We start from the raw sequence: 576,716 nt of genomic DNA on the forward strand, positions 1-576,716 counted from the left end.
AGAAGACATGCAGATGGCCAATGACATATGAAAAAATGCTCAACATCACTAATCATCAGAGAAATGCTAATTAAAACCACAATGAGATATCACCTTGCATCTGTCAGAATGGCTACCATCAATCAATCAACAAATGATAAGTGTTGGCAAGGATGTGGAGAAAAGGGAACCCTAGTGCACTGTTCCCACTGTTGGTGGGAATGCAGACTGGTGCAGCCACTGTGGAAAACAGAATGGAGTTTCCTCAAAAGACTAAAAGTGGAACTGCCTTATGACCCAGTGATCCCACTTCAGGGAATATATTGGAAGAAACCTGAAATACTAATTTGAAAGAGTACTCGTATATGCACCCTTATGTTCATTGCAGCATTATTTACAATAGCCAAGATCTGGAAACAGCCCAAGTACCCATCAGTTGATAAGTGGACAAAAAAAAAAACTGGTTCATTTACACAGTGGATTACTACTGGTCATAAAAAAGGAAGAAACTTTTACCTTTTGCAACAGCATGGATGAACCCAGAGATTATTATTCCAAGTGAAATAGCCAGTCAGGGGAAGACAAATATATGATCTCATTTACGTGTGGGATCTAATGAACAAAATAAACTGATGAACAAAGTAGAAACAGAGGCATAGACACATGGAACAGACTGACAGCTGTCAGAAGGGTGGGGGGTTGGGGGCCTGGATGAAAGAACATAAAGGAATTAAGCAAAAAAATGTATGTATATCTATACACACACACACACACACACACACATCACATAGACACAGACCACGGTGTAGTGAAAGCTGGAGGGAAAGAGGGGTGGAGTGGAGGTGGAGCTGGAGGAAGGGTGGGCAGGTGGGGACAGAGAGACTTTGCTGCATACTCACGCAGTATGCAGACGATATTTTGTTGAGTTGTGCAATGGAAACCTGTAGGGTTTTATGAACCGATGTCACCCCAATAAATTCAATTACAAAATAAATAAATAGCCTGACTGGTGTGGCTCAGATGGTTGGCATTGTCCTGCAAAGTGAAAGGTCACCAGCTTGATTCCTAGTCAGGGCACGTGCCTGGGTTGTGGGTTCGGTCCCTGCTCAGGGAGAGCATGAGCAGCAACCCAACGATGTTTTTCTCCCTCCCTTCCTCTCTCTCTAAAGACTAACTAAATATTAAAAATAAGTGAATACATTTCCTTTGTATCTATTACAGATATGTTCACATTTTCCCCTTTTCTAACTCGGAAGGAAAAATGTTTCTTTTCTTCTTCAGGCTGATTGGACCACCAGGTTCCTTAAATACAGCCTCTCCTTCCCCTCTTTCTCCATCTGGGGACTTACTCTTGCATTTTTAATATGCCCACTACTGTTTTTTTTTCTCAAAGCCCACAAACAAAAATGCTCCGTCCATCTTGTTATCAGTTCAAACTATCATCTTGTGTCTATCTTTCTTATGCACAAGTTCCAAAGCATTTATATTCATGGTTTCTATTTTGCAATCTGGCTTTAGCCCTCAGCCCATTATTGAAATTGCCCTCTTGTAGCTCAGGAATGATTAAGTCTGAATCAGTAAGTCTTCCTGAACCATCATCTTTCTTGACATTTCTTTACATTTTTAAAATTTTCTTTCTTTTTGGAAACTCTCCTTGATTTTTGGAACACGGCTCTGCCTGTTTTCTTCTCTTCCGAGGAATGCGCTTCCTTTCGTTCCACTCATGGACTTTTCCCTCCAACACTCCAAACTAAGATTTCACACCGGCCTTGACCTCTTCTCTGCGTTTTCTGTTGCTATAGCTTAGTTTGAGTATGGACTCTGAAGCCAGATTGCTGAGTTTGAATCTTGGCTCCTCCAACTAGCTGTGTGACCATGGACAAGTTGCTTAACTTTTCTTCCTGTGCCTTCATTTCATCTGTAATATAGAAATAATAATCCTTACAGGGTTGTTGTGAAAATTAAACAAATGAAAAGTGCTGGGCATATAGTAAGCTCTATGTCATGTATTTCACTGGATAAATATTTACTGATGCCTACATTTAGATACATATGCCAGGTAATCTAAGGACTAGGGAATAATATGTGAATAAAATAAACAAAAATTCTTGTGCTCATAGAGCTTACATTTTGTAAGAAAAACAATTATTAACGGTCCATAATTCTCTACTTCTGGAATGTCCTTCTTCCTGCATCATCTTTAAAACTGCACACTTCAAGGCCCACTAGAATGTCGTCTTATCCCTGAAAATCTTACCTTGTAGAAGGTTACCATTGAACTCTTCCAGCTCTTTAAATCTGAATTTTGTAATTTATCACATTCTACACACTGTACTATGGATTTTCAAGTATCAAACATATCAAATATTATGGTTACTTGCACATGTTTTTATTATCTCCCTCGATGGAGTTTAATGTTAGCTACTCTCTCTATTCATCTTTGCACACAGTAGCACGATACAGCTTGTACCCAAACACATATTAGATGATCAATAAATATTTTTGAATGAATGTGGGTAAAGCACTGTTCACGGCCTTTCATTTGATCTCTGCTAACTAACCTTATCTTCTTTAACTGCAAATATAAAAAAAAATTAAAATAACAGAACATTTTATTTTTCAACCTTGGAAATATTGGGTATTAGTATCAAATATTTGTTGTTGACAACTTGGCTTTATTCATCATCGTCACCTGGCGCCGTGTTCACTAGGCGTCCGGGATCTGTCCTTCGCTCCACTCGGTGTGCCCTCCAGCGGAGTCAGTGCCCCCGGCTATCGCCATTTGAAAAGTGCTCCTGAATTTTTACTAAAGGAGCCCTAGGGATAGAGTGTATTTCACTGGTTGCGTTTTCTGCAATCAGCACAGAGTCCTCCCACTTCTCACTTCCTTTCTAGCAGGATCAAGAAATTTCTAGGTACCCGTCTGGATTTTTCTGGTTCATAGATGTTTGAAATTTGTTTTAATGGCATCTAAAATAGGATTTTAGTTTTATCCTCCTAAATTAGGAACTATCTTTCCTCTGAATTTGTTCGTGATTCTCCGGCTATGACTGGAAAGAGCAGGCCATCCACAGGTTCTCTACTGCTTTCTGATCTGTGTGTTCACGGTTCTTCAGAGCACGGTACTGTAGTGAAATACAGTCATACTGCATTTGAAATCTCCTTTATGTCACTTGAGTTTGCTACGTCATCTTAAATATGCCTTCTTTCCAGGCGGAACCCTGCCAGAGTGCATGATAACATTCTCTTTTTTAATAACAAGGCCAACACCACGGATTTTTATATAATGATCAGGATTTTTTTATTCATTAAGTTTCAGTATCATTACAGAAAATGTTATAGTACAGAGTTGTTTAACATTATTTTTTCTTTGCTCTTAATTTCCACATGAATGCTGGTAACACTAATATCTGTACAAGATCAGTCTTTGATTTTATTTTTTGTTCTGTACAATTTTAAATGTATTGGTTAAAAAGGCTGTCAGCACTTAAGGAAGCATTTTTCCCCCAGTTTGTTTGTTCAAATAAAAGGTATCCAGTTACTGCCCGAGAGGACTGTGCCATGAGGCTGCTGGGGTGAGAACCTGCCCCGGAAGCTCTGGGAGGGGTGGTTCTCCTGGCGGCGGGGCGGGCCGCCCCCGTCACTCTTCTTTCGGCACCGTGCACATAAACACGAGGTACATGGTAAAGAACAAGCAAAAGCTCTCTGTAAAGCGGTTATGAAGCATACTAAGAAGGGAAATCCAAGTGTTGCCTACGCTAGTATAAATAAGCAGACAGCCTTGATTTAAGAGCATAAGTAGTTGTTTAAAGATGAGAAAAACACAAGTTCTGCAGGCACCTACTGCTGTCTACTAAAAGCTATTGCTATCAGACCTAGCATTGAACACACAAAGCGATTGCGAGAAAGGAAAAATCGGCTTTGATATAATCAGAATAGAGTTGTCTGTTAAGATTTATTTTTAGATGTTTTTTCTTTAAAAGGTATTTAAATTCTTTTGAAATATAGTTCAAGATGTTGACTATACAGATCAACTTTTATCCAAATCAGAAAAACTAGCTGTGCCGTTGCATATTACCGGGTACAGTCAATGATATGTGGGCATGCATCGAGGCTTCTCCCGCGGCGGCCATCATAGCCGTCCGATGACCATGACGTCCACCACCTCGCCCTTGTGGAGCTCCACGTACTGCTCTGTCTTTGGAGGTAGCATCAACAGTCCATTGGCACTGCGCATGCTCATCAGACGGCTGCTCATCTGATTACCTAGAAAGAAAAACGCTCATTACAGCAGCCTCGGCATTACCAGGGATACATCTGGAGCCCTTGCTGTGCTTTCCCAAGTAAGACCCCACGAACAGAAACACAGGTCTCTGAGAGGAAGAGAGATGGTCGGACTTCCCAGTACTTTTTTAGGTAGCCTTGCTATTGTATCCTACAACCTTTCCACTAAACTCTAAAAATAACAATACAAATGACTGCTTATAAGAACAAAACCAGAATTTTGTAGCATTATGCAAATGCCACAGAATTTCTCTCTTCAGGCTGAAATGTTCTGTGTGTCTGAAAATAGAGGCTTTTAAAAACCTCTTAAGATAATAATGATGATAATAGCAGCAACTACCATTTCCTCCGTAGTATTTACTAAGTGGCAGACAAGGTGGTAGGCAAGTTACGTAACCATCTTATTTAATTCTTATTCTCACAGGACTCAAAAAGAGTTGAAGTAACTTACTTAGGGTCCTACTAACTACTTGGTGGCGAATTTGAATTAGAGTCTCTGGGACAGTAAGGCCCATGCACTTAGTCACGTGTTAGTTGGTACCTACACTTGAGAGGGCGCTTGTTTAAACCACAATATAGTTTTACTGAAATCACACAGAAGTCAGGTCAAATATGACTAGAGAAGTCGGGGATAAAAGCTTAAAGATTAGAGGAGGTAACTATAGCGCTCCAAATTATCAGTACTGATTTCTGAGTCCTTAAATTTTACCAACATCAGGGGTATACTAGTGGCTACAGAGAATCACACAATTGGGCTTTGATCTCACATTTCAGGGTGGCTTAGCCACAATCCCTTGTTTTCCTACAAAGTTATACTCAGAACTTATTGGTTGAACAAACAGATAAAAATCTTTTATAATTGTAGATTTGTATTTCAAATGCTTATCTAGAAAGCCTGGCTCCATAGAATAACAAAATCTTTTTAATTATTATTTTATTCTTGTTGTCCTGTTATGCTATACCATATAGGAAAACTTCAGCCATCTAATCTTTCAAAAAGGACAGTGTATGACAATTCCAAATTAGGGATACCTAAAGGAAGAGGTTATATACAAGGTCGATTTGGAAAAAGTCCAGCCACTCTTAATATAATAAGAATGGTTTGCATGACATCTATGTAACCTGGCAGCCAATGAGAATGGACTGGGACACGCATGCATGAACAATGAAGACTTCACTGTACTAGTCAGTGAGGGCGGTAGACACTGTTGACTGAGCATGTGTATTGTATGGCTGTTCCATTCAAAATGCCTGAGCCAGTAGAGCAATGAATCTGCATCAGTTTATGTGTCAAGCTTAAACATTCTTCCATGGAAACTATTTAGATGATTCAGAAGGCCATAGCTATGGGCAACTGGTGATTGGCAGCTTCATCAAGATAATGTGCCTGCTCATGCATCATGTCACATGCAGAGATTTTTGGCAAAACATCAAATCTCTCAGGAGACTCAGCCCCTCTACAGCCAAGATTTGGCACCCTATGACTTCTGGCTTTTCCCAAAATTAAAATCACCTTTGAAAGGGAAGAGATTTCACATCATTGATGAGATTCAGGAAAATAGGACAGGGCAGCTCATGGTGATTGGGAGAACTTTGTGAAGTCCCAAGATACATACTTTGAAGGGGATTAAAGTGTCATTGTCCCAGGTACAGTGTTTCTTGTATCCTGTATCCTGTTCAGTATCTCTATTTTTCTTTTTTTGAAATTTATTTATTTATTTATTTAATTGTTGTTTAAGTACAGTTTTCTATTTTTCATATTACATGGCTGGATACCTTTTGGACAGACCTCTTATATAAATGCGTGTTTCAGCAGGACTGGTAGACAGACATACCTGCAGTTGTGAATGACTAACCTGTACTCTGTGCCCAAGGCAGTGGTTCTTGGTGATGCCAAGTCAGTATACACCGATGGTATTCTGGGCGAGGATCCAGTTTTACATCACATGATAACTATAGAACAAAAATGAAAATAAAACGAATTTGATCGCTTGACCATTTTTTAAAACTACAGGGTGGTGGAGGTTGTGCAAAGGATACAGTGGACATGGAAAACAGCGAACGTCTGTTTCTACCCCTGCCACCTTATGTTCTTAACACGGGAAGTCCAGAGCTGCTCTGGTGAAAAGAGCCAAGAAGCTGGTTTTCACAGCGGTGGGAATGGCAGACGAAAGAGATAATGTCTATTTTTGATGTGTAATACTATGGGTTGTGAGGACAGGTACTTCTGACCTATGAATTCAAAAATTTTAACACTGAAAATAAAGTAAGCAAATCTAAACAAAAAACCAAGATCTATATCCATTTATCTGTATGCCCATCTATCTGTCCATCCATCTATATATCCAGTAAGTATTTACTGAGGTGTTATTCAGCTACCCATTCATACACCCGTCCCTGACGTAAACAGGAGAGCTACTTTCTCTCTCTCTCTTGAATACTTCCCTAATGTCCCACTACTGATATACAAGCTCATTAAGGCAACTAAAAGTAGTCCCTACTAAAAGTTTTGGTTTAGCCTTATCACTGGTAATAAAAGAATTCCTCTGAATGAGTCTTTGCTATGAAATTACATCTTTCATATTCTCCTAACAAGGATAAAGTCATTTCTATCATAGCAACTTCAGGTCACATACATGACATAGACATACATGACATACATGGCCAATCAACCTTTAACCTGGAGCCATTGTCTTTTAAATCTGTTATTAAATTCACACTGAAATCTGAGAAGTTAATGTGATTATGTGTTAGTAGCAGGTGCCTAAAAGGTAATCATTCAACAAGTTTATACAATATATAATTATGGACAATAGCCCAAAGATTAGCTCAATGTTAATGAGAACAAGACTTGAGCTTAAGAAAGCACCTATTCACTATGAGCTTCAATGCTCACAAGAATGATGTACCATGAATAAACACAACTTCTGGTGAAATAGCATTGCGAATGGTTGGTGTTTCACTTCTGATGACTTCTATTCATTCAAAATGGGCAGTGCGCTGTGGGCTAGGACTGTTTCCTTGGCATATTTTCCTGGCACATGGTAGTCATTCAAGGGATGAAACTGTATTATTTAGTGTATTATATGATATGTTGTATATATAAATGTCTAAGGGAAAGAATTGGGAATAAAAGGTCAAAAGAATTCAGAAGATAAGCCACAGAATGGAAAAAAAATATTTGCAAAAGGCCTTTCAGATAAAGGCCTGTGATCCAAAATATACAGAGAATTAATAAAACTCAACTAAAAAAAGAACCACCCAATTAAACAATGGGAAAAAGAACCTGAACAGATTTCTCACCAAGGAAGGTATGTATATATGTATGTATGTATGTATATATATATATATATATATATATATATATATATATATATATATATAGGTAGATAAGCATATGAAAAGGTATTCACCGTCATAGGTCATTAGGAAATTGCAAATTAAAACAACAGTGAGATATCATTACACACCTACTAGAAAGACCAAAATCCAAAGCACTGGCCACACCACACCCTGTGAAGAATGTGGAGGAACAGGAACTCTTAGTCACTGCCGGTAGCAGTGAAAAATGGTAGCCACCCTGGAGAACAGTTTGCTACTTCCTTATAAAATAAAATATACTTTTACCATACAATCCAGTAATTGTGTTCCCTTGGTATTTACCCAATGAACAAAACACTTATGTCTAAACCTATACACTAAGGTTTGTAGCAGCTTCCTTCATACCTGCCAGAAGTTGGAAGCAACCAAGATGTCCTTTAGTAAGTGAATGGATAAATAAATGGTGCTACATCTAGACAATGGCATATTATTCAGCATGAAAAGAAATGAGCTACCGAGCCATTCAAAGACATGAAGAAATCTCAAATGTATATCACTAAGTGAAAGAAGCCAATGTGCAAGGGCTACATACTATATGATTCCAACTATATCACATTCTGGGAAAGGCAAAACTGGGGAGACGGTAAAGAGATCAAGGGTTAGTGGGGAGGGAGGGATGAACAGGCAAAACATAGAAGGTTTTTAGGAGAGTGAAACTATGCTGTATGATACTATAATGACAGATACATGCAATTATACGTTAATCAAGACCTACAGAATATAGGACACCAACATGAACTCTAAGGTAAACTATGGACTTTGGGTGACAAAACAGGTTTATCTGTGATAATAAATGTACTGCTTTGGTGCAGGATATCAATAGCAGGGGACGCTGCGTGTGTGTGCGGACAGGAGGTCTATGGGAACTCCGTACTTCCTGTAATTTTGCTATAAACCTAAATGTGCTCTAAAAACAGAATTTTTAATGAAAAAAGCGGATATATTTTATCCTTCCTTTTCCCCCTGCCCATCTTATAGAGAAGTGACCTCAAAGAATTCTCAGAGTAAATAATTAATTGCAAATGCAGTGTAGTAATATCACAGAGCTGTGTATGAGGTATAAAAGGGCATGAAGAAGTAAATGACCAACCCTGCTTAGGGACACTGAGAAAGGCTTCCAGGAGACGTGATGCCTGAGTCTTATGACTAAGGAATTTCCTAGGCTGAGAAAGGAGATGGTGGTGGTGAGGGGAGAAACTTCTGGGAAGGAGAATAAACACAGGCACAGACAGGGGCTCTCATGTCCACTGTGGAAGAAGCAGGAATTAGTTTGGTGTGGTCGCAGTGCAGCATGGGAAGCAGACGAAGCTGGAGAGGAAAACAGGCCTGCGGATGGAAGGCCTTCCACGCTCACTTGAGCAGTTTGCATTTAACCCTGCGGTCGTGGGAAGCACTGAAGAATATTAATTGGTGATGCTGCTAGGATTAAAGTTAGACAAAAAAGATTTAAGAGGAAGCAAGATTAGTAGAACGGAAACAATGAAATATGCCAAGGTTTATAATCTAGTAAATGTTGGAGCCATCATTCAAACCAGGGCTCATTTGGCTACAAAACTCAGGGGATGGGGACGGTGGAGGGGCTTTAGGGGGATGGTGAAGTGCGGTAAGACCAGTAAGGAATGCAGCAGCTCATCTGTGGGATGCATACGAATCAACAAAGAAAATTTTGGCCCCTGCTGAGATTTGTGAACGGAAAATATTAACTTGAACAGCTGTTGACTCTTCGTTAGTTGTGCTTAGTGGCCTGGAATAAAAGTGAAGGGCAAAGAAGTTTGTAGATACTTAGAGTGGGTTGTAGTGGAGGGAAGAAGCAAAAATAAGTTGAAGGTGCTGGAAAACTGTTAAGTGATATGCCACAGGATTTCGATTGGATGGGAAAGTGGGGAAGCCAGAGGGGCTTTGGAACCAGGGAAAAGTGTGAGGGTTATAGGGTTGTTCATACGCTTTTGTGTCTACTGATTGGTAACTTGCCGTTGTTGCTAATTTGTACATCAGAGATGGTGATTTTTTTAAAAGGTTTTATTTGTTTATTTTTAGAGAGAGGGGAAGGGAGGGAGAAAGAGAGGGAGAAAAATATCAATGTGGGGTTGTTTCTTGCACACCTTCTACTGGGGACCTGGACTGCTACTCAGGCATGTGCCCTAATTGGGAATCGAATCAGCGACCTTTTGGTTCGCAGGCCAACACTCAACCCACTGAGTCACACCAGCCAAGGGTCAGAGTTGGTGATTTTTGAAATGGAGCAGTTCTGGGACTTAAAAAGGATGTGTGTGTGAGTTGCAATGCAGAATTAAAGGTAGTTAGAACTACAGAAATAAAGCAAGTGATGGTGGGAGGCGACGTAGTGAAGAGAAGATGACAATTAGACAGTTGCAGAAGACCTGATTGTCTTTGGAGGGTTTGATGGCGGTAATGAGAAGGTAAAAGCTCTAAAAGATTTGGGGGAACAGGTTGGGACTAAGAGGTGCAGAGGTTGGAGAAGAAAGTTTGTGAGGAAACAAATGACCAAAGGGGATTCCATTTGGGTGAAGGTCAAAGATGACATTCTCGAGGAGCTGGGGGGTACTGGGGGCTTGGCCTCTACTTGGCCAAAGCTTCCAAAGAGTGGTTAAAGGAGTTTTACATTACATTTTTTGATAAGTGCTATAGAAGTCATGAGGCACTAACTCCATCAGTCTATCAGAGAGGACCTTGAGATTTTCACCCCGTAAGTCATCTGACTAAAATTTGTCATGTAACTTTAAAATCCTTGCACATGCAGGTATGGATCAGTTTCAAATTCATTTTTGCCAAAATTTCTATAACCTAGGTACCTTTTTCATTTCCTAATAATAAGGTAAAACTGATTTATATGTTTCTTATAAATCATGGACCGTTCTATCATTTTCAGTATCTGTTTTTGATCCACAGGCTACAATATACTCATATAACTGGCATTTAGTAATATCTTTTGATGATCAATGACCAGTTTTGTCACAATGAACAGTTAGATTTCTCTTGACAATTGCAAACACCTTAGCAATTTTTGAACAATATAAACATTTTGTTGAAATGTTTTGCATTTTATTGCTTATGGCATTAGTCAGAAAGCATTAATTAAGTTCTTATAGCATGCTGGACACTAATATTCAAGAGAAGAGGGAAGGCAGACAAATTAGAATTGTCAGGTGAGGTTCCAACATGCTTGTACTCTCCTAGGACATGCTGCCCTGGTCCCATGGGAGATGAAAGTATTCTCCCTTTTCCTTCTCTTATTCAATGCTTGCAATGAGGTGAGCTGTTGATATTAATAGGAGTTACCTCAGGTTTGTTCCTAGTAAAAAAAAGTTGAGAACGAGGGACAGGGTTGGTGCTTTGATGGGATAATAAGGAAATACGTGATAGGGTGTCCTTTTGTGGAAACATTAGGTCAACAATTCTACTGGATGAATTGCTAGGATTATGTTTCTGATTGCCTGTTAAAAATCAGAAGTATTTCAACCTCAACCATACCTGACCAAAGAAACAGGGAAAATGTTTATTCCAAACTGATACTCTTCAGAATGTGTTGACATAAAAGGGTGGCATTTTTTGTGCCGACCTTTTAACACAGCACAGCATCGCCCTACCCGTAGGACAGCTACATCCCTGTCCAGCAGTGGGAGTTCCTGACGCCCGCAGTTAATATCCACCCCACCTCCCCAAAGCAGCAGGAATTGGGAGAGGCTGTGACTGGCAAAAGTTTTGGAGAACAGTAATAAGAGGTGCACGTAAGTTGCATCTCGGATGGTCAGAAAGTAGAGACCATGTTTCGAGTAAGTGAACAGGATTATGTTTTAGAGTGGCTGCTAAGTTATTAAAGATGTGGGGTGATTTGGGATGTTAAAACAAGAGAGGCAAGCAGCCGAGTATACTGATGACTCATTCTGAGCCCCAGTGACACTGCTCTGTGGGAGAAAGGGGTCTGTCTGATTCTTAGGCCAGTTCTCAATTGCATGGGCGGACAGGAATGAGCAGCATCGTGAACAATGAATGCACTAAGCTTCACTTTGATTACAGGGCACTATGTTGTCAGAACAAATCACTGCCACAATGTCAGTTTTAAAGAAGAGATGGTGGATGTCAGAAATGAGAAATAAGTAAGATTCATAGTAGCTTTGCAAAGTGAAAGAGAAGTCCTCTTCCTTTGTCTTATAACAGTACGGGTTTTCCTTATTTCCTAAATTCAGCAAATATAGAAACAGTGGAAAAATTCAGAATTGCTGATTTAAGTGATTAAACCTAAGTTTCATGGCTCTGACCTTCTGATTTGGTTGGAATCAGTAATGGCTTTTTATCTTCTTTTCCACTTAATTTAAAATAAGATGACCACTGTGATTATTGAAAAACACTGAAGAAAGTTTGGTTTCAGAAATGCCTAACTGAACTTTTACTGAAATTTTAAGGAGAATATCTCTTGTATATACTAGTCTACAAACTTCAATATTTAGGAGGGCAATATTAAAACATCTGAAGCTTAGACTTTCTTAATGTTTTTTTGTCCTATATATTCTCAGAGTAATGTTTTTAACATTTACTTTTACTCTTTTATATTATATATTCTTCCTGTGAACCAATCATACCATTCTATCATATCTGAATTTACTAAGAGCTCTTGAAAAGTAATGGTTTGGGTGCTGGGAGGACTATATATTTACATTTAAAAGAAAAAAATTAAACTCTTATACAATGCACAAAAATCAACTCAAAATGGATTAAAGATTTAAATGTAAGACCTAAAACTATGAAACTCCCCAAAGGAAACATGGGAGAAAATTTTCTTGACATTGGTCTTAGGAATAACTTCTTGGATTTGACACCAAAAGTGCAGGCAACAAATCCAAAAGTCACCAAGTGTGACTACGTCAAATTTAAAAACTTCGGCATAGCCGAGGAAATAATCAACAGAGTGGAAAGGCAACCTATGAAATGGGAGAAAATATTTGTAAACCATCCATCTGATAAGCAGTTAATATCCCCAATACATAAGAATCTCTTAAAACCCAATAGGAAAACCCAAATAATTTGATTAGAAATGGGCAAAGGACTTCAGCCCTGGCTGGTGTAGCTCAGTGGCTTGAGCATGTGCCTGTGAACCAAAGCATTACTGGTTTGATTCCCAGGCAGGGCACATGCCTGGGTTGCAGGCCAGGTCTCCAGTCGAAGATGCACAAGAGGCAACCACACATTGATGTTTCTCTCCTTCTCTTTCTCCTTCCCTTCCCCTCTCTCTAAAAATGAATAAATAAACTCTTTAAAAAATGAGCAAAGGACTTTAGTAGACATTTCTCCAAAAAAGATATACAAATGGCCACCACATGTATGAAAAGGTGCTCAATATCACTAATCAACAGAAAAATTCAGGTCAATTGTATAATTAAATATCACCTCAAATCTGTTAGGATAGCTATTATTAAAACAAATAAACCAAAAGACAATAAGTAATGACGGGGATGTGGAGAAACTGGAACTCTTACAAACTGTTAGTAAGAATGTAGAATGGTACAATCACTATGGAAAGCAGCATAAAGCCCCTTCAAAAAAAAAAAAAAGTAGTGCTATTGTATGACCCAGCAATTCCACTTCTGGGTATATGTCCAAAAAAGCTAAAATGAAAGAGGTATCTGTATCCCCATGTTCACTGCAGCATTATTCACGATAACCCGGATGTACTCAACAGAGGAAAGGACTAGGAAGATGTGGTGCACACATACAATGAAACATTATTCAGCTTAAAAAAAGGAGGCCTGCCCTTTTTGGCAACCTGCATAAACCTAGAGTACATTATTCTACGTGAAATAAGTTAGTCACTAAAAGACAAGTGCTGTATGATTCTGCTTCTATGTGGTATCTAAAATAGTCAACCTCATAGAAGCAGAGAGTAGAATGTTAGTTACTAGGGCCTAAGGGCAGAAGGAAATGGGAAATTTTTGCTCAATGGATATAAAGTTTCTATTGTACAAGGTGAATGAGCTCTAGAGACTTGCTGTATAACATATAGTTAGTAATGTGATACTGTGCACTTTAAAATGTAAAGGACAGTTCTCATGTTAAATGTTCTTACCATGAAATAAACAAACAAACCAGACCAGTAAGAACACAAGGAAATTTGGGAGGTGCTAGATATTTTCAGTACCTGATGGTGGTGATGATATCATGGGTGTATGCACGTGTCCAAACACATGAAAATGTATATTAAATATGTACAATTTTTGTATATAAATTATATCTCAATAAAGCTTAAAAAAGTCATGGTGTGGTATTTTAGTTTATATTTCCAATAAAATTGTTCATTGTTATGCAGTGTGTGTTATCTAATTAGTAGTACTATAGTAAATCAAGTCGAGGTTAGTGGTGGTAGAGAAGGGGACTCCAATTTCCAGGTAACTTTTATTGTGTGTGTAATTCCTCAGCCTGAGCAGTCCTCTTCCAAACAAAATGGCCCCTTTCCATCGGATTCACTAGAGTCTCTTTTTAGTCCTTTGTCTTTTTCTTAAAATTTATCAGTGAGGTTACAGAAAAAGTCGGTGGGTAAACTGCCGTCCTCGGTGAGTTACACAGGGGAGGGAGAGTTCTCGTCCCTCCTCCCACTCAGGTTCAGTGTTAGGTCCGTGCCCGCCACGGCTGTGGACGGTTTTGTCATTACATCTCCACTCCCATCCAGACCTCGTGCTGAAGAAAATCATTCACGTTAGACTCATGGAGTAATTTGGGCAGGGAATAAAAGAGACCCTTTCCTCTCTATTTTCAAAACTAATATAAGATTCTAGATATTTCTGGATCTAGATCATATCCTTGTATGTTATTAGGCTTTAATTTCAGTTCCCGGTCATTAGAAAACGTTACCCTGGCTTTGATGATGGTTGGCCGAGGATCCAAGATGCCCTGCATCTTTCTCAGTGCAGGCACGACAAAGAGATTGCAGGTGACCACGGCTGACACAGGATTCCCTGGAAGTCAACCAAGCAGTTATTTACAGTATACACATAAAAAACTGCCAAGTACTTATGACCGTCTATACCTTCAGGTATCACAGAGGAGTGAAGAATCACCTTAAGCCCAAAGGATGTCAGAACAGAACTGCAGCCAACCAAACGCCACAGAGGGTGCAGACTTTTGGGTTTAGCAGTGAAACTTCTGATGTTTCGAAGCCGTTTAATACTATTTATTTCTACTTTTCTGGAGCTATACATTGAAAGCCATTACTAATTGGTAAGTTTAAAGCTGTTTCTACTTGGTATTTTTAAAATTTCCATAGTAATACATGCTCAGTACAAAAAATTAGAATGTAGGATAAGCATAAAGAAATTTATCCACAATCCCTTCTATCCAGACATTTCTTTAAATTAAAAAAATAAAACTGAGTGGTTTAAAATGTGAAGGACTTGAAGATAAATACTACATGGATTGAATTGCATTGTTTTTCCTTCCTTTCATTTTTTGATGTCTTAACACCTCAATGTGACTTTATTTGGAGATGGAACCTTTAGAGGGGTATGAAAATCAAATGAGGTCATCAGGGTGAGGCCCTAATTCAACAGAACCAGTGTCCATATGAAAAGAGAAAGATCAGGAGTGTACGTACGTGCACAGAGGAAAGGCCACACGAGGGCCCAGTGGGGGTGGCCATCTATAAGCCAGGAAGAAAAACCTCAACAGAAACTAACCTTGCCTGCGTCTGGCCTGCAGATGCCCCGTTTCTGAAACTGCGAGGAAATAAATTTCTGTTATCCCTCATCCAGTCATCCAGTCTGGGATATTCTATTATGGCAGCCTCAGCAGACTAACACAAACACCAAGTTCTTTTAGAGTTATAAACAAAAATTGAGACATTCAATCGCACCTCTTTAAGAAGAAATCTGGGGGTGATGTGTGCGTTAAAGAGGGGGAAGGTGGGTTGTGAAATAAATGAGTGGTTAGAGAATAACCAATTTAGTTTCTTGTGTGGCATGTTAACTAACCAAGCTGTGCGGCCCTACTCAGTTCCAAACCTTTCTGAGTTTAATGAACTCATTCACAAAATGAGTGGACTATATAATTATCAGTATCCCTTCTGGTTCTAAAATTCTAATTTTATTAATACTTTTATACAGTTGTATGGAATATATATGCATATACTGGGGATAGATGATGGGCTATTAGATTTTGAGGTTCCCTTGGCCTGGCTATGTGCTGTTAATTGTATTGTTAAAGTAAAAGGCAATGGCGAGTTTAGCCTATTATTAGCTAAAACCATACCTTTAATTTTCTTCTACCTACAAAAGTAGCTCTTAGCTCTTAGAGTAGATTTTTAAAGTTGTAAAAAGTCATGAGTGATACTTATTATTTCAACAGAAAAATGAGTTGCCCAATAGAACAGCAGACTGTTAGTAAGAATCGATTGCTTTTCCCTTGCCTCGAAATACAAATAGATGGAAATTTTTCTGAAAACAAAACAAAACAGAACTCCTGCTACTGTTCATTTAACAATGATCACAGAATTCCTGTAATTGCTATTGCTTTATACAATTACTCTATAAAAACAGGACTGGAAAGACGGATATGAAAATTGGAAACAGTGGTTATTTAAAAAAAAAGGTAGATTATGGATAACATTTCTTAACACTTACCAGTATTTCTAATGTTTCCATAGTGAACATGTGTTATACAGTAATTTTAAGAAGTTACAAAAACAGCAGGTAGATACACAAAACTTTTAAACTGCGTTAAAACTTACCAAGATTAGTAATGGCTTTAAATGCATGGCCCTTGGGACAACAGAAATACAATTCTGAATTTTAAAATCCTTGTACAGAAAACCTCTTGGCTGCTTCTACAATCTGAGCAATCTGTTGCTGTCCTCTTTTGGTTTATTCAGGTTGAGCAGAGAGAATTTCAAATTAGAGTGTCAGTTTGAATATAGATTAGTTAAAAAACTTCTTCGGTAGATAAACGATACTTCCTTGGTAATGGTGAATGAGGCCTCCACTCTAACAGTCTTTTTTATTCCTGTCACTGATGTGTCTTTGCCTGCAGTGTCTTCCAGGCAAATTAAAGCTGGAAGGAGGCTCACGTTTTCTTGTGTACTTGTTTTTAGACTATCTAAGGGTACATAAAGGCCCTAAGGAGTTCTATACTTCAGGCAAATTTTGAAGACTACTTAACTTGCATGTCCTCTGTCTTAAAATTTCCTATATGATAGACATCTAATCTCTTTTATGCTTATATGTAGAGCTTTAAAAATGATTCTAAAGTTCTACATTTTTTTCTGCCTGCTTTCTTTTCTTTATATCTCTATTCTGAGACTTACTTTTTGTTCTGGCATTTGCATAGGTGACTCTAGGCCCTCTGGCCCCTTGAGTGCGCTACTTCGAGCTGTGGGATGTGGTTAGACTGCTAACTTTGACCACTTGCCCACAGGGAAAAGCAGGTGCCCCAGAAAGACCCAGGGACAACCCACACTTGGAATGTGCTCTGAAAGAGACTACCTCATCTGACTTTCACACCAACCCTGTGAAGTCGATATCAGCCCCATTGTAGAGATGAAGAAAACACCTTCAGTGAGGTTAAGTGATTTTTCCAAGTAAGGAAAGCTGGGACTTGAGCCTGGGTCTTTCAGACCCAAATCAAGTGCTCTGACAGGATACTTACTGGTCACCTAAGATTCCAAAAATTTTTGGTCTTTTTTTTTTTTATCAGAAAAGGCAAAATAAACTATTTCAATTGTTCTTACCTGGTAGTGCAAAAATTATTTTTCTTACACCATCAATATCCAAAGTTGCAAATGTTGTTGGCAGTCTGGAGAAAAAAAGAGGCGTTAGTGGCTGCGAAGCAGTACGACGAGTAAATTCAGTTCTCTGGTGTGGTGGGGCGCTCCACACGGAAAGCTTATCATATAAAAATACTTTTCTGTGGATTCTTTCTACCTTGATATCCCGCAGTGTTTCCAGAGCATTTAAATGAATTTGTCTTTAGCATCTACTGCTTCTAAGCAACCAAACGCCCTTGTTTCCTGTAGCTGACTTCCCACTTCCTGCCAGTGTCATGCAAGAGTATCCCAGGTCCAGGGGCTCTCCACCCACCTGGCTAATGGCGTCCACATTGTTGTTGCTGGAGATCCCAAACAATCATTCTTATTATAAGGAGACTACTTAGCAATACATGCCTATCGGATAACTGCCTATTGCTCAATATGAGGATTTCTCAACCCCTTAAAACGGTACTTAGCAATGAACATACGAATCTCTCTCCTATGAAAGGAGTGTTTTGAAATGTCAAAACAGATAAAATACCATGACTAGAACAGAATGAAAGCAACAGCAATTAAAAAAAATTCTGAAATGATGCTTCCTCAAGATTCTAACAGGAATCCTTAGCGGGAGGGGTATGGAGAGGAGTGAGTGTGAGAGTCACGGAGGAGGTGAGCAGTTAAGAAGAGTGATTTTTTCTCTATTGATCACCCTTTATACAGAATTCCAGCTACAACTGTCATTATATGAATGAAACTCGAGTGATACAGAATCCTTAGGGAATGTTGAAATTTCCATTTAGTTGAAAAATTATCTTTTTAAGCACCCAAATTACTTTTATTTTTACTATTTTTGCAGGTTGGTCATTCAAATATGGGTCAGTCACTCATTATCTTTAGCAATAATTTTTTGGGTGATTTATAGCCATCATTGTGAGCTTACCCTACTCTCCTTTTCACTTAAAAACCCTAACCCCACACCAGAAACTGCTGTTTCCACAGTTGCTGTTTCTGACTTTTTTTTTCACCAGTATTTTTTCTGTGGCTCCCCTTAATGCTGGACTGCTATCCTCTCAACTCCTAAAGCTTGATTTAGGTTTGGGAACCAGACAGTAGTAATAATAGTTATACTGTTGCAATAATAATACTAACAGCAATCATAAAAGTCACCCTTTTAAAAGAAAATCTATGCATGACACCCATTATTTCATTTAATGTTCAAGCAATCTCGCGAGGTGACAATTGTGGGATACTGTCACCTCATGAGACTGCTTGAAAATTAAATGGAATTATTCATCCCATTTTATAGATGAGGAAATTAGGACTCAGAGAGATTAAGCAATTTGCCTCAACTCACTTAGCAACTAAGTCAGGAACAAGGATTTGAACCAAGGTTTGTCTAAGTGTGTGGCTCCTACTTTGATGAGGCTCTCTCCTCTTGCAGGGCATGCTGTGTATGGACTTAGTGACATCTATTTTTGGCTACTCTGAGGGCTTTTTTGCTTACTTTTTGATTTTTCGCTGTATCTAGAAAAATGAGATTAGACTGTCATATTGATTTACGTATAGGTTACTTGGCAATGATTGTTACTGTGTGATGAAAATAATTTCCAAGGTACATGCTCGAAAACAGCTTTGTGCACTGCAGATGACCCATAAAAACCATGATTGGTAGATCAGGTTGACAATATTCCAGAGGCGGCTTTTTTTTTTTTTAGTATCTCTGTGTCGAAAATGAAAGAAGTTAATTACATTCTGAATGCACTGTATGTGGGAAGAGCGAGGCTCAATTGTTCTTCAGCTTTTACATTTGTTCTTATTCTACTAAAGCAGCAATTACTTTTCAAATCTTATCTTTAGACAAGTATATAATTCTGGCCGAGTAAAGGAAGCCCATTAAAACTTCCAAGCCACTTTATTATAGCAAACTAACACACATAATAAGAGTGGGGGGGGAATGTCTAACAATTTCCTTCTACTGTACTTAGGGACAGTTTAAATCATCTTCCGCACCTTGCAGACAGGTTCTGTGATTTCCCTAAAGGCACTCACTTAGAAAAGATTGCACTACAAGAAAACACTCTGTTTTCATGCATTACTATTACAAGTGTCCTATTGCTAGACTGCAAAGCTGTTTTTTTCTCAGCTCTGGGAAGCCATTTCCTTGGAACTCAGCACTTATTGTTCAATTCTGTTGAGATACGACTACAACAGAATTTCTATAGTGACTATAGTCACAGAGGGCTATGACTAAGTGAGTAGAATAAGCATTAGGATCTGATGAACTCCTAAAGTTGAGGCAAATGATAAACCGAAGACTGAAAATAAAGAGTACCAAACTTATACATCATAGGTGCTGAGATTAATTGAAACTAAATCTATCACACAAATAATTCTCTTATAGCAGTGAGGGCAAGTAGTCTCAGCTTCTGTCTCATTGCAAAGGGAATAATCGATGTAACTTTAGGGATTAGTTAGAAGCACATTGACATGCTTTTGGGATGTCCTCTGTAGTCTATCAAATTAGTACTGCTCATAGAGACAGGAAAATAAAAAAGGCCTGTGTACTCATACCATAGCAGTATTTGCTTAAGACAAAATATTCTTAATAAGAATGATCCAAATCTGATAACTTCAACAATAAAAGAACATTGTCAGTGGCAGCCATATTGGGGCAACTACAGAAATAAAATGCCAAGAATTCTAAAGTCTGCCAAGTTGTGAAGAAAGCTTTAGGGATAATCTTGACCTCATACTTTCATGGCAAAATCATGGAGGTAAAGCCTGACCTCTATCCCAGAACGACATGAGTAAGCAACAAGCCAGGGAGGTCTATGAGGGCTCGCTTGACACTAAAGATAGGCTTCTGGAATGTGCTAATAGTTCCCCCAGCTCACAACGACCTGTGAGTCTGGCCTCTCCTCTCTCGGGGTCCATATGAGCACCCACCAGAGTATATTTCTGAACTGAAGCATCACTACGGCTGTCCCTGATAGCATGAAGGTGTGCTGGAAAGCCCACCCACGCACCGAGCCTTTGAATAGGGAACGGGAGTGGTCTGAATAGCCAGACTGTTGCTTGAAGACATGGCCACCAAGATGTCATCAACACTAGTGTCTGGCACTCTTTGTGGATTTATAATTGATTACAGAACCTCTACCAGTCACTCCTTAAAGAGTTATTAGTTTTTAGGATATGTGCAAGATCTTGGTATGTGGTTATTTTTCTTTCCTCCTGGGAGGCAGTAAGAAGCAGTATGAAATCCTGCTTAGGAAGTGCTCACGAAAAGGAAAAAAAGTTGAATCCGAATCTCATCGAGGCTTTAGACCCAATTTCCCATCTATAGAATATCCTGGGGAGAGCGGAACAAATGAAACACGGCCACAAGGAGACCGTCAGCTAAACCCATTTGTTTAGGACAAATGCTTCGGTTTCCTCACCAAGTTGCCGGACAAAAAAAGGAGGGGCAGTAAATATGCTTTAACAGCCAAATAGCATGAGTGAACCAACTTGAATTCTAATTCAAACAAAACAATTATGAGAAGGCATTCTTTTTCCTGACACACAGGAGAATTCTGAGTATGATTGGGGTATTAGATATTAAGGTATTCTTATTTATTTTGTTCGGTGAGGTAATACCATTGTGATTACACAGGAAAACACTGCTGTTATTATTTGAGATGTGTATGAAAATGAAATGTCTAGAATTTGCTTTAAAATAATCTGGCCCTCTGTTCCTCCCAAAAAGGTGAGGGATGAGGCTGATAGTTGCAGAAGCTGGGGGATGGGCTCATGGGAGGTTCACTGTACTCCCTACTTTTGTATATGTTTGAGTTTTTTCATATTAAAAGAGTTTTTAAAGAGAGACAAAGAATCACTATGGAGAGGGAGAAAAAGGGAAAGAGAGCAACAGACATGGGAATTAAAGAGAAAACAGTTTATAGCAAACTCAGTGATTCATAAGGAAGATGAATTCCCATTTCAGATAGGAGCTACACCTGTTCAAAGAATTTTAATAGTATAATATTTCTTTTATTAGAATATATAATCCATAATAGCATATATAAAAAGAAAGCATTTAAAGCTTTGTTAGTCAAAGCAAGCCAAACCAACCCCATATATGAGATAATAAGATTATTTTCATACCCTGGTTTCATAAAAACTCTGCCAAAATGGATCTGTGCATGAAGATCGATGTCCAGCACCTGCTTGAGATAGTCCTGCAAATATAAAAGGATCGCTTTACTTTTAGACACATTCCAATACCAGACTTTCAAAACTTTAAATGAAGATACAATGAATTTATAAGATTAAAATAAAAAGCCATCTTATTTTAGTGAAGTTGACTTGCTTAAGACAAATATTCCTTCATTCCTCAGTCCTTCATTGATTCATTCAACATATATTTATTGAGCACTTGTATGCTGAGTACCAATCTAGGTACAGGGCATATAGCCTTGAACAAGAGACAATGTTCCTGTCTTCATAAAAAGTACATCCTAGTAGGAGACTTAGATAATAAACCAAGTAAGTACATTAACGTGCAAAGAATTACTTGATATGTTATTGTCTCTTTTTCTTTCTCACAAAGAATTTTTATTGTATTTTTTCCATTACCATTTATTCTCCTTATACCCTCTTCCACCTCTATCTTTCAAGACAGAATTTTCTGCCAGAGAAAGGATGTTAACAAATATGGCTTAAGAAGTTGTGCCTGGGAGGGAAGTGACCTGTATGCATCTTATACTAATCCGCTTAATGGATTTAAAATAATGTACATTCCTTCAGGAAAGTTGGATGTTACCTACAGATGGTCAATTCTAATTAAACCAACAAAAATGAAAATTAAAATGGTGCTTTAAAGAGAAAGCAGAGGGAGTTTAACTGTTAGCGCAATTGCTAATGGAAACAAACTAATCTAAGGTTACGGCCAACCCAAAGTTAACTGACAGAACCCGATCTTTGGAAATGAAGGCAACACTGTCTTGCAGTTTGTTCTGCAGGTAGAAAGAAAAAAAAGCTGCAGTCCTTAAAACTTCTCAACCTCCTGATCTGTTGTTGAATTTCTTGTTCAATAATCCAAGGGTGAGTCTAGTAATCTAGTAAAATTTTAAGTATTTCACAAGCTATGGGTCACTGTATTTTTAAAATTAGTTCCCTCCTCTCCATCTGCACAGCTTCAGCCAACATCTCACCTGGAGCATGAAACAGATCTCTCTACCAGCAGTGCTGCCCTCCCCCATTCGTGCCCTGCCCCCCACAGTAGCAAGAGGCATCACGTCACCACGTAATCCTTCCAGTTAGTTCAAGAACAAGTATAAAGGACCCATGGACATGGGACAACAGGGTGGAAACTGACTGTGGGAGAGGGGGTGGGGGGTGGTTGGGGGAGTAGGCAGAGCAGGGGAGAGCAATGGGGAAAATCGGGACAACTCTAACAGAGCAACAACAAAAAAGAACTTCCTGGTTTCCAGGGAGAAGCCTCATTGTTTAAATACCATCTGTCGTTCTTGTATTTCCTAGCTCTCATTCACCAATCTTTGCTCTCATCAGGCAATCCTCTTCCCACCCAGGCCCATTCCTCCATCTCAATCTACCCTCCTCTTTCCCTCCTAGCAAGACTACACAGTTTTCAGTTTTGAAAGCTTTCTTGCCTCCAGCTTTTGAAAATATTCTTCCTTCTGTCTGGAATACTTTTTTGTACCATTCTCCTTCCTCCACCCCACCCTTATCCGAGTCTCGGTCATCTCAGCCTCCTCTCAATTTCTGGGCTGGATGATAGATCATTTATTTTTTTTGAGGCTATCTTATTAGATGCAATAAATTTAGAAATGTTATATTTTCCTGATGGACTGATCAATGTACATATATGAATGTCCCTCCTCACATATAATAATCTTTTTTATCTCCCTTTTTTCTGATATTGATATAGCCACATCAACTACCTTTCATTGTATTTTTCCTAATCTTTTACTTTCAATTAGCTGTGTTCTTAAATTAAAGGTGTGTTTATAAGTATCATACAATTCATTGTTTATTTAAATGCAGAATAACAATTTTTAATCGAAGGATTTAGTCCACTTACATTTAATCTAAGTACTACTATATTTGGGCTTAAAACAATCTCCCTACTATTTTTTTCCAATCTGTCACTTTTGTTTTTATTTCCTTCTCTTCTTTCATTCCTTCTTTTGGATTCACCATTTTTTTTAAATTTTAATTTCTTTTTCTTCTATTAGCTTGTTAGTTAGACAATCTTTTATTATAATTTTAGAGATTATAATATGTATTCTTGATTTATCACAGTCTACCATAATTTGGTATTTTTATCACTTCCCAGACAACACAAGAAATTTAAAACATGTTAACTCCACTTATTCCTCTCTGCTTTTGTGCTACAATGTACCACAAATTCATTTTGTGGTACACTTTAAATATTATATATAACTTCTCTATATATACTATACAGATGATATACACTCTATATTTATGTTTTATATTTAAAACCTCACAAGGCATTATTATTTTATACAGTCAATACTCATTTATATTTATCTACATAGAAATGGACTCTAGAGTCCTTTCTGAATTTCCATGCTTCCATAATCTTTCTGCCTAAAAAACTCACTTTTAGGCAGAAAGTCTGCAGGTCTGCTCAGTGTTTGTTTGACTAAAAATGTTTTTATCTTAATTTTTGAAGGAAATTTTTGCTGGATACACAGTTCCACACAGGCAGTTATTTCCTTCAGCACTTTACAAATGCCGTTCCAGTGTTTTCTGAGTTCTATCCTTTCCGTTTAAATCATTTCTGCTAGTTTTATTGTTGGTCATTAGAAGGAAATGTTCCCTTTGTTAAGATTTTCTCTTTGTCCTTGGCTTTCAGTAGTTTTGGTATAATTACTTAAGTATGGTTTCTTCATATGTATCCTACTTGAGATTAGCAGAGCTCCTTGAATTCCTGACTTGATAGCTTTTATTGGTTTTGGAAAACTCTGCCAATATCTCCTAAATATTGCTTCTACCTACTCTCCTTTCCTTCTGGGACTCCAACTGCACATATGTTAGACCTTTCTCCATATCCCATATGTCTTTTATGTTTCTTTCATCTGTTTTCTAAAACTTTCATTTAACTTTTATGAGTAGATTCTAGTTTTCTACTGAAATTCTTCACTTTATCATTTCTTTTTATTAAACATTAATTGCAGTGTTTCAAAGACCATGTTTTTTTAGGGTTTTCTATGTTCTTCTTCTTCCTTAGTTGTTGGTCATTTTGGCTGGTAATTTAAAAAACTGAAGTCCAAACATTGCATATGGAAAAGAACTGAAGAGGCTCTGGATGATGACACATTCCTCCAGAAAGGGTTTAATTTTCTCTGGCAGTTAGTTAAGGTAAACTAAGATCACCTTGGCATAATCAGAGACCCAGGTAATTTGAGGGAGGATTTTAGTCTTTTTGAAAGTTTGCCCCTATTCCTAGAGCACAATCCTCAAGGGTTTAAAATGAGGACTTGCCAAGGCCCCGCCTGCATGGCAGGCTCTGTACCTCCATGAAAGTGAAAAATTCTGTTTACTTTATTAATTTATTAGATATTCTTTTATCCTTGGCTTCTTGGCTCCCTGTACCATTATACCTCCCCTGTCTCCCTGGCTTAGGAGTTAGTAGTGGGCTGACCAAAAAGCTCATTTAGTTTTTTTCCATATGACGGCTCTAGGAATGCTTGGTTGGCTTTAACTTATTTGAAATAATTTTGTTACTATTGTATTGTGACAGCTCTCATATCAGTGTGGATTAAAAAACTTATTAAAACTGGCGAATTTTTGTGGAGCCATTTTAACACTGAAGATAGAATAAAATATGCAATATTTTCAGTGTATTATGCTTTATTATTTCAAGAAAGGTAAAAAAGCAACTGAAATGCAAAAAAAGATGTGTGCAGTGTAGCAGTGTATGGAGAAGGTGCTGTGATGGGTCCAACACGCCAAAAAGTGGTTTGTGAAGCTTCTTAGCACCACTGACATTTTGGCCATATGACACCTCTGCTGTGGAGCTGTGTTGCACTGGAAGATGTTTAGCAGCTTCCTTGGCCTCTACCCGCTAGAAGCCAATAGTGGGAGAGAGCTGACGTACTCAAAATATCCAAATCAATGAAGTTATTGGTGAGAATAAAAAATGTGTCTTTTATTTTATGGGAAAAACTAAACGGTCTTTTTGGCCAACACAGTGCCTTGAAGAAAACTGTGGTTGAAGAATTTCAGTGTTAATTCTCTATGGTTTATTTTTTCTGATATCTTTTCCTTTACCTTTCCCTCTTTAAAAATATTTATTTTAATGCACTTTATTTATTTTTAGAGAGAGAGAAAGGGAGGAAGACAGAGAGGGACAGAGAGAAATAACAATTGGTTGTCTCTTGTATGCACCTGACTGGGGACCAAACCTGCAACCCAGCATGTGCCCTGACTGGGAGTGGAATTGGCAACCTTTCGCACTGTGGGATGACACCCAAGCAACTGAGCCACACAGGTCAAGGCTAAAAAAATTTTTAACGTAGCCTTTATAGCTGTTCCTGGTGGGAGGACTGATCCAAATAAGCCACTCCACAGAGCAAGAGCGGGAATATCCAGACCTTTTTCATGCACCCCTATATTACTATGTCCTTCAGGCACCCCACACTTAGGTTACACTATGATTGCCTGATAACTGACAGACACCCTTTACTGGAATAGAATCTGAGAAGAGGAACCCTGCACATTATATCTACAGTGAAACCCTACTGAATAGCACATGACTTTCATTCATTCATTTGTTAATTCTACAAATATTTCTGAATATCAATTATGTATCATGAATTCTATATGTGCTAGAGATTTAATGAACAACAGAGACATGGTCACTAAGACAAAGATGTTGTGTTATATTTTACTGAGGGAGACAGCTTACAATGAGTAAACCAACAAATGAGATAATTAATACAGTGTGGCACATGCTATAAAGGGAATGAGAAGGTCCTGGGATAGAGAATGGGGTGGGGTGGAGAATAAGGCCGTTTTAAAAGAGGTGGTTAGGATGAGTAGGATTCAGTCGAGTGAAGTGTGGAGGAATGAGAATTCCATGCAGAGGGAAGTACAGACAAAGCTTCTGAAGCAGTGAAGGGTGTGCCTACAGGGAAAAGACGAGGGGAGGTAGTGAATGCGTAGAAAAGAAGCAAAGGGCGAGTCTGGATTGGCAGAAAGTGGCCATGTCTGCAGGGTCTTCAAGGTTATGAGACAGTTTGGAATACAGATACGCTCATTACATATTCTCTAAATAAATGAAAGTGTTTTATTTTTCTTAAAAACATCTTTTAAATTCTTCTTGAACATGAAGGAATGCTCCACGTTTCTTCTGCCAGAGGGAAAGCTTGTAACAGACATAGCAATAAAGGCTGAGGATCATCATCGTTCATACGTTTTGATCTGCCTTTAGAAGCAACAAGAATCTCTGATATTCTGAAAGCTAGAGTTAGGTAGGAAGAAAAAAATGAGTGAATGAAGAAACAAGGCCGTTTCCTCAACCCAGGTGAGAACATCAGAAAAACTGTAAAAGACTTTGGAAAGGGCAAGAAGATGATTGGATGTTCAGTGTATCAGAACCTTCTGGGTTATTTGTGTCTTTCATTATCTTTGAGCTTTTTATAAAAAATAAGCTGCAGAAAACTGATAGTGAACATGATTATTATCCAAAGAAATGAAAATTAGTTCTGATTATTCACCTGTAGATACAGAATAGTTTTGCATCTATTAGCAAATTAATTTAATCATTCCTGACTATGTTTGTGTTCTCTGAATTTTCCATGAACCAGCCATAACATCTCACTGGCTCATTGATGAGATTTATGATTTTATCTTTAAAAATTGTACTTTAATAAATTATGGGGCCCTGGCTGGTGTAGCTAAGTGGATTGAGAGTGGGACTGAGAACCAAAGGGTTGGGTTTGATTCCCAGTCAGGGCACATGTATGGGTGGTGGGCCAGGTCCCCAGCAGGGGGTATATGAGAGGCAACCACACATTGATGTTTCTCTCCTTCTTTCTCTCTCCCTTTCTCTCTAAAAATAAATAAATAAAATCTAGAAAAAAAAATCCCGGAGATGCCACTGAAAGGCTCCATTGATTTACCTGGCAGAACCAGGTAAACTTCATTGTCAAAGTGCACTTCATGGGTGGCTTAAACCTGGGCACATCTTTCCTTGGTTCCTGGAGTAAATGCTAAGCGGTAATAAAACTTGAACTCTAATAATTTTTGGTTTCTCTAATTTTGCTGCTCTATTGATTTTAGTATTATTTTTATTTCTGTGCATGGTCAATACAATGTTGCCACTTGTGGTAACAGTGATTAGAAATACAGTATAAATGGTCTGGCCATTTGGTGATTATCATAAATGTAAGATAAAAACCAATTTTATTAGGTAAGAGAAGACAAAGAATCTGGCTTATTAGTTTTCTTGTTCGGCTTTTAAGCCGAAATCAATGAAGGGTTTTGTGACGTCTAGGAAGAGAAATAGTTCCATATTTGAGAATGATGTGTGTTTTCTTGTTTCTGTTTCTTGTTTCTTGTTTCCTCCTGGCCTGTGGTTGAAGTTTTAGAGCTGACACTGTATGTTCTTTATGTGTCTGAGAGACCACCATGTAGAGTGGGCCTTCCTTGGAGTGGGCTGCAGATTCAAGGTAACCCCCACTGGACCCTCTCCATCTGAATCTGAATGTGATGGAGTCGTGGGGGAGGGGAAATGGGGCAACACAAGAGGCACCACTACCTCTCTGGTTTCTGCAGGACCGAAGGAAAAGAGCCTGATCTCAGGGTCCCAGTTAAACTTGCTTTGCCAAAGGGGGAAAATACAAACACCAAAACAATTTTATTGTCTCTTAAAGGTGCTCTGTTCTGGTTGACTTATAGAGACAATTAAGTGCTTATATACATAGAATATTCCTAAAATTCTCAGATCATAAGCAAATTTAACTTATTTTAAATGTGCTATACTGATGTATTCTTATAATTTTAAGAATCAAAGCTCACTGATTAAGGTAAATCTTTGGGAAATAAGACTAACAAATAAGAAAACCCAGACATGTTCTTTCTATTATTTGCCAGCATTAAGTACAAGTATAATTAGGCAAATATATTTTATTTCACTTTAGTTTGTTTTTCTTAAACTTATGTGGGTTTACTCATCAAATAAGCTAACACTATTCCTGGAAAATAATTACGATTGTGAAAAATGTAAAGTTGGGTTCAACAACATCAAAGACTATTCTAACAAACTTTAAAAATATCTTTTATTATATAATTTCACATCGGTATACATCATCAAGTGATTACCGCTACGAGTCTGTTTACCACCCATCATCATATAACTGACCTTTCACCCATTTTTCCCATGCCTCAACTTTCTTCCACTTCAGTAACTACCAATTTGTTCTTTGTATCTATGAGTTTATTCTGTTTTGCTTGCTCACTTGTTTTGCTTCTTTTAGATTCCATGTATTAGTGAAATAATGCAGTATTTGTCTTTCTCTGTCTAATTTCACTACCTTGAGCATAATAATGCCCTCAAAGTCCATCCACACTGTTGCCAATGGCAAGATTCCATTCTTTTTTATTGGTGAGTAGTATTCCAGCATGCGTGCACATATATAAGTACAAATAAATGAATAAATGCACATGCATACCACATCTTCTTTGTCTATTCATCCATCAGTGAATGCTTAGGTTTGTTTCCATATCTTGGCTATCGTGAATAATGCTGTGACAAACACATCTTTTTGAGTTAGTTTTTATATTTTTCAGTTAGACACCCACGTGGAATAGCTGAACCACACTGCAGTTCTTTTTAAAAAAATTTTTGAAGAATCTCCATAGTGTTTGCCATAGTGGCTATACCAATTTACATTCCCATCAACAGTACATAGTGGTTCCCCTTTTTCCACATCCTCTCTAGCACTTGTTATTTCTTGTCTTTTTGATAATTGCCATTATAACAGGTGTGAGGTGATATCACATTGTAGTTTCAATTTGCATTTCCCTAATAATGTGATATTGAACATTTTTTCCTGTGCTTGCTCATCATCTGTACATCTTCTTTGGAGAAATGTCTGTTCAAATTCTCTGCCCTATTAAAAATCAGGTTTTGTTGTTGTTGAGTTGTATGAGTTCTTTATATATATTTACATATTAATCCCTTCCTGGTTACGTGGTTTGCCAATATCTCCTCACACTCATTAGGTTGCCTTTCACTTTGATGATGGTTTCCATTGCTGTGCAGAAGCTTTTTAGTCTGATGTGGTGCCGGTTGTTTATTTCTGCTTTTGCTTCCCTTGCCTTTGAAGAAAGATCCACAAAAACACCACTAAGACTGGTGTCAAAGAGCTCACTGCCTTTGTTTTCTTCTGGGAATTTTATGGTTTCAGGTCTTACATTAAAGTCTTGATCTGTTAATTTTTGTATATGGTGTAAAACACTGTTCTAGTTTCATTCTTTTGCTTGTGGTTGTCTGGTTTTTCCAGCCCCACTTGTTGAAAGACTGTCCTTTCTCATTGCATGTTGTTGGCTCATTGTCATAGGTTATTGTCAACACCTGTGTTGATTTATTTCTGGGATCTCAACTGTTTCATTGATGTGTGTTTGTTTTATGCCAATATCATACTACTTTATTACTATAGCTTTGTAGTATAGTTTTAAGTCAGGATGGTGATACCTCCAGCTTTGGTTTTCTTTCTAAGAACTGCTTTTCCTATTTTGGGCTCTTTTGTGGTTCCATATAAATTTAGAATTATTAGAGTTCTGTGATGTATATCATTGGAATTTTGATAGGGATTGCACTGAATCCATAGATTGCTTTAGGTATGATAAACTTTTTTTGAAATATTTTATTTATTTATTTTTAGAGCGAGGGGAAGGGAAGGAAAAAGAGAGGGAGAGAAACATCAATGTTTGGTTGCCTCTTGTGCGCCCCCAACTGGGGATGGAACCCAGGCATGTGCCCTGACTGGGAATTGAACAGGCGACCCTTTGGTTCCCAGGCCTGCACTCAATCCACTGAGCTACACCAGCAAGGCTGGGTATGATAAACTTTTAAGTTCAAAAGTAATTATGTTTGTTGTATGTCATCTTAAAAATTACTTAAAATCTTGAATTGATTTTAAATTCATTAATAAATAGTCATCATATATATCTTGATGATTTCTAAATAAGATGGAACACTGGATCACTGATTACTAATTATGGTTTTAAGTTAACACTTTTGTTTTTTAGTTAATATATTTTGCTTTTTAAGAAAATATGCTATAGACAGGCTGTATCTTTGGGTCATGAATGTGTTCTTTCATCTTTGCTACATTAAGGTGCAAAAGGAATGTATGTGGCTGTAGAAAGTTGTATTCTGTGTGTTTATGAACCCGCTAGTCTGCTAAAATGCTTGTACATGATTACTCAATGACCTGAATCTCCAGTTTTTGCTGTGAAGTAGAAAGTAGATTTTCCTTAAACATTATAATAAATATGTGTGATTGTAATTATGCTATAAGCAATAATAACAAAAAGTATAATTATGTGTGTTTTTCTATTTTTCAAGGAAAAATTACATTGCTAAAAAACCCAGGTATCAAAGTATTTGTTCTTAGGATTCTTCACATACTTGTAAATTAATAAATTAAAATTTATTAAAGATCCCTAAGCTTTTGTTTATGTGGGTTATAGTTACTGTATTAGCAACTAAAACTAAGAAATTAAAAAATACTTATTGTGGGTTAATTTATTATAGAAATAGCAATGGTGAAGCCATTTCATGTTGATGTAAGCACCTTATTTTTTATGAATTGTTATATAATTTTGAAAATCTCTTGAATATTTGAGTTAACAGGAGTCAGTTGGATTCTCTTATCTGCTTCTGCATTCATTTTGATGAGCTACCACATATCATATGGCTACTGCGAAAATTCACTGTATACTCACAAGAGAAGGAGAACAAAAAGGCCATATAAAGTCTTAGTTTTATTATGAAAATAGTTGTAACCCACTTAAAGCAGTGATTTTCACCCTGTGTGCTATGGTACTTTGGTGTGTAACAAGAATTTTTTTTAAAAAATATTTTATTTATTTATTTATTTATTTATTTATCTTTAGAGGGGAAGGGAAGGAGAGAGGGAGAGAAATATCAATGTATGGTTGCCTCTCGTGAGTCCCCTGCTGGGAACTGGCCTGCAACCCAGGCATGTGCCCTGACTGGGAATCGAACCTCGATCGTGTGGTTCACAGGCTCGTGCTCAATCCACTGAGCTACGCCAGCCAGGGCTTGTAACAAGAATTTTTAAAACATGAATACCTGACTATTTAGTCAGGGGCACTGATCACATTTCCCTTAGGCTGTCAAGTAAAAAATGACAACAGTCAACACAACAATAGCTATCTGGTGTGATGAATAAAAATTATACCTATTTTTCTGTCAGATCAGCAAAAAATATAATTTTTGGTGTGCCATAGAATTTTAGTAATTAGTTTATGCGTGCCATGCAATGAAAAAGGTTGAAAATCACTCACTTATCAGATTTCAGGGACCTTGGTAGGTCTAGGGACCACTCCATTCTAAAGCAAAGAGCAAGTTTGTTAAAAAATATAGGAGTATATAATAAAGGACAAAACTTTGAGACTGACTTGCCTTGGTTTATAACCTATGTCTGAAATGAAGCTGGGAAATATATCAGAATTATAATAAGCTCACTCAGGTTTTATGGGCTTATTTCTTTGGTTTACTACTGATTAATGCCTTCTGTTTGATATGCAAGTTTATTCTTTTTGTGTAATCTATTTTTTGTGTATATTCTTTGCTTTGTTTTGCCTTTAATTAAGGCAATAAAAAAGCAAAGAACTAAATTCACTCATTTATGAACAAGCCAAGGTTATTTTACAGTCACATTACATTGTATGCTTATTTTCCAATTCTTTTTTAAAAATATATTTTATTGATTATACCATTACAGTTGTCCCATTCCCCCCCTACACTCCCACCACCATTCCCCCCCTTTCGTTCATGTCCATGTGTCACAAGTTCTTTAGATTCTGTATTTTCCATAGTATTCCTGCCCTCCCCGCTGTCTATTTTCTACCTACTGTCTGTGCTACTTATTCTCTGTACCTTCTCCCCCCTTCTCTCCTCCTCCCACTCCCGTTGCTAACCCTCCATGTGATCTCCATTTCTATGGTTCTGCTCCTGATCTAGCTGTCCTCTTAGTTTGCTTTTGTTTTAGATGTGGTTGTTAGTAACTGTGAGTTTACTGTCCTTTCACTGTTCATATTTTTTATTTTCTTTTTCTTAGGTAAGTCCCTTTAACATTTCATATAATAAGGGCTTGGTGATGATGAACTCTTTGAATTTGACCTTATCTGAGAAGCACTTTATCTGCCCTTCCATTCTAAATGAAAGCTTTGCTGGATAGAGCAGTCTTGGATGTAGGTCTTTGGATTTCATGACTTGGAATACTTCTTTCCAGCCCCTTCTTGCCTGGAAGGTCTCTTTTAAGAAAGCAGCTAACAGTCTGATGGGAACTCCTTTGTAGGTGACTGTCCCCTTATCCCTTGCTGCTTCTAGGATTCTCCCCTTCATTTTAATCTTGGCTAATGTAATTATGATGTGCCTTGGTGTGTTCCTTCTTGGGTCCAACTTCTTCGGGACTCTCTGAGCTTCTTGGATTTCCTGGACTGGGGAAGTTCTCCTTTATTATTTGTTCATATAAGTTTTCCACTTGTGGCTGTTCCTCTTCCCCTTCTGGTACCCCTATAATTCGGATGTTGGAATGTTTAAAGATATCCTGGAGGTTCCTAAGTCTCTCCTCATTTTTTTGAATTCTTGTTTCTTCCTTCTTTTCTGTTTGGTCATTTTTTTTCTTCCTTCTGGTCCACTCCCTTGATTTGAGTTCCAGTTTCCTTTCCATCACTATTGGTTTCCTGTGCATTTCCCTTCATTTCAATCAGTTTAGCCTTCATATGTTCCTCTAATTTGTGACTAAAATCAACCAGTTCTGTGAGCATCCTGATCACCAGTATTTTGAACTGTGTATCTGAAAGGTTGGCTATTTCTTGGTCACTTAGAATTATAGGCTCTGGGGCTTTGAGCTGTTCTTGAGTCATAATGTTTCGTTTGTTTGCACCTGTTATGTATGAGGGGTGGAGCCTTAGGTGTTCACCAGGGCCGGCCCACCCAGTCACTGGGTTGTACGTGGGGTTGGGGTCAGAGCTCCGCTCTGCTCTCTCTCAGATTTCTGTCCGCTCTGTTGCTTCCCACAAGCAAATTGGGCCCCTCTGGTGCTGGTTCCTGGATGTGTGGGCCCGTGTACTCTCCAGGACCCTGTGGGTCTCTCCAAAGAAATCTCTGTGAGCCTGGGAGCCTCTCCCGGCCCCTTGACCCCGAGAAAGTCTTTCCACTTGGTGCTTTCAGGCTCTAATTCCCGTCGCTGGGGTCCTAGCCTGAGTGGTGTGTCTCACTGTTCGCTCCTTTGCTCAGTTTATCTGCGGTAGAATGTGTGACCTCAGTCAGCCAGCAGCTCTGCGCCCTCATTGGGTCCGCCTGTTGCCACCCCACGCCTGGGATCCACCAACCGCTTCCGCCTCTGCCTCCGCTCCTGGGTCAGTCGGACGGAATGATCTTTCCAGCCCGACCGGGCTCTACCTCTGACTCTGCCCCTCTTACTGGTCTGGCTGAGTGGATCGTTGTTGTCGGACTTCCGTACAGTTCAATATTCACTGTTTTTAAACTTCGCTGTCTTTAAATTTAGTTGTGGGAGGGAGCATGGTGTTTTCACCTACGCCTCCATCTTGGCCAGAAGTCTCCAATACTTTTTATTGTTTGAAAACTAGGTAACTAACTATAATTTCTCAGATACCCATGATCTGATGTTAATTAGATACCCAATTAATTCTTTTTGATAGCTCTTTTGATTTTTGCTTCTAAAGATCAGACCAAAATTTAGAACAAAAAATAAATTTCAGACTACCTTTTACACCTGAAACTATCTTTGAAATTTCCTAGAGTCTCTAGGAAATCAAAATGATTTGTTCTTTCATCTTATTAAAAAATGTTAGAAATAGGTTTGATTGATATGTTATCATTTTAAGAGTTTCATGGGAGGAGAGTTGCTGTCATATCTGAGAATAGAGGCTGCCCTAAGGTGAGGATTTGTACAGGTAAAATGTTATTAATAAAACTGCTTCAGAAATTGCATGCTTTATAGGAAATGCCTGGAGATTTGACAATGCCCTTGCTGTCCATTATGTATTCACCCTCAGGGAAAACACTGCTAAAAACTTTTATGAAATAGGTAGATTTCTGTATCTCACCAGAAAATTTAACTTATCATCTATTCTGATATTATAGATTACAGCAACAACAACAAAAAAGATGTACAGGCATAAGTATCTGTCATTCACGGAAAGTTTTTTTGTTTTATTCCGATGCTTGCATATAGCTCAGCTACAAGCTACAGTGAATAGCTTGTATCTGCAAAAAAGGCAGATTGGGAAGGACGGTCATAGGTACTTTAAAATATGGGCACTTCGAAGAACAGTCTCTTGGTACAGATTTCTGAGGTGACGTAGCTGAGATAAATTTTATGCGGTTCCAGTGGACTGAGCCAGGAATCCCAGCACTCTTTAGAGTGGAAGCAGGTGGGTTCATGAAAGCAGACCACTAACCCAAGATCTAGCAGAATGAGAATGACACAGGGCTGAATGAAACAATAAGGAAAATTTTATTGTATTTATTTGTTTGGAGTATTATTGATTAGTTTTAATATTCTATTGGTGTATAACTCTAAATCTGCAAAACAGACTTGAGAAGGCCTATATGGTTAATGAACACACTTGCTGTTAACTAATCAGGGAAGCCTAAGAGACCAGCCTTTTTTGTGATCAGTAATAATCTTTGTGATTATTTGGATCATATGAGGTAAAGGAGACACTCAGGAAAAATTAAGAAGCTCTTAAGTAGGCAGTCTGAGTGTTACCTTTCTTGGTTATCTGCACCATTCATTGTTAGTGAGCTATTTTATAATTTTTCAGGTTATACGGTAATAAGTATAATTCTTTAGTTTTCAGGGCAAAAAGCAGATCCTGTTTACCTGAAACTTTTGGTGTTTTATAAAAATAAAAACTCAAGGGAAGAATCCACCAAGAAGACATTAACATCATAAATATATATGCACCCAACACAGGAGCACCCAAATATATAAAGAAAATCCTAGAGGACCTCAAGAAAGATATTGACAGCAACACAATTATAGTAGGGGATTTTAACACCCCACTGTCAAAAATGGACAGATCTTCCAAACAAAATATCAACAAAGATATAGCAGCATTAAACGACACTCTAGAAGAAATGGACCTAATTGATATATATAGAGCCATCCATCCCAAAGAAACTAAATACACTTTCTTTTCAAACGCACATGGAACATTTTCAAAGATAGATCACATGATAGGACACAAAACCAGTCTCAACAACTTCAGGAAAATAGAAATCATACCAAGCATCTTCTCTGATCACAAGGGACTGAAATTGGAAACCAACCCCACAGGAAAAAACCCAAAACACCCAAAATCATGGAGACTGAATGGTAGGCTATTGAACAATGAATGGGTCAAGATTGAAATTAGGGAGGAAATCAAAAAACTCCTTGAAACAAATGAAAATGAACTCACCACAACCCAAAATTTATGGGACACAGTGAAGGCAGTCCTGAGAGGGAAGTTCATAGCGATACAGGCTCACCTAAAGAGGATAGAAACATTTCAAACAAACAACCTAACCCAACGCCTGCAAGAACTCGAGGAACAACAACAAAGACAGCCCAGAGCAAGTAGAAGGAAGGAAATAACCAAGATCAAAGCAGAATTAAATGACATAGAGACTAAAAGCACAATTCTAAAGATCAATGAATCCAGGAGTTGGTTTTTTGAAAAGATAAACAAAATAGACAAACCTTTAAGTAGGCTCATTAAGAAAAGAAGAGAGAGGACACAAATAAACACAATCAGAAATGAAAGAGGAGAGATTACAACTGATACCACAGAAATAGAAAGGATTGTAAGAAATTACTATGCGGAACTGTATGCCAAGAAATTTGAAAACCTGGGTGAAATGGACAAATTTCTAGAAAAATATAATCTTCCAAAACTCAATGAAAAAGAAGCAGAAAACCTGAACAGGCCAATAACAGCAAATGAAATTGAAGAAGTAATCAAAAAACTCCCATCACACAAAAGCCCTGGGCCAGATGGTTTCACAGGAGAATTCTACAAAGCTTTTAAGGAAGAGCTAACCCCTATTCTTCACAGACTATTCCAAAAAATCCAAAAGGAGGGAAAACTCCCCAACTCTTTCTATGAAGCCAGCATCACCCTAATCCCAAAGCCAGATAGAGACACAACAAAGAAAGAAAATTACAGGCCAATATCACTGATGAACATAGATGCTAAAATCCTCAACAAAATATTGGCAAATCGCATCCAACAATACATCAAAAAGATCATACACCACGACCAAGTGGGATTCATCCCGGGGATGCAAGGATGGTTCAATATACGCAAATCAATAAATGTAATACACCAAATAAACAAAAGCAAAGACAAAAACCACATGGTCATATCAATAGATGCGGAAAAAGCTTTTGATAAGGTACAACACCCATTTATGATAAAGGTACTCAGCAAGGTGGGAATAGAGGGAACATTCCTCAATATAATAAAGGCCATATATGAAAGACCTACAGCCAACATCATACTCAATGGGCAAAAACTAAAAGCTTTTCCACTAAGATCAGGTACAAGACAAGGTTGCCCACTTTCACCACTTCTATTCAATATAGTATTAGAAGTTCTAGCTGCAGCGATCAGACAAGAAAAGGAAATAAAAGGCATCCAAATCGGAAAGGAGGAAACAAAACTGGCATTGTTTGCAGATGACATGATAGTGTACATGGAAAACCCTATAGCCTCTACCAAAAAACTGCTGGAACTAATAAATGAATTTGGCATAACAGCGGGATACAAAGTTAATATCCAGAAATCAAAGGCATTTTTGTATACCAACAATGAAGCAGCAGAAGCAGAAATCAGGAAAAAAATCCCATTCGATATAGCAAAAAGAAAAATAAAATATCTGGGAATAAACCTAACCAAGGAGGTAAAAGACCTGTATGCAGAAAACTACACAACACTGAAGAAAGAAATCAAGGAAGACACAAATAAATGGAAACATATACCGTGTTCATGGATTGGAAGAATTAACATCATCAAAATGTCCATACTACCCAAAGCAATTTACAGATTCAATGCAATACCTATTAAAGTACCAATGGCGTATTTCACAGACATAGAACAAACACTTCAAAAATTTATATGGAACCAGAAAAGACCCCGAATAGCTGCTGCAATTTTGAGAAAGAAGAACAAAGTAGGAGGGATCACAATACCTGATATCAAACTGTATTACAAGGCCACTGTAATCAAAACAGCCTGGTACTGGCACAAAAACAGGCACATAGACCAATGGAATAGAACAGAGAGCCCAGAAATAAACCCAACTCTCTACAGTCAATTAATATTCGACAAAGGGGGCAATAACATAAAATGGAGTAAAGACAGCCTTTTCAACAAATGGTGTTGGGAGAACTGGACAGCTACATGCAAAAAAATGAAACTTGAGCACCAACTTACACCATACACCAAAATAAATTCAAGGTGGATAAAAGACTTAAATATAAGCCGTGAAACCATTAAAACCCTAGAGGAGAGCCTTGGCAAGAAAATCTCAGATATTCTACGCAGCAATATTTTTACTGATACGTCCCCTAGAGCAAGGAACATAAAGGAAAGAATAAACAAATGGGATCTCATCAAAATTAAAAGCTTCTGCATGGCTAAGGAAAACAGTATCAAGATACAAAGAGAAGCAACAGCTTGGGAAAACATATTTGCCAATGATACCTCAGATAAGGGTTTAATCTCCAAAATATACAAAGAACTCATTCGGCTCCACTCAAAGAAGACAAGCAACCCAATCAAAAAATGGGCAGAGGACTTGAACAGACATTTCTCCAAGGAGGACATACAGAGAATCCAGAGACACATGAAAAGATGCTCGATATCACTAGCTATCAGAGAGATGCAAATTAAAACCGCAATGAGATACCACTTAACACCAGTCAGATTGGCTATCATAAACAAAGAAACAAACAACAAGTGCTGGAGAGGTTGTGGGGAAAAGGGGACTCTAGTTCACTGTTGGTGGGATTGCAGACTGGTACAACCACTATGGAAAACAGTATGGAATTTTCTAAGAAAACTAAAAATGAACGTACCTTTTGACCCAGCAATTCCACTCTTGGGAGTATATCCTAAGAACCCTGAAACACCAATCCAAAAGAACCTATGCACCCCGATGTTCATAGCAGCACAATTTACGATAGCCAAGAGTTGGAAGCAGCCTAGATGCCCATCGGTAAATGACTGGATCAAAAAACTATGGTACATTTACACAATGGAATTCTATGCTGCAGAAAGGAAGAAGGAACTACTACCCTTTGCAACATCATGGATGGAACTGGAAAGCATTATGCTGAGCGAAATAAGCCAGGCGGTGAAAGACAAATATCATATGATCTCACCATTAACAGGAATCTAAACAAACCAAACAAGCAAGCAAAATACAACCAATGACACTCAAATATGGAACAGGCTGTCAGGGCCCAGAGGGGAGAGGGGAGAGAATCATAGGGGAAAAGGGAATGGACTCACATGAACAAGTATAAAAGACACATGGACAATAACTAAGGGTGGGGGGTGGAAAGGGGAGGGGGCGGGGAGCATGGGGTGGGGGGGCGGGCAGGGTTGGGATTATAAGACAGAAACCTGTACTTGAACAAGAATTAAATAAAAATTATATTAAAAAAAAAAAATAAAAAATAAAAAAAAAATAAAAACTCAGTGAAAAGTCTATGTGGAGCAGGGTGGGGTAGAGGTGGGGAGAGATTCTGAGGGAAGCAACTGTGAGAGGGTCACTTTTCTTTGGCTGAGAGGAGGATAGAGGTCTGTGGGTTCCCAAAGCATCAGGGGCCCTTGGGTAAAGAAAACCAATGTGCATTACTGCACTGGCTCTGTTTTCTGGTGAGCAAATCCCTAGGATGAAGGACATCTTTTGTTAGTTACACGCTTGTTGCCTCTTCAGATGTCCTAGGAAAGACAAACGCTAGGTCTGAAAGACAGGTGTTGTCCCATAATTAAGTTCATTAGTAACTAAGATAATTTGTACGTGACACACTCCCTGGGAATAACAAATTCAACATTTAAGTACTCAACTTCAGGATTGCTCTTGTGGTCAGTTTGGGCACCATGGGCAATTTGATGATAATAAAAGCAGACATTTTACAAATAACTTCTTACAGATCTACTGCAATGCAGTCCTCAGCCCTTAGCCTTGCATTAACCTGCTCTACCTAAAACCAAAAACTCTGGGAGACTTGAGGGAAGACTAACCCAGCAAACTGTCTGCGTGTGATACTTTCACTTGAACAGCTTTACTCTTGGGTGTAATTTGAGATGGTAGTCGGACTGAGACTCCTTTTCTTTTGTGGCTTTGGCATCTGAAGTGCTATCCTTAAAAATTCTAAAACTAAAGCTGTGAATGGAAGACAGGCATTCTCTGTTCAGGTTACTGAATTCTGACATTTGTTCCCAGAGTTCATGGTGCAAAGAGCCAGGTTATGAACTGAGGCAGTTTTATAGCTAGTGAATGCAGACACCAATGACACTCATATGTATATAAGATCTAGCTAAAGAAAAATCAAACTCCTGAAGAATATGAATTTTAGTAAAAGCTATTATGAAAATATTTTCAAAATTTTCAGTTCAGTCATTAGTATGAGATAAAAAGAAACATGGAAAGGGATTATAGGATGGCAAAGTATTTTGTAATCTGAAATGTTACTGTACCCAAACAAATTTGGTAATTATAATAAAGAATATTTCACTTTCATGACATTATTCAATGGACACAATAAATATCATGAACTAACACATTTCAGTAAGATACATAAATTTAATGATGCTGAGATATTCAAATTGTAATTTTATAGAACTAAGCATATACCATATGCAAATATACTGTCTTGTAAAAGCTTATATGTTTCTATCTATGTTTGTATTTTATATTCATTATTATTATGATTATTACTATTTGTTAAGAGGGGCAAAGGACTACGTAATCTTTCTTCTCTGTGAGGAACTAAGGATTTACCACGTTTACAGTATGTGGTGGGGGAGGTCATCTTTAATATAAATTTAAGTAGAAGGAAGGGTCTTGGAGCTTTAACTTAGGGGTAAATACTACATATAAGGAAGTCCTAATGCACTAAAGTCGAGTGAACAAAAAGCCAGAAGTCTCCAGGGGGGATAAAATCCATTTTGTGTGTTGTGGGATTCTCTGTGCTGCTCCTGAAGTAAGCTCTCTGCTCTATATCACCTCCCTTTTAGAATGCCAGAAATTTCTGAAGCCCCATGGATTTTTAGCTTTGTAAGAGTCTGGTTTTGTACCAGATATTTACCAGGTCATGTACAGTTAGTAAACTACATGCAAGGATATTACAGCAGATGAATTCCCACGAGACCCATTTTTCATACCTTTTCCCCCATGGACACACCCCCTGATGTGATGATGACATCAGCACGACTGATACCCTCATTCAAGGCATTGAGTAAGTCATCTGGGCTGGAAAAAAATAAAGATGAATACATTAAGGCACGAGGAAAATATTTCAGACATGATGCCTACTTAAAACTAACCTACAGTTTTCACTGAGTAGGCATTAACCTGAGTGCAGTTGCTTATTCTGTATGAAGCAGGAATCAAAAGGGTCTCTGTCCAACCGCAGCGTAACTCTTACTGTGGAGAAACAACTGTGAGTACGGAAGGCAGTGGCTACCCGGACTTTCAGAAGCACCCTCCCCCCACCCCCCACCCCACTACTTAACAAGGCAACATAATAAACGAAAACATGAAGTTTTGGTAGGCTTTCTAACCATCCCCGGTTGCCTAGAAATATCCCAAATTTTATACTGAAAGTCACATGTCCCAGGAAATCCCAGGCAGACCAGGATAGTTGTTTACTCTATGGTTGGAGAGATCACATAAGGCTCTTGACAGGGAATAGGACTTAAGTTAGTTAGGTTTTGAAAAATGGGCTGGATTTTTATAGGTGGAAAGGACGGGGAAGATGATTGGCCTGTGGTGAAGCCCGTGGTGCCCCTAGGTCAGTGGGGAAAATAAACTATGTAAAATGAAGGACTTGAGTTGAAATGATGGGGTAGGTGGGGGTAATCTTATGACAAGATTTTGCAGGACCCTCAAGCTCAAGAATTTGGACTTCATCTAATGGGAAAGGGTGCAGGGGTCCACTAAAAATAAGAGGAGCCAGTAGCTATTTCCTAGGGGAAAAAGGGGTCAGAAAAAAAGAACAAGAAAAGCAGAGACCATATGAAACATTCTGAGAGGGTAAAAGGATGAATATGAGGGACTGAAATAGGCAGATTCCTGATAGTTGACTAATAAGACAAGTGCATTAGCTCCTTCAGTTGCACTGGTCAAAGGCCTGGGATGAAAAGATGGAGTGAAATCAAGGGTCTTCTCAGATGTTGGAGGGTTGCAAAGGCCTAACTTGAGATCAATCAAACGAGAAAAAAAAAAGCCAGGTGTTAGGGCTTATGGAGGGACAGGAAGGCAGCAGCTGAAAAAGAATGTTTACTTAGTATCTTTAATCCACACAGGCAGCTGGGCAACGTGCACTGCACCTGCATTTTCCTTTAAGTGATGGAATACAGAAAAGGAGCCTTTTGAGGAATATTCATCCAGACTACATCTTTGTTTTCTGAAAACTTCTTACTCTTGGACATCTAACATATACATCTAAAAAGGGAGCAATCCTAGCTTCTGATTTTTTTTTTTTTTTTTTTTTTTAGTTCTTGCTTTTAGTCCCTTTCGAGGCCTATTTTTGCTCTTGGGTTCCACGAGATAAGACTATATCTTTCCATAAATCCCTTCTTAGCTTAAGCTAGCTTCAGTAGGCTTTTGTTAACTTGGTATCAAATATCTCAATGAAGTAGCATACATTTTCTCAAATCTTTCATGGTAATGAAGTTTGTTCAAGCAGAAGGAAGAGGAGGAGGAGCAGAAGCAGAAGGAGAAGAAAAAAATCGTAACTAGGACATCACTTAATTTTTCACAAAGGGGCCGCAGGCGAAGAGAGGAGCCTGAGATTTACCCGAGAGGCTACACTTCCCGGGTTCTACAGAGATAAGCAAGTTGGGAGGTGACACAGCACAGAGACTAAGAGTCGAACTCAGGCAGACTGCCAAGTTCAACTCCTGGTGTTACTACCTGCTAGATGAAGAACCTTGGACAAGTTGCTTAACTTCTCTTAGTTTTCCATCTATAAAGTAGGGATAACATAGGGTTGTTATGAAGATTAAGTGACATAGCACATATAAAAGTTTATGGATACAAACTAAGTTTTAAGGAAGGTAGTTGTTATTGCTGTGGTATTGACAGACACTTATAATAATAAAAACATACTTGACAACTCGGCAAAGTTCAATGCTACCATGCTTGGCAGTTTTTACTCAGGAGAATGTCTGTGACTAACATGGAAGAAAATCATAAGCTGGGCCTCAGATGCATTCGCACAGCTATACGTGTAAAGCCTAGGTTCTCCTCCTTCAGCCAGTGCCTGTCCGTGTGCGTAGTGGGGGTTGCTTTGCTCTGAAGAGTGAGATCCAAGGAGGAGAGAGATAAAAGTAAAGGTCTGAAAAATGGCTTTCATGAAATTCAACCTACTGACATAAGGACCCTTCAAAAAAAGTCATCCAGTAAATGGCTTATGCAGCCAAAAAAGTACCCCGCTACTCAACAAAGGTAAGACCTATGTGTAAAAATAAAAAACTTTGAAAAGATACCAGTTTATTCTTTTCTGTTGAAATACCATAAGATATGCCTGTGATGGGTTCCTGTTCACTGTATGCCTTGCTGGATCTCATTATCATTAAGCTGAACCAAATGGTATATCTATGGAGTAAATGGGAAAAACATTACAAACACAGGATAATGTAAAATGTGGTTCAGGTGAACAGCAATGGATATTATCAACAAAATACAAATTTGTGTCAGTATAAACATTAGCTAATTTCACCAGTCTTATTATATAATTGATAACACGCTGACTCCACAAAGTAGCAGTGACATACACATCATCAGGCTATTAATCTTTGTAGGTGGATAAAGGTCTTGCAGCAGGTTAACTGAATATTAAAAGGTCTTGTGACAGGTTAGCTGAGTGTGAAAACATACTTTTCAGTGATTTGTTTCCTTATTCATTGCTTTCATATTGTCTGGGACATATATTTCTCCTGTTCTTTAAAACTGCAGAGTCATTAACTCTGCACATAAAAATTTCTAATTTGTAGAAACAACTAAAAGGGATTTAATACTAAATCCTTATTGTAACTTCTCATGTATCAAAGAATATGCTCAATGCTGCTTTCTACTCTGTGGCTGCTGGGTTCACAAAATCATTGAATGTCAAAGTTGGAAAGGTCTTTGGGGTCATTATGTTCAGTGTCACAGGCAGGCACATTTGCTGGGTCCTATCCTTCTCTGCCTCCCTTGCCCTCTCTTTGACTCTACTCTGTTGCATGGTTCTGCCGTCTGGGATCTAGTCAGAGATTCTGGCTCAGGAAAGGCACAGCTTCCGATATACGACAGTAGCCAGAGGATCTATTGTAAACTTCATTCATGCTGCCGTTATAATTCCACTTGTTCCTTCACAACCTGTGTGGTAGACCGAACAGGTACTATTATGCCCATGCACAGACAAGGACAGTGATACTCAGAGAGGTAAAGCAGTTGATCAAGGGCAGGCGGAGCAGTAAGTGGCAGGGCCAGGACTGGGAGCTCTGGCTCTTCCCCAGTGCCTGCCCCACCCCACTACCCACTCAGAGTGATTGTCCAGTGTTTTCAGAAATACGACATGTCAGACTGGGGAAATCCTCATGATAATGAACACTTGTCCAAAAGCATCAGAGAGGTGCTAAGGCGGCAGGTGGGGATCTGGCTGGGTGACCAGCAGAGAGACGGCGTGGACACATTGGCATACTTCTGGGGGATGAAACAAATACGACTATGATTCCTATATTCGGATGGAAACTAAACATTTTTATTAAATATAACTTTAGGGATTGTTTACAAGTCACAAATTTGCTCTTTTGTGATTCACATTGTATTTTAAATAGTGACATATTTCCAACATAAGATTAATAGTATAGTAAACATCCATGTATCCTTCTCTCAGATTTGACAAACACTAATATTTTCTTGTACTTATTTTATATTCCCTCTCCCCCACTTTCTTACTTTTAAGAAATAAAAACTAAGTTTGCTCTCTAAGACTGAGAGATTATACTGAATAATGATAAGAGGAATAGGTAATAAGAATTATAAATCATGGACATTATAGTAGGATAAAAACAATTCATGATTTTCTCAGTTTTGTTAAATAAAGAGATCATAGCATATAATTTCCTCAAAGGTAGGAGAATAAAGCTATAAAACATTATAATCTGATTTTATGTAATATAATGTGAGCTCATACAATGTGACTTTATGTACCTTATATATGATATTACTTCTTATATCTAAGATCAGTTAATATTTAAGAATAAAATTAATGACAATAATACTCATGTTTTAAAAGAACTCATGTTTTAATGACTTAGGAGCTAGCTTTCTGAGGGCAGAGGGAAAATGGAACTCTCAGTAGGCAAGAAAAATATCAGCAGTTTAAGATAGTGGGTGGAATAATAAGCATAATATTTCAGACATCTCACAGTGAAATACAACTGCTGGGGGAAGTATATAATTTTAACAACAATAACAACAAACAATTAAAACACTAATGGAGATTCACTTACAACATTAAAAGGATGTCTGGAACAAAAACCATAATTTTCAAATTTTAAAATTTAGTAGTGACTATATTAAAAAATTTAGAAGGTGACTATATCCCTGTTGAAAACTAAATTAGTGGCCTGGAAGACCAAGTGGTAGAAGTAACTCAGAGGAATGAACAAAAACACAAAACGATGGGAGTCATGCAGGAAATAATAAGAAACTTGAAGGACAGAGCAAAAGACTGACATATTATCACAAGAAATTCCATAAAGATTAAAAAGGAACTGATGGAGGGGGAAACAGAAGGATATTTGATTTAAGCAAAAAGACCTGGGCTTGGAGATCGAAAGCTTTACTGAGTTTCAGGCAGGGTGTGTATGTATATCCAGAAGGTATCCAGCCATGTACTATGAGAGACAGAGATGTTTATTGAAGACACATAGCACATAGGACAATGACGCCTCAGTCCCCTTTAAAGTGGGCACCTTGGGTCCTCACACAGTTCTCCCAATTGCCATCAGCTGCCCCATCATATTTTCCTGAATATTATGGAAGGTCTGAAATCTCTTCCCTTTCAAAGGTGATTTTAATGTTGGGAAAAGCCAGAAGTCACAGGGCACCAAATCTGGGCTGTAGAGGGGCTGAGTCACCAGGGCAATTTGATGTTTCACCAAAAACCTGTGCACAAGATGTGACACATGAGTGGATGCATTGTTGTGATGAAGTTGCCAATCACCAGTTATCCATAGCCATGACCTTCTGAATCATCCAAATAGTTTCCATGGAGGAGTGTTCAAGCTTAATTCGAAATTTGATGTAGATCTGTTGCTCTACTTGCTTAGTCATTTTGAATGCAACAGCTGCACAGTACACACGCTCACTAAATGGCATCTACCACCCCCCACTGACTAGTACAGTGAAGTTGCCATTGTTCATGCACCTGCATTCCAGTCCACTCTTGTTGGCTGCCAGGTTACATCCATGTTGTGTAGACCATTCTCATATTAACAATGGCTGGATTTTTTTAGGACAGATGTGTATGTGTGTGTGTGTGTGTATGTGAATGTCCTGGTAAGATTATGTAATTTCAAGGATAAAAAGAAAATCTTACAAGCTGTCAGAGTCACTAAGAAAAAAGAATACTGATTTTGGACTTCTTACCTACAACACCAAAAATTATAAAACAGTAGATTAAAATGAACGTGTTCTGAGAAAAAAAGCCTGCCACCACCAAATTTTATATCCAGTCAGATAGCATTCACCAATCAGGATAGAAGACTGATATTTATGGAAATGCCAAAGTTCAGAGAATAATCAATAAATAATGTTCTGAAAAAATGAATCAGAGATTTCGAGATAGGGGAAGAGAAGCAGAAAGCTAGTGAAACACACACACCTTTACATAACTATATATAGCTAAATCAAATATATATATAATGATCAAATAAATTGAAGAATTATATGTACTACATATGAATTTCCTCAGAAGTTGTAGAGACATACTGTGAAAGAAAACTTAATAATAACCTGCAAATAAGAGCATGATCACAGCAATACCACCTAAAAGTTGAGGGGGTGGGAGGAGATGGAGGAAGTCAAAGTATTCTAAAGTCTCCTGGTGCAGGAGACGAATAAAAGACATGGGAACACCTTGCAGGAAGGATACAGTTAACATCTTTGTAAAACGCAGTACTGTAGAAGTGAATATTTGATTATGAGTATCAGACACTGGAAGGAAAGCATGAGGGTGAGACTACAGCATAACTTCAAAAATAATAAAGGGATAAAAGGAAACAAATATTATCTGGATTAAACCAACATGAGGAAAAAGGACAAGAAAGAAATAACAAAGCTGTACAAACAGTAACCATCAAATGTAACATAAACAGGAAAAGGAAAAGAAACACTAAGGGATGTTCTTCATAGCAAACTTCATGGTAAAGCAAAATAAAGGCCATGCCAGGAACAGGGTTACACAAACTTAAGACAGATGCAAGACTGAGTTTTTTTTCTCTTTAGCTCAAATCCCATTGAAATGTTATTTACAAGGGATACACTTAAAAATGACAGACTGAAAGTAAGGGTAGGGCAAAAAGACACCAAGAAGAAAATGTAAACAAACAAAAAAGCAGGAGTGGCATATTAATGTCAGAGTGGAATTTCAAGTTAGAAGAACTAAAAAGGACAAAGAGAAGCAACAATTTGTGATTAAAGTCAAGTTTATAAAGATGAAACAACAATGTATGACTGTTTCACAGGACAGGGTCTCGTATTATCAAAGCTTCTTCATTGCCCTGCCAGATCCCTGCACATTGTAGGAACTCAATAAACGAACTGAACAAACCCTGGTCTCTACTCACTCTTTCCACAGTAGATTTGGGAATGGATGGTGTACAACGATCACAACTATAATGATATTACATTGTCTGTGGATGGAAGAGAAGATAGTATATGACATTTACATAATCATAAATAGTACTTTCTTTGAACAGTTGTCATATATAAGAGGGAGTCAATTTATTTGGTGTTATGCTAGAGGGCAGAATCAGGATGAGTGAATGGAAGAAAAAGTGATAAAGACTTCAGCTCAATGAAATGGAAAAAGCATCTGTGTCATAACAGCCATATGACAATAAAATATGCTGCCTTATGAGGCAAGTAAGATTTTTCTCACTGAAGTATCAAACAAAAACCTGATGGCTAATTAGAAATTTTTTCTAACACTTCCAATGATGAAAGATTTGACTAAGGTAACATCAGAAGTTCCTTTCAATTCTAACATATTGTGATCCTATAGAAATAATGAAATTCATATAAATAAAATGACCATTTTCTCTTCCCACATAGACAAGAGCACAGAGGGAGAAACTGACTCAAGCACTGCAATATAATAATCATCTTGTAGATCATACTTTTCTCCCTCTCACTTTTTGAACATCAAGAACATTTGACTATTTGACTTGCATAAAAAATAACATCTTTTCTTTTCAAAGCTATTTCAGCCTGGGAGATGGCTACCATCATAAGACCAACAATCTCCCTAGAGTTCTATCTTAGTCAGATGTAAAAGAAGCTTAAACTTAAAGGAAAGCTAGAGAAAAGAGAAAAAAGAAGTATATCTCAAAATACATCTATCAGAGAATAAAAGCAGTTTTCTCAAACTTTATGTATGAATCAGTTTCTGGGAAGTAGGTATACGTCAATGATATCTTTCGACTGTTAGATCTTTTCAGATTTCAGGGGGCTTTTGAGACCTACTTTTATTTCAGGGTTTTTTGCTTTCTTTTTAAAAAAGACTTTATTTATTTTTTATTTATTTGCTTTTAGAGAGAGGAGAAAGGAGGAGGGAAGAGAGGAAGAGAAACATAAGATTGGTTGCTGCTTGCACAAGCCCCAAGCAGGGACCAAACAAGCCAGGCGTGTGCCCTGAGTAGGAATCAAACTGAAGACCTTTTGCTTTGCAGTATGACACCCAACCAACTGAGCTCCATCAGTCAGGGCAGGATTTTTTGCTTTTTGAAATTTGTATCTGCCTTAAGTTACCATAATCCTGATTCTACTCTGCCTTTTTTTTCTTTACTATGAAGTCTACAAGAAAATTCAAAACCAAGACGGAGCTTTTACTGAAGTTTAGATTTTATGGATTTCAGATAGAGCATACAGAATGCAAATGCAGTTTTATTTTAAAATATTTAATATAAACACACAGATGGACAACACTTGCTAATTAGTTTCCTGTTTCATCTGTTACACCAACTGTGAGCTGCATCATTTTAAGACGAGTGAAGATGACAGTGAGAATGGGAAAAATTGGGGGATTGGAGGTTAAGGATAATGGCAGTTGATCATACCAAGATAACAACAAAAAAAAGTTAAGGACATAACCTAATTTCCTCAGAGGTCAAAGGTAAATTCTTTAACTACAAATATTTTCTGGTGCCTACTTCATGTGTGGAATAAAACTACATACTACACGCAGCCAGCAGTGAGTCCCTCTCCAGGCCCACTGGGCGTGGAGTTAGATAAAGACAGAAGAAAGCACAGTCTCTGACTTACGTTCACAAGGTAGTGTGGAAAACATATGGCAAAAATTTAGGAAAGTGAATGAAATTAATATCACTGATTGAATTCAAATATGTTAATGAAAATTAAAGTAAAATGCATATAAGGAGAAAAGATTTCAATGTTGAGTGGCACAAAATAATTAATACTGGTTTAGGATAATTAGAAAAGACTTTTTATGGGGGTCAGTAAGAAAATGCTTTCTAAAAGTCCAGTAAAACCTAGAGGATATTCTTAGGAGAATCAGTAACATCAACTCCTAAGGATTAAGAAAGTCAACAGTAAAAGCCACTAGAGGAGTCTGTCTCTGAGAGTAGGAAGAATATTTTTGCTATTAAACACATGCTTGTTAAAATAGAATGAATATTTCTGGTTAATCAATAAAAATCAGAGACCTTTGCTGATCACTGGTCAGAAAAGATATCTATTATGTTGACTCAGAAATTAATTCTTTGCATTTTGTGCAGAAAAGGGAAGTAGGCAGTATATAAAGATGACAAGAACGAATTGAATTCAGATCAAATTCTCCCTGATAATTAGAGATTTCCACTTTTAGAACATTAGGTAAGCACTAGGAAGTCAGCATATGTTTCATTCACAAACTGGAAGATGTAAGGCACTGGGCTTTGCCCAAATAATCACTGTACCGTTAAGTCTATTTTGCTAATTCCTGCTAAATGTGCCAGTTTATAAAAATCCTATTTGCTATCTCAATGCTTATTCCCCTTCTGTTCATGCTTTAATGTGAAGAGGCAGCCTCACAAATTGGCAGCAGCAGGCAGGAGCAGGCAATTCAAACCCAAAACACCATCTATGACAGAGCCAAGCCAGCCCAGCACGACTGGAGTGGGGCCGGCTTCTGTGATTTCCAGTTTTCCAGAACGGGAACCCTTTTCTCAATCATGGGAATGTCCCAGCCTCTTAGGCCTTGAAAGGATAGAAGGCCCAAGTCAATAGTTTGGAGGCTGTATTACTGAGCTGTTTTACAGCTGGCATAGAAGTATACACAACTCAATAGTTAAAATCAGTTTTAGGAATAATATAGATTCAATTAATGTTACACTTTATTTAAAAAGATTTCCCCAAGTAGATTCTGTGTATCTGGATCATGATTACTGCCTGTTATATTTGAAGAGGTAAATGTGGAACATCATCTGTTTAAGTCTCAGGGAGCAGCTCCTTAGCTTTTTAAATTAGAAGCTTCTTAAATCCATTTGGAATTCTACCCTTATCCCATCTTATACTTCTTTTTCTTCAGAAATATAAAACGAATCGCCCCAGTTGCAAAAATTTCCATTGCACCTTTTATGAAGAGGTGTCTTAGTTACTCAGGCAGTTCTGTTGTCGGTGCTGGGCTTTCTGGTCTGCTCCTACGGCTAAGGTTTTCGGACTCACTTTAAGGGACCCTGTAAGAGTCTGCTGGGCAGTTACATAGTTGGAAGTTTGTAAGTTCCACTGAAAGACAGGGTGGTATACGAAAAGATGGCAGGACTGTCTGATCTGGGAGATGCACTCTTCCCAAGTTCTGTGGATGCAGCGTTACCAAAACAGCACTTGTCCTAGGCATCATGGAGCTGATAGCCTAGGGGGAAAGAAAGTGCCCTGGCTCAATACGAGCAAACCCCTTTTCCACTGTGTGTAGGCGATAAAAGGTAGCAATTTATTTAAGAAATTTTATCAGGAAATTGAGGGGAAAGGAAAAAAAGCAAAAACAGAGAAATATGTATGTGTTCAAATGACCGATATCTTAACCAAGTCTGGCCACGGTTGTCTTTGTTAGTCCATGTAGTAACTGCTCTTATTCACCTACACAAACACCCTCCTCTGTCTTAGACTCTCCCCACACGGTAGGGAAACAGTAGCTCATGCTTCCTCAGGAGGCCTGGTTACCAAACCAGCCATGGGGAAAAGTAGGGCATCTACTGACCCATATTCTCTCCAGCTAGAGTTCAGTTGGTTATTCAGGATGACTTTTCTATAACTTAGTTGTAATTCCAATTTGATCCTGGGTGGAGGTTAGTGTAGCTTACACCACTCAGCTGCCATCTTGGACCCCCCCCCCCCCACTGACCTATATTCAATATAGAAATAGGATGGCTTAGAAATAGTCTGTCCCACATAGGAGTGAAATCAGATGGTTCTTAGCTTTTATATGTTCTTACATATGGTTCATATATCTATATATGTATATATAGATATATGTGTATATATCTATATATATATATATACTCCCTCTGTAAAAAAGGAGTCTATAAACTCACACTAGTTTGGACCAGCCAGAAATCTCTAGGCTTGACTAGTTTCACATTCAGGCCACGTTTGGTGTTCCCCTCTTTCCTTTTCCTTTGCTTCCTGACAGTTACCAAGTGACTAGCTACTACGCACTGCCACTGTCCTGACTGCTGAGAATAAAGGCATGAACAACTGGTTTTTCATGAACTGCCTACCAGCAGTTGTTTTATTTATCATTCTTCTGCTCCTATTAACATCGCTTTGCATATGGAAGATATTCAACAATTATCATAACATTAAAAAAATAAAAATTTAAAAACTTTCAAATAGCATTCTATGCTAAGATTTAGTTATAACTATGTTCATCATTTACTTGCAGTTGAGAGAAAGATTAGAAACAACCTATTATCTGACAAAAGGGATTATATAAATAGATCATATCATATTTTATACTAGAGAATAATATGTAGGCGTGGCATTAAAATAATATAGCAGAGTACTATGTAATGATATGGACAGATGTTTATAATATATTGAGTAGAAAAGAAGGTTAAATAAAAATACAATTTCTTTGTTTTCTTACACACAAACGTATATAGTATACATGCATAGAATTAAAGAACTGAAGAAGAGTAATACTGGGAAATAGAATTATGGGTTAATTTCTTTTTTTAACCTATGTTTTCTAAATTTTCTTCAATGAACACTTATTTATTCTGTTGTAAGATTAAAAAGTTACATTACAAATATATATTTAGGACAATGGCCTAAGGTGTACATAAAACTGATCCAGGAATAAAAGATGATCATATTATCCCCAATTTAAACTCTTTCAATGTCTTAATAGTATTAAAAGATATCATGCAGTCAGTACGAAGTTGACTCTTTCAGGAGAGTCTTTTTTGCATAGGTACTCCCTAACTCACAGGTTATGTTTCCAGAGTGTATATAAAAAAATTGTTTGGAACCTGGAACAAATTTCTGTAAAAAAAAAACAGTAATATAGATAGGGGGCAAGAGTCAAGGGTAGTTAAAAAAAAGCAAGCAAACCTTAATTTAGCTCACAATGTTACTATTATGTGGTTGAATTACCAGCCTGAACTGGGAAACAAGATGGAAGACAAACATAAGGCATTTGTTTATGGTATCTTGCCACCTACCTTGCTATATTGTTCTTTCTTCTTGCCAAATGCACTTCTTGTCAGGCCTCCTGTATCTGGCTACACTGAAGTTCTGATGTGGTCTTGACTAGGGTTTGCCCTGTGCCTCAAAGAACTCCAAGTTCTAAATGATTTACTCATGTTCATTTAGGACAAATTTACTGAGATGTGGATGTCTGATCTGAACAAATTCACATTAATATGCGAAGAACTCTCTCAGGTAGAATAATGTTTAACACAAATGGATCTCTAAATATTAGCTTATCAGAAGGTATAGCAAAATAAACAGAACACATTTAGCTGGTGTGGAGGATTTTGGGGCTAAAATAATAAAACTTCTCCTCAATAGACTGGGTCTTGAGGGTCAGGGGACAAAGAGATGAACTGTCTGCTAAACTGTTCTTGCTGTTCGTTCGTAGCTTTTTAAACTCTTTCACTTCTCAAAAAGCTTTTTCTCCCCGACCTTCTCTTAAAGTAGTGATAGAAGAGCTTACATAGTGAGTAGGGAGGAGAAGAATAGGGGTAGCCATTTGTGAACCTGGGTCATTTGTAAGTTGAATGAGTGTAGGTCTGACTACCAAATTATCATATATTCACATTGTGTGTACTCTCTCTTCTCACTCTCTTTCCCTCTCTCTTTCCTTCACTCCCTCTCCTCCCTAGAGAAGATAGTACAAACTTGATATAACAAGTTATCCATAGTAATACATGCTGCAAAAGTAGCCCCACCAGTTTTGGGAGGAAAGGAAAAAGGGAAGAGATTAAAAAAGAAAAGGGGCTCTTCTCTCTATGGAAGGGAGAGTAGTCTATTTTACTGTGTGTACAAAGCATTATTGAGAAATCTGGAAAGCAACCTGAACTACTTATGAAGCCTTCCTGCCACTGTCTCCACTTCTGTATCACCTAAAGATCTCAAATTTTGCAATTTAGTTTCTCATAATTTATTTATACACAGTCAGCATTTAGTTTAAAATTTAAACTAAATTTTCCTCTCTGCCTTTTGAAATATTCACAGCTACTATTTACTTATGAGTTGTATTCATGAAAATGGATATTGCCTATTTAGATTATTGACCTCAACATTAATGAATTGTGGGCGTTAACCCAGTTCAAAGGGCAGCATGGTAGTGCAAAAAGAGACAGGAGTTAGACAGGCCTGGTTTGGACTCCTCGCTCTGCCTTTTGCCAGCTGCATTAATCTGAACAGGCTATTTTTTTTTTAGCTTCAGTATTATCTATAAAATGTGGATAAAAGATATGCAGCTCTAATGTTTCATGAGGCTTAAATAAGAGAAGCGAGTAAAAGAATGTAGTATAGTTTTATGCAGGGGATGGCAAAGGTAGGTTTACAGTTGTTTGTATGGAAAAATATAGAATACAAGAATAAATAATGATACAAGAATAAATTATTTCAGTACTCACAACTGTAGATTTACATTTGGATACCTGTATATATATAGTAGGTACTCAGTAAAGATTAGTAAAGACAGACATTTTTGGGGTGAGAAGCCTGGAGAAAATGGATGAGGAAAGAGAGGAGTGGAATAGAATCAAAAGCTTCTTTGTATTAATAATTCTTACTAATAACTGTTTCATTAATCTCTGTAGTAACGAAGATTGCACAATGCCTGACATAGCATAACTATGCACAAACGCTTGTTGAATTATTATAGTATGCTTACCCATATATAATAAAACCTCAATTCTGCCACAGGCATATACTTTGCACTTTAGAAAGATCATAATGGTAGCAGAATAGATGGTGAGTTAGCGGGCAACAAAACTTGAGGCAGGGAGACCAGTTACGAGGCTAGTCTCGTATGTCTGTACAAAAATAAATGGAGACCTGAACTAAGCCAGGATGGTAAGGATGAAGAGATTGGAATGTAGAGAAGAAATACTGAGGAGGGAAAAATCTCCAGTCCTTAAATATAGGTGTGAATATGAGTGGAGCTGTAATAACTTCCATTAAGGCTTTTTTTGGGTTGGGTGACTGTGTAGATGGTGGGAGCAGTCACTGAAATAGAAGAACTATAGGAAATGGAACAAGGTGTTAATGGGGAGGGCACTGAAAAAGGTGGGGATGATGAGTTTAGTTTTGTATATGTTGAGTTTTCAATGGATACTGAATTTAAAGACATATGTAGTAAGCAGGTGAATTCTAGGCATGGAACTGAAGACTCAGATAAGATTTATGAGCCATTAGCATAAGAAATTAGAAGGACAGAAAGCCAAGAGTGAGCCATGTTGTCACCTACATCTAGGGAATGAGCATTGTAAGAGAAACTACGAAAACCAAGGAAGGGCCCTGGCTGGCATAGCTCAGTAGATCATGGGCTGTAAACCAAAGGGTGATTGATTGATTCAATCAAACCAATCACCCGTTTGATTCCCAGTCAGGGCACATGCCTGGGTGGTGGGCCAGGTCCCCAGTGGGGGCCACGTGAGAGGCAGCCACATGTTGATGTTTCTCTCCTTCTCTTCCTTCCTCCCTTCCACTCTCTAGGTGTAAATGAATAAAACCTTTTTCTTCTTTTTTAAAATTTAATTGTTGTTCAAGTACAGTCTTCTGTCTTTTACTCCCATCCCAGCTCACCCCCCACCCCGGGCTCTCCATCTCCCTCCCATTTCCACCCCCCTTAGTTGTTGTCCATGTGTCCTAAAAAAGAAAGGATAAACTATAAATGAAGCAAGAAGAAGTAGAAATGGTATATTGCTAAAGAGAAATGTATAATTTTGTTGAGAGAGCTATAGCTGGGATCTGCAGGCATTTTACTTGTGTTCACAGACACATACAATTTAAACACAACTTTATAATCCAGGTGAAGGTTGATCAGCATTGAGACTCTTCTATGTATCACAATGACTTCACAATGAATTTTTATTTAATCTTTCTTCTTTTTCTTTTTTAAAGAACATGTTTATTCATTTTCAGAGAGAGAAGGGACAGAGAAAGAAACATTCATGTGTGAGAAATATCAATCGGTTGCCTCTCACACACCCCCATCTGGGGACCTGGCCTGCAACCCAGGCATGTGCCCTGACAGGGAATCAAACCAACGACCCTTGGATTTGCAGGCTGGTGCTCAATCCACTGAGCCATACCAGCCAGGGCTGATTTAATATTTCTTTTTAACTCTACTTCCAAATTTGAGTTTTGGAACTTTCTAAAACCATTTTTCTTATTTTACTAGGATATAATTTATAGTACACTTCTAATACATGTAATCGAAAGGGCAAAATCTATGTCCATTTCAGCTTTGTATCTTCAATTGCCTTTGCCTTAACATTTATAATAGATGAATGATGGAATTTACTACATCCTACTTACCTTCTGTGATTCATAGAACAGCAGCCTGGTATCCTTGGGAACTTGTTAGAAATGTAAAGTCTGAGCCCACCCCTGATTTGCTGAATAAGAATCATTATTTTTAATAAGATCTCCAGGTGATTTGTATGGGTACACAATCAATCCATCCTGACTGACTGAATAATGAATAAAAAAATTGCATTGTTCTTATTTCTAGTTCACCTCCAATTTTAGTCCATGTGATACACCTTGGCCAAATTATCTTTCTAAAATAATGATTTGTTATGTCAATTCTGCTTTAAAGAGCTCCAAATTTAACTAAACTGAGTAGTTCTGCCTGGAATGCAAAGTCTCTCAAAGTTTCTACCAAATCTCCTTCCATTACCTTCCTCACCTGAACCTCCTCCTGATCAGTCTGATCTGACTGCAGTGGCTGTTTATTTCTACGTCTCTGTTTTTGTTGTTTCCATGTTTCCTACTCAACATACTCTCTTCTTCTAACCATAGAAATACTATTCCTCCTTCATGTTCCACTCTCCCATAGCGATGCTTCTCTTCTGACACATTTATATTTATTATTAGCAGGAAATTGTGATTATTAATCTCAGGAAAATTTGATTCCATTCACACCTCTGCCACTATCTTGTATAATGCTAAGCAAATTCACTGAACATATTTGGGTTTCAAAATTTTTCTTTTTAGAGGAAAACAGTGGGAACCCCCACAATACTGTGTTTGACACAACAAAATATACCTCAAGGAATGTATTTTAACACACACATAATACTTAAAGATGAATGCTCTTAAAATACAGTTGTTAGCTCTCAAGTATTTGAAGTATCCCTCCCATAATCTTCACTGTACCTTCTTTTTAAAATAAAATGTACAATAAGCAAAGGCAAAATTCAGTCCCATTCAATCCAAATATGTTACACAGTCTTATTGTACAATTTTAATACTGATTGTTAAAACTGGATATGTGATAAAAATAAGAGTTGAGAAGTAGAATCATATATCAACAGAATTTCAAAACCAGACTCAAATCTGTTTGTAAATACAGGAACAGAGTTCTTACTCCCTCCTCTTATCTGTCATAGCTGAGTAAGGGCTGTGTCCTGGCTGACATTCTTGAGCTACTTCTTTCTCTGCTTTAAACACAGGGCAGTTTCTGTCATGACCCCTTTTGCTGCCTTGAAGAACTCCAGGTAGAGCTCTGTGTAACAACACTTACTTTCTTCAGTAAATGGTTACATAGGAAAGAAAAGAATGAAGAGGGAGGCAACCTTCACAGAATATCAACAGGCTGCAGACTAACTGTACCTGGTCTCATTTGCTAAACTCCCAGCACAGATTTCCATTAGAAGAGTGATAAAGTCTTTCCTCCACATTCCACCTCTGCATTCCCAACCATTTCCTTTGGGCCCTTGCAATACAGCATTCTAGGCTGAGGAGGTCTAGATTTGTATCAATTGTATTTTCTAAAAAAGTTTTGTTCTATGAAGGTATTTCAATCCAAGAAAAGGACATACACTGGAGATCTGTACATTCTCAGAATTGCCCATATTCTTCTCATAGTTTTGTTGTTCTTCATATGCTATTTTCAAGATGTATTTGGAGTTACATGTAACACGAACATTAATTATTAGGAGATGTCTACAACAAACCAACAGTGTGGGCCCCAGACAATTAAATAGTAGCCTCTAAATATTAGACAAATATGTGAACGTTTCAATGGTGTTTTGGCTTTTATAGTAAGGTAATAGCAGTATATAAAGTGTATCAAGTAACTTTCTTTTTTGTATATAAGAGTACCAAAATAAGAAAAGAAAATGGACAGAGTTATAGTCCAGAACAGATGGAGATTAAAATGACACACGCTCCCCAAGCCCCTTTGCCTTATGCTATTTCTTAGAGCTCATTAATGCTCTTGGAGGGAGGGCCAGAGCCAGTGGGAGATAGGAAACAAACCTGAACAACCTGGTGGGTTTGTTCTACAGAGTTTCAGGCCTGCTTTGTGTTTCTGAAACTCTCCTGAGTTGTCCTATCTTTTCTCAGAAGTTAACTTTTGCCTTTTTAAAAGATGTATCTGCACCAGGATAAGTCTTAGGTGTTTAAAGTTTATATGGAAGGAGAGGTGACTAGTCAGGTGCAAATTCAAATACCTACCCTTATCCACCCCACCCACTTTATTTCAGTGGTTTCTTTCTATCGGGCTGGGGAGCTTGGATCAGGGCCATATTAGGTAATCAGTGACTGGCTTCACCAGCATGCATTCTCTGGGGGCCGGTACTTAGCTATGGGCTTCTCTAAGGACATCCAGGCAAACGTAAATTGTGAAGAATCTAAAAAGAATAACGTTTGAAAATATGTCTCACAGCCTTTACTCCAATGTCCTCAGAGAAGGAGATAAAATCCTGAGGAAAGAAGAGACCTTTAAAAGGTGAGATGACATAAAAGCTACTGCTTCTCAGGTTACAGAGGAGATTTGACGTGTTGTGCCCAGTTTGAGCCTAAGCTGGGGTTTGGAGGTGTGAGAGTGTCCGTTGTGAAGTGGTAGGGCAGGGCCTCTTCAGAACCTCTCTGATCCCTGAGAAAGCACTCATCTCAAGGGGTGAAGGATCAAGGTATAATGAGCTACTCAGTGACAAGGCGGTGATGAGAGGAGGGCGATTATGGGTGATAGATACATCATGGTATCCACCACACAGGTCTGTCTCCTAGCTGTGTCTCCACCTGGCTGATATTTTGGAGTTACTAAAAGCAGGCCTACTTCTGGAGACCTGGAAACAGTGCCTGGTGAAAGATGGTTGAGTAGCAGTGTTGCATGGTGGTAAGTCTGTTCTTTTTGAGAAAGAACAGACTTACTTTTGATCACATGAAAGATATAGTTGGAGATTCACAGAAATATGTGGGGAATTTAGCAGAGGGATGAGTTAATTTAGTAAATATGCTGCTAGAGATGGACATTATAGTTAATGGGCTTCCCTTTGAACTTATAAGGGGGTGAAGCCTGGAGAAACTCAGATTACATAAGGATGCAAAAATAAATATAGAAGCCCTAGAATGCAATTGTGCTTAAAGTTCAAAGAATCAGTTAATGCTAATTTTGACATTCTCTCTTACTCTTCTCACCCATGTCTTCCCTATCTTTCTTGAAACAGTAAAAGTATGAACAGGAATAAAACACCATCACCATTAGTTCCACTAGGTCAAAGACAACACTATCAAAAGATTCCTATAAACTTAATATACTCGTAGGATAGCAACATATTTCTCCTACTGTAATAGGCATTCTAGGAACACGTCTGTCCCCCACAGACACAGCAGCTCCACAACTCTTGGGCTTCTGAAGAATGAAGATAAGTGAAAATTATGGTATTTAATTTTGGTTTCTTAAGCAAAAATACCACCTACTCAGTACTCCCAAAATTCATATTTGTACAAGAACAATTTAAAAATAAGTCCAATACTTACTTGTCTCCTACAATCCCCAAGTTGATTGTGGGGTAACCATGTTCCTGAATTGTGGCTAAGAGGGTTGAACGGTTGCTGTCTCGAATTTTTCCTGGTAAGAGGTCATCTTCAGGATTTAGCAGCTACAAACAAAAACAAAAACAAAAACCCACCACAAATTATTCTCTCAGGATAATACTGCCTATTGTTAAAGGAAAAAATAGATCTAGCCAACAGAGGTTAGTGTATCTAGCATCTATGACAGTATTTGGCACGTAGAAGATATATGCTCTAAGGGTCTTTGAATAATTATTGAATGTCTAGGAAAATGAAAAAATGGTGTTGCAAAAATTTAAATGGTGACTAAACAGAAGGACGAATATCATCCCAGCTCTGGCTTATTCGACACTAGTCTCTGGAGATGCTGGTCTTCCCAGTGATTGCTTCCTAGGGCAAACTACATAAAAGAACTTCAACTTTAACTCCCAATAGTATTTTCCAATTTGTCTTTCATTGAGACCATTTGAGGTGGAGACTGTGGGACATGATAGTCTCGAGAATGATCACTCATCTTTTCTTTCAAGCTTTTGATCTCTTTTCTGAAGAGGAGTAAACAATACCTAAGAAGTTAAACTTATCTGAAGGAGAAAGAGACAGATGTCTTATCTCTTTATTAGCAAACTTGAACAAGTAATACTTATTTATAAATATAATGGCATGAACTCTGAACTGAATCGCCCTTTAGAGATTTAATGTCTAATATCATATGTCTGTAAGGAAAATATAAGATGCTTCTTCTATGTTAGGATGCTCCAGTTAGACAGTTGTAGCAGAAGGAGCTGAGGATCCAGATAAGGTTCAAATTAAAGTTGCACAAACATATTATGACTTAATTTCCTCATTTATAATATATTGGAGTGAACAAATGTAGCTTTATAGTAATAATACAGATAGATAGTATAATAATTAATAAATAATAATACAAGAATAAACTGTCTCATGTACTCACAACTGTAAACCTACTTTTGCCTATACGGTATAGTAATAATAACTACCTTACTATAGTAGTTGGTAGGATTAACTGAGATAGTGAATACTCCATTAATATATCATAAGTGATATGCTTTCTCTTCTTTATGATATGGTACTGAAAGGGCACCTATTTCGCCCTAATTGTTCTCATACTGTTTACTCCTAGATGCTCATATAGATTAAATTAGTTTCTAATGTGAATGTGGATTTGGCCATATTAGATTGTAAAATACTTAAGAGCAGGGAGTCTTTACAAACACACATGCACACACACAACACACAACTTTAGTTTCATATATTAATTTTAAGATGCACTTTGATTTCATAAATATAAAATGAAAAAAACTATACATTCAAAGTGAGAAAAATCTGGAATATTATCTTAGGAGGTTGAATACAAGCCTGTACATTTAGATGTTCAGGCTGTTCATAAAGCCAATACTCAGGCTGCATATCTCACTTCTCCCAAACAATAACCTCTAGCTCCTTCATTCTTCCTTTTGACTCATGTGGCCGGACCTTTGGCTTTACGTTGGAAAAGTAGTAGCTTTGCAACAAACTGTCCCCTTGTAATAGCTGGAGAAAAACTCTGATTGTCTTACTTAGGGTCGCCTGGGAGTCTTTTCTTCATGTGCTGCACTAATCTAACTTAATCAGAGGCCGTGTGCCATTGCAACCCACTCTCATTATTAGTCACTGGCTGAGCTTGAAAAATTGTTATTGCAGTGCCAGTGTAGATTAATTTTCTGATCTCAGTTAACATACTGTTAATGAAATTATTATAACTTTATAAAGGCCAGGGCTTGCAGCTCTCTAACTCTATTAATGAAATAACTTGTTTCAGATAGAAAACTGCGTGCTTATATAATTTTTTCCCACAACATGGTATAGACCACCAACTAAGTAAGATTCCTCTGTTATTAGTGTGTTTTCTGTCATGCATGCTCCTCTCTGCTATTTTGCTGTAAACAGTTCCAGAGATAACAGAACAATTAGAGATCACAGGAAAATCAGTTATTGTCTGTAAAACTGACACAATGAAATAACAGCTAGTTAAATGAGGGGATGGGATTGATAGTGTATTTTAAGTATTTTCAAAGAAAGCATAAGGAATTGAATGGAAAATTACCAGGCTGAATATGCTGCAATAGAAAAAAGTTACAATATTTCTTCCCCTTTAAAACTGAATCTTAATTTCTGATATTATACTTCTGGTCATCTCTGGAATGATGTCTGAAACTTATTACAGCTAAAATACAAAATAAATAAAATACAAAGTAGTTGTAGGGACAGTGCACCAACCACAAGGAACAATATTTCACAGAGAAGTTAAACTGCCTTTGAAGAGCGAGACTCCTGGCTCTGGGTTCAGGATGGTGGACTACGGAGATCTTGAGCTCTCGGTCTCTCACTGACACCAACACTACAACTATATCATAGCTACTACCTCTGAGAACTACCTGAAGACCAGCAGAAAAGATTTTCCACAACTATGGATATTTTTTAAAAAGCCACACTGAGACAGGTAGGAGGGGCAGAGACTCAGTCTAGTTAGACCCACCAGGCCCCTACTCCCTGTGCAGTGACTCACAATTGGGAGGGTATCACAATGGCAGAGGTCTACCCCTTAAGAGTGAGGGGTCAGAATTTCAGCCTGGGGGTCCCGTACCAGGAAGAGGAGCCCCTATAACATGTGGCTTTGAAAACCAGCAGGGGTTAGGTCTGGGAGAGCCAAAGGGCTGCAGGACACTAACGCTGCGCGCTTCCCAAGTCCCAGAACAGAGGCAGCAGTTTGAAAAGCACCTGGGTCACAGGTAAAGGTGATACACTGACTAATTTTAGGGCATCTGCTGCAGGGACAGGGATCTGTTGGAACTTTCTCCAGAGTCTGAAGTGCTGGTGGGCACTATTTATTTCCCCCTTTTACTCTCCTTCCATCTCCGTGGTCTGATGCTGGCAGGTGCCATTTCTGACACTCTCCATTAGCCTTGCTAACACCGTTCACCTTACCTCGGTACTTCCCTGAGGACCCGCACAGGACCCAAAGTGGTTCCTAACCTGCCACACCCGGCTGGCGGCTTCAGTCAGCAGGAGCACACAGCAGGGTCTGTGGCCAGCCACACCAAAGGCCCGCCCTCCACACCACCGTGCCTGAACAGGTGTGGCCAGGCCTCATAGCCAGCCTGCCAACACCAGCCTCTCCTGACAGTGCGTTCAGAGCAGTTGTGGCCCAACCACAACAGAAAACCTATCAATAATCACTTTAAATGTAAATGGACTAAGTGCTCCATTCAAAAGACATGGGGGGGGGGGCGAATGGGTAAAATAACAGGACCCTTACATAGGCTGCCTACGTGTGACTCACTTCAGATAGAAAGACACACAGAGACTGAAAATAAAAGGATGGAAAAAGATATCACAAAAAAATGGAAACGAAAGCTGAGATAGCAATATTTTTACCAGACAAATAAACTTTATAACAAAATCTAAAGAAGAAACAAAGGACCCAGAAATTCCACTCTGGGCACTTATTCAAAGAAAACGAAGCAAGTAATTCGAAAAAGATACATGTGTTCATCATGGCATTATTTACAATAGCCATGATATGGAAGCAGCCCGGGTGTCCATCAATAGATAAATGGATATGTAGGAAGTTATACACACACACAACGGAATATTACTTATCCCTGAAAAAGAATAAAACCTTGCCATTTGCAACAACATGGATGGACCTAGAGGGTATTATGCTAAGTGAAGTTAAGTCAAAGGAAAACAAATACTGTATTATCTCACTTACATGTGGACTCTAAAAAAACTAAACAAATGAACAAACAAAACAAAACAAACAGATTTGTAGATAGATACAGAGAACAAACTGAAAGTTGCCAGAGGATTGGGAGGTGGAGCAATTGGCAGAAAGGTGGAGGGGATTAAGAGGTACAAACTTAAAACACAAATACGTCACGAGGATGTAAAGTACAGCACAGGGAATACAGTCAGTAATATGACAGTAACTTTTATGGTGCCAGGTGGTTACTTCTCACGGTGCTCACTCCATAAAGTATAGAGGTGTCAAATCACTGCTGTACACCTGAAACTAATGAAATATCGTGTGTCAACTAAACTTTCATTAAAAAGAACTTTACATTCTAGAATGAACAAGAAAAACTAAATAAAACATAACCCATGGTCCCCATATCTTGTTACTTTCCTAGCTACCACATGTTCAGTTTTGATTTCCCATTTCTGTTGTCAATGGTACCACTGTCTTCTCAGCTTTCAAACATTTAACTTTGATTCTTCCCCCCCCTTTGCAGTCCACTATCTTTCCAAATGTCTCAATCATTAAGAATCGATATCCTCCTAATCGATATCCTCCTTGACCCAATGTTTTCATCCACTCTCTTATCAATATTGCCCATCCCCCAATTCCAGGCATTCAGTATGTCTGAGTTTCTGTAAAGGCCTTATAATTCACTATCTTGCTTATAAACTCCTTCCTTCTGAGAAACAAAACAGAAACATCAACTTGCAAGATAAACTGTATCAAACCACGATATATAACTCAAGCTATCTTATGTCGAATTGTTTTAGCAGAAGCTTGTTCAGACCTATATGCTTCAACATAAGACTGAACAAATAGAGACCATGGTTAAGTCTACATGGGCTCATATGCTGTAAAGATAAGACTAGTTCAGCAACTCACTTTTACAAAATCCGACTAGTTTCTGCCTAAAACTTACAAACTTTTACCTTAAACCCACCCCATGACAAACTCTCAAAATCCTGTACGCATCCTTCTGTAACTTGCCCTTTTTGAGACACCACCGAGACTTTGTCAAGGTGGTGCTCTCCCTGCTCAGAAACTCATCTATCTAGTTGTGGATGATCGACGAGTTTCCTTAGTTGCCCTTGTATTAGGACTTTGCCGGTCACTGAGCTCCCACCATGAGTTGGGCAGGAGTCCTTGCCGTCCGCAATTTCATGCTGGTTACACTGCACTTCACAGCGGTCTCTTGAGCCTCTTTGGTGGGGGATTCTCTATCTATGGTAACACATCTAGCACTTAGGCCAAAGTGAGCCATATGTATTTTGTTTGTTTTAAGAATACTGTTCCCAAGACTTTTCGGTTATCTGATTAAATTTGTCCTAATTTTTCTTTTCAGATCGTGGGAAAGACAGCTAAAGGAATGGGGGAAATTTTGAGGTAAAGGGAAGGCAAAATGAAGGAACCCTTATCTAGTTCAGTTTGACAAGTATTTTTTAGCTTTATTTTTTCCATAAAGGTCACCAGTGAGGTCATCTGGCAGGAGTGAGAAAGTAGGGCTGCTGCTGAGGTTTAAAGGAGCTGTCAAAGGCACAAATGAACTACGCCCTGCAGGAATGTACAGGAAATCAACAAGACAGTTATGTCAGAACTACTGAGCAACTCTTAAGTGCCAGGTTGATATCAAATGGCAGAAATTTGCCATGGTAATTTCAGTTTTATGAATTTTTTTCAGTAAGTTTTTCTGCTTGGGAGCAAAATTGTAGGTGGAGGATGGAGTCATCCAGTTTTGGTATTAACATAGGAAGCAAGGAATAGATTAAAGATGTGAAGTTATGTGAAGTGTTAGTGAGGCAACTTTAAAGTAGTGAGCCATGGTCTTCAGTCTAGACAAGAAGTATGATACAGCTTGAAGCAAGTAATGCACAATCTAACCTGATAGATTTCAGAGACTTCTATCGAAAAGTTGGAGAAATGAAATTAAGAAAGCTCTAGTGGGAAGCATTGTGGCATAGTGGGAAAAGTTATTCCAGCAAGACAGCTTAGCTATGAAACAAGGCTACAGCACTTACACAAAATACTTTACAAAACTGCTTTGTTTTTGACTGTCAATTTTCTGGGTAATTATAGAAGCCTCACAGTGTTACTTTACTTATAAAGCACATAGCAGCCCTGGGTTTAGTAGGTACTCCATTTCTTATTCTTTCTCTTTTTAGTGGGGAAAAGGATTTAAAGATTGTAGCTCTATAACAGCAATTGCTTGTGGAAGGCCCCAAATAGCATTACGTGAAGATTTTAGACAGACCGTATATATTTAAAGTTCAAACTTATTTGCACAGGCCTCTGCTATTGACAGGGGCCAAGAAAATTATAAAAAAATGAAAGAGAGAGAAAGAAAACTTGAATGAAGGAATGAGTTATAAAATATGGCTGAAGGGAACTGAAACAGAACCTTAAAAACTAGAAGACCAGCATCTACTAAAGGAATAATTATTGCCAGCACTGTAGGTAAGCAGATAACAAGCATGCAGTTTGACTTCTTGAAGACACTGGCAGCTGGCCAACTGCTGCCCAGTCTAGAGATCTGTGGTCACTATCTAAAGTTCTATGAATAAAGAGATGCTGTCATCAAGAGCCAAAATTAGAGAATACAATTGGGAAATATAAAGGGTGGTGAAGAGGAGGAAGATACACGTACAACTGCCTCCTAAGTGTCAACTTGCATCCCTTGCCTTCTATTTATACGTACTTCCTAGGTGACTTTAGTTAGTCTTGTGATTTTAAATACTATGTATATCCTAAAAAATGAAAAAACCCTACTATGTATATGCCAATAACTTCCAAATATACACCTTTAGCTCTGCTCTTTTTCTTAAGCTCGAGATTACATAACTTAATTGCCTACTCAATATTTCTACTGGGATTTCTGATAAGTATCTCAAATTTAACATGTCCAAAATAGAATCTCTGATTTCTACTGCCTACATCTTTTTCATTTGGGTAAATGACAACTATCTTTAGAATTGCTCAGACTGGAAAGTTTGGAGTTCATCTTGACACCTCACCGTCTCTTATATCCTACTTTGAATTCACTAACAAAACTTATTGTCTTTATCTTCAAAATATACCCTGGATCTGATTATTTCTCACCACCTCCACTGCTACCACTCTGGCCCAGATCACCTGCTGGAGTACTGCAGATCCTTCTAACCAGTCTCTCTGCTTTCTTCCTTTTCCTTCCTATGTAACATACCACATAGAAGTCAGAGTTAACATTTAAAAATTTAAGACATGTTATATTTCACATTATGTTTTTCTTCCTCAAAATGGGCTACTGAGAAAAAATGGGATTGTTTCTATGACCTCGCCAAGCTCCTCTCCTTTTACTTTGCTGCTTTCCCTTCTTCCCCTTTGTACTTCAGCCACATTGACCTCCTGGCTGCTCCTCAAACAGAACAAGCACACACCTTACCTCAGGGCTTTTCTGCTTGTTGTTCCTGCTGTTTGGAACACACTTCCCTTCACGTGACGTGTGCCCTCACTGCCTTCTGAGTCCCAGTTTAATTTTACCTTAGCAGTGAGGCCTGAGTACCCCATATGAAATAGGAGACTCTATCAATCAGGTCAAGACAGGAAAACCAAAACTCCTTGAGGTGGGAGAGGGGGATGGGAGAAATGGAAGGGGGTGGGAGAAAGGAGGATTTAATACAGGGGACTGGTTACATATTGGTTACTAAAGATCAGTAACTGCAGGAAGTCACCATAATACCCAGGGCTGCTGGGGGAAAGTGATGTTACTTAGAATTATATTCTAAGGAGATTCTATTTCTGGTAACTTCTTTCCACCTTCAAATATGTGAATGCACCCCAGTGGCAAAACCTAAGTGTTCCACAGCCTGGGAAATAGAGTTTTCAGGCTTCCAGCCTTATTGTTTAGGGAAGAGTGTAAAAGGGCTAATGTGGGGTAAGCTTCAACAGATATTTGGCATATACATCTTCTACTACCACTCTTTATCATCTGATCCTTTCTTTTTCTTCATTTCATTTACTATTTATTTGTTTATAGAAGATCACGCCCCCCACCAATCTCACCCACCAGAATATAAATTTTGTAAGAGCAGGGAACGTGTCTACTTTACATGCTGCTGTATCCCCAGCAGTCAGCGCAGTGCCTGGCATCAGCACAGCAGTCGACTAAGGGAAAGGATGGTGGGAGTGGTCTGCACTGGGAGAGAGGAGCATCTTATCACTGGTATTGTTTAAAATTGCCAGCGCATGGTGATAATAAAAAGCAGACTGACCTGTAGTCAGTTTCATCATTGGTTTCTAATTTTCTACAGATAATGCATCTGCAGAGTAAAGGATTAATGAAAAATTTATCCATCTCCAAGGATAAAATTGACCTTGGGTTGACTTTATAACTCTTGTCTCCTGAAAATTTGATAAAGATGAAATGTCAGCTAGGCAACATTTCTATGGTAACATTCACTAGGCAACATTTCTATGGTAAAAATGATAAAAAATACCTTGCATATGTACTGGAAGGAACTGTTATACACATAAACTATAAATACCTAGTAGCAAACTATAGCATTGGGTTTCCACAAACGTGGTAAGCCTTGTAACTGGGCATGTCTCTCGTGAGGCCCCTAGAAGCTGCCCAAGATCGCAAGAATACTAATTCTCGTTTAGGACATGGAGCCCTAAGTTGGTGGCTCCCATACTCTTCTAGTGAAATTCTTGTTCCCTTGCACCTGAACGTCATTTGAAGGACAGAGGAAATACTCTTAGATGTGCACTGCCAAGAAGACTGGTCCCACTGAAGNACTGGAAGGAACTGTTATACATAATTTATAAACTATAAATACCTAGTAGCAAACTATAGCATTGGGTTTCCACAAACGTGGTAAGCCTTGTAACTGGGCATGTCTCTCGTGAGGCCCCTAGAAGCTGCCTAAGATCGCAAGAATACTAATTCCCGTTTAGGACATGGAGCCCTAAGTTGGTGGCTCCCATACTCTTCTAGGGAAATTCTTGTTCCCTTGCACCTGAACGTCATTTGAAGGACAGAGGAAATACTCTTAGATGTGCACTGCCAAGAAGACTGGTCCCACTGAAGAACGCCTGCTGCCGCCCTGCTTGATGTTGAGTTTCCTTTCCAATATCAGAGTACACTGGTTCACAAGACAGTGTATTTACATCTTGTAAGTCCAATGTTTAGAAAAGAGAACCCCTGGGGGGAATTCCAGCATTTAATTAATTGTCCAAAAAATATTAACTGAACAAATGCATGACTTTGGAAACATATGCCTAAAATTATACAATTACTGGATAGCATTAACTAAATTTTAACACACACAGTTTGTTGAAATCAACAAGGGCAGTTGTGGTCTATAACTGTACTCCCCAAATTCTGATATGATTCCATTATCCTGAACAAGTTCATGTAGTCACAAAATATTGGGCAGGTTTTAAATATGGTATACACAGACATCTTGCATGGCATTCTTTGGTTTGCCTAAGGCCACCGTTCTGCTTACCAATACACCGCAGTGAATTCAGGAAGTGGACATTGTGACGCCATACACATCAGGGGAGATCAGAACTGATACCCAAGGAGAGTTGTGCTATGAATGACTGAAGAGACTTACCACACTGATAGACAAGTGCAATTTCTTTTAGCCTCTCTGAAAATAAATGAATAATATTTTTCTATTATTTGTGGCTATTTGAGGATCTCAAACCTTTAGGAGAGATACTATGCTTTATTTATCTCTTGTATCCCCAGTTTCCAGTATAGTGCCACTCACAGAGGCACCCAATAAACATCTGTTGAATGAAACTACATGATCATAGAGAACCATAATAACAGCTAATGGATTAGAATAGGGGAGGAATGTTGAGCTATGTCAAACCAGAGATTATAGAATTTATAAGCATTATTTCCTTGGAAAACCACTAATACAACAGGCCAGAGAAAGTAGAGGAAGGAGGTCATACAGAATCTATCAAAGCCTCTCCAAGGATTATCAAGTCTATGAGAGTCTATCAAATTCTTCCTTAGATTTCATAATGTAAATTTCTTCTCTATTTTCACCCTATCACCTTTCCCTACCAGCAATGAGTAGCTTATAAAAGAGTATAGAAGATAGATTTAAAAATATTGCCAATATACTTTGGGGATAACTGCAAATATTAGCCCAGCCCTACAAAAGCATCAGCACGAATACAAGAAATATAGCTGAAACAAAGTTTCAGTGTGGTAAGCCTAATAACTAGTTATTTATGAGTTTGCTCATTTTATTTAGTTTTCTCACTTAGATGTGCAAAACATATATATAAATCACAAATAATAGTAGTTCATTTGGTTCAAAATAAATTAGTTTCTGATACTAAACATAGTTGTCAGTTTTTTTCCTAGGGAACTTAAAACAACACTATGTAATCAACTGAAAAGAATGTTCTGGGTCAGTCACTAATTTTAGGGAATGACTAGTACAAATATACTAGGAAGTAAGCAAATCTAGAACGTTGATTTACCTCTCCATTAGCAAAACAAAATATTTTATTCTTTTTTTTTGTTCTTTCCAAAAGAACTATAAGGGTATACAGAGAACCTTGAAAATGTTCATTCCCAAGACAGGAAAAGATTATAAATAATAGTAACAAATGGCTTATTTTCAGAACAAAGTTAAAGCCAGAGAAGAAGGAGGAGGAGGAGGGAGAGAAGAAGGAAAAGGGAAAGAAATCCTGTTACTCTTTCTATAAATAATGTGTAAAGAAATTGATTTGAAAAAATCCCAATAGTTTCTGATTTTCATCTTGGGCTTTACATTTCCAGCAGACTCGCTTTTCAATATTCCTAATCTGACATCAGAGTCTCCAACTGAATTTCTGTATAACCCAAGCAGAACAGGAACAGAAAACTTTTCGAGAATTCTTAGAAAAAGACTGACTAAATTCCCCTCCCTAAGTCAGGGCTGAGATGACACTCTGACATATTCTAAACAGCATGCCACTAGAGATGCTATCTTTAGAGAAGAAAAAAACCCCCTAATTATCAAACCCTTCCTGGTGATAAAGATCACATGGGATTTTAGCAGGAAGAAGGCTAGCCCTGGTATCCCAATCCACTGAACTACTTCCTACCCAGAGGTGCCCTGTACCACAGAGGCGTGGGCACAATTCATTGTCCTAATAGACTGAGCACTGAGTTTGCACAGCTGAGTAGCTATAGCTCTCAGTCGACATTCTTATATTGTACTATGTGTGTGGAAAGGCCATTGGTTATAATATTTCCCTTTAATAAGTAAAAGGAATTACTTATATGTAATTTCTAGTTCTTCCTTCTCATATTCCGTACTTGAGCTATCCTGAAGCCGATTTTTATTTCTCTGTCATGGGAATGCGGTAATATCTATAGTCCACAATGCTCTACATACAACACAGATGTCAGAAACACTTTTATCTGAGAGTCCCATTCCGCCATCTCCTCTTTACCTCATTCCCTGTTGACATGACCGCAACCACCGGGAACTTATTAACTTCAACCTCCGTGACACCTACAGTTGCCAGAAGACCAATCTCTGAGGGGCCCATGTGGGTTCCTTTGGCCAACACGCATTCTCCTCTTTTAATGTCATGGCCAATGGGTCTGAAAGTCAAAGCAAAACCATAAGCACGATGAGAAAGAGTAATATTTTCTGAACTCAGAGGGAAACACTAGTGTCAGAGAAGGCGGACACTCGTGGGGAGAAAAATGGCAAGAGATGAGGCAGGAGTAGAATAAGGAAAAGAAGAGGTTCTAAAAACTCCATGCTTTTAAAATTAAAAATATTAAATATCACAGAAGACAGAGACAGAATTTGTATCATTATTGCGAAACAGGAATATGGTACTTCATATTTGAAAATGATTTTACAAATTGCTTTGTACCACATTGTTGTCAAAAACACCAAATGCAAACATTCTTTGATATAAGAAAAGAAATCATACAGCATTAGTGATAAAAAGTCTATAGCTTGTTAGTTTTGTGGTGAGGAGAATAATATTAATGAAATTGTATCTCATTAATAATTTCCATTTGGGCCCCTTAGGTTGGTCTAGTTATGCATCTGCATCAGTCCATTCACCTTGGCCTCTTGACATAGGGGTGGGAGAAGTGGAGCTGTGTCACAAGGAGATTTGAGCAAACTAGTGTGAATGAAATCAGGGTAAACATATTCCATTGTAAGAAAAATAATGTAAAGTATAAGCTCTACTTATGGTAGGCAGTGGTCTCATCTTTGCTTCGACTATTTCATTTGCCTTTACCATCTCCATGAAGATGTAGGCAAGGCAGACCTGGGATGTAGAATCCAGGAAATTCACTGTCCTACTTGTTAAAACCCTGAAAGCTAATGGTTTATTAACTGGGCTGTGGATTTATAATAGCCATGCTCTCCTAAGTTCAAGATCATGTAGGAACAAAAGTTAGCAACACATTCTATATGCTATGAACTTACCTGATATCTTGGCCTGGCCGAGCTTGCACCAGAATTCGGACTTCAAGTTCTTCAGTGCCCTATAATAAGAGGAATTTTTGTAATTTCAGATAAAACAACTTTATAGAGTTTCTGATCAATAAAATTTAGCTACTCAGATGCTTTTATCATCAGACAGGCCCACAATATATACAAATATAGAGAAACAGAAAATCATTTGCTAAACCCTTTGAACATGATGACTTTCTATCACAGATTCCTGCTAAATTAGGTTTGATGCCAAGGAATAAATACAGTATTTTCACACTTAAAAAATATATACCAATTAAAATACTGAGTCTTATTTGGTAAGTAGCCTTCTCAAGGAAAACTAATTATAGATATACAGGGCAGGGCAAAAGTAGGTTTATAGTTGTCCATATGGAAAATAATACACTTAATAAATAATGTGAGAATAAACTGTATTACACACTCACAAGTGTAAACCTACTTCGGCTCCACCCTGTGTATATATTTGGCTACCCTAATAGATGCAGTGAACGTGTAAGGAGATAACTTATCTCTTCTATCCCAAGAACCATGGGTTCAACACTATTCCAAGGTCCCCAAATTATCTGTAGACATTCCAGTGAAGGACTGATCGCTTGCCTGGTAGTCAATTTCTGTGAAGTAACAACGGCCATCAGTTTTTTACTGATGGGCTGTGAACAATATTGTGACAGTGCAACTGCATCTCGTCACCTGGCAGAGTCCGCGGATGCACGTGCTCTGCATCTCAATGCTCTGCTGGCTGCTGTGAGGGCATTAAATCTGCTGGGCAGTCCGAACAGCAAACAATGGGATCTGTATTCCAGGAGTTGATTTTATAACCCTGACATGTGGGAAGATGATACAAAAACCCCAGGTCAAAAAAGAGGGTGTCTCTCAGCATAGCCAAATTTTACGATATGTTGGACCAGGAGAATATTATTAACTCCAGCTTTTAAAATATGAGATATCTTAAATGTCTTCACAAAGCAATTAAGATGGCCAGTCATTAAAACCTCATTTGAGACTTCCACCAAGATGGAGGCGTAGGTGGAAACACTGTGCCTTCTCCCACAAACAAGTTTGAATACAACAAAGTTTGGAGAACAAAGACGCAGCCAAAGAACAGAAAATTCAACTATATGGAAGTCCGACAACAACCAACCCTTCAACTGGACTGGTAAGAGGGGCAGAGCCAGCAGTGGAGTGGGGACAGGCAAGAAAGATCCCCCGACCCCAGGCACCCAGGCAGCCCTGCATCAGGTGGACCCAGTGAGAGTGCGGGGCGGCAGGCTGGCTGCGGTCACACATTCATGTGCAGATAAACCAGCAGAGGAGTAAGCACTGGGATGGACCACACGGACCCCAGAGGCGAACTCAGCCACGGCGGGCTCATCATGGTCGCACATTCGCGCGCAGTGGGAGAGACCACTCGGGCCCCGGTGGCCGCCATTGCTTTCCTCTGACCCTGCCACCACATATAGCGTCACAACCCAGTGACCTGTGTTGCCCTGCCCTGGTGAACACCTAGGGCTCTGCTCGTCATATGTAACAGCCACAAACAGTCCGAAACATGGCTCAAGAAGAACTCAAAACCCCAGAGCCAATAACTCTAAGCGACCAGGAAATAGCAAACCTCTCAGATGCACAATTCAAAACACTGGTGATCAGGATGCTCACAGAACTGGTTGATTTTAGCCACAAATTAGAGGAACATATGAAGGCTAAACTAATTGAAATGAAGGGAGTGCACAGGAAACCAATAGTGATGGAAAGGAAACTGGGGCTCAAATCAAGGGAGTGGACCAGAAGGAAGGGAGAAATGACCAAACAGAAAAAAGTGAAGTTACAAGAATTCAAAAAAATGAGGAGAGGCTTAGGAACCTCCAGGACATCTTTAAACGTTCCAACATCTGAATTATAGGGGTACCAGAAGGGGAAAAGAAATAGCCAAGAACACACCAAGGCACATCATAATTACATTAGCCAAGACTAAAATAAAGGAGAGAATCCTAGAAGCAGCAAGAGATGAGGGGACAGTCACCCACAAAGGAGTACCCATCAGACTGTCAGCGGATTTCTCAAAAGAGACCTTACAGGCAAGAAGGAGCTGGAAAGAAGTATTCCAAGTCATGAAATCCAAAGACCTACATCCAAGACTGCTCTATCCAGCAAAGCTTTCATTTAGAATGGAAGGACAGATAAAGTGCTTCTCGGATAAGGTCAAGTTCAAGGAGTTCATCATCACCAAGCCCTTATTATATGAAATGTTAAAGGGACTTACCTAAGAAAAAGAAAATAAAAAATATTAACAGTGAAAGGACAGCAAACTCAGAGTTACTAACAACCACACCTAAAACAAAAGCAAACCAAGAGGACAGCTAGATCAGGAGCGGAACCATAGAAATGAAGATCACATGGAGGGTTAGTAACAGGGGAGTGGGAGGAGGAGAAGGGGGGAGAAGGCACAGAAAATAAGTAGCATAGATGGTAGGTAAAAAATAGATAGGGGAGGCAGGAATAGTAGGGGAAATATAGAATCTAAAGAACTTGAGACACGTGGTTATAAACTAAGGGGGGAGAATGGTGGGGAAGGGGGTGTGCAGGGTGGAGGGGAATGAGGTGGGGGAATAGAAGAACTGTAATGGTATGATCAATAAAATATATTTTTTAAAAAAACCTCAGTTGAAACAACTTTTTCTGATGGCTGATCCTCTGGTTTCAATAACTGCCACTAGTTTCAGTGGAATGAAGGCCTGATTAGACTAAAAAAGGTCCCGACGTCCTTCATTTCAGGCAACAGAGGGAGAACTGGCATGAATTTAATATTTCCAGGCTGTCATCTGGCGGCACACATTCTCCTGAAGTATAGATACTAGAGCCGAGTACCACTTGGTTCAAATGTTTGGCTTAGTGAAATGTTCAAGAACTTGCCCAAGTNAAGGGGGGAATGGTGGGGGAGGGTGTGTAGGGTGGAGGGGAAGTGGGGGAATAGAACAACTGTAATGGCATAACCAATAAAATATATTTAAAAAAAACCTCAGTTGAAACAGCTTTTTCTGGTGGCTGATCCTCTGGTTTCAATAACTGCCACTAGTTTCAGTGGAATGAAGGCCTGATTAGATTAAAAAAGGTCCCGACGTCCTTCATTTCAGGCAACAGAGGGAGAACTGGCATGAATTTAATATTTCCAGGCTGTCATCTGGCGGCACACATTCTCCTGAAGTATAGATACTAGAGCCGAGTACCACTTGGTTCAAATGTTTGGCTTAGTGAAATGTTCAAGAACTTGCCCAAGTGTTCTTTGTTAAATTCTTCCTATTAAATTCTCCTTCGCATTTTATCAGAAGGTAGTTTCAATTAAAAAATTTCTCAGCTAGAAGGTATGCCAATAATTAGTACCTCTGCTTTTCTATCTTGAGCCAGTTTCTTTCCTTGTTTGCATGTGAAATTTCTTGGAACAAATGTGGTTCAAAGTCTGGTATAATCACAGTGATGATCCTAAAAACATCTCCTATAACAAAAGAGTTTCAAGCCTAAGGCAATTCCTTATTTAGTGGAGACCCATACAGTACATTGTAAACCCCTCACATGACCCAAAACACTGGGTTGAGCTCATGAACACTGCAGAAAGTGGGCGTGACTTCAAATGCTGCTGCAGGAGCGCAGAGATAAGACCTGGCGATGACGTACATCATCGGACTCCCTGATAAGTTCGGTATCTTCTACTTGTACGACTGCGTCAGCACCGCAGGGGATGGGAGCACCTGTTGTAACCCGCATGACTTGTCCAGGCATGACCGTCTGAGTTGGCTGGAAATAGGAACGTGTAAGAAAGAGCTGATTTACTTTACTGCTGCAAAGGAAAAGTAACATTTTCCTACAGGAGATGTAACATTTTAAGAAAAAAACATAAAAGGAAAGTGTTACAGTCTTACTCATTTTGGGCCAATGTAATGAAAGCTACCCCCAAACAGGTTCACTCACACCAAGAGGCTATAAACTTGATTTATGGTAATGACCACTATGTAGATATCTTTCTTGGTGCTCTGTTTTTCCTTTTGAAGAACTGCCACTTAAATTTGCCACTACGGTCTCACTCAAATGATGTGGTTTTTCTTAATATGTGTAAAGTGACTTGAGAATCAAGAAAAAAAATGCCATGCAATGTGATTTTTGTGAATGACAATTATGAAAAACCAGCACGTTAGTCATTGCCTGAAGTTCTGATATTTGAGAAATGTAATTTATAACTAAACTTTTTGGTTAAATATAGGCAAGTCAGAAAAATCAAGATTTTGCCCTTGAAAATCTTTCTAAAACATATTAGTTCATCTTTCAGTAACTATTCAAAAGTCTAATTAATGTAATTAATTCTAAAATGATTCCAGTGTCTGAACTTATTTAAGTGAAACACTACATTCAAAGTTTTCACTGTCTGAATGGCACAGGAGACTGACCACAGGGCCCGCCCGGCAAACTTCTCCTATCACAGGGAAGAGCCTATTTCTGTAAGATCCATCTAATAGGTCTAATCAGGCCTCAGAAAAGTCACTTGTCATTGGCCATGTTTTAGGTCAGAACTGGGGAAAAATGCTTCAGATTTCTCCTAAAATAAAACTCTGAGATAATATTAATTCCCCAATAAAAATATATTACAAAAATCTGCCTCATAAGTATTTATTTAAAATTTTAGGTCACAATAATGTGAATATATTTAACAGTACTGTACACTTAAAATGATGAAGATGGCATCTTTTAAGTTATGTCTTTTAACAGATTAAAATAATTTTTAGGAAATAGCTAAGGAAATATACCTCTGCATTGGATATACAACTGAAATAAAAGTGGACATTTATTTATTAGAACAGCCTTAGAAAGCTGCTTTCAATACTATCACTACAAACAATACCACCAATGATATTATTGAACCCTACTCTGTGTTAGGTATAGTGTTAAGTGCAATATTACGTTCCGTTTATGTAACAACCTTAGCCTGATAAAAGGCAGGAATTTGTTTTATTTTCTGTTTGCCTCTCCAGATCACACCATTGTACTATCCTGGGCTAAGGCCTACAAAGCTGACCTCTATGGACTACTTCAAACAGGTTTCTGTCACTGGCTTCTGGTTAGGTAAAGCCAATGTGAGGGGCCAAAAAGAGATTAGAAGGGAGAAGAAAGAGAAAAAGTCGAGTTTATATTCCCTTTGCTCTTTCCCTGCTGGGCTGTGGTTTGGTGAAGGCTCTGTCTCACATCTACTGTTGAGGGGTGGCCCTGTCCCACAGCTATGAATCTCCATGCGTCCAGGTACTACTGTTTCCCTTCGCTCCTTCAGACCAAGAGGTGGTAATGGAGTTTCACTCTTAGCTCTGGAGTGCTTCACATTCCTCTGTTAGTCTCCCTTAACCCTGTCTGCATCTTGGACATCGTCCCTGCATCAATCTTCACAATCACCTCTTCCCAGGCATATTTACTGCTCTAGCATTCCAAAGCCAAGAAGGCACCTGGCACAAAGTTGGTAGCCAATAAATATTTCCGGAATGAATAAACGAACATGAATAATCTCATCATCACAACTGCCTGAAGTATGCGATCCTTGGTGGTTTACATCTCCTGTGCTGCCCCCGCTTTTCTCCCACCGTCAGTGGAGAAGGGGATTCTTGGGATTGAACTGTGTATCCCCTTATTCTGTTCTCTGAAGAAAAGACATTCCAGGCTTATTCGGAATTGTATTTTAATGCAGTCTTTTACCAAGGTAATGCATAGGATTTAAAATGAAAAGTTTAGGGCCCAGTACATTCACGTTTCTTCTTTCATTTTCAACCCCAGATACTACCACTGGCACCACCTATTGCCTGGTGCATCTCTTAATACGCTGTATATGACCATTTTTGTGGCACAGTTACCTCTGATGAAAAACACTGAAGATATGATATGACATGTTTTTTAGTAGAGATGCTAATGCCAAAACAATATTCTGAGACTGTGGAAAAAGGCATTTAATACAGGCCTAACAAGGTCCTTCCTTTGCTGAAAGTGCTTTTTTGGCTAAGGCAAAAAGTAAATCCTAAAGTGAGTTTCAGGGCATTTGCTTCTTAAGCTGTGTTAGCATGAGGCCCTACCTTAATTTAGTTGGGTTCAGTGTACCATATACTGTAAATATATTTTAAGGTTTACTGTGGTTATATATGTAATTGTTTCTACTTCTTACTTAAATCCACACTTAAGAAGTGTTTTTGTGTGATTACTAAATAAAAAATTTGGCACCTCTCCAAGACTAGTCTAAATGGTAGATGAAAGATCACTATCAGCTCAATTATATTAAATCCGGTATAAAAGATATTACTAGATATGTAAAGACATTTATATATCCACTTAGAGTAGATGTATAAACTACACTTGAATCAATGGAAAAACTCTAGCAATATGTGAAATATACTTACTTCTTTTAGACTGTTAAGACTTGTAACTAATTCTTCTTTATTGATATACCTGTATACTTTATATAAAAAGTTTAAATATTGATTTTTCTTTAATGGCTATATTAAACTGGGTTTTTTGAGCTTTGTCCAATGACAGCATTGTATCATTAAATAATTTCTTCTTTGAAAGTGTCCAGTGCTGATCAATAGGACCAAACCACACTCTGTTTAAGACCAATTATTTTGGTACAGCAAGAAACCATTCTGTAAATCACTGTCTCAGTGTATGCAGTGGCGCCTCAATGCTCACCTGCATGTACTTTCAGTAAGTGAGCAATTTGACTCATCTGTATGATATGTAAGTTAAAAGGACATCACAGGTAATTTGAAAAAAACCCCACCCATCTGAGGGGTATAATTTTGATATTTTTTCCCCACCAAACTTTTATAAGAACTTACAAGAAGTTGGCAACTTTTAAGTTTCACAACTTTTCTTGAGCTCCTTGTTCTCGAGAACAGTTGGTGGTCTTAACCAGCAAATACAGTTTATGAAGTCCACAGAGCCCTTAACTACGTGCTGCTGCCTATCCGTATGTATTCTACACTGTGACTACCACAAACTATTTGTAGTTCCCTAAGCATTCCGCGTAACTTTAAAAACACTTCTGGAATGTAGTTCTACTCAGAATATTGATGTTTACACAGGAACAAAGAATCATCCAATCGCAGGGCTGGAAAATGTTTGTTGGCCTGTCTGTGAGACATACGACCTACACAATGCCATATATCAACAGATGAAGATTCTTTCAGTTAAGGAAGAATTGGTTCTTCTAATGGGAACTGTCCCTTAATCTCTTTAATAACCTGTAATGATTCTCTAAGATTTCCCTTACAATGATGGTAGAAATTAGAATTAGATCCTGAAAGTCCACGAAACTAAAATCTTTAGGACCTGTCAGGCCTATGGACCTCACCTGCTCACCAGCTTGGGATTCCCCAATGATGAAACGATCTCCTGGGCCATCAGCAGCTGTGAGATGAACAGAACCAAGAACAAACATCAGAATGGACCTATAGCAAGGAATAAAAACCTAGTGTTGGAATCCTACAATTGGACTCAAATGATCACACAAGGATTCAGGAAAACGGAATACATGTCTGATCTCCTAGACTAGATAATGGCTTTGTTACTCCTGGTTTGAGCTTTGGCATCCAAAACTCACAAGTACCCACAGAAGTGTTCCTAGTTTGTGCTCTTTCTTTGGTGCCTCTTGATATGCTTAGTCTTCCTGCTGTTTGATAATTTACACATGTACTTTTAAAGTAGGAAGTTCTTTTATGCCTACCCTCCTAAAATACCATCTCCACATTCATGGATACCACTATATAGATCAATATTTCTCCATTTTCTATATAATTTGTAGTTTTCCATAATATTTTCTTATTTACCACCCACTTGATCTTCATAATAACCCAGTAAAGTAGGAAAAACATACATCTTTTCTTCATTTGACATTTGAAGATAGTGAATCATAGAATGAAGGAACTCAGGTAGAAAAGGTTAAGTACATCGAACAAGTTCTGGTTAGTGGTAGGGCTAGGACTAAAATCCAGCCCTTAATTCCCAGTATAGTGTGTGTGTGTGTGTGTGTGTGTGTGTGCATGTGTATGTATGTATATCAATGGGTCGAAATGTTATTTCTGAATCAGAATGCACAGGCAGTGCTGCACCACATTTTCCACTATTTTAAAATGGAAAGAAACCCTTTCACAATTAAGATGAAAAAAAAAAAAACCACCAAAACTTCTTATCCATTGTTTTTCTACATACAATACAGTAATGACTGGATAAAAATATTCCAAGAGATAAGTGCATTCCAAGGGGTTTCTTCACAGATGATACAGATTTCCGACCAAAACTACTGAAAAGGGAATGCCTAACTAATGAGTTTTAAGATAAGGACAATTAATTCCGTGCTATCTGCATATAGCCGATACACAGAAAAGATAACACTTTCTCTGTAACTGTTTTAATTATACTTGCAATCATGCTGATAAATAATAAAGTATTTTCCTTTTTTAAAAGGGACACATGAAACTCATTTATTTCTCTATGTGACCACAGTGTCGCAGTTTTGCCAAAGGCTCACGAACAACACTGTTTATAACGAGCCGCTCTTTGTGCACAGACGGCTTTGGTCGACCTGCTGCGGGGAGACACAAGAATCAACACTGGGTGTCTTCTTGTGCTCCACAGACATTATCTCAGTTAATAAGCTCTTGGTTTTCTTGTGTGTGTGTGTTTCTAAATTATTATTGTATTTTCAGTGTTCACTTGTAAAAAAGAGAACAGTATTCCTGCATAGCTACTCTTATGCTGTTTTCACGGGTTCTTCTTTGTTAAGAACTTTTTTAAGTGAACACTTTTAAACATAGAAGTCATTGCTTCAACAATTATCAACATTTTACCAATCTTGTTTCATCGATTCCCCCACTTACTTTTGTAGTATTTTAAAGCAAATTGAGATTTTCTTACTGTAGACAGTAAGAAATCAGTTCTCTTTCAGGGCTCTGCACTAGGTGCATCTCAAATGTGCATACATTTATTTCAAATTGTTTTTCTACTAACGATATTACCAGCTCGCCATCTCTCAGCAGCAACCTAGACATTTTCTTTTTTTACTTCTTTGCAAGAAGGGAAATTGCTGGCTTTAGAGTGAAAATAAGCTGAATCCAAATCTTACTCATTCTCTTGGTTCTGCCTCTTATGAGCCTCAGGACTTTTGGCAAATTGCTAAACTTTTCTCTAGCCTTCAGTTTTCTTGTTGATAAAAATGGGGATAATCATTCTTTAAAAATACTAACATCTTTTAGAGCTTTTCACTCCTTTCACTCATTCACTAAATTCCTACTGTCTTCTATGCCCAACTGTTACACAGGTGCTGGGAGAGAGTTGAGAGTAAAACCAGACACTGTTTCTATTCACAACAGAAGGTGAGCCCTAAAATCAACTTGCAAAAATTTTTTTAAAATGAGAAACAATAGAAAATATATTTCATCATACATAGTAAAGGTAAATACTGTTTCATAAAATTTATTTTTATTTACATGTGTACAATGTATATTTGTATGTATTGTACATATTATATGTGTGTATATCATTGGCATGTACTGTATACTTTATTTAATGTGTGTCTTCCTATGAGTGTGGTTACAATAAAACTCTTAATGCCACTGATATAATCAGGTAGACAGTTACTAATTAATCATATTAATGAATATAGAAACACAAATTGAGAAAACCACTCTAAAGGAACATGGTTTTATGAGAGCATACAGTGAAAGTACCCACTGTATACTGGAGGGTCAAGGAAAGCCACCCTGATACAAGTTTTAATTTGAATATGAAGGATGAATAAGGCTAAGTAGGCAAAAGGTAGGGGATGTGTGTGTGTGTTGGGGGGAGAGATACATATGAAGTGGAAAATGCTCTATCTGAAGATCTTCACCCAAAGACAGCAGTATGTGTAGAGGCCTCTGGTTCGTGTCCTCCTTGTAGCTTATATTCTAGCCACTCTCAACTTCAAGCCCTGTAGCTCCCTGAGATGACTCATACTTCAGCTCCATAACATGAGCTCCTCCCACTGCTTGGAATGTCCTTTCTTTATTCCTGTCTTTGATAAAAAACTCTCAGCTTTTAAGACTCACTTCAAATGTTATTTTTTATGATGTCATATCTGATTCCCCTTCCTTAAGAATCACCTACTTCCTCTTTTGTTTCTCCAGTTTATTACTCAAGTAACTCTATTTATGGTTTCCTAATATATTGCAATTATTTGCTTATTTTTCTCAGGGGAATCCCTAACACTTGCTGTAAAATAGGAATTCTATACATGTTCAATATGTGAAGTATTCAAAATGTCCAATAAATGAGTGTGGTTTCTAAGAATCTTTTTAGAAAGATACATGCATGAATAAACAAATATATAATGTTTTTCGACACAAAATGCTGTATTTTGAATGCCTTTCATTTTCTGCTAGGTATACTGTTTTCTAAATGTGTGTCAACATTCACTATCTTTAGAATGTTTAGAAAGATTGCTCTGATTGATTCTATATAACTTAGATTATGTTGCCAGTTATTCAGTCAAGATAGTGTCTAGTTCATCATTAATACTCAATATTGTTAAAAGAATGAAGACATGAATTTGGCATTTTCATAATACTTAGATGAGAATGTACTGTAAATTTATTGTATGTGTTGCTATTGTTTTATCAATTTTTTAAAAATACTTTCATAACTGCATATTTTCTCTCTTACGAGCTCTGTAGAAATGGGATCATTTCCTTTATTTCTTTTTCCTCCTGTCTCCTGTAGCCTTTCTTTCCTCCTGTCTCCTGTAGCCTCACACATGCAAATGCACATACACTCAAAATGTAATTTACAGCAATGTTCTGCACAAATATTCTAAATAAATGCCACTGAATAATGAGTGGCTGGAGATAATCTGGGGCAAGCCTGGTACAGAGTTCAGGGAGGCCAACACCTGAAAAAGCCCTTGAATGATTCTAAGCAGTAAGATTGGGGAAGGTGTGCTAACTGGGGAGAGAATATGTGCTCACTTAAACTATGTTCGCCACCTTGTCCTGGGAAACAGGTCTCTATACCAAAAGCCCAGTCAACCAACATTATAGAAGGCTCTCAGAACCAAGAGAGGAGTCAGTTCTTTTAAAAAATATTATTTCCCTCACAATAGTGTTTCTCAGCCCTTAATGTGCATATAAATCACCTGGTGGTCTTGCTAAAACAGATTGATTCAGCGGGTCTGTGATAGGGCCTGAGGCTCTATACTTCTAACAAGTTGACGCTGATACTGCTCACTTAGGAACCACTCTTTCTGAGGAGCAGAGAAGACTGCACTGGAAATAGATGAACTCAGGCTAAGAGAAAACTTAAGGAATAAAAAAATCAGTGAACAACTGAAGTCCTGGCTTTACATTAACACCAAGATTCACTATTTCTTAAAGGACAGAAAAATAATAATGACCAATTTGATATATATTTAAAAATGTTAAAGACACAAGCAAAAGAGAAGTTGCTGTTTTCAAGATGAATTTTACAAGCTTGGGTGTGAGGGAGCTGAGGTGGAGGAACAGGGGTATTATGAACCTAAAGCCTGAAATAAAATTAAGCCACAGTATGCCATTAGAAAACATGAATGGATTCCAAGAATTTCTGTAAAGGCTTAGTATCTTCCAGTCCCCCCACCCCCCACCAATCCTGACATTTCTGTTAATAAGTTTTCTTTTTCTGTTTTGTAATAGTAGAATTTAATTTGAAGGAGTGGTAAAGCAATATAAACCAAATCCTAACAACAAATGCATTATATAAGTAATTTATAATGCTTAATACTAGATCCTCAAGCTGCTCCCATGTCCACCCTTTGTTTATCTGTTTACTTAAAGGTTTATGATGATATCATTTGATATAAAATTAATTCCATTAGGTAGCTCTGCATTGTGGCAATGTATAGAAAATCTTTCCAAGCCATTTGCGATAAACTTATTATTCATTTTCATTTTCCAGCCATATGTGAGCTCTCTTTAAGCCTCATGAAATGCCTGATGGATATTCATTTCTTTTTAATACTAAAGAGTCTCATCATTTCCATGTTAGGGCTGAATGAGACTATAGAGACAGCAGAGATCCTAGGAAATACCTTCAACAGAGGAAGAAGGCAGAGGGATTAAGAATTTGTTTATTGTGCCCTGGCTGGTGTGGCTCAGTGGACTGAGCACTTGCCTGTGAACCAAAGGGCAACGGGTTCGATTCCCAGTCAGGACACAAGCCTGGACTGAGGGCAAAGTCCCCAGTAAGGGCCACGTGAGAATCAACCACACATTGATGTTTCTCTCCCTCTCTCTCTCCCTTCCCCTCTGTAAAAATAAATAAATAAAATCTTCAACAAAAGAATTTGTTTCCTTTGACAATGGAACCAAACTATCTAAGACCAGGATGATAGGAAGTAATAGGGTAATAGTATTTGAGTATACTAAGATTCAGAGTATAGAAGGAATCGGGGTGGGGAGAGGGAAGGTGAAGAGAGTAGCACAAAACAATTAATACTTGTTGCAATTATACCGAGGGAGCAAATCAGGTGAGTTGTTTGGAATTTTAAATCTGTCACCTTTTCTTATAGAAAGCAGGAGCTCTTAGTATTGGGAAAAGAGAGATTATTTCCTTAAATAGAGTATTCATTAAAATTAATTCTTCCAAATTATGTCTCTGAGACACAAGAAATACTCCCACATGAGAAATACTCCCATATCACAAGGCCTCTCCTCATCTGGAGTGTCCTACAGTGGCATTCAATAGGCTGTCAAGTGAGTTGGGAGAAGCAGCTATGGCCAAAGAGGTTTTGAATGGCCAAAACGAAAACCCTGGAACATGACTTTCATGAAGGACTAAGAACTAGCTTTAAATCAAAAAGGTTACATTAATAAATAAATAAATGGAAAAAAGGTCATACTGAATTAGTCTAGTGGAAAGAGGTACAACAAAATGTTAATAGTGGCTAGGAAGTGAGATAATGGGTAATTTTAAATGTTCTTTTTAATTTTCTGTGTTTTCCATAAGCATATACTTCAATCAGAAAAAAGAGAAAAACTTCAAAATTTACTTTACCCAAATGGCAAGGATTTCTCCTAATATGTCCTTCCAGAATTGTTTGTTATAATAGTTATCAAAATAATTGCTGACTTGTTATAATTTTCCCTTCTTCTAAAGGATCCCAAAACAATTTCTAAAAGGATAAGCCTTTCAAATTGAGCATTTCAAGAAAGCTGAATCTGGAATTCTGAGATATTTTTGCCTTTATTAACATTTAAGAAGAAATTGTGTAAGAAAGTTGTCTAGTTTCATTTTTTGCATGTATCTATCTAATTTTCCCAGGACCATTTATTGAATAGACCATCTTTACCCCACTCTATATTCTTGCCTCCTTGGTCAAATACTAATTGTTCATGCAGGTGTGGGTTTATTTCTGGGCTCTGTATCCTTTCCCTAGATCTGTACGTCTGTTTTCATGCCAGAACCATGCTGTTTTGATTACTATGGCCTTGTGGTGTAGTTTGTTATCAGGTAGCATATCTCCACCTTTGTTCTTTTTCCTCAACATTGCTAAGGCTGTTTGAAATTTTTTGTGGTTACATACACATTTTGAAAGATATGTTCTAGTTCTGTGAAATATGCCTTTGGTTGTTTTTTTTTAATGCAACAGGATGGGTGGACCTAGAGGGTATTATGCTTAATGAAATAAGTTAGTCAGAGAGGAATCTAAAGAACAAAACAAACAAACAAAATTGAAACAAACTCATGTACACAAAGAGTGGGCTGGTGGTTTTGGGGGTGGGGGGAGTTGGGGGGCTGGGAGAAAGAGGTGAAGTACAGATTGGTGGTTACAAAATAGTTATGGGATGTAAAGTAAAGCATATGGAATACAGTCAATAACACTGCAGTAATTATGTATGGGTCCAGTTGGGTAGTAAAAATATTAAGGGAAACACTATGTAAAGTATACGACTGTCCAATCATTTAGCTGTAAATGTGAAACCAATACATAATAATATTGAAGTAAATTGTAATTAAAAAATTTAAAAAAAGAGAAATTGTAAGATAATGGGAATCCACCCACATCTCTACAGGAGGGTGTGAATGCATCAAGATGACCGATTGGCTTAATGAGTGTGAAGGGAGAAATAACTCAAAAATATGAATAAAAATATTGTATTGGTTCTAATTGACAGTATGCTTTCATTTTCTTTTATCTTTCGAAGTCACTCCCTGCTGAATGCAGTTTTAGGTTCATTAGGTCACAGTTCTTCCTATTATTTAAATCCTCATTACTTGATTCCTGCCTTCTATACATTCTATTCTACCTTAATTTTTTTAAAGCTGTTCCTATTTCTTATTTCCTTAGTCATTTTTTTTTTTACTGTCTTGATTTTTCAACTGACATACCTTAAAGCAAGTGATCCTCCAACTGGTTTGGAGTTTTATCCACATATTTCTGAAGGATACTGGCTAATGCTCAGTGATCCAGAGCAAGTTAGCAACCTCTTTACACCTAGAGGGTTAGCAATGCTCACGGGTGCCACTGGTTATTACTGGAAGGCCTAAGGCAAAGGCAGAGGAGAAGAAAAAAGGGAGAGTAAAGGGCGTGGGGAGGAAGGGATGACAGTAAAGGAGGACAGGGTGGAGAGAAGAAGGTACACAAGTAGAGTGGTAGAGAACCACAGCAATAGCCTCAAGGGTATTCTTACCAAAACACTGCCTGGTGGGGGTATTATAACACAGGGAAGAATAAGATCTTTTCTTATACGTGCCTTTTTGTTCACTGATGACTTTGTTCACTTATGACACAGATACACCAACCATTCCCAATTTGAGATTTAACTATATCCACAATGTCATCTGTTATGTGTTATGTCTCAGCTATATGTTCTATATATTAGAGACCTATCAAGACTTCACAGGAAATAAACCATATGAACTGGATGCATGATATATAATCCATTGAAACTTTTATACTGTGCGATGTCATTTTAGATGTTTTTCTCTATGTCAAACAAAAATAAAACCCTACCACTTCCAAATAAAAGAATAAATAAGGCACTGAGTTAACTTTACATAAAAATTTCCTTGATTCTATAGCAGAAGGCTCCTTTGTGGCTCATGGAGGATAACTGGTCTTCTTGGCAATAAGAAAAGCCGAGAGCAATAGTTTCCTCTTATCAAGCTGCTGCTACCTCATGAACAAATCACAGAACAACATTCTATTTGGGGATAATTTGCCTCAATTTATTTTCTCACGTTCTCCTACTTTAGGTTACAAAGGACGTAAAGGATAGTCTTTTCTGCCCCTTTGTTATTTCATTTGTTGTAGCTGTTTGTCCTATTCTGGAAGTAAGGATTTTTTTTGTGTGTGCTTTCATTGCAATACTTTATGTGTACCAATTTATAAGTTCAAAACAGAATTTATATTTTGGATTAGGAATAAGAAACAAAAAGATCGAATGAGGCTGTCAGGAGATAAAATAATTTTATTTCTGGACAATATGCATTATATAGTACACACTGTAGAAGGACTACATTTGGGGAAAATTTGTTAGGATTTGTTACTTGTGTTTTCAGAAACACTCTAATTTAGTGAGATCAAGCTGAACGAGATGCATCCGAGACAGTGGTTCTGAGAAAGCAAACACTAGTAGGAATTGATCTCTTTACCATTTTATTTACATAGAACATGAGATTAACAATTTAGATAAATGTTACACTTTTTTCAGAGATGGTGTAAGTAACTCTGTTTATCATAATAACAGTAGTGATAGTCATAGTTACTATTATTAAACATTTTAAAAAATAATTACAGAGTGTTTTTTTTTTTGTGGTGCCAGGAACTTTACGAAGCCTTTTTATAGTCTCATTTAATCCTATTGGGATTAACAAACACCTATTGGGGCAAGTACTGTTATAATTATCACCATTTTACAGATGAGAAACTGAGGCTCAAAAAGTTTAGGTAATTTGCTCAAAGTTATATCGATGAAAACTAGAGCCCAGATGACTCTTCTGTTGCTCAAAGCCCATAACCTTAACCGCTTACTGCGCTGCCTCCACCACAGAAAGATTCTGTATGAGATGGCGATGGAACACGGAAATGAATGGATGTATCGAATTTCAAAAAAGAGAAAATTATTTCAATAGCTAGATAGAGTAAAAAGAAAATAATGACAAAAAAACAAATAAGAGACTCCATAAATGACCATTACAAAGGAATTGGCCTTAACAGCTTTGATAAGTTTGGAAATGTTTTTAGACATTTCTTTGACGACATCAACCTTGAGCTAATAAGCAACAATAGTTTCTAAGCAATTCAGTTGCATTTTCATTTCCTGCCTAAAGATGGGACTTTAGGCAGGAAAATGCTATTTCATATGTGTTTTTAAGTTTTATGTAGTCTGGGGCAACTCTGATGGTATGAGCTGCTGGTACCATCTGGGCCTTCAGAGATTTGGAATACGGCATCTTTCAAACAATTAGAGGTTTCCTTCATGCTAGCTTTTTACAAAGCCTTTATTGATGTTTGAGTTTAAAGCAAGAGAAAAGACCACCCACTTTATTCTTACGGTGGAAATCTGCTCTTCTTTCTTGTACCATATAGATGTTTTCAACTGGAAGACATATGACAAACTTCCAGATCAGGCAAGACTGTCTACTGTCTGTCTGGTATGTGTAGAGGTTGAAATAAATTATAGTATAGTGTTTTTTAAACTAATCTCTACATTTATTTGTAAATAAGAATTTTCAAGCAACTATGTTAATTTTGCTGAAAAGTTTTAAACAAGATTGTGTCAGAAAATATATAGGTATAGGTTAATTTTGTTATCTGTGAATAAAATCATTTTGATAACAAGGGGAAACAGATTTAACAATTGTTGGATACCTAGGCTGAGCAAAACATCTGAAAAAAAAGTACAATGTGAGTTATGATGATACTCAAGAAAGCCAAAATATTTACCTCGAACAGCATAGCCATCTTTTACTGATGCTGGGAAGGGGGGTAGGTTATCTTTTGCATATATATCTTGAGCAAGGACTCGGCCCATTCCATCTGAAAGAAAAGAAGCAAAACGTGGATGTTGAGAGTGAAGGTTAAACACGCAGTCACAGAAAAGTTAAGCATGTGTGCTTGTCTGGCAAGGCTTGTCTATATGCTCACTCAGTCCTCCTAACATCTATCCCACAGAATAGGAGAAGGAAGAGATGGACCCTACTGTCTGAAATGAAAGACTAGATTCAGACAATTAACAGTAATGCCTGCAGAGATTATCTGAATATGAGTAGCTACAAAGTCATCAAAGATGTGTTCAAGTTGACATGTCACTGATTCTTTGACAACCCAAAGATGACTTTACAAAGCCAATTTTAAAACATTCTCATACCCATTAACCTGGTAATTTCACCTGTAGAAATATATAATAATAAAATGACTAAATCTTTTTTTTCAAAAGATTTAGACAGAGGGGAAGGGAGGGGGAAAGAGAGAGAAACATCAATGTTTAGTTGCCTCACAGGCTCCCTACTTGTGACCTGGCCCACAACTCAGGCATGTGACCTGACTGGGAATTGAACCCATGACCCTTTGGTTTGCAGGCTGTTGCTCAATCCACTTAGCCACACCAGTCAGGGCAAAATGACTAAATCTCTATGCACATGTTTATCTCAGAGTTGCTTACATTAGTGAGAAATGGGAAGAAATCAAAAGACCAATAATATAGACATTTAAAGAGACAATGATCTATCATTATGACAGATAAAATATTATACAGGCTAAATAACACTTATGAAGAATGTTCACTGACACAGGAAAGTTCTTATAATATAGTTAAAAACATGCAGAATTCCACATTTACTTAAGACACACGCATATATCAATAGAAAAAGATGGAGAGGGCATACATAAAATACAAAGCATTATTTCAGTATGCTAGAATTCTGTACAATTTTTATTCCCTTTGCTATACACTTTTCTGAAAATTTCCAAGTTTTCTAAAATAATCATATCATTTTTCTGAAGGATTTTCCTTATGAAGAGATAAATAAAGAAAAGAACTTCCTTATCATTCCATTTGAAGTTTTGCCTTGATTTTGGCTTTATTAACCTAAAAAATCAGCAACTATGAGAAAAGGGCAGCAACCTACAATGTGAAGTGACTATTAAAAACACTCAGGATGACAATTATTTTTGGCTAGACCGCAGGAATTTGAAGTAGTGCCAACAAGAATAAAAGTTGCAAGAGGTATGACCAATTCCTTATATCCTCTAGTCAGAATCTTCATTATTGTTATTTTAGAGAAGTAAAAGAATTGTAAATAGGAGGTGAAGAAGGAAAAAGAGGATTAGGAAAACAGCTCCAAATTTCTCTGCAAAGACTACAAGTAATTAAGGACTTGATTTATATGAGAAGTTTGTATAATTAAAAAAATACCAGTGTTTCCATAGCTAGATGGGTGAGTTTTTGTGTTTGTTTGCTTTTTGTTTGTGGCTTTGTCCTTCACAGCCAACTACGACCCCTGGTTTCGAGATCCAGAACCAAGACATAATGACAGAGAGATTTAAAATATTCTACTCTGATCCACAGCAACAGTGATGCTGACTCTTTTTAGGGAGGTGGCATCTGAATTGGAAGCAAGAACTTCTTGGCAGATTTATAGCTTCACATACTCCTGGGAGGTTGAGGCTGTTTTGGAGCTCTCCTGGAGCTATGGACCCTGGTTTGTAAGATCAGGAACGTGGTGGGGCCAGAGTGTTGGGTTTGCATTCACACACACAATGTTAACTCCCAAATGAACCTCGGGCTATAAGGTAGTCTCTGGCAGTAAGTTTCTACCATGGCATTTGCCTAAGATTACAATAAAACTCCTGGGAGACTCCTTATCGAGAGATAATCTGGCCAGGGTAGAAAATAAGAATGTGATCTCTACACCAGCTCAGATCCCAAGAGAATGGCTTTGCTGGAAATTTAAATAGCTTAAAGTAATTATCAAAGATAGCACAAAGGCTGAGTTTCTCTGTAGTCTGGTCCAGTTAATTTAATAAATGTATATATAGCATTTTATAAATTATTAAATAATATCCCATACATAATTTCATTTAATTCTCACAAAAATCTAGTAAACCATTATAATTTTCATTTTACAGATAAATAAAGAGAAGTTTAAATAGGGTAAATCACTTACCCACAGCCATATTTTTCATAGGTGGCTAAAATAGAATTGAAGTTTAAATCATTGAACTTCAATCTTTATTACAATGGCCAATAGCTACAATTCATGTTCCCTCTACCTATTGCTGTTCCTTTATTTCTCTGACAGAAAAAAATTAAAAGGTGATTCTTCAAAAAACTAATACAGAATTACCATATGATCCAGCAATCTGACATCTAGGTGTATATCCAAAAGAATGAACAGCAGAGACTTGAACAGATATTTGTACACCCATGTTTACAATAATACCAAGTTGCACCTGGGGAGGCCAAGGGAGGCCTCAACCTGATCCAGGTTCTTGTCAAATTCCAAGAAGGAATTTGAGAGCATGACAGATTTAGCAAAGCATAACACATTTATTAAAATGATGGTATGCATTTGAGAAGTAAGAACGGGTGACCTCGAAGAATGAACTGCTCCAATGGGTTCTGGGGGGAAGGTTCTTATTAAATGCAGGCAAGGGTTGGGGGATAAGGTGGTCCTTGGCTTCTGATGTTAGTGGGGTGACTATTGACATGATTCACCCTAGTCCCTCCTTTCCAGATAGCAATTTCTTTCTTTCTTTTGTTTTCTCAATTACAGGAAATGGGGGAGGGAGAAATAGGGGAATAAATAGGTGGTCAGTGAAGGTCATAACTGTGATATTCAAGCAAAGACAGAAAGGGGGAGGGGTAGAGCTAGAGGCCAGTGTTTCATACTCTAAATTTCCTGTTTCAATAGCAGCACTATTCACAATAGTCAAAAGTTGGAAGCAACCCAATTGTCCATTAATGAATGAATGGATAAACAAAATGTGATCTATACTAACAGGAATACAAAGTCTGTCTAGAAGGCACCCAGCCAAGTAATATGAAAGACAGACTTCCAGTCAAGATGGAGGCATAGGTAAACATGCTTCACCTTCTCACACAACTACAGCAAAAATAGCAACTAACTACAGAACAAATATCACCCAGATTTGTCAGAAAATTAAGCTGTGTGGAAGTCTGACAACCAAGGAATTAAAGAAATCACATTCATCTTGATGGGAAGGAGGGGTGGAGATGCAGAGATGTGCAGAGAGGTGTAAAGTGGTGGAGAGGTGCAGAGACACAGACGGGCGCAGAGAGGCATGGAGATGTAGAACAGGTGGTCCCACATTCACGTGTGGTGGATAAAAACTGGGAGAGATACCTTGGGGTCAAGGGACCCCAGCCCCAGACCAGATGACCCAGCCCAGGGTTCCAGTGACAAAAAGTGAAGTCCCCATCACTTCTGGCTGTGAAAACCAGTGTGGGTTAGGATGGCACAAGAAACTTCGGGATTCTCAGGAGACTCATCTTAAAGGGACCGCAATAAACTTTGGACATAAGAAGACCCACTCCCTCTGGGATTAGGCACCAGGGCAACAGCTGGAAGGGCACCAGTGGCATAGTGGGAGAGGCTGGAGTGACTGGCAGGAGAGTGAGTGCAGGGAAACAGCTTCTTCCAAGGCAAAACTCCAGAGGCCAGGCAGTGGTGATGTTCCTGCTCCGAGCCCTCCCCCCACAGAGCCACAAAGTGGCAACATGGTTTAACCCACTCTGGTGATTACCTAAGGCTCTGCTCCATACGACTTACAGGTGCACTTTTCTACAATAGGCCATGCTATTAGGACAGGGAGTCAAAGCAGCTCTACCAAATACACAGAAACAAACACAGGAGGCTATCAAATTGAGGAGGCAAAGAAATAAGGCCCAAATGAAAGAACAGGACAAAACTCCAGAAAAAACTAAATGAAACAGAGGTAACCAAACTATGAGATGCAGAGTTCAAAGCATTGGTTATCAGAATGCTCAAAGAACTCACTGAGTATGGTAACAGCATAAAAAAAGACCCAGGCAGAGATGAAGGTTACATTAAGTGAAACAAAGAAAAATCTATAGGGAACCAGCAGTGGGGGAATAAAGCCCAGAGTCAAATCAATGATTTGGATCATAGGGAAGAAAGAAGCATTCAATCAGAACAGCAAGAAGAAAAAATAATTTAAAAAAAACAAAAACAAACTAAGGAGCCTCTGGAACATGTCCAAATGAAAATAACACGCAAATCACAGAGAAGCCAGTAGGAGAAGAGGAAGAGCAAGAAAATGAAAACTTATTTGAAAAAATAATGAAAGAAAACTTCCTTAATTTGGTGAAGGAAATAAACATACAAGTTCAGGAAGCACAGAGAGTCCCAAAGAAATTGTACTCAAAAGGACCATGCCAAGACACATCTTAATTAAAATGACAAAGGTTAAAGATAAAAAGAGAATCTTAAAAGCATTAAGAGAAAAGGAGACAGTTATCTAGAAAGGAGATCCCATAAGATTATCAGCTGATTTCTCAAAAGAAACTTTGCAGGCAAGAAGGGACTGGCAAGAAGTATTCAAAGTGGTAAAAAGCAAGGACCTACAACCAACACTACTCTACCCAGCAAAGCTATCATTTAGAATGGAAAGGTAGATAAAGTCCTTCCCAGACAAAGTAAGCTAAAGGAGTTCATCATCATCAAGCCATTATTACACAAAATGTTACAGGGACTTATTTAAGAAAAAGAAGATCAAAATTATGAACACTAAAATGGTAACAAATACACAACTATCACCAACTGAATCTAAAAAACAAACTAAACAGGAACAGAATCATAGGTATGGCGATTATTTAGAGGGTTATCAGCTGGGAGGGAAAATGGAGAAAATAGGGGAAAATGTATGGGATTAAGAAGTATAAATTAATAGGTACAAAATAGACAGGAGGATGTTAAGAACAGTATAGGAAATGGAGCAGTCAAAGAACTATATGCATGACCCATGGACATAAAATAAGGGGGACTGCTGGAGGGAATAGGGGTACTGGGCAGAGGAGGGCAAAGGGAAAATTTGGGACAACTATAAGAGCATAATCAACAAAATACATTAAAAAAGAAAAAATACAGATGCTTATTGAAGAATGTACAAGATACAAGAAACATTGTACACAGGACAATGATGCCTCAGTCACCTTCAAAGTGGGCATCTTGGGACCTCACACAGTTCTCCAAGTTACCATCAGCTGCTCCATTGTATTTTTCTAAATCTCACTGACAGTCTGAATTCTCTTCCTTTTCAAAGGTGATTTTAGTTTTGGGAAAAGCCAGAAATCATAGGATGCCAAATCTGGGCTTTTGTGGGGCAGAGTCACCTGGGTGATCTGATGTTTCACCAAAAATCTCTGTACAAGACATGATGCTCGAATGGGCCCATTGTTGCGATGAAGTTGCCAATTACCAGTTGCGGACTTCTGAATCACTGAAATAGTTTCTGTGGAGCAATGTTTAAGCTTAATGCAAAATTTGATGCAGATTTGTTGCTCTACTCCCTGTCACTTTGAGTGTGATGGTCACACAGGATACACGCTCACTAAATGGCATCTACCACCCTCAATGACTAATACAGTGAGTTGTCACTGTTCATGCATGCACATTCCAGTCTGCTCTCCTTGGCTGCCAGGTTATATCCATGTCGTGCAAACTGTTCTTGTTATATTAACAATGGCTGGACTTTTTTTGACAAATCTAGTATTATTCAGTCTTAAAAAGGAAGGAAATTCTGACATATGGTATAACATGTATGAAACTTGATGACATAATATTAAGTGAAATAAGCTACTCATAAAAGGATACATATTGTATGATTCACTTACATGAGGTAATTAGGATATGAAAAATCACTTAGTCAGAAAGTAGAATGGTGGTTACCAGTGGCTGGGGAGAGGGGAGAATAGGAAGTTACCATTTAATGAGTTACAGAGTTTCAGTTTGGGGAGATGAACAGCTGGGAGATTGATGGGGCAGTACAATGTGAATGTACTTAATGACCCTGAACGGTACAATTAATAATGGTTCAGATGATAAATTTTATATTATGTGTTTTTTTACTACAATAAAAAAGAAATGAGGTATTGATACATGCTACAACATGAACAAACCTTGATCTTGGCTTTATTAACCTAAAATAACTAGGGACTATAAGAAAAAGGATAAATAGAAAAAGCCAGTCACAAAAGATCACCTATGATCCCACTATATGAAATGTCCAGAATAAACTTACAGAGATAGAAAATCGACCATTGGTTACTCAGAGCTAAATGGGAGTGTGGGGGGTAGGAGAGGGATGATAGCTAATGAGGATGGGGGTTCTTTTGGAAGTGATAAGTGTTGTAAAATTGACTATGGTGTTGGTTCTACATATCTGTGAATATACTAAAACATGGAATTGTATACCTTGAGTGGGTGAAATATATAGTATATGAATTATATCTTCATAAAGCTCTTATTTTTCAAAAGGCAAGTATGAATTTTTTAAAAAAGAATACTCTCATTTCACATATAACTATATTTAGATGAGTCAAGAAAAATCATATTTATAGCACACATATACCATCAGGTCTTTATAGACCTCCTTTAAATATCATGGAAAGAAAAATAAAACATTTCATCTGGGAAAAAACCTGCTTCATGCTTAGATTATTAATATAAATTTATTAATATGTGTATGTAATTGGCCAGTATTTTTAATTTTGGACTTGCACTAAATATAGGGTTGCTATAAGATAAATTATATCCCTAGTGGATTAGTTCTGCTTTTGGAGTTGGTATCAAATTAACTTACCAGCAGATTTTAAATCTCTTCAAGGAGAAAAACATGTATTACCTCGAGGTTTGGTTTAAAGGCCTAAGACAAGGGACAGAATTTTTAGAGAAATATGCAATAGATTAGAAAATGGTTAAGACTCCCCATTTCAGTAGATACTAGAGTACTGAAAAAATAAATGTCAGATACACAAGCACCTACTGTACACCCGTATCTCTCAACAGGGTTTGGAACTAAACAACGGACTGCTTCCAAGCAGTCAGTGTAAGAATTCATTCAATGCCAGACCTGACGATCCACGTGGGAACTTAAAAAGTATGTAGTAGCGCTGAAAATTACTTCCTCACGTGGGGCAGCCTCTCTTGTACACACCTAGATACACAGAGGTTAAAGCATCTCTTTTGTGTGCCCATAGGGGGAGCCCAAGGATTAGTGCTGAATAAACTTTGGGCCTGTGATTTGAAAAAACGGAGCCTCAAGCCTTCTTCAAATTTGAGTGGGACCCAGGCAGCAATAACTTTTCAACTAGATAATAGGACTGTTTAAGGTTTCACATTTAGTAGAGAAACAACAACGAGCAGCTGAAGCTGTGGGAGCCAAAAGTTTTACTGAAATATATAAGTTCATGAAAACATGAGCAAAATTCCTTTTTCACAGGTGCTTCACTCCGATGAGAACCCTATTTATAATAAGCAAAAGATGGTTCCCCCGATATATAATTAATAGAACTAATATGCTTTCTTAGGAATAGTCGGTGGGAGTTCACAGCTCTCCATAGTCGGAAGCGAGGCTCAGCTGGTGAAGGCTAGACAGTGTGCCAAGGAGCTGTGGTCCCACTTCCGAGTACGAGGAGGTAGCGCCCGTCGAGTTCTACTCTTCCCCTCACACTGTATTCTCTACGTCCTGTATACCCAAGAATATATTCAATTTGATGAGGATGGTAACAAATATGCATATTTCTAGATTCTGTGGAGGCAGAAATCTTAAAGGCAGGGCTAGGTATCAATGGGGACCCTGGGCCATACATACCATGCAGTGCTGTCGATAAGAAGGGAGGAGCGTAAGACTGGCCGATGATTCCCGCTGTTTTGTGCGGTATGCTGACTTATGCTGTAAGAAGACAGAGGCAGTTTGCCTGGTCCAAAGGTGGTAGCCTTTTTATGCAGTCAGCAGGAAACTCAAACTCAAGCCAGCATCCCACAGATATCAGTCATTTGTGAATTCCCTACTCGCTAGAGTGCTAGACTTTTTACACTGAGATGACTGGCCTAAAAATATCTTCAGAGAATCTTTACAAATTCAAACAGCTGACAATGGACGTACATACAAGGAAAATTGAGACAGAGAGCTATTTATAAAGTTGAGTATAATTTGTAAGCACTGAACCCAAATGTATTCTCTAAATGGTAAAAGTAAATATTTAATTTGGTTGGTTGGGCATTTATTCTGTCCTAGATAATAGTTCTTGCTGTCTAAATTAGGATGTTAGGAGAACTGAGTGACTTTTGGATGTAAGAGGGAAAAGCATGTTAATTTCTTAAAGTCATTTATCAAAATGATTTAACAGTTGTAAAGTTCCCTGTGTCTAAGAAGGAAATCAAGGGAAAAGTCTGGGTTTAGTGGTCCAGGAAATCGATTCCTTGTCCTCACTTTGGCTAACTAAGGTACCAGCAGTTAGATATTTCAGGAATGCAGGAAGAATGGGGTAGGTAACAGAAGGCTGAAAAGAGAGATAACTATCCAAGACTTCCTAATATAAAGCATGAATATAAGCCAGTTTTCCGTTGATCATAAAACTCTCAAAAGTTTACTTATCTCACTACAACATTTAAAAACCATCGTGACATCCAATCTATGGGAGAGGCTACTGAAGGATCTTTTTGACCTAAGAGCTACCCACTGTGCTCACAAAAATAGTTGAGAAGGCAGACTTGATACATACACTTAGCTTGCCAAATGACCAGCAATAGGAGCAATATTAGCTCAGTGCAAAAATTACAAGGAGGGTGAAGCATGTACAGATTTGGGTCACTACAACACTAACAAAGAAAGTTTTATCATGAAGTAATATACTTATTGAAAGCCTCACGATTATTTAACAGACACTAAACACTGAACATAGTGAGTAACCTCAAGCCTATCCCAGTATAAGTTATTCCCTATACTTGGATGGTGAATTTGAAAGACTATACAACATTGGTACCTTATAAACCTCACTTACATATTAGAGGCTTCATGTAAGGCCATACTACCCTGAAAGTGCTGAGCTCCTCTCATATTAAAGGCTTCATACTTGTGTACACTGAGAAAGAGCGAATGATTTAGGGCTGAAATTTTTTTTGAGGAAAACAAGTATATTAATTAATCTCTACTTATTTCAGAAGACATATTTATGGAATAGTACAATAAAATCCCTATAATTGTGAGGGTGAGGGGGGTATAAGTGGACTAAATGGTAATGGAAAAAATATGATAAAGTATTTGGAAAAAAATTCCTATGATTTCTAAAACACATAACTTGTTTAAAGTGATATTGTGTTGTGCATTTGTATTTTTCCAACTAGGGATGCTCATTGTGTGCCACTGTAATGAGTAAGAGCAAGCATTACAGTTCTTACATCATAAAATAAAAATAAGCTTTGTGAAAGGTTATAGAATTTGGATAAATACAAATGTTATGATGATCAGAAATGATTAAGTCATGATTTAGCAATACAAAAAGATGCAACGGAATTGGTAATGAATTGGTTCTTAGATTGTGGTGCAGTTTCATAATGTAAATTTTATTCTTGAGTACTATAACTTACATCTGATATATTCACTTCTATATATAAAATATTAAGCTTTAAAAATACTAAGTGTAAAAATCATTTAACTAAATTAAAGCAAAAGATATATTTTTTGGGGGAATATTAGTTTAAAGAAATATTTATTGTTTTTGAGGTCTCAGAAAATGTTTCAAATGAGAGTAAAAGCTTGCTCTTTGAGGTACTTAATGACGGAAACTGTCACACCAAGGTGCCAGGAATAGGGTATCATTGATAAATGGGCAGCACATAAGTTCAAGGGTGGATTTGTTAGTTAGGATTTGGTAGAAACAAAGAAAATGCTCTTCCTATAGTCTGAAAAATTTAAACTCTTCTTTATTAGTAATTTCTCAATCACTGTTCTATAAACTACATTATATTCCACAGGAAAAAACTGGTTTTCTTATTATAACTTCCATTATTTTATTTTGTGTTTTTATAGTATTTTTTATTACCATTTCTCCCCCCCATACCCCCTTTCACCTCCACTCTTAGGCAATCCCCCTCACAATCACCACACTGTTATTGGTATCCATGAGTTCTTTTTCTTTTTTGCTCTATCCCTTCACCCCTCCCACCCTCAGCTGTCAGTCTGCTCTCTGAGTCTCTCTCTATTTTGCTCATTAGTTCAGTTTATTCATTAGATTCCACATATAAGTGAAATCATATGGTACTTGTTTTTCTCTGACTGGCTTATTTTACTTGGCATAAACCACATATCCTAGTATCCTAAAAACAATTGCTAACTTTTTCAACATTAACTGTCCTATATTAGAATATTACAATGATGATCACAGAAGAAAAAAGAAAATACTTGTAGTATGTAACAAGTATTTTATAAAAAAAGATAAATGAGGAAATAAAGCTCCTAGATGAGATGCAAGAAGAAATAAATATTGAATGTACCAATCATAATATTGACTTTGAAATAATACTGGTAACTTACTTTGGAATTGCTTAAATCAAAGGAAGGAAATTAGTAAAGCATATAGTCTCAAGGTCGCAATAGTATCACAGAATCATCCAATGTTATTTACAAATGATAAGACAAGATGTTAACAGTTGGTCTTTATATTTTTTAGCAAGTTAAAGAAGGAAACTAGGATTGTGCAGAAAATGAGTTTAAGAAAGAAAATAAAAATTTTAACTATTTGGATACATTCTGTTTTTGAAAAATAGAGTTAAAGTTTTAAAAATTATTGCAGATCTATTTCATATACACATCTAGACACATTACAAAGATTATTGCTGATTATGATAGAGTTTTCTTCATATGCTTATGTCCCACAGTTAAATGGAAGGAAGACTGCGATGTCCCTGGTACGCAGCCCATGCCATGGGGTGAGCTAACAACCTGCCAGGAGGTGCAAATTCTTTCTTTCAGAAAACAGTCAAAAACGTAACTACTGCAGCACTGGATGTTCCAACAGGAAAGCTAATCAATTCATACCTAAAAAAAAAAGCCAAGTTTTCTTTCCTGGTAATTCTCTTGCTGGTGGTACTGGCAAGCCTTTACTGACACTGAAATTTGTCTCTTTTCCTTTCTACTAATTTTCTCCCCAAAGCTTGGAAAGTCTTGTATATTTACATACTTTTTTATAATTCTACCAATATAATTAAGAATAAACAGAAATTTCCAAAAATCTGAGTTCCTTCTTTGAGATTTTTCATTGCAGGGATCAGGTATCCTGATGCTGTTCCTTTGTAGAAATTTTCTATTTTTGTTCCATTTTGACCAAAACATTTTTTCCATTGCTTATATTCTGAATCCTAACCCAATACTGTTACTATAGATGATGGTATCTCAAAATAGATACTGAATGAAAAGACTGCCAAATAAACTATACCAAATAAGATGTATATTCAAAATCTGAAAAAGTACTCCCAAAGAATAAAAAACTAAGAATCACTAAGAATCCTATTTAAAAATTGCACTTTGTTTTAGCCTTACATATACTGAATAAAAGTTGTGTAAACTGACTCAAAAATCATATGAAAAATGACTTCCTCCTTACTTTTAGTTAAATTTTGGTTATTTTCTATTGAAATTGCTTCAAGGGAGATATATTTATAATATGCTTCAGTTTTACACAGAGAGAACACATATATGAAGGCATATAATGGTACCCATAGAAAGAAGTACGAAAAAGGAAGACTGGTCTACTTGGCTGTAACATGGGGTAATTAGGCTGTTATAGGTCTGATTTGTATGCTGGTGAGTTAATTCTCCTCAATTATACAGCTATAAAAACGAAGCCCCACACAAGGGGGCTCGGTGAGCACTGTGGTAACAGCAACACATGGTAATCACAATACTGGGGGAAAAACACCTGGAAATACATATACAGAGAACAGGTTGGTAATATAATCACCATCTTTGGACATTAACCGTAGCATAATTCCCTAGAGGTGGTGGTTACACACACACACACACACACACACACACACACACACACACCATGAATATATCTAGAGGGATTTAATAAAATGTTCATATTTGAGAAATGCAGGAATAAGTATAAAGAATGATATAAATAAAAGGATATGCTACAAATAAAGGGATATAATGAAATGTGCATATTTTAGGGCTGTAATGAAGTTTATGGACTAAAGAGTCTGAAGAGATGAGACTACCTGAAGAAAAGCACGAATGAGTTCAAGCAGTCACATTTATGGAGAAATCTACAGCAAAGGCCAGCACAGACCAATGCACCAGGAGGTATTTGCAAGTAAATGGAATCATCCCAGGTGAAGACCTTATGAGACTGGAGGTAGAATTGGAGGCAGTAATTAGGATAATAAAAATACATGCTTTCACTTGAAATATTTGAACAACTACCTGAATTCTTTGTTTCAATTTTGTAAAGCTCAACCAGAAATAAGCTGAAAACCAGTAAAACTGCTGTTCAGATGACCTAGGTGGGTGACATATAAATTCCACAACAAAATGCTGTTTCCAGAGATTGTTCATGTGGATCAACAAATGGAGCTGAGCCAAGGAGTTCGAGCTTTGACTCCATAACTTGTAGGTGCTTATCTTTGGGCTATGTTCTCAGAGTCCCCGTGTGCAGGAGGGAAGGGAATCATTTACTAAATTCTCAATATGGCAGCTTAGTGCAAACTAGATGACTTACATATAGTATTTGCTTTAATAGCACCTCACAGTGACCTTACTGGGTAGACATTGTTTCTATGTATGAGAGATGTAAGACTCAGAAAGGTTATGTGGCTGCCCAAGGTCTCTCAGGTAGTGCAAAGTAAAGCAAAGTGAAGAGTTTGTGTGATGGCAGGGCCCCTTCCAGTACACCTTACTTCACTTTTCATTACTCTCTGACAGCTCCTGAATCATCGCGAGGAGTTAATGAATTCCTAGCATGACTTGTGAACCATTTTGGGGAGAACCTCCTACAGTTCAAAATCGGGAGCTTCTAATCTCTTCTGGAGGGTAGTAATTTCTGCTTAAGACAATAGCCTATCTTCAGGCAGTAGGCTCACTGTAAGTCAGAGACAGGAGGGACGCCTCTGTGTGGTCAGCGTTCTAAAAGAGACATTGCACTTCACTCCTTCAAAATGAGTTCCAACAGCAATGTTTAAACGTTTCTTGACTAGAATTACTTAAGCCTCTTTGGAAAAACAGAGCACCAAGGTCAGAGATGCTGAAGTCTCTGATCATTTAATCTTAAATAAGAAAGCCTTAGTACTTATAATCTAAAACAATGCTCCTAAGAGAGTAGAATCCTTCCTACGGAAATCTCATAGTTTCTCCCTTGTTAACTGAAACATACTGGGAATTACAGGAAATAATGCCAGAATATTTAAATCTGCTTTCCTGTAGCTAGCACTGTACCAAATGTGAAATTGTCATTTATTCCTCCAACACAGTTTACAAGCAAAGAGGACGAACCGTAAGTGGTAGTCTTACAAATACTATCATCCATTGTTACGCCAGGTACACCTCTCACAAGAAACCAAAGGAATGTATTTCCAGTCAGTGGAGCACTTGCTCCTTAAAGGCCTTGCTTGCAGGTAGGAGCTGAAAATAGTAGAAATGCTAAAAGACGGACCAGAGATAATAAAAAATTCACTTATAGACAAAACATACGAAAACGAACAATGTTTTATACATACACACACATCTAGGCACTTGCTTTAGAAGAACAGTAATCCCAGAAGTTAATAATAAAGACCTAAACCAAAATGACAGCTTTGGGAATGGAAAACAAGGGATGGATTCAAGAAGACATAGAAACACAAACTTCTGTTGCAGAGGTAAAGAACGTAAGTTGAATTTGGTTATGTTCAATTTACTAGCAGCGTGTATATATTTGGTGCATTAGTTTAGCACTCAGGCAAGGTCTGGGCCGTGATACAGATTTAGAAATCATTTCAAATAGGTGGTATTTGAAATCACTGGCATGCATGAGGTTATGTGAAGTGCATGTGCAAGATGTGAAAAGAACCAAAACCAAAAATGTCATAGAAAGTTTATATTCATTTAGATTCAAGGAATGGACAAAGGAAGGCAAGCCTACAAGAGTCTATGAAGGAGACAGGTATGACATTGTTTACCTGTCTCTCTCCTGAACTATGCAGTGAGACCCATGAGGGAAGAAGCGCTGTTTTATCATCTTTGTCTATCCAGGACTTAACATAGCACCTAACATTTAGCAGATACTTAATAAATATTTTGGAACAAAGTGAATTATGCTTCTATATATGATGTTTTAACAACACAAACCTAAAGTGCCTAAGAGGTCCAATCATAATACTCTTGCATTCAAAATTGAGTTTAATCAGATTCAAAGATTGAGTGCAAACTTCACTATTATTTTTCATAATCATGAGTGGAAACACTTGACAAGAAATGTAACAGTCTGTGAAGTGTGCTGATGTGTAAGTGACGGCTGATCTGATGAGCAGATGAGGGGAAACAAGCATGTGAAGGGAAAGAGAACCCATCCGAAGGCTTTTTTTCTCTAGAGGAAATAGGAATGGTCACTTTCAATTCTTTTTTTTTCCTTAAAAGGACTAAAATTTTTGTTTAAATGTGACTTGGTGTACACTGAGATTTTTCTAAGGACTGATGTTAGGGAAAACCCCCTGAAATTACAAGAGGCCAGGGATGGTTAGTTTATGTTCCTAATAGGTAAAATATTATTTACATTTCTTTCCAACTTAAGTTTACATTCATATTTTCTAAATACATTTTGGTGTTGACTGATATAAAAATATATGAATATCCTGCAATTAATAATAGAAAAATCCTATTTCATTAAAGATGATTTTGAAATCACATAGTTAATTCTTGACTCATTCTCCACTCTAGCAAGTTTCTAATCTTTATTTTCTTTAATGAGAAACAATACAAAACAACAACAAAATTAAGCCTACTGATATACATATTGTAGGATTAGTGTGAACTATATCGAACTTTTTGTCTGAGTAGCGCCAGGGAACAAAAGGCTAGAATTTGACATTTAAAATTTCACTAGTTTTAGGCCTTTTAATTTTAACATAGTTTATTTTGTTATCTCTCATTCATTTTTATATTTTCGTACTGGAAGAAGAGCACTATCATGTAGTAAAAAGAAGAATGCAATTCTGGAGTCTTGGTCCTATTCCTTTTCTGCTGTTCTATCTGAGTCTGATTTCTTGTAGGAAAATTAGGGTGTCTGTATAGATACCCTCTAATGTTTACTTAAGTTAGAATACTTTATGATCTATGAACAAAATCTTCTGAAATGTCAAATCAATCCTTCTGTGTTGTTTTTATCTGCATAACAAAAATAATTAAGAAGCTATATTTTATTCAGATTGCACTAAGTACAACTTTCATGCTGAGTTTTAAAGAAAGGGGAGTTTGATTAAAAACTGAGTACAAACCCTGTTCTCCAGTAAAAAACCCCGGAGAACATCACCTTTCCATTGTCTTTAGGGAAACTGGTTTTAATGGTCTACGAATCTTACTTGAGGAAAACACGAAACGAAAAGGCAATGGGCAAAAATGATTGTACCTCGGTAGTTGATGATTTCTGTCCCAAGCACCGGAGTCATCTCCAGGACTGTGATGAAGGCTTTGTCCATAGATGTTAGAGGAAAGGGAGACATGCGGTGTCTTCTAGCCACCTTGGTGATATCGACAGCACTGTGACCTGGACAGGAAGATAAGTAACTAAGAATATGATGCTTAAACACTGATTAAAAAGCGGGGCTGACATACAAACATCAACAACTCTCAATTTCTTATATCTGCAAATGAAGATTACAAGGTGAAAAATTTTCTCTTGCCTCCAAAATATAGCTTGCTTTGGTGGAATATTAAATCAAGTCAGTGATGTTTTTGCATTATGTGTGAAAACTTGGTGGAACTTTAATGATGATACTGTTTGACCCTTTTCGAGTGTTACTATGTGCCACGGCACGGTTCTAGTAACTCAATCTTCACAATGATCTTATAGGAAGGATCATGATTATCCTTTTTTACAGATGAGGAAAGAGAGGTTTAGAGAGATTACATGTTTTGGTCTAAATCACAGAGCCACAATTCAAACCTAGGTAGCCTGGCTTCAGAGTCCATGTCCTTAACCACTATAGTAAACTTTGAACATTCAATGAACTAGTTTGTAAAATGCAATACCCAAAGTTCATCTTATTTAAGATTTCACAGAAAAATCTTCTGAAAAAAGGCATAACAGCTTATTACTTAATTAATTCCGATATCACCTCATCTAGTCCCATGCAATTAATATCACCCATTTACTAAAACTCCTAATTTTATATTTCTAATCCCAACCTCTACTCACAACTATAGATTTGTATGCTGTGCAACGAGCCAGTGGATAAGAATATGTATCTCCACCATATTTTTGTCACTTTATAAAAAAAACCACAGAATATGTATCTCCAAACTTGTAAATCATCCAACATGCACTTGGATATGTAACACACAATTCAAACCTAACCTGTTCAAATCACACTCTTTATTTCCCCACCCTCCTATCCCACCCACGCGATGTCTTATTCTCTTGCAATTCCCATCACAATAAATAGCAACCCCACTCTTCCAGTTACTGGTCTAAAACCTTGGAGACACTCTTGATTTTTCTCTTGTCAGAACCATATCTAAATTGCCTTTGAAACCCTTCTAGACTCTGTTCATTATTCACCACCTCCACCACTATGACAATAGTTGGAACCATCCCTTACTTCCTGGGAAACTGAATAGCCTCCTACTGGTCTCCCTGCTTCTATCTTTGTCCACTAGGATTTATCTTCCACACAGTAGTTACAGGAATCCTTTTAAATTGTAAGTTGGATTGTGCTCATCTCTACTCACTCCCTCCACTGACTTTCCATTTCACTCAGAGTGGAAGCTTTGCTGTGGTTTACAAAGCCCGACATATTATGGTCCCCGCCGTTCTCATTTATTATTTTCCCCCTTGTTCACTGTGCCCCGTCTATATAGTTCCTTATTTGTGCTTGAGCATGCCAAACACATCTCTCATCAGGGTCTTTGTATTTGCTGTTTGCTCTACTTGGGCCTTTCTTCCTTGATATTATGGTTCCATCTATCCCTCACTTCTTTCAGGTCTCTGTGCTAAAATATCACCTCATCAGAGGGTCTTTGTTAAAATTCCTACATGGAATATCACCTACCATCATTCTCTATTACCCTTACCCTACTTTTCTTTTCTTTTCTTTATGGATATATGTGTGCATGTGTATGTACCTAGCTATGGATATTGATATCTATATACTCATAATATATAATATACATTTATATTCATGTGTTTATAGCTTTCTTCTTCTTAGTATAATGTAGGTTCCATAAGAGTAGCAGCTTTTAATCTTTTTGTTCAGTGTTGTTATCCCCAATACCTAGAACAGTAACTGGCACATATTAGGCAATACAAAAATAAATATTTGTTGAATTAAAAAATAATCTTTAATGACCAAAAAAAAGACTTCTTAGAACACTATATCCTTATTCATAAATAACTTGACCTTTTCTTGGGAACCTTAAGGGTCTGTGGCCCAAAGGGTAAACGGAAGAGGAGGAACTGCAAACACTGTTGCTTGGCTATGCTACCCTCTATCCACAGCTCCCTTCCTCACCAGCCACCGTGCAGCTAAGTGCCCATATGACACAGTTCTGGGCAGTGAGATGTGTAGGAAGAAGTCCATGGGGGCAGGCTTCCCATTACAAATAAAGTGATAAAGATGCAAAGGTCTAAGAAGAGAAAGCTTTTGCTCTTCTACCTTCTTTCTACTTGGAACATGACTAAGTACTGAAGGTGCTGTAGCAATTTTCAATCATGAGGATGAAAACCCACTCAGTAAGTACGGAAACATGAGAAGGAAAAAGAACCTGAGCCTCTGATAACAATGTGGAGCTGCTGATAAGTCTTCGGCTGCCTGCTTCCAGGCTTCCGGTATGTGAGACAAACTTCCACCAGTTTAGTCACTCTATAATGATTGTATGTATCTCTCAGTCATCTGTTAGTTCCTAATTACTGCAATTTATTAAATTTAGTATTCTTACCCAAACCCCAGCAGTTGCTTCCTACATGTTTGCTGAATTCACTTAAAGGTTCTACATCAAAGAGTTTCCATTCTAAGATGGATGACATTATTATAAGCACTCAAGGAAAAATATATATAACAATGGTTATAATTATGATATTCCTTTCCATGGCTAATCATAAAATTAAAAAATCTTCAATGCTTGAAAGCCCTGAAAATTTGTTTGGTACTAAATATGAACAATATTTTCTACTCAGAATTTCAGTGAATATCTAAAAAAGGACTATGTATGTTTTATCATTCACGCAAGCGAATGATAAATGGAATATATATATGGAAATGTGTATAATTATTTATAACTCACTTTCACTGAAGTTCTGGTCTTGTCATTCAAACATCATAAAAACATACTGTCACAACCACTGTAACTGGGAGAATGATAGAATGCTTCTGCTTTTTATTCAGATTTATAGATCTCGGATTTGATCTTTTCTAAAACAGCCTTTCTTTATGTTGCAAATTGCGTATAATCTTACGGAAGATATCCTTTCAAAATGTTGTTTCTGATTAGAAAGCTGTACTTTTTAATTGTGTAGTTTATGTGTTGAATAGGCATTTTAATGTGATAGACTTTTTGTGATTAGGAAGCAAGTTTGATTATCAGTAATATACACCCACTGAACAAATATTAATATTTATTCATGCATTTTATGAACCAGGAATAGTGAGGGGCCTGGCATACACAGAGTAAGATGTGCTCTGCCAGGAAGAACATTACAGCTTGGCCGGGAGTTTGAGACTCCCCATACTTCCTGGACTTGTATGTCTATTTCTTTCGCTAATCAGGGAAGTTTTCTTTCATTATTTTTTCAAATTAAGTTTTTAATTTCTTGCTCTTTCTCTTCTTCTTCCTCTTCTCCTTCTGGCATCCCTATAATTTGGATGTTGGCACTTTTGGAGATGTCCTCAAGTTGTCTTCTGTATACTGTCCTAATTTTTAAAAATTCTTGTTTCTTTATTCTGTTCTGGTTGAATGTTTATTTCTTCCTCATGTTCCAAATCGCTGATGTGAACCCTGGCATCCTTCTCTTCACTGTTGGTTCCCTGTGGATTTTTCTTTATTTCACTTAGGTAGCCTTCATTTCTTCCCTTATGTTTTTGCTGTAGTCAGTGAGTTCTCTGAGCATTATTGCCAGCGTTTTGAACTCTGCATCTGATAAGTAGGCTATCTCCATTTCACTTAGTTTTTTTCTGGGCTTTTGTTCTGTTCTTTCATTTGTGCCATATTTCTTTGTCTCCCTGTGTTTGTTTCTGTGTATTAGGGAGAGAGGCTTAGATGCCCTGTCTTAGTGCACTAAGGCGTGGAGCCTTAGGTAGTCACCTGGGCGGGGCAGCCCACTTCACTGCTTTGTGGTGCCGTGTATAGGGGAAGGGCGGGAGATGGGACAATGCTGCTGCCTGGCCTCTGGAGACTTGCCAGGCATTTGCTCCCATTTCCTATTTGCACCTAGAACCCTTCTCAGTGCGGCTTTGGTGATGATTTCGAGTCGGTGGATTTGTGAGGGTTCTAGGACCAAGGAGGCCCTTTAAATGGAGTCTCCTGAGAAACTGGAATTTTCTTCCACCACCCCAACCCCCACTGGTTTTTACAGCCAGAAGTTGTGATGATTTATCTTCCTGGCCCTGGAACCCCGGGCTGCACAGTCTGGCCTGGGGCTGGGATTGCTGGCTCCCAAGGTATCCCTCCAGATTTTTGTCAACTACACAAAATTTTATCAATTTTATTAATGTGGGAGTGCCCGCTCTGCCACTGCTGTCTCTCCACACCCCACCACGTCCTCTCTGCCCGGGCACCCTGTCTCTGCCCCTCCTACCTGTCTGGATGAACGTGGCTTCTTTACATCCCTTCTTTAAATCCCTGGTTGTCAGGTTTCCATAGTTCAATTTTCTGGCAGTTCTGGGTGTTTTTTGTTTTGAGGTTAGTTGTGACTCTTCTTGTGGTTGTGTGAGGAGGTGAAGCATGTCTACCTATGCTTCCACTTTGACTAGAAGTTCCTTTTGCTTTTCTAACCCCTCTAATATTTACAGATTCTGCCACAATGTGAGTACTCACTGCATGAATAATCCAAACTTTGATGCTAATGCATTAATATTGGTTTCTGGCTAAATTTTTTGCATGTTATCAGAGGGGTCTTCCACATATATAACAACTTATCTGAAGAAAATGGGACAAAGAAGAAGTATTTTAATTCTCTGGCATAATAGAAGGTGTGTGCGTGTTCTTTGTAAACATTTACTGAGCACTTTCTACGTGCCAAGAGATGTCTTCCTACTCAAGATCCACCCAAAATTACACAGTAAGAACAGTCGGCTACTTCATCAATACAGGAGGGTTAACTTGATCCTATAAACATGAGAAAAACAGAATTTGTACCTGACCTTCTACACACAAGAGTAAAATTAATAAACAGACAATAGCTGCTGTTTTTAAGTAAAAGGAACTACTAAATAACAATAGCACACTCAGTTGTGTTTTATCCTTCACAATGTGCAAGACGACTCTTTGTCCATATAAAATCCCATTAAAAAACTGTAGCCCAAATAGGTTTGAAAGCCATTGATCTAGGTGATCCAGTGCCCTCATTTCCAAGTCAAAAGTGGACAATGCTCCATGGGCAGCACCAGGGACATCTACACAGAAGCAACAGCAGCTGGAGGCCTAGGCTGAGGACACGGCACTCACACATACAGCAGGGGCCTTGTGCAGGCTTCCCAGGAACGGCCCAGTTTTAAAAGGCACAAACTTCCAAAATAAATCTGGTAAGCAAATAGCTATGTTTCCAAATAGCTTTTTTGGTTTGCTTCCATTTTTAAAAGAAACACAATTTCAACTGTTTTCTGATGTTGACATCAGTGATTTACAAGAATCTTCAAAATGAAAGCTTCACAAAAGTTAAGAATAGTTATCTCTGATTCCTCATTTTGGAAATTACAACCTCAAAAGGCACTTCTATCCTGGGTCATCAGAGAGCTCAATCAGGCAGGGGAAAGGATCAAGAAATATTTTCTCCTAAACACCGACCCTCTTCTTGATTCTGAGCCTAGCACAGAAATCTGATAAGAGGAATAAAAATTGAGAAAAAAAAGTATGCAGTTTTTTGTCTTGAAGGTCAGATGGGATATACTGCCTAGCATCCAATTTTCATTGAGTAGTTCATAAACCCCACTTAGAAGGAGGAAACAAAGGAAAGAATAATTTTTTTAAGGAAGAAAGTTATAATGAAAGGAAGTTTGGTTTTTAGATAGAGAAATTATCCAAAATTTGATAGAAAATTTGGATAGTTTTTCCTGTAAAGCAAAAAGTATTTCATGGCCACAAATATATTCTGATTGCTAATCTACAAATGAATACTAAGAGGTCACTAAGAGGATGTGTGAGGACATTGGCTCCATTCAACTCATATATACTATACTGCAAAACAAAACCAACATGTGAACTTAGGCTCTACTGAGAAGATTATAGTGTGCAAGGGAATATTTATTTTAACTTACAATAGTAAAATTAGCTGGTGATGTATGGCTGTTAGTGCTAATTGGTAGGAGGGCTAGCTAGTTTAACAAAAATAAGCTTTAAATTGGTTTAGGATATTGCTTTAGGGATCTTTACACAGGAGTGGAGTGTGGGGATGGGGAAAGGGAGTCTAGATATCTCCCCCACTAGTAGTTTTCCAAACTGAGCAAGAGTAACAGCGTGAATTATTATAACATCTATATCATTATAGCATTCTTCTACAACAGTTTAGCTTTCTGAACTAGATTTGTAGAATTAAAGCAATTCTAAATTAGCCACAGATTGATGATCTAAAAGTTTCTCTAAAAAAGCCTAGGTTTCCATAAGTAAAACTGAAGTTGTCTCATTTATATTTTCTGGTTTATAAGTCTAGACATGAAGTTGACTATATTAGTTCAGAATCTTTGCAGGTACTCAAAATGTTACTGAGATTTCTAGCTTCCATGCAGCAGCTATAAAAAGACTATATAAGAAGTCAGTGTAAAAACAGCGCAGGTTCACTCAGGATTGCACCATCAAAGACAGTTTAAATAATAACGGCAATGTCTAGGATGTAGAAACACTTCAAAGGGACACAGAGCACAAATGGACTCCTTATACTAAGTAGAGTAATTAAGTAAGGATCTTCATTGTGTACCAGTAATCTTTTTTTTTTCCATAGGGCATGACCATCTTGAAATAAAGCTGTTTATACCAATAAAATGATTTTTCCCAGTTCAAATGCATCCCTTTTTAATCTGCCAATTCTTAATATATAACGTCTCATATTGGCTTGAAAATCTATTTTTTAAATTAGAAGTAAATGAGGAAAAGATGCTTTCAGATGATTGAACAGAACATAATAGAAACAAGATGTATATGCAGGTTCTTCTTGATTAAATTTAAAATCTCAAGAGGAAACTTCATTCTTCAGAACAATCAGTAAAAGAATTCCCAAACTATTTAAAGTGTAAATCAATACTCATTCTTTGGATATGAAGAAAATGTAAAGGAAGTGATCTTTGCTGCCCTATTAATATTACTGTCTCTATTTCCCCTTGTATTTGCTTCTTGCTTTTCTTGTATTTCTATTTCCTGGATCTTTCTGAACAGCAAACTACCTAAAATAAATAGCTTTCTTAGGAAATTTAGAGACGATGATAGTAATATTTTTTAGGTTAAATAGCTAGGGACTTTGGTAGGGCAAAGCATGTGTGGTTCAGATATACGCAGCATTTTGTCTTTCATAGAAATCTCTCAAATTAAGTGAAATTGGCTATAAAACTCTCAGGAAACACTGGCAACAGGAGAGTTCTTAGGCTCAAGATGATGGGGCATGCCCTCTGTATATACGAAAACAATGTCTTGTGTTGTTTTCAACAATAGTTTTCTATGTTTTATTTGTTTATTCAAGATAATGAGCCTCACAGCATTTCTGATAAAACCTAAAACTATAGCTGAAAGGACTGCATTATTTTCTACAGTTGTATAAGAAATGTTAAAGAAAAGCACTCTTGAGATTTCTGTGCATCTAGATTATAAAACAGGGTATTGTTATCACAAAATGTTTGCTCTATTATTTATAACATTGGTTCATTATCACCCAAAAGGATAAAACTCAAGTCCTCCCTGGCAATGAAATGAAATGTCCAACCACACGATTGCGGTTCGATTCCCAGTCAGGGCACATGCCTGGGTTGCAGTCAGGGCACATGCCTGGGTTGCAGGCCAGTTCCCAGTAGGAGACGCATGAGAGGCAACCATATATTGATATTTCTCTTCCTCTCTCCTTCCCTTCCCCTCTAAAGATAAATAAATAAAATCTTAAAAAAAACAAAAAACCTCTCAAGTCCTTATAAGAGTATATAAAACTCTTTTTGTTTTCTTTTCAGCCTCATCACTTGTTACTCTATCACTCAGAAAACTGATTCCATTGTAGATACTGGAATATAATATACTATTTCATATTTTCTTGCCTTAGTACATTGTGCTCTTTTGCCTGGAATAAATGTTCTCTCTCATCTTTTTGTTTTCTTTGGAAGTTATTCTTCTTCCTTCATAACTTTCTTTGGTAAGGGAACACTCAAATAATGATGATCACATGTCAAAAGGATCTTGGAGTCAACCTGAAGAGACTGCCTTTGGCTAAAACTGGGACAACTTAAGAATCGAAATCAATTAGGATAGCAAGAGTTTATATAATCCACTTGATAAAATAAAAATAAGAATCTGTTAGCACATCATAATATAAATAAACAAATGATCAAATAAAATTCTTTCTTATGACAGAATGTCAACTGGTAAGTGAAAAAATGTTAGAATTAGAAACTCACCACTTGGCAACCATCATTGTAATAACTGGTTCAGGCAAACATCATCAAGAATACTAAAATTAGGAGGTGAAAGCCTCATGACAAATAGTATTTACATGGTCTCAAAGCACATCCCCACACGATTCCTAATTACAAAGAAAAATAATAATTTTACAGTGGTGAAACCTTGCAGACACCATCTTATCCAAGTAATCAAAGTTAACATGATCAGCAATGGCACAAAATGACTGCACGAGCATCCTGATACGATGCACTGAACACACATCATCACGCATGAGGTGGTACTGACACACCATCAGGAAACATCGGAAAAGACCAACGTGACAGTCTACAAAATAACTGACCTCCCCTCTTCAAAATGGCAAGGTCACGAAAGACAAAGGAAGCCTGAGGAATTGTTCCAGATAAAAGAGCCTAAAGGCACATGATAGCTCAAAGTACTGCATAGTTCTGGATTGGATCCCAGATCAGAAGAAGAGAACTTGTTTTTCTCCTTTTGCTATAAAGAATATTATTAGGAAAAACTGGCAAAATGTAATTTGAGTAAGATTATATAATAGTATCGTGACAAGGTTCATTTCCTGATTTTGATAATTGTGCTGTGCTTATGTAAGAATATTTTAAATATTTTTTCTTTCTTTTAAAAAAGGAAATATACATTCAAATTATTTAGGGGTAAAGAATGATCACATCTGTAATTTATTCACAAGCAGTTCAGAAAACAACTATGTTAATATCAGAGAAATAATAAAGCCAGTGTGGCAAAATGCTAACATTGGGGGAAAGATATGCAGGAATTCTTTGTTCTACTTTGTAACTTTTCTGAAGTTTGGAATTATTTCAAAATAAAAATCTCCATTATTTTTAGTAGTCTCTCCTTTATGAAACAATGCATGGCCATTCCATTTTCGTCCTGTACAAAGGCACTACAAAATACTCTTAAAATTCTCATTGCATATTGTATGAACTACTTACTTTACCATACTTCCATTTATTTATATACATGCCTGTTTTCTTAACTAGATTATCAGCTCTTTTAGAAAGAAAAAAGTGTCTTAAGAGGAAGCCGGAAGAATGATGTGTACACAGCCATTACACAGAAAATTTCTGTTGAGTGAGTTTTATTTATTTATTTTATATTTTATTTATTTATTTTTAGAGAGAGGGGAAGGGAAGGAGAAAGAGTGGGAGAAAAACATCAATGTGCGGTTGCCTCTCATGTGTCCCCTACTGGGGACCTGGCCTGCAACCCAGGCATGTGCCCTAACTGGGAATCGAACCAGCAACCCTTTGCTTCACAGGCCCGTGCTCAATCCACTGAGCTACGCCAGTCAGGGCTGTTGAGTGAGTTTTAAAGGCTTGACTCTACCCAGTTTAGAATACAAACACTGACAAAGATAAACATTATATACAATTTCCAACCTTATTCTGGTCAACAATTTCAATATGCTTTTTGCTAGAACTGTCCATAAAAAAAAAAACTATTGCAAATGTTGGTTAACAATGAAAACAAAAGTTTTCTTCTTTCCTTTCCTTTTTAATTAAAAAGTGATAAAAAGATCAATGTAGTAGTAAAAAGAAAAAGGAGAATAAGAAAATATGATAATAACCTTTTTTAGCTAAGGTTCAGGAATAAGAATCTCACAGTATGTTTATTATTTGAGCTGTGATCCCTCGGCTCATTTCTGTCCTGCTATTTTATTTCTGGTTTGGTGCCCTTTTTGGGTCTCTGAACTACAGCTTGCTTTGTTAGGTTAGCAGAATCCTTTTTTTCTAACCCTAAATATCCAAAAAGCTGATTAAGAATTCTCTTATGCCCAAAGAAAAAGTTTGTCAGGAAACAATTTCAAAGGCATTAATATATAAATGTAAATGTATATATATAATTTTTTGTCAGCTTGAATTTGTAATGTTTTCACTGTAAGTACTACTGGTATTAAAATGCAAAATTAGAATTATGTTTCCTTTAGTAGGTCTTCGTTCTAAACATTCTTTAGACAAAAGTAGAGAAAAAGTAATTTTTCTTTAGAAATCATAAGCTATTATATCTCTAAAAGTATAATGTTTTCTAAGCATTAGCTGTTCTCTATAATGCCTTGGGAAAAAAGACCAAGAGAAGTTCAAAGTCATCTTTGTAGTTGGAGGATTTTATCAGCTCATAAAATCAAATTTCCCTTAGTTAATCTTCCCTACAGGATGGTGTTTCTCATAGTATTAGGAATGAGCGCATACCTCTTCAACTTCCTGAATGCCCATTCAATGACAGACAAATAAAAAAGTCAATTTCAGTTAATATCTTTTGTAAGATATAAACATTATTAAACATGATTTTTGGGCATGTGGTAGATATTAATTTTTTTAGTTGAGAAAGGGAAATTCTTTGAATAAATTATTAGTCATGGAGAATGTAAAGACTGAGCCTGTGACACTGGTGAAAGCAGAAATCTAGTTTTTAAAGTATTTTGTACATGATAGATAAAACCTATGTAGTTTCTTTCATTTTTTTGAGAAAGTTTATTCAGCAAATTACAGAGGTAGTAGAGGTGAGTCAGCTGGTCTGTGCAGGCACAGGAAACAAGTTGCAAAAGCAAAAGAAGGGCCCTAGGAGCTTAGGAGAGAGAAAGGCAAAGGTAGCCTCTGGGGGAGGTGGAGTAGAAGAGGGACAGGAAAGGTTCGGTGTGCTACAGAGAGGGAGAGCAGCTGTGTAGGTTATCCTATATCGGTGCTTGATATGACCCAGGTCCTTCTACACACCTAAAAAGTGGGATTAATTTACTATTAATTCTGCTGATACAAGCACTACATTTTTTCAAAAAAGTATGTATCACAGTATGACTACCACTATAGAAATAAAATCCAATCCGATGTATGTACTGGGAAAAAAGAATTATATGTATTAGTCATAGTTGTCTAAGTTGTATGATGAGTATGATTTTTTATTTCCTAATTTTCTGTATTATTCAGATTCCTGACAATGATCATGCATCACTTAAGAATATTTAATAAATGCTTTTTTAAAAAGATTTATTTATTTATGTATCTTTAGAGGGGAAGGAGAGAGGGAGAGAAACATCAATGTATGGTTGCCTTTTGTGCATCCCCTGCTGGGAGTTGGCGTACAGGGAACCAGCCTGCAACCCAGGCATGTGCCCTGACTGGGAATCGAACCTCGATCCACTGGTTCGCAGGCCTGTGCTCAATCCACTGAGCTACACCAGCCAGGGCTTAATAAATGCTTTTTGATTGGAAATAATTAGTTTCTTAGTCGATCCCAACCAGTATCTTCCAAATTCTGTGATTCTAGGAACACTTCTCAACAGCATCTGATTGCATTTTTAACCATCAAAAGGTTCCTATTACCCTAAAGATAAAGTTTAGACTACCTTGAATAATGTGCTAGGCTTTTCATAATCTGTCCTTTCTCTCACACACACCCTCAGTTCAGCTGTAGCAAACAATAATTCCTAGTGCAAAGCATGGTTTTGTCTATGCATCTATCTCAACTGTCCTTCTTCTAGTCCAACTAGCAAACACTGAAGACTATGAAACTCCAACTGCATAACTCTTAAGACTATGAAAATAAAGTATAGGTCATATCAATAAAAGGTACTACAATTCATATATTGCCCAAATTAGAAATTGGGCACCACTTTCTTTTAAAAAATCTTTATTGTGTTTTTTCATTACTATTTAGCTCCTTATAGCACCCCCCCAGCAATCATAACAATGTTGTCCATGTCCATGAGTTCTTTTTCCTTTTTGTTTTGTCCCTCAACTCTTTAACCCCCACCCCTAGCCCCACAGCTGTCACCCCACTCTACTTCCTAATGCTGTGAACTGTGATGCCTTAAGTATTTCATAAATCCTGCTTTTTTCTATTTCTATTGCTTCAGCTTTATTTCAAGTTCTCATCAGATTCCTGCTTCTGATCTTACCCCAACTCAATCTATCCTCCACACAGTGGTAAATATTATTTCAAAAGTTTACATTTGAACTTGTCATTTCCATGTTTTATTATTTGAGATAAATAGACTTAAATTCCACTGAACACTGAATTAGTAGCTCCCTTCGCTTCCCCACATCACTTTCTACTGTTTTCTACCCTGTCCTGTACTCTCAAGGGGCTAGCATTTATATATAGAACAGTCTCTCTGTTGCTGTGGCTTCTGCCTGACTTCATCCAATGGGAAGCACTGGCAGGAAAATGGAGAACAGAAGAAGAGCAGAGATAAGCTATTCCTTAGTTCTCCTGTTTGCTGGATTAGCTCCTCTGTTGTGACTCATTCTTTCATTAAATTCTTCTTCTCTTGTTTGAGTGTGTCAAGTGACTCCTGCCAGGACTAAGTACCATACAGCAACCAAGGTGAGACAGAACCAGACACAGTATATTTAGGAGAGAATGTGGAGACCAGTATGGTTAGAGAACTTAGGTTTTAGCAGGGGTTTAGTGGGAGTTGAGGCTAGAAAAGTAACTAAAACCAGACCATGGAGGTCCCTAAATGCTCGGCTGTGGAGTTTGAACTTGACCATACAAGCCAGTGGGGAACCATTTACATAACTTTATCACGTAAGCCAACATTTAAAGTTTTTAAGTATGGGAGTGGCACACATATAGATTTCTGGTAGACAACGCATTCAACTATAGAAAAGTTAAAAGATTAGTTCAAAGCCACATTTCTAAACACAGGGTCTGGCAGAAATAATGCCACTGAGTGTGGTTGGTAGGGTACGTGAATGTCTTGCATGAGATGGACGGCAATTTGAACATTTCACCTAAAATGTCATACGGTGTGCTTGAGTGTGATACTGTGATGTTACAGAATTACATGCTTATGATTTTGTAATAAAGAATTTTTATGTAATAAAAAAGAGGTATTATTTGTACTAGACCCTGTAGACAGTAGGTCAAGATGAAAGAGCCAGATCTCCAAATTTTTAGTTCAGTGTGCTCTCTCCTATATCACAAAAAGAGAACTTTCTTTCCTTCAACTTCATTTACACAATATGAATTGAATACTCTCTCACTGTATAAGGCACTTTATTAAACATTAGAGAGTGATGTTGAAATAAATAAAATGAGATTCCTATTTGCCACAGTTTCATGGAACACAAGAATCAGGCTGTGTTTTAAGAAAAAAGTAAAAAAAAGCCCCCCAAAATCCTGTAACTGCTATGTTTTAATTTAAAAAATACTATGACTGACAGCAAAGCAAAGTGAACAAATAATTCTGATGGAATAAATTATAACCTTTCACAGATGAGGTGACAATTAAATTGAGCTTTAAATAATAAAAAGGGAAAAACATTTGAAGCAGAATGAATAAATAATACAGATTTCAAAGTACATACTTTTAGAGAATGAGGAAGTGCCTATTGCGCTCAGAGGTGAAGAGGATGAAATACATGTAAGGCATAAGGCTGGTCAACTAAGTTAAGAAAAATTTTGAAGAGGCTTAGTAGTATAGAAAATAAAGAACTATTTAAGATCTTTTACAGAGAAGTGATGCATACTTAAAACTGTAATACTTGGCCAATGGTAGATTGCAAGGAAGAGAACCTGTGGATGTACAGAATAGATAGTATGCTACTACAGCCTTGAGGGTGAAAGACAAAGAAGGCCTGAACTAATGCAGTAGGCATTGGAAAAGGGGTATTAGGAAGAGCCATAAGAAGGGGTCCTATGATTCATGGTGCTTTGGGAAAGAGAAAGTAAATATTACAGTGAGATTTCAAGTTTGGTTAATAGGGTAGGTGGGAGTATCATTAATTAAGGGAAAATTACAGAAACAACTTGGAGGGAAGGGTATAATTCTGGTTTGTGATGAGGAAAATGTGAGAAGCCAGCAGGACAGCAAGAGGTGATTCCAGTATGTAACAGCAAGTGAGGTATGCAGTTTGGGAGAGAAGGTGGAACTATACTTAAGAGTTATTAGTATACAGTAGGCAAATCTAATAATATACATTTCTTTTTTTTACTCTGATCAATTTATTAGTGTACAGTACAGTTTTGTTAGCTATATGCACACTGTTGTATAGCAGATTTCTTGGCTTTTTCATCTTGTGTGACTAACTGTATACCTACGGAACAATAATGCCTGATTTTCTCCTTCCTTCAGCCCCTGGCCACCACCAATTTATATTCTATTTCTGAGTTTGATTACTTTAGATACCTCAGGTAATATCTCACACAGTATTTGCCTTCTTGTGATTGGCTTATTTAATTTAGCATAATGTCTCAAGGTTCATTAGTGTTGTAGTATATGACATAAGTCCCTTCTTTTTTAAGGCTGAATAACACTTTATAGCATGTTATGTATTCATTTGCTGGTGGACATTTAACTTGCTTCCATATCTTGGGTGTTGTGAACAACAAACGGTACAATGAATGAGTGTGCAAATAACTCCCTGAGACCTTGTTTTCCATACGCAGAAGTGGGATTGCTGGATCGTACGTTAGTTTCACTGTTAAGACATTGAGGAACCACCTTAAGCTGTGAGGAAGCTTCCCATAGTAAATAGTTGCACCATTTTACATCCCCACCAACAGTACACAAGGGTTCCAATTTCTCCACATCCTCACTAACTCTTGTTATCTGTGTTTTTGTGATGGTGGCCATCCGAATGGGTATGGTTTTGATTGGCATTTCCCTTATGTGTAGTAATGTTAAGCATGTTTTCACATGCTTGTTGGCGTTTGTTTATCTTCTTTAGAGAAATGTCGTTCAAGTCTTTTGCCCATTTTAAAATTGTTTTTTGTTTGTTTGTTTGTTATTAAGAAGTGTTTTCTCTTCTCCGACTCTCATAATAGTTTGAGAAAAACTGGCTTTAATTATTTTTTAAATAATTGGTGGAATTTAACAGTGAAGTGCTCTGGTCCTGGGCTCTTTGTTAGGAGGCCTCTGATCACTGATTCAATCTCCTGACTACTGTTTCAGGAGGTCTGTTTCCTCAGGATTCATCTTGGTGAGCTGCGTGTCTCTAAAAATTTATCCATTTCTCCCAGGTTGTCCAATTTGACATAATTGTTCACAGTAGTCTCATAATTCTTTTTACTTATGCGGCATTAGTTGTAATTTTCTTCCTTCATTTTTACTTTTAGTTAGTTGAGTCTCCTCTCTTTTATTCTCAGTTTTGCTAAGCATTTGTCAAATTAGTTGATGTTTTAAAAAATACAAGTCTTAGTTTTGTTCATTTCTTCTATTTTTTGTCACTATTTCATTTACTTTGGCTCTAATCTTTATTATTTCCTTCCTTCTGCTAATTTTGGGCTTAGGTTTCTTTATTTCCTTTTGCCCGGTCTTTGAGATGTACAGTTAAGTTATTTTCATTTTGGTTAGTTGCAAGGTATTTCCTAATTTTTCTTCTTTGACATATTGGTTGCTCAAGAGTCTGTTGTTGAATTTCCACATACTTGTGAATTTCCCAATTTTCCTATTGTTTTTGAGTGCTAGTCTGATTCCACTGTAGTTGGAAAGATACTCGGTAGGTTTTTTTGGGGGGGGGTGGGGAAGTTTCATCTAATTTTATTTAAAGTTAGTACCGATAGCAAATGATTTAATATCATCATTTTGTTAATTGTTTTCTGTCTTTCTGGTAGCTACTTTGTCCCTCCTTTCTGCTCCTGCTGCCTTCCTTTGTATTTTGTTAATTTTTAATATAGACCTTCTTTGATTCCTTTTCCATTTTGTTTTTGTGTATGTTTTGTAGGGTATTTTTGTGTTTCTATGGAGCTTACATTAACCATTTTATAATTACAACAATCTATTTTACGCTGATAATAACTTCAATCATATACAAAACCTCTTTTATATCTTCCCACTCCTACTTCATGTTACTGATGTGACAATTATATCTTTATATATTGTGTATTCATTAACATACTCTTACAGTTTTTTGATGCTTTTATGTTTTAAATTCCTGAATTACAAGTGCTTTATACACCACCATTACAATATTATAGAATTCTGAATTTATCTATTTGCCTATACTGGTGAATTATGTATTTTAATATGATTTTGTGTTGCTATTTACTGTCCTTTTGTTTCAACTTGGAATGCTGCGTTTGGTAATTTTTTTGTAAAGCATGTGGGGTAGTGATAATTGCTCGGGCTTTGTTTATCTCCAAAAGTACTTATTTATCCTTAATTTCTCTTGACAGCTATACTAGTATTCTTAGCTGGCTCTTTTTCTGTAAGCACTTTGAATATATCATCCCATTCCCCTCTAATTTGTAAAGTTTCTGCTGAGAAAAACATGATAACCTCATGGGAGTTCCATTATTCATGATGAGCTGCTTTTCTCTTGCTGCTTTCAAAATTTTCTTTTGTCTTTGACTTCTGACAGTTTGATTCTTTTGTGTCTTTGTGTGGGCCTCTTTGGATTCATCCCAGTTAAAATGCTTTGAGGTTCTTGAATGTTAATGTCCATTTCTTTCCTCAGAATTGGGAAGATGTCAGCCATTATTTCTTCAAATAAGCTATCACTTTTTCTCATTCCTCTCCCTCTGAAACTCCCATGATCCATATATTGATTGGCTTCCTTGATGTTGTCTGGTAAGTCCTTTAAACTTTCTTTACTTGTCTTCATTTTCCCTTTTTGCTCCTCAGATTTGATGATTCAAATGGTCCCCTTTTTTCAAGTTCTTCTGCTTTACGAAGTCTACTCGAATGTCTGGTGAATTTTTTTCTACTCAATTATTATAGTATTCAGTTCTTGAATTTCTGTATAGTTCTTTTTTTATAGTTTCCATTTCTTAGCCGATATTCTCATTTTGTTCATGCATATTTTCCTGATTTTCCACAGTTGTCCGTGTTCTCCTGTAGATCATTTAGCTTCAAGAAAATTACTTTGAATTCTTCGTGAGGAAATTTGTAGATCTCTGCTTCTTTGGGGTTTCTGGAAATTCATTTTATTCATTTGACTGGCCTATGTTTCCCTGTTTATTCACATGCCTCATAATTTTTTTCTCCTGAGTTTATGCAATTGGGAAAATAACTACATCTCCTAGTCTTTGTAAACTGGTTTCATATAGGGGCAAACTTTCACCAATGAGCCCGCTGGAGGTTCTTGGGACCTGTGAAAGCTATTTGGTGTAATTTCTCTTGGCTGTGTGTATAATTTCCAAAGCAGAGGTTTGTCCGTGTTTTTTTCTTCCGAAGTCTGTAATCTCTTACTCCTTCTGGTGTCTGTCTGCAGTAGTGCAGGTGCTCTCGTGCTGCAACCAGAGCCACTGGGCTCTCCTTTATTCTCAGGGGCCTTCGGTACCCAAAGTATGCTGACTCACATGCCCAAAGTCAGTGGGAGTAGACACCAGTCCTTTGTGCAGTGTCCCCAAAACTGAACTATGGGACGTATACTTTGCTCTTCTAACTTCTTCCCAAGGTGGAAGCTGAGTTGGGTGCCTTCTCCACAGTTCCTTGAGCTACACTGGTCTTTATACCATTTCAGGCTCTCAAGCGGCCCCTACTCTCCCTGTTTTCTGTGGTCCCCAGGCACCAAACTATGCCAGTTCCATCACTGCTCCAAGTCAGGCGAGACAGAAACCAGTTCCTCAGGCAGTCTTCTGAACAGCTAACATGCTGTATGCATATTTCACTCTTCTCTCTTACTCTCCCTTCTGCGAGAGCCTGCAAGCCAGGTGTGCTCTGCTGATCATGGCAACCTGTGCTGGCTTGGTGGGGGGAGGTAAAGTGAAAAAGGTCTTCTTCCCATTTTAATGCAGATGTTCTTGGCTTTGCATTCGCCTGGGGTACTGAGACCTGTTAAATGGTTTTTGGACTTCTCATAAGATATTTTGGTCTACATGTCATTGTTAAGTTGGTGGCTCTGTGGCAAACAGAAGGGTAGAATTTCCTACTCTGATCTATTAATGTTTTTAGCTACTATAGCAGATATAATACTGACAATTAAGAGGCAGAAAAAGTTGACTAAAAGTGATAAATGAGTCACATCTTTTCATATAAAATAAAATGTGATAATCTAGAAAATAAGACAAGTGAGATAAAATTTAAATTAAATTAGTTAATTAAACTACCTTATGGAATTATTAAGTTTCACAAATAAAAAATGTTTGAGAACTAGGTAATTAAATTATATGAGGATATATGAGTTGATTTATTTAGGATATTAGATGAGAAAGTTGAGAAGGGCAGTGCTTATAAATAATACCTCACCAAATTCTGTGGAAGTGGATTGCTAATTGTCTTTAGTTAGGTAAAGAACAATTGAATAAGGGGTGATAAGTACTGTTGTCTGATCCAGTAAGTGCCAATCCATATGGTAAGGGATTGGACTGTAGCAGAAAACTAGGAAAATTTTTCTAAAAACAATAACTACAAAAGTTTAGCATACTTCTTCAAGGACTATTCATAATAATTTTTACTGGGAATCATAAAAGAAAAAAACTTCATATTTTTAGTAGCAAGGTAAAAGAAAATTAACTAGGAGACTTACCAGTGTAAGGTAGATTGAAGGTAACTTGTTTAAGATTAGAACCAAAAAGCACGATAAAATACTCTAGGCAAGAGGTGGTTAGTTATTGGTCCAGAATCTGGGTTGCAGTAGTGAGAATAAATGAAGGGATAAGGTCAGAATGAAAACATGAAATACTCTGAAGAGAAGGAGCAGTTAAGAAAAATAGTATTGGTAACAAAGAGATTAGTGATTTGGCTTATGTTTACTATTTTCCTTCTCTGTTCCAATTCTGATTTCTTACTTGGATGTTCTGTGGTCCCTTGCTTGCTCTGCTTGCTCAAATTTTCTTTTCATTTTCTTTTCTTTACTTACTCACCCATTGAACTAATTTAGTGAGAGACAGTCATTATGGTAGATCCTGGGAATTAAGCCAGTTAACAAGATAAATGAAGTACCTGCAAGGAGCTTAGGGTGGAGTGGAGAAGACATACAACTGCTATACTATAAAAAGGCTTGCAATAATTAAGGTTTGGAAACTACAGGGTACTAGAGAAGAATATAGGAAGGACACTTCGCTCAGATTTGGGCAGTGATGAAAGTTTTTTGGAAGAAATGTAGGATAAGCAAAAATTATCCAGGGGAAGAGACAGGAGAACAACATTTTAGGAAAGAGGTAACTATTTGTAAACTGGAAGTTTCATCTGGCTGGAGCACTGAATTCCTGGTGGGAGTGGTAGAGGGTGAAACTAGAGGCAAGCAGGAGCTACCTGTAAGCAGCTTAAAAAAGTTAGGACACAAAGAACAATGAGAAGGTATTAAAGGATGAATGGAAGTCATTTAAAGAGTATGAAAGGTTTAGATTTGTATTTTAGAAAGATAAAAGTGGTTGAAGGAAGAGGGATAAAAAAACACTCTAAAGATTTTTTGGTTTGGACAACTAGGTGTATAGTGATGTCACTCCTTGAGATATGTGAAGAAAATGTGACATGAGATTCTATATTTGGTTTGGTCATGTTGAGTATGAGAAAATTGTGGAGTATCCAACAAGAGATCTACAATAGATGATTGGAAATATATAACTTTGAAATTTAGGGAACGGAAGGATTTACTGAAGTTTTGTGAGTGGATGACCTTACTCATGCAGAATGTGGAATGTGAAAGCAAGATCTTAGAACTCTGAATAACACTGATATTTAATGAATGGGCCCAAAGTAGAAGTCTACAAAGAAGACAGAGAAAAAGGAAACAGGAAATTTAAAAGAAGAGAACAAAAGCAAGGAAGGTAGGTAATTGTTTCAAGAAGGAGGGAGTGATTAAAAGTCGTATCCAGTCTTGACCTGTCTTCCTTTAGGCTTTCCCTTCTTTATACACCCATTTTCTTAAAACTAGGCCCTCAGAGGTGGCAGCCAGATTGTCTGATAATTTATCTAAGATTAATGAATTCTACAGGCTACAAATGAATTCTAATTTGTTACCATAACCAGTTAACAGATTTTCATGGGAGTGGTAGGTTTTTTTCAGAAGGCAATGCCTTCACACTAAAGAACAGTTGTTATAACAGTAATACTAGTAGTAATAACTGTAACAACAGCTAATACTTATTAATTATTGTGGACCAAGCATTTAGCTGTTTAATCCTCACAACAACCTATGAGGCATATACTTTTATTAGCATCAAGGGAATTGAGGTAAGGAAAGTGGGACACAGAGGCAACGAATGAGCACTCACTCAAGTTCCTACAGCTGGTAAGCAGAGAAATCCAGATTTGAACAGAGGTAGTTTAACCCTACAGCATGTTTTCTTTTATAAGGTGAGACAATGAGGACAGGTGTTTGATACTTGCAGATTTTCATTCTACCTCAATTTACATTAAAAACGCAACAACTTGTTCTGCTTATGTGTAAGCCTAAATTTGAGTAGATTCATTTAAAGGGTATAGGCTTGTTAAAACACAAATATTGCTTACTGAAAATTGTTTTATTGTGTCCCTGAATTAGAATTAACATTTGGGATCTATAATATTTTCAATACTCAGAGGCTTTAATGGACTGGATCTATCATTACAGGTAATATTTATCAAAGCTAATGGTTGTGGGGTGATGGACAGGTTTCTTAAGTATACTTAAGATCACTATTATTAAAATAATGACAGCAAAAGTAAATATCTGACATTTATGTATGGGTATTAAAAGCATGTGAACATGTCTGGCTTGTGGCTCACTTGGAGCATCAACCTGTACATCAAAGGGAGGTGAGTTCGAATTCCTGTCAGGTCAGAGCTGGGATGTGGGTTTGATTCCCCAGTCAGTATTTCTCTCACATCAACATTTCTCTCTCTCTCTCTCCCTACCTTTCTCTCTAAAATCAATAAACATATTCTTGAGTGAGGATTAAAAAAAAAAACTTTGTGAACAAGATGGAAATACAAGTAAGATTATAAATAAAAATCACTTATTATTTAATAGTTTTATAGTTTAATCTCATTTCTGAACACTTTGGAATGTTGAAGTATTAAGGTTGGAGAGAGGAACCCTAAAAACCACAAAGTTCAGTTGGTGAGCATAAGGCTAGAAAACTTATACATATAAAATAGAAAAAGCAACACATCACAGAAGTTAGGAGCTGCAGATAAACTAACATACCTAGAATTTTTCATTTACTATTTCTGGTAAGAATTTTGATGAATAATATTTATCTTTTCTACATCCACTGAACTTGTTCTATTATATAATAAACATCTCCAATAAAATAAAAATGTCCTCAAGTAAACATGTCTTTTTAAAAATATATTTTATGGATTATGCTATTACAGTTATCCCATTTCTTCCCCTTCATTCCCCTCCACCCTGCACACCCCCTCCCACCCACATTCCCCCCTTTAGTTCATGTCCATGTGTCTAAGTTCTTTAGCTTCTACATTTCCCACACTACCCTTGCCTTCCCCCTATTTTCTACGTACCGTCTATGCTACTTATTCTCTGTACCTTTTCCCCACCTCCCCTTCTCCAACTCCCCTGTTGCTAATGCTCCATGTGATCTCCATTTCTGTGGTTCTGTTCCTATTCTAGTTGTTTGCTTAGTTTGCTTTTGTTTTAGGTGTGGTTGTTAATAACTGTGAGTTTGCTGTCTTTTTACTGTTTATGTTTTTTATCTTCCTTTTCTTAGATAAGTGCCTTTAACATTTCATACAGTAAGGGCTTGGTGATGATGAACTCTTTTAACTTGACCTTATCTGAGAAGCACTTTATCTGCCCTTCCATTCTAAATGAAAGCTTTGCTGGATACAGCAATTTTGGATGTAGGTCCTTGCCTTTCATGACTTGGAATATACTTCTTTCCAGCCCCTTCTTGCCTGGAAGGTCTCTTTTGAGAAATCAGCTGACAGCCTGATGGGAACTCCTTTGTAGGTGACTGTCCCCTTATCTCTTGCTGCTTCTAGGATTCTCTCCTTCATTTTAATCTTGGCTAATGTAATTATGATGTGCCTTGGTGTGTTCCTCCTTGGGTCCAATTTCTTTGAGACTGAGCTTCCTGGACTTCCTGGAAGTCTATTTCCTTGGTCAGATTGGGGAAATTCTCCTTTATTATTTGGTCAAATAAGTTTTCCACTTGTTGCTCTTCCTCTTCCCCTTCTGGTACCCCTATAATTCAGATGTTGGAACGTTTAAAGATGTCCTGGAGGTTCCTAAGCCTCTTCTCGTTTTTTAAAATTCTTGTTTCTTCATTCTCTTCTGTTTGGTTATTTCTTTCTTCCTTCTGGTCCACTCCATTGATTTGAGTCCTAGTTTTCTTCCCACCCCTATTGGTTCCCTGTGCATTTTCCTTCATTTCACTTAGCATAGCCTTCATTTTTTAATCTAATTGTGACCAAAATCAATCAATTCTGTGAGCATCCTGATCACCAGTGCTTTGAACTATGCATCTGATAGGTCGGCTATCTCTTGGTCGCTTAAAAGTATTGGCTTTGGGGCTTTGATCTGTTCTTGCACTTCAGCCATTTTTTTTTCCTGGTCTTGTCACACCTGTTACCTATGAAGGGCAGAGCCCTAGGTGTTCACCAGGGCTGGGCAACCCAGTTGCTGGGTTGTGACGCTGTTTGTGGGGACGGGGTCAGAGAGGGGCAATGGCGTTTGTTCCTCCCTCAGATTTCAGTCCCTTTTGCCGCTTCCCACAAGCAAATTGGGCCCTTCTGGTGCTGGTTCCCAGGTGGATAGGCTTGTGTACATTCTAGGACCCTGTGGGTCTCTCCAATGAACTCTCCTGTGAGACTGTGAGTCTCTCCTGCACCTCCGCCCCCATAAGTTTTTTTAATTGGTGCTTTTAGGTTTTATTTCCTGGTGCTGGGGCCCTGTGTTGTGTGGTCTGCCTCGTTGCCCATTTTTGCCTGGTTTACCTTGCATGCCTCACTGGGTCTGCTCGTTGCCTCCCCCATCTAGGGTCTGCCAGCCACCAGTTTTTCCTGCCGTGACCCCTCTCTGTTGGCCGCCGACTCTGCCCCTCCTACCTGTCTGGAAGAATGGTTGTTGGACTTCTGTATAGTTCAATTTTCTGTCAGTTCTGGTTCTTTTGTTTCTAAATTTTTGTTGTCCTTAATTTTGGTTGTGCAAGGAGGCACAGTGTGTCTACCTATGCCTCCATCTTGGCCAGAAGTCCCAAGAAAACACGTCTTTAAGATAAAATTAGTTTAAAATTAAAAGCCCATTAGAAATGATGAATGTGCTAGTCTTTGAGAACTGACAAAACAAATTGGGAGAAAATACTGTTTGAAAAGGAGAGCAATGCTGAGTTAGTTTCAAAAGAGAGCCATGGGAAATCCCTTACTTTGGTAGTAACTCAGCTGAATCATTATTTTACTTTCTTGCTCCCTCTTAATTCATTCAAAAGAGGAAGTCAGTTCTGTCTTTATAATAGCCAAAACCTGAAGCCTCTATTTTACTTATGTTATAGTTTATACAAATAAGAATCTCCAGAAATTAGCACAGAATTCTATACCATAGTTAAATAAAGCTGGATGCCTGTTCACGAAGTTAGGGTCAGATAAATTATGTTGAACCCTAGGGATATTTCTGCCTGGATAACTACTATTAGCTATTACATTCGAGCAATCTAACAACAGCCAGAAGGAAGGGAGAAGGGGACAGTGGGAAGAAAGATTTTCAGGAACTACTGTAAAGGACACATGGACAAAACCAAGGGGGAGGGTGAAAGCAAGGGAGGGAGGGAGGTTTGGAGTGGGTGGGGAAAATACGGACAACTGTAACTGAACAATAAAATAATATAAATTTAAAAAAAGAATTGAAACATGACTTTATTATTCCACTGTCTTCATCAATATAACTTTAGCAATCCAGAAAACCCTTGCTTAGGAAGATAAAACTTGCATATTACTTTATTGTTCATTCTAGGAACTTCCTGAAAGGTTCTTAAATAGCCAGCATCAAAGACAGTTTTACACATGAAGACCCCTTAGGCCCTCATCTCCAAATCCTTGCATTGGAGGTGGCTTGGGTACTGCTGTAGTGCACAACTCCTTCCCAAGAACTGAGCACACCGTGGGCACAGGGGCCCTGGTCTCCACTGCTTGCTACAGGGTGACCTGTTGCAGGACTAGCGATTGGCCTGTCCTGCCTGGCCCTGGGCCCTGGCTGAAGAAGTGGGTGGACAGGCAACTGGGGGGAGGTGCCTAGAATTTGGCACATCAAATCATACTAGTGCTAAGTTTGACACTGATATGTTGGTTTCACTTCTGAGGCAAGAAAATACAAGAGACAGTGTGTGATAAGGATCCTCCAGAAATGAAATATCAAGATTACTTTGTGACTGGGAGTGGAATCTCCACATGTGGTGCCTACTTCATCGTGAAAATGTACAAATATCGCAGAAGGTAAAAGTGAGTTGTAAAAGTGAGCCTGTCATTAAGATCCAAAGGAAGGTAGATTAGAAACAATACTAAAAAAGCAATACTACCCAAAGCAATCTATGGATTCATTGTGATAACCTATCAAAATCCCCAAAGCTTTTTTTTTCTTCCAGAAATGGAAAAGCCAATCCTCAGACTCATATGGAATGGCAAAGGGCCCTGAGGAGGAAAAATAATACAGAAAAAGAACAAAGTTGAAAGACCTTCACTTCCTAATTTCAAAATTTACTATACATTTACAGTAATTAAAACACTGTAAGACTGACATAAAGGTAGACACAGATCAGTGGAACAGAATTGACAGCCCAGAAATAAACCAGTACATCTATAGTAAATTTATTTTTGACAAGGATGCTAAGACCATTCAATAAGAAAAAGAATGGTCTCTTCAACAAATGGCACTGGGACAACTAGATATCCACAAGTAAAAGAATTAAGTTGGATCCCTCCTCATACTACATCAACCTGAAACTTCACACTGCAACACAATCTCTTTCTTGGAGTAAAAAACTGCTCTTTGGTAGGTATCTCTAATAATCCTCAGATACATGTTCCATGTCCTTCATAACTGCCACCCTGAACATTTAACATAGAAACAGTCTTTACTCCTTTGTGATATCACTAGTGCTAACTTGATAGGCAGGGCATACTGAATTAATGGAATTGCTTAGATTAAGTATTCTGATGGTTTCCTTCCTAGAAAACTCTGAATACTCTATTTGTGATGATTACATCTGATTGGATATTGAAGTTCTCAAGGAGTTCAACCCCAAACTGAAGATTTCAAAAAGCTGCCAGATCTTTTGCATTTTATGGGCAAAATTTCAACAAAGGTGGGAGAATTGCTAGGGTTGAACCCATTAAGATTCAAATGAAACCATCTAAACCTCTATCCCTAAATGCACAATATTATTGTATTGTTTTCATTTTACAGATGAGAAAACTAAGGCAGTGGAAAATATATTGCAAGGAGCTTCTTCCAGAATACATTTTAGCCCATCAGTTCCTTTTTTAAGAAAAAAAAAAAAAACAACAACACAAAACAAATGGCTAGATTGTTAGATAATTTATTTTTAAAAAGTAAAAAAAGTGGGCATTGATTTAAAACTCAAAATCCTAGTAACTGAAGAGAAATTCTGGATTTCTCTCTTCTTTTCTCAAGCCTCTTTACTTTAAGCTTTATAAGAGGCCCTGCAAGTAGGGAAGGTGCTACATGCTACGATTCAGAGAATAGCAGTGAGTTACACAATGTCACCAAGGCTAAATAACTCTTCAATTGAAAGTTTCATGAAATTACGACGACAGTGGCTCAGCTGCTTTAGTTATAATCTTGGCCTCTCATAGAATAGTATATGCTGATTTTGGGTAAGAATGTTCTTATTTGCCTGTAGACTTCTCTGGTATCACTGATATTACTAAAAAATCCAGGAAGCAAATAAGGAAGTCAGAAAATTGGGTAATTTGTCTAATAACCCTATATCTTGTTCTGAAGGCTCCTCCAACTGAGGAAGGGATTTATTCTCTTAGCTTAATTTTCTTGTTTTATTCCCTCCAATTTTATTGAGACATATTGCACAATACATTATTGTGCAAGTTTAAGGTGTACAGCATTATAACTTGACTTTCATATACTGTGAAATGATTACCACAGTAAGTTTAGTTAACATTATTATCTTATATTGACACAAATATTTTTTTCCGTGTGTTAAGAACTCTTAGGATCTACTTACTCTCTTAACAACCTTCAAGTGTATCACATAGCAGCGTTAACTATAGTCATCATGTTGTATATTATACCTCCAGTACTTATTTATTTTATTTTTGGAAGTTTATGTCTGTTGACTACCTTCATCCAATTCCTCCACCCAATACTCTGGACCTCTGGTAACTGCAAATAATCTATCTTTCTATGATTTTTTAGAAATGATCTCACATATAAGTGAGATCATGCAGGGTTTACCTTGCTCTGACTTATTTCATTTATGCCTTCAAGGTCTATGTTGTTGCAAAAGGCAGGATTTCTTTTTTCTTTCTTTTTTTTTTTTAATCACAACTTCTTCATCCATTCATCTGTTGATGGACATTTAGGTTCCTTCCCTGTCTTGGCTACAGCAAACAAAGCTGCTATGATCACAGAGGTGCAGGCATCTTTTTGAGACAGTGATTTTGTTTCCTTTGTACCCAGAAGTAAAATTGGTAGCATTTGGTATTTCTAATATTAACTTTTTTGAGGAAACTCCATACTGTTTTCCATAGTGGGTGTACCAATTTACAATCCCACCAACAGTGCAGAAAGGTTCACTTTTCTCTAATCCTTGCCAGCTTTTTTCTTTTGTCTTTTTGATGACAGCAATTCTAATAGGTGTAAGGTGGTATCTCATTGTAGTTTTGATTTGCATTTCCCTTACAATTAGTGATACTGAGCATCTTTTCATGTACCTGTTAGCCACTCATATATCTTTTTCTAAAAAATGTCTATTCAGGTCTTTGCCCATTTTTAATTGGATTATTATTATTATTATTGCTATTGAGTTGTATATATTTTGGATATTAATCCCTTATCAGTTACATGGTTTGCAAGTATTTTTCCAATTCCCTGTGCCATCTTTTCACCTCACTGATAGTTTCTTTTGCTGTGCAGAAGCTTTTTAGTTTGATGTAGCCCCACTTGCTGAATTTTGATTTTTGTTGCTTATTCTTTAGGTGTCATATCCAAAAAAATCATCACCAAACTCATGTAAAGGAGCTTGTTTCCTATGTTTTTTCCTACGAGTTTTAGGGTTTCTGGTCTTACAGTTAGGTCTTTAATTTATTTTGAGTTAATTTTTGTGAGTGGTGTGAATTGGATGTCGAGTTTCATTCTTTACATGTGAATATCCAATTTTCTCAGCATTACTTATGGAAGAGACTATTTTCTGTTAAGTATTCTTGGCTCTTGTGTCAAATATTAATTAATCACAGATGCTCTTGATTCTGTTCAATTGGTCTATGTATCTGTTTTTATGCAAGTACCATATTGTTTTGAAGGAACAATAGTGGAAGGAACAACAGGGACATACAAGAAGGATCCATCATGTTTCCTTGGGGAAACTTGGAGAAGGCATCACAGAGGAGATCACATGAACTCAGTCTCAACAGATAAGAATTTTCTAGGAAAAATTTTCAAGGGAAATGGGTATTTTATGTAGCAGGAGGAAGGGTCCAAAGGAATAGAGGCAGGGCATAGCGCTGAGAGAATGGTGAACTGCTAATAGGGTCTATATGAGTGCAATATAGTAATACATGGCAGAGGAAGAAAGAGAGATAAAAGTAGACTAAACAATGAGATACAATGAGGTTAGGAAGTTCAGAGTTAGAACAGCTTATGGAGATGAAGGCATTGTAGGTGTGGCTATGGGTATGATTATAAGTAATAAAGTGGGGCTGAGAGGAAAGAATTTTAACTTCAGAAGTCACAGAACTATGAGGCTATGATGTTAGATGGGCTCTCTTCATGGATCTAAATGGCTATATGGACCACCTACATGACAACTGCACCCTAGAAACCATAATAAGAAAAACCTGGATCTTCATGTTGTCTTGCCAAAATGATTAGTAGCAACCAAGCCAGTAAGAGCATTAACTGAAATGAAAGACAGTCTTAACAACACAAAGGTGTTTAGGTGTTTAAGAGGTGAAAAAGGTTCAAGAAGTTTGTTCTCTGTAAGAAATTATTTTTGTTCCTAATCATCATAATCACTATCAGTTTATTCATTATCATTTGAAGATCAACTATAAATGGAAACTGTACAGTAATCATCATAAAACACCACTTGAAAGTTCATTTATCCCTAGTATTTTATTTTGGGAATATTCAATCATTATTCCCTTGATTCTTAGGTTTCTTAACTTTAGTATGGGACTGTAAGACTCTATATCTCTTATAATTGAAAAGTCTTCTTCAGATTCTCATGTCTTCCAAATATGAAAACTCACAAAAGTACAGAAATTAAACAGAGCTGTTCATGTTTATTTTTACATAACTCTGATATAAATATCCTGAGCAAACAACTACAAAGTGCTTGCGTCTCAATCTAAGGGTTTTGAGGTAAAGTAACAGATTCACAACACAGAAATGGGAAAAATTTAAAGAAAAAAATAAAATAAAATAAAAATTAAATTTTGCCTATCTCAAGTACTCCAATTATATTTTGATTGTTAAGTAATAAACACATTCTATTGGAAATATAAATAATATCATTTACTAAAACTTCCAGTGGTGAAAGTATCACATAGACCATTTCAGTATGATCCAACTGTACTTTTTCTCTTAACAAAGAAAGAAGAAAGGATGACACCATTAATATCAGTGAAGGAGAACAATATTAAAATTATTAGCACTTATGTAGCACTTTTCTCTCAGGATCCCAAACCTTTTAAGGGACAACCTTCAATGTCACATAATTTCAAGGATACATGTAAGGAAAAGCTCTTTATAGTTCCTTTTTATAAAATAAGAAAAATGAATAATATAAAAAGCTAAAGGACTTCCAAGTCAGTGTTACTAGCAATCAAACCAAAGAAATAAAATAAAGGTTTCTTCATCCACAGTTCAGGGCACTATTTCTAAAACATGTGCCTATGAGTAAAGAACTTTCAGGAATTCATACTCACAAAATGGTCAGGATGTATCCTCTCAGGAGTCACTTTTTGTTTTCCAGTTAGAGCCCTTTAGTGAATTTATATTATTATTATTTTCAGTTAGTCTGTTTTTAAATAGCGTTTTGGCAGTGGGCAATGAAAGAGGGCTCTCACCTTGGAGTCACAGAGGAGCTCATACTACCCTGGCAAGGAGTGCTACCACAGTTTTGCTGCCAGCTTGCAGAAACAATTAGAGTAAGGGAAACATCCACTAATATATTGATACTAATACTTTTAGAAGGTAAAAACTCTAATATTCATATTCTTGATATAAATGTTACCTATTACCTTCTTCACTGTTCTACCAAAATGTGGTTTTTGGGTTCTCATTCCCGGTGAACCAAAAGCACTAATTCAGTGGTCCACCTAAAATAAGGACGTACTTACTGGCTCTGAGAATGTTCTCCTTGCTGCTGCACCTGGACTGCACCTGCAGAGAAAGCACAAACTCAGTACTTTAGGGCTTAGAACACAGGCAGCCAGATACGCACACAGTCCTATCGGGCAAGCTCCTGAGGTCTAGGAGCAAAGGTTTTATGCATCTCAGATACCACAACTTGTGAATGAAAATTTATTATATTTGTTCCATACCTTTTATATTATCCTTTCTTCACTTTACACAGCCAATTTACAGAAAAAAATGGGAGTATAATATTATACTCCCAGAGTAGACAGAGGTAAAACCAAAGGCAATTTTTTATTGATGTGTATTTGAAATTAGCATATGGAAAAAAATTCAAGTTACCACACATTCAGTTGCAAAAACAGACACTTAATCGTAAGGCATTATGAATATCTCTTGACTAGAATAATGCAATTCAAGTAATAAAGTTGTAATCAAATACTCTATTGTCTCTTTTGGTTATATATGTTAATAAAGCAAAAAAAGAGAAAAATCTTCAGAAATAATATTTATGTGTGATTTTAATCACATTTGTTATTTATTAATATTGGTTATAAAAGATGCTTCTGTTGGAAATCAGTGAACTTGAACACATTTATCAGTTCTTATGTCTGTATATAGTTTATCAATCAGAAATCCTTAGGCTTTGATTAAAATATTTTAGTCAAAGTGGGACATTCTTTCAAATGCTGCAAAACTGATGAATTCAAGAGCCACACTGAATGGCACAGACACTTATTAACTTTAGAGAAAATTGGATTTCAACTCCACACCTTTTCTTCCCATTCCACAGCAGCTTGCCCCAAATGGATATATACACAACAAATTAACTTCTATTGCTTAACACAATCTACTATTGTAATGAAACAACTTATGAAAGGAATGTTGCAACTTAGGGTGGGTTATGGTTGTCCGTCCCTGAAAAAAGCAATTGTTAATGCTTAAAAAAAAATTAAAAAAATCACAAACATACACACAAGAAAAAAACACACACACACCAAAAAAAGAAAAAAGAAAAAAGAAAGAAAGAAAAAGAAAAAAAAGACGAAAAATAATTCCAGATGTTAAAAGTTATTCTCTTTTGGCCCAGACTGTTTAATTAATTTTAAATACACTAGAATAAAGAAACTAATGTAAAACAGTATTTTTATATTCTTTTTCTCAGAAATTTTATTGAGGAACAATTCTGGACCAAATGGGAAAAATATTAATGACTACTTAAAACAATATAGGGAGAAAAACAAAAGAGCAAGAAAAAAAAAGAGAAGAGAGGGGTTTGAGGGGGTAACTCTAGTAAATAGAAAAGAAAGTATGGGTTTATAGAAGGGACAATATGTAAATGCAGAATGTTCTGCTATTTCTTATTGAAAATTCATACCAATAAGGTAAGAATCACTAATGAACTTGCTGCAAGATAAACAAGCAAGTTGGCATACCATGAAATGAGAGTAAGTGTAACTATACCACTACAACCATAAAGGAGAAAATAAACAAACACTAATAGAAAAATTAATAGACAAGCTTAATACAGAGATAAACTACGTTTTAAAAAGCGATTCAGAGAACATAAGAGAAAGCTAAAGAGTGAGAGAATAATCTGGGAGAGAGAAGAAAAAGAAAGGGGAAATGTTTAAAGACAAAAACAGAGTTCAAAGAAGTCAAATGGAAGTCAAGAAAGTCTTCAACAAGATGTAGAAACAGAAGGAGCCCAAACCCATAACGCAAAGCAATGTTTGCGAATGGAAAGCAGCTCCTTTGATCAGTAATAGTTACTCTTAAGTCGTAGCCTCTATTCCTCCAGAGTTCATCTTTAAGCCCTTCCAATCTAGAGTGGAGCTAGTGTGTGGATAGAAACAAGAGATTTATAATGAACAGAACAGTTCAGATGAGTAGTTTAATTTTTCTCATCAAATGTTTCAACAGATTTGTATAGTGTCTAAATGAAGATGGTGGTGAAGAACTACCTGGCTTTACCAAAATAACAAAACGAAAACAAAAAACAAACCCAAACCAAAACAACAATAAAAGAACACCATCTCCCTTTCTTAGATGGCTTAAAAAGTTAACAAAAAGTTCACTCATACCATAAATTGAATAACTAAACCTAAGTTTTGCTTTGTGGCACCTCAATTTAGAACTGTGTATTTCAAACAGTTTTGGAAGAGAAATTTGGATGATAAAAACAATTCAATTCCCTGAATCTGGGTTATTTATTTAGGTTCACAAATTGTCAACAGCGGTATAAACCAACGTTTTCTCCTCTGTGTTACACTGGGTATTTGACCCAGAGTTGAGGGAAAACACTTTTAAAATAAATAATTACATAAACTTTACTTTACTGATCTTAAGTATCTATGTAAAAAATCTGAGGAAAATAATTCTAAAAAATTAAAAATATTTATGCATGTAGCAGATGCCCCTCTCTTTTACATCATGAAACTGGTCATGTTTACGTATTTACTTCACTTTATAAAATCCCAATATAAAGATTTTATCTAACTCACAATGAAATGGAATTTACTTGAAAGAATAAGGTTGAGAAACAACTATTGTTCTTGTTATTACACATATGAACTATAAAGAAGGTAACATGGGTCTGTCTTAAGTTTAATGGTTTATTGTTTTATTTTTCTTTATCTCACCCTGGCTTTTCAATGGAATTAAAGAAAAGTTTGAAAAACAAAACAAAGCCAAGATTTTGAAGCCTAATACCAATTTGTCAAGAATTAAGAATGAAAGGTATGGTATTGGATTATTTATTACTTTATTCTGTTGGAATACATCCGACTTCATGGTGTTGACAATGAAGTCTCTTTTCAACTGGAATCCAAACTAAAACAATGTGTAGAAACAGTGTATTATATTAAAGTCAATGGAGGGAATTAAATATACAGGAGACTTACTAAAACTATAAATATTCATTTACTAATCAAGACTGCTTTCAGACATCAAATAATTCACTTAATTCATTTCAACATGTGTTTATATGTGTAATGTAATTTTGCTGAGGATCACATTGTCTATTAGCAATTCTTAAAGTCATGAAATAGAAAACAAAACAGGGGAGAGCACATAACAAATGGTAAGGGGAAAGGTGAAAATGCTCTAAACAAAGCCAAGAAAATTTTAACAAACAACCACAATCCGTAGATACAGTTAGAGAATTGACTTACCTTATGCTTAGGTCATAACAAGAATAGCACAGTGTTTAAAGTCAGCTCTTCATTATGGGAGGTACAATTGAAAGCCATAGGTTATAATAACATGAATTGCTACACAGAAGTAAAGACTTTTTCAGCCCAACATGAAAAGCTAACTCTTATGGGAGAACATTTCAACTTATGTTTAATGCAACATGAAGAACAGTTGAGGGTGTAAACATCAAAACACATGGATCTCGTACTATTAAGAGAGAGAGAGAGAGCCCAGTCTCTCAGGAACACAGAAGATTTAATCTGTGACCATAATTTGTGACACATATGGGAAGACACATCACTCGAACATTGAAAGATGCATGCATGGCGTATAACCACCCTCTGACAAGCCTCCACCCCAACCCCCATCCCACTGGGACACACACAAGCCCGCTAAGATACAGGGAAAAGAATGTGGTGCCAAGCTGTTATGAAGAAAGCAGGACACACAGAAGCGCAGCAATGGTTATGCGATTTGAGAGGTGTTCTTCCCTTAAACCATCCCATCACCATGCTCATTTAAAGAAGCCAGGAAAAGACCCTCTTCAATGCTGCAGTAGCTACGAGCCCCCAGCATGAAGCTAGTGTGTGGAATTTTGATCACCGTTCCCTGCGATGTCAGGGGCTCTCCAGTGGAAGCCAGATGTGTAACACCAGTCAGTGGGGTACAATGTGTGAGTAACAAACACTCTTTCCCTTCTACATCTCACAGAAGTGAGGGAGGAGAAAAACAAATAAAATCAAAGCCACATTAAGAGCAGGTCCATAACAATAGAAATATGTATAAATATTAAAATAAAGATTATATTTGACTGCAGGTTAACATGACTTAGGTTTCTTAAAAACTGCCTCTATTCTGCTGCTCACCAAGCTAGTATGTACTTTTTCCCTATAAACATTGGAATAAATTAATCAATACAATATGGCTCAGTGAAAAATTCTGAGCAGTTGGCCAAATGGGGTTAAAGTCAAGAACAAAATAAGTCATCTCTGAGGGATATTAAGCCCTCTCTATTTTAGCATAGTTTTACTGGTCAGCAATCATATTCAAAATTAGAAACTAAGCTTCTATATATCTGCTTAATCATGTAATCTGAGAAATTCTATGGCAGTTTTTTTTAAACACTCAAACTTAAATTTTAACCCTTTTTACATTTTAAAAAACAAACAACACAAAACTATCTATTTAGAAACATTACTTTCTTTCCCGTGTGCTTTTCTCTACTGTCAGTCAAAGATGGGCTGTTCCTCTTCCTGTCAATAATGGGGTCATATCAGCTCTTTAGGAAAAATTCAAATGTGCTTTTCTATAACTGAGGAGAGTAGTTAACTTCATCTATTTTATTTTTTTGTATGAGACAAATCTTGAATCACGTGTGGCATGCAATTTAGTTAGCAGTTTTTTAATTGCTCAAACATCATTTACTTATCTCACCATTTTCTCTCCCTCATTCTATTCTGAGCAGGCCAGAATACCTTCACCTTCTGGTTAGCACGTCTGTATTGTAGGCTCTAGGTCATTCTTTAATCTCAGTTTCCTCATAGGAAAATAAAGACCATGGGGCTCAAAGGAAATAAGTATCAGTGATTTTAGCTATCAAGGTGGAAACAAATGTCAGGAGTTGTTATCAGGGGAGCCACTGACAGTTGTGAAATAACTCTGTAAGCACACACTCTCTTCCTGTAACTTCCTCATCAGCTGAAAATGGAAGCAAATACTTATTTTTAATTCAAAGGAAGAAATTTATTAATGTACAGTTATGTTTTCAATAGGGTCGACCAAAACTGTTTGGAAATGTCAGAGCCATATGGCCATATGTACTGGTAGGAAGGCAAGACATACAATCTAAGGCATGGGGCGAAGTCTGAATTACCTCCTCTATAACATTCCTTGTATTCTTGAACTCTTAAGATTGTAGCAAGCTGCTTCCTCTCTCTGGAATATCCTGTTGCTTATTTTCTAATCCAAAGACTACTTGTTTTTTAAGATCCAGTCTAAAAAAAAATCCAGCCTAAATTATACAATTTAGGTGCAAAAAATATTGCCCAAATTCCTTAATCAGAAATAAAATAATTTCTTCTTTCCCTAAACTCTTTTAACAGCCTTACTGTGATACAATAAACCTACCATAAAATTCACTCATTTTAAGTGTACAGTTTTAATGACTGTTAATATACTTAAGTGGCTATACAACTATCACTACAACCTACTTTTAGGTTTACCTAAGCTCTTAAAGCATCTTATCTGAACTAATATTCCAATTATTGGTATAGGTCCCAAAATATGCTATAGATTCTGGAGGGAAAGGAGTTGATTTTAATTCTCTTTATATTCTCTTTCTACTAAGTCAAACATAGTGCTTTGTGCAGAGTAAATATTTGCTAAATTTGACTGTTTGTAGTAATTATAGTTTTTCAATCTCAGCAGATTAAAAATGATTTTTATAGTGTCAGTATGATCATAGCCACTTCTGTACTAGCTTAAAAATAATTTTACTTACTTGGGTCTGCTACTATTAAGAGATGAAATATGAAGAGTATGGATTAGATCTAAGAAATATATGGGCACCCTACAGAACGATGTTAAAAGTTTGGAAAACACATTACTACTATTATTACTTAAGGTTACTAAAGAGTGACATGTGGAGCACATAAAGGTATTCTATACCCAAAGTTTCAGTTCAGGTTAAGAAGACTCCTTATTTTCTAAGAGAACAGGATATTCTATAACTCATACAGCCGGATCACTAGAATGAGAGAGAATAAAGATTTTTGATGCATCATGGCCCCTTTCACTTCAATTTTTCTGACTTATTACATTTATTTAAGAATAATCTATCTATGAAAGAACAAAGTTCACTGAATGCTATTTATTAATAAAAATAATAGGACAGAAAAAACGAGCCTCATTGGCATTTCCTCAGATTATTTGCCTCTTTAGCCTACCCCCAACAGAAGGTTTGATTTAAACATTAGGCAGCAACTCAACAATCTCAGACCCTTAAATTCTATTTTTTTCTTTTCCCACTTCTTATAGCAAACATGGATGATTGGTCCAGAAAAGGTCTCTTTCATAACTCCACTCACTCACTTTATCTACAAATTAGGGTACAAGTATTTGGCTCATCTGAGCCTAATGACAGCTCATTTGGGTTCAATGAGATTTATGGTATCACAACACATATGCAACTGAAGAACTAAAAATTTTGGTTTATTTCTGACATAAAAGGCAGCACAATAATGGGAGTGTTTAGTGGTATGGTTTCCAATATTGGTTTTTCCTTTTCTTAGCTATGTGGCCTTAGACACAACAGTCAACATCTCGAAGTTTTAATTTCCTTATCCATAAAGTGGGGGAAAATTAAGTAGGGTAATGTATGTGGAAGTGAAACTATTACAAATAAAAAAGAGCAATACAAATCTGTCATTATTATTGTCCTTATGTGAATGTTAAGTCACCTGCATTGTATATCAGTAGAATCTGAACCACAACGAGAAGGAAGACTGCTCCAGATCATGCCATGAATCAGTAACAATATAATTACCAACCTCTCTACACTAAAGCTTCAAAAGTGGCTGAGTAAAATCTGCAAGGACTAATCTAATTTCATTTTGTATGATTTTAGTCAAATTATCTCATTTCTATGGTTCTTAGTTTCCTCAACTGTAGGAATGAGGGTTTCAACTGGAACCCCTGGAAAAGGGGTTGAGGTTGATGGACCCCTAGAGAGAAAGAACCTGTGGATACAAGTCAGAAGGGTCCATTCACTGGAGTGAAGAAAAAAACCTGTAATTTTTATATTCATCAACCTAAATAAATTTGAGTATTTTCTTTCATTATGAACTTAAGTGACAAGCCAGTGCCATATTAGCAAAACCTGTTGTTTGAAGTTATTATGAGCACCTTAAAATACTGGGATGTTCATCAAGATTTCAAATTACAGCAGTCTAATGACTTTTTGTTAGGTTTTTATTATTTAATGGATTTATAAAGCAGCATTATATCATAATTTATTTTATACATATTTTGATAATGATTTCAATTTAGTGTTCTTTGTAATCCTCTGCATTTTATTTTATATATTTAATATTTTTTTTTCTGTACAGTAGAGTATAGGCTTTGCCAGATTTCCAAATGGGCCCATGGGAGACAAAGGTTAAAAAAAACCTGTCAGAACAAGACGATTTCCAAGCTTCCTTTTATGTCTAGAAGTTTGTGGCTCTAAGAAACCATTCCCATCTCCATCTGCTGCCCTTTATAAAATCATATATAAAAGAAGTTCTTCTCTTTTGGAAAAATTACATAAAATTGGTCTCTGAATTAAGAAATTGGTCATTTAATAGGTCATGTACAAAACAAGAAAGGAATATAGATATCAAAGAGTTATAAAGAAGAAATTCGGCTTCACTCACTCTTTTTCCACTGGTTTAGATAATTAATTAAATGGGCTAATCATTTAATAGTCATACACCAAAAACTCTCTATCCAAAGATAAACTTACATACACACACACACACACACACACCTCTAGAGCTAATTATTCATTGAGCTCTCAGTCATGTGGGGATCACAGAGCGCAGCAATGCTATTATCCATGTACAACATAAGCCTTTGAAGGTGCACAGACAATATTCATAAGCACTAACAATTTTATAAGTCTTTTCCAGAGGATCATTCTTAAATGTCTTACCACTGTTGTATAAATTACTACTGTCTTAAATTCCTCTGATATTCTTAAATCCTAGGTAAATGTAAATAATTTTGTTTTTCATTACTGACCTCTTCCAAAGGAAGCTAGAACTATTACAGGTTACAGAGATAGTGAAGTGAATTATAATTACCACTGTAAATCAAAAACCTCTTTATGTTGCTGTATAGGTGACTTGGTGAGTTCCTTATTCCTAAAGAGAACAGTATAATATGTAGACCATTTCTAAGACTAAAACTGTTTATCACCATGTCTCAAGGGAATATGAGTTCAAACATCATTGATGAATATTCTTAATGCATCTCCTGTGCATGTTTACTTATAAGACGAAGCCACTCTCAACTCGGTATTAGCAATATTTTTGAGTTGATGTTCTGGGAATTTTAATGATGATTATAGTGAGTATGAGGAAAATATGCTATCTAATTATATATATAAAACAAAGCTAAACAACACATTTTTGACTAATAGGGCTTTCAGGTTATTCATGACACCATTTCACAATCTTCAGATGAATAACTGATTATTTTACAGAGAAATTTATATCTATTCTAGAGGTGAAAAGCAGAGATTGTTACTGGCTTTAGATCATACAGTAAAGTGATGAAGGGGAGCAGAATACGCCACCGAACATGTTCCACTTTGGCACGTGGATTATTATGAGATAAGGTAATCAAGACCCAGCAGACTCAAGAAAAACTTTTACTTCTCCCTTATTTAAACTAAAAGAATTTGGATAGGGGGCCCGGTTCAGAGAGAAGTACCTTTTGTCTGAATCTATCTATATGGCATAGCAAACATCTGCTTTTCTTCTCACGTTGTAAATTATCTCCTCCCCTTTGAAGCCTCAGGCCCCCATTCCTTTTCTTGTCTCAGAATGGCATTTAAGCCTCAACTGCCTGATTTGCTGTCAAGTCTCCCATAGGCACAAAATAAATAATCCGTTTTTCTCCTGTTAACCTGTCTTATGTCAATTATGAGATGAGCCAAAGAACCTGGAAGAGTAGAAGAAAAATTAATCTTCCTCAACATTAGCAACAGAATTTAGCTCTCTTGACTTCCAAGTTCACTTTTCTGCAAATTAGCAGATGACCTTGTCTTTTTAACCAGTGAATGGTAACCACTGCATTCCTAATCAGACCACGAATTTTCATTGCCTTTTTGCTGCTGACTCTTTCTTTTAGCAATGAGAACTACTTAGAGTAGTCATGTGGATGTACAAGTAAAGAAAAGCTGGTACGATGAAAGGCAGGTTGGGAAGTAGCAATTTAAAGACAGATTGCCTGGATTTGAATCTTGGTTCTATCATTATTAGAAGGGTAACACTGAATAAGTCATAATGTTTCTATACCTTTGTTTCCTTATATATAATATGAAAATAATAGCAATACCTATTTCTTGTGGTTGTTAATAAAATAACATGTGTAAAAAGCTTGCTTAGAAGATTATCTGTCCCAGAGTGAATAGTATATGGGTATTAGCTATTAGTATGTTTGTGATTGTTATTATCATTCTTTTGTTTGGATGATATTCTGGACCTGCAATAAAGAATGTTAACTATAATAATTTCTCTTGTGATTCTGACAGCTCTCATAAGTAAAATCAAGTAAGATCAGTTTAGATCAAATTAAATTTGATTTGATCTAAACTTTTAAAAAAAAGTTTAGAAAAAGCACTGATAATTTTAATGAAAGAGACTAAGAGACAGATACAGTCAACACAAAAGCCTGAATTATTGGGCATCGGTAATTACTACTGTTTTCTGACATTTCTGGAAGAACATCACATAGGTTCTCACTAAACACAAATTTTGAAATAATGAATTTCTAACTAGATTTGATGTTCTTGGTTTTCATGGAAGGGTAGCAGAACATGCCACCCCAAAATGTGCCCCTTTGGCATAAAGATTATTATGAAAACAGCAGATACAGAAGAAGCTCTGAAAAAAGAGTTAAAGGTACTCTATTAGTAAGGGAAATTTACAATAAATTCATAAAATAAACCTGCACTTACAAGACTGTCTCCAGCTGTATACCTAGAAAAGGAAGAGTAAATCACAAGAGAATCTTATCAGTGGAGTAGGCACTAATTTAAATTTGCATAACAAACCTTCACTCCGGTTTAAGGCACTTTTCCTGGTAACCTCTCCCAAACTGGCCTCCCTGCCCCCCCACTTTTCTTTTGTCTTTAGCTGAAAGTAATATTTAAGTTGGTAGTTTAGGCCAGTTATCTCAACCGATGTGCTGTGGCACAAGGGTGGGCAGTTCAGAGGTACACTGGTGTGCCTCGAAAGAGTTTAAAACATGCAGTACATGATTATTTAGTCCAGGGCACTCACCCTTTTTCTCTTAGATTGACAAGTAAAAAAATAAAACAATGGCCATCTGGTATTAATGAATCAAAATTATACCTATTTTTGTCAGATCAGTTAAAAACATGTATTTTTGGTGTGTTGCAAATTTTAATAATTAGTTTACGTGTGCCATGAGATGAAAAAGGTTAGAAATCACTGGTTTAGGCTATTTTGGAATGTTAATCATTTTTCCCTGGGCATTTCCAAAGTAGACAAGAGGTATACATGTTCATAAACTTCTGTTTGTTTTTCTCTTATTAATCTTTCATCAGAGTGGAGTCTCAGGCATGAACTCAGAAAGATAGACAGAAATTTATTTTCCTCTCCTACACATTCTTAAGTGTCATATTGTATCATTTATCCATTACAAAACAAACAAACTACTGCTCGTACTGAGTATAATATGCTATGTAGGGATCAGGCCGCATTGCTTTCCTCTCTAAATCGAAGGTTGTTGTACTGCAGTGTTGGTTTGCAAGTTGTGACTTACTTCTCTAAATGCTTATCTAGCATTCATAAGGCACATGGCAGATATATAACGGCAAAGGTACTCCTACAGTATTATTAAAGTAGCAATGATTTGAAAATGTTTAGGAAGCTCCTTTGAAAATTGGGGATAAGAGTTAAGTTGTCGGAAGTCTTACATTTCAATTCATTTGTGTTATATATTATGTTTTTATTCAAGCCTATCGCGATCTAACCAAGTAAACAATTAAAAGATATCATTTGAAAGTATTATTAGACTCTCATTTACATTATGTATGTCCTTTCCATTTTCTTTGAAGTCTCAAGTTTTAGATGTTTGAGGTAAGTCAAATGGAGAGAAAATCCATTGCCAATAAAACCAAACTTTTAGCTTATAGAGAAGGGATAACTATGTTAAAAGTTATTTTTAAAAGGTAGATTCAAGACTCTCATATGAATATGAAATGAATGTGTCAAAGATTTTTATCTAAAGTGTTAATGAGAGAGCCAGGAAGATGTTCTAATAGGTTCAAAAGAGAGTTAGAAAACACACATGCATGAACCATCAGGAATATTGAAATGAATTTTCAGATCGGTTGCACAAAAATCAATTGCTTCTCCAACTGAACACAATGTACATTTCTAGGAATTAGGGTCATTTGCATTACTATTCATATGCTACAGTTTACTGTTGTATGATAGCTTGGACAATGAAAGGAGATGATTCAGAGGGTGCCCTACACAAGAAAGTCAATTATCTTTTTTTGAATATTTCCAAGTCTTAAACAATTTTACCTGAGAACTTTATGGACTGGGAAGCCCTGTTAATAAAATTCATGTCTGTTACTTAAATTCCAGGATATATTTGAATATTTTCCCCCTACTATGTACCTTCAATTTCTAAGCTTCTGAGATTATAGGAAATACCCACTGTACTCATTTTAAAATGGATTGTAGTTTTTTTTACTGTAATTTTAAAATTGTTTATCATATTAAAAAATAAAATAAATTTAAGTGAAATATAATGTCCATTAAAAATTTGACTTAAAACAATTTCTAAGTGTTAATACACAGAAAAAAAATTTTTAAAATTTTTTAAAATAACATTTTTTTAAAGATTTTATTTATCTTTAGATAAATAAATCTCCTTCCCCTTTAGAGGGGAAGGGAAGGAGAGAGGGAGAGAAACATCAATGTATGGTTGCCTTTCGTGCGTCCCCTGTTGGGAGTTGGCCTGCAGGGAACTGGCCTGCAACCCAGGCATGTGCCCTGACTGGGAAGCGAACCACGATCGTCTGAGTCGCAGGCCCACGCTCAATCCACTGAGCTACACCAGCCAGGGCAATACACAGCAAAATTTTGTATTTCTTTTTCATCAAAGGCCAGTGAAAACACAGTTTGAATATACTTTATTTTGTCAAGATTCAATCATGATAAGTTACAAAAGCAAAGAGAACAACCTATTAAAATCAAAGACACACAATGTAATGTATGTCTTTATCAATATATTTGATGTATATGAATATATATTATGTAAGATAAATATATTGATCATGGAATTACTATATAATTACCCATTATATTTTTAGGATGAATTTTCATTTTAGATGCTTTGTTTTAAAAAAAAATAAAAAGCCAAATAACCATGTATAAGAGAAAGTATGAGTGAGAAGCAGTATTCTTTCTTAGACATTGTTAAGTTTAGGTTTACATGCATCTGGAGTTGGTTTAGTGTACTTTAATTACCTTGCAATTGGCTCATTTGCTCCATGTATATCACTGATTCTACTCCCTCATACTAGTGTTAAGTTTACATATTTACATTCATATAACTCATTCTGGGGATGAGCAGGATAGGTTAGATAATTTTCAACGTGTGTAACTTATTTTTTTCAACATAAGCCTTATAGTTCTATGCCCAGGATCATGCATTATTTGATCTACTAAACTAAAACTTTGTGCATGTGACAAATCCTTTTTTAAGCAGTCAAAAGCAGAAAGTTATGCTAGCTACATGACCTTGGTTAAATACTTGACTTTTCAAACACTTGTTTCCACATGTACAAGAATCAGGATAATTACTTCATTCATTTACTGGACAAATATTTCTTACTCACCAGTGCCAGGCTCTAATCCAGATTCAGGGAATAAAACAAGAACAAGATTAACAGGGACCTTGGAGCTTACATTCTAGTAGGAGTAGATAGATACTAAGCACTTAAACTAACAGGTAAATAAGTCAGGTAGTTTTTAGATAGCATAGATTTAGTTTATTGAAGTTTTACTAAAGATTTCTGAATAAAAGCTTTTTGTGATACCTTACTGCTATAAACCCATGATAGCTACTATACTTGTTAGTATGCTCCAGACAGCATATGGACTTGTACTTAATTAGAGATGTTGATGAATTTTCAAGGCTTATATAAAAATGCATCATATATTATAATGATCATCAAACTAGTGATCTTAGCACAGCATACATATATACCTACTTTTGTCCACCCTGCATTTTGTGTGTATACCCATATAAACCCATTCGTGTGTGTGTATTTTATTTGCATTAGCAAATGCCAAAAGTCATTAAACTCATTCTATTAAACAAGTGTTTTAAAAATAAATAGAAGCAGGAATATATCCAGGTGTCAGAGAATCAAAACTTATCCTGATATATACAGTACTATTCAAATGCAGGGTTGATATATGCCTTACATGTAGAAAGAATATATTCCTAATTTTCTATTATATTATTTTTATACAATTACAATTCTATGCAAAGGGAACCTGAACTCTGTCACAACCTTTAAAAATGTTAAAAGATCTATGGATATTATAATAAAACATTAATACTTGTTAAATCTAGGTGGTCAATATAGGATGTTTGTTATTTATTCTTTGTTCTATGTTTGAAATATTTCATTAAAAAATAAGAACAGTAAAAAAATGAAAAAGAACATGATTCATCAAAAGGACATTTAAGTGAGGCCACCAATATTTATAAACCCTTCAGTTTAGATTTCTTGAGTTCAGAATTTGGGATCATCTGGATAAGCTTTTGCCCTCTTTAAGAACAAACAATATGCCTAAGTTTTCAAACCATGTATTTTTCTTTTTTTCCCTTCTCGGCTAAGTATACATTGAACTGAAAACACTGTTAACTTGTTACCACTGTCCTCTCCAGTTTCACTAGTAACCAATTCAGTCCCTTGACTATTCTCAGGGTTGCTGCAAGTAGTTTTGCTATCTATGCCTTTCACTGCTCTGTTGTTCCAGGCGGAATACAATCCAATCAAACTGCAGAAACTCATCCACCAGAGCTTTCCAACTCTTAAATCTCTTACACACTAATTGTTCCTAAAGACTTTCCACATAGGGAATTCTTTAAAGATAATTATTCTTTCTATATATGCTTCTTTTTTATTTACTCTACATTCTCTATAGAATTCCCTTTCTCCTCTCTTTTCTTCAATTCACCATCCTTATTTCTTTTTACTAAATGTTAACAGCAATTAACATGGGGGAGTTCAAGGGTTGTTTCTTTATAGCAAACTGAGATACATTCATTTTCTTTTTGCTTATCCATATTCACTGAACATGTGAAAAACAAGACAACCATTATTGAAAATGGAAAAAAAAAAAGAAACTGTTGTGGAAAATGATAGACATTTGCTTTTTAAAATTTTTCTAAAATTCAACCATCTTAGTATAAACTAACCATTATTTTATTTGTTCAGATTATTGATAGATTTGTTCTGAACCATCGATACATCCTTCCTCAGTCCTTCCCCTGCATATATGACTGCAATAAAATATTCAGGATTGGTTTAGTCTAGAATCGCGGAACAACTTTGAAGTTAACTGGCTTCACAACTCTGTAACCTTGGGCTCATTCATTTGCATTATGTTTTAACTCAACTAAGCTGAAAAAGGAATATATATTCTTTTCATAAGTAGTCTTCTTACAGGGTCACTATATGACTTAAAATTATAGGTAGAAATGTTATGCCTAATTAATTTATGCTGGTTTCATCCAGATTACCTCTCTCATATTCCTGTGAGCTAGCTGGCCTAGAACACAGGCACAGTATATGGCTACACCGCCACATTTCCACACTAAAGCAGCTATGTGCATTCCATTTCATTTCTTTACAGCAAGCTGAGATACACAAATTCATTTTAACAATTATTAAGGCTGACACTCTCACTGTCTGAGATGGTTGCATTATTACTTATTGAAAAGAGGAAGGAAAATAAGAAACAGGTAGAGATTAAAAAGATAGGTAATTTCTATTAAAAAGACACATATGAACATAGGAAAGGAAAAAGAAGCACAGAAAAGAGTAAAGTGAGGGAACTGCAGTAAAAAAATGGGTGAATGTAAATGAGGTAATACATTACAGTGCGGGGGTTTTTATAGATTATTTTCCTCTTTACACTTCTTACTTCAATCTTCAAAACACACAGCAGACCTTAAAAGCACCAATATTATCTGTGATCTGATATTATCTTTTAATGTGAATGGTCAGAGTCAACAGGCATAGCTTATAAAATTTAAAAAGGTGTGCATGTCAGAGAAATAACAGGTATTTTGTATCACCTCATGACTTATGAACAGCAAAATTTCTTTTTGTGGAAATTTGTAACTTCAAACATTAAAGCAATGTCAGTACAACAATATATACTAGGAGAAGTAACTAAATAAAGAACGAGTAGATAGAAAACTAGCTGGGAAATCCTTCAGACCAAAGTCTTGAAACAGAGCTCGGTTACATCTAAGTTAAATAGAAGTGAAAGGGAGTGACAGATGGACTGAAACAGGGGTACCTATATGCCCAAGAACACTTTAGAAATGCTGTAATCACTGACCTGTAGTAGGCGAATGGCTACAGAGACCCTTGCTATGTATAATGGTGGCAGCTGAGGTTGAATGAATAACCTAAGATTATTTTGACTTGTCTTTTGAATTCTTAAACTGTACTACAAGACTCTAAACCAGATGAACTAGGGAGATTACAGATAAACTCACTATATAAAGGGAAATGGGCCAATCAAGTTCATTTAGATAATTCTGAGCTTCTGGCCGTACATTTTTTGTTGTTGTTGTTGTTTAAACTTCATTAGCTTACATTTCAAAAGCTGGAGTAATTGACAGCTGTGCGGTTCAATTGTACTCACATTGATTTTCTTTGGGAACATACTGATATAAATTAAGCAACACTTAATATTTCATGTTCATAAAAATAATTCAGGAATACAATTAAATGCCCAATTTCAGGAACATTCACTTGCTTCCAGTCTTTTCAAGATAAAACTTTAATGTGGAAGGAAAAAAGGAATATATTTTTTCTACTTAGAAACACAGCATCTAGTTTATTTTCTAGTAAATAAAAATGCATACATGAGAAAAGGTGAGTGCTTACTGGAATTAATGAAGAATACTGATCACTTGATAATTAAATCAATGCATCTAATACACAGTTAATTATTGAAGGCAATTATAAAGTTTGTTTAAAAAACAGTTGGGAACTGTCATGGATATGATGGAGTTAAGTCATGTTTAATACATTTAAAACTGTATGATTAGGCTCTGAAATTTGATGGTAAGATAATTAAAGTCATTCCTTTTTTAAAAAGATTTTACTTACTTATCTTCAGAGGGGAAGGGAAAGAGAGAGGGGAAGGGAAGGGAGAGAAATATTAATGTATGATTGCTTCTCGTGTGTCCCCTGCTGGGAACTGGCCTGCAACCCAGGCATATGCCCTGACTGGGAATAGAACCACGATCCTCTGGTTTGCAGGCCTGCGCTCAGTCCACTGAGCTACACCAGCCAGGGCTGAAGTCATTCTTAATTTGACCCAAACTACTTCAGACTCAGCCAAAACCTGAGATTGAAAATTGAATCCACATTTTCTCACACAACTGCTTGCAGGGGTCAAAGGCTTCATTTTCTTCTCTTTCCTACTTTTTGATTCGTGCATTCTTTGAAGGGATGCCTGCCTCCAAAACTGAGAAGTACCAGTGACTAATTTAGTAGCATCTGACTACGGAAGATGATTTTTGCCTCAGTTCTCATTTTCAAGGGAATTCCTTAGACATTCCCTTCTCTGTCAAGCACTGTACAGAAGCTCATCATCTATTTCTGCAGCTTCAATATTAAATTCAAAGGGCTCGATTACTAAAGAAATTTTTCTCTCAGCACAGATATACAGAACAGTCTTCTCAAGAGCCATGCATTAGTTCACGTCATGCTTCTCAACAAAAACAGTTAGGCTTGGCAGCCCGAACAGAATGGGATGTAATGGCTGTATACTGGTATAGCAGCACGTTGCCAAAGAGGAAACAACAACACTCCCACAAAAGAGCAAGTCCAATTTTTATGAATGAATCGAGGTAATATTGAGTGCAGAATGGCATGGACAAAATTTCAAAAATAGACCCTTCTTTTCTCACCCTAAGGCAAACTTAGAAATAGGACAAGGAAAACTGCTAATATAATTGCAAACTATGTCTATATAAGTCCATGTGAATCTGAATTCCATTCAGGGAACATGAATCCAAAAATATCTTTAAGGTCTTTCTGAATTCACCCTTGTTCTATAAGTNTGAATCAAGGTAATGTTGAGTGCAGAATGGCATGGACAAAATTTCAAAAATAGACCCTTCTTTTCTCACCCTAAGGCAAACTTAGAAATAGGACAAGGAAAACTGCTAATATAATTGCAAACTATGTCTATATAAGTCCATGTGAATCTGAATTCCATTCAGGGAACATGAATCCAAAAATATCTTTAAGGTCTTTCTGAATTCACCCTTGTTCTATAAGTCACTATTTATGCTCTGTAACTAGTTAATAGGAGAAATTCAGAATAAGTGACCTATTCTTTAAATACTGAAGCAGACAACAATTAAAAACCAGTGCTTGTTTCCTTTTCTCCCTCCTTTCTCTCCCTCCCTTCCTCTTTTCTTTCTCTTTTTTCCTTAAAATGCAAACACTTGAGAATCCACATCCTTACTTTTCCTGCACTCTCAATTTCAAGGCAAATATTCAATATCAGTTTTCCTATGTATAACACAGAGCCAGTTCTATTTTACTATAAATAATGCTATTTTTATATAATAACCTTATTATGTTCATAATTCTTTGCTTTCTGTAGTAACAAAAGTCATGTGGAAATTAAGTCAAAAGCACTTTAAAAGGGAGATTCACAAATGGTTCAAGCACATGTATTTCAAAGGTTGTATGTGATTTCAATTTATTGTCCAATGCATTGATACTTACTCCTGGATAGAAAATACCTCAGAAACTACACATGAGGTTGAGTCCACAAAATATTTAAGCTGAAAGAAGTTAGTGTAATAAAGTGAGTATACATATAAAATACCCTGACATCATACACATGTAATTATACAAGTTGAACTTTTCAAAGCTTATGGAAAGGACACTAACATAGATTCTCCATTTTTATTTCTAGCTTAGTCTATTGATGATAGAGTAACTTGTGGAAAAACCCTCAATACTTCTCTGTAATTCTTAATTCTATGATTCTTGTTAAAATGAGATTAAAATAAAGATTCTGTCTTAGATGCTATGGAAAAAAGATAAAAAAGAATTAAACAGCTCTAGAATAAAAAGCAAGACACTAAGACTGTAAACATTATAAATTAACCTACACTGCAAAATGATAGCTGTGACTGTAAAAAAAGAAAACATTAGCTAATACAAATAAGAGGCTAAAAATACATGGGAAAGACTATGATTTGAATGTATTCCACAGAATTCAAAACATGCCCTTATGTGGAATTAAGTGGACTTAAAATACATTTATCAAATTTCTTTGTAAACTATATCTTCTTTGCATATGGTATTCATTCTGACCAATACAATAATGTTTGCTGAGTTCTCTCTTTCAATGTCTTCAATGTGTCTCAAGTGTATGAGATAATTTAGAGCAGAGAAGAGCATTTAAAAGGTAGAAATTCACATTCTCCTCCAACAAGTAATATTAATAAATAATAATATCAAACTTTGCCTTTTTCTCCCCTTTCCAAAGAGGTCTATACTTGGCACATAAATTAAATAAGCCTTACCATCAAGTTAGAATAACTGACACCATCTCTGTACAGAGAAAAATGTGGCCTAAAGAAATATTATTCCATTTTTTAAAGTTATATAATAAGGACTCAAGAACTCATATCTATTCTAGGAAAATCAGCCTTAAGCAAGTTCTTTTGAGGGACTTAACAATAACTTCGTGAATTTTTAAAATAACTCACCCATGACTATTTTGGGAACACAGGACCCCAAAATGATGATTTTCCTATAGACTTTTTCGACACTAACACTGAATATATAGAATGATTTAAAAAAAAAACCAGACAACATTCCCAATTTGTATAATTCTTAGATGGGGCCCTATTTTTTAAAATATTTGCTATATTCTCTATATACCTAATACAGCAATATCTTCTCTGTTGTAGAGATGCTCAATAGATACTTGATTAATCATAACTTATTGGTAATGTTAGAAAAACCCAAGGTGTAAACAATCAAGTAGAAATAACACAATCATATCAACTTCAATTTTTACATTCATCTAAGACATACAAATCCATTACAAACTTTCAAGCTCAAAGCATTTTTTAAAATCTGCATTTAGTACTCTGACTGAACTTTAATGTTGATAGCAAAACGCACAGAAAATAATCAAGATCAAATTCCTTTAAAACTTACCATTAATATTTTAACAGGATTAAAGATCCTGTTTGATACACTCATGATAAATTAGCTTTCTCATGAACAGACCAAGGAACAGGAATAATCTCTTTAGATTCATAGTCATATACCTGTTTAACTTTCTCAGCTGGCTCAAATACCTATGTATCTTATTTACCAGACACTAAGGACACAGAAGGCATTTAATAAGTCACAAAAGTCAGCACTCGCTAGGGAGGTTCTTAGAAATAATAACACCATACTATAGAAACCTATTGAAGTTTAACTATGTAGATATAAACCATTGCTATAAGTGTCCAATTTACAAATTCATTCAACACTGATAGATGCTGCTGTGGAGAGGTCCTTGCCCTAAATTGCCAGAGTTTCCCTCTCCCTTTACCACCCACTATAATGAGTATTCTAAGAAAGATGTTCCATTTGAGCTATTGGAAGAAGAAAACAGAATGTAAAATCCTGTTGCCATTTAGAATTTGTCAGGGTAAAAATGTCTTGGAGTAGGCTGAATTCCGTTAGAGATTAAAATGCATTTCCCCCAAGAAATAATGTTACAAATAGCACACACATCCCTATATTAACCCACGCACATCTATTTGACCCTCAATTCAATTAAACTATAATGCTATTCCAACTTATTAAGGGTAACACAAACTTTTGAGTAGCAGACTAGAAGTCTGGCTACATTTATAAAGTTATCTTTATGGAACTGCTTTGCCCCACTCATAAGGTGAGCACCTGCGGAGTATGACATACAGCGGAATCCAAGGACAGCATAACGATGGGCTCGGGACACCCTACTCCCAAATATGGCTCTTTGGCATACTGAGTGTTTTAAAATAAACAAGTTTAAGAAAATGGCAGAAACAAGAAGGTCCTTTTATCCCTTCCTCACCCTTCTCCCCTGAAACGGGACGTAAGACCCCAGGGAAAGGAGAATCCTTATGTCCGAGATGAAGGGGCACTGCTTGGGTTTCATACTCTTTGCCCTATCCTATTTCTCCACGACTGTCCACGAGCCATCAAAACCAGCATAAAAACACTCAGGCTTAACTATTTCTTTGGGACTTTATTTCCTTATGAAGGCTCCTTGTCATGCAAAATTTATATAAATAAATTTGTATGCTTCTGTCCTGTTAACCCTTGTCAGCTTAACTTTCAGACTCAACCAGGGATCCTAACAGTGTCAAGGAAAACTTTTTCCTGTCCTAAAATAACAATTATAATTAAAAGTACTATTTTTAGTAGCTATAATCTTCAGTGAGGTGGTATGTGTGTGTGCTAAGGAATCCAGACACAAAACAGAAAAGTAATTTTGGAGAAAAAAGACAAGAGAAAACCTACAGAAGATAGTCAACTGGCTGAATGAAGGAAACAGTTGTTCATATATATCCTATTCAATATACTTGACCATGAGTAGGAAAAAGAAGTAAGCAGAATGGTACAAGTGTTGATGTTAAGTTAGGTCAAGTTGATGGTGAAGTTAATACTTGATTTTTCAGTCAAAGTGTGGCTAATAGCCACATGCAAAACATATTTCAGTGCATGACAAATGTAGCAGATACTATATCTGACAGAGTTCAAACTAAAAATAGCTTTACTTCGTATCTTTGTATCTTTAGTAAAAGATACAATTTGTATCTTTAGTAAAGCTTATATTTATTGAGTACCTACATATACCAGGCACTGTACCAAGCAGTGTTAAGTGATTCAATATTTAAAATATCCTAAACAGGTGCCATTATTAAGAATATGAAGTGCAGACAAGTTAACATGCCTAAGACTACAAAGAGGCAGGGTTGGGTTTCAGATTCGGAGCTGGGATTCAAATCTAGCCCAAACTCAAAATCTTTAAGCACTATGCTAAACTGATCTCCAGTAAGTTTACTTCAATACTCCGAGAAAACAAATATAACTGAGAAAGCACGAACATCTTTAGACTATGGTGAGAAGCTGGTTAAACTAGATGCTTTCAAAAAAAGTTTATTTTAAACCACCCTCAAATAAAATACATATCACATTCTCAAATCTTAAATTTACCTTATATGGCAAGCATGAGTATTTAGAGATTTAATATCCAAAGAAAAGGCAATAAGGAGAATTCCCAAAGTAGAAATTTTAAGTGTGACTTTAAATAACAAATGGCTTCGAGAAGCACTGAACAACTTGAAAGCCGAAAAAGAACTACTACACTGCATTTGTCTCAACTCCGGGAGAGAAGCCCGATGCACTAGACATCCACTGTGTGTAACAGGTCAGCTTCTCCTTAATGAATCTAGAATGGCACCACTTTTACAGGGGCTTGGGGAATCCTGGTTGAGAAAGGAAGTGTTTTTGAAAGGGGAAAAACGGAGACCAGAGAAAACTAACATTTGTACTTGGTGGAGTCCAGTCTACACATTTCATTGTACCCAAATGCATGTTTGTATCAACAAGCATGAGGAACTTTACCTTGTTGGCTGTAAAGAAGATACTTTTCTGAATCTTTAAAAATTAGACCAGGTTTGGTGACAAACCAAACCTGTCTGTAAACCTCTGGATATGAACCACCACAGGGTGTGACCATGAGCCTTAGTGGTCCTGCTCTGGGACTCACAGGCAGCTATGCAAGTACACTCACACTCCCTCCCAGACAGTGGGGTAACTAAGAAAGAAGGGAAACAAAGACAAAATGCTGGCCTGTGGTTTGTAAGGACACATGAGGGAACGAAATGATGGACATCAGCCCAGTTAGAAATAAAAGTCACTTTGATGTCAATTTTCCTCACTATTGAATAGAAAGTTAAGGGAAAAAAGCCACTGGAAATTATATTTTGATTCCTCTTTTGACTTAAAATGCCTACCAATACTTGTGTAGTATTTTGATAATAAATAAGGAAGTTTTAACCGGAGGCCTATATATGACTTATTTATCAGTTAATAACATTGGATACTGACTTCAGTTTTGTTGAAAGCTAACTAACAAATATTTCCTACTGGCTTAACAAGTAAATCTCAGCTTTCTACATATTTTCTTTGTTTGTGTACCAATTCTGATTGCCTTTTGAATTCCTATGTGAACTTATAAAAATGTGATTTTTCATAGACTTTTAGTCTCAGTGTTTTTCAAACAGGATGTCAAGGAGACTGATTGGGGTCATAGAGGAGAAAGCTGAACTGCTCTAGGTAAATTTCAGGTTCCAACAATAGGGCGAGAAAGTCAATTCTACAGTTTGAGATTCCTTTCCCTTCTCCTACATCTAAGCTCAATAGGAATTAAAGTTGTAGAGAATGGAATAACTGTTTCATATCGATGAAGCTCACACTCAAGAAAAACTGGGCCAGCTGTTCCTATTGCTTATTTAAAAAAATGGAATATCAGAATACACTGTAGGGACAGACAGTCAGGCAATGGAAAATTAAAATGTTTTCAAACCATTGACCTAAATCAGCGATTTCTAATCTTTTCATCTCATGGCACACATAAACTAATGACTAAAATTCTGCAGCACACCAAAAAGTATATTTTTGCCACTCTGACAAAAAATAGGTATACTTTTGATTCATTCAAACTGGATGGCTATTGTTGTGTTGGCTGTTGTCCTTTTTTAATGTCACGATCTAAGGCAAAAGAGGTCCGTGTCCCTAGCACAAACAATAGTTAGGTACTGCATGTTTTTAAAATTATGGTGGCACATCAGTGTGCCCAAGCACACTGGTTGAAAATTGCTGACCTAGATTAACATTATGTGTCAGGGAATTAAAAAAATGCAGGCAAATCTTCGTGATATTTGACACATACAGAATGGGATATTTGAGACTCGGTTCAAACTCATGACCTAGTTATATTGTGACTCATCACCTAGCTCGCTGCATGCTAGATGGGAGAAGGGAGTATAAAATCCAAAAGAAGTCAATGTTTGTATACAATCAAGTTTTATAATCTAATAACAGAGTGAATACTGTTATAAACATAGCAATTAGAAAATAAGTAGATGTCATTCATTTAACTCACACTTACTGAACTTACTGTTTTTACCAAACTGATTTAACCTGTGAAATAAAAAGCAGCCCATGTTCTCCAGGACCTCACAATACTACAGAGAAAGACAGTTACATAAATATCAATTATAACACATCACGAAAAGTGCTATAGTAGAAGTTACTACAAACTGGCATTGGGAATCTGTAAAGGATTCCTAACTCTGACGGGAGCAGGAGTTTGGGGGAGATTATCAGGAAAGGCTTCTTGGAGCTGGGATACATAACAGAGTTTTAAGGGACAATAATAATTTAGGTAGGTGAAGAAAAGGCAGAGAGTCAGAGAAAAAGGCAAGTGCAAGTCACAGATACTCGGAACCCTGGAAGCTCAGACAAAAAAGTATGGCTGAAGCTAATTTTCCTCATCATGGGGAGTGGTAAGAGGAGCAGTTAATAAGGTAGACGGGAACCAATTCCTAAGGGTTACAGACGGCCACTGAAAGATTTTAAGTAGGAGAGTTGTATGATTACATTAATATCTTAATAATTTCATTCTGATGAGGAATGTGAAGATGGATTAAAATATTTATGAGATAAATGATGAGGGTAGAGGGTTTGAAGAGTAATCTAGTGATACATAAGAAATTCAACTAAATCATTGAAAGTAGTTCTGGAGAGAAGGATATAGGTTCTAGAGATACAAAAGAAAGAACATGTAGGACTTATGTCATGAGGGATAGAACTCCTAGATCTCCTATCTGAATAACTGGGTCCTTCATATATAGTAGATGAAGGAAAAAGTTTGGGGACTGAGTTATGTTTAAGGTCCTTAAAAGTTTGGAGAGAGATATGAGCTAGAGATAGAAACTGATGTTAAGGTAGTTACTGTATAGAATATGATGGTAATATATATGAAGTTCTTAGAATGAGTCTCTACATATATAAGAATGGATTAAAAAATTCAGTGTGCTACAATCTACAAGAAATATAAAAGGAAAAACACATTACTTACTAAATAAAACTGACATAAGTTAGATAAAAAATGTTTTACCTTTATTATATGAAAGAGAAATGTCTAAACAAAGGACAAAAATAATCAAAGGCACAATTTTTAAAAACTATTCTGAAAAAAGGTGCAACTTTTTTAAAAAAAGATCTTATTTCTTTATTTTTAGAGAGAGGGAAAAAGAGAGGGAGAGAAACATTCATGGGTTGCCTTTTGCATCCCCCAACTGGGGATCTGTCCCACAAACCAGGCATGTGCCTTGACCAGGATTCAAACCCATGAGCTTTTGGTTTGCGGGACTATGCTCAACCCAGTGAGCCATACCAGTCAGGAAAATATTCATGATATTTTTATGCATTCTAAATATGAAGCCAATTCCATAGGTCAATAACTATCTAGGAAATTATAATTATATTTAAATAAGGCCCAGTAGATCCTCAATAAATATGTATTAAATTACTATAAAAATAATAATACATTTATGCTATGTGATCTCTAACATGTCCTTGAATCAAAGTTTTCTATCTTATAGATACATCTACACCCTATCCTAAAATGTTACCCAAAACTATATAACCAGCCTAAACCAGGTAAACATATACTGTGAAAATATAAGACTACTGCATGACATTCAGAAAGCTGAGGGCTTTTAGGAAGTCCTGACCAGTAGAAACCATGGCATTTAAGAAAACATTTCCTACCAGTCTTGGCAGCTTCTATGACTTTGGGTAAAACAGTTAAACTCTTTGACCCTTATCTTACTCATCTGTAAAATGAGAATGACAATAATATATTTTTCGAGCAGAGCTGTACTGGAGATTCAGTAAGATAAAATAAATTAGATAAACACAGAGTTTGTCACATAGTTAAGAAAACTATATCTTTTACAAAGAAGCTGTCGATTACATGGAGTAGCATTTGCTGAGCAGTATTAGCCAGGTAAGATTAGAAATTATCTCATTCTTGTACAACTCATGAATGTATTTTTGAACAAGGCTTATTATGTTTTGGCTTTATGAACGCCACAGAAGATAGTGACATGCAATTGGTAAAACCAACATGTTGCATTAGGGGCTGGAGAATCTATTTCTACAGTAGTAGAGGTAAGTGAAGATGTGAGGGAACTGTGAGGGAAAAAGAGACTGCTCAATGAAGGTGTGGCTATCTCCACATCAATGCTTTAGAATAAATAATGCACTTTACCAACAGTCCCATTAAGAGGCTTGTATATGAAAAACATGAGGCCACTCCTAAAATTCTAATAACTAAAGTTTTCAGTCTAAAATTTTGTGAAACAATCATTTATCAATTTAAGATGAACTAGAAAACAATTATAAAAAGCTCTTTCTGTCCAGATGATTATCATGAATATTTGATTCCCCAAGGAGTTCTTCCTGGTATTGGCATTGAGTGGAATACGGAAACCCTACCACAGTGACAAAAAGAGAAACACACTTCATGACAAATAAATAAAGCTCATATGTCACAATGAAAGAAACAAACCCAGATCTAAAGCCAGAGTTCATTCAAGGGCCGAGTGCTATGGAGGAAATGCCATGGCACACAGGATCCCGTCCCCCAGAAACCAGTTCCACATTCCAACCTGAGAGCCCTCCTGCACACATGCTGTCACAGAGAAAGTAATACCCTGATGGATGTTGTAGGCTGTGATTGGAGATGATGCCAATGGTAGACTTCTTACACACTCTCATGGGAAATGGAGAATTGCCTGGATGAAGTGGCAGAAAGAAATGGGTTATATATTTTTTACACTGGGAATCGTTAATCCTGGGAAATTAAGAAAAGACCTATGAAAAAATGTGATGAAATGTCAATCTCCTTTCTCAAAAGTCTTTGCTGAATCACAAGTAATTCATTTGTTGTTCATTACTTGGCTTCTCCCTACAAATACATATTTCAAGAAGAAATTAATTATCCACAAAATCAGTTTTAAGATAAAAAAATCTGTAAAAGCTGCAACTTGCAAAAGAAAAAAAATTAAAGATGACTGTAATTGACTCAATAAATTAAAATTTGTGAGGCTATTGTTTTAGTCATGTTATCCCCTCAAGACTTTTTCTTAAAATTTAAAGCCAGAAGATGATATTCTGCCTCTAGTCTTCATATACTATCTGATATTTTAGATAGTGCCATCTTTCTGAGTTTTTCATAACATTATGAGATAATATTTCTGCAGTCAGATGGTAGCTATTGTGGCTTGCACAAAGTAAATATATATATAGAAATGTTATATCTCTAAAGTAACCAATAAAGATCTTAAAATTTATAGGTTATTAAAGTCCTTTTATTTACTAGTCATATTTTGAGTTATATTTACTCTTTCCTTTTATCCACTCAACAGTACCCCTGCTTTGGAAATAACATTATAAGTTAATTAATAATATTTTAATAAATCTGGCTTATAAAAACAGAAAACCCATTTATGCTATGGTTTAACACAGTAAGAATAAGAAATGAAACCCCTAAAAAGACAAAGAACATAAAGGTCAAATTTCATGTAGAATATTTTGTTAAAAGAATATGAATTTCATGAAGATAAGTCCTTCTAGCTTATAAAAACTTATACAAATATAAGTATCCTGAGTAACCTAACCAGCTTTTTAAAAAGGGAACAAATCTTCTGCTTTATATAAAAACAGGGGAATTGTTGACTTTTAGTTTAGTAATCCATTTGAATATTTTCTTGCTTCTACAGTTAATGAACCAGAGTTTTCACTGATGTAATGTAAATCTTTAGCCACCAGAGACAGACCTGGAATCTCTGTCTTTAGCCAATATGAGTTTAACAATGAATTACTTTGTTCAAAGGAATCTTTCTGTAATAAAGGTTGTGGTAATAATCAAGTGGGCTGTTAGGACTTTAACCATTCAATGTGATACAGTGATTGCCAGAAAAAAGTTACTTAGAAACATTGCAGTATAAAGATAGAAATTTCCCCCTAAAACAGCTTACTTTCCCCTTTCAGCCAAATGCAAAGTGCAAGGCAAAATAAATTAAGGCAAAAGAAAAATAAAATAAGAAAAATGGTGAGGGCGAGCATGTTTTTGACCATGTAATAAAACACGTGCAAAGTATACCTCAGATACACTATAGGTAGATGAACACGAGGGAAGCCGAGCCTGGTTTTGCAGTGGGGAAAAGAAAACACTGTTAAAGAGGAAATGATAGCATAGTAAGGGTCCCAGAAGTTTAGATGGCTCTATCACCAACACACTTGCCAGACAATAAAATAGCCTTATAAGAAGACACTTGAGTTTGAAATCTCAAGGTTCAAGTGATTTGAAGAGACTTTGTGATAAAAAAATGCCTGGCTTATAAAAAAAACTCCATGACGAAGATGACCCCTCTGCTCAGACTCTGGTACACTCTCGCTGAAAAGATGCTCATTGAAGGTTAACAGGAAAGCAGAGCACTGGTCACTTTTCCTACAGTACCACACTGATCTTCACTGGTTTAACACGTGCAAACTACCTGTGACATTATTTACAAGATGACTCTACTGTACATTTTCCTGTTATTCTTAAAGGAAACTAAAGCCATCCAGTATTCTAAGTCTGATTTCCTGTTCCTATCATTCCATTCTCAGTACTACTGAATCAATCTCTCTCTGCCAATAGCAACACCAAAAAAGATAATAAAACATGAACACAACCTCTACTACAGACCTATTTTTTATCAGAAGGTTTCAATGTTTCATTTTTTAAAATGAGTATTTGATATTCAAAACCATGTTCTATCTCTATGACTTTGAACTGATAAATTTCTGGTCTGTTTTTTCTTTCTAGGTTGTCACACTCATGTTTAGTTCTGTGGCTTCTTCTTTTATTAAGTTGTCATGATGCCACATGAGGTAAATTTTTAGGGATGCATTCTCTAGTTACAGACTTCTTCATGAAGTTACAAAATCAAAGTTAGGGTGGGAAAATGAAAGTATAGGAAACGTCAAAATGAAAGAATTGGAAATACCCTTATTATTGGATTTGTTCTTTAACTGTATTTCAGAACCCAGCACAGCTAAATGTAGTAGGTGCTCAATAACTGTTTGTTGAATGAATAAACAAAGAAACTTTTCTCCTTAAAAACCCAAAAAACAAAACAAAACAAAAAAACCAACTGAACGGTGTGAAATAATATTCAGAAGGTTTTACACTTCTCATTACAAAGATTCTCATTAAATGTATGACTGCTACTTAATGGATTACTATAAACTAGTTTCTAAATTATGGTATATTCTATTCATATTAATAAATTACAGCTTTTGTCCAACCACATGCACATCTGATTTTCTTTAGCAAGATACCAGTTGTTAGAAAACCTTGCTCTGAATGTTTGTTCTCTTTCCATAACTATACCCATAAAACTCAAAAACTTTATCTTTGAAACAGTCTGAGTCTTGTCTTTCGCTGCCAATCAGTTCTCCAGTTTTTATTACTCAGGAAATTTACTTGTCCAGGAGATCTTCTATTAGTACGTTATTTTTGTAGAAAAGTTTTGACAAGGGCGATTTTGCAGTAAGTATTAAACAACTCGCAGGTGATGTCATAAGATATTGCAGGTGATTTTGTAAGTATTACATGAGAATTTTCTTGTTTGAAGCACAAGATAAATTTTTATTTTTCAGTAGAACTGAAACCTCAGAATTATATTAATTAAGTTTACATGTTAAGAGAATTCTAACAAAGTGAAAAGGAGCAAAATTAGCCTGTTTTCCAAAGAGATAACCCTGAAATTCATTTACGGCCATCTTTATCATTCATAAGACATCGCCTATCAAGGTCCCCAGAATGTTACCTAATTGCTATAAATGAAGTGTATATTATTAACATGAGTAAATGTCAAAAAAGAGAAGACTTTACAAAAGTCATTACACATTAAGTCATTTGACATTAATATGTCAAAATGTCAAAAAAGAGAAGACTTTACAAAACCCGAAAGATATAGAAATTTGTTTACTCATTTAAAAGCTACTGAATGTTTATTTACCTAAGGACTAATGTTCCAGCTGTTCTTCCTCACCTCACCAAAAGTTGGCTGATTCAATGCAGATACCTTTTAGATTTTTAAGTCCTATATATTAGGGTATGAGGTTATTACTTGTCTCTGTCAGGGTGTCTTTCCCATTTGTATGAAATTTCTTATAGATAGAAGGTATGTTTTTTAGGTGAGGTCAAATAGGAATTTCAGTAGAAATCAAAAGTTGATCATAATCTTCAGGGGAAATATCTTTATCAAGAAATAATGACATAATACATAAAAGAAGTACAATGTAGACAGCAAAAATACTTTAAAAACACATTGTTTAAAAAGTTTGAGAGAGCAAGAATGGAATTTATCTTTATACATTAAAGCGTCACCCCCAAAAGAGGAATTTGTAATCTATACTTTTTCCATGATAGTTCTATATTTGAAGGGTTTAATGTTATTTCCATAGTGAGTTTTACTTTGTGAGTGTGTGCAAGATATAGAGAGTAGCTAAGAAAACAAACAACATAAAAAGAAAGAATAAAAATGTAAAAGTACATTTCAGAGGATCAGCTTTTTTCAACACAAGCTTCCATGCAGAATGATCTGAAAACATCTGTAGAAAAATGAGCAGCTCTTTTTTGTTCAAGCATTAAAATAAAGGTAATTTCATACAATCTCTATAATAATAATAATTTTTTTTGCCAGTGTCATCTTGACACTAACCAGATCCAACAGTTCTGGGCAAATGTGTTCTGTAAACGATCAGGGAGTAAATATTTTAGGTTTTGTGTGCCCTACGGCCTTTGCTGCAACTGTCCATCTCTGATGTTGCAGTGCAAAGATAATCAAAGATTATATGCAAATAGATCAGTGTAGCTGCGTTTTAACAGAACTTCACTTTTGGACACTGAAACATGATTTTCATATAATTTTCACATGTCAAGAAATGGTGCTCCTTTGATATTTTGCTCCATCATTTAAAAATCCACTGAGCTACACCAGCTGGGGCTGGTTTTATTCTTGTCATTATTCTCAACACATTCTCCATATAAGGATTTGTAGTAATATTTGTAGTTATGAGACAAACTCTGCTTAGGTACAAAATGATAATTTTATTATTATTAAAATTACTAAAAATACACTGGGGAGGTTAGAATACTACAGCTTTGTACAATGTATAGAGAAAGATGACAAACTGTTAATTTAAAATCAAGAATCTAATAAATCCTACTTTTTGGCATGGAGGAATAAATGAAGGATAAAGATGTATATAAATAATATTCAAAAATTACACTTTGACAGAACATTCTATTTTATAATTATTGATTATCCACAATAAATAAGAATGCAAAGTTCTTTTCTCTCTACAAAATATATTGTGTAGATGATACTAACTGAAGTATTAATTATTTAATAAAGTTCTCATTCCAAGCTTCTGTATGTTGTCTCACTTTCTGCAATTGCTAAATAAAATATTTAAGTGGCAACATGGTTCTGAATGTTTCCTCTCAATGAAATATTTAGTAGTGTTTCAATGAATTAAAAGGCACCCACAGATTTGTTCTTTTGTGTAACTCCTACAATAAATTCTCACAAAACTGAATGGCCACTATCTGCCAATTCACTTCATCTTCCAACAGAAACAAAATCAGTTTATATAGCGTATCACACTGAGAATAACTTTTTTCTGCTTCTATAATCAACATTTTTTAATGTTCAAGGCATATTTTAAGGCATTCTGGGATAGTAGAAATCAAAGGGGAAGGAGAGAAACTGAATATTCAGCTAAACGTTGTTTTGCATCTTAGATGAACTCTCTAAATAAGATACAATTTGCCTTCTGATAGTTTTTTTTACACTTTCCTAGTAAATAGAAAACTTAGAATGATATACCATTAGTCAATCTTTTCAGAAAAAAGGCAATGAGAACACACTGTGACACTGAAATGAAACAAAAGATGAAGATACTGAGATCAACCTTATACTACGGAATATAGGTGTTGAGAAAAGAAATTGAAGACTGGCATGAGATAAACTAATTTGCAAAGCACAGAACTTTTAATTTAACCCTAATATAACCCTAACTCCCTACCAGACTGACCCGAGCAAGTCTCAACTTCCTAGTCTTGGTTTGGTTAGGGAAGAGTATGACAGTAAATACATATACTAATTAATATAATCAGAATACTTCGTGTTTTTTAAGAATAATATCCAGGTATGTTTAGGCTAATTTAGTAATAAAATTTATGTTAGTCTTTTTTAAACAGTGGAATAGATTCTGAGTTTGACTATGGATGATCTTTTAAATGCTTTAAGAATATGAACACAAAAGAAGGGCCGGCTCAAAAGAAGTAGAAAAATGAGATATTTGTCATACTTTCCTTCTCTGTTTAGCTATTAGAATTTAATGACTAATACTAATAAAAACAATTTTAGACTTCAGTAATCAAAATTTTAATATAGAGATATCATAACTATATGTGGTATATAATTAAAAACAAATTGAGAAACCAAAGAATTATCATATCACTATAATTTTATTCTACCCTTTATAACAAAACTATTATAGAAATATGAATTAAATGTATGGCAATAATCTTAGAAGATGTAAATCATGGCTAGAATTCATAGGAACTTCTTAAAAAGCCTTAGGAATGGGAGGTAAGGGCCAAACAGAGCCAGAAATTATTTACTATGATAATGTAGTGTTTCTTCCGCCATATTTATACCATAAACCATTTCAGAGATTTATTCCTATTTATCTTAAAAAGATAATTTTGGCAGAATAGGAAAGCATTCTGAGTCTGAACTAATGGTCACAAAACACTATGTTTGCCTATATTATAGATGTACATTACTGAGTGGCTTACTGCATTGTTGTCCTTCAAAGTGTTATCTTGAGTATATTACGCTTTATCTCAAGTATCTGTAAGATGTTACATGATGGTTTCTTATTTTTAAACAAAAGATACCTTACGGTTAATTTAAAAAAAAAAAGAATCTGAATTGAGAAAAGTCTATTAATTCTGGAAAAAAGTCTACTCGCCCAAATAACTATGGTAACACTCTTAACACTGATTGTTCTCCTTGACAATTGAAATTGGATCACAATGCCTCTATTGCTTGGATCCAGCCCTTAATCTGTAATCTCGCTGACACGTCCAACAGGGGGCAGAAGACATCATCCACAGAAAAGCTCCAAATGAAGTCTCATGGAAAGAGCCACAGAAAATTATTTAATTGTATAAGAAACACAGATTTTGCAAAGAAAGTTTTTATTTTGTAATGCAGCCAGAATGTTATTAAATAAACCTCAATATCAATGTGGCTTAAGTGTCCTCCGCTCTGCCAACTTAATCTTTATTTCATAAACAAAGAGCATGAAGCTGCAGCTAAGAAAGAAAGAGAAAGGGAGAAAAGAGACAGAAAGTACAAAAGATGGAGATGAGAGGACAAACCAATCAGATTTGGAATTACTGGCCAGCAGAAGTTTAGGGAAAAAAATCACCGAGTGAGACTGTACATTGACTCTGAGAGAGTACCCTTTCACATTGCCTTCTGGGTCATCTCTGAGCTCCTCCAGTTTTCGATGGAGCTACATGTAAACATCAGAAAGCGAACTGAAAAGGCAACTTGTTCTTTTTTCAGTTTTCCTTTTTCCTTTTAAAAATAAGATCATAGCATTATACATTTCTCACTGCCTTTGGCAAACATTTCAACACATCAAAGATCTTTGTATAATACAAGAATACATGCTCAATAAACCCATGACTAGAAAGCCAATATTTTCTTTTAATTATTGCATCTTGTCTCCCAAAAGCATTACAGAAAATAAATCCCATAACTATCCTTATAATCCTTTATAGACGTACTTAAAAATTTTCTATTTGGTAGAAATATGGAGTAATAAATGTAAAAATTATGAAATTTGCCGTTCTTTCCCAAACACACTTTCTGATTTAAGGCTGCATCCATATTAAACTGACTGAACCCTAAAATGTATCTTCTGTCTTATATATAACTTGTGTATATACATAATCATACTATACGTACACTTAGAAACAATGAGCATAAAATGATGACTGGATTGTCCCTATACACCTACAAACTGGATGTAGATGTAGTTAAACACACACGCACTCTCACGCACAATCCATTTTATAGCAGACGGTGCTGCAGGTATGGATGCCACTTGATCTTTATTTCACTATCAGTAATTTCCAAAACGTTATGTTTTTCTGCACATTTTCACTTGAGTCTGATTCATAATACACAGTTACCTTTCCTGAAAGACAAAGGTACAATATGATACCTCACAGATAGACAGTGAGGAGTGCTACTGTTATACCATCAGGATACATTAACTTGTATTTTTCTGACTGAATAATTTTACCTTGCCTCATTTTTGAAATAGGATATAACCAACACTTTCCATCCCTTCTGATTACGCTTAGTGAAATGACACTTAAAAAATACTACCCAGTATATAGCAGTGTTAGAAAACAGAGAGGATGGCTCGTCTGGAGTAAAGGACACAAACGTACAGACACACCTTCATCCATGTGCACTCACGTGCATGGCACACACACAAATAAATAAATGGACACAAAAAAAGTAAAATTAAGAAGGCAGAAGAGGCAAGGAGAGGAAATTGTGTGGACATTAGTGCTTCATAAATTGTTAAATGGAAACAAATTAAAGGTGTGTAAAATTTTACAATGACTTAATATTAGGCCTCATGGTAGGTATTGAATTTTGGGACATCACAGTGCAGTGAAATTTCTGTTTTATTGATTAGTTTAACATTTACTCCTGTTATAAGAACAAATGGGATTGAGATATAATTAGTCATTAATTTGGAGGGAGATTCCTCTGTATATTGCAAAATTCAAATTTTCCATCTTGCATTTATAGTGGCAGCATTAAAAGTTATCAATGGCTATGTCAGTAATTCTTAAGAGTGATAACTTGTTTACCTTTTCATTGTGATTAAATGTTAGAGTATCAAGTGCTCAAGATATTTAATAACTAGCAAATGGGACCATCAGATCAGAAATCTTTAAGTTGTATATTAGCACATCATATACACGAATGGGCAAACATTAGATATATATTGTTTCTGTTGATTGTTATATCAAATTTTTAACTTTAAAAAAATAAAACAAAGGGGATCAAGAGTGCTTAAATACTGTTAGCTATATTTGAGCCCATTATACTAGCATCATGTAAAATTTCTAATTCTTAAGGTTTTATATACATGTATAAAATATCTGTTATTAACTCATAATAATTATTTTCCTGGACTAAATTACAAATGGTAATGATACTAACATAACATTTAATTACTTTTTACAAAAAATGTAAAAGGAAAGATAATGTTCTGAAAATAAATACTAGTTCTCTGTAGAGCAGGAACTTAGCACACAGTGACATCAGTCAGAGGAACGGTTTACTCCAGAACCCCGAATTACAGGCACCTGGAATGAGGCAGTTGCCCTCTTTCTTGTTTGTGGTGCCATTCAAAGCTAGTTATTTGGCAGCTTGCCTTCAGCTGGTTGCTCTATGTGTAGCTGAAACAAACAAAAAATATGACCCAACAGCCAATAAAAATATTAAAATAAAAAAAATGGGATGGTGAAAAATGGAAAAAGCCCCCTTCCTCCCACCACCCTCCAAAAAGGAAGAAGTGTAGGCTATAGACAAAATCTTGCCAAAAAATGTTAGAAACATATTTACTTTGAGGGATCCAACTCTACTAGCAACTCCTTTGCTTTCATCCGGCCGTCTAATTTGCTACAATGAGGGAAGATGGGTAAAAAAGACAGAATAAAGAAAAAGTGAACTTAAAAAATTTTCTATGCATTAGTAAGTAATACATGCAAAAACATCAATTGACTCTTTAAGGTACCTCTTAGGAGGTTAAGGAGTTAACTAACCCAGAGGCCATATGACATGCTCTGCAAATAGGCTGGCCACTAGAATTCAATCATTGTCATGGTACTGTTCCTGAGATGAAGAAATGGGCACTTACTTTCAGTTATCTTGGAGATTTCTGATGAAGCAGTATCTGGAGTAGTGTTACATTTGCATTTGGCTTATGAAAAACAAAGAATTACAAATACACCTATGCATAGAGCTTTGTCTCTTTCAGTGTTTTAGTGTCTATTCCATTGTAGTATCAGAAAACATCAATGATACGATCAGAGACATGAAGGTTCCCCACGTGGAAAGATCAGTCCTGACAAGCATCATTCTTAATAGGTGACAGAGTGAAGCTCCTCTGCTTGCTGACCCCAAGCACTGAGGTTGTTCAGCTGTCACTGAGATTCCTAATTAAACAATTGTGCTGCCCAACCAGAAAATTTTAATGCCAGACCAATATCAGATACAGTCACTTCCTCAAAGGTTTCTGTATTTCAGTTGAATTTTCTTCTTAGGTAAGATAGGGGAAAATAAAGCTGCAATTTAAAAACCTGTTTTATATCACTATATCAATGACAAAAGGAAGAGTCTTAACACAAAGTGTTTTATCAGATGAGATATGAACTAGAAACTCCTTTGCTTTTTAAAAAAATATTTTATTTTTTATTGTATTTTTTTCTATTTCCATTTATCTCCCCTATACTCTGTTGTTCCTTTGTCATGGCCCACACTAATCCTTTGCTTTTTAATAGAGCTGTAATGACAAATAGTATTTTGTTTAAAAAGGAAGACAAAAAAGGTGGGGGAAGAAAGGGAAAGAAGTTTCACGTCAAGTGGATTCCTACATGTGCAGAATGAGGGTCTCCAGTCTGACCAGCAGAGGCCAAGTTAGCTGTGATGCTTCTGTTCATATTCGGAGACAGTAGAGAAGTGTCAACGGGATGCCAAATGTTAAAAAAGTCCCCTGGAACAAATAAAAGAAACCTAGCCGTGCTACAAAATTGTATCTGGCACACTACAGATTGTCTTATCCCTTTTGGGACTTCTCTGACAGTATATAGAGACTGCTTAGGAAAAATACTAAGAATTAAACTTTCATTTTGAAGAAAATGAAAGTGGCACAGAAGAATTGCATCAGCTTCTGGTTTCACTTGATCTAAACGGTTTTTACTAATCGTCAGCATTAACTAAATATTACGCCCAAAAGATAATCACCAATTCTCATTCTTCTTTGTCAAACACAATTCTCAAATTTAGAATTCTCAAATTTAGGCCATCCTATAGGACAGGGCCTCTGGATAGATGGTGAGTTCCTAATAATCTAGTTTACTCTCTTGTGCTATTTTCTTGACCTTGGAAAACATCTCTATATCAAAAGCTGTCTCCCACTTTAAATGGAGACTTACAACATCTTGATTATAAACATAAACTATGTATTTTCATATAAAAATATAGTCTAGTGTCTCATGCTACTTTCTGGAAATTTTCAAAAATTGTGAAGACTTTCAGTAACAAGTGAATACCCTTTTCCTCATTTTTTTTAATTAGTAGAAAGCTTAAAATTATATCAAGTCCAAAAGCATGAGGCTATCTTTTCAAGGTTACATAGGATGTTAATGTTAAATCTGGGCACAACATCTGCAGTTCCTGATTGTTAGTTTAAAGTTGTATTCTCTTAATAGGCCTAGAAATAAATGGGTAGGGCAAAAATTAATATTTATGAGAGGACATATATGTAATAGAGCCCTCTCTCTGTAAAAGAAATTTTGTTATTATATTTATTTATGGAAGACATTTTTCCCAAACCATTTCAGTTCCATTTGCAAGTGCAAGTACAGAAACTTAAAGATCGAATTGTAAGAAGAGAAAAAATAGTCACCATTGAACACTAAACATGAACGCAGATCATTATACTATTTTAAATAAAGGAGCAGACAGCTCATTTGTCAGTGCTTGACATCAATTTTCTTCTTATAAATCAGATGTTGTAAATTCAAAACTATCATACAGGAAGACTTTAGAAAACAATGTGGTTGTCAATGTCAGAAGTGCCATGTGAAGCTCTGTGGCTCCTGAAACAGGCACTGATACCAAATACTGAACATCTTCAAAGAGAATTTCAAAAATTTGTCTCATATAAACTAAAATTTGAAAAGTAGAGAAAAGTCAAATCAATAAATTCTAAAATGCAATGCTCTCATTTATTGTAATCAACCCTTAATCATCAATTATGATGGAGAAAAATGAAAGAAATTCATAGTGAATCCAACTGCTTGTATTATTTTTCTCTGCTAAGAATTTAAAAGAAATCACAAAATATTAGCATTTGAGTAAGATGAATTAATTTATTGTTCTTGAGTTTTATGAGCCTTGTAAGTTATCTAATTTTATACATTCTCTTCTGTTAGGTTAAACATTCTCTACCAGTAACTAAGCAAGTTTAAATCGCAAATGTTTCTGTTACATACAGGATCATTGCAATATTAGTGAAATTTGAGAATTAAATGTAAAGAACTGCAGAGATTATGAGTTGGTTAAAATTGTTAGTTTATTCACATATATTGAAAATTAGAATGAAAGTTCCAAAACAGAAAAATGTTATCACTAATAATCTTTCTACTCTGAAGGAATCCTTTTATGAGGATTTTGCTGAGATTGTAAAAGATATAAACCAGAGGACCAAAACCACTGCAATATTTTCCTCAGCCTGATAGCCAGAATATATAATAAAATACTCATTAAAAGTAGTCTGAAAATACTGCCCTGTATTGCTTCTTTTGCAACATTCTGGGAATCTTCTTCAGGGATCAATTACTAGGGAATCTATTGTTATGGATTAATTACCAGGATGTGGCCTATAAAGCAGTGAAATTATTCTGCCGTTTGTATTCACCTTTTTAATAAAGGTTTGGATGCTAGAATAATGCCACAAAAATACTGCCTGGAAGCTAATATGATATGGGTTATTGATTTCCTCTGGTTTAGCTCAATTCTTCAAAACTGAGTTTACTGTGAAATCATTTTGACTGCTAACATGGTAAAAAAATTATCTCATCCTATACTCTCTTGCCAATAAAAGTAGTTGTGCTATGTTTTTATTGAAGCAAACATAGATTTTAGAGTAGAAAGATAATTTTTTATTAATTTCTTAAAAATATATTTCAAAGAAAGTTTAGGCTTATAGAAGCCACATTTAAAGGTAAGCCATATAAAGTGCCTATATCACTGGGTGTATTGCATTCATACTTCAAGATCTTTCCTGAACATTTTTGAGAAAAGGTTGTATATTTTACGTGTTTATTCTATTGATAAGAGAACTAAGGACTAGAGAGGTTCAGTGGCTTTGTGGAAAACTACAAATTAAGAAAAGCACAGCTGGTACTAAATTCTCTGAATCTCAGGTCTTCTCATTAAATTTAGATCTCATTATGAAATGACTAATGCAGATTCTCCCCTGGTATATTTTCTATTGATTTAGATTAAGTTTATAAACTTTTTTGTTTGTTTGGCCTCAGGGCTGAACTGTTTTATTTTTAGAATGATCTAATTTACACTGAATTGCCCTGAAAGAGAAACATTTTCAACACTATTTTATTATGTCACTTTTTTAAAAAAGTATGGGCATCAATGACAGATAATAAAACTTTTTCTTAGAAATTATCTGTCTTCCAACCGATACCCCTCGGGGTATATTTGTACAGCTATACAATGTTTCTGGTAGTTATGACTTACAGGAGGACATTTTGAAAAGTTTTACTTGAAAGCTCAAAATTTAAGCAAACTCCTGTAAATAAAATACTTTTTAGAAACTGCTTAATATTTCAATTCACTATATTTCAGCCCTTTGAATACCGTTGGTAGTTCACTGTAAAACAATTGTTTCACTTGTGATTTATTAAGGCAAGTAAAGCAAAATATTTGATATAATATGTGCAAAAATATTCATGCAATAAATTTCTGAGTTAATTCAGAAATTAATAATTTTTAAGTATGTGAAGGGGTGCTGTGACCACTATGTCTGAGAACTGCTAGTTTGACAATGTTGAGAATATTGTTGTTCAAAAACCATCAGATGGGGCAAAAACTGTTCACAAAAGAACTTATATTTTTGTGGTTAGAGAATGTATATTTGACTATCACTAATTTAGTGTTTTCCAACATTTTTTAGTAAAAGTAGAATGAGAAGAGAGAGCAGATAATCCCAATGTTCTGAGAGAGAAAAATATATGACCAATTTTAGAATACATATCATTTTAAAAATTGAAAATCTAGAGAATAGTTTACTCTGGGATCTACTCTTTATTAAAGTAATGAATGACCCATAGCTTAAACCAATTATATAGGTTTAATAGATGGCTATATCTAATAAATTCTACTGCCGAAATAATGATGGCACAAGTTTTTTATGTTGAGCTGCTTTTGCACAAAATAAAAAAGAAGTTTATAGGAATCAAAACTCTTAAGTGAAATTGAAAGGTTACATTCTTAATTTCACTATTCTTTTATTTCTACACTTCTCACTTTCCTATCTTCCTATAACTTCCTATAACAAACTTCAGTGGGCACCAAGAGAAGTCATTGTTTCATTTAACAGAAACAGCTTGACTTAAATGAAAAATATCTGAAATGAATATGAAAATTTTCAGTCAATCATGTCTAACTTTATGGAGTAGCACAGAATACAAAGCCTGAATAAATAAATGTAAATTATTTTATATTAATTGGATAGTAATATAATATCAGAGAGAGGAGCTAAACAGAATGGTAATATTTATTCAGTCAGTGCAGAACCTTATTTCAAAGGAACAGACTTATAAGACTACCAGGAACTTTAAAGGCTACTAACTTAATACCATTATGCTACAAATACAGAAACGAAGGTCTATTTTAATAGTGTTACAAAGTGGCAGACTAGGAATGATCCTCAATATTTAGTGTGTCATAGTGCAATACTTTTACATATGCAAGATTAAGTTTTCAAACAACCTGGATCCATAATTTTTAAATGTGTGCCAGTAAATAAGTCAAATACAAATGCTAAAAATTGCTCTTTCTAGAATATTATTGAATTGAATTCACCAAGATGTAAAACTGATCTCTTCCTGGTATGCAGGTAGATTATATGAATCATAGCTTAAAATTTCTGCATATAATTTAAACAAAGGTACAATCAATACAAGTTGCTGAGTTTAATTAAGAGAGAACTGTAAAACATTTAACTTCCAGACAACATTACATCATTGTTTTTAAAATAGAAATAACAAACAACTAAAATATCCATAATAGGGGATGCTGAGAAAACTATACTATACCCACAAATTAGAATCCAAACAATAATACATAATAACATTGTATAAGATTATTTAAAATAATGTAAAGATATTCATATTACTAAATGAATAAGAAAGGTTAAAATATTATACAGTTGAATAATACCTAACATTTAGCGAGCATTACTTGTACTTCAAACTCTGTGAAAAGTGATTTATACAAATTTTAAAATTTAAACCTTAAAACAATGAATGGTATTATTATTTTTCACTTTATAGGTGAGATGATTATGACTATGGAGGTGAAGTAACTTTCTGAAAGCTACACATCTAGTAGTGGTAAAGCTGAAATCCATCACCCAGCCTCTCAGACTCCAGAACCTGAGCTCTTATTCACTGCTTTCCCAGTATGATCCATTTAAATAAAATATTTCAATGCATAGAAAAAATACAGAATGATAATAGCAAAATTTTAAGCTAATTTTAAATTATATAATTTTAAGTTATATATAGAGTGTAGTCTTAGAAGAACTCTTTCTTTTCTTTATATAAATTTTCTAAAATGAGCAGATATATTACTTTTTTATTAAAAGAATAAAAGAATAACCTAACCACTTATTGGCTGACGAATTGATAAAATTTAACTCTACAGTTAATAATGTGTGGTTAGCTATATCTTCTCAGGCTACCTGATCAAATGTCATTTCCAAGTTCAGATTTGAGAGTGGTAGTTGCACATTTCATAGTTAAGTTATACTTAGCATCAATGATGAATATAATTATATCAACATTAATTAGAAAAGAATGGGGAAATTTCAGTTTCAATTATCATTATATATAAAGGCAAAAGGGAAATAATCAGATGAACAAAGAAACAAAAATCAATGTAAATCCTGTATATTTAGCAGAATGTCATAGAACAACTATTCAAAACGATTGGTAAACTCTTACTTTTTACGATCATTTGTTCTATGACATTCTACTAAATATATAGGATCTTAAAATGATGTGTAAATTCTTAACAGCTAAAATATATTACTATTATCTAATTAATGATTTATAAACTCATAGTAAAAGCTAAAATATATTACTATTACCTAATTTCAGTTTTATCAAAATATGAACTACTTTACCATGCTTGATAGTGCCATTCTCATTCAAAAAGTATATAAGAGAACCATCTTTTTTTAAAAAAGATTTTACTTATTTATTTTTAGAGAGGTGAAAGGAGGGAGAAGGAGAGAAAAATCAATATGTGGTTGCCTCTTGCATGTCCCTGACTGGAGACCTGGCCCACAATCCAACCACGTGCCCTGACTGGGAATTGAGTTGTTGACCCTTTGGTTTGCAGGCTGGTACTCAATCCACTGAGCCACACCAGCTCAGGATAAGAGAACCATCTTTTATATGAAGTTTCAAAATTTGTTTTGCTACAAACCGAGAATAATTAGCAAAACAAATAGGGAGGTGGGCAAAAGTTGGGGGGGGGGAATGGGGACATCTGTAAGAGTGTAAACAATAAAAATAAAGTAAAAAAACTACAAACAAACAAGTTGCTATAAAGGAGGAGAAATTAAATAATAATGAACAAGAATAGAAACCACTTATTCAAGTCTATAGGAGCCAATCATTTAAGGCAAATGAGTAAAACAGCCTGCAGGGTATAGCGAATGCTAGCTGAGTATTGATATATGTCAGGTTGATCTTATTTTTTTTAAGGGAGGGTGAAATATTTTATTTTTAATTAAAAGCACACCAATTTTAAGTGTTGTAAACATATCTTTTTTTTTAAAAGAGCTCCCTCAATTATATCTCCAATGAAATGATTTTACAACAACTAGGTTATGACTTAACCTATGACTTAAAAGAGGGCTCTATCTATTAGTGGAAAAGATATCGTAGAGAGACATTAGTTGCTATCCAAATACAAAAATAGCATCACATTGGAAATGAGTACATTTGGCTGGGAATTACAATTTCTGGTCTTGGATCTTCAAAAGATTTTGTGAAGCAATCTCTCATTTTGAATCAGGGAGCAGAGATTCTGTTCCTTTCCCTACAATTAATTTGCATCATAAAGTGAGGGCAAATCATTGATAATGCTCAAGCATGATACTGGTGGTCATTTACACACAGAATAAGATATCTGGACTGAGAATACCACGGCAACATTGTCTTACTGGAAAAATAAGATTCAAAATACATAATTTTGACCCAGGATATTTTCAAGAAGCATAAGCAGTCTGCTCATTTGATTATATTGGTGGTTCTTAAAGTGTGGTCCACATTCCCAAGGGTCCCCGAGACCATTTTAGGAGTCCAAAGGCCAAATTATTTCAACAATAGTATTATGACATTGCCTCGTTCATTATGCTGACATTTTTCAATGATGGGACAAAAGCAATGGTGGGTTGGCACGTTAGTGCAAATTAAGGCAGTGGATCCAAACAGTATGAATAGTCATTGTATTATTCACTACCATGTACTATCAGTTTAAAAAAATCAATAGTTAAAACAAAAAAAGCTAGTTTCATATAACATTGTCTTCAATGAAATAGTAAATACTAATTTAGGTTAATTTAAACTTGTCCCTTGATTGTGACAAAAAGAGAAGCACGAATAAAATACTTCTCCATACCAAAGGATGATGACTGTCATGAGAAAAAGCACTTACGCAGTTGTTTGAATTGCAAGCTGAACTAGTTAAGTTTTGAACAGAATATAATTTTTACTTGAACAAATAAAAGAAGACTGACAAGCCACAATTATTTAGTCTTAGATATTTGGTAGGTATTTTTCTTGAAAATGAATGAATAAGCCTATCAATTCAAGAATTCAGTCTTAGATATTTGGTAGATATTTTTCTTGAAAATGAATGAAATGAGCCTGTCAATTCAAGAAAAACAGACAGGAATCATTGTTTTGCCAAAGATAAAATTCCAGCTGTTGAGCAAAAATCAAAGTTGTGGAAAACATATATTATGGTGAGTCTGAAAGCTCCCAATGCTTCCAAGTCTTTCTTGATGAGCTTGATGGTTATATTTATGAAAATGATTTCAAAATATAATATAATGAAATTTGCCAACACTGGGGAGAACTGATATTTTCCAAGTTATATGTGTTGCAAAATCATGCCTGGTAGAAGGCTCATTTAAAGTTCAAGAGAGAACAATGGATTTTAATATATCAGAGCATAAAATGGTCCTTGACAGGGTTTTAGATACCACACTTTTAACAGGCTATTAATTGTAAATTTTTGGTGTGTTTTCAAATATCCACAGTTATCTGCAAATGCTACTAAAATGGCCCTTCCTTTTCTAACTACATAACCGTGAGGCTGATTTGCTTCTTCACATTCTTCAACTCAAACATGTCACAACAGACTGAGTGCAGAAGGAGATATGAGAATCAGTCTTCTATTACACCAAACATTGAAATACGTTTGAAAAAAAATGTAAAACAATGCCATCCTTTTCAAAAATTTTTGGAAAATATTTTTTCATAAAAATATTGACATTTTAATGAAATGTTGAAAAATTTTATGTTTTCATAAAAATGTTAATAAAAGATTATTATTCTTATTTGAAACAAATACACATTTAAAATTTATTGGTTTTAATTTCTTGTACAGTAAATATTGCTACATGTAATCCACATAAACAGAAGATATGTGGGGGTCTTTAATAATTTTTAAGTGTGTGAAGGGGTGCTGTGACCACTATGTCTGAGAACTGCTAGTTTGACAATGTTGAGAATATTGTTCAATAACCATCAGATGGGGCAAAAACTGTTCACAAAAGAACTTATATTTTTGTGGTTAGAGAATATATATTTGATTATCACTAATTTAGTGTTTTCCAACATTTTTTAGGCATTTGTTGACTAACCCATATTGCTATAATGTCATTTACAGCTGAACAGAGGTTGATATACCAATGTTGATATAATTTCAGGCAAAAGCAAAGAAACAATGTTTAGTGTAGTCTTAATGATTTTGTGATCTTAGAAATAGTGAAAATAATTTGCAGGCCCCAGTTGGTACTATGATCTAGGCTAGAATTTTAGCAACTCTATGAGATTCTCCAGAGACTTGTGACCCTCAAGTTTAGAACCAATAAACTTGCAATGTCACATAACCATCCTGATGTTCACAAAGGAAAGTGGTGATAATGTGAAATAGTTGGTAAAACTATTTCTTTAAGAAAAAAAGTCAGAGGAAGTATTATCCTGATACTGGATCAATAGTACCATTTTTATATGTAAAGAAAATCACACTGTCTTCCAGAAAGATTTAATCATTAAAAATTGTGAGTTAAGAAAATACTTTATCCTTTATTCAGAATAATGTAAATTATTATGTTCAAAGGATAACAAAACCATATAAAAATTCATAGTTATGCATTTTCTTTGAATATAAGATTAGACAATCTATAAATAATCATACTATTCATGTAAAGATATTATTATAATATACTTTTTAACTGTTGGGCAAACTTAAGTTCAATTAAATAGAAAGTGCTTGTATCTTCTCCCTACAAGTAAAATAACTTGCATGTCAGTCTGACATAAAATTCCATTCTAACCTTTAAGGTACAAGAGTGTCAATTGTATTAATTACGACAAATGTTTCAACTGCAACGAATGTGTCAACTAACTACATTTATTTACTTAATTTTAAGGTCAAACTTCAGATGCTTAGGGAATAAAAGAATAATCGAATTGGTTTAAGAACATTCTCTATTTTAATAACATCTATAGGGAATAATAAATTAATTGAAAATTTGGATTTTTTCCTTTCTGTTCTCTTCCTCAAGCCCCTTAATTTTTTAATAGAAATGCTCCTGCTTTTCATAACTGAAAACCAGCCCTCATTAAGTGGTGAATCATGCTCATTTTAAATAGAATTTATCAATTACATACTCTTTTAGCAAATCATTTTTTTGGAGACTATTACCACTTTAGAACTTGAGCCCTCTACATGTTACCCACTTCTTATTTAAATAAAATCTACATATTATTTGATTTTTAGCTTAGGAACTATTTTACTTAAAGAAATGAAAAATTAAAATCTTCAAGTTTGTGCTTAAAAGATACCCCATTATGTCATAAAGCAAGAAGAATGGAAATCATTCATCATTTCAACCATATTTCATTAAAAGAAGATATCTGATATAAAAGAGAAAGAACTTTTCTCCCCCAAATACAATAAAGTAATGCTGTGTTAGGTGATAAATATTTGCTGGAGACAATGCGTTTCAACAAAAAATTGCTTTAAAAAGTTAACTATATTTTAATTAAAAAAACCCCAAATCCGATAACTCATAGTTGTCTTCATTAGATTATGAGGAAGGTACTAAAATGAAATCCAAAGTTGGATTATATATTTTATAGGTTTTGTTTTCACTAATCTTAGAGGATCAAAGCTCAATTTAAGATATTATGTTGCACTGTATAAAGTGTAAATCCAAAATAATATTTAATGTTACATTTATTGACATAAAAAAATAGATGTGCACATGCAAAAGTACAGGAAGTCTTTCAGCTTATATGCTGCCTAATAATTAAAAGCTTCAAAGGAAAAGGCTGGAATTCTTAGTTTTGAATCTTAATTTGGTTATTTAAAACTTTTTTGTTTTCACAAAGACTAGGTTAATTTTTTTTGACAGTTATTCCCACATTATTCTCTATTCCTGCTGATAAATCATACCACTTATAATACTTTACTACAATTTTGGGTGCCTGTTCTGTTTGTTTGTAAAAGTGAGAACAGTACCTGCTCATGACTGTTCTCTGAGTGCCGGGCAAAGACTTATTTAATAAATTAATAAACCCTGTTGGGGAGGCAAGGATTATCAGTTATTATAAACCTCAGATAATTTAAGCAACTTGTTTAATGTAGTATTAAGTAATGAACCCAGCAATTTAATCCAGGTCTTCCATTATCAAGTCGAGTGTTCTTTTCAGTGCTGATCATTAAAGACTCTATTGTATAGCTGAGGTAAAAAAATGTTTGCACATATATTCTGTACATAACAGACTGCATGCCTAATCTGAAATGCAGGAGTAGAGTTTCTACAGAGTTTGGCAAACACTGAAATGAATTAAATTATAAATATCGTGACCAAGCTGTAGTAACAGCAAAAGTGTTAAACTCAACTTGTGTTCTAATTTTGTATTGGATGTCATTCCTGGGATGCTGCATACATATCTCAAATTGAACACATTCAGAACCAAAATGTATTTATTTTCCTTTCTTTTTACCCTCAACACTTGTTTCGTCTCTTTTACTCCCTGATGTAATTGAAAACATTGCCATTCACCCACACCTTAAAGACCTAATTTTCTTTTTCACTTTTTCTCTGTTGTAAATTTTAATGCTAAAAATGGAAATAAATAGTTCACCTAGAATAGACTTTTTTTTAAAGGTGTACAGAAGTTTATTGAATATTACCTAGGGCTCATAAGTAAGCTAAAATATTGATAAGTTTGTAAAACACATGAAAATAAAGACTTTAACTTCATTTAAATATGAAAAGAAAAATAGCACTGTGTTGTGAAAATTGCTTTTCTTTTAACCTCCAGGATGTTTACATTTCAGTTTGACCAATTCTTTATATTTTTAATTGGTTCTTTCCTAGACTTACTTTTTTTGTTTTGTTTTGTTTTTTAAAAAAATTATTTTTCAAGTACAGTTTTCTGTCTATGACTCCCATCCTATCTCACCCACCGTGCTCCCCCACTCCCTCCCATTTCCATCCTTCTCAGTTGTTGTCCATGTATCCTTTATATATGTTCCTCTAAATCCCTTCCCTATTTCCCCTGAAATTCCCTCCCCTCTCCCCTCTGGTCACTCTCAGCCTGTTCTCTATTTCAGTGTCTTTGGTTATATTTTGCTTGCTTGTTTGTTTTGTTGTTTAGCTTCCTGTTAAAGGTGAGATCATATGGTATTTGTCCTTCAACACCTGGCTTATTTCACTCAGCATAATGCTTTCCAGTTCCATCCATGATGTTGCAAAAGGTAGGAGCTCCTTCTTTCTTTCTGCTGCATAGAATTCCATTGTGTATATGTACCATAGTTTTTCGATCCATTCATTTACTGATGGGCACCTAGGTTGCTTCCAACACTTGGCTATTGTAAATTGCGCTGCTATGAACATTGGGGTGCATGTGTTCTTTGGGATTGGTGTTTTAGGTTTCTTAGGATACAATCCTAGCAGTGGAATTGCTGGGTCAAAAGGCAGGTCCAATTTTAGTTTTCTGAGAAAATTCCATACTGTTTTCCATAATGGTTGTACCAGTCTGCAATCCCACCAACAGAGGACCAGAGTCCCCTTTTCCCCACACCCTCTCCAACATTTGTTGTTTATTGCTTTGTTTATGATAGCCATTCTCACCGGTGTAAAGTGGTATCTCATTGTGGTTTTAATTTGCATCTCTCTGATAGCAAGCGATATTGAACATCTCTTCATGTGTCTCTGGATCCTCTGTATGTCCTCCTTGCAGAAGTGTCTGTTCAAGTCCTTTCCCCATTTTTTAATTGGGTTAGTTGTCTTCTTAGAGTGAAGTTGTGTGAGTTCTTTGTATATTTTGGAAATTAAACCTTTGTCTGAGGTATCATTGGCAAATATGTTTTCCCATACAGTTGGTTCTCTTTTTATTTTAATGCTGTTTTCTTTAGCTGCGCAGAAGCTTTTTATTTTGATGAGATCCCATTTGTTTATTCTTTCATTTATATTCCTTGCTCTAGGGGACATATCAGTAAAAATGTTGCTGCGTGAAATATCTGATATTTTCCTGCCAATGTTCTCCTCTAGGACTTAAATGGTGTCATGACTTATATTTAAGACTTTTATCCACCTTGAATTTATTTTGGTGTATGGTGTAAGTTGTTGCTCAAGTTTCATTTTTTTTTTTTGCATGTAGCTGTCCAGTTCTCCCAACACCATTTGTTGAAGTGGCTATCTTTACCCCATTTTATGTTACTGCTCCCTTTGTTGAATATTAATTGACTATAGAGAGTTGGGTTTATTTCTGGGTTCTCTGTTCTGTTCCATTGGTCTATGTGCCTGTTTTTATGCCAGTACCAGGCTGTTTTGATTACAGTGGCCTTGTAATACAGTTTGGTATCAGGTATTGTGATCCCTCCTACTTTGTTCTTCTTTCTTAACATTGCAGCTGCTATTCAGGGTCGTTTATGGTTCCATATAAATTTCTGAAGTGTTTGTTCTATGTCTGTGAAATAGACTGAAGTGCTGAAACATACAGCCTTGAAATATGATCAGTAGGCAAAGGCAAAGAAAATTCATTATTTAAAATAAAAAAGAACTAGTTACTAAAAATGAATTTTGAAGTCACTGAATTAGACCATTCATGTATTCAATACTAATGAAGATTTTGTCTGAGAGTTCTTGATTGGCTATAATTGCCTGCAGACAACTGCCTGTAAAGTGGTCATTATTGCTGAATATAGTTCTCAAAGCTTCCACCTAGCACAAAAGATCCTGTTTTGTTTTTATTTATCCTTTATGTGCTTGGTAACTCCTTAGAGAGGTTTTCTCTGATTATCCTAAGTAAGATTTCCCTATTATTTTTTCTTTTCTTTTTTTTTTATATTGGAACCCCAGTGCACAAATCCTCCTATCAATTATTTTCATTGATTTATGTATGTAGGTATGTATTTATTTTTTACTTTTTTTAATGGTATTTGTCCCCATTGCCATTTAGTCCTCTTATATCCCACTTCCCACCAAGCAATCATCACACTGTTGTCCATTTCCATGAGTACTTTTCCCTTAATTCCTCTAATCCCTAACCTTCTCTCCCCACCTTAGGTGTCATCCTGCCCTCTATGAGTCTGTCTTTGTTTTCTTTTTTAGTTCAGTTTGTTCATTAGTTTCCACAAAGAGTGAAATCATATGGTATTTCTCTGACTAGCTTATTTCACTTTGCATAGTGTTCTCCAGATCCATCCATACAGTCCCACAGGGTAAAATTTTCTTTCTTTTCTTTTTCTTTCTTTCTCTCTCAATTTCTCTCTTTTTTTACAGCTGAGTAGTATTCCATTGTGAAAATGTCCGACAGTTGTTTTATTTAGTAAACTACTGATGGACATTTGGGGCTGTTTCTTATCTTGACAATTGTAAATCATGCTGCAGTGAATATACAGGTGCTTATGTTCCTTCGAATTAGTGTTTTAGGTTCTTTCAGATATATTCCCAGAAGTGGGATCTCTGGGTCAAAAGGAGGATCCACTTTTAACTTTTTGAAGCATCTCCATAATGCTTTCCACAGTGGCTTTCCCACCAACAGATGGGTTCCCACCAGCAAATGGGTTCTCATTTCCTCCACATCCTTGCCAGCACTTGTTGTTTGTTGATTTACTGATGACAGCCATTCTGACAGTTGTGAGATGACAACTCACTGTGATCTTAATTTGCCCTTCTCTGATGATTAGTCACATTGAGAGTCTTTCATATTTATTTTTTACTCCAAAGCAGATGTGGCCATCTGCTTTGGAGAAGTGTCTATTCAGGTCCTTTGCCCACTTTTTAAATTGGGTTTTGTATCATTGAGTTTTGTAAGAACTTAATGAATTTTGGATATTAACCCCTTATTAGATGTTTTGGTGAATATGTTCTCCCACTCTGTGGGTTGTCTTTTTCTGCTGTTGACAATTTCCTTTGCTGTGCAAAAACCTTTTTAGTTTGATGTAGTCTCATTTGTTTATTTTTTCTTTTGTTTCCCTTGCCTGGGAAGATTTGGCTGATAAAATACTGCTATGGGCAATGTTTGAGATTTCCTGCCTATGTTTTCTTCTACAGTTTTTATGGTTTTGGGCCTAACATAGAAGTCTTTAATCCATTTTGAATTTATTCTTGTGTGTGGTGTAAGAAGGTGGTCCAGATAGCTTTTTCTGCACATATCTGTCCAATTTTTCCAATACCATTTCTTGAATGAACTATTTTTAGATCACTGTTATGTATTTGCTTCCTCTGTCAAATATTGACTGTAAAGGTGTGGGTTTATTTCTGGGCTCTCTATTATGTTCCATTGATCTATGTGCCTGTTTTTAGACCAGTACCATGCTGCTTTGATTACTATGGCCTTATAATATAGTTTGATATTAGGAAGCGTAATTACTCCAACTTTGTTCTTCTTTCTCAGGAACCCTGTTGCTATGCAGGGCCTTTTGTGGTTATATATAAATTTTTGAAATATTTGTTCTAGTTCTGTGAAATATGTCATTGGAATCTTGACAAGAATTGTGCTGAATCTATAGACTGCTTTGGGTAGTATGGACAATGATGTTAATTCTTCCTACCCATGAACATGAAATGTGCTTCCAACTTAATATCTTCTTCAATTTCTTTCCTCAGTGTCTTATAATTTTCCAAGTACAGGTCTTTTCCATTCTTGGTTAGGTTAATTCCTAGGTATTTTATTCTTTTTGAAGCAGTTGTGAATTGGACTGTTTTCTTAATTTCCCTGTTAGCTTGTTACTGGCATATAAAAATGCATCTGACTTCTGAATATTAATTTTGTATCCTGCTATTTTGCTAAATTCATTTATTAGTTCTAGTAGTTTCTTGGTGGAATCTTTGGGGTCCTCTATATACAGTATCATGTCATCTGAAAGTAAAGACAGTTTTACTTCTTCCTTTCCAGTTTGGATGCCTTTTATTTCTTCTTGTCTAATTGCTGTGGTTAGGACGTCCAGTACTATGCTGAATAAGAGAGGTGAAAGTGGACATCCCTGTCTTTTCTCGATTTTAAGGAAAATGATTGTAGTTTTTACCCATTGAGTATGATGCTGGCAGTGGGTCTGTCATCTATGGCTTTTATTATGTTCCCTTTAATCCCACTTTGCTGAGAGTCTTTATCATAAATGGGTGCTGGATTTTATCAAATGCTTTTTATGCAACCATTGATATGATCATGTGGTTTTTATCCTCCATTTTGTTCATGTGGTGAATCATTTATTGATTTGCAAATGTTGTACCAACCTCGAATTCCCAGAATAAGTCCCACTTGATCATGGTGTATGATCTTTTTGATGCATTGCTGCATTCAGTTTGCTAATATTTTATTGAGAATTTTAGTGCCTACGCTCATCAGTGATATTGGCCTATAATTTTCTTTCTTTGTAGTATCTTTATTTAGTTTTGGAATTAGGATAATGCTGGCTTCATAAAATGACTTTGGGAGCTTTCCCTCCTCTTGAATTCTATATAATAGTTGGGCGAGGGAGAGGTGTTCTTCTTGGAATGTTTGTTAAAATTCACCTGTGAAGCCGTCCGGTCCCGGGCTTTTGTTTGTTGGGAGTTTTCTGATTACTGCTTCAATATTTCACTAGGTGTGATTTGTCTAGTTTTGGAAGATTGTCTATTTCTAGGAATTTATCCATTTTGTCCAGGCTGTCCAATTTATTGGTATAGAGTTGTTCATAATATTTTCTTAAAATCCTTTGAATTTCTTTGGTGGTAGTTGTTACTTCTCTTCTTTCATTTCTGATTTTATTTATATTTATTTGGGTCCTCACTCTTTTTTCTTGATGAGTCTGGTTAAAGATTTTTCAATCTTTTTTATCATTTCAAAGAAACAGCCTAGATCCACTAATATTTAGTACTATTTCACTTATTTCTGCTCTTATCTTTATTATTTATTGCCTTCTACTCACTTTGGGGTTTATTTGCTTTTGTCCAAGTTCCTTTAAGTGTGAAGTTAGATGGTTTATTTCAGCTTTTCTTTATTTTTTCTCTCTTTTTTGAGATAGGCCTATAATGCTTTGGTTTGCCAAAATGCTTTATAATGCTCCCTTAGGTTTGCCTTCCCAGTGTTCTAATGACTTTGGATTGTTGTGCCCTTATTTTCATTTATTTCCAGGTGTCTTTTGATTTCTTCCTTGATCTTGTTGTTGACCCATTCATTGTTTAATAACATGCTATTTAGCTTCCATATCTTTACATGTTTTTTCAGTGTTCTTCTTCTGATTGATTTCTGGTTTTATAGCATTGTGATAAGAGAAGATGCTTGATATGATTTCAATCTTCTTAAATTTACTAGACTTGTTGTGTGCCCCAGCATGTGGTCTAATCTAGAAAATGTTCCATATGCTCTTGAAAAGTATGTATATTCTGCTGCTTTGGGGTGAAATGCTCCGAAGATATCAATTAAATCCATTTGATCTAGTGTGTTATTTACCACACTTAATCTTAGCCGAAAGGCCGAGAAATGATGACCTAGTGTTATTTAAGGCCACTGTCTCCTTGTTGATTTTCTGCCTGAAGATCTATTCATTGAAATCAATGGGGTGTTAAAATACCCGATTATGACTGTATTTTGGTCAAGCTCTCACTTTATGTCCAGTAAGATTTGCTTCACATATTCAGGTCCTCCTATGTTGGGTGTGGAAATGTTTACTGGGTTATATACCCTTGTTGTATTGTTTCTTTTATCATTATGTAGTGCCCTTCTTTTTCTCTTACTATACCCTTTGTTTTAAAATCTATTTTGTCAGTTGTAAGTACTATTGCCCTACTGCTACCCCAGCTTTTCTTTTTCCTTTCCATTTGCATGAAATATCTTTTTCCATCCCTTTACTTTTAGTCTGTGTATATCTTTTGATCTGAGATGGGTCTTTTGGAGGTATCATATATATGGGTTTTATTTTATTTGAAGTATATTTTATTGATTATGCTATTACAGTTGCCCTGTTCTTTTTTCTCCCCATTCCCACCTCTACTCAGTAACTGCATTCCTTCCAGCATTCACCACCCCTTAGCTTATGTCCATGGGTCATATATATAAGTTCTTTGGCTTCTCCATTTTCTATACTATTCTTAGCCTCCCCCTGTCTATTTTGTACCTATCAATTATGTTTCTTATTTCCTGTATCTGTTCCCCCATTCTCCCCCCTTTCCCCCTGACAATCCTCCATGTCATTTCCATTTCCATGATTCTGTTCCTGTTCTAGTTGTTTGAGTTTGTTTTTATTTTTGTAGGTTCAGTTGTTGACAGTTGTGAGTTTGTTGTCATTTTAATGTTCATAGTTTTGACCTTCTTTTTCTTGGATAAGTCACTGTAACATTTCATATAGTAAGGGCTTGGTGATGATGAATTCCTTTAACTTGAACTCATCTGGGAAGCACTCTATCTGCCTTTCTATTCTAAAGGGTAGCTTTGCTGGATAAGAGTAATCTTGGATGTAGGTCCTTGCCTTTCATGACTTGGAATACTTCTTTCCAGACCCTTCTTGCCTGTAAGGTCTTTTTTGAGAAATCAGCTGATAGTCTTATGGGCCTCCTTTGTAGGTAACTGTCTCCTTTTCTCTTGTTGCTTTTAAGATTCTCTCCTTATCTTTATTTTTTGGCAATTTAATTATGATGTGTCTTGGTATTTCTTCCTTGGGTCCAACTTGTTTGGGACTCTCTAAGCTTCTGGGTCTTGTATGTCTATCTCCTTCACCAGATTGGTGAAATTTTCTTTCATTATTTTTCAAATAAATGTTCAATTTCTTGCTCTTCCTCTTCTCCTTTCAGCACCCTTATGATTCAGATGTTGAAATATTTAAAGTTGTCCCAGAGGTTCCTAAACTTCTCATTTTTTTGAATTCTTGTTTCTTCAATCTGTTCTGGCTGTATGTTTATTTCTCCCTTTTGTTCCAAATCATTGGTAAGTTCCAGTTTCCTTCCCTTCACTGTTGGTTCCCTATATATTTTTCTTCATTTCACTTTGTATAGCCTTCATTTCTTCTTTTATTTTGCAGTCATACTCACTCATTTCTGTGAGCGTCCTCATTAGCAGTATTTTGAACTCTGTGTCTAACAGGAGTGTCTATCTCCTCGTTGCTCAGTTCTTTTTCTGGAATTTTAATCTGTTCTTTTATTTGGGCCATATTTATTTGTCTTCTTTGTTACCTTGTTCAGGACAGAGCCTCAGGTATTCACCAGGGTGGGTCTGCATACCTAAGGCTTAGTTGGCTGCATTGTGGTGCTGTATGTGGGGTAGGGGTCAGAGAGGACCCCTACTGTTTGCTTGGCTCTTGACCTGCTTTCAAGAGACTGGCAGTTCCTGCTGCCTCCATAATCCCCACAGCTAGAGGTTCTGAGGCTTAATTGGTGCTAGAACCCTGTGTTGTATGGTCTGTATTATTCCCCAGTTGTTCCTCTCAGTTTATCTGCATGCAAATATGAAACTGCCTGGTCTGCCAGCTGATGCCTTGCCATGAGTCTTCTCTGACCTGGCTGCCTGCCTCACCCCTCCTACCAGTTTCTGGCAAGAAACATTCTGGGTGAATGCATGTTCTTTAACTCCTTGGTTATTGGACTTCCATACAGTTCAATTTCTTGGCAATTCTGCTTTTTTTTGTTTGTTTTGTTTTTAAATTGGTAGTTTCCTTCTTTTGGCTGTGTGAGGAGGGAAACTGTATCTAGGCCTCCATCTGGGCCAGAACTCCTATATATATGGGTATTGTTTTCTTTTATTTTTAAAGATTTTATTTGTTTATTTTAGACAGGGGTAGGAAGGAAGGAAGAGAGGGAGAGAAACATCAATGTGTGGTTGCCTCTTGCACGCCCCCTACTAGGGTCCTTGCTTGTAAGGACCACTGCCACACCACTGCCTTCTGGCCTGAAATGTTTCTGTTAAGAAATAACATGACAGTCTAATTGATGGTGTTTTATATATAACTACTTTGTCTTATCTTATGACATTTAGGATTTTCTCCTTGTCTTTAAGCTTTGCCAATTTAATTATGGTATGTCTCTGTGTAGTCCTTTTGGGGTCCAACTTGTTTGGGACTCAGCTTCCAGGACTTGTGTTGATTAGGGAAATTTTTGGTCATTATTTCTTCAAATAGGTTCTTGACCTCTTGCTCACTCTCTTCTCCTTCTGGTATTCCCATGATGTGGATGCTATTAGGATTCATGTTGACCAAAATGTTTCTTAAGTTCTCCTCATTTTTAAAAAATTCTTTTTTTCTTTTTGCTGCTCTGCTTGTTTTTTTTTTCCTACTTTGTCTATCAAATCATTAATTCAGTCCTCTTCATCATCTAATGTACTGTATATTCCTTCCAGTGTATTATTTATTTCAGATATTACATTCTTTATTTCTGATCCTTTTTTATCTTTCCTATGTCTTTTTTCATGCTGTTGAGTATCCTTGTAATCATTACTCTAAATTCTCTACCTGATAAATTGCTTGCCTCCATTTCTCTAGTTCTTCTTCTGGATAATTCTTTTGTCCTTTCATTTGGGGTCTGTTTCATTGTCTCCCCATTTTGGCTCCTTCTTTATACTTGTTTCTGTGTATTAGGTAGATCTGCAAAGACTCTGGTGTAAGCCTTTGTCAGATGCTGCTTGTGACTGGCCCTGGGCAATCTGTTTGGAGCTATCAGTGACCTAGAGCTTGTGGCTTCCTCTGCTAGACATAGGTGTATGCAAAAGAACCAGGCTGCACACCAAGGCTGGCTTCAACCAGCACCAAGCCAGGGGGAGTGTCAGCTGACGTCTCAGAGCCCCCCAAGATCCACCTTAGTTGTTAACTAATCAGTGGTATAGCTTTAAGCTATCCTTGCTTAAACTCCACAGGGTGGGGCAGAGCATCCTGTGGGTAGGGCTATTCCATCCCTTCAGGCTGATGCCACTTGGAGGGGAGTGCTCTGCCTTAGAAAAATTATTCCTGTAGTATAGGGGATGAGTCTGGGATCTTGGTGGATGTTTCTTTGGTTCTCTCCCCAGAGCCACCAACCCCAGATACTCCTTAGTGTCTCTAGTCTACTCTGCCCTCCCTCTTTCAGAGCCCAGGGTAAGTGGTTACATGAAATTTTTTGCATTGGCTGTTTACAAGGCTCTCTGCGTCTCTAGCCATCTCTCCCTGGTGGACAGAAGCTTCACTGCTTTTCACAACTGTATGTTATTTGAGTTCCTTTCCCAGCTCTGGTGCTGTAGAGGCTGGGGAGACTAGTTTGGGGTTTAGACCCCACATGTTCAGGGGGAATGCTCTGGCTGCCAAAATATCTCTTTCACACTTCAGCTGCCACCCATGGGAGCCTAGACTGCCCTCCCACACCTCCTTCACACTCCCTACTAGTCACGCTGTGGTGATGTGGCTTCTTCTACCTGTTACACCTCGTGTTCAGTTCCCTCCTATTATTTTCTATCACTATGACCTTTTCATTTCTTCTTACATAAATTTCAATGTATAATTAAGTTATTGTGAAATTATAATTAATAGAATTATTTATGTTAATCTACCTATTTATTTTAATATACCATCAACTAAACTGTAAACTCCATGAAGGCAGCAGAAATTGTATCTATAACTGACATAAAATCACATATCAAGAGCATCTAATTTAGATTCAATCAAGAAGTCTTATAATTTGAGACATTTAACAGAAAGATAAATTTGACTTTTGTTGCAAATTTGAAAAGTTAATATTATGGTAAGTGAAATAAGCCAGGTGGCCAAAGACAAATACCATATGATCTCACCTGTAAGTGGAACCTAATGAACAAAACAAAGGAGCAAAATAGAACCGAAGACGTGGAAATAAGGAACAAGCAGACAGTGACCAGGTGGGAGGCAGGAGAAAGATAATGGGGGAAAGAAGGGGAAGGGTCTAGTCAAGAAACATGTATAAAGGACCCATGGACATAGACAACAGGGTGGGGAGTGACTGAGAGTGAGCGTAGTGAGGTGAGAAGGCAGGGGAGAGCAACGGGGGAAAAATTGGGACAACTACAATAAAAAATAGAAAACAAGTAAAAATGTCAATATTCAAGCTAGTTTTTTATTATACTAGTATTCAGATTCAGCCTTAACAGTTTAATTTTAAAATTATAACAAAGCAATAATTTTATCTTTGAGGTATACCTTCTGGTGCTGGTAAAAAGTTATCTAAAAAAGAACAGACTCTTATTTCTAGATAAAAATATGAAAAAATTCTTAGGAAAAAAGATATTTAAATACTATGCTTTATTTCAATTTATTGTCAGTTTGAACATCTAAGTGTTAACTAAAGAAAAAAATGTCAAGAGAAGCTACCTGCTCTCCTAAAGCTTTGCAATAAATATCAATATTTTTTTATTTCACTTAAGTAAATTTGGAAATACCAAGTCATTTTTAAAATTGGATTTAATATTCCCTTTGTAATTAAAGTGTAATTACAAAGTTTTAAAAAGGCCCAAGTACTAAGTATAATTAAATTATGCTTAAAATATTCATGTTCACAGTATACCATTAAGGGGAAAATTACTTTGCCTTGGATAATTCTGTATTCCCAAGATTTAGGTCTTAATATTTGGTGAATAGCTAACCATTAATACTGACCTTAACTTTCAGCTTTAATTATTTCCCAGACTTGATAAAGGAGTACAGCTTGTACAATTGAATTTAATGCAAACAATAAATTATTTTGTTTTAGAAATTTAAAAGACATGAATGAGATTCATCTATCCAATTTGTCTTGAGAACTCAGTTGAGGATGTAGTTGACTGGCATCTGAATGGCATTAACATGCATTTTATGTCTGGAACGTTTTTACAAATTTTCTTCACTGAAGATTTAAGACTTCAATTTTTTAAAACTGTAATAAATACCAGTAATTTTTGATATAAGTCTAAACACAATGATATACAACACTAACGCTCTGAAGACTTTGCTGTGAAGGCTATACCACAGAAGACGGTAAAAGCACTGCTTGAGATTACTTCTAGTTAAATCCAGTTATAACACTGATACATTCAGAAAAGTTCAAACTGAGGAAGATAGCTATGTTAGTCATTAAATCTGATGACAGAGAAAAAGTCACAATTTGAAAAATTACCTGAAGGTCTCTTGAATAAATTTAGTGTATAATCTGATATCTAACACCGTATCTTATTATGTAAAAAGAAATTTTACTGTTAACTTTTTGATACCCCATAGAAAACTTAATGGCACAAATGACTGTCTTAACCAGGGCAGAGGCATTCCAGGAGATAGCAGTAACAGCCATAATTAAGTTTTTTACTTAATTTATCATATACATGAAAATATGAGGCAGCGAATGTCTAATCCTTATTTTCCCCATATATAATTCAGTAGTTGGGAAAATGACAAAAAACAAATACTAAGATACTTCTTCCTTCCCCCAAAGGTTGGCATTAAAACTTTCTTTCTAATTAATTTAGATTTGTTTCCAAATATTAGGCAGCAACATTCCAAGTTAAATATGTTTGAACAAATTTGGAATGATACTAGAGCAGGGAGCTACCCCAGCCTGTATAAGTTAAAAAAAATTCCATTGGTGACATTATTTACCTTGTTAATCTTATTATTTATTGGCCAGAAATATATTAATCTTCTGTATAAACATGTAATTCCACATCTATACTGATGAGTATGCTAAGAAAATAACAAATCTACAACAAAGAAACAGTACCTACAGAGAGAGAGTGATACCTGTAGCTGTGATGATGTAGGAGTAGACATTATGCATGAAACTTATTGGTCTAATGTTGGCCTAATATGACAATTTGTGAAACAATGGGTGGTAACTATTTTACAGTCCATTAATCTTTCACTGTACTATCAGTCATGCAATCCGACCTTGACAAGCAGAGGAAAATACTGGTTAGTTTTCCCAGATTCACATAGTAGACTACGGTGCTAAGGAACTGTACTTACTTTTGGTGTTGGGCAGGAAGCTGTAGAAAGGCGAGATGTAGCCTGAGCACGAGGCGATTCTGAAGGAGTAGTGCTGAGGGAAGCTGTATCTCGTGGGAGCACCTGAACGCCACGAGAAATTATGGATTCTGGAATCTGAACAAGGGGGATAAGCATGGCTTAATATTCTGAAATTACCAATAGTATGTAAAATCAACACCTGCACCTAATATTCTTGTGGGGAGCATGGTATTCTTTGCTGTACATTGCTCATGTATTTTGTGTCATGTACTGTTAGAATGCCTTCAACGACTTGGACTAGAATAGAAACCTTCAGGTTTAAAATATTTTCCCTAGCCAAACAATATTTTATTAAACTTTTTAATGACAAATTCTAACCACAATGTAATTGTGGTTTAATGTACATGTGTTTAGGAGTAAAGTAGTTGGAATGCATATACTGGCTCTTTCATTTCATAGTTATGCGTTTCCTAGATATTTTCCATTTCTTTTCAGATTCATTTCTATCCTCCTTCAACCTCTCTGCTCCAAGCTGACCTGTATAGATAGAACCTACAAGCTAACTTGAGCTCTCTGGCTTCCAATTGGGTTCAGCTAAAGGAAGGCACTGTCAAGAAACTGAAGGGTTGGATGAAAGTAAGGTTTGGTATTTATTTCCCTGGTTTCTTCTCTACCAGGTCATCATAAGTTGGCTAGGATCACAGCTCATGTTAGATGACACATGCTTATAGCTCTTTTCTAGATTCTAACAGCATCTTTCCCTTTGCCCCACTAAGACTAAGAGTATTAATGGTTTCCACTATTACTAGTCTCAGTGTACTGCATTATGTCAGGTTGCTTTCCCTAAAATCTGCCAAACCTTTGTAAATACCATAGTCCTTTATTAAACTCTTCTTAATTATCCATTTAAGTATGCTATGACTTCTACTGGAACACTGATCAATATACATTTCTAATTGCCATTTCCTTTATCTAAAAAATGAAGATAATAATAGAATCTACCTCAGTGGATGACTGCTGAGGGTTACATATGATAATGTATATAAATTATCTAGCATTTCTAAATAGTAAATACTTAATAACTGTTGGCTATTATTGTTATTATTATATTATACCTATCAACACTATAAAGACATGTAATCGAGTATCACTGTTCTAAAAATATACAAATATAAGGACAAATAATATGAATTATTTATTTTTCAAATCATTAATATTTATGTCAACTATAAAATTTAGTATTTGGGGCTATGCATAATCTAGTTCATGTTCTGGGCTAATACTGATGGGTGTGGGTCTTCTAATCTCAAAGTGAGAACTTGAACACTTCCAAGTTTTGTGCACAAGAGGAGTAAAACATTTGGTAAAATAAATATGCAATTAACATTCAATCAACAAACATCACTAACTAAGTAAAAAGAAGGAAGCAACAGCCAGACTTTGTGATAAGAAAGGTGCTTCTGGTTTTACGCGCCCTCTCTTTCTCACAAAGGACACAATATCGTCCCATTTCCAAAGAAGCTCTTTTATTTACTTGCCATACCAATATCCTCAATGCCAATGGTACTGCCACTATTTCAAGGCTTGACAGTTAGTTTACATGATTTATGAAAAATATCCCCATAATTAGGATGAAAAGCAATACAAATTCTGAAAAGAAAAATGGCTCCATCTGCCAGTATTTCTGAGTACCAAATTGTGATAAACATTCTAAAGTAATTAAGGTAGTCTGATTTAGAAGAGCTATATGTTGCCACTTATGTCTAATAAGAAGGCCATGATTAGAAAGAAGATCAAATGTCCCTATTATATTTCACATGACATCATGTCCCTCTACTTCATAGCAATTATCACGCTTATACTATAGTGTATGTGTGGTAGATTGATCAATGTCTAGCTCACTTTCTAGAATGCACTGTTGTAATGATGCAACTGTGTTTTGGGTAATATTGTGTGTCCGGTACCTTATGAAATGCCTACACAAAGTTGTATGCATATGTGATATACATATTTCCAGACTCACACACCCATACATATACTACACATCTCTCCTTTGCTCTCTGTGTATGAATGTAAACAAAACACTACGATATTTGAGAGAAAAGATAGGTTTAAATTTGGGGGTATATCCAAAAAACTGCTGGAACTAATAAATGAATTTGGCAAAACAGCGGGATACAAAGTCAATATCCAGAAATCAAAGGCATTTCTGTATACTAACAATGAATCAGCAGAAGCAGAAATCAAGAAAAAAATCCCATTCGATATAGCAAAAAGAAAAATAAAATATCTGGGAATAAATCTAACCAAGGAGGTTAAAGACCTGTATGCAGAAAATTACACAACACTGAAGATAGAAATCAAGGAAGACACAAACAAATGGAGACGTATACCGTGTTCATGGATTGGAAGAATTAACATCATCAAAATGTCCATACTACCCAAAGCAATTTACAGATTCAATGCAATACCTATTAAAGTACCAATGGCATATTTCACAGACATAGAACAAACACTTCAAAAATTTATATGGAACCATAAAAGACCCCGAATAGCAGCTGCACTGTTAAGAAAGAAGAACAAAGTAGGAGGGATCACAATACCTGATACCAAACTGTATTACAAGGCCACTGTAATCAAAACAGCCTGGTACTGGCATAAAAACAGGCACATAGACCAATGGAACAGAACAGAGAACCCAGAAATAAACCCAAATCTCTACAGTCAATTAATATTCAACAAAGGGGGCAGTATCATAAAATGGGGTAAAGATAGCCTCTTCAACAAATGGTGTTGGGAGAACTGGACAGCTACATGCAAAAAAATGAAACTCGAGCACCAACTTGCATCATACACCAAAATAAATTCAAGGTGGATAAAAGACTTAAATATAAGCCATGACACCATTAAAGTCCTAGAGGAGAACATTGGCAGGAAAATATCAGATATTTCACGCAGCAACATTTTTACTGATATGTCCCCTAGAGCAAGGAATATAAAGGAAAGAATAAACAAATGGGATCTCATCAAAATAAAAAGCTTCTGCGCAGCTAAAGAAAACAGCATTAAAATAAAAAGAGAACCAACTGTATGGGAAAACATATTTGCCAATGATACCTCAGACAAAGGTTTAATCTCCAAAATATACAAAGAACTCACACGACTTCACTCTAAGAAGACAACTAACCCAATTAAAAAATGGGGAAAGGACTTGAACAGACACTTCTGCAAGGAGGACATACAGAGGATCCAGAGACACATGAAGAGATGCTCAATATCACTAGCTATCAGAGAGATGCAAATTAAAAGTACAATGAGATACCACTTTACACCGGTGAGAATGGCTATCATAAACAAAGCAATAAACAACAAATGTTGGAGAGGGTGTGGGGAAAAGGGGACTCTGGTCCACTGTTGGTGGGATTGCAGACTGGTACAACCATTATGGAAAACAGTATGGAATTTTCTCAGAAAACTAAAATTGGACCTGCCTTTTGACCCAACAATTCCACTGCTAGGATTGTATCCTAAGAACCCTAAAACACCAATCCCAAAGAACACATGCACCCCAATGTTCATAGCAGCGCAATTTACAATAGCCAAGAGTTGGAAGCAACCTAGGTGCCCATCAGTAAATGAATGGATCGAAAAACTATGGTACATATACACAATGGAATTTTATGCTGCAGAAAGAAAGAAGGAGCTCCTACCTTTTGCAACAACATGGATGGAACTGGAAAGCATTATGCTGAGTGAAATAAGCCAGGTGTTGAAGGACAAATACGATATGATCTCACCTCTAACAGGAAGCTAAACAACAAAGCAAACAAGCAAGCAAAATATAACCAAAGACACTGAAATAGAGAACAGGCTGACAGTGACCAGAGGGAAGAGGGGAGGGAATTTCAGGGGAAATAAGGGAGGGATTTAGAGGAACCTATATAAAGGATACATGGACAACAACTGAGAAGGGTGGAAATGGGAGGGAGGGGGGAGGATGGGGGGTGGGATGGGGTGGGAGTAATAGACAGAAAACTGTACTTGAAAAATAATTAAATAAAAAAATTAAAAAAAAAATTGGGGGGTATATCCTTTTTAGTTAATAGTCAGAAGATACCAAATGAGCTATTAGAAACATGAGACTGCAGCTTATAAAGGACTTAGGGACTGGATATATACTTTGGGAATTATCAATGGAGGTGGTTGTTGCAGTCACACAAATGTTTCAGGTGACCCAAAGAGACTATGTAAAAGAATGAAAGATAATGGTTGAAAATTCTAGGTGATATCCATATTAAACGGCTATAGAAGAAAAGGAATTGGGGAAAAAAATCTAAATGGAATGAACACAATCCTATATTTCCTTGGATAATTTGAGTTTATATCTACTATCCTGGCTCAATTATTAAATAGCACATTTTTACACTTTCAAAAGTATTTGAGTTTGGAAAATAAGTTATTTCATCATCCTCTCTTTTTAAAAAATTAAGGTTTGGGGGGAGATACTGGTTAATAACAGTATGTAAGTTTCAAGTGCACAATCCCATAATATTCATCTGTCAATTGTATTGTGTGCTCACCACCCAAAGTCTAGTTTCCAGTCACCATATGTATATTAGAACCCCTTTACACTCTTTATCTTCCCCCAAGCCATTTCTCCTGTTAACTTTCATACTGTTGTCTTCCTCTCTTTAAGAAACTGTTAGAGACGAAAGAGAAAAATCAAGAAAGAGTGGCTATAAGGGCAGGAAAAAAAAGAATAAACTTTCAAGATGTTAAAATCTATAAACATTGGAGAAGCGGGAGTAGGATGAGTGTTGGAAAGAATTCACTAGTTCTATCAATTAAAGAAGTTACCAGTAAAGAAAAAAGAGTAAAAATATGGAAGCAATTAAGTATAATAAAACAAGGTAATTTTGGGGAAACAAAGTGAGATACTCAGTAGTACCCTTTTCTTTGGTAGTTGGAGTAAAAATCTATTGATGAAAAAACAGGGAAGTAAAGGTGAGAAAGGTAACTTTTTAGAAGACTAGTCACAAAAATCTAGACTAATGCTTTCAGGTGAATGAGAATGGAAGACAATTATTAATTTGCTAAAGGAATTATCAGTCATCCTTGTGGGTCCTGTCAATTTTGGCAACCATAAATTTGCAACTTCATTATGTAGCCTGGAAATAAATTTTCAACCCATCTCAAAAAAACTTATGCTAGAGATACTTAAAAATTATTTGCACAGATATGGTTGGGGAAGATATATAGATAGATAAGATCATAAACAAAAAGATCATATTGCAAGAACATATCAAGACAGATAAAAAGAAAAGAAAGACACTAAATAAGATACGGATAGTCATTAATTGCCTGTGAGCTTATTTCATAAAGATAAATCTTGATTATAAGACATGAAAAAAAAAGGTGGATATAAGAAAAAGAAGGCAATAAATATGGATAACTTTGCTGATGGATATTTGTATTGTTTTCATTTTGGAGACATTATGAACAATGCTACTATGAGCATTCTTGTTCATGTACCATAATTCCCATATGTATTAATTCTAGGATATAAATACCCAGGAAAAGAATCACTGTTGTAGGGTATGAATACCCTCTTTTAAAAATATTTTACTTTTTATTTTTTAGAGAGAGGGGGAGGGAAGGAGAAAGAGGGGAGAGAAACACCAATCTGCAAGAAAAATATCAACTAGTTGCCTCTCACATGCCCCCAACCTGGGACCTGACCTGCCACCCAGGCATGTGCCCGAACTTGGACTCCAACTGATGAACTTTCAGTTTGTGGGATGACACCCAATCTACAGAGCCACACCAGTCAGAGATGAATACCTTCTTTTACAAATTTCTAAATTTGTTAAGCCAATTTATGTGTCTATCAAAAGAGAACGGTAACAGTTGCTCTTGCTCCACAATTTATCTCTACCTAATGTCAATATTATTTTTAGTCAAATCTGGTAGGTAGTAATAATATCTTTTGGTGGTTTTAATTTTCCTTACACTATCTGTTAGTGAGATTAAGCTCCTTTTCATGTTTATCAGTCATTTAGATGTTCTCTTTTCTAAAGTCCCTGTTCAAGTCCTTTGCCCATTTTTCCCTTATTGTATTGCTCTTTTTTATTGAATTAAAATTATATTTCTGTATTTATCCTGAATAACTAGTCATTCATCAGTTTTATATGGTGTAAATAACTATTCCTACTCTAAGGCTTATCATGTCTTTTGATAAATATAGTATTTTAATTTAGTTAAAATCTATCAATAGTTTCTTCTATAGTGAGTAGTTTCTGTCTTAAAAGGAATCCTTCCCGAGGAAATGGCAGGGGAGGAATGCCAAAAGTCCATCTTTCCACTAAAGAGGAGATTTAAGTAGCAATAATGTCAGAATCAACTTTACCAGAAATCTAGAAACTACTCAAAACTTTATAGCAATCAGGGGAAGGCTTAATCAATTAAAAAACAAAACTAATGAATCACCCACTGTACAGTTCAGTGGTGGCCTTGAAGACATAGTCCACACTCCTGGTGAAGCTTCTTACAACTGAAGGAGAACAAACCTTATTCTCAAAAATTGTGGCTGTGTATTTCAACATGTCTGTTGGCTCACTGAAGGACACACTTGAAGGGCTTGCCTTTATTTTTCCCGACTTAGAACAATTCCAGAGTTCAGGAAACTAACTGGTGGGGGGGCAGTAGTTGTCAAAATTTAAAAGCAGATACACTAACCTCTGTCTTGGCAAGGAATAACAGTTGGGACAAACAACAGAGTAACTGCAATATTCAGGTATAAGGGCTTTGTAAAGTTCCCAGATATTCCTGAGAATCCAAAAACTCATGCATATGCCCAGGGTTAGGTTCATTCTTGCAAGACTTCACCAGATCTTTCACTTTTTGTTGAAGTGCAGACTGCACAATCAGGAAGTGAAGGGTAAGGCAGAGTTGTACTCTGCCTGGCTGAGTGATGACGACATGCCCTGATACATACAAAGAACCCATCTGCAAAGAACTGAAAACTTTCTTTTTTCTGTATGTATATTTTTTCAAGGTATTTAAGGAAATCTCTGTTGAGTCACTAGCTAACCATGAAGATACTAGTACAGAGACTTCAGTTGCCACATACAGCAAAGAATAATAAACTTGACAAAAATAGTTAATAGTTAACTTTTCAGAAAAGTTAATCAACAAATAAGAACAAGCAGTGATAATATACTCCAAGGAGAAAGGAGAATCTGATTTCCAGATTGCCACTTATAATATTCAAAGAATCCAGTTTTCAACAAAAAGAAGGAATAAATAGAAACTGTCCCTGAGAAAGCACAGACATTGGACTGACTAGACAAAAACTGTAAACCAAATATTTAAAATATATCAAAAGAGCTAAAGAGACTTCTGGCCAAAATGGAGGCATAGGTGGAAACACTGTGTCTCCTCACACAATCAAGTTTAAAGACAACAAAGTTTTAGTAACAAAAATGCAACCAAAACACAGAAAATTGAACTGTACGGAAGTCCAACAACAACGAACCATTCAGCCAGACTGGTAAGAATGGCGGAGTCAGCGGCTGGCAGAGCAGGGTTGCGCAGGAAAAAGTGGCCAACTGACCCAGGTGCGCAGGCGGACATTGGCAGATCCCAGGTGTGGGGTGGCAATGAGTGGACACAGTGGGGGTGCAAGGCACCTGCCTGACCGTGGTCACACATTCACACTCAGATAAACCAGGCAAAGGAGTGAGCAGTGAGACAGACTGTACAGGCTAGGGCCCCAGCGACGGGAATTAAAGCCTAAAAGCACCAACTGGAAAAACTTTCAGGGGTCAAGGTGCCAGGAGAAGCTCCCAGGTTCACAGAGAGTTTGTTAGAGAAACCCACAGGGACCTGGAGGGTGCACAGTTCCACACTAGTGGGAGCCAGCACCAGGGGGGCCCAGTTTGCTTGCGGGAAGCAGCAGAGGGGACGGAAATCTGAGAGAGCAGAGCAAACACCACTGCCCCTCTCTGACCCGGCCTCCACATACAGCGTCACAATCCAGCAACTGGGTTGCCCAGCCCTGGTGAACACCTAAGGCTCCGCCCCTCATATGTAACAGGCACAAATAGACCAAAACATTATGGCTCAAGAAGAACAGCTCAAAGCCCCAGAGCCAATACTTCTAAGCGACCAAGAGATAGCTAACCTACCAGATGCACAGTTCAAAACACTGGTGATCAGGATGCTCACAGAACTGGTTGATTTTAGTCACAAATTAGAGGAACAAATGAAGGCTAAACTAATTGAAATGAAGGGAAATGCACAGGAAACCAATAGTGATGGAAAGGAAACTGGGACTCAAATCAAGGAAGCGGACCAGAAGGAAGAAAAAAATGACCAAACAGAAAAGAATGAAGAAACAAGAATTCGAAAAAATGAGGAGAGGCTTAGGAACCTCCAGGACATCTTTAAATGTTCCAACATCTGAATTAGAGGGGTACCAGAAGGGGAAGAGGAAGAGCAACAAGTGAAAAACTTATTTGAACAAATAATAAAGGAGAACTTCTCCAATCTGGTAAAGGAAACAGACTTCCAGGAAGCCCAGGAAGCTCAGAGAGTCCCAAAGAAGTTAGACCCAAGGAGGAACACACCAAGGCACATCATAATTACATTAGCCAAGATTAAAATGAAGGAGAGAATCCTAGAAGCAGCAAGAGATAAGGGGACAGTCACCTACAAAGGAGTACCCATCAGACTGTTAGCTGATTTCTCAAAAGAGACCTTACAGGCAAGAAGGGGCTGGAAAGAAGTATTCCAAGTCATGACATCCAAAGACCTACAGCCAAGATTGCTCTGTTCAGCAAAGTTTTCATTTAGAATAGAAGGGCAGATAAAGTGCTTCTCAGATAAGGTCAAATTCAAGGAGCTTGTCATCACCAAGCCCTTATTATATGAAATGTTAAAGGGACTTATATAAGAAAAAGAAGATGAAAAATATGAACAGTGAAAGGACAGCAAAGTCACAGTTATTAACAACCACACCTAAAACTAAAGCAAACTAAGAGGACAGCTAGATCAGGAGTGGAACCACAGAAACGGAGATCATATGGAGGGTTAGCAACAGAAGTGGGAGGAGGAGAAGGGGGGAGAAGGTACAGAGAACAAGTAGCATAGACGGTAGGTAGAAAATAGACAGGGGGAAGGGTGAGAATAATACGGGAAATATAGAATCTAAAAAACTTGTGATACATGGACATAAACTAAAGGGTAGGGAAGGGTGGGAGAGGGGTGTGCAGGGTGAAGGGGAATGAAGGGATGGGAAATGGGACAACTGTAATGGCATAATCGATAAAATATATTAAAAGGAAAAAAAAAGAGCTAAAGATAACCATGGTCAAGAAACTACATAAAGCATGGAGTACTTCCGCTAAGAGGGAGGCATAGGTGGAAACACTGTGCCTTCTCCCACAACCAAGTTTGAATACAACAAAGGTTTGGAGAAACAAAGACACAACCAAAGGACAGAAAACTGAATTATACGGAAGTCCTACTACATCTAACCATTCAACCGGGAGGGTAAGAGGGGCGGAGCCAGCAGCGAGCAGGGTCGGGCAGGACAGGTCCCCCGACCTAGGCACGCAGGCAGCCCGGAACCAGTGGGGTGCGTGGCAGACTGACCTTGGTCGCACATTCGTGCACAGTGAGACGGACCATGCAGGCCCCAGGGGGCGAGGGTTGACGGCAGTGGCACACTTGCGTGCAGTGGGACGAAACGCGTGGGCCCGGTGATGGCAGCAGATGTAGCACCAGTGAGGGCCGCAGTGGCAGGCGGCGGGACGCCATAGTCCCTCTTTGACCCCACCCCCACATACAGCGTCACAACCCAGCGACTTAGTTGCCCTGCGCTAGTGAACACCTTAGGGCTCCGATCCTGCTACAGAACAGGCACGAATAGCCCAAAAGATGGCGCAAGAAGAACTCAAAGTCCCAGAGCCGATAACTCTCAGCGACCGAGAAATTGCCAGCCGCTCGGAAGCACAGTTCAAAACACTGTTTATCAGGATGCTAACAGAACTGGTTGATTATAGTCACAAATTAGAGGAACATATGAAGGCTAAACTAATTGAAATGAAGGGAGATGCACAGGAAACCAACAGCGATGGAAAGGAAACTGGGACTCAAATCAATGGAATGGACCAGAAGGAAGAACAAAACATCCCACCAGAAAGGAATGAAGAAATGAGAATTCAAAAAAATGAGGAGAGGCTTAGGAACCTCCAGGACATCTTTAAATGTTCCAACATCGAGATTATAGGGGTACCAGAAGGGGGAAAGAAACAGCCACGAGTGGAAAACGTATTTGAACAAATAATAAAGGAGAACTTCCCCAGTCTGGCAAAGGAAATAGACTTCCAGGAAGCCCAGGAAGCTCAGAGAGTCCCAAAGAAGTTGGACCCAAGGAGGAACACACCAAGGCACATCACAATTACATTAGCCAAGACTAAAATGAAGGAGAGAATCCTAGAAGCAGCAAGAGATAAGGGGACAGTCACCTACAAAGGAGTACCCATCAGACTGTCAGCTGATTTCTCAAAAGAGACCTTACAGGTAAAGAAGGGGCTGGAAAGAAGTATTCCAAGTCATGACATCCAAAGACCTACAGCCAAGATTGCTTTATCCAGCAAAACTTTCATTTAGAATGAAAGGACAGATAAAGTGCTTCTCAGATAAGGTCAAATTCAAGGAGTTCATCATCACCAAGCCCTTATTATATGAAATGCTAAAGGGACTTATATAAGAAAAAGAAGATGAAAAATATGAACAGTGAAAGGACAGCAAACTCACAGTTATTAACCACACCTAAAACAAAAGCAAAGCAAGAGGACAGCTAGATCAGGAGTAGAACCATAGAAATGAAGAACACATGGAGGGTTAGCAACAGGGGAGTGGGAGGAGGAGAAGGGGGGAGAAGGTACAGAAAATAGCATAGACAGTAGGTAGAAAATAGATAGGGGGAGGGCAAGAATAGTGGGGGAAATATAGAATCTATAAACTAAGGGGGGAGAATGGTGGGGGAGGGAGTGTGTGGGGGGAGGGGAATGAAGGGGGGAATAGAACAACTGTAATGGTATAATCAATAAAATATATTAAAAAACTAACAAACAAACAAACAAAAACTACATAAAGCATGGAAATGATGTCTTGCCAACAGAAAATATCAATAAAAATAAAGAAATAAAAGGAAACCAAATAGAAATTCAAAAGTTGGAGAGTACAATAACTAAAATGAAAAGCCAACTGGGGAGGGAGTTCAGCAGCATAATTGAGCAAGAAGAAAAAAAGAACCAATGAACTTGAAGTTAAATCAATTTAGCATATCTAGTTTTAGAAGCAGAAAAAAAACGGAACAAAGGAAAATAAACAGGACTTATCAAACCTATGGAACACCAATGACCATACAAAGACGTGCATGACAGTTCCAGGGGAGAAGAAACTGGCAGAGGTAATAGCTGAAGAAATCATGCCTGAGAATTTTCCAAATTTGATGAAGGCATGAATCTACATCTGTGAGAAGCTCATAAACCTCAAGCTAGATAAATTCAAAGATATCTAACCAAGAAACATAATCAATCTGGCAAGAGTGAAAGACAGAATCCTGAAAGCAGCAAAAGACAAGCAATTTAGACAAGAAGTACTCAATAAGAGTACTTATTGAGTACTCTTCTTCTCAACAGAAGAGTTGAGAAGTTCTACTCTTTTTTCTCAACAGAAATCACAGCAATCAATAGGCAGTGAAATGACATTTTCAAAATGGATCTGAATAATAAAAATAGATGACATATGAATACCTAAATGGGTTCTTTCAGAAAACACATATTCTGTATCTTCCCAGAGTTTTGGTACCAATCTGTTAAAGGCTATGACTAAGCATAATGAAAATTTTACTAAAGGATAAAACTATCAAACTAGTGTACCTTGAGTTAGTAAGGTATCTGACAAGTCATTCATAAAAGTCTTGTGGACAAGATAAAGAAAGTGGGTTTTGATGACTATAAGAGAAAAATATGTTAGCTGATCAAGCAATTATAGCCAATTGGGTTTCTGGAAATATGTGCAACAGCCTACCCTAAAAAAACATTGTAACAGTGATTTGAATGAAAGCACAGTTAATATATCTGTAGGTGACACAGCTACAAAAAACAAGTAATATACTGAATGGTAAATATAGATTTCAAAAAGATCTCCTTAGGCTGATCAGTTTATTGTAGCAAAATGAAACTTAACAAGAATAAATATGAAGACCTGAATTTAAATTAAAATCAATGATACAAAAAATCCACAAGAATATACAAAGAAAATACATACTTTATGACTTTTTTCTAGACAGTAAACATGTAAGGTATGACTATAACCTACCTTTATATAAATGTAAAAATGTAAAAATGTAAATATTCATATGAATGTTTCTTACAAGGGTTATCTATATTTATTAAAATTATTCTCTCATGAACATTTTTTTAGAATTTTTATTGTTCTCAATGGTATGAATCAGTCCTTATTAACATTTGTTTTCCTATGTAAATTTGCCTTCCAGAAAAATAAAAAGGGATAATCTTATTGATACCTACATTTCAGTATCAATATCTGATGGTATATATAAAACAGGATGGTGTCTCCTCTATACTGTAGCATTCAAAAGTTATCTATCATCATTATTAGTATAGTTGTTTAACATAATGGTTTACTACTGGAAGAGAATATGCTGGTTTTTTTGTCTATTTCTTAGAAGATTCCTTATATATCAAGGGCATTATAAAATATATCTTACTTTGTGATTATTAAGGTAGAGTTGGCAAACAGTATTATATTGGTTTCAGATGTATAACACAGTGATTAGACATTTATGTATTTTGTGACATGATCACCACAATAAGTTTAGTAAGCATCTGTCACCATGCAAAGTTATGCACTATTATTGATTATATTACCCTTATCTTGTAGTTTTATACCCATCTTATAAAGTTAATTAATGGACATCTATTCCTTAGAGATGTATGAGGCACTGTATTTTTTCACTGAACGTATTTAACAAATATTTACACAGTATACACTCTATGCCAAACTCTGTTGGATGTTGGATAGATCATATAAAGTGAGAGATGTAATCCTTCTCCTCATGGACCTTATACTCTACATACACAGAAAATCAAACACATGAATAAGTGCATAATTGGAAATTGTGATAAGTACTATAAAGGAAAAGAACATGGTGCTATGAGAAAGAATAACTACAAGAATAATTTAGGTTGGGGGAAGCAGATTAGATAAGTCTTTCTGTGAGAAAGAGATACTTAAACTGGAACAGGAAGAATAAACAGACACTAGCCCGGCAAATTGTAGGGTTAAGAATGCTGGTACTCAACGTGCGTGTATGAGAGCCTTTGGAGAGGGTCAGCGACATCACATTCCGAAAGGAGGTTACCATTAATAAAAATGTAAGAACCACTCACTGAGTTAAGGCTTAAAAGGCGGCTAAAGGCTGAATAAGAAAGAAAAAGAAGGGATTGTCTGGTTGGGTAAAGAAAGAGGTGTGAAGGGAGAATTGTGTAAGTAATATCTGAAGGTTGAGTTAGTAACAGCGAGGATATCAACCCCCTATTATTAAATGTTTACTTTACCCAGATACCATGTTATGTGCTATTAAATCCATTTTCTTATTTAAATATTCATAAATTACTCATGAAGTGATAATAAAGTTAATATAATTGTTATTTCTATTAGAAATGTTAGAGAAGACTGGGGCTTAGGAAGGAGAAGTAATTTATCCAATGTCAGAATTAATAACTGACAGAACTAAAACTATCAGATGTGAAAGCTCATGTTAAGTACAACAAATACTGCTTTCCAGATTTGAAGGAGGCCTGTGTACTTTATTTTAACATACTTTCTTATTTATTTTATTTATAAAATAATAGTGAACTTTGTTTTTTCTTTTACAAAACTAGAAATTTTCTAAAATTTAATTCTCATTCAAGTACAGTTTTCTGTTTTATATTCCCTGCCCTGCCCCCATGAACTTTGTGAAAAACTTAGAACATATATTAGCCCAAGTAATACTTACTATTAACTCATTATAGTTACATATACAATTAATCCAACAATATTACTCAAAGGTCAATGTTAGGAAAAAAAACAATGAGCATCCTAACAAGAGATCCCTTTATTAACTACAATAGTTAAACTATAATAGTTATATAAAGATTTCAAACATTCATTAATTATTAAAAATCATACAGCCTTCTACAGCATCCTGCTTTGTAGCATCCATGAGTAGAAACAAATAGTATAAACAATAAAAAGGTGAAGTAGGCACATGAACATCTTTAACAAAAATTTAATTTTTTGTAAACATCTACACATCATTGTATTCCTTTTGACTTGAGAAAAATTGTGAAAGACTTTGAAATGGAGAAAACAGTATTACTAGGTTTCCTGTGTAGCGGACAATTCTGGATTATCTGCACTGTTCATGGTCTGTCAGGTATCTTACAATTCTAAATTGTAAAATCTGATAGTAACATAAATAGTTTTGGTCCAAGTGATTCTATTCTATTCTAATCACTAGCCTTTTCTAGTGATTCTATTGGAGGTTTAATGGACTACTTTGCAGATAATGACCAAGTATTGCATCTATTTGTAAATTCATTTCAGCTTTCCTAATGCCTATATAGTTGCATTCTGTTTTCTCTGAACTAGTTGTAATATCTTTCTGTGATCCTCATTAATGAATTAATAAAATAACATCTTTGCATTCATTCATTTGATATTTGTATTAAAATTTTATTTAAGAACTTATTTTTTAGCAGTTTTAGAGAACATCCACTGAGATGCCCAGTGGATTTATCTAATATAACAAACTGCTGTCGGAGTACAATTTTAAGCACTTGCTTAATTAAGCCCACAAGTATCTTTTCTTTGCAACCAGAGGTGAATCTAAAATGCCAATAGAAATTATATAACTGTTTGTTTCTTCTAGGTTTAAAAAAACTGAAATAAAAACCCCATTTTGATTTGTGTTTCACCTGTTTCTGGTTTTTGCACTGCCAGAAAATTAATGCTCATTAGTGGCAGCAATAATTGGGATGTTGGTTTTTGACCACTTGGTGATCTCTGTAAATGGATTACAGATTTTTATTTTCTATTGGGTGAAAGATGGCAGAGTGCTGTTTATAGTCCTTTTTTATTTGTCTATTTCTTCATTTTGAGCTCAACAAGCAGTCAAAGAATTGTAAGTTGTAGAAAATTGTATTATGTATATACTTGAGCTTTACTGTCTGCTAAAATACATGTATGTATTCAGGTAATTCTTAATTACCTACCCCTCTTGATTGTCCCTGTGAAGTAAAAATGTCTTACTTTCATTAAAAGTTATAATTAATATGAATCACTGAGGTTACAGTAGCAGCAAGAGTGTTAGAGAAATACAACCGGGCATGTGCTTTTGTTTTTTTAAAGCCAAAAAACTTTGTCTAAAGCAGTTTTAAGCTTTTGGTCTCTGGACCGTTTACATACTTAAAATTTATTTAGAACTCCTATAGCTTTTGTACAAGTGGGTTGCAATTTTCATTATTTACTGAATTATAAATCAATACAAAACACAAATTTAAAATATTTATTAATTCATTTGAAAAAAGCAAGGATTAACATATTGCATGTTAAGTAAATTACATCACAGTATTATGAAAGTAGTTTTCATCTTGTGAAAAAGCCTAATATATGAGGTCTTTCTGGAAAAAGTCCAGCCATTGTTAATATTATGAGAACAACATGTGCAACACTGATGTAGCCCGGCAGCCAAGGAGAGTGGACTGGAATGCACATGCCTGAACAATGACAGTTTCACTGTACTAATCAGTGGGGGTGGTGGACGCCTCTGAGTGAGTATGTGTCCTGTATGGACATCGCACTCAAAATGACTGAGCAAATACAGCAACAAATGTGCATCAAATTTTGTGTTAAGCTTGAACATTCCTCTGCAGAAATTATTCAGGTGATTCAGAAGGCTGCAGCTATGAGCAACTGCTAGTCGAAAGCTTGATGACAACAACACACCTGCTCAGGCATCGTGTCTGGTGTACAGTTTTTGGCAAAACATCTAAACAACCAGGTGATTCAGCCCCGCTACAGAAAGATTTGGTGCCCTGTGACTTCTGGCTTTTCCCAAAGCTAAAATCACCTTTGAAAGGGAAGAGATTTCAGACCATTGATAAGATTCGAGGAAATACAATGGGGCAGCTGATGGGGATTGGGAGAACTGTGTGAGGTTCCACAGTGCCTGCTTCGAAGGGGACTGAGGTGTCATTGTCCTACTTACAATGTTTCTTATATCTTGTATCTTATCTAATACATGTTTGTATTTTTCATATTATATGGTTGGATACCTTCTGGACAGACCTTGTGTGATGACAGAAGATGGTTTTACTTTGGGTTGTGGGCACACAATGCAGTATACAGATCTTGTATCATAAAAATGTACACTTAAACATATAAGATCCTATTAACCACTGTGACCACAATACACTTAATTAAAAAATTAAAGTATATAATTAAGTTTGCTAGATGCATCACAACTGTAAATTTCATGGGAAGTTAGCATATCAAAAAAGAAGCCCAGCCTTTTCTAGGGTAAATTTATATAAATAAAAGTTGTAACTGCCCTGGCTGGTATAGCTCAGTGGATTGAGTGTGAACCAAAGGGTTGTCAGTTCGATGCCCAGTCAGGGCACATGCCTGGGTTGTAGGCCAGGTCCCCAGTAGCGGGCACTCAAGAGGCAACCACACACTGATGTTTCCCTCCCTCTTTCTCCCTCCCTTCTACTCTCTCTACAAATATTTTTTTAAAAAGTTATAGCTATTTCAGTAACTGCATGCTTTGTGTAAAGTCCCTGGAAAACTGTCAATTCCCTCATAATGTCTTTATGTTAAGGAGAAATGCTGCTCAAAATTTTTGAAATAGCTATATTTTATCCCCAATAGAAAATTTTACTCTCTTCCATTCTGATATTGTTGGTTACAGTTAATAATTATGGCTACAAATTCTGTTATCTACAGATGGATTTTGATGCTTCCCTGAACTACTGATACTTCAAAGAATATACTCTTGGCTACAGACTTCTTAAGTGACATTGCTTAGACAACTTTTAGAGGACAACAGTGGACCACATTAGTATATCTAAAACCTTTTTAGTCTAGAAGCTGGAAGCTTCAAGAAAACAGACTGCATACATCCAGTGGAATGAGAATTAATTACACAGGACTGAATAAACTAAAAAAATTTTATGCTATTTATTTACATTACTGATGTATCAAATGTTTTTTCTGATATGTGAGGAAGTTCTTTTCCTCCATTAGCTTTGTATTACACAATTTAGTAGATCCTGATTTCTTAAAATGAAATGAAACATTTAGAATGATTTAAATCTGACTCTCTCAGAATTTAGAAACTCTTACTGTTTTGACAATATATAATGACCTTCTTCACAATACAGTGATTTTCCTATAAACATGAGACAAATAGATGGTGAAATGGTGCTCACTTAATCTGACAGGACTGCCACTTTTTAAGAACAGGAATTGGCTGTATTCATGAAGCCAGGGCTCACAAAGCCCTCCCAGGATTAAATGACCTGGTACCTGGAGTAGAGGGTCTAAGCCTTATTTATATGAAGTAAGGAAGGCCAGTTCTATATGCTAATGAAATTTTGGTAACCTGGAGAAGAGAAGTCATCCAAATGACAGATACTTGCAGATGAAACAGGGTGAACAGAGTTTCTTGGGCTTGGTTTCCTATTTTTGTCATGGCAAAAATAAAGAGTTTTAAGGTAGAATCTGAGATTCCCTATGAAAACTTTGAGACAGAAGTTAATTTTGTGGCCTCTGATTTGCAAAGCAAACTTACTGAGGCCATATTGTTAACTAATATCTTTCTGCACCTACATACATAATCAGGCCAAAACTTAGTCATTCTTTTGTGTCCCACATCATTTTTGAGACTATTATGATCATGGGGTTGGGGAGAGCTGTCACAACACATGGGAAAGAAAGACTATGAACTATCCTGACTCTTCATCATCTTTCATTATTTCCGACTCTGCAAATTACAGAAGACCAATACTAATAAAAACCATTGTTGTCTATAAAAATGCAAATAAACACTGTCTGGAGAAGGAACACTTGATTATTGCCCTGTGTATACTAACCAAGTTTGTATCTATTCACAAATTCATCCTAGCCTTTGAAACTATTGATATATACTTGTGTCCCTTGAATTTTTCTTTGAACTGGTTGTAACAGCTTATTGTTCTCTCATTAATCAATTAGTTAAATCTTTGACATGGATTTGTTTTACATTTCTATGTCTAGTATGACTCAACCTTTAAAAATATTAATTTTTAACATATATTGTGGTCTCTAAACTATTTGGTTTCATGGATTTATCTAAATATATTTCTGACTCCACTGGCGTTTATAGCTTAAAGGTGTGTTGCTTGAATCAGAAACTTTGTGAGTAAATACACTGTATTTACGATTTTTAGACTGTGCAATGCATTTTATCATTTAAGTATTTCAAGCCAACATCTAAATATCCCAATTATAATTTTTGAGAAGAATTTATGACTAGTCATCTTCCAGAACATAACCCTGTCTCTTTCTTCTTGTGCTGAGAGGTGCTATAGCGGAGTGGTCAAAACTGCTGATTCAGGAGCCAGACTGGTAGGATTTGAATATCAGTTTATTCACTAGCTACTTATGTGCCCTTAACCTCTTTGTGTTTCAATTTTTTTCATAAGTAAAATGACAATGTATGTAAAGTATTGACACATGTAAGATATTTAGAAGAATGAACACAATTAATATTATTTTAATATACCAAATAATCATGGATAGAAACATAAGGATATACATATCCTTATGTTTATCCTTGTTAAATCTTTGCTGTATATATATCCAGAAGGTATCCAACCATGTAATATGAAAAATAGAGACATTTACTGAAAAAGATACAAGATAAAGAAACATTGTAAGTAGGACAATGACACCTCAGTCCCCTTCGAAGCAGGCACTGTGGAACCTCACACAGTTCTCCCAATCCCCATCAGCTGCCCCATTGTATTTCCTCGAATCTTATCAATGGTCTGAAATCTCTTCCCTTTCAAAGGTGATTTTAGCTTTGGGAAAAGCCAGAAGTCACAGGGCACCAAATCTGTCTGTAGCGGGGCTGAATCACCTGGTTGTTTAGATGTTTTGCCAAAAACTGTACACCAGACACGATGCCTGAGCAGGTGTGTTGTTGTCATCAAGCTTTCGACTAGCAGTTGCTCATAGCTGCAGCCTTCTGAATCACCTGAATAATTTCTGCAGAGGAATGTTCAAGCTTAACACAAAATTTGATGCACATTTGTTGCTGTATTTGCTCAGTCATTTTGAGTGCGATGTCCATACAGGACACATACTCACTCAGAGGCGTCCACCACCCCCACTGATTAGTACAGTGAAACTGTCATTGTTCAGGCATGTGCATTCCAGTCCACTCTCCTTGGCTGCCGGGCTACATCAGTGTTGCACATGTTGTTCTCATAATATTAACAATGGCTGAAATTTTTCTGCCATATATGTTTATGTTGTTTGATTTTTTCTTCTTTTTTAAAGATTTTGTTTATTTATTTTTAGAGACAGGGGAAGGAGGTGGGTAGAAAGAGAGGAAAACATCAATGTGTGGTTGCCTCTCACATGTACCCTACTGGGGAACTGGCCTGCAACCCAGGAATGTGTCCTGACTGGGAATAGAACTGGTGACCCCTTGGTTCCCAAGCCAGCCCTCAGTCCTCTGAGCTACACTAGCCAGGGTGATTTTCTTATCAAAACTTTATATAAGTATTTCTGTTTCTTTTTGTAATGGTATCATTTATTTCCAGACAAATCAATAGGATGGCAGGTTGCTCATTCTGACTGGACTTTTGAATTCAACATACTGTTTTCTCCCTATCCTTTACCGGCAGGAAATTAGCAATTCTTTTTCTTCCCAGGGCAAGCAGCAGGTTTTCTCGTATGCAGTAGAGCCCGGGGATAATCATTACCGTGCTGAACATCTTCAGAAGATTTCATTTCATTTCATTACGTACATCTTTGGATATCGTCTTCCTTTGTCTCAAATTCCTCTTTGCCTGTCATTATGACTTGGATTTTTTAAACTATAAGTTGCCTTGAAGCTGCATTGCACAAGTCATAATTTCTTCAAATTTGGAACCAGTCTCTTTTGAAAAAAACTTCACCCTTATTTAGCAACCACAGAGGGACAGGATTTATCTTTCTGCTTTTCCCTCTTCGTGTCACATTCCTCTACTTCCTATCCTTTTGAAACAGGATTCTCACTCAAATATAAAACTTCAGGGATTCCTATTGGATACATTTGTCATTATAAGAAAGACTTTTCACCTGTTTGATGAGATGGTATTTATTGAGGTATATTAGTCAAGATGCTTTTTGGTTTACAGACAACAGTACACCCATTTCTATCTCTAATTAACTTTTTGAAAGTAATTTATTGGCTCATATAACTTAAAAGTAAAGAGGTAGGTAGAGCTTAACAGGGGTTTGAGTGAGTGGTTCAAACCTTGTAAACAGGACTCAATGGCTATCTTTCTCTTCTGTTTCTCAGGACTGCTTCTTTACTGTTGGTTCCATTATTGCTGGTTATTCCTTTCAGGGTTCCAAGATTCAATTCTTGAGGCTGTGTATTTCCTCATTAATATTCAGTAAGAAACAGAAAATTTGTATCCCTAGCAGTTCAAATAGAACTTAAGAGATGAGACCTACTTGCTCCTACTAGCCCGAATTAGGTGTTTCTTGAACTAAAAACTGTGGCTATGTGAAATAGATATGCTGATTGTAGTAAGCCAACCTGTCCTGGAAGTTTTGTCAGGCCTCCACCAAACCACGTGACTGGGAAACGCAGTATGCAGTTAGAAAGAGGGAGCGGGAAATGGCTGCTGGAGAGGCAACTAACAAATATCTATTGTAAGAGGCATTCCTCAAGCCTCTTTATTTTCTGAAAAAGCAGATTGATCAGTTTAGCAAGAACTAGTAATCAGATCATATAACTAACTATTGAAGAGTCAGTACACTGATCAGGTTTCACATTCTTTATCATAAGTAGATAACTGAGTTTGGAAAGTAAAAAAAATAATAGAAAGAAATCCCTAGTTATATTATGAATTCTTTATAGGCTAGAACAATCCATTTATATTTGCATTCTGAGCATCAAGCATAGAGTTTGGTACTTAAAAAGAATTTTGTAAATATTAAACTCTAAATTTATACAGTTATGATTTTCCCCAATATGCATTATTTGGTACAAAGAAATAGCCTCTTGTGACTTAAAGGATGATTATTATTTCCATCTTATACATGAGAAACTGAACCGTGAATGTTGAGTAATTTGCCCCAAATGTTAACTGGGAGACTCAGGACTTAAATCTAGTTTTTCTGATTTTAAGTAGCATAATTTTCCATTATTCCACAATGCTTCACATGCCTCAGAATAGGAACCAGCTAAGGGAATTGTGATGTTCTCTCTCCAATAGGCAATTGGATTATCCTTTTCAAAAATTAATTTTTTAAATTTACATGGGTAAACCTTATAAAAATCAGCCAAACAATTCACAGATAAAGTATAAATGACTGTGCTCATGTAGAGATCGAACACACGGACAATGCACCAGGGCGTTCAGAACCAGGGAGGCTCATCCATGAAGCTGGTGCTAGATAAGCATTCACAGAGTTAACGTAGCTTCTTTAGGAGCATTAAAAACATTAAAAGCCTTCCTTTTAATTATTTTGTTACCTATTTCTTCCTTTTTTCATTTTTTTCCTATGGATGCTAGTTCTGAAAAACTAGAACATTATAGTCTTTGATATATAGAAAGCACAAAAAATGAAACTCTACTTATAAAACTGGGTTATCTGTGAAAAAGAGTGTAAGGGGGATTATTAAATATCAATCAATAAATAAGAAGTTCCTGAGTTATGATATCTAGTTAGAACACTTAAACAGCCATTATCGACTAGTTCTTCCAGAGAATGAAACCCTAATAACAAAAGAAATCCACTGTATGTAATAATGAATTTCTCTTCCATGCATCTAGGATGGTACTAGTTATATGCCATTCATGAAGAACTAAAATATAAGTCACTAAAATAATTTTGAGTGTAATAATATAAAACTCAAAATATAGGAAGTTACAAGTTTGGCTATGCATACAAATACTTCAGTTTGAAAACCAGGATGATTATTATAGTTGTTGTTTTACAAGACAAGAATACAAAAAACAGCCCTGCTTCAAGTTTGGTATATTTTTGAATGTTTATAATTTATAACAGAGCTATATTGAGAATTCACATACTAGCTGTCATCTGAAATTCATTAATAATTTTACTAATTAATACTTAAATTTTCTACTTGTCCTCTGACTAGCGCAAGTTTATTTCCAACCAGGCAGTGCTTGTTGGGTGTAAGGGTTAAAATACCCACTTTGGTAGCGGATCTCCCAGGATACTGCTGACACTAGTTCTCCAGCCACCCGCTTCCCCAATTTCTGAGTTTTTGCTCTTCCTAAGTATTTAAAGTCAAATTTTACTTTAGTACTTCTTTTTTCCTCTCAGTTTATATCTATGTTAGAGGCTAAGACTGATTTTTTTTTTGCATTCATGGTCTAAAATATCACTTTAATCTTTTCTAGCGTGACAGTTTTTGCAAATATAATTCAGCCAGTGACTGAAAGAAATGGTATTTATCCTTAAAAGTTTCTATTGGAAGGTTAGGAATCTCAGGATTTGTATCCAGACTCAACTCTCTAAATAGTTGTAATGAGAACACAGTGAAGAAAAAGAAAGTAAGATGCAAAACCATGAGCAAAAAAATCCAACATTAATACAAATGAAATACTAGCTTGACTAATCAGTTTAGGTTTTAAGATATAAGGTGAATCTCTTAAAGGGATTACTTTAATAAATTCAGATCATTTATTTGAAGGCATGTGATAAAATTGCTAAAGACAAAAACAAAGTCTGAGCAATGAAGTCATGTGATGAAAGCTCATTGCAACATACTACAGAATCCTAATAACACTAGACTAGTTTAGGTACAGGAGAAACTCTATTAAATTAAATTCTGTGATGGAATACACTCAGTGGCACTTACACTTTCACAAGAAAGCACTGCTGAAGATCCTTCAGAATAAAACACATCTTCCATAATATGTTATAGCCTACCTCCAATGATAGGAAGTAGGCAGTAAGCTTGCAAAATCATTTATGCAAAAGCCTCTTACCCGTTCATCTGCACTGCCTGTTGCATGATGGGAATAATTGATGAGACCGGGGATGGGCTGCTCACCGTGTGCCATGATAACAGCAGGACTGGTGTAGAATGGATGCTTCTAATGCACAACACATAACAACTATGAATATAGTGACAAGAAAACATGAAACTACACAAGCAAAATGGCTGGAAAGGAAAAAGGGTGAAAAACAAATGGAACAATGAAATGTCAAATCAGCTTAGATTTCAAATGCTATAATATTTTTTCCTTAAGATTGAAATCGGTGGTGCTTTTTACTCTTTTAATTAAGAGTAAAAGAAAAAGAACATACATTTATTTTTAAATGTACCTAATTCACCAATAAGTTCCATAAAAACAAACAAAACAAAACAAACCTCACACACAACTTAAATACTAGCCTTAAGTAAGAACTTAAATGGATCAATAAATAGGTCTGGAGATAGAATCATCTAGTCTTTAGTGAAAGCATCACCTACTAGTTATCTGAATGGATACTTCAAAAGGATCTCTATGATATTTTATAATCTATATGTTGTCAAACAAAACCCTCATGTTATTATCAAAACCAAAATATCTGGATGATGCATGAAAGTTTAGGAATTACTTAAAATGGTAATGAGATTTTCAATCTGTATGCTTTCAACAATAAACAGTCATTATTCCCAGAATTGGTATGTTATTTTCTGATGATTTTAAAGCATACTGGGTGGATTATACTAGGTATGCATAATAATATAAATCATGTTCTATGGTTTTAAGATGGCCAAATTTATTCCAGTACCTCATGGTACTCTACTCCCAGAATTTCCCCAAAAGAAGTTTTAATACTTTGGTACTATCCTAATACTAGTATTTTATTAAATTAAAATGAAAATACCTTATATCTGTTTCCTCTCTATATCACTGTGGTCATTTGTGTTAAGTTATATTTAAATAAGTGCTTAGTTAATTGCTGAAAAACCTTATATTAAACAGCCTTTACTTCCTTTTTAACTAATCTCTTGATTCACCTAAGGTCTCCTACCTTCAGTTTGCTGTTCTTTTAAGAATTGTTCAATACTTGATGTTTTGAATTTATGAACATTGTATATTTAGTATGATAATAAAATGATACCTCCAAAGAGTTCTTCAATGTCACACTGTTTATTATTGCAGCTGATACTTCACTGTACCAGCAGTATCTTTAATGCCTCAGAACTCAGAAAGAACACCCTTCAGTGTGTTCAAGGACTCTACATTGTGGAAGAAACATCTGGAGTGTCGTGAGTATCCCAGTTCTTTATAACGGATATACTGAAGAGATTCTAAACTTAGGGAATGATGGCATGGGAAGATTGATGAAATCAGTACATTTACCTGTGGGTCATTTAGATCTTTCAGTCTCTCAGCAGGCTTACCTTGGCAGCAATAGCTGCTGCTGTTATATGTGATGAAGAACTGTCTTCTGTGGAAGCAACACCACTGTCTTTCTTCTCTTCTTCCTCTTCCTCACACTGAACCCCTTTGTCTTCTGTCTGTTTATGAGGGCTAGTTGTGGGAGGAGGGGAAAGAGGAGGTGGTGGGGAAGGTAAATCTTCAAGTTCATCATGCACTTCCTTTACTTTTACAATGGCATCACGTAAAAGATCAATGGCATGAGGTAGAGCTGGCAGTATGAACTGAAAGCATTCCTGTATGCAAGAGGAAAAAATGAAGATGAAGTACTCTTGTAGGCACATAAAATGGAAACAATCAAATTTATCTGTGATTTTGGATTTGTATTTCTCTTTATCAGTCTTAAAAATAAATCATATGTAAAGCATTATTGTTGTAATATGTAGCATGAAGTAGGCATGGCATATATTACAGTATTCTTTGAAGAACTGTAGTACTATATGAGCACACAGTACATTTAAAAAAAATTCTATGCAACTTTGGGGTTTAAAGATATATTATGGAGGAAAAGACAGTTTTCATTTTTCTAATTAGAGCAGAGCACTATAACAAACCAATTGAGCATGGAACTATTTTATTCAGAGATCTGAAGTTCTGACTACCATCACAAAGCATTGCTAGGCAATGTTAGATATAAATTTGTACAGAACACTGCATTAAAGTCAACACAGTCTTCTGGTCAGCTGCTCACTATTAATAATATATCACCAAAGAGAGAATACGTGAGAACTTTAACATTAGAACATAGGGCCAGATATGTTTGGGGACCCTGTTTGTATTTGGGGAACCTGTTTGGGCAGAGGCCTTTCTCTTTTACATTTAAGTAACTTACCTTAAAATGTAATCTGTAAAGATGTATCTTAAATTCATGTAGGGTTACTGGACAATGTGAAAGTGTGCCCAATATTTTGGCCTCTCTTTGTATGACTCAATCACTTTACTGATAAAGACTGTATAAAAAAGAATTTAACCTTGAAAGGAGGTCTGGCTTTTACACTCAGACTTTGGGAGTTGATCTCTAATCTAGTTCCTTGGAATGTCATGCCTGATAGAATCATCTTTGTGCCCTGGCCAGGTGCTCAGCTGGTTGGAGCATTGTCCCATACACCAAAAGTTTGTGGGTTCAATTCCCAGTCAGGGCACATATCTAGGTTGAAGGTTTGATAACTAGTTGGGGCATGTATAGGAGGCAACTGATTGATGTTTCTCTCTTTCTTTCTTCCTTACTCTCTCTAAGAGCCTGGGGCTTTAGCTACTGGACAGTGTAACGATGTGATTTTTATGAGGGCTTGGGGAAATATATCACTTTTGCCTCTGGAAGGAACTAGACAGTAAAGTAATCAGTTTTGCCTTTGGAAAGGGCTAAATGTCAGCTATGTGGGTAATATGTGATCAAGTCCCAATAAAAACTCTAGATACCAGAGGCAAAAGTGAGAATACCTAGCTAGCAGTACTCTGTGTGTATATTCTTGTATTATGGAGAGAAGGCAATGAGAGGATGACCGGAAGTTCCTCATTTGGTGCCTCTCTTAGACTTCTTCCCTTGGTTGACTTCAATCTGTATTTTTTTCCTGTAAAACACTGTAACTGTGAGAATAATACCTTTCAGTAAGTTCTGTGAGTCCTTCTATTGAATTATTTAAACTTAAGGTGGTTTCAGAAATCTCTTGAATTGCAATTGGTATCAGAAGTGAGGGCAGTTTGTGAAGTGTTCCATCACTGTAGTGGGCTAACATGCAGTTGGCCAATACTCCCTACAGTTGGTGTTAGAAGTGGCATTTACTAGAAAGACTCTGATGCATGAAACATGTGATCTGGGAGGAGGAAAGATGAGAGAGTGAGGAATAATGACTATTTAGAGCCTGAATGAACACAGGGTCACCCACGGAATGAAAATACAGCTGTGCTGCAATTAGTTATTGAAGATAAAAGTTAGCAATGAAATTTCAAAATGAAAGATTCAACTCCTAAGGAGTTATGCCATTGGATGCATAAATAAATGCAAAATAACGAGAAACAAGGTACATATACAATCCCTCGGTTACTGTGATCTGTGCTAGCGAAAATGAAAGTAAGGGAGAATGTTGGGTGGATGCTGAGGCTGAGCCACGCTGAGATTCTGGCTGGTCTGATATATATAGTTGGTAGCCTCAGAGCTGCTTCCAAAGGAAAAAAGTTAGGTTGAAGCAATAAATAGTGCATAAAGTTAGAATGATTCATAAGAGAATGGAGAAAGAGAATGAGAGATACAAGGAACTTGTCTTAGCAGGGTGGAAACTGAGAATATCATGCTTGGCAAAATAAGTCAGACAGAAAAAGTTAAGAACCATATGATTTCACTCAAAAGTGGGATACAGAACTGAAAGCAACATATGAGCAAACAAAATCCCTTAGACACAGACAACAGTATGGTGGTTACCAGGGGAAAGGGGGTGGGAGGTAGTCAAGGATAAAGTGGTCCAATATATGGTGACGAAAGAAGATTTGACAATGCACACAATGCAATATAGAGATGTATTATGAACTGTACGCGTGAAACTTATATAATCTTATTAACCAATGTCACCCCAATGAAAATAATTAAACGAAGAAACAAAAATGAAAAGGCTAATAAAGTGAGCACTGATGGGCGCAAAACAAAGGTCTTATAGCACTGTTGTGGGTTGAGTAAACAGCTGGGAGCACTTCCTGGTCTCCTGATAGAAGTGTCTTTGTTTTCCTGGGGACTCTGGCCACTGGGTTTAATATGAGGGCTTTGTGGTTTAATATGAAGGCTCTGAGTCCTAAACAAGTCTCCACTGACCTGAGTTTAGAAGTATTTAAAAAGATAGAAGGCAAAGATGACTGTAAGAAACCTCACCTTGAATCATCTAAAGTGATGGTCCCATAATCTAAACCCAGACATAGAGTCAGGGTCCCTTGGCCCAATGCAGGCCTAGAAATCCAAGGCCATGTGCACAAAAAAATGAGTAAAATGGTCAGGGAATGAAGAAGAGATTTGGGGGGAACTTTTTGACATGGGAGTCCCATGTACTATGATTCTAAAACCTGTTGAAGTCCTAACAAGGGATATTATTAATTTGAGAGGATACAGGAATAAAATAGGAATTAAGGTGAAAGTCTGGGTGAAATAGAATGTTTGTACCCTGAACTTTATGTGGATATCCTTTACTTGAATGTATCATGGGAATGGATATTGTGTTTGGAGAATTTTCCCCCTACTTAGTATTGCAAAACAAGGCATGCAAATCCACTCTTCCACTGATATAGATTGGATATGCTAAGTGGGAATTAGTAAGATTGTCTCAGCCCACCAAGGTCATTAATTTGCTGTACAAGAGCCCTGAGTGGAGTGCAAACCGGGGCTTATGGCAAAAACACGTGAGTGCCACCCAGCAACAACTTCTGGGATTTTGGACCAGAAAATTTCTAGTTGCAAAGGCAATATTTCTCAAAGCTTGTTATTGAACTTTGAGACTTCTCTTATTATTGACAGATATAAAATAATATAATATTGAAACCTGAAATATCCATAATGTTTTAGGTAATGCCAGAGAAATGCTCTAATGGGGAAGGCAATGCCCAGGAGACTTCCATAATAAAATGGAAATGGTGGATATAGGATCATGCTACCAGGAGAATGCAAGGAGGTACTCACGAGCAGGCAGCCTCTTTTCACCTAGGGCCGACTTCGGAAGCACCTGAGGAGCTGCTGGATCCTATGGCCACTTGGGCCACTTGGGCGGTGCCCTATAAACAGCTTTCTATTGATCAACAAAGAGCTGCTTGGTTTATGGATGGCAATTCCAAGGTGAAGGGACAGCATCCTGTTTGGAAGGCCGCCACTCTGATTGAAGAAGGTAAAAACAAATCAGCTCGATGGGCTGAACTGCACGATGTTTGGCCCTATGTTTGGGTTTTTATTGACCCATGGGAAGTGTCTAATGGCCTGGCCATACGGTCAGGCTGAAGGACAATGGAAAACTGATCTACTAAAGGGATCCCTGTATGGGACATGGTCACATAGGAATCACTCTGGGAATGCAAGGGGTATATTAAAGTAGAACATGTTAGTGCCCATCAAAAGAACCCCCTTCCAGAATTAAAAACTGACTGAAACTTGTGAGCAGATGTCGGTGTGCTTCTTGAAATGGCTATCTGGGCCCATGAGATCAGTGGATGTTAGGGGGCTTCAGAGATGGGATGAATGTAGATATATTCCCCTTGCACTTTCTGAGACACAAAATGCCAACAAGAAATGTTCTGTCTGCTAACAAGAGAGACAGAGATGGCAGAGGGCTATGCAGAAGATCCCACAGGGGGAAGGTGCTGCACAGAGCTAGCAAGCTGGCCTGATGCCAGTAGTTCCTGGAGGCTACAAATGGGTCCTAACAGGAATAGACACTTACTCTAGACTGGGCTTTGCTTAACCATTGGTAGATACAAATGCTCAGTGTACTACGAAAGGATCAGAACAGAAGATATTGCATCAATGACCATTATACCAAGGAACACACTTTCATCTATAGAGCAATGATTTGATAGAAAATTGGAATGGACAACTGAAATACTTGTTATCTCAAAGGGGAGGAGATAAAGGCATGAAGGGCTGGTGTACACACCTTTATTGGTGTGTGATCACATTCATGAGGGAGGCGAAGGGACAGTCCCCGTAGACAGATTCCTCTACTTTTCTGGGGAAGTGAGGATTGGGGGAGGATGCTCGTAGGATATACATTTTACTTTAGGACTACACTTTTTTCTCTCACATCACTTCAATTTTTTTTCTACCACATGTAGAACCTCTAGGACCAGGGCTATAACTGCGAGTGCCTATTAGTTCTGTATTTGAGTAACCAACCCTACCTTCTCTGAATGGAAATGAACTGGGTGGGAGGCACTTGCCTAACAAGCATTATTGATGGCAATCTGGATTGCACAGTGGCCAAATCAACTGTCTCATTTGAAGATTTTCAAAGGAAAAGTTTGGGTATAAACACAGAGAAGAAATGATAGCTAAAAGTTAATGAATGAATAAATGAATTATACAATGAGGGAAATCCAATATTATATTGATGTATCAAAAGAGGTTTAAAACAAGAGATGATGTTGATTCTTAGCTTGGTTGTAACAGATACCAGAAAGGGAAATGCCATATGTTGTTGAGACTATTGCTTCTGGAGTGTGCCAAGCCTTAAACCTGAGTAGCATCATTCTGGGAGGCGTTTTTGTCGTATGATATGATGGTAGACTAGGTTAACTGTTAATGTGTATGTAGAAAGCCAGTTGTGCACACCAGTATCTCCTGACTCTCATTTTTCACACTGTATATATTACTATACTGTGATATGTTATAATACTGATACGTCAGTAGGATTATACAACTGATATTGTGGTTGTATGAACTAAGAAACTGAGTTAAAGCCTCCTCAAAATGTAATACCAAAGGAAACTGACTGGCCTGAGCAAAAGAGCTAATTTCTATGATAAACAGTTTTATGTGAATGTATCATAGACTATAAATAGTAGATCAAGGTGGAAAATCAGCAAATCAGTACAAAATATGAAAATGTATATAATAGCTATAAAGGATGGGTTAGTTGTTTCTCTAAATCTATTCCAATCCCACACTGGCTTTTCCAAATCTTAGGCATATTCATACTTGTACTGTTTTTGTGTCTATAATAAAAATGCTGTAGTCAATACAGATGTCCAGCCAGACAAATACAATTGTTCTGCCATAAGATACAGCACTGGCCAAAGGCCAGGGGGTAGCTTGTCTAAATAAAGAATTAACCTTATTCAAAGAGAGTCTGGTTTTTGCCCTCAGTAACTGAGAAGTGACAGGAACATCTTTGTACTGGGGATTTGACCACCAGACAGTTTAACAGTGTTATTTATTATGGGGAGCTTTGGGCAATGTGGTATCAGTTTTGCCCCTGGGAAGTATTGGACATTAAAGATATCAGTCCAACTCCTGGGAAGGGCTAGAGACTAAAGGTCAGCCATAGGAGCAGTATGGGAAAAGCCCCAGTAAAAACTTTGGATACCAAAGGTTTGGAGCCTCTCTGATTGGCAATACTCCCTGGGTTGTTATACATCGATACCAGGAGCTTGATACATTCTGACTCCACAGGAAAAGGATAACAGAAGCTCCCATTTGGTAATTCTCCTCTACTTCGTCCCTTGATTGATTTAATCTGTTTCCTTTCCCCGTAACAAGCCATAACCATGGGTATACCATCTTTCAGGGAGTTTTGTGAGTCTTTTTAGTGAATTACTGAAACTGAGAGTGGCTTTGGAAATGCACTGAATTGCAGTTGGTGTCAGAAGGGAGGGTAGTCTTGTGGAGTGCTCCAACTTACTGGCTGGCTAAGTGTCACAGCTGACCAAAACTTCGTACACCAAACCATAAATTCCTTGAGGTTTCTTACCTGAGATCCTTTCTTGCTACCCGGCAAGTTAATTATGAGAGTTTTCCCTCTGATTCCACATACAGGTCTGGAAGGAAGGAGAAACTTGATGAATAATACTCAATGGCAATGCATTGTCGGTTTAGACACATTCAACAACAAAAATCAATCACTGTACTGTACATGTGAACAACTGCTTTAGAAATAAAATCGTTGTGGTTAGAGATTCACCAACTGCTATACAAATTGGGAAATCTAAGGTTTTTACAATAACACTTAGTGTGGTAGATGGGAAATATGTGCTGAACACGGAATCAGAATAAATTAAAGCCACTTTAAAGAAATAAAAAATAATGATCAAATTATCTTTTTTTCTAACTCCAGGTTCTTCACATCTCATACAGTTGTGAGATTTTAGCATCTAGTCCCCTCATGTCCCCTCGCCCCCTACAATCACTACACTGTTGTTCACGTCCATGAGTTCTTTTTCCAGTTTGCTCAAGCCCTCCACCTCCAAAATGAAAATAAAATGATTTTAATGACACAGAGTATTAAAAATGACTAGCATAATAATATTTATGTTTAAAAGTCTAAAACATAAGGCACTCAAGAGCTAAATGAGACACGTGAGCTCTTCTCAGGAAGTCAGTAAGTTTTAATGCAAAGTAACGTGTCCCACAAATGAAGGGCAGTGGGGAAGAGTTTGGTGAACTCAGGTGTTAACAGACCCATTGATAAACAGTCAATTTAATGTAAAAGGTCTTTCAGAGATCACTGTGAATTTCCAGGCCACTTTTAAACCCAGTGGTTACATAAGAAACATAAGCAGTAGGAAAACACTGGACAACTGAGATAAGAGTTGAAGGACTTCAGGAGTTGGAATCATGCTCTACCAACAGCTACCTGTGTTACTTTAACCTGGAAACATCTCATTTTCATCATTTCAATCAAAGGTATTGATTAGATCGGTCTATTTCTAAAACTGCACAGCTAAGATAGAAAAAGTCATATAAAAATAACTTCCCTAAACTTCTGTGATTGAGTTTATTCCTTAACTACTTCACTCTCTAAAATAACCTAAAATTATCTTCTCTTTTGTTTTTTTAAATTTTCCTATTCACAAAGAGAAGAGCTGACAGCTATTTTTTAACTCTCCATATTATTTTGTTTTCAATTGTGATTTAATTGACAAATAACATTGCATTAGTTGTAGGTGTGGAACATAAGGGTTTGATATATATATCTACTGCAAAGTGACTATCACAATAAATTTAGTTAACATCCATAACTACAGTTACAATTTTTTTCTTGTGATGAGAACTCTTACAATCTACTCTTAGAAACTTTCAAACATACAAAATGGTATTATTAACTATAATCCCCAGGATTTATGTATCTTATAGGTGGAAGACTGTACCTTTTAACCACCTTCACCATTTCACCCACTCCTCAATCCCTGCCTCTGGCAACCACCAACTTGCTCTCTGTGTCTATGGGTCTGGTTATTCTAGATTACACATACGAGATTACATAGTATTTGTCTTGCTCTGACTTATTTCACTTAGCAAATGCTTTCAGGGTCTATCCATGTTGTTGCAAGTGGCAGAATTTCCTTTTTTAATGGCTGAATAATATTTCACTGCACATATATATATATATGTCCTTCCCCAGGTTAGGGACATTTTCAGCCATAATTTCTTCTTTATCCATTCATCTATCAGTGGACACTCAGGTTCTTTCCATGTTTGAGCTATTATAAATAATCATCCAATAAACATGGGGGTGCAGGTACCCTTTTGAGACAGTGATCTCATTTCCTTTGGATAAATACCTGGAAGTAGAATTGCTGGGTCATATGGTACCTCCATTTTTAATTTCTGAGGAATCTTCACACTGTTTTCCATTCTCGCTGAACCATATTACATTCATCCCCACCAACAACGTACAAGGGTTCCCTTTTTTCCACATGTTGCTGTTACCACTTGTATTTTGACAGGTGTGAGGTGATAACTCATTGTGGTTTTGATTTGCATGCCTCTAATGGCCAATGATATTGACTATCTTTTCATGTACCTGTTGGCCGTCTGGATGTCTTCTTTGGAAAAATGTGTATTCAGATTCTCTGCCAATTTATAAATCTGATTTTTTAAAACTTACTTTCATGACTTCTACATCTTCTATATTTATCTTTGATATTAATCTTTTATTAAGATACATTACTTGCAAATATCTTCTCCCATTTTGCAGGCTGCCTTTTTATTTTGTTAGTGGTTTCCTTTGCTGCATAGCTTTTCAGTTTGATGTTCTACTTGCTGGTTTTTGATTTATTGGCTTTGCTTTTGAAGTCAATTCCAGAAAAGTACTGCTGAGAATGATATTCAGGATCTTATTCCTAATGTTTTCTTCCAAGAGTATAGCTTCAAGTATTACATTCAAGTCTTTAATCCATACTGAGTTGATTTTTGTGTTATGATGTAAGATAGTGGTCCTATCTCATTCTTTTGCATGTGGCTATCTAGTCTTCCCAACATTTATTGAGACTATCCTTTCCCTATTGTATATTCTTGGTCCCTTTGTCTTAAATTAGTAGGCCATATATATGTGTATTTATTTATGGGTTCTCTATTTTGTTCCACCTATCTGTGTGTCTGTTTTTATGCAGTACCATACTGTCTTGATTACTCTAGCTTTGTAATACAGTCTAAAGTAAGGAAGTGATTTTTCTTTTTTGTAAAGCTACTTTGGCTATCTGGCTTCTTTTATGGTTCTATTAGGATTATTTGTTCTATTTCTATGGAAAATGCCATGAAATTCTGATAAGGGTTGCACTGAATGCGTAGAATGCTCTGGGAAATATATCCCTTTGTTACGGTAAGGTGATTTTTTCTACTTGCATTTTTCAAGTGTCATTAACATGAATCAGTTTTGTCAAATGATTTTTCTGTATCAACTGAGATGCTGAAGTGTATTTTTATCCTTTATTTTGTAACTGTAGTATATTACACTGATTGCTCTTTTGTATGATGAACTATCCTTGCTTTCTAAAGATAAATTCCACTTGGACATGGTGCATAATTCTTTTAAAATGCTGCTGAATTTGTTTTTCTAGTATATTGTTGAATATTTTTGCACCGATGTTCATAAAGAATATTGGTTTGTAGTTTTCTTGTACTTTTTGTCTATCTTTCTTATCTGGATAGTGCTGGCCTCATAGAATTAGTTAGGAAGTATTCCCTTTCCAAATTTTGGGAGTGTTTGAGAAGGATTAGTGTCCATTTTTAAAAAATGTTAGGCAGAATTATTTAGTGAAGCCATCTAATATAGGCATTTTATTTATTGGTGGGTTTTTGATTACTGATTCAATTTCCTTACTAGTTATAGATCTTATAGAGCAATTTGGATTTTCTATTTCTTTGTGATTCAATCTACTTGGCTTTGTGTTTGTAGGAATTTGTCCATTTCATCTAGGTTATCTAATTTACCGGCATACAATTGTTCACAGTAGTCTTTTACAGTCATTTTATTTCTGTAGAAATGGTAGTAATGTTCCCACTTTCATTTCTGAGTTTAGTAGTTTACATCTCTTTTTTTCTTAGTCAATATAGCAAAGTTTGTCAACTTTGTTGATCTTTTTGAAGGCCCAGTATTTGGTTTAGTTTATTTTTTTCTGTAGTGTTTTTGATTTTCTATTTTATTTATTTCTGCTTTAATCTTTATTATTTTATTCCCTTTGCTAGCTTTGGGTTTTGTTTATTCTTTTTTTTTCTAGTTCCTTAAGCTGTAATGTTAGGTAGTTGTTCTAAAATCTTTTTTCTTAAATGTAAACATTTACAGCTATAACTTTCCTTATTAGCATTGTTTTCTCTGAATTGCTTAAATTTTGGTAGGAATCATGAAACTGAATATGTAGGAATATGGGCTGAAAGAAAAGAGCTACTGATTCAGAATTCTCTACCTACTGAAAATATCCTTCAGGAATGAAGGTAAGAAAAAGGTATTTTCAGATGAAGGAAAGCTATCAGAAGATCTCTCCAGCAGATCTAAGAACTGGAACTCTCAGTCAATAACAACACAATAATTAACACTTAAATAAGACATTATAAATCAGTTGTCTTTCTAAGCACTTTATAAGGATTCACTCATTTAATCCAAAGAAGATTAGTACTATTAATATCCTCGTTATACAAAGAAAAAAACAAAAAAGACGTTAAATAGCTAGTAAGTAGTAGAGCCAGAATAGAACCCATGTCACCTGTCTGACTTCAGAGTTTATGCTCTTAACCATTACTCCATATTATTTTCCAACTTACTTGCACAGAAAACCTGTAGGATGTTAAGTAATCAAATAGATAAAAATGATTTGAAACAGATTTGGTGATTTTAGAGTTATTATTTAACTCTGCTCTCTAGAGATAAAAACAGGAATGCAAGGCACCAACATGATACATTACCTCAAAAAAATTCTGTTAGAACTAGAATGAAATATTGATTTATCAATAGTAACCATAACAAAACATTTTTTGAGTACTTACTATCTGTCAAAAGTTGTTTTGGGGGCTGAGGATGTAAAAGTGAATAAGATGAAGCTCCTGCCCATTAGAATTTTATGCAAACTAGGTAATGTAGACAAGTAAGTAAATAACTACAATATAGCAGGTGTTACAATAGAAGCACGTACGAAGCCCAAATTACAGATGAGGTAAAAATGCTGTAGAAAGAAAGCATTGATCTAATCACGGATGTTTTAGGAGGGAAAAGCTTCAAAAGCCACAAAAAATAAACATTCATGGAAATATTCTACAATTCCCTTTTCTATAATTCATGTAGACTATTATCTGTTTGAAATCTGTGAAAACTTTCAATTAAGTCAGCAGTGAACAAAAAGAAAAGTCAGTGGAATCTGTTATCCTTCTTTGTATGCTTTAATTTTCAAAGCCTTCAGTATAAAGATGATGAGCTTACACAAAGTACTTAGGATCAGCTCATGCTGATTAATTTTCCACTTACTCAGCAGTCCAGTGCTCATTAATTATGTAGATTCAAAAGGTAGAAAGGAAAAATCTTTCAATAACACAAAAAGTAATATTTCTATAATAGATCAAGAAAGCTATAGTCAATTTAAGGAGTTACTTCAACAGATGTGAAGAACAAGTTTTCCAGGCTCACTGTGGGATCCTTAAGGTAATGACCAGACCTTATTTCTTTTTCTACCCTGAGTATCCCTAATGGTTAATATGGGGCCTGACAAATACAGCATTACCATGTGTGCTAACTTAGAATTTTTATTATAAAAAAATTAACAAGAAATAAAGTTTGTCTTTCTTGACTTTATGTCTTGTATGCCAACAAGAGCTTTCTGTGCTCAAAGATCACCACACTTAATTCCATAGAGAAAAGGGACCAAAGGTGACCCCTGGAATTCATGTGTAGGTAACATGAGAAAGGGTTAAAAAACAGACAGAATAAAAAAATCAATATGAGCTCCTTAAAGATCAGCATGGACTTTTAAATTTAAAATCTCTATGCTTCCACTTTAATCCTATTTTTGCTCTTACTAAAATAAAATGTTACAGTACAGGACATGTGGGAGCAAAGGAAATACAGTATCTAATGACCATTCACATTTCCTAGTAGCTATGCTTCAAATGGCTGCCATTAATGGGATATAAACTTAGTCCAAGTAACAGAAAGGATATTATGACTCATATCCTATGCATTAAATGCATATATTTACTTTTATAGTCATATTGCACACAGGATCAACACATGGCTATAAATGATAATTGTGAAATGTTTAAATTTTAAAGTTGCTGTGCATTTAGGTTGCTCTGAGGTCAAATGTCTATTCAATCAAGTTATTAAATCAACAGATTCTCACTAGGTTGACAGTTCTGTCTTTAACTGAAATGGTATATATTGTCATCATTAAAGGGAATTTTAATCTAACAGTTGCTAAAGTAATAACCAATAAGTAACTAAACCATCAAATTGAGTATGGATCTCAACATCTATGTCAACAAGGGCATAGATTTAAATGTACTAATTTAATATAATAATAATACATCATTAGTTGAGCTTTTTTCATGGCCTACATATTAATATCTCTAGTTAAGAATTGGAATAAAAGTTCCTAACGTAAATGAAAATAACTTATTTATAAAACTCTACTGCTTAGTTTTACTAAATTAGGAGTTAATGACAGTTAGTGAATATTAATGATGGCACATAATCACAAAAAAGAATAATTTTACATTTTAATAAACTGGTCTCTCCTCTGGGTTAGTATTGACAACCTTTAGCAGTAATATAATACTTTTTAAAACTTTAAATATAGTATGAAAATGAAAAGGAATTTGAAAGCAACTATGGCCAAGATTTGGCTGGACAGAATACTAAGATTTTTAATTCTGGGGAACAAATAGGGCAAACTTAAGTGTTACAACTCAAGGTTCTTGTGTTTGTCAGTCTATTGTAGTGACCAGTGGCAAGGAATTAATTTTCCTTGTAACATGTTGGTGACTTTCTTACCTAGAGAGCATGCCCAGAGGTGTAACATTAAGTGATCCCATCAGCATTGCCAGGGCCATCCCTGGCGCTTCCCGTTCTATTACTTCTTTTGTGGCCTGTAATTAAAGATTAAATAGTAAACTGAGTGAAATTAGCCAAAAAGAAGGAATGCAGTGTAGTAAAAGTAACTTCAAAATAATTATAAACCATGCTTTCTATAAATCATTCTTTGTACATCCTCAAACATTTTTTTAAGGCATTGAGACTCAGTTCTTTGGGACCACTGAATAGGAGCTCAGGACCAGGATGCGGGGCGGGGGGAGGGGGGGTCTTTCAGCAGACCTTTCTTATCCTTTACAACTCAGAAGTGTTTGATAAAAGTCTCATATTGCCTAATCACCTGAATTTTAAAAGGAAGTATCAGAGACTGCTATAATAGCACAATAGATTTTCATAGGGTAAGAAATCAGGGTTTTTTTTGGGTCAATTACTCTTGAAATAATAAGTCCATGAAAACCTGAGATGATTTTGTATCTCTCCTAGCTCTCATTTTATGATATAATGAAAAAGAACTGAAAAGGTCACCAGTCAACTTTTCCTGTGTATTGGGTAAAAGAAAAGCTCTGGATTACATATCTTCAATATAAATGAACTGTTTTAACAATAATTAATAAAGTGATAGGCTTTAATCATATAACAGAAGTTTTGAGAAAGGGCATTCTTCAGACAAGTGTGTTTAAATCTGGGATAAGCTAATTAAGGAGACAGGAAAATTTCATTTTCTAAAGGTGAACCAAAATAGGCTTATATTTATTATTCTGTGATGGTAAATATAAGATTTAGGTTAAAACTTAGAAGTGAAATATATGATTTAATCAATTTCTAAACCTCTGTTTGTTTGTATAGATATAACAGATTTTAATACTTGGAGGCGATAAAAAATGAAATTGGTAAAAGAAAATGTTCCAGTACATAAGAAAAATGCAAATAAAATAAAAAGTAAATTACAGAGTAACAGAGGGAAAGGTTCATATTTCAATATTTAATTAGAAGTAGAGAGATACTCCTAAATAAGATTGCAGCTCTGGGAAAAATTTTGGTTGAGGACTGGGCAAAGCAGTTATTTTACCTCAAGTATGTGTTAGAAGTCAGTTGATACCATAAATACGTTTTAAGATAATGTAAATTAGTTAATCCCTTAGAATTATACAAAAGAAAGGACTACTAAAGTTGATGTAATCTACAATGCTTAACAACAGCAGAATTGTAAAAAATATAATCTTTATTATACTTTATCCATTACCATTTAGTCTCCTTATCCCCGCCCCCCCACACCGCAATCACTTCCCTGTTGTGATTGTAATTTTGACAATGTTCATGCGTCTTTTTTCCTTTATGCTCAATCCTTCTACCCCCTAACTTCCCATCCCCTAATTTTTAAAGGAAACTAACACTACCAAAATGCTTTTCAATAAAATGTGCTTTAGAATAGAGGGCCAGAGGCAGGACAAAAGGAAATTCTTAAATTTCTAAATTTGGGAGTTGATTACTTTCTTTTAAAAATATAGTTAAAAACTGTCAAGCTTGCTTTATCCAGAATCTATCCCTTGTTTTCCAAATCCAATCTACTTGGTATGATTTTGAGGTATCTTGAGAAGAAACACTATTTCCATGTTATAATGATATACTCCAAAGTATAGCAGCATACTTTAAAGATAAGGGAAGAAAATATCGACATATAGCTAAGAGGCAGTCTTTCACTGAAAGAGATGGATGAAATATTTATCCATCTCTATATTAGTTATTAGGCTATCTACTGTTATAGGAATAATTTACACATTGATGTTGCATTAATGAAAACAAACATAGAAGAGTGTGTCAACTCACTGTCACCTAGTACATAAAAAACTCAATTGGCAAATTATATTTGAAAACTACCTAAAGGGGATGCAATTCATCAAATTTTCTGGAGACTCTAAAACAGGGGTGTCAAACTCATTTTCACCGGGGGCCACATCAGCCTTACAGTTGCCTTCAAAGGGCTGAAATAATTTAGGACTGTATAAGTGTAACTAGTCCTTTAACTGTTAAGGAGTTGAAATTATATTTGGCTCTTTGAAGGCAACTGTGAGGGTGATGTGCCCCATCCCACCCCGTGAAACTGAGTTTGACACCCCTACTCTAAAATATACAATTGGTTTTGGCCAGATCACAGTGGACCACCTGTAATGCCTCATCTCACTTTTCAAATAATTGTTTTATTGGATGTTTCTTTTGAGGCATGCAATTGAAGCCAATGAAATGTCTTAGTGAAATGCATATTTATATTAGAAAGTATTTGAGGCCATTGTTTACCACATTGTGGTTCACTTTAAGAGAGAATCTATAGGAGAAAGTTCACAATTTAAGTGTCACAACTAGAAATGGGTTCTTTTCTGTGCTACCAGTATTTTAAAAAAAATTATGTGGCTTGTGAATGAAGTAACCAGAGGAGAAGGAGGGGGCAGGGGAAAGAAGGGGATGGCTCTAGTCAAGAAGCAGGTATAAATGACCCATGGTCATGGACAACAGGGTGGGGACTGACTGGGATTGGTGGGCAGGAGAGAGCAACGGGGGGAATTGTGAAAATTGTAATAGAACAACAATAAAAAAAAGTTACCCTAGAGGACAGAGACAAATTCAGAGATACCTTTTTAGTAGGCTTCCTGAACACAAACTAGTTTCATCTTATTTTTCCACATTTATCTTATTAAAAGTTGTGTTTTATATATTTGGGTACATTATCTGAATTAATTTTAGGATATATATATATGATATATATATAGGATATATATATATATAATGGATGGATTAATGAACATTATGTATTCTTTACACAGGTCTTCATCTTTTTCCAAACATAATTTAGGGAGGACAGTTAATTCTTTCTGAAGACTTTCTAGAGAATTCTGGCTTAGAGACATAAATCTTGTATTTTTAGAGCAGAAAAGGAAAATGTATATTGTGTTGATGTCACTAAAAGGCATTGGTGCTGACAATGGTGATAGAGATTGTCAGACTCTTTGGGACCAGACACACACAAGCCTTTTCTATGGGGTATCCCTTATTAATGCACAAATTAGGCCTTTCTCACATCTAGGTCAAACATATCTTTTCCATGAAACACTGGAACCTTCTATTTCCTTTTTATTTTCTCTTCCTCTTAAGCTGTGTGGCACAGCAGTGAGATCACCATATAATGCCACTACATAGTCAAGGTCCATAAGAACACAGGCTGGACGCATTGCAGCACCTAGTACAATACTCAACATGTAGTCTGTATACTCCAATAAATCTTGTCGAATAAAATAATTCATGAATGAGTGAACCAATATGGGTTTGAAACCTGACTTTATCACTCAGTTGTTCAGTGCATTAGAACAAAATATTTAATCTTGCTGAGCTTCAGTGTAATGATGGATAAAATGGAGATAATGATAAAACATACCTATATCTTATGCGAACTAAATGATGGAAGTAAATCACCTAGCACAGAGTAGGTATTCAATACATGTCAACTCTATGTCTCTACTTTCCAATTGACCTCACATCTTGTAGTTTTGATCATACTGGTTAGAGAACGGAATACAAAAATCCAGAAACCAAACCTATAAACAGTGGCTGATAACTAAAGATAAAGGAAGAGAGAATGGAGAGCAAGAACCTAAATTTCAGAGTGTTGGCAAATGGGGGCAGGAAGCAGAACACTGAAATAGTGACATCTAAAGGGAACAGGAGGTCAAATGATGTGGGAGGTAGGAGTCAGCGGAGTAAGAGCTGGTGAAAGCATCTATAAACCATAGATGGGAAGGCACAACTAGAAGAAAAAGAACAAGAAAATAAAACAAAAAAAAATGATCTAAATTATTAAATATTCAAACAAAAGAATAGTTTTAACAAATGTAGCTTTATCCTTTCAATTGTGTACACTAGTTAGTTTGCTACAGATAATGAAGGTTACCCATGTCATTTTTATCCATGTAGATAACAATTATTCATTATCAATAAACTATTCATAATCAGTGGCAAAAAGGATGCCATTAAAAGTTTGAAATCATTTTTCTTAATTAGCTTAACATTCCCACTTTCTTACACATTATTAATTTGATTATCAAATTCTTTTTCCTTGAGCAATAGTAGAAATTTATATCCCTACTTCAGATATAACCTTTTCTGAACTAGAAGAGTCTAAAACAATGAAGTTTAATTGGATCCAGCTTTTATCTTTAACTTCTAAATACTTTCTAAACTATGGAAGTTGCAACTTCTTATGGAAAATCACTTACTATGATCTTTTAATTTTACCCTTGACACTTTGAAGATAACATTAAAGTCAGAAAGATGCTTCAAAGACTGCTCAAAGTTGCAGGAAAAAAAAAGTGTGCATAAACAATGATTGTGTAGGCCAGGGAACTTGCCAGTGAAATTCAGGTCCAGTTGTAATTTCACAGGAAAAATGACCTTAAAAAATGTTATTGCTAACAGACAATTATGTTCAAATATTTCCAGGACACCCAACAGCTACATGTAAATATGTACAAATTCCTTATAAGCATGGTGATTGTGAAAAAGCACTTAGTCTAGTGCTTTTAATTATTTTTATAGGCATTTACTAAGAGCATAATTTATAATAATATCTACATGCTTGTTATTTGACTACATGTAGATTTAATAGAATTTCCTTGTAATAATTACTGCAGTGCCCTCTGCTGATTAAATAATCTTAAGTAACAAAGAAAATCTTTGAAACATCATCTAATGGCTATTAATAATGTTGTAAAGCTATTAAGATAGGACATGGTCAGAGGAGAGGTTCTCATATTTCAGGGAAATATGATCTGATGATAATGTGTTTTTTCCATGAAGTTTTAGCCTCCTTCTTAAACATTTTCAGTTAAAGTTGTACGATATTTAAATAAGATCTGGTTATGACAAAAAATAAAAGGAGACAGTATAAATGTAGAGAGAAAGCTAAATAAAAAAGAGTAAAGGCAGACTATAGTATAGTCTTTTCAAGACTATACTTGAAAAACAATTTAAAAATTTAAAAAAAGAGTAAAAGTTTAAGTACTGCTGGCAATTTTATCTTCCATTCCATTCTGTGAACATACAAGTATATTTTCCAACAAGCACGAGACGCCCAGTCAATTCTACTGTTTCTACAGTTCATTTCAGCTCCCAAAGGCATCACTGAATTAATGTAATACTGTGCTAAGTAAGGTTCTAATGTTTAAAGATGTTTCATGTACAACACGGTCCCTAAAGCAAGCCAACCAATTTGTCTGACGGAAGAAAATTATTTACTTCAATGTTAGAGTAAAAACTAATTGTTGAGCCACTGAGAACATACCTCCTATATAAACCAGATATTTTATGAAAAAAATCTGCCCGTTTGCTAATATTTAGATCCCAACTTTTATTAAATAACCAACCAACTTGAGTACACAGCACTGATCACTCCTTAGCTGTAACACATTTTCTGTATGCAGTGATTATTCATATTGCTTTCCTCCTTTATCTAAAAATTAATTAAATAAATATAAAATATTATCATACAAAAAATTAGGGAGCTCAGGTAAAAAATTATACTTTATAAGATTTCACAAGAATACATATCTTTATATTCTACTTATGTAAACAGTATTACTCTATATCTCACTCCAGGTAAATGTGAAAGAATAGTGGTATTTCAATGGATTATTAGCATTTTTATATCTGTAACATGCATTTACTTATTTTTGGCATTGTGTGAAAAACAAAGTTATCTCTTATGGTTGGGTGTTGGTTATATGTCTTTCAACTATATAGGGAAAAATGTTATTCATTCATGCTCCTCAAAAGTTAATTCATATGTAGATAATGGGGAAATAACCTGTTACTCAAATCTGAAGCAAGATGAAGTTGGAAGATGATCCAATTTGAAACAGTATTGAAAGGCTGTTGTTTAGCCAGTGAACTGGTGAATATATAACCCAGTCTGTCTACACCAGGTACTCTCGACTTCTATTTCATTTTTCAGTTACAATTGGCATTCAATATTATATTAGGTTAGTAGTATATATGCAGAAATCTAACAGTTTCCTAAAAAATCTATATGTTGAATTTCCACTGTATTAAAGATTACACATGGTTTAATAAAAACAGTGCAAGTTTTTTAAAAAAATATTTTTATTTATTTATCTTTAGAGGGGAAGGGAAGGAGAGAGAGAGAGAAATATCAATGTATGGTTGCCTCTTGTGAGTCCCCTGCTAGGAACTGGCCTGCAACCCAGGCATGTGCCCTGACTGGGAATCGAACCTCAATCCTTTGGTTCATAGGCCCCTGTTCAATCCACTGAGCTACACCAGCCAGGCCAAAACAGTGCAAGTTTTTAATGTTCACACAATAATATAACTTTAGGCTGTTCTTAAACACCTTAACTTTCTCACTGCTGGCACCTTTAGAAAGTACCCACATTAGAAACATGAAATTGCCATGTTTGGTTCTCTTTCTGCAAAACCAGAGTCTCACAACAGGCACAAGTGACAAAGTGAGAGAAACAAGAAATAGGTGAGGCAAAGAATATGAAATAAGTGAAAAAAATGCTGAGAAGAGATGAAAAAATCCCACAAAAACAGTTCCTTTCTATTTTAATTATTATTATAAGGTGATAACATGTTGTCATCTCATACCACCTTCAGTTTCAAATTAGGGGCCAGCGAGGAAAGAGGAAAATGATATAGTACTTCCTAAAAGCAAAGAAATCCGATCTATCTCTTGTCTTGAGATAAGCTTAATTCAGAAGTTCCACGAGGCAAAAATTAAAAAAAGTTCAAAAATAAGAAATCAAATAACAAATTTATCTATTTAAAAAGATTAAAAAATGTATACACATAAATAATTGTCCTCTACAGTTTGTTCCTCTAAAGATTTCAGAGCTTCTAACTTCTCACTTTATGATCAGGCCTGTTGTTCACCACCTATAATCTAATCATCCTTTATTATTCACATGTTAAGTGAATATCAGCTTTTGTTATGCTTCCAGAAATTTATTTCTCTCAGTTTTCCATTTGTAAAAAGAGATAATGATATTTGTTACCCTGCTTAAAAACTAAAGTGTTAGCACTACATAGAAAGCATTTTTAGTTAACTAAAAGAATGTCACAATACTTATAATACTAGTATTAATATTATACACCATATAAATTTATAATGCTCTGAAAAAACTTATTTCTCTTATTCATTACATTGGCAAGCTAAACACGAATACTATTACTTAGCTACATAATTCAATCATTAAAGAAATATTCACATCAGAAGTTATTTAGGGTACCTTTCTTATAAACACCTATATTCTCTATTTAAATAGTTACATGTTCCTGTATAACATAATACAGAGGAAATATATTATATTACTTCTCTTTTTGTGAGTGAAGAAATAGACACAACAATAAATTTTATGACTAATCCAAAGCCACAGAGTGAGTAAATCAATAGGAAATTTAGGACTTGTAGACACCAGTTCTGAACTTAATCCATTAATCTTTTATTACATACTTTTAGTTTATAAGTCACTATCTCCTGTTAAGGTATAGAAAGGATCTCTTCCTCTGTTTAAATGAGACAGAACATACAAAACTCAGTGTCACTCCTAATGCAGAGCAAGTACTTCACAAATGTTGGGACTATTATTTGTACTAAAGCACAAATCTAAAGTCACCTATATTGAAGAACATGCGGTTATAGATAGTCAAGGCAACTATGAAAATTGACAGGTCTATAGTAAGCAGTGTAGAAGCTATGAGTATGTCTGTTTTGAGTATGTATGAATTACCAGATGTCTGATGAATGAAACACATCAGGAAGAATCTTGAGAACTTAATATTTATCAAGTAACAGTTTTGGAGATACCAGTTACTAGGTATATATAGTCTTGGACATTCCCACAAAACCTCTAAAGCAGATTGGGGGAAGAACCCGAGAAGATTTAAAACATCTTTTGAAGAAAAAAGAACAGCATCTTGTTCTTTTTGCTTTCACCTAAGTCCAAAAGAAAATAACAATGCAATAATGTAACTAAGAGAAGATGAACAAAATACAACTGCGTGTCCATAATCACTTGTGGTAAATAGTTTAAATTGGTAATCCAAATAAGTTTATATCAATTTTTAATTTCCATAGCAACCATACACTAAAATTGAAAGCTGCAGCCTGGGTCTTTTCTCTTGTCAGGACTGGAATAAGGCTCAGGATGACGTAAAATTGGGGATTACAAAGAGTCTATTCAACTCAATTAACGCTCTGCTGCTCATACTAAACAGATGGATCTTACCATAGTCATTTTAAACCAACCATTTTTATTTTTTTATTTATTTATTTTTAAAAATTTTATTTATTTATCTTTAGAGGGGAAGGAGAGAGGGAGAGAAACATCAATGTATGGTTGCCTTTCCTGCGTCCCCTGCTGGGAGTGGGCCTGCAGGGAACCAGCCTGCAACCCAGGCATGTGCCCTGACTGGGAATCGAACTGCGATCGTCTGGTTCCCAGGCCTGTGCTCAATCCACTGAGCTACACCAGCCAGGGCTAAACCAACCATTTTTATACTTCATAGTAGAAAGATCTACTTTGTAAGAGTCTCTACATATATAAGAATGGATTAAAAATTCAGTGAGCTATAATCTGCAAGAAATATAAAAAGAAAAATATATATTTGTTAAAATAAAAGTGACATAAGTTAGATCAAAGAAAATATTTACCTTTATTATATGGGAGATAAATGTTTAAACAAAGAATAAAAATAATCAAAGGCCAAGCCTGGCTGGTGTAGCTCAGTGGATTGAGCACAGGCCTGCAAACCAAAGGATCCAGTTCGATTCCCAGTCAGGGCACATGCCTGGGTTGCAGGCCAATTCCCAGCAGGGAATGTATGAGAGGCAACCATACATTGATATTTCTGTCCCTCTCTCCTTCCCTTCCCCTCTAAAGATAAATAAATAAAATCTTTTAAAAAATAATCAAAGGCCTAATTTTAAAAAACTATTCTGAAAAGAGGCATAACTTTAAAAAAAGATTTTATTTATTTACTTTTAGAGAAAGGGGAAAGGGAAGGAGAAAGAGAGAGAGAGATATATATATATCAACGTGTGGTTGCCTCTCATGCACCAGGTACTGGAGACCTGGCCCACAATCCAGGCATGTGCCATGAGTGGGAATCGAACTGGTGACCCTTTGGTTGCCAGTACTCAATCCACTGAGCCACACCAGCCAGGGCAGAGGTGCAACTTTTTTTCTTACTCCCTTCACTTTTTTTACCCAGCCCCACAACCCTCCTCACGTCTGAGAGCCGTCAGTCTGATTATCGGAGGGAAAAGGGGTTAGGGGGAAGTAGAAGAGGGCATGGGGGGAGAAATAGTGATGGAAGGAGACTTGACTTGGTGTGGTGAACACATTACAATATAGAAATGATGAATTATAGAATTGTGCACCTGAAACCTATATAATTTTATTAACCAATGTCATCTCAATAAATTCAATAAAAAATAAAAAAATAGGTGCAGCTATCTTTTGCCACCAAAAGGTAAAACTGCAGAATGAAAAAATGATAATAAAAATTAAAAAATTCTCTTTAAATTTTAATTTTTATTGTTGATACTATTACAAATGCCCCCATTTCCTTTCCTTTGCCCGCCTTCACCCAGCCCCTACACCCTTTTTCCCTCTGGCCATCACCACACTGTCATCTGTGTCTATGGGTTATGTGCATATGTTCTTTGGCTAATCCTTTCACTTTCTTTCATCCAGTCCTCCCTCCCTGTCCCCACCCCCGACAGCTGTCAGTCTGTTTCATGTGTTCATGCCTCTGTCTCTATTTTGTTCATCACTTTATTTTGTTCATTAGATTCCTTATATAAATGAGATCATATGATATTTGTCCTTCTCTGACTGACTTAGTTCACTTAGCACAATAACCCCCAGGTTCATCCATGCTGTTGCAAAAGGTAAGAAAAAATTAAATAACAGTTCTTTTGCATAATCTAATTTGAAAACTAAAAGAAATATTGTATTCTATAATTATAAGAATCTTCCAAGGAATCATTATAAACACATGCACACAGACACATGTATTTGTATGGTATGAGATTTTGGGCTGATATTTCAGAATCAAGATCTGCAATTCAAGGTCTGAAGATCCCAGACACTTTCAGAACATCCAGACCATGGTGCTCAGAACATGGTAGTTCACTCTCCAAAAAAAGCCTATGTCACCTTCCAGTTTATGGTTTAAAAGAAGTCAAAATGCAGTCCAACCTTGTACGACACAATAAAAAATTGCACTTCATAAAACTAAGGATAATGTGTATGTGTGTAGGTGCAGACACACACACCCTAGGACTGGAATTGAGTTCCCAGGGCTATAGGCAACTGAAAAGCTGATGCTATCAGGGCAGTTGGTGGGACTGGGGTGGCAGAAGTTGGCTGCCCATCACCCAGTCAGAACGGGTGGAGATGAGCACCCTACTAACACACACACACGCCCCCATGCCTAAGGCTACTCATTTATAATATTTTCTCTTCCAATGCCACCTTGATGATAATTTTGGATGAATGATCTGCTGTAGAAATTATATCCTGAAGTGTGGCTTAGGATATGCAGGAGTCAAACCAAATTTACAAGAATCAACCAACATAGGATATCTAAAATATATATAAGTATCCTCACCAGAGGATCCTCAAAGCAGGCACACTAAGCGGGGTAGCAGACAACTGACACTTTGTTCAACACTGGGACACGAAGGGCAAACTTCTACTCTACCCAAGTTTGCTGTGGGGGGAAAGGACAGCACACAAAGAAACGGGAGGATCAGGGGGTGACAATACTAGACTCTGTCACATCCTGGTTTCCCAGAGTTTTTCTTCTTCTTTCTTTTACTAACGTAGGTTGCCCAAGGGCTATAGACTCTTTATAATTATTTCAGAATAATTTTCAGATATCACAGCTTCTGCAAATTCTCTACTTTAAAAAACTTTTCATATTATAAAATGATAGGTCAAAATAAGAAATATTTTCCTTAATCTTCTTGACCTGTCTCTGATTGTCAACAGCAATGACAAGAAAACATCAAAGAGATGTTTGTTTCAAAAGAAGTAAAAAGTTATGAAAATTCATTTGAGCAGCTCAAAATAAATCTGGCCTAAATCAATCAGGGCAAATATAGGTCTATTCTTAAAGTTATGTATGAAAATGTTCTTGTGTCATTCACAGAGGTCAGAAAGCTAAATAAATGGCAATTAATAGAAATCCAAAATACTAGTCTGTTAAAAGCAGTAAAGATTATTAAAGCAAAGGACAAGTGATATGGCTCATTATTATAACCGAAAAGTCACTTCACAATTACTGAGGTGTTACCTCAGAACAATGTCATGTTTTGAGTTTAATATTATACATTCTGGGCATTAATCTTTAACGATAAAGGACATTGCTTTTGGTTAAACTACGGATAACTATGACATGAGGCTCAAAAATGAGCGAGTTTTCAATCCTGACATATTAAGATTGTGCTATGAATTGTGCTCAAGATTTTCCAAAGTTTTTCAATTAAGTGGAACAGTAAAATTATTAATAAGTAAAGAGGCCAAGCTGAGAGAAGCAAAACTCTTAATGTATTATTTTTATATTAAAAATACTATTTTTATTATATGATGATTTTTTTAAAAAATTGCTCCCCAAAACATAAAAGTGAGATGGCAGGTAGCACTAGAAAAATTTAAAGTATTAAATATACTAGGGGGGAGGATGGGGGGTGGGATGGGATGGGAGTAATAGACAGAAAACTGTACTTGAAAAATAATTAAATAAAAAAATTGAAGAAAAAAAATATACTAAAAAGAAAATAATACAATTTAAGATATTTAATTCGTTTTTGAAATATAATTATTTAAAATATGATTTTAAAATATTTTAAATATGATTTGGTACACCAAAATACGTACCATATTTTACCGTGCATAATGCACACTCATGTTTTTTGTATGCACTATACATGGGATTATTACACCCATTATTATGTCTATTCTATGCAATCCTTATACCCAGGTATAATGTACATCCTTATTTTTCCCTCAAAAATCTGGGCAAAAAAGTGTGTATTATACATGGTACACTATAGTAAATAAAGTCAAACATGATTACTAAATTTAAAACAACTAAGATACTTAGGAACTATCAATTCTGCCTCTAAATCAAATACTATCTTAATTTAAAAATCACTTTACAACTTTTAATATAAACCACAAATGCAATGGGTACATGTCACCCTAGGATTTGGTATCAGTGTTGTCCTGACCTTATGAATATACTCTAAATGTCTCTATATAAAAATTTTGAACAAATTTCTATATTATATTGTGAACCTCAGAGTAAACACTTCACATATGTACACAAAAAACGATAAGCTATACAAAGTAATTTCCAATATAACTCCTTCAATATTTTAAAGAATACTTTTTAAATACCCTGAAGAATATGCCTTCAATATTGTTTTATTATTATTCTGTCTGCTGTCATTCCTATATAAGGGCTTTGTCCCTTCTCTCTGGTTATTTTTAAGATCATTTCCTTTTCTCCATTCTTTCCTTTTTGGGCTATGATGTAATATATTTTGGTCTTTCTCATTTCATTCTCCATACCTATGTCTCTCTCATATTTCCATGAAATGATGTCTTTATGTAATTTTTCCAATATTGGGTAATTTCCTCAGACAAATACTTCACTATGCTAATTATCTCTTCTGCTGGTCTAATCTGCTCTTTTATCTGTTTACTGATTTTTTTTAAACATACAATTTTTCTTATTTCTAAGAGTATCATCTCCCCCCAAATTTGTTCATTCCTAAATGACGGTCTCTTGTTATGTATCTTTGTTACCCTGTTTTCGTTCTTTTGGACATTTCACCACAAGCAGGTTAACCATACATCCTGGCTTGCCATGGACAGTTCCATATACTTCTGTTGTGTCCGCATCCTGTCTGGTTTAGCATTTGTCCTAAACAAAAGTTCTCCATAATGAACAATAAAAGATAACAGTCACCTAATTATTAGATGACCTATATTTTTATATTTGATAGTTCTAGCTATTGTCATTTTTTTCAGTCCATCTACTAAATAATGGTTTTGTTGACTTAGTTGTGGTTGGTGTGTTTTGGTAGCACATTGATTACTTGATTTTTAAAAAAACTGATGGTAAAATAAATTTTATTTTATTTACTTGCTTTGAAATTAAGTGTCTCAAACAAAAAATAGCAGCAGTAATGTGTTACATGTTATTGCATAAATAAATTAAAATCTACAGCAACAATAGCATAAAGAATGGAAGAAGGACATAAGGAAATACAGTTGTGAGAAACCCACTACATTTGAATTGAATCAATACCATAATAATTGGAGGCATACAATCTTCTGTTGGGAGTACAGTTGAACTTAAACTGGGGAAATTTTCCTTTGGAGAAAAATCATTTCCTTCTCTACCTTTGGCCGGAGGGCACCACTAACGGCTTCCACTTTGGCCTCCCACAGGGTCTCATAGTTTCAGGGAATCCCAAACTGAGACTTACACATTGCTGCTGTCCAAGGACAAGTGTCTCACCACCAGTGGTGCTATGAGTATCTGTCTCAGGGAACCTTGTGTCCCTCCCAAGTCCTGGCTTCCTATAGTTCTAGCGCCTGCTCCCCGATGCTCTGACATGCAACTCATGGTATTTTGGGCAGAGAGTAAATCTCAAGACTGACGGTGCATGTCCTTTTACAGGGTAGCCTCGGAAGGTTTGTCCTTTTACTAGGTCAAGTTGTTGTACAGTTGGAAGGTTTTTCAAAGTACCAAATGAACAATTATTTCAGACCATACACTATTTGTAAAGTACTTTAGTCCTCTATGAAATGGATGTCTTTTATATTATCACATTGAAATGTATGACACATTGCAGACTGCCCTACAGAGAGATGGCATCAATTTATCTCCCAAACAAAATGTGCTTTTTACCCAATCCTTGCCATTTCTAGACAATCTCAATTTTTTCTTGATTCCAATACTTTTTCAATTGATTCTTTTGGGTTTTCTAGGTAAATAATCCTATCTATAAACACAGGGTTTACAACTTAAAAAATCATGTTAAAGTTCTTTATCTTTCAAAACACTGATAGACAGTGCTATGTTACCAAAAGCTAACTGTACTCATTCTCTAGGTCACAAAGAGACAACTAACTTTACCACTGTCTCAGATAGCTAGCGATACATCTTTGAAGTGACACTACTGCTCATTAACTTCTGGGAATTTTCTGACTTACTGCCTTTATTCTCTTCAGCGATGCGTGCACAAACAAATTAAAATGCAATAATCATCCCATCTAGAGATAACAACCAGGAAGGCTACTAATTCTACTTTAATCAATTTCCTTCTTATTCATACAGATACAGTATTTTAAGCATATTTTAACTCCTTTCTTCTCCCAACTGTTTCATTTAACACATACATATGCATGCATACCCTCTCTTTTTTTCTTACTGAACTAAAAACAACTTTATTCATCACTAAATGTATAAATTTAGTGAAAAGTAAAACTAGTAAAATCTGAAACAACAAAAACGACTTAAATTTTAAATTAAAATGAAAACAAAGGCCAATACCATTAATCAGTCTAGATTGTTAATAAATTTCCCTACAGATTCTCCATGAAGATTTTCATCAGTTTATTCATTTTTGACTAATGATAACTATTTTCTACAACTATGAACATTAAAGATAAATTTGGACATTACTTTTAATTTAATTTTTATTACTGACATCAAATTCTATTATTTTTCTTTATTGCTATTTCAGTAACACATATAGGATTTTGAAGGTTGGCTCAGGAAACTACCTTCTGTGATCTCCATAACCAGTTAGTCAGTTAGTGATATAAATTCCACCCTGAGAGAGTCATCTATCCCTTTGTATCCTTACCAGCATTTAGATTTTCAGCATTTTTTTCAGAATATTTTAATAACCTTCTGATGGTGGTATAAGTAAGTCTACTCTCACTCAACCCATTCTATATTCTGCTGCCAAAGTAGTCTTTCTAAATTGCAAATATTAAATTGACCAGTTTAACATCTTTTAAAATACTGCATTTCCTTCTACAGAAAAATCCAAATGCCTTTTATATGACACAGAGAGTCTCCATCACATAACCTCACCTCCCTCTCTAGGTTCTTTCCTGCCACTTCTCAAAACCCAGTCTGTAGCCAGACTGGCCTATTGGAAGGTTTATGATTTCAGCCATTTTGCCTGTATAGAATTGATACATTCTCTACAATATGAATCAATTTTATGAACATAGTGTTGAGCAAAAGAATACAGACATACTAGGTTACGTATATGGTGTCATTTATATAGAGTTTAGTAAAAAAAATCTGTAATACTAAAAGTTAGAACAGTAGTTACTCTTGATGTTAGCATGTAACTGAAAGGGGACACACGAGGATCTTTTGGGATGCTCATATTCTGGTGTCTTGATTTGGAGGCTGCTGGTTACATGGGTTTGTTCATTTTCTGAAAAATCCATTAAACTATAACTATATTATTTGTGTGCCTTTTGTAAATTCAAGTAAAAGAAAAACAGTACAAACAGCAACAAAAACAGTTCCATTATCACTTCTTTGAACATTTCTCTAATTCCCTCAGATAAACTTTATCTTGTCCTAATATATCACTATACACACACTACTATACTGATGATGTTATATTTTATTCAGTTCTTTCCACTTACAAACTATAATGTAACTTCCTTGAGTGCTAAGATTATAACTTTAAAAAAAATTTTACTTATTGATTTTAGAGACAGAGGAAGGAAGAAGGGGAGGGAGAGAGGAGACAAAGAAGGAGAGGGAGGGAGAGAGAAGATCATTTTCTTTGTTGTTGTACCCGTTTGTGCGCTCATTCATTGCTTCTTGTACATGCCTTGACTGGGGAATGAACCTGCAACCTTGGTATAGCCAGACAACACTATAACTAACTGAGCCATGTGGCCAGGGCTAAGATCATAACTTTCTGTCCATGTGTCCCCAGCCCCTGGCAGAGTGCATGGCAGTTAGTGAGTCCTCAATAATATTACTCTCGCTATATATAGTATATATTATATAATGTATAGTACTCAATATTAATAAGGGCTTTTCAATTTCTGCACTATTAACACTTTGGGCCACAGAATTCTTTGTTGCGGGGTCTGTTCACTACATTATAGGATATTTAGAAGCATCCTTAGCCTCTATTCACGCCATATCAGTAGAACCCCCCCAGTTGTGACACTTCCAAATGTTCCCTGGGGACCAGATATACCCCCAGATTGAGAATCATTTACACAGATAAATGTTTCCGTGAAAAAATACAAGCCAAATGTTAAACAATTCACTTACCAAAAAACTTTGGGCCTGAGATGAATTACATGTTAGGGGAGACTAAAAAATTATTGGAACTTTTGAGGGAAGTTAAGCTCTACCTGTCAGAAAAAGGTTTATAAAATTCTTTAAGTGTCTATATAACACAAACATTAATCTCATGCCCAAATACTGTTTTCACTGGAATTCTTATGTAGAAAAATGAATTGTGCAAAGTGATTTGCAAATAGAACTATATATTTGGTATTTTTAAAAATGACTACTGTAGTAGCTATGCATAGTCAATGTCCTAATTATAAATTATTTCCATGGTTTGTTATCTATGAACAAAACATTCATTTAAAACATTAAGGTTCAATAAGTTTTTATCTGTAAAGTTTTTATCATAAACTTTCCACAAGAAAAAATAGCTAGAAAATAAACTCTTGTGCACCAGCTACTAAAAACTCACAAAGGGCACAAGTAACTTGTTAGAATATAATGTGTTTGTATTTTATTAACTGCATATCTTTGATTCAGAATGTATTTTGAGCTTGACCTCTGCTGTAACAGGGTAAGTAATGAAATAATTGAGTACTATTATATTAACGGAATTTGAGAAAAGAGAAAATAAATGGGTGTGTACTTATATGAAAAATGATATAGTTAAAATATAAATCTGACTCTGCCAAAAATAATTGAGTACTATTATATTAACGGAATTTGAGAAAAGAGAAAATAAATGGGTGTGTACTTATATGAAAAATGATATAGTTAAAATATAAATCTGACTCTGCCAAAAGTATTTTCTTAAACCTCTCTGTAATTACAATCAGTCTTTTAAGTACTTTTCTGAGCCAAAAGAAACCTGAACAAAGAAAACAGGCAATTTATAGAAGAGGAAACAAAACTGGACAAATGCAAGAAACATGTTTCATCCCACTATTAGTTTACAATATGACAATAAAAGCATATAGTTTTCAACTATCAAACTGGTAAAATTAAAAATGATAATGGATATGCATTCTCACAAACTGACAGTATGAATATAAAAATTTGTATACATATTCTAGATTTCTAAATTTGTATACATATTTTATACAAATTTGTATACATATTTTATATTTCTAAAGTCATAATAAAAAATGTATTTGATAATTTATATAAAGAGAATATTTATGATAGGAGAAAAGAAAGAACTTAAATAAACAATGACAGGAAAATTAATTTATTTATAGCTTATTTATACTCTGATATGATTGACAGATCTCCTTTTTTAAAAAACAGCTATTACATAAAAAAGCTTAATTTGTACAAACAAGAGAGTGATTAAGAGCAAGGTCTCTGGAGTAAGACTAACTATTTCAAATTCTATTATCTATTATCTTCTACAGGCTCTTAGATCTGGGTTATATCATCTAGTGATTTAATCTTTCTAAACTTAATTTTCTTATCTGTGAAATGGTACCCACTGTATAGCTTGTTGTGAGGATTACATAAGATGTTGTATAGCCTGTCACACAGTGAGTGCACAATAAATTATAGTAGTTATGGTAACAATTGAGATGATGTTATTAAGAAACTCAACCTGTATTTATGATGGGTTCCTAATTGTTCAAATTAATCAATTAGTCCTGGCTAATCGTTATGTATTGAGATTATTGGTAGTTTATATTTACTTCATAAATAAATCTATATTCATAAAACAGGAGTTTTTAAAGCAATTAATAAAAGGCAAGGGTAAATAGCAAAAAGTCTTTTCCTTCTCCTAAATGCATATACTTTTAAGTTAAAATTTCATCTTTAATACTGTCTCACAACAAAAAGGTCACCACTTTATGCTCTTATCGAACACCTCTGGTGTGTGCTAAGTACTGCGATCCTAAAATTCTAACAATAGGGATAGAAGAAAACTGGAAGATAGATCTTGTTAATAAAATAGGATCTTCCTGCAGATGATTTTATTTTTAAATTAGTAAACATTATGAATAGCAGAATGCCTCAAAAAGCTCTCTGCCTTTTGATCCTCTCTCAAAATTGACTTATTTTTAACCAGAAGGCAGTGAGTTGGGATGAAAAATAATTAACGTATAAGAGGTATTTTCTTTCAGAATATTTGCTTAAGATCTCTATAATGGAATTATCTGATTATAAAATAAATATGAGCCCTGACTGGTGTAGCTCAGTGGATTGAGCACGGGCCTGTGAAGCAAAGGGTCGCTGGTTCGATTCCCAGTCAGGGCACATGCCTGGGTTGCAGGCCAGGTCCCCAGTAGGGGACACACAAGAGGCAACCACACATTGATGTTTCTCTCCCACTCTTTCTCCTTCCCTTCCCCTCTCTAAAAATAAATAAATAAAATATTTTAAAAAATATAAAATAAATATGTACATGTCTACTATTGTAATATGGCTATGAAAAAACGAAAAATATTAATTTCTGAACATCTGAGATGTTTTTAATGCTGCTGATATGAACAGAAAATAATCTCTAAGTACTAAAGTGGAGAGCTTTAGTACTTCATAAGTACTAAATAATGTAAGAAATCTAAAAGCATTCAGAGATAAATACAAAAAACTTGGAAATGCTTTGTATTTTATAAACATCCAAATGTCTAACAAGTATGTTTTTCAGGTAATTAACTTGATGTTAAAGACTATTAAATATATATAAAGGAGCTTTAAACCAAAAAGTTTATGTGTCTGAGGCAATTAACTTTCTGTTTCACTCCACCAGACCTCTTGTGTGACAGGTGTAAATGTGTGAGTTTTTGCCAGCAACACTAAAACATTTAATGGTAGGAGAGCGAAGGGGAGAAAAGAGATTAGGGGACATAGAGACTGGTTATTACTGCTTGTTATTTATTGTCTATCTTTAAAACCTGGTTAAGACCAGGGAGTGAAACTCAAGGGTTCATGTAAGGAAGCTACATCTTCCTTTGCAAGGTCCAGAATATGCCCTACAGGTAATTCTTCAGGAGAGAAAGGGGGGCGGGGGATGGGATTAGATGACTACTTGTTTGTTAGGAGTATTTGCCTATAAGGAATCTGATGATCACGAGGAAATTTACAGGATTAAATCTTGTAAATTTCCTTGTTATTAAATCTTGTTATTAAATATAAAAAGAACTTGAAAACTATAAGGGAATGGTAGAGATATGGTCTTTTCAGGTTAACTTTCATACAAAAAAGAAACACATTATACAACTCTATTTTCAATTTATCATTCCTCAAAATAAAAATAGTATTTCGGAGATCACAAAAAAGTATATTTATTAATAAACAAGTTAAATAGAATGCTGTTATTCTTATGTTTTCCTTTATCCCAGATCTTATACTTAAAAATATCTGTATAATTTTTTCTTGCATTAAAAAATGTTTTTCAGAAAAAATGCAAGCAAAATCTTTAAACTCAATTGTTATTAGGAAAATAAGTTACACTTGGGTATAATTTCTATTTTAGTGCTTTGCTCCTGACAAAAGTATTTTTAATTGAATTAAAGTGGTGACACTGGGTAACAAAACCATACAGGTTTCAAGTAAAAACTCAGAAAAACATCACCTGCATACTGCATGGTGTGCCCACTGGCCAAGCAAAGTCTCTTCACCCCCATTTTCCCCCCAACTTCGACCACCTCCACAAGAGGACATACAGATGGCCAAGAGACATACGAAAAAGTGCTCAATGTCACTAATCATCAGAGAGATGCAAATTAAACCCACAATGAGATTATCATCTCCCGCTTGCCAGAATGGTTATCATCAACAAATCTACAAACAAGAAGTGCTAGCAAGGATGTGGAGAAAAGGGAACTCTTGTGCACTGTTGGTGGGAATGCAGACTGGTGCAGCCACTGTGGAAAACAACACAGTTTCCTCAGAAAAATTAAAAATGAACTGCCTTTTGTCCCAAAGATCCTACATATGGGAATGTACCCTAAGAAACCCAAAACACTAAGTTGAAAGAATATATGCATCCCTCTCTTCACTGTAGCACTATTTACAGTAGTCAAGCTCTGGAAACAGCCCAAGTGCCTATCAGTAGATGAGTGGACAACGCTGTGGTGCATTTACACAATGGAAGACTGAAGCAAGTCCTTTGATCTTTCCATAGCTGTGCTGTTAAAAATAAATTACCAGTAGGACATCAGGAGGAGGGAGGAAAAATAGGATACTAAAACTTAACTGTAGCACTTTAAAGGATTTCTTTACAAAACTAGTGTGAAGCACTGAGCAATAAGAATAAAGCCAACTGCATCCACGTTTAAAGGCACACATTAATTTAAGGACGACAAATAAATTCCTAGTTTAAATGACTAATTAACCAGATCCCTCACAAAAACTAATTAATATGACTGACTTTCTGATATCAGGAATTCAAGTGAGCTTTAGTTGATAATGAAAATAAATTAATCCCAAACCTTTTTAATATTAGTATATAGTTACACTTCTGGGGAGAAGGGGGAATCCTCACTGTGCTTATAATCACATTCAAGAACTTCCTAAACATTAGTCATCTACTTATCTCTAGCCAACCTCTATTTTCCACTATAAAACTAAAAACCTTGGTTTCAGGTGATGCTGTTTATTGACAGCTACCAATGGAGTTGTACTCTTTCACTAAGAGCTCTAGGTCTTAAAATTAAAGAGATTCTTATTGGCATTTAAACTATTACCAGAATCCTTCAGCTGTGATACAGCATTAACATAGAAGACATTCTTATTCCTGAGTCAATGATGCTTACAAGAGGTGCAAGAATGCTCTTACATACAATCACTCTTTGAACATTTTTTCCCTAAAGAATTAGAAGAAAATAACAAAATTTTGTGGGTACTACATTTTTTGTTAAATGTTTTTTCCCTCTCTTGGGATGTAAATTCCTTGAGAGCAAGGCGTTATCTTTGCGTCATATACTCCTAACATACACATGGCACAGAGCGAGCCTTATAAATAGGTGCTAGCAGAATTACCGGATATAATGAAATAATCTCTCTCCTGGGCATACAGCGTAGTATAAGTTTATGTACCACCCTTGGAGGACTGAGAAGAGAGTCACTCAATTTTTGCTGTTTTGACAGGTTACATGAGGAACCTTGGCTGAGAAAGGCTGGATTGAGCATGTAAAACCACCAAAATAAATTGTCAGTTTTAAATTCCTTGAAGACAAGGACCAATGCTCTCCAAGTTTTGTTACTCTTCTAAAGTCTAGGATACTATGCTACACAGTTCAATTTAACAGTTTTTTTTTTTTACCAGTATATTAAAACACATACACACTCATGCACACAGTGCCTAAATTGTATCCTTGGTTCATCATCTCTAGGGGTTAGGCCCAGGAATCTCTTTAGAAAAACCTCTGTAGGTAGAAGGCTTGGGTATCCAGGATCAAGGACTACTGCATTGAACTGAATTCCTATTCTCACGGCTGGTGCTTCTAAACACACCCTGGTTGCCTTATTTCAGTCCCATTATCTTTACTAAAACCTTGTCTTTCAAATGCATCCCTCTTCTCTTTTTTAAAAGTAAGCCTTTCTCTGTTTCAAAGACATGTCATCATTTTGTCCTGAAGTTGGTATTTTTTAATTCAACTGTCAGAATAATTTTGAAGTCCTTCATCTATCTGTGTTATTTTACTTCATTCTCCTTTTCATTCTTAGAATCTATGATCTTCTAAATTTCACATGGCCTTCTGTAACCTTTCTAAAAGTTTATAATTTATTCTTCTAATACAGTATCTGGAACTTATCCATCTTTCATATTAATTATGTAGTTTCCTGATGTCTTTGCCATTGATTTAAATTCCTCTTAGACGAATGCATTAAAAGTTCTGAATACACTTCTAGGGAAACACTCAAAATATCTGAAAGAAAAGCAGCACCTGCACACCAATGTTCATACAGCATTGTTCATACAGCCAAAACATGAAGCAATGCAAGTGTCCAGGTGAATGAATAAACAAATTGGGGTATAAACATATGATAGAAGAGTAGTCTCAAAAAAGAATGAAATCCTAATATATGCTACAACATGAATGCATGTTGAAAATATAATGTTAAGTATAGGGGGGAATAGAACAACTGTAATGGTATAATCAATAAAATATATTTAAAAAAATAATGTTAAGTATAAATCAGACATAGAAGGACAAAAATGGTATGATTCCACTTATATAAGGTACCTAGAACAGGAAAAATCAGAGGCAGTAAGTAAATAGAGGTTACCAGGGCCTGTAGGAGGAAGAAATGGGGAGCTACTATTTGATGGATACAGAGTTTCCATTGAGATGATTAAAAAGTTACAGAAACAGAGAGATGTGATGGTTGCAAAAAATCAGGACTGTACTAATGACACTGAATTGTACACTTAAAAAAATTAGTTAAAACAGTATATTTTATGTTATGTGTATTTTACCATAGTAATAAAAAACTACTGAAATATTATTAGAGGAAAATAAAATTAAAAAACCCTGTCCATATCTTTTTTCTGTTTTCCCTAAATTTATAACTTTCTTTTTGGCTTTTTCCCTTTCATTTTTGAAAAATAAAACAAAATTTAATACAGATACTCTGCATTTTCCACACTCCAAGTGCAATGACACTGTAGATATGTACACACATAGATATACATACACTGGTATGCAAGTGTATGTACCCTACTTTAAATCTCCTTGGACTCTTTACATTATTTGCAAAATCTCCATTTCGTGTTTGATCTTGACTTTTATTTAATTATCAGTGAATAAGACAATAAGCTTTATAGTGCAGATAATTTTTTATTCCAAGTATTTTTAGATGCCAGGTACTTAGCAAATAATGGGAAAATGTCAATTTTAAAAGTTTATTCACACACAAGAAAAACAGCCTGAAAGGAGGGAAAGATAAATACATTGAAAGGATCTCTAAACAATTGATATTATATAAATTATGGGGTGACTGAGAAATAATATTCTCAAAGGAAAATAATGAATCAGAGTGGAAAGCTACTTTAATTTTAACTATAAAAAACTATAAGTAAAATGATTATTTTTAGAGATGCTTTTAAATTTTAAATAAAATTAATAGGAGTAATCTGTCCTCATGATGCCCTGGAAAAATTAGGGGAAATAAATTAGAAAATAAACTTAGTATATGGAAAATTATTAAAAGATTCTATACACAAGGAACAAAAGTATATAATGTATGATGTGAAAAGGCAACTGAAGCAAAGATAACCAATGACTTAGAAATGTATTTCAAACTAAAGAAAAAATTGTAGAGTTGTATTAAAAAGCTGAAAGGATGGTGGTAATGAGTTTGAAAGTCAGTTTAGGAATAAAGTGGACTGGACTATTAAATAGTGAAGCATTTTTCTATTTATAGGATATGTTTGGACAATATGTAGGCAACACTTTTCTTGGAAATAAAATCTGGTCAGAGTTACCAGATAACAGAGGAACAATGGCAGTGATTTATCAAATGCAGACAAGTATAAAGGAGGCAATATGGGCCAATCAGCATGTTTCAAGGCTGAATACATAGGAGATAAACATAACATCTCAAGTTAATTAACAGGGCAGCCATGTGCATCAATAGGTAGAGGAGACAGCAGTCAAGCAAACTTAGTCAGCAGTCCTACTTAGTGGCATAAGGCAAGTAGAGAAAGACAGCAGAAGTGCTAAACAATCTGAACCTACATATAATATCACAGGCATAAATTGGGCGGGGCAAGATCAGGCAGGCAGATGGTGTAGGAGTATTGTAGGAGAGCTGATAGAGAATGCTGAGCCGTCTAAAATGCTAAAGATAGCAGATGGATGTACCAGGCTGTTTGCTGATGGACAAAGCACCAGTGAGTAAAGAATGCAAATCAATCAGCAGATGAGTAAATGGGGAAAAAAGTTGAGAAAAAAATCAAAGGCAGTCAAAGCAGGAAGATAGAATAGCAGAAAGCCAATGGCAGATCATCAGAAGCAGTTGGGTAGGGGAGTAAAAAGCTGTCAGCAGGGGAACAAAACACCATTCAGGAAAAAAAAAACCACTGAGAGTGAAGCAATCTCCTGATTTTGGTGTCTTCAATCTAGGAAACAGTCACCCATAAACTGCATATGCGAATTCACAAGAGAAAAGCACACAAATGGAAATAGCCAATGGATCTGAACTCTACTGCCCAGGGATACACAGTGACCCTAGAACATAGATACATAACAATTCACAAAAAATAAAACAGATGGGAAAAATGGGTCAGAGCATTTTTATAATGATAAAAAAACCAAAACACTAAAAATTATTAATTTGGAGATGATTGGCTGGGATTGAAGTCTTCGCTTACCCCTTTCTGGAGCCCACAAAATGGGAATGTTGGGAATTTCTGCAGCAGAAAAACAGAAGAGAAAAGGGATTTCTGACTCCCAGTTTGAGGAAAGCAGATCAAATTTAGGGCTGTTTGAACTGGCTCATGGAAATAAAAACCAGTCTGAACCTTCTCCCTTCCTCAGAATCAAGCCATTTCTGAGGTTTGAGAAAGGTTTTGGAAGCCCTCACCCCATCATTTCCCACAACCTCCCCTTTCACACTTACCTCCAGTGCAAAGTTTCCAGCAAGGAGGTACTTGGGAAAATTCACTCCCATGTTTACACCATGGTAAAATTTGAGAATGGCCTACTAATAGAACTACTTTTTACTACTAATAGTGTAGGTCTGGTTTGTGATTCAGTGGGATCCCTTCCACCCTTTTTTGTGTGTGAGCAAGGGGGGCAGGTTACTAGAAGCAGCCTACTTCTTTGAAAGTGAATGAGAAAAAAAACAGGGGCAGTAATACCTATAAAGAAATACTAATATTAACCAGTACCTTGGTAATCTCAATTGCCATGGGTTTAAATTCCATTAAGATAGCCACATCTTGAAATTCATCAGCTTTAGAACCCATCGACCCTGTACTTGGCACATTTTGACAAGAAAAAAATATTTCAGCACTTTCCTTTTGCTCAGGACTCATCACACTTGCTAGAACTTGGAAGGAAGAGTCACAATGCTGCTCACAGGATAAAATGCTTCCTTGTTCGGTACTTGTTGGTTTCAGCTCTCGTCACAAGTTCCAGAATGAATTAACTATGAGTACCAACACAGCACTATATGCCTAGCCCAGACTTCTCCTCCAAACTCCAGATGCAAATATCTAACAGCCAACTTAACATCTCTACTTGGATACCTTAAAGACAGTTGAAGTTTCCACGACCAAAGTAAAAACTCCTGACCTTACTCTTCAAACCTGCTTTTCCCAGTCTTTTACATTTTTAAATGAATGGAAAAATTCAAAAGAAATATATTTCATGATACATGAAATTTATATGAAATCCAATCTCACTATCTATAGATAAAGTTTGATCAAGGCACACTAAAGCCCATTCATTTATATCCTCTTGTGGTGGTTTTGGGCAGGCAAGGGAGAACAGTTATGATAAAGACCATATATTCCACAAAGCCTAAAATATTTACTATCTAGACTTCTAAAGAATAAGTTTACTGACCCCTGTCCTAAGGCATATTTTTGCTGTTGAGAAAGCAAAGAATAATAACTAAAATTCAAACAAAAATAAACTAGAGTATTGTTGTTAATACTGTTATTGGTGTACAAGGTAAATGTATGAGGGAAGGTCCATTTATACTAGGATTTGTTTTCAGTATTATATAAAAGCAGCCCTCTCAGTTCTCTAAATTTTATTTAATGTTGATGATGATATTCATTCATCTATCAAACACACAGAATAGCCCCATCTTAAGGGACAGGATATAATAAAGGTAAGTCGTGAAAATGGCAGAAAGAGAAGAAAGTATTAGTGGAAAGTATTAGGGCCCACAAATAAATCTTGTATCAAAGAATCATAATACCCTGTTTAACAATAAGGGGAGCCCTGGCTGGTGTGGCTCAGTGAATTGAGTGCCAGCCTGCAGAACCAAAGGGTCACTGGTTCGATTCCCAGTCTAGGGCACATGCCTGGGTTGCACGCCAAGTCCCTAGTGGGGGGCATGTGAGAGGCAACCACACGTTAATGTTTCTCCCCTTCTCTTTCTCCTTCCTTTCCCTCTCTAAAAAGAAATAAAATTAAAAAAAAAACAATAATGGAAAACTGGCATCATGCGAATCTCTTTTGAACTTCATCAATGGGGTTATACTAAAGTGACTTCATGATAATGGAGGTCTGTATACATGTAGCCCTAAATCATAGCAAGTAATAAACACATTATAATAAGATTCCATTATATTTATATAATATCCAAAACTAACAGTCATCCTCTTATTGGCTGTAATGCCTACATTTTGTAGAAAAGTATTTTTAAAATTATGCAGTTTTACCCTGAGAATTATTACATGAAAGGATATTATATCATATATACTGCAATCAAACTATGGAAAGTGGTGAAGAAGGTGGGGGGAAAACACACTTAAATGATCACACTGACATCCATCACTACAATGCAATCTTCAATCTTCATACTGTAGTATAATTTATTTCCTCTTGTATCAGTTGGTCCTCTAGCACAATCAACTGCTTCTTCTGCATTACTGCCTTTGACCTTTGGTGTCTCTCTCTCTCTCTCAGTGAAACTGATGAGAGTTCATTTTCAGAATCCACACTTCCAACAGCATTACTGCTTCTTGCTTCTCAGCATCTTTTGAAGGAACTTAGATTCTTCCCCTAAGTTCTCATCAGTGTGTCTGTCATTAATGATTACCTAAAATGGTTACTGCCCCCATTGGACATCTGTCCTCCATGTTTTAATAGCAACCATGTTCTTTCCAAGTTCCAACATGAGGAAATAATGCTTGTAAAATTATTAGAATACTTCCAAATAGTTTATTGTTATATGAATCTCCTTTCTGACTATCAGATTCCCTGTAAGTTTCCTTTTTTGGCAGGCAATAAAAAAGTTACAAATATTTTGCCTTCCTAAACATAACTGATATAATTCTAAGAAGTTCAGATGGACTGACAGATATAAATCCATTTGTTGTCATCACATTTTGTATGAAAAGCAACATTACATCCACTTTATAGGTGGAGATCTAACATAGATAGATGAGTACACATTAATGATTTCAGACAATAATAATAAAGAAATATCCTGAAACCTTTATTTTTGAAAATATATCTCTATATAAATATGCTTTAGCACTTGTATTTGCAATTTGTTTAATGATATTTAGTTGTCAGTATCTTACCATATATTTTGCAAAGCTAAAGTATTCAGGTATGCTGGCCTCTGTACATTTTATGAGAGTACACTTGTAAGGGTGAGCTGGAAAGATGATTTCAAGATTTTATCATTATGGCAGATTCAAGGTAAAAAATATCAATATTTAGCACGTCATCTCTGTTTCTTTTAACTTTCCCACAACTACACTATTGTAGGACTTTAGGTCCTATCTTGCTTGATTTTTCCTCAAGAAAAAATTCTTTTAGTATTTATTCGATCATTATCTACTTATTTTTTAAACTAAAGCTCTTTATATTATATTGCAGGTAATAACAGCAAATATTTAAGTAGCAAATAAATATCATTTTACTCATATTAATTCATATAATATAATTAACTTATGAGGGAAGTACTTTTATTCTCTCCATGTTACACATAATCAATATAGGAAGTCAGTAAAGTTGTGTAAGATCACACACTAGTAAGATGTGAATCTAGTATTCAACCCAGAGTCCATGCTTTTAACCACTATGTTATAGTGCCTCATATATGGTTAAATGGGCAACACTACTTTTCTAGTAAAAGGTCTATTTAGACATAGATTTTGTCATAATAAATATATTTTTGTTTTACTGATATAATCTCTCCTCCCCATAAGACTCCCCAAAAGCTGAGTATATGTTCTGGTACACTGTAGGCATGTAATTAAGAAATATACTTAAGGGAAAAGGAAGACAGCATTTTATTTATAGGCTCTTTACATATAAAATTTTAAAAAAGATTTATTTACTTAGTTTTAGAGAGAGGGGAAGAGAGGGAGAGAAACATCAGTGTGTAGTTGCCTCTTGCATGCTCCCTGCTAGAGACCTGCCCTCGCAACCCAGGCATGTGCCCAGACCTGGAACGGAACCAGTGACCCCCTGGTTTGCAGGCCGGCATTCAATACACTGAGCCACAGCAGCCAGGGCTATATATGAAACGTTTATTTTTGTCAAAATTCTGACCTCGAGGATCAATGTGCTTTTCCCTCTTTTGTGTGGCAATATGAAATGATAGCCTTTCAACATAATAAGTTTTAAATGCAATGTCACTTACTGCCCTAATTACATCATCTAAATGGTTTAATCTTATACCTGTAACTTTGTATTGGTACAATTCTACTAAAGAGCTTTTCTTTTTAATGCATAAATAAAGTAGAGGGTAGCTGTTTTAGGAAAGGCTGTGGCTGGTGGAAAAAATGAGTGCAAAAATAATAAGTTAGTGGATTAAGGGAGAAATGTATTGTTTACCTTCAAATATTAGAATTGTCATGCAAAAGAGAAATCTACCTTCTTTTGTGTACTGCAAAGGGCAGAATTGGGACTAGTAGGTAGAAATTATAAGGCATCAAGTTTCAATTTGATATGTTTAGACTTTTAAACAATTAGAGTTCCACAAATAATGAACTCCCTGATGGAAAAAGCAGTGACCGAGATGTTCAGCAAAGGCTGGGAATGATAAAAAGGACATGCTAGGACTCTGAACACAGAATCTCCTCAAACTCTGAGAAACTGTGATTTCTCGATTATTATACTGTTTGTAGCTTTATTTAAAATGCTAAGCTAACTCAAGATTCAACACAGATAAAATCTACGATAAGAAAATATTCCTTGATTATCTTGATTGTAAGATTAGTATTAACTAAAAAGGTTTCCAAACAATAAATCAAAATAGGAATTTTGTACTTCACAGCAACTTACATTTTATTCGCAAACAATGATGTAGATAGTAACTAGATTTGCGAATTACAACAGGACTTTAAAAAAAAGTCATGAAAATAATCTTGAAAGACAATGACGTTAGATCTGGGGAATGTACTGATATGCATTCCAATAAATTCCAAATCTCAAAAAGGGTCTATTTTTAGAGAGCTTTGATGACATGATTTTCTTGTGTTGATAGTAGACTCCAGGATCTGGCTTCTAAAGAATCTCTGAATAATGACAGTTGCTGTTTTTCATCTCTACAGATGGTACTCTAGCTGTTCTAAGAAAGATTAAAATAACATAGGTCTAGTTTATCCATCCTTCTATATAAAGTGAATTCTCTGCTCTTGCCAGAAAGATTTTCTTAATTGTAGCTTCCTCTGTAGCTTATACAGTTCCCCTTCTTTACTCGTCTCGGTAATGTCCTCTTCTCTCCTAATCCAAATACTATTTTTCTCCTTCAATTTTAGCTTAAATTCTACTTGTGTAAAAATTTCCCCAACTACTTGGCTCTCTCTTTCCCCTTTTGAAGACATCTTTTGCCCTGAAATGGCTGGACATTTCTGGTACTAGCTTTATATTCTTTGATTTGTAAAGTCACTATTTTAAGAGTACATATACTTTAGCATTCACTCATTAAGGCCTAAAGTGCTTGATAAATACTTGTTAAATGGGACAAAGACTATGAATGTTTTCTTTGATATTTTAACTGCTTTTCAATGCATAATGCAGAATAATTATAAACCCCAAGTAAAGTGAGCTATTACAAAAATGTTATCTTGACTATCACGTATCTGGGCCACTTAAAGCCATTTTCCAACAATTTTAAACTACAGAGAAATTAGACACCTAAAACAAAATACATAATCTACATTCTTCATATCATATAGATCACAGGTGGCAAACACAAGGCCTGTGGGACAAATCCCACCTTCCACCTTGTTTTATTCAGCCTTCCACCTTGCTTTATCTGGCCCTACACCTGGTTTCTACCTGGTGGCAATGCCCAGCTCTCGCTTAACTGTTAAGGAGTAGTTACATTTATAAAGTCCTAAAATTACAACGGTGAGGCTGATGTGGCCCCTAGTGAAAATGAGTTTGACACCCCTGATATAGATTATAGAAATTCTTATTATTGCTCTTTTGCCCTATACCTTAGTGGAAACAAGTTGGCTTACATTTTTACATTTTTAGCCATATGTACCAGATACATTAGAAGCTAACATGTAAGAAGTACAACGGTAAATAGCAGATTTATTTGGGGCTGTCATGTCTAATGAGAGCTAATAGGTAATAACATTAATTAAATGAGAAAAAAAGTTAAGAAACAAAAATGTTTACCAAACATCTAAAAGGTACCAGGCATTGCACTAGATACTTTTACATGTATTATAATCATTAGCTTGGATGGCCTTAGCAAGTCAATGAATTGATCTGTGTCTCAGTATCTCCTCCATTTTTAAAACAGATACAACAATACCTGCCTCAACGAATTAGTGTGTGCTTAAAACAGCACCTGACACATACTAAGTTCTATATACAAGTGCTAGTTACTATTATTATTAGCTACTTTTATCTCAATTATTAGAAAAACCTTAAGAGGTAGAAATTAGCTAATTTAGCAAATGAGAAAATTAAACTTTGAATAGGTTAATTTGCCTTAATTTCATAGTTAGTAGTAGAGTTGGGGTTCAAATTCAGGTCTCACTTTATAGTTTTAGTGTTTCCACTTTGGCATATTGCATGCCAAAATGTTTAGATAAAGATAAGACAAAGAAACATATCTGCCATTTTAAAGACTATAAAAATCATAGAAAGAGCTCCTTAACATGGCATGAAATATAACTTTCTCTGACCATAAAGTAGTGATGTATTTTATTAAATTTAGTTTTACATATTTCAGGTATAAAGGTTTCTTGTATTCTGCTCTGTTATCAATTCTATATTGTTGAGTTACTCTATTTATATAGAACGATTTTATGATACTCAAAATCTTAGCTCAATATAGTTATTTTTAGCTTTACCACATATAACAGTATTTTATTTAGCTAAAACAATCCTAGAACTGTAAAATAAATATTCCATACCAGTAAATGATATTTTGCCAGGGAAGTAATCAGTGTTTTCTAGACAATACTGATATATACTTGAGAACAACTATACACAAGGTCTGGCACAAATAACGCCCCTTTATTATTACAAAATAATAAGCATGTGATTCTGCAACAATAATATCACATTCAAGCACAGCATAGGACATTTTGGGTGAAATGTTCAAATTAAAACTATAAATTATTACACCCATATTATTACTCTACCAACCACACACAAGCAGGTGTTACTTCTGCTGGACCCTGTACTTCAAATCACATAAGTTAAGAGACCGAATTCTTTCAAAAACAATATTACTGACTATGTTTCCTATGCTTTACTTATTTTACCGTGACTGTTTTGTAACTACCAATTTGTGCTTCTCAGTCCCTTCACCTCAATATTGTAGTAAACACGTGTGGTGCCAGATAGGGTGTTGGAAATGTTGACTGGAACACTATAAAAAATATGAGATTGTCTAACCACTAAGCTGTACACCTGAAACCAATACAAAATAAAATTGAAAGAAAAATTTATTTCAGAAACAGAAATTATTAAACATGGTGTTGTTGCTATGTTGCTGTAATGTAGGAGAGTTTTTCTGATTGCTAACATGTCAAATATTAACTTTTAGTTGAAGCTGTTAACTGTCAGTTTTCATGAGTCACCAACTGATAATCATTAACATATAGTCGCTAACTCGGGGCAATTATGTCTCCTTCCTTTAACTTACACAGTGTTTGTGTTTTTAAAGTGTTATAACATAAGAAAGATAAATGGTTAATGACTGCATGAACTCACACCTTACGCTTATTAGTGTAAAATTATAAAATACATAAATTTCAACAAATTGATTATAAAACAGATTTTATAAAATAAATATTTTTTCTGTGATTTGATATTTTAGAAAATATCCATATCGTAAGTGAAAAATATTTGTGGACAGGCTTAGATCTGTTCCAAAAAGTACAATATAAGAATTATATAGGCTATAAACAGAATATGACTTCTGAAAATCATAGTCTTTCCCTAGAAATTCATCTTCTGTATCAGACTATGAGTATTCTCCCCTTTCACTTGGTCATTTTGTTAGATACCTCTTCACTTACATAATGAAGTATAAGCATGTTTTTAAATGAATATCCCTTATATCAAGTTTATAGTTTTCCAAAATTTTTGCTATTCTTCCTTTTGTTTATTTTATAATGACCATTTATATCAGGAGGTACTATTAGGAGGTATTGCTAGGAACAACAGTTTGAAAATATATTAAGAGAGAGATTTTATATACTGTATAATAAATCCATTAATTTGACCAGTTTTGAAAATTGAAAATTTTATGCATTCTTTAGAATAAGGAATCTTTTATTTTTGTTATGCCATACTGTCTATTAAGTCAATGGGACAATACATTTTATTATATGTATATGGCAAAAAAAATGTTTTTTTTTAACTTCCCTCTAAAGTTCAAGAAATGAAACCCAACATCATTTCAGATTAGTAGAAACAAAAGTAAAAATAAATGAAAGTAAATTAAATATCAATTTAAAAAGTCAATAAAAATGTGAGTAAAGATGAATTACCATTGTCCAACAGAACAGAGGCTGACAAACTTTATCTGCAAAGAGTCTGATGGTAAATATTTTAGGCTTTGAAGGATATAGAATTTTAATTGCAAGTACTCAACTCTGCTTTTATAGTGACAGGCAATATATAAATGAATTAGTGTGGCTATGTTCCAATAAAACTTCATCTATGAATAGTGAAATTGAATTTCAAATAATTTTCATGTGTCACAAAGATTATTCTCCTTTTGAGTTCTTCTAGTCATTTAAAGACACAAAATCCATGCCTTAGCTCACACGTCATACAAAAAGATGACAGGCTGGATTTGGCCTACGGGCCATAATTTGCTGACCCCTGTGATAGGTTAAGAGTTTCTTGAGAATAGGGACTACACCTTATTTTTTTAATTCTAGCACCCAGTATGGCATCAAATACATATTAAGAATTAAAAATACCAAACTTGATGAATGAATGAGTGGATGAAAACTAAAATGCATTATAGGCTTTGATTTAACTCTTTAATTCGTGATCAAAATAATATATTAGTATACAGTCCTTTATTCTGGTGTTGCATAGTACTCAAGTGATGAAAATTATTTTGACCTCATAAATATTAAATACCTTAATATTTTCTAATTTACCATAACATATTAAATATTTCTTTGTAATTATATAGGTCTTTTAATACTTCTCAATCTTTTATTCTCTTTTAGAATTTACATCTAAAAGGTTTTCACTTCACCTCACTTATATACCCTTAATTATACTTTTACTTTTAAAAAGTAATTAAAAACTACATAATAATACCTATTTTGGAAATAAATCATATTGAAAAGACAATGGGACATGAAGAGAGAATACTTTTTATGGTAATGAGTTCTTATGTTCCACAGAATATTACATAATCAGCATTTCACTAATGCCAACAGATTATTCAACCTTTTTATCAGGTCAGAGATAATGCAATTAATTTTTTTAAAAATAAAGCTTTCCATAGGAAAATAAAACTAAAAAGTTGAAGCATATGCTTATGCTGTATGTTAGCTTTGATAGTATATCATGTTTAAAGGCAGAGAGCAGGCCAGCAGGCATGGAAGTATCAGATGAACTATATTTTAAGATACAAAGCTTAAAGATAGAAACAAACTCATAATTTGGAAAAATCTACTGATTGGATTATTCCTATAAAATATGTAAATAAGATATACTTTTCTGAACTTACTACTCCTTATTTTTTAAACTGACCTGGGAAGAAATCTGAGTGTATTAAACTTTTCATTTTCTCTACAGCTCATTCCCACTGATAAGTTTAGAACGCTTTATTTCTTTCATTCAGTTTATTTCCTTCATTTTTCCCTAACAACACACACACATCTCACAAACAATCATCCTTTCTGATTGTACATAAAACTAATTATTGAAAATTACTCACTGTAAAATATTAGTACGTGAAGGGAGAAGTTTTATATTATTTTATATTTACCATTAATATTTGTGTTTTCTATCAGTAACTTCTGAATCTATTCAAAAATATTTGCAACCCTAAGTTTTATACAGGTAAATGTGGTCTGGAAATAGTTACCTCTCTTTTCAGGCATAATTATGTAAGACAAACAAGTTAAAGACAACTGACTATATTATTACAAGCTCAAAATTGTATTTCTGGGTTCTGGACATCTCAGTGTTGTTTTTAAATATTACAAGAATTGCAACTATTCACGGGTGTAGAGGAAATGGGAAATTAGCAGAATTATTTTGGGTGGCCCTATATTGTTTCCATGTTTATTTTTTTCAAAGGCTTAACAGTCCAATGGACTTTTGCTGTACACATAATCATACCATATATATTTATATATAAAACATAAAGTGATTGTATTAAAGATCAAGAATTCACAATGAAGTAATCACCTGTTTTCAAAAATAGAGAATACATATTCATGTATATTTTAAAATTATTAAAAAGAACCTAATACAATTTTACCCAGTTGGTTGTTATAGGTATATATGAGTATAAGAATATAAGAATACCTCAAAGTTTTACAGATAGCTGAAGAATAAAAAGCTTCTCAAGATCATAGAAAGGGATAGACTCTTGTCAACTAACAGTCCCCCAAAAAGGGAACAGGAGAATAAACAGATATTAGAACGAAAGAAATTCAAGACTCTTGATTTATATGGGGATGCAAAAAGTAAAATACAAAGCTTACTATATAAAATTTAAAATAATAGGATTGTGATAATTTCATGGATATACTTTAAATCTAGTATAAGATTTTTTGTTCATTTGGTAGTTACATACAAAAAAAAACTATCAGATTTCTCCACTTGGTAGTTATGTAGTAAGTAATAAAAAATCTTTACCCCTTATAAGCTAACCCTTACATAGCTCTAGTACTGAATCCTCACATTTACCCTGGTAGATGGGTACTTTTACTTCGCTCCTTTTATAGGAATCTGAAGCACAAAGCAGTTTAGTCTATAGCCAGAATTCAAAGACCTGAATTTCCAGCCTAGCATTTTGGTATTGAAACTCCACAGAACACAATAATACTAAACTTTGTGGTGTAAATTATTTCCCGATAATTAAAAATAATATTATTATCTGGTTGTAAATGGATTCATAGAAACTTTTTATACTTTTCTGATGTGAAAATAAGTAATATGAAAATATCAAACCATCACACACTAAAATAGAGACATATAAACTTAATTTCATTTACTTCAACACAACACAACACCTAACTCCAAAAATCCATGCTTTCACATATATAGGCAATTTTCTCATAAACAAAACAAAACAAACACATATCTACAGGAGACAGCTTCCCTCCAACTGTACTTATTAATTTAGTCTCACAGTTTAAAAGAAATGTAAAAGTTGGTCAAAGTACCATTTCCCCTTAGGGACCAGAAACTAAAAAAATTGTGCAAGGATGACTTCATTTTTAAACAGCTGAAGTTAAGAATTTCTCCATACAACACTATTCTAATCAACTTAAAAGTAAAACCATCTTATTTACAAGCTTACTTATAATAGTATCCAAAAAATTTCTGTGTCATGATTTTTACATAATGAATAGAAATTAATTTACAACTTGTTTAAAAATTTGTAATTTCATATACTGAAGCAGTGGTTCTCAAAGTTTGGAAGTAGGGTCTATGAGCCAGAACATCTGCATCACCTGGAGCTTTGTTAAAAACACAAAATCTCAGCACCCACTGAGGATTTTGCTGAATAAGTCACTCTGTGGGTAGTGCCCAGCAATCTGTTTTAACAAGCCCACTTTGTGGTGCAGGATAGTCTGAAAAAGACAGTATAATATTTAATATGTGCAGAGCAAAAGTATCCTGCTATTAATAAGACAGTAGATAGTGTACTGGTTTGAAAATAGAAGGACACAGTAACACTAACTTGAAATTTAGCCAAGAAACACTTTTCGGAGGAGGTAAAGGAAACAATAAAACTCTGAAAATGACACCGGGTTTACAGCTTCCTTAAAAAGAAAGACTTTTTCCCCTGTACCACCGAGCACTGGCTACTCTTCATTCTTTCCCTAGTTTCACCCCCTGTGCAAAGGTTGAGGTAATTCTTGTGGCATGAAGCCTAGATATTAATTCTGCTTTTTGACTTAATTAAATTCAGATTTAAAATTATAGAACATACAACTTTTTCTCATTAAAAGAACTGTAATAACGGTATAAATATTCTATTGTAACCATTCTACTGTGCTTTAAGACCAGTGACAAGTGTATCTAAAGAAAAGAGAAATCAGATACATTCTGAAGTATATTAAGAAAGCACATCAGACCAGATATTACGCTAAGAGTCAGAGTTCTGATATCACCTCCTTTGACAATATGCCTGAATTTTAGCTGATAACCAGAGACCACTGAGCAAATGCAGGAGTATCTTGTGCATCAGCTCACTCTGCCTCATATTCTATCTCTTCTAGTTTAAGTACAAGGAAAAAAGTCAAGAAACATTTTTTAAGATAATTTTTCCATAGCAAGTTTTTCACATCCTTAGCACGTGAATATAAGAAAAGCATATTCTATCTTACCTCTGGAGTGACATCTCGTGGTGCAAACCCTGTTCCTCCAGTTGTTAATATTAAATTAAGTTCCTTTTCATCACACCAATCTATCAGGGTTTCCTGAAAGAAAACAGCAATAATGTCACATGCAGAAGGATGTTTCTGTCTGCTCAAAACATCCACATACTCAAATATATTATGTATAGTGAAGAAAAACAGATTATTTTCAACAATCAACATAAAAATTTTGAAGCACAATTCATGGAACAATTTCGCTGTTAATAAAAACACACTGCAGTTTTGGGTACTTATTTCACTCATAGAAAATAAGGCAGTTTCATTTTTAGTTTTCTGAGGAAATGCCATACTGTTTTCCACAGTGGCTGCACCAGTCTGCATTGCCACCAACAGTGTACTTGGGTTCCCTTTTCTCTACAACCTCACTAGCACTTGTTGTTTGTTGATTTGGTTATGATGACCATTTTGATGAGTGTGAGGTGATACCTTATTGTGGTTTTAATTTGCATGTTTCTGATGGCTAGTGATGCTCAGCATTCTTTTATATGTCTCTGGGCTCTCTGCATGTCCTCCTTGGAGAAGTGTCTGCTCAGGTCCTTCTCCCATTTTTAAATTGGGTTGTTTGTTTTCTTGGAGTGAAGTTGTAAGAGTTCTTTATACATGTGGAGATCAAACCCTTGTCTGGGATATCATTGGCAAATATGTCTTCCCATACAGTTAGTTGTGGGTTTTTTTTGTATATAATTTTTTAAAATTATTGTTCAAGTACAGTTTTCAGTCTTTTACTCCCATCCCAGCCCACCCCGCCTCCAGTGCTCCCCACCTCCCTCCCATTTCCACCCCCTAGTTGTTGTCCATGTGTCCTTTATACTAGTTCCTATAAATCCTTCCCCTTTTCCCCCTGAAATTCTCTCCCTTTTGAATACTGTTTTCTTTAGCTGTGCAGAAGCTTTTTATTTTGATGAAGTCCCATTTGTTTATCTTTTCCTTTATGTCCCTTGCTCTAGGGGACAGATCAGTGAAAATATTGCTGCTTGCAATGTCTGAGATTTTCCTGCCTATGTTCTCTAGGAAATTTTATGGTATTGCAACTTATATTTAAGTCTTTTTTCCATATGCAAGTATCAAAGTCTTGAAAGTAAACGAAACACATTTACTTTCAGTGAAATACCATGTTTATAATTAATGTTTGCAATGTACTCATATGGCATATCTAAGTTATTTAAAAATATTTTATTGTTTATGCTATTACTGTTATCCCAATTTCATATATCTAAGTTCTTTTTAGCCATTCAAAATCTATTCAGGTATAAAAAACTGAGCACTATCTATGTGTCAATTATATGATCTCATTATTAAAAACTGCACCAATTCCACCCTGTAAATATTCATACTTCAATGTCCTATTTAAAAAAAGAGACTCATTCATTTTTCATTCATGGATTCTGAGAGATCAAGAAACTTATTTGCTTATAGGTTCAAAAACTAAAGGAGAAAGAGCTAGGATTCAAATCAGATCTGTGGGATCCTCAATATTATGTTCCCCTATATTCTGCCTGTGGTTGTCAATATTTTCTGCTAAGTCTCAAGTTCATTATGGAAGTTTTACAGTATTTATAGATCTATTTTACATGGCTGCCTTAAATAGCAGATGTAGGAATAAATAATTGCTTACAGTTTTTTCCCTCCACAATACTATGGCACATAGAGAGACTACCATTACAGAATTATATACTAAAAAAATTTGGAGTTAGTAGAGTCCTTTGAAGATTTGGCTCTTATCAAATGCTTTTCCATATCTATTGATATGATCATGTGATTTTTGTCTTGCCTTTTGTTTATGTGATATATTATGTTTACTGATTTGTGAATATTATACCATCCTTGCCTCCCTCAGATGAATGCCACTCAATCATGGTGTACGATCTGTTTAAAGTATTGCTGGATCGGTTTGCCAATATTTTGTTGAGGATTTTAGTGTCTATGATCATCAGCAATATTGGCTTGTAATTTTTTTTCTTTGTTGTGTCTTTATCTGATTTTGGAATTAGGATGATGCTGGCTTCATAAAAAGAGTTGGGGAGTCTTCCTTCTTCTTGGATTTTTTGGAATAGTCTGAGAAGGGTAGGGGTTAGCTCTTCCTTAAATGTTTTGTAAAATTCTCCCGTGAAACCATCAGGTCCAGGGCATTTGTCTGCTGGGAGTTTTTTTATTACCATTTCAATTTCATCAGTTGTTATTGGTCTGTTCAGGCTTTCTGATTCTTCTTCATTCAATTTTGAAAGATTTTATTTTTCTAGAAATTTGTCCATTTTACCCTGGTTTTCAAATTTCTTGGCATAAAGTTGTGCATCACAATTTCTTACAATCTTCTGTATTTCTGTGGTATCCACTGTAATCCCTCCTCTTTCACTTCTGATTGTGTTTATTTGGGTCCTCTCTCTTTTCTTCTCAATGAGTCGGCTTAAAAGCTTGTTGATTTTATCTTTTCAAAGAACCAGCTCCTGGATTTATTGATTCTTTGGATTGTTCTTTTAATCTCTATGTCATTTAATTCTGCTCTGATTGTGGTTATTTCCTTCCTTCTACCTGCTTTGGGCTGTCTTTGTTATTGTTCCTCGAGTTCTTGTAGGTGTAGGTTGCTTATTTAAAACGTTTCTATCTTTTTCTAGGTACGTCTGTATCACTATGAACTTCCCTCTTAGGATTCCCTTTGCTGTGTCCTATAAGGTTTGGACTGTTGTGAGTCCATTTTCATTTGTTTCTAGAAACTTTTTAATTTCTTCTTTGATCTCATTATTAACCCATTCATTGTTTAATAGGATGCTATTCAATCTCCATGAATTTGAGTGTTTCTGAGTTTTTTCCTCTAGGTTAGTTTCTAGTTTCAGGCTTTCTGGTCTGAGAAAATGCATATGATTTAAATTTTCATGAATTTGTTGAGGCTTGTTTTGTCCTAATGTGGTCTCTGTTTAAAAATGTTCCATGTGCATTTGAAAATAATGTATATTTTGCTTCTTTGGGATGAAAGGTTCTATATATACCTGTTCAGTCCATTTGATCTAGGGCATTGTTCAATGCCACAATATCCTTGTTGATATTTTGTTTGGAAGATCTATCCATTTTGGACAGTGGGGTGTTAAAATTCCCTAGTATAAGTATATTGCTGTCTACATCTTTCTTGAAGTCCTCCATGATGTTCCTTATACATTTGTGCTCCTATATAGGGTGCATATATGTTTACAATGTTTATGCATTCTTGATGGATTCTCTCCTCAAGTATTACAAAGTGTCCTTCAGTGTCTCTTTTTACGGCTTTTGTTTTGAAGTCTATTTTGTCTAAGTATTGCTACCCCAGCTTTTTTTCTTGTCCACTTGCTTGGAATATGTTTTCCCAACCCTTCACTTTCAGTCTGTGTAGGTCTTTTTTTCTGAGGTGAGTCTCTTGTAGGCAGCATATGTGTGGGTCATGTTTTCTTATCCATTCAGCCACCCTATGTCTTTTGATTGGAACATTTAATCCATTTACATTTATGGTTATTATTGATAGGTACTTAATCATTTTACCCTTTTTGTACTTGTGTTCATCTCTCTGTCACTCTTTTCCTTCCTCTTCTTATAGTAGTCCCTTTAGCATGTCTTGCAGTGATAGTTTGGTGGGGGTGTATTCTTTCAGCCTTCTTTTGTCTGGGAAACTCCTTATTTGGCCTTCCATTTTAATTGAGAACCTCGCTGGGTAGAGTAGTATTGGTCGCAGGCCTTTGCTTTTCATTACTTGGAATATTTCTTGCCATTCTCTCCTGGCTTTCAGTGTTTCTGTTGAGAAATCAGCTGCTGGCCTTACTGGAGTTCCTTTGTATGTTAACTTCTCATTTCTCCCTTGCTGCTTTCAGAAATTGTATTCTTCATTTCTTTCTGGTTACTGTTTATAGTTTCTATTTCCTTTTTCATACTGTTGTAGTTCCCACTCAGTTTCTTGTAGCTGTCTGTGAGTTCCTTGAGCATCCTTACAACCATTCTTTTGAATCCTATATGTGATAGTTTGCTTGCCTCCATTTCATTTAGTTCTTTTAGTGGGGAGTCTTCCATTCCTTTCGATTGCAGGTTCTTTCTTTGTCTCCCCCTTTTAGGTGAGTCTTTTTGTTTGTTTCTGCGATTTCTGATGCTCTGCTTTGCTAGCTGTCTTTGTAGGGTGAACTTCTATGGTAAGAGTTCTGTGGGACTCAGTGGTATGATCTCTTTGATTTCCTTGTCTGGATGCTCTAGGGTTGTCCATTACTCCTTTTGTGTGGGCTCCCTTATTGTACTTGGGTTTTACCTGTTGGTGGCTCCTTTGTTGGTGGGTTCTCTCCTCCAGTGGGTTTACTGGTATCCACAACTCCTATCATGTCTTGCATGAGTTCAGAGGTGTCTGTTTTTAAATGTCCTCTGCAATCTTTGGCTTCCAAACTTCATATAAACTGGGATTCTGTTGGCTGTTCACTCTGTCTTCAGAAGACTGGTGACCTAGTTGGGTGCACAAGCAAATGGGTTCAGCTCCCATCTACCTTGCCGCCACCTTTTGCCTCCAAAAGTCCTGATTCTTAATTCTCCAATTAAGGCCATGAACTGTAGAGCTAATTATCCATAATTAAAGTCTATATTAAATTATTACTTACAGTCCTTTAATCTTTCCCATTTTGTCACTATTTTGCGCATGCTGTGAAATAAGCTTACTTTAAACATTGTGTATTGTGTGAGTCCATAACCTTTTTAAAAAAGAGCTTTATTGAGATATATTTCACATGTCATAAAGTCACCTTCTTAAAATACACAGTCCAGTGGTGTTTAGTATATTCACAGTATTATATAACCATTACCACAATCGAATTTTAGAACTTTTCAGCACCCCCAAACACACCTGGCAGGAACTAGCAGTCACTTTTCTTCTTATTGGGAGGTCCCAAGAAACCACAAATTTACATTCACAAAACTGGAAACATACTAGTCTTTTGTGACTGGTTTCTGTTACATAGCATAATATTTTCAAGATTTATACATTTGATAAATATATAAATTTATACATTTGATTTATATTGATAAATGTTATAACATTTATCAATATATCATTCTATTTTTATCAAAAATTTTTATTGTGGTAAAAAATACTTATACAATAAAATCTGCCATCTTAATCAGTTATCAGTGTACAATTCAGTGGCATTAATTACATTCACAATATAGTACAACTATTAGCACTATCTATTTTTAAAACTTTGCACTACCCATTCCACTATGGCTCAGTTGGTTGGAATGTTGTCCCTTAACTAAAAGGTTGCAGGTTGGCTGCTGGTCCAGGGATGTAAGATCCTGGTCTGGGTGCCTACAGGAGGCAATCAATCAATGTTCCTCTCACATTGATGTTTATCTGTCTTCCTTCCTCTCTCTTTAAAAGCAATGAAAACAATGTCCTCAGGGGAGGATTAAAAAAATCCAATTGTTTCATCAATCTAAACAAATCAAGATTCTTGATTCAGTGTTTGCTTGGTTGCTATAATCTTTTGACTGTTTTTTGAATCAGAATTCTGAAAAAGTTGGTTCTGACAGTTTCTGCTTGTTTTACAGTGTTTCTGTGGGGAGATGGGAGCCTGGAGCTCTAAAACTAGTTATTTTACTGCCCATTAGTAATATAAATCAACATGCCATATTACCTAAGAAATCTGTCAAGGTAAAACAGTGCATTGTCTTTAGTGTGGTTTCTATCTCATACTCAAATGTTTTTTCAGAGTAAGAATTCTGAATATTTTTCATTTTTTCTTTCATTCTACCTATAATTTCCATAGTATAGTTCCATTAATAAACAATACCAAAGCTTTCCAAATACGAATAACTAGGTATGAATTTTATTTGTTTAAAAGCTAATCTAATGTGCTTTAAAGTTTTACTTAATAGCACTGTATGTTTATTATACAATTTCATCGCCATCAATTTTAAACTGGTTCATGTGGGACCCTGAATTTAAAGATAAAAGGATGCTTTCAACATATTTTGCTGTTATTATATTTTTCAGTTCTAAAATTTTCATTTGATTATTTTTAATAGTTCCTATTTTTTATGCTAAGATTTCATGCTTCTTCATTCATTACAAGTATATTTTCCCATCCTACTTAAGCTGGGTTATAGTAACTACTTGAAAAATCTTTCTCTGTGCGGTCCCATAGCTGGGTTATCTTGGGGTCAGAATCAGTTGATTATGAATAATTTTGGACTGTACCCTGGGCATGGTAAATGATATGTTGAGACACTCAGTTTTGGTATATTATTCTGAAAAATGTTGCTTTGTTTTTATTCTTGCAAGCAGATGACTTGTGAAGACTCAACTGCAAACTCCCTGCTCTGCAGTAGATTACAATTCAAAATTTAATTATTTTAGTCCTAGCTGTGCTGCTTGTAGTATGCCCAGCACATTCATGGTTTAGATGTCAGTCAGAGATCTAGGAAGCTACTTACAAAATTTGAGGTTACCTTCCACGCCTTGCTCCTTTTTTGCATTTCCCTCTTCACTTTAAAGCAACTGTGATTGTCCCAAACTGTTCTTCAGGCCAGTAAGCCTGAATATTTGAGCTGCCAGGTAGGTTAGACCGGGGCTCACAATAGGATAAGTATACAGATGGGACACTCAACCAATGCCTCCTGCCAAATGTCAGAATCTGCTTGATTTTCATCATTCTCCACTACTTCCAGATAGTAATGATTTGTTTGGTTCAGAGTTTGCAACTGGCAGATAAGTGCTTCTGATAGGAGATCCTGAGGTAAACTACAACAGTTTCCCACCAAAGAAACACCTATTATTTTATTTATCAATAAAATTTTCTATGTCCCTTTATGAGTCTAGCATCTCACACCATTCTACTCACTGCTGCAATATGAAAAAAAATTAGTGGCTATGCAAAAGAAGTCTGATTAAATGTATCATCTGTTACACAATCATAAAATAGGTTCTAGAAATGATAATAAATGAGAAAAAGTGTTTTCTGTTTTACCCTGTTCTCATTTTTTGTTCCACTTTTCATTTTTTTGGCCCCAAGTGAGAATGATTTTAGTGATTAGTTTTAGTGAAGATTTCAGTGATTTAGTTTTAGTGATTTTTATGATTCAAAAAATATATGCTTATTAAAAAGACAAAAATAATTCAATCAACATAAAGAACTGAAAATCACCAAAATTTTACCAGAGATAACTTATTTTAAACTTTGGTTAACCATCCTTACATAAAAATGTCCATACATAAATAAATACAGAAAACATATACAGATGCAGGCAATTATGCACAGGTGTTTTTAATTTGCTTTTTCAATTCAACAATATGTCATAAATAAATTCACTATAATGATTTTTAAGTCTACATAATAGTCTGTATATTTTAATTTAAAAACCTACTAATAAACATTTATGCTGCTTTTGGTTTTTCACATCTATAAACACTGTTTACCCTTTATAAATTTTCTGTGAGGCACTCAGGTAGAAGAAGAGGTAGTGGAAAGGAAATAAATAGGTTTGAGGGCCAGACAGATCTGGGTGCCCATTCCATTTCTAGTTGACTTACTAGTTTTCAGTCCATAGACAAATTACTGAAACTCCTATATATATATAGGAGTTTCAGTAATAAATATATATTATATATATTATATATTATATATTATATATTATATATTATATATATATAATATATATATACTATATATACTATATATATAGTATATATATATTTTAGAAATAGATGAAATAGAAGAATAGAAGAATAGAAGAATCTCTATCACATCACCTTTTTTGCAAATGTCAATGATAAACTTCGGACAAAGTTTTGTATATGATGCGCCTTTTCCTTTGAACATTTTGTTCCAGGTTAAATATTGCTAGAAAAATTCCTGGGCATGAATACCATATTATGTAATTAATTTAATTCCACTTAAAAATCTTAACAAAATCCATCTGGAAACAGCTTTATTTTCCGACAGCTTTCAATAACTTTTATATAATAACTGTCACTGTGGTTTTGTTTTACATTAGAATATCAATGGTAACAAAATCTTTAAGATGTTACAATAAAATTTATATGTCCATTAGTAAAAAATAGCAAAGGAAATTCATTTTAGCAAGGTTAAAGAAATCATAGTGTTCTGGTGGAATTTTAGCCCAGACTTCTCTGTAAAGATATTATGTAATAATTAGTAAAAGAAACAATAGAATATTGATCTATAGGCAGCAAAGAGGGAAAAAAAACAGAAAGACAGGTAGTTTTAAACTATCTTTTCAAAGGGAAGCAAGAACTTTTTCCTTTACCAAGTCAGACTGTTCTGACATTGAGAGGAAAATCACATATGACATATTATACAATGGTAATGCTAAATGTTGGTTTTTAAAGGGGGTGGTGCTGAATAATGAGAAATACAAAGGAGACAAAACCTGTAGCAGTTTTATATTCCTTATACTTGATATATATATATGTTTTCCATCATTTCTTTGGGATGCTCTTATTCTGAGGAGAATATAACATAAGAAAAAAAACTCTCAATTAAATGAACAGTACCAGCAAAGAAGAGAGATGAAAGTCATCAACAGTGAACAAACCAGACAAAACCATTAAATTATTTGGTTGGGGAAAAGAATAAACTTCCAGTTATAGGATATTACCTGTATGTCGTAAAGACCCACAACATTCATTACGCCCCTCAAATATGATTCTTCCATGAAGTTGTCTAAACTAAAAATCTGACTTAATCTTTATTTCTAACCCCTACTTCTCAAGTCTACTTGGATCATTTCACATAACTGTCATTTACTGTGCTTACTGTGTACTGGGCACTATGCTAAGTTCATTATAAACATTTAATCTCAGAACAACAGTAGGTTTTGCAATCCAACAAAAACATGTTTAGGAAAACACAGAATGATCACGATATACACAAGGTCGCAGCTCAATTAAGGTGCAGAGCCTGTTTTATTAACCACTGTGATGTATCTCCCATACTGTCCATTACTGTTGCCACTAACACGAGCCTTGTCTTTATCCTTATCCATCTAGATTGGCAGAAAGCATCCTAAGTGTTCTGCCTTTCTCCTGCCTCCTTCCGTTGGTTTTGATATGGACAGTAAATCCTCTAAAATAAAATCTGAAAATGGCTTTGCTTCAAATTCTCTAGAAGCTTTCCTTCCTAACAGATTCAGATCATTTAATGAGACTCCAACCTAACTTTCCAACCTTATCTCCCGCAATTATTCTTAATAATCCCTTGACTAGAGCCAAACACAACTGTTTCTTCTCCTATGACCAACTGTAAATTATGGTGCTGTACATAAGGAAGACAGAGTGATTATCTGCCAGTTTTTTGAGGGCTATACTGATTAGGCTACAAGCTATAGAGATAGGGCAGAACCTATGAATATAAAGTTAAATCTCCTATTGTCATTCAGGAATGAGATGGAAACCTACTATGTTCTCAACTCATCTCTAACCCAGTTCAGTTCCTAGTTGGACTGGAGTGATCATTTTCTCATACTTGGAGCCTATCAGTAGAAAGGGAGACAATCTATGATGGATGTTAAATATTACCAATATGGTTCTTTTATACTCAAAATAAATTTATAAAAATGACTTGGCAGGCAAGAAAACAGATTCACTATTAATACAAAAAACATTTAAAAAAACTTCAAAATAGATGTGTGGGGGTGGCAGCAAAGGACTTCAAAGTGAAATACAATTTATATATTCAAAAACAGAAGATATATAAAACAAAACAGATGAAATAATGGAGAATTTCACCAGAAAATTGGTAATAGAATATAAAACTACAATTTATGAAATTCAGATCTAAACGAATAGGTTTATCAAAATTAAAGAATGTAAATACAGTTAAAATGCAGAAGACAGGAATATTAAACTCAAAGACAAACTAACAAAAAAGTACAAACAGATGTGTGAGACATACTCAACAGGTCTAGTTTGTGTAGAATTTGATCCCCAAAGAGAGAAAAGACAGAACGGGAAGAAGCAGTAGTCAAGAACAATGTCAAAAGACTTTTCCCAAATTGATAAAAGGTATCAATAAAAAGCAGTAATTACTACTGGAAATGATAAAAGTAATTATTAGTATTAATAAAGGTAACAGCAGTATGTTGTAATGCGCCCTGGGATAAATCACCAACCCCCTGCTAAAACCTGCAAAAAACTCCAAACAAAACACACTCATAATATACATAACAAATTAATACAAGGCAAAAGCTGAATAATAAAAGCTACTCTATTACAGAAGATTTGTCTATATTTTCACTATTGATATGCAACACTAAATCCAATTCACCACAGAGCATCTCAAAGTTTTAAAGAACTGAAATCACACAAAGAAAAGAACTTACGGTGATTTTTTCTGTATGAACTGTATGACTGCATAACTAAACAGGAGGTAGATGAAGCATTTCTTCATAAGAATATTTCAGTTAACTAAAAAATTTTAAATCTGGCCGGGGCTAGGTGGTGCAGTTGGTTGAAGTGCCGTCCCATACACCAAAAAGTTGTGGGTTTGGCCCCAGTTAGGGCACATACCTAGGTTGCAGGTTCAATGCAGGTTCAATGCCTGGGGTGTGTATGGGAGGCAAACAACAGATGTCTCTCTTTCTCCCTCTCTCTCTCAAACCCCTCCCCCAACCCCTCCAAAACTAATAAAAACATATCCTCAGGTGAAGATTAAAAAAATAATTTTAATTGTCATTTCTTTTGATTGTTTGCATGATACTTTATTTTCTATTCTTTTTTAAAAGAATTTTTAAATTTCTATTTATTCTATTACAGTTGTCCCATTTTTTCCCCTTTGCCCTCATCCATCTCCCTCATCCCCTGCTCCCATAGTCCATCCTTACTCCATTGTCCACATCCATGAGTCATTCATACATGTTCCTTGATTACTCCCCCCCCCTTTCCACCATTTACCCTCTCCCTGCTTTCCTCTGGCAGCTGTCAATCTGTTCCCTGTTTCCATGTCTCTGGTTTTGTTTTGCTGGTTAGTTTACTTTGTTCATTAGATTCCTCTTATAAGTGAGATCTTATGGTATTTGTCTTTCACTGAGTGATTTATTTCACTTAGCATATTATTCCATCCATGCTGTCAGAAATGGTAGGAATTCCTTTTTCTGTACAGTATTCCATTGTGTAGATATACCATGGTTTCTTAATCGATTCATCTACTCATGGCACTTAGGCTGTTTCCAGCAATTGGCTATTGTAAATAGTGATGCTATGAACATCAAGGTGCATAAGTTCTTTTGAATTGGTGTTTCAGGATTCTTAGGGTATATTCCCAGCAGTGGAATAGCTAATTCAAAAGGCAGTTCCATTTTCAATTTTTTGAGGAAATTTCATGTTGTTTTCCACAGTGGGTTTCTATTCTTTTAATATCAACCTATATGGCATCTTTCAATATATAATATCTCTACTGTAGATAACATACATTTGGGTCTTTACAAAATTTTTTTATTCAGTTTAACAGTGTGTACCTTTTGATTGGGCTATTAAATTCATTTTCATTTAACACTATTATTGATATGGCTAGATTTACATCAGCCATTTTATTTAAGGTGTTCTATTTGTCTCTTGTCTCTTATTAATTCCTCTTATTAATTGTATCTTATTAATTCCTCCTTTACTCTTTTCTTTTATAAGAAGTAAATATTTTTACTTTTTACTTCTTTTTTTTTTAAAGATTTTATTTATTTATCTTAGAGGGGAAGGGAAGGAGAGAGAGAGAAATATCAGTGTGTATGGTTGCCTCTCATGTGTCCCCTGCCGGTAACCGGGAACTGGGAACTGGCCTGCAACCCAGGCATGTGCCCTGACTGGGAATCGAACCGCGATTGTGTGGTTCGCAGGCCCGCGCTCAATCCACTGAGGTACACCAGCCAGGGCACTTTTTACTTCTTAATGTATCATTTTAATTCCTTTAATATTTTTTCATTACATTTTATTTTAGCTATTTTTTTAGTGGTTGCTCTAGGTTTTACCATGTATATCTTATTAGAATCTACTTCAGATTTAGATTAACTTAATTCATCAGATACATAAATGTTACTCCTATATAGTTTTATTCTCTATTCTTCCTTTTTGTATGATTATTGTTAACTGTGTTATATATATTTTTACACATAAATATACATGGATACACATGTATATCCAACAATAAGCACTGCTATAATTAATAATGTTAAAGAAGTTATGAAAACATATAGGACAAATATATATTTAAGAGAGTTAGTTATATTAACTTATTTACTATTTGTGGTTCTCCTATTTTGTTCTTTTGGATTCAAGAACTGTCCATGCAGCTTTGCTTTCCCACCTACCTGATTTGTGCTGTTACTTCCAAATACATTGCATTTGTACTTTATAGACTCAACAAAACAGCTATATATGTATTATTTTATACAGCTGACTTTTCAATCAGTTAAGAGAGGAAAGAACATGAAATATGCATTTATACATATAGTTATATATATTATATGTATAAATTATATATATATATAATGTATAATTATATGTTTTACAGTTACATAATTACCTTTGCCAGTGTTCTGTGTGTGTGGGGGCGGGGTGGGGTTTGAATTACTGACTGTGGTCATTTGCTTTCAGCACAAAGAATTTTCTTTAAATATTCCCTGCAAGGTGGATCACCTAGGAACAAATTCTTTCACAGTTTCTGTTTATCAGAGAATTTATTTCATTTTCAGTACTAAAAGACAGTTTTCCTAGATAAAAGATTCTTGGTAGGTTGACAGCTTTTTTTCTTTCTGTATTTAAATATGTCATCCTACTGCTTCTGGTCTCCATTTCTATTGATGATAAAGTCATGTTAATTTTATTGCAGCTCACTAGTACAGTATGTGATGAGTCTTTTACTGATTTTTATTTTATTCTCTCTCTTTTTATTTTTTGGCACTTTTACTATGATGGGTTACGGTATGGAATGAAAGTTTTTGTTTCATAAAAACTCACATGTTGATACCAAATTCCAATGTGATGCTAACTGGAGGTGAGGCCTTTGTGGGGTAATTAGGTCATGAGGGTGGAATCCTTATAAATGGGATTAGTGTCCTTATAAGAAGAGGCCACGGAACGAGCTAGCTCTCTTCCTGCCATGTAAGGATACAGGAGGGAGTCAGCTGTCTGCAACCCAGAGAGGGTCCTCACAAGAACCTGACCATAATGTCCACCCTGATCTCAATCTTCCATTCTCCAGACCTGTCAGAAATAAACTGTTATTTATGGTACTCTGCTGTCTGAACTATGTGTGTGGGTGTGGATTTATTTGAGTTTATCCTATATGAAATTAATAGTTTCTTGAATGTTTAAGTAAATCTTTATAATTAAATTTGGCAAGTCTTCAGCCATTTATTCTTGTAGTAATTTTTTCTGCACTTTTCTCTTCTTCTTATCCTCCTATGCCCATATACTGGTGTGCTTAATGTCCCGCATTTCTCTTAGGTGGTATTCATTTTTCATCATTCTTTTCCCTCTCTGTTCTTCAGTTTGCATAATCTCTATTGATCCCTCACTGAGTCCATTGATTCTTTCTTCTGCCAACTCAGAAATGTTGTTGAGTGAATTCCTCTAGTGAATCTCCCATTCTCAGCTTGCACTGTAGCTTTCTTTACTTCTTTCAGTATGGTGTCCTGTAAGCTTTTCTGTTTAAAGAGTGTATTTATATAGACTGCTTTGAAATCTGTTAAATTCAAGATTTAGAACTTCTCATAGGCAGTTTCTGCTGTCTGCTTTGTTTTCTGTGTATGGTTCACTCTCCTGTTCTTTGTATGTCCTCGAATATTTGTAGAAGACTCGACATCTTATATATTTTAGCAGCTCTGGATACTGACTCCCCACCCCCTCTTCAGGGCTTTGTTGTTGTTTGTTTCTTTGTTTACTGAATTGGCTAGGCTACTTTAATAAAGACTATTTTTGATATTGCTCCTCAGAGGGTGCAGCCAAGGTATGTACAAAATCACCTTGAGGTGACATTGGTTTGAATGGGGTTCTCTTTGCCTCTTTTCTTTCCTTCATCTGTCTGTTAAGCTGTCTGCCTCTTTGCTAGCATATTCAGCTGTTATGCCCCACCAATTTTCAGCTAAAAGCCTGGGAGATAAATTACTCCATAGTCTGATTCAATTAAATTCAGGCAAGACAGTTTTTCAGTCTAGACTTTCAAATTTGTTTTGACTCAAGGAGGACTCGTTTTAGTTGTCTCTTTCCCAAGTTCTTTCTGGTAAACTAATTGGTTTAGCTTCTTCCTCTTGTAGAGCAATTATCAGCTTCCTCTTAATGGTTTGCCACCAAAATCTCCATTGTTTTTCAGAATGACTTTAGGCTTGAACTTTCCTACATTCTGTTTCAAATAAGGCCATTCCTTTAGGAAGAGCTTCAGAGCTGTACGTTCTTAAGGACTATGCTGAATAAAATCTTTAAGCCACTGTTCTAAGTGCTGTATCATGTTGGTGGCCTTTGGTCTTTTTGACTTGCCTCACTTAGTGTAGATGCCCTGCCCAACGAACAAGCTAAGGTGAAGGTGATCAAGCCCTGAGTTCTCAGCCTGCTGCACCTGGGCTAGAGCTTCCATCCAAAGAACGGGGACTGGGTGGAGGAAAGGAGTCCCTGACATTTCAGCTGAATTCATCAGGAATTTAACCTCCACAGGCAGAGTTGGAGATATAATAAATAATGAAGGCCTGTCTGCCTTGGGAGCTGAGGAGAGAGGGAGCCCCATACTTGAAGGCAAACTAGAGTGAAGTTTCCATCAAGATGAGGAGAAGTGAGGAAGGGATGAGGTTATGGCTAAGTGCCAGACACGCGCACTGTTTTATCTGATATTTAGAATTATTTGAATAAATGTTTCCTCATTTGCTGTTGTGCTTATAACAACATCTAGATACTTTCTCTTTTCTTTATTTTTATTGTTTACACTATTACAGATGTCCCATATTTCCCCCTTCGCCCATCTCCACCCAGTCCTTGTCCTCCCTTCCTTTCAGGCTATCACTACATTGCTGTCTGTGTCTATGGGTTACACACAGATGTTCTTTGCCTAATCCCTTCACCCTGTTTCATCCAGTCCTTCCATCCCGACAACTGTCAGTCTGTTCCATATATCCATGCCTCTATTTCTATTTGTTCGTTAGTTTATTTTGTTTGTTAGATTTCACATGTAAGCGAGATAATATGGTATTTGCCTTTCACTGGCTCGCTATTTCACATAGCTTTTAATAGCCTCCAGGGCCATCCATGCTGTTGAAAAATGTAAGAATTCCTGCTTTTGTATTGCCATATAGTATTTCAGTATGTAAATATACTACAGCTTTTTATCCACTCATTATTGATGGGCACAGAAACTTTAAATGGTTGTTTACTTTTCATTTTTACCAGATATAGTTGATTCACAGGAGAACAGGTCCAACAGAGATCCTCATTCATAATTTACAGAAGTAGCTTGGCAATAGTCTAATTTTAAATGTATGTTATACCTCAATTACGTTAAAATATATAGGTAATGTTACAATAAAACTATATAGAGGAAACACTGCATTTATACTAAGAAATAAAATAAGACACAACTAAAAAGAATTTTAAAAGAAATTGCAAAGATCTATATGAACAAGACTAAATGACTTTACTTATAGACTTCTATTACATTTCTAAATGTGAATACTCATTATTGAAAAGACATACAGTTATGTGCCAAACAATGTTTCAGTCTAATGAACCACATGTAAGACAGTGTTCCCATAAGATTATAATGGAGCTAAAAAACTCCTATCTCCTAGTGACATGCAGCAGAATGCATAACTTCCGTGTTTGTGATAATGCTGATATAAACAAACCTAACATACTGTCAGTAATACAAGAGTATAGCACATACAACTATATACAATATTATAATACCTGAAAATAACTGACTGTATTACTGGTTTAAATATTTACTGTACTTTTAATCATTATTTTATGGTGTACTCTTTCTACTAATAAAAATTAAAATATGCTGTAAAACAGTATGCTCTGTTATGCCAACAGCAGCCTCATACAGCTCCTGTTTATTGTGTCTCTTGACTGCATCATTTTTATACTTCATAAAAATCTCTTCTTTTGAAAGTTACATGTTATATAGGCTTGTAGCCTAGGAGACATATAGCTTAGGTATGTGGTAGGCTAGACCACCCAAGTTTGTGTAAGTATACTCTATGGGGTTCATACAACAATGAAACCACCTAATAATGCATTTCCTGTAACAGACCCTGTCATTAACTGGTGCATGACTGTATTTGCTTCCCCAAATAATTGTAAACTTAATAAACTGTCATGTAAATTTTTATAAGAATATTTTTTTCAACAGACCTATTTTTCGCCCTAGCTGGTGTAGCTCAGTGGATTGAGCACGGGCCTGCAAACCGCACGATTGAGGTTCGATTCCCAGTCAGGGACCATGCCTGGGTTGCAGGCCAGTTCCCAGCAGGGGACTCACGAGAGGCAACCATACATTGATATTTCTCTCCTTCTCTCCTTCTCTTCCCCTCTAAAGATAAATAAATAAAATCTTTTAAAAAAGAACTATTTTTCTAATTTGGGGGGGCCATTTATTGATAAAAATGACTTTGTTACTGTTGAAGTTGAGAATTTTTAATATATTCTACATAGAAACCCTTTTTGGACATGTGGTTTGCAAATAATTCCTCCCAGTGTGCAGCTTGTGTTTTCACTTACAGGTTCTTTTGCACAGAAAAATTTAGAATTTAAAAATTCTTTTATCAATTATGCTTTTAATATTGAGTCTAACCGGTCTTTGCTTAAGCATAGGTCCTGAACATTTTTCCTTTTATTCTCTAACAGTTTTATGTTTCAGACTTAAGTCTATTATCCATTTTGAGTTAATTTTTGTATAAAGGAGAAGATTTAGATGAGGTTCATTTTTTTCTTTTTTCACTAATGGATGTCCAATCATTGGTTGAAAAGATTATCCAATGATCTGCCTTTGCAGCTCTGTTAAAAATCAATTGACCATACATGTGTCAGTCTAGTCAGGAGTTCCATCAACATATGTGTCTATCTTTTTGCCAATACTACAATGTCTTCATTACTATAACTAACAGTAAACCTTAGTTTTGGGTAGAGAGAGCATTCCTACTACATTTTTCCCCCCAAAAAGGTGTTCTAGGACCAGTACCTTTCCAAATAAATTTAAAATAAAGTTATATAATACTAGATACAAAATATTTGGTGGGTTTTAGATAAGAATCACATAAACCTGTATTTCATTTTGGGAGAACTAACATTTTACTATGTTGAATCTTCCAATCCATGAACATGGTATATTTGACCATTTCTTTAAGTACCCTTTTATTTGTTCAGCATTTTGTAATTTTCAGCATAGATATATTTGTGTGTTCTCAAATATAAGTATTTAATTTTCAGTATAGTAACTGTAAATACTATTGTTTTAAATTTCAGTTTCTAACTGTAGTGTATACATAAAACTCACAACAGTATATACATTAACTAATATTTTGGGGGGAAGTTGATCTTACATGCCCCAAATTAATTGAGGATTTTAAGTTCATAAGAGATATTTGTCAGTTTTCTTTCTTTCCTTCTTCCTTCCTTTCTTCTTTCTCTTGTTTTAATATTTTATTTATTTATTTTCAGAGAGAGGGGAATGGAAAGAGAGAGGGAGAGAAATATCAATGTGTGGTTGGCTCTCATGTGTCCCCCACTGGGAACTGGCCTGCAACCCAGGCGTGTGCCCTGACTGGGAATCGAACTGCAATCCTTTGCTTCACAGGCCTGCGCTCAATCCACTGAGCTACACCAGCCAGGGCTCTTCTTTCTTTTTTGTATTTTCTTTCTCTGATTTGGTATCAGTATAATACTAGCCTCATAAAATAAGCTGAGAAATATTCCTCCTCTTCTATTTTCTAAAAAAGACTCAGTAAAATTGATGCTAATTCTTCTTTAATGCTTAGTTGACTTCTTCAGTAAAACTATCGGGCCTAGAGATTTCTTTTTTAGGTGGTTTTTCAGGTTATAAGTCTATACAAAGTGTCTATTTTTTTTTTTAAAGATTTTATTTATTTATTTATCTTTAAAGGGGAAGGAGAGAGGGAGAGAAACATCAATGTATGGTTGCCTTTTGTGCATCCCCTGCTGGTAGTTAGCCTGCAAGGAACCAGCCTGCAACCCAGGCATGTGCCCTGACTGGGAATCGAACCGCGATCGTCTGGTTCGCAGGCCCGCACTCAATCCACTGAGCTACGCCAGCCAGGGCACAAAGGTCTATTTTATTTTGGTTAGTTTTAGTAATTTGTGAGTTTTAAGAAACTATTTCATTTTTTTCTAAGTTATTCAATTCATGAGTATAAAATTCTTGACAAGTATTCTCTAATCATCCTCTTAATGGATGGGAAATCTGTAGTAAAAGTGTTTGTTCAATCCTGATATTGATGATTATGTCTTCTTTCCTTTATCTTTGTTATTCTAGTAAGAGGTATATTAATTTAATTAAGTTTTTGAAAGAACCAGCTGTTTATTTCATTGATTTTTCCCTATTGTTTTCCTGTTTTCAATTTCATTGATTCCAATTCTTAAATATTTCCTGTCTGCTGGTTTTGACTATATCTGGCTCTTCTTCTTTTAGTGTCTTGAGGAAAAAACAGATTATTGACATGAGAGCTTTCCTTTTCTTTAAAAATTAATGTTTTCATGGTATATCTTTTTATATACTTTTACTTCCAACATACTTGACTCACTGATTTTGAAATAATTTATCTGAGAAAAGCATATATTGGGTCATTTCTAAAACTCCATTACATCAATTTGTCTTTAGATTATTTATATTTAAGGTAATTACTTGATACTTTAGGACTTAAATCTGTGCCTTCTTTCTCATTCCTGTTTCTTCATGCTTTACCATGGACTAGTTCAAAAGTTTTTAGGATTTCATCTTACTTTATAGGCTTTTGGTCTATATTATTTTGTATATGTACTTCTTTTAAGTGATTGCTCTGAATATTACAATTTATAGATGAAATATATGACAGTCCACTTGTATTGACATTTTATCATTTCAAGTCAAATATAGAAACTTTACTTCCATTAAGGCACCTTTACCCTCCTACCTTTTAAATATAACCATGTTAATTATTTACTGTACATACATGTATACCACATTATAGGGTTTATAAATTGTTTTAACCTACAAATGTGATTTAATAAAATTGTTTTTTAAAAGATAATCTATTATATTTATCCATCCTGTTGTTTTTCCTTCTTTCTGAAGTTTCAAGCCTTTTTCTGTTATCAATTTTTTTCTCTTTAGGGTGTTTAATTAAGCCATTATTCCAGGGTAGGTTTTCTAGTGACAAATTCTTTCAGTTTTATTTGTCTGAGTATGTTATTTCCCAATCATTCCTAAAGAATAACTTCACTGGTTATAGACCTTATGGTGGACAGTTCTTTATTTTAGCATTTGAAAAATGTTGTGCTACCACCCTCCCCCAATCCCTGCCTCTCCATGTATAGTACTAGCAAAAATATATATATATATATAAATATAAATAGATCAATGAAACAAAAGACTGACTTATATATGCATATGTTTCTATAATGAAAATGTAGTATACTATAAATGAAGCAATTCAAACCACGGTTTGGCAACAATTTTTCAATAAATCGGGCTGCAAATTGTAAGTCATCCCATATATAAATAAAAATAAATTTATACCAATGTAAATTACAGATAGATTAAAAAGTTAATTTTTTTAAGTTAATACATAAACATCTCTATTTTTTCATATATTTTACTAATTATGCTATTACAGTTGTCCCAGTCCCCCCCATTCATTCCCCGGAACCCCTCCCACCCGCATTCCCCCCTTTTAGTTCATGTCCATGGGTCATACATATAAGTTCTTTGGCTTCTACATTTCCTATTCTATTCTTAACGCCCCCCTGTCTATTTTGTACCTGCCACTTATGCTTCTTATTCCTATACCTCCCCTGCTGCTGATAGCCCTCCATATGATATTCATTTCTGTGATTCTGTTCCTGTTCTAGCTGTTTGCTTAGTCTGTTTGTTTTACGTTCAGTTGTTTATAGTTTGAGTTTGTTGCCATTTTACTGTTTATATTTTTGATCTTCCTTTTCTTGATAAATTTCTTTAACATTTCATATGATAAGGGCTTGGTGATAATGAACTCCTTTAACTTGACCTTATCTGGGAAGCACTTCATATGCCCTTCTATTCTAAATGATAACTTTGCTGCATAGAATAATCTTGGATGGAGACCCTTGCCTTTCATGACTTCGAATACTTCTTTCCAACCCCTTTTTGACTGTAAGGTTTCTTTTGAGGACTCAAATGACAGTCTAATGGAAACTCCTTTGTAAGTAACTGTTTCCTTTTCTCTTGCTGCTTTTAAGATTCTCTCCTTATCTTTAATTTTGGGTAACATAATGATGATGTGCTGCGTGTGTACTTCCTTGAGTCCAACTTCTTTGGGACTTTCTGAGCTTCCTGGACTTCCTGGAAGTCTATCTCCTTTGCCAGATTGGGGAAGTTCTCTTTCATTATGTTTTCAAATAAGTTTTCAGTTTCTTGCTCTTACTCTTCTCCTTCTGGCACCTTTATGATTTGGATGTCAGAAAGTTTAAAGTTGTCCCATAGGTTCCTAAGCCTCTCCTCATTTTTTTGAATTCTTGTTTCCTCATTCTTTTCTGTTTGTTTACATCTTCCTTCTGTTTCAAATCATTGATTTGAGTCCAAGTTTCCTTCCCTTCACTGTTGGTTCCCTGTACATTTTCCTTTATTTTACTTTTCATAGCCTTTACTTTTTCCTCTATTTTGTGACCATACTCAACCAATTCTGTGAGCATGCTGATTACCAGTGTTTTGAACTATGCATCTGATAGGTTGGCTATCTCTTCATCAGTTACTTGTATATTTTCTGGAGTTTTGGTCTGTTCTTCCATTTGAACCATTTTTGTTGTCTTGGCACACCTGTTATGTAGTGAGGAGTGGAGCCTTATGTATTCACCAGGGATGGGTAAACTGCATTGCTGAGTTGTGGCGCCATAGATGGGAGAAGGGTCCGAGAAGGAACATGCCACCTGCTTGCTCCCAGCTGGCTTTCAGTCACCTCCCCCACATCCCAGAAGCAAATTTGGCCCTCCTGGTGCTGATTCTTGTGTGGGTGGGCTTATGTATGTTCTGGGACCCTATGGGTCTCTCCAATGAACTCTCCTGTGAGTCTGGGAGTTTCTCTCACCACCTCAACTCCCAAAGGTTTTTTCCATCAGAGGTTTTGAGGCTTTATTTCCCTGCACTGGAATCCTGGGTTGAGTGGTCTTTCTTGCTCCCCTGCTGCCTCACCCACCCTGGTCCTCTGGTCATCGCCTTGCTATGAGTCCTCTCCATCCTTCCTACCTGTCTGGATGAATGTTTCTTTTTCACTTCCTTGGTTGTCAGACTTCCATACAGTTCAATTTTCTGGCATTTCTGGTTGTGTTTGATTTTAAATTTGTTGTTGTCCTTTTGGTTGTGGGAGGAGGCCAAGTATGCTACCTACGATGCTTCCATCTTGGCTGGAAGTCTCTCTTTAAAATAACTACACCCAAGCTGGTAGCGTAAATTAGCTTAACTACCTTGGAAGGCAGCGATTTCATCCAGAAAAGCTGCAAGTACGCACTACTTAAAGACCAGGAATTCCTTTCTATATTCAGAGAAACTTTTACACAGGATGGTTTTATAAGAAGTTTTCATAATAAATACAACTGAAACAAGCTGAATGTCCATCAACAGTATTTCTCAATAATTTGTGACATGATGGAGTATTTTGTGGAAGGAAAGACGAAAGAAAGGAAGGAAGGAAGGAGGAGGGAATAGAAAGAAAGGAAGAGAGAGAGAAAAGAAAGAAAAAAGAAGAAAAGAAAAAAGAGAATAAAATAAAATAAAATAAAATAAAATAAAATAAAAGAAAAGAAAAGAAAAGAAAAGAAAAGAAAAGAAAAGAAAGGAAAAGGGCTAACTTAGCTACTGATGACATGGATGAATCTCAGTGTTGACCAAATGAAGTAAAGCACAAAGATTGCATACAGTGTAACTCAATTCATATAAAGTTTAAGCAGAAGCACAAAGAAGTTACAATGTTTAAGAATGTGCATCTAAGTGGTAAACTAAATAAAAGTGAGGAATGAATAATGCTAAAAACTGAGTATATTGGGTGGAAAAGATGGTTGTGATTGCACCAGGAATGTATTCACTCTTTATCCCTTAAGCCTTTGGCCAAGCATCCATTCACCATGAGGTGATTTATTGTAATCAATGTATGTATATTTAATTCATATTATGTATGAACTAAATAATGATTAATTCAAACTTAAACTCAGTTGCTCTACTTAAATAGTTTAAAATCACTCAGATATTATCCAACTAAATGAGTACTACAACCAGATGTTTTACATTTCCTCCAATGAAAACAAAAAATTAGCCCTGGCTGGTGTAGCTCAGTGGATTGAGCACGGGCCTGTGAGCCACACCATTGTGGTTCGATTCCCAGTCAGGGCACATGCCTGGGTTGCAGGCCAGTTCCTGGCAGGGGACACACCAGAGGCAACCCTACATTGATATTTCCCTCTCTCCTTCCCTTCCCCTCTAAAGATAAATAAATAGCAGATATTAAAAATTATACATATTATCTGATTTCAGCTGAAAATGTTAATGGTGGGATCATATGCTGGTAAAATAACTCATAACAGTTTTTCTTCTAACACTTTAAAATGCAAGAATCAATTTCATATATTTTATGCCTTGGGCCCCAAGCTCTCTGAAGCTGCTTTAGATATAATACTAGTAATTGATAGAAAAAATCATATTACCAAATGTCATCTGTGAACTGTGCTTTTTTCATAAAAATCTCTTAAATGATAACTCATGTAACTCTAGAATTTTAAAAAACACAATGCAAAAAACTCTTTAGAGAATAATCACTATAATAAATAGGCAACATTTCTGTGCTTAATTAAACGGAAACAATAATATATTAATCCTCTGGTTCTATAATAGCCCTTTCCAAGGGGAAAGGTTTCAGTCCACTGTTATTACCTCAGGCAGATATTTTAGGTGATTGCATGTATGAGCATGGCCTCAACTAACTTGAATAATGACAATCCCAATATCAACGAAAAGACAGAATTATTTTTTCTCAGATCTAGCTGATTTATCCAATGACTGTTGGAAACTGCCCTGCCTGGTTCCAGAAGCTGCAATCCCCTCATGGCTAAGGCTGAGTGAACAACCTTGGGACTAGAAGCCACTAAGGAGACAAAGCTTATCTCCCTGGCTGGGGCACTGCCTCTGCTCCTTTTACTTCACTTTGTCTGGCTCCCAGTGCTTGATCGGTTAGTTAATGACAGGTAAGATTCCTCAAGGAAAGAATGACCTAATACAGGCACAATCATGGGGAGCCCCCAGAGAAGGACTTGGGGGGGCTATAGCTAAAGGGGGCGATAGACCCTCGCCCCTCGGCTTTGACATAGCCTGAGTCCTCATTCTGTCTGTAAGAAGTCTCCTAATCTCTTGGCTGCCTTACTTCCCTTGTCTTACACCTGAAACAATGACAGAGGGCAGTGCAGCCCTGTACTGAAAAGGGTGGGTTCCCCAGGTAATCAGGACAAAGAAAGAATATATAAAATCCTATGAAACCTGTTTTGCTAATACCTTCAGTTAAATGATAAGGGTCCGAGCAGGAAATGAGTTTGCTTCCCAAAGTTTTATAGCCCTTCAGCTAACAGACCCTGACTCAGAATAAACCCTAGTAGTTCTTTGTATGCTATCTATTGTTTGATCCTTACTGCCTGACAATGATTAATGAGCTTTACCTGTATGCAAAATGAACCCAATGAAAGCCCACTGAAGAAAAGGCGCTTGGCCCTTCTCGTCTGAGACATCGGCCACCTTTCCTCCCCAAGCAGATCATGTCTTGGTAGACTTACTCTCATCTGTGGTGGCTGGCAGGGGGCCAGGGGGTGGGGACCTGTGGGCAGAGCCCTCCCCCCCCACAAATGACTTAATGAATATTTGGTTATCTGAGAGGGATATATGATACAAAGTAACTAAGTCCAAAACTTATGCTCTTTTCTCTCAACTTAGTCCTTTTCTTGAAGTTAACAGTTAATACAATCCTCTCAATTTCCTAGTCCAAACATCTGAGTCCATCTTTCCTAAACATCCAATAAATCACCAAGTATTTTTTATTCTACCTTAATATTTCTTGAATCTGAGTTTATTCTTAAGCCTTACTGCCACCACTTTAGCTCAAGTTTTAATCATTTTGTGCCTATATTCCTGCAACCTGGTCTCCTTCGTTATAGACGGAAATTCCTCTTCACTGAAATCATTTTTCTCACTCATCACAGAAAAACCTAAAAAATTTTACAAAGCTGATTATGTTACTTTCAATCTTCAAATCCCATGATGGCACCCCATAGTTTTCAGCATGAAATCTATATTTCTTAACATGGCATAAAGGCCCAGTGTCAGCCCTATACCTCAACAGTTTATTTTATACCCTGTGATCTGTTGCCATATTCTCTCATTTTTATATGCTTTCACAGAATACAGAACTGTATAAAACTCCAACTTACTGAGTTCTTGGAAAGACTGCTCATTATCTTTTTCAAGTGGCCAAGTGCTCTTCCTATGTCTTTCAAAACTATTTTATTTACCTTAATCCCTTAACATATTATTATTGTAAATAAGACAAAGCACGTTTCAGAAAGATGGATTTCAACTCTATATCCTCTATATAAATATTGCTTAATTATATATATATATATTGATTGACTATCCAAAGCTTCTACAGTTTAAGTTTTTCTGACACATAATACATATTTCAAGAAGTATGATCACATTATTCTGACCCTTTAAAACCTTGATTACATTTCTGGAAGTAATGGATCAAAAATGATTAATTTTAAGAAACTCACCTTTATTAATTCCCATTTTCTTTTGAAAAATGAGAATTCTGGATTAGACCAAAGGTTCCTCCTGCCAATTATTTTGTGAAATTATATCAAGTTTAATTAAGTCTGTTGACACTGGTTTTTTTTAAGTCTCTTGACACTGCTTTTTTTAAATGCTAGAAGAAAATCATGGTATTAATTTCTGAGGACTACACATAACACCTGACATACTGAAACTCATAGTATATTATATAATATAGAACAATGAGCTCACCTAATTTAAAAATTAAATAAACAAATTAAGGAATTATGTATTAAGACTAAATTCACTGAACTTGGTTTTGAAAAGCTGACCAAAAGTTGACCAAACTTAATGATTTGTTGAGAGCTTTACATGTCATTTTACAGAACTTAACTCAGTATTGTTTATCCTTGACTATTGTTATACAAGTGTTAAAATTCTATTTATGAAAAAGGTAGTAAGTTCGGTTTTTGTTAGATTGTAAATTTAAAAAAAATTATAGGCACTTTTACAGATGTTCCCCATTTCCCCCCCTCTTTGCCCTCTGCCACCAAGGCCCTGCCCCTGGCCTTCACCACATTGTCTGTGACACTGGGCTATGCATATACTGAGGTCTGTCTAGTAAGTACCCAGCCACATAATATTAAAAATAGAAACATTTATTGAAGAAGATACAAGATACAAGAAACACTGTACATATGACAAGGATGTTTCAGTCCCCTTCTAAGTAGGCAATGTGGGATGTCACAGTTCTCCCAATCACCATCAGCTGCCCTGTTGTATTTTCCTGAATTTCATTGATGGTCTGAAATCTCTTCCCTTTCTAAGGTAATTTTAGTTTTGGAAAAAGCCAGAAGTAGCAGGATACCAAATCTGCGTTGTAGAGGGGCTGAGTCAGCTGGGTGGTTTGATGTTTTGCCAAAAAAATTCTGCAAGAGACATGATGTATGAGTGGGCATGTTGGCGTGATGAAGCTGTCAATCACCAGTTGCTTGTAGCTGTGGCCTTCTGAATCATCCAATAGTTCCCGTGCAGGAATATGCAAACTTTGATGCAGATTCATTGCTCTACTTGCTCAGTCATTTTGAATGCGACAGTGACAGAGTACACATGCCACTCAATGGCATCCACTGCCCTCACTGACTAGTACACTGGAGGTGTCATTGTTCACATATGAGCATTCCAGTCTACTCTCCTTGGCTGCCAGTTTACTTTGAAGTTAAACAAACCATTCTCCTTGTATTAATAATGGCTGAACTTTTTCTGGACAGACCTTGTCATATGCATATATGTATTTTGGCTAAATTACTTTTAAACAAGGCCACATGTTATGTTACAAGACCAACAGTCCATAGGATTTAGTAAAATGTTAGAGACAGAAGATTGTAGTAATGCTTTAATTTTTAAAAAGGTCAGTTTTAAATTTTATACTGTACTGTACTGTTAATTTTAAATTGAAATATTGTTTTCAAAGGAACCAGAAATACTTACTAGAAGACTGATATTATTTATAACTGCTGCAAACTCACAGGGAAAAGAAATTAAAACAAGATAAAAAGATAATACATTGTGCATGCTAATGCTCACGTGCAGTGTTTTCTTAAGTATATTTTCAATGAATTTCACAGGAAAGGGTTTCTTTTTGATTCTCTTAACATTTTTCTTAGAAATGCACTGATAATGTTAGATGAAATCTGATGGTGGTTATCTGATATATATACACACACATATATACGCATGGAATCTGGCATAAATAATGCCGTTTTTATTACAGAATCTTATAAAATCATACGCAAACAATTCTGTAACATAACAATATCACACTCAAGCTTACCATATGACATGGCACTTTCATATTAGGTGAAATGTCATTTTCATATGACATTTCATATAGGTGAAGTGTTCAAATTAAAACTATAAATTACTACACCCATATTATTACCCTACCAACCACACTCAACAGGCACTCCTTTTGCTGGACCCTGTGCCTGTGCGTGTATAAAATTCAAATAGGATAACTGGGAATTAAAATGCTATACTAACACACTTAAATATTCAATACCATAAAGAATAAGATATTATTCTCCCACTTCCCACCAAGATACTAAATCTTTGTAGAGGTGAAAAATGCCATACTATACCTTGATTTCTTCTATTTCATCTGGTACTATCTTGTATGCTGATATCGTCCCACCCAACCTGAAATCAGAAGAAAATATTCTCAAAACTGGCAATAGTGCATAAAAAAATAGGACTGTTTCTGCCAGTAACATCACAATGCCACCAATAATCCCCAATGTCCACCCCAATAATTGCGAAGGAAAAACCAACCATTTTGTGATTAATTTTTCCATATAGTAGTTAAAAGGAAGTGGATAATGAATGACTACTGAATGAGAAAAAACATTGAATCAGATTTTTAACCATAACTAAACTTTTATGATTGATGGTTTTAATGAATCTGGAATGGTCACTTTTGCTGATGGATTCTGTCACTAAGATATATCAAAATGAAATAGCAAATATGGTGTTTGCTTTTTTTTAGTTTTGTTTTTTATAACAGACTTTATTTTTTACATAGTTTTAGGTTTACAGATAAATTAAGCAATAAGTAAAGAAATTTATTTCACAGATGCCCCACCACAGTTTTCTTTTTTAAAATTACTCATTAGTGTGGTGTATTTGTCACAACTGATAAAACAGTACTGATTTTGCTTCCTTTAAAAAATAATTTGAAAGAGGATTCAGAGAGATTTGTGTATGCAGCACTGTGCAATGAAAAGAGATGATGTTTGAGGGTTACAAATTTAATGTTTAATATATGATCTTGGCCTTCAGGCAGTTATGTCATGACATGTCATGTTCACGTGTTTGAAATATTTTTGGAAAGCAACTAAGGTTTAGGTAACACCTAACACTTCCTAGGCATGTTATATATTATCTAATTTAACTGTTATAACTGTCTCCATTGTAAAAAATGGGGAAATTGAGACACAGAACTATTCAGTAATTTTCTTAACTGAAGGATTTAGTAAGTAAAGGTACTAATTAACATATACATTAAGTGTAAAATACATACCAGACTTTAAATACTTAGTATAAAAAAGGTTAATTTTAAAATAGTGATTACATGTTAAAATAACATTGTGGATATATTAAGTTAAATAAGCTATACTGTATTAAAATTAACTTCATTGATTTCTTTTTAGTTTTTAAAATGTGCTACTAAAATTTTTAAATTACATATATGGCTTGCATTTGTGGCTACTATCATATTTCTATCAGACCGGTGCTCTAGGTTCTTAAAATTCCTAGATACCTACCTAACACTGCTCTAATTCAGTGCTTAAAAAGGAACTTTCTGATCATGTATTTGACTTTATAAGTACTAGATATCAAAAAAGGAGTATCATAAGTAAGGAACTTATATATTACAGATACTTTAGGATATCTCCTGTCTCACATAAATTAATAAATGACACTCTTGTTTCCATTAGAAAATAACAATCTAACCAAATTATCTTTATTGAAAACTCTATGTTTAAACTCTTTAATGTTACCATTTATTCTTGCTAATGGAACTAGTGTTCAGGTCATTATATGAGATTTCACATACTTAAAGTGTCATGATTGAATGATAAAAAACACTAATAAAATTTAACTTAATTCATATCATATAAGGTATATAACTGACATGCTAAATAAGACCATAGTAAAATAACTAGAGAAGCACTATATGTTACTAAAACGACAAATTATATAACTCTCTAGGAGGTTTAAAATAGCTATTTAAAAATCATTTTCATTGTCAGTTATTAAAGCTATACAATTAGGAGTTAAGATTGTTGGGGTACTAGTAAACACATTAGAGCAAAAATACTACTGAAAACTTAAAGCCTTCAATTTATAGCCTTTGCAAATAATAAGTGCATTGTTTTATTCATTGAGTTCATAGTATGTAATGGATACAATCGAGACAATGACAAAGCAAAGAAATAAAAATTTTGCAGGGAAGCAGATGAATACACAGATATCTGTAATATAGTACACTAGAGGCTGAAAGTTTGAAGTTATTTCAAGATAAGATTTTTAAAGCACCTATCATTGTAAAGTAGACTGGCTATAATATAAGCAGTCTACAATGCCTATTACATAAATGGCATAGATTACAGAAATATTTCAATTCAATAATGATTCAAAGATGCCATGATATTAAGGTTTGATTTACAGAAGAAAAATAAAAAGAAATTTGCTATGATGAACTTCAATTTTACTCAACAAACAACTTACTTTTCTTTTGATAAATGCTGACTAACACTACCTCAAATATTGCCTTTCCTAGAATCCCAACCTGGGGAAGGTAAACTTCCAGATTAGTATTCCTACATCAACTTCAAACCAATGATAATGGTTTCAACTGTTAAGGTAGGTAAGTGGGGACGGAGAGTCACACAGGAAAGTGGTAGAGGGGGGATAAATGGTGACAGAAGACGACTTGATGGGATGGTGAACACATAATATAATATAATATACAGATGATGTATTACGGAGTCATACACCTTAAACCTATATAAGTTTTAAAGTAATATCATTCCAATAAATACAATAAATAAAACAAAAAAAAGACAGGTAGCCATAACTGGTGTAGCTCAGTTGATTTAGGGTCATCCTATAAACTGAAAGGTTATGGGTTTGATTCTCAGTCAGGGCATACGCCTACATTAAAGGGTTTGGTCCCTGGTCAGGATGCACACGAGAGGCAACTGACTGATGCTTCCCTCTCTCATCAATGTTTCTCTCCCTCTTTCTCTCCTTCCCTTTCCTTCTCTCTAAAATATATAAGTATATCCTAAGGAGAGGATAAAAAATGGCAGGTAAAATATATGATTTAATGTATTGCTACTTGTTTTAAAATGAATGTATAACATAAATATTATGCATACAAATAGTACATTGACAAAATAGGGTAATCATATGATTGAATGACTAAAAGCACAGGAAAGTTGGAGTGTGTCTATATTATGCTAAACAAAAAAAATGAGAAACGAGGTTAAAACTGATAAAAACACTAGAAAAAACTACCTAGGATTCCAAGATGGCTGCAGAGTAGATGGAAGCTAAACTCACCTGTTCCCAGTGCCAAAATGTTTTACAGGTAAATTATAGAGCAATCAACCTGAATAGCCAACTAAATACTAGCTGAACTAAATACAGCCATACCTGGGTACTCGTCAGCTTCAGAACTCATCAAACCCTGTACTCATTGCATTTTGACAAGAAAAAATGTTTCAGCACTCGGCACTTGCTCGGGACTCAACACACTTGATAGAACTTGTATGAGTCACAATGCTGCTCTGCAAGAGAAAGTGCTTCATCACTTGTCACGTTAGGCACTCAGCAGTTTTGGCACTCTTCACGAGTTCTGAAACGAATTCACAGTGAGTCCCGAGGTAGCACTGTACTGCAACCAAGCATTTATAGAAGAACCCATATCAAGACTGGTAAGGACAAAGATTTAGAAAGGGCTGGACCCTGCACCCATGTGTGGAGGCTGAAAACCTGGAGGGATATCTTGGCTACAAAACTCCTGCCCCCTCACCCAGGAGTGTGGAATCTCTATCCCAGGCATGGATCCTGGGGTAGAGATTCCAGGATCACAGAGATGGGAAGAGGAGCCCACTAGCATCTGGTTATGATAATCAGTGCAGTCCATCTGAGAATGAAGAGAGTCTGCTAGAAACCCAGAACCCACCATCCCAGAGTCAAATACTCTTATTATTACCACACAAGCATGGGGAGTGCAGTGCCTGGTCCTACAACTATAGGTGACACCACTCTGCTGTGCTTGGGTACTGCAGAGAGGTCTGCTGACTGCACCCAGCAGGGATCTTTGGGGTGCTCTTTTTCTGGAGAAGCTCTTGGCAGGGACTCAGGCAGTGATTGAACTGTGTAGCTTTAGAAAGCAGACCGATCTTCCCTACCTCAAGCACCCTGTCAAATCACCTGGCCTGCCCTTCCACTCTGTGGCCCCACCCCGCTGAGTTTAGTTGTTAATTGGGGTAAAAGTGCCATGCAGAGCTGGGTCTTTCAGAGTGTATCTCCTGAGGAAGAGTTCAACGGGGAATCTTTCAGGTAGTGGGTTGTGTGGCTAGATCCTGAGGGGGTGAGGGTGCTCCTTCCTCCCCTGTGAGCTCAGGCCATGCTAAACTTGGAAGGGGAAGAAGTGACCACCCCACTCCTACAGGCTTGCTGGCACCACCCACAATGGGAGATTGTTTGGATTTGTCCTTCCAAGTCACAGTGGCCACACTCTGCTGAGCTCAGTTCTGCAGGGGCAATGGAGTACTGCTCAGATCTGGGTCATTCAGAGTGTGTCTCCCTTGGAGGCTACTGTCCAGGGCCAGAAAAAAGTACTTGTCCCCTCCTGCAGGTATGCCCAGCACACCCTAATGGGAGACTCTTCAGATACATTCTCCCCAATCCTGGTAGCTCTACCCTGCTGAGTCTGCTCCTGCAGAGGAGATGGCTGGCTGCACCTAACCTGAAACTGCAGCATGCTCTTCCTGGAAGAGCTAGGGTTGGAGACTCTGGCAGAGACTGAGTGGTTAGGCTCTGGGCCACTTCCCCCTCATTGAGTGCCTGCCTGTGTGGCTCCTGAGCAGGGGATCCACTAACCCTGATCTCCCAACTCCAGTCACCCATCCCTACCAAGCCCTCAACCTGTGGAAAGGTCTGTGGGTCACAGCCAGTTTGAGCCAACTCTGCATTCTTTATTTGGAAGGCTCTGGAGGAAGACCAGTCACTGGGCTGTGATGCTGTAGGTGGGGGCAGGGTAGGAGAAGGAACAATGGTGCTTGCTCCACTTGTATTTCAGTCCCTTCCACTGCTTCCCACAAGCAAATTGAGCACTTCTGGTGCTGGTTCCCTGGTGGGTGGGCTTGTGTACGTTCTAGGACCCTGTGGGTCTCTCAAAAAAAAAATATCCTGTGAGGTTGGGAGTCTCTCCCAGCACCTCAGCCCCCACAAGTGTTTTCAATCAGTGCTTTTAGGCTTTATTTCCCATCTCTGGAGCCCTGGGTTGTGCAGTCTGTCTTGCTGCCCATTTTTGCCTGGTTTATCTGTGTGTGAATGTGTGACTGCAGTCAGCCAGTGGCCTTGCACACCTCATTGAGTCTGCTCGTCTCCTCCCTGAATCAGGGGTCTGCTGGCCCTGTGCTACCTGCATGCTTGGGTCTGCCAGCTACCTCTTGTTCCTGCCGTGACCCCTCTCTGCCACCATCGACCTCGCCCCTCTTACCAGTCTGATGAATGGTTGTCAGACTGCTGTACATTTCAATTTCCTTTCTGTTCTGGTTGTGTTTTTGTTTCCAAATCTTTGTTGTCCTTAATTTTGGTTGTGCAAGGAGGCACAGTATTTCCACCTATGCCTCCATCTTGGCTGGAAGTCCCTTCAAGTGTATTCTTTCTTTTACAATGAGGACAGTGTGTTACAATGGAAAGAACAGGAGATTTGGCATGAGTCTGCCTGAGTACAGTAACTACGGAATAGTGATAGCATGTTAAATTTATAGGTATATTAAATCAAGTTGTGTTTTATGATACCATGAAAATAGAAATGTCATTTTCAGAAATCAGTTCAAAGGTCAAAATTAACTGTTTGAATCTGGTCTTGAATTAGATGAAAAAACGAAGGCTATGCTAAGTGAAATGAAGGAAAATGCATAGGGAACCAATAGTGATGGAAAGAAACCTGTGACTCAAATCAATGGAGTGGACCAGAAGGAAGAAAGAAACAACCAAACAGAAAAGAATGAAGAAACAAGAATTCAAAAAAATGAGGAGAGGCTTAGGAACCTCCAGGACATCTTTAAACATTCCAACATCCGAATTACAGGGGTACCAGAAGGGGAAAAGGAACAGCCACGAGTGGAAAACTTATTTGAACAAATAATAAAGGAGAACTTCCCCAATCTGGCAAAGGAAATAGACTTCTAAGATGTCCAGGAAGCTCAGAGAGTCCCAAAGAAGTTGGACTCAAGAAGGAACACACCAAGGCACATCATAATTACATTAGCCAAGATTAAAATGAAGGAGAGAATTCTAGAAGCAGCAACAGATAAGAGGATAGTCACCCACAAAGAAGTTCCCATCACACTGTCAGCTGATTTCTCAAGAGACCTTATAGGTAAGAAGGGGCTAGAAAGAAGTATTCCAAGTCATGAAAGGCAAGGACCTACTATTCAGCAAAGATTGCAAGAGCAAAGATACAGCAAAGATTGCTCTATCCAGCAAAGCTTTCATTTAGAATAGAAGGGCAGATAAAGTGCTTCCCAGATAAGGTCAAGTTGAAGGAGTTCATCATCACCAAGCCCTTATTATATGAAATGTTAAAGGGACTTACCTAAGAAAAAGAAGATAAAAAAATATGAACAGTGAAAGGACAGCAAACTCACAGTTATTAACAACCACACCTAAAACAAAAAGAAAAGCAAACTAAGTGGATAGTTAGAACAGGAGCAGAGCCACAGAAATGGAGATCATATGGAGGGTTAGCAACAGGGGAGTGGGAGGAGGAGAGGCAGGGAGAAGGTACAGAGAATAAGTAGCATAGACAGTGGGGATAAAACAGACAGGGGGAGGGCAAGAGCAGTGTGAAAAATGTAGAAGCTAAAAAACTTATGACACATGGACATGAACTAAAGGGGGGGAATGTAGGTGGGAGGGGGTGTGCCTGGTGGAGAGGAATAAAGGGGGGGAAATGGGACAACTGTAATGGCATAATCAGTAAAATATATTATTAAAAAAAGAATACACTTGAGGTAGAGTTCTATTTTACTTTAGTGTTTGTATATATATCTAAACACTGAAGTAAAATATGCATATATATAGGTATATGTAATACCATATGCACATATTGTAATACCATATGTATATGGTATTACATTGGCATTGACAGTAGTGAATAATAGTAGCAATACTATTAATAGTAGTATTGGGTAGGCCAAACAGTCTATTACATTTGTTTCTCTAAAATAAAACACACATTTTTCATTTTCACCAATAACTACTGATTTAGATATTTTGAGTATGTCGCCTATCTCCTACTATTGGCTTCTAGTAGGTGGAGGCCAGGTGTACTGCTGAACATCTTCCAATGCATAAGACAGACCCACAGCAAAGAATTATTTGGCCAAAATGTCAATAGTACCAAGAAACTTGGCAAACAGCTTTTGTCACATTAGATCAGTCATAGCACCTTCTGTATACACTGCACAAATTTTGTATTATGTTTCTGTTGCATTTTCACCTTTCTTAAAACAATAAAGTGTAATATACTGAAAATGTTGTATATCTTCTTCCATCTTTAATATTAAAATAGTTGCACAAAAATTCACCAATTTTGATTTCTTTACATGTACATTGATACAACAACTGTAACAATAAAATCTAACAAAACTGTTTTGAATGAAGTTAAAGACAACAAAACACTACTGGCCAACCCAATATATTGAGCATTTTCTATTTGCCAAGCATTATGTTAGGCTTTAAATTTACTGTCTCATTTAACTCTCATAACCTATAATAATGACTATGAAAAAAATGAGACAAGCAATTTTTCAAAGGTTTCATAACTAAGAGCAGCAGAGCTGGGCTCAAGACTCAATTCCAAAAAGTGATAAGCAAATTCTAAAATTCAAATGGAACTTCAAGGGAAACAGAATAGTCAACCTTGGAAAGAGGAAAGTTGGAGGATTCTCACTTCCTGATTTCAAGTAATTACAAAGCTACAGTAAAAAAGACAATATGGTACTGGCATAAGAAAAAAGTCCAGGAATAAATGTCATGTTATGTCACATTATAGTTTTTTCCTTTTTATTTTAATGTGGTAACTATAACTTTAAAAATTTACATTTTAACCATTTAAACATTTTTAATATATTTTGATTATGCTATTACAGTTGTCTCATTTCCCCCCCTTCACACTTTCTCCCACCCACGTTCCCTCCCTTTAGTTCATGTCTATGTGTCATACTTATAAGTTCTTTAGCTTCTACATTTCCCATACTATTCTTACCCTCCCCGTCTATTTTCTACCTACTGTCTATGCTACTTATTCTCTGTACCTTTTCCCCTTCTCTCCTCCTCTCACTCCCCTGTTGATAACTCTCCCTGTGATCTCCATTTCTGTGGTTCTGTTCCTGTTTTAGTTGTTTTCTTAGTTTGTTTTTGTTTTAGGTGTGGTTGTTATTGATTGTGAGTTTGCTGTCATTTAACTGTTCATATTTTTTATCTTTGTTTTCTTGGATAAGTCCCCTTAACATTTCATATAATAAGGGCTTGGTGATGATGAACTTCAAATTGACCTTATCTGAGAAGCACTTTATCTGACCTTCCATTCTAAATGAAAGCTTTGCTGGATAGAGCAATCTTGGATGTAGGTCCTTGCCTTTCATGACTTGGAATACTTCTTTCCAGCCCCTTCTTGTCTGTAAGGTGTCTTTTGAGAAATCAGCTGATGGTCTTTTGGGCACTCCTTTGTAGGTAACTCTCTCCTTTTGTCTTGTTACTTTTAAGATTCTCTCCTTATCTTCAATCTTCGGTAATGTAATTCTGGTGTGCCTTGGTGTGTTCCTCATTGGGTCCAACTTCTTTGGGACTCTCTGAGCTTCCTGGACTTCCTGGAAGTCTATTTCCTTTGCCAGATTGGGGAGTTCTTCTTTATTATTTGTTCAAATAAGTTTTCCACTTGTGGCTGTTCCTCTTTCCCCTTCTGGTACCCCTATAATTTGGATGTTGGAATGTTTAAAGATGTCCTGGAGGTTCCTAAGACTCTCCTCATTTTTCTGAATTCTTATTTCTTCATTCTTTTCTGTTTGGTTGTTTCTTTCTTCCTTCTGGTCTATTCCATTGATTTGAGTCCTAGTTTCCTTCCTATCACTATTGGTCCCTGTACATTTTCCTTTACATTTTAACCATTTTTAAGTACACAATAATATTAACTAAAATTACAACGATGAGACACCATCAATACTATTTATTTTCAAAAGTTAATCCATCTTATAACTCCAACATTCATTGTTTTTATTTCAGAATCAGAACAGACTATTTGTTTTTGTTTTTAAATAGAACCAAGGAAGAAGTAGTTAGTTGGCTGTGTTGTACCAACAACATGTGTTTTTAAATACATAATTATTCTTAGTTTGGTCAGACATTCACATTATAAGAGGAACTTGGTGACCTCTGACTAACTAAGGGGACTACAGATTCAAATCTCCTGTCTCACTCTCACTCCAGGGGATAAACATATTGAGTAGAATGTCTACTGACCATTCCAAAATACTTTAAATAACTCTATACTTTCCTTCTAAACATATGGTTTCATACACATGGCACCTATGAATATGTTAGGTTACACGGCAAAGTGGATTTAAAGTTGCAGATGGAATTAAGGCTGCTAATCAGCTGACCTTACAAAAGGGAGTTCATTCTGGATTATCTTTGCATTCCTGATATAATTGCAAGAGTCCCTAAAAGTAGAAGGAGAATCAGAGAGACTGCAACTGTGAAGACTAGGCCTGTCCTATGTCACTTGCTTTGAAGATCAAGGAAGGGGGCCATGAGCCCAGGAAAGAATGTGGCCACCGGAAGCTGGAAAAAGAAAGGAAATGGATTCTTCCCTAGAGCACCCAAAAAGGAATGCAACCCTGTCCACGTCCTGATTTTAGCCTAAGTAAGACCCTGTATGGGATTTCTGAACTATAGAATCACAAGGTAACAAATTTTTGTTTTAAGCCATTATGTTTGTGGTAATTTGTTATAGTAGCTACAGAAAACTAGTACAGAAGTAAACACATGATGCCTAAAATTGATAAGGCAAAGGACATAGTATGAAATAAGAATGTGAATATCAGAAGAAGCAACCAGAAGGAAGTGTTTCAGGGAAAACAGCTGGATTTTGTCGTTGTTATGAGCTATTTTAGAACCAACTGACTTTATAAAACATTACTTCAAGGAAAAATAAGAATTTAGTAAAAAAAGAAAAACAACAAGCTAAGGAGGTTGTTTATATGGTAGAAAAATCTGATTGCTCTTCTAATGTTTTCAGGAGTAAGAGCAGAGAAATCAGCTAAGCTGAGCTGTAGCTGATCTTTTTTCACTGCTTTTATTTTTATCATTAACTAGCAATCACCTTTCAAACTTTTCTGTTCTCTTCACCCCAAATATACCTATTCTTCCTTCTTAACTTCTAACACTACAGAGTGAGCAATAGGACTAACAAACAGAAAAAAGTTTGTTAATCACGACCTGTAACACGAAAATACCATACTTTCACTCCCAAGTCAATTACTGAGAGGTTAATAGAACTCATAGTATTGCACTGCCCTATATTATTGATTGGAAACTTGCAGGTAGAAGGATGGTGTGGCTGGAGAATATTCCAACTTCAGATCCATAAAATGAGCTCTAACCTGTGGTAAAAACTTAAATGAGGAATGTAACAAGACAAAGTTAGTCTTATTTTTTAGAGAAAGGGCAGAGTAAATGCAAGATGCTTCAAATGAAAACTGTTTGGAAAATAACAATTCCAGGGCAAAATAAACATCTATTTTCCTAAGATGTTTAATATGCACTGGGTATTCAATTCATGTGTATGTACTATACACTGTCTTGTTTTTCATATTGTTTCTGGAGTGTGTGTGTGCATGTATTTTCAAAATGCATTATACATTTCTAAAAAGGAGGAACAGTTCTTACCTTCTTTTTTTAAAAAAGGGATTCCACTCAATGTTTACTATTCTCGTATGCATATTTAAGGTATTGTATGTATGACCAGTGAATAAATGTTATAAAGATATTTTACCCTGAGTTAAGAAGAACAATGAAAGATGTACCTTGTTCATTCTCTATTCCTGTTTTCCCTGTTCCTTAGTAAGTGGTTCATCCAGGCTTCCTGCCAAAGCTAATTCAACATTCTGACAATTTACCTTAGATATTATAAGCTACTAGTGTTATAAATTTAAATAGCACTGAAGGAGCACATCCCTATAGTGTTCCTATAGTCCAGCAACATGCATTCGTAATAGCATGGAAATTCAATAAAACACTAAAAAAGAATAAGAGGTACTTTCAATAACATTTTAATTTTAATTGCTTTTTTTACATACTTAGGCTCTGTTGAAAAAAATTTTTGCTAAAATCACTAGAGTGGCTCTCAACTGGCAGTGATTTTGTTCCCAAGGGACATCTGACAATGTCTGAACATATTTTTTTAGTGACAGCTTGGATAGTGCTACCAGAATCTAGTGGGTAGAAGCCAGAGATGCTGCTTAACATCCTACAAAGCACAGGAGAGCCTCCCCCAACAACTGTTTGGCTTAAAATATCAATAACGCTGAGAATGAGAAATCTTGCAATAAAGAAATGTAGAACCCAAACAGTTTTTTAGAAGCATTCACAAAATCTTTATCATGGATCTGATACAGATTAAAGTCTAGTTCTGTTTCAACCTGTCTTTCCAACATACTATTAATAATAAATATGCAGTTTTGTTTATTTAATTCCCATAAATTTAATGAACTATAATCCACAAAGCACTGTGTTGTACACTTTAGAGAATACAAAGAATAAAGTTTATAATACAAACAAGTTTAAGTCATCATCCTGGCCTATCAAGAACTGACAATATAGTTATAAAAATGTAATATAATCAAGTATAGTGACATATAATTAAACTTAAAATAAATGACACACATAATGAGAACTACCAAATAGTATAGCACAGAATACAGAAATCAGAATAGATTAGAATGGTTAAGAGAAAAGGAAATTTATTTAGGGCCTTACATGGATTGAATTTAAATAGATAAAGAAAAAAAGTACTTCATATGAGAAGCACAGTATAAGAGAGTAAGGAGATACACGTATTACCAGAACAAAAGTTGGGTACTCAAATCAGGGACCAAGGAGGTCCTAAATATTAGGCCGAAAAACAGTTCTTACTATGAAGTCAGTGAGTAGCAACTGACATTCCTTAAAAAGGGAAACACACACAAAAGCAGATTTAGGAAGTATATTAGGGTTTTCCAGAGAAACAGAACAGTAAAATATGGATTACAGATATGAATATAACTATACATTTAGATAGAATTTATAATTGGCTCACATGGTTAGGAGGCCAAAAAGTCAACAATCAGCTATTTATAAGCTGGAGCACCAAAAAAGCAGGTGGTATAATTCGGTCGGAATCTGTAGGCCAAGCACCAGGGAGTGCCTGGCGTATGTCCAGAGTCCCAAGGCCCTAAACCAGGAGCTTCAATGTTCAAGGGCAGGAGAAGACAGATGTCTCAGCTCAAGAAGAGAAAGAGAATAATCCTTCCTAGAATTTTTGCTTCATTTAAGTACCTGGTGGATTGGACAATGCCTTCCCACAATAGTGAGGGAAAGGTCTTCATTCATTCTACTGAATGAAATGCAAATGCTTTACAGAAATACCCTCACAGACACACGCATAAATAATGTTTTATCAGCTATCTGGGCATCCCATAGGCCAGTCAAGTTGACTAAAATCAACCATCACAGGAAGATTATATTGGAAGCAGTATTGGAGCATGAGAGAGGCTGACAGAAACATCAGAAAGGGATAACTGTACTAGAAGAAAACAGGCAGTAAAGCCTCTGACACTTCTCTTAGCAATATTTTTTCTAACATATCTCCTAGGTAGGACAAGAGAAACAAGAGAAAAAAATAAACAAATGGGACTATATTAAACTAAAAAGTTTTGCATAGCACAGGAAACCACCAACAAAAGGAAGGCACAACCCACTGAATGGGAGAATATACTTGCCAATGATACACTGAATAAGGGATTAATACCCCAAATGTATATGAAGCTCATACAACTCAACACCAGAAAAACAAGCAATCCAATTAAAACATGGGCAGAATCCCTGAATAGACACTTCTCCAAGGGACATACAAATGGCCAATAGACATGAAAAGATGCTCAACATCACTAATCTTCAAAGAAATGCAAATTAAAACCACAATGAAATATCACATCATACCTATCAGAATGACTATCATCAATGAATCAACAAATGACAAATGTTGGTGAAGATGTGAAGAAAGGGGAATCCTCTGGCATTGTTGGTGGGATTGTAAATGGTACAGGCACTATTAAAAACAGTATGGAGTTTTCTCAAAAAATTAAAAATGGATCCACCTTATGATCCAGCAATACTACTTCCAGGTATATACCTGAGGAAACCCAAAACACTAATTAAAAAATTTGCTCCCCAATATTCACTGCAGCATTATTTACAAAACCCAAGGTATGGAAGCAACTAAAGTGGACATCAGTAGACAAGTGAATAAAAAAGTTGTGGTATGTATACAGTGGAATATTGCTTAGCCATTAAAAAGAAAGAAATCTTACCATTTGTGACAGCATGGATAGACCTAGAGGGTATTTTGTTAAGTGAAATAAGTCAGACAGAGAAGGACTTTTCTGTCTTTCTACATAAGTATATAATTTCATTTACATGTGGAATCTAAAGAACAAAATAAAGGAACAAACAAAATAGAAATAAACTCATAGGTACAGAGAACAAACTGGTAGTTACCAGAGGGCCAGATGAAAAAGGTTAAGGAGTAAAGAAGTACTAATTTGAAACTAAAGAAGTTTCAAAACAGTCACAGGGATGTGAAGTGCAGCATGGGAAGTACGGTCAATTATATTGTAATAACTATGAATGATGTGAGATGGGTACTTCAAATATTGAGGGAATCATTATGTAAAGTATGTGGCTGTCTTGCCACTATGCTATACATCTGAAACTAATACAAAATAGTACTCAGTATAAACTGTGATTAAAAATAAAAATTTAAAAAGGAATAACTGTAATTATTTGTTTATACAATAACAAAGATCTAATTTAGAAGAATAGACAGAAGCAGGGAACATTTGAGTAAGAAAAAACAGGACTTGGTTTTTAAAAAATGAAGAGTAAACGTTCTGCACTTAATAGTTTGAAAAAAGTTTGGAATGTGGCATTTCAGATATTTTTACAAAACGTCAGGCACAAGATTAAAAAAAATTCCTCACTTGATAACAGCTCTATTACTAATAATGAGTTATAAGCCTCATAATCTCCCTGAGAGTCAGATTTTATTTTCAGTAAAATAAGCAAAATTGTGACCAACCTGCCTACCTCATACCTTTGTTGCTGTAAGAAAGTTATATGATATATATGAATATACCTTAGGTGGACAAAGGGGGGTACTGTAATTAGTCATAAATTCCTAACTGGCAGGTCATGGAGGGTAGTTATGCCTAGGCACAGAAGTTTTTAAGTAAAAGGCCTGTCTTTGCCTTAAACAAGCTCTGTTCATTGTTTCGGTACATCCAGGTTAACATACCTTTGAAATGTCTCTTCTCAGACCCTCCTTTTAAAGAGGAATACCCTTGAGAAGAACATATTCTTAACTACCCTGTAATTCAGTCCCCATCTTGCTTTCTCCCACCTTCATGTAATCCTCCTTAAATTCCTTCCTGAATTTTAGATGAGAAACCGCAAACTGTTATTCCCAGAAGCATTTGCAATCTTGTTCCCCAGTATATGCCATCGGTTTGGCTCAAATAAACTCTTAGATGTCTTTTATGTTACTGCTTATAAAATGTAAATGCAATAGAAACATTATAATCATTATTTAAGATAAGAAAAGGTAGATAGTACCTGAAATTTTATAATTATGGAAAATATGGACTAAGACATTATCTTAAAATGAGTAAAAAATTATCTAATTTTTAATTTAAAATGATTAGATATTAAACTCTAACTCTAGGTTTTACATGAAATTTTATTTTGCTAACTGGCTATAATTTATTTTCTACATTTTGATAGTCTTTTATATGAATTTCTCAATACAATATAAATGACTTTCAATTATATGTATTTTCTTATAAATTTATACAAAATAGGTGGCATAAAATACTGCAGTAGAGTGGGAAGAGCACTGACTTAGAAGTCATCTGATGAGTTTTATCTCTAATTATTATAAAAATCTGGATTATTTACTAATGAGTTGGAAACAACCTAATGTCTAAAAAATATGTGGTTAGTTATATAAATTATGGTGTATCTAGGTAATATATTCAAAAATGAAAAAAAAATTTGAAGTAATTTAGTAACATGAGAAAATGAGATAATAATAAAAAGACTAACCGTGAAGTTATTCAATAATTTCATATTTAAATTATGGCCTCAAATTTGAAAGAGCTAAAGGAAATGAAGGCTTCCTATGAAAATATAATTACAAAAACTGATACAGGATGCAGTTTAAAAGGTTTTTTTTAAACATTTTATTTATTTATCTTTAGAGGGGAAGGGAAGGAGAGAGGAAGGAAACATCAATGTATGGTTGCTTCTCGTGCATCCCCTGCAGGGAACTGGCCCCTGCTGGAAACTGGCCTGCAACCCAAGCATGTGCCCTGACTGGGAATCGAACCACGATCGTCTGGTTCGCAGGCCCGCACTCAATCCACTGAGCTACACCAGCCAGGGTCAATTTAAAAGTTTTTATTGAAGGCCAGAAACAAAGAAGACTTAAAAGGCAGGTAAAATCCACTTTTAAAAAGACATCATGAGCAGAAGCAAGATGGTTTTTACAGCTGAGTCTTATAAAACAGTAAATCAACAGATAATGCCTGTTATATAAATAATTTTAGAGCATGCAAAAGATAGAAAGCTTCCCAAAATATTCTATAAAGGTAGCATCAACTCAGTATCAAAACTAGGTTACAAACTTTTAAAAATGTATATGCAAAAATACTAAACAGATTCTTGCAGTGTATTAAATCAGTAACATATCATGTCCAAGTAAGATTTATCACTGGAACAGGGTTCAAGTAAGTGAATATGATAAGAGCATCGCAACAGATATCAGAAAAGTCTTGATAGTAGTCTGTATCTACCCCTGATTTAAATAAACAAAAACTAAGGCTAAGGAAAATTAGAAAGAAATTTCCTCAACCTGATTAAAAGGAAATATAAGAAATCAAAAGTAACATATTAAATGGTGAAAAATTAATAGTTTTCTCACCAAAACAGGTACAAGTCAGGAAACCACGGTACTTTTGGTTTTAATTAAATTCATATCAAAAGTCTTAGTAGAACAAAAAAAAGTTCAATGTGTTGGGTGGACATGAGATTAATAAGCAAAACTCAAAACATCAATGACCAATTATAAATGTAAGAGAGAATGAAAAGGACTATGATCACCACAGAAAATATACATGCACATACACCGGAACACATTACCTAGAAATGAACCTAGTAAGAAATTTGAAAAATCTGCTCTTCACCAAAGAAAGCGCTATCTATGTGTGTCCACTAGCACATATGTTTGTGAAGGCACTTCTTTCAAGTCAGACGCCTTCCAGGTATCTCAAGATTGATCCCCAATGGCAAAGGCTGGGTTGCAAACTTAGGGCTATGCTAAATTCAGTCTCTTTTTAAAATCTATTTTATTGATTATGCTATTACAGTTGTCCCATTTTTTCTTCCCTTTATTCCCCCATCTTAGTCCCCCTCCCACCTGCATCTGCATCCCCCAGCTGTACCCCCCTCTGACCTGCATTCCCCATCTTAGTTCATGTGCATGGGTCGTCATACATACAAGTTCTTTTGCTTCTCCTTTTCCCATACTATTCTTAACCTCCCCCATGTCAATTTTGTAATCTGGATAACTGTATGTATGTATGTTTATTTATGTAAATGCCCTTAATCAAGGCATTAACTAAGTTAACAGGAGTCACAATTTTCCCTATTATTTTATACCAAGACAGTTACCATGTTTATAATACCCTATCTGGCAGCTGAAAGCATTTGAATTTGTAGCTCTAGATTTTACTATATATCAACTTGAATATAGAATTTCTGAGGACTAAAACTATAATCTTCTTATAGCTTCCACAGAACCTCATACAATTCCTAGAAAATAAGTGCTTAATACATATTTGTTGGTTTATTAATTTTTGAATGATCTTAGGGAGATTTTAAAGCAAATTTGTGTTAGAACAAAACTGTGTACATCATGTCCACAAAAACCACATTGTTCACACATTCAAAGTATTAAAACATTTACTTATAAATTCTATTTTGATTGAGCTTAATCCCATACTTGCTAAAAGATAAATTCTAATTACTTATTTGTAGGTTTTATACTCTTACTCCAATGATATGGAAAAAGAATAGTGTAGTTAGAATGTACTATGGTAAGCATTAGAAAAACAAATATGCTCTTAATTAAAATTAGGCAATTCTCAAAGAATACCAATACATTATAGCAAATGAACTTGCTACACAACAGGACTGATAAAGCCTTATAGGAAGTCCCATAATGTGAATACATAAGTTAAGAAATATCTTTTCCATCACTTACTGTATTTTTGGACCATAAGACACACCTAGGTTTTAGAGGAAAATGGTAAAAAAATTTGAAGCAAAAAATGTGGTAAAATATTTAATAACATAAGTAACATAATATTTCACCAATGTAAATGTAAGCAGAACTCAACAGCAGGATTAACAACCATTATTCCATTATTCCTCCCAAATTAGGGGACGGGGTGCATCTTATAGTCCGAAAATATGGTATTTTTCCTGGCAGCCTACAAAGTTTCTTTTTCACTTAACCACAAATGGTGTTAGAACAATGGACATCCATATGCAAACAAAGGAACTTTGATTTAAACCTCAAACTTTATGTAAAATTAATTTATACTGATCTTAGATCTCAATGTAAAATTATAAAATTTTGTTAAGACAATACAGGAAAAAATATCGGTGACCTATAATTAGGCAAAGAGTTCATCAAAATCAAGAAGTTTTGCTCTGTGAAAGACACTGTTAAGAAAATGAAAAAAATCTACAAGTTGGGAAAAAGTATTGACAAACCATATATCCAAAAAAGGGATTCATCTTCATGATTGTCTACATCTTCACAAAGAATATATAAAAGTCTCTTAAAATAAACACTAAGAAAGCAAATAACCCAATTAAAATGGGCAAAAAATTTACATAGTTAACCAAAGATGATATACACAGAGCAAGTATAAAAAAAAGTTCAACATTAGCAATTAAGGAAGTGAAATTAAAACCATTATGAGATACTACGATATACCTATCAGAATGACCAAAATAAAAAATACTGACAATACCAAATGCTAGATGTAAAGCTACTGAAATTCTCATATGGTGATGGAAAAGTAAGATGGTACAGCAACTTAGCAATTTCTTAGCAGTTAAACATAACATTTGTTCATAGCAAAACTTGTACATGAATGTTGGTGACAGAATTATTCATAATGTTTAAAAATTAGGGGATATATCATGTAAAAACATGGGTTTCAGATTTTCATTTCAAAAAACTCCTAAAACCAAAAGATCTTGCAACATTTTCCCCACCTTAAAACAGGACGTTAAAAAACTAGCTGATAATACACAGTAACTTCTTTATGTGTAGGGCATGCCAGAGCTCTGCCTGCACCTGCTCCACAGAACTAATGCATATGCATTGATATCTGGCCCATTTCACTTTAGTATATCACTTTTCCTTTCTCTGTGGTAGAACTATCAAAAATTTGTGTTCACACACACCCTCCCCAAAACTAATAGCCTCAACAATACTGAGAAAGAAGAACAAAACTGGAGGTAGTATGCTACCTGATAACAAATTATACTACAAGGCCACTATAATCAAAACAGCATGGTACTGGCATAAAAACACACATATAGATCAATGGAACAGAAGAGAGCACCCCAAAATAAACCCACATCTATATGGTCAATTAACACCTGATAAAGAAAAAACATACAATGGGGTAAAGAGGGTCTATTTAATAAATGGTGCTGGGAAAACTGGACAGATACTACAAAAAATGAAAGAACACCTGCTTATATTACATACAAGAATAAACTCAAAATGGATTAAAGACTTATATGTAAGACTTGAAACCATAAAAATCTTGGAAGAAAACACAGACAACAAAATCTCTTATATTTCTATTAGTAATATTTTTCTTATATATCTCCTTAGACAAGGGGGAAAAAGAAAAATAAATGAACAGGACTACATCAAACTAAAAAATTTGGTACAGTAAAGGAAACCACCAGCAAAATGAAAAACAACCTACTAAATGGGAGAACATGTTTGCTAATGATAAATTTGATAAGGGGTTGATATCCAAAATTTGTAAGAAATACAACTCAACACCAAATAAACAAGCAATCCAATTAAAAAGTAGATGGAGGAGCTGAAAAGGCACTTCTTCGAAGAGGACCCACAGATGGCCAATAGACATAAGAAAAGAAGCGCAAGATCACTAATCACTAGGGAAATGTAAATTAAAACTACAATGAGATATTATCTGACACTTGTCAGAATGACTATTATCAATAAATCAACAAACAAATGCTGGAGAGGATGAGGAAAAAGGGAACCCTCATGCAGTGTTGGTGGGAAGGTAGATTAGTGCAGCCTCCACGGAAAACAGTATTGAGTTTCCTCAAAAAGTTAAAAACGGATCTGCCTTATGACTTAGTGATTCCACTTCTGGGTATACTTCTGAGGAAACCCAAAACACTAATTCGAAAGAAATTATGCACCCTTATGTTCATTCCAGTGTTATTTACTACAGTCAAGATATGGAAAGTAACTGAAGTGCCCATCAATAGATGAGTGGATAAAAACACTGTAGTACATGTACACAGTGGAATATTACTCAGACATAAAAAGGATTGAAATCTTAACATGTGGAACAGCATGGATGTACCCGGAGGGTATTATGCCAAGTGAAATAAGTCAGTCAGAGAAAGACAAATACCATATCATTTCACTTATATATAGAATCTAAAAAGCAAAATAAATGAACCAAAAAAATTGAAACAGACTCATAGATACAGAGAGTAAATTGGTAGTCACCAGAGGGGAGGAAATTTGGGTATGAGGTGAAGGGATGAAGAAGTACAAATTGGTAGCTATAAAACAGTCACAGGTATATAAATAAAGCATTGGAAATATAGTCAATATTACAATAACTACGTATAGTGCCAGTTGGGGTACTGGAAATATTAAGGAAAATACTATGTAAAGTATATGATTGTCTAAGCACTAAGCTGTATACCTGAAACCAATACAAAATAAAATTGAAAGAAAAAAATTTGTGTTCCTCCTACCATAGTGTTAAATTTACTGCTGCTTAGTGGCTGTTTAGCCAGGGGCCACATTTTCCTGTTCCTTGGATATAGATGTGGCCACATGACCAGTTCTCACTAACTGAATGTCAACATATTGATCTTTCTAACTTTCTGGCTGAGGTTTTAAGAAGTGGATTTTTCCTTCCTTTTGTTATCTGGAAGCAAAGGTCTCCAAGATCTTAAGGGGTGGTGAAACCACAGATGAAGAAATAAGACCTGCCTCAGGCATAGAGGAGTATTCCCATTGGACTATTACATGAAAAATAAAATTTGGGTTAAATCAATGGAATTCTAGGTTTATTTGCACAGAATTTGGTGTTATTCTAAATCTGTACTGTTTAAACAGGGTAGCCATTAACTACATGTGATTATTTAAATTTACTGAAATAAAATATTTTGGATCCTTAGAAGGAATTAATGAAAATATTTTTAACAGCTGTGTGACAGTTATCCGTTAAGAAATACTTTTAAATACATTATTTAATTCGGGTCTCCTAAACCAACTTTTTGAGGTTGGCAAGCACAAATTATGCCACTTTCATGCACAGTAGCATTTCCCATTAATGTAGCTTTCTTATTGTGGAGGTAAAATTTAGTATTAAAATACATGTTTGATATAAAAATATCAAAAAATATATATTATTAAGGCTAACATACAACGTTCAAAACAAAGAGCAGGAAAGACAGTGTTATGTTGCTCTCATTTTGACAAATACTAATTATTTTCACAATTTTGTGCTAGTATATAAAACATTTCAGAGTGGAAATAAAAATTTAAAGCTGCTTTTAAATGAATTTTGGCTTCTTTCGGGTGACAAAGGTTTTGAAGGGAAAAAAAAAGCTTTGTTTAGCTAAGACATTTTTCTGTAAGTAAATAAATGAGTGTTGACTTCCCAGAAAAAGACCAAACTACTGTACATAATCTCTAGACAATTAAAAGCACAAATTTATGAAGTTTTAAAATTCTCAAATAGCATCATTCTCTTGACTTTTGTGGTCAAATTTAACTTGGAGTACTTATGATTCTCTGAGTGTTTGCTTATAATCACAATCTGACTCAACAAAATTGCAGTCTGTAGTTTCTTGTCCTCTCTTCAATCATTATCATGATTAACTAAATTGCTGGTCACTATCAATGCACATAAACATTGTACAGGCATTCCTCTATCGTTAGAGTACCTGAATGCTTGGAATCATCAGGGTGCAAGAATGGAGTGAGATAAATCTTTCTCCTACAGAAAATCTTACCTGAGGTAAATGACAAAGACTGGAAATACCTAACAACAGGCATTCTAGGATTTCTATGAAAAGATTTATGTGTCACTAACTCACATAGTAACCGACATAGGAAGATTACTTTGCCTTCCAAATTAGTCACTTGTAAAAATTATGAGTACTGGCGCTTTTCTATTGTACACTAACTATGAAATTACTTGTCTTTTTCTTTCTATAGTCTATTAGAAAACAACGCTACCCAAAAGCATAGTTATTTTGAATGTAGAAGAAGAACCTGATGATTTGCTTTTATTCTACTTTTCCTAATGTTTGAATATGTTACCTGAAAACAAACTTCTCTTTTTCATGTACATTCAATAATTCTATTCTTTTAAAGGTGGCATATTTGGATTATCTTCAGTCTTCATGCTTTAAAAATAAATTATGTAATATAATTGGGATTCAGTGACATGAGACAGCTAGAATTTGGTGACTTTCTAGAGTCAGTACTTACAGTCACAGTAAGACACTGGTGACAACTAGCCACATACAATGCTATGCATTAAAAAAAAATACTACCCTATCTCATTGAAGAAATTTACAGAGCTTACTTTCCAACCAAATTAACCATATCCTCCATCTGTACTTTACTATGGTGCCAGATTTTCTGCAGCTAACTCAGTATCATTTTTCCTCTAGGTATTGTCCTACAAATTACCCATTTGGAACTGGAGGCAGCCATAATCATCAGTTCACAATTCTTGAAATTGCTTCAATTTTCTGACTCCCTCAATGGTAGTGTTAAAACTAAGGTCTAGCACAGGTCTTGTTGACCTTCATTCTTCTAGTATTTTGACAAATTTTGTAAGCTGCTAATTCCCTGTAGTATATTCCTTCCCACTTGAAAAAGCTGAAGCAGTTTCTGTTTTCCTGACTGAATCATGACTGATACAACTATCTAATCAAAACCCACACTTATTAACAACCACACCTAACAAAAAAGCAATCTAAGAGGACCGCTAGATCAGGAGGGGAACCATAGAAATGTAGATCACATGGAGGGTTAGCAACAGGGGAGTGGGAGGAGGAGAGGTGGGGAGAAGGTACAGAGAATAGTAGCATAGATGGTAGGTAGAAAATAGACAGGGGGAGGGCAACAATAGTATGGGAAATGTAGAAGTTAAAGAACTTGTGACACATGAACATAAACTAAAGGGGGGGATGGGAGTGGGGGTGTGCAGGGTGGAGGGGAGTGAAGGAGGGAAATGGGACGATTATAATGGCATAATCCATAAAATACATTTTTTAAAAAACCTACAAAAATTGACTCCAAGCTAAACTTCTCCAAAGTGGGAAAGGGAGAGAAAAGGCAATAAAAGGGAATATCATACAAACAAAAAGGAGAAAACTTAATGTGGAAAACAAAAAATAAATTTCTACAGTTAAAACCAGAAAAGATTATTGACAGTTATTAACATTCTTTCAAAAACATTATCTTAGCCCTGACAGGCATGACTCAGTTGGCTGGGTGCTGTCCCACAAAGCAAAAGGTTGCAGGTTCAACTCCCAGTCAGGGCACATGCTGGGGTTGCAGGTTCAGCCCTAGCCGGAGCCTCTATGAGAGGTAACCAGTTCATGTATCTTTCTTACATCAGTGTTTCTTTCACTCTCTTTCTCCCTCCCTTCCCCTCTCTCTAAAAGTAAATAAATAAAATCTTTTAAATAACACACTATTTTAAAAAGCATATATTTAAGTATCTAGCCCCAAACAGTTAAGTTATAAAAGATAGCAGATATACTTTTATTAATAGCAATTGATTTTCTTCTTCAGTCAAAAATCTTACACTTTCACTAGTCTTCCTCTATGAGAAAATTATTCAATATTACTTTCTATGTCTACCTTTTTCTTTACTACCTTAGGAAAGAATAATGGTAACTAACTGCTACAATTGCAAAAATAAGTCTGCAGCATTTCCATCATGTCCAGCTGTTCTTATCGGAAAGGAAAAGGTGGCTATTGTCAACTGAATTCCTCTAATATAAACATTCACCTTTACTTTTATCTTTTCATTACCTATAATAAATACAAAAAATAAAAAAAGTATCAGCTCTTAGGTCAGATTTACATAGTTATGCATTTACTTGCTGTTAAAACTAAAACTCAAAGTAAAGAACTGTAATAAATTTCCACTTCAAGATACTCACATATAATTCATCTCACATATAATTCATGTCTGAGGGCTTGCCTGGCTTTAAAGTAATTTTCTGTATACATAATGTTCCAGACATTAAATGCCTAGCAAGCGAAACTGAAGAATGGTCACTTGCTAGGGAAAATCAATAAGTAACAGGTTTTTAATTGAGACATACAATGAGCAAAATACAAATATTAGAAGAGCAAGCAATGGAAAGAAACTCACTTTAGTAATATTCAGGGTGTCTGTGGAATATGAAGTGATGGCTTTGGTTCCAAGAAGATTATAATCTTGATGGAAAAGCAAAATGTGTGTGTATACATACATATCATATATAGTCTGTGTGTGTATATGTGTATGCGTATGTATATATATATGTAATATATATAAATATGTAAAATATATTTAAAATTTTATTTATTTATTTTGAGAAAGAGGGAAGGGAAGGAAAAGAGAGGGAGAAAAACACTTAATGTGTGATTGCCTCTCAACGTGTCCCCTACTGGGGACCTGGCCCACAACCCAGGCATGTGCCCGGACTGGGAATCAAACCAGCGATTCATAGGCCTTTTGGTTCACAGGCCCATGCTCAATCCACTGAGCTACACCAGCCAGGGCTAATGTGTTATATACACATATATATTAACCAGAGCTTATATACCATATGTTAATATGGTATATATTAAGAGATAGCATATATACCATAAAATAGATATACATACCACATAATATGTGTATATGTTCACATGATATATAAAATATATTAATATAACATAAAATATTTTATATGCTTTGGATTATATTTTATATATTTTATGTTTTTTCTCATATTTTTCTCACATATGTGAGAAAGTTTTAATAATAAAATACGTGAATCAGGGAAGCAATTACACTGCATACTTCCTGAACATAGCCAAATTTCTTAAAAGTTCTTTTGTTAATCTCTTAGGTAAGAGTCTTATATCTCATTCGATTGCAATCTCTTCTTTCTTTCCAAAAGTCATTCAAAGCTCACCTCTTACCTTAAACTTTCCTTCCCCTTTCCTCCCCCTTCTCTGGCCACCTCTTTACTATGTGAAGCATCTAGTATACTTTTGGGTTCTCCAACTGAAGTCTATACCTATTATCCAGGAAGAACATTAAGAGATAGGAAGGATATAAAATACTATAAATATTTTTACTTCTGGCCAAGATGGAGGCATAGGTAGATACACTTTGCTTACTTGCGCAACCGAAAGAAAGAACATATTTAAAAACAAAAAAGCAGAGATGACAGAAAAATCAAACTGTATGGAAATCTGACAACCAGGGAGTTAAAGAAGAAATATTCATTCAGACTTGTAGGAGGAAGAGAGATGAGGTGGATGGGATGCACCCCTTGCAAGGCAGGGGAGGCTGATAGACCAAGTGGTCCCAATTTCCTGTGCAGATAAGCTGGGAGAAACAACTGAGGAGTGAGACAGATCACATAACCCAGGGTTCCAGCACAGGAAACTAAAGCCTTAAAAACCTCTGCTGGTAAAAAACCTGTGGGGCTACGGCAGCAGGAGAAACTCCCAACCTCACAGGAGAGTCTGCTGGAGAGACCCACAGGATTCTAGAACATATACAAATCAACCCATCCAGGAATTAGCACCAGAAGGGCCCAATTTGCTTATGGGTAGCAAGGCAAGTGACTGAAAGTCAGCAGAGAGCCAAGCAAGCATCATTGTTCCCTCTGTGACTCCTTTCACACACATGGCACCACAACATGGCAATGTGGGTTGCCTTACCCTGGCAAATACATAAGGCTCTGCCCCACACAACATAACAGGTGTGCAGAGACAAAGAAATATGGCCCAAAGGAAAGAACAGATCAAAGCTCCAGAAAAAGAACTTAAGCAATAAGGGGAAAGCCAACCTATCAGATGCAGAGTCCAATACACTGGTAATCGATGCTCACAGAAATGATTGAGTACAGACACAAAATAAAGTGAAATACAGATAAATGTACAGGGAACCAAAAGTGAAGGGAAGGAATCAGGACTCAAATCAGTGATCTGAAACAGAAGGAAGAAATAAACACTCAACCAGAACAGAATGAAGAAACAAGAATTCAAAAAAATGAGGAGAGGCTTAGGAACCTATGGGACAACTTTAAACTTTCCAACATCTGAAACCTAAGGGTGGGAGAAGGAGAAGAGGAAGAGCAAGAAATTGAAAACTTATTTGAAAACATAATGAAGGAAAACTTCCCCAGTCTAGCAAGGAAATAGACTTCCAGGAAGTCCAGGAAGCTCAGAGAGTCGCAAAGAAATTGGACCCAAGGAGGAACACACCAAGATACATTATAATCAAATTACCCAAGATTAAAGATAAGGAGAGAATCTTAAAAGCAACAAGAGAAAAGGAGAGAGGTACCTACAAAGGAGCTCCTATTAGACTATCATCTGATTTCTCAAAAGAAATCTTATAGGCAAGAAGGGGCTGGAAGGAAGTCATGAAGGGCAAGGACATACATCCAAGATTATTTTATCCAGCAAAGCTTTCATTTAGAATGGAAGGGCAGATAAAGTGCTTCTCAGATAAAGTCAAATTAAAGAAGTTCATCGTCTCCAAGTTCTTATTATATAAAATGTTAAATGGACTTATCTAAGAAAAAGAAGATCAAAACCAAGAACAGGAAGATGACAACAAACTCACAACTATCAACAACTGAACCTAAAAAACAAAAACTAACCAAGCAAACAATTAGAATAGAAACAGAATCACAGAAATGGAGATCATATGCAGGGTTATCAGTGGTGAGGGGAGTGGGGAAAGTGGGAGCATATGGACAGGGAATGAAAAGCATAGTTAGTAGGTTCAAAGGAGGGGGATGTTAAGAACAGTACAGGAAATGGAGAAGCCAAAGAACTTAGTATGTATGAACCATGGACGTGAACTAAAGGGACAGAGGGGAATGCTGGCAGGAGGGGTGGTGCAGGGTGAAAGGGGATAAAGTGGGGAAATCTGTGACAACGGTAATAGCATAAGCAATATATACTTAAAACAAATAAAATCTTCAAAAAATAAAAAATTTAAATGTTTTAAATATTTAATCTCTATCCCATATGATCAGGTGGAAACAAAGTAAAAAAATCTTGAAAAAAGAAGAGTATAAACAAAAGCATGAAAATTGAAATCAGACTTGTTCATATAGAAGACACAGCAGAAAAGTAAGGGGCATTTTGGTGAAATTAGTAAAATATAAATTTATGTAAATAAGAAAGGAATGAATTAAGAAAGCACTGGTAACACATTATGCATTTTGAGTAAGATGATAATTTTTAACTTCTAAAAATTCATTGATTTTAGGAAGGGGGAGAGAAGGTGGGGGGAGAGAGAGAGAGAGAGAGAGAAAATGAATTTGTTGTTCCATTTTATTTATGTATTCATTGGTTGATTTCTTGTATGTGCCCTGAGCAGGGATCAAACCCACAACCTTGGTGTACTGGGACATTGTTGCAACCAACTGAGCCACCTGGCCAAGGCCATTTTGCATACTATTTTTACAGAAATAGTAGGTAAAATGATTTAATTAGTAAGAGAGTAAAGACAGAGAACTCAGGAGGTCAGTGAAATATTCCAAAAGCAGTGCAAGTAGTAAGCCAACAGAAACTTAGAAAAAAGATATTAAAAAAAAATACAGCCATAGAAACCTTCAATAAAATTCTAACAAATTGAATTCATCAGCATATTAAAAGGATTGTACATCAGATGAAGTGGGATTTACCCCTGGGATGGAAGGAAGGTACAACTTGTCCAAAACAATCAATGCGATGCACCACATTAACAGAATGAAGGATAAAATTACATGACCATCTCAAAAGATACAAAAAGAAGTATTTGAAAAAATTCAACACCTTTCCATGATGAAAGCACTCAACAAATTTAGTATAGAAGGAATTAACTCAACATAATAAAGAAAGATCCACAGGTAACATTATACTGACCAGTGAAAAACTGTTAACTTTTTTCTTTAAGATCAGGAATAAATAAGACAAGGATGTACACTCTTACCACTTCTTTTTCAACATTGTACTAGAAGTCCTAACCAGAGAAATTAGACAAGAAAAAAAATAAAAGGCTTTCAAATTGGAAAGGAAGAACTAACACTGTCTCTGTTTGTAGATGATATGATCTTACATAAATAGAAACCTTAAAGAATCCACACATACAAGAATAAATTAGAGCGAATTAAGAAGTTTAGCAAAGTTGCAGGAAACAAAATAAACATGCAAAAATCAGGTGCATTTTTATATTCTAAAAACAAACTATCTGAAAAGGATATTTAGAAAACCATGCCATTTAGAATAGTATCAAAATAATAAAATATTTATAAATAATCTTAACCAAGGAGGCAACTGACTTATACACTGAAAACTTCAAAATATTACCAAAAGAAAATTTAAAAGATACAAATAAAAATGGAAAGACAGCATATGTACATGTGCTGGAAGACTTAATATTGTTAAAATGTCCATATTATCCAAGGCAATCTGTTGATACAATGCAATCCCTATCAAAATCCCAAAGGCATTTTTTAAATAGAAATAGAAAAAAAATCCTAAAGCAAGAACATAGCTATAGGTATTTCAAAGCTGCAATAATTGATACAATATGGCACTGGCATAAGAACAGACATATATCAATGAAATAGAATAGAAACTCCAGGAATAAATCAATTTATATACAGTCAATGGGTCTTCAACAAGGGTGCCAAAATTTCAAAATGGGTAAAGGACAGACTCTTCAAAAACTGATGTTAGGAAAAATGGATATCTACATGCAAAAGAAGAAATTTAGACCCGTGTCTTACACTATATACAAAAGCAAGCAAACAAACTAAAACTCCAAATGTTTAAAGATTTAAATGTAAGACCTAAAACTGTAAAACTCTGAGAGAAAATACAGGGGTTGACATTGGTCTTGGCAATGATTTCTTGAACTTGACACCAAAAGCACAGACAGCAAAATCAAAATAGACAAGTAGGACTACATGTAATGAAAAAGATTCTACACAGCAAGAAAAAAAAATAGAGTGAAAAGACATCCTACAGAATAAGTGAAAATATTTGCAAACCATTTATCAAGAGGTTAGTATTCAAAATATTTAAGAATTTCCTATAATGCAAAAGCAAAATGGTAATGATGATAATAATAATAATCCAACTAAAAATAGGTAAAGGGCATAAACAGACCATCCCCAAAGCAGACATACAAATGGCCGCCAGATGTGAAAAAGCACTCATTATTACTAATGATGTTCAACATCACTAATCATCACAGAAATATAGATCAAAACCTTAATGAGATATCATTTCATACCTTTTAGAAGGGTTATTGTCAAAAACAAACAAACAAAACAACCAAAGCAAGAGATAACAAGTGTTGGGTAGAACGTGGAGAAAAAGGAATCTTTATACAGTGTTGGTGGAAAGTTAGAATGATATGGCCACTCTGGAAAATGGTATGGAGGTTCCTCAAAATATTAAAAATAAACAACAATATTGTCAACAATCCCACTCCTGGGTATACACACTGATCTGGAAGAGATCGGGATCTGGAAGAGATACCTGCACAATGTTCACTGCAGCATTATTCATAATAGCCAAGATACAGAGACAGGCCAAATGTTCACCAGAAGATAATGTGGTACATGCATACCATGGGATATTATTCAGCCTTAAAAGTGAAGAAATTCCTGCCATTTGCAATAACATGGATAAACCTAGAGGACCTTATGCTAAGTAAAATAAGCCAGTCACAAAAGGACAAATACTGCATGATTCCAATTATATGAAGTATCTAAAATAGTCCATGTCATAGAAGCAGAGAAAAAAATGGTGGCTGCCAGGGGCTGGAGGAAGGGAAAATTAGAAATTGTTTTTCAGTAGGCATAAAGTTTCTGTTATGCAAGATAAATAAGTGCTAGAGATCAACTTTTCAATATAATAGCTATAACAGTATGATATTGTGTACTTAAAAATATAAGAAGATAGATTTCATGTAGTGCTCCTTACCAAAGAATAACAACAATAAAAAATAATACGAGGACATTTTTGGAGGTGATGGATATATTTAACACCTAGATTATGGTGATGGTAGTAGCATGAGTGTAGGCAGAAACCCAAACAGATCAAGGTGTATAAATTTGTAGGTCAATTATACCTCAACAAAACTAAAAACGTTCTATTCCATACTTTATAATGTTTTTATTATTATCAAGTGGACCACAAGAAATCTTAAAAGTCTATTTTTAAGTACGTAAAATTACAATTACTTATACTTACACAATTTATACATGCTGTGGCATGTACAACCCTGTACTGCTCTTACTTGTTCATCAGCCAAAATGTGTTTTTGGTACCATTCTAGAAGGCCTTTTTCAAACTATTCTTTTCTTTTATTCATTTTAGAGACTAATAATACGCTGTATTTCTGAAACACCCTGTGTATGCATACTATACATTTGTTAGCTTGCTTTTACTGTTTTGAATGTTTCTATTCCTTTTCAGGAGTGATGTTTCCTGTAATTAATCTATGCACTTTGCTAGCTGGTTTTTTTTCAGTATTGAGGTTTTACTAGTACAAGTGAATGAATTTTGGACTGCTTTATTTCTTTTCTTCCAATCATCCTTTAAAAAAATTCTTTGTAGATTTTGCATAAGATTAGAACGATTTATTCTGTAAAAACAGGATGCCTAAACTTTATTTTAAAAGAAATAAGTGCCTATTATCTGAAGAAGACAAATGCATCAAAGAACTAAATCAACATAGTTATTTTTAAAGGGGGGCAGGGAGAAATGAGATGGTATGAGTCAATTCCTCACCTCTATAGCAGGAAGTCCATAAATATTCTCTAAATTTGACAGATTCAGAAACACAGGATAGGACTATCTCACCTTTAGTTATAAAAGTGAACATGTGATTAACTGAAATCAGAAACTGTCAAAAGTAACTATTCGTAGGGAGCTGGTACAGGATTGGCTATGGGAGGAGTAGCATTTTCATTTTAATTTTACGCTCTTCACTTCTATAGGAATTATTTTACTATTTTGATAAAAGGCAAAAAATGAAGATTTCTTAGTGGCAGAAATTTTATAAATCTGTCACTAGGTGGCAGTCTCAGCAGAAATCTAGACTTGAACTTCTCAAATTTCAGCATATGAATTGATAGGGTAGATCTTGTGTAGAATCTGAAGTATTGTGTAATTTACGAGGTGCTAGGTAGTGCTAAGGTTGCTGGATCAAGGACTACACCTTAATTAGCAACCAGAAATCAACTCTTTCTGTAGGCTCATTCATGATTACTATAAGAAATTTTATAATTTGAGATTACACGTGAAATTAAGACAAAACCACTACCCTTCCTTTAAAAATACATTTCCACTGAAACTACACAAGGTAAAAACATTAAAATCAGTTTTTAAAAATTTTAGTTGTGTCTGTACCCAAGTAAAAAATAACTATTGCATATAAATTCATGTATACCTGTGACAAAGCAGCAAACTCCACTGAACATATATTAAATGTAGACAAACATTATTTTTAAAAACCCCATTGAATTCTTCTAACCATAAATCAAAAACAATGAATTATTTATGAATGCTACTGCAACCAGCACAATTACTCAAGTGTTAAGTAATCCTTTAAGACTTTCATTTGACAATATCACAAGTGTTTGATAAAAATCTAACTTTAAGCTCAAATTGATTTGCAATGATTTTACAGCTATACCCACAGAAACATGATAAAAGAGAAACACATTTAAGTTCAGTAGTATTTTCCAAAATTATCAGTTCAGACTTCAGCTCTATACTAATTATAAATAAGATTATGTGCCATCTTCATTATTCAGATGGATAGAATAAAAATGAGGAATAAGAACTGTGTGGGGAATTTAGAGCTTTTAATTCCCAAGTCAGTGCTCATAAACTCTAGATTACCATAGTACAATGAAATTACTATGCCAGCTGCATGGTGATTTAAATTTTTCTAGTAACCCAATTTATAGTAAACAGAAATGAGTAAACCAAAGTAATATACAATACAATGCAATCCCCATCAAAATACCAATGACATTCTCACAGAACTAGGAGAAAGAAAGCTAAAATTTGTATGGAATCACAAAACTTCAAATAAGTTAAATAATCCTGAGAAAGAACTAATCTGAAGGCATCATGCACCCTGACTTGAAACTATACTATAAAGCTATAGTAATCAAAACCGTATGGTACTGGCATAAAACACACAAACACTCACCAAAAACCAGATATATAGATCAATGGAAAATAATGGACAGCTCAGAAATATACCTACACATGTATGGTCAATTATCTATGACAAAGCAGACAAGAGCATGTAATGTGAAGTAAATAACAGTTTCTTCAATAAGTAGTGCTGAAAAAAACTGGAAATCTATATGCAAAAATAAATTCAAAATGAATTAAAGTCTTGAATGTAAAATCTGAAGCCATAAATCTCCTAGAAGAACACATAGGCAGTGAGCTGTTTGACATGAACATTAGCAATATTTTCTTGTATCTGTCTCCTCAGGCAAGGGGGACAAAAGGAAAACTAAACAAAAGAAATTGTATCAAACTAAAAAGCCTTTGCACAGCACAGGAAATCATCAACAAGGCAAAAGGGCAACCTACTGAATGGAAAAAGATTTTTGCAAGTGATATATCCAATAAGGGATTAATATCCAAAATGTATAAAAAATTAATACAACTCAACATCAAAAAGACAAGTAATCCAAATAGTAATGGGCAGAAGAGACGAGCAGACACTTCTCTAAAAATATGCACATGGCCAGTAGACATGATTCATTAGGGAAACAGAAATCAACACACGAGATGTTACACCACACCTGTTAGAATGACTATAATAAAAAAAGACATCAAATTACAAGTATTGGCAATGATGTAGAGAAAGGGAACCCACATGCACTGTTGGTTGGGATTATAAACTAGTATACTCATTCGGGAAAACGGCATGGAGATATCTCAAAAAATAAGGACAGAAATACTACTACTACACACTCCAACAATTCCACTTTTAGGCACTTATCTGAGGAAAATAAAAACAATACTTTGAAAAGATATATGCAACTTTATGTTCATTGCATTATTATTTACAATAGCCAAGATACGGAACCAATGTAGGTGTCCACTGACAGATGTGTACACAATAAACTATTACTCAGACATAAAAAAGAATGAAATCTTGCCATTTGCAATAAACAACAAAGATAAACCTAGAGGATATTTGCTAAGTAAAATGAGTCAGAGAAAGGCAAGTACCAAATGATGTCACTTATATGTGAAATCTAACAAGCAAAACAAAACAGAATACAACAAACTCATAGACACAGGAACCGAAGAGGTGGTTACCATAATTGGGAGCGGAAGGAGGGCAGATGATATACGGGAAGGGAATTAAGAGGTACAAAATTTCCATTATGAAATAAGTAATGGGGGTATACTGTACAGTATAAAGAATATAGTCAATAATATTATAATAACTTTATATGGTAACAAACGATAACCAGACTTATTGTGGTCATTTTATAATGCAATAAATATCCAATCACTATAATACATACCTGAAACTAACAGAATAATGTATGCTAATTATACTTCAATAAAAATGATACCTATTGCATAAAAGAGATACCTTTAGAAAGTCAAAACATAAATGACAAACTTAAAAATACTGTATCAACACAGTACTAGTTAAATAAAAAAACCTCAATGGAAAAACAGACAAAGGTCTGGAGCAGGCAGGAAATAAAAATGGCTTTTAAACACGAAATGAATATCAATGTCACTACTCCAATTAAGAGGAAAGCAAACAAACATAAAAGAAACATCTCAGGTCAACAAAGAAAACACCTTTCCTGAGTGTACTAACAAGGATGTGGGGAAACAGGCTCTGTAGTGCACTGCCATTAACACTATAAATTATATAGATGGAGAAATGTCTATGGCTATTAGGTGTACACGAATCTTCGATCCAGTGATTCTACTCTTATTAATTATAATTTATTCTGTATTTGTACCTGCATGCAAATACAAATAGCATGGATATTCATGAAGTTTGTAATAACAAAGAACTGAAAAGAAGTCAAAGGTCCATCATTAGGAGACTCATTAAATTTTAATATTGGGCTGGTGAAAAAGTTCGTATGGTTTATTCCATAAAATAAATGATATATTTTTCATTTTTACCAACAACTTTAATGATTTGGATATGTTGAGTATGTTGGTTAACTTCTGCATGGTATAATGTTGATCTAAATTTATGTCTCAATTTGACTGCTACCAACTTCAGCTGGTCTCATTGTCCAGTGAGAAATCTCCCACATGAAACTTCACAAACCACTTTTGACACATTTGATTAGTCACAGCACCTTCTCTATACATTGTACAAATCTTTTTTTGCGTTTCAGTTGCATTTTTACCTTTCTTGAAACAATAAAGCAAAGTATGACAAAGTTGTTGCATACATTCTTCCATCTTCAATATTAAAATGGCTACATAAAATTTCATCAAAAATTTTTTTTGATGTATGCTGATATGACAGCTGTCACAACACAATCTAACAAAACTGTTTTGAATGAAGTTAAAGACAACTAAGCACTACTAGAGCCATCATCCAGAATAAAACAAACTGGTTGGCCAACCCAATTTTTTATAGTCAATACACCATGTATCTATCGTAAAAAAGGGCAGTTCTAAATATAAAAATATAGAAAACTATCTATGAGCTATATGAAACTTTTTAAAGTGTAAGAGAGTATGTACATCATGCTAGCACTGTTAAAAATTAAATGGGTAAAATTAATTTTAATAGTATATTTTATTTAACTCAATATAACCAATGATGATTTAAGCAAATAATAAATGTAAATAATTATTGATGAGCTATTTAAATTTTTTTCATGTAATTCTTCAAAGTCTGATGTGTATTTTACACTTACATCCCAATCTTGACTAGCTACGTTGCAACTGCTTACTAGCAACATGTGGCTAGTGGCTACCATCCTGAACAGTGTATACCTAGATCAGCTATTTTCAATCAGTGCGCCACGGCACACTGATGTGCTGCAAGAGGCAGACTAGTGTGTCACAATAATTTTTAAAACATGCAATACCTGACTATTTACCATATTTTGTGACATGTATAATGTGCACTTTTTGCCCAAAATTTTGAGGGAAAAATAAAGATGCTCATTATACATGGGTAGTACTAATTCTGTATCTATATAAATGTTTTTAAGCCTTTTATTTATACTTATGTGTTAAAAATGTAACAACGGAAAGCAATAACAATGTCCATATGTAAAATAATACCCTGAAATACAATAATTGGTATTGTTTCCAAATAGAAATAAATACAAATTGGGTTAAAAAATTAAAACAAAAGACATTTTTCCTGAAAGTTTGGCCCCAAAACGTGGTGCACGTTGTACATGGCAAAATACAGTAGTCATGGGCACTGACCTCTTTTCCCTAGACTGTCAAATAAAAAAATAAAAACAGCCAACAAAACAATAGCCATCAGGTGTGAATGAATCAAAATTATACCTAATTTTTGTTAGATCAGCGAAAAATAGTTTTTTGGTGTGCCAATAGATGAAAAAGATTGAAAGCTGCTGACCTAGACCAATGTTTTTCATTTTTGATTTAGCGTTCCATGTGTAAAAATGTTTAACATGCACTCAGTTTATGTATGTATATTTATTTAATAAAGATATTATGTCACATAACTCAGGAAAGCTCTCTCTTTTTAAAAAAGGTTTATTTATTTATTTCTAGAGAGAGGGGAAGGAGGGGAGAAATAGAGAGAGAGAAACATCAATATATGAGAGAAATACAGATAGGATGCCTCTCGCACACGCCCTAACAGGGGACTGGGCCCACAATCCAGGAATGTGCCTTGACTGGAAATTGAACCAGCAACACTTTGCTTTGTGAAACAATGCCCAACCAATTGAGCCACAGCAGTCAGGGTAAGGTACGTGTATGTACATATAAGTATATTAACAGACTATTGCCATGAGGTAATATCTCAAGATATAAAATATATTTAAGGTGAAATATTTCAGTGTTCAAGAAAGTGAATATATTTCTTATTTATAAGGGTTTTCTTAGTACTATAATTTCTGACTGACCTTTGATTAGATTCGATTTTTTTTTAAGATTTTATTTATTTATTTATCTTTAGAGGGGAAGGAGAGAGGGAGAGAAACATCAATGTATGGTTGCCTTTTGTGCGTCCCCTGCTGGGAGTTGGCCTGCAGGGAACCCGCCTGCAACCCAGGCATGTGCCCTGACTGGGAATTGAACCGCGATCCTCTGGTTCGCAGGCCCGCGCTCAATCCACTGAGCTACACCAGCCAGGGCTGATTAGATTCGCTTTTTGAAGGCTTTATAAAAATCTCATAATGTGGCTACAAAAATAAAACGGTCCTGCTAAAAGTATAAGACTCAGCGCTGTCATTTTCTTGTTTATATTATTAATATTGTCTATAACATGTGTTGTATCTGCAGAAGTCTTTTAAAGCCATTTGCCTATTTTATAAGAGTTAGTGTAATCAGAACTATACAATACAATATTCAAAACCCACTTAACCAGGGCACCTATAACTAAAAGCAAAAAAACAATGAGGGCATCGCTGTCAGTCTCATTATGTCATGGAACTCCCTCTTCCCCTGGGATGCCTCACCATACTACACCTCTATACCAGTGACAGTGTCTATCTAAAACACTGGCTAAGTTTATATTCTAAATTTTCAGATAAATGTTTTCACACTTTTTACCAACACAAAACACTTCCATAATAGACTAAATAAGCTAAGATGCTGTAATATATCCCCCAAAATTCAGTGACAATGCTCTATTATTGTCAACATTTGGTTTCCAAGCTTGTGACAGTCAGCTCAATCCTAGTTTGTCAGATGAAGAAAGGACATGAAAGAACATGCATAGAAATTTATATGGGCCAGACCAGGGAAGTAGCAAGCATATAATACAAGCTCATATTCCATTGGCTGGCAGTCAACACATGGCCACACCTAACTGCATGGAAGGTTAGGAAGAAAGAAGGGACAAGGGTTTTGGTGAATAAGTTGCATCTCTGCCACAATAGTCTCAAAAAAGCTATATTCTGGAGCGCATAAAAACTACTTCAGAGACCACCACTCCAGACTGAGTGGATATGTGAACCACATGAGGACTAGTTAACATCCAGATTCCTGAATTCCAACCTTGGAGATTCTGATTCAACAGGCTTTGAATAAGAGTTGGAAATAAGCATTTTAAACAAGCTCTAGGTGATAGGATGTAGGTAGTTCAAGATCACACTTGGAAAAATATTGCTGTAGACCTCTCTGTTCTCAATTTGTGATTCATAAACACCCACAAGCTTGCAAAAGAACGGGGGTACCCTGAACTCTCCTCTAACCAGAATTTGTTTTCAGTATGAAAAGAAGACAAGATAAAAGAAAGCAAGGCCAACCTACTATAGAGCAATGCTTCTTTTAAGAGCCTGCAGAAGATCGTAACCAAAACATGAGTGGCACAGCTTTTTCAGTATCATTTACTATTCTTTTGCTATTTTTTTGTTAATTATACAATTTCTAGAAAAAAAAAGAATACTATACAACAGGTCTGACATTGATAGCAAAGTAAGACATAATTATGACCCAAGGCGAACAAAATTAGAAAACCAGCCAAATAATATACCAGTAGCACAAAAACTTTATTTTCAGGACAATTGTTCCAGATTGCCTGCCTTGCTAGAATCTAAGCCAAAGCTATCTGGCACAATTAGGAGTAATAGTAACATGGAGAAATAAGTCAGAGGATCAAAATGATGATGTCTTAGAATATGTTCATTCCAGTCTCAAATTCATTTATTTGTAGAATTAATCATGAGATTTTCTACATGGATAAAATACAAGAAGGCCACTGACTTTTAGAATCTCACTGAGCCTTGTTAAGCTTTAATTAATTTTGTTACTGCTACCAAAAAAAGTAGTACATGTTGACATTATTATAAATCAGCCTTATCCGTTTAAAAAAGGAACCAACACCATCCACTCTACTCATGCCTCCCTCCCGCCAAATTAATGTATTTTTCATATTTTAGGATCCATAATAACATGGCTACTATTGCTGTGCTAGTCCTTTCTATATTTTCAGATTCAGAAATAAGAGTTGTTATAAGTCTGATTTTAGTATCAGAGAAGTGATACTCCCAGAGTCAAAAATCAGAACCCCAGTCTTCTGAAAAAACTAATAATATATAAAGAGATGATTGGGTTTATTTGGGTTATTTTGTTTAGATTTTATAAAGAAAAAAATTTTCAGCCCTGGCTGGTGTGGCTCAGTGGATTGAGTGCCAGACTGTGAAGCAAAGGGTCACGAGTTTGATTCCCAGTCAGGGCACATGCCTGGGTTGCAAGCCAGGTCCCCAGTAGGGGGTGCATGAGGGGCAATCACACATTGATGATTCTGCCCCTCTCTTTCTCTCTCTCTCTCTTCCCTGCTCTCTGAAAATAAATAAATAAAATCTTTTTAAAAAGGAAAGAAATTTCAGAAGTAACTTGGTTTACCTCTCCACTTTAAAATTAAAAAACAGAACAAAACACATAAATGCCTGTAGGTCATCTCTTCTAACACTGCACTCAGTTACACAAATCATATCTCTTGGCTCCTATTCCAGTATTCTACTTTGACGTAACGTTTTTGTCATCTCATTAGATGAAATGTAGAACAAACATCAAATCTGAGAGATGGTACTAGGCATATTTTGACTTGCATTTATAGACATAAATGTATAGATATATAAACAGTTATAGACATAAACTGTCCATAAAAGAATGAACAAAGTAATTGGGTTGTATGTTAATGATTACTAGCATTGTAGAAGGAATCGCCAAAGTTTAGCTCCAAAAAGATGATAGTATTCACTGACTACAAAGGTATATGGACTCAGAAGACATAAACTAAAGGAAAAAAGAGGGGGAAAGTAGGACTGGTAAATGAAGGAAAATCCTCACAACTGCTTAATATTCAAAATTTTTTTCTGATGTTTCACAAGCAAATAAAGTGGAAGTCATTAGAAAAAAGAGAATTGTTTTACTGACTATGAAATCTGTCTATTTCAACATATGTGTTGGTTGATTAATTAATAACATTAGTTGAGAAGTCATAAATAAATTCCTTATGCATTTTATTTTATCTTAAAATATAAATACCCACCCAGCTTTTGATGTGAAGCTAAGGGTTTTCTCTAAGTATGGGTCTTCTTATTAAAGTTAACATCTGGTTTCTTTCATTAGCCACACCAAAAATTATCTATAATTATTTATGTAGTTATCAGTTAGAATATTTTTATTACTTTATCCCATAAATAACCTAATCATATATAATTTTTAAAAGTTTTTAGTAACTTTATTTTTCTAAAGCTTACTTTTAATGCCAATGAACTTTTCAGTCTTTTATTCTGATAGTTTTTAATATCTTACTCAGTAATTATAATAAAAACTCTATTACCATAAACTGATTTGAGATAAACATAATTGTTTATTGAAAGATAAATGTCAATTGCTGGGAACAGAAGTATGCAGCTGTGCTAGAGAGTAGCCTAACACTCTAATAGTAATGGTTTATCAGATTATGTATGTCTGTTAGTGTGTTTTATTTACAGAAGCAATTGAGAAGATAAGTTCATCTAGCGTATTAGTTAAGGGAAAGTCAATTAAATGTATATGTGTTATTCTTGTATTTCTTATATTTTGGCATTTATTTTCTTTCATCAGTTTTATTATCATATCATGGCTTTCTACCTTACCACATAAGGTCTTTAAGATCAGGAACTATTTCTTCATTTCTCTAGAGCCAAGATATATGCCTGACTACAGGAGGACCTTTATGTATGCTTACTGCAAGAATGAAATAAGAGATCTCTCAATAATTTATCAAACAGCCTAAATTTCTCACAAATTTCCCTTCATAAAATGATAACAAGACTATCCATAGCCTGTTATGTGAAACAGAAGTATCCTGGTACAAAGAAATTTCTTACATTGGAAATATTAGAAATAGCATTCAGAGTAGTAGATGAAATAAAGCACAGTGAAGAAATGATATTGGGGAAAATGGCCCTGGAGAAAAAAAAGAAAACTATGGGAGGATATGATGAATGTTCTTAGCCAAAGTCACCAAATTCCAAATTCATTTTTCTACTTAATGTTTAATATTTTAGATGTTAAAAGTTCATCAGAAATATATCACATTTGGCATGTCTAAAACAATCTTTAAAGTCTACTAGCTATTAGACTAAGTTTATAGCTATTAGCTATAGCTAATGAGATTTTAGTTCAAATTCAATATTTGGTTTGCCAATTCTATACCCAAATGCTGGTTTAGAAAAGTGCCTGATGATTAGATTGATCTCTTAGGGACTAGATATAAAGCTATTTAGGGCGTGACATCAGAGTAATGGCACATGAGAGGCTCCTCTGGTCTCTCCCTGGTAAGTTACAATAGTTTGAACAGCCATCGCTCAATAAAGAATTCTCTGATCAACACACAAACATGTCTGATGTCTTAGAGATCTGCTAACCCAACCATCTAAAGGTGGGCGAGTGGAAGCAAGCCTAGGAGGAGGGGAGGGAGAAGGATGGAGTCTGTAGCACACTGAGAGTCTCAGAAAAGGGGAAGAATCAGGTTGCCACTCACAATCCCTGATCCCAGAGGAGGAAGGAGATACTGTGAGCTCAGCCAGAGTGACTGGTCCCTGCTGAGGCTGAGTCCAGTGACTGGATGCAGAGTTGGAGCACACAGGTGTGACTGCAGTTGTCTGGAGGCCACAACTGCCAGGCAGAACAACAAAGCTAAGGAGCCTGGCTGACCTCCTTCATCCTTTTAGAGGTTGTCTTTACCCTTAACCCTCCTAGAGCTAGCAGTGGGCCTGGAGAAGACTGGAGTGGTGAGGGCTGGGCTGCTAGAACAATGGAGGCATTTCTTCCTGTGTGCTGAGCACAAGTTGTGGATGATCCCAGTGACAGCGGGTAGAGATAATGAGGTGGCTGAGGTCTGGCAGTTGGCATAATTGGGAGGAGACAAAGCCACAAAAGCACCAACAACCTCTCACAGCTTACTCCCCTCCCCCCCATCAACTTTACACTGTCAACAGTGTCTGGTTGCAGGGGACAGCATGGGAATTTCACAGGCTTGAACCCTATTGCCCAGCACATTCCCTCATGGGGGTGGTGCCCTGAGATAGAGGTCATCAGGTAACAGAGGTGACACCCACTTTCCCAGGCAATAAAGGACACTTTCTCCCACCCTAAAGAGATCCCATAAGCCAGAGCAATGCAGGATAACTAAAAACCCTGGGCTTCAGTGTCACCAACTAAAAAACAGGACTTCTTATCAATCTACTAGAGAAGCACCACTCAATAATCTCATTCCCATAGATGCCTAGATACAGAAGGAATCCATCAAATACCATGCATAACGAAGGTAATGAGGCAGCTCAGAAAGAAAATTAAAAATCTCCAGAAAATAAACTTAAGGATGTGGATATATGTGATTTTAAATGACAGAGAAGTCAAGATTGCAGTTCTAGAAAAACTCAAGATACAAGAAAACACAGATAGACAGCTTAATAAAGTGAGAAATAAAATCAATGAACAAAATGAGTTCTTTACCTAAGAGATTAAAACATTAAAAAAGAACCAAATAGAAATTCTGGAGATGAATTCAATAAAAAAATGAAGAATGAATTAGTGAGCTTAGGAAACAGAGCTGACCAGTTGGAGGAAAGAATTAGTGATATCAAGGAACAGAAATCTAGAAATAATGCAGATGGAAGAAGAAGGAGACTTGAGAGTAAAACAAAACAAAAAAAAAAGAGGACACTACAAGAATTATCTGACTCCATCAGAAGGAACAATGTAATAATAATGGGTCTATCAGAAGGAGAAGCGGGAGAAAGGGAAACAAGGACCTACTCAAACAAATAGTTAATGAGAACTTCCCAAACCTATAGAAAGAACTTCATCCTTAAATCCAAGAAGCAAACAGAATACCTAATTATCTCAATCAAAAAACACCTTCTCTGAGACACATTATATTAAAACTGCCAAAAAATAATGACAAAGATTTCTCAAGGCAGCCAGGAAAAGAAGACAAATATAAATATATATATATATATATATCCCATTAGATTATCAGATTTCTCAGCAGAAACCCGACAAGCTATGAGAAGACTCAAATATTCAAACTATTGAAAGAGAGAAACTACCTGCCAAGAATAATATATCCAGCAAAGTTGTCCTTAGATATGAAGGAGAAATAAAGATTTTTCCAGACATTCAGAAGCTGAGGAAATTTACCACCACAAGACCTCCATTACAGGAAATACTGAAGGGGGTTATTCTACCTGAAACAAAAGACAAAAGGATACAAAACTATGAGTAAGATTACTAACAAAAAGACAGAAGCAAAATATTGCAACCCTTTTTCAGAATTGCATATTATACACTAAAATATAAGGTTACATGAAGTAAAAACATTAAAAATACAGAGAAGACAAGAGCTACTGCAATTTGGAAATGAACTAATAGCATAATTGGAGAAATCTGTGACAACAAAAACATAACAGGGAGGGTATAAAGGCCTGACTTTGCAAAGGGGAATGGACATAAGATGTATTCAGAAGAAAAAGGACTACTGCAAATATAAAACTTACTTCTGCATATACCTAATGGTGACCACACATACAAAAACCGAAACTGAGACATATAACTTAAAAAAAGAGACTAGAGAGGGAAAATAAATCATAAAATACCACAGAACTAAAACAACAGACAGAAACACAAGGGATAATAAACAATGGAGACACAAAGCTACCAGAAAACAAAAAGATTAAATGGCTATGGAAAATCCTTATACATCAATATTCATCCTAAATGTAAATTGATTGAACTCATCAATAAAATGGTACAGCATGGGAAATTTAATAGAAAACAAAACAAAACCCAAGCATATGCTGCCTTCAGCAGGAAACACATCTTAGCTGCAAGGACAAAGGTAGACTCAAAGTGAAGGAGTGGAAAATAATTCTCCAAGCAAAAGGCAACCAGACAAAAGCAGATGTAGCTACAGTTATACCTGACAAAATAGATTTCAAGATGAAAAAGTTAACAAGAGACAAAGATGGATATTTTATAATGATAAAGGGGTCAACACATCAAAAAGGAATAATACTTCTCAATATATATGCACCCAACCAGGAAGCACCAAAATATATAAAGTAGGGGACCTAAATATCCCATTTACACTAGGTATAGATCATCCAAACAGAAAATCAATAAGGAAATATCTGCCTTGATCGACCAAAGGGACATAATTGACATTTACTGAGCCTTTCACCCCAGAATAGACATTCTTCTCTAGTGCACATGGAACAGTCTCAATGGTAGGCCATATGTTGGGACACAAAACTAGGCTTAACAAATTTAAGAGGACTGGAATCATACCAAGCATATTCTCTGACCTCAGTGCTCTGAAACTGGAAATCAACTGCACAAGTAGAGCTGGAAAAACCACAAATACTCCTATGTGGACATCGAACAACACGCTATTAAAAAATGACTGGTCAAAAAAGAAATAAAAGGAGAGATCAGAAGATACCCAGTGACAAATGAGAATAACAGTACAACATATCAAAATGTTTGGGATGTGCCAATACCAGTAATGAGAGCACTTTATGCCATTACAGACCTATCTCAAGAAATAAAAAAAAATTGCAAATAAACAACCTAATATTACATTTTAAAGAACTAGAAAAAGAAGAACAAATGCAGCCCAAAGCCAGCAGAAGGAAGGAAATAAAAATTAGACCAAAATTAAATGAAATAGAGAACAAAAGGTTAATACAAAAATTAATGCAACGAAGAGCTTGGTTCTTTGAAAAGAGAAATAAAATTGACAAACCTCTGGCTAGACTTACTGAGAAAAAAACGAGAAAAGACTCAAATAAACAAAATCAGAAATGAAAGAGGGGAAGTTATGAAGAACACCACACAACTAGAAAGGATCACACAAGAATGCTGTGAAAGCCTATGGTTCACCAAATTCAATAACCTAGAAGAAATGGACAAGTTCTTAAAAACATATAACTTTCCCAAACTAAACCACAAAGAATAGGAAAATCTAAATTGACCAATCAACAGTGAGAGAGTTGAAACAACATCAAATACCTTCCAAAAAGTAAAAGCCCAGGACCAGATAGCTTCATTACTGAATTACACCAAACATTCAAAATTTAATACCTATCCTTCTCAAACTCTTTAAAAAAAACTGAAAAATAAAACCACATACCAGTATCTCTGATGAATACAGATGCAACAATACTAAACAAAATATAAGCAAACTGAATACAAGAATACATCAAAAAGCCTATACTTCACAATCAAGTGGAGTTCATTCTAGGGGTACAAGGATGGTTCAACATATGCAAATTGATTAATATGATATACCACATTAACAAAATAATGAAATCATATGATCATATCAATAGATGCAGAAAAAATGTTTGACATGATACAACATCCATTTATAATGAAAACATTCAATAAAATGGGTACAGAAGGAAATTGCCTCAACATAATAAAGGCTAATATCACAAACCCTCAGCATATATCATATTCAATGGTGAAAAAGTATAAAATTTTCCTGTAAGATTAGGAAGAAGACAAGGTTGCCCACTCTCACCATTCTTACTCAACATACTACTAGAAGTCCTGGCCAGAGCAATGAGACAAGAGAAAGAAATAAGAGGCATCCTAACTGTGAATTAAGAAGTAAAATTGTCACTTTTTGCAGACAACATGATTGTTTATACAGAATACCCTAAAGACTCCACTAAAAAACTATTACAAACAATTAACAAATATAGGAAAGTTGCAGGATAAAAAAAATAATGTACAAGACACCATGGCATTCCAATATATACCAACAATGAAAAAATAGAAAAAGAAATGAAATGATTCCTTTCATAATTATAACAAAAAGAATACCTAGGAATAAAGTTAAAAGATGTGAAGGACCTATAGCTGAAAACTCTAAGGCATTATTAAAAGAAACTGAAGAAAACACAAAGAAATTAAAAGATATTCTCTCAAAAAATCAACATAGTTAAAAATGGCTATATAACCCAAAGAAATATACAGATTTAATGAAATCTGCACCAAAATCTCAATGGCACTTTTTTAAAGAAATAGAACAAAAAGCATCAGATTTATATGGAGACACAAAGACCCCAAATAGCTGAGGAAAAAAGAACAAAGCCAGAGGTATCACACTCTCTAACTTCAAATTATACAACTAAGTGATGATAATCAAAACAGCATGGTGCTGACAGAAAAAAAGACACACAAAACAAGAAACAGAATTTGAGCCCAAAATAAACACACATATATGGGCAAATAATCTTCAACAAAGGAGCCAAAACATACAATGGAGAAGAAAATCTCTTCAATAAATGGTGCTGGTAATTTTGGAAAGCCGCATGAAAAAGAATGAAACTAGACTGCTGTCACCACACATAAAAATTAACTCAAAGTGGATCAAAGATCTAAATATAAGACCTGAAACAATAAATTACATAGAATAGATAGGTATTAAACTTCTGGACCTGGTCTTAGAAAGGATTTTGGAACTTCGACTTCAAAGGCAAAGGGAAAAAAATTAATGAATTGGAAATACAGTAATAACGTGGTACTCACAAGCTTTAGAACTCATCAAACCCTACACTCATTGCATTTTAATGATGAAAAAATGTTTCAGCACTCAGTGCCTGCTCAGTACTTTAGCACTTGCTATAACTTGTATGAGTTATGATGCTGCCCTGCAGATATGATGCTTTTGTATGTAGCTTTGTTGGTTTCAGCACTCATCATGAACTCTGGAACAAATAAACAATGAGTACCAAGGTACCACTGTGTATCAAAATAAAAAGAAAGTGCACAGCAAAATAAACTGTCAACAAAACGAAAAAGACAATCAACCGAATAGAAGGTATTTGCAAATAACACCTACAATAAAGGGTTAATATCCAAAATACATAAAGAATTTATATGACTCGACAACAACAAACCCAAACAACCCAATTAAAATGTACAGAGAAGTAGGTCACATATTCAAGTTTTGTTAGATGCCCAACTCCCCAGGGTACCTTCAGTAACGAGGGTGCTTCTCCCACTGCTGTTCCACTGCAGACTTTCTCAGAAATCAGATAGACGCACTCGGCTTTCTTTAGGGGACAATGGATTTGGTTTAAAACTATGTTGTTGTTTGTTTAAATAAAATAGTATACTCCCATAAGAAACTGTTTGCTTCCTATTTGGTCTGGAGATAAAACTGATTCCTTCCCCGCTGTTTTTAGACTGCTTTGCCAAAAAAGGAAAATTTGAATGAAGGGTGAGAAATGCTCCCTGGTCAAACTGGTTGTTTTTTCCAAAGAGAGAGGGTGGGGAAAAAGAAATTTTTTAAAAAATGAGGGGAGTACCTGAACAGGCACCTCTCCAAAGAAGACATATAAATGGCCAACAGATATATGAAAAGATGCTCAACTTCATTAGCTATTGGGGAAATGCTAATAGAAAATACAATGAGAACTTACACCTCTTAGAATGGCTATTGTCCCACATTTCTAGGGCTCTGATTACACTTTGCTCGTTATTTAATTTTGTTCATTAGATTCTACATGAGGGGGGACACAAATAAACTAGAATTTATTTATTTTAAAAATGTGTATTTATTCTTGTACATGTAAACTTCAGTTACCTTAAAAGTACTCTCCATTTGATGCAACATACCTATTGAAACATTTTCTCCACTGCTCAAAAATTTTTGAATGTCTTGATTTTGATGTCTTTTAGTGCTTCTGCCATTTTTTGTTTCACCTCTTCCATATAGCCAAATGTTTCGCTTTTTGGGCTTTTTTCATCTGGGGTAGTGGGAAGGGAATAGTCACTTGGGCTGAAATCAGGTGAACAGGGAAGTTAAGGCATGGAGATCATACCATTTTTGGTCAAAAACCGCTGAACATTCAGTTTCATGTGAGCAGGTGCACTGGTAAATCACCCATCCTGAAATGGGCAAATCCGTTGAAGGAGTCTTCAAAAAAAAATTCACTGAACACAGCCTTTCACAATGATGCCAGCTGGTACACTGATAGAGAAAGATTCCTAAAACACTCAACTAGTGGGGAAAGCCTGTACTACAAGGGGCACACCTTCCAGAAAATAATTCCAGGCATTTGTAGGTCCCCTCTCCATAAAAGTGAGATCATGTGGTATTTGTCTTTCACGGACTAGCTTATTTCACTTAGCATAATAGTCTCTTGGTTCATCCATTCTGTTGTGTAGTATTCGATTGTGGAAATGTACCACCGTGTTTTGATCCACTCAGCTGCTGGTGGGCACTTGGGCTATTTCTAGATCTTGGCTATTGTGAATAATTATGCTATGAACATAGGGGTGCATATATTCTTTTGAATTGGTGTTTCAGGATTTTTAGGATATATTCCCAGAAGTGGAATCACTGGGTGAAAAAGCAGTTCCATTTTGAATTTTTTGAGGTAACTCCAAACTGTTTTCCACAATGACTGTGCCAGTCTGCATTCCCACCAACAGTGCACTAGGGTTCCCTTTTCTCCTCATCTTCACCAGCACTGTTGTTTGTTGATTTATTAATGATAGCCATTCTGTCAGGCGTGAGGTGATAGCTCATTGTGGTTTTAATTTGGATCTCTCATATGATTAGTGATGTTGAGCACATTTTCACATCTTTATGGGTCATCTATATGTCCTCTTTGGAGGAGTGTCTATTGGGGTCCTTTGCCCATTTTTAAATTGGGTTGTTTGCTTTCTTTGTGTTGAGTTGTATAAGTTCTTTATCTATTTTGGAAATTAACCCCTTATCAGATGTATCATTGGCAAATATGTTCTCCCATATAGTGGCTTTCCTTTTCATCTACTTGAACATTTCTTTTGTTGTGCAAAAGCATTTTAGTTTGGTGTAGTCCCATTTGTTTATTTTTTCCTTTGTTTCCATTCCCCTAGGACATACATCAGCAAAAAATATTACTACCAGAGATGCCTGAGTTTTTACTGTCTGTTTTCCTCTAGGATTTTTATGGTGTTGCAACTTACATTGAAGTCTTCAATCCATTCTGAGTTCATTCTTGTGTATGGTGTAAGTTGACGGTCTAGTTTCATGTATTTGCATGTACCGTCTAATTTTCCCCACACCATTTATTGAAGAGACTGTCTTTACTCCATAGTATGCTCTTGCCTCCTCTGTCAAATATTGACCATAAAGGCATAGGTTTATTTCTGGGCTCTCTGTTCTGTTCCATTGATCTGTATGCCTGTCTTTATGCCAGTACCAGGTTGTTCTGACTGCAATGACCTTGTTGTATTACTGCCAACTTTGTTTTGTTTCTCAAGATTGCTGAGGCTATTCATGGTCTTTTTTGGTTCCATAAAAATTTTTGGATTATTTTTTTAGATCTCTGAAATATGCCTTTGGTGTTATAATATGAATTGTGTTGAGTCTGTAGATTGCTTTGGATAGTAGGGACGTTTTAGTGATGTTAATTCTTCAAATCCATGAGCATGGCATATGCTTCTACTTATATGTATCTTTCAAAATTTCTTTCTTCAATGTCCTATAATTTCCAAGTACAAGTCTTTTACCTCCTTGATTACATTTATTCCTAGGCACTTTTTGGGGGGGGTGAAATAGGAAATGGGATTGTTGCCTTAATTTCTCTTTCTGATGGTTCATTATTGGTGTATAAAAATGCCACAAATTTCTGAATATTAGTTTTGTATCCTGCTACTTGGCCAAATTAATTTATTAGATGTAGTAGTTTTGGTAGGGTCCCTAAGATTTTCTATGTACAATATCATGTCATCTGCAAAAAATGGCAACTTTATTTACCTCTTTCCAATTGGATGCCTTTTATTTCTTCTTCTTGTCTGACTGCTGTGGCTTGGACTGTCAGTATTACGTAGAGTAACAGTGGTGAAAGTGGACATCCCTGTCTTGAGGAACAATCATTCTTTTCAAGAGGTAAATGACAGAATAAAAAGTATTATAAATAAATAGATACTGACTAAACTAAAAAAAAACCCTATATACTTGAAACCCATATAACTTTATTATCTAATGTCATTCCAATAAATTTAATAAAAAGAAAAGAAACAATACTACATAGGGAAAAACTGTAATGTATGCAGTGGTATAAAGTATTTATTGTGACAGAGAAAGTTTTAAAGGCTATAAACTTCTGTTTTCCAGTGTGGCCCCTAAGGATCTTGGACACTGTTTATTTAATGTTAGCATTATAGCTCACTACCTAAGCAAACTATGGCATTTAAAGTCTTGGTAGAAGCCCTGACTGGTGTAGCTCAGTGGACTGAGTGCAGGCCTGGGAACCAAAGGATCACGGTTCGATTCCCAGTTGGGGCACATGCCTGGGTTGCAGGGCAGTTCCTGGCAAGGGACTCACAAGAGGCAACCATACATTGATGTTTCTCTCCTTCTCTCCTTCCCTTCCTCTCTAAAGATAAATAAATAAAATCTTAAAAAGAAATAAAGTCTTGGTAGAAAAAATTGTATGACTTTATTTACAAAAATAATTGCTGGGCCAATCATTTAATTTATATAATTATTTTAAATGCATTTAACAAGATCTTCAGCTACTTTGTGTATAAATGTTAATGTACATCTAACATAATAGCGCCCCAAACCCTTAAACATTCTATCTTAAAGAATAAATGGTAAAATATTTCTATGAAGACAAATTACGAATTTACTTTGCACTTCAGAATTTTAATAATAATATACTATAAAAAGCCTGTCTCACATCTGTTACCCCTTTCTAAAGAAGAAGCGCTGGTCCTGGCTGATGTGGCTCAGTGGGTTGAGTGCTAGCCTGCAAACCAAAGGGTCACCGGCCCAATTCCCAGTCTAGAGCCCATGCCTGGGTTGCAGGCCAGGTCCCCAGTAGGAGGCCCATTGATGTTCCTCTCTCTCTCTTTCTCTCTGCCTTCACCTCTCTAAAAAAAAAATAAATAAAATAAAAAATATAAATAAATAAACAGGAGAAGCAGCAGCAGCTCTGCTACCTTGTTCATTATCTATAGTCCCAGGTCAAGAGTTAGTTTCATTAAATTTTTGTAGAATGAGTAATGAAGTAATATTTCATTTGAGATAATTTTCTTCTTATAATGTTTAAGTTATACCTTCTACAAAGGTTATCTCATGTAGAAGGTCCAAATAAAAATTACAACCAAAGAAGTCTAATTTTTGTTTTAAGTTCACTTTTTCCACAATTTGGAAGTTATTTACTGAAATACATGGTTGAACAAGTATGAGGTCTGTCTGGAAAATGTCCAACCATTGTTAATATAAGAGAACGGTTTATATTATATTGATGCACCCTGGCAGCCAAGGGCACTGGACTGGAATGTGCATGAGTGAACAATGAGAACTTCACTGTACTAGTCACTGAGAGTGGTAGATGCTGTTGAGTCACAAGGTATAACATATGATCATCACATTCAAAACGACTGAGCGAGTAGAGCAACAAATCTGCATCAAATTTTGCATTAAGCTTGAACATTCTTCTGCACCAAAACTATTTGAATGATTCAGAAGCTATAGCTATGGGCAACAGATGATAGGCAGCTTCATCATCACAATGAGCCCACTCATGTATCACGTTTCCTGTAGAGTTTTTTTGGTCAAACATCAAATCACCCAGTTGACTCAGCTCTCCTACAGCCCAAATTTGGTGCCCTGTGACTTCTGGTTTTTCCCAAAACTGAAATCACCTTTGAAAGGGAAGAGATTTCAGACAGTCGATGAGACTCAGGAAAATGTAACAGGGCAACTGATGGAGATTGGGAGAACTGCATGGGGCCTCAAGGTGCCTGATTTGAAGGGGGCTGAGGCATCATTGTCCTATGTACAATGTTTCTTGTATCTTGTATCTTCTTCAATAAATGTCTCTAGTTTTCATATTACATGGCTGGATACCTTCTGGTGAGACTACACATATTCTCAATATTGTTTAAAAATTCTATTAGTGCTTCTGGTTCCTCTGAAATGGATTGAAAACCATTCTTCCTTTATCTCCTACCAATCAATTATAAAACTGCATAGAATATATGGGACTTATTGGAATACTCTGAAAGTTTCAGGAAAGAACATCAGAATTTAAAATACTACTGAAAGAGTAGTAAATTTATCATTCATTTTCTTCCATTATCTCTAACTTGAACTCACTGAAGACAGGAACCCAAGTGAGCACTGTGTTGTGAGTGATACCCTCAAGAAATTCTCTGAACTCCTAAAATGCAGAGAGAGAGTAGCAGAAATCTTTAGGTTCTTTGTTTTTCTTTTTCTCCTTTTTCTGCCCTGCGGAGTCTCACCACAGCTATGCTAAACGGCGGCAAAAACAAGAGCCGACAGAAGCCCAAACTCTGAGGGAGGTGAAGTCCTCTGAGAGAAGCAGCGACACCAAAAGGGAAGGACCAAACCGCGTAGGTTTTTTCCCTATATCACTGTCTTCCCACTGAACTGTGGATATGGTGCAACTGCTAAAGGGAACGTTTCTTCCTACAGAACAAAAAGCAGACTCCAAGGAACTAGAGAGGACCTGGGACATAACTGAAGGAGATAAAAAAAAAAGCAGTTAAGCTGCTTTGAACTGCTGGACTCACTCTGTAATGGTTCATGCAAGGATCTGATCCTAGCATGCCAAAAATTTAGACTTTAGGTAATGAGGAAACCCACACACAGTTCCAGAATAACCACTAGGCAATGCACATGCAGGACAGACCCAAACAGTTTTGCAAAGTCTTATAACCAAACTGACATTAGAGCCACAGTCTTCTACAGAAAGCCAAAACAAAAACATCAACATAATTCATGGGATCCAAATAAGATTCCATGTCTTATAAAACATACAGGATACAAACTCAAATGGAAAAACACATCAACTAACTTGATTGTGAAGATTACGCAAATGATGGAAAACATTTTGGCAGTTTTTTTAAAAGTTAAATACATATTTACCATATGACCAAGCAATTTACTTCTCAGTATTTATCCTAGAGAAATGAAAATTTATGTTCATACCAGAATGTATACACAAGTGTTAAAAAACAGAATTTATTTATAAAAATTGTATATTTATTCTTACACTGAATTTGCCTTTTAAGGTAGCTTCAGTTACTTTAAAAGTACTCTTCATTTGATGCAACACACCTATTGAGACTTTTTTCCACTGCTCAAAACAGTGTTTGAACTTCTTGATTTTGATGTCTTTTAGTGCTTCTGCCATTTTTTGTTTCACCTCTTCGACATCAGCAAAATATTTCTCTTTGCGGACTATTTTCATCCGGGAGTAAAAATGTTGCTTGAGGTGAGATCCAGGGAAGAGGGGGGTGGGGCAAGGGGGTCATGCCATTTTTTGGTCAAAAGCTTCTGAACACTCAGCATGGTGTGGGCAGGTTTGTTCACAAATCACCCATTATGAAACAGGCAAATACACTGAAAAGGTCTTTAAAATAATTCACTGAAGGCAAATGCAGCCTCTCACAACAACACTAGCTGGTACACTGATACAGTTGGGTTCCTAAAGCACTCATCCAGTGAGGAGACCTGTACTACAAGGAGCCTGCCATCCAGAAGATAGTTTCGTTTTTTGGCCTGTCCCCCTCATATTTGTAAATAGCCAAAATCTGAAAACAATAAAATTGTCCTTCAGTGGATGAATGGATAAACAGCTGTGGTATACCCATACGATGAAGTGCTATTCACCAGTAAAAAGGAATACATTATTGACACATAAAAAGATTTGGATGAATCTCAAAAACATTGCACTGAGAGAAACCAATCACAAAAGGGTATATGTTACCCAATTCAATTTATTTGACATTCTAGGAAAAACAAACTATGATGACAGAAAGTGACAGTGTGAAGATGACAATCATACTTCAGAGACAGTGTGAAGATGTTGTGGTGTGACTGCGAAGTGACAAGAAAGGGTTTTGCGAGTATGATGGAATTATTCTGTATTCTTGTTGTGGTGGTAGATTTTTAAAAAGCCAGTTTTACTGCATTATTATTTTTAAAATAAAATTAATTCTTAAAAAGAGACAATAGATTCAATTCAACTAGGGTATCATGAACACATATATCTATAAGCAAACTATTTTCAAAGAATTCAAATCACCTTAATTTTTTAAAAAAAAATTTATTCTCACTCAAGGGCTTATTAATTTTAGAGAAAGGGGAAGAGGGAGGGGCGATGGAGGGAAGGGGGAGAACCATCAGTGTGAAGGAGAAACATCAACTGGTTGCCTCTCTTATGTACCCTGACCAGGGAACAAACCCACAATCTACGCTTGTGCCCTGATCAAGAATCCAACCTGCAACCTTTTGGTTTACAGGATTACACTCTAACCAAATGAGCCACACCTGCTAATTGTATTAAATAATAAAATCAAATATATCATAAAAGTCATAGTGAATATTTCTAGATTGTCTGGATTTATATATTTTTTCCATGACACCTAAAATAATTTTCAAAGTTGCTAAAATAGTTAATCTATATCAAATTTCTGTAATTTATATAACATAATGAAGAGATCACTATCAAATGCCATATATAATCCTTAGTAGAATACTGAATTAAAAAATCTATAAATAATATTTTGAGAAAATTGGAGAAATCTAAATATACACTGAACTGCATAACAGGGTATAGTATAATATCAATAAACTTCCAGCATATGATAAGGAATTTTGAATAATGACCTTATTTTTAGAGAAACATGCTGAAGTATACAGGGGTAGAATACCATAATTTATTCAAGTGTTTTCAAATAGAGAAAAAATGTGAAACATGGATTTGTATAGATAAGGCATGTATTACAAAATATTAACAATCATGAATCTAGGGGTAAAGTGAACATGTGTTCATCATACTGTTCTCATCATTTCTAAAAATGAAAGTTTTCACAATAAAGAAAAAGTTAAGGCATAACAATAACTACAGAAATGTGAACATAATGTATTCACGATCAAATTAATTTAATGTAGTATTTATAACCTCTATTGAGATGTAGAAATTTTTACATTTGAAAACTTGGTCTTATCACTGTCCTGTGCCCTAACTGGCCTTCTACCTAAAACGTAAGTAAAATTAATTTGAGTTAAGGCTTTATGAACATCTACCATAGAGATAAAGGTCTTGTACCCCACAAAATGTTATGCAAATGTCAAATATCATAGTCCCTCACAAGGAGGCTTTTTAAAAATTATTCATTGCTATTAGATTTCCAACCAGAAATTGCAACTAAATCACTTCTCAATTACATAGCTGCTTTTCTAGATGGAATCATCTATTCAGAGTCCAATCTAGAGATGAAGAGTTTTTGTGAATTTGTCTATAATAGACAAATATTATATTCTATTTTGTCAACTACAATTTCTACCTTTTCAGTGCTCTGAAATTTTAGTCAATTATCAGTGTATAAGAATTGAACACTTACTTTGGATCAGGCATTAGACCATACTTTCTGGGTAAGAAAATTTATGCATATTCTTTCAAGGTATAGAATAAAACTATAAAATGTAGTAGATAATTCATTGTTTATTCTAAGCACTGGATTTAGAAATAGATAGTTGTATGCATAATGTAATTTAATGACTATTATGAAGAGCGCTCTCTCTCTCTCTCTCACACACACAGACACACGCGCATGCACACCCTTCCCTACCAAAAACAGTATGACTCCATTCTTTGTTTAAACTGCAGATGGTCCCAGAAGACGAACATGTTTCAGACCACTGGCCACTTAAATCTTTAGTAAATTGGCTGATCAGATCTTTTCCTGAGAAAAGATTTAAGAAGAAGAGATCATGAAGGTAATGACGATAGGAATGAAAGGACATGGAAAGGAAAGTAGAAGTAATAAAATTAAACTTTTTATAGTATAGTAACTCAGAGTAGGCCTTCAGTAGTCTCTTACTCTACTCAAGGTCATTTTATAATCAGAATATGTAAACAGGGCTACAGAATATGTAAAGCTGGAATCCAGTATCATTAACCTATTACATACAACTGTTCTAGTTAAAATTGTGAGTTACTTTTTTATTCAGTTGATTAAAGTTGAACAAACTTGGAAGCCTGTAGGAGAAAGGATCAGAAGCAGTATAAATAACAGGCAGAGTTCTGAGAATAAGAATAAAATGTAACTTTCATTTAAAATAACAATATAGCTAACATTTATTCTTTACCAATGATGATTCACTTATACTCACCTGGTAAATATTAAATTCTAAAATTTTCACTTTTGACAAGACAAGGTAATACAAGAAAAATACAAAAAGAAAAAGAAGTCAAGACTTTGTAAGGTATTTTTAAGTAATTAAAGTGCCTTAAAGTATTTTTAAGTAATGAAAGGTGAGTGAGCTTTTCTGGGTGCTCTAGTAAAGGAAATTAGAACAAACAACAAGAAAATTGGCGCTCAAAATAAAAAAGGTTGCAGTTATTTTTTAAAGGAAAAAGAAATGGAATATGTTACTATGAAAAGCAATGAATTCTGTCTTTCTAAGTGTTTGAATGGAGACTAGAGCACTATTATGGTACTCTTAAATGACAGTGGTACCCACTGAGACAGGAAAAACAGAGATTAAAAATCAACCAAAAGTATAAATTGGAGCAATTAAAAAAAAAGTCTCTACATAGGATAACTTGTTCAGGGCCCACAGATTAAGAGAGGCAAGTTCCCCTGGGGTGTGTTCACAAGGCATGAACAACTGAAGCAATGTGCAGGGTTCTTCCAAAGTGAAGGCCGCGGGTGTGTATCAGGCAGAGTAACTGGTTGGAATCAACAACAACAACAATAACAACAAAACCTCCTAACTCTAGCTTTATTAAGCAAAAAAAGGGAATAAACTTAAGAAACAGAAGCTTGGAAAACCAAGACCAGGAAACCAGGGTTTGAAGGTAAGTGGAAACAAAGTCAACTCCACAGGCAGCAGGAAAAAGGATCGGATTTTAGTGCCACAGCGTGGCTCGTGCTGTCTACCACACATCACTCCCAACTCAGGCCACCACCATGGTTGCTGGATATCATCACCATTGCTTCCATTAATGAGTACTAACAGGGGCCAGACACTAGATGGTAAGAAATCCACAGTAAATTTCTATAGTCAGATTTATACAGACTGAGAGGTGTATTCAGTCCTATCTAACTGGGATAGCAGCCACAGTGCAATGGCCTACAAATTAAACTGCACACACTTGTCTAGTGTTTCTGCTAAGGCTCATTCATGACACTTCCTTTCCTTGGGGCTTTTCATATTACTTGGAAAAAATTTATGGTATTTCTTTGAATTTTAAGATAAAGTATATTTACCCAAGAATTTATAATTGTTTCTGTCAGATACTCAAAAGGATTATCAGTCATAGACTATTTTAAATTAAATTCACACATTTATGATTTTTTGAACAGTTCAGGTGATTCAAATTCTAAGGTGAGTTTATGGTTACAACTTCTCAGAGACTTTTCTTAAATCCCTGTTTTATCCAACTCTAATGTATCTTTCTTTCCAGTTTCAAGTCCTCTGGGAAAGGCTGTGTGTGTGTGTGTGTGTGTCTGTGTGTGTGTGTGTGTGTGTATATGTGTGTGTGTGTGTGTGTGTGTGGTGGAAGTAGAGGAAAGTACGTATTTATTGGAATGCTATTCAAAAAGGAAATATGAAATGAGCACTCAGTAAAATGTATTCATGAAATGGCTAGCTAAAGACATGAATTTCCTGGAGTTATAAAGATAATATAAAATGATTACATTAGGAGGTGGTGAGGAGCAAACTTTTCTTTTAACATTTCTAACAGAAACTTTCTCAGATAATTAAAGCAATGATTTTGAACATAAATTTACCAAACAGAACTCTAGACTTACATATATTTATTATGGGAATTAATAAATTAAGTAAAGATATTTCATTTGTGTTTATTTAGTTGAATTAGGAATTAGAGATTTTAAATAAAATAATGTTTTCTATAATGGATTTAAAACTTTTAAAAATGAAGGTAATGTAATGTTTTCCAAATAAGCTTAATGTAGGATTTTTCAAATAACCTTTTTGCATAATTTATTTCTCCTCAAAGCAAGACCCATGCTATAAAAAAGTCAAGAGTCAATAATACAAAGGTTTTCGAGTATTTCAATTTTTCAAATTGTAGTCTAAAATACTTATGGGTATTTAGCAGAGCAGATGGCTTCAAAGGATAAATATTTGTAACTTAACATTTTAAATAGAAACTATACCCTTTATAATAGAATAACTTTATAATAGAATGACTTCTGTGGCAACAGACTGTTCTTCTGTAATTATTTTGAGGTAGGAAGAAAATCTGTTTTAGTTTAACACTTTAAAGGAGAAAGATAGTTTTGAATTAACAGTGCTTCAATTTTAACTTGAGTTTTGTCACTCTTTTGGAGTAATAATTTAAAATGACTGCAGAATAACTAACAAATGGTATCTCCTCTTATACCCAAGCATACTTACTGAAAATTTTCTAAAGTCTTAGAAGAGTCAGAAATATTTTTAGGCATGTTTCACCATTTAAAATGTTCCTTGGAGAATTAGAAGTCTGTTAGGTATGGCCAGGGTAGTCAGGGTCCGAATTCCACCTCTGGGAAAAGTGACAGCAAATCCACACAGACAAGTTCTAAGGTTTGTAACCTGCCTCTGACACCAGTGAGCAGAGATTCCTGTAAGGATCTTCCAGAAAATCAAATGGATTGTCTTTTTGTAGACTAAGATATTTGGTTAACTCCCCTCCTACTATACACAATTAAAAATGTTGAAGATATATAAGGTCTATCCAGAAGGTATCCAGCCATGTAATAAGAAAATTACAGACATTTACTGAAGAGGACACAATACAAGAAACACTGTATATAGGACAAGGATGCCTCAGTCCTCTTCAAATTAGGCACCTTGAGGCCTTATACAGTTCTTCCAACCACCATCAGCAGCTCCATCCTATTTTCTGAATCTCATCAACTCTCTGAAATCTCTTCCCTTTCAAAGGTGATTTTAGTTTTGGGAAAAGCCAGGAGTTACAGGGAAGCAAATCTGGGCTGTAGGGAAGCTGAGTCACCTGGGCGGTTTGATGTTTCACAAAAAAACTCTGCAAGAGACATGATGCATGAGCAGGCACACTGTTGTGACGAAGCTGCCAATCACCAGTTGCCCATAGCTGTGTCCTTCTGAATCATCCAAATAGTTTCTGGGCAGAGGAATGTTCAAGCACGATGCAAAATCTGATGCAGATTTGTTGCTCTACTTGCTCAGTCAGTTTGAATACAATGGCCACACATTGCACATAATTGTTCAACCTATCTACTGTCCCCACTACCTAGTACAGTGAAGTTGTCATTGTTTTTGCATGTGTATTCCAGTCCACTCTCCTTGGCTGCCAGGTTATATCGATGTTGTGCAAATGGTTCTTGTTATAGTAATGAGACTTTTTCCAGACAGACTAATACATATGTGTGTGTGCATACTGTAAACTAATTTTTTCACAAGACCATAAAATAAAAGGAGGTAGAAATCCAGATAAATAAAGAGATCTGGGGCCCGTATTTTCTGGGTCTGGGTGGCACCTGCTGATGTGTAGCTTAGAGTCTGTGTATTAAAGAGCCTCATTCTTAAGCATAGGAATTCAGAGTTCAATCTGGACATGAAGGCCTATCATATAAAATCCACATAGAGTCAAGAATCTCTAAATCATAAACTACTAAAATTGAACAAATAAACAAAAACCCAAAGAGAAAGTTGACAGCAATATAGACCTGTCTGTCTTGGATCAGATAGAATAGAAAAAGAATTTTTAAAAAAAGAAAGAAAAAAGGCTCCTCTTAGAATTAATAATCATGAATCCACACTTATGAAGGTTTATGGTCTAATTCACACAACCCAAAAATTTTAAGTGGTTCCAGACCACTACTGTTCTTTGTGTGCACAGGAAAATAAAAATGCTCATAAAGGAATGAACTCCATACGCTCCAAAGTCAACAAATAAATTTAAAACAAACAAATAAAAAACTACCACAAGGAGTATATAGAGAAAAAACACACTACAGAATCTGACCTGAAAATATAAGTATTAGAATTATTAGATATAGGAATTATTAGGTAAAGACCATTAATATACTTAATATGCCTAGACAAAGTACTAAATGTAGGAAAACCAGGCAGATTTGAAATAACCAATCAGACATCCATGAATGAAACATATCATAAATATATTAGGAATGGGGAAGAAAGTAAGGAAATGGCAAAAGATTAGAGATGGAAAGTAAATCTGGGTCTGAAAGAATGACAGACAATGTAGCAAAAAGAGCCAAAATATAGAAAATAAAAAACAAAATGAAAAGATATGGAGACTGGTAGAGATTCAAAATACTGTAGAAGTTATAGAAGGAAACAATAGAGAACAAATAATAAAAGGCCTTTTGGGGGGTCCAGTAATGTTTTCAGGCTCTGTAAGCACAAAGGCAAGGACACATTCAAAACAAAAAATTCATAGTGAAAAGTTAACTGCAGTACTTGACTTCTGTGGACTATTAAATTGTAAATGATCAAACTTAACTATGTATACACTAAAATAATATATTTACTGATCGTCTGTTATGGAAATAAGGCTAGTGATTACTAATAATCCAGGAAATATTTTTTAAAAACCCAGCATATACAGTGGGGACTAAGAATTAACATAAAAAATCCTACCTTTAGTGTTTATTTCCAATCCTAAAATCTACAACATAAATTTTATAACCTTGATCCTCTACTCAGTTAATTCCCTGAGTTGAAAACAATACCTTAAGAATAACCTCAATAAGCCTTTATTAAAATAGGGTTCCCATAAACAGGAAAATTATTGGTCCCCATCATAAAAATAGCATAAGCTTTGGAACTACCTTTAAGTACTAGCCTCACTCATTTATCTGTGTAGCCTTGAGCAAAATATTTAATCTTTGGTTCTTGCCTATAAAATGAGAATAATATCACTTGTATCTCAAGATTGTTGAAGTATTAAACAAGATTTAAAAATAATATCTATAACACGGTAAGCACCCAGTAAGCTTCCACAGTACTCTATATACCACTTATAAACAGAAATGACTTCTAGAGTGGTTCCCAAATTTTCCAGGTACTTTTAGTATTGAAATAATTATTTAATAGTTTCTTACTTATTTTTTAAAATTTTCACCTGAGGATGTTTTTATTGATTTTTAGAGAGAGAAGAAGGGGAAGAGAGAAAGAGGGAGGGAAGGAGGGAGGGAATAGGAAGAGCTAGAGAAAGAGAGAGAGAGACACACACTGATGTGACAGAAAAACATCAATCGGTTGCCTCCCGTACACATCCTGAGCTGAGATGGAAGCTGCAACCTAGGTATAAGCCCTGACCAGGCATCAAACCTTCAACCTTTTGGTGTACAGAATGAAGCTCCAATGACTGAGACACCTGGCAAGGACACAATAATTTTTTCATGTCATTCCCAAGTCAAAAGAACCACAGTCTTACTTATTAAATAGTTAGGTCCAAACAAATCAATACATTTTTATGTTCTAACAAATTAGTTGCTATTTATAAACAAATAGAATTGAAAGAAAAATGTTTTCATTTCTTCATTAAATAACCACAATTACTTACGAATGAAATGGGTGTACCTATCGAACCCTGTACATATTCTGAAACCTGCAGTATCTGCTTTTTATCACAGTAACCACTGGTATCATCAAAAAGACAGGACAGCATCAAAAATACACTCCAGTGTTGAAAGTGAACCATCTTGAGCCAATAATTTGTGTGGTATCCAAATGATGCTGCTCAGTTTCCCTCGAAATTAACTATCTTGTATACTGCCCCTAGGAGTTTGCTATGGCAGCAATGTGAGGCAGGTACCTGTGCAGTTGTCCAAGATGGCGATATAGGAGCCTTCTGAACTCACCACCTCTCATGTACACACTGAATCTACAGCTACAAACAGAGTAACTCTCTGGAACAAATACAGAAATTAGTTGAGTAAATTCTACACATTAAGTGAACTGAAATAACCATGTAAACAGAACTCAAAATGGATTTCATGACAGCCTCAACTAATCGAAGTCTCTGAAAATGAAAGTGGTGTCTTTTCTTTTGTTCTATTACAGTTGTCCCAATTTTCCCCATTGCTCTCCCCTGCCCCGCCCAACCCCCACTTCCACAGACAATCCCCACCCTGTTGTCATGCCCATGGATCATTTATAGTTGTTCTTTAACTAGGCCCTTCCCCTTCTTTCCTCCCTTATCCCCCTCACCCCTCCACTCTGGTCCCTATCAGTCTGTTCTTATTTCCACACCGCTGGTTCTATTTTGTTCATTAGGTTACACTGGTGGTGGCTTAAACAACTACAAAGGTTTAAGAGAAAATCAAGAGCACATGCTGGCCTCGTTAAAAAAATTCATCTCCTACAAAAGACCACTCTAACAAACTGGGATAGGTGTTATTTTATTTACTGCATTGAAATCCACAGTCAAAGAAAATGGGGATACAAAAGAATATGTCACAAAAAAACAGAACAATACTCCAAAAACACACTAATAAAATGAAGATAAATGATAAACCTAATAAGGAGTTCAAAATCATGGCATATAGGATGTTCACTGAGGTCAGGAGAATAATACATTAACAAAATAAGAACTTTAACAAAGAGACAGAAAATACAAGAAAACACCAAGCACAAGGTTGAAAACTACAAAAACTGAACTGAAAAATTCTACAGAAAAGGTTCAACATCAGACTAGATAATGTGGAAGAAAGGATAAGCACACTTGAAGAATGAACAGTGGAATTCAACCAATCAAGGGAACAAAAAAAAAAGAATGAAAGAGAGTAAAGATAGCTTAAGAAACATATGGGACACTATCAAGAGTACCATATACACATAATATTGGTCCCAGAAGGAGAAGAGAGAGAGAGAAAGAGGAAGAAAGCTTATTAAAAGAAATAATGACTGAAACCTTCCCCAGTGTTGGAAAAGAAAAAAAAAATCCAGACTAGGAAACTGATTCTGAAATGACTCATGCTAAGACACATTGTAATTATATTGTCAAAAGTTAAAGACACAAAGAGAACCTTAAAAGCAGCAAGAGAAAAAGAATTTGTTATATATAAGGGAACCCTGTAAGACTATCAGCAGTATTTAAGCAGCAACTTTGCAGGACAGAGGGAGTGACACATTATACTCAAAGTGCAAAAAGAAAAAAACTGCCAAACAACAATACTCCACCCAGCAAAGATGACATTCAGAACTGAAGGAGAGATAAAAAGTTTTTCAGAAAAGCAAAATAAAGGAGTTAATCATCAGTGACTTACAAGAAATTTTAAAGGGATTTCTTTAAGCTTACAGCCACCATGGAAAACACTATGCCAGTTCCTCAAAACTTTAAATACCAAATTATAGGATAAGCATTTTTACTTCTAGATAGACACCCACATAAATTTAAAGCAGGCTCTCAAAAGAGATATTTGTACACAAATGTTCACAGCAACATTATTCACAATAGCTAAACGTGGAAGTAACTCAAGTGTCTATCAACAGATGAATTGATAAACAAAATATGGTATATGCATACAATGAAATATTACTTAACCTTATAAAGATATTTTGATATATGCTACAACATGGATGAACTTTAAAGACAATAGGCGAAAGAAATAAGCTAGCCACAAAATAACAAATATTATGTGATTCTACTTATATGAGATTTCTGGAGTAGTCAAATCCATACAGACAGAAAGTAGAATGCTGCTGGATATTGGAGAGAAGCACAGAATGGGAGTTAGTGTTTAATGGGTACAGAGTTTCATTTGGGGACAATGAAAACATTCTCAAGTTGATGATGATAGTAATTTCACAACAATATGAATGAATGTACCTGTATCACTGAAGAACACACTAAAAATTTAAGATTGTACATTTTATGTTATGTATTAAAAATTGAGGAGAAAAGAGGGATCAGCCACTTCAGAGAACATTTTCTCCCTTCCTTAAAATAGCAAACACTGTTACCTCGTGACCAAGCAATTCCACTCCTTACTATATATCAAAGAGAAAATAAAACATACTTCCCTATAAAAAAGTTTACAAGAATGTTCACAGCAGCATTATTCATAATATCAGAAAGTGAAACCTGAATGCCTGTTAACTAAACAAATAATGATGCATCCATAGGATGGAATACTATTTGAGAATAAAAAAAACAAAGTACTGATATACGGTACAACATAGTATACTTTGAAAATACTATGTTCAATGAAAAAAACTAGGCACAGAAGAACATATTTTGAGTGACTTAATTTATGAAAAATATCCAAAGTGGGCAACTACACAGACACAATGAATAGATTAATGGTTGCTTAGGAAAGTGAAGATGGGAGAATATGGGGAGTGGCTACTAATGATTCTGGGCTTTGTCCTGAGGTGACGAAAATACTCTAAAATCTATAGTGGTACTATTGTACAACTCTGTGAACACACTAAAAACCACTGAGGTGTACACTTTAAACGGGTGAATTTATAGTATGTGATTTACATCTCAGTTAAAAATAAAACTGTTTAAAATGTTCAAAAACATCACTATGAAACACCCCCTGCTTCCCTCAAAGAAGTTAAAATACACTCACAAGAATTAGAAGAAATGCCAAACATAACATGAGCAAATTTCAATCTCAGTCACAGCCAGGTCAAATCTAAAACACTGTGTTCAGGTCCTGGCCAGGTGGCTCACCTGGTTGGAGAGTTGTCCCGTGCACCGAATGGTTATGGGTTCGATCTCCAGACAGAACACATACCTAGGTTGCAGGTTCTATCTCCAGTTGGGATGCGTATGGGAGGCAACCAACTGACATTTCTCTTTCACATCTGTATTTCTCTCTTTCTCTTTCTTTCTCTCTCTCTCTCTCTCTTCCTCCCTCCCTCCCTTTCTCTCTCTCTCTCTAAAATCAATAAACATATCCTCAGGTGAGGATTTAAAAACTTAAAAAAATAAAGTCTTGGATTCAGTTCTTGCTATTACCACTTAAAGGGAAACACAAACTACAGTTTAGTCTAGTGGTTTTCTCAAATGTAATTAATGTTAAATCATTGATTTGAATAAATGAAAAAACTAAATTTAAAAGTTATAAATAATGTATGTAATAAATGACCTAATTTTACCTTTTTTTGGAATATAATATACTTCAGCAGGATAGAAAACTGAGCTTTGGATAGTTTATTTTTAGTAATATCTGAAACTTCCCGAGCCACAGTCCTTTACAGGTATCCTGAGAGCAAAAAGAGTACCCTGAATTTGATTTTATTACATGGTTACAAAAATTATTACAAGAAGTATGTGTACTTTATTCACCATCATTTTCCATATTAAATGGCACACAGCAGGAACTCAAATATATGCTACCTTTTTTCCCCTAAATTCATGGCTTACTGATAGAGTAAGAGTGAATGTTTGCAAATAAGTATATTAAAGTATCCTAATTGCATTTCATTTATTAGTACTAAAAAAAGTCAAGACTTAATATTATGTTGCTTCCCATGTAAGTACACTGTAAGAATTTACACTCAATGCCAGGTGCCTAAGTGACATTCTGACCAGAATACAAGTATCACCTCACCCAATACTCTGTAATTCAGAGGTTTTTCCCATTTGATCATGCTCTTAGTGATTTATAAAGGAGAAAGGGAAAAATAAGAAAGAACATTAAAGAGAAAAAAGAAAAATATCATCTTAACTTTTTAAATTACTGCCTCTTAAGAAGTAAGTTAATTTAGGACTGAATAACTCAAAATATTTATTTTCTCTACCAAAATTATACTATAAAGGTTTTCTCAAAGTGATGTGTTCAGAAAATATACTTTGAAAATGCTTTCAGAAATCTTCCTTGATTTCATTGAGAATATATGGAGTCCTTTCTTACTTACATCTGTTCTCAGTAGTCTGAGCAGTAAGTGCCTATAAATAAAAACCATGGGGATTAAGGAGGTCATCATTTCCTTCTGCTCCTGGAGTTAGGTCTCTCATTATCTCACATTTACAAAGATGCTGAGGCTGCAGAGGGAACCTGTGTTGATCAAAGTTTAAATATAGCCATCAGATTACCTGAGAGTAAATTTTTGTAACAGAACACAAACAAAGGCCGAATGTTAGAATCAGAACTGGGTGACGAGTGACAGAAAGGCAGGTACTGCCAATGTGTGTTCACTATGCTTTGGATCTGTTCTTCTCTCATTCTCTCTGTTACCCAAACATTCATTTAGCCACTAAATCACATATTCATTCCTTCATTCATCTATTTTAGGATTATTTCTGGTGGGCCTACTAGGTATTAAAATACTGTGGTGAGTGATAGTGATACAACATTAAAAAGGAACAGTCTCTCCCCTGAAGGAGGTTATATTCCAATGAGAAATACACACAGCACATAGACAGTGATAATATAATATAGGTAAAAGCTATAACAGATGCTGAACAAAAACATAGGAGGAGCACATGGGAGATCACAGAGGACTCCAGGAGGAAAAAAGCAAAGCTCAATCAGCCTTCCCTCCTAAATGAAATACTCTAAATTTAAAAATTAGGCTTTTTTCTAAACTTAATTTGCATTTATCTCGGAGGGCAAAAAATATTAAGGTAATTTTCATTTACTACACTGTTTAGGTAGTAATAGAAAAACGGAGCAAGAAGGGCTAACTTCCTTGAAACTGTTGCCCAATAGTCTAATATCAGGGAAATTTTCCATAATATTTACTGATGGGTAGAGGTAATTTAATTCTCCATAATCTCTCAAAAACAGTAATTTAGAATTTTTAAACTCTAAAAAAATCTTTTAAAAAAATGGTGTCCCCTACTTTTTCCCATTGTCATTTTCTTCCTAATTTTGGCTGAGTCACAAGCAGGTGTTTCTTAAAAAGCTCATTAGGGAAGCATACTTAGCAATCTTCTTTACCTGCCTGTTTGATTGTTTTCCTAATCCACAGCCAGCAACCCTCTACTAAACCACCCATTCGGGAGTCCACACAGAGGGCTGAATTGGGGCTTTTCTTTCTGCAGGTATTAAATCTCACTTTTAGTCTCTGTAGTCTCACTCCTCAGACACCAGTATAAAAACAAAACCAAAGGGAACAAAACTTCTGTTTCCACCTAACAAAGATTGAGAAAAAATATATATGGTGAGAGAACAATTAATCAAAAACCACATACCTACAGGCCATACAGAAAAAAACCTATTTTTAAACATTTGAATATCTATTTTATTTTTCCATTTTAGGAATATTTCTGGTTGCCAGTACTAAGAGGTAGTCATCACGTTTTTAATAAACTTAGCAACACAAATTGAAACTAAATGTAAAGTCATTATGCTGTATAGCTTAAACTTACACAGTGCTGTATGTCAATTACATCTTGATAAAACTGGAATTAAAAATTTTTAAAAAACAATATAAGTGATAACAAAAGCAAGAAAGCCAAAGCTGAGGTGTTAAGTGGAAAGAGCACAAGTCGGGTTGTCAGGTGACCCATTCATTACCTTAGCTAAATAGCAACTTAGTTGAACTTCAGTTTATACATCTCTAAGTTGACAGGATTAAACTAATCAAATATGACTTCCAAGTAGGAAAGAAATTTTCACAAGTATTCCAGTTGGCAGACCCTAAGACGTCCCCAACAATTCTCACATCCTAGTGTTCACACTCTTTGTGTACTCCTCTTGAATGTGGGTGGAACCTGTGACTGGTTTCTAACCAAAAGGTTACTCCCATGATTAGGTGACATATGGTAAAGATGATGAGAGCTGTGGATGGAAACTAGCCAATGCCCAGCAAAAACAGGGTATTTAGTCATACAATCACAAGAACTCTGCAAACAACTTAAATTTGTTTGGAGCAATTCTTCCCCAATCAGGCCTCCAGATAAAAATGCAACCTAGGGAACTTCAGTTCAAGATGGCACATAGGTAAACACAGTACTCACATTCCTCTACAATCATGTCAAAACTACAGCTAAACTACAGAACAACCATCATGCAGAACCACTGGAAATATAGCTGAATGGAAGTCCTACATCTAGGGAATTAAAGAAGAAGCCACATTGAGATTGGTGAGAGGGGCAGAGATGCGAATTGGGCTGGTCCCAATACCCCTGTGGCAATAAAAATCAGGAAGGATATCTCGGTTGTGGTGGTCTACCCTGAAGTTCAGGGGTCCCAGCCCCACACCAGGACCCACAGCCCAGGCTTCCTGTGCCAGGAAAAGAAGTCTGCATAACTTCTGACTGTAAAAACCAGTCAGAAGTTATTGAGGATTGAGGGGATTGAGGTTGACAGAGACAGAACTTCTGGCAATTTCATCTAAAGGGCCCATACAGAGACTTACTTGGACTCACTCCCTCTCAGTTTCAATGCTGGGGAAGTAGCTCAAAAGACACCAGGGACATATGCAGAGAAAACTGAATTGTCCAGCATCAGGGCTAGAGGTGATGGTACAGCTTTATGCCAAATAGATGCTACGGCAGAGGCCGCTATACCTTAGATGAGCCCTCCCCGCAAAGAGCTGGCAAACGGGTAGCCATACCTTAGTCTCCTTCATCCTGGTACACACTGTTTGTCCTGTCCTTGTAATTCTCTGAGGCTCTCCCCGATCCAACTGCTTCCACTGGCTTTTCCATACTAATGGCCTATCTTGGCTTAAGTTTCAGATTTTCTTAAAATCTCTCAAATAAGCAGTATCTGGTCTCCACATGCCCCATACCTTTCACTAACTGGCCTCAGACCCCGTACTAGCAGCAGATGGCCTTGATTCAGAGCATGGCCTTGCATGGGCACTTCCAATTCCAGTACAAGTAGCACCCATCTGTAGATCACTTTGTAGTTCATGCTGGCTAGCTCCGGGCAGAACACAGGAGGTGGCTGACCTTGGCCTCCACTTCCTGAGAGATGCCAGAGTCAATACACACAGTGGACAGCTTCAGGCCATGCCAAAGCATCACTACCCAATGCCCTCCACAAGCAACACATTAAATGGGTGGACTCAGTGGGCACCAGAGTCCTTCTGATATAACTCCTGATCTCTGGAATAGGCCCTTGCACAACTGATCTTCCACAGTGGTTGAAGGTTAGTGGGCGGTGGTCAGAGACAGTACTTACACCCAGTTAGCTGGGGGATAAATACCTCCCACTGATGTGGCAATAGAGATCAAGGCTCAACTACAAGAGGAAGGTGTACACAGCCCTCTGTGTATAGGGGGCAGGGCACACCTCACATGCCAAGCTTGGGTGATCAAGCAGGCTGTGTGACTAATGTAGAACACCTACTACATTAGGCCACTCTATCAAGCCTGGGAGATGTAGCAGCTTTACCTGTTACATAGAAATAAACACAGAGAGGCTGCCAAAATGAAGAGACAAAGAAAACCATGTCCCAGATGAAAAGACAAAACAAACTCCAGAAAAAGAACTAAACTAGAAGGAGACAAGCAATCTACTAGATGCAGCATTCAAAACACTGCTTATAAGGATGCTCAAAGAACGTAGTGAGAACCTCAACAGTATAAAAAAGGACCATTCAGAAATGAAGGATATACTTATTGAAAGGAGGAATAATTAAGAGGAAATCCAGTAGAGTAGAGTAGAAGAAGTAGTAGAAGAATCAAATCAGCCATTAGGAATATAAGGAAGCAAAAACCACCCAATCAGAAAAGCAAAAAGAATTCAAAAACTAAAAAAAATAAGGATAGTGTACGGAGCCTTTGGGACAACTTCAATTGTTCCAGCAACACATCATGGTGATATGAAAGGAGAAGACAGGCAGCAAGGAACTGAAAACACATATAAAGAAACAATGACAGAAAACTTCCCTAACTTGGTGAAGGCAATGGATATATAAATATAGGAAGTTTAGAGTCCCAAACAAGATAAATCCAAAGAGGCCCACACCAAAAACACATCATCATTAAAATGCAAAAGGTTAAGATAAAGAGAGAATCTTAAAAGCAGAAACAGAAAAGCAGTTGGTTACCTACAACGGAGCTTCCATAAGACTGTCAGCTAATTTCTCACCAGAAACTTTGCAGGCCAGAAGGGATGCAAGAAATATTCAAAGTGATGAAAGTCAAGAAACTACAACCAAGATTACTCTACCCAGCAAAGCTATCATTTAGAATTGAAATACAAAGAGCTTCTCAGACAAGAAAAAGCTAAAGAAGTTCATCATTACCAAACCAGTATGAGATGAAATGTGGGTCTTCTTCAAAAAGGAAAAAGATTAAAAATACCACATAATCTCACCTATAAGTGGAAATTAATCAACAAAACTAACAAGCAAGCAAATATAACCAGAGACATGGAAATAAAGAACAAACTGACAGTAACCAGAGGGGAGAGGGGATAGGAGAGGGGGTAATGGGGGAAGAAATGGGAAAGATCATCAGAAACAGGTATAAATGACCCATGGACAAAGCCAAAGGGGGACGGGATTGAGGGTGGAAAGTAGGGGTTGGTGGGGCAGGGGGAATGGTGGGGGAAAATGGAGACAACAGTACTTGAACAATAAAATAAAATATGAACAATAAGATGGCAATAAACAGTATCTATCAATAATTGAATCTAAAAAAAGTAAACAAAGAGCCTAACAGAAACAGATTAATAGATACAGACAACTAGTTTCCAGATGGCAGATGGGTTGTGGGGATGTACGAAAAACATGAAGGGATTAAGTACAAATTGGTTGTCACAGAATTCTCATGGTGATGTAAAGTACAATGTAGGGAGTATAGTCAGTAGTATTCTAATAGCTCTATATGGAGCCCAGTGGGTGCAAGATTTACCAGGATGATCACTTAGTAAGTTATGTGATGTCTAATTACTGGAGTATACACCTGAAACTAATACAATAATATATGTCAACTATAACTGAAAAATAAAAACACTATTTTTAAAAAATGCAACGAATCTAATAGATTGCAATCATGGGTGACTATGAACAGAGAGGATCCAGTTATACCATACTCAAAATCCTGACTCATGGGAACTGTTAGGTAAAAAATGTTTGTTGCTTTAAGGTGGTAAATTTGTGGTGATTTGTTATAGACAATGGAATCATTCATTTGTTAACTCTGAGCATCAGTGTCAGATGTATCAGTGAGTTCTGGAGTAATGAAATAAACAGATATCAAAATTTTGTTTTTAATTTTAAGCCCCTAGATTCTTATTCATCTCCAGCTAAACAGGGTTGCTAAACTGCATAACATACTCATGGACCTCCCATTTTCCTCTTAATCTCCCCTTCTCTATCTCTCCCTCTTCTCCCTCCCTCTTTTTTTTTCCTAAGAAAAAAACCTCATTTCAGGGATCACCTCTTCTTGGAATACTTCATCAGTGTTCCCATTCAACTTTTACATACCTCTAAATGAGACTCTTTGAATCCCTCTTCCTTTTTGATTTATAGTGGTGAAGTTATTCCTTTTAGGAAATACAGATGGGAAAACAGAAATAACCTGTTTTTATTCCACCTGCTGTCTAGCCAGTTGAAATTAGTAATGAATTCATTTGAGTCATTTTACAAGTATGTGTATGTCTTATATAATCGATAAATGATATCAGCAAATGAAAAACAACTATTATCAATTAACTGAATTATGCAATAATTTAAAATGATTACAGATGTTATTACCAATACCTCTCTGAGATGCTATACTTAGGCAAGTAAAAATGCTCTATATTAAAGTAATAATACTTCTTGACAATGTATTAGTACTTCTGTAAGGTAACAACTGAGAAGCAAGTATAGCACATATCTCTTGGTTTTATCATTCTTTTTTTCTGGGACTCCCTCCTCCCTCATTTAACTAGGATATTCTGCCATTGCGGAAACAGGCACTTATACTACCACTAGCCAAATTTTTTAAAGTATATTTTATTGACTACACTATTACAGTTATCCCATTTTTTCTCCCCTTTATTCTCCTCAGGCCTGCACCACCTCTTCAACCAGCATCCCTTCACCCCCTTAGTTCATGTCCATGGGTCACACATATAAATTCTCTGGCTTCTCTATTTGCTATACTATTTTTCACCTCACCCTATTTTGTACCTACCATTTATGCTTCTTATTCCCTGTACCTTTTCTCCCATTCTCCCCCATCCCTGTCCTTGCTGATATCCCACCATGTGATCTCCGTTTCTATGATTCTGCTCCTATTTTAGTTGTCTCCTTAGTTTGTTTTTAGGTTCAGCTGTTGAAAGTTGTGAGTTTGTTGTCATTTTACTGTTCATATATTTGATCTTCTTTTTATTAGATAGGTCCCTTTAACATTTCATATAGTAAGGGCTTGGTGATGATGAATTCCTTTAACTTGACCTTATCTGGGAAGCACTTTATCTTCCCTTCCATTCTAAATGATAGCTTTGCTGGATAAAGTCATCTTGGATATAGGTCCTTGCCTTTCATGACTTCAAATACTTCTTTCCAGCCCCTTCTTGCCTGCAAAGTTTCTTTTGAGAAATTAGCTGATAGTCTTATGGGCACTCCTTTGTAGGTAACTCTCTCCTTTCCTCTTGCTGCTTTTAAGATTCTCTCCATATCTTTAATCTTGGGTAACTTAATGATGATGTGCCTTGAAGTGTTTCTCCTTGGGTCCAATTTCTTTGGGACTCTCTGGGCTTCCTGGACTTCCTGGAAGTCTATTTCCTTTGCCAGACTGGGGACGTTTTCCTTCATTATTTGTTTAAAAAAGTTTCCAATTTCTTGGTCTTGGTCTTCTCCTTCTGGCACCCCTAGGATTCGGAATTGGAACGTTTGAAGTTGTCCCAAATGTTCCTAAGCCTCTTCTCATTTTTTTGAATTCTTGTTTCTTCATTCTGTCCTGGTAGAATGTTTATTTTTCCCTTCTGCTCCAAATTGTTTATTTGAGTCCTGATTTCCCTCCTGTCACTGTCATTCCCTGTACATTTTCCTTTATTTCACTTTGCACTTCTGTATTTTGTGACCAAACTCAACGACTTCTCTGAGCACCCTGATTACCAGTGTTTTGAACTCACCATCTGATAGGTTGGCTCTCTCTTCGTTGTTTAGTTATATTTTTGGAGCTTTAATATGTTTTTCATTTGGGCCATATATTTTTTGTCTTAGCCTGTCACATTCTAAGGGGCAGAGCCTTAGGTATTCACCAGGGAAGGGAAACTCAGGTTACTGTGTTGTGGTGCTGTATGTAGGGGAAAGTCCAAAAGGAAATAGTTCTGCTTGCTTGATTCTCAACTGGCATTCAGTCACTTCCCCAGCTTCCCACAAGCAAATTAGGCCATTCTGGTTCTGAATCCTGTGTGGGTGGGCTTGTGTATACTTTAGGATCTTGTAGGTCTCTCTAAGGAACTCTCCTGTGAGGCTGGGAGTTTCTCCCCCTGGGGCAATTCCCACAGATTTTAACAGTAAGAGGATTTGAGGCTTTATTTCCTTGCGCTGGAATCCTGGGTTATACAGTCTATCTCGGTCCCCAGTTGTTCCTCCCAGCTTACCGGCTGGGACTACCCCATCCACCCGCTGTCGCCTTGCCCAGCCAGTTCTCCAGCTGCCGCCTTGCCTTGTGTACTCTCTGCCCTGCCTGCCCAACTCTGCCCCTCCTACCAGTCTGAATAAATGTTTCTTCTTTAACTCTTTGGTTGTCAGACTTCCATAGAGTTCAATTTTCTGGCAGTTCTGGATGTTTTTTGTTTTTAAATTTGTTGTTGTCCTTCTTTTTGTTGTGTGAGGAGGCAAAGTGTATCTACCTATGCCTCCATCTAGGCCAGAATTCCTATGTCTAGTCAATTAATACAGCCTATACCTCTGGCCACAATGTTTGGCTGTAGTGTGAGCACATGACCAGATTAACAAAATCAGAACTCCTACAGGGCATTTTATGTTCATGGAAAAAGCTTCAATACCAAGAGAGACTAAAGCTAAAAAGGACCAGAGAAGATAATAGCAGTTGCAGAAACTCCCTAATTCTATTCTTTAAGGTTCCTACATGCATCCTTGTTTCTAAAGCTCTTTCTTGTTTGCATGAGAGGTACTCCTTATTACATAAATCAATTAAGTTTCATTTTCCTGTTGGAGTTACTTTGACTTAGGTATCTGTACCCTGAAAATGCAAAAATCAACTAATTAAAATAACACACCATTTATTTCACTAAAAATTTCAAGTACCGGATTTGACATCTATATGCCTCAAGTGGACAACTCAAATTACTGTCCATCTTCAATCATGTTCCTTGATTATGAGAACAATTTCAGTTAAACATAATTGCTGAAGAACTTCAGATAAGCTGATACTAGTGCTTTTCAAATAGAAAAATTCGAAAGTGAATGAATCCTCAAAAGAATTATACATACATTCCCAGGAATGTATAGAATGATGAAAATGAGGGAATTCTTCTAAAAGCAAAGTAAAATTTCAAGTCTTTGTATTTTCAGTTCTTACAATAGAACATAGCACAATAATACCACAGCACCAGCCTAGATTAAGCTGAATTGCCCCAATATACACTTTACAGACAAATAAATACATAAGCTGAGAAGAAATCTGTTTAAAATGATAAAAACATAGAGATATCATTATAAAGAGAGCAGCACTGGTAGTTGTCTCAGTTTTAGCAGTACTACTGGCAGCAGAGCAAAGTGAGGGGTAAGTAAATTTTAAAATGCTGCCAATCGAAAAATGCAACTCCTCATCAAATACAATTAATTTCCAGAGTAAAGATGATAACAATATAAAAACTTTTTCTAGTTCGTGTAATAAATATTAAAGGTCTCAAAGATACTCTAACTTGAAAAAAATGGACAATTAAAAAATTAACTAAATTTTGCTCTGGCCAAGATGTAGGTGTAGGTAGAAACACTTCCCTTCCTTGCACAACCAAAAGAAAGATAACAATGAATTTAAAAACAATGAACAACCAGAAATGCCAGAATCACACTGTGTGGAACTCTGACAACAAGGAGTTAGAGAAACATTCACCCAGACTAGTAGGAGGGGTGGAGACAGGAGATAGGCAGCTGAGTGGAGAGGATGCATGGCAAGGTGGTAGACCACGCAGGCCGGGCGGGCTGGCTGAAGAGGAAACTAAAGACTCAAAGCCAGCTGTAAAATACAGTGGGTGTTGCCATGGCAGGAGACTCCCAGTCTCACAGGAGGGTTTGTTCAAAACAGGGGCTAGAGCAGAGTGAGTGGCATTGTTTCCTCTCTGACCCCTCCCCCACAGACAGTGTCACAGCACAGCAAAGAGGGTTGCTCTGGCCTAGCAAATACTTAAGGCTCCACCCCCTTACAACATAACAGGTGAACCCAAAGAAATATGGCTCAAATGAAAGAACAGACCAAAACTCCAGAAAAAGAGCTAAGTGACAAGGAGATAGATAACTTATCTGATGTAGAGTTCAAAAGATTGATAATCATGATGCTCACGGAACTGATTGAGCCTGGTTGCAAAATGAAGGAACAAATGAATGCTACCCAAAGTAAAATAAAGTAAAATATACAGGGAACCAACAATGAAGGGAAGGAAACCTAGACTCAAATCAGCAATTTGGAGCAAAAGGAAGAAACATTCCACCAGGACAGAATGAAGAAACAAGAATTCAAAAAATGGGGAGAGGTTTAGGAACATTTGGGACAACTTCAAATGTTCCAATTCCGAATCCTAGGGGTGCCAGAAGGAGAAGACCAAGACCAAGAAATTGGAAACTTTTTTAAACAAATAATGAAGGAAAACGTCCCCAATCTGGCAAGGAAATAGACTTCCTGGAAGTCCGAGAAGCCCAGAGAGTCCCAAAGAAATTGTTCCAAGGAGGAACACACCAAGGCACATCGTCATTAAGTTACCCAAGATTAAAGATATGGAGAGAATCTTAAAAGCAGCAAGAGGAAAGGAGAGAGTTACCTACAAAGGAGTGCCCATAAGACTATCAGCTAATTTCTCAAAAGAAACTTTGCAGGCAAGAAGGGGCTGGAAAGAAGTATTTGAAGTCATGAAAGGCAAGGACCTATATCCAAGATGACTTTATCCAGCAAAACTATCATTTAGAATGGAAGGGAAGATAAAGTAATTCCCCAATAAGGTCAAGTTAAAGGAGTTCATCATCATCAAGCCCTTATAACAGTAATATGACAAAGTACCTAACTATCAACAACTGAACCTAAAAAAACAAAATCAACTAAGCACATAACTAGAACATGAATAAAACCAGAGAAATCGAGATCACCTGGAGGGTATTTGGGGGGGGAGAATGGGAAGGAATATACAGGTAATTAGAAGCATAATTGGTAGGCACAAAATAGATGGAGGGGAGTTAAGATTGATATAGGAAAGAGAGAAGTCAAACAACTCAGATGTACAACCCATGGACATGAACAAAGGGGTTGGGAGGATGCTAGATGCCTGGGGAGTCCAGGATACAGGGGTGATAAAGGGGAAAAAATTGAGAAAACTGTAATAGCATAATCAATAAAATGTACTTAAGAAAAGAACAAAACAAAAAATAAAAAATTTACGAAATTCATCTACCTTAAAATTCAGTATGAGAATATACAGCTCTATGGAAAATAACCACTTCAAAACCACTGTTTATCCTCTGCTGACTGGCATTTTTAAGAAATTCAATTCACCATAGCAACCTGTCTTAACACCAGCTATATTTAGATATGATTGCTTTCCAGATGACAATCCTGCCTTCCTTCATATTTAATGCCATGATCCAAGGAACCAAAATATCATTCAATCAGATTGTAGTGTGAAGACAAGTATACTAAAGCAGATTAGGCTGTGTTTCAGAACAATGAAAAGAAGAGTTTCCACCAAAGATGGTAAAATTTGTCAAGTACTTAAAGGTAAATAAGGTTTTGATGTCTAATAAATTTACAATCATATGCAAGTATTTTGTGCAATTTTATCTTTGTTCTTAAAGATGAAATGCTGTTATCAAGCACTAATGACCTATAATACACATTTAAACTAGCAGGCTTACTGTTGTTGTTTTTTATTTTATTTTATTTTTTCCAATTTTTTAAAAATTATTTTTCAAGTATAGTTTTCTGTCTATTACTCCCATCCCATCCCACCCCCCATGCTCCCCCCTCCCTCCCATTTCCACCCTTCTCAGTTGTTGTCCATGTATCCTTTATATATGTTCCTTTAAATCCCTCCCTTATTTCCCCTGAAATTCCCTCCCCTCTCCCCTCTGGTCACTGTCAGCGTGTTCTCTGTTTCAGTGGTTGTTGTTTTTTAAGTCTCCAACCTGGTAAATTTCCAACCTGGTATATTCTAATTTGAAGGTTTTTTTAACCCAAAAGCAATTGTTTAGATGAGGTACAAGAAGATCAGTAGTAATACAAAGGAAATAACACGATACAAAATAAGGATGATAAATTGATTAAAATGTTGTTGGCACAGAATTACTATGTACCTATTTGTACTTGAGAATCTCCATAATGATAGTGAAAAGAATTTCTGTTGTACTAAATAAGGACCATAATTTTATACAGTTTACATCACAATATACCAAAGTATCTATCTATCTATCTAGTAATGAAACATAGATAGTACCTTGTCTTTTTTTTACTAAGTAGATGAGTTGTATCAAAATCATTATTAAAGACAAGATGTGAAGAAGTGAAGGTCAATTAAAAATGCCCAGAGCATATTACCTTAGTCTCATAAGAATGGCTATTATCAAACCCCCCACAAAACCCAAATGAACAAATAAACAAAAAGTAACAAATATTGGTAAAGTGGAGAAATTAGAACAGCTGTGCATTCTGGGTGGCAATATAAAATGGTACAGCTGTTGGAAAAACAGTATGGCAGTTAGTTCTTCAAACAAATAAAAGCAGAATTATCATATGACATAGCAATTCTATTTCTGAGTATATAACCAAAGAAGTGAAAACAGGATCTCTTGAGGAGATATAAGCACATACGTGTCCACAGCAGCATTATCTATAATAGCCAATATGTAGAAGCAACACAGAATACCCTGATGGATGAATAAAAGAAAAGATGGCATCTTTTTTTCTTTCTTCTTCTTCTCAAAGAAGACCTTTATCATTTCTTGTAATATCGCTTTGGTTGTTATGAATTCCTTTACTTTTTCATGTCTGGGAAACTCTTTATCTGTCCTTCAATTCTAAATGATAGCACTGCTGGGAAATCTTGGTTATAGGTCCTTGCTTTTCATTATTTTGAATATTTCATGCCAATTCCTTCTGGCCTGCAAAGTTTCTGCTAGGAAATCAGCTGGCAGTGTTATGGAAGGTAATAACTGCTTTGTTCTCTCTGTAGGTAATAACTGCTTTGCTCTCTCTGCCTTTAAGATTCTTTGTCTTTACTTTTGCATTTTAATTATGATGTGTCTTCGTACAGACCTGTTTGGGTCCATCTTGTTTGGGACTCTCTAAGTTTCCTGGACTTGTATGTCTATTTCCTTTAACAATTTAGAGAAATTTGCTCTTCTTTTTTCCTGCAGATATTTTCAATTCCTTGCCCTCTCATTTCTCCTTTTGGCACCCCAATGATGCAAATGTTGGAAAACTTGAAGTTGTCCCAAAGGCTCCTTATAATTATCCTCATGTTGGGAACCACCCTGACTAGTTTCAGAAGCTGTAATCCCCATGTCCAAGGCTGAGTAAAAAGACCTTGGGACCCTCAGCCACTAAGGAAACAAAGCTTATCTCCCTGCCAGGGGCACCACCACTGTCCCCTTTACTTCACCCTTTCACCCTGCCTGTCCCCCAGGGGATGACCAGTTAGCAAATGATTGGTAAGATTCCTTAAGGGAGGGACAACCTAAGACAAGCATGATCATGAAGGGGCCCTCAGGGAAGGACTTGGGGGGGCTACAGAAAGAGGGTGATGGACCCCTGCCCCTTGGCTTTGACATAACCTGATTCCTCATTCTGTCTGCAAGAAGTCTCCTAATCTCTTGGCTGCCTTACTTCCCCTACCTGACTTAAACCTGAAACAATGCCTTAAGCCTCAAACAATGCCAAAGGTGGGTGCGGCCCTGTGCTGGAAAGGGTGGGTTCCCCAGGGATGATCAGGCCTAAGAAAGAATGCATAAAAATCCTATGAAACCTACTTTGCTAATACCCTCAATTTAAATGATAAGGGTCCAAGCATGAAATGAGTTTGTTTCCCCAATGTTTTATGACCCTTTAGCTATCTGACCCTGATTCAAAATAAGCTCCCATAGTTCTTTGAATGCTATCTATTGTTTGATCCTTACTGCCTGGCAATGATTGATGAGCTTTACATATACGCCCTGTATTCCTATTCAAATTAAACCCAATAAAAGCCCATTGAGGAACAGGCTCCTGGCTCTTCTCCTTTGAGAGATCGGCCACCTTTCCTCCCCAAGCAGCTCACGTCTTGGTAAACTTATTCTCATCCATGGTGGCTGAGGGGCCCTGCAGGAGGAGCTCCCCGACATCTTCATTTTTTTATTCTTTTTTTTTTTTTTGCTGCTCTGATTAGATGTTTCTGTTTCCTTACCTTCCAAATTGCTGTTTTAATCCTCTGCTTCATCTACACCATTGTTGATCTCCTGTAATATATTCCCCATTTCAGTTAGTTATTCTTCATTTCTGACTCTTTCTTTTATTATGGTTTCCATGTCCTTTTTTATGCTGTTAAAGTTCTTACCTAGTTATTTGAGCATCCTTACAACTACTGTTTTGAATTCTGTATTTGGTAGTTTGCCTGTTTCTATCTCATTAGTTTTTTTCTGGAGATTTCTGCTGTTCGCTCATTTGGGACCTGTTTGTCTCATTTTGACTCCTTCCCCATGTTTGTTTCTATGTATAAGGTAGAGCTACTACATTGCCCAGATTGGTAGACTGGCCTTATGCAGTAGGTGTCCTGTAGGGCACAGTGGCACAGCCTCCCCAGTCACCTGAACTGGATGCTTCAGGTATAACCCCTGTGTGGGCTATGTGCACCCTCCTATTGTAGTTGAGGTTTGATTCCTGTTGGCATGTAATTGGAAGGGATTGACCCCGTCAGGTTGTTTGGCTGCAAGCACTGTCCACAACCACTATGGAGGATCTGCTGTGCAGGAGCAACTGTACAGAGCAGACTTGCTTCAGTGATGCTTTAGTGACCTTTGAGTCCATTCCTTGAGTATTCCACTCATGGAGGTGGTTGGGTTGTAATCCAGCATGGTCTAAAAATGTCAACTGGGTTTACTGGATCCAGAGCCTTCTGGAAGGTGCAGACCAAGGTCAGCTACCACCTGTTACCCTGACAGAAAATACAAAGCATAAGCTAGAGAGCAATCTGCAAATAGCTGCCACTTGTGCTGGGCTTGGAGGTACCTGGGAGAGATCGACCTGCTAACTGAGGCTGGCTGGGCTAGTACCAGGTGTAGGTCCACAGACACTGCTTATTTGAGAGATTTTAGGGAAATTGGAAGCATGAGCCAAAAGAAAGCTGCTTATATGAAAAGGCCACTAGAAAAGGCTTTTGTGAGCCCACAAGTTAGGTGGAGCAGAGAATCACGAGCACAATGAATCAGTGTTAGCCAGGTTGATGGAGATTCAAATATGGTGACCACCTGCCAGCTCTGTTGGGGGAGGGCTTATCAAAGGTACAATGGCCTGTGCCATCACTTCTGTCCGGCAGAAAGCTGCCCCACCCCCAGCTCTAACTGTGATGTCAGATAATTCAGTTCCTCCCTGTTTGTCTATGGTGCCTTTCAAGCTGCCTCCTCAGTGCTGAAGCTCAGAGCAAGTGAGTCCAGGTAAGTCTGCACTCAACCCTTCAAGAGGAATGCATGGAACTCCAGACACCCTTACTCAGCCATAATCCCAGCTGGATTTTACAGCCATATGTTTTGGGGACTGCTCTTCCCAGCAATGGAACGCTGGGCTGGGTATTCTGGTATGGGGATGGGACCCCTGCCTCCTCAGGGGTGATCCTGACTAGATACACTGACTAAATATCCCTCCTGATTTTTTAATACCAGATGTGGGTAGGAGACCAGCCCTTTGTGCATCTCTGCCCTTCCTACCAGTCTCAGTGCGGCTTCTTCTTTACATCCTTAGTCGTAGGATTTCTGTTTACTACACTACAGGCAGTTCTGAATAACGTTTGTTCTGTAGTTTAGCTGTGATTTTGATGTGGTTGTAGGAGGTTCCAAGTATCTCATTTACCCACTCCACTACCTTAACTGGAACTCTGCAAGAGCAGAAAGTTTTGCTTAAGGATTCACAACTTTCTATTTTTCCATGGCATTACTACTTCATCATGCTCACACAATACAGCTCACTCAATTAATTCAAGCCCAATAATTACTTTACTACTATGAAAGCAAAATCTTGGGGTATGTACTATACACAGATAAATTACAAAGGGCATATCATGTTATTCCAATAGCTTGGCCAGATTTACAGTATGAATTAGTCGCTTTTGAGTCTGCCTTTTTATTCGGCTCTGAGGCCATAAACCCTTCAAACTTCAGACACACACACACACACACACACACACACACACACAATTAAGCTTTATCTCTTTACTTTGTCCAAAGAAATTCAGTACCTGCTCAAGACATGCAACAATTGCTCTGAGTGTCAATACACACCAAATAGTATATGTTTTCCTCAGCCTATTTTTTCCTTCTCCCTTTATTCTGTCTTCCTTTCTAAGAACATTAGCTATCGAAATACTCAATTCTCTTTACACATCAACACCTTTCAGCATCAGCAATTCAACAAATCTGACAGGCATATTAACGTAGAAAGCATTCATTCAATGTTCTAATATAATAATATTAGAATATATTACTATTCTATAATAATAATATTTTTGTTTGAGACATTTACTAAAGTAACATAAATATACAATTTTTTCAACTGTTACACTAGTCTGGAGTACTCATCAAATGCCAGTGATTTTTTTTTAAGGAGAGGAGTTTTGTAAAAAAGTTATTTCCAACAGATTTTCAACTCAATGTTATAACAAAAAATTCAACTCCATTTAGTGCACATGAATAAGTGAACAAAGAGTAAAAACTTATGTCATGAGTCTAGCACAGAAAAGAGTTTGCTGGCTTAAAAACATATCCTCACCCATATCATAGGTACTAAGTAAATATTGCTATAAAATGATGACTCAGAATAAAACATTTCTTATTGAAACAACTGAAAAACATACATTGTTTTTTCCACACTGGGCATGTCTTTCCTTTCCCTAAAGACTTTTACAAAGTAAGAAATATATCTCTAAAACATAGATTAGAGTCACTAATAGTAAGTTTTCATAATTCTTAAATTAAAAAAAGCTCTTTCTAAATCCACTGCAAGGATTAGAAAAAAATCTTTTTTACTAAATCCTCATAGTGTACACTAATGCCAACTTATGAAAATTATCCTAAATTAAAATACTATCTGGCTACTTCAAAACAGAAAATTCAAAATTATTTTGCCCCTCCAATGCAGTAGTAATCTGAGATAAATTTTTCTTAGAATACTAAGATTAAATCTAGAATTTAGTTATAGGTTGCATGATAAATATTATTCTACATTATGGAAAGAAGTACCAAATTCTCTGAAAACACTACAAGACATTATTATAACTCGCTATTAAAGTATAATTCTTCACAGTTTTTATGTCACTGAAGTCCACATAAGCACACTAGTTTTCACAATGATTGCACTAAACAGATATATAATCCTACTGTGCTAGAATTACACCTTACAAATAATACAATAATGAAATTATGTAATTTATTCCTTAAAAATGGGTAAAATCTTTCTAAAAAATTATAAAGTTTCCTCCCATATCCATAAGAAAAATAGAACTACTCATGCAAATAAGTATTATCCAATATTCATCTAGGAGAAATATTTACATTCACATATCTTAGTTAAATATTTATAGGACTGAAAGGACAACTTTTAATCTTCATTGGAATTAAAAGTATGGAAATAGAACATTGGGAATTCTCTTGATGAAGAAAAGAGAGAGGTTTAAAAAAAAGCTGAGAGAGTTGGTTTTGAAAAGTCATACCTGAACTGATTACACTAAAATATTGAATATTCAATTATTTTCAACAGTCTTGTGACTAAATTTTTTTAATGAGTGAAAGATTATTATGGAATCAATAACCTTCAGGTTCAACACATTTTCTAAAAAAGATTTTATTTATTTATCTTTAGAGAGGAAGGGAAGGAGAGAGGGAGAGAAATATCAATGTATGGTTGCCTCTCATGTGTCCCCTGCTGGGAACTAGCTTGCCACCCAGGCATGTGCCCTGACTGGGAATTGAACCTCGGTTGTTTGGTTCACAGGCCTGTGCTCAATCCACTGAACTACACCGGCCAGGGCACATTTTTGTTTTTTTTCTTCACAACATTCTCCATAAATTACACGAGTTGTGGGATTGTAGATTACATGTGATGTGGAAGGCTGATTTTCTGTTAAAATGTATTTTACTTGCATGCATTATACAACACTAAAGAAAGCACCTGCCAGCACCCAATTTTCTTATCTTTGCTGCCCAAGGCTTAAATAGTCCTGATTTTTTTTTAAAAAGGTGTTCTTCCTGGGAAGGTATTATCATCTAGAAGATAGTGACATAGTTTCCAGTAAATATACGACTGCAAAAAAATAAATAATTCACAAAATAGAAAGTGACATTATATTAAAGTACATGTTGATAAAGAATGGGGTTGACAATAAGCAAGAAGATTAAAAATTGAAACATGTAAAATTCTTCAAAAACCTTGTGCTGTATACAGCTTTCTAATGTAAAACATTAGAAGTATATTTGAAATATTCAAATATTATTATTCAAATTATTTTACATTTGTAATTGTCTTATAGAAATTATTATAAATAATTCAAAAAATACTTAAAATTGATGTGAATAAATGCAATCTCACCTTCCCAAGCAAGAAACTACTAATCATCTTCACTGCTTAGTGTTTACTGTCCTACTAGAAAGATATCAGCAGCCATGAGCCATATCCTTTGAAAGTCAATCACTGATCTTACACTATCCCTTCCTCTAACATCTCTTACATTTCTAAAAAGTAACTTTATCTCTGTTTAAACCATTCTACGTGCTTCACTATACGTAACAAAAATAAAATAAAAAAAGAAATAATGTAAATTAGAATGATCTAGGTGGTTGAAATTAAAAGCCAAAAAATATTAGAAAAGAAAGAATTGTTTAACCTTAAGTCAGTTCTCAGTCACAACTCTTCTGAGAAAAGTCACACCGATCATAGACTTTTAAATAATAATTAATATTAACAGCCAAATACTCACAAAGAAGGATCTTGTACAAGATCTTTGAGATTTATCCCACTGCGATCTTCTGCAAGATTCCTGAAGCAACTATCACTCACTAGACAAGAAGGGGGAAAAGAAGAAAATTAGTTTTTGCTTATGTTTCATTTAAATCACTGCAGATGAAAAGGAATTTTGAAATTAAAATTGGTTCTCAAAATACACTTTTTCCAAACAGCAATCTTAACCAATATCTAGGCCCAGTACATTTAGCAACAATATTAATATTCAATAACAAACCAATAATCTAAAAACAAGCTTTATATAAATATAATACATAAAAGAGTACCATGTCAATCTAAATTTTTTTACTTTTACAAAACTAATTTCCCAGCACACAGCAGCATGTCACTGCTTCCACAACAACTAAAAAAAAGGATAAATTATCTCCCCAAATTATATTTTTAAATATACTGGAAAACAATGGAAGCAAAATGGATAAACTAAGAGAAAAGTGACATCTAACCTTAGGTAAACTAAATCTCATGATTGCTTTCATGTCTCAGAGATTTGCCATTTAGACACAAACTAAGAATCAAAAAGAGTGACACTACCACTCTTTCCATAGATTGGAATCTAATGGAACCCCCCAGACCAGATAGTTTTCCCCTGAGAGATCAACTGAGGACTGAGACTCTACAAGTAGACTGAGAAAGAAGGACAGGCTGAGCTAGAGGAAAAAGTAATGTTTTCTGTAGTGTTATGAAGAATAGAAGTCAAAGGCATACTACACAACAGGTGGTACCTACCACTGTTAGTACAGAATTTCAACAAATCTTCCCTCAAAACATTTGTTCTCATTCAAAAAACACCCTACCTTGAGAGGGGGATGATAAAAATGGAGGCAAAACTCAAAAGGTAGAGTAAAATCTGCCACAATTTCACAGTTCATTAAATACAAAGTCATACTGGAGCGAAATACCTGCAACCCAACAGGTCTTGCCCTTAAGACATTTAACCAGATGTAGACTAGGTATATCTAAAGCTGTAATTCAAATCACCCAGCTCAATTCATGGTGGAATAGAGGGGATTAGCACTTTATCATTTTTTCTAATTCAGGAGAAAAATAACATTTACATGAATCTGTGATCCTATAATAAACAGTGTTTGGCATACCATAATAACTATGAAGCACAGGAAGGGACACAAAATGTGAGCAATAACCAAGAGAGCAAATAACATCTATTAGCTCACCCACATATGACACAGATTTAGAAGACAAAGACTGTAAGACTTTCACAAAAGTTAAAGGTGGTATGGAAACATGTTTGATGTAGGAGAAAACAAAATTTCAACAATTTAAATCTATTGAAAAGAAAATGATCTCACCTATATGTGGAATCTAATGAACAAAACAAACAACCAAACAAAATATAACCAGAGACAGTGAAATAAAGAAGAAATTGGCAGTAACCAGAGAGGAATGAGGTGGAGAGAGGAATAATGGGGAGAAATAGGGAAGAGCTATCAAGGAACATGTATAAAGGACACATGGAGGGTGTGGTGGGGCAAAAATGGAAACAACTATACTTGAACATAACAAAAAATAATTAGTCATTTTAGAACTAAAAAATACAATATGTAAAACTGAGAAATCAGTGGCTGGGTTTTATAGCTGACTCAACACAGCAAAGAACAGGTTAATGAACTTGAATAGACAAGCAGATACCCAACTAGAGCAAAGAGAGAAAAAAACAAATGAAAAGAACAAAACATAAGAGACATGTGGGAATGAAAAAGCCCAATGTAACAGCAGTTGAGGAGAGAATGAGACGAAGTAATAGTCACAAGTAAAAAAATATATAGAGAGAATATACCAAAACTGATACATTAACTCACTAAGAAAATATAGACAACCCAACACTGAAAAACACGAAAGAAGAATCACATCCAGCAGTCAAATGGCTGAAAATCAAATATAATAAGAAAATCTTATATACAGCAAGGGGAGAAAAAGAACACATTACCATCAAAAGAAAAGCAAAATTTACAGCTAAGTATTCAACATAAACTATGGAGTCCAGAAGACAATGGAATAACATGTTTCAGATGCTGGGGGAGGAGGGCAGAATCTGAGAACCTAAATCTATAATTCAATAAAATATAATTTCTAAAATTAATGCAAAGTATAACTTTATATAATATTTTATATTTGTTAGCATAAATATTGAATGATCATTTTCTATTTCAAGTTAACACACATACACACAGACACACACACACACAATCTACATAAAAAGCAAGAAGACCAAAACACTTGCCTGTGTTTTTTTTTAAGATTTTATTTATTTATCTTTAGAGGGGAAGGGAAGGAGAGAGGGAGAGAAATATCAATGTATGGTTGCTTCTGGTGTGTCCCCTGCCGGGAACTGGCCTGCAACCCAGGCATGTGCTCTGACTGGGAATCGAACCTCGATCATCTGGTTCACAGGCTTGCGCTCAATCCACTGAGCTACACCAGCCAGGGCATGGTTTTTTTATTTTGGATATTATATTACTTTTTTCAACAGAGAGTCCTTCAAAATTATAAGCTTTAATCCCCCAAATCTGAACTTGCTCCTGATATAAATGATTAATACACACAAACAAGGATGCATTTAAAATATCTAAAATTGATAAAAGTTTGGATTGCTTATTATTTCCAAGAATATGCTCTCACCTTTTTTGCAATGAGTGGAATAATTTTGATAAATATATCATTTTTATTCCATATTTAACAACATTGATCTCAACCTGTTGATTTTAGGCAAATTTTCTGCTTTTAATTATACCATTGCTTTTAATTATACCATTTCCTGAGTAGAGATAAACATAGATAAAATGTTGCCACACTCTAAGAAAAGTTAGTTTCCAGTTGAATTGAACTAAAATTGAAAGTGTAATACATTATATCGTAAAATTTGTTCTCATAAAGTTTCTAGCCCAATTTAGCAAATATGAATGCTTAGTTATGAATTCAAGAGCCTGCAAGTTTGAGAGGCTTAATTAAAGTCGAATACACCTTTACTCCTTTAAAGGCTTGTCAATCAGCTACCTGTGAAATGAGTTTTGCTAAAAACATGTACTTTTCAAAAATGCATGTCCCATCCATATTTTAAGTTAAAAACAAAGGAAAAAGTCTAAAGTTTTTTAAACTAAAACCTGAAATTTTGGCTGCCCAATAAAATATATTTGTTTTTAATTAAGATTATTTTCACTAATGCCACAAATATTGTTTCCAAATTATAAATAAGATATGGTACATTTTAATTAGCAAATGAGTATACTTTTTCATGTGTAAAGCACATAAAATAAATCCATCTTGGTCATATTTTACCCCCAGCATATTGCCAACTAAAGAAATTACTATGCTCTCTGTTCCATTGATTAATAAATATTCTTCAACATGTCATTACAAAACCAGATAAAACAGAAGAAACTACAATAAAAACAGGTAGTCAAAGTTCATGGCACTAATATGAAAACTATAAACTTGCATATCAATCTGGGTTATATTCATGTAATAACTTTGAGGGGAACAGAGGAAAATTAATAACAAATGTTTGTAAAATGCACTTCATTAGCAGAGTTCTTATTCAACATATGCATTTTTTTCCTGTAAATGTTCATTTTTTGGGTCTATAATCAAGATGTGCTAAGCATTTCATATCAATACCTCAATCTTCACAATCATCCAGTAATATACCTACTATTTGCATACCACTTGTACAGATTAGAAACCAAAGCAAGGAAAGACTGAACATCCTACTAGAGATCATATATCTAATACATAGGAGCACTGGGAAAATCCAGAGCGTGTAACTCTAGAGCCTGCACTCTTAACCACTATGCAATACTGACCATAGTTCTCATAGATTTCTCATCTATTCTGGAGTCTCATGCAGAATATATGAAAAACTTTCCACAACTGTAACATAAGTAAAAGTTATCCAATTATAATTAATTATGAGGTAATAAATGCCATCCAGAGTATTATTAAAACTTAAAGTTTCAAAAGCTAAATAAAAAATTAGGGATCTTTTAATTAAGTGGCTAGTTATCTCATGGGTTCTATGGTGGTATCCCGGATCAATGACATCCGTTTTCCCTTTCAGCTAAAGAGTTCTCTATCTTTGTTTTATATATTATACTGCTTCAAAAACTACACATAAAGAAATTTTGCTACAGAAAATTTTATAGAGGCTGAAACACACACATACATGCATACATGCATACCTTAAAACAATATTAGTTGTCCTCTCCATTACTTTATAGAAGAGAATCACTATTTGCCTGTGGTCAGTAAAAGTCGGCATTCTAACTCAGTATAAACTTAGAAATTATTTGTAAAATGGACCCTTAGCAGAGCCCATTAGCCTATAATAAGTACCATTTTCTGTGTATGTTAATCTTTCTGGTCAATAATCAAGTTGACATTTATTACGTGCTAAGCACTTCACATACATATTCTTACTCATATGAAGTATAATATAGTATTATATAGAAGTCCTATTATTTGAGTGATTCCATCTGGTTATTAGCAACTATGTTATAAAAGACCTAGCTATCTATTTCTTATTTTTAGGATAATATCTATATTCTATCTTGCTATGGTCAGGAAGGATTTACTATAACAAGTAAATTTCTATCCTCAAAACTTCATGTTCAAAATATAGCATAGGAAGAATTCAATATTTATAAAATTGATTGTATTGTCCCATGTTTGAAAGGACAAAAGGACAAAAATAACCATATGAAAGCTTCTTTAAAAAAAAAAAGGAAAATAGGCTCAATTTTTCAATTTCAAAGCCCATTCATTCTCTACTGTCTTAATATCCTGTGAAATAAAATTACAAAGTAAGGAATGGCCCTGAAAAACAACTGATATTAAAATGAAATGCAACTCTATTCTATAGGCAATCCCAATTAATTCACTCAAAGTTTGACTGGACAATGAGACAACAGTTTAAAATCAGAGAAAAGAAAAAAATATTGAAGTGAGCATTTCAAAAAAACAAGTATTTGGTATCAAAAAGTTAAGAACTGGTTTTCAGGTACATTATATATATTTCCAAATATGCTCCTCTCTCTGATTATAGGGTGAAAGGTAAATGTTTAGTGAAAAAGTCACCATGCAATAATTTTTAAATAGAGCCAAAATATTGAACACTTAATTTGTTTTAGTCTATCTTGAAAATATATGATAGTTTAATACCTGATATAGGAAAATTTTGACTCCACAATTCTTGGTTTCATTTAAGATAAATCTTTTTGGGGGGTAATTTAGGTGAAATTTACATGACACAAACCCATTTTTAAGTGCACAATTGAGTGACATTTAGTACACTCACAATGCTGTGTATCTACCACCTATACCTATCTCCAAAACATTTTCATCATCCCAAAAGAAAATCTGGTACCCCTGTAGGCAATGAGCCTTCATTCTCCTTTTCCTCCAGCCACTGGCAACCACAAATTTCCTTTCTGTCTCTACAAATAACTATCCTGGATAGGTCATACAAATAGAAAAACACAATGTGGCTTTTTGTGTCTGTTTTTCATTTAGCATAATGTTTTCAAGGTTCTTAATGCTGCAGCATGTATTATTACTTAATTCCTCTTTGTGGCTCAATATTATTCCATTGTATGTGTGTCTTACTTTTACTCACCCACTCATTCTTTGTTGGTCATTTGGACTGTTGTGAATAGAGGTAAATGAGCATGTCTGTACAAGTACTTGTGTGAGTTCCTGTTTTCAATTATTTGGTGCATGTACCCAGAAATGAATTGCTGGGTTATATGGCCATTCTATATTAACTTTAGGAGGAATTGACAAATTATGTTCCAAAGCAGTATTGGAAAGTGAAGCAGAAAGTGAAGTATTTTACTTTCTATCGGCAATGTAGAAGGGTTCCATTTTCCTATGTCTACAGTTATTATGGTCTGTCCCTTTACATTTAGTCATAATAATGGAGTGCAAAGTATTATCTCATTGTGGTTCTGATTACGTTTCCCTAATGGTAAATGATGTTGAGCATTTTTTTTATGTGTTCATTGGCCATCAGTGTATCTTCTATGGAGTAATGTCTATTCTAGTCCTTTGAACACTTTTTAATTTGAGTTGTTTATTTTTCTGTTGTGAGTTGTAAGACATTTTTATATTCTAGATACTAGACCCTTATCAAATATATGATTTGCAAATATTTTCTCCCATCTGTGGGTTTGTCTTTATGCTCCCTTGGTAATGTCCTCTAGTGAACAAAAGTTTTTTGTTTTGATGAAGTTCAATTTCTCTATTTTTTATTTGGTACTTTGAGTTTTTGTGTCATATTTAAGAAACCATTGCCAAATCCAAGGTCTTAAGAAATTTTACCTCTGTTTTCTGGTAATAATTTTATAGTTTAAATCACATTCAGTCTTTTATCCACTTTGAGTTAATGTTTTTACTGTGAGGGCAAAAGTCTAACTTCATTCTTTGTGGTTGTGCATATCTAGTTGTTCCAGCTCCATTCGTTGAGGAAGCTGTTCTTTCCCCAACTGAATGGCCTTCATCTAAAAAATCAATTAGCCATAAAAATGTGGGCTATTCCATTGATCTATATATGTAATATTAGGCTAATATCACACTGTTTTGATTACTGCAGCTCTGTAGGAAGTTTTTAAATTGGAAACAATGAGTCCCCCAACTTTGTTATTCTTTTTCAACATATTTTTGTCTACTAAGCATCACTTACAATTCCTTATGAATATCAGCATTCTAATCCATTTGTGTACAAAGTTTTGGTCCCCACTTTATCCAGATTAATTTTAAGACACATTTTTGTTACCATTTCTCTATCTTCAGATACCATGTTACATTTTTTTCCATGTCTGTGTCCTACCATTTTCTACCTGTTAGGAGAAAAGTTCCTGGAATTTTTCTAAAGGTGTTAACTAAGAACAAAAAACTATTACTGTTCAACTGAATGAGATACATGAACAATAAAAGAAAGAAAACTGTCATGATGAAAATTTGATAATTGTCTTAATGTATTCAACCTAAAAATACAAGTAAAAAGAATACTTACATGTAAAATTTATACAGTCATAAGTCATTTCACACTACCAATGTTGTTTCACTATGAAGTACCATAATTTCTAGATTTTATGTACTTTGTGTGCTGTCAAATGGTAACATATTTACACTATGACAAAAGTTAAAACAAGAAGCAAAATCTCCCTTCCCAACAAATTTGCAACAGATATGATTTCTGAGTTTAAACTACAGCATCATTTTTGGATCTAATGCAGGTGCAAAGTACATTTTCATATTTTAAAATCTATTAAATTCTGTAACTGGGGAGCTTCCACCTTATCTTCAATTAGAAGTGATTATTCTACAATGTAATGACATGCTAAAAGGCAAGAAAATCTAACAGTATTCTAAAAACACATACCAAACAATGAATGTGATCAATTAAAACTGTATCTTCATGGTGACTTCTGGTCAAGATGGAGGCATAAGTAGACATGCTTTGCCTCCTTGCACAACCACAAGAAGAATTACAACTAACCTGAAAACAAAAAATACCCCAAAACTGCCAGAAAATCAAACTGTATGGAAGTTCGACAATCAAGGATTTAAAGAAGTCATATCCATCCAGACAGGTAGAAGGAGCTGAGTCACAAAGACCAGCATAGTGGTGGTATGGCACAGACAGAAGGCAGAATGGGTGGTCACACATTCCTGTGTGGTGGATAAAAATCAGGAGAGATAACCTAGGAGCTAGAGATCCCAGCCTCAGACCAGACCTGCTCAGCCCAACATTCCAGTGCTGGGAAAATAAAGCCCCATTACCTCTAGCTATAAACCAGTGGGGGCTGGGATGGCAAAAGAAACTGCCGGTTTCTCTGGAGAGTCCATTTAAGGGCCTGCACGGACTTAGAACATATGCAAATCCACCCACTCTGGAATCACCACCAGGGCAACAGTTAGAAAGGCATTAGTCACATATGGAAGGTGGGGAAGTAACTGGCCTGGGAACAAATAGGGTGAGTGCCAGGCAAACGTACAGAAGCCAGGCAGTGGTATTATCCCCTCTCCACACCTCCCCCCACACAGAGCCACAGAACAGTGAAGTGGGTTGCCCCACCCTGGCGAATACCTAAGGCTCTGCCCTATACAACTTAACAGGTGTGCTAAGACAGACAAAGTGCCCTACCTAATATACAGAAACAAACACATGGGAGGCTGCAAAATTGGGGAGACAGAGAAATATGGCCCAAATAAAAGAACACAACAAAACCCCAGAAAAAGAACTACATGAAAGAGAGATAGCCAGTCTATCAGATGCAGAGTTCAAAACATGGGTGGTCAGGATGCTCAAAGAACTTACTGAGTATGGCAAAAACACAGGGGAAGAAATGAAGGTTACACTACCTGAAAAAAAAAATCTATAGGGAAATAACAGTGAAGGGAAGGGAGCTGGGATTCAAATCAACGATTTGGAACATGTGGATGAAATAAACATTCAACCAGAACAGAAGAAGAAATAAGAATTCAAAAAATGGGGAGAGTATAAGAAGACTCTAGGACAATTACAAAAGTGCCACCATCTGAATCATAAGAATGCCAGAAGGAGAAGAGGAACAGCAAGAAATTGAAAACTAATTTGAAAAAATAATGAAAGGAAACCTATTTTGGCAAAGGAAATACACATACAAGTCCAGGAAGCCCAGAGAGTTCCAAACAAGTTAGACCCAAAGAGGACTACAACAAGACACATCATAATTAAAATGCCAAAGGTTAAAGATAAAGAGAGAATCTTAAAAGCAAGAGAACAGCAGAGAATTATCTACAAAGGAGTTCCCATAAGACTATCATCTGACTTCTCAAAAGAAACTTCACAGGCAAGGGATTGGCAAGAAGCATTCAAAGTGATGAAAAGCAAGGACCTACAATCAATACTACTCTACCCAGAAAAGCTGTCATTTAGAATTGAAGGGCAGATAAAGTGCTTCCCAGCCAGACAAGGTAAAGCTAAAGGAATTCATCATCACCAAACCAATATTATTATATGAAATGTGAAAGGGACTTACTTAAGAAAAAGAAGATCAAAACTGTGAACATTAAAATGACAACAAACACAACTATCAACAAGTAAATCTAAAAAACAAAAACTAAACAAAGCAGAAGAGGAACAGAATCATAGACACAGAGATCATTTGGAGGGTTATCAGCTGGGAGGGGGAAGGGAGAAAAGGTGCAGGGATTAAGATGCATAACTGGTAACTGTACTTGAATGACAATAAAAAAAAGAGAGAGAAAGAAGCATAAGTTGTAGATACAGAATAGCTAGGGGAGTGTTAAGAATAGTATAGGAAATGGAGAAGCCAAGGAACTTACATGCATGACCCATGGACATGAGCTAAGAGTGGTATTGCTGGAGGAATGAGGAATACCGGGAGGAGGAGGGCAAAGGGGGAAAATTGGGGCAACTGTAATGGTATAATTAATAAAATATACTTAGAGAAAAAAGAAACAAATAAAAAATCATACCTTCATGGACTGATATCAGTATTTGCCAGTCAGTATCTTTGTGAATATATATTTGCAAAGATCAAATATTCCATATAGATCAGCATTAGTAAACATTTGCAACTGATTTTGATTATAGAAAATGGTAACTATAAATAAACTCCAATTATCCCCCAATTCCATTCTTTAAGACTGTAAATAGTTATTAAACATGCATTATAAATATTGTACTCTATTATTACATTTAGATTTCATAAATTTAAAAAATTATGGAAATCTCTTTTCTTTTTTGATATAGTAGTACATATATAATATTCTCAATTTTGCCTCTTGGCCTGCAAAACCTAGAATATTTACTTTCTCCCCTTTATGAAAAAAGTTTACTGACCCCTGGTTTACAGACAGTAAAACTGCTATGTACTACGGAGAGCTAGTAATTTCTGATGCATGCATTATTATACAATATGTTCATGCCTTTGCACCAAAGGTGCTAACTGATATACATTCTTCTTTATTCCTTTATATCTCTGTCCAAACTCATTTCAAAACTCAGGGTATTAAGGAAACTTCCAAGTAGCTCCATCCATTGCCATACAGGTTAGTCTTCAAGTTCTAAACAATTAGATATCAGTAAAGACTCAGCGGGAAACCAGAACCACCAGGACCATTTAGCAGTAGCATGGAGGCCCTACCTCGAGTACCAAGGAGGCCAAATGCAGAACTTAACTTCTTCTTTTTCTTTTTACTTTTTAAAATATATTTTATTGATTACGCTATTACAGTTGTCCCAATTTCTCCCCTTTATTCCCCTTCGCACTGACCCCCCCCCACCTGCCTTCACCCCCTTTAGTTCATGTCCATAGGTTGTACACATAAGTTCTTTGGCTTCTACATGTCTTACATATACTATTCTTAACTTCCCCCTGTCTATTTTGTACCTACCATTTACGCTACTTATTCCCTGTACCTTTTCCCCCATTCCCCCCACCTCCATGGTGGTAAAAAGGCAGTGCCTGCCTCTCTTTACCAGCCTGAGCATTACATGTAATGGTGAAATGTTTAAAACTTTCCCTTTCAAATTGGGAGCAAGACATAAATATCCACTATCAACACTTCTATTCAAAAATAAACTAATGGTGCTAGACAGCACAATAAGGCAAAACTGCAAATGATGTACTGATAAACTATTAGATTTAATAAATACATTTAGCAGAGTTGAAAGATATAAAATCAATATAAAAATTAATTGCAACAAGAACTGAGAAATGAAGATTTTAAAAATGATACCACTTACAAAGGCATCCAAAGATATTGCATAACCAGTAATATGTCTAATGAAATATATGCAAAATCTTCACAATAAAAATTATACACTTTTATTCAGAAAAATGAAAATAGCTATATAAATGGTGAAATACATCAAATTCATGGATTGGAAAGCTCAGCATTTAAAGGTGCACCTTCATTTATTTACATCTTAATTGAGGATAGTAGGTTTTAAAGTGTGACTTAAAGGTGGCAATACTATGTTGCATAATGGTTCAAAGCATAGAAGTTAGGTAAGCTTGGATTTGAAATCATGTTCTACTATTTTCTATTCATTTGATCTGGAACAAGTTACTTAACCTCAAAGAAGCTTGATTTTCAAACCTAATTTTTGGGGGATAGACACAATTAATTAATTATGAAAAGTTCATTTACTACTAGGTTATTTTATGTCCAAGTTCTCAAAACTTGTAAGTAGAAGAGCTAAGCTTTGAATCTAGGTAATCTGGCTCCAAAGTTTGTGTACTTAAGAACAAGGCTAAAACTACCTCTTTGAAATATTAGTTTAGCAAATAAAAAGGTGAATTATATGCTGTCATCAAAAAGTTTCTAGTTTGGAGAGGAAGGAAAGATAAAACATGAACTACTAATTATGGCAAAAAAAATAAAATGAGCCTTATAATGGTTAAAATTAAGACTAAAAATACCAAACATTAGTGAGTATTTAAAACAACTGGAACTCTTATGTATTGCTAGTGGGAATTAAAAATGATAAAACTAGTTTGGAAAAGGGTTCGGCAGTATCGTATAACATCAAAGATACTACTTGACCCAGAAATGCTACTTACAGCCCTGGCTGGTATAGCTCACTGGTTGAGCGCGGGCTTGCGAACCACACGATCGTGGTTCGATTCCCAGTCAGGGCACATGCCTGGGTTGCAGGCCAGTTCCCAGCAGGGGACTCAGGAGAGGCAACCGTACATTGATGTTTCTATCCCTCTCTCCTTCCCTTCCCCTCTAAAGATAAATAAATAAAAATCTTAAAAAAAAAAAAAGAAATGCTACTTACAAATATTTATTCACAATCAATGAAAACATATGCAGATCTTCATTACTCAAAAAATTCATCTTTGTGAGTTCACCTGCTTACTAAAATTAATTTGTAACCCAATAATCAATATTCAAAGTGCTTTCACAGTAATTTGTGGACATGCACAGAATGGAGAAAAAATGAGTTGCCTGACATGCACATTCTCAGCTGAGGTTGAACACTCTATTTTGTTTAACTTTCATACTGTGAGTGTCCTTTTAGTGGTCTCTTTAATGACATGTTTTTCACGTCAGTGTGCTTTTTGTTGGTGGTATCGCTGTTTAGAATGGCCCCTACATAGTGCTTAAGTGCTATCTAGTATTTCTTTTTTGTGTGTGTGCTAGAAGGCTACGATATACCTTAAAGAGAAAATATAAGTGTTAAATAAGCTTTATTCGGTCATGAGTTATACTGCTATTGGACTTGAATTCAATATTAATGAATCAACAATACATATTAAATAAGCTGTCTTTAAACAAAAAACATACATAAAAGCTTATGCATTAACCAGTTGGCAAAACAATATTGTGACCACAGGTTCATAGGAACCTAATCCCATATTTCTCCTGTAATAAATGATTCAGTATTAACAAATTAGTGTTCAAAGTGACTTTATAGACCATAACTACTGCAAATGAGAATCAACTGTACCTACAAAAAGACCTATGAAAATATCTATAACAGCGGTACTCTCAACTGCCATAAACTAAAAGTATCCTAAGTGTCTGTTAACTGAATGAATAAATAAACCGGAATAATCATACAAAGGAACAGTACTCAACAATAAAATGGAATAAAAACAATAACAAGGGATAAATATCAGAAACTATGCCAAGAGAAAAAAAGCCTTATACGAAGAGTGTAATTCCATTTACATGGCAAGAATAAAAAAAGGGAGAACAAACATAAGGTGAAAAAATGTATAGTGCTTGTCTCAGGACTGACTGGGAAGGGGAATGAGAAACTTTCTGGAGAAACGGAAACATTCTATACTATGAAAGCAGAAGAGGTTTCAAGTGTGCTCTTATCATTGTCAATGCTGTACAGCTAACACGTGAATTTAATATATGTAACTTTTACCTCAAAGAATTGACAATCATTGAGTGGAAGGCGGAAGCTGTGAGAGATATAAATGAAACAAGACTATCATAATGATAACTACTGTATATGGGTGATGGGTACCTGGGGATATACCATACTGTTTACTATGTATATCCCTTAAGTTCTCCAAAATGAAAAAGTTAAAAAATAAGAAGAGTAGCAAGTATGTAGAGGAATTATTTATACATGAGAAAATGAGCTCTACAAAAGAGAAAAAGTTCAAGTGATAAATTAGTTTGAAGTTCCTCATGGAAAGGTCATTAGACTTGGGCACATTTGGCATATTTTGGACATGCAAAAGCAAGGAAAGGCCATTTCATAAAAAGAAAACAGTATTTAAAAATCATAACAGTATTATTGCTGTTGGGTTATTTAAGGAATAGTCCAGCTTAAGCATAAGGTCAAGGAAAAGAAATAATGGGGAGGAGGGTTAAGATGGTGACAGAGTAGCACCGAGGGAACCCAGCTCTCGTGCATCTGGTGGAAAATCCGGGCAGATCTACCGAAGAACAGCATAATCAACCAACAGTTCCCCAACATTTATGAAAATAGGAGACCAGAGAGTGCAACGGAGGAACCAAACAGCGGCAGGTCGGCAAGGAATCCAGAAGGCCAGTGAAGACAAAAGCGGTTGCGCGCCCGCGGGAGGCCGGCCGGGCACTCCCAGGGCAGGCGAACTATGGTGGAGCGTGAGTACCGACGAGAATTGGCGCGCAATGGGGGCTGGCACCATCAGGGGGAAACAGGAGCCCCGTTTGAATCCAGGGCCGGGGCGCCGGGGACGGAGTGAACGCTGGAGAACAAGCATCCGGTGGACCAGCAACACACTTCTCGGGAGGGAACTGACTCTCCCCTCCCTGTCTAGGCGGGCAGATTAGTACCGGGCAGAGACCCGTGGGCTTCAGTTAACGTAAAGGGTGGCAACTGCGGACACTGCGGTTGCCAGCCCGCCAGCCCGAGGGATTTGAGAAGGACACTGTCATTGCTGGTCTTTTGGGATTGGGCTGGGCTGAGAGACAGGCTTTGTGGAGAAGTCTCTATTGGGAGCGCCTAGGTCCTGCACGGGAGGGAGAAGGACGGTACCCGATACCACGGGACACAGGCAGCCTTACGGGGCTGTGCGTGACCACAGACCAATCAGCAGCCTGCTAGCTAGCGCCCGCAAACCTGCCCTCAGAGACCCGGCAACCAGAAAAACCGGTTTGGATAGTTTGAAACCAACAAAGGAAGGGTGCTTCCTTTTTTTTTCTTTTTTCCTCCTTCTCTAGTGTGTGTGTGTGTGTGTGTGTGTGTGTGTGTGTGTGTGTTTTCCCTCCCCTTTTTTTCTCTTTTTTTAATTTTTTATTTTTATTTATTTTACTTTATTTTTTCTTTTATTTTTTCTTTTTCTCTCTCAACCTCTTTTGTAATTAATCTTATATATTGTAAACTGTATTGTTGCTCTATCTTTCAATACTCTGTCCCTCATTTCTTTTCCTTTTTGTCCGGTTTTAGTCCTTCTGTTCTTCCCAAATTTTCCACTTATTCCCCTTTTCTCCTGACTTTTGCGTGTGTGTGTGTGTGTGTGTGTGTGTGTCAGATTGTTTGTTTGTGCGTTGCTTAGTTTTCTTTTGAGGTGTATTATTATTCTTTTTGCATTATTCTTACTCCTTTTTTCATTTCAAGAATATCTTTGCATCCCACCTCTTTCTGTACAGGTTTTTTAATCCTGGCTGGGTGTACTGTACTACCTGACAGGTTCCCACTGCTCCTTCCTCCACAGTGTTTTGCTGATTTTCTATACTTCACGTGCTTTCCTTTGCTATACTACCCAAGCTCCATAACCCCCATTTAGACAGATCACATAGAATTTATCACTTGAGTGTTCCTCTAATATTAGTGTAAATAAGGGCTGTTCTGTACAACAGTAATACTTCATAACACATCCCTGGGACCTTAGACCACCTTACAGGTGCCTGACTTCTATTACTCTATTTACTGACGCGCTACACCCAGTTACTAACCTGTACTGTCACCTTACCTCAAATCTGACCACCCGCAACCACACTGCTTTCTAGATACAACTCACAAGCCCCCCCTTCTTAACAAGACACTTAACTTATGCCCGCCCTTTCCTAAAAGTGGTAAGCTGGGTTGAAGAGCACGGTTAACTCTATACATAGCCAAGAGATTGTCTATTTCTTCTCTGCCCACTGTGTCTGTAAATAACATAAAATAACCCTCTGCTATCATAAACCATTTTGCCTCCCCCACAACTGATCACACACGCACAATAAAGAAAGGAGTTGGTGGAAGCAGAGAACAACAAGATACCTGCAGAAGACTGCACCGGTGACTTTCACAGGTATCCTACCACAGAAGTTCACACCATAAACCCAGCGAACCAGAACAGATCAATTTAAGAAGCGGAGGACAACAAGAAGAGTATCACAAACAATGGGAAGACAAAGAAACAATCCCCAAATGAAAGAAAAGGAGGAAGCCTCAGAAAGAATATTAGATGAAATAGAGGCAAGTCAACTATCAGATGTGGAATTCAAAGCACTGGTTATCAGGAAATTCAAAGAGCTTACAACGAGCTACCAGAAACTACAGGGGAGCTACAATGAACTCTCTGCAAACTATACCAACATGAAAAAGGAAATAGAAACCATCAGTAAAGGCCAAGAGGAAATGAAGAATACAATTTCTGAACTGAAGAACACAGTAGAAGGTATGAAGAATAGAATCGATATGGCGGAAGATCGCATAAGTGAGATTGAAGACAGGTTAGAAAAAATCTCCCAGACGGAACAAGTAAGGGAAAAGAGAATCAGAAAAAATGAAGAGAATTTAAGAGAAATGCAAGACAACATGAAACGTAATAATATCCGAATAATAGGAATTCCAGAAGGAGAGGAAGAGGAACAAGGGATAGAAAACCTACTTGAAAGAGTAATAACGGAAAATTTTCCTAAGTTGAGGAGAGATAAAGTCGCACGGATCCAGGAATCACAGAGAGTCCCCAGCAGGTGGAACCCAAAGAGGCCTACTGCAAGACACATCATCATTAAAATGGCAAACCTCCAAGACAAAGAGAAAATCCTAAAGGCAGCAAGGGAGAAAAAAGAAGTGACATACAAGGGGGTCCCAATAAGGCTGGCTACTGACTTCTCAATGGAAACATTCCAAGCAAGAAGAGAATGGCAAGAAATATTCCAAGTAATGAGAAACAGAGGCCTACAACCAAGGCTACTGTACCCAGCAAGGCTCTCAATCAAGATAGAAGGCCAAATAAAGAGCTTCCAAGACAAAAGAAGTCTAAAAGAATACGCTTCCACCAAACCAGCTCTACAAGAATTACTAAAAGGGCTGCTTTAAGGAAAGGAAGGAAAAGAGAGAGACAGAGAGGAACACAGGTACATAAATGGCAATGAATAAGTACCTTTCAATAATAACCTTAAATGTAAATGGATTAAATGCACCAATTAAAAGACATAGAATAGCTGAATGGATAAGAAAGCATGACCCACACATATGCTGCCTACAAGAGACCCACCTCAGGTCAAAAGACCATCACAGACTAAAAGTGAAAGGATGGAAACAAATTTTCCAAGCAAATGGACAAGAAAAAAAAGCCGGGGTAGCAATTCTCATATCAGACAAAATAGACTTCAAAAACAGGGCCATAAAGAGAGACCCAGAAGGTCACTTCATATTGCTCAAGGGAAGAATCCAGCAAGAAGACATTAACATCGTAAATATATATGCACCCAACATAGGAGCACCCAAATATATAAAGAAAATCCTAGAGGACCTCAAAAATGATATTGACAGCAACACAATTATAGTAGGGGATTTTAACACCCCACTGTCAAAAATGGACAGATCTTCCAAACAAAATATCAACAAAGATATTGCAGCATTAAATGACACTCTAGATGAAATGGACCTAATTGATATATATAGAGCCCTTCACCCTAAAGAAGCTAAATACACATTCTTTTCAAATGCACATGGAACATTTTCCAAGATAGATCACATGATAGGACACAAAACGAGACTCAACAAATTTAGGAAAATAGAAATCATACCAAGCATTTTCTCTGATCACAAGGGACTGAAATTGGAAACTAACCCCACAGGAAAAAACCAAAAACACCCAAAATCATGGAGACTGAATGGTATGCTATTAAACAACGAATGGGTCAAGATAGAAATCAGGGAAGAAATAAAAAAGTTTCTGGAAACAAATGAAAATGAACTCACCACAACCCAAAACTTATGGGACACGGCCAAGGCAGTCCTGAGAGGGAAGTTCATAGCAATACAGGCTTACCTAAAGAAAATAGAAACATTTCAAACAAACAACCTAACCCGACGCCTCCAAGAACTTGAGGAACAACAACAGAGACAGCCCAGAGCAAGTAGAAGGAAGGAAATAACCAAGATCAGAGCAGAATTAAATGACATAGAGACTAAAAGCACAATTCTAAGGATCAATGAATCCAGGAGTTGGTTTTTTGAAAAGATAAACAAAATAGATAAACCTTTAAGTAGGCTCATCAAGAAAAAAAGAGAGAGGACCCAAATAAACACAATCAGAAATGAAAGAGGAGAGATTACAACTGATACCACAGAAATAGAAGAGATTGTAAGGAATTACTATGCAGAGCTGTATGCCAAGAAATTTGAAAACCTAGATGAAATGGACAAATTTCTAGAAAAATATAATCTTCCAAAACTCAATGAAAAAGAAGCAGAAAACCTGAACAGGCCAATAACAGCAGCGGAAATTGAAGAAGTAATCAAAAAACTCCCATCGCACAAAAGCCCTGGACCAGATGGTTTCACAGGAGAATTCTACAAAGCTTTTAAGGAAGAACTAACCCCGATTCTTCACAGACTATTTCAAAAAATCCAAAAGGAGGGAAAACTCCCCAACTCTTTTTATGAAGCCAGCATCATCCTAATTCCAAAACCAGACAGAGACACAACAAAGAAAGAAAACTTCAGGCCAATATCGCTGATGAACATAGATGCTAAAATCCTCAATAAAATATTGGCAAATCGCATCCAACAATACATCAAAAAGATCATACACCACGACCAAGTGGGATTCATCCCAGGGATGCAAGGATGGTTCAATATCCGCAAATCAGTAAATGTAATACACCACATAAACAAAAGCAAGGACAAAAACCACATGGTCATATCAATAGATGCGGAAAAAGCTTTTGATAAGGTACAACACCCATTTATGATAAAGGTACTCAGCAAAGTGGGAATAGAGGGAGCATTCCTCAATATAATAAAGGCCATATATGAAAGACCTACAGCCAACATCATACTCAATGGGCAAAAACTAAAAGCTTTTCCACTAAGATCAGGAACAAGACAAGGTTGTCCACTTTCACCACTTCTATTCAATATAGTATTGGAAGTTCTAGCCACAGCAATCAGACAAGAAAAGGAAATAAAAGGCATCCAAATCGGAAAGGAGGAAACAAAACTGTCATTGTTTGCAGATGACATGATAGTGTACATGGAAAATCCTATAGACTCTACCAAAAAACTGCTGGAACTAATAAATGAATTTGGCAAAACAGCGGGATACAAAGTCAATATCCAGAAATCAAAGGCATTTTTGTATACTAACAATGAATCAGCAGAAGCAGAAATCAAGAAAAAAATCCCATTCGATATAGCAAAAAGAAAAATAAAATATCTGGGAATAAATCTAACCAAGGAGGTTAAAGACCTGTATGCAGAAAATTACACAACACTGAAGACAGAAATCAAGGAAGACACAAACAAATGGAGACGTATACCGTGTTCATGGATTGGAAGAATTAACATCATCAAAATGTCCATACTACCCAAAGCAATTTACAGATTCAATGCAATACCTATTAAAGTACCAATGGCATATTTCACAGACATAGAACAAACACTTCAAAAATTTATATGGAACCATAAAAGACCCCGAATAGCAGCTGCAATGTTAAGAAAGAAGAACAAAGTAGGAGGGATCACAATACCTGATATCAAACTGTATTACAAGGCCACTGTAATCAAAACAGCCTGGTACTGGCATAAAAACAGGCACATAGACCAATGGAACAGAATAGAGAACCCAGAAATAAACCCAACTCTCTACAGTCAATTAATATTCGACAAAGGGGGCAGTATCATAAAATGGGGTAAAGATAGCCTCTTCAACAAATGGTGTTGGGAGAACTGGACAGCTACATGCAAAAAAATGAAACTCGAGCACCAACTTACATCATACACCAAAATAAATTCAAGGTGGATAAAAGACTTAAATATAAGCCATGACACCATTAAAGTCCTAGAGGAGAACATTGGCAGGAAAATCTCAGATATTTCACGCAGCAACATTTTTACTGATATGTCCCCTAGAGCAAGGACTATAAAGGAAAGAATAAACAAATGGGATCTCATCAAAATAAAAAGCTTCTGCGCAGCTAAAGAAAACAGCATTAAAATAAAAAGACAACCAACTGTATGGGAAAACATATTTGCCAATGATACCTCAGACAAAGGTTTAATCTCCAAAATATACAAAGAACTCACACGACTTCACTCTAAGAAGACAACTAACCCAATTAAAAAATGGGGAAAGGACTTGAACAGACACTTCTGCAAGGAGGACATACAGAGGATCCAGAGACACATGAAAAGATGCTCAATATCACTAGCTATCAGAGAGATGCAAATTAAAACTACAATGAGATACCACTTTACACCGGTGAGAATGGCTATCATAAACAAAGCAATAAACAACAAATGTTGGAGAGGGTGTGGGGAAAAGGGGACTCTGGTCCACTGTTGGTGGGATTGCAGACTGGTACAACCATTATGGAAAACAGTATGGAATTTTCTCAGAAAACTAAAATTGGACTTGCCTTTTGACCCAGCAATTCCACTGCTGGGATTGTATCCTAAGAACCCTAAAACACCAATCCCAAAGAACCTATGCACCCCAATGTTCATAGCAGCACAATTTACAATAGCCAAGAGTTGGAAGCAACCTAAATGCCCATCGGTCGATGACTGGATCAAAAAACTATGGTACATTTACACAATGGAATTCTATGCTGCAGAAAGGAAGAAGGAGCTCCTACCCTTTGCAACATCATGGATGGAGCTGGAAAGCATTATGCTGAGCGAAATAAGCCAGGCAGTGAAAGACAAATACCATATGATATCACCTTTAACAGGAATGTAAACAACAAAACAAACAAGCAAGCAAAATGTAACCAAAGACACTGAAATACAGAACGTGCTGACAGGGTCCAGAGGGTAGAGGGGAGAGAAGCACAGAGTAAAAGGGGATGGACTCACATGAATAAGTATGAAGGACACATGGACAATAACTAAGACGGGGGGCAGAGATGGGAGGGGGGTGGGGAGCACTGGGGGGGTGCAGGGCTGGGAATACAAGAAAGAAAACTGTACTTGAACAAAAGTTAAATAAAAAAAAATTAAAAAAAAAGAAATAATGGGAGGTAGACTTGAAAATATATTAATAGACAGAAGACGAAGTCAAAAGAAAAGCCTGAAATGTTATGCCAAAGAAAACACATTGGGCAAGAGGGAATCACTGTGCACATTCAAGTGTGGGGATGACAGCATCAGAGCTGGTCTAACAGTAATATGAAGAATAGTATGAAAACACTACAGTGTCCCTGCTAAGAGATAATAATGCTCTAACAGAGCCCTGATAGGGAGATTAAGGAGCCAAGGACAGAGGCATTTGAGTTGGTAATTGATGGTTAAGATTTTCAAATGGACTGATATCAAGTTACATAACTTTGAAGATGTTTAAGTACTGAGATTCTTCTCCTCAGCACAATATAATACTGAGAACCCTTAACCTACTGAAAACAGAGTATGTTAAAATCTAATGCCAATTTTCTCAAGATTTACAACTGGAAGTGTTAATTTACAACTAGGAGTGTCAACTTAATGCTGCAATTTTGGTTTTATATGTTGTTTTAAAAATAACCTTGTTATGGAACTAAGTATAAAAGGACAAAGACTCCACATTTGCCACAAAGTACTCCAAATAGCAATGAGTATATTCCTGCACTTTGTTGCCATTACATGAATGCTGTTAAAACAAAAAGAATTTCTATTAGTCTTAAGAGCATCTTATCCAATAAATTTCTTTATGATAGCTCTATCACTACCACCAATGGCTTTGGCTATGAAAAATATGTTTATATTCAAGGGAATAAACCTTAAGTCAAAGAATTCACTAACGCCTTCATGTAACTTCAACAAAAGAAAAAAAAAACTAAATTACAAATAAAAATCCTTCATATCCATGAACTATATAGCAGTTTTATGTTAAAATTTTCTATTTAAGGTTATACTCACAATTATTAAAACTTCTAGGATCACTTAAACACTTTTATAAGGACATACTATTGTCCATCTTTATGACAACAAACATATTGGCTTGAAACTAAGAATAATTTTAAATTAGACATAAGCACTTCTGAGTACAAATACAGTTACATATTAGAATATTTTTCTGAACAAAACAGTAAACTCTTTTTTAAAATACTGTTTAAAAGAGAAGCACTTACATTTAGATTTTAATTATATTCCAATTATAGCCAGAAACAAGATTTCATTTAATAGATATTGTTCTATAACCCAATTTCTACTAAGCAGCTATAACTGTTTTAATATTTGTAATATTAAGTTGTTTGTGCATGCATATATTCACACCTAAGTACATACAAACATATATACATACAAGTATTGGGTTGGCCAAAACATGTTTACTTTTTTCCATAAAATAAATACCAGTTTTTATTTTCACCAATAACTTCATTGATTTGGATATTTTTGAGTACATTGGCTATCTCCAGCCATTGGCTTCCAGTGGATTGAGGCCAGAGGTGCTGGCAATGCAAGATAGTAGCAAGAAATTCCACATAACCGCTTTTGACATGTTTGATCAGTCACAACATCTTCTACATATACTGCACAAATCTGTTTTTATGTTGCATTTCAGTTGCATTTCTACCTTTCTTGAAATAAAAAAGCATAATACACTGAAAATGTTGAATATCTTCTTTCATTTTCAATGTTAAAATGGCCGCACAAAAATTCACCAATTTTGACAGATTTTTTAAAAATGCACGCTGATATAACAGCTGTCACAATACAACCAAACAAAATTGTTCTGAATGACATTAAAGATAAGTAAGCACCACTAGGGTCATCGTACAGAAAAAAAAACGAAATGAACTTCTTCGCCAACCCAATATACACATACATGTTATATATAGTAAACTTTTCAAGTTTTACACTAATGGAGATAATCCATGAGAGGAGATAAACTTCAAAAAATAAATTTAAATGAGAGCAGGAAGAGATCAGTATTGACATACATTCTGGTTGCACACGTTTACAAATGCAGGTGCGAGAGCCAGAGTTCCTACATTCCAATAGTGGTTCTACTACTAATACTTTGTATGAACTTTCACAAAAATCTCTAAGAATCAGAAGCATTATCTATAAAATCAAACAGAATATATTTGGCCCTCAATATCTAGTGACGATTGATTCAAGGATCCTAATACCAAAATCTGAATACTCAAGTCCCTTAAATAAAATGGAGTAATGTTTGCATATTACCTACATACATCTTTCCAAGCGCTTTAAATCATGCCTAGATTACTTATAATACTTAATAAATGTAAATGCAATCACTTGCAAACATGTACAGAGTGAAGAAAAACTTGAGTTCCTTAATTCACATGATTTCAGCTAAGGTTAAACAAGGTGATGCTCTGCCTTTGTCACTGCTCATACTGTAAGCACGTATCCTTTTCAGTCTACTTAGTGCCATGTCTTTGCATTTTTGTTCTTTTTGTTGATATTGCTGTTCAGAATGCTCCCCTAGCATCATACTGAAGTGCTGTTTAGTGTTCTGAAGTGCAAGAACAAAAAGGCTGTGATACGCCTTAAGGAGAAAATGTGTTGTTAGACAAGCTTCATTTGGGCATGAGTCATAGTGCTGCTGGACATTAATTCAGTGTTGGTAAATCAACTATATATTAAATAAGGTGTCTTTAAACAGAAACATGCATAAAATAAGGTTATGTACTGATCAGTTCACCAAAATGTTGTGACCAGAGCCTCTTGGGAACCTACCACTGTAATTCTAAGAGCAATGGTTCAGTATCTACTAATTCAGTACTTGTGGCATCTTTGCCGTACAATACTACTATAAGTAATGAGAATAAACTGTGTTTAGAAAACAGCCAAATACACAGTAAGAGCTCAGTAACTAGCAATTATCATTACTACTTTACTATTTATTATTTAGCACATAGTATGTACTCTAACCTCTGCTGAATTATTACCTGAATAAGAACCTGATAAAAACAAGGAAGGAGAGATCCAAATTATTTTTATAAAACAGGTATGATATTAACCTCAAAACTTGACAAAAACTACACAAAAAGAAAACTACAAATCAATCAATCACACCTATAAGTAACAATGTAAAAATCTTATGATACTTTTCACAATAATCCAACATCAAAAAACAAATTATGAAAGCTGGGGTATATTCCAGAAATATAAGGGCATTTCAATATTCAAAACCCATTAATAAAAATCATCATATCAACAAGCCAAGAGAGAAAATTACATATTCGTTGATATAACTGCTACAAACTCAGTGACAAACTTCAACACCATTCATGTTTTAAATTTAAAATAGAAATAAAGAGACTGAAATACAGAACGTGCTGACAGGGTCCAGAGGGTAGAGGGGAGAGAAGCACAGAGTAAAAGGGGATGGACTCACATGAACAAGTATAAAGGACACATGAACAATAACTAAGGGGGGGGGCGGAAATGGGAGGGAGGTGGGGAGCATTGGGGGGGCAGGGCTGGGAATACAAGACAGAAAACTGTACTTGAACAAGAATTAAATTTAAAAAAACATTTAAAGAATAAAAAAAAAGATAAGAAGAGAATCTTAAAAGCAGCAAGAGAAAAAGAGTTACCTACAAAGGAGTTCCCACCTGAAAAGACTATCAGATGATCTGTTTCAGCTGATTTCTCAAAAGAAACCTTGCAGGCAAGAAGGGGCTGGAAAGAAGTATTTGAAGTCATGAAAGGCAAGGACCTACATCCAAGATGACTCTATCCAGCAAAGCTATCATTCAGAATAGAAGGGCAGATAAAGTGCTTCCCGATAAGGTCAAGTTAAAGGCCTTATTGTCTGAAATGTTAAAGGGATTTATCTACGAAAAAGAATATCAAAAATGGGAACAATAAAATGACAACAAACTTACAACTATCAACAACTGAACCTAAAAACAAAAACAGAAACAACCTATCAAAACAACTAGAACAGGGAAAGAATCACAGAAGTGTAGATCACTTGAAGGGTTATCAGTGGGGAGGGGAGAAGGGAGAATGGGGGAACGGAATAAGAAGCATAACTGGTAGGTACAAAATAGGTTATGGTTAACAATAGTATGGGAAAGGGAGAAGGCAAAGTACTTATATGTAGGACTCATGGACATGAACTAAGGGGGTGGGGAATGCTGGAGGGAGGGTGTGCATGGCAGAGGGGGTTAATGCGGGAGAAAAAATGGTACAATAGCATAATTAATATAATGTACTTAATAAAAAATCTTTCCAAATGCAAAAAAAGAAAGAAATTGAGACACTTTCTTAACCTTAACAACATATGTACATGTGTGTGCACCTAAATAACCAGTATCTTAATAGGAAACACTAGATACTTTCTCAAAAAATAAAGAACAACACAAGGATGTCCATTATCACCTTTCTTATTTATCATTTATTAGTAGTACTAAACAACTGAGTTAGAGAAAAAAACCATTAAATATTATCAAGCCATTCTTATATGAAATACTAAAGGTAATTATATAAGAATAAGAAGAGGATCAAAACTATGAACATTAAAATGACAATAAACTCACAGCTATCATCAACTGAATCTAAAAAACAAATTAGGCAAACAAGAAGAACAGGAACAAAATCATAGATATGGAGATCATTTGGAGGGTTATCATTTGGGAGAAAGAAGGGGGAGGATGGGGGGGAAGTGCAGGAATTAGGAAGTACAAATTAGTAAGTACAAAATAGACAGGGGGGTGTTAAGAACACTATAGGAAATGGAGTAGCCGAAGAACTTATATGCATGACACATGGACATGAGCTGGGGGGGATTGCTCAAGGAAAAGAGGGGTACCTGGTGGAGGGGGGCAAAGGGAGAAAATTGGGACAACGGTCATAGTATAATCAATAAGTAATAATAAAAATAACATTATTTTTAATTGTACATTAAAAAATAACATTAGAGGCCAAAAATGCAGTTGGGGAGAGAAGTAACCTATATTTATAATATAATTTCTCATATCATAAAAATAACAATAAAAAGCCATAACAAATCATAGTCAGTTAGTAAATAAGATGTAAAATTAACATATAAAAAGTGATTTCATATATTCTCACCCCCAAACTAATCAGACAAAAAATGAGCCCTGGCCAGTGTGACTCAGTTGGTCGGAGTGTCATCCTGTAAATCAAAAGGTTGTGGGTTTGATTCCCAGTCAGGGTACATGACTAGGTTGCTAATTCAGTCCCTGGCAGGGGCACATACAAAGGAGCTGATCGATGTTTCCTCCACTGTCTTTTTCCCTTCCTTTCTCTCTAGAATCAGTAAGTATATACTTGCCTGTGGATAATAAGATAAAATGATGAGAAAATTCTGACTATAATTAAAATAATAAAATTAAATTCCAAGGTATATGCATAGCAGAGAAATATGTGAACTTAAAATAAGGGAGAAAAAGTTATTTAAAAAGAGACAAAAAAAAGAAAGAAAGAAAGAAAAATAAGGTCAATTAAAATTCCAAAAAATCTCCAGCTTGAATTGGAATTAGGATGAACTTGAGATTTATGTTTCTGTGTCCGTAAAAAAAAAAGTACTTTCTTACATCCATCCAATAACAAAAAGACTTAAAAACAATGATTATAAAGTAGTAATAAATACCCCTAACAGATCTAACTCCCTAATACCACTTTCACTGAAATGACTTTCTTTCCAGTAAGGAAAGAAAATACACAAACTGAGCCAACAATCTTTTATGCTTGACAGTAAGGATCAAAGATCCATGTCTCAAAAGCATTTTAAGCTCAACATAAACAAAACTATACTAATGGCCTTCCTTCCCAAACTATTACAGTGTTCAGCTAAAGACCACATAAACTATAGAGGTGGAAGACATGACTACTGAATTTCTTTACATTTCTTTATTCTGCTTTTTGACTTGTAGGAGTGCAAGTTGGGGAGGAAGACGCTGTCGTCGGGTTAATTAAATAAAGAACTATGAGCAAGTCAGTTAATGTCTTTCTCAGTTTCGATATTCTTATATGTAGAACAAAAGGCAGCTGTAAGGATTAAATAAGACTATACAAGCAAATTACTTAGCATGGTACTTGGCACAGTAAGATACTAGAAAAAAGGAAAAAATAATAACACTCAAAAGGACAGATCACTTATAAAGGAATTGCAACTGGATTTATGGAAGACTTCTTAAGAGCTCAAATGAAGCTAGAAGATAATGTACTGATTTAAAAATACTAAGAGAAAATAACTACTAACCTAAAATGATAATGGTGTACCTTGGGAAAAGGGGGAATCTCTCCCCAAGAGCAAGGCCAAAGCAGACATTTTCAGATACACAAAAAGAAGGGAAAGGGAGTAGTCACAGAACATGTATGAATGACTCATGGACATGGACAATGGGGCTGGGAAATGGACTGTGGGGGCAGGAGATGGCGGGAAGGAAGAGGGCAAAGGGGAAAAATGAGATAACTGTAATAGAATAAACGAGAATAAAATAAAATTAATTTTTTTCAGTGAAGCATTCAAAGAAAAGGAAATATATCCTCAAAAGGAAGCTATAAGGAGTGAAAATGGTGATCAGAAATTTTGTTTAGCCTTGGCCAGGGTGGCTCAGTTCATTGGTTTGTCATCCTGTAACTGAAAGGTTGTGGTTTTGATTCACAGTCAGGGCACATTCCTAGGTTACAGGTTCAGTGTCCTGGTCTCTGGTTGGGGCACATATAGGAGGCAAAAAGTCAATGTTTCTCTCTCACATCAATGTTTCCAGTCTTGTTCTCCCTTCTACTTTCTCCCTTCCTCTTTCTATAAATATATCCTTGAGTGAGGATTAAGAAAGTTTTTTAAAAACCTTTTCAATCCATAGGCAAAGTTCAAAAACAGTTAAAAAAAACAGTTATAGTGCTTAATTTGAAGTACATATAAAAAATTTCAAAACTGGGCAAAAATATATTTACTTCTATGGTTGAAGAATATACTGTATAGGTGGTCAATCATCGAAGTAAATACATCTAAAATTGGTGCTGGTTTTGATAAGCCATGGTGATACACCAGCCTGAGTTCTAGCTCCTGGAACACAGAACTGTGACCATACAGCAGCGTGTGGCTGGAGCCAGCCTCAGGCAGCTGGAGTGATGCTAGACCTCCGAGGAGGTGCTTGTACTGAGACCGGATCAGTAGGCCCTCGAGGTCTTGAACTCTCCTTGTCACATGTCCTCAATGATTTGGAGCCAAGACTTGTGCTCTAAATACACTGCACCAGTGAAACACAGCTATTCTGGAATATCTGCTTTGTCAAATAAATGGGGAGGGTGGAAGGGGGAAAGGGACTACGGTTCTATTTGTAAATACAAGAGATTTAAAACTGTAAGTGGTACACAACAATGTCAGTATATTTAATATCACTGAATTGTACACTTAAAATACTTAAAATGGTAAATTTTATGCTATATGTATTTTACCACAATTTAAAAGGAAAAACTAAATGTGTGTGGGTTCTGAAAACTTGTGTCCATAGGTTTCAGAAGCTTTTCATAACTGTCTAATAAATTTCCAGGTCCAATATATTAAATAAAAAACTGGGCAAAAATAAGTAAGTATAGGTGTAGGGCACTGTTCACAAACATTAAAAAAATGGAATGAAAGAATGAATACTATAGAAAAAAATGAAGCTAAAGGGCATAAGAAATGTAACTAAAATAAGATCTAATGTAATAAAGGCACATTAATAAAGAAAAAAAAAACCCCACCTAATTACAATTGATGCAGAAAAAGCATCTCATAAAATCCAACACCTTTCATGATAAACACACTCAACAAATTAGGAATAAAATAGAACTTACACAACATGAAAACAGGACAATTATGAAAAAAGAATATCAATGTAATTTTAATGGTGAAAGAATTAAAGCTTTCCCTTTAAGATCAGAAACAAGAGAAAGGATGCTTATTTTCACCACTTATATTGAACACTGTACTAGTTATTCTAGCCAGAGCAAAAAAAAAAAAAGAAAAATAAATAAATAAAAGGCATCCTTATGGGAAAAGTAAAACTGAAACTGTATTTGCAGAAACATGATCATGTACAGAGAAAATACAAAGAAATCAACAATAAAATTGTTAGAACTAATAAGTTCAGCAAAGTTGTAGAATATAAGAGGAATATACAAAAACTATTGTATTTATACGCACTTAACAATGAATAATCTGAAAATGAAATTTAGTAAACAATTCTATTAACAAGAACATACAAAACAATAGTTAGAAATTCCTTTGTAAGTGCAAGATTCGTACAATGAAAACTACAAAATATTTTAAGAATACAGTAAGATGTAAATACATGGAAAGACATGGCATGACCATGAATTGAAAGACTATTTATATGATAATATAATCTATATATACTACAGATTCAATGCAACCCTTATCAAAATCTCAATGGCCTTTTTTGCAGAGATGAAAAAGCACATCCTAAAATTCACATGGAATGTCAAGGGACACTGAATAGTCAAAACTTTTGAAAATGATGAATAAAGTTGGAAGATTCACACTTTCTGATTTGATTCCAAAACTTACTAGAAATCTGTGGTAATTAAAACAACGTGATACTAGCTAAAGGATACATAAAGATCTATAAAACAGAATCAGAAGTTCAGAAATAAACCTAACACCAATGGTTAAATGATTTTTTGACAATAGTGGCAAACCATTCAATGAAGAAAGAATATTCTCTTCGACAAATGGTGCAATGACAACTGGATATCCAAAAACAAAGAAATAAAGTTGGACCCCTAACTTATATACAAAAATTAACTCTTAATAGATCACAGACCACTGTAGCAGATAAAGCAATAAAACTGTTAGAAGGAAACATAGGAATAAATCTTCCTGAACTCGTATCAGGCAAGTTTTACTTAATACAATACTACAAGATAGACTATAAAAAAATAAATACGACATAATCAAAAATTTTAAATTTTGTCATTCAAAGGACATCATCAAGAAAATAAAAAGACAACCAACAGAATGTAAAACTTTTGCTAAGTCATACACATGATGAAGAACATGAACATCTACAAGTCACTAACAACGATGAAAGACAACCCATTTTAAAAATTGTCAGAGGATTAGCTCAAAGTAGCTAGACTGCAGATCTAAATATAAAACACAAAACTATAAAACTCCTAGAAGATAACATAGAAGAAAATCCTGGTGACCTTAGTTGTGGCAATAACTTTTCACATACAATACCAAAAACACGATCCATAAAAGAAAAAATTAATAAGCTGGACTTTCATAAATTAAAAACTTCTGCTGTCTGAAGCGGACCATCAAAAGCACAAGGCAAGTCACAGATTGGAAGATAATATTTGTAAAAGGCATATCTTATCAATGAACTGTCATTCAAAATATACAGAATTCCTAAAACTCAAAACTAAGTAACAAAGCCAATTATAATACCTGAAGAAGATCTTAATGGGCACTTCACGAAAGATACACACATGACAAAATAAGCATGTGAAAAGATGTTCAACATCATATGTCTCAGGGAACCACAAAGAGGCACCACTACACACCTATTGGAATGGCCAAAATCTAAACGCTGGTAAATGTGTGCAGCACAGGAGCTCTCATTTCATACTGGTGGGAATGCAAAATGAAACAGCCACTTTAGAAGACAGCTAGGAAATTTTTTATAAAACTAAACATACTCATTATTTTTTTAAAATTTTTATTTAACTCTTGTTCAAGTACAGTTTTCTGTCTTGTATTCCCAGCCCTGCCCCCCAAGTGCTTCCCACCTTCCTCCCATCTCCGCCCCCCTCCCCCCCCCCCAGTTACTGTCCATGTGTCCTTTACACTTGTTCATGTGAGTCCTTCCCCTTTTCCCCTGTGATTCTCTCCCCTCTCCCCTCTGGACCCTGTCAGCACGTTCCGTATTTCTTTAAATAAGTTTTCTGCCCCTTTCTCTCTCTTCTCCGGAACAACTATAATGTATATAGCATTCCACTTGATGTTCTCCCAAGGACCCTTACGCTTTATCTTCACTTAAATATGTTTTTTCTTTAATTTTTCTGCTCCATTTCAGTGAGTTCCACTACCCTGGCGTGTAGATCACTGATCCATTCTTACATGTCATCTAGCCTGTTGTTGGACACCATTAGTGCATTTTTCAGTTGTTACTGAAGTCACTGAGTATTTGGAGTATTTTCTCATATTTTCTGTCTCTCTGTTGAAGTTCTCAATCTGCTTATCCATCCTTCTCCAAAATTCAATGAGCATTTTTATTAACATTACTTTGAGCTCCTTTTTTAAAAGTATGTTTTACTGATTTTGACATTACAGTTGTTCCATTTCTCCCTCCCCTTTATTCCCCTATGCCCTGTACCCTGCTCCTACCAGCCTCCCCCACCACTTAGTCCTAGCCCATGGTTCGTACATGTAAGTTCTTTGGCTTCTCCATTTCCTATAATATTTTCAACCTGCTCGTCTATTTTGTACCTACCGCTTATGCTTTTTAGTCTCTGTACCTTTTCCCCCATTCTCCTGCGCCCCCTCTGCATTGATAACCTTCCATGTGATCTCCATTTCTGTGATTCTGTTCCTGTTCTAGTTGTTTTATTTTTGTTTTTGTGTTAAGGTTCAGTTGTTGATAGCTGTGAGTCTGCTGTTACTTTACTATTCATAGGTTTTGATCTTCTATTTCTTAGATAAGTCCCTGTAACATTTCATATAGTGCTTAGTGATGATGAACTCTTTTAACTTATCTGGGAAGCACTTTATCTGCCATTGTATTCTAAATGAGCTTTGCTGGGTAGAGTAATCTTGGATGTAGGTCCTTGCCTTTCATTACTTGGAATACTTCTTTCCAGCCCCTTCTTGCCTACAGGTTTCTTTTGAGAAATCAGCTATAGTCTTATGGGCACTCCTTTGTACATAACTCTCTCCTCTTTCTGCTTTTGAGATTGTCCTTATCTTTAATCTTGGGTAATGTAATTATGATATGCCTTGGTGTGTGCTTCCTCAGGTACAACTCCTCTCTGGGCTTCCTGGACTTCCTAGAAGTCTATTTCCTTTGCCATACTGGGAAAGTTTTCCTTCATTATTTGTTCACATAAGTTTTCAATTTCCTGTTCTTCCTCTTCTCCTTCTGGCACCCCTATGATTCAGATGTTGGAACGTTCAAAATTGTCCCAGAGGTTCTAAGCCTCTTCTCATTTTTCTGAATTCTTCTTTCTTCATTCTGTTCTGTTGAATGTTTCTTTCTTCCACATGTTCCAAATCATTGATTTGAGTCCTTGTTTCCTTCTGTACATTGTTGGTTCCCTGTATATTTCATGTTGCATAGCCTATACTTCTTCCTCTATCTTGCAACCATACTCAACCATTTCTGTGAGCATCCTGATTACCAGCATTATGAACTCTGCATGGGATAGGTTGACTATCTTTTGTCCCTCAGTTCTTATTCTGGAGTTTTGATCTTTTCTTTCATCTGGGCCACATTTCTTTGTCTTGGTGCACCTGTTACATTATAAGGGGCAGAGCCTCATGTATTTTGTCAGGGTGGGGCAACCCACTTTGCTGCATTGTGGTGCCGTATGTGGGAGAGGAGTCAGAGAAGGAACACTGTCACTTGATCAGCTTTTAGTCACTTCTGTTATACACAAGAAAATTGGGCCTTTCTAATGCTGATTCCAGGGTGGATAGATTTGTATACATTCTAGGACCCTGTGGGTCTCACCAACAAACTCTCCTGTAAGGCTGGCAGTTTATCCCACTGCAGCAACCCTCACAGGTTTTTACAGCCAGAGATTTTGAGGCTTTCTTTTCCCGCACTGGAATCCTGGGTGTGCAGTCTCCTCAGTTGTTCCTCCTTGTTTATCCATACACAAATGTGAGACTGCAGGTCTGCCAGCTGCTGCCTTGCTGGCCTGGGTCTTCCAGCTGCCACCTCACCCACCTGGTCTTCCAGCCATAGCCTTGCCATGACTCCTCTCCACCCTGGCTCTCTGTCTCTGCCCCTCCCACCAGTCAGAATGAATGTTTCTTCTTTACCTACTTGGTTGTTGGAATTCTATACAGTTCACTTTTCTAGCAGTTCTGTTTGTTTTTTGTTTTTAAATTTGTTGTTGTCCTTCTTTTGGTTGTGAGAGGAGGTAAAGTGTATCTGCCTATGCCTCCATCTTGGCCAGAAGTGACTTTGAACTTTTTATTATGTAAATTACTTAACTTTCTTTCATCAAGGTTTTTCTTTGGAGAATTTACCTTTCTCTTTCCTTTGGAACATATTCCTTTGTTCCTTCATTTTGCATGATTCTGTGTTTGTTTCTATGTTTAAGGGAAAAAAGCTACCTCTTTCGGTATTGGAGTGGCCTTCAGTAAGAGACAAAGCTCATTGTTTAATCTTGCCCTACCTTTTGGTTGCCTCTCAAAACCTTGTGATCATCTAAGCAGCCACAATTTATTCTTGATAGGTTCTAGTTGTTGTGGGTGCCAAGAGCTGTCAGTGTTCCAAAGGGAGGGATCTCAGTAAGCCCCTAGTTTTGAAGGCAACTGGAAGATAAACTCTCAGGCAGAAGCTTTTAGTGTATGCAAATACATACATTTTTGTGAGATCATAATTGTAAACTGTGCTAACCTCCAAACCAGGCAATCTGGAGGTGTCTCCTAGATGACAGTGATAAAAATAGGGACTCTAGATAATTGTGTAAACTCTATTATCCTGGGAGGAACCAGTGAGTGGTAACGAGGCTGAAGGGGAGCATAATGACAGCATTCCCTAACACACTTTCCTTTATTTCTTCTCAATAGCCTCTAGATATGTGGCAAATCTGAAGCCCGCCCCATTGGCTGAAGCTGCAGAACAAGCAAACAGCCTTTTTCACAGAAAGATTGGGAATATGTCTCAACGTGCTGTCTTTGCAGTGACCTGGGAGTGGTAGACTGCCACTCTGTTAGTTACAGACCAGTGGGACCCAGGAACACAAGTTCCCTTAGTCACCAGAGCTAGGCAATAAAGTAGTGTACCCTCTGTGGACTGTGCATACCTGCCAACTTTAGCAAGGCAGCGGGAGAGCACAGAGATAGCAAAAATGGTCTTTCCTGCGACCTCCATCCACAAGGAGAGTCCCAGCAAGACCCTGCCTCTCCAGCACATCCTTTAAGATTAGCAAATGAATCTCCTTCACACATAATCTAGGTGCTTTACAAACTACTGCTTTTCTCTTTTTTTTCTAATTATTTTATTGTTCAATTAGAGTTGCCTGCATTTACCTCCCACTATTCCCTTCAAACCCCAGCCAAACCCACCTCCCTCCCTTGCTTCCACCCCACCTGCTTGGTTTTGTCCCAATGTCATTTATAGTTGTTCCTGAAAACATTTCCCCCGCATTATTCACTCCCACCTCCCCTCTGGTAACTGTCAGACTGTTCTTAATTTCAATGTCTCTGGTTATATTTTTCTTTCTTTTTTCTTTTGTTGATTAGGTTCCTGTTAAGGTGAGATCATATGGTATTTGTCTTTCACTACATGGCTTATTTCAATTAGCATAGTGCTCTCCAGTTCCATCCATGATGTCGCAAACAGTAGGAGCTCCCTCTTTCTCTCTACTGCGTACAATTCCATTGTGTAAATGTACCATAGTTTATTGATCCATTCATTTACTGGTGGGCACACTTAGGTTGCTTCCAGCACTTGGCTATTGTAAACTGGGGTGAACAGGTTCTTTGGGATTGGTGTTTCAGGGTCCTTAGGGTATAATCCCAGAAGTGGAATTGCTGGGTCAAAAGGCGGTTCCATTTTCAGTTTTCTGAGGAAAGTCCAAACTGTTCTCCACAGTGGCTGTATCAGTCTGAATTCCCATCAAAAGTGCACTAGGGTTCCCTTTTCTCCACATCCTCTCCAACACTTGTTTGTTGGTATGTTTATGATAGCCATTCTGACCTGTGTGAAGTGGTATCTCATTTTAATTTGCATCTCTCGGTCAGCTAGTGATGCTGAGCATCTTTTCATGTGTCTCTGGGCCCTCTGTATGTCTTCCTCAGAGAAGTGTCTGTTCAAATCTTTTGCCCATTTTGTAACTGGGTTTTTGTCTTCCTGGAGTGGAATCATACGAGTTCCTTATATATTTTGGAGATTAAACCCTTGTCTGAGATATCTTTGGAAAATATGTTTTCCCATAGAGTTGGTTCCCTTTTCATTTAAATACTGTTTTCTGCCCTGACTGGAGTAGCTCAGTGGATTGAGCACGGGCCTAAGAACCAGACGATCATGGTTCGATTCCCAGTCAGGGCACATGCCTATAGGTTGCAGGCCAGTTCCCGACAGGGGGGACACCAGAGGCAACCATACATTGATATTTCTCTCCCTCTCTCCTTCCCTTCCCCTCTAAAGAAAAATAAATAAAATCTTAATAAATAAATAAATAAATAAATACTGTTTTCTTTAGCCATGCACAAGCTTTTTAATTTGATGGGGTCCCATTTGTTTATTTTTGCCTTTATGTCCCTTGCTTTAGGGGACATACCAGTGAAGATATTGCTGTGTGGAATGTCTGAGATTTTCCTGCTGATGCTTTCCTCTAGGACTTTTATAATGTCATGACTTATATTTACTCCTTTTATCCTCTTTGAATTTATTGTTGTGTCTGGTGTAAGTTGGTAATCAAGTTTCATTTTTTTTTCATGTGGCTGTCCAGATCTCCCAACACCATTTGTTGAAGAGGCTATTTTTACTCCATTTTATGGTTCTCCCCCCTTTGCCAAATATTAATTGACCATAGAGACTTGGGTTTATTTCTGGGCTCTCTGTTCTGTTCCACTGGTCTATGTGTGTTTTTATGCCAGTACCAGGCTGTCTTGATTACAAAGGCCTTGTAATATGGTTTGATGTCAAGTGTTGTGATCCCTCCTACTTTGTTCTTCTTTCTCAAAATTGCTGCAGCTATTTGGGGTCATTTATGGTTCCATATAAATTTCTGAAATGTTTGTTCTATATCTGTGAAATATTTCATTGGTACTTTAATAGGGATTGCATTGAATCTATAAAGTGCTTTGGGTATACGGGCACTTTGATAATGTTAATTCTTCCAGTCCATGAACATGGTACATGCTTCCATTTGTTTGTCTTCCTTAATTTCTTTCTTCAGTGTTGTGTAGTCTTCTGAGTACAGGTCTTTCACATCCTTGGTTAGGTTTATTCCTAGCTACTGTATTTTTCTCTTTGCTATATCAAATGGGATTTTTTTCCTGATTTCTGATTCTGATAGGTCCTTGTTGGTGTACAAAAATGCCTTTGATTTCTGAATATGGACTTTGTATCTCTCTGTTTTGGCAAATTCACTTATCAGGTCAAGTATTTTTTTGGTGGAGTCTACAGGATTTTCTATGTACACTATCATGTCATCTGCAGTTTTGCTTCCTCCTTTCCAATTTGGATACCTTTTATTTCTTTTTCTTGTCTGACTGCTGTGACTAGAGCTTCCAATACTATGCTGAATAGGAGTGGTAAAAGCGGGTATCCTTGTATAGTTCCTGATCTTAGTGGGAAAGCTCTAAGTTTTTGCCCATTGAGTATGATGTTGGCTGTAGGTCTCTAATATAAGGCTTTTATTATGTTGAGGAATCCTCCCTCTATTCCCACTTTGCTAAGAGTTTTTATCATAAATGGGTGCTATACTTGATGAAATGCTTTTTCTGCATCTATTGATATGATGATGTGATTTATGTCTTTCCTTTTGTTTATGTGATGTATTACACTTATTGAATTGTGAATATGGTACCATCCTTGCATCCCGGGATGAATTTACTCGATCATGGTGTATAATCTTTTTAACATAGTACTGGATGCGGTTTGCCAATATTTTGTTGAGGATCTTACTGTCTGTTCATCAGTAATAATGTCCTCAAGTTTTCTTTGTTATATCTTTATCTGATTTGGGGATTAGGATGGGGCTGGCTTCATAAAAAAGATTGAGAGTCTTCCATCTTCTTGGATTTTTTGGAATAATCTGTGAATGATATGGGTTAGTTCATCCTTAAATGCTTTATAATATTCTCCTGTGAAACTGTCTGGTCCACAGCTGTTGTGTATCAGGAGTTTTTTGATTACTGCTTCAATTTCATCAGCTATTATTGGTCTGTTCAGGCTTTCTGCTCCTTCATCCAGTTTTGGAAGATTATATTTTTCTGGAAATTTATCCATTTCACCTAGGTTTTCAAATTTCTTGGAATACAGTTCTTTGTCATAATTTCTTACAATCCTTTGTATTTCTGTGGTGTCCACTGTAATCTCTCCTCTTTCATTTCTGAGTCTGTCCATTTGGGTCCTTCCTCTTTTTTTCTTGATGAATCTGCTTAAAGGCTTCTTGATTTTGTTGATCATTTCAAAGAACCATCTCCTGGATTTATTGATCCTTAAAATTGTGCTTTTCAACTCTATATCATTTAATTCTAAGTGTAATTCTATATTCTTATCTTGGTTATTTCCTTCCTTCTGCTTGCTCTGGGTTGCCTTTGTTGTTCCTCAAGTTCTTACAGGTGTACAGTTAGGTTGTTTATTTGAAATGTTTCTATCCTTTTTAGGTAAGCCTGTATTGCTATGAACTTCCCTCTCAGGATTGCCTTCGCTGTGTCCCAAAAGTTTTGAATTATTGTGAGTTCATTTTCACTTGTTTCCAGAAACTTTTTGGTTTCTTCCTTTATCTCATTCTTGACCCATTTATTATTTAATAGCATGCTATTCAATCTCCATGAGTTTCAGTGTTTTGAGCTTTTTCCCTTGAGGTTTGTTTCTAGTTTTAGTCCCTTATGGTCAGAGAAAATGCTTGATGTGATTTCAATTTTCTTGAATTTGTTGAGCTTGTTTTGTGTCCTATCATGTGGTCTATTTTGGAAAGTGTAGCCCTGCTGGTGTAGCTCAGTGGATTGAACGCGGGCCTGCGAACCACATGATTGTTGTTCGATTCCCAGTCAGGGCACATGCCTGTTTTGCAGGCCAGTTCCCAGCAGGGGACTCACGAGAGGCAACGATACATTGGTATTTCTCCCCTTCTCTCCTTCCCTTCCCCTCTAAAGATAAATAAAATCTTTAAAACAAAACAAAAAAAAAAAGAAAGTGTTCCATGTGCATTTGAAAAGAATGTGTATTTTACTTCTTTGGGATGAAAAGCTCTATATATATCAGTTAAGTCGATTTCATCTAGGGTATTGTTCAATGTCACAATATCTTCGTTGATACTTAATTTGGAAGACCTATCCACTTTGACAGTGGGGTGTTAAAATCCCCTACTATATCTGTATGGCTGTCAATATGTTTCTTGAAGTCCTCCAAAATTTTCTTTATTTATTTGGGTGCATATATATTTACAATGTTTATGTCTTCTTGATGAATTCTTCCCTTCAGCATTATGAAGTGACCTTCTGGGTCTCTTTTTATGGTTCTTTTTCGAAGTCTATTTTGTCTGATATGAGGGTTGCTACCCCAGCTTTTTTATTTTATGGTCTATTTGCTTGGAATATTTGTTTCTAGTCCTTCACTTTCAGTCTGTATAGGCCTTTTGTTCTGAGGTTGGTCTCTTGTAGGCAGCATATGTTTGGATCATGCTTTCTTATTCATTCAGCTATTCTTTGTCTTTCGACTGTGGCATTTACTACAATTACATTTAAGGTTATTATCAACAGGTATTTATTCATTGCCATTTTTGTACCTATATTCCTCTCTCTCTCACTATTTTTCTTCCTGTTCTTAAAGCAGACCCTTTAGCATCTCTTGCAGAACTGGTTTGAAGGAGGTGTATTCTTTGAGGCTTCTTTTATCTGGGAAGCTCCTTATTTAGCCTTCCATTTTGATTGAGATCCTTGCTAGAGTAGTCTTGGTTGCAGGCCTTTGGTTTTCATTAGTTGGAATATCTGTTGCCGATCCTTTCTGGGTTGGCATGTTTTCATTGAGAAGTCAGCTGCTAGCTTAACTGGGGCTCCCTTGTATGTTACTTCCTGTTTCTCCCTTGATGCCTTCAAGTTTCTCTCTGTCCTGGAATTTTGCCATTTTAATTATGATGTGTCTTGAAGTGGGCCTCTCTGGGTTCCTCTTGATTGAGACTCTCTGTGATTCCTGGATTTGTGTGACTTATCCTCTTCTCAAATTAGAAAAATTTTCCATTATTACTTTTTCAAACAGGTTTTCTATCCCTTGCTCTTCTTCTTCTCCTTCTGGTATCCCTATTATACAGATATTATTATGTTTCATGTTGTCCTGAATTTCCCTTAACCTCTCTTCATTCTTTCTGAGTCTCTTTTCTTTTCTTGCTCTTTCTGGCTGTTTTTTCCTACCTTTCCTCTAGCTCGCTGATTTGATCCTCTGCTTCATCTAGCCTGCTTTTGATTCCTTCTACTGTGTTCTTCAGTTCAGAAATTGTATTATTCATTTCCTCTTGGCCCTTGCTGATAGTTTCTATTTCCTTTTTCATGCTGATATAGTTTGCAGTGAGTTCACTGTAGCTCCCCTGTAGTTTCTGGTAATTCTCTGTGAGTTCATTGAGCTTCCTGATAACCACTGCTTTGAAATCAGTATCTGATAGTTGACTTGCCTTTATTTCATTTAGCATTCTTTCTGAGACTTCCTTCTTTCCTTTCACTTTGGGATTGTTTCTTTGTCTTCCCATTAATTGTGAGTCTCTTCTTGTTAGTCTCTGCTTCTTAAATTGATCTGTTCTGATTCTCTGGGTTTATGGTATGAACTTCTATGGTTGGATATGGAAAGCAGTGACCTTGTGGGAGGTCAGATTATGAGATACAATGATAATAAAGGATAGAAAATAGGTGTAGTGTGTGAAAGAATAGTTAACCACAAAAGCAATAAAGTTCCAGAAACAGTGAAGTGAGCTAAGATCCGGGATGCTGTGTAGTATTATAATTGTATGGAACAGTAATTATTTACAATAGTAATGAAGCAACAATCATATGACAGATTCTATGCGATCTGAATAACAAGAATAGGAAGTAGATGACCTAGAGCAGTGCACTACTGGAACACCAATGAAGTGAAAAAAGGAAAATTAAAAATACACTGTGAAAGAAGGAACAAGGAAAACCAGTCAACAATGCAATTTAACAAAGCAAAGAAGACTAAACAACTAGAAAAGATAAAAAGATACTAATAAAAGAAAAGATGTAACAATAATGAAAAATAATAATAATACAAATATACAATAACTTGCAAGTTCTCTGGAACAGCAAAGTGAAATTTTTCTCACTGTCTCAGTTGTTGGGATGACCCCTCTTCTGGTCTAGCTGTGGTCCTTTCACAGCTCCAGGTTTTATTGTCTCACTTGTGGGAATTAAAAAGACAGAAAGGAAGGAAGGAAGAAAGGAGGAATTTAAAAAAGAAAAAGCCTCCTGCTGGCTTTAAATGGGCCAAGCCAGTTCTGCTGGTCTTCTTGGCTGCAGCAGGCAGAGCGGGAATTGGTTTCACTTTTCTCCCTTCCTGTGGTTTTGCAGAAATGGGGGCCAGGTCTGAGCCACACTCTTCACAGTTGCCCAGCCTCCAGCCCAGTTTCTCAGTTTGCTGCCAGGGCTCCAGTGCCCTTCTGTGCCCAACCTATACTTCAGTCCAGCAGTTGTGCTGTCCTTAAGGTGCACCAATTAGAGGCAACTCACACACCACCTTCTCCCTCTTTGCTGTCCTAGATGCTAGGGACTCGCAGAGTCTCTTCAGAGTAGTTGGGCTCCCCAACTGAGTTAAGTCTTTTTGGGGATTGCTGACTCCCTGTGCCCTGCTGCTCTCCTCTGAGGGAGGGGGTGTGGAAGGCCTCTCCACCTTCCCCTCAGCAAGCCAGTGAGGGGGAAGCACTGCCATGGATGCGTCAGGCAGATACCCGGTAAGGTCTGGCATGTAGAGCCTCTGGGCCTCGGGTTCAGGCACGCTCTGACATTGGGCTGTGGGCATCAGCGTTTGGCCTCTGCTGCTGGGTTGGGATGGGAAGCTGCTGGGTGATGGGTTTAGGTGTACGCCGTCCTCAGGGCTTCAGGTGTGAGCGCTGGGTTCCCGCTGTTGCAGCAGGAGAGCAGTGGTGAGGGCAGCAGTGTCTGGCACACACCAGCCTCCAAATCAGCCTCCACTGCTACAGCAGCAGTTGTGGTGGTGGGGGGGGGGGTCTGTGGCACACCACTGAGGTCATCGGTTTGGTTGGGCACCCTCCGCTGCTGCAGCCAGGGGTAGGGGCACAGCTCCGGTCCTGACAGAAGAGACCTGTGAGCCCACAGCCGAGGCTGTGGAGGCTGCACAGGCGCAGCCACAGGAGGCAGGCGGCTGCTGAGGGAGAATTCCCTAATCAGCCGCGGAGTGCCTCTTTTTTTTCTTTTTGAAAAAGTCCTCCTGTTCAAGCCTGCCACTCCAAACATGCCCCTGGCATCTCACACAGCCCAACTCTCCCACCAGACTGGGGACTATCCAGGTCAGGGCCCCTCATGGCCCAACTCTTCCCAGCCCAACTCTTCCCAGCCAGAGTCTACAGTCTCAGCAGGTACACACGGCTCCCTGTGTGTTTGCCACTTCATCTCTATGCCCCGCAGCAATTTCAAGCATCCAGGTCCATCCTGGTGCTGCTCAACCCTCCTTGTTTGGCAGAGGAGGGAACCGCCGACCTGGCTCTGTCCCAAGAATCCTGCGAGAGACCCAGTGGGCAGTGGGCCCAGGGCTGCAGCCACCCTGGTCCCCATGTTGGTCCCAGGGACCTTATTGTCCCAAAGCAATCTCCTTACCATCTGATTTTTTTCAACGTCCTCTACAGTTTTGGCCTCCAACCCTCAAATATGCTGGGGTACCATTGGCTATTCCCTCTGTTTCTCAGTAGATCGGCTAGGTGTTCCACCCACGTGCAGGGGGAAGTGGACCCTCGGCATCTTTTTATTTAATATTCTAAATTCATTCACATTGTTCCAAATTCAAAACAATATAATCAGGCTTGCGAGAAGAAATTTCACTCCCTTTCCAACTGCACCCATTGAACCTTACAACTTTGAGGTAACCACTCAAAGTTTTAAAAACTGCTGCTTTTCTGCTGGCCCCATAATGAGTGACTCTGCACAAGCCCTTAAAGGGCAGTATTTTCAGTTTCCTACAGACCTTTGGGTCTCTGGATGTAAGCATCATTGGGTTTCAGAGGCAGACATTAGGGGGGTTGTCTCTTCAGTGCAGGTCCCAAGAGTTAGGGTGCCTGATATGGGACATAAAGCCCTCACTTCTATGGGAGAAGCTCTGGATTTGTGAGATCCCTCCTGACTGTGGGTCACCACACCAGAAATGGGGCATTTGATGAGAGACCACATCTCTGCTTCTCCTACCTGTATCGGTGTGGCCCCTTCACCATTTACTATTATAGAGCTACTGAACTAGTTTTCAGTATTTTTTTCGAAGGGGATTGTTCTGTGTCAATTTCCTGTGTATGTGAGATGAGGTGAGTTCAAGAAATTCCTATCTTGCCATTTGGTATTGCCACCCCTCATTTCACCTTTGTTTTAAAGAGCAATTGGACATTCAAGTAACAACATAAAGTAGTCTACAGCTGTGCTTTTCAAACTTTCATTTCCATGTAATCACTCAGGAATCTTCTTAAAATGCAAATTCTAATTCAGTAAGTCTAGGGTTGGGACCTGAGACTGCATTCTAACTAACTCCCACATGATTCTGTTACTAGTCCAGAGACCACACGTAAAGAGAAGCAAGAGACTCAAAATAGATAGTAGGTTATCACAAAATTTTAGAGCTGGAAAAAACTTTACAAAAGTTATAATCCATCTAAAACCGCATATATCCTCCTATTTTATTAATACTTTTTTAATCCTCACCCAAGGACTTTTTTTTTCATTGCTTATAAAGAGAAAGGAAGGGGGAGAGAAAGAGAAATATCGATGTGGGAGAGAAACACCAATTGGTTGCTTCCTGTAGAGAACCAGACTGGGGAATGTACCCACCTGGACTGAGGACCGAACCCACAACCTACGTATGTGCCCTAACTGGGAATCAAATCCATGACCTTTCAGTTATAGGACTGATGACATTCTAACCAGCTGAGCTACACTAGCCAGGCTAACCTCTGCTTCAAAGATGAGGACAATAACACAGAGAGTTTAAGGGTCTTGAGCAAGGACCCTATAACTAGTAACAGAGAAACAGAAAATCAAACTTATCCTTTCTACAGATTCAGTTCACCTTCTACCACATCAGTGCTTCTCAAATTTCAGTTATTTATGTGTAATTATGTGATACACTCTGGTAAATATATACAGAGAGCCTGAAATCCCAATAGTTCCTTCTTTAAGTAACCCAAATACATTATGGCAAGAGTTTCTAATCAAGGTCTAGATGATATCTGTGCATCTACACTAAGGGAAAATAAATAGCACATGCAAATCATGCTTCTGAAATTAAGAGCTCCTGCTTTTGACTGGTCTCTTTCTTGCTAAGATATTTTGAAGAGAGACCTGACGATCTGATTATCAAATAAAGCAAAAGAAAAAACTAAAGGGATTTTGCCTGAGGAGAAGTCTAATGAGACTTCACTATGGACAGAATTATGATTAAATGATGACTAAATAAACATTGTGTTTGATAAGGAAAAAAGAAAAAGTGAGTCTCTTCGATACATCTCTCCTAAAATTTCTTTTTTACTGTGATTTAAAAAGAATTAAAGCAACTAAAATTAATTGTTTTAATTAATTAAAAAAATTAAAGTCAGGCAAGGGTAGAAAGTCATCATTAATTTTAGCAGTTCTTAAAATACTTAATAGCTTTCCAATGTTAGCCATTTTTAAGCAGCTCACTTTTTAAACAAAACTTCCAAGTTAAATCTTCTACCATTACCAACAAATAAGAAAAAGTATGACTTGCCATAAATAAAAGATATATATTTCATTAAATTTTACTACAGAGCCTAAGCCCCTCTTTGTTAAAAAGGGAGAATGATTAAGTGTTCAAGAGGTACCAAGAGCTTATGTTTATAAATATAATAAAAAGGACCGAAAAAGAACTAAAAGGGGAAAACTTTTTCTGTGATTTGATATTACTTAATGCTCTGTCCATAACAACCCTACTATCATTTCAAGTATCTGAATATGACACACTTTGAGAAACACTATACCATGTTGTTTTTTAAAACATAATTTTTATTTGATTTTATTTAAAAAAATTGTTTAATTTATTTTTAGAGAAAGGGCAATGGAGAAAGAGAGGGAGGGAAACAGCAATGTGTGGTTGCCTCTCGCACACCCTGTACTGGATACCTTGCCTGAAACCCATGGGGAAGGGAGGAGGAAAGGGTCACAGACATTGAGAGAGAAAAGTTGCCCCAAAATGCTCCACAAGAAGGAGAAGAAATCTTAAGTTGGAAAAGATACCAAGCCAGAATTATATCCACATTTCAAAGATTCCCCCAGGTTAAAGGGTAGAGAGGCAGAGAATAATTTCAAGGAAGTAGCTACATCCATGCCTTTGTGAGAATTATCTAAACCCTTTTTTTAGATCACTATAAGAACTGTCCCATACCTGGAACCTCAAACATGTGTTGACTCCACAGGTTTCCTCCAAACTCCCAACCCTCAATCCCGATCTGACCAGAAGTGTGTGTTCGAGATTGCAAGAAGAGTGACAATAAAAATACAAAACACCAGTGAAGTTGGAACTGATAATTCTGTCTCTAAACCTCTGATTTAATGTTTTTCTAGCCCACAGAAAAAAATTTGAGGACTAAAGTAGAGTCAGCTTCATCAGAAGATAAGCTTAAAAAATGAACTAGCATCACTGCTATGAAAAATAGAGTTATTTTGTTTGCAAATGTATAACTTACCTTATAACAGGGGCAGTGGCATAGGGTTATTATAAGATATTTAGAGTATATAAAAAACTGGCCAGATTCAGGGACATGGGGTACTAGAACCTGGGAATCAACCCCCCCATCAGGATTCTCTCTGCTTTCTGTGAGTAGATTTCATTCTCTCCAAATAAACATAAGTTATGTATCTATATGGTATGGTAAATGGAAGAGCCCATGGCAAGTTGGAATTCCTGTCCACCCCTGGATATATTACTATAGCCAGTGGGGTGAGACATTATGATTGGTTCTATCTGGGTTAACTCCTCAGCCTAAAAATCAAGGGTAGAATATTGTGATTGGTATAGTCCCATCAAAAGCATACTGGTATATGTTGGGGAGGAAGTGTGATCTGTTAACAGAAATTAGAAAAGTATGCTGGACAGAGAAAAATACTACCTACCATGGTTTAATTCAATTTCACAATGATAGTACAGTTTTCCCTTTCACTTGTGTATGACCAATTCCCAAAGATACCAATAGATTTATTGGTGCATAAGGAAACAGGTTGGTTTAGTTTTTGAGGAGGAACACCTTTTTCATTAGTTAAGGTGTATAACTATCAACAGAAGTGTTTAAACATGGGCGGCCATTCAGAATTAATAAATTGAGAAGGTACATACATGCTTATGAGTATATGTATGTATGTGTGTGTGTGTGTGTATATATATATATATATATATATATAAAATGTAGTATTTCATATACTTTAAGTGACTTGAATTTAGTTATAATATACAGGACAACATATTTTCTTTGACATACCTATACCAAAGGTATTTCCTTCGATATATTTCAAAGGAAGATAGGTATTTCCTATAATATCTTTCCAAGGCCAAAGGCAACTATATGTTTATAAATATGCTATAAATTTATACAGTGATGGAATATCAAGATAATTTCAGAATTCACTGAATTACCCCACTGACTGAAAAGACAAGAAATCAATTCATCATTAAAAAGACTTTGACTTGGGAAGCAGAAAGATATGCTCATGAAATGAGGAATATAAAAGTAGGAAAGCATAGAATAATGATGGATAGATAAAGTGATATATAAGTAGTTCAAATAGGCTTTTGATAGTATTCAATGTATTTAATGTACTAGAAAAAGAATGTATTTAAAGTTCAAATTCAACTGCTATTTCCAACTAAGGAATTTTTAAGACACAAAGCACCTATTTAACTCATATCCTTTTGTTACTGAATAACAAATTAGAATTAAAAATAAAATTAGATATAAAGATAACTAAGTAAAAATATTTTCCCCTTGGAAATAATATAGATGTTACATTATGTTATTGACTCAATAGATGGTACTATTCCCATTAAATCAAAATGGACCTAATAATCCATCTTGACATGTCATAACAAGAAACATGGCATATAAACTTAACCAAGAACACTAACGTGTTTTTATCAAAAATATAAGAAATATCCTGAATATCTGCATAAATTAATGCACTGATCCAATCAAATTTTTAATATGGTGAGTGATTATTTACAAAACATTTATGCATTTCTCTGTATAGCTTACCTAGAATTCTATAAATTTTCTTTGTAAATATCAATGAATGATCTAAGAACACTTCTACTAAAAAATAAATTCTCTTTCACCTAATTAAAATGTGAGATAACACATTATTTCATCAGTGCCTTGTTAAAAATAAGAAAATATTAGAGAATAATGTTTTCAAAATACTAACTAGGCTGTCACTATCCAGTTTTAAATGTAGTTATAAACATTCTCTTCTTTAACATCATTCACCAAACTCTTCATTAATGACTGGTATAGTTGCCTAACTTTCTGTGAGTTAGCTACCCTAAATTAGGTTCATTATTGACAAGGAGTACATCTTATACATTTTTACAGAAGGCACAGTACCATAAACATACTCAGGGTGACCCTCAAAAAACACCTACATAACAAAGGTACAAAGTAAAGTTAACCACTAAACATAATATTCTTCAACAAAACCTATTAACTTATTTACTGAGAGTGGGTATATATCAGGGAACAAAAAAAAGCAACAAAACTGAAGCCAATAAAATCTATTATACAGACTGGTATCTGAACCTGGAGATTTTACATTTAAATTCAGAATAGATGAATTTTTTTATTTCCACAATCACATAAAGGAAATAATCCACATCACTTAAACTAGGTTGTATTAAAGGCCCTAAGACATCTGAGTGACTACCTCTATTTGGTCCGTCATTCAACAGGTATTTTTTGAGAACCCTATAGTATATTATAATATTATGCCTTCACAGTCCAAGAGCTGCACAAATCCCTAGGGATTTTTAACAGGAATCAAGGCAAACCTACTAGTTCTTCAAGCTCTATATCCCACCCCTCTCTCTCATTTTCTTGCTTCATATCTGAACACAATGGTCACACCCCTGGAAGAGTCCAGATAAAATCAATTCAGTATTAAATGGCCTATTCAGGGCTTAACATTACTCACCCTTTCAGACCAAGTACTGACATATGGCCAGTACTGCCAAAGGCTGTACCACCATCCCAAGTCCCCAAGGCTGCTAAAACAAATGTGAAGATCAGATACCACCACCTCTAGGCTCTAATGCTGCTCTGAACTATCAGTTTCACTTCCCCTTAGCCAGTAGGCTCAATTTCCAGGATTCTGCTATAGTACCTGCTTCTCTGTTTTCTGACCAGTTCTTTATCTAGGGATCTATAGCCAAGTCCCAGAACTCTGCTAAATGGCAAAATTCAGCTCCAAGATAACAATCACATCCCATCATGATGATTACCTATGTTGAATTTCCTAACCTACTCTGCCTGTTTGGCACCAGCTCCATTTGAAAACTTAGTGCTAACTACACTCTTTTAAAAACAATCTAGCCCACTACACCTTTTGGTTACTCTTACTTCTCAGTTCAAATTCCAAAATCAGCATCTAGAGCTAAATCTGTGCTACAAAGTTCCAAAGAGGCTAGACCTCAAGTCCCAGGTTCCTGAATAACTGTCAACAGCCCCGTCTCACCAAGAGAAACCTTGCCCCAAATGTGCGGTAACCAGCTTTATTCTGCAAAATATTTAGGAGTCTATAAACACTATTAAACCTCTAAAAATCAAAATATCTTTAGTTCAGAAAACAAATCAACAAACAAAAATTAACTGATTATCTGCTAGTGCTAGGCCTAATTAAAGACAACTTAGACTGCAAAAAAGTAGACAATAAACAAATATTTACCAGCTTCCTACTATATGTTAGACAGCTAATACAATTCCTTAGCATATTCATTCATAAAACTTCCTAGCTGTCTTCTAACATCAGCTACAGAATAAAGAAAATACCCACGAGATGAAACACCCAATGATGAAATCTCTTCAGAGATTTTTTAAAGTACCCCATAAGATACACAAATTTCAAGAAAGCTTTCAGTTTAAGGTTCTTTAACGCAAGACGATGAATTAAGTGAATTCCCAACATGTAAAAGTTAAAGGCAACATGAAAAGTTAAAGGTAGGGGAATAGAGGGAAACTATTTTAAAAGACAAGAAGAAGAAAGAATGAGATTGATACAAGAAGGAAGAATGGGATCCATATAGTTGATGATATTTAAAAAATTAAAGATTTTAAAATAAGTAGATAGAAAGTCAAAAGAAGAATATTATTTTTGCTTTTGTTTTGTTTTTTCTCTTTTATTGCTTCCATTTTTCCTCAAAGCCTTAAAAGAATTTTTCAAATCTGACACTATCTTTTATTTTTGTGTTTTTAGTATTTCCTTACCTATTTTAAATCTCATTATTTATGTAGCAGTGTGGTGAAATGACAAAGATAAAATTAAAAATGCAAAAACAAAAGTTAATATCTATTAGTTCACAAATAAAGGCAGAAATTTAGAGGCAACATTTTCGGTTCAAGTGTTACTTGTGTTATATGTGATATGTTTTGCTACTGCTTGTCTTGATTTTTAAAAATTAAGGTAGTAATAACTTTGAATATGATATTAATAAACATCAACATTTTACAGTGTCATCTTTTTACATTAACTAGTTTAATCCTAACAATCACAAAGGTTCAACAAGTCTGTTATCAAAATATATAAAACTAAACCAAGACTCAAAATGCAAAAATCACAATGTGAAAAGAGAAGGAATCAGAGTGAATAATCTCTAAAGTCTTTATGAGTCCTAAACATTTTATAACTATACTGTTTCAAACTTTGCTTCTCAGCACTAGAAATGGTATATCAGAGAAGTATATGATGTGTCTCTTACATTGGAAAAACTCACTTTGTGGCATTTAACTTAAATTTGCACCTCAACCAAGAGAGCTAACTTTTGGCAGCTGATATAACACATCAGAAACTAGTACAAAATCACTGCCTTCCTTATCTTATATTAAAAACAAGCAAACAAACAAACAAAAACCCCTTTGATTCTTATTTCCAATGGTCATATACTTCAAAAATCTAAGCCTAATTCTCTCCAATTAAACACCGATAAATTATAGGTAAGAACACGACAATGTTATGCCAGTAATGCAAACTTTACCTTATACTTTGAAATGTAAGATGCATTCTTAACTACAAAACTGTTATCACATTAGTCATGATATTATTAAATGAGAATACATATGGTTCACGAGCCTAATTCACTATGTGGCCCTGTAAGAAAAACAATGTCAACCCCTAATGTAACTGATTGGGCTCTACTGTCTATCTCAAAATCAAATAATAAATAGAAAAATAAATAATTTTTTAAAAAACTCAGAAAGTCCAACAATCTTAGATAAAAAGTTAAAAAATCACTGAGGCATTTGTTAACTATTTAATTCATATGTGCCTATGCTACTTAATTATTGGGATTTATTTCACTAGGAAGTTACTAAACCTTTCTGGAGATTTTTCACCTATGAAATGATAATAATAATTATTAGTTACTGTAAGTTACTGTAAGAAAATGATTTTTTGTAAAAATTAAACAAGGATTAAATAAGATGTAAAGAGTTTAACAAGGTGATTGGCACAGAATTTACTCAACAGAAAAAGAATGAATAACAGAACTTACATTTCCAGACATGTCAAAATAACATATCTGTCAGAATAACTGGTACTTGATCAGCCCTTTCACCACATACAACTATAAAACTGAAAAAAATATATAGAACAATAACCTGTTTTCAGACACACAACAAGAGGCAGCCTAGGACTGAGACCCATAAGAAAAGGAAAACACATCAACTAAGGCTTTTCCCCCAGAGACTTATTCCAAAACACCCTGCAGGAAGGCAGAGGCCAAGCATGGCACAAGGGCCTCAGTGAACTAAGGAGGCAGAGATGAGAGTTTAAGGGTTGTCAATGTGGATGGAACTGCAAGGCAGTTTACAGAAAAGTAGGTAGCTTTACGGGAGAGTAGCTCCAGAATCTGCAAAATGGCCTCATGCTTTGGTAAATTCTACACTGTGCATACACGGGGGGAGATTATAAAAGATCTGGCAGACTCTAGTACTAGGAAGCTTGAGCTAAACTGATATTTTAGAAATCACATTGCTGCACAACACAGAGGCCCTACTAGCCAGGGCACAGCAAACCCACTGAACACTCCAGGCATTCAAATGAGTTCCCAGAAAGGGTACTACTTAGTACAGTTACTCTGGACCTGCCTAACAAAGCTTCAAAACGGTCACCCAGACAAAAGAGCATCCAGGATACCCATCTCAAAGAATGAAAATTACTAGAAATTCAAAGGAGCAGGAAAATGTGACTCATAAGAATAAAAATAACTGAAGACAATAAATACAGAAGACAGCATACAAGAATTTTAAATCAGTATTATAAATATGTTTGAGACATAAAGGGAAGAAAAACAATGATTTAATAGGTAGACAGTAGCAGCATACAAATGAAAGTTTTTTCAAAAAGCAAAAGGATTTCCAGTTTAAGATCAAAGACACAAAGAGCTGGAAAGAATATCACTCCCACCAATAAATATAAGAAGAAAAAAGCTGGAAAACTCCAAATTAATAACTTTTCCTAAGTTCATCATAGAACCAAGGCCACAGGTCAAACAACTTAAGCTGAAATCTGAAGACAGACACCTAGGGGATGATGAAACAGGACCTGAGCTTTTCCAAACCTGGGACAGATGCCACCAAACACTATACAAGCCTTTTGAAGCCACCAAGGAGATTAAACTAGAAATTATAAATGAACTATTAAAGGTTGACTGTTAATGAACTATCAAGAGAACATGAAACCCTAAGGACGGCAAACATTGGGTGTGTGTACACTGCGATACTGTGATTTATAATAATACATATCTATTTGTTCTTCCTTCCCATTATTGGTAGAACTACTAACATCTTTGTAATTTTCTAAGTGGTGAGAGGAATATAGATGTCTTTTGTTATTCTAATGAGCCCCTTTCAGCTATACCTGAGTTTATGAGGGGACATTTCCAAAGACTCTAGATAACCTAAGGCTGAGGACTAGTTGCCAGGTAAACCAACCCAAGTGATAGAGGGTTGAAACTTTCGGTACCACCTAATCTCTCCTTTGGGGAGGAGAGAGGCTGGAAATTGAGTTCAATCACCAATGACCAATGATTTAATCAAACATGTCTATGTAATGAGGCTTCCAAAAAAATTAAAAGGACAGGGTGCAGAGTTCTCAGGTTGGAAAAAACTTTGGAGAGGACAGGATGGTGTTCTGCCTGGAGAGAGAGCATGGATCTTCCCATACATCTTACCCTATGTCATTCTTCCATCTAGCGGATCCTGAGTTACATCCATTTACAATAAACTGGTAATTTAATGAGTAAACCATTTTCCTGCGTTCTGTGAGCCACTCTAACAAACTGATCAAACTCAAGGATGGGGGCATGGGGACCTTTGGTTTACAGCACATCAGTCTCAGGTAACTGGGCTTGCTACTGGCATGTGAAGTTAGCAGGAGGCAGTTTGTAGGCCTAAACCCTTAACTCCCAGCACATAGTGTCAGAACTGAGTTAAATGCAGGATAACCAGATGGTGTCACAAAACTGCTTTTTGTATGGAAAATCCACACATATGGTGTCAGAAGTGTGAAATTTAGAGCGTTCTAGGTGCAAGTACTGAGAGTGGGGAAGACACAAGAGCATTTTCTTTACACATACCTTCCTGCACACTCTTCTTCCTGGAACCCCACCAGGAACACAGATGAGAGAGAATCTCAAGTCACCTCCCCACTACTGACTAAGGCAGAAGAGTAAACAATGTTGAACTCCACCCAGAATCATCCAGCCCACATACCCTCCCCCACAAAACAAAACCTTAATCTGCAAACCTGCAGTTGAGGACACTGGTGCAATTCCATTCAACGAAGGTGAGAAGCACTGACCAGACCCATTTGGTTTATCTCCCCCTAAGGAGCAAAATCCTTAATATGTAGTGCGAAGTATATCAATACCATAGTTTGGTGGAAACTCACTGCTGCTGGAGGAGAGAAACATGGAGTAAGAGGTGGCTCTACTCTTGGGGAGGAGTGAAAATATACGCTAGTTCCAGCATTACAATTGGAAAAGGTACAGGAATACTTATAAAGACCATAATCCCAATACTCAGGTTCACAATGCCTGCCTAAAATTGAGGCTTAGTGATAACAGTATATGACAGTAGGGGAGTGTGCACACACACATGCACATATTATGTGTGTGCACATAGCATCTTTCTATCTGACTACCAAACACAAACACAAACATAATTTTATCTTCACTCCACACTAGCCAAGAACTCCTGATTCTTTAATTCCTTCATTATTAGATCATACATTTGGTCTGCAAAGGGATTGTTAATAACATTTTGTCTCATTTAGAACTTGCAACCACTCCATTTCTGAGTCCTAAACCATATTTATGCATAAAAAAAGTAAATTTAAATGAACTCAAAACAATTTTGGCCTGCGGGAGGAGGAAAAACAGAATCATAAAATGTCACCAAATTTTAGAAGTAAATTGGATTTCAATGATAAATTAGGAACTTAGGTCCACTATTGAATTGGGGGGAAAAGTGAAAAAACTAAAGCCAATAGTCTGAATCCCAAGTTAACTTCTTAGCTGATGAATCCAGGGCGTCGGAGGGGAGGCAAAAGTAAGTTTATAGTTGTGAGTACATAAAAGATAGTTTATTCTTATATTATATTATTTAATTATTTATTATATTATTTGTTTGGATTGTCTTATTATTTTGTATACTCACTAATAATTCATTGCTTTTAAGTTAATAAAGCTATTGTAATAATCACAACTTGCATGTCTTTCTCCATATGAACAACTATAAACCTATTTTTGCCAACTTCCATATACAAACTTGTTAACCCACTGAAAACAGTTCTTAGCTAGGCAATGAATACAGTTTTTTACTGATGACTACAACAGTCACACTTGCTATCCCATTTAAAAATGTGTTCAAAAGTTTAGGATCAAACATAAAAAACTAATATTATTTAGTTCTATTCCCTGACAGTAAATGAATATTAGCTTCCATACCCTACAAAGCAGAAATCCTCTGCCTAATTTTAAACATTGTAAACTCAAGCTATAGGTCACTTTAAAAATATTAATAATCATTATCATCATAATCACAACATTGATTTTGTAAAAGAGACAATCTACTTCCGACCAAGATGAAGGCGTAGGTGGAAACACTGTATGTACCTCCTCACACAACCAAATTAAAGGACAACAAGGATTTAGAAACAAAACACAACCAGAACAGACAGAAAACTGAACTGCACCAAAGTTTGACAACAACGTACCACTCATCCAGACCAGTAAGAGGGGAGGAGTCAGCAGCTGGTAGAGGGGTCCCAGCAAGAAAAGGTGGTGGTTGGTGAACCAGGTGCGGGGAGGAAACCAGCAAACCCAGTAAGGCACACAAGGTGGTTGGCTGACCGCAGACACACATTCACGCACAGATAAATCAGGCAAAAATGGGCAGTGAGACAAACCTAGCAACCCAGGGCCCCCGCAATGAGAAATAAAGCCTAAAAGCACCGACTGAAGAAACATCTGGGGTTGAGGTGCTGGGGGAGACTCCCAGCCTCACAGGAGAGTTCATTGGAGAGCCCCACAGGGTCCTAGAACATACACAAGCCCACCCACACAGGAACCAGCACCTGATGGGCCCAGTTTGCTTGTGGGAAGCAGCAGAGGGGACCAAAATCCTAGACAGTGCAGAATAAATGCCATTATTCCCTCTCTGACCCTGCCCCCCACATGCAGCATCACAACCCAGACACTGGGTTGCCCCATCCTGGTGAACACCTAAGGCTCTGCCCCTCATACATAACAGGTGTGACCTGACCAAAAATGGGTCAATCAGAAGAACAAATCAAAGCCCCAGAGCCAATACTTTTAAATGACCAAGAGATAGCCAACCTATCAGATGCACAGTTCAAAACACTGGTGATCAGGATGCTCACAGAACTGGTTGATTTTGGTCTCAAATTACATGAAAAAAATGAAGGCTACACTAAGTGAAATGAAGGAAAATGCACAGGAAACCCATAGTGAAGGGAATGAAACTGGGACCCAAATCAAGAGAGTGGACCAGAAGGAAGAAAGAAATAACCAAACAGAAGAGAATGAAGAAACAAGAATTCAAAAAAATGAGGAGAGGCTTAGGAACCTCAAGGACATCTTTAAACATTCCAACATTGACTTAATGGGGTGCCAGAAGGGGAAGAGGAAGAGCAACAAGTGGAAAACTTATTTGACCAATAAAGGAGAATTCCCCCAATCTGGCAAAGGAAATAGACTTCCAGGAAGTCCAGGAAGCCCAGAGAGTCCCAAAGTAGGTAGACCCAAAGAACACACCAAAGCACATCATAATTACATTAGCCAAGATTAAAATGGAGAGAATCCTAGAAGCAGCAAAAGATAAGGGGACAGTCATCTACAAAGGAGTTCCCATCAGACTGTCAGCTGATTTCTCAAAAGAGACCTTACAGCCAAGAAGGGGCTGGAAAGAAGTATTCCAAATCATGAAAGGCAAGGACCTACATCCAAGACTGCTCTATCCAGCAAAGCTTTTATTTAGAATGGAAGGGCAGATAAAACGATTCTCAGATAAGGTCAAGTTCAAGGAGTTCATCATCACCAAGCCCTTACTATATGAAATGTTAAAGGGACTAACCTAAGAAAAAGAAGATAAAAAATATGAACAGTGAATGGACAGCAAACTCACTTTAGGTGTAGTTATTAACAACCACACCTAAAAGAAAGGCAAACTAAGTGGATTCCTAAAACAGGAGCAGAGCCACAGAAATGGAGATCACATGGAAGGTTAGCAACAGGGGAGTGAGAGGAGGAGAGAGGGGGAAAGGTACAGAGAATAAGTAGCATAGACGGTGGGGATAAAATAGACAGGGGGAGGGTAAGAGTAGTGTGGGAAATGTAGAAGCTAAAGAACTTAAGACACATGGACATGAACTAAAGGGGGGAATGTGGATGGGAGGGGATATGCAGGGCAGAGGGGAATGAAGGGGGGGAATGGGACAACTGTAATGGCATAATCAATAAAATATATTAAAAATGAAAAAGGAGACAATCTAGAGTTTGAGAAAACAAAAGAAATTTAACAAGTAGTATTTAAGCTAAATAACCTTAAAAACATATATTTTTATGTATATTTACATTTGTAAGAAAGGATGCTCAGCATCATCAGCCATCAGAGAGATGCAAATTAAAACTACAATGAGATACCACTTCATACCAGTCAGGATGGCCATCATTAACAAATTAACAAACAACAAGTGCTAGAGAGGATGTGGGAAACAGTATGAACCCTAGTACTGTTGGTAAAATGCAGATTGGTACAGCCACTGTGGAAAACAGTATGAAATTTCCTCAAAAACCTAAAAATTGAACTGTCTTTTGACCCAGCAATTCCGCTGCTCAAGATGATACCCTAAGAATCCTGAAATACCAATTCAAAAGAACCTATGCACCCCAATGTTCATAGTAGTGCTATTTACAATAACCTTGTGCTGGAAACAGCCTTAGTGTCCATCAGTAAACAAGGGGATCAAAACACCATCTGGTGGTACATTTACCCAATGGAATACTACACAGCAGAAAGAAAAAAAGGAGCTCCTACCTTTCAAGACAGCATGGCTTGAACTGGAGAATATTATGCTAAGTGAAATAAGCCGATGGTGAAAGACAAATACCATATGATCTCACCTATAAGTGGAACGTAATCAACAAAACAAGCAAGCAAATAGAACCAGAGACATAGAAATAAAGAACAAACTGAAAGTAACGAGAAGGGGGTGCGAGGGAGATAACAGGGAGAGAAAGGGAGGGTCAAGTCAAGGAACATGTATAAAGGACCCAAGGGTAAAGACAACAGGGTGGAGGATAGCTGTAGGGAGTACTGAATGTGGGAGATGGAGGATGGGTAGAGCAGGGGAGAGTAATGGAGGGAAAAAATGGGGACAACTATAATTGAACAAAAATTTTAAAAAATTAAAAGAAGGAAAGAAAATACATCAAGCAAGCCCTAGACGTGAGAAAGAGTTTTCCAAACTTGTGAACTACACCATGTGACCAACTCTTCCAGAATTATTTAGGTTGTATTATCATACAGAATTATAAAGATTATGTGAACATTACCTCTATCCATTTTGTGTAATCATTCAGGATTATTCAGTTCATGATTAGGGAAATTATTTTTTTACTTCACTAAATGGACTTAATTTCAAAAGATTAAAGACCCAACATTAAACCTCATATTTAGCCGTGGCTGGTGTGGGTCAGTTGGTTGGAGCATTGTCCTGTAGACCAAAAGTTTACCAGTGAGATTCCAATGTCTAGGTTGTGGGTGAAGTCCTGTATGAGAGGCAACTGATGGATGTTTCTATTTCACACTGATATTTCTCTCCCTCTCTCTTTTCCTCCTTTCCCTCTCTCTAAAATCAATAAGCATGTCCTTAGGTGAGGGAGGAAAATCTTATATTCATTTCTTCTGTCTGAGAAGTGATTTTTATTATAAATGGCATATCTGAATTAAACTAAACACAGTAAGAAACAGCATCGGGGAAAAAAATCCCAAAACAAAAAAGCACATGCATCNTCTAGGTTGTGGGTGAAGTCCTGTATGAGAGGCAACTGATGGATGTTTCTATTTCACACTGATATTTCTCTCCCTCTCTCTTTTCCTCCTTTCCCTCTCTCTAAAATCAATAAGCATGTCCTTAGGTGAGGGAGGAAAATCTTATATTCATTTCTTCTGTCTGAGAAGTGACTTTTATTATAAATGGCATATCTGAATTAAACTAAACACAGTAAGAAACAGCATCAGGGAAAAAAATCCCAAAACAAAAAAGCACATGCATCCCACACTAGTTTAGCAGATTGCTTTTGTCAAAACGCCAGTTCAGAGACTTCCGCCAAGATGGAGGCATAGGTGGAAACACTGTGCCTTCTCCCACAACCAAGTTTGATTACAGCAAAGGTTTGGAGAACTAGGACACACCCAAAGACCAGAACATGGAATTATACGGAAGTCCGACAACTACGAACAGTTCAACGGGAATGGTAAGAGAGGCGGAGCCAGCAGCGGAGCTGGGTCGGGCTGGACAGATCCCCCGACCTAGGCGCGCAGGCAGCCCGGAACCAGTCGGGGTGCGGGGCAGACTGACTGCGGTCACACATTCGCGCACAGTGAGACGGACCACACAGGCCCCAGGAGGCGAATCCAGTGGTGGAGGGCTGACGGCAGTGGCACACTCGCGTGCAGTGGAACGATACGCGTGGGCCTGGTGATGGTGGTGGCTGCAGCGCCGGTGGGGGACGCGGAGGCAGGCGGCCGAGGGAAGCCATTGTCCCTCTTTGACCCCACCCCCACATACAATGTCACAACCCAGCGACTTAGTTGCCCTGTTCTAGTGAACACTTTAGGGCTCTGATCCTGCTACGGAACAGGAATGAACAGCCCAAAAGATGGGGCAAGAAGAACTCAAAGTCCCAGAGCCAATAACTCTAAGCGACCAACAAATTGCCAGCCTCTCAGAAGCACAATTCAAGACACTATTTATCAGGATGCTCACAGAACTGGTGGATTATAGTCACAAATTAGAGGAACATATGAAGGCTAAACTAATTGAAATGAAGGGAGACGTCCAGGAAACCAATAGCGATGGAAAGGAAACTGGGACTCAAATCAATGGAATGGACCAGAAGGAAGAACGAAACATCCAACCAGAAAGGAATGAAGAAATGAGAATTCAAAAAAATGAGGAGAGGCTTAGGAACCTCCAGGACATCTTTAAACGTTCCAACATCCGGATTATAGGGGTACCAGAAGGGGGAAAGAAACAGCCACGAGTGGAAAACGTATTTGAACAAATAATAAAGGAGAACTTCCCCAGTCTGGCAAAGGAAATAGACTTCCAGGAAATCCAGGAAGCTCAGAGAGTGCCAAAGAAGTTGGACCCAAGAAGGAACACACCAAGGCACATCATAATTACATTAGCCAAGACCAAAATGAAGGAGAGAATCCTAGAAGCATCAAGGGATAAGGGGACAGTCACCTACAAAGGAGTACCCATCAGACTGTCAGCAGATTTCTCAAAAGAGACCTTACAGGCAAGAAGGGGCTGGAAAGAAGTATTCCAAGTCATGAAATCCAAAGACCTACAGCCAAGATTGCTTTATCCAGCAAAGCTTTCATTTAGAATGGAAGGACAGATAAAGTGCTTCTCAGATAAGGTCAAGTTCAAGGAGTTCATCATTACCAAGCCCTTATTATATGAAATGCTAAAGGGACTTATATAAGAAAAAGAAGATGAAAAATATTAACAGTGAAAGGACAGCAAACACACAGCTATTAACAACCACACCTAAAACAAAAGCAAACCAAGAGGACAGCTAGATCAGGAGTGGAACCATAGAAATGAAGAACACATGGAGGGTTAGAAACAGGGGGGTGGGAGGAGGAGAAGGGGGGAGAAGGCACAGAAAATAGCATAGATGGTAGGCAGAAAATGGATAGGGGGGAGGGCGAGAATAGTGGGGGAAATATAGAATCTAAAGAACTTGAGACATGTTATAAACTAAGGGGGGGAGAATGGTGGGGGAGGGAGTGTGTGGGTGGAGGGGAATGAAGCGGGGGAATAGAACAACTGTAATGGTATAAGCAATAAAATATATTTAAAAAAATAAAATAAAATCTTTAAAATATAAAAACAACAACAACAACAAAAAAAAACAACGCCAGTTCACTGTCTAAGAAGAAAACTTCCACTCCAGGCAAAATGGACCTCTGAAGTACCACCCCATTTGGCAAGTTGTCCATTGTCATCAAAGAGAAGTACTCTCAGTCTAAAGTTCAGTAATTTGCCTAAACTATGAAGAATGCAATCAGGGAAGTGCACAAAATTTAGCCACAGAACTATCACCAAAAGAAATATATAATACATTTACAACAACAAAACAACCAAATGCTTTATACTGTGGTTGCAGCAATAAACTGTATTTTTATGAATGGGCATGTCTGTTGCCATACAATACACCCTCTTCATCTGGTAATTTATTTCAAATCCATTCTAAATTAACCCAAATCTGACATACACTTAACCCTCCCTTCTTCATCCTCATTTTATATATCACAACCAACAAAAAACCTAACTGGAAATAGTAAATTTTACTTTTTATATGCTACAGTGCTATAAAATTTGAGGAAAACATTTAATGATATAAATGAGAAGGAATAGTGCTTTCTAATACTGGTAAAGAAAAATTCTTGGCTGAAACCATATTAACACTTGTAAAGACATGATTGATAATTATCAATATAGATTTAATTGCTACATACTAAACATATAACACAGTATCATTTATTTATTTGTATCTTGTACTGGGAAGAATTTCAAATACAAGGGTATTTTGTTTTGTTTTATTTTTTAAAGTATATTTTATTGATTATGCTATTATACTTGTCCCAATTTTTTTCTCCCCTTTACAGACTTCCACCCTTGCTCCCCCACCCTCCAGTATTCCTCCCACTTAGTTCACGCCCATGGGTTGTACATAAAAGTTCTTTGGCTTCACCATTTTCTATACTATCTTAACATACCCCTGTCTATTTTATGCCTAACAATTATGTTTCTTATTTCCTGTACCTTTTCTTCCATTCTCCTCTCTCCCACTCCCTACTGATAACCCTCCATGTGATCTCCATTTCTTGATTCTGTTCTGTTGTAGCTGTTTGATTAGTTTTTGTTTTCACTTTCTAGATTTGGTTGTTGATAGCTGTGAGTTTGTTGTCATTTTATTGTTCACAGTTTTTGATCTTCTTCAATTTCCTAGGTAAGTTCCTGTAACATTTAATATAAAGGCTTGTTGATGATGAACTCCTTTAACTTGACCTTATCTTGGGAGCACTTTATCTGCCCTTCCATTCTAAGTTATAACTTTGCTGGATAGAGCAATCTTGGATGTAGATCCTTGTCTTTCAAGACTTCAAACACTTTTTTCCAGCCCCTTCTTGCCCATTGGGTTTCTTTTGAGAAATCAGCTGACAGTCTTATGGGAACTCTTCTGTAGGTAACTCCTTCTGCTGCTTTTAAGATTCTCTCCTTATCTTTAATATTAGGTCATTTAATTATGATATGTCTGAGTCTGTTCCTCCTTGGATCCAATTTCTTTGGGACTCTCTGAGCTTCCTGAACTTCTTCCTAGAAGTCTGTTTCCTTTGCCAGATTGGGAAAGTTTTTCTTCATTATTTGTTCAAATAAGTTGTCAATTTCTTGCTCTTCCTCTTCTCCTTCTGGCAACCCTATGATTCAGACACTGCAGCATTTAGTGTTGTTCCAGAGGTTCTTCACTTCACCCTCTCCTCATTTTTTTGATTTCTCACTTCTTCATTCTGTTCTGATTGGATGTTTATTTCTTCCTTTTGTTCCAAATCATTGATTTGAGTCCCAGTTTCCTTCTCTTCACTCTTGGTTCCCTGTACATTTTCTTTTACATAGCCTCATTTCTTCCTTCATTTTGCGACCAAACTCAGTAATTTTTGTAAGCATCCTGATTGCCAGTGTTCTGAACTCTGTATCTAATAGGTTGTTTATAACCTCATCACTTAGTTCTTTATCTGGAGTTTTGATCTTTTCCTTCATTTGGGTCATATTTCTTTGTCTCAGCACACCAGTCTGGATGAATGTTTCTTTTTAACTCTTTGTCAGACTTCCATGCAGTATGATTTTCTGCCAGTTCTGGTTGCTTTTTGTTTTCAAATTGGTTGTTATCCAAAAACTGTGCTGAGAGAACATAAATTAAACATAAAAACTTTAAAAATTGAAAAGGGTAAAGGCAGAAAAGATCCAGGAATAAAGCTAAAAATGTACCATTTGTGTAAAACCATTTGTGTTTGTTTTAATAGATGTACGAAGTCTGACAAACGTCCAGCCATTGTTAGTATGAGAATTGTTTGCATGATATCTATGTAAACTGGCAGCCAAGGAGAACAGACTGGAATGTGCATGCATAAATAATGGCAACTTCACTGTACTAGTCAGAGGGGGTGGTAGACATCACTGAGTGAGCATGTGTACAGTGTGGCCATCACATTCAAGATGACTGAGTGAGTAGAGCAATGAATCTACATCAAAGTTTGAGTTAAGCTCGAACATTCCTCCATGGCAATCATTCAGATGATTCAGAAGGCTTCTGGGTATGATGTGATGAGCTCAGCATTAATAAAAGTATGGCATAAACCCTTCAAAAATGGTCAAGAATCTGTTGAATATGAGCCACGTCTGGAAGGCCTGCCACAAGCAGAACAACTGAGAATGTTGATCGTGACAGACTACTATCAACAAAGACTGGTGAATAACAGTGCAAGAACTAGAAGCTAATCTGGTCATTCCAAAACTACGATGCCTGAGATTTTGATGGAGAATCATGGCATGAAACATCACATGGCAAAATTCATTCTGTGGCTTCTGCTAATAGAATAGAAGGAACATGGTGCTGCAGTTGCTAATGACTTGATTTCAAACTTCCTCAACAAGGTCATAATTGGAGATGTATCATTGGTCTATGGCTATAATCTAGAAATGAAGACTTAGTCATCCCAGTAAAAGTCACCTGGTTCTCCATGTCCAAAGAAGGCCCAGCACAGTCCCAGCAAAATCAAGACCATGTTAACTGTGTTTTGTGATGGGTTGTCCATCAAAAGTGCACCCCTTCAGGCCAAACAATTAATAAGGTTACTACCTCAACATTCTCCATTGGTTAAGAGATACAATATAACAAAAACAGCCACAGATATGGGCAACTGATGATTGGCAGCTTCATCATGACAACGCACCCATTCATGCATCACATCTTGTACAGACTTTTTTGGCAAAGCATCAAACCACCCAGGTCAATTAGCCCCCCTACAGCCCAGATTTGGCACCCTGTGACTTCTGGCTTTTCCCTAAACTAAAATCACCCTCACAAGGGAAGTGATTTTATACTGTGGATGAGAGTCGGGAAAATATGTTGGGAACAGCGGATGATGATTACAACAGCGGGTTTTGTAGATGTTGTGAACCGTGTAAGAGATGCTAGGAGAACTGGGTGAGGTCCTAAGTGCCTACTTTGAAGTGGACTAAGGCATCGTTGTTTCTTTTATCTTGTATTTCTGCAATATATGTCTCTAATTTTCATGTGACATGGCTGGATCCTTTTTGGACAGTACATACACACATATACATATGTATAAATATCCTACAGTAATCCATACATATGTATCACTATCCTACGGTCCAGAAATAAAATAAAAATGTATAGTGCTGATCAGAGCCAAAGCTACAGACCTATTGAGCTCCTGTGTACAAAAGAAATCAACAGTAGTTCATCAGTCAGTTCCTATAGGCTAGCAGGAGAGACCACAGCTAGACTCAGTGCTCTAACTTACACCTCAAACCACTGTCACAATATCACAACACAGCTATCCTCTGGAAAGAATGCTAGGGGCAAAAAACAAAACTATTGTCAAACCACTACTAAGACTAAGGAGTTAAAAGAATTGCAGAGAATGAACCACAAAACTTGCAAAGGTATTCCCTCAAGTTGTTTACTTACTCCTTAACTCCACATGCACAGGGCAAAACTTTAAGAATACCAGCAGAGGCCTGTCTAGTGTGGCTCAGTGGGCAGGGCATCATACCACAAACTTGAAAGGTTGCTAATTCTATTCCTGTCAGGGCACATGCCTGGGTTGCCGGCCAGGTACCTGGATGGGGGCATGCAAGAGGTGACCAATTAATGTTTCTCTTACATATCAATGTTTCTCTCCCTCTCCCTTTTCCTCTATTCCCCTCCCTTAGAAATAAATAAATAAATACAATCTTTAAAAGAAAGAGTGCCAGTAGAAAATGGCAACTGGGAGCTAAAGATCTGAGCAGAGATTTCAGTGGCTACAGTGTTGGGAAGATTGCAGTGTAAGGCCTGTCAAGTTAAAAGGAGGCTTAACAATATATTGAAGATGGTAGAAGAAAGAGAAGTTGAACACTGATCAATTAAAATTATCTCATCTGGCAGAGAGTAAAAAGACTGAAGAAAACTTAATAATGTTTCAGGGACCTGTGGGACAATATTAGATAATCTAAAGTATGTGTAATTGTGGTCCCAATGGAGAAGATAATCAGACAGGGACAGAAGAGATATCTGAAAAATAATGGCTGAAAGCTTCCCAAATACGATGAAAATATCAGCTTTCAAGAAGTTTAGCCAATCCTAAGCAGGGTGAATATAAAGAGAACCATATCCATGCATATCATAGTCAAACTGATAGAAACTAAAAATGAAAGAGTACTGAAAACCGACAAGGGAGAAAAAAGAAACATCATCAACAAGAAGAACAAGGACAAGAGTGACTGCCAGTTTCCCACTGGAGGTCAGAAGACAGTAGAATGACATCTTTAAAGGACTGGGAGGCAGAGACAAAGTAGCAACCTAAAATTTTATATTCAGCAGAAATACTTCTCTTCAAAAGGAACATGAAATGAAGACACTTGCAGCTAAGCAAAGGCTGAGAGAATGCCTGCCAGCCAACCAGTACTGTAAGAAATACTAAAGGATGTCCTTCAGGCCAAAGAGAAAGGATACCGAATGGATACTTAGACCTACAGAAAGGAACAAAGAACACCAAAATAGTAAGTAGCTAAATATAAAGACTATGTTTTCTTTCATCTTATAATTCACTTAAAAGTCAAAAAGCTACTTAATACAAAATACAACAACACTGTAGAGTGGGGTTTATAATATACACAGAAGTAAAATATATGATGAAAGTCACACCAAAAAAGGGAACAAGAAAACAGAACTATATTGTTGTAAGGTCTTACACTGGAGATTGGAACTAGGAAGCTGGGTGGGTCAATGAGACAGAGCCAGAGTGGCACAGAAGCGCGTCCGGTAAAAATCCTATACCTTAAAGGCTAAGGTTTTCATACATACTCCTAAAAGAACGGCAGTTGGAGAATAGTTAGCACTGGCCTTCTCACACAAAGCCAAAAGTCAGAAAGAAACTATGCCTCTTATGAAGAATTAAAACAATCATTGCTCATGGCCCCAGACAGGATATGGAGCTGTTGGCTCACCTGTGGGTAGAAAAAAGAGACAACCTTAAAATTAGTCAGAGATGAAACATGGAATCAAGGAAGAGTTTTGACAAGATAGGAAAGACACGAGCAATGTGTATCTGTTATCTTTAGCTACATAACACACTACTCTAAAACTTAGTAGATTAAAAATAACCATTTATTTAGCTCATAATTCTGTAGATCAACTGGATAATTAAGGTAAAAAAAATTAGGAAAAGTTACCCAGCTCAGGTAATTTCTGCGGGGCTTGCTCATACACCAACTGATGCGTCAGCTGATGTCTGGATGATGGCAGCACTGACATCCCTGTCAGTGAGTAGACTATCAGTTAGGACAAAAGGGGTGACCAGGCCCCGTGTGTATCATTTCATGCTGGAAGTTAACCTAGGCTCCTATACACAGCAGGAGTGGAGAGGCTCCAAAAAGCAGCAAAAGAGGAAGCTACAAGACCTCTCCTGAGGTCTAGGTTCAGGACTTGCAAAACAGCCCTTAGCCATATTCAATTGATCAAAGCAAGTAATAAGGAAAGACCAGATTCAAGGGGTGAAATTAAGGGCCCTATCTTACAATAGGAGAAGATACAAAAGATTGTTGCCATTTCTGCTTTTTACCACAGTACATTTAACAGAGAAAAGAGGCAACTTCCTTAACAGTAAAGTCAAAGAGCTCATGGTCATTGAAATATTTTTAAAAAGCTGACAGAATACAGAGAACAACTGTAAATTAGGTACCAGATTATCAACCAAAGAAACCTGGAAACAAATTTGTTGAAGACTCCTTTAAAAGAGAAGAAGAGCCGTGGAAACTTCATAAACTCTATCCTTACTAAAACAGTTACCATGAATAAGCCTACAGAGGGTTGCCTAAACTGCCATTTAAGAAATAAAACCTGGCTTTTAGCTAATTTAACTCAAGGACTTCATATAATGCTACCAAAGTTTATTGGATGACTCATTAATTTAGCATGCTTACTTTAGCATTATTTTGTATCAATAAATTATTTCTATGGTATTTCTTTTACATTAATTCTAAATTGATAACATTTACTTTAGAAAAGACAGGTGAGTAACTTAAGCACATTTACTAGAAAAAAAGATATTTCAATTCCATCTTCCTTTCAATTTCAGTTATACCAAAATGTTTTAAATTGGTATCACTTAACCAAAAATAAGCCAAAAAGTCACAAAGTAACACTTTTATATTAACTGAATACAGTAACTTAAAAACTAGATACCTGAATACTTTTGCATTATTTTGAAAAGTACAAAAAAGGGTTCACTTTGCTAATTCTATTAAGTAGATATCTCTGAATATCATATTTTTAAATACTTTTGTTGTTGTTCTATTACAGTTGTCCCAATTTCTCCCCATTGTTCTCCCCTGCCCAACCCACCCCCACCCACAGACAATCCCCACCCTGTTGTCCTGTCCCTGGGTCATTTATACTTGTTCTTTAACTAGGCCCTTCCCCTTCTTTTCTCCCTTATCCCTCTCCCCCCTACCCTCTGGTCCCTGTCAGTTTGCTCTTTGTTTCCATGCCTCTGGTTCTATTTTGGTCGTTTGTTTGTTTGTTAATTAGGTTCCTGTTATAGGTAAAGTCATAATATGGTATCTGCCTTTCACGGCCTGGCTTATTTCACTTAGCATAACACTCTCCAGTTCTGTCCATGCTGTCCATGAAAGGTAGGAGTTAATTCCCTCACCTAAAACACATTTCATTCAAAGATCTAATTCTGTTATCTTCAAGTCACTTACCTCAAAGAAATAAAATTGTAGTGTAATATACATAAAAGGATTAAGAATATGGACAACCCATTCACTGGTGGCAAGATGACGGTGGAGTAAGAGGATCTTTCTTGCACCTCCTCCCAGAACCAAACTGGAAATAAAACTAAAAAGGGGAATGGCTGCCTGAAATACACAACTGAAGGCTACCTAAAAAAGGAGACTTTTAACCAAGGACAGCCAGAAACCAACTAGACATGGGTAGGGACATAAAAGGGGATACCCGTTCCCTCCAGTGGCACGCTGAGGTGGCAGCATGGCTGTGGGGGCTTCCCCCTGGGAGGAGGAGACCTGGACCCAAGATCCGGCTCCCAAGCCAGAGCAGCATCAGTGCAGAGATCAGCTGCCCACACAGCATCCGGCAGTGAAAGGCCACGGGGTTTCTGTCTGCTGGGGAGACACAGAGCCCACTGGATAGAAAGCCACTATTTTTTTTCTTAAAGAGGTCAAAGCATAGGTTTTTCATTCGCAGCAACACATTTTGGGATCCAGAGAAAGGACAGCAGAGGAGACTGGAGTTGCCCGAGACAGTCTGCAGTGAGAGGCACTGGGGAGGGACATAAGGGAGCATTTGTGGGGATTTCTGTGCCAGGACATACCATGATACTGCAGCAGCCATCCTTCTTGAGAAGAGCAAGCCCCTCACATGGGGAAAAACAATTACCCGTCCCCGTGGGATACCACTAAACTTACCCTCAGAAATCCTGCTTGCTCCCTCCTCTAGAATTCCTCTAGATACCCTGCCTTGCATCTTTTGTTCTTTTTTCTTCTTCCTCCCCTCTCCCCCACCCTGCATCTTAGTGCCTGCTGAGGAAACAACAACATATCAGAACCAGTAGGTATCAGAGACTGGCTGTAGGATGCAGCCATTCTGTATACTTTCCCAGGAACCACACTGGCACTTCCCCAGTGAGACCGTGGGATAGCCACAGAAACACCCTTGTGGTTTCTGGCAGACCCAAACTCTGGACTCCGGAAGCCCCACTGGCTTGCCTACTAGAGGCTCCAGAAAATAATCCAGGGCAGACAAAGCAGCATGGCTCAGGGGTGGGGAACCACACCCACCATGTTCCCCAAAATCTGAATGGCACCTCCCATATGGGAGGTCCAGGGGTCCCATCACCGTGATTCCACTTCTCATAACCATGATTCCACCAGAAGGATTCTCAGAAACAGGTGGGTCAGTGTCTAGTCTAAGACTAAAGCAGGCTGCCAGGCAGAGCCAGGCAGAGCCAGGCAGAGGCAGATCCTGAGGTGTCTTAGAATGTTTGGTGATCCACCCTTGAGCCTAAAAGCTGATAAAAGGCAGCTTTGCAGTACAGCTTAGCCCATAATATATGCAGCCAAACCCAGAGGAGACAGCCACAAATCGTGGGTGGCTTGTAAACAGGCTGTGGAGGGCTAGACTTGGACAGCACCTGACAGTGGCTTACATCAGCTTCAACAACATCAGAACCATACCATAGATAGAACCCTATGAGTTCCAGCAGGCAACACAAAAATCTGCTGAGACGAATTCCACTTTATTCTTTTTCATTAATTTTTTCTTTTCATAGCATTTTTATTAATTTTTCTTTTTATTCTTTTTCTCTTTTTCATAATTCCCATTTAATCTTACCTCTTCACACTCAATTTTTTCTTCCTTTCTTTTCTTATTTTTGTTATGTGTTCTCTTTCTTTGTTCTTTCTCTCCATTCTCCTATTTCTACTCCTTACTCTTACTATTTCTCTACCTTTTCTTCACTCATAATCACTTTTCTTTCCTTCGGTCTTCTCATTTTTTTCTTTTACTATTCTGTTTATTTTTTCATTTTTATTATCCTTTGCTCTTTTGTCACTGATTCTGCTCTTGTTGTTGAGAAGGGGGTTTCATTGTTTTAGTTTTGGTTTTTGTGTTGTTTTGCTTTGGTCTATCAGCACTTACACAGTCAGCCAGCCAGAGTGGAGATTCCACCAATGAACCAGCCAATAACAATCAGGACCCCAAAACAACAGGAGAACCCATGTTACCCACACACAGGACATTCAATCTAGAGCATCCATCGGGAGAGCAAAGATACTGCAACACAGAGTCCCCTAGTACCCCGACCACATAAGGCCAATGTCAAAGACAGGGAGTCAAAGCAGATCTATATAATACACAGAAACAAACAAAAAGAGACAGTTAAAATGGGGGAGACAAAGAAACAACCTCCGAATGAAAGAAGAGGAGGAATCTCCAAAAAAAGGGTTAAATGAAATTGGGGTGGGCAAATGATCAGATATAGAGTTCGAAGTAATGGTTATAAGGATGCTCAAAAGAATTTAGAACCTCATCAACATGAAAAGGGACATAGAAACTATGAATAAAAGCCAGATGGAAATGGAGAACACAGTATCTAATATAAAGAATACAGTGGAAGGAATTAAAAGCAGGCTAGATGAAGCAGAGGATCAAATCAGTGGTTTGGAAGACAAGGTGGGAAAAAACATCCAGGAGAAGCAACAAAAAGAAAAAGCTTTAAAAAAATCAGGAAAGTTTAAAGGTGCTTTGGGACCACATAAAACAACAATATGCATATCGTAAGGATACTAGATGGAGAAGAAAAGGAGCAAGGGTTAAAAAAACGGTCTGAAGAAATAATTACAGAAAAATTCCCTAACCTGGTGAAAGAAAAAAATCACACAAGTTCCAGATACACAGAGAGTCCCATTCAAGATGAAGCCAAAGAGGCTTCATGTACACACCAAGATACATCACAAGTAAAATGGCAAAGTTTAAAGACAGAGAAAGACTCTTAAAGGCAGCAAGAGAGAAACAGTTGCCTGCAAGGGAGCTCTGATAAAGCTGTCAGCTGATTTCTCAACAGAAGCACTACAGGCCAGAAGGGATTGCCATGAAGTAGTGCAAGTAATGAGAAGCAAGGACCTATAACCAACTACTCTATCCATCAGGCTTTTTATGTGATCACTGTTGCTTGTACCTTTCATATACGTTAAAGACTGTGGAAGGTAAAACTAGAACATTACAAGAAATGATCTCAAACAAAATATTAATTCATTACTTTATTCATTCCATAAAAATGTAAGGAAACCAACATTTGGCCTGGAACTATAGATATGATCATGAACAAGATAGGCAAAGCTCCTTCTTTAGAAGGGGGTAACAGATATGAGACAGGCTTTCATAGTACACTGTAAAAATTCTATGACCAGAAGTGCAAATGGAACCCATAATTTGTCTTTATAGAACTATTTTACCATTTATTCTTAAAGACAGAACATTTAAGGGTTTGGGGTTCTATTAAATGTACATTAATATACTTATACACGAAGTAGCTAAAGACTTTGTTAAAAATGCACTTAAAATAATTATATAAACTAAATAAATGATTGACCCACCAAGTATTTTTGTAAAGGAACCCATACAATTTCTTTCTCTCAAGACCTTAAATCCCACAGTATTTGCTTAGGTAGCGAGCTATAATTCTAACATTAAATAAACAACGTCCAAGCTCCACACCTGCCAGACTGGAACACAGAAGTCCATAGTCTTTTAAAATTAATTTCTATAAGAATATATAATGTATACCAGTGTGTCCACTACACTCTTTTCCCTCTGTAGTTTTATTTGTTTTTTTTATTTATTAAATTTATTGAGGGTGACATTGGTTAATAAAATTATATCGGTTTCAAGTGTGCAATTCTTTTTCTTTAGTCACTATCCATTTATTTATAATACTTTTTATTCTATCACCGTCCTTTTGAAAAGAATGATTGTTCCTCAAGATAGGGATGTCCACTTTCACCACTCTTACTCTACATAGTACTAAAAGTCCAAGCGACAGCAGTCATATGAGAAGAAGAAATAAAAAGCATCCAATTGGAAAGAGGGTAGTAAAGCTGTCATTATTTGCAGATGACATGATATTGTACATAGAAAACTCTTAAGGACTCCATCAAAACTACTACATCTAATAAAGAAATTCAGCAAAGTAGCAGGATACAAGGTTAATATCCAGAAATTGGTGGTAATTTATACACCAATAATGAACTATCAGAAAGAGAAATTAAGATGACAATTCCATTTACTATTGCACCAAAAAGAAAAGGTACCAAAAATGAATGTAATCAAGGGGGTAAAAGACATACTTGGAAAACTATAGGACATTGAAGAATGAAGTTTTGGAAGACACAAATAAGTGGAAACATACTGTGTTCATGGATTTGAAGAATCAACATTGTTAAAATGCTCCTATTATCCAAATAAATCTATAGACTCAACAGAATTCCTATTATAATACCAAAGGCATATTTCAGAGATCTAGAAAAAATATTCCAAATATTTTTATGGAACCAAAAAAGACGATGAATAGCCTCAGCAATCCTGAAAAAGAAGAACAAAGTTGGCAGTAATACTACAAGGTCATTGCAATCAGAACAACCTGTACTGGCATAAGAACAGGCATACAGATCAATGGAACAGAACAGAGAGCCCAGAAATAAACCTATGCCTTTATGGTCAATTAATATTTGACAGAGGAGGCAAGAGCGTACAATGGAGTAAAGACAGTCTCTTCAATAAATGGTGTGGGGAAAATTAGACGGTACATGCAAATACATGAAACTAGACCACCAACTTACACCATACACAAGAATGAACTCCAAATGGATTTAAAGACTTAAATGTAAGTTGCAACATCATAAAAATCCTAGAGGAAAACATAGTAAAATCTCAGGCATCGCTTATAGTAATATTTTTTGCTGATGTATGTCCTAGGGGAATGGAAACAAAGGAAAAAATAAACAAATGGGACTACATCAGACTAAAATGCTTTTGCACAGAAAAGGAAATCATCAACAAAATGTAAAGGGAAGCCACTATATGGGAGAACACATTTGCCAATGATACATCTGATAAGGGGTTAATTTCCAAACTAGATAAAGAACTTATACAATTCAACACAAAACAAACAATCCAATTTAAAAATGGGCAAAGAACCTGAATAGACACTCCTTCATAAAGGACATATAGATGGCCCATAAAGATGTGGAAATATGCTCAACATCACTAATCATATGAGAGATGCAAATTAAAACCACAATGAGCTATCACCTCATGCCTGACAGAATGGCTACCATTAATAAATCAACAAACAAGTTCTGGCATAGATTGGAGAAAAGGGAAACCTAGTGCACTATTGGCAGAAATGCAGACTGGTACGGGCACTGTGGAAAACAGTATGGAGCTTCCTCAAAAAATTTAAAGTGAAACTGAATTTTGACCCCATGGTTCCACTTCTGGGAATATGCCCTAAGAATCCTCAAATACCAATTGAAAAAATATATGCACCCCTATATTCATAGCATAATTATTTACAATAGCCAAGATCTGGAAATAGCCCAAGTGCCCATCAGTGATATTAGTGGATTAAAAAAAAACTGGTATATTTAGAGAATGGAATACTATGCAGCAATAAGAAAAGAAGGAATTCTTACCTTTTTGACAGCATGGATGGTACTAGAGACCATTATGCTAAGTGAAATAATCAAGTCAGTGAAAGACAAATAACATATGATCTCACTTCTACGTGGATACCAATGAACAAAATAAACTAATGACCAAAATAGAACCAGAGGCATAGAAACATGGAATAGACTGACAGCTATAAGAGGACAGGGGAAGGTGGGGACTAGTTGAAAGAAGGTGACGGGATTAATCAAAGAACATATATGAATGAGACAGGGACATAAACAATGGTGTGGGGATTGACTGTGGGAGTGGGGGCAAGTTGGGTGGAAGAGGGCAAAGGGAAAAAATTGGGACAGCTGTAATAGCAATAATATTTCAATTTCAATTTAAGTATCTATATTTTAAAAAAGGATATGGCTTTGGCTGGTGTGGTTCAGTGGATTGAATGCCCAGGGCCAACCTGCGAACCAAAGGGCCGCTGGTTCAATTCCCAGTCAGGGCACATGCCTGGGTTGCAGACCAGGTAGGTCCCCAGTAGGGGGTGTGCAAGTGCAACCAAACATTGATGTTTCTCTCCCTCTCTCTAAAAATAAATAAGTAAAATCTTAAAAAAAAAAGAATATGGGCAACTCACACTACCAATTTGAAATTTTAGCTCCACCATTAAGCTGTGTAATTTAGACATATTACTTCACTTCTCTGTGCCTCAGTTTCTTCACAGGTAAAATTGCAATAATAGGCTATATTATCTCAACAGGTTATGAATAATTTTTACTGAGTTAATAAATGAAAAGTGCTCAATACACAGCCTGATATATAGGGAGTAAAAGAAAGTAATAGAATATCTTATTAATGACATTTTTATTAGAATGTGATGCTTATTAGTTTTTTCCTGTTATGTAAGAAAAGGCCTGGATTTTCTATTCTTCCATTTATACATCTTTGAGCAATTTATTTGACTTCTTTGAGCTTCCTCCATTTCCCTTCCTATAAAATGATGAACCCTGAGGTCTCATTCAGTTTGAGAATCTCTAATTATGTTGTAATGTGTTAAGGAGAAAATCTACAGATACTTCTCATTAATTAGGAGTTCATATTATCGCTTTCCCTTGATAATTATGAAGTTATTTCCTTCTCTCTTAACTTCTCATTTCTCTCATTCATTTTCATATTTACCAATTTTCTTCAGATTTACCAGTGCTACTATGTCTTATTTGTCTCTAGTGACATTTTCCTAGGGGGTTGATACAACTATATTTTTACTTGTCTCTCCTCAGTCATACCATTTTCTATAATCTCAATTCGGTCATGGTGTACCACCCTATGATGGAATAATAACATAAACAATGCATTTTATAGCAATTTTACACTCACTCTCCCATTTAAGTTTCATAACCATCACCCTGTAAAAAAAGGTCATCAGGCTCAGAGAAAGATTGTGATTTAACCTATAATATGCAAAGCCAAGCCATAAACCCAAGATAAACGACTCAAGACTATTTTTGTGCTATTCCTTAGTTTCCTTGTTATACTGTCACGAGCATAAAATTAGTTATCAAAAGGATCTAGTTTTGAGCACCAACTCTGACACTTACTGTTTGAACTTGTACAGGATATATCACCTGAAACTCAGTTTCCCCATTTCTAATAATGCGATAACAAGAAGTTTTATAAGAATAAAACAACAAAAACATTTTATACAATCTAAGGGCTATACTTTTTTCCACACCTTGTTTGTGCCAAAAACTGTCTATTTCTGGTTCACTTCATAAATCTATTTTCTCCTTTTGGCCCACGTAACATAGGGCTATATCAGCTTTTACTCACTATTCTGAATAACCACCTACTCCTCAGACTCTTTTGCTTCTTTTAATCCATAGAAGAGACCTACATTTGGAAAGAGTAATTCCACTGAACAGAGAAAATGCAGTCATTCAAAAATTCGTTGAGCATCAACTGCATGCCAGGAGCTATGTACTAGAAAATAATGAGGGAAAGTAGATTAAAAATTGATCATTACAAGTAGAAGTCTGATAGATTTTTCTACCTATAAGAATCTATAAGATCTTTTTTCTTCTCCTTCTTTCTACTCCTTTGATTCTAACTCCTTCCAGCTCCTCTGTTGGATGGAAGAAGTCACAGAACAAAAAGAGGAATGAGGAAAAGCTGGGTTCACCTGCAAAATCTACAACAAGGAGAATGGAATAACATATGGTATCTAGAGGTCTACAACCCTCTTAACATTTTCAGATACCTACACAAAGTATACTAACGAGGAAGCAGGGAAGAAAGAGAATGAAATTATTAAACACGTATAATGTCTAAGTTATTGTCTGAGCTTTACGAGTACATTATCACATTTAATATGTACAAAATCTTGAGAGGCAGGCATTCTTTTACCCGACAAATATTTACTGGGCACTTATTACGTGCTAGGCAATGTTTTGGGTACTTGGAATATATCAGTAAACAAAACAAATAAAGTTCCCTGCCCTGATGAGGCTTATTCTAACAACAGAAAGACCATTAACAATATATAAATTAAAATGCTATTAAATGGCAATAATGTTATAGGACAAAAGGAGCAAGTAAGGCGATGCAGGAGTATATATGGGGAGAGTATATGTGAGAAAGAGAAGCTGTCATTTTAATTACAGTGGTTTGAGAATGTGACACTTAAGGAAGTTGTGTAGTTTCTGGGGGCAACTGGAGAGTTCTGAGCAGAGGAGTGAAATATTTTACTTACCTTTTGAAGGGCTCACTGGGCTACTGTGTTGAGAAAAGACTGTAAGAAGGCACGTAAAAGGGCAAATGAGAGACAAGTTATGAAGTTACGGCAGTACTCCAGGGGAGAGGTAATAGTGGTTTAGACTGCAGTGGTAGCAGTAGAGGTAGTGAGAAGAGATATATTTTAAATATATTCTCATATTTTGAAAGTATGGCTTGACAAGCTTTTCATTACAAATTAGTTACAGGAGTAAAAGAGACAAGAATCAAGGATGGCTCCAGCTGGAAAAAAATAGTAGGCATTTACTGAGCTAACAAATACTGTGGAAAGAGCAACTTTTAAGCAAGGAATCATTAATTTGGTTTGAGACTTATTAATTATAAGACATCCAAATGGCTATATAGATGCATACTGGTACATTTATAAGTTGGAATTCAAGAGAAGGGCCTTAAATGGGTATATAAATTTGGGAGTTTTCAGGATGAAGTTGGTATTTTGAGCCAGAGTCATCAAAGGAGTGAATGTAGACAGAGAAGAGAACCAGATGGATACTTCGACTTTTAAGAGACCGAGGATAGGAGGTGGATAAGAGATAAAGGAAGAAAGGTTTTTTGAAAAGTATAATTTCCTCGAAGCCAAATGAAGAAGGTATGTGTAAGAGGGAATGATCAATTAAATCAAATGCTGCTGCTAAGTCAGGGGAGATGAATATTGAGAAATAACTTGAAATTTAGCGATATGAAGGTCATTGGTAACCTTTCCAAGAGTAGTTTCAATGCAATGACAATGGCTAATGCTTAACTGTGCTGGATTTAAGAGGAAACTGGAAGAGTGGAACTGAAATCTGTGAACACAGACAACTCTTTTAGGAGTTTATTGTGAATGAGGAGCAAATAAAGTGTTACCTGGTAAGATAAGGAGGGCAAAGTAAAAGATGTTTTAAAGATAAAAACAGCAGTAAATTTTGTCTTCTTATGGCAGTGATACGGTACTGAGAAATCTGAGAACGGAGAATTGCTGAAGCAATGTCCTTAAACAGGCATAAATAAACAGAATCTAATACACAATGGAGGAATTTGGCTTTAGAAAGGTAGAAAATAGGTGAGAATACATAGTCTAGAAATTGAAGATGTAGGTAAGTAGATGTGGTCAAATGAGTTTATGTAAGATCTCTCTTGATTGCTTTAATATTTTTCAGTGATCTAGGAAACAAAATCATGAGGTGAATTCAAGACTGGGAATGAGATATTGTTGGAGGGTCTGATGACAGAAAATAAGAAATAAACCATCTAAAAATAGAAAAATTATTTAGGAAAATACAGTATGAATACCAGGCAGTATTAGGGACTCATGCAATGCTTGTGACCATGACTTCAAAGTAAAATTAGACAGCATGATTTTACATTTTCCTCTAAACACATACAGCTCCACAGGTGTAGACTTGGAGTTGAAAGAAAATTGGGTTAACCTGGGGTATAGTTTTCCCAAGTGAGCATGATTAAGTTAGAGTGAGAGAAGATAGTCAAGGGTGTATACCAGGGAGTTGAGGATAAAGGACCATAAAATTTAAGTTGGCTAAAGGAGAAGCGATGACTAAAGAGACCGAAGGACAATTATTGTAAACGATGGTAGAATCAGTAAGTCAATTATTATCTTTATTTTATAAATAAGACAAGTCTGTTGCTCAAATCACACAATTAACTGGAATAGAATCTGAATCTAGATGTAACTCATTTAAGTCACTCTTACAAGTTTGATTTTCATTAGCACACCACCCTCCACCAGGCTGAACCTAAGGCAAAATTACAAGGTAGAAAATGTTTCCCAGTCCTCTCTTACCTCCCTTTTCTTCAATGTCCCAAATGCTAAGAGCCCTCAGTGTCCAAGTTCACAAATGAGTCTTGCTCTCCCCCAATTTGTACAAAATTACTTTGTTTCCCTGAAGATATACCCCCTTCATGAAAATCTGAACCACTAAGAATTTCTCTGAATAGAAAAACATCTATAAATATAAATGACTAAAAAAACTTAACCCTCTTCGTGGCTATTCTAAGAGGGAGTCTGGTTAACCCAGTTTAAACAGCACTGTGAAAATATACAAGGACTGTCCAGAAGGTATTCAGCAACATAATATGAAAAAGAGACATTTATTGAAGAAGATACAACATACAAAAAATACTGTACATAACACAATGACACCTTGTTCCCCATTCAAAGCAGGCACCTTGGGATCTGGCAGTCCTCCCCATCTCCATCAGCTGCCCTTTCATATTTTCCTGAATCTCATTGATGGTCTGAAATCTCTTCCCTTTCCAAGGTGATTTTAGTTTTGGAAAAAGCCAGAAGCCACAGGACCCCAAATCTGGGCTGTAGGCAACTGAGTCACTTGATTTATTTGATGTTTTGCCAAAAAACTCTGCATGAGACGTGAAGCATGAGTGGGCTCACTGTGGTGAAGCTGCCAATCACCGATTGCCCATAGGTGCAGCCTTTTGAATCATCTGAATAGTTTCCATGGAAGAATGTTCAAGTTTAACACAAAATCTGTTCCAGATTTGTTGCTCTACTTGTTCAGTCATTTTTAATGCAATAACTACACAGTACACATGCTTACTCAATGGCTTTCACTACCCCCACTGACTATAGTAAAGTCATCGTTGTTCATACATACACATTCCAGTCTACTCTCCTTGGCTTCCAGGTTACATCAATATCACATAAACTGTTCTTGTTATACTAACAATGGCTGGGCTTTTTCCAGAAAGACCTTGAATTAGGCTGGATCAATAATTTCTTGCTCTTCATTTTTATTATTTCTAGCACTTTCTCCCTCAAAAACTATCCTTTATAAAATCCCCAAATTCTGATTTTTATCTTCTCAGAGAATAAGAAAGTAATATCACTGAATGTCACAGATCAGACCCAAACTTGTGTTAAAGATATTTTATGTTTGGGACTACATGGCAAAGCAAGACTAAATGCACCCAGTTTGAGAACTTTTCTGTTACCATGTGTAAATGGTTAAAAAAGACAAAAGTCTTATTTGCTTTTGCCAGTTATCTTTCTTTACCTGTTATAAGAACAGTGTGGCCCAAATATCTGGTCACCAGCCTGGACCTAAGAATTAGAGGATAGATGGAGCAAGAGTAGAAATAGTGCCAGTCTTTAGCTAACATACAGCAGGAGAAAAAAAATAAACATTTTTGTTGTAAGTCAATGAATTACTGGGAGCATTTATTATGCAGTATAAGTTAACTAAGGTTAATATAGCATGTATTATTTTTATAGTAAGTAAAAAACAGATTTCACTGTTTTAAACTTTAAGGATAGCAGTTATTATTATACTTCAACAACCAGGAACAAAACGAATGAATTGCAATCTTATTTTTACAACACTGGAGAGCTTATAAAGTAACAAGAGGTAGATAATCCAAAACTGCTGAAAGAGAAGAGCCCTTCCTAGGTGAGTTGACAATCACTTTCTGTTTCTTTCCTAAGATCATTTAAGGATTCTGGGTATAGATCGAGAATAGAGATTGGCCCAGGCAGAAGGACTGGTGAAAACAAAAAGCAGTAGAGCTTTTGTGTAGTGGACCAAAAACTCTCAAATGCAAGACTAAAAAGGAATATTTGCCTAGTTCTACAGTGATGCAGGAATGAGCTAGATGGCAGAGTGAAATCTCCCTCAGTTTCACGGTACTTAGTATAAAACTTGCCAGAAAATGGGGAATAACGACAAGTAATACATGACAGGTCTCCAACATCTGCCTGAATTTGAAGCAGTGTGAGGCAAGAGATCAGAGGGCCAATCTCAAAACCTCCGAAGGGTAATGAATCTCCAGTAGTCTTTCCGGGTTATGGAGGGGAAACCTAACAATCTCGCAATCAAAAACTTAGTAGGTCAATGTTGACAAGTGAGAGATGACTAAATCATCCTAAAAATGCAAATCCAAACTGACCCTAATTAAATAGTTAGATTCCTAAATAAACTAAGGTGTCAGCACCTTACTCAAATGGCCTGAAAGTTAAATAGGAGAACCACTACTGAAGGAAGATACCCTCTTCAGCCTCCTTGGAGTTAAATTATACAGGCACGCAATATTATTTACAATTTTTAAAATTAAACTTCTATTAATATAATCACTCTACCTTTATTTTCATCAATACTTTAATGGTAAACCATCAACCAAGAAAACCCCAAACAGACTGACTGCAAAGAAAATCATGCTTAGAAACCATGTAGTCAAACTGTTATAAACTAAAAAACAAAAATAAAATCTTAAAAGCAGCAAAGAAATACACATCTTTAAAGAAGCGACAGTAAGACTGATGGCTGACTTTTCAAACATAAAGTATAAGCAGCCAGAAAAGAAAAGAATGGCATATTTGTAGAGTCAAAAAAGAAAAAAAAAGATACCAACTTAGAATTCTGCACCAGAAAAATTTACCTTCAAAGAAGGTCAAACTTCCCGTCAAGATGGCAGTGTCGATACAGGTGGTACTCGTCTCCCCCCACAACTACATCAAAATTACAACTAAACTACAGAACAACCATCATTCACAACCACATGAAATCTGGCTGAATGGGTATGCTGCAACCAGGGAATTAAAGAAGAAGCTGCACTAAGACTGGTAGAAGGAGTGGAGATGCAGAACAGCCTTGTCCCACACCAACACCCAGCAGATATAAATTGGGAGGAATATAATGGCTGCAGAGGTTTCCACTGAGAAGCATGTGTCCCAGCCCCATTTAAGGGCCTCCAGCCCCAGATTCTAGTGCCAGGAAGAGAAATCCCCATAACTTCTGGCTGTAAGAACCAGTGGGGATTGAGGCTATGGCTGAGGGCTTCTAGAGTTCCAGGCAGTTCCTCTTAGAGGGCCTGCGCATGAACTCATTCAAACTCACTCCCTCTGATCTCCAACACTGAAACAGTAGATTGAAAAGCACCAGAGACACATAGGGAGAAAATGAATTGTCTGGCATCAGGCAAGAGATGGGGGAGGATAGAGGAGGATGAAGCGTGGCAGCTTTCTCCCAGAGAGGAGTGCATGCAGAGGCCATTGTTTCTTTGATGAGCCCTTCCCACACAAAGCCAGCAGCGTAGCTACCACATCTGAGACTCCATCAACCTGGCTCACACTACTTAACCTGCCCAAGTGATTCCGATGCCCCGCCCCTCCCAATTTTCAGGCCCACCCAAGCTGTTACCAGGGGCTTTTGGAAAAGCCCATAACAATGGTCTATACTGGCTCATCCTTCAGAATTTCCTAAAACCTCTCCAACAGTAGTATTGGACCTCAGCATGCCCCACACCCTTCACTAAGTGATCCCAGGCCAAGCACTAGTAGCAGACGGCTTTAGTTTGCTCATTGGCCTTGCCTGAGCATCTTCAACCCTAGCACAAGTGGTAGCCATCTGCAGATTACTTTGTAGCTCATGGTGGTGGCACCAGGCAGAACACAGGCGACAGCTAACCCTTGTCTGCACCTCCCAGGAGGCCCCCAAAATACCTAGGGTACAGCTCCAGACCACATCAAAGCCATCACCATCCAACAACCTCCACAAACAACAAACTCAAGGAGCAGACTCGGTGGGTTCCACAGCCCCACTGAAGTAAGTCCTGCTCTGTTCAGTGGGCCCATGCTCAGCTGATCCTCCATGGTGGTTTGTGGTGGCAGTCATCCTTGCAGCTGATTGACCTGAGGGGTAAATCCCTCCTTGCTGACATGCCAACAGCAATCAAAACTCAATTACAAAAGAGAAGGGTGTATACCAGCCCCAGAGGGGGCACACCTTGAGGGTAGAGGTTCAGTGATCAAGGAGTTTTTGTCACTAAACCCTACAGAACACCTCCTACTACATAAGGCAATTCTACCAAGCCTGGGAGATATAGCAAATCTAACTGAAACATAGAAACAAACACAAGGAGGCTAACAAACTGAGGAGACAAAGAAACATGCCCCAAATGAAAGAACAAAACAAACTCCAGAAAAATAATTAAACAAAATGAGACAAGCAATCTACCAGATGCTGAGTTCAATTGCTATAAGGATGCTCGATAAAAATAGTGAGAATTGCAACAGCATAAAAAAGGGCCAGTCAGAAATGAAGGATACACTAACTGAACAGAAGAAAAATTTACAAGGAAGCAACGATACAGCAGATGAAGCTGAGAATCAAATCAGCAATTTGAAAAATAAGGAAGCAAAAAATACTCAATCAACAGCAAAAAAGAAAAAGAATCCAAGAAAATGAGGATACTGTAAGGAGCCTCTGGGATAACTTCAAGTGTAACAACGTTCACATCATAGGGGTGCTGGAAGGATAGAGCGAGAGAGCAAGAAATTGGAAACCTAGGTGAAAAAATAATGACAGAAAACTTCTCTAATCTGTTGAAGGAAATAGACATACAAGTCCAGAAAGCATAGAGTACCAAAGAAGATGAACCCAAGGAGGCCCACACCAAGACACATCATAATTAATGCAAAAGATTAAAGACAAAAAGCAAATCTTAAAAGCAATAAAGGAAAAGCAGTTAATTACCTACAAGGGAGCTCGCTTAAGACTCTCAGCTGATTTCTCACCAGAAACTTTGCAGGCCAGAGAAACTGGCAATAAATATTCAAAAGGATGAAAAGCAAGAATCTACAACCAAGATTACTCTCTGCAGCAAAGCTATCATTTACATTTACAAGACAGATAAAAAGCTTACCAGACAAGAAAAAGCTAAAGGAGTTCACCACTACTAAATCAGTATTATATGAAATGTTAAAGGGTCTTCTTTAAGAAAAACAAAAAAAAGATAAAAAATATAAACAAAATATGGCAATCAATACATATCTATCGAGAATATCAAGAATTGAATCTAGCCCTGGCTGGCGTAACTCAGTGGATTGAGCACCAGCCTGTGAACCAAAGGGTTGCAGGTTTGATTCCTAGTCACCACAAATTCCTGGGGTTTGGGCCAGGTCCACAGTAGGAGGCGCGTAAGAAGCAACCACATACTGATGTTTTTTTTCCTGTCTCCTTCCTTTCCCCCTCTCTAAAAATAAATAAATAAAATCTTTAAAAAATAGAATTGAATCTAAAAAGACAAAATAAGTGAACAAGCAGAACATAACAGACTCATAGATTGAGAACATTTTTTAATCCTCATCTGAAGACATGTTTATTGATTTTTACAGAGAAAAGAAGGAAGAGAGAGAAAAAAACATCAAGGTGAAAGAGAAACATCGACCAGTTGCCTCCATTATGTGTCCTGACTGGAAATTGAACTCACAACCTTTTGGTTTATGGGATGACTCTCCAACCAACTGAGCTACCAAGCCAATGTGCAGAGAATATTTTGATGGTTGCCTGATGAGAGGAGGGTTGTGAAGACACGTCAAAAGGTAAAGGGATTAAGAAGTGCAAACTGGTTGTTACGGAATAATGAAAGGGTTTTAAGTTACAGCACAGGGAATATAGTTAATAATATCCTAATAACTATGTAAGGTATGAGAATAGTACAAGATTTATGAGGATGATCATTTAGTAAGTTATGTAATATCTGGTCACTCAGGTGTACACCTGAAACTAATATAATGTTGTATGTCAACTACAGGTAAAAATTTTTTAAATGATTTTTTAAAAAATCAATATAAAGGTGTTTACATACAAAAAGCACTAAAAACAATGCTTCTAGCAGATTAGCATTACAAGAAATATTAAAGGAATTTCTTCAGGCTAAAGGAAAACTACCCTGGACTGCAGGAAAGAAACGCAAAAATGAAGAGTACAAAAAGTGTATGTATGTGTGTGTGTGTGTACACACACACACACATACATATATATGGATAAGTAGAAGGGAATATTGATTATTTACCAAAAAAACAATAATATCTATATGGTTTATAATACATGTTGAAGTAAAATACATGAAGAAAATTCACAAAGGCCAAGAAGGAGCAAACAAAGTTAAACTTTCTTAGATTTTCTAATATTAATTTATAATACATTAATAAATCAAACATGTTTACTAAAACCTCTAGGATGATTAAGTTATAATTATAGAAGAATGTATACTGAAAACCTAATTAAAAAAATAAAATTTATAAAACTTGACAAATCAGAAACAGGCAAGAAAAGAAAGATTTTTTAAAACGTATGAGATAGATATGACCTAATAAAATGACAGTTTTTTAAATCCAACTATAATAGTAATTATATTAAATGTAAACAGAATAAAAATACCAATAAAAATGCAAAGATTGTCAAACTGGATTAAAGAAACAGATAAATCTATAGTATGCTATGTCCAAAGGACATATTCTAAATATAAAAATATGGATAGGCTGAAAAGGAAAAAATAAATTGTAGAAATATTGATAAAAAGAAACAGAGTGATTATATTGACAGAAGTTCACAACAGGTTTCAAGGCAAGAAATACAATTTGGGATAAAGGACATTTTATAATGACATAATAGTTTAAACATAAATTATAACAACCCTAAATTTTTCCACATTTCATAAGAGCTCCAGAAATACCTAAAGGGGAAGTTGAAAGAACTGAAAGGAAAAACAGATAAATATACAAAGCTGGTCATTTTAAGATTCTTTCGTCATAATGATAAAAACAGGAAAAAAGAGCCCAATCATTATTTTAAAGGCCCAATCTTTTAAACATGATTAAAAATTTGACCTTATTAACATACAATACTAGCATCAACAAACTGCAGAATAAACATTCTTTTCTAGTACACATGAAATGTACCAATCTAACACAAGCTCCTTCAAAGAATAAAAAATAAAAAACTTCCAAATGGTTTATGAGGCCAGCAAACCTTAATACCAAAGTCTGAAAATATTTTACAAGAAAATTACAAGCTAATCTCTCTCACAAATAGATGTAAAAATTCTAAACAAAATATGAATAAAATGAACCAGTGATATAATACATCATGACACAGTGGAATTCATCCCAGGAGTTCAAGTTTACTTTAACAGTGAAATCAATTAGTATAATTCACCATATGATAGAATTAAGGACATAAACCATATGATTGATCTCAATAAAAGCAGAAAAACTATTTGATCAAATTTAAAAACCATAAATAATTTAGAAAACTCAAAAAACTAGGAATAGATGGGAACCTCTTTCATGCGATAAAGGGGACCTATAAAAATCTACAGCTATCATAATAATTCATGGTGAAATATTGAACATTCCCCACCAAGTTCAGAAATAAAACTATTACCATCTCTGCTAAACATTGTTCTGACAGTGTTGGTCTTTGCAAAAAGGGAAAAAAGAAAAAAAGCATGAAGACTGGAAAAAAATAAGCAATATTATCATTATTCTCACATAATCTGGCTGTATACACAGAAAATTTAAAAGAATCTAAAAACTGCTAAATATTTAAAACAAGCTAATTTAGCAAGGCTTCTGTTTGTAAGACCTAATTACAAAAACCAATTGTATTTCTATTTGTTAATATGAAACTGGAAAATGAAATTTAAATAATACCACTTACAATAGCACTTTTCAAATACCAAATAGCTAGCCATAAACCTAACAAAATGTGTGTACGATGTCTACCGTGGACACCATAAAACACTGCCAGGAGAATTTAAAAACCCAAGTAAGTGGTGAGATAATCCACATTCATTGAGTGGAATATTCTATATTGTTAAGATGACAATTCTCTCCAAATTGATCTGCAGCTTCATTGCAATCCCAATCACAGTAACAACAATTTTTTTCATTATACTCTGATTCTAAATGTATATGACAACACAGAAGCTATAGTATAAGCCCTCTTGTCCAAAAAGAAAAAAAAAAGTTAAATAAAAAATTTGGACAAATCACATTACCAGATATCAAGACTTAGCATAAAGCTATAGCAATTATTAAGACAGGATGATGTTGGTGCAAGAACAGACAAAGAGCCCACTGCACAGAATATACACTCCAGAAACAAATCCATCTGATTTACATACCCTAATAATCCAGTGGGAAAAGAATAGTTTTTTTTTTCAAAAAAGGATGCTGAATAAACTGGATATCCACATGTTTAAAAAAATAATTCTTAATCTCTACCTTGCATTATTTATACAAGTTAATTTGAAATGCATCCTAGAACTTCCAAGTAAAAGGCAAAATTATAAAGCTTCTAGAAGAAAATTTTGTAATTTCCTGACCCTGCAGTAGGCAAAGATTTTTTAAATAACACACAAATAAAATGCACACACAAAAACACTAAACATAAAAGGAAAATTTAATCAATTAAATTTCCTTAATATTTAGAATTTTTTTATTAAAAGACACTAAGACAGTAAAAAGACTAACCACAGACTGAGAGATATCAGCCATACATATATCCAAAGTTCATTACATATATCCATAATTTGGGATTGTAAATAATTACTATAAATCCCTAAGATAAAGACAGCCATATTAAAAAATATACTAAAAATTAAAATATTAAAAGGTATTCAACATCATTACTCATCTGGGAAATGTAAATTAGAAGCTACCACACATGGAGTAGAATAGTTAAATTTAAAAAGACCAACAATACCGAATTTTAAGAAGAATGTAGACCTACATTACTGGTGGAGATAGAAAATGGTACAGCTTTTTGAGAAAACAACAACCCAGCAATTGTACACATAAAAATGAGACAACATATTCATCAAAAGATATGTATGAAAATTTCACAAATAGTCAAAAAACTAGAAGCAATTCAAATGTCTATTAAGAATAAACAATGATCTATTCATTCATTGGAATACCACATAGCAATAAAAAGAATGAACAACTGCTATATACATACAACACGGATGAAAATCATAGACATAATAATGAATGACAAAAGTCATTCTACTTACATAAAGTTCAAGAACAGGCTAAGTTAATCCTTGATGATAAAATCAGAATAGTGATTACATGATCTAGGTGGTATTTACAAGGGTCTATGCATATGAAAAACTCACCATGTTGTACAGAAACATTTCTGTACTTCATGGAATGTATGCTATATCTCGAATTTAAAAACTGTTACAGCAGGTAATTCAAATGGGTGTTTGTTTTTAATAAATACTCTTACTACAGACGGTATACTGCAATTTTTTTTAAATATTCAAAGACCAGAAATAAGGTGGCATAGGTGTTAGACCTAAGTCTATCATTTAGAGGTGTAACCTTAAATAAATCATTTATTTATTTAAATGGGTCTTAGTTTCTCTACCTACTACAGGGGGTTAGTATAGATAATCTTTAAAGTTCTTTCTATATCCAAATATGTGAGTATTTGAGATAAACTGTTTAATTAAAAAATCAAATTCTCGCCCTGGCTAGCGTGGCTCAGTGGATTGAGTGCCAGACTGGGAACCAAAAGGTCGCTGGTTCAATTCCTAGTCAGGGCACATGCCTAGGTTGCAGGCCAGGTTCTCAGTAGGGGGCATACGAGAAGCAACCAGTCAATGTATCTCTCACACATCAAGTTTCTCTCCTTTTTATCCTTTCCTTTCCCTCTCTCTAATAATAAATATCTAAAATCTTTTAGAAAATCAAGTTCTCCAATTTTAAACTACTATATAGTCATCCAAGGCCTGAATGTAGCAAAACCAAGTTAGAGCTTGTAAGTCTAATTGGTTAAAGTCAGATAAGTGCATGTTGCTGTTTATCCTGAATTCCCAATATCTATATTTAAGCTCATCTACTTTAGCCTAGACATTCTGGTGCCACCCCTTCAGCAGTCAAGAAACCTGACAGCCAGATTACCTTTCTTTGCTTTTCTAAGCATGGGTTGTTCATTCTTCCAGGCCCTGCTCAAACACTGTCTTATTTAAAATACCATCCCTCCTACAGCCATTCAGTCAAAATTAACTGCTCCTTTCTCTGTACACCCACAGTATGTTGCTTGTACTTCCATTATAGCTCTTATTTCATTCTGTATTACAGTTACTCGTTTTCATGTACGCAAGTAGTCCCTTTTCAGAGGAAGGATATACCCACTCAGCCAGCCAAATCAGCCAAATTAACTCTGGAAAATCAGTGGGTAATCACAGAGTAAGATCACCTTCATATCTGATTCTATATTAATGGTAGCAAAATGAAATAGTAGATACTACTGCTGCTGTCCCCTACTCAAAGCAAGAAAAGATTACAATGAATATTCAAGATACTAAACTAATTTCAGTCCTTACTCGAGCCTTCTCTCCAGAAGAACAATGAAACAGACAAACGCCGATAGCTGAAGAAAGAGGTACCAGGCCTGTATGAACAAACTACTTTATGTTCATACATAGATGGTTAAGGAGGAGACAAGTGAATTACTTGGGAGTTATATATTCAGCATCACTTTTCTGTTAACTAACCCTGCTCCTATCCATTTGTTGGTATAATGTAACTTCTATCCCCTGATCACAAATTATTGATCCAAGCCAAATTTTTTCTTCAAGAATTTTAGAAACACAACTGTGAAAATAAAGTCAGTCCTTGTCTGAATGGCTTAAATCGGAAGATATAAACAACACAGGAGCTGTCAGTGGCAGTTTTTTCCGTTGTGGAAAGGCAGATCTGTGGTAAGAGAAAATGAAGTTTACAGAGTGAAGCAATGATAAGAAAGTCTTAAGGCCCGTAAACCCTGAGTCCAGTACACCTAGGGTCTCATCCCATACTTAGGCTTTATGAGATAGACATCCCATTATTCTTATAATAAATTTCTCCTTAATTAAAGCTAGTTCAATTAGAGCTGCCGATTTGAAATTTTATTTCAAATTTTATTTTGAAATAAAAATAATCTTGTGCTAAACTGTTACTTTGATGACCCCCAATTAAACATGCTTCCTAGTATTCCTAGTCTCTTCCCACAATAACTCTGATCCAGGCCTGTAACTATTTTGACCAAGAAAATAATGGCAGAAGTGAAGCCGTGCCAGTTTCTGGCTTAAACCTTAATTGGCCTGGCAGCTTCTGCTTCATTGCTATCACAGTGCTAGCTCTTGGAATACTTACTGGAACCCTGCCATCACAACATGAGGCTAATGGATTAGCCGTGTGGAGGAACCCACATACAGAAGAACCAAGGCCCTGGACAACAGTCCTAGTCAAGCCTCCAGGTGGCTGCAGCTATACCAGAACCCCAGCCAACGCCTTCTAACACAGAACCAGTGAGTTAATTCACAGATATGTGAAAGACATTAAGTTGTAGATTAAAGCAACTAAATTTTGTGGTGGTTTCTAATGTAAATTTTAACTAATATAAAAGTTCAATCCATATACAAGTAACTTGGAATTGTACTTTCCTAACACAGACTATTGTCTTGGAACACCAATTAGACAATTCTGGCCTACCATCTGTTTCTGCAAATAAAGTTTTATTGGAACACATTTTGTTCACTTACATGTTGTCTATGACAGCTTTCATGCTACAAGGACAAAGCTGAGTACCTGTGGCAGAAATCATATTGCCCACAAAGCCTAAAATATTTACTATCTGGCCCTTTACAGAAACAGTTTGGCAAACCCTATCATATAGTACTGGCTATGTGTCTTAACATAATAAATGACTTAACATGTAAACCTACTTACAGCCAATTCTTCACACTTGAAGGTTAACACTGTATCTACAGGCATATCTCGTTTTGTTGCCCTTTGCTTTATTGTGCTTCCCAGATATTGCGGGGTGTTTTGTTTTACACATGGAAGGTAAAAGTCTACAAAAGCAAAAAGATTACAACTCAAATGATGGCTAGCATTTTTTTAGCAATTAGGTATTTTTTTAAGTAACATACATTTTTTTAAATATAATACTATTGCACACTTAATATGCTACAACATAGTATAAACATAACTTTCATACACACTGGGGAACTAAAAAAATTCATGTGACTCACCTTGCTGTGATATTCACTTTATTGCTATGGTCTGGAACCAAACTTGCTGTATCTTCAAGGAATGCCTGTCATAGTTGTAGCCCAACACAATGCAAAGTACGTCAAATGGTGCATACTTGCCATAGAATGTTTGCGACCCCTCTCTCCAAAATTTAGATGTTGAAACCTGTATTTCCCCAGTGTGATGGTGCTTGGAGATAAGAACTTTCAGAGGTGATTAATCCTGAGGGTGAATACCCAAAGAGCTCTCTCCCCTCTCCCACCATGTATGGAGACAAAGATAAGGTGTCTGTCTGCAGAAAGTATGTACTCACTGAACACTGAATCTGCTGGTACCTTGACCTTAGACTTCCTAGCCTCCAAAACTGTGAAAAATCAATTTCTGTTGTTTATAATCTACCCAGTCTATGGCACTTTGTCATAGCAACCCAAATGGACTAAGACAATACTGACCTGAGTTGTACTGTTTGTTAACAAATCAGGCTATGGTTAGACTAATATATTAATGATAGACAGAAAAACAACCAAGTAATAAAATCAGATCTATAGCTATTTAGCTGCTTAAAATTCCTACTATGGGGGTAGGGGTGTCTCCATTTCAAGTTTCTAATGTATTAGATATGACTCACTTCTGAATTGTATTAAAAATCAGAAAAGAATAAATATTTCATTATGATATATAATTGACAATTTTTAAAATTAGTATTACTTCACAGATCCATCTGCAGGGGAAAAAAATGGAAAATCCAAGGCCAGTATTAACCTGGAGTCAATAATTCTCAAACTTTCCTGCCAAAAATTATCTAAGGTAGGCATTGGTATTCTCCACTTCACAGATGAAAAAACTGAAGCCTAGAGAAGTTAAGTAACTCTAAAACCTTAAGTATAAACTCAGATGGTCTAATCCAGAGCCCTCCTACTATTCTGAGTACAGTGAGTCCTCACTTAACATCATGAATTGAATCTTGGAAACTGTGACTTTAATGAAATGATGTATAACAAAATCAATTTTACCACAGGCTAATTGATGTAAACAAAAGTTCTTTTTTTATTATAAGATTTTTTCAGAAAACTATACTTGAAAAATAATTCAATAAATTTAAAAAATTAAAAGCAAAAAAAGTTTTTTTTATTGTTGTTCAAGTACAGTTTTCTGCCTTTTACTCCCACCCCAACCCTCCCCATCTCCCTCTCCCTGTTTCCACCAGCCCCTGTTATTGTCCATGTGTCCTTTATAATTGTTCCTGAAAACCCTTCACCCTTTTCCCTTGAAATTCCCTCCCTTCACCCTTCTGGTCATTGTAAGTCTGTTCTCAATTTTAGTGTCTTTGGTTATATTTTGCTTGTTTGTTTGTTTTGTTGATTAGGTTCCTATTAAAGGTGATATCATATGGTATTTGTCTTTTACCACCTGGCTTATTTAACTCAGCATAATGCTTTCCAGTTTCATCCATGCTGTCATAAAGGGCAGGAGCGCCTTCTTTCTTTCTGTTGCACAGAATTCCATTGTGTAAATGTACCATAGTTTTTTGATCCATTCATTTACTGATGGGCACTTGGGTTGCTTTTAGCACATGGTTATTATAAATTGTGCTGCTATGAAAAAGTTAAGTTCTTAAAGCAAAAAAGTTAAGTTCTATAACCCCCCCAATACTTCTAATATTAAATATTGAAACAAATACGAGTTACACCTGCATTTAAGACCAGCCTGCTTCTTCCATTTCAGAGTCACAGGTGGCTGGAACCTATCTTTGCAGCTCAGGGTGCAAGGAGGGAATTAGGCCTGGATAGGACCTCTTCGGTTGCAGGGAACATCACACACACCCACATTCACTCAGATAGGGGCAATGTAGACACACCAATTCATCTAATATATGCATCACTGTGATGTGAGGGGAAACTAGAGTACCCGAAGAAAACCCACACTGACATAGAATGATCTGTAAACTCCATACATAGAGGAGTTATTTTAAATATGTAATGGCAATAACCATAATTTCTTTTGGAAGGAGTACTAACTTTACTTTCCAGACCTCTGGTATATTACCAAAATTACAATTTTAAAAGAAAACAGTAATACCTGAAATACCTCTAAATCACTACTATTTTTCCAAGCTTGATTGTGTGAATCAGTTATTACACTTATATGCATATAATTTTTATTCTAAGTCTAAGCATTTTGCAATCCTAACTCTCTATGGCATGTAGCTTGAATGAAATAAAACTGCACATATTATGCAGTGGAAGTAACAGCCATTTATTTCCATTTATACTTGGCATGAATGTCAGCGTCTTTTTCTAGCAATTTTTCCTCTTTGAAGTAAAGTATTTCAGATAATTTTGCTGATATTAATAGATTATAGATAACATGAATACAAGCCATAAAAGAATGGTAAATATCAGGTATGTTCCTGAGATTAGTATTAATAAGAATTGAGAGTTGAACAAGATTTTAGACATCATCTATTGCACTTCACATTTTACAGATAGTGATACCAAACTCCCAATGGAAAAAATCCAAAATAGAAATTGATCTAGTATTCCTTCCCCATAAAGTAGCAACAGAATCAAGACTGGTCTCCTTAGGCCCTGCTATAATACATTTTCTAAGATAATATATTCAGCCAATATTTTAATGTAAAAAAAAGAAAAAATAGTAAGAGGTGATGAGTGATTGGGAAAATATGTATTTTAAAGGTAAATACAGAATAAAAGAATTCATTTTCATAGTACAGATGACTGTAGGAAACCACTATTTTTACAGCAAAAAGCTAAAAGAATAAAATTACAGGCATTACATAAATTTCCAAAAGATCACTTGCAAAGGAAAGATCACTATTTCCCACAGAGGAATTGCATATAACTCTGGAATATGACTTGAAGAAGTACTTCATTACCAAAAAGTTTTGGAAACGTTAGGCTAATTAAAGTTAAACAGGATTTACAATTGTATTTCTCATATCTTTAATATGCTAATATGCTTTAATAGACTGAGAATCTCTGAAAAGAGGGATATATTATATAGCACTTTCCACATTCATTTAACCATGTAAAAATTTCTTCATAACATACTTATTATAACATCTCCCAGAAAAGTGTTGCTAGCACAGAATTTAGAAAACACTGGGGGCGATCATTTGTAGGAAAAAAAAAGACTAAAGACCCATAGCTGATCATAAATTTTAAAATAAAGCAACATAAAAGGGCCATTGTAAAAACTACTAAAATTTTACTCTATTACATGTATACTACTGTTCTAAAATGTTCTTAGATAACCATTCCTATGTAGAGTATGAAAAAGTGGAAGCTATTGTACACGATCCAGATAAATAACCACTGTTGACATTAGGAGGCCCTGAAGTTAACACACTGATCTCACACCTTATCTGGCTCCAGTTCTAATTTAGAACTATCTATCAGAGGGTCATTTTCATGGAAGAGGCAAGAGAAAGAAGAAATGAGATGGATGTAATAAATTACACCAAGGCCTCACAGCTTCAGGGAATGTCTAGAAAGAGCTATCTGCTCAGCACCCTTTACTCCTCCCACTGACAGAGACTCCCCTTCTTTGAAGGCCTCCCTTTCCCCTATGTCATTCTGGTGAGGGGCCTATTTGGTGTCCCAGTCCCAAGATACACATATGATAAAGACCTGGCCAATTAAAGTCATCACACTCCTAGTCACAATGACTGGCCCAAAGATAGACATGTGAACCAAGCCGGCTGAAGGAACATCCTGGAATTTTATATACAAATGCCGTGAGAAAGAAAATCTTTTCTGTGGACTCACTAGTCGGGAAGAAGAAAGCATGAAATTGTTTATTATTCTATCTCCTAACCTGCCTCTCTTCCTCAATTCTGGCTACGTAAAGGAAGTTAGCCTGCAATATACTCAAAAAATCAAAACACTGAAATGGAAAATGTGTCCGTGATCACATTGATAACATGATCACACTGCTTGAGTCCCTAAAGTCAGTTCCTCCTCTAGACTCTGTGGCTACATAAGTTAATAAATTTCCCTTTTCACTTAAACTAATTTTGAGATGGGTATCAGTCATTTGCAATGAAAAGGTCCTGATCCACATATGAAACTAACTCAAAAAAGAGACAATCTCAAAAGAATTTGTATAGATAAAAATATAATAACAAATGAAGATGAGAATATTAATTACAATTAGCACGTACTTTGTCAAAAGCAAGCTTGTAATTCCTATCAAAATTTTAAAATTCATATGCCACTAACCAAAAAATCTACTTGTCATAAGCAATCTTACATTTAAAAAAACTTACAAATATGAAGTGATAAATGCACAAATATGTAGTGATAAATGCATAATACTGTCTACATTTGTCACAGTAAAAAATTAGAAACCTCAATAACCATCAATTGAGGGTTGATTAAATAATAACCTATAATGCAATTATAATAGAGCCATTAAAAAGAAAGATGTATATCTATATGAGCTAACTGTTAAACACCAAGGAGTATAATGTAGTAGTTAAGAGCTTACACTCTAGGAACAGGCTACATGGGTTCAACAGGAAGCTTGGCCTCTTATCTCAGTGATTTGAGCAAATTACTTAACCTCTACTACAATTTCAACTGTAAAACAGCCATACTACCATGAGGATTAAATGAATTAATAGGCTCTAGACAAGTATTCTATACCTGGTAAGCTCTCAATAAGGTTAACTATTATTATTTTCCCTGATACAAAATGATGTCCAAGACATGCTGGAGAGAGAGGGTGGTGCAGAATACTCCCTATGCTACGTTTGAGCAAAGATTACAACCTTAGATGCATATGGGGTGAGGAAGATCAACATACTCTGGTTAAGTGGGAATTGTGGGAAACTGGACAATAACAGGCCTTTGTCTCAAGGGGGCCACCATTCTAACAAACTACTGTCATGTGAGAAAGAGGTTATAGTGTGGCTGAATCTTAAAAAGCTAAAAATATTGGTTTATATGAAATATATATTTTAAATGCTAGAAACATACTTTTTTATGAAAACATATTGTGGGTCTAATAAAACATGTTTACTGGTCATTTATGGCCAATTTGCAAACTCTGATATAATGTGAGATTCAATACATGCATATTTAAAGACATATTTGTGTATACAAGAAAAAAACAAAATCAAAAATCTTAAAAGTGGTTAACAATGGAGACTCAAAAAGGAAGGAGATAGGGCTTAATTTCACACTTCATCTTTCTGTGCTGTCACATTTCACAAAGCACAAATACACTACAAAAAGTTTTTGAAACTAAAAATATAACTGAACTAAATTCAAATGTAACTTCTATTACACGGATATTAATTTTATCAAAATAATATTTCAAAAATGTTCGCTAAAATAAAAAATTTCAGCATTGACTCATAAGTGCAAGGAAAGAAGTGATCCTTTTTTAAGTGATTAATCTTTTTAATGTTTGAAAATATTTACTGCATTTCTTGCTTCCAAGATATCAAAAAGTTCTTAGCCTGAATCAGACTTTAAAAATTGTTAATTTCAAGTTTACTTTTTTTAATGTTCTTTTTAAAAAAGAACTTGACAGTACATAGAGAATTAAAGGAAACATTTCATTTCTATTTAGCACCCATAATGTATTTGCTCTCTTCCTTTTGCAAGTTTCTGCATTTTTATTAACATTTTCAGCATCAGGCAGATCCAATTAACCATGATCCTGAAATCTCAAAGTATAAAGAAATAAGTAAAGTTATAAGCAATAGCCCATTCATCTTCAACGCCCTCAACCCAAAAGTGAAAATACTTAATTTTGGGACCTCATTTAAAGTCTAACTGAATGTGATACATAATTCTTAGCAAGGTTGCTTATGTGCTTCTCAATACTATAGCAGATTATAAACTAGATAGGAAAGGGCAAGTATGTAAAGTCACAATCGAAAAGCAAATACAGAATAGAAACAAATACAGTATAGACCACATTACCACATTCCACAATAACAGATTCAGAATAGAATATAAAATTATAATTGCTAAGAGTAGAGTCAGACATATTCTTGAAATCTGGCACTGCCAATGATATAATCTTGAGCAAGTTACTTAATAGTAACTTCTCTACTTCTCAGGCAAAAGAAGGACCGAATAACATATGCGAAGTGATAAAAACAAACAGAATACATTTATACTATATATATATATATATGCCTAATACATATTACCTATAATTAAAACTGAACAAAAAATAATTATATATGTTCATTCAATACTTTTTATCTTTAAAAGCAGGCAATGTGCAATGGTTTAAAAATTTGTGTCAACATACAGAGGGCTCAGGGACAAGTGAAAAGATGCTCAGCATCACTAGCCATCAGAGAGATGCAAATTAAAACCACAACAAGATACCTTTCGTATCAATCAGAACGGCCACCATAAACAAATCAACAAACCAGTGCTGGAGAGGTTGTGGAGAAAAGGGAACCCTAGTATATTGTTGGTGGGAATGCAGATTGGTGCAGCCACTGTGGAAAACAATATGGAGTTTTCTCAAAAAACTAAAAAAGAAACTGCCTGTCTTTTGACCTGGCAATTCCACTGCTGGGATTATACCCTAAGAACACTGAAACACCAATTCAAAAAAACCTACGCACCTCAATGTTCACAGCAGCACAATTTACAATAGCCAAGTGCTGGAAGCAACCTAAGGGCCCATCAGTATAGGGGTGGATCAAAACACTATGGTACATTTACACAATGGAATAGTATGCAGCAGAGAAAAGGAAGGAGCTCCTACCCTTTATGACAGCATGGATGAAACTGGAGAGAGTTATGCTAAGTGAAATAAGCCAAGTGGTGAAAGACAAATGCCATATGATCTCAGCTGTAAGTGGAACCTAATCAACAAAACAAATAAGCAAGCAAAATAGAGCCAGAGACATTGAAATAAAGAACAAACTGACAGTAATCAGATTGGAGATGGAAGATAATGAGGGAAAGAAGGGGAAGGGTCGTCAAGGAACACATACAAAGGACCACTGGACAAAACCAAAAGGGATAAGGATTGAGAGTGGGGAGTGGAGGTGGGTGGGGCAGGGAAAAGTGGTGGGGGGGAAATGGAGACAACTGTACTTGAACAACAATAAAAAAAAATTGCATCAAAAGTGGCTTGAAAACAGTTTTGGTAATTACACTTACTACATCAAAAACAAAATATAGAAGTACTTTATTCCTAGAAATGCAACATAAATTAAGCATGAATGCGTCAATATCCAACCTGATTAAATACTGTGTTCATGTTAGTGCTAAAATACAAGCTCCAGAGGACAACATCTTGGGTCTGTTTTATTCACTATTGTATCCTTCATAGAGCACAGAACTGGGCTAGTGGCAGGTGTTAAATATAAAGTACATTATTTCCTTTGTTCTCCATATTAACCCTGTAAGGTAAGCATAGTTACCCACACATAAATCTAAGGAAACGTAAACTGTGGTTATGTCTTGAAAATGATAGAAGAGGTACAACTTGTGACTCTTATTTTATGCTATTTTGCCCATTATAGTTAACCTTCAAAATAAGTAAGAGCATTTTCAAAATTTCTTTTACTTATAAATTTAAATTTTCATTTAAGATGACATTTTAAAAAATTACTATAATACTACCCTAAAATAATCCCCATACATACTATGACCATCAACTAAGAGGCAATATATTAAATTTGATAGTATAAAATGTGTCAAATATACATTATTAATATCACCCTGTTACCAGTTATAAATATATATTGTAAAGCAGCCCTACTTGGTGTGGCTCAGTGGATTGAGTGCCGGCCTGCAAATGCACAAGTCACTGGTTCAATTCCTAGTCAGGGAATGTGCCTGGGTTGCAGGCCAGGTTCCTAGTTGAGGGTTCCCAGTTGAGAGGCAACCACACATTGATGTTTCTCTCCCTCTCTTCCTCCCTACCTTCCCCTCTCTCTAAAAAAAAAATAATAATAAAATCTTCAAAAAAAATAAGAAGGTCACAACAGAAGTAAAGAATACATCACCTGTTTGAAGAACTCTAAAATCTAACTCGAATAAGATTTTTATACACGAAGCTGTTGCCAAAAGCACCAAAGCAACATACAAAGGGGAAAGGAAATAAAGATTACTAAGTACCATATATACTCTAATTTAGACATACAGGGTGGGCATTTTCACATATATTATCTCAGCTGATTCTTAAAACTCTGTGAAGTACTGCCATCTTCATTTTGGAGGAAGAAACTGAAATTCAAAGAGGTTAAATGACTTCCCCTTATCGAGGGCAAACCAAAATCTGAAATCCAAGTCTAACTCCAAAGTCCTTTTTAAAACCATAACCACACACACACACACACACACACACACACAGACAAGCCTTTCAGCCTCCCACGTGTACATGATTACAGTGTATGGACAACAATTTATAAACAGTGTAGGAAAACAAAGAAAGACATCACTGTAGAGAATAAATCCTAGGAAAAATTTTGTTGAGGAAGTGAAGCGTGAGCTAAATTTGAAATTAAGGGGAAGACTGAAACTACTGTTAACAGAAAAAGGGTTAATGGCACAAAAATTTCTAAATGAAAAAAATCTAAATACTTTTCCTTTAGTTTATACTAACAGTACCTAATATCTGAAATTTTTATCTTTTCTCCCAGTTCTTATTCTCTTGCATTTTATATGGAATTTACCTCTCTCCCATAATCATTTCCATTGTAAAGACAAAAAAATAACTGAGCCCGATACTCTATATTTCTCTTTCCAGATGGTAAAGATGCTAAAGGATAGAGATGTATATTGCCACAAATCTTACAGTGATCTCAGAGAATGACTTCTCCATGTTAGTGGTGAGAAAAGTTGCAAGAGGGAGGGTTAAGTAATATTGTTCAAAGTTGTAAAGATTTTACTGGCCATACTAGCATTAGAAAATGAGTTTTCTAGTGTTCTATGAGCCAGTGTTCCTTCAAATTTTTTTTGTTTGGCCAAAGTACTAATAAGAGAAAATGATGAACTCTGGAGTTATGTAATGGACTCACTTGAAATTTCCTTGAAGTTTCAGATTTTATCTTAGAAGCTCATGTGAATTCTACACTCTGCTTAATTTACCCATCCTTATCTAATATTAATGTGGTTTAAAGTACATAATCTCAAATAAAATAGATACATTTGATTTTATTAACCAAGTCCCTCCAGTAAGTTTAATAAAAATTTTAAAGAATTATTACGTTTGTTGCCACTGCTTATATTCTAAGGTTTAGAATCAGTAGCATATCCTTTAACACAGTGTGATACACCCCAACTTGAGAAGCAGGGCACGAATTGTGTGATGCTCTCTCTTTTCACCAAATCTCATTTCTTTGCTTCTCTATGTTCAAATTAGTAAAATTTCAAATCATAGTAAATTTAATTCCATTCTTACAAAATGTAGAGTGACTGGCAAAACTACTGTAAAAGCTGTTGAGCTTATTTCTTTTAATTACAAAAGTTTCAACAAGTTCTACTCACTTAGTTGAAATTAATTAAATACAATCCATTTAGGAACTCACTAAACAACCTGGGCAGAACTTGTATGTGTCAATACGTCATTGAAGGTCACTCACAAATTAAGTAAGAATTGTATGCTATTCATATTATTGTAACTACACTCCCAATTACTTTTAAGCAGATTAATCTTTTCTCCTTCCCAATTTATCCTGTCTGCCCAGATGTGAAGGAAGAAATCCCTATGGTTTCATTACTTAAGTTTTTAGTATTTTTAACATCTAAAATTCCAAATATGCTTTATTAATCTTCAATACTACTTCTAGGAGCAAAGTACTGATATTATCTGTTTTACTCACTGTTTCAAAAAGCATCCTATTCACCTGGCTGGTGTAGCTCAGTGGATTGAGCACAGGCCTGTGAACCAGAGGATCACGGTTCAATTCCCAGTCAGGGCACATGCTTGGGTTGCAGGCCAGTTCCCAGCAGAGAACAAATGAGAGGCAACCACACATTGATATTTTCTCCCTCTCTCCTTCCTTTCCCCTCTAAAGATAAATAAATAAAAATCTTTTTAAAAAAGCACCCTATTCAATTTAACCTGAAATCTATCACCTGAAAGAGTAAAAACAGACTCATACATCATTTCCTTCTCAATAACATATTGCTGATTCTCCACCATATAGCTCAGTTAAAGTTAACTTGCCATATGGGTTTCTAATAAAGTTAAAGCTCTTAATATGTAACAACGTATGTACTAGTAGTTTATAAAGTCTTTGGTCAGTAATAATAGTATTAAGTATATTCATTAGAAATTAATTTAATTATTTCACACTTCAATTAAAATTTTAATTCTCTAATACATTGCCTGCAACCAAAAATTCACGAAAGAACAACCTAGTCTAAGATATATGCTTCCTTTTAACAAAAGTCGCACAGATCAACGTTGGTGTGTCTGCCAGAATACACAATTTCATTTGGTAGGATTTAGGTTTCGTTTGCAATAGTGATTTGGCTACTTAATGACAACATCTATTCTCCAAACAAAGATATATTTATATGTCCTCATCAATAAATGGGCTTTTCAGGATATAAAATTGACAGTTATAATGTACAAGGATAAGCTTGAGGAATGAAATAAAATAAATGCTTAAACAATTCCAGAGTTACAAGATTATCATTTCCTTGATTTAGAGTTTGGTTTTTAAGTATTTTGAATGACTGAAATACTCTCTACATGTAACTAATATTTTAGATGTTCTAGTTTACAATTAGTCTTTTATCTCTATTATCTAGTCTTATATGTTCTAATATCTCTTACTGATTATAAATATACAGCTTTAGTGCAATAAAAAGAGTATTACTAGAGCAAAAGTATGATTTTTAAAATGCCCTTTCTGAATATTTGCATCATTTGTCATCCATGCCACTGTTAGTGAAAATTTAGGTAATGAATTACCATCTTTATCTAAATGCTCTGATACTGAACATTAGCAGTGGCTAGCTAATATGACCTTAAATACCCAATGGAACATAATCTGTCTCATTCTCTATTATCCATACATGTATTCATTATTTTCCTGATGTCTTGGAGAAACATTTATAGTGGTAGAACTAATGTACTCCCTTGATAAACAGCTTCATTAGAAATAGAAAAAATTAGGTAAAGAGTGACAATTTGAAATATAGTTACCCAGCTGTGTAATTAAGACCTTCTAAAAGTATAATTACTACTAAAGTTATAAAAAAATCCTATATCTGCCTTACTGCTTGTTTCTAGTTTCAAAACAGCAGATCCATGTTTGTTTGCCCTATGTTATTCATCACATTGTCTTTTGTCTCCATTATAAACAGCAGTAGAAATAGAGAACATTAGAAACATATATTAAAAATTAGATATTAGATCACAAAAGACCTATAACACTTCATTTATACATAGCAAATCAACATAAAATAGTTACTAACAAAGATACTGTTCCTAGAGATGAATAATATTCAACATAAAATGTTTCTATGATTACTTATTTTGTACTCAAAAATGTTCCAAATTTTCTTGATTAATTACTATAACTAAAATATCCAGGTTACATTATCATAATCTAACTTCCAAGCTCTAAATAATTCTAGATTTGAGGTAAAAGAATAAATGACTTAGTAAATATTTTCTTTTCTACCACTATTCTTTAAACATTCTAATAGTTATTTAATAAGAAGTTTCAATAGACTGCATAATATAGTTGCCAAATACATAACTGACCTAAAGACTTAAAAAAACATCCAGAAGATGAAAAGTTTCAAAGTATAAATATCACCTTGCAACATAAAATCAAAAATGTCACAAAGAAACCAATTAAAGACTTAGAAATGACAATAAAGTTTCACAAAAATACTACCACATTGTAAAATGTATGCACAGGCAGAGAGGTACTTTCCACTACCTCTACAGAATAGATTTAGATAAAATATTTAAAATCCTTATTATGAAGCATGCAGAGGATATTTTACAAAACAAGCCCTTCACCTTTAAAAAGAGCCTCAAATTACAACTCATAAACTCCTAGTTTTAAGTGTGGCCTCGTAACTCAATATTCTTAAGTATAAAATCATAGTACTTAAGTTCGGTCAAGAATAATTTCACACAGTAAAACGGCAACATTCGAAGTTCTACAAGACACAAATTTGCACAACACACCTTCACTTATAGGGTTTTTTGTTGCACAAAATTAAATGGAATGTCAAGAGCATAAATATTAAGCTGTTTGTAATAAAATTCACTACTTGCACACTGAGGGCTGGTGCTCTTTCGTCTGACTCTTCCCCCTGTTTCCAGGTTCAATCATAGTAGAAAATTATTCATATCAATAACTTGTCAAGTAAAAACCTTATAATTATTTCTGACTTCAAATATGCCATGCCATAATCAAATCCTATTGTCCTCTGTTACCACTTCTCCCAAATCTGCAACGTTCTCTTCATTCCTTCGGCTACATCATTATTCCTGAGCCTGGATGTTCCCCCTCAACTACTGGACCTCATTCTCAGGAGGCAGCTTCTCCAAACTACCTTCAATCCCATTGGCAAAGTCCTCTTCTCTCCTTGACATGTTGTCTGTCGCCTACCAATATCACCTGGGCTTTTCATGGCCTTTGCATTACATTGTTATTCTGCTCAAGAGCCTCACCCTCGCCAACGTTTTCACTTATAAGGTTCTCCACTTTCAACTACCCTTAAAAACATCAATTTTTACTTAACCTCTGGTAAATGTATTAAATTCTGCCTTCAGTAATCACATTTGATCCTAATCCATCTGAACATGGAATTCCTTTTACATTTAGTACTCAAATGCACAGATAGTTTATTTAGACAATTTTGGCAAAATAACTGCATACATTGTTTCTTTAGTTGTTTGTATATCAATCTTATCCCTGCTGGACTGTAGGGTTACAGATGAGGGCTGCATCTTTCAAAGCATTCTCTACAATTCTGTCACCAACCAAATAAGATGACTCACTAAATAAAACTGTCAGGGAACGCTTAAATAAACGGAAAAAAAATTAAATCTCTGTGGTTTTACTTTAAGACATCTATGACCTTTCATTTCCATGGTCAGCTGATATGCTTTGGTTTTTATTAAGTTTCATATTTTCACTACTCTAGTAGCTTTCAAAACATGACTAGAAATCAAAGAGTAAGTTGAGAGTTGATACAGAGTTTACACTTTTACACCCTGGGACCAGATTTTGAAAATCAGCAATGTTAACTCTAACGATTCTGAGATATAAGTGAATCTTAGCCCAAGGCAACAGTTTTGGCAGAGAGACAGACAGACAGACAAACAGGGAGCAAGCACAGCTCATCTTTTGATGTGGGGGGATTCCCTTTCTACCAATTGGTTTAGACTAGTTTCTCTATCTAAGAAGCTTTCGATTAGAAAAATTCAATAAATCACCATTAACATCTGGGAAGAAAAACTAGGAAAAAGCAACCCATTTGCTTAAAAGAGTGGGTGGAGTGTCACGGATATCTCCTTTTCATAAAACCCAGCAGCCAAATTAAGCTTTAGCACTCAATATGTACTGGCAGAGATTTTTTCCACCTAATAATAAAAGCAAGTCTCATTCAATTTAGTCCCTTCTCGAGCACCGTCTCAACCTGTCAGAATCTGACAAGAAAGAAAAAATTAAAAAGAATTGGGGCGGGGTGGGGGGGAACACTAGGATTCCCGTTTACATCACTTCTTTTTCCGAAATCACAACAGTAAATCTTGGATTCCCTTCACTCCGAACTAAACCCTCAGATTCTAAATATAGTTATTTAACCCCCGCCTTGCCACTCAATTACACATAAGCCTCGTCAACTACAGAACCACAGCAGAAACCCCTACTAACTGGCTTGCTATTCATCTCGGAAGTCATGCCCTGCAGCAACTGCCTATCGCCGAACTGAGGGACATCACCCAAATACAACGCAACGGAATCAGACATGCAGGGCACACACTGTTTCCGCGAGGGAGGGAAACGCGACCGGGAAAAGTGCGCTCATCACCAGCCTCGGGACCAAGGGGTGGCTGGGGAGGGGGGGCATCTAGAGGGGAAGAGGACACAACAGCCCAAGTGGGGGAATCCTCTCCCGAGTGAAAAGGGCTGGATCCCCAGGAGCAGGATCAGCCAGTCCCTCTTAGGGAAACGCTGAGGCGGGCAGAGGGGCCTTAGCTTCGGAAGGCGAAATGCAGACACTTTCCGAGGTCCGGGTGGAAGCCGATCCCCCACCTCTCGGGGGAGACTGGGGTGTCCCATGGGTGGTTGAGGGGAAGCCCGGCTCGTGAGGGGCAGCCCAAGGCTGAGCAGAGTTCCGCCTGATGGACACCCAAGTGGTGTCCGGCCCATGCCCCTGGCAAGCACAGCAGGAGCGGCGCGGGGCCACTAGAGTGGGGGAGGGAGAGGGTAGCGAGGGGGTGGGAACGGGATTCCCCCCCTTTCTCGGACGTGCGTTAGCGGAGGAAGCGCGCGGGCCAGCCCAGCGGCGTGCTTGACTGCGGAGCCCCGGGATCCCGCCGCCTGCACCGGCAACGAGGAGCCCTGCAGCGCCCGCCGCACCGGTCCCTCGGTCCCCAGGGTCCAGGGACTTCGGCTGCGAAGGCGCTGGGGCCTGGCATCCCACGGGACCGGCTCCTGCTCCCGGGGGGGGGGGGCATGGGAACACCCCAACCTACAGATCTCCGCGGTTGTAAAACGCCCCCCTTTCCCATTCCCCTTCTCAGGCTTCCCTCCTCCCGAGGCCTCAGAGAAGGGTCATCACAGGCAAGAAGCCCGAGGCAAGTCGAGGACAGCGGCGGTGGCGGTCCCGGACCTCCTCCCCGGTTACCTGTGAGGACTCCGACACGGATCTGATGGTCGTGGTTAGTAAGGATCATTCCCTCGGTCGCCATGTTTCCCAGCGCAGTCACCGCACTGACAGGAGCCGGGAGAAGCTGGAGCTCGGAGCGCGCCGGCCGGGAGCGCGCTCGCCTTGGACAGCGCGAGAGCGGGAGCGCGAGGTGAGCGGGGAAGGAGGGGGAGGCGGCCCCGTGCCGGTCGGCCTGCGCTCAGGGGAGGCCGCGCCAGGGGCGCGCGAGTCCGCGGGAGGGGGCGGAGTCAGGGCGCGCGACCAGGAGCGGGGTCCGGAGCCGCGAGCTGCAGGGGGCACACGCTGTGGCCGCCGGAGCGGAACGCGCGGAGGTGTCGGTCCAAAGCGGGAGAGACCCTGGCTGTTCTGCAGGGTGCGAGAGCCAGAGCGGCTGGATGGCTGGAGACTGAGCGGAAAGGGGAGCACACGCTCTGGAGGTTGTGGGGGCGGGCTTGAGGACAGGGCGGAGCTACACCGCGAGGCGTGGAACTCGTGGCGAGTGAGGGGAGGAGTGAGAGCTAGGTAGCGGAGTACTGGAAGCGGGAAGGAGCCGGCACAGCCCTAGGAGGGCTGGAGAACGCACCGGGACGCGCGAGTAGCGCCGGATTGGCTGGGAGAGCGTGGAGCGGGTGCGCGCGGGGCTCGAACGCAGCCTCAGCGGAGCGCCAGGCAGAAGCAATCCCCTGCCGAGCTGGGCACCTCTCTGTTGGCGGGGCTTCTGGCCGGCTCCCTGGGCTTCGGGGCCGGTCTCCTGAGCCGAAGAGGAAAGGGCTTTGCAAGAAGGGCCACTCCTCGGAAGCTCAGGAGCTGCCGCAGGCCGATTCCCTGAAGAGCCTTCAGGAACCTGGAGCCCAAGGAACCTGGCTGGAGCTTAGACAGCTGCGTGCGTGGCAGAACGGCGGCTGCTGAGACACTCCGAGGGGGGTTTTGAAGAAGGAAGTACCCAGTCCAGCCTCGTCTTCCCGACTGCTTCCCCAGTCTGCTTCTTCAGTGCTTTAGGACCCCATCTCGAAGTCTGTGTGTACACGCGATCTTCACAAGCTTAGGAGTCTGCAGCAGGGCATCTTAGTGTAGATAACCTGGCGTTTCCTCCTGCGGCTCTCCTTTGGTTTTGTGGCTTCTTCGATACAGTCTCTGCTTTTCAATGAAAAGCGTCAATTTTAGTGAGAAGGTGTTGCTCCCACCGTGTCACAAAAGTGGAAATAGAACCCAGGCTAAGGCATTTGAGTTTCATTTTAGTATTTGTTACCACTTTTTTTCATGTGTTTTGCATAAAATGTTATTAAATCACCTGTGACTTCCCTACCAGTTTTTTAGTTCCGTTCTTGTAGCCCTTTCAACTTACAAATTTAAAAAATTATATATGCACGTATATATTTTTCCCTTTGGTTCTCAGCCATGGTAAAACCTAGGACATTTGAAAAGCAAAGTGTCCGAAATGTATAACCAACCTTGGTACACAATTAAAATCTCAGTTTGATGGCTGAGTTTTTTATTCTTCCATTTGGAGCATGGGACCTCTCACTTAAGATTCACATTGTTATGTATTTCATTTTAAATAATGAGAGTACAAAGGAGATGGTGAATGGAATTGAGGTGGGATAAATTAGTAAAATAAAATTTGAGTATGTGGATTGCTAATATTTTCGACGATGGATTAAAAATTGAAGCCAGGTCATGAATCCACTTCTTGTAACTATGAGCATAGAGCCTGGTGATTAAGGGATTCCTATCAAGTTTCAAATGACATCCAGACATTTATATGGGAAAGTATGTCCGAGAGAAGTTTCCTTTAACTCTGAAGATGAAGAGCAAATAGTTGGTACATTGTTACCTCTGTAACCTATCTTTATTCTCTACAGTTCCCTCAGACATTTGAAAGGATTAAATGTCTTAAATTTTCAGAGAGATAAATTCTAAACTTGCCCACTAATAGGCTCTGTAATCTTCAACAAGTTTGGTCTCTTCTTCATCAGTTAAAGAAGGTGGTAGACTAAATAAGCACCCTTTCAACTGAGAAATTCTGTAATTATTCATGGAAAGAAACTGACACTTGTTTCACAGGTAACAGGAAACGAGGGGCTTACTGTACAAAAGTAGTACTGGTAAACTTAGTCAAAATTAAATTAGAAAGGGTGAATATGAATCAAACCTTGTAAAGTATATGGAGGATTGTTTGCTAAACTTTAACTAAAGTTTCTGAAAAAATGATACTAGTAGAACTAAACTGGATAATTATAATGGATGCTTGTCTTCCAGCAAATTTCCTCAAGTGCATTAATGTCTGCCAAATTTAGCAAGCTGTAATAAAATTTACACAGGAAAAACCGAGTGACCTTACTGTCTAATGTGACCTTTTTTCTTTGATTGCTGGTTACTGAGTGAATATGGCAGTATGTACATGTTTTTTTACTCCTGTTACAATGCAACATTTTTTCAAAATTCATCCTGAGTCAGGTGTTACAACAAAGAACATTTTCTGGAAAATGGGAAGACAGTAGCATTTCTAAACACTGACAAATGTCTCAAAAACATGATGGGAGGGAGAACCAGAGTGAAAGAGTTAAAGAGCTTATATGTGGAGAATGATAAGCGCCCAGGGATTTATTCTCTCCATTCTTAAAAGTCTTAATATTGAAAACTATAGGAGTTCACATTAACTGAGTTAGTATAAAAGGTAAACATCTGGCTTTCATAATGATTTTCATTATAAAGATGAAACTTTATCAGTAGAGATGAATTAATGAATGAAGTTGGGTTTTTTGCCATAATGGTGTATTTACAATTAGTCCTCTGGTATCAATACTTCAGTTTTCCTATGTTAATCACAATCTTCTTGTATAAATAAGAGAAAAGCTTACGTTTCTGTGGTCAGATTCTCCTCACTCGCACTAGATGTGAGCAAGAACAGACTTGATAATGAATTACTCTTTCTCTAAGGCTCATTTCACTATCTCCTCTTTCCTGTTTGGCTAATGGCTACAACTAAAATTAAAAATGGGTGCAAGCAACATTTTGAATATCATATTTAATGCCACTGAATTTACACCTTAAAATGGCAAACATGGTAAATTTTATTACATGTATTTAGCACATTTTTTAAAAAAATGGGTACTAGGTAAAACTTTGGTTGATTTTTACCTGTTATTTTCCCCGAAAGAAGCTTGGTTATATTCAAGATGAATTTTGTTACTGGCTGAATTAGTGTATTTGTTCCTAGGGTGGCTATAACTAAGAGCCACAAGCCGGGTGGCACAAACAACAGAAATTTATTCTCTTGTATTACTGGAGGCCAGAAGTTTAAAATCAAGGCGTCACAAAGCCATGCTCCCTCTGAAGGCTCTAGAGAACAGTTCTTGGTTTGGCGCTAGCTTCTGGTGTCAGCAGTCCTTGGCTTGTAGCTCTCTCCCTCCAGTCTTTGCTTCCATCTTCACATGACCTTCTTCTCTGTGTGTATTTTCACCGTCCCCTTCTTATAAGGATACTAGTCACTGGATTTAGGGACTAAAAAGTAATCCCATATGACCTCATTTAACTAATTGCATCTACAGAGTCCCTATTTCCAAATAGGCCACCGCCTGAGGTTCTGAGTGGATGTGAAATTTTGAGGGTCTCTGTTCAAATGCAGTATGGGCAGTTCATAGATTACATTACTCTGTATAGCCATAAGAACAGAAAATTCAGCCTATCAGAAATGAAGGTTGATAGGTTTCTTTAAAAGCTGGGATTTAGAAATTAGATACGCTTTTAGAGAAAATGCAGCTTCATAGAGAGTACTGGAGAAATGTGTAATATTTGATTTAAGTAGCCTAATGCTTTCCCTCTACAAGTAGTTTTCTAGATTAGAATTTTCTAAAGTCTAGTGACATAAATTGATTCATCCCTACTAATGAAATTTAACATTTTGCTTTCAGTTCTATACCCTTGTTATCTTCTGGTGAAGTGAAGCTGAGCCACCTCAGTTGCAGGTGGAGTTTGGTGGCACTGATTTGGGAACAACTAGGACAATGTTTTCCAGTGTCTTCCATGTTTAAAATAAACTTGAACTTTCCTTGCACTTTTGATATTCTGTTTGTTCTGTGCAGATTGCTGCTTGAATAATTATTTTGTGCCCTCATCCTTCATGTTTTTTCCTCCCTTACACTCTTCCTCTGAGGTTCCCATCCAGAAATTCAGATATGTGAGGATGTTTGGGGTTCCAAGTAACTAATCCTAGTTTAAGACAAAAGAAATGCATTGGCTCATGAAACTAGGAAGTCCAAGGATGTGTAAAGGCTTCAAGGTTGGCTAGTTTCAGGATCTGAAACCATGTCCACAAGATGCCATCTTTCAGCTACGCTTTGTTCTTTGTTGCCTTAATTCCCACATTGGCTCTTTATACATGATAGCGAAGATGGTATTCATTTCTGTAGGCTGTAATTTAGATCAGTGGTTTTTGAGTCTCCCTGAGGGACCTGGACACCCCAGCATCCTTTCAGAGCATCTTCAAGGTCAAAAATATTTTCACAGTAGCACAAGGGTATTTGTCTTTCCACTCTCATTTTCTCATTAGATACAGTGGAATTTTCCAGAAACTACATGATGTATAATATCATCACTCTGATAGCTCATGGAATGTGTTTGTATATTTTTATATTTAAAAAATCTTAATATATAAATATCAATAGATGCAATGTACATAAACAGAAGCTCTTTGGAGTCCTCAGTAATTTTTAAAGTATAAAGGGGTCTTGAGACAAAACCTTGAGAACAATAGATTTAGGTCATGAGCCCATCCCCAAAGCACTTACTAATGCAACAGGAATGGCATTTTCTGATTGGTTTGGCCTTGATCAGGTACTCACCCAGAGGATGGAGATGAACTGTCCCCTACGAGATGGACTAAGACCCAGGGAAGATGGATCTGGCTACTATATGTAAGGCTAGTACCTTGATAGGTTAGCAGACAATTCAACTCTTCCTACAGAGACCCATCTCTCTCCACCATTATTAAATATTTCATTTTTTTTCTGAGGGCTCTAATTTATACTTTTAATATCACTGCATCATCTTATGTTAATATTCATAAGATAGAAAACTCCTCCATACGTGTCCTGACAATTTACAAATGTACAAGGTCACTGCTTATTTACATGGCTGCTTATATGGTGAAAGAAGAAAACCAGGAACAAAAAATTTTAATTTCTAAAGAAAGCAATGGTATTTCTTCCCCCTTAATTCAAAGAAAGGGTAGACTGTAAGGAAGGAGGACAGAATTTGCTAGAAGAGGAAAGAGCTTTTAGATAAGAGAAAGGAGGTTGATAATGAAAAGTAACATTAAGTACCTAGAAGCTATTTATTTCTTAAAAGAACTCTATTTACAAGGCCTTCAGTATATACAAGTCAAGAAAGTTTCAAACTCAACTGACATAGATTAAAGTTATGCAAACACTAAAAAATAAAAAATAGCATGTTTTTCTTAAATTATCATCAATTGATTCCCAGGTCATCAAACTTAACTGAAATCCCAGCTCCCCTAGAAAATTAGTTTTGTCTCTATCAAAGCAATATACACAAAGAAAATTATCTTATTTTTCTGTCTATAATGTACACTTTTTTGCCCAAGTTTTTGAGGGAAAAACAAGAAGGCATGTTATATGTGGGTAGTACCAATTCCATATCTATATAAATGTTTTTATATTTATGCTTATGCATTAAAACTGTAACTCTAGAAAGCAATAATGCTATCCATATGTTCAAAAATAAATGCTAAAATTCCTTTATAGTACAAAAACCAAGTATCTAAATGTAAATAAATAAATACTTGGATTAAAAATTAAAATGAAAGATTTTTTTTCCTGAAAGTTTGGGCCAAAGATGTAGGCATTCAGTATACATGGGAGCCTACATTATACGTGACAAAATGTGGTAGTTTGTTAACCTAAATAATCTTTTTCTCTCAGGTTGACTAATAATTGGAGAAAATATGACTTATGGGATGTTCATACAGAGTTTTCGCATAAAATGAACCTTAAGTAAATGTTAGGAAGCATAAATGAATTTGTGAAGGAAGCAGTTGTTCTGAAATTCTCATTTTACCCTGTAATAGTTACATTTCATATTTGTCTGCTTGTGTATCTCGTGTGGGAGTGATTGGTTGCAGAGCCAGTATCCCTTTCAAATGTAGAACCTTGTTCTCTTCCCCTTTCCTAGTATTTGATGACTGAACACAGACCATATGAAGCAATGAGGACTTTGCATTGCTAGCAATGCAGGTTCCTCCCAAGGTGCCAGAGAGGCCGTTAGAAATTTGCCTTGGCACATAACAGATTGCAGAAGCCTCTGCCTGTATGAGTAGATACAACCTAAGGTGGCCATAGTTCATTCAAACAATACTAAACCTGGATTTTCTGCTTTGGCCTCAAAGTGTAAGGCATAATATTTCACACTGTTCCCTGTTCTCTTTGATGCCTGCTATTCCATACTAAAGGTGAAAGTATTGGCCTTATTCCATTTAGGAAAGAAGCATATGACAAACATTACTAATCATTTTGAGGTCATTGTAAAAAGGTAACCGGGGGGTGAAATGTAAGCAACTATTTCATAAATAGCTAGAAAGTCAGGATAAAATTAAATAAGTCATAAAAATAAAACTGCCCAACATTATGGTTTGTAAATGTATTGCTGATGGGACAGAGTTTTTTCTCAATTGAACTTAAAATTGAAAAGTGTCTCCCCAACTACAGTCAAGGGTACCAGCAGGTTTATTCTCAGAAAAACATAATTGGAATAATATGAGTATAAATAAAACCATAATAATGATATTTCAATTCCGCCAATACTCTCTGATTACTAACTCAGTTTCCCTAGTAATTTGATTCTGAGATGTGGGATGCCCTAAACATAGACATATTCTAACCTCATTGGAAAATACAGCCTTTTCTGTAATTTAAATTAATGTGGTTTGTCAGTGACTCTCTTAGGGGTTTGAGTGGCTGGAATGAGCCTCTGATCTGGTGGGTAAGTGAACCAAACAAATCGGTACATACAAACTGGAGATCCATATACTGGATTTGTCAAATCACAGACATCCACGCATAGCCAGCCTACCGGATAACTTTGCACTGCCATATAGGTAATAATCAGAGTCCAAAGTAAGTCTTAAAAACAAGGTAGAATTAAAAGCTACAATATATCAGTTTGGGGTTTTGAAGAAATTGAAAGGTGTAGATTATTTGAAGAAAGGTGATAAGCCCAACTGATAATGAACATACAATTTTAATACTCTGAAGATGGTAAATGACTCACTTTTTGAGAAGTTATAAGTCTCTGCTAGCAAGTAAACCAGCTTATTTCAGGCCTTAGTTAATGAATAATTAACAACAAATAATTGCAATGTAGTTCAAAAGATAAGGAATAAAGGTAAGATACTCATCAAAACCCGCTGAAGGAGTGAAAAAACAACAGCACCGGGTTTTGAGCATTCAGATGCTGATCTTTTAATCTGACTTTTAAATTGGGAATCTAAGGTCCTGTAATTAAATGATTTATTCAAGGTAGTCAGTGGTACAGTCAGATTTTTATATCCCTCCTTTTTGTTCTCATTTCTCTGTCTAATCCAGTTGACTTGGAAAATCTCCCAGGACTGCTAACTTTCTTAAAACAAAATGTGCATTGCACAATCAGCTAACAACTAACAATCTCAGGGCTGCAGGGCCTGTTATTTTTGTGGTCAAGAGAGGCAAAACATGAGTTAGATTGGCTGTGGTAATCAGATAGTTAACAGCCCCCACTAACTTTAGATATCCTTTCAACATAACTAAACTCCAGTTTCTTCTTCTGTGAAGAAACTTTATGCTTATTTGAAGTCCCTTCTAAAAGTCCAAATTTCATGATTTTGTATTTTTTCTCGTCCAAAGTACATTAAGAAAATGCACTTTAAAATATACCTTTAAAATTTAAATTGACTTTGGGAGAAAGAAGATTTTTCATTGTGGCTTGCTTTGCTCATTAGTAGAATTTAAAAGGGATTCCTACAGGTTATGAAGTGTTTTGTAACAAATCAACTTTCCCCATGTTGACATGAGATAGAAATTTAATGACACGTGTGCAGAATAAACAAAAAATTTGAAGGTCTCAGGAACTACGATATGATCCAGTAGTATTATATTGACATAAGACAGGGTGTTAACTTTCCATGGCATTATGCAATGCCTGAGCCTCTGTCAAATCTCAGGAACTGTTTTAGGTGATCAAAACGAAAAGATGGCCCTGCCCTGTGTGGCTCACTTGGTTGGGCATTGTCCTGCAAAGTGAGGGCTTGATGGTTTGATTCCTGGTCAGGGCACATAACCTGGGATGTGGATTTGGTCCCTTTGGGTGTGTGTGAGTGGGAGGCAACTGATCAATGTTTCTTTCACATCAGTGTTTTTCTCCCTCTCTGTCTCCCTCCCTTCCCTCTCTCTAAAAATAAACGAATTAAATCTTTTTGTAAAAATGAAAAGAACAAGACATAGTCCTGGGCTTCAAAGAGCTTACCATTTGATGAGGGAGATAACTGGGTAAACAAATAACTGCAATATAGTTCATTAAGTACTGTGATAGAAGTCAGAGAGCCTAGGACAGTGATTCTCAAACCCGGCTGCACTTAAGAATTTCCCAAGGAGCTTTTTAGAAAAACGTAGATGCTCTCGCCCTGTTTCTCAGAGATCATGATTTAAAGGATCTGGACAAGAGCCCAATAAATTGGTATTTTTAAAAGCTCCTGAGGAGATTCTAATATACAACTTGGGTTGAGAATTACTGGGATAAAAGATGGGCACCAAACTCAACCCTTAGGACAAACAGGCAATGGTCAAGCAGACAAGAAAAGAAAAATTTTTCGGGCAGAGGAACAGCTTTGTGCGTAGGCATGGAGATAATAGTACTCACAACGCATCAGGGGAACTGCAAATAGTTCTGCAGAGTTCCGGGTAGGATATGCCAGGGAGGGGGATGTGGTGAAAGATGAGCCTGGGGACATAGATAGGAGGCAAATCGTTATTATATGGTCTGTGAATGAGTTTGGACTTTACACTCAAGTCAAGTGGGAAGTGACATGATCTCATTTGTTTTTCAGAAAAGGTACTTTCAGTGGTGCTGTGGAAGATGGATTAGAGGGACTGGAAGCAGGGAAACCAATGAAAAAGGCTGTGGTAACCTAGGTAGGAAGGAGGGCCTGAACTAAAGCAGCAGTACCAGGAGGGTAGGAGATACCCAAGGAATAGATAACTAGGAGGCAGAATCAACTGGGCGGTCGGATGTGGTTGGTGAGAGGGTCAGAGGAGCCTATGGAGTATAATTTTTCTTATTTTGTGCCTACTTGTATTCATTTGCCAGTGATGGATTTGCCCAGAATTAACCATTTCAGAGATGAAGATGAGCAGTTTTTTGTGGTCTTAATATACAATGTGGTTTGAATCTTGTCATTTCAAAATCAAAAGCTATCAAAATAATCAGAGGCTGTTTCACAAATCTATACAGGACTGAATTCCTAACGTGCATAAGGATGAGCATCTCCCTGGCATTTCTACCCATTTTGGTGGGGAATGAGAGGGGAAACAGTACTAAAACAAAGGTTTAAGAGATTTTAATGAATACAAATGGTTGTGCCTAGTCCTTAAATCTGTCCGAGCAAATGGAGTGAAAGCCTTCAGTCCTTCAGAGATTCATTGACCTGGCAGTGACCTCAGAAAAAAGAGCCCCCCTCTACATCATCAAACTGATGTCCTTTAATTCTCTGTTGTTCTGTATAGGTCTTCCATCCCAGGATTCTCTGAAGCAGGAAAGAAAAAAAAAAGAAGAAAAAAATACATCTATAAGATCAAGTGCCTTGGCACTTAACTTTGCAAATCCCCTAAAATAAATTAGAATGTACACTAACAAGTGCATTCCAAAACCTGTAACTTTTCAAGACTTTAAAGTGATTTTGGAAATGAAAGTAGTTCTCACCACATTAGATTCATTGTTTTCCTGTAGTTGCTCTGACCATAGTTGTAAGTGCCCATAGTTACCTGAAGGGAAACGCGGGGAAAATGAGAGCTTTCTTAGAGAAAAACAAACAAGCAAAGCAAAAAAAACTAGTTTGCAAGGCTATTAAGTTGCAAGGCTATTAAGCTTCATCACAGTATTGTATCATTGTGTGACTATAGGACTGAGTCTTGTATTAGCATTAATATGGATTTCCGAATTGTTGTCTTAGAAAATAACTTTATCAAACAGTATTTAAAGTTGGAGTGATGAAGCCTTTTCTGTTGTTGAGAGGTCATGTCCCATAGAAAAAAATCATTGGATATTACATGCAAACAGTTTCATTTGAGAGGCTACAAAATGCAGTTCTAATACAAATTTTAAGTGAAGAAATGTGACGTTAATTGACATGTCTACATATATATCCACACCCTCCAATAACCCAAATATGTATATCACAAAAATAGCCAACTGTGAATAGTGAAGAACAAACCAAAGATGAAAGTGGGGGTGGGGAGGAGGGAGAGGAGGCAGTGAGAGTAACAGGCACGAGCTGAGGTAGAGCAGGAGAAGGGAGGCAATAAAAGGGGGAGAAAAAAGAAGAGGAGACAAGGAAAAGTATAGGGTGCTAAATAGGCTCTGTAATGAATCTGTTCAAGGTTAGCGTTGCCAGACCAAAATATAGGACACGTTTATTGAAATTTGGATTTCAATAAACACTAAGTAACTTTTAATATAAGTGTGTCTCGTGCAATATTTGGAACATAGTTATAATAAAATTTATAGTTTATCTAAAATTCATTTTTAACTGGGCATCCACTTTCTATTTGCTAAGCATGATAACCCTATCCCAGACATCCTGCTGCTCTCCTGAGTGTGTGATGCAAAAAAAGTTTTGAATCTATTATCACTCATTGAAATAATTATAATATTAATAATATTAATAAAGGTACAGTTTACTTTTTAAAAACTGTTAAACTTTATATTTTTGAAAGAGGACTTTTATTATCCCCCCGGAATTCTGTGGGGTTTCACATGAAGTGAAAGAATGACTGAGTTTAGAAATTAACTTCATAATCCACTAAGGCCATAGACCTAACTTGGACATCAAGTTGCCTCAAAGCTTAAAAAATTCTGTGCTTGAGAACAATGCTCTTTATCAAGGACCCAGATTTAAGTTAGCTGCGGATTTTCGCCACTGCCTTTCAGCGTTTTAACGTGACACCACTCTTGTCCTTTCAACAGCGCCTGCTGCAGCGCACTCCAGCCGTCAGGAAGAGTAGTACTAAAGTGGAGCAAAGGTTAAAGCTGGGAAAAAATGACTTGCTTTCAGAACAGAGGGAGTTATAGAATAAATAAGGTCTCAAGAGTATTCATTTCCCACCTCACTGGACTTTCATCTGAATTTATAAGTATAGCAAAATAGTCACATCCGACCTTCAGCTTCTGGAAAGAGCTCAAGTAAATGCTAAGAGTTTGAGGAGGGGTAGAGGAGAGAAAAACAAGGCTGTCAGAATCAAATGTCTTATCACCACTTCTATTATTACTAAAGATAACCTCTTCTTTATACACCAGCATGGATGATGGGAAATTCAGCTGTATTTAAAGATTACTTCATGTTCTCTAAGATAGGTGACTGCCAAAGACCACGAACTGTTCTCTCACCTCCACTGAAGCCAGGGAAGGACGGCCATACACTGCGGTTCAGACTGTAATTTTACTGTGGTGGGGCAGTAAATCCCTTCAAAGGTCACCCATTTCTGGGAAGACTAAAAGAAAAGACTTTACCCTAGGTATAAAACTGTTTTTCTCTTCTCTAAGACTAGGTGATGCAGTATGCTAAACAGATAAGCCTGCAAGGCTAATCCTGTAACCTGTTCCTCAAGGGAATTTGCAAGTAGTGTTTTCTTGAAGTGTAACAGAGCCCGTATTATTAACACAGGATTGTATTTTGCCAGCCAAATAGGTCACACCCCTGAGATGCAGCCAACCAGCACACAGGACAGTTAATGTGGAAGTAGAAGTTCTCTCTTCTTGAAAATGCCTAGAACGGAAGGGTCAGTGCCCTGATTTGCTGGGAGGTATGTTGAAAATTACAATTCACCTTCCCTTAAGACAGATTGTGAAATTCAATTGAAACTAGAGTAGAAGAAACATTATCCAGGAACACTATTAAACACTGAATATTCAACCTGCAAAATTTTACCACCTCTTGTACAATTGCCTAATTTTGTAAACTTAGTGTCCCAAACCCAATCCGGATTGTGGAGGAAGTGGGCAGTGACTGTTTTTTGGAATGGAGGGAGTAAAATAATAGAGTAATAGATAAGGATTGTGAAGCCAAATACCAAGTTTAATATGGTCTACTCAAGGCTGCCAGTAATACACATCAATAGTTGTGTGTCTGTGCTTTTTTCTGCACAGAACATGGCACAAAACATCACTAGTTGTGTGTTTGTGCTTCTTTCATTTGATATATAAATGTAGCACATTTTGTCTTAAATAGAAGGCCAGTCGCTCCCTGAATTTCCTGAATTACCAGGATTTGTGGACTAGACAGCTGGACGAGATTGGTGCCACCTACTGGGCTACGTGCAGAATTACATATCTGTCAAGCTGTTTTGGAACCATTTTATTACTGAACAAATCTTAGCACGTCTGATTCTTCATTTGGAAATTTATATATTAAACACGTGATAAGTTTCAGTTCAAGTGATAGCCTGTAGAAGTTGAGGAGTCGTGAGAAATCACATACTTTAAAACTGCCATTTTATAGCATATTCCAGAAGATGAGCTTTGGCTATGGAGTCAGAAGCCTAACTTCTCTGTACTTGTTTCTCGTTCTGTAACTACCCCATGGAGTCGTTGTGAGGGTTAAACAAAACCATGTTTTCAACATGCTCTATAAAGAACCTGAAACTAAATGACTTGCCTAAACCAGTTATTTAACTGGTTCGCCTCAGAGGAAGACCTTCAACTCGTATATATGACTCAACCTAGTGCTTTTCACATTAAATTACTATTTCGTAAAATTTAATGGTGAGATGATTTAGGTGGCAACTGAGATAAATCTACAATAGGAGGTGCTAGATGCATTAAATACTGTAAATCACAGTGGGAAAATTATTCCTTTTTCACTTCTTTCAAACTTCATGTCATCAAGGAGAACGTTTCAATTTGTTACTGGATTTCTTTAAAACTTTCTACATCTTGCTAATCTCATTTCCTAATTAAAATAAAACATACCTCACACTTCAAAATCTTGTTTGAATATTTAAATTCTGTTTGCTGTGTACTTACTATTAACTTTTTATTATGAATAACTACACTGGAATTTCATTTAAAGCAGTAGTATATAAATATTACTTTCAAGTAATGCCCTTAAGAAATTAAAAAAGCCAATCTAAACAAAAATATTGAATAAGCAAATCTAAGGAACACAAAAGCTGGGAAACGCTGAGCACCAACAAACTACCTCCTGTTGTATCACTGTCAGTAATAATCTTAATATAAAGAAAACTGATGTTTCTTTTGTTTACTTTTAAATAATCAAACACTAGATTATAAATAGGTCAATATAACCAAAGTCAAAGACTTAGATTTCAGACCCACTTAGGCTCAAACAAACCTAAAGATTTTGTATATGTGTGTATTAGAAAATGAAACTGGCCTATAACCCTTGCTCAGTGAATGCACAATCAATAAAACACAGGAGCAGTGCATCGCTCATGCTTGAGGCTACAGTCATTTGCAGTAACTAGACAGTTTGGTGCCTATCATTTCTCTAGAAGCATAAGAAGAACGGAGAGAAAAAAGGATGTTGATCTGTATTAGTTCAAAGTTCAAAGACTCAAAGTTTTACAAGCAAGCAAAAAAAATCTGAGATGATCAAATTGAATGCAATCATTCATTCATTACTAATCTTGGCTTGACTGAATCTGGAACTAAAAGGATTTTGGCCCTTTATGCTATGGATCCCTCAAGATGACCCTCAACTAGTTGTAAGTGAAACTGTCTTCCTCATAACCCTTATTTCCTCTATCATTTTCATTTGTATCTCAGTGACTTCTGGCTGTATTCCATGTTCTTACTGAAGAAGAAAACCTCCAAATCTCTGCACCCAATTCTTATCAAAACAATAGTTAAATGAAAAAGTATGAATGGAACACTGCCTGAAGGATAGATAGTCCATGCAGGCTTCTAGATTTTCTAAATTTTACTTAGGGCTCAAGTCAGACCAACAGAGTGCTATGTACCTGGACCAGATCATCTTGAACTGATTCATCATTTTTTTAATTATTTGAATTAATAATGTCTTATCAGGTGGTGCCAAGTAACAGATAAGAACTAGCCTAGGAAATTTATATTCTGGATTCATTTTAGAAATATTGTCGAGGACACTAGCTATTGTAGGAGACTTCTGGCCAAGATGGAGAGGTAGGTAGATACATTATATCTTCTCACACAACCAAAAGAAGGACAACAACAAATTTAAATATAAAAGACAACCAGAACTGACAGAAATTCAAACTATGGAAATCTGACAACCAAGGAATTAAAGAAGAAGCATTCATTTAGACTGGTAGGAAGGGCAGAGACAGGCAGTCAGGCGGAGAGGACTCAAGGCAAGGCAGCGGCTAGCAGACCAGGTGGTCCCACATTTGTGTGTGGACACTAGCTATTATAATGCACAGAGGGTGTCCTGTGGGTGTGATAAGGAGCTAGAAAGAAATTTCTCTTTGGTCTCAGTATCAATAAAAGCTATGTTTCTCCTGACAAATTGGTGATGTTTCTTAACATCAAAATTCATGTTTCTTTTTCTGGAAAATCCAGAACTAAGTTTGAAGCCTGCCTCTACCAACGATGTAGTACTTGCATTGTACACTTTCATGTATTTACCTGTCTTCAGATTATTTTCCTTTTGCATTGATGTATTCATCTGTTTATTTAATCCTATGTGCTATGTGTTATTTTGTAAACTGTTCAAGCCCTATATGGAATATGACTGAGAAAAGATTAGAGATACACATTACTGATACTGATTAAAAAAACCCATTGTCATGTCTTAGCAATGATTTTCATTCTATGTTTCTTTTTTAAAAGTCAGCATTCAGATCTATAGATCCCTGACAACTTAAGAAGTCTTTTTCCTGTTCCTCAGCAGCTATTCCTTTATTCTCTCTTTTTACAGCAAACTATATGATTTCCTACAGTGATGCCATAAATTCTTTGGGGGGAAAATGCTGAAACTCCCAGAGGAATATCTGGATTGGTGAAACTCACAGCCATCGTCAGATGTCTATCTCCTTGGCCCTCCGTTCTGAAGTAGCAGAGTCTATGCCAATAAGATTCATGAAATCAAACTACTTTACTTCCTGGGAGAGGGGAAGGGTGGGGAGGAAACTAATATTTTGTCAAGTGCCAACTATGTATCAACTGTATATTATAAGTACATAATATATTACTTAGTTATTACAAAAGAAAATTTCATCTCCTCCGGAGGAATCTTTACCTTAATGTGAGAGCTTCTGAGTAATAATAATAATGGTGATGGTAGTGATAACATTTATTATAACACTCTGAACATTTAACTTAATATGTGTCAGATATTGTGTTGATCACTTTACATGTAATGGGATCTCTAATATACGACAAAATAAAGCCTCAAACTGCGTACCTTTGAAACTGTACCTACCTCCTTGGGATCCAGGAAGATTAAAAAAATGCCTGCTTTGGCTCAAAATTCGGCTGTAAGTACAGTGATAATATCAGGTCATTGACCTTCTGGTAGTTCTTCCAGGCTTCAATTCTGAGCTCAATCACTTTTCCATTAAAGTCATTCTACAAGAGAACATTTTTCGAAACTACTCATATACTATTATTGGCTTCTCTAAAACCACTGTCACCGGAATCCTTTTTACTCAGAAGTTTAATAATGACCCCATCGTGCTTAGTTTTTAAAAACTGGAGAGGAAGTATTGTGATTTTTTTCCCCATTTCAAAGAGGACAAAATCAAGTCCATAGAAAAAAGTGCTATTTACCTCAAGTTACTCATGGTGAAGCTGGAGACAGTTCTCTCTAGCCATCTCCCCATGTAATATTTCTTTTACAGGACAATTGGTAATTGAGATGAAGGGATTGAACTTAATTTATGAAACTAAAAGCCTTTATATTGCATGAATGAAATTGTAACCCAATTATAACCTGGGGAGACGTTAATACCTGAAGGTTGTTGGCTTGTCCCTGATACCTGACCCATTCTATTTTCTTCTGTCGCTTTTCCTGGTGGAAGAAAGAGCCTCTGGGTGACAAAGTAAATTGAGATCAATGATCAGTTTTCTCAATATGCTGAAAAAACTTTATAGTAAAATTATGGTGTCATAGCTTCACTAATAAATTGGTTTCAACGGCATGGTCCTATTAATTGGCCTCACCTGCACAATCCTCTCCCCAAAAGTTAAAATCTAAATGAATAGGATCATTTCCTATGAATGAGTTGACCGAGAGATTATATACAAGCATAATACCTTGAAATAAACATTCAAAAGCAAATTAACAAGTGTTTTGATGTCACAGGGCTATTGCGGAGTTGTCACTGTTGGCACAGCTTCTCTCACTCTGCCCTAGTTAACATGACTTCCCAGAAACTGCAGTGTCACTTTGACTCAAATATAATATCACAAGGGAATCAGATCTATAAATGTTTGCATCAGTTCAGGGGCACACTATAGTTTAGACATGTTACTGGTACATTAAAGATATCGAATCTGTCAACTCTAAAAGCCAATGCCATTCAGAAAGTTTTGTATTACCTTTCTTATCTCCTCCACTTTCTCAGTATATGATGTCTCTGATTCATTCTCAGTCTTCCTAGGCAATTTGGAGGTTTGGAGAGCCTAGGATGGAAGAAGAGAGCTAAAGGAATAGGAGGTCCCAGGAAACAAGTGCAATGCCTTAGCAGACAGTAAATCCAATATATCCTAAAGGCCCAAATCCTATCTATCTGCCTACCCAAAATAACTGTTTACAGTTTTGTGGCATTAACAATCTTTAAATTCTAATAACTTGAAGTCTGCTTGCCTTTTCATCCTGCAGGTTTGCTTTGTTTTTCACGTGTGGTATTTTTTGTCGATCACTCCTTTCTTCTGTATTGAATGTCTGTAGAGACATTTTGGAAAAGCTTTAAATTAGCAGGAATTAGTAAGGGAAGTGGAAAGCCAATATGGGTCCAGGCTTTTGGTCCCTGCCAGTCAGCAACCACTCAGGGCCCAACATGAAAAGTGAACTAGCAAAGGGGGTTCAGAATAGAGCAGACTCTCCCATTTGGTCCCTTGAGTTTGCCTTACCATAATAATAACTGTTTTCTGAACCCTTATTATATACCAATCACTGCTATAAGCCATTTACTTATACTACTGCATTACAAACATTCTCCTTTAATCTTCACAAGACTATTTTATTTCCATTTTATAGATGAGAGATGTGGGACTTAGAGAGGCTAAGTCACTTGTTTGGGGGCCCACAGCTAGGAAAGCACAGAGCTGGAATTTGAACCAGATTTCTCAGACTCCAGAGCCTGTGTTCTTAACCACTAGGCATACTGTGCTTTCTCCATTTCTCCCTGTATAAAAATATGCGTAGAGAAAGTCGGTCACAAGCTAAGTCCTGTGGCCATCCCTTGTAAAAAGTCTTTTTGGAGCTGTGGAAAAGCTGGATTTTGATAGAGGATTTGTGCTGGCACATTTCCTGTCACAAAGACTCAGGAAGTCGGGAACTAAAACTTGTGACAATTCATAGAACTGATTTGTAGCTGCCCCTGAGAGCTAGGAGCAGATCTCAGTGTAAGATGCAAGGCTTGGTGGGATCCTGATTATTTGTGGAAAGGTGAGATTTAAAAAAAGCAGTCAGAAATCATATGACACTCCTGTTTTTATCCCAAGACAAAAATCTGCTCTTCTGGTCTCATAGTCTGAAAAAGCACGCAGATACCAAGGACTTAGTCCACAGAGCAATTTCTACCGCTGCTTGGTTTTCCAGCAAAAGGCCCTGCCATTGTTGTCTTAAACGATGATGGCAAAATTATAGAAGAATTTGAATTAGGTATTCATTCATTCACTCACTCATTCATTCAGTTTACATTTATTGATTGTCTAAGCATTCAGTTTACATTTATTGTGTTCCAAGCATTGTACGATATGCTAGGGATTTAGAGATGGGTAATGCAATAAAGATACTGGAGCTGCTATTCTGGGGAGGGGTTGGCAGGTAGACAAAAAACGAGTAAGCTGGTAATAATAAAGTAAAATAAAGTAATAATGTTATATTATAAAAAGTGTTATATGGAGGACATGAACAGAGTTGTATAGTAAAAAGAAGGGTGCAGGGTTTGCCCTATTTTTGATAGAGTGAACAAAGAGGGCCTCCCTGAGGAGGTGACATTTAAACAGAGACCTGAAGGATGAGAATGAGCCAACCCTAAGAGAATACCATTATAGGCCAGGGATAAAGCAAGAACAAAAGCCTTGAGATAGGAAAGGCCTTGGCATATTTGAGGAACCACAAGGAGGTCAGCATGGGAGGGAAGGACTTCTATGAGAGGAGACTAGAGAGGTAAGCAATAAGGAGCATCTGTAAAGGGTTTTCATAAGAAGAATGATATGCTTTGGTTGTTTTAAAAATATCACTTTGGCTGCCATGCAAAGAAAGAATTGGAATGAGGCATGAGTGTAAGCAGGGACATAAAAAAAAACAAAAAAACAAAAACGAGGACAAGGACCAGAGGAATAGGAAGTTTTTTGCATCATGGTCTGTATGATGCAATACTTTCAAGAGATCCCTAGAGGCACACCTTGTTCCATAGCATCTCCATTTCCTTCCGGAGCATCTTGTTTTTCTTTTCCTGTTGGGGGGTGGGGAGGCAATCAAACAAACAGAAATGTGTTTGTCTGTCATTAAAGTGAAGCTGGAAGAAAGTATTAAGTAATAGGGGAAGAGGGGCACAGGGACATATTCAATCACAGAAGAAAGCAATGAATAAGCCTAGCCCAGTAACCTAAGAGATGAGATGAGAGGGACCTTGATGATGATGGCAACAATAAAAAAGAGTAACAAAGTTGAATAACTTTAATTATGGTAATTATGGTATGGCATCAATAGAAAAGAGTTCCTTCACACATTATATTTAAAACATTCTTATCACATGGCAATTTCTCTGGCGCTGAAGCTACTAATTTCTAGTTTTTCAGATCTTCTACATTGTTAATTTTTAAAAGTCTTGTAAGACTCTTTCAGAGCATACTATTTATTTTATCTTGGTAGGTATTTTCTATTCTTCCTGAAATGTGAAGGGTTGGTTAATATGCTTGTTTTCATTACCTACTAGCTGAAAAGTTTTTTAAAAAGTCAAACCCAACATTGTATGTGACTTCCTTTTGGATCATCCTGGACTTTGTAGGTGAAGGAGGTATGTGTTGAAGCATAAGGTACTAGATACGAGCACTCCGTCTTTCCTTCCACATCTGACAATAGCAGTGGGATTGATCTCTGGTCAGGAGGCCATTCGCTGAAGTGCCCATCAACCTCTTACCAGATTCTGCTTCATCTCCTCTGCTTCCTTAAGGAGCTCCATGACTGAGGATTCTTCTCTCCCCTTCCCTGCCGTGATCTGCCTCATGATCTGTAGGCTAGAAGGAAAAGAGAGATGATAATACTTCCTAAAGAGTAATATTAATATTTTGCAGCCAGTCAGAAAGTACTCTGCTATGGAAGTGAGATGGGGACTGAAGTCACAGGGGTGACGGAAGACCATCTGGATATAGCAGGTCTTTATAGGTTGGCTCCATTCCTAACTGCCTTAGCTATGTGCTCTATAATGAATTCTGTGTTCTATAATGCTTGAAACGTAGGTCTTCAACAGCCAGTGAAACTCCTCTCCACCCTGTCAGAAGAATGTTTTGGTGTATGGCTTTTAGGGTAGAAAGAGGCACTTTTGCCCCTGTGAAGAAGGAAGTCAGTCAAGGAACATGTTGCCTTCAGGACAAATCCCAGAATTACTCTCTACCTTGTAACTGGTCATCTCCCCCATCTTCCTTTTCCACATAAAGACATGTGAGTTAGTTGGGGAAACAACTTATATTCTTATGGTAGCCCCCAAAGAATCAAGCCGTCAAGAAGTTTCTAACAAAATCTGAATCAATAGCAAGTCTTAGACTGTGAGGAAAGACATCTTTTAATGGCCTTAGTAATGTTTATATTCATTGTCCTATTTTCTCTCTAATTATAAGCAGAAAATCAAGACTTTGTGTTCTCTTGCCCTGAGAGAAGTCTGAGTTTCTGGATTTGCCTGACCACAACTTTCTGTCTGGTATTTGTTTTCCAAATATTTGAGCTTCCTGAGATGCTTATGGTAAGGGTACAGAAAGAAGGCAGACTTGAGGTGAGATTGCCCAAGACTAGAAAGGAAACGGAGAGTTGGCAGGTCCCTAGAACATGAGTATCTTAGTGAAGTGTTGAGACCTCAGCTGCCTTCTATGCTTAGAGAAGCCAGACCCCAAGCTTAGAAACCATTGCTATTCCTCTGTTTGGTGTGGGAAGAGCAGAGCCACCTATTCACAGACATGAATAAGGAGCTATCAGTGTGACCATGATAAGCTGAAGACATTAAAGCCTCTTATCTGTTTCTTGGGTAGACACCCTATTAAAAAGAGCAATAACTGTAATCCTGTGAAATGAGGGCTGAGTCATATTTAAGTTTACTAAAAGAAAATAAAGGATTCCTTGCCATTCTGATTTTGTGATTACAAATTTTGTAGCTGGATGTCTAAACCTTTTTTAAAAATGTAAATAAACATTGCTAATTCTATGGATTTAAGTTCTCCAGGCTTTCTCCCTTTAGGAATTCTTCCATAGGGAACCATTACCTTCTTTGTTTTTCCTCCAAGTTCGACATTAACTTCTGGAATAAGAGGTTGTTCTTATTTTCAAGAGGTTTTTGCATCTCTAGCAGTTCCAGTTTTCTTAGTTTTAAGTCCTCATTCAATTCCTTCAAGTAGTTGTAATCTATTTGGGAACTTCTGTGGGAAGAGACACCATAACATCTGCCTTTAGTCTGGGTCACTAGATACCCTCTTTTGCTTCCTGGATAGTTACTACTTAGCATCTTCTGTCAAAGACTCACCTTGTTTGTGAGGGCAAGTGGGAACCTGGAGAGCTTGAACTACTTGTCATCTTGAAGGGAAATGTCTTTGAGATATATCTACTTTTGAGATAAAGAGGTCTTCTTGAAAATATGTGCCTTTTGGTTCCATTCAGTTGTCATCATTTTTGTGCTGATGTTCTTGGGACTCCTGTTGCATCAGACTGATTTCTAACTGCAGCTTGAGGTCACAATGGCCCTACAACCATAGAATCATCGGGTCTTTCAAGTAACTCCAACATTAGTGACAGTTTATTGACTAAAAATACTATTAATTACATCTGATATGTATGTTCTCACCTTAGCTTTAACCAACGCCAAAAGGAAATCTTGGATTGAATAGTATAGAATCACAAAATATTATATTATGGGATTCCTATTATGGTAGGAAATGGTGGCTTGTAAAAACGAACTCATCAACACCATCTTCCATGGCAATGCCTACTATCTGTAGGGCTCAGTGCTGGATTCTGTGAGTGAAGAAAAGATAAAGACAAAGCATCTACCTACCTTCTGGGGGTCTCAGGAGGAGGCATTACCTCCTTTAAGAGACATTTTTAAAAAATAGAGGCCAAATTGGCAAATACAAAGTATAGATATAATATTGAGTAATAATATATATGTGGCAAATAATACTGTTTTTTTATTTTTTTAAACGATATATCTCAATGGGAAGATAGGCTGATACTGGACATGTAGCAAGAGGACATGTGAAAGAGGACATGTAGCAAGAGGATATGTGAAAGAGGACATGTGAAAGAAGGATGTATTGTCAGTACATCCTTCTACAGCCAGGCTCTGTCCTGAGAGGCTGTAGTTCTAGACTCACCTCCAGATTCTGATTCTGCCTCCACTTTCCTCTCATTAGAGCCACCTTTCTCCTAGAACTGAAGATTTCCTGTTTTTATCTATGTCACTTAATGAGCAGAAGAAAACCCCAAAAGTTATACATTTGTTTCTTCATGCTCTTTAAACAGAGTTTTAGGGGAGTAATTTCAGTGATGTTCTCAAATGTGAATTAAGTCATGTAATTTCAAGTATTAACTGATATTTCCAAGCATTTTCTAGGTGTAGTCTCAAAATTAAGGTAAACCCTCTGTCTTTGGGAAACTTTAAAGGCAGAGTACTGCAGTGGAAATAACACAAGATTTAATTTATCAGGCGTTGGTTTGTATCTCACCTTCACTCCAGGCCGTGAACTGTAAGTTACTAAACTTTCAGAACTTCAGTACTACTTTAGTAAAAATGAGAATGGCAAATAAAAAGGTTTATTCTGAGAATGAAATGTAGTATTATGTCATGTTCCTGGTTCATGTCATATTTTAGTGTATTTTGGGTTTATTTGGGTACAGGATTTTTTAATGCCCTAAGTTAGCAGTGAAATATAAAAAAGCTGATTTATATGAAACTAATGAAGCTTAAGCTTTAGAGCCCTTCATTTTCACAGACCTTTACCGAAGGCTCTTTATGCTGTTTTTTATCGTAATTTTACATTCTCTTTTGGAAAGAGAGAACCACCCAAATTATAAAACTTCAGGGTCCCATAAAACCTGGATCTGCCCCTGGTTGGATATGATACATATTTCTTCTAAGTATCTTCTAGATCAAAACTTCTCATTATGTAGTATCGACAAATACTTTTTCTAAAGCATGTATGTGACACTTGTAAGTTTTATTTGATAGCTAGTGTAATATGACATTAAATTAGAACAGCTATGTTAGGTGAAGTATAACCAATTGCAATCCAAGTACAAACAATTCACACTGGTTACCCTAGGAATTCTCATGGAAAGTTTGGATTGAATGAGGGTGAGCCAACTCCACGCAGTAAAAAAAAGGGACTGAGTGGACTAATTATTATTAGTAGTAGCTTTTTGGACTGCATATGTGGCAAATGGTAGCAAATAGTGGAGGACAAAAATGGCATTGATCACTAAAGCATGACCTCCTTAAATTTCATGTTGTGCCATTTGGTTGGCAGAATTAAGTTAGAATTTTAAAACATTTAATAGGCAGGCAGCATCCCAACTCACCTTCCTTTCTGTCCTTGCTTGTGAACGATTGAAAGTGGAAGAACACTTGCTATTCTGATGTGCTCTTTGCCAAAGCCAATCAGCTTCTTTTATTTCCTAACATTCCGATGGCCATTTCTTCAACCTGGAATATGACTTTAAAAACAGGATTTATCTTTTCATAATATATGCAGACTCTAATATATTAAAACAACAAAAACACAAAGGGATCATTGACACACTACATTAACTCTGGGACAGAAGTAGGAAGGGTGAATTTGACCATTAGAAGTAGAAAGAAGGGAAATTGAACACCAATGTTAGGACATCTGTTAACTGAGGAAGCATGGTAGGAACTTTGAAACAGTAATGACTGAGGTTTGAAATAGCACCCAAACAGTAGCAAAGGGCGCCAACCAAGCAGGAGTAAAAAGATTGCCAAGTAGTGCTAAAGGTCAAGGTGAGTTTGGGAACTGCAGATTTGTCATGGCATGAATCAGCAGTTATACAATTTCTCCAACAGTGCTTGGCAAACTAGGAGCAGTAGTAGAGAGAACAGATGGTTGTTTAGGCTGTGACTTGGCAGAATGGATAGGCAGACATTTAAGGGTGTAAGGGGGCTCAGAGGGCTGATGAGAGTATCCATCAAAAGGCTGGACATTGCCTTCAGACTATGCAGGGAAGAAAATGAAGAAGGGGTAGCTAAGAGGGGAAATTGGGGAGGGGTTGAGGTTAAGGAATTTGTGGTGGAAGAACAGGTAATTATGGCCAGTGAACATCTTAGGAAAACTTGTGGAATCTCATCTGTTTAGATTAATTGTAGTAGCAATTCATTTTTTTTTCCTACAGTGAACTTTCTGTTGCTTTCTGTCACTGCATAATCATCACTGAAATACATGTGGTACCCCAAAATAGGCATTATAACACACTATTCACAATGACCTCATCCAACATTATAGCATTTGATTTTAGTATCTGTTAAGAAAAAGCGTGATTGTTCTATAATTAGAGAACTCAGAGCAATAGCATTTTAATGTTAGCTTTACCAGTAGAAAATCAGATTAGTTTAATTAAGCCAGATCTCCAAGAGTAAAAGCAATTATTTTCGTATTACTGAGAGAGAGGCTTTCCTGTTTGCTTCCCCTGACTTTGGTAGTGGCCACAAAATTACAGATGAAGTCCTTTCTGACCCACAGCCAGTTTAACCCTTGAGAACATTGTAATAATTCCACTAACTAAAAAAAGTTGGGAGATGTGGACAAAATAATAATAGTAAAACTTGTAGGCTCTTAAGGATCACCCACATATTCCTGTTCTGTTCGTTATGATCATTTTACATCGGTTTCACCTTAACCCTTGCTATAGCAGTTCCAAGCCAGGGTGCATCTACATTTGGAGTGAATCCATGCATTTAAGAAGATTGAGATAAATTTTGGGACTCTGGAATTCTCTGTGTTATTGTTGAGGTCTTCTTGAAAGTAATGCATTCTCTCAATGTGTCCAAATATTTAGTGTAATGATTTTCACACTGAGGTATGTGATCTTTCACAAAGACTTTTCAAGGAATGTGGAAACAAGAGCACTTTTTAGGGAATCTTTTGCTGGATCCTCAATTTCTAAAAGTTACTTTTTGCCAAATGGGTCTGCCTGACAATGGCCCTTGGGCTCTTTTCCCCTCTCCCTTTTCCTCATCATACGTCTCCCACTTGTTGTCTTACTTCAGTGATTTGCTTTGGGGGTGGGGTGTGAAGACCTCTAGGGCATTAAACTAACCCCAATTCAAAATATTGGTGTTGGAGGTAAACGGAGTGATTGTTAATGATTAGACTACAGATTCTTTTGCAGGCCAGGTGTTTTCCAATGCTTTGCTTTCAACAAATTTGAAAGGTGACCTAATCCAAATTGTTGGCTTAAATTTATTAAAAATGTGTATTTTTTATTTTTATAATGAATTACTATATGTATCTTTGGTTTATAATTCAGAAGGAATTCAAATAATTGAGTGACACTGCTATAACAAAACACCTTCCATTTTTATTTGTTTATTTGTATAAAGTGTTCTCAGTGAATATTGTACGTAAGCAAAAAAGATGAATAAAATTAATGCTGAAGTCTGTCTTATTCTAGTGATAAATAATATTCATTTATGGATACTCAGACTAAATAGGGGGAAAAGTCTACTCATTAAATTAATGGAAACATTTCCAAAATAATTAGTTATATATAGGAGTTATGAAAATACATGTTTTTGTCAATTGTATACCACTAAAATTATAATGCTAATGTAATTCTGAAGGAATTTTGACACTTAGAACCCCAAGACCACTGAAAAAAATTAAATATCTCCCTGGATACACATTTTATAGAGAAAAATGGTAGACTGGATGGCTTAGGTGGAGGTAATAAGTAGATATGTGTTGCTTCCTCACACAACCAAACGAAGGATAACAACCACTTTTTTCAAAAATCAAGCAGAATCGCCAGAATCAAAGACTTCACTGTATGGAAGTCTGACAGCCAAGGTGTTAAAGAAGGAACGTTCATCCAGACTGGTTGGTGGGGTGGAGATGGGCAACCAGGATAGAGAGGACACATGTGGCAAGGCAGAGGCTGGTGGACCAGGTGATCCCATATTGGTATGTGGATAAACCAGGAGGAACAACTTGGGATTGAGATAGACCATGCAACCCAGGGTTCCAGTGCAGGGAAAATTAAGCCACAAAAGCTCTGGCTATAAAAACCTGTGCATATTGCCTCAGCAGGAGAAACTACCAGTCTCACAGGAGAGCACTCATGGAGGGGCCCATGGGTTCTAGAATGTATACAAGCCCACCCACCCAGGAATTAGCACCAGGGCAGCACTAAAAGGGGCACAATTGTCTTGCGGGAAGCAGGGGAAGTGACTGAAAGTGGAACAACTGAGAGCTGAGCAAATGGCATTGTTCCCTCTCTGACCCGTCCCCCATATACGGTGCCAAAATGTAGTAAAGTGGATTGTTCCACCCTGGCAAATACCTAAGGCTCTGCCCTTTACAATGTAATAGATGCACCAAGACAAAGGAATATGGTTCAAATGAAAGGAAAGATTAAAAAAATCCATGCCCTGGCTGGTGTAGCTCAGTGGATTCACTGTAGGCCTGCGAACCAAAGGCTTGCCTATTCCATTCCCAGTCAGGGCACATGCCTAGCTTGCAGGCCAGGTCCTCAGTAGGGGAGCACATGACAGGCAACCACACACTGATGTTTCTCCCCCTCTCCTTCTCCCTCCCTTTCCCTGTTTCCAAAAATAAATAAATAAAATATTTTATAAATAAATAAATGAATAACAAAACCCCAAAATCCAGAAAAAGAACTACATGACAAGGAAATAGCCAACCTATCACATGCAGAATTCAAAACAATGGTAATCAGGATGCTTGCAGAAATGATTGAGTATGTATGCAAAATAAAGGAAGAAGTGAAGCCTATTAAGTGAAATAAAGAAAAATATATGGGGAACCAACAGTGAAGGGAAGGAAACCTGAACTCAAATCAATGATTTGGAACAAAAGGAAGAAATAAACATTCAACCAGAACAGACTGAAGTAACAAGAATTTTAAAAAATGAAGAGAGGCTTAGGAATCTCTGGGACCACTTTAAATGTGTTCCAACATCTAAATCATAGTAGTGACAGAAGGGGAAGAGGAAGAGCAAGAAATTGAAAACTTATTTGAAAAAATAATGAAGGAAAACTTCTCTGATCTGGCAAAGGAAACAGACATTCAAGTCTAAGAAACTCAGAGAGTCCAAAATGAGTTGGACCCAATGAGGAACACACTAAGACACATTGTAATTAAATTGCCAAAGATTAAAGAAAAGGAGAGAATCTTAAAAACAACAAGAGAAAAGGAGACAATTACCTACAAAGGAGTACCCATAAGACCAGCAGCTGATTTCTCAAAAGAAACCTTACAGGCAAGAAGCAGCTGGAAAGAAGTATTCAAAGTCATGAAGAGCAAGGACCTACATCCAAGATTACTCCATCAAAGCTATCATTTAGAATAGAAGGGCATATAAAGTGCTTCCCAGATAAGGTCAAGGTAAAGGAGTTCATTATTACCAAGCCCTTATTATATGAAATGTTAAAGGGACTTATCTAAGAAAAAGAAGATGAAAAATATGAACAGTAGAATGATAACAAACTCCAACTATCAACAATTGAAGCTAAAAAAATAAATTAAGCAAACAACTAGAACAGGAACAGAATCATAGACATGGAGATCACATGGAAGGTTATCAGTGGGAAAGGGAAGCGGGGAGAATAGGGGAAAAGGTACAGGGAATTAGAAGCAAAATTGGTAGGTAAAAAAAGGCAGAGGATGTGAAGAATAGTATGGGAAATGGAGAAGCCAAAGAACTTATATGTATGACCCATGGATGTGAACTAAGGTGATGGAATGATGGAGGGAAGCGGGGTAAAGGGTGGAGGGGAAAAAAGGGGAGGAAAAAAATGGGAGAACTGTAATAGCATAATCAATAAAATATACTTAAAAAAGAAAAATGATAAACTGATTTGAAAAATGACTTCCAAGCATAACATACTTTGCATTTGAATAAAATTCTGTAGGGAAATTAAGGTGGAAACACCAGTTCAAGGAGAAAAATGATGAAATGTATAAAATTTGACTGCTAAAGAAGGGCTTATTTATGTAGTTAGCTTTTACTGGATATGGGTTCTTAAAATCAATCACATACATTTAAAGTAATATAAAAGATTTATTTGAAACCATCAATATTACAACAAACCAGAAATTACGGTTTTTGTAACTATTTATACTTAATAATAAGAAATGTTAGATGTCAACCTAAAAATATGTGAAATGATAGCTTGTTTTTAAACACTCTTTCAGAAATACACAAGCAAACCCAAAAAGTGTAAAGACCGTTGCTTCAGGGCTACTAGCTATTGGCTCTGGTGTGTTTAAGAATCCCCTTGGGAAACTTTTAAAAGCTGCCAGTCTCCAGGCTCATTCCCCGGAGAGCCCACTTTGTACCTCTGGAGAATGTGCGGTTTTGTGGAGCACTCCCTGGGGATTTGCACGTGCGGTCTGTGGACTGGCCTTTGGGAAATACCACTTTGTCTTCTTCTCAGATCGCAAGGCATCAGCAAAAAGCTGCTTACTTGGATTGTTTTTTTCTGGGCCATCTGTGGAACTGCCTCCTTTGAGTTCTATTTTGTGCCACACCTTTGCCTTTCACTGGGGATGCCCCGAGAAAATGTTGTGAAAGCTTCTTGCAATTGTAAAGAAAATTATCCAAGATGTCATTCCATCACCAGTTCCCCCAGCCACCGCTGCTGCTCACAGGTGAACGCGTGCCATATTTTTCTTTTAGAATTTGGTACTAAAGAAATTGTTGCTTGTCTGGAAGAAATATCAGCATTTTTAAGGGCTAAATCAGTAAACTAGTTTTGCTTTTCTTTTGTTCTGGTTGACTAGGAATCTCAGAGACAATTTTGTGACTTTGGACACTTGGGTTCTAAGTTGTACTTATGACCTTCTAACCTAGTTAAGACTGTTCTTGGTTCTGATTTTTTAAATAGGTTTTTTCTTCTTTTTATCATTTTAATAAATTGCCTCAGATCCTTTCTAGGGAAGTATAAGAAAATGAGTAAAATTATTTCCTTTATATATATATTTAAATATATGGATATACAATAGATTGGAACTAAAGCATTTTCTAGTTTTAGTCATCTCTGCATGTGTTTGTGTATGTGCATCTGTGTATGTCTCTGTGTGTGTACACATCTACAAAGGAAGTTCGCTTTGCTTGTGTAAGTAAATAGTGAATTGATGGAATTTACTGTTACATTTTGGGCATACTCAGCTGTAATGTAGTTGGGATTTCAGATGTACAACTGGTTGAATGGGGTATAGGAGGGAGTAAATAGACTTGGGGAGCTAGCAGGTGCAAATATGAAAAATAGAACATCTTTTTTTAAAAGATTTTACTTATTTATCTTTAGAGGAGAAGGGAAGGAGAGATGGAGAGAAATATCAATGTATGGTTGCCTCTGGTGTGTCCCCCGCTGGGAACTGGCCTGCAACCCAGGCATGTGCCCTGACTGGGAATCGAACGGCGATCGTGTGGTTCACAGGCCCGCGCTCAATCCACTGAGCTACACCAGCCAGGGCTTGTCCTATGCTTTAAAAAATTTCATTTTATATTCTAGATTTTCCCAGACTTAAGGTTACAGAGTCAAATGAGACAGAAAAGAAAATTTTTTCTACTAGAACTTTTCAGGCACAGGCCAGGAAAGATGATGGCCTCCTTTAGTAAATTCGATGTTCCTCCTTGGCAATAAGGCCCCTCAGGTGCAAGGCCTAGCACAGGTAGGGGATGAGGGCAGCCCCCCGTTTACCTCTTTGGTGAGAGCCCTTATTAGGGCACAACCATGTGCAGGGTAGGTACCTTAAATGAAAGGAGCTGGCAGGGGAATGGGTGCTAAGTGGAAATGTGGAGCTCACTACAAAGTGGAGACTGCAGGGATGGAGGCAGCAGAGGCTTAGTCTGCAGTGGGTGTAGGGTTGGGAGCCCCCACTCAGCACCAGCTGAAAATCCAGACCCAATCCTGCCAATTCTCAATGACTTTAAAGGGGAAACGGAAATCTGGACTTTATGTCACCTTTTGACTTTTAAATGCTGCGTGGACCCAACAACATATTTTGGGCTTCATTCGGCCTGCAGGCTGACATTTTGGAAACTCAATTCAAGATGAATCAACTCATTTTTTCCTGTGCTTTCTACCTTTTTTTGTTCTTGCACTGAAATGATTATTTTTTTCTGTTAAGTAAATTTTTTAAAAGACTTTATTTATTTATCTTTAGAGGGGAAGAGAAAGAGAGAAGGAGAGAAGTATCAATGTATGGTTGCCTCTCATGAGTCCCCTGCTGGGAACTGGCCTGCAACCCAGGCATGTGCCCTGACTGGGAATCGAACTGCGATCGTGTAATTCGCAGGCCCGCACTCAATCCACTGAGCTACACCAGCCAGGGCTGAAATGATTATTTTTAAAGAAGGCATTTAAATCCAGATAATTCAAGAAGTGTTTTATTAAAATTGGATAAAATATCAATTTGATCTCACTTCCTAATTTGATAGATTTACAGATTCAGTATGCCAGAAAATGTATGACAGGTAACATATTTCAAAAGAAAATGAAAACCCAAATCCCAAAACAACAGATATTTTTGACATCTATTGTTTGGCACTACAGGGACATAAAAATATTACAAAAATAAAATAAAAAATTTCTAAAGAGCTAGGAGGGATACGTGTGTAATGCATCTTAAATTAGACAATCTGGTCATATTGCATAGCCAGAATTAAAAGTAGACTCAGGAGTCTACTGAACAGAGAATTCTGTAATTCTGGTTTAGCTGTTCCTATAGGTTCATATGCTGTCTCATTTGAAAAACTAAACAACCTGAAACATTTCTCTACTGTATTTTTATATTTAACAATAACCATGTATAATTTTAGATACTCCAAAGTAAAAATAAAACCAAACTATGTATACTTGTCATCTATGTGGCTTCAATGGTCAAATACTAAAAATAAGAGATGGCATTTGTCATATTACTAAGTCTGTCTTCTGTATAACAGCATTTTTTTAATTTGTGCTTGCAAATAAATAATTAGAAGAGTATAAACAATAATAAGGAAAATAAAATGAATCAAAGTCTGAGCAGGGATTATATTTTTAAAGGCTGTGTAGTCCTGGGTGATGACATTGAGAATCTTCTGACTTTATGGGCTACTCTTTTCCATGCACAATAATTTTTACTCAGAGACTTGCTTGATATACTAAATCAGACTCTATTTCCAATTTTGGTTTCGGTACACTATACCACATTTCTGAGTTTCATGAAATGAGGCATCAAATAAAACATTATTTCTGAACCACAGAATCATTTTAAATAAATGAAGTGTTACTACTTAGGTGCATGTATTATAAATTAATCTATAAACCAAGCAGCATGTGTTAATAAGCAAAATGAAGAAAGAATGTGAGTAGTAACTTGTCATAACAATGAAAGTCCTAAATTAGGCTCTGACTAAATTTTTTAATTCACTAAAAACTATTCACACCTGTGTCTAAATGATCACAAAGCTTGATTTAAGAGTCTCATGTTAATTGGATACAATTTCATTGGAAGTTACATTATAATATGTATTGACATTTAAAAATAATACTGCTGAGCAAAATAAGCCAGGCGGTGAAAGACAAATACCGTATGATATCACCGTTAACCGGAATCTAAACAACAAAACAAACAAGCAAGCAAAATATGACCAAAGACACTGAAATACAGAACAGGCTGACAGGGACCAGAGAGGAGAGTGGAGAGAATCAAAGGGGAAAAGGGGAAGGACTCACATGAACAAGTATAAAGGACACATGGACAATAACTAAGGTGGGAGGCGGAAATGGGAGAGAGGTGGGGAGCACTGCGGGGGGGGGCAGGGCTGGGAATATAAGACAGAAAACTGTACTTGAACAAGAATTAAATAAAAAAATACTAATACTGCCCCCAAAACATAAAGAAGATTAAAAGGTCAAGTGGGTTAATGACTGTTCTGGAAGTCCTCGATAAAGCCACTCTTGGGTGTATAATCATGATGAAAGAGAGACAGATAAATTCTTTTATCTTGCCCATTGAACAGATACAATAATTATAAAATTGAATTGAAATTGATAGGTTAAAGCATAAGCATTTTTCAGCTTGAAATCTTTTTGGTGTAACAGAAAACATTGTCTGCCTGTATCAATTTTTTCTTCCTCCTTCTTCCATGTGTCCAGTCCCAGAGTTGGAATCACAATCAGCCTGAAGCAATTGTGACAATTCAGATACTCTTTACCAGTGATAGGTTTAAGTGTAGACACGTGATTCAGTCTAGACTAGTGAAACATGAGTGGAAGACTGCTAGCGTTTGGGGGCAAAATTTTTCCTCCCTAATAAAAGGAGAAAGGAAAAAAACAAGGAAAAATACATTTACTCTAATTTTTTCCCCTACTTTGGACACTTCTCAAATAAAATTTGGAGGTACCTACTGTAGCCATTTTGCAACAATGAAGTGGATGGTCAAAATAATGATAAAAAAACTAACCTAGCACCCTGACATGGTGAAACTGCTGAAACAACCTTTAACCACCTACCTCTAGACTTTCTGGTACATAAAAAAATTTAAATGCCTTTTTTCTTTAAGCCACTGATAGATAGCAATGTTTCTATTACTTGCAGCTTAATGCAGTCTACCTGGAAAACCAGGCCAGTGGTGTGCCAGAGCCAACTCACACTGGCCTGTGGGACAACTGTGCCTCTCCCCAATTCTGCTTTCAATGATTTCAAGATAGTAGTTTTAATGACCTATGGTGCATGTATTTACATGATGGAACTAGGGCAATGATACCTATCAGGAGTTTTTTTCCACAGAGAGCTGGTCGTTAACCATTTATCACCAGCACACAACGGGGTGATTTACTTTACTCCTACAGATACTGTAATAGCAATTACTATGCTATCATCTTTTAAAGTGTATTTATAAATAGCAAATGGATAATAACTTATATCAAGACATTTTTAAGTTGTGAAATTTTTGGCACTAAAAGGGATTTCAGTAAACTTAAGAATAAAATGAAATCTCAAGTGATTTTAAAACTAACTTTTAATACTAACATAATCAAATGATTATGTAAAAGCTAATTATATAACTGGTTAATAGCAGAGGCAAGTCTACACTTTGACCTCTTATTCCTATCTTAGTGATATTTCCAGTTCACCGCAGAGCCCTTATAGTACTATACAACAACAACAACAACAACAACAACAACAACAGTAATAGTTCTTTGTTTGTAAACATCTAGCCTCAAATTAAAATACTAGGCCATTGAGATATTCAATTTCTCCATAAACAAAACCAACCTAGTTTTTTAAATGTATTTCATTGATTATGCTATTACAGTTTTCCTATATTTTTCTCCCCTTTATTACCCTCCACCCTCCACCCCCTACTCCCACCATCATTCTACTCCCTTAGTTCATATCCATGAGTCATACATGTAAGTTCTTGGCTTCTCCATTTCCCATACTATTCTTGATTTCCCCTGTCTATTTTGTACCTATCTTTTATGCTTCTTACTCCCTGTACCTTTTTTCTCATGCTCTTTCCTTTCCCTCCCTGTTGATAACTCTCCATGTGATCTCTATTTCTGTGAATCTGTTCCTGTTCTAGTTGTTTGCTTAGTTTGTTTTTTTTTTTTTTAGGCTCAGTTGTTGATACTTGTGAGTTTGTTGTCATTTTACTGTCCATATTTTTTATCTTCTTTTTCTTAGATAAGTCCCTTTAACAATTCATATAACAAGGGCTTGGTGATGATGAACTCCTTTAATTTGACCTTATCTGGGAAGCACTTTATCTGCCCTTCCATTCTAAATGATAGCTTTACTAGATAGATTAATCTGAGGTGTAGGTTCTTGCTCTTCATGACTTTGAATACTTCTTTTCAGTTCCTTCTTGCCTACAAGGTTTCTTTTGAGAAATCAGCTGCTGATTTGTAGGCAATGGTCTCCTTTTCTCTTGTTGCTTTTAAGATTCTCTTCTTCTCTTTAATCTTGGATAATGTAATTATGATGTGCCTTGGTGTGTGCTTCCTTGGGTCCAACTCGTTTAGGACTCTCTGAGCTTCCTGGACTTCCTGGAAGTCTATTTCCTTTGCCAGGTTGGAGAGTTCTCTTTCATTGTAAGTTGTCAATGTCTTGCTTTTCCTCTTCTCCTTCTGGCACCCTTATGATTTGGATGATGGAATGTTTAAAGTTGTTCCAGAGGTTCGTAAGCCTCTCCTAGGTTTTTTGAATTTTTGTTTCTTCATTCTGTTCTGGTTGAATGTTTATTTCTTCCTTTTGTTCCAAATTGTTTATATGAGCCGTGGTCTTATTCCCTTCACTGTTGGTTCCCTGTACATGTTTTAAAAGTTTCACTTTGCATATCCTTCAGTTTTTCCTCTATTTTGCAACTACACTCAACCATTTCTGTAAGCATCCTGATTACCAGTGTTTTGAACGTAGCATCTGCTAGGTTGGCTATCTCTTCATCACTTGGTTGTATTCTTTCTGGAGCTTTGATCTGTTCTTTCATTTGGGCTGTATTTCTTTGTCTCAGCACACCTGTTACATAGTAAGAGATGGAGCCTTAGGTATTCATCAGGGCAGGGCAACTCACACTGCTGCATTGTGCCACTGTATGTATGGAAGGGGTCCAAGAGGGAACAATGATGCTTTCTCAGCTCTTGGCTGGCTTTCAGTCACTTCCTTCACTACCCACAAGCAAAAATTGATCCCTTCTGGTGCTGATTCCAGGTGGGTGGGTTTGTGTGCATTCTAGGACCCTGTGAATCTTTCCAATGCACTCTCCTGTGAGGCTGGAAGTTTCTCCCACCACTTCAAGCCCCACAGGTTCTTTTTAGTCAGAGGTTTATGAGGCATTATTTCCCCACCCTAGAACCCTAAGTTGTGTGGTCTGTCTTGTTCCCCAGTTATTCCTCCCTGTTTATCCACATGCAAATGTGGAACGACCAGTCTGCCAGCCCCCACCTCACCCAGTCTTCTAGCTGCTACCTTGCCATGAGTCCTCTTCAGTCTAGCTGCCTGTCTCAGCCTCTCCTACCAGTCTGGATGAATGTTTCTTCTTTAACTCCTTGGTTGTCTGACTTCCATACAGTTCAATTTTCTGACAGTTCTGGTTATTTTTGTTTTTAAATTTGTTGTTTTCCTTCTTTTGGTTGTGTGAGGAGGCAAAGTGTACCTACCTATGGCTCCACCTTGACCGGAAATCCTAAAAAGACCAACCTACTTTTGATCATGCATATAAGAAGCCATATTTAATTAAATGTTCTAAGTTTTGGTCTATTCAGCAAAGATGCAGAATTTGAAGAAGAATGACACATGGAAACTGTTATCATGAGATTAAAAGCTGCCAACTACCTTCAATCATCGTTACTCAGTTAAGTCCTGATGAGTTATGGGATGATCAGCTGGGCTTGGGCTCCCTCAGTACACCAAGGATACTCTCATAGAGAGGGAGCTGCTACCCACATCCATTCTCCAGAGGCTGGAGGACTGTCCGTTAAAATCTGATCTCCTCTGCTTAATTGAAGATAGGTAGACAATCTTGAAAAATGAAAACTGCGTTGTGGGATGAAATGAATTCTCAAATGATCCAGACTACACTCATAGGATAGTACAATGCCAGATTAGCCAATGCCAATGACAGCTTAGGTTTGAGATACCTGACCAAAATTAGCCAGCAAAGATGAGATACTAAAAATACTCAGTACTGGCTAGAGTAGCTTCACAGTGCTGGTGAAAGTGAAAATCAATACATTTCTGGGAAGCAATTACATAATATACTGCATATCAATAGCTTTAAAAATAGAAATGTTGAAAAATTTTGATAAATGTTGACTATAGATGATACTTGTGGGCAGAATTCCTTATATTGGTCTCTCTTATTTGGGTATCATTGAAATTTTTCATAAAATTTCAAGAAATATTTATAGTATTTGGCTCAGGAATGATAATTTTTAATGATCCATTTTCTAAGGAAATATAGATGCTAAAACTAATGAACATTCTTTATAGAGTTATGAAAAATTGGAAACAATCTAAATTTCTAACAACTGAGGAATGGATGAAGAAATTGTGATATATTTATACAATGGAATGCAATGGAGCCATTGAAATAATATTTTAAAAGATATTTAACACAAAGAGAAAAATGCTCAAAATCCAACGTCAAATAAAAAGAATGCAGAGCAGTACAGTGTGTGTGTATTCAGAAGATTGGAAGAAAATGAACTAAAATCAAAGTATTCTCAGTAATTATATTTTTTTCCTCTTTTCAAAAATTTTCTAATGAGTATGTAGAAACATAAAATTCAAATATTTTTCTTATAAAATTAACAGATATTAATTTAAAAACTAGAAAGTGCAGAAAATGGAAAATATCAAAACATCTGTATTAAGAAAAAATTATATAAAATAAAAATAGAACAAACAAAAGTCCTTTAAGTCCCTTGGGGCTAGTTCTGATGATGAAGGTTATTTGTCTCGATCGGCATTGATGCTCCCAAAGCATTTACCCAGTGTGTAAGGGACAAAGCAGACTGATACTGCCTTCAGGAGGTGGGGAAGGAAGGAGATATACCCATTGGATGGGTGTTGGGTATAGTTTTGGAGAAGCTGAATGTTAAGAGTGAATGATTTGGAGAGTAGCTACCCTTTGTGTGAGGCTACTGAGAGGTACAACAATCAGAAAAGGGCTTAAAAGATTCTTGCTCTGCATTCAGAATCCATTCTCTATTTTGAGTGCATATGAGGTCAGTCCAGAAAAAGTCCAACCGTTGTTAATATAACAAGAATGGTTTGTGCAACATTGATGTAACCTGGAAGCCAAGGAGAGAGGACCGGGATGTGCATGTGTGAACCATGACAACTTCACTGTACTAGTCAGTGGGGGCAGTAGAAGCTGTTGAGTGAGCATATGTACTATGTGGCTATCAGATTCAAAATGGCTGACCAAGTAGAGCAATGAATCTGCATCAAATTTTACGTCAAGCTTGAACATTCCTCCACTGAAACTGTTTGGATGATTCAGAAGGCCACAGCTAAGGGGAACTGGTGATTGGCAGCTTCATCACCACAATGAGCCTGCTCACACATCATGTCTCATGCAGAGTTTTGGGTAGAACATCAAATCGCCCAGGTGACTCACTTCCTGGCAGCCCAGATTTGATGTCCTGTGATTTCTGGCCTTTCCCAAAACTAAAATCACCATCGAAAGGCAAGAGATTTCAGAGCATTGATGAGATTTAGGAAAATATGACAGGGCATCTCCCAATAAGATGGTGACTGGGAGAACTGTGTGAGGTCCCAAGGTGCCTACCTTGAACAGGACTGAGGCATCATTGTCCTATGTACATTGTTTCCTGTATCTTCTTAAATAAATGTCTCTATTTTTCATATTACATAAGTGGATACCTTTTGGACAGGCCTGTATTTCTTCACTCAAGGAATAAAGAGTGAGGAGAGTATTGTACTAATAATTAATTTGTGACTTTCCAACTGTGTGTCCTTGAATATAAGAATATGTTGGGAATAAGGCAAGAGGCTCAATATAATTTATCTGTTATACTACCACCCCCAAACTTGATTGTCCCAGATATACAGTTGCATGATCTAGATATCTGACCAACTTTCTCATGTAATCCAAAAAGTCCTAATCCAGCCCAATGCTTGTCAACTATTTTTCTTTGGTAGCACCCAGGACAGATAACATCCTCATATGAAATATATTCCCATGGTGCACCCAGGGTTAAGAGACATTTCTCTAACTCCAATTCTTTCTCTCCAAATTTAAAAAAAGGAAGTAATACTAGTGGGCATAATGTTATCATAAAGAAATTCTTGACTATACTTTGATCTGTATTTGAGAATAATGATTAATTCACAGACTTCGGCTGTCTTTAACAGGCCAATCCCTTAGGTAGAGCAACTAGGGTAGCCACTCTCCAGGCCTCATACTTGGAGGCAGGGCCATGTAGGTATTGCACCTCATTTCTCTTTTGTGAGTGTAATTAAAATCCCTTTCAAAAATCCTGCGTATAATGTGATCCCAAGAGGCTTATGAAGGCTGCTGACAGCGCAGCAACCTTTCAAGTAAGATTATTCTGGACAGGCAGGACAGGTTGAGTTGCCAGGGCTCAACATTCATCTGGGAGTGGCCTTGCTTTGTACCTTTTCTTGGAGTCAAATAGCAAATAATCTCACTTGAAAGAAAGGTGTATGGTCTTTCATTTTAGACAGGTCCTTTTACCTTGAAATTAAAACTATTGGTCAGAGGAAAGTAAAAACAGATGGCTGCTGATCTTTATTCATTTATTAACCAATTATTTATTCAAACATTTACCATATGCAGGTACTATTCTAGGCTCTAGGGATTCAGCTGTGAAAGAAAACAGACAAGATTGACCCTTACTGTCATGAGGCTCTCGATCTACTGGGTGGAGAGTGACATCAGGCAGGAAACAAAATCTGAAGCATTGTTGGGCTTTTGTGCTCACCCATTCAATTCATTCATTTAGTTAACACGTGGTAAAAATACCTAACATGTTCTAGGCATTCTAGATGCTTTCACATAGATTGTCTCATTTAATTTCTGCATTAACTCTGCGCAAAAGTATGTCATTACTTCCTTTTTATAGGTGCATAAATGACATGGTTGGTTGTAATACTCTAAGAGAGGAAGCAATAAATTTGTGCGATATATGAGATTTGCTAAGTAAATTATAGTAATTTGTTCAATAAAGTACTATATTATGCAGCTATTTTTATGCAGCTATTATAAAAATCTCCATGCACTGATGTGGGATGTTGCCCAAGATACAGTATTAACTTTAAAAAAAGTGAAATGCAGAAAAGGGTTTAAAATCAGCTCTTACTGATTTTTTTAAAAAAAGATATTCACACACCTATGTTTGTATAGGAAAAATATATGAAAGGCTGTGTAAATAATTTAATAGTGATCAATTCTGGGGGAGGAGCCTGAAGATTTAGGAAAAGAGGAATACTTACTTTTAATGGTGTATGCATCCTTTTGAAAGTTGGAAATGTTAACCACATACATTTATTACTTTTTCAGTTAAAATTGTTCATATTTTTTAGGAGAATGTCAACTAGCTTCCCAGGAACTTCAGGGATATGACTGGCTTGTTCAAGGTCATAGGCCCCCAATTTAGAAATAAACGTAGATAAATGTTATATAAAGGAAACAAATGTGTTACCTTGGACACTTGTAGGTAAATGTTGTGTGTGTGTGTGCGCCTGTATATGTACATGATGGAAGGCAGCTGGGGTCCTGAACCAAAACTGCGGGGCCCAAGGATGGTCTAGAAAAGGTGTTAATGTTTCAGTGCTTGTATTCACAGTACTTTGATATTGCCTAGTGCTGGGAGATAATTAATGTTTGTTAAAAGCGTGTGAGATTATCTGAGGATTTTAGGAGTGAGAATGCAATGCAGGTGATTTCCATGAAGTGAAAGCAACTCCTGGAGTTCATAATACAGTTTGATCATTCTGGCTGGATGAAGGTGCAAGAGAAAACGTGGTTCAGAATATAAACTCCTCAGTTCCTTCTTATCCCCAGTATAAGGCATATCCTCCAAGTTTGCTGATTTGGAAAATCCTTATTTATTTTTATTTTTATTTTTCACAAAGACTGAATTCCCTTGCTTGCTATTTATCAGCATTCTGCTGACCAGTCTTGTTCCTTCTCTGTTCTTAGCTGCTTTTTTTGTTTTCCTTTTTAAGAGATCTATTTAAAACAAAAAAGGCAGTTCAGTAGCCCAACTATTTCAAAATCTCATTTCATCTCATTCGTCATTTATTAATGGACCTATTTCCTTTCCAGTGTTTTTATCCCCCAGATATATTTGAAAAAAAAAATTTTTAAATCCCTGAAGCTATTATTACATCACTATTTCTAGTTACTGCTTTTTTAAAAAGTCAGATTCAGGTCTTTAAATCATTCTCTATATTACTTCCCTACCCCCTTTTCTATTTCAAGTACTTTCTTTTTCTCTTCTAAATCTAGTACTCTGAAAAATCCCTAGTGAGTCCCGGCTGGATGTATTTTTGTTTTGAGAAATTTATCAGATGAATTATAAGTTATTCTGCTTACCTCTGGGTTATTTAAGGATAGTCGGGTCTTTCTCTAGCTGACAGTTGCCTGTAGCTTCTATCATTAGGGAACACAAAGATGCAGCTCATTTTATGGGCATTTAATATTTTTCCTAATTTTGACTTGCTGATGGGTTCTTAATTTTAAAAATAGGCTTATTTGGAACCAACCTATTTTTAATAAACCCTGCCTTCTAAACATGTCTCTCATCTGTGTCCAATTCTAAGGGCCATTTTAATGTTTTTTTCCATTCTAATGTTCATTTGGTGTTAATGAGTAGCAGGCTCAACAGAAGAAAAAACCCTTTGCCGTCAGAAGGATCATGGAGAAAGATCATTAGGCTTAGAGTTAGGAATTCACTATTCAGCTTTCTGTTCCATACTTCTTTTCTTTTTTTTCCTTTTTGATTCAAGCTTTGCCTATACTTCTTTTGCCATCTAGAATCAATCATCTGCCTCTCTCTTCTTATCGAATATTGAGAAAATGCATAGAAAAATTCACAGAGCACTATGAAGACCTGTGAATAGGGTATTTTGTAGATGTCAGTATTATTATGCTGGAATTTTGCCATCATGCTGTTTGCAAATGAGTAAGATTTAGAATATTATCTCCTTTAGACTATAGTCTGAGGAAGTTCAGTTACCAAAGTACCAGGAGAATGGTTCTTATACAGCAGGCTCATAGCAAAGCTCCAGGACACTAGAGTTGTGCCCTTGTTAAAAATGGTGATTACTGTCATTATTATTTACCCTCTTGGGAAAATCTTGACGAGAAAGGGAATTGAAGGTAGAATGTGCTGCTTTTGCTTATTTTGCTCAGGTGAGGGAAAAGGCAATGAAGGAGTAGGTCCTGTCTATAGTCCAAATGGTCCAAATAGCTCAGTTTACATGTGAGGAGGGGAAAAGAAATGATGTTGCCTAATGCAAATAAAATTTGGTTACATATTGACACTGTGTATATATCAATAGCATTCAAGGACATGTGTAGCTCCTGGGGCCACTATAAGGTAAAAGGCTGTACTGGACATTTATAGGCATAAAGGAGTTAGCATCCTGCATTGGACCACTTAAGAGCTCAAAAAGCCCAGTCAGCCTCAAAATACCTGCTTTCTGGATGTCACAGTCTGAAACCTCCAACACCAGACCTTCTCCACTGGGTGCATTTCCAATCAGCTATTCTCCTTGGAGCCCCTGTGTAAGGACTAGGTGCTTGTGTTTAATACAGTTAGCAACTAATCTGCTGCAAAGGATTGGGTCTCAAATCTTCATAGAAAAGACGACTTCTGAATGGGAGGATGGTCTTGAAGGATGAATAGGGGTTCACAAACTTGCATGCCTTGATTAAATAGGTGAAGTGGACCAAATACAATACAGTATATACTAAGCTGCTTGTGTTGCTGGGTAAGAATAATATGTGCTTCATTACCTATTATAGGCCCAATGAAATGGGTGAACAAAACGTATCCAGGGCCCTACTGGTATCCTAGGCCACCAGTTTGAGACTTCTCATTTGTACGTATGGAGGAAGGATAGTGAGGCATTACAGATTAAGGGAGTAATATGAAAAAAATGGCGCCAAGACCTGCATGTTATCTGAGAACTCTACTGGCATTGATTAATTTATCACAGGGACTGGCAATATTTTAGAAGCAATGGTATAAGAAATGATCCCTATCCTTTTCAAGAAATAAAATTGGTATCACAAGATCTGGTAGCCCGGAGTGAGCAAAGTGCATCTTAATGGGTTTATCTTAAAGGATTTAAAATATTTCCCATAAATATTATACTATTTATGCTAACACATTCTTTTTAAAATGCAAGTGTAAGAAAATTTTAAATCAGATTACCTTGTCTATAGCCTAGCTCAGATTAACCTCAAAGAGAGAATAAAACGTTATATAGGGGGAGACCGGGCGAGTTTAGAGTTGGAGGCTTGGGCAGAAGACAGAATCATGGGTAGGTGTGAGAGCTCTGGCAGCTGAAGGCAGCTGAGGAACCCTGCAGGCATGGGGGTGGGTACTGCAGGAGAGGGAGGAGGTAAGCTTTGCCTACTGTGCAGTTTTGCCTAGGGCAGCTAATTGCTGTGCCCAGAAAATTGCCTCTGGAAGCCTTGGGCAATATGCAGTAGGTTTTCCCTAATGCCTACTTTATCAGTTAAGTTGAAATTTGGTAGAGAGGAGAGGAGGGGAATGATGAGCTGAAAGAATTCATGAGATGAAGAAACCTCCAAAGGTCACCAACTTTTTCAACAAAGTAGCTCTCATGACAAAAGAGGGAACTCAAACGACAGGAATTGTACCTGAGCCCAAAGGAACCCACCACAACTTGAAATGTCTTTGGGCGCTATGGGAAGTGGAAGGGGGCCTCACTTATCATTTTTCTGGGATTACCTCTGATATGAGGAATATGCAGGGGTGTCCAACCTGCGGCCCACGCACCACTTGGGGCCAAGGATGGCTGTGAAGGTGGTCCAACACAAAATGGTAAATTTACTTGAAACATTATGAAATTTTGTTGCGATTAAGTGTCACAGTGTATTTAATGTGTGGCCAAAGACAGCTCTTCTTCTTGCAGCGTGGTGCAGAGACACCAAAAGGTTGGACACCCCAGAGATTAAGGGAAGGGACCTAACATTCATTGGATCTCTGTTATGTGCCTATGCTTTGTACTGGACATATTATATATTATCTAACTTAATTTTCATAGTAATTGTGTAACAAGTCATCACTATCATATAATACAGAGTTAACAAATTCCAACATTAACAAATTTGCCCCCGACTACTCAGCAATAAGGCGCAGAGTTAGAATTTGAATTCAGGGTGTCCAACCAGGCCGCACTGCCTGTTTTCCACAGGTAGTTGTTACATGCCTGCCATGTGCAAGGCGCTTTGCTAGGTGCTTCAGGAATGTAAACAAGGAGCCCATTCTCTCTCTCTATTCTGAGTTCCTATTCTAAAGAAGGAATCCCTCAATTAATGAATCGGTCATCATAGCTTTCTATTTAATGTCCCAATCTGAATTTTTTGAAAGTGGAGGAGATCATGCATAGCCACGTAAATTGGAAGATATTCTCAATGTTTGTAAAACCTTTAAAAAAATTAGGTGAGATGCCACATATGGCCCAATTTTTATTAATCTTTTATAGCTTTGCATAGCATATAAAACAATGCTCCCAAACTGTCTAAAGATATTAACAAGTTCAGCAAAAACCAAAAAACACACCCAAAACATGGTGTTAGTAATATTTTCTTCAAAAGTACATTTCAAAAATTATGCTAAGTGAAGTAAGCCAGGCAGTGAAAGACAAATACCATATGATCTCAACTATAAGTGTAATCCAATCAAGAAAACAAACAAGCAAGTAAAATAAAACCAGAGACAGTGAAATAAAGAACAAACTGACAGTGACCAGAGGGGAAGGAGAAGGGGGGTAATGGGGAAAAAAAGGGGAAGGGTCAAGTCAAGGAACACGTATAAAGGACCCATGGGCAAAGATAAAGAGGGGTGCGGAGGATTGAAAGTAGAAGGTAGGGGGTGGGTAGTGCAGGGGAGAGTATTGGGGTGAAGATGGGGACAACTGTAATTGAACAATAATAAACAGATTAAAAAGTACATTTAAAAATATATGTAAGAATATAAGACAGAAAACTGTACTTGAACAAGAATTAAATAAAAATTAAAATAAAAAATAAAAATATATGTAAGAAAATACAAATCACATTTCTGTTGCTCTTACTATGCAAAAGTCTGTCTTTTTTTTTTTATCTTTAGAGGGGAAGGGAAGGAGAGAAGGAGAGAAGGATCAATGTACGGTTGCCTCTCTTGAGTCCCTGCCAGAAACTGGCCTGCAACCCAGGTACGTGCCCTGACTGGGAATGGAACCTCGATCATGTGGTTCGCAGGCCTGTGCTCAATCCACTAAGCTACGCCAGCCAGGGCCTCAAAAGTCTGTCTTTAAAAAATGGTGGACAGCCCTGGCTGGCATAGCTCAGTGGATTGAGCACAGGCCTGCGAACCACACGATTGGGGTTCCATTCCCAGTACCTGGGTTGCAGGCCAGTTTCCGGCAGGGGACTCAAGAGAGGCAACCGTACATTGATCCTTCTCTCCTTCCCTTCCCCTCTAAAGATAAATACATAAAATCTTTAAAAAAAGATACATTTTGGTGGACAATTCCAAGAGAAATGAAAATTTGCATATGTCACCCAAGGGATAATTAACTGGTGCTCAGTTTGTTGGTGAATACAGAGTCAGACTTGACATCTTAGCAGTGTAATCCAAACACTACTGTCTTTAAACCACAGGTGGCGAACACAAGGCCCATGATCCAGATGCTTCTATTTTATGAACTCATGTTGATTTTTCCACACCACATTATAACGAGATCAAACATGTTTAGAAAATACTGATGTAGAACTTGTGGCCAGGTTGGTACCCTGCTCTGATTGCCAGTGTTCCAAAGGGTAGACTGGTCTTCTTGATTTGATTTCCTACTTTTTTTCTACCCTTTGCTACTTCATTAGACAGATCCACAGTGTCCAATGCACATAGATTTTCAGAATTAAGTGCACATAGACTTGACACATTCTTTACACACTTGATGACAAAAATGTATAACTGGAATGGTTAAAATACTAAACTTTATATTATATGCACTTTACCATAATTTTAAAAATGCAGTGGGGTGGAAATAGTGCATAAATAATAATATAAACTTCCACATTGCAAAAAATTAATATTTCTGGTGCCATAATCATATGAAATAATAGTTACATTTATTAGTGTGAGATAAAACATAAACAGGAGCTAACTGTCTGCTACAATTTAAGCAGGAAATATATTCATGAGAATTAAGTAAAAAGTTGGATCACAAAAGGACGTTGTTCATTGGTGTGTGCCCAGCACTTGGCATGGTGGCTGATATATAGTATGTGTTCAGCAAATACCTATTGAATAGATAACAAGATTATTTCAGCTCTGGGACTCTTTCCTTAGTTGGCTATTCAACCTGTTTATTTCCTAGGGCAAGTTACATAATTTTTACTAAATGTTCCCGTGTTCCTGGCTTTTAGAACATAGTCAGCCTGAACCAGTGATTATGACACCTTCAGTAAACTTCAGATAAAAAAAAAGTAACAGAAAAAAATATTTGTCATATGTGACAAATATATTTGGGTAAAATAATTGTTTAAAAATATTTTAGGAAGTTTTATTTTTTAAAAAAATTCTATACCCTTATTACAATATTAGGATATATAATAAGAAATTGACATTTTTTGTTGGTCAAATATTGGCAATTTAATATGGCTTGATCTTAGTTTACAAATTACTGGCTAGTTTATGCCTACAGTTTTAAGTGATGGAAAAAGTGAAGCTTGGAAAAAAATATATATATATATAAACATTAAATACTTTAATGTTCATTAAAAGGGCTCTTTTTTTCCTTTCAGATTCCAGGAACTGAAAAGTGACCTAAAAAATCTGAGCAATATTCTAGCACCTTCGTTAAAATATGTGAAGCTGACACCTTTACTACTAACTTTTATGGTTAATCACAAATCTCCTACTAGAACTGTGAAATGACCATCTCAATTATTATAAAAAGATTTAATGATCTTAAACATTGATTACCTTAACACATAGCAGTCTTCTCCATTTCTGAAGTTAAAAGAAGCACTCATGATTATTACAGTTAATAAGGATGGAAAAGTCATGTATTTCATAATTAGGAATATAATAATAAAGTGGGTCTAAATAAAGTGAACTTTATTTTTTAAAATACTTCAAATAATGATAAAATAAAGAAAAAATGACTTATATAATTTACTATTTGAACTTTTTAAAATTCCTAAGTGACCATAGTCATTTGAATGGTCTAGGTCAGAGCTCGGACAATGTCCTGGAGCCATGGCAGTGACCGTGGGCCAAGTCCTGCACAGGAAATGCAATTCATTGCTTCTGTGGTTATCCATGCCTCCTTTAGCTACATGTGGACACTGTCACAAGATAGACCCCAGGGGAGAAAAAAACCTCTATCAAAACTGAGAGGTATAAAGGTGCAAACTGCTACTCCGACCTTCTAGTGACAACCAGTGAGTCCCCTCTTTCTTCCCAATCTTCACTTAGCAAGAAAGTTTAGATTGAGTTTATACAAGAATGGCCAGTTATCTAGAATTGCCAGTAGATCATTCCAATGTTAATGGGAGGAGTAAGTGGGTAATGTACTACACTTGCTGACTAAAATTCTCCAATGTTTTCTATGCTTATATTTACATATTAAAAAATAGTACCATGTAGCATATGCTACATTGTAGCCTGCTTTTTAACAATTGAAAAAAATATATTTTGAACTTCATTTTCTGTCATTCATTATTTTTATATAATATTATTTTTAGAGTTTCTTAAAAGTCTATTGTATGTGGTGCTCCATAATTTTTTCTTTTTTTGTAATAACTTTTTATTGTTATTATATTACATTGGTCCCAATTTTCCCCTATGCTCTCCTCTGCCCATCCCATCCCCCCTGCTCCCACAGTCAATTCTCACACTGTTGTCCATGTCGGTGAGTCATTCATACATGTTCTTTGTCTAGTCTCTTTCCCTTCTTTCCGCCATTATCCCGCCCCCCTGCCCCTCTGGTCACTTTTAGTCTGTTCCATGTTTCCATGTATGTGGTTCTATTTTGTTTGTTAGTTTATTTTGTTCATTAGATTCCTCTTATAGGTGAGATCATATGGTATTTTTCTTTCACTGACTGGCTTATTTCACTTAGCATAATAATCTCCAGTTCCATCCATGCTGTCACCAAAGGTAAGAGTTCCTTCTTTCCTTCCAGACTAAAAATTGTTTATTTAGTCCCTGTCATAATTCTTCCCTAGTTTTGATTATTTCCTTCCTTCTACTTACTCTGGGATTTGGCTGTTGTTGTTCCTCTAGTTCTTATAGATGTAGGGATAAGTTGTTTATTTGAGATTTTTCTATCTTTCTTAGATAGGTCTGTGTGGCTATGAACTTCCCTCTCAGGACTACCTTCATGTGTCCCATAGGTTTTGGGTTGTTGTGTGTTCATTTTCATTTGTTGCCAGATACTTTTTGATTTTTTCTTTGATCTCATTGTTGATTCATTCTTTATTTAATAACATGTTATTCAGTCTCCATGTATTAGAAAGTTTTTTGAGTTTTTTCCTTGAATTTTGTTTCCAGTTTTAATCCATTGTGATCTGAGCACATGCTTGATATGATTTCAATTTTATTGAATTTGTTGAGGCTTGTTTTGTGTCCTGCTATGGATCTATGTTTGGAAATGTTTTGTGTGCATATGAAAAGAATGCATATTTTGCTTCTTTGGGGTGAAATGTACTGTATATACCAAATTTGAATGTTTATTGTGTGCCAGGCAGTACTCTAAGCATTTTCCGTGTATCATCTCACTTTATTCCTACCATAACTATAAGATGTAGGTAAGGAATGGAGGCAAGAGAAGTTAAATAAATTGCTTAGGGTCCTACATCTACTTCATGGCAGGGCACAGAGCCATCTGTGCTTTTAATAACAGTGCATTGTTGCTTCCTGTCCAACACACCAGGCTACTTAAGCTTATGAGCTGGGAAAGCCCCAAAATAAAAGTCTTCAGTGCATACTATATCTTCCTAAAATCTCCAACCTCCCTCTTTTCAAATGTTTGAGTTTTCTACCAAGACCACATTCTATCTTGGTAATAAATACAGCAACAATATCCTTAAGTGTTTTACTATTTGTTGCTAATTATGGATGTCATCTAAAAGTTGATTCATTCTGAAAATAAGGTACTGCATCAACTGTTGCTACAGTTTAACTAGTAAATTCTGATAGTTGATGTAAATGAATAATTATTTTTGTATAATTGTACTTGATCAGGCATTGCTGAATTCTCATTGGCTATATTCTTTATGTTCCAATTAGCTTGAAAGTCAATCAGGAATACAGAGACACATAGAAAAGATTGTAGTAACTCTCTTACCAGAAAGGAATGCTGCAAAGGTTTTGATTCTCACCTAGTATTATAAACATCTGTCTTCTAAATAAATGCCTGACAGTATACGAGTCAGCACTGTGTTTTGAATAAAACATGTACTTCCATAGCATTTTCTCATCCTTTAAAATGGCTGGAGATATGCACCCACTGATATTGAAGAGTAACTTAACTTAAAGCACATATAGGTAAATAAATGGGGATTATGTTTATATTCAGGTACAATGATCAGCTGCCATAGATGTTTTCCTTTCCCCCATTGCTGTTTCCTCCATTCTTCAAAATTCTCAGTTACTGTTAAGAACTAATGAATAGTATAGTAAAGTGGTTAAATGCATGGATTCTGGAGCCAGACTGCTTAGGTTCCAGTCTCAGCTCTGCCACTTACTAGCTGTGTGAACTGGGGAAAGTTTCTTTGCTCTTCTGTGCCTTAGATTCTTCAACTGAGTCTCCAAACTTACATCTCCAGGTTGGCTACTTCTCAGAACTGTAGATTTGTATGAGAAATTGCCTAGCTGGTGTCTCAACTTGGCTGTCTGAAGGAAGGCATCTCAAACTTAACATCCCCAAACAGAACCTGCCTTATTCCTATCCTGCCCTGGCATATAAATTGTAACCCACTTTAATCAAACCTAAAATCTAGGAATTTTCCTTGATTCTTCTTTTTCCTTTGTTCCCATGCCTAATCCATCAGTTAACCCCATTGCCTTTACCTCCAACACATATCTTAAATCTATCCACTTGTTCTATTTTCACCAGCATTGTCTTATCCAAGCCAGTGTAATCTCACGTCTGGGTTCTTGCAGTGTTTTTTTTTTTTTTTACTGGTCTCCATTCTCCCACTCTTCTCCAAAATCCAATCTCCCTATAGCCAGAATGATTTTCCAAAAGCATAAATCATATTAGTCACTCCCTCACTCCAAATCCCCCAATGTCTTCTCATCACATTTAGAATAAAAACCAAACTCTTTAATCTGTGTTTCAAAGTCTTACAAAATTGGTGCTGTAGTGGTTAAATAATTTATGCCCCCAAATTAATATCTACTAGGAACTTCAGAATGACACTTTATTTGGAAATAAGGTTTTGCAGATATAATTAAGATGAGATTCTACCAATTTAGGATGTTCCCTAAGTCCAACGACTGGTGCTTTTATAAGAAGAGAAAAGGACACACGGACAGAAAAGATGCAGAGAAGGCCATGCAAAGAAAAAGGCAAGAAATTGGAATGATATAGCTACAAAGCAAGGAATACCAACAATTGCTGAGAAAAGCAGAAGGTGAAAAGAGGCAAGAAAACATTCTTCCCTAAAGCCTAGAGCCTTTGGAGGAAATAGGTTCTGCTGACACCTTGATTTCAGACTTGTAGCCTCCAGAACTGTGAAAGAATATTATTTATGTTATTTCAAGCCACCAGGTTTGTGATAGTTTATTATGATAGCCTTAGGAAACTAAGGCTACGTAATGTTCTAGCCTCGATTCTATTGCCCTCCCCTGGCTCTCTACCCTTCAGCCACACTGCTCTCTCTTCTGTCCTTGGTGTTGGAATACCTGGCTGGTTCCCACCCCAGGGCTGTTCACTAGCTGTTCACTCTATTTGGGATATTCATTCCCTCATCTTTGCATGGATCTTTCTTATCATTCTGCTCTCAGCTTAAATGTTACTGCCAGATTCCTACCTCAACCAACCATTCTAGTATGTCTTTCCCAGTGCTCTTTATCACATTCATCCTGCTGTAATTGTCTGCTTTGCACTTAATACAATTTGACATTTCTTATTCGTTTGTGTATCATTTAGTGTTTTACTATGCCCTCAATACACAGATACACAAACACACACCACACTCACACATTCACTAAGGTGCACTGTCCAATATATTAACCACTAGCCACATGTGGCTATTTAAATATAAACTTAAATGAATTAAAGTTAAGTAAAATAAAAAATACAGTCTCCAAACAGTATTAACTGCACTTCAAGGACTCAACAGCCACACATGGCTAGTGGCTACCATATTGGACACATAGATATATAGCATTTCCATCATTGCAGAAAGTTCTATTATTCAATTCTATTTTAGAATATAAGCTGTAGGAAAAGAGGAATCTTGTATTCCCAGTATTTTGAATTTGTATGGCACATAATAGATGTCAAATACATTTTTTTTGAATGAAGAATGAATGTGCTTTCAGGAAAAACATTGCTGAAACCTGATGTGAATGAGCTTTGTAAAAACAAATGGCAACACTACAGCACATGGAAAGCGATGTGGCTTTTAGGGAAAGATGGCTTCTGTTCTCCTTGCCTTTTTACCTGGGCAGAGCTTTAATAATCACATAAGCCACTGATTATTCCTTTTGTTTGTTTGTTCTATTGGTCTGCTCAATAAACACTCAAAAACAGATCTGGTGTCAAGATTTCAACAATTTCTCTTATCTTGATTGGTGGATTCTTTGGCTTATAAATAAACACTTTGAGTAAGGATCCGTTGAGAAGCAAAAGGAGGGCAGATGGGAGTGTGGGTGGAATATTATCTTCTGTGCAGTTTAGTATTTGCGTTAGATTTCTGAAGAGACAGTGTTATCAATCTCACATCTTCAGTAATAATTTCTCTGTGCTTTGATTAATGTGGGTGTAAAATGTGTCTGATCGAGCAGTGTGTGTCTGAAACATTCTGAGGTAGGAAGAGTCAAAAAGTATTTTAAGTTTAAAAATTAATTCTAAATAGGCTAAAATGGAACGATTTACTTAATTCAACAGGTAGATATTATATCACTGCATTAGGAGAAAAATCATGGAAATAAATCTTTGTCAGACAAATAGAGCCAGTGTGTTTTTAAAGCATTAAAATATTGGCTGTCAGTGACCTCATCTGTTTTTAAATTATCACAGCAAGATTAAGAGTAAAACTTGTGAATGTTGGGTACTATACCTAGCATGTAAAAAAAATGATGGTTGGTTTCTCTACTGCATCTGATTTCTCTATTTTTTGTTTTCTGTCTTGTTTTTCTTTTTCCATTCCTCAATTTTAATACTCAGCTGTATGCCAAAGTTCTTATAAAGGAAGCTCACTGATTAGCTAATGGAAAATTAGTATTGATTAACAATGGAGAATATTATATTACCTAAGGAGTACTTGTGATTGAAAAGCTGAGTTAAGGGCTGATAAGTAATCTGAAGACTAGTTCAGAATGAATAACTAAACAATGTTTATTTAAGCTTACCCATTTCCTTTATAAAATCGACCACAGAGTGCGGTTAGGACACTATGGAAATGTAATCATAACTTGATCTGAAACACAGTGCGATGCTCCGTGCACTATTACCTAATTAGACTGTGGTATTTCCAGATCATAAACTTTATGGCTTTTACATGCAATTGAAATGGAGGAAGACACAGAGAACGAGATAGGACTTCTTGGTTGTAAAAAAGAATAAAGCAGGGTGTGTGTGTGTGAGAGAGAGAAAGGGTGGGAAGATGGAGGAAGGAGGACAAAAAATTAGAAAATGGGAGTATGTCTGATTTTAGAAGTAGAGGAAACAGAATCTTGAAAAGGTTCAGAAAGTTCCATTTGAGCACTAGTCTAGAACATCGTCTCCTCTAACTCTCCAACACAGTGAGACATCTCAGCACTTTTGTGTTATGTCCGGTGACCAGAAGCCCGTGCCTGAGTGATAAGCCTCCTCTGGTGAGGAAGTTATTTCAACCCCACTGGGGTTCTGGTCAGAGGCCAAAATAAGGCACAAGGGCTGCAGCACAGTGATTCTTGGAAGCTTGATGAGCAGTGTCTTGGCTAAAGTGACACAATTTCAGGCCCAGCAATACAGGAAAGAAGGAAACCCTTCGGCCAAGGACAAAAGGACAAAGAAACAAGAGTCTGCTGTTTGGAGGTTCCCCTGCACAGTCTACCTTTTTCAGAACTCCAGTCTCCTCTATTAGCATCAATATTTATTCAGAAAAGTCTCTGTATGTTCTCTTGCTTCGTGTGTTTTCCTGGCAGGAATGGGAGAAGAGAGAGGCAGGGAGGAGAGCAGAGCCAGGGAACAAGGGAAAGGAAAAAGAAGAAAGAACAAAATGAGATAGTAAGGAATATTTGTGAGGATTCCAATTAGACCTTGAAATCAAGATCTTTCAAGGCTCTGCTTAATGAAAGGGTGACTGGTATATATATATGATATGATAATATATTATATATGTTATATATGTGATAGATACAAAGGCATGAAGCATAACTTACAAAAATGTACTCACTATAAAAATCAAATATTACCCCATCCTGCATGCAACCAAAAGAACTCCTCTCCCTTTGCCTTTGAACGGTAGAAGTGGGTCTGTATTTTACAAAAAGGACTGGTTTCTGGGAGAGGAGGAGGTTAGTAGGCTGGGGACGGATGGCAGGGGAACCAGAGGAGGAGAGAGAAAATGCAAATGTTTCTGCTGAGGGTTGCTGACCAGGAGTTTTCTTAGATGCTCCAAGCAATTGCAGAACTGAGCTCGTGTCTTGAACTGGCCCCATGGCTACTCTCCTAGACACGAAAATAGGTTGAGCTCTGAGTAGAGATCACATTCTTCTTTCTGAGCTCTCTTCAGCCACTGTACAGAGAGGACAGCTGCTATGGCTGCTCTCGTTTTTATTCTTTCTGTCTTTGACCTTCAACTTCTTATCCCAGGAAAAGCTCTGAGGACCCCACAGACATCGGGTCCCTATTTCACCTCTATCAGGCACTTACCATGCCTGAAAATTAGAGGAAAGAAAAGGATTAATGGCATTACTGTGCTGACCTTTTTTTTTTAACTCAACACCGAACCAGAAGGTAGATAGGAAGACAAGAAGAAATAAAAGTTGGGCAAATAAGTAGTTGTTCTCTTTTTGAGGAAATCTTTGCATCACAAATCTCAAATTGGACAAAGTGGGATTAGTGCTTTATATTGCATAAGCCATCTGTCACTGCAGGTTCTGTAAACCAAATAACAGATATGTTATCCTGAAAATGATAAGGACAAAATCTACTATTTAGGTGCTACAGAAATTGGAATCTGGAGTCAGAAGGAGACAATCTCCTGATGGTCTAGTTGCCGCACCCTAAAATCTAGTCAGTATGCCATTGCCAGATCAATGTCCCTTAAATCTCTTTTATTACATGCATTCCCTACTCTAGAAATTTTATCCCCTTCCCGTTGAAAATATTTTCTTTCTTCGTACACACTTCTTTCCCCTAAGTCGGCATTCCTGCAAATTTTAAATTAGGCTTTTAAAGTCCACCTTCATGTGTCTATAAGACCTCTGTTTCAGTAAAAGCATATGCCCATAAATATACTCTGATGAGCGTTTTCTGTTCCTTGCCTGCTTTGGGTTTGACCCTTTTCCTCTGGAGTGTGCTTTGTATTCAACTTCATCTCCTCCTGAACAGTTCAACATCTTGGCTCAGCTCAAATCCTCTCATTTCAATCCAGCCTAATTGATAGTTCTCTCCTCCAACCTCTGTAGCTCTTAACAGATGACACCGCCCTACCTTTTAATGATGTACACTTGCTCACTCTCAAATAGCATAACATGTGAAAGAAACTTAACGGTTTAAAAAGTATAAAAGTATCTCTCATATCATTTATTAATTTCCTTCTTCATTATTATCCCATATGAGTTGTTTTCTCTCCAACAAGACTGGCAGCTAATAAAGAAAGTGATTGTTTTATTTATTCTTCTGTGTGTTCTCTAGAGGGCCTTGCACCATGGAGAGCACTCAGAAGATCATCAATAGATACTTACCGACTGAATGATTGATTGACTAATGCACTTTGTATTTGGATTCCAAGTACAGAAGCCCTTGAGGATGTCCTGGTTTTTCTCCAAATGATCTGAAATTGACCCCTACCACACGGTGAAAAATTCACTGCTCTTTTGCCAATGAGAAAGTTGAAATGCAGAGAGAATTTAAATGCTCCCAAAGGGCATTAGTGATAGCTACAAGCTAGAATTAAAGGCCAGACATCCTGACTGCCAGTTCATTAAATTTGGAGTCATTGAATTGTGCTTTTTTTTCTGACATGGGTAGCTTTTGTTTGTCTGTTAATCTCTTGATTTATAAGTTATAGCATGTTGCTATATAAATCTGCTTCTTTTTCTTTTTTATTTCTTTATTTTTGAATGACTATAATGGGTAAAAATACATCTAATTATTTATCATGTTGGGTGCTTTAAAAAATTTAATTGAGGTAAAATTGACATGTAACATTACACTAGTTTCAGGTGTTCAACTTAATGGTTAGATATTTGTATGTATTGCAAAATTATCACCACAGTAAGTCTAACATTGGTCACCATACATAGTACAGATTTTCTTTTCTTGTGATGAAAACTTTCAAGATCAACCATTGTGGTTACTTTTTGTTTCTTTGTTGGCCTTTTAAGGTCAGGAACTATGACTTATATACCCTTACTTACCTTTTTGGTGTCTAGCACAGTACCTGACACCTAATAGATGCTTAATAAATATTTTTGAAAGGATTAATATTATCAGAAAAATGATGTTTTTTGGAGTACCGAACAATTACAATACCTAAATTCTCTCTATAGCCTTGAGGGGAGTTAAATTTGTAAATCATCCTATTTCATTCATAACAATCTATCCTATGGTCAAAATATAATTCCTTTGCCCAGTTATTGTCTTTTAGGAATTATATAAGAAGTTGAGCTTATCACAGCATTGTTCTTGGTCTGATTGGTAAACCATAGGTTAACCTAGGTTTTAATTTCTGATCCACAATTAAGAGTATAATGCCTACATATTTAAGGGAAGGAAAGAACTTCTCCCAACTAAAATTGGAGGTAATTTAAGGAGATGAGTTGGCCCTAAGTGAGCAAAAAGCATTTGATCCCTGACTCATCTGAACTGTATGGATTTCATAACTGATGATTAGCTTCTCTTAATCAGTTGAACATCCATTTAAGGGACAAATTGATTAGCTCCTTGCATAATTAACAGAACACTGTTACTTTGAGTGGAAAAAATTGTTTTGATTAGCAGTGAATATGCACAGTTAATATTAAGACATTAAAGGGTGTTATATCAAATCATTAGTATTTTTTTTTGCTCTCAAAATGTCAAGGAGGTGTTTGTAGCTTGCTTGGTGACCACTGTTTGCAGTTCTCAAATCATTTTCACTTTTTTTCTGGCTGGTACTGAATTGAATATATCTTTTCCACAGAGAATAAAAATATTATGGGTAAATAATAACCACATTTGTACGTGATCAAATTCTCAATTTATAAGAACTCTATACTTAGTGAAATGGCAAACAACACAGTTCCAAGTCATAGAAGAAGGAAAATAACAAAATATTAAATGTTTACAAATCATTTCAAAAAGAATTGGTGAAGAATTGGAGAACAGTTGGTAAGAATGTTAAAATGAAGAGCACGGTTATTAAAGGTGTCAGGATCTACACAGGACATGACTACAAGCCAGTAGAAATCAGAGTTGAACAATGTGTAGATAGGCGAGAATAAATGCAAATAAGACATTAAAAATTATATATGTGAAAGTCTCTCCCTGCTGAAGCTAGGTGCAAGGAGATATTTAAATGGGAAGAACAACTGGGAAATGGTTCTTACAATGCACAGGGAGTCAACAAATCTGTTGAAAGATGTGATTCATCAGTAGTCTATAGAAAAATTGCATTAAATTACAGGAACACATAATTAAAACTAAACATTCAGAGTGTTAAGGCTTCACCATTCTGAGCCAGATGGTAGTTGATTCTGACTACACCTTGGGCACTGAGGACCTAATTAAGTCTTCTCAAGAAGGTATGCAGTTGTCAGTCAATTCTGTAGTCGGTGTGAAGCAGGACAGGTTATGGGACGCTGGAATACTTGAAACTGATGAGGCCTGAAGTAAGTTTCAAACACTATTAGCAGAAGTTGAGGAACTTAGTAAACATGCATTTCAGTTTAAGTCTGTTTCTGAAAGTCTACATCTGCTAAATGTTTGTCCTTTTAATTCATCTCAAATTACCAGTCCCAGTAAGAATTAGTTAAAAAGAGGACTGTTTTGTAGGGTCCAATCAATAAGTTAACAAAATAACTAATATAAAATTGGCACGTCATTTTAATATTATAACAGTCTATCAGTTTACTAAAGGATGTCTGTCTATGACAGTATAAATGTTATCTGAATGGAAACAGGGAATACATAGTTTCTGAGAAGCAATCACATAACATGAGTTTTCAACAGACCAGCTTCTTAAACAGTGATTGTTTCAATCGCAAGTTGAAAATAGAGATTCCCAGGATCATCCTCAGTGACTCTGACTCAGTAAGGCTGGGAATCTGCACTTGTAAAAAGTAAGGATAGAAGATCCATAAACCATCCCTTGAGAATCACATAAAAATCAAGAGTTCCTTGAAGGTAAAGAACACTATCTATTTTTACAATTGCTTCAGGACCTAATGTGATGATGCTTGACAATAGTTAATAATGATTTGTCAAGTGAACAAATAAGTAAGTGGGTGATTAGTTCTCACTCTGGCTTATTCTCAGTTACCATCAGAATATCAATTGTTTCAGGTTCCATGATGTTTGACTAGAAGTTCTGGTCTCAAATTCTTTGTCCTAGACAACAAAATCATGTCTTGTTGTTGGGGTTCCTGTGAATGTAGTCACTTAACATTAAAGGACAAACATTAAAAATATTCATTAACCTCACCCTATATATTATACAAAGGACTGTTCTAAATACTTGGGATATATCAATGAAATAGAAAAAGTTGCTCCTTCATGAAGCTTACATTCTGGATGTTTGCACATATTTACAATATTTCTAACTCTGAGGTTTTATAATTATTTTCTTGAATATAATTATATGTTTTAAGTTCTTCACACCAAAGAGTTTCTTATAAAGTCTTGAATTAAGTAAAAAAATTATTTTGGCATCTTTCAAAGCTCACTGAGGAGAAGAGAGATTGGCTTAAAGCACCAGGGAGTTTTATTTTTGTGCATAAATATTTATGTGTGTAAAGGGGTATGTGGTTAATTATAAGTGAGGGGGGGAGAATGACAGATGCTCAGATCCCCTGTCCCCATGGAGAGACAGACCTTGCTTGTTGGAGTGTAGTGGCACATCGCGCGGTTTGTGTACTGAATCACTGATTTAAATATTGCAGCAGCTGGAGTGCAAAGCATATCAGCAAATACTACAGGAGGAGGAGCGCATGTGTCTTGAATGCAAAGTAAGAATGAAACAGGTTTGCACAGTCACATTGAGCAAAGCTGTGTGTAGCCCTTTCTTTTGTATATTTTAGTTTCAAAGGAAAGCTGGAAAAGGTTGACTGGACAGTCCATGGACACGGGCAGATAGATGGGTAAAGGGCCCAGTGTTGCTTCCTAAATCCTAAATTTTCACTTCCTGCAGAGAGAAAAGAGAGAGAGAAATTCTCATCCTGCCAGGGAAAATCTATTCAGAGAATTCATCTCCATAATGAAAGCACTAAACCAAACAAGTATAGTCCCTACTTCAGTGCTCATGGGGAAAATGAGGAGGAGAAACTAGTTTTCTTTAGCAACTTTCATTTCATTGCCTCTACTTTGGGTCTCATATGGAGCTCAAAATCCTTTTTTCAATTTTCCTTTAATAAATAATATCTATAAGGACTCTGGCTTACACAGACCACGCCTTGCCTCCTTTATTATTGTTCCCCCAATTTACAGGTTAGGAGGTGCAGAGAGTTCAAATGATGTTGCACAGAGATCAATCATTTAGTAAGTGGCAGAGTAAAGACTAAATCCAGGTTTCCTGATTACAAAATCTGTCTCCACCATCATGCTGCCTCTTCTTACTCTCACTCCATGTGTGTGTGCGTGTGTGTGCATGTGCGCGCGCGCGCGTGTGTGTGTGTGTGGTTGTTTTCTCTCTTCCCCTTTAGAATCCCCAAGTTAGAAATGACAGGAAAGCTGGAGGAGTGAGGTATTGCTGGTGGGAGGTGAAGAAAGTGGTTAATGCTGATGGGTAAAACTTTTCTACTTAAAGATAAGGTGCTGAAAAGGAGTAGGAAAATATAAAGAGCAGCTTTAGAAGAAGTATAAATTCAAGCAGTAAATGAGCAGATACTTTTCATGATTGAAACAATGAAATTGCTAAAAATGTTAACCCTTTTTCTCAATGTTCTATATCTCTATGCTCTCACTTCTACAGAGGAGATCACGTTATTTGGTGAACTTGGGGAGACTGCCTGCCTAACAGTGCCCCCCAAAGTAGCATGATATCGCAAGAAGAGCCACCTCAGTCTCAACCTGATAATGTCAGTAATGGTCATCAGAAATCATGGTCCAGGATCATTTAATATGCTGATTCCTTGTGAGTCTGAGTCACAGCTCACCGTCCGTGATGACGCCAGTGAACTTGGTAGTATTCATGTGCAAACAGCAGGGAACAGTGAGCTGGATTCATTCTGCCTCATGCCTCATCAACCAGATGGTTGGCTGTACCAAAGCCAGTGATGCTGATGTCAGAAGCGAGAGAACACAGCTGGATTTTCAGGTTCAAGGGGAAAGAGGGAATCTATAATGCTAAAAGTTTGGGAGGAAATTGCCTTTGGACTAGTGGATAGAGCCAACTAGAACTTATGGAGAGTTTTTAATGTTAAGTCCTGCGGCAACATTTCTGTATAATTGCTTTTTGAGCCATGGTAGGAATTGAATCCTCTTTACCTCACACCTGCAAGCACCCTGCTGGTGCCAGTCAGCCAGTCATTGTGTGCAAGATCCAGATGAGATTTTAGTACTGACGCATGAGACTCCCACCAACTCCTCTTATCATGTTATCTCTGGGAATTCTGGGGACTAGCTTAAACCCCAAAACTGCAGGGATAGAAAATAGTTTAGAAAGCCAGCTCCCAGGAACTTGTTGATGAAGATTTTATTTTTACCAGTACATCAGTATAATTTTGCACTCTGACTAGGATGTGAAAAAGGCAATACATGCTTTTCTTCCTAGCTGGGGCTAGCAGGAAACCTAATTGTGGGCACATGGGGCAGGGGAGTGGGGACCGGGCTGTTCTCCTACCAGGACATACACAATGTAGGAACCTTGGAGAAAGGGCCTCGGTCTTTATTTTATCATAGAGGCTGCTAAGACGTTTGTTGTCCAAGCCCACCTGGTCCATTAGAATATGAACACTCCCTTACACCAAACTTGGTCATGGTTTCAAAGAGCATTGTACCTGGTTTCCATGTGTTGTCACATCAGAAGTCTGATCACTCCTGGGCCATAGCAAAGGAGTGAAGTCCAGGTCTTCTATCTGTACCTGAAACATGCATTTTCTTTCTCCTCCTCCAAAAACCTCCTCCTCTACAGGAACCCTTCTCTTTCTTCAGAGTTCAGGCCATTAATCCTTGCTTTCCTAGCACCAGCTTCTTCCCAAAGAGTTGGGTGTGAGGTTTTGGCGGGGTCAGGGTAGGAGAGGTGTTGATTTCAGGGTGTCTTCTGAAGTACAAAAAAGCTACTAAAATAATTCCTCCAAAGCAAGGGAGGCTGATCACAGTGGCATGATTATTCTTCTTGGTAGGGAGGAAGACTAGGGAAACTTCCCTTTCATTCTTTGTATTCTCCTACTGCAGCAAGAACAGGGTAAAATTAATATCTCAATGAATCATCCTGTCACAGAGAAGTAGGTGACTTGTAGGTTACTGAGGTTCGGTGAAGGCTTGTGGGTTATGCACACACTAGCTATGATTGAATTGAGTTTAGGAATATAGGACCAGAGAATGATAGAGTGATGATTTGCAAATGAGTGCTTGATCCATGAATATTTAGGCAATACTTCACTAGTACAATAATTACAGTATTTGGTGTCAGGAGAGTAACATACCCAGAAAGGGAATGCTATTCAAACCTAAATGTTCAGGAAAATAAATAGCATTTTGTTGCCAGGGTGCCCACATATGTGTGCATAAAATGTTTAAGCAGTAACCCTTCTGTAATGCTGCAAAATGACAGTTTCTCCCACAGTTGCTACAGCAAAAGGGGTGCTGTGAATTTTAACCCACAGGAATTAACCTATGTAAATGACTTCTGGGTAGCAGGGAAGATGTTTTTCAAAAAGCACTCAGCCCAGAAGTTGTTCTTGCCAACATTCTTGGTGATTTATTTAACTGTTCCCCCTGAAGAGTGCAGAGAGAATTCAGCAGAACACAACTATACAACTGGAGGCAAGAGATGTCCCCTGAAATTGTAATGATTGCACAGAAGCATAGTGAAAAGATTAGGTGAACCAAGACAAACACATACACTTTAGCTATAACAGTGTACTGATGAGATAGAATGAACACATCAGCTACCTGGTTCTTATTACCGACTATTACTTGTAAATGATAACTATAGCATTCTTGTATTTATTACAATATATTACAATAAAATAAAGAAAAATTACTAATGCATTAACCAATTTTGCTGTGCTTGTGACAGATTACAGAAATGACATTGTATCACAAATTTGCCCCTTCTCCATATTCATATCTTTGATGATGCCTTTCTTCATTGACTGGGCTGTGCCATATGGCTTGTATTGGTAAATGAGAAAATAGCAAATGTGACTGAGGCAGAGACTTGAGAAGTGCTTGAATAGTGGAGCTGTTGCTGCTCTTAGAACCCCAAACAGTCATGTGAACAAATGCAGGCTACCATGTGGGAGGATGAGGAGCATGTGGTTCATTCACCTCCAGCATCAGAGCCAACAATGAACCAAACCCCAGAAGTAGGGTCTACTAGCTGATTGGCAACTGAATGAAGATGCATGAATACATTTAAGTGAGACCAGCAGAACTGCCCAGAGAAACTCAGTCAAAATTGTAATCTACTAAATTGAGCTAAATGAATGTTTTTTGTTTTAAGCCACTAAGTTTTAGAGTATTTTTGTTATACAAGTTTGTAATGTAGCAATAGCTAATGCACATAGTTCCTTGCACACATATGGCTCACTTAATGTTCATTAAAACCCCATAAAATAGGTATTACTATCACTTTCATTTTACAGACGGGGAAGAAGAAGCAAAGAGGATATGAGACCATGGACCAGTTACCTACAGCTGGTAAATGGCAGCACCACCATCAAGGCAACCTAACTCTAAAGTCTGTGCACTGAACTCCTATGTATGATCCCACCTTAACTTGTCTTCAAAAAGCAGTTCAATTATTTTAATTATTTCTTTCATTTATTTGTAAGATGTCTCACATTAAAAAGAGCTCATTATGGAACTTCTGGCTGTGATGGAGAAATAGGGACCATATTTACTCACCTTCTTTAAACAACTATAAAATTAGAAAAAAACAGGTGAATCAGTGGGTTTCAGGCATCAGACATCAGGCAGTATAGGACAGAGATCCCTGAGACAAGGAAAACAAATGAGGTGACTCCTACAATTATAACATCTCATTTACCTGGAGAGAATGTCCAGACAGCAACACAGGGAAGGGGAACACAGAGACTGGCAGTCTAAGACTGCTAAACTGAAGAGATAGAGTTTGAAATTTAGTCAGACCGAGTGATTAGAATTTTCAGGGAAAAATATGGGAAGTTAGAACTTCACAAAAAGATCTTTGAATGTCTGTAGAAGGATTCCTTGAATCTTTGGCTGAGTAATTATCTGCTCATGCATGTGAGAAAGTTACCTAAGGTCATGGGAAGAACCATGAAAAAGGAGTAGGTTGATTTCATAGGACTGGGAATAGCTAATGTTCTCACTAGCCAGAGTGGTGAGACTTCTTAATAAAAAGGGCTTATATCCAACAAAAATTACTAAACATCTAAAGAAGCAAAAAAACAGACTCATACTGATAGCTGGCAGAGTGGTAGAGGTTGGGGGGCTGGGTGAAAGAGGTGAAGAGAATAAGAAAAAAAGAAAAGGAAAGAAAGAAAACTCATACACAGACAACAATATGGTGATTACCAGAGGGGAAGGGGGTGCGAGGGTGGTGATGGAAGGAGACTTGGCTTGAGGTGGCAAACACACAATAGAATATACAGATGATGAATTATAGAACTGTACACTTGAAATGTACATAATTTTATTAACCAATGTCAACCCAATAAATTCAGTTAAAAGAATAAAAAAATAACATGTGTGATAAAGAATTGGTATCCAAAACTATAAAAAGTCCCCTTAAAACTTAAGAACAAGCCCTGGCCAGTGTGGCTCAGTTGGTTGGGCATTGTCCTGTAAACTGAAAGGTTACCAGTTTGATTCCTGGTCTGGATACACGCCTGGGTTGCAGGTTCAGTCCCTAGTCAGGGATGCATATGGAAGGTGTCCCGTAGATGTTTCTTTCTCACACTGATGCTTTTCTCCCTCTTTTTCTCCCTCCCTTCTCCTCTAAATAAAATTTTATAAACCAAACTCAATAGTTGGTATAGAAAAAAAAACTGAATAAAATAAACATATGAAAAAACAATTAAAAATAGGTCAAAGATCTGAACAGATACCTTGCCAAAGAAGATATAAAGATGCATATTAAAATATGTTGCATATCATTAGTCATTAGGGAATTGCAAATCAAACAACAATGATATACCACTACACTGTTATTAGGATGGCCAAAATTCAAAACACTGAGAATTGCAATAGCTGGAAAGAATGTGGAGTAACAGAAACTCTCATTTATTATTGATTGGAATGTAAATTGGTAGAACCACTTTGGAAGACACTTTGGAAGTTTCTCACAAAACTAAATATACTCTTACCATATAATCCAGCAATTGTGTGCCATAGTATTAACCCAAAGACTTGAAAACTTATATTTTCACAGAAAAAAATGCACATGCTTACTTATAGAAGCTTTATTTATACCTGTCAAAACTTGGAAGCAATCAAAATGACCTTCAGTAAGTGAATAGATAAGTAAACTGTGGTATGTCTTGACAGTGGAAAGAAAAGCACTGAAAAGAAATCAACTATGAAAATACATAGAGGATCCTTAAATGAGTATTACTAACTGAAAGATACCTACCTAAAAAACCCCACATACTATACCATTCCAACTTTAGAACACCTTGAAAAAGGCAAAAAGTATGAAGACAATAGAAAGATCCATGGTTGGCAGGGCAATGACACTATTCTGTATGAAACAATGATGTGCATACCTTAATCAGTATCTGTAGAATATGCAACATCAAGAATGAAATTTAATGTAAACTGTGGACTTTGTCTGATAATGATATGTGAATGTAGGTTTATCTGTTGTAAAAAATATACCACTTTTTGTTGATAATCAGAGATGCTATACATGTGTAGAAATGGGGTATATGGGAATTCCAAACTTCCCATTCATTTCCTTTGTGAGTCTAAGATTTTTCTTCAAACAAAACATATTAAATAAATTAAATAAATAAAAAATAAAGAAGGAGAAAAGTATGATCCAGATTAGGAAAAAATCAATAGAAGCATATGTAGAAATGACAGAGATGATGGAATTACCTGACAAAGACATTAAAAAACTCATATCCATATGTTTGAGAAGAGATAGGAAAACATGAAATGATGGAGAGAGAAAGAAAATATATTTAAAAAACCCTCCCAGTTTAACTTCTAGAAATGAAAATACAGTATCAGAAATGAAAAATGCATTGAATGGGATTAATAGGTAATTAGGACTCTGCAGAAAAAAAGACCAGTGTATTTGAAGATAGCACAGTAAAACTATCCAAAATGAAGCATAGAGAGAAAGGAATCAGTAATGAGAAAATAAGTGATTTCTGGGATATTATCAAGTGATCTATTTTACATGTAATTAGAGCCTAGAGAAGAAAACAAGAAGGAAAGACAGAAAAGTATTTGAAAAAATTCTAGTCCTGGCCAGTGTGGCTCAGCTAGTTGGGGTGTTGTCCTATAGATCGAAGGGTCATGGGTTCAATTTCCAGTCAGGGCACGTGCCTGGCTTGTGGGTTCATCCTGGTTGGGGCATGTGCAGAAGGCAACCAATCAATGTTTCTCTCACATCAATGTTTTTCTCTCTCTTTCTAGAATAAAAGAAAATTCCAAATTTAATGAACACTATAATCCCACAGATTCCAGAAGTTCAATGTAACTTGAGTAGAAGAAACAGATGAAAACCACAGATGTATTATAATAAAATTGCTGAAATCCAGTAAGAAGTCAAAATGTTAAAATAGCTAGCTATAAAAGACATATTACATAAAACAGACAAAGAGAGAAATGATAATAGATTTGTTAGAAATCATGCAAGTCAGAAAAACAATGGAATAATATCTTTATAGTATGGAAGGGAGAAATATCTAACCTAGGATTTTATACCCAGCAAAATATTTTAAAAAATAAAGGCAAAAAAAGAGGCATTTTTGTAAAAACAAAAGCAGCACAAACTCATCACCAGCAGATTGTGCTACAAGAAATATAAACAAAAGGTTTTCAAATAAGGAAAATAATAATAGATGGGAATTTAGATCTACACAAAGGAGTGAAAAGAACTGGGAACGGCAAACTTATGAGTAAATATAGAAGATCCTTTTTTCTCATTAAAATTCTAAAGTGATTATTTAAAAATAATAACAATGTACTTTAGGATTAATAATGTATGCAGAAATAAAATGCAGAACCACAACAGCACAACAGATGAAAGGGGAAAATGGAAGCATACTGTGGTGAGTCTTATAATATACATTAGGTAGAATAATATTATTTGAAAGTAGACTGTGGTAAGTTACAGATGTATGTTTTAAATTTGAGACCTGAAAGCTTACATATTATTTCATTGTGAGAAATTAAATACCTAAATACATGGAGAGCTATGCTATGTTTATAAATCAAATGACTCAATATTGTTAAGATGTCAAAATCTTTGTAGGCTTTTTTGAATAGAAATTGGCAAGCTGGTTTTAAGATTTATACAGAAATACAAAAGACCTAATGTAGAGAAGTCGACTTTGGTAATACAGAACAAAAGTGGAGGACTCATGGTATCTGGTTTCAAGACTTATTCTAAAGCTAAAATGATCAAGATAATGTGATTTGGGGCATGAAGAAAAAAAAATTGATCAGCAGAACAGAAGATATAAAAATATATCCTGATACACATGGTTGATTGACTCTCAACAATAGTGCCAAGGCAACAATTAGAAAACATAATCTTTTGAAAAAATGTTAATTTTATTGTTTTCCCTAATATTATATCTCCATTCAACTTTTTTCAATTACTATTGACATTCAATATTATATTAGTCTCAGATATGCAATATAGTGGTTAGACATTTATGTAATTTACAAAGTGATTCCATGATAAGTCAGCTACCCATCCAGCACTATACTTAGTCATTACAGTATTATTGTCTGTATTCTTTATGCTGTACTTTACATCCCTATGACTATTTTGTAACGGCCAATCTGAACTTTTTAATTACTTCCCATTTTTACCCAGCCCTAGAAAATATAATCTTTACAACAAATCTGCTGGGACAATTGGATATGTATATGCAAAAATATTCTTTAGGTGTGATTTAGTAGAGAGTAACTGTATGAATGGATAGTTAGAAACAAGATTCAGTGTTTTTAGAGCCTTACAGGATGATTCCTGGAAGAGGCCTGTGCCTGGTATATTTCACCTCTGAGATGTGTTTTTGTTATCTCAAGTTCAGGAATGACTTATATTTCTAAAAAATTGGTATTCTTAAGTACATAGTATGTTATTTATTAGTTTGAGTTGAAAAACTGCCTCTTCTCTGATATTTAAACAATCTCACCCCCCCATATGCCTAAGGAAGTTATTTTAATAGAGCATAAAGAAGAGATCTCTAATTATATTTTGAAAATGCTTAATCTTTGTCTAGAGACCTGTGTATAGAAAGGGGATAAATGTTGAAGGCACAAGAGATAGGTGTATTTCACATATCATCAGGTATAATTCTGGGTTTAGCACACCCAACTTGTTTAATATTCTTTTACTATGTTAGCCATAAAGTTCAAATACTTTGCCTAAATTTTCCCTGTTTACTTTGTTCGATCTTTAGACATTATATGTTTTGTATTTATTTTATTATAGTAAAATATATAATATAAAATCTACCATTTTAAACATTTTTAAATGTGTAATTCAGTAGCATTAATTACATTCACAATATTGTACAACCATCACCATTATTTATTTTCCAAACGTTTTATCTCCCCAACCAAGAAACTCTCTAACCATGAAGCAGTAAGTTCTCATTCTCCTTCCCTCCAACCCTTAGTAACTTCCAATCTATCTCAATGAGTGTGCCTATTCTAGATATTTCATACAAGTGAAATTGTACAATGTTTATATGTTTATTTCTGGCCTTTTTCACTTAGCATAAAGCCTTCAAAGTTTATCTACATTGTAGCATGTATCAGAACTTCATACCTTTTTATAGCTAAGTAGTATTTCATTATATGTGTATGCCATGTTTTATTTAGCCACTCATCTGTTGATGGACGATTAGACTGTCTCTACCCTTTGACTATTGTGAATAGTGCTCTAATGAACATTAATGTACAAGCATCTGAGTCCCTATTTTCTATTCTTTTTGGTACATATCTAGGAGTGAAATTGCTGGATCATCTGGTGACAGGATGATTTTTTTAAAAGCAAAACAATGTGTGACCATTATGGAAGAATTAAAATATAGAGATAGACTTGAAGAAAGAAACAAAATCTGCCTATTAGTAGCAAATTGTTTTTCAGTCTTGTTCTGTGCTTTTTACTGGCACAGCATAAAGTTTAAATATGAAGTCAGGTACATGTGTTACCTGAAGTTAGTTTTTATAATCATCTCTTAATAATTTACACCCTAGCTACTTGCTCAAAAGTGAAATGGTTACCTTTCAAAGCAGGGAAAGAGTAGAAGAAAATCATGACTAAGATAGCAACAGAGTAGGGAAAGTGACTGCTCCTGGTTAGCCCAGAACTTTCCTGTGTTGGCACTGAAAGTCCCACACTTTGGGAAACCCCTCATTCCCAGGCAAACTGAAACAATAAGTCACCCTACTTCCGAGGCTGTCAATGACCTATACAGTAGTTACTCATTAGCCTCAGTGCAGCTGTCTGTGCTTTTAGTAACCTGTGGTCAACCCCAGTTTGAAAATATTATATGGAAATTCCAGAAGTAAGCAATTCATAAGTTTTAAATTACGTCCCTTCTGAGTAGTCCGACAAAATCTCAAGAGTCAAGTCCCCTTTTTGTCCCACCCAGGACGTGAATCATTCCTCCATCAGCTTGTCCACACTCCGTACACTCTCCACCCATTATCTGAGTGGCCTCCTGGGTTAGTGGATTGACTGCTGAGGTTTCTCAGTGATTGTGTTCAGATAACATTTAATGATAACATTATTACATTCAGATAACATTCAGATAATAATGACCCCAAGTGCAAGCATAGTGATGTGGACAATTCAGACATATCCAGGAGGAGCTGTAAAGTGCTTCCTTTAAGTGAAAAGGTCAGTACAGTACAATAAGATATTTTGAGAAAGAGATCATATGCACATAACTTTTATTAGGATATGCTATTATAATTGTTCTATTTTATTGTTGTTAATCTTTTACCATGCCTAATTAATAAGTTAAACTTTATCATAGGTATGTGTGTATAAGAAAAAGAGTGAGGTAGTGTTTGGTACTGTCTGCAGTTTCAGGCATCCACTGGGGGTCTTGGAACATATCCCTGTCGATGAAGGACATATCTGTGGATATATCTGTGGTTAAGGTGGGGGGGGCATTGTACTCTTACACAAAGACAATGTTGTTGTTGGTGATGTTGCCCATGGTAGTTGGAAAAGTCTTCGGGGTCTCAGTTTTCTTATTTGTAAAAATCGGTATATTTCTTTAAAGACAACATAGCTTCCTAAGGGACAATAACATGTGGAAGTTCTTTAGAAAGGTGTGCTTATGTGTCTGTGTGTGTAATGTCCACATGATTCCTGAATCTTGTGGGGGTATTTTTCCCCTAATAATATCAATAGTTTTTTTCATCAATTTTCCCCCAAGCACCTGATAATTAGTCAAATTTACTGATTTAATTTTGTTTCCTTGCTTTCTCCCATTTTTACCTCTGCCATGTCAAACAGCTACAATCTGGGTTGCAGGAACATACTTCAAGGTTACAAGGCAGGAATGTACTTTGCCAGAATCTAATCAGGTAAATGGGGAAAGTTGCCTTAGGCAAGGTACAGTGCCAAGCTTTCTGTAGGAAAAAAGCTGGTGATGGGTGAATCTCAGGCCTTTCCAGAAATGATCCTGGATTATAGCATTTATAGGCCATTGTAAGGGATTTCCACAATACGTGTATCTTATATAACGGCCAGCAGAGTCTGTGGCAAGCACCCTGTAATCAAATGCATGAATATTTCTTCTGTGAAATATGTAAGGACTATAAATAGCTTCCCAGCCATTCAGGTCAGGTTTGCAGACAAATGAGTTAAAAAAGACAAAAACTTCAGCTTTAGGAACACTTCATGTTTTGTAATTGTAAATTAAAGACTGCATAGTTTTCAGTAAATTGTGCAAGTATCTTTTGGGTTTAAATCATGAAATATAAAAAATAGAAGATATTCAGGAGTTCTGGGGTCACCTTGTTTAATCGTTTTTCTTTTTTAGAGACTTTTTTATTGTTGTTCTATAATGGTTGTCCCAATTTCCCCCCTTCTCGCCAGTCTCCCCCCACTCCCACAGTCAATCCCCACCCTGTGGTCCACGTCCATGGGTGCTAATCACTTTTACCAGCTGGGAAATAACAATATGACGTGGGCACTTAAGGTGCCAGCCCTGCATTATCTGATTTAATCCTGCTTGATCCTCGCAAAACAAACGCTGGTACTAACCTTTAATAAAGGACCATATCCAGATAATACTCAAACAAGGTTGCTTGCTAAACAACAGGAGTAGTGGACATTCTCCAATGAGACAGAAGTCCTGACTTCCCAGGTTTCCCCCAAAAAGCCACACCAGTCAGCAGCCAATGGGTGGCTGCTTAGTCTGAATGATTTATCACCACAGAGATTTGATTGATTCACAAAAAGTAGTTCTTCCTGAGTACTCCATTTAAAAGATTATTTTCCACCTGGACATTATTGTTTAGCTTCATCCGTCTCTTATTTTCTATTAGCAACTCTGTTTATAATAATAGCTGATCTTTATTAAGTACCTGCTATGTGGCAGAAGTGTTGCCACTTCTAACCCTCATGACACTCAAGGTGGATATTATCACTGTCATTAATAGATAGGGAAACTGAGGTTCTGACAACCCAAATATCTTGCCCAGACTGCAAGAAAGAGATATTACTGAAATTTTAATAGGGGCTTTCTGGTACAGCCTTTAGGTTTCACTTTAAGAAAAGTACTCTACAAAAATCTACATATAAACTTAGGTAAATTAGAGATGTATTTATGCTATAAAGTAATACTTTACAAATAAAATTTTTTAACCAGCAGGGTCTCTTTAAGTTACAATTTCCTGGCACATATTATTCACTGGCCATTGTTACTTGATGGAGAGTCTGGGGGAACTACTGCCAAGTGCTGATCAATCAGAAATAAGGGCAAGGAATTTTGCAATAAAAAATAAGTCATGGGAAAATACAACTGAATATATTCCATTTTCCATAAATACATGTATAGTAGAACTGCATTGACTTGGATGGGAAGGTGTCTGCCTAGGTAGTTAGGAAAGATATTTTAGAAGTCTTGCATTAAAAGATACCTGGAAGATATTGTGAGAGTCAGTAAACTGAATCAAAAACTGGAGATAAGATTCTTATTTATGAATAAGTAAACCAGCTAGATTAATTATGCCACGAGTAAAGAGGTGCTGCTAAAACTCACCTAAAAATGTTGTCACTGTTATTTTTAATCTATTCAGGTCTTCGAACTTGAAGATCTCCTTTCCCCCTTTTAATTAGTTCTATTTCAGATATTCTGCATGGAATACTCACGTACTACTCAATAGGGATGTTGATCAGAGAACCACAGAAGGTGACTGAACATCACGGAGCATAATGAAGTGTTAGTGGAGAAGATGTGTTGGAGTCCATAACAAGCATATTTTCAATAGACAAATAGCTTTCTTGTGGAGGAAGATACTTTAGAATGAGAAATTGACAAGAAGAAATGAAAATAATGCCAACGGAAATTGAAAAATAGGAATCTATGATTAGATTCCTATGCTTCTGCTTCTATGATTAGGTAAGAAGACACATGCATGATTAAATAAGGACTTACCACTGAAACGTTAAACTGATTCATTTAAAATAATCTTCCAGCTTTAATTTTTCACCTTCATCCATCCCTTTTGTTTTGTGTCATTACCTTTCAGTCTTTGTTTTTGTTATCCTATTCATTTTACATGTGTCCCCCTTCTTTTTTTTACAGATTTGTCTAACATTTTGATCTCTCTATACCTACAAGATACTTGAGTAAAGTGTCTTCCTTTCATAACAATAACAAAGACAAATAATAATAACATCAGCCATTGTGGGTTTCCTTTTGGCCCCTGTGTGCTAAGTGCTCTCTATGATTTGTTTATCAGTTAATCCCCCAATGAGGAGGAAACTGAGAGTATGGGATTTGTTGAAGGTCATACACATCTAAACTGTGGAGCCAGGGTCTGCCTGACTTCAGAGTCTACTCTGAACCATGTCGTAGTGCCAGCTGCACCTCTGCACGAGACATCCTCAGTGGTGGCAGGGGCTGCAGTGTGGGGCTGTAGTGTGAGGCTGCAGTCCTGAGGCCATCAATCGCGTGGGGAAGGGAGGCTGCTCCAACAGACTTCAGGGCTCTGTCATCTGATAACTGGGCAATACCTGTTCAGTCTCTCTACTTACATATGGCCTTTAATTACTGATTATTCTTAGAAGATCTTTGGAGAGTGGCTAGACAGCTATTATTTCAAATCTCAAAGTTAGGTAGGTCAGGAGAGAACCTGTCAAAGATTAACTCGCCAGGAGAATGGAATTGAAGGGTATTGGGCTCCTCTGAACTAGGCTTTGTGGGAGAGAGAAAAATAAGTCAGGTCAGATCATTGTCCTCACTCTGGGCTTCCTAGTCTGAAGGGGTTCAGAGTTAGAGCTCTTGGTTTGCCCCACTCTGCCCAGGGGTGTTTTAATCCACCCCTAATCTCTGCCCCAGAGGAACTGTGTTGCCCACATTTACTTCAGTGCAATTGAGGGCTGTCCCTGGAAGGCTACCTACCACACACACCACATGCTAAATTGAGGTCCATGTTTCTACAAAGGCCAGAAGAAAAAGCAACAAAACAAACAACTCACTATGTTAAATCTGATTTTAATTCTCCTTTAAAAAATGAAGTTCCCATGTTTGATTTGATGACATGTGTGCCACTAATTTGAGTTTTGTCCAAAAGAGGGCAGACAGATGGAAGACTTTTACAAAAGGGAGAAAAAATCCTGGTTAGTGTAAGCCTGGAATTCCTAATTTGCTTTTAATTCTTTTTCCTTTAAAAAGCAATAAATAGGTCTTAACAGATGAGCTAACACTTGAGTTAAAAGCATCATTTGAAAAATTGCAAGCAATGAGTGCCTTTTAAAGATGTGGAGAGTTCAAACACATGTAAATCATAACGAACCACAAAGGGTGAGGGGAGAGAAGCAGAAGCTGTGTGTAAAACAACCTGCTTGCCGTGTTCAGCTTAGCTTTTCAAACTGAGTCAGGACCCATTAAGAAGTCATGAAATCGCAAATCGCATCCAACAATACATCAAAAAGATCATACACCACGACCAAGTGGGATTCATCCCAGGGATGCAAGGATGGTTCAATATTCGTAAATCAGTAAATGTAATACACCACATAAACAAAAGCAAAGACAAAAACCACATGATCATATCAATAGATACGGAAAAAGCTTTTGATAAGGTACAACACCCATTCATGATAAAGATACTCAGAAAAATGGGAATAGAGGAAGCATTCCTCAATATAATAAAGGCCATATATGAAAGACCTACAGCCAACATCATACTCAATGGGCAAAAACTAAAAGCTTTTCCACTAAGATCAGGAACAAGACAAGGTTGCTCACTTTCATCACTTCTATTCAGTACAGTATTAGAAGTTCTAGCCACAGCGATCAGACAAGAAAAGGAAATTAAAGGCATCCAAATTGGAAAGGAGGAAACTAAACTAGCATTGTTTGCAGATGATATGATAATGTACATGGAAAATCCTATAGCCTCTACCAAAAAACTACTTGAACTAATAAATGAATTTGGCAAAACAGCGGGATACAAAGTCAATATCCAGAAATCAAAGGCATTTTTGTATACCAACAATGAAACAGCAGAAGCAGAAATAAAAAAAATCCCATTCCATATAGCAAAAACAAAAATAAAATATCTGGGCATAAACCTAACCAAGGAGGTAAAAGACCTGTATGCAGAAAACTACAGCGCACTGAAGAAAGAAATCAAGGAAGACACAAATAAATGGAAACATATACCGTGTTCATGGATTGGAAGAATTAACATCATCAAAATGTCCATACTACCCAAAGCAATTTACAGATTCAGTGCAATACCTACTAAAGTACTAATGGCATATTTCACAGACATAGAACAAACACTTCAAAAATTTATATGGAACCATAAAAGACCCCGAATAGCAGCTGCAATTTTGAGAAAGAAGAACAAAGTAGGAGGGATCACAATACCTGATATCAAACTGTATTACAAGGCCACTGTAATCAAAACAGCCTGGCACTGGCATAAAAACAGGCACATAGACCAATGAAATAGAACAGAGAGCCCAGAAATAAACCCAACTCTCTGCAGTCAATTAATATTCAACAAAGGGGGCAATAACATAAAATGGAGTAAAGGTAGCCTTTTCAACAAATGGTGTTGGGAGAACTGGACAGCTACATGCAAAAAAATGAAACTGGAGCACCAACTTACACCATACACCAAAATAAATTCAAGGTGGATAAAAGTCTTAAATATAAGTCATGAAACCATTAAAGCCCTAGAGGAGAACATTGACAGGAAAATCTCAGATATTCCACACAGCAATATTTTTATTGATATGTCCCCTAGAGCAAGGGACATAAAGGAAAGAATAAACAAATGGGATCTCATCAAAATTAAAAGCTTCTGCATGGCTAAGGAAAACAGTATCAAGATACAAAGAGAAGCAACAGCTTGGGAAAACATATTTGCCAATGATACCTCAGACAAAGGTTTAATCTCCAAAATATACAAAGAACTCACTCGACTCCACTCAAAGAAGACAAGCAACCCGATTAAAAAATGGGCAGAGGACTTGAACAGACATTTCTCCAAGGAGGACATACAGAGGATCCAGAGACACATGAAAAGATGCTCGATATCACTAGCTATCAGAGAGATGCAAATTAAAACCACAATGAGATACCACTTAACACCAGTCAGATTGGCTATCATAAACAAAGAAACAAACAACAAGTGCTGGAGAGGTTGTGGGGAAAAGGGGACTCTAGTTCACTGTTGGTGGGATTGCAGACTGGTACAACCACTATGGAAAACAGTATGGAATTTTCTAAGAAAACTAAAAATGAACGTACCTTTTGACCCAGCAATTCCACTCTTGGGAGTATATCCTAAGAACCCTGAAACACCAATCCAAAAGAACCTATGCACCCCGATGTTCATAGCAGCACAATTTACGATAGCCAAGAGTTGGAAGCAACCTAGATGCCCATCGGTAAATGACTGGATCAAAAAACTATGGTACATTTACACAATGGAATTCTATGCTGCAGAAAGGAAGAAGGAACTACTACCCTTTGCAACATCATGGATGGAACTGGAAAGCATTATGCTGAGCGAAATAAGCCAGGCAATGAAAGACAAATACCATATGATATTGCCGTTAACAGGAATCTAAACAACAAAACAAACAAGCAAGCAAAATATGACCAATGACACTCAAATACGGAACAGGCTGACAGGGTCCAGAGGGGAGAGGGGAGAGAATCATAAAGGAAAAGGGGAAGGACTCACATGAACAAGTATAAAGGACACATGGACAATAACTAAGGTGAGGGGCGGAAATGGGAGGGAGGTGGAGAGCACTGGGGGGGGCAGGGCTGGGAATATAAGACAGAAAACTGTACTTGAACAAGAATTAAATAAAAATAAGAATTTTAAAAAAACCTAAACAAACAAACAAAAAAAGAGGTCATGAAATCAATTTAATAGCTTGTGACCAGAAGTTGAGATGAAAGATGGTGGTGGAAACAGGACAGGAAATACTCAGAGTGTGCCGTGTGTAGTGAGAATAAATGCTGTTTCATGATGGTTGGTTTCCATTACACCCTGTTTACTGGGTTGTGATATATTTTTTATTATAGATCATGGTTTAAAAAAATTAAACCATGGTTGTAAAGGTGTTGATCTGGCAGATGACTAATGCAATTATGTCACAACATAACACCATCATCATGAAGAACTAAGCTTTCTTATCTACTATGTAGCATTAACACTGGAGTTGTGCTTCGGAATACACCAAACATCGTCGAGGAAATCCTACTTGGCTTGGGCAGAGTTGGCCAGGGGTACCCTGTAAAAATGTCAGGTGTCCCTGGAAAGGATGCCTGGAGCAGACACAGAAGCCTTGTGCCTACTGGGATGAGGTACACACCAGAGAGCAGTTGATCAATTGCCTTTCTTTTGGGGACCCAACTCAAAGAGATGCTGTGATCAGATCAGTGAAGATGGTGTGATTAGGTGTGTAATAAGAAATAAGTGACCCAGAGCTAAGCATGGAAGACAACAAAGAAATAACAGCTGTTTCCCTGTAAGCAATTCTTAATGAAATAATAATAATAGTAATCTAACATTTATTGAGGACTTAAGATATACTACTATTATTCTGTTTTCCATGGATTGGCTAGTAAAAATTCTAGGAGGCACGACTACCATTCTACAGATGTGGATTTACACAGTTATTAATGGTGGAACTAGAGCTTGAGTTGAATTTAGCCTCCAAAACTTGAGTCTCTCCTAATCTCTATACCAGCTTGGTTGCCTTGATTTACCACATCCATGGCCTAGGCTTTAAAAAGCTCTCTTTCACCATAATAGATAACAATTCTTGCTTGAGACCTTTTTTTATTTTTGGCCATTCTCCACATCTAGTCCATTAGCTCTCTATTCAACATATGGGCATATGCATATACTTCTCTCCATAGAAGAGAGCAGCAGGAGGAATCTTAAAAACATAAGTCAAATAATGTCACTCATTTACCCCAAACCCTCCACTTGTTATCTTTTGAACTTGGAATAAAATCTAAACTTCTGAGAATGCCAAGACCTACATAGACTGGTCCCTGCCTGCTTCTCCAGCCTCATCACCTACTGTCCTACCTTGGCTCAGACTCAACTCAGCCTCAGACCTTGTATCTGCTCTTCTCTTTGCCTGGAACATGCTTTGCCCAGATCTCAGCAATGCTGACTCTTTCCTGCCCAAGACTTTGCAGTGCTGTGTAGATAGAGTGTGTTTCCCAACCTACCCACCTCATGAACACCCTCTCAGACCCCCTGTACCGGTTGCCTCACATTTACTTTCTTTGTAGCACTTTTTGAAGACACTTTATTCATTTATTTGTTAGTTATCTCACAAGCTAGGTGCCAAAGCACTGAAACTTTGTGTTGTCCTTGACAAGCCTGCAATAGCAGACACTCAAAAATATCTATGGATGAATGAATGAATTTGTTCCAGGATTTTCCAAAGGCCCACATTCTGAGGGCACCACACCTAGTACAAACTGAGTGAAGCTAGAGTGTTCTCCTGCTTCTGCTAATTGGATACGGCGTTTGAAGACCAACTTTCTGTCTGCGTGTAGCTTCCGCCGTTCCCCTTCTCCACAAGGCTCACTGCTGTCCCTCTGACAGACTGGAAAGTCTCTTAATGTGATATCAGGATACCAGAGTGTTATGACCTCTTTGAACCTTGATTTCTTTATCTGTAAAATAAAGATAGGAACAAATCCACCTAGTGGGGATGTTTTGAGGATTAAATAAGAGAACAGGTATGAAAAACAAATATTTTCTATTGTATTTATTCATCTTTTAAGATACTTTGGAGAAATGGGGTGTGGACGTGGATGTGCTTTGCTAATTCCAACTCAGTAAGGAGCCTTCCATTTGGGCATCGTCCTTAAGGCCTCATTTTCCTTTATGCCCACATCCAAACCTCTACCAGGTTCCATCAATACTTCCTCATCTCTACACAGTAGGGACACCTCCACTTAGCCCCTGTATCATTTGCGGTCTGATGAAGGACCCAAGAATTTCATCGATGACGTAACATGCCTGTAGTTCAGAGATATTTTTGAAAATACTAGTTTCCTTTCTTTTCCTGTGGAAAATTCATTTGTAGCTTTCCCCAAGATACCTGGCTTTTAGGTGCCACACCAGGGTCTTCTAAACTGTGAAGATCAGTGTGCTTCCATGCGGCTGTCAGCCCTTAGTTGCGTAGCGTAGACAGAGTGAAGGAATAAATCCTGCAGTTCTTCCCCCTCAACCACCCACATCTCTGCGCACCCGCCCCCATGATTGAGGTAGTTACCGAAACCTGGTACCATTCCACCTGGGCACCTCAACAGGTCTCTTTTACTCCTAACTTCTAACTGGCTAAAGAGACCATGTACCTTTACCAAACGAATCTTACATGCTGAGTGATTTTATTCAGGAAGACACATATTTTACTTGGTTGCCTCATACTTTTCCTGGTAATAAACATCCTCAGTTTGTTATTGTTTTTTTAATAAACTTAATTTCCCCCTTTTTCCTTCCTTTTCCATCTAATTATTTACCACCTAGACTCCTGTAGTGGTCACTAAGCGATTTCCTTGCCTTTAATCTCACACCCCTTCGATATAACTTGCAGTTGCTGTTATCACCTCATCCCCTTAGGTCTGTCTCCTGACTTTCACAGTGACAATCAGGTAATCTGGGAAACAAATTAAAGCCAGAGCTGGTGAGGTGTGACTCTTACTTTCTTTATTCATCTCAAAGGAGTTACTTTCAGTTTGCAAACTGTGGACCAAATGAGAGGTATCACCCAATGGACCAATTCCAGCTCTGACTGTACTAGATTGCTGGTTAACCTGGGCAGTTCACATCGTGTCTCTCTGAGCCTTAGTGTGCTCATCTGCAACAATGAAAACCATAATGGTTGAAATTTCTTTTGCATTTGCTATGTGCCAGGCTTCGCTTTAAGTACTTTACATGGATCTACTTCTTCCAATAACCCTTTTAGGTAAATACTACTATGTATTGCCTGCATTTTGCAGATTAGAAAAATGAGGCACAGAGAGGTTAAGGAATTTTGGTCCAAAGGTAAGCAGCTAGGAATTGTTGGGGCTCTCATTCATACCCAGGTGGTGGCTCCAAAGTCTCCACTCGGACGCTGCAAAAAGAGTTGGATTAGATGAGCTGGGGTCTCTCTTGCTCTAAAAATATCTTAAGTTCATATGTCAGAGAAGGCTGCTGATTTCCCCAACAAAAACAAAGGGCAGGAGTAGAGCTATGTTAAGGTATGACACTGCAGCCATTAAAGTTCATCCTCAGGCAGGAAACATTGTCTAAATATAGAACCTCCCTTAACATTGGAAGGTCTGACTAAATTGGGTTAGTTGCCAGGCAAGGTGCTTGAGGCAGAGCAAGCTGAAAGGTGTGCCAGCTGCGCAGTATCGCTGTGTAACAATGTAGGGCAAGATTTCTCCCTGAGCTCTGTCTGCCCTGCTTGCATCGTTGCTTCCATTTCTTGTCCTTTTGAGGGATTATATAATGCTGATTAAGGTAGATTACTTTATGAATCAATCTGCCTCGCAGAGAAACCAGAGCACTTTGCCAAACCTTTTTCTACCAGGATGACAATTTTATGCCTTTGGGTTGAGTCTTCTTGCTCTTGTTTATCTGATTGCAAGGCAAACTCTGGTATGTGTCTGATCCACGCACAGCTGGATTGTCTTCGGGCATGCATAGCTTCCAACAATGTTAACTTTCTCCCTGTCACGCTCTTTTAAAACATCTAGGCCCTTCGAATGCTGTTGTGGGTTGAACTGTGTCCCCCCAAAAGATGTCCAAACCTGTTCCTCTCAGTACCAGTGCAAATGGCCTTATTTAGAAAGAGGTTCTTTTCATATGTAGTCAAGTTATGATGAGGACATACTGGATTCAGTTGGGCCCTAATCCAATAACTGGTGTCCTTATAAGAAAAGGAAGTTTGGACACAAACATACAGACACATATGGAGAAAGCCATGTTGCAATGGAGGAAGAGATTGGAGTGAGACTTCTACAAGCCAAGGAAAGCCAAGAATTGCAGGCAAGCACCGGAACCTGGCAAGAGCCAAGGTAAGATTCTTCTTACCATGCCTCCCTTCTTCAAAGGGAGCATGGCCCTGCTGGCACCTTGATTTCAAACTTAGAGCCTCCAAAACTGTGAGAGAATTCATTTCTGCTGTGTTAAGCCACTGAACTTGTAGTAGTCATGGCAGCCCTAGGAAACCAATAGAACTACTTCTCTAGATCTCCTGCCAAAGGCACTTGAGAGCCTTCATAAACATCATTACATTAACCTATACAATATTCATTGAACTATGTGGGCTGAAGAGCAAGAAAATAGAGCTAGAACACAGGCATACAGACCTGAGATATATCTCTGGCTCTGCTACTAACTAGTTCTGATTAGGGGGAAACTCACTTAACTTTTAGAATTTTTTTAATAAAAAAAATGGGACTATTGTAAAAATACTGCCCTATCTGCTTCATAAAGTTGTTATGCACATTAGTAAGGATTTACATTTACCTAGCATGAGAATATTTACAAAGCACATCCAGGTAAAAACATGATCTTACTTGTTCTTTCCAGTCACCCTACAAAGTGGATGTTGTCTTGACCTAGTGTGCTGATCGATGCAAATTTAAGGAAGCTGTTTACATGCTAAAGGCAGCACAGCTGTTAAGTACTAGGGACAGGACTTTTTTGTTCTCCAGGCTGTATGTTCTACTTTACAGTGCTTGGGAAAACACTTGGTTCATAGTACATGGTCAATGTGCATTTGTTGAAAGAGTGAAATTTTGTTAAATGAATGAAACTTCATTGGATGTTTACCAAGTTTTAGGCATAGGTCTAGGGACAGACATACAGCAATGACGAAACAGACCAAGTTCCTGTTCGGGTAGTGTGGGAAATAGTGAAGAAACAAACTTCTATCTCGACATGGGATAACTGTAGAGAAAATTAAACAGGGTGGGTGGTGGGAATAGGGATCGAGATGGAAGAGAGGAGAGGAAGGATGTTATCTTATATAAAGTCTTCAGGAAAGGCCTGTCTGATAAGGTAATCTTTGAGCAGAGCTGTGAAGGAAGTAATAGGTATCTAGGGAATGATTATTTCAGACCAAGAAAATAGCAAGTAAAAAGCAATCCCAAGTAGTTTGCTTTGTATCTTCAAAAAACAGCAAGGAAGCCGGTATGGGAGAGGAGTGGTTTGGGGGTCAGGAAGTTGTGGGGAGCCTGATCACGTGGCCCTGTAGACCAGTGACAGAGAGACTCTGAGACAGACAGCCTTTGGAGAGTTTTACAAGAGGATTTAGTTATCCTTCTGCACAATGCCTGATTCAACTATGTTTTAAAAGGGCTGTGTTTAAAAGGCTGTTTTAAAAGAATCCTTGTGGTTGCTGCATGGAGACTAGATGGTTGGGAGAGCAAGAGTGGAAGTAGGCAAACCAAGGTTGTTTTAATAATACAGGCAAGAGGTGGAGCTAGTGAGAAAAGTCAGATTCTGAATACATTTTGAGGGTAGACATAACAGGATTTTATGATTGATTGGATGTGGAGTGTGGGGGAAAATGATGTGTGGGGGATGACTTCAAGGTCTTTATTATGAGCGACTGGAAGAATGATTTAAGAGTTATTCATACGGTGAATTCTGGGGCAGAAGCAGGTTTGGGGTAAGAGTAGGGAAACCAGTTTAGTTAATATAAGATCCATTGTAGACTTCCAAGTGGAGATGCTGGGCATGCAAATGAACAGACAAGTCTGGAGTTCAGGAAAAAGTCCGGAGACAAAAATCTTGGGGATTGTTAGCATATAAAAAGTATTTAAGTGTGTAAGATTCAATGAGATTGCCTTGGGAGTGAGTATAGATAAAGCATAGGTTCAGAGTTTGAGCCCTTTGGTATTCCTCCTTTTAGGGGTCAGGAACATGAGAAATAATAGGCAGAAGAGATTGAGAAGGAATAGCCAGTAGGTAGGAGGAAAAATTAAAGGGAGTGGTGATATTGAAGCTGAGGGAAGATGCCCTTCCGGGGATGTTTCAAAACTTACTACACAGGAGAGAGAAGGACAATTGCTAAAGCAATAAATTCAGTTGACACACTGTGGACCAGTAGAGTTAGGTGAGTCCAGATTGCTTCCATTTAACACGAGGCTTTGAAAATCATTAATAGATAATGTGACAATGAGTGCTTCAGGTGTAGGTGGGACAAAATTCTGATTACAATTGATTCAGGAGAAAATGTTAGGAAAGGAAGTGGAGACAGAAAATACAGGCCCCTTTGAAGACTTTTGTTTTAAAGGGGATCAAAAAATAATGTGGTAGCTGGAGAGTAATTTGGTATCAAGGGATAGAGAGGTTTGTTTATTTGCTTATTAAAAAGAAAATATTAGCACACATTAGTGGTAACATCCCCATAAAAGGGAGAGCACTGTGTAGCGAAGGGAGAATTGCCGGTGATGACCTGAGTCTGTAGGGAAGATGAGGTCCACTGAGCAAGGGAGAGGGTAGCTTTGGAAAGGAGCTACCCTTTCCAAAGAGAAGTTCAGGGTCATAGGCGGAATGAAGATGGAATATATGGGTACAGACACATGTGGGAGAGTGTGGAAGTTTTCTCTGAATGCTTCTCTTTTCTCAGCAATGTACGAAGTGAGGCCATCAGCTGAGAGTGAGGAGCTGGAAGAGATGGAATTATGAACAGGTGTGACACCCAGGAGCGTAGAAGAGACTGTACTAAGGATGTGTAGTGGTAAGATTTCCAAGTAACAATGTATAAAAATGTAAGGGATTGCTTGGGTGAGTAGAAACCAAAGGATATAGAATTTTATACATTTGCTGACAACCCACCCATGGAAGTCTCATTAGGATACAAGGAACCATCGTCACCTCCAGAAATTTAAAATCAAGTGTAAAATATAAATAATAAACACACGAATGATTCAAATGATAATTTAATGCAATAGAAGAGATTTATGTGACCGGGAGGCATATTAAATTGCTGAATAGGCTTAAGGAGTTCAGAGAAGGGAGAGAGGTGATTTAGAAGGGATATGATAGTTGAACCTAGTAGAATGGATGATTCAGAGCAGTCCAAGTGAAGGTAAAGGCAATAGTGGGAACAAACACTAAAGCCTGGATGGAAAGTGGCAGAGTTGACAGATAAAATATAGAGTGCCCAGTCAAATTTGAATTTCAGATAAACAGCAGATAATGTTTTACTATAAATATGTCCCATGCACATTTACTTGAAATCAAAATTAACTGTATGCCCCATGGTTTTATTTGATAAATCTGGCAACCTTATCGTGAAGGTTAGAGAAAACCAAAAGAATATTAGTTAAACCAAGGGAAGAAAGAGTTAGAATGTAAAGACGGAATGTCAAAGGTGCTCAGTGGTGGCAGATGCTTCAGTAAATCTGTGGGAATGACATTTTGTCATTAGTTCACTATGAGTTACATCTGACGTAGAAATGGAGGTAGCGGCCCAGCACAATAGTTATGTACCACTCAGTAGAAAGGTATGGGGATAATAAGAAGAGAAATACATACTCTAGGGTCAAATCTGGGGATACACCTCAGACCCTGGACTCACTAAGATACTGTACAGGCATTTACATAATGTGTGAACAACAAAGATCCTGTCTTCTAGACCCTCTATAAGTGCCAGAAATTGGCTCGCTGGTGAGGTCACAGCTAAGCTGGCCTGGTACTCCAGGGCTCCAGCATCTTCTGCTGGGGACCTAGATAAGGGAAGGAAACACATTATTGCAAGTAAAATATGAGTGGGGGCAGGGGAGAAACCCTACTGCCAGCAAAAAGTTTATTTTAATTTAATGTATTCCCAGATGGGAATAAGGTTGTGAACTTCAGTTTATAAATCACAGAATAGAATACAGTCTTTTTCCAGGAGGCTTGTCCTATCCTGGATTTTATTTCATTGGGATACAAGGAACTTGTATCCCAATGAAATAATTGTAATTATTTAATTAATTGTAAGTAATTGTAATTAATTTAATTAATTGTAAGTAATTAATTAATTGTAAGTGATTGTGTAAAAGAAAGCACCAGAGACGTTCCATGAGAATTAAGCTCTGATGTAAAACCGGGGATGGCAGAATTGCTCCTGCCTGGCCACAGAGTTAAGGACTTGGTCACTGAAGGCAGCAAGCCCACAGGCTGGGAACAGCCAGTGGATAGAAGTGTTAGCATGACAGTGATACATGCTTCTGCAGCACGCCTCTCCTTAGGCCCCTCAAGGTTCTATCATATCATTACAGAATATTTATTGCTGAAATACCTGCCCCCAAGAAGAAAAGGTGGCATCATTTGGGAGGTTTTTTAATTTTATTTTAAGAAAATGAGGGTTAACAGAGTGAACTCTGACAATAACTGCTAACGGATTAGGGTCAGGGACAGCTCAGTGCTCACAAACCTTAGAAACGCCATCTATCTTTCTCCCTGAATGGAGCGTTCATCTTGCCAGTTCCCATAGTTAATTTGATTGTTAACTCTGCCTATTTATAGCAGCAAACACTTCACTGGCACGTAACAAAGGCTGGTTATTAATCAGGGACCTCTACTGACTCAGGGTGGAACAAAATCTAATTATTCAAATTAGGGTTAGACCCAGGTCCGATGACCTCACTGGCAACATTCTAATTTTGCAAGCACTGGTTTCTATCAACTGCCTCTCTGCAAGACGTAGAGATTCCAGTGTTCAGGAGCCTTGAGGTGAATAGCGATTCTCAGTTAGGCATCTCCTAGCATCCTTAAAAGGATTGCCTCCTCTGCTATAAATGTACCTATGCACCTGCCAGCTCATGACTCAAAACCAGCCTTACCCAGTAAATCATTATACAAAGTAGTTATGGATGTAGAATTTTAATGGCAAATCAATGAAAGTTAATTTTCATGGAAGCTATTAGAGAGAGTGTTCACCAAGCCTCTCTCCTACCATATATCATATTACTTTATACTCTGGGAGAAAAACTAAGATCTTATGTAGGTGATTAAAAAAAAGACAGACTTTGGAATGCTTTAACTCTCTCTACTATATTGGACCTATTGTCCTCCCCAAGATTTACCATTCAGGCCCTAAGCGGGGAATAAGGGTAGTCCCAGGGTACGTAAGGCAGAGGAAGAAAACTTGAAAGGAGTTCTCTGGGGAGTCAGCAGCTGCTCTGAAGGGAGGGGCTTCTGTTAAGCGCTGATTGGAGATTCGGGTGAGACCAGCGTTGGCTGGACCCTCCGTGTCCCCTGTCCCTTGGGTTAGATGTATGTTACTCCAAGCTCCTGCTGTGTTTGGGCTTCACAGATGCTCAACTGAAAGCGAACTTTCCTTTTCTTCAGAGTCAGGACTGATACTTGAGGGTATTTCCTTTTTCATATGCATGTCCTGAGAGATCTGGAAAGTGCTTTTAACTTTTTGGTGGAGCGAGGAGGGGAATAGATGCTTTAACTGTATTGCCATGTGCTTGGTATTGGACTTAGGCAGGGATTGCTCAGTTCTAAGTAACAGAAATCCTCTCAAACAAGCTTGAGCACAAGTGAGGGCTCTGTTAAGTAGGTATAGCAATATCTCCCAAGGGCAGGGTACTCAGCTGGGTGTCACAAGCATCTACACTAGGACTTGGGGAGCTTCTCACTCCTGGGGGCTGCCAATCGCCTCATCTCCATTACGCCCAGGTTATCTGCTGCTTCTGTTTCCCCTGCATGTTTTCTCTGCTTAGCTTGTATGTGGCTCACTGTAGATGCTCTTAAATGGTATCCTCAGTCTCTGAGTTATAAGATGTTCTCAGTCCAGAGCCCATAAATATCTGACTTAATCCCATTGCTTTCTTTTTTATTTATTTTTTAAATTTTATTTATTTATCTTTAGAGGGGAAGAGAAGGAGAGAGGGAGAGAAATATCGGTGTATGGTTGCCTCTGCCGGGGACACACAATGTATCGTGTGTCCCCTGCCAGAAACTGGCCTGCAACCCAGGCATGTGCCTGGACTGGGAATCGAACTGCGATCCTCTGGTTCGCAGGCCCGTGCTCAATCCACTGAACTACACCAGCCAGGGCTTGCTTTCTTTTTTAATATACGGACTGGGGTAAAAGTAGGTTTACAGTTACGAGTACACAAAACAGAGTTTATTCTTATATTATTAGTTATTAATTATTGAATTATTTCCATACTAATAACTGTAAACCTACTTTTGCTATACCCTGTAGTATTGTTTAATTGAGATATTTCACATACTGTAAAATGTACCATCTTATGCTGTGTACTTCAGTGATTTTTAATATATTTATCATAGTGTCCATCCATCACATTAAAAGAAATCCTGTACCTATTAGCCACTAGTCCCAATTGTCCCTTCCCCTGTTCCCTGGCAACCACTAATCTGCTTTCTGTTCCTATAGATTTGCCTATTATGGGCATTTCATATAAATGCAAGCATATGATATGTGTTTTGGGGGATCTGGCTTCTTTCACTCAGCATAATGCTTTCCAGGTTCATCCATGTTGTAGCATGTAACAGCACTTCATTTCTTTTTGTGGCTTAATTACGTTCTAGTTTATGGATATACCACATTTTGTTTACACATCCACTAGCTGATGGACATTTGGGTTATTTCTGCTTTTCAGCTCTTATCAATACTGCTGCTATGAACATTTGTGTACAAGTTTCCGTGTGAGACATATATTATCCATTCTCTAGGATATACACCTGGGGTAGAATTATTGGTCATACAGTAATTCTATGTTTAACTTTTTGAGGAAATACCGTACTGTTTTCCACAGTGTCTGCATTGTTTTACATTCCCACCAGCAGGGTATGATGAGGCCCACTGCCTTCTAATTTCAAATTTCTAGGAGATGGTGTCTGGTAGACAATGTCCCACCTGAATGGCTTTCCTTTGGATCAGATACGCACTCCGCGCACCGTGGCTCAGAATGAGGTAGGCAGTGGAGTATGGGAGCAGAATTGTGATGGAATACCTGCAAAGAGAGGCCCACTGTGGCACAGTTTTCAAAAGAAGGGGAGGTCTAACCCCAACCTCGCCCCTAGCGGGCCACCTTTAGTGTAGTCCCAATTACTGAAAGTGATCAGTTCACAATTTGTCATTTTTTAATTTTTTTCTCTGTTTGTGTTGTATTTTTCCCATTACGATTTATCCCTCTTATCCCCTCTTCCATCTCCACCCACTCCTCTCCCTGATGATTTGTTGTTTTTAAGTTGAACTGAGCCTTGAACTTTTCTTTAAGACAAGGCACAAAACTCTCTAGTGGGTAGTAAAAAGCAACATGTTCACTTTGAACAAATATTTCTTACATCAAACCTGTGAGGCAAATGGAAACTCCAACCCAATGTGGAGCTGTTAACTGATGTGCAAAATCATAAAGTGAATTAGAGACCATCCCAGAATTAGCATTTAGAACCTCAGTGCTACTGATTAGATTCTCAGGCCACTTGTGAGTTAGAACTGTAATTATTGTCCTTCTTTGGGACAATAATGGGAGCCAAATTCCCATTCTTAATTCATGCCTTTGGGGAATTTGTAATCAAAACCTCACTTACAATTTCCAAAATGAGTTGCTTTATAAAATCCCAGAATGCAGTCAAGCCCATCTATTTACTTTCATACATTAACTTATTTGTTGCAGCAAAGCCCCAAACAGTCCTAAGAGAGATGCAGTTGTAAGAAAGAAAACTGATTATGAAGGAAAGATTTTAGGGTCATTGAGATTTATTTCCCCTATATACAAAGTCTGAATAATGTGCGCAATAGCCTGAGATCACCTTGGCATAAAGCATGGCTCACGTTTAAGCTGCTAATAGTGCAGACTGCACATGAGGGGAATAGTAAGTAAGGGATTCCTGCCACAGAAGGTTTAACACTCAGGAGATTAAAATGCTGCAATGGAGATGAGGCCGGCTGTGCGGCATTTTAACTGAGCATTACTCTGGAGCTTGTCTCCGAGTATTCTGACTCTCAAAAATGATTGATTTGGCTCCAAATGGGAAGAAAAAGTTAACATTTACCTTGTTTTCTGTGAAAGTCAAGATAAATGTGCACCAACAATCTGAACCTGGGTTAGATTCTGTGTGTCTTTGTGTCTGTCTGTGTTATACTATTAAGTAGTAGATGTAGAAAACTGAATGTGGGAAGTAAGAACTGATAGTAAGCCTTACAGATAATTTTTATTAACTGCACATTATTTCCTATTTATAACTATTCTTGGCTTTTTGTGGGGACCAAGGGGAGAGGGTGTTTCAGATATGTTTCCTAGAGAAGGCCCTTTGTGAGAGGTGGAGTTGAGTGGGTGAGTGTCGGTAGACTGGCAATTTGAATGTTTAGGTGAACCTGCTTTCCAGCTCACGGATTGTGGGCAGCGTTATTCTCCACGACTCCTGTCTCTAAGAGGCCCTCTAGACACAGCAGGTGACACTGATGGATGGTCCCCACCTGGCTCTTTATTGAAGCTCCATGTTGTACATGGAGTGGGTGAGATAGCTCATGCCTCAGTCAGGGTGGATAGCTAACAGGTCAGTAGAAACTCAACCTGAAAGTGCTGTCACAGCAGCTTATTACAGCTTTTGGCTTTGATGTACAGCTACAGCACTTTGTAATTCAGCAAATGCAGTGTGCGGGACTGCTCCATTGGGCGTAGCTGTAACCAGAAATCAGGTGATCTGGAACCAGTTCCAGCTGGAGCTCTGTAACCTTGGGAAGATTTCTCGGTGCTTCTGAGGCTGTTTCTTCATCTGCTGGAGCTGTGGAGTCGGGGTTAGAATTTCCTAACCAGTTTCGACTAACGTTAAAGCATGTGACCAGGTCAAAGCATGTGAATGTACTTTGAGAATGAAAAAAAAAGTTTCCATACAACAAAGTCAGGCAGGTTAGAATGCCCTTGGGGACACTTCCACTTCCAGGTTGGGAACTGATGTTCTCTTGAAACAGGTATTACATATTTTGTCTCATTTAACACCATTTTGCAGATGAGTTGACTACCTCAGAGAAGATAAGTACAGTTACTTGCTCAAAGTTGCTCATTTGGTTGGTGCTTGGCAGAGGCAAGAATAAGTGTGATTTCAAGCTATGTCTAAGGTATATCATCCCTGTCTCATTGCTCAGCCCAGCATTTACTTCTGCATTGGCAACCCACCCTTGCTCCTTTGCTTCTGTTACTTAACTGGTATATGACAGTGAGCAAATCAATGCCTTGGAGCCTGGTTCCTAGCTGTGAAAACAGAATTGCTACTACTCACTTTGTAGACTTGTGTGAGGATTACGGGAGTTAACCTGTGAACAGCGCCTGGCCAGGTGTGGGCGCAGAGAAGGTGCCTCGTGTCTCCCCGCATCTGGCCATCAGCCTCATCTCCGTTGCCCCCTCTACAGTGCTCCTGAAACTTGACAAGTGCCTCAAGGCTTCCCATCACCCTCAGCTAGAACAGTGACAGAATGTCACTGCACACTGTCTTTCCATTTTTACTGACATTAGAAAATTTTTGAGAAACACTTATGCGAAGCACCTGAACGAGCTCTCTGGGGGAAGACTACTCTTGAGCAGAGGGAAGGAGTGCGCCTTGAGTTGTGGCTGAGTGCAGCCTCGGGGCAGAAGTTCTTTCTTACATCAGGGGTCATTCTGTCTGTGTTTCCTTAATAGCTCAAAACACGGCACTGATAGTTTCTCCTAGTGCTCATGATGGATCCCATTTGACATTTATCAATAAGTGAATACTGATAAGGTCTGTTAATGACATTATTTCACTTTCAGTTGGTGATTTGTATCCACACATTTTATTCTCCTTCTTTCCACCCAAATTCCATTTGAAATAGCCAAAGAAACATTAGGTTACATCTATAGCAGAGCTAGAAAACAGAAAACTATGCCACCATGAGGCCAGTAGCTTTAAGAAATTTCTATAAGAATATGGTATATACAAAACCAGATTCAGGGGCACTTCCATCAAGATGGAGGCATAGATGGAAACACTGTGCCTTCTCTCACAACCAAGTTTGAATAGAACAAAGGTTTAGTAAACAAAGATGCAGACACAGAACAGAAAATTGAACTATACGAAGTCCGACAACAATGAACCGTTCAACCTGACCGATAAACCAGCAGAAGAGTGAGCAGTGAGACAGACCGCGCAGGTCCCAGCTGTGAACCCAGTGAGGATGCAAGGCGGTGGGCTGACCACAGTTGCACATTCGCACACAGTGGGACAGACTGTGCGGGCCCTGGTGGCGGGAGGCAGCAGAGGGGACCGCCGTTGCTTTCCTTTGACCCCGCCCCCACATACAGCGTCCCAACCCAGCCACTGAGTTGCCCTGCTCTGGTGAACACCTAGGGCTCCGCTCCTCACATGTAACAGGCATGAACAGCCCAAAAGATGGTGCAAGAAGAACTCAAAGCCCCAGAGCCAATAACTCTAAGTGAAAAAGAAATAGTGAACCTCTCAGATGCACAGTTCAAAATACTGGTGATCAGGATGCTCACAGAACTGGTTGATTATAGTCACAAATTAGAGGAACATATGAAGGCTAAACTAATTGAAATGAAGGGAAATGTACAGGAAACCAATAGTGATGGAAAGGAAACTGGGACTCAGATCAAGGGGGTGGACCAGAAGGAAGGAAGAAATGACCAAACAGAAAAAAGTGAAGCTACAAGAATTCAAAAAAATGAGGAGAGGCTTAGGAACCTCCAGGACATCTTTAAACGTTCCAACATCCGGATTATAGGAGTACCAGAAGGGGAAGAGAAACAGCCACGAGTGGAAAACTTATTTGAACAAATAATAAAGGAGAACTTCCCCAGTCTGGCAAAGGAAACAGACTTCCGGAAATCCAGGAAGCTCAGAGAGTCCCAAAGAAGTTGGACCCAAGGAGGAACACACCAAGGCACATCATAATTACACTAGCCAAGATTAAAATGAAGGAGAGAATCCTAGAAGCAGCAAGAGATAAGGGGACAGTCACCTACAAAGGAGTACCCATCAGACTGTCAGCTGATTTCTCAAAAGAGATCTTACAGGCAAGAAGGGGCTGGAAAGAAGTATTCCAACTCATGAAATCCAAAGACCTACAGCCAAGATTGCTTTATCCAGCAAAACTTTCATTTAGAATGGAAGGACAGATAAAGTGCTTCTCAGATAAGGTCAAGTTCAAGCAGTTCATCATCACCAAGCCCTTATTATATGAAATACTAAAGGGACTTATATAAGAAAAAGAAGATGAAAAATATGAACAGTGAAAGTACAGCAAACTCACAGTTATTAACAACCACGCCTAAAACAAAAGCATAAAATAAAAGCATATATATAAAATATATTTTAAAAAAATAAAAGAAAAAGAAAAAAAGGCACCAATCATTGGGTTAGGGCCCACCCTAATCCAGTATGTTCTCATCTTAGTTTGATTACATCTACATAAACCTTGTTTTCAAACAAGGTCATTCATTGGTTCTAGGGATTGGGACTTGCTTATTTGGAGGGCTACAACTCAACCCATAACAGAGTTTTTTAAAAAACCATAAAATAAGTGTTTCCTATTACTATATAGTAAGACTCTAAATCTAGTTTTTTAATTAATTAATTTATTTATTTATTTTAACATATTTTATTGATTATACCATTACAGTTGTTCTATTCCCCCCTTCATTCCTCTCCACCCTGCACACCCCCTCCCCCCACCATTCCCCCTTTAGTTTATGACCACGTGTGTCTCAAGTTCATTAGATTCTATATTTCCCCTACTATTCTTACCCTCCCCACTATCTATTTTCTACCTACTGTCTATGCTATTTTCTGTAACTTCTCCCCACCCCTCCTCCTCCCACTCCCCCGTTGCTAACCCTCCACGTGTTCTTCATTTCTATGGTTCCACTCCTGATGTAGCTGTCCTTTTGGTTTGCTTTTGTTTTAGGCATGGTTGTTAATAACTGTGAGTTTGCTGTACTTTCACTGTTCATATTTTTCATCTTCTTTTTCTTATATAAGTCCCTTTAGTATTTCATATAATAAGGGCTTGGTGATGATGAACTCCTTGAACTTGACCTTATCTGAGAAGCACTTTATCTGTCCTTCCATTCTAAATGAAAGTTTTGCTGGATAAAGCAATCTTGGCTGTAGGTCTTTGGATTTCATGAGTTGGAATACTTCTTTCCAGCCCCTTCTTGCCTATAAGATCTCTTTTGAGAAATCAGCTGACAGTCTGATGGGTACTCCTTTGTAGGTGACTGTCCCCTTATCTCTTGCTGCTTCTAGGATTCTCTCCTTCATTTTAATCTTGGCTAGTGTAATTATGATGTGCCTTGGTGTGTTCCTCCTTGGGTCCAACTTCTTTGGGACTCTCTGAGCTTCCTGGATTTCCGGAAGTCTGTTTCCTTTGCCAGACTGGGGAAGTTCTCCTTTATTATTTGTTCAAATAAGTTTTCCACTCGTGGCTGTTTCTCTTCCCCTTCTGGTACTCCTATAATCCGGATGTTGGAACGTTTAAAGATGTCCTGGAGGTTCCTAAGCCTCTCCTCATTTTTTTGAATTCTTGTAGCTTCACTTTTTTCTGTTTGGTCATTTCTTCCTTCCTTCTGGTCCACCCCCTTGATCTGAGTCCCAGTTTCCTTTCCATCACTATTGGTTTCCTGTACATTTCCCTTCATTTCAATTAGTTTAGCCTTCATATGTTCCTCTAATTTGTGACTATAATCAACCAGTTCTGTGAGCATCCTGATCACCAGTATTTTGAACTGTGCATCTGAGAGGTTCACTATTTCTTTTTCACTTAGAGTTATTGGCTCTGGGGCTTTGAGTTCTTCTTGCACCATCTTTTGGGCTGTTCATGCCTGTTACATGTGAGGAGCGGAGCCCTAGGTGTTCACCAGAGCAGGGCAACTCAGTGGCTGGGTTGGGACGCTGTATGTGGGGGTGGGGCCAAAGAGGAACAATGGCGTTTGGTCTGCTGCCTCCCGCCGAGGCTCCCATAGGTGGCTGGTGCAGCAGCTGTCACTGTCACCTGGGCCCTCGTGTTTCATCCCACTGCACGCGAGTGTGCCACCGCTGTTAGCCCTCCACTGGGTTTGCCCCCTGGGACCTGTGTGGTCTGTCTCACTGTGTGCGAATGTGGGACCGCGGTCAGTCTGCCCCGCACCCTGACTGGGTCCGGGCTGCCTGCGAGCCTAGGTCAGGGGATCTTTCCTGCCTGACCCCGCTCCGCTGCTGGCTCCGCCCCTCTTACCATCCGGGTTGAAGGGTTAGTTGTTGTGGGACTTCCGTATAATTCAATTTTCTGTTCTTTGGCTGTGTCTTTGTTCTCCGAACCTTTGTTGTATTCAAACTTGGTTGTGGGAGAAGGCACAGTGTTTCCACCTATGCCTCCATCTTGGCGGAAGTCCCAATGATTGGTGCCTTTTTAAGAGAGGGATATTTGGACCAGACACACAGAAAAGAAGACCGTGTAACAATAGAGGCAGAGATTGGCGTGGTGCAGCTGCAAGCCAAGCAACAGCTAGGAGTGGCAGCTACCACCAAAAGTTAGAGAGAGGCAAGGAAGGATTTGTCCCTAAAGCCTGGAGAGGGAGTATGGTCATAATTTTGGACTTCCAGCCTCCAGAACTGAGAAAATAAACTTCTGTTGTTTTAAGCCACAGTTTGTGACAATTTGTTATGACAGCCTTAGGAAACTAATACAAGCATGAATGAAGACCTTAAAAAATGGATTTAAGGAAGCACTGAACCAGATACAGTTCAACACATGTGAAGGAAAGGCTCACCTGGAAAACAAGTGGGCAGATCAAGTTAGCAAACCCCTGCATAATCTCCAAGCTCTGACCAACAGGGGCTTAAGTAAATGTGGGACACACCCGAACTCTACCAATGACCTTGGAGAGTGGGCTCTTCACTCCACCATTGCCATGACCTACCACGTCAACTAAAATGGATACATTATCACAGCAGCTTTGCACTGAGGAGAGCTGTGCCAGTCAGAGAAAAGCCTGGCTTGGGGCCCGACAATAAACACAGGAAAGCATCCAGTAAGCACAGTAGGCTAAGCAAGTAACTTTTCTTGCATATGCTCTTGCCTAATTTCTGCATACAAACTAGACTGTCAGTCCTGTAAAAATAAATCTACAAAAATATGAAAATTTCCCTTCCCCCTTTGTCTGAAAGTAAACAATTTGTGTAGAGAGCTCTAGGGTTTTTTTGATAAGCTACATTTCAAATCTTCAAACAGAAAAAATATATAGACATTTATTCATTAAACTCAAATTTTTGTTAAACACTTATGTGCCAAGCATTATGCTAAGATGCTAGTTTCATTCATCATATACAAAGACCTGAAGGCAAGACAAAGGAGAACATAGGACAATCAAGGAGCTGCAAGGGTGGGTAAGTAGGGGAAAAAAACTGGGCCTGAGAAATTATTCAGTAATTATTCAAATTATTCAAACAAGGCAGGCCAGTCAGAGCAATCAGAGGAAATGAGCCTGCTGAAATGGAGAGATTCCAAGAAATCACGAGAAGAAAAAACTTAGGTAAATCACCATTTCCTTTTAATATTGCAATACAAGATTTGAAAAGACACTATCTTTATGAAGACAAAACAATGAGACTAGAAAATATTGCCATAATATCATAAATACTATCCTTAGATTAAAATTTTAAATAAAGGCAGGGTAGAGAAAATTGAATCCTGGAGTAAATTGAATTGGTGAATTAGGTGAATGAGGTTGAGAAATTCTCCTAGGATGCAGTGGAAAATATATAAACTTAGCCACGATGCATATAAAGGAAAGATTTATGGGGGGTGGGATCCAACAGGTCCAATATAGGTGTAACAAAAATATCAAAAGGGTACAGCATCTGGAGAAATAGTAACAGTAAAGGAATGATAGAAAAAATCCTCAATGTAAACATTTGAGTCTTCAGACTGAGAGGATCTACGAGGAATCGGGTAGGATCAGTGTACAGACTCCTGTACTGAGGTGGAGCCTGATGCAGGTTCCTTCCTGCACTCGGGCAAAAACAGGGCACAAAACAGACTATCTAGAAAGGAGGAAAATAAGAGCACTGGCATACTACTTTTCCACCCTACTAATTTCTGGAAGACAAGGAATAACATACACAGAATTTTGAGGGAAAAGATTGTTACCCAAGAGTTTTGTATTCAGTTCATGTGTGAAGGCAGTAGAAAAAGCTGTTCTCAGATGGTCAAAAACATATAAAGTATTCCTCTTCCTGAAAAAAATTTATTGAAGAACTCCTATAGCAATTCGAGAACAAAATCAACATAAATAATTCGAATTGGAGGAAGCCAGAGCACCATAGAACTTTTTGTGTGAAGTGAGACCAGTAAAACTTATTAAGTGTATAAATAATTGCTGTTAAGGCCCTGACTGGTGTGACTTACTTAGTTGGGCAACATCCCACAGAGCAAAAGGTTGCCAGTTCAGGTTCAGTTCCCAGTCAGGGCACACACCTGGGTTGCGGGTTGTTCCCCAATCAGGGCAGGTAGTGATAGGCAGCCCATTGATGTTTCTCTCGCTCTCTTTCTCCCTCCCTTCTCCTCTCTCTAAAAATAAATAAATGAAATCTTTAAAAAATAATTGGTATTATGAATTTTATCACTATCAAATTTAGCAAAACACTAAAATGATAATAATCTGAACTTAAAAGATAGCTTATTAAGATATATAAACTTTTGGGTGTGGAGGAAGAAGGAGGAAATAAATAGAGGCTCTGTGAAAATATGAATTTTGTCTGATTTGTTTATTACTTCATCCCCAGACTTAGACTAGTACCTGGCACATAGTAAGTGCTTAATGAATGAAGGAAAAGCCTGCTAAATCTCTACAACCAATTAGAATTTAAACTCCCATGAATCAATAATAAAAAAAACTACCTGATAAAAAGATGAAACAAAAACGCAATTTGTAGGCAATTGGAAGAAAATAAAAGCCAAAGGGCAAAGAAGAAGAGATGCTCAATCTAATTAGTAATCAGAAAAATGCAAATTAAAATGACAAAGACATGCCAATTCCCATTCAGTCATCTAATTGCCAAAGATCAGTTGTCTGACAATACTAAGTATTGGCTACAAATGTGGGGAGACAGGAACTCTCTTAGTCTGTTGGTGGGGCTTTGTATTGGCACTGACACTTTGAAGAATCTGAAGACGTGTGTACCCTATGTTCAGCAATTCCACTTCTGGGTGTATACCCTAAAGAAACTCTTGCAAAGATGCCCCAATGAACCCTTCCAAGGATTGTCATTGGGTATTTGGAATAGGAAAAAATGGAAATGACCTAAATGTTCATCAAAAGGGGGATAAATGAACTGTGGTTAATTCATATAATTTAATAATATACATCAGTTAAAATTAATGAGCTACGTTTGGATTGTAACTAAATAACAAAAACATAGAAGAACAAATTCCAGAGAAGTGTGTCTAGCATGCTAGCATTCACATACATTTAACACGCAAAACCACAGCCATATCACTATAAATCGTATATGTTTACATAGAGAGCAAATAGCAGTAAAAAATGAAAACTAAAGGGAAACGTGCCTAATTCATGACAGTGATCATCTCTGGGAAGGAGGGAAGGAGAGTTTTGAGATTGTATATTGGAAAAAAGAACTTCAACTTCTTTTAGGCAAAAAAATTTGAAGCAAAGTGACAAAATGTTAACATTTGTTTTTTCTGAATAGTGGATACATGGGTGTTTGTTATATTATTCTTGTACTTTTCTTTATTTTTAAAACCGTTCACACTCCTCCGGCAGTGTTATAAATACCTAACCTTATGTCCTTACAACAATGATTCTGTTAGAAGATTGATGAGTTTCTAGGGGGAAGACAGTGTATCCATGTAACTTCTGAAATACTATTTTAAAAACAAAACTTCATGTGTGTGCAGTGTGTGTGCGTTATTTTTTGGAAAGGGTACAACTCTAGCCCTTCCCAAAACATTAAGAAACTCATGGGGGATGATCTAGATATGCACACTTGAATGTTGCTACTGGCCCGTCCACCCTACACGAAAAAGAATTGATGAGCCCCGCCCTGGCTGGGTGGCTCAGTGGGTTGGGCATTGTCCTGTACACCAGAAGGT

General features: G+C 36.4%; 2 protein-coding genes across 5 annotated transcripts; both read right to left on the minus strand.

The window, feature by feature from the left end:
- Positions 1 to 3,255: 3,255 nt before the first annotated feature.
- On the minus strand, positions 3,256 to 481,900 carry GPHN (gephyrin). Of its 4 annotated transcripts, XM_037031470.1 has the most exons (24): positions 481,309 to 481,899; positions 378,764 to 378,842; positions 295,686 to 295,743; positions 268,511 to 268,603; positions 231,466 to 231,560; positions 224,959 to 225,025; positions 218,488 to 218,760; positions 217,079 to 217,186; positions 193,713 to 193,847; positions 169,587 to 169,643; positions 134,432 to 134,474; positions 104,639 to 104,776; positions 88,936 to 89,028; positions 79,330 to 79,385; positions 75,627 to 75,746; positions 71,928 to 71,986; positions 70,924 to 71,077; positions 59,646 to 59,767; positions 41,090 to 41,177; positions 21,536 to 21,609; positions 17,375 to 17,439; positions 14,509 to 14,612; positions 6,120 to 6,216; positions 3,256 to 4,245 (listed from the first exon to the last, which is right to left on the minus strand). In XM_037031470.1, exons 1-24 carry the CDS (start codon positions 481,370 to 481,372, stop codon positions 4,112 to 4,114), a joined length of 2,376 nt encoding a protein of 791 aa, XP_036887365.1. In that variant the 5' UTR covers positions 481,373 to 481,899; the 3' UTR covers positions 3,256 to 4,111. The 4 variants fall into 4 exon arrangements, with proteins under 4 accessions (XP_036887365.1, XP_036887367.1, XP_036887366.1 ...); XM_037031472.1 differs by lacking the exon at positions 217,079 to 217,186 and having other exon boundaries at positions 481,309 to 481,900; XM_037031471.1 differs by lacking the exon at positions 169,587 to 169,643 and having other exon boundaries at positions 481,309 to 481,897.
- A 9,115-nt stretch (positions 481,901 to 491,015) lies between these two features.
- Positions 491,016 to 502,543, minus strand: CCDC196 (coiled-coil domain containing 196). Its single transcript, XM_037031373.1, is given in 13 exon segments — positions 491,016 to 491,056; positions 491,059 to 491,122; positions 491,299 to 491,313; positions 491,315 to 491,360; positions 497,008 to 497,039; positions 497,041 to 497,157; positions 497,540 to 497,599; positions 498,130 to 498,213; positions 498,398 to 498,475; positions 500,166 to 500,216; positions 500,904 to 501,000; positions 502,237 to 502,389; positions 502,494 to 502,543. Coding segments are annotated over 13 exon segments (888 nt in total).
- Positions 502,544 to 576,716: the final 74,173 nt, after the last annotated feature.

This window comes from Sturnira hondurensis, unplaced genomic scaffold (genome assembly GCF_014824575.4).
Source record: "Sturnira hondurensis isolate 20B ecotype Veracruz unplaced genomic scaffold, ASM1482457v3 Scaffold0021143, whole genome shotgun sequence".
Taxonomy (NCBI): domain Eukaryota; kingdom Metazoa; phylum Chordata; class Mammalia; order Chiroptera; family Phyllostomidae; genus Sturnira; species Sturnira hondurensis.

Bases quoted from the DNA above. Each gene is read 5' to 3' on its own strand.
- GPHN (XM_037031470.1), bottom strand. From the start codon at position 481,372: ATGGCGACCGAGGGAATGATCCTTACTAACCACGACCATCAGATCCGT. The intron at 225,026-231,465 runs GTAAGAAAGTCA...CCTTCCTTCCAG, and splicing joins CCTCTGGGCATGCTCTCTAG to ACCTGTATGTGGAATCAGAG. The intron at 17,440-21,535 runs GTATGAAAATAA...TTTTTTCTCCAG, and splicing joins AGAGTTTTTATGAAACCAGG to ACTGCCAACAACATTTGCAA.